This window comes from Eubalaena glacialis, chromosome 3 (assembly GCF_028564815.1).
Source record: "Eubalaena glacialis isolate mEubGla1 chromosome 3, mEubGla1.1.hap2.+ XY, whole genome shotgun sequence".
NCBI classification, from domain to species: Eukaryota; Metazoa; Chordata; class Mammalia; order Artiodactyla; family Balaenidae; genus Eubalaena; species Eubalaena glacialis.
Genome location: NC_083718.1, coordinates 146411355 through 146938585, shown reverse-complemented (window position 1 = coordinate 146938585; position 527231 = coordinate 146411355). Strand labels below are relative to the sequence as shown.

At 43.0% G+C, this 527231-nt stretch overlaps 2 protein-coding genes across 11 annotated transcripts; both read right to left on the bottom strand.

Annotated features, from left to right (window-relative positions):
• Positions 1 to 11000: 11000 nt before the first annotated feature.
• Positions 11001 to 50376, bottom strand: C8B (complement C8 beta chain). Its single transcript, XM_061186528.1, has 12 exons — positions 50285 to 50376; positions 43862 to 44018; positions 40750 to 40891; positions 38620 to 38761; positions 36037 to 36169; positions 33304 to 33501; positions 28987 to 29227; positions 26809 to 26937; positions 24370 to 24537; positions 15640 to 15789; positions 13375 to 13443; positions 11001 to 11211 (listed from the first exon to the last, which is right to left on the bottom strand). Exons 1-12 carry the CDS (start codon positions 50374 to 50376, stop codon positions 11060 to 11062), a joined length of 1773 nt encoding a protein of 590 aa, XP_061042511.1. The 3' UTR covers positions 11001 to 11059.
• Positions 50377 to 78480: 28104 nt separating this feature from the next.
• DAB1 (DAB adaptor protein 1) lies at positions 78481 to 490778 on the bottom strand. Of its 10 annotated transcripts, XM_061184157.1 has the most exons (17): positions 490642 to 490778; positions 356985 to 357187; positions 222929 to 223068; positions 214518 to 214616; positions 150930 to 151061; positions 150185 to 150304; positions 149670 to 149708; positions 148018 to 148083; positions 140786 to 140845; positions 113390 to 113440; positions 113251 to 113298; positions 108850 to 108912; positions 106445 to 106553; positions 98436 to 98984; positions 94660 to 94787; positions 94189 to 94299; positions 81175 to 81771 (listed from the first exon to the last, which is right to left on the bottom strand). In XM_061184157.1, the coding sequence occupies exons 2-16, from the start codon at positions 357049 to 357051 to the stop codon at positions 94204 to 94206; spliced, it is 1767 nt and encodes a 588-aa protein (XP_061040140.1). In that variant the 5' UTR covers positions 357052 to 357187; positions 490642 to 490778; the 3' UTR covers positions 81175 to 81771; positions 94189 to 94203. The 10 variants fall into 10 exon arrangements, with proteins under 10 accessions (XP_061040136.1, XP_061040140.1, XP_061040131.1 ...); XM_061184148.1 differs by lacking the exons at positions 148018 to 148083; positions 149670 to 149708 and adding an exon at positions 426499 to 426611; XM_061184149.1 differs by lacking the exons at positions 148018 to 148083; positions 149670 to 149708; positions 490642 to 490778 and adding exons at positions 426499 to 426611; positions 484180 to 484236.
• Positions 490779 to 527231: the final 36453 nt, after the last annotated feature.

Genomic DNA, 527231 nt, shown 5'->3' with positions numbered 1-527231 from the left:
AAAAAAAAGAAGACATCTCGATTCATGTCTTAGAGGAACTTATAGGGTGGTAGAGGCATAGGGCAGGCAGACGCTCTTGAAACTATCAGTAGCCAACAAAACAAAGTACCATGAGAACGATCTCAGTTATTTGATAACAATATTTGCTCATTTGTAGAAAACGATTATTAGTTTGTAAGATAAGCAGACATACTGAAACAAGGAGAAAAATTAAAGATTGACTTGAGTTCCTTCAATTTTCCTTCACTGGGACTCAACATATTCTCGTATTCCTTCAATTAATCTCTCTTGTTTGCTTGAGTTCTTATCACAAATATCACCTTTCTCCCAATTAAATAATTGGCACACTAATAACTGGCTCACAGCACACTATTCTTTTCCTTCATTGCCTTTTTCATGATTAGTAATTATATATTGGGTCCCACACCTCCTGTGACTATTTATGACCTGTCTCCCCATGGACGGTAATCTGGAGGGCAGGGATCGGCTTTGTCTGGCTCAGCACTGCGTCCCCAGAGGTGAGGGCTGTGCCTTGAATCGGAGGGAATTAACAAGCATCTGTGCAAGAAGTGAGGGAATGAACTCAAGAGTCAGTTCAAAAATGTGGTCCCTCTTCGTCAGCCTCCCAGAGTAGAATGTGGATCTGGGGGGGCCGACCAGTTCACGTGCCCGGGCCCACCTGTGGGAGAGCCAGTCACATCAGCCTGCCTCAGTGTCCCCACAGCACCCCAATCAGGCCTCAGAGAGAGAATGTGTGTGTTGCACTGACTTTCCTGTTGACCCATAGGTTTCCCCTATAGATCGTGAGCTCCTTGAAGGTGGAATCTGCGGTCCCAGTTGGTATAAGAAACATATGTTGACTGATATATGTGTATCAGTCAACACTCCCTATCCTTCCAGAATCCTCAATCTTTTTTGGGCGATAATGAGACATACACACACACACACACACACACACACACACATGCATGCACGCACGCACACATGAAACAATTAGAAGCAGTTTTAGGGACACAGGAAGTGAATTGCTGAGTTAATGCCAAAATACGTGGCACACAAAATAAGTGCCAAAGGAGGCCAGGTGGAAGAGAGATTTACCTTTCTTTGTCTGTATTAAATATACAGAATGGGGGTTGACCTAGACCTTGAGGGATTTTTGAACTAGGCAGAGAGGGAAGAGAACTTTAGATAGAAAAACAGCATGTCACAAAGTTTGAACCTCAGAAAGAATATTAGGGGTGTATGTAGGTGTATATGTGTTGGAATAGGGTGTGGGAATAAAATAAGTTATATAAAATACTTAGCACAATACCTGTCACATGCAAAATTATTAGCATCACTCTTATTGTTACTATTATTATTTAAAGCTTATAGTTTAGAAGTTTGTTTCTGAACTCTTTAGATCTATCTGAAAGAAGGAAAAGACTCCCATATTCCTTCTCATCCTGTCATTAATTTACTTTTTAATTTCCATGAATAATTAATTTCCATTCGTTATTTACTGTGGAGCAGTAGTTACATCCTAGGAAGCGATGAGAGGTGGATTGGCCAGGCCAAGTGGACAGTTTACAGAGGACATTCAAGCTTGATCTAAAAGCGGTAGTTCTCAGCCTAGGTTGCGCATGAGAATCACCTGGGCAGTTTTAAAAACCCTGATGTCCAGAGGCTGCATTCCATACCAATTCAATCCGAATTTCTGGAGATGAGAGCCAGAGATCAGTAGTTTACTATATTCAGTACCTTGTAATAACCTGTCATGGAAAAGAATCTGAAAAAGAATATATGTGTGTGTGCGTGTGTGTGTATATAAAACTGAATCACTTTGCTGCATACTTGAAACTAACACAACATTGTAAATCAACTGTACTTCAATACATAAATAAATAAATAAATAAAAGCTTCCCAGGCGATTCCAATGCAGCCAAGGCTGAGAACTCCTGAGAGCGGAGGAGTCATTACACGTTCACGGGGTGTGTAACAAAAGGGCACCACGGTAAGGTTTATCTGCGTACTTTATCTAATCTTAACAAGGACCTCCAAGATTTGTTTTCTGAGTCCCATTTTACAGATGAGGAAACAGAGTCTCTGCGAGGCTGAGCCTGGCGGGTCACAGAGCTGGCAGGCTGGCCAGGGTGTGAATGCAGCCCATCAAGCGCGTGCTCCTCCACCTTTGCTCTGGGCTGTCAGCCAGTGGAGGGATTTTGTGTGTGGGGCGCAGAGGAGAGGGAAGAAACCAGAGGCCAGGAAGCTCATCAGGAAGTAAGTGTAGTCCTTTAGATGCGAGATGAGAACGTTGGGATTAGACAATTGCCTGGATCACCTGTGAGCCAAAACAACCAGCCGAGCAATGCCATCTTCCCATTGTCTGCGCCACAGCACCAAGGCCAGTGTCTGCCCCGCTCCTCTGAGGACGCTGCGTCTCCAGCAGCTTTAGAAATGACAATACAGCAGCGGCAGTAGCAGTTTCGGCAGCAGCTACCCTTCACCAGATCAGTGCGTCTCCCTCTTCAAGGATGCCCGGCTCTCACCACGCAAATGGCATAAAACCCATCAAATGTATTCTCCCTCGGGACTTTTCAGGAGATCTATAATCTACGGTTTTATAGGTAGTGGATGTAAAAACACGGTTTAAAGATATAATCTTCAGCTTGACAAGGTGTCTTTTGAAAAGTAAATTAATGACAGAATGAAAAGCAATAAGAGGCTTTTTTCTTTTTTTCTGCTTTGAGATAGAGGAAGATCTAAAGAGTTCAGCACTCAGTGAATCTCTTCTGAACTAGATGGCTTTAGCGTGAAGAAAATGGACAGAGAGGAAGGGTAGCCTTCAAAACCACAGTGCAGAAATGAGAGACGGCAGAGGGAAGCCACCGGGTACTGTTTGAGGAAAGGTGTGTGACATAGATGAGCAGAAGCACGCTTCTCCGTGAAGAAAATTGGGGCTTCTACCCCCTCGCTTGGGAAATGGGTGAACACCCTGGGGAGCCCTGTGCTGGGCCCCGGGCTGGGTGCTGGGGGGCCGGGAATGAATCAGACACAGTCCCAGCGCTGGAAGATTGCCTGGCCTGATGGAGGAGGCCTGTGAACCACGCCCCAGGTCCCATACCAGCAGGAAGCCAGACAGCCTGGATAGGAGAGGAGATGAGGCCAGCAGAGTCTAGGAAATGAGTGGGAGTTTAAAAAGCAGAGAAAGGTGAAGAAGGGGCTGGACATCACAGAGGAAATAGTATGTGCAGAGTCGAGAGGTGGGAAACCACGAGGGGGGGTGGAAGGTAATTACTGCTCAGCTCCTGGGGGTGGTCGCTGGTCCCCCTCAGGCTGGGGAGAGCTGGGTTTGGAGCATTGGTTTGGTCACTGGGCCTTTCCTGAGGGCAGCAGTATGTGGTTCTGGGGAGGTTTCCACAGATGGCCACTTTCCACCCACATCCCTGCTCTCCTTGGGAGCTCCTGGTGCTTCAACACTCCACAGCCATCATTTTAAAGCACAAGAATCTTAACCTGGATTCACAAGGTTTGCTCTGGTCTGATGCCAATGTACCACTCCATCTTTATTTCCCTCTGCAGACTTTATGAGCCAATAGACTAAAAATCTGTCCTCCCTAACAGGACAACAAAGCCCTGAATGCCTAGCTCTCACCTCTCTCTGACGTCACTTCCTTCCATTTACTCTTCCTGCAGTCATGCTGCTCCAGCCATGGAAGCCTTTTTGCTATTCCTCACACATGCCAAACTCTCATGCCTCAGGACCTTTGCACCTGCTTTCTCCTCCACCTGAAATGTTTATCCTCTAAAGGAGTTCATCCAAGAATCACTCCCTTGTTTCATTCACATCTCTGCTCAAATAATACCCCTCCAAAGACCTTACCCTCATTTATTTTTTCTGGTATGGCACTTATCACTACCTGAGATTATAGATTTTTTTCTTGGTATGCCTCCCCCCTATTAATATGCAAGCTTTTTCATGGCTTGATCCCCAGTATCTAGAACAGTATTTGGCCTTGGGAGGGGGTTCAATAAATACTTGTTGTATGAATGAACTATTTCCAATTTAATCCCTCAAATAGGTTTTTTGTCCCCTCCAGGCCTTTGTACGTACTACCTGAGAAGCATCCCCACCTGCCAGCCCCCATCTTCTCCCAGCTCTTCACCAGCACCCTGCAGGGTATGGCTTAGGTGTCCATTCACCCAGAAAGCCAACCCTGACCCCTTCTGCTGCCCCATACTTCATCAGGTGCTACTCCCTGATACGGAGCATTTTCCATACCCTATCACTGTAAGCAACTTATTCTGTCACTATAGTCTCCCCCACCCAGTGACACCTTGCAGGGCAGATGGGGACTCAGATTTACTTTCGGAGCCTCAGTACCTAGCATAGCACTTTAAACACCTAGGAGTTTCCCAGTAAAAGGATGCTGTTCTCTCTCTGGCCCCTCCGTGCTAGAGGCAAAGGCTCTGAAACAGTCTTTGCACAGAGCACGTAGGAACTCGTGAGAGACAACCCCATGGAAGACGTTTTTACAGGACTCCCGGGTCCTACAACCTTCCTGGTACATCAGAGGGCAGCCCACACTACTCTTAGAGACTGTATACATTTAAGAGAGAGCCCACCTTTTCCACCTTAGTGAATGAAAGCCCATCAAATTGAGTTAAAAATTCTGCATTCGTAGCCCAGGGGTTTTCCCCGCTCCTCTGGGAGAGAGAAAGGAAAATATGTTTCCCTTCTATATTAACAGCTTAAAATGTGAGATAAATCCTCCCATCCTAACCTCTTTTTCACAAATGGACTTTGCTGTCCAGTGGCATGATACATGTCTGACGGATCTATTTATCCATCCTATTTCTTTAGAGATAGCAGCTAAGAAGTTTCATCTATTATTTGTCTCTCTCTCCCATTCCCATTTTCCTAACCAAGCATGTGGAGCAGGCAGTTGATGGATGCATGGTGTTTGGGATAAAAGGGGCCAGAATCAGATAGTTTTCAGGATCTGAACAAACTGGCTTATTAACAAGGAGGCCCCTTTGGCGGGAGGTGGTGGGGGAAGGAGGAGTGGATGCCAGACAATGGCCAGTGATGGATGAAGGAGCACCTGGGGTTGCAAGGTGTAGACGCAAGATAACTGGTGGCCGCAGCCTCTGATAATGGGATTGCCTGGGCTCCGGAGCAGCCTCCTGCACAGAGGTGAATGTCAGACCAGCCTCTTGACTTCCTTTGACAATCCTCCAAGATTCACTGCTGCAAAGGCAAGTCCTATTCCCTCTCCTCTTCCTTTCCGTAAAATACAATCTCCATGCTCAACAAGGGAGAGCTGCTAGGCAGGGTACCAAGGGCCAGATGTCAGGCAGGGTTGGCTCAGCATCCAAGCATGGGAAGGCAGTTGAGCATCGCCATGTGCCAGGCACTCTGGGGTGAGAGCAGTCCCTCTGCGTATGTCGTGTCACTCAAGCCTCATGCTTGTGCCATCAATTATTGGCCCTATATTCTGACGAGGACACTGAGGCATGGAGAGGGTAAGGGACATCATCAAGGCTTCTCAGCTAGGAAGTGGTGGTGTGGGGTCTGATCCCTCTGTCCTTCTGCCACAAAGCCTTCTAAACGGCTCTGATTCTCTGCTGCAGGGATATGCCCAGACGAGAGGCCTTTCTATCTCTTCTGTGCAAGCGGGCAGGTGGGCATGCACCCACCCTACAATGAAACTGGACCCACTCCTGTGGCAGCAGGAAGTTGGGGAGCCCTGTGGCAGCCGCCCTCGGACTGAGGCAGTTCTGCCACTTTCGAGCTGGGTGGTCTTGGGCAAATTGCTCAGTCTCTCCGAGGCTCTGTCTCATCACCTGTCAAAGGCAGATAATAAATCCTTCCTCTTTCAGGCATTGAGAGGATTAAGCTGGATTAGGTATGTGAAAGTTCTTTATAACTGGTAATGCCCTCTGCAAATATTAGTTATTATGCTGTTACATTTTCCCTTAATAACCCAGAGCTTGGGATATAAAAGCCTTCCATGTCCTTTATTAAGACATGTCCTAGGGGCTAAGCTATTTTATGTCTTTCTTGTTCTCATGTGTTATAGTGGGTTTAGTACCGAAATGTACTAAACCAGTTTAAAGCGGTTTAAAACGACTTTAGAAAACCAAACACGCAAACCATGGTTCTTGTCGACGTTTTGAGGAACCCCCAGAAGGAGTGATGTCATCGATACTATGGAGTGCTACTGTCCCAGGTACTCCCCTGAGTATGGTCAATTCACATCCTCCCGAACCCCAGGAAGACGCTGCTGTCACCATCCCCATCTTACAGGTGAGAAACTGAGGCACAGAGGGGTACGGAACTTGCGTTAAGGTCACAAAGCTAGTAAGTCACAGAGCCAGGCAAGGCCACAAAAGCAGCAGCATGGCACCAGGGCACACACTTCTAAGCACAGTACCACTCAGCCTCCCTTCATCTGTTTCCAGTTCTGCCTGAGAGGTCGTGACGCTTCCCCCACCCCTGAGGTTCTGCATCCCTCATCCCTCAATATTGGAATTAACATTCCAGAAAGACAACTCAGAGAGGAAGACACCATACAGAAAAATCTGATTTCATGACAGGCATTCAATAAGAAGGGATTCTCAAAGATGTAAAGTGTACTATTCCAGTGTGCTACCGTTAGGGTTTAGGTGGTCACAGTAGGTTTAAAATGAATCCACAAATGAGAAAATGGGGTGAAGGTGGAATGTTGGAAGGCATTTTTTTCCTAAGTTCTTCTTTATTCATAGCCTACCTCTACTGCACACTGGGCAGGCTTTTTAACCCTCTTAAGTCTTGATTTCTTCCTCAACCTATAAATATGCTCCTCAGGTTTACCCCACCAGAGATGACAGAGTTTTCTGCTCCCTTCCTCTGTAAAGTTTCCCTGGAGATTTCTGGTGGTCCCCAGTGGGTGTCACCAAGTCCCCTAACAAGTACTGTACTTTCAGCCCCTACCTGACATCAGCTATTTTTCTGCCTCTTTTGTTTTACTCTTTTTTTGCACTGCTGCCCACCAAGCAGGCTGAACACGCCTCCCCCAGCCAGTGCTGTGTGGTTGCCCTTATCTCAAGGTCGCTGTACCCCAAATTTCATGATGCCACCATCATGTACCACCGATTCACCAAAGTTTCTCCCTGGCCTGGGATGGTTCTGCCCTTGGCTCCACTCACGTCCTTTTTCATTAGTTCATTAATTCATGCAACAATGATTTATTGTTGCCTGCTTGTGCCAGGCCCTGTATTGGGCACTTGGGATACGTGAGGGCAGTAGACAGACACTATCTCTGCCTTCAGGAACGTGATATTTGAGAAGGAATAGGAGACAGTAAACAAATAAATTATAATACAGTGTCCGCAGAGCCTGGAAACATTGGCAGTCATACTGTCATTAAGGACATCTTCAGTCTGTAAAACAAAAATATGTCCATCAAGATGCTAATCACAAAGGTCCCCAGGGAGACCTGGCCAGAATCCTGAGGGCTTTCTGCTCCAGCCCCACTCTCTCCAGAGGGCTTTTTATATAAGTGTCTGGGAGCAGGCCAGAGTTCTCTCCTTTAAAACAAAGATGGCATTTTCCTCTGGATTCTCTGCCAGCAGATGCTCTTCTCCCAGCCTCAGCGTTCCACCTTGATTTCCAGAGTCAGCCCGTCTGTGGCAAGGACGAAGTTTCCCTTTGAAGCTTTTCCTACATGTCACCTGCTGACTGTATTAATATCTACCCTATCAAATTCAAATAAAGATTAAATGAGATAATGCAGGTTAAAAGATTTCATAAACTGAGAAGCACTCTATAATTGGCAGCTATGATTATTATTACTATTGTGAAAATAATTATAATACTTATTATTCCCACAGAAGTTATATTATTATCCCAAGGTCACACAGGAAGGGAGTGGTAGACACAGAACTCCCGGCCCAGACATCAAGCAAACGGCAGAGCTCCCAGCATTCAGAGATTCATGCTCTCAGACACAAAACCCTCCCACACCCAGGTATCCTGTGCTGTGTTCAAGCTTGCAGGACCACTGCCAAACGACACTGCCTGGCCCGTGCCCCACGGATGCCGCAGCTCCTTCACGGGGACACCGGTGCAAGCTACAGTTGCCAAGGTTTCCCAAAAGCACAGTTTGCATTTGTTTTGTTTAATTCTTACATTGTGTTTCAGCCTCCTCCTAAATGCATTTGTTTTCAAAAAGAGCCACGAGGGGAAGTTCAGCCCACAAATAAGAATATAATTATTACACAGTTTAGCCATGCCTGGACGTCACCCCGATATTCACCGGTGCTCGGCAATTCAATTGTCTCTCCTTCAAGACCATATTTAATAGGATAAACAATTTCTGCTAAATGCAATAAACGTGAACCTGCATTGTCATCTCCATAATCAACTCAAATTTCCCATTAGAAGTGGTGGCCGTGATTGAGATTCAGAATTTAATTTGGCGGCGCTGGCTTCGACATGCTCGTGTCGGCTTCACGGGAGCCTCCCATCAACCCAAGACAGAACCTCTCTTCCCCATCTCTGGGGAATCTTAAAAGAAGACAGATTATAACGTAAGAAAATTATACGGCCTTGGTGTAATGAAAGAGATAAAACATTATTGGATTAGCCTGTTGAAATAACAGCAGACGGCAAAGCAATAATATTAATCCAAACAAGGGCCCGGACCCGTCTGCTCAATTGCAGGGGACACGGGGATGCAGGAAGGCAGACAGAATCGCCACGCTGGCTGCAGCAACCCCTAAGCAGTAAAGAATCAGCTCCTTCCATGGTTGTTCTCTTGACTCAATTCCAGAGAGCTGGGCGGCCAGATTGGTGGGTGTTGGTGACCTGTGCTTTCGTGTCATGGATGTGTTATGGTCTTGGGTCCCAGCACCCAGCCCAGCGGCAAACTTACAGCAGATGATGTGGCTGAAAACAAAGCGGGTGAAAATGCACAGGATGAATCAATTCACCTTCAACCAACTGTTTTTTTTTTCCCACCAATCTGATTTCAACAAATTCACATGAAGTTATGCAATCCGACAGGAAGTGCCCAAGAGCAAAGAAAATATTCAGGGATGTTTTAATGAGAAGGAATGAACGAGAGCAACAAAGCTTAAATGATCACTTGACTCAATCTAAAAAATAAAAATATTTTGGGGGGCTTCCCTGGTGGCGCAGTGGTTGAGAATCTGCCTGCCGATGCAGGGGACACGGGTTCGAGCCCTGGTCTGGGAAGATCCCACATGCCGCGGAGCAACTGGGCCCGTGAGCCACAATTACTGAGCCTGCGCGTCTGGAGCCTGTGCTCCACAACAAGAGAGGCCGCGATAGTGAGAGGCCTGCGCGCCGCGATGAAGAGTTGCTCCCGCTTGCCACGACTAGAGAAAGCCCTCGCACAGAAACGAAGACCCAACACAGCCATAAATAAATAAATAAATAAATAAAATTTTTTAAAAACCCTACGAGTTTCACAGTTATCAAGATTAGGCAGTCTTTGATTTAAAAAAAAAAAAAAAATTTTGGATTTTAGTAACGTAAAGATCAACTGCCCTCTTGTTCTCATCTTTCAGTACCTCCCTCCCCAAATGGGATTTGCACAAAAGCATGAGTGAGCGGAGCACAACGTACAGAGGTAGGGAAGGTTTGCTTTGCCCACTGACCCACAGCCATCAGCTTGATCATCTCCTGATATGTTTCCTCTTCCAGCCACCACAACCCCTCCTCTTTTTCTTTCTTTCTTTTTAAACTGTTTCTCATTCAGTGATCAATTTCCGTGGCTCTAGTCTCCAGCTCAGCATCTCCTCTGGGCACCCACTCATGTCACAACAATTCAGCTCTGCACCAGAACAACTGCTTGCTTCCTGTGCTCAGCATCGAAAGAAGCTGAGGAACCCAGATCCACTCTCTTTGTGATGCAGTGGGTGGGGATTTGTCAATCACACACACACACACACACACACACACACACACCACCTTCTACATTTTATTTCATAAAAAGTTCTTTGTTGATCCAAAGTCCAATTTTGAGAGGAAGGGAGCATCACAGTTAAGAGTTTAAAACCCTGGGGACTTCCCTGGTGGCGCAGTGGTTAAGAATCCGCCTGCCAATGCAGGGGACACAGGGTTTGATCCCTGGTCCGGGAAGATCCCACATGCCGCGGAGCAACTGGTCCAATGCACCACAACTACTGAGCCTGCGCTCTAGAGCCCGCGAGCCACAACTACTGATACCGCACGCCTAGAGCCCGTGCTCCGCAACAAGAGAAGCCACCGCAATGAGAAGCCCGCGCACCGCAATGAAGAGTAGCCCCCATTCGCAGCAACTAGAGAAAGCCTGTGCACAGCAATGAAGACCCATCGCAGCCATAAATAAACAAACAAACAAATAGATAAATAAAAATTTAAAAGAAAAGGGTTTAAAACCCTGGAGCTTGAGTGTCCAGATTTGCAGCCCAGCCCCCCTACTCCTTAGCTGCATAACTTTGGACAAATCACTTAACTCTTCTAAGCCAATTCTCCTGCTGTTTAATAGGCTGATAAGGCATCCACCTTATAAGGCTGTCATGAGGATGGAATGAATGAATGAATGCACTGAGAGCACTGTGGCTGGCACACACTAATCATTCAATAAATATGAACCGCCAATTGCCAACTGACATTGAATGAGACGGTGTACTCCTCAAGACAGGAACAGTTTAATATCTATTCATGGATTCATTATTCGGCACCTACTATGCACAGGGCAGTGGTGGATTGTGGGACTTTCACACGGACAGCTCCCAACACAGTTCCTGGCTGGTAGTAAATGTGAGTGAAATAAAATTGTAGAGATGAGCAAAGTGAAGATTACCAGGACGCCTAAGCCCTTCAGGAGACTATAATTATTGTTTAACTTACTATCTGTTCAAATCAGTGTGCATTTTACAAATAATATCTTTATTTTAAACATTCTGAATGGCACAGCCCTCCACCTTGGGCCAGCTCCAGATGGAAGCAGGCATGGGGGGTGAGCTGGCCTGATTCCTTGCCGTGTGCAGCCCACAGTAGCATCACCTGCTAGATGCTTTCCCTTCCTTAACAGTTAAGTGTTTCTGAAGCAGGGCCCAAGCAGGGGCTGCCTCTATTTTGAGGAGGTGGATTGTTGCACTGCCTTTGTCTTGTTTTATGTCCTCCAGAACACGGAGACCAGTTTGACCAGCAATTCCACTTCCCATCAATGGGGACATCTATAAGAAAGAAGGTCAATGAACATTAATTAGCCCTTATGACACTCTGGTGCCCTATAGGAGGGGTAAGGTGTATAAACCCTAGGGTTTTGGGAGTCTGAATCTCTGATCTCCCCACTCCAGTCCACTGCCCTTCTTTCAGGCCATTGGCTCACCGTGCTCCCTTCTACCACAGGGCCTTTGCACACACTCTTCTCCTTGCCCCAAATACTCTTCCCTCCTCTATTCATCTGGTCAATCCTATTCACCCTTCAGATCTCAGCTTAAGTGTTATTTCTGTGAGGAAAGCTTCCCTGATCCCTAACTCCCCATCACTACTTCATATTTTAAGCTCTCAGAGCATTTTGTAGCAGTTACAGTTGAAACTTTAAATGTATTTCTGGGACGAGTCAAATGATGTTGGTCTGTCTTTCTAAAGAGCAATCTCCATGATGACAGGAACTATAATCTGATTTGCTCACCACTGAACCCCAGCACCTAAACTGGCACATAGGAGTCCCTGAGTCCATATTAGTAGAATAAATGAATAGTTTCCAGCTTAGACACTTCCCAGCTATAGGATGCTGGATAGTTTACTTCTTCTCAGTGTATCAAGCGGGAGCTCTGTTATCTATGTGGCCGTTGTGTGTTTTAAATGAAGTAATAACACTGGGCTCTACCCTCCCTGACATTTGCCTTTCCCTTGAGGATTTCTGGTCGTTGATGAGACTGGCAAATAATCAATTACATCCACCATGATAGATCACGCGTCTGGCTGAGCCTCTAACTTGCAGTGTAGTTCTGGGTACATTACTTAATATCTCTGGGCCTCCCCATTGATAACATGAGATAGTTGGAGTGGGAGGTTTCCAAGGTCTCCTCCAACCAGTGGAAACCCTGTGGCTGTGCCATTACACTCTTACTGGGCAGGTCACTGTGGGGGGCCTGGTTTAGATGTAGTAGGAGAGGGAGTGGAGACACCCCTCGAGCACTTTGCTGGGGAGGGGAGCAGAGCAGTCACCAAAAGCAAAGGCTACAGAGTCAGACTCACTGGACCTGAACCTGGGTCCCTACACCTACTAACTGTGTGACCATTGGGCAAGTTAGCTAGCCACCCACTGAACCTCAGTTTCCTCTATAAAATGGGGGTATTGACAGTATCTACTTCATGAGGTTGTTGTGAGGATGAAAGGATTTAATATATGTGAAATATAAAGTAACACTATTTATTTTGCTCTAAAACCAACTAACCGATATTTATTTTGCTCTTACGATGGGTTAGGCATCCTTCCAAGTGCTTTATATGCCTCATGAGAGACTTAAGACAACTCTATGAGGTAGTTAATATCATCATCTCCATTTTACAGATGAGGAAACTGAGGCACGAAGAGGTCAAGTAATTTGCTATTAAATGATGGAGATGGAATTTGAACCCACACTGAGTCCAAGCCCTCAGCAAGGTGCCTGGTACATAGTGGACTGCTTAATAAATGTTTGGTGTTTTTATTGGATGTGCCATTTCCTTTTTTAACAGTATCACCAAAAAAGTCACAGAAAGGAAAAGAAAGGGGAGGAGTCGGGGGCGGGAGGAGGCAGTGCTAAGAATTCTTAGAAAATAAACTGGCTAAAGAATCTGAGAACTGGAAGAGACCTTCATCGTAGTCCAGTCGTTCAGTTATTAATTCAACTGCAGCAACTGTGTGGGAACCTGAGGACCCATAGGTAAATGGGACATGATCCCTACTCACAGACACAGGGGAGGTAGACACACACAACCCAAAACAGAATGTGCTAAGAGCTGTAATGGATACATGTTCGAAGTCCTATGGGATCCCACAGGAGAAATTAACTAATTCTACTTGGATTAGAATAATTTTTACAGAAGAAGGGGCATTTGTGTTGGATTTTGAGGGCTGAATAGGAGTTCACTAAACAGAAAAAAGATAAACATTCCAGAATGTTTCAAAGAGATGACTCGAAGAGGCCATGCATTAGCAGTCCTGTAACATGGAGCACTCTCAGTTGTGAAAATAATAAAATATAAAATCAGGAGTCAAGATGGATCTCAAGTTTCATAGTGTCCAGCTCCCTAGCCCACTCCCCGACTTTGCTCTTGCTCTTTTGAATTATTCTCTGGACTTCCCTAGACTTCCCTTTCCCAACCAACTCTCACAGACTCCTTACTTTTCCGATTGGTGATCTCACAGGCAGGGCCTTGGAATCCAGCAGGACAGATGCAGTCACAGCGTGATCCTGAGAAGATGCAGAGACAGTATGAATCATACCACATGAAGTAAGAGCTCCTAGACTTCACCCCTCCCTCCACATCACGGCTTTTCCATTAGGTTAAAATAGGGCAAACGTTTAAGTGAATGGTTTTAAATAAGAAGGTTCAGTGCCAAGAATACCCACTCCTTTCTTGAGGGTCCTTTGCTCATGAAAGGGTGTTTATTCCACCACAGGGAATGATGTCGAGTTGTTGAGGAAAATTACCCATTAGCTGACCTTTGACCTAGACATTGGTTTTGGGGGTCAGAAGCTACATTACTGAAGTCCGTGGGGCCAATGGTCATTGATGCTCAATTTCACCACAAGTAATTGTCTAGTCTCTGCTTGAACATCTCTAGTGATGGGGAACTCACTACCCTTAGATGTCTCATGCTACCTTAGGCCAGTTCTGACATTTTGGAGGTTATTCCTTATGTTAATCTGTCACATGTCACCCTGGGCCTTCTCTCACCTGAATCATACGAATTCTCTTTACAGGACTGTCCTTTATAGGCTGGGCCCCATCGGCATTCCAGCCTCTGGCTTCCTTTTCTCCTTCACCTCCAAAGTAAAGCCTCCAGTGGGTCCCAGTCTCTAGGTCCAAGTTACACACAAGGCAAGGGGGATTTCAGCACCCCTAGATCAAAACCTGGTGCTGGTGAATGGATCCCACTTCCTGCTGAACTGACCCTCACTTACAGGTCCTGGTCCTCATGGAGAATTTCCCATTCTTAGGCTGTCACTTACATCTGCTTTGTTCATTTCCATCCCATCTGAGAAGCTAGACACACATCCCTCCATCTCAGCTGGGCAGGTGGAATCTTTCTCCCTGAGAACAGATCTTCTCTCGTGTCCCCTCTGTTGAGTTTGCTTCAACCATGTGAGTTCTGCCTCGAGTCCTGCTGGCTCCCTGGGCTGGGATATACTGTACCCAGCTGCTCTTGATGCCCTGTTTTGGCATCATGCTGGACCGGACTCTTCCTTAGCCCATCACAACAGGAGCAGAAGATCCCAGGCCCCAGCCTCGCTCACATTTGCCCTGCCCCCTGCAGTGACCCCGGATGTGACCCTCAAGTTAGCAATCAAGTTCTAGTGGGCCATCCATGCCACCACCCCCATCCCCCAATCGTCTCACCATGTATTGGTCAGGATATGCACAAGGTGTTTCCCCTGCTCAGCCCAGGGAAGGCCTCTTCTTTGACCAGGACAGAGTCCCAGAGTCCATCCCCACTCCTTGTTACAGACCACACAGTCTCAGCCTGCTCCTGCCTTCAGTTTAATGCTGCTGTCACCCATGTGTCCCTTGTGGCTAGAACCTAGGTATCCTGACAGCCAGAGCAGCCTGTTCTAGATGCCTGCATTCTGACTTCCTGGGAGATAGTCAGGCTAACACTGGTCCTAACACTGGTGCATTTCAGTGCAACCCTTGGGTCACGGCTAGCTCTCCCGCTAGTCTAAAAGCTTGGCAAAATCATGGATCCTGTCAGTGAATTCAGCTGTAGAACAGCTTCCCAGCCCTCACTCTACAACGAATTATCTGGTAGGTTTTTTTTTCAGAGGCCAATCCCAGTGATTCGCTTTAACTATTTTGGGCTGAGGCCCAGGGCTACGTGTTTGTGAAAAGCTCCCTGGGTGATTCTCAGGTGCAGCCTGAGAGGACATCAGGCGCCTTGCCATAAGTAGTACCTGAGTGCAGGCACCTCCTTGGTCCAACCCTACTTCATTATGCTCCAGGGAGGTGGTGCTCCAAGGTGAGTCACACCCCGGCCACAGATTAGAACTACCCGGAGAGGAGAGGGTTTAGCCCTCCTGATGAGGGTCTCTTCTCTAGAAAGTCTCACGTAATGATCACATTTGGGGCCTGAGCATCAGTAGTTCTAAAGATCTCCAGTGGTTCTAATGCCCAATCAAGGTGGAGAAGCTCATCTTTAAGAGGCTCCAAATGGCCGGGGGCGCGGGCGCTCATATTTTTTCCTCTGAGAAAAAGAAGGGAGCTTTATGACAGTCCCTGGGGCCTGAGGCAGAAGATTGGGGAATGACCTGGAAATTCCCCTGGATGTACACACGAAACCCTGACCTAGAAGCACACCTCTGGAGAGTGTGTGGATGTGATCATGTGTTCCGGCCCCAGAACCAGCCCATCCAGAGGACGTCTGCCACAAGCGACACTGGAAATGGTACCTTTCAGGACAGGGACTCCGTTCCCCTGGCAGGGAGCACATTGGCAGGAGCTGACTTCCTTCTCAAACTCCTCCAGGGCCCGCTTCATGTTCTGCCTCACTGTGCTGGAATAGGCGAAGTCCGTGGCTGTCACCAGTTCGTAGAGAGGCTCTGCCTGGGAAGGGAGCAAAGGCACTCATTTCAACAGAAAACATTCATCACATAGAAACATGAAGCAAGGCTCTACGGGAATGCGCAGGTTTGCTGCATGCAGACCACAGTGGATTCATATGGAACTGGATGCATGCCCTACCCTTTCTCATTCCCATCCCACCCAATATCCACAAATAAGCTCATTCGAGTTCAGGTCAACAAACACTTGCTGAATACCTTCTAAGTGTCAGGCATGAAGCGTAAGTAATGAGTAAGATAAAATCCCACTCCCAAGAAACTCAGAATCTAGAGACAGAGACAAAAGTACTAACAGATACACAGTGGTTATAGGTAACAGTGGTAACTTGTAATGGGTAGAGAGGAGCGGCTAGTTAATCTGTTTTTGGTTGGGGAGGGGAGATGGTTTGCAAGCAACTCTTTGAAAGTATCATGGGAGCATTGTTCCAACGTCACTCCCCATCCCCGCCCCCAACCAAACCTGTGAAAATCCGTCATGGCCTGCAAGAGCCACCATTAGGGCTCCAAAGAACACCTTCCCACCATGAAACTCTCAGAATACTGTCTATACTACCTCATCTGAGGCAAATTCTACCTCTTCGCTCCTTTGTGGTCAGCGTCTCGGGTTGAAGTCCTTTTTTCCTTCTTCTCTAATTAGATTGTAAGCTCCTGGAGATCAGACCTGTATACTGCTCAGCTGTATCTCCGGGGTCCTGCCCAGAGCTTAGTGAGAGCCGCTAATAAAAGTGGGTGGAAGAATGAAAGGGGAATGGGAGGCCTCATTAGGGCCATAGCAGCTGGCATGGAGGTGAGGGTGCGGCGAGCAGGGTGAGTGGTGCTCTCAGTGGGCACAGCAGTGTTGGAGAGCTGGAAGCCACAGATAGATGTGGTAGTGTTTGTGGGCTTGGAAAAACAGAGGCAACATCCAAAGAGGTAGTTAAACATGTTCAGAGCCTCTTGGCTCGAGTTTCAGCTCCAGGGCCAGGTTCCTCTCCAGATTTTGTTTGTGATCCTGCCCTGATCTGGCCCTGGAGCATTTAGGGTCTGTCTAAATGCAGGCAATCATGCCTAATAGAAGCCTCCAGTGGGAAGAAAATTGCTTCCATTTCTTAATGCATCTGATGCTGACCTTCACTCCAGCGGGCAAAGCAAGGCCCCTTGGTGGTCCCATTGTCTGACCGTTTTGTGGTCAGTGAATTGATCCAGAGGCTGTCTGCAGAATGGTCCAGCCTGCTGGCCACCCATGGGAGGGCGGGGCTACATGGGGGATAGTTGTACACCCACATGAGCTCCTCCAACAGCCTGCTCTCCCTGCCAGAGCACCTTGAAAGGCTGCCTTTAACCTGCCGTTAACCCCCCAGGCATTTTTCTACCAGTACCGAGATCTGCTCCAGGAAATAGAGTAGGTCAGTGGCAGAACCGGAATAAACCGTCCACGTATACTGTGTGCTGGCGACTTACACATATGATCCCACTTCATCCTCACACAGGAGCAATTACTAGCCCCATTTCAGGTGAGCGTTAAGTAACTTGAACAAAGTCAAAGAACTCATAAAAGCACATTGCCAGGATTCTAACCCCAAATCTGTGGGTTTTTTCCTACTAACTAACCCAAATATGTGTTTTTTTCATCACATGATGATTGGTGATAGAAATGGCGATTATTCCCATTTCCAACCTCTATCCCAGGATTCTCTATGATGGCTTGCCTTGGAACTTAGCAGCAATTCCACAGGGTTCCCTCCACAGCTCCATTTTTAACTTAATATGGCTTATTTGTCCTTTTTTTGGTTTGCTGGTTCTTTTTTCCTGTTTTTCTTTCTCTCTTTTGTCTTCTTCTTCCCTCCCTCTCCCCCTCCTTTCCTTCCTCCTCCTTTCTTCCCCATCTTTCCCAAAAACACAAAATCCCAACTACTCACATTGATCATTGGGTCCTTAGCACACCTGACCTTGTGGAACTTTTATTGATCATATTGATGCACAGAGATGGTGGGTGCTGTCTATGAAACTCCATGCGGTTCTCTATAATGGACCCTGGTGACTGCTGTTCTTAACGATAACAAATAATTATTGCCATAGCTAGCATTTATTAGGTGCTGAACTAAATACATATGTTATCTAACTTAATCTTCACAACAATCTTATGAGTCAGGTAGACTTCTGTATCCCCACTTTACAGATGGCAAAGCTGAGGCACAGAAAAGTTAATGAGATTGGCAAGAGTCACAGTGAGTAAGCGGAGGGTGGAAGATTTGCATTGTTACCATCGTGGCTTGTGTCCTTTCAGTATATATTTTCCGATGGGTAGATGGACAGATATTTACTCCAAATTGGTGGCATAAGAAAAGTGAAGTTTTACATTCCACTTTTTTCACTTAACATCATATATTATTGAATGGCATTTTCCCATGCCATTCAATAATCCTTGATAAAATGATTTTTTATGGGTACTGAGTATCCTGTTGTATTGGTGAACTACAGTGTATTCAACTCTACCCCTGTTATTGAATCTTTAGGTTGTTTCCATTTTTCTTTTTCCTTTTGCTACTACAAATATGGTTGTCCTCCTTTATCAGCTGGGATACTTTCCAAAACCCCCAGTGGATGCCCAAAACCATGAATAGTACCAAACTCAACATATACTATGTTTTTTCCTATACACATATACTATGATAAAGTTTAATTTATAAATTAGGCACAGTAAGAGATTAACAACGATAACTAAAAATAAAATAGAATAATTATAACAATACACTGTAATAAAAGTTATGTGAATGTGCTCTCTCTCTGTCTCTCTGTTTCTCTCTCTCTCTCAAAATATCTGATTGTACTGTACTTACCCTTCTACTTGGGATGACGTGAGATCATAAAGTGCTTAGGTGATGAGATGAAGTGAGGTGAATGACGTAGGATTTGTGACATAGTGTTAGGCTACTGTTGATGTATCATCAAAAGGATCATCTGCTTTGGGTGGTGCTAGATCACTGAACCACGATCATGTCGATGGTTGGATGTCAGGAGCAGATGATGTTGACGGTGGGGATCCCAGGTGGGGATGGAGCAGGGCAGTGTGAGATTTCATCACACTACTCAGAATGGCATGCAATTAAAAACATAAGTTGTTTCTTTCTGGAGTTTTCCATTTAATATTTTCAGACCGCAGTTGACCATGAGTAACTGAAACTTCGGATAAGGATTACAGTAACATAAAATGAGGCATGTCTTTATAGATACATCTTTACCAACTTTTTAAATGATTTCTTTAGTCGATTCTTCCATTTAGGGATATTGGATCAAAAGCTATAAACATTTATAATGTGTTGGAGATATACAGTTAAATTCTTTTCCTAAAGGGTTGTACTAATTTATATTCCTGTTTCATCATATAAAAGTTCCCATCTCATCGCTCCCAAGGACATTGAGTATTACAGATTTTAATCATCATTAATTTGACAGGTAAAAAAGAATACTGGGGACTTCCCTGGTGGCGCAGTGGTTAAGAATCTGCCTGCCAAGAGTGGAGAGTGGCATGGACCTATATACACTACCAAATGTAAAATAGATAGCTAGTGGGAAGCAGCTGCATAGCACAGGGAGATCAGCTTGGTGCTTTGTGACCACCTAGAGGGGTGGGATAGGGAGGGTGGGAGGGAGACGCAAGAGGGAGGAGATATGGGGATATATGTATATGTATAGCTGATTCACTTTATTATAAAGCAGAAACTAACACACCATTGTAAAGCAATTATACCCCAATAAAGATGTTAAAAAAAAAAAAAAAAGAATCCGCCTGCCAATGCAGGGGACATGGGTTCGAGCCCTGGTCCAGGAAGATCCCATGTGCTGCAGAGCAACTAAGCCTGTGCACCACAACTATTGAGCCTGTGCTCTAGAGCTCACGAGCCACAACTACTGAGCCCGTGTACCACAATTACTGAAGCCCGTGTGCCTAGAGCCCGTGCTCCGCAACAAGAGAAGCCACCGCAATGAGAAGCCCGCACACTGCAACCAAGAGTAGCCCCTGCTCGCCACAACTAGAGAAAGCCCGCGTGCAGCAATGAAGACCCAAATGCAGCCAAATAAATAAATAAATTTTAAAAAATTAAAAAAGAAAGAATACTGCATTTTTACTTTAATTTTCATTTTTATTCCTAGAGAAGTTAAAATTTTGCATATTTATCATCTGAGTTCTTCTGAGAGTTGTCTATTTCCTTTAAGACATGTTTCTTATAAATTGTATCATTCCTTACACATGAAAGATTTCATGTGTGGCAAAACTATTTTGTTGTTGTGTTATTTCCATTTAATTACATTTATGGGTTTCCTTATTTAGAATTCAGAATTCATTTTTTCCAGTGAGATCTGGCAGTCTAAGTCTGACATTATCTTACCAGGTCATGCTACCAAAGCATCTGCATTATAACTGAATCACTCTGCTGTACACCTGAAACTAACACAACATTGTTAATCAACTATACTCCAATATAAAATAAAAGGTTAAAGAAAAACACAAAACCTTCTCTTAATCAGAGTAATTTGCTTTTAGAGAATCTTTAAATAAGTTGCTTTAGTAAGGTGTGATGGTCATTATCAGTGTTTACCAAATATATCAGCTTCTTTTCCTTCTGGGCACTTGGCAGGGCTGTTTTTCCCTGAACCATCCTTAAGGGCAGGTTTGCAATGTGACTTTTTCTGAGCAGTGAGGGAGGGCCCCTTCCAGGTTGAAGCTTTGGGAGCAGAGTGTGGTGACTTTTCCCATTCCCTTACCACTGCTCTGGTGATCTTGGGAGCACAGGACAAGATAAAGCCTCCATCACCTGGATCCCTGAGAGATATTCAGAAAAGGTCCCTCACCAATACACTTTGGACATGATGTGTGATTGAGCAATAAACTTTTGTTGAACTAAGTCGTTGAGATTTGGGGGCGTTTCACTGCTGCATAACCTAGGCTCTCCTGACCTCTAGATGAATCACTCACTACTGTATTTTCCCTTCTATGCTTAGCCATGCCAAGCTCCTTACCATGGCTTCTCCATCAGCCTGAATCCCAGACCACAACCTAGCACCTCGACCACTATAGAAATGTACAGAGATGGTAGGCTTTGTGACTAGGGTTGTCAGTCAAATACAGAATGCCCAGTTAAAATGGAATTTCAGATAAACAACAAATAATTTTTTAGTATATATCCCATGAAATATTTGAAAGATGCTTATCCTAAAAAAATATTCCTTATTTGTCTGAAGTTCAGAATTAACTGGACATCCTGCATTTTCGAGTGCTAAATCTGGCAATCCTCTATGTGACTCTTTTAATATCTCAGAATGTCTTGGGGATTTTTTCATCCCTTAAGGACCATTTCACTGGGCCACAAGCTTTTTCCTTCAAGATCTTGTGGTTGTCACTCCATAATCTTTAGGCATTTAGCACTGCGAAGAATTCTAAGACCAGTACGACTTTTATTTTTGTAGGATCTATTTGTTCCTCAAAGTCAAAAATTTCACCACAGTGTGTCTCAGTATTGTTTTATCTTCAGTACTTTTACCTCCTTTTCAATGAGCTGTTCATTTTGCATTATCAGCTCAGGGAAGTTTCCTTTATTATGTGCTTGATTAATGCATCTTCACATTTAATCCTGGATCTTTCTCAGGAAGAAGTCTTTGGTTTTTAGATTTCCACTTCTGTACTCTGTCCATCATATTTATTTTATATCATTGTTTTAATCTCTTTGTCATTTGCTTCTGCATTACAGAAACATTTTTATAGCACCTTCCACATCACTGACTCAATTTCCTGTAGCGTCAATTCTGTTCTTTATAGTTTCCAATGTAGTTTTTGATTCTACTACTGTGCTTTTGGCTTCCTACATTCAGCCATTTCCCCTTTCATCTGATTAGTGTCTACACATCTCAGCTTCTATTTTTTATTTCATAAATTCCTTATTTTCCTTAATTTTATTATAACCACAAAGCAAATATACTCTAAAATTTACTTCTATTTTTAGACGTATGCTTGTCTTTATCTTTTTAAAATTTAAAAAATGTTTTAATTTAATTTTATTTATTTATTTTTGGCTGTGTTGGGTCTTCGTTGCTGTGCGCAGGCTTTCTCTAGTTGCGGTGAGCAGGGGCTGCTCTTTGTTGTGGTGTGCGGGCTTCTCATTGTGGTGGCTTCTCTTGTTGTGGAGCACGGGCTTTAGGCACGCAGGCTTCAGTAGTTGTGGCATGTGGGCTCAGTAGTTGTGGCACACGGGCTCTAGAGCACAGGCTCAGTAGTTGTGCGCACGGGCTTAGTTGTTCCGCAGCATGTGGGATCTTCCCGGACCAGGGATCGAACCCATGTCCCCTGCATTGGCAGGCGGATTCTTAACCACTGCGCCACCAGGGAAGTCCCTCATCTTTTTTATCTTGAATGTAATTTCAATCTTTTGTGTTCAAAGTTCTCTTTATATATGTCCATTGCTTTCTCCACCTCTTCTTTGAACAAAGAGCCATCTCTCTGTAACCGAAGTTCACCACTAAACACTGTGAATGGGCTCTTCTGTGGTCTCCCTTTCTGCCTACCCAGCTCCTATAGGAACTGTGTTTTCAGATCTTGATCTTCAAGACTCGTTTATGTACACAAGCCTTGGCCAACACTCTGTGTCTAGGAATTCCTCATCGAGTGGTCTCCGCCCTCCTGGAAAGCAACTGCTGCTCCAACTACCTGGTAAGCTCACTCTGCCAAGAATCATTTTGAGATAATGTGAAGTCATATGCAGTTTTCTCTTGCCAGAAAGAGTCCATGCCCACAATAGATGTTTCCAACTCAGGTTAGCGATGTACAGAAGAAGTGCATAAAACCTTCAACAAATTCACCTCCTCCACCGCTGGAAACATCTCTCATTCTCTAATCTCTTTCCCCTTTCAGCCTCCACAGCCCTTCACAACATTACACTAACAGTGGATATGATACTTTCCAGGGCATCACATACATGCTGGGAAGCTTCTCTGTGCCTTCAGTAAAGTGCTATATCTCTGAGAATGGTGGCAGGTCTGTTTGAGATGCTTAGCACGCTAACGTGTGTGTGCTCTCTCTCTTTCCCTCTCCCTCCCTCCCTCCCTCCCTCCCTCCCTCCCTCCTTCTCTCTCTCTCTCTCACACACACATACACACACACACGTACACACAAAACACACATCCCATGCTGCTGGACACTCGACATTCCCAATGCCCAGGCTGGCACTTCCAACCTATTTAGATAGGTAACCAGGGCAATCCATTAATTGTAAGTTTAAAAAAAGATTCAGGTAAGATATAAGTAAAAAGCAAAGACCAGGGATCTATTTTCTCATGAACTCTGTTCTCTCCCATGCCCGTCTGTGATACCAACCAATGTCACCGTGCCATCAGCCAATCCCAGATTTCTCTGGAGCTGCCTGCAAGCTATGGCTGACTTTATCCTTCTCGATGCTTGCCAGCAACTGTACCCTAAGTGTCACTACTGAATAAGTGGCAGAGGAAAGGAATGAATGGCAGCTTTCTTGTTATGCAGAAACTGTGCATTTGACATATAAATAAAGACATTGGAAAACTGCCAGGGTTGGTAACTGCAGAGCCCCTCATCAGAGCTCCTGCCTCTTAACTCCTCTCCTTGGCTGCAAGAGTAAATCTCCGGGAGGGTGGATGTTGGACCATCAATGACTGTACAGACAATGGCAAGAAGAGGACAGTGTAAGATGTGACATGGACACCGTGCTGAAGTCCCCACAGGCAAGGACCTACCACTGCTGATTTGTATGGCAGTCTTGTTCTAGCAAACGTCTTTTTAGTTTAAGGCTGCAAAACTGTTGTTTGGGCGACAGGTGGTTGGGATCATTATCTTCTATTTACCAAACCCACAGGAGGGGAGGGAAGAGGTCAAATTCTCAGGTCTGGACCTAATAGAGACTCTTGAGCAGTCACAGATGGATGCAACCTGTGACCTTGATTTTTATCAGCCACAAAATTAAGCACACTTAATTTGCAGACTCATGAGAATTAGATGAAATAACATTCCTAAAGTCCTTGGCAGAGTATCATGAACATAGTAGGTGCCCAAAACATGTTAGTGATTACCACGATGTATTATGCTGTCCTGTAAGATAATAATGCATGCAAGCATCTTACTGTTCAGCACAGACTGTATTTTTCATCCTTGCACCCTCCTCTGTTTTCCTCCAGTGCCTTAGTTCCTATCACATTGCAGGAACTTAGCTACAATTTGTTGGTTGCAGGCATGAACGTTTAAATGAACAAATAACTGAATGAGTGATTCCCAGATGAAATGGAAAAAATATTGATTTAAGAATGCTGGAATTAGAAGCTGATGGTTAATTTCCTTTAGCAACTTGGGGGCCCAAGTGAGAGGGAGGCAGGGTTCTCTAGCTGGTGTTGAGCATTGTATTACAATTGGTTCACTCCAGATATATTTTCCAGTATAATGTATGTGCCTCAAGATTAGGGCTTGGGTCTTATTGAGCTCTGTATTCCATACCCTGGCTCAGAGCAATCCTTCAGAAGCTGTTTTCTGAACAGAGAGAAGGATGGGTAGGGCGGTTGCACGTACCTTAATTTTGACGATGTCTGGGTTGTACTGCACCGCCTCTCCCCATTCCTGCATCAGTTCTGCTGTCGGCAGCTCCTTGTATGCCAGGGCAGTGATGTACTCACTTGCCCCTCCTCGCACAAGGACAACCAAGTCATTCACCATGGTGTTTCTCTTGTTTCTGTCTGGAATGGACATGGAGACCTGGCATGTCAGGGGATCCATTTTCACACCTTGGGATTTACTGCAACCTAACTGACAACCTGGTTACCATAATATCTATGGAGCTTGCCTAGGAGATGTAGGTGGACAATATGCATCCCTGCCAGCAAGGGAGTCACAGTGCAAGGGGCAAAAGGGCAGTTCAATCATATATGACACAAGCTGGGGACAGGGCAAGAAAGGGACATTTATTTTTAGCATCTGTAAGTGCTAGTTGCTAAGTGAGTCTATGGAAGACAGATAGCTGATAGATACATACGTACATACATAGGGATAGATTAATAGATCATAGGTAAATAGATCGGTAGGTAGAGAGATAGATTATTAATCATTTACGTGTCATTCACTAATCTAACGTTGTGCATGTATTAACTCAACTAATCTTCACTATGAAATACGAACTATATAATCCTTACTTTGCAGATAAGAAACCTTAGGCACTAGGGTGAAGGAATTTACCCATGTAACCCTGCGTAAGCTCTAAGTGAAATCATTTCTTTGTCTCAGATGACAAAGGTGGGAAAATTTGTAAAGGGTGAGCATGGGGATGTAATAGATACTCACTAAACAGTGTCTACCATTATTATTTTGACTTCTCATGGAGTTTGCCAGAAAGCCCCCAATCCTATCAGTGAGTCCTTCCTATTCTAATTTTTCCATGTGTCCAATGCCAAAGGAACTGGTGGCAAGTGACTATTCCATTCCACTCTGAGCTTGCAACACCTGAGCATCATAAAAAAGGGGTCTTGTATACTACTGGTCGGACTGTAAATTGATATAACCATTTCAGAAGAACTCGGCATTACCCAGTCTAGAAGAAGTACATAGTCTACAACCGAACAATTTCACTCCTGGGTATATTCCCTGGAGAATCCCTAGCACATGTGCACCAGATGAGTGTGTGAGAATGTTCACAGCAGCATTGATTATAATTGCTTGGCACAGGAAATAACCCCAATTTAACAATAGGATGAACAAAGTGTTATATTCATACAATAAAATACTATGCAGCAGTGGAAATGAACTAACTATAGTTATACACAAAAACATGGTGTTGAATGAAAAAAAAAAAAGAACTGAAAAGATTACATTCCATCCACATAAAGTTCAAAAACAAGCAGCTCTAAGCCATATTGGTTAGCAATACATGTAAGTGGTAAAACTATCATGAAAGGAAGGAGGTGTTGAACATGGAAGTCAGGATGGTGTTATCTCCAAAGGGAGGGAGGAGTTGTAATTGACAAGGGTCTTGGGGTGCTGGGCAGTGCTCTATCTAGTAACTTGGATGGGGGGTTACTTTACAAGTTTTCTTTAAAGAGCACCTATGTTTTCTGCGTGCCTCCCTATGTAAGATGCGTGCTCCAACCCAGCCCCACCAAAATAAACAACAGTATCCACCATGTATCAGTCACAAGAAACTGTTCTAGACCTGCAGTTCATTTTGTTTTGCCTTGGCTGTGGAACTCTTTCTTCACATATGATCACATATACAGGGACAAGCTTAGTAAGTAGAGCAGGTGAAGGAGAGCTGCTCGGGGTGCAGAAGGGGTCAGGATTGGAGCTCTGCTGATCAGCCTCTCTTTCCTACTCCACTCGCTGTGTCGATTCCCAACTCCCTTGTGTGGCCTCCAAATTCTCTGCTCCCAGACACCTGGTTCTACACACTGGCTTCAGCACTCACTTCCTGGTCTAACCCACCATGTGGACTCTGCTACATGATTTGTGGCTTAGCCTGTCCTTCTAGTTTCCATCTCTCCCATTGTTTCAGGTAAGGACTAGCTGCCTCACCTGTCTCCCCCACTGCCTCCACCTGGCTCCTACCCCTCCAGCCTAGAGCATCCTTTCTCTAGCCAGGCCAACTCCTGGCCCCCAGAGCAAATTTTCAGCGTTAGATTTTTTTCCTGCCTGAAAACAACCTCAAGTTGCAATTCAAGTGATCCCTGCCCTAGGAAGCCTGTCCTGATGCTCCAGACTGGGTTTGGTGCTTATCACTGCCTTGTCCTTGCTTCTTTGTTTGCCTACTTCATGTGAGTACCATGAGGATAGGGAGACCATCTCATTCATTTCTGTATACCCAACACGTAGTAGGCGCTAGGTAGATTTTTATTGAATGATTTATTATTTTAATTGAAATGCCTTGGAACACCCAGTCTTTAGCTTAAAGAGCGACTGGGTCTGGGGTTCTAGAGAGGGAAGGAAGATAAGCAGAGAAGTCACATGCCCTTGCTACTCACCTTTTATCTCATTGAGAATGCCCTTGCACTTGCCAACCGACACACCCAGCTTGACGTAGACCTCTTCTATGGCAACGCCAATTTTAAAATCATGTTTGGCACAGGCCTGGACATCCTTAAGAGAATAATCTGAAGGAAGCAAGAAAAGAGGCTCACGACCTAGAAGGTAATTTGTCCTGTGCCTTTTCCTGTGATTGATTCCAGAGGCCTAACCCTTCCTGGAGGCCCACAGGGACTCAGATGTAAATTAATGGGTGGCCAGCCTGATGACAAGAAATGCAAGGCAGCTCCTGGCACCAGGGTAGAGACCTCATTAGAGATCAGCATCGACTTCCCCTTTCAGCCTCTTCAAAGACTCTGAGGGTTTTTGCTGCTCTCCAAAGACAGGACATGCTCAGAGTCACTTTCTAAAAATGTGGCTCCTTATCAAATCTCTAGGGATTGATCCAGTGAGTAGAGGCTGCTGCATGCTGTCCCCCTTCCCCTGACCCTTCCCACTCTACTCTTTGATATAGTAGAAAGAATTTGTTAATTGATTAGTTGAGTTAATGCTTACGAAGTGTCGGGTATAGTGCCTGGCAAAGAAAAGGAGCTGATTTCCCTTATTTCTTCTCCATTTTTGGACCATTGCCCATCTGTTCCTTTCTAATTCTCCCCAAGGCATCGTCCTATCCTGGGCTTGCTGAAGTCTTCGGTGTGACTTGTAAACACCTTTCTGTAGCACTGTGAGGTCAGGGAAAGGAGAGGAGAACAGCTTTGGCACCTGGGATTGTCTAGAAATGTTGGTGTAGATCAGTTTTCCCCAAAGCATGTTCCTTGAAACATGAATTCCATGATGATATCTCTTATAATTCTTGTAACAGTAAGAATAACAAGAAACCAGGCTTTTGCAGTCAAGCCAGTGTGACAAATGTTGTATCAAAAGAGGTGGAGTGGTCACTTGATTTCAGCACACCTGTGAAACTCTAAAAGTGGGATCTATTATATGTTTATCCAAGTTGATCATAGAACCTTTCTGTAGTAAGCAATCTGAGGAACCATGAAAAGTGCTTTTGAAACCTCTGGTATGGAGGACAGTACCCTTGATCTTGGCAAGACTGAGGCCACACTGATCTAAATTTACCTTGTACACCATGTGTCCTCTTGCAAGTACACTGGACCTGTAACCAAGCCCTGGCTCTGCCACTGTAAACTGTGTGACCTAGGGCAGGTCACTTAACCTGACAAATGCCATGTTGGAGGAAAGAATACTGGATTGGGAGGAAGAAATCATACCTTAGACTTGAAGTTGATTGCAAGTGGGAAGACCTATAATATCTGGATGGAGAATGGATTGTAGAAAGGGAATGGGAGTTGAGTATTAGTTTGGATGCTCTGATAATAATCTGGAACATTGCTGCTCAAAGTGTGGTCTAGGGACCAACAGCACTGATATCACCTCAAAGCTGGTTAGAAATGCAGAATCTTGGGTCTCAACTCAAACTTACTGAATGAGAATCTACCTCCTACAAGATTTGCAGATAATTCACATTCATATTAAATTTTGAGAAACACTGTTCCTGGCGTGAGCATAAGGTGGTAACAGTCAAGATAGAGAGAAAAGGTAATTTTGGGGGTAGAGCTGATGGGACTTACTAATAGATTGGAAAGAAAGAAAAATAATCAAGGTTGACGCCTAGGTTTTTGCCTTGAGCCACTGATTGAATGATGGAACCATTCTGAGATGCGGATGACTGCAAAGAAACATATGCAAAAGTTCTCTTTGGGGGCATGTTAAGTTTCTGATGGTCATTAGACACTCAAATGAAGGTATCTCAGAGACATTTCCACATGAGCTCTTGGGTGCACAGAAGAGATTCAGGATAGACATATACGTTGGGAATAATCTGCATGTTCAAGGCATTTAAAGCCAGGAGATTAGATGCTGTTGTCTAGAGGGAGTTATGTAGAAAAGAGGACTGCCCAGAGAGAGGGCTGGCAAAGGAGGACCAACATCAACCAATTCAAAAAACGACGAGGAATCTGTAAATGAAACTGTGAAAGTACAGCCAGGGAGGGATGAGGAAAACTAGGAGCATAATTCATAACCCCTCCCCCAACAAGGAATGGAGGCCTCTCCCTGTTAACTCACACTTCCATGTGCCCCATCAGTAAAACCATGGTCCTTGGGCAGCGTACCTGCTCTCTCCATGGCTTCTTTGTTCATGATAAGTGTGTATTCATAAATGCCCCCGAGCACGGCCTCTGTGATGTAGTGGGTCCCGAAATCGCGAAAGAGATCTCTGTACTCCCCGTAGCTGTACTCCAGGGGCAGCCGCTTGACTCTCTGAAGGAATTCGTAATGCAGCATGAGGTTTCTGGGTTTCAGCTTGTAACGCGCTACTTCAAGGTCAGAGCGTGCATGCAGAAATGCACTTTTCTAAATGAAAGACCAACAAGGGAAAAGCAGACCTTTAAAGTCAGGAATCTGGAACAAGAAGATGAACTTTCCAAATACCATCCGATGCTCTTGGCCAGGGGTCATCACTCATGATTCCTTTAGGAGACTTGAGGGAAGATGGCCTCTTTGACAAGCCTTCATTTCTCAGAAATATTCTGATGTACTTTTCAGCTTGGAAGCGCTTGTTCTTCGCTCACTTCCTTACAGTAGCAAATAAGGACCAAGGAGAAAGGGAAGCAGAAGCAGACAAGGCAGGGTGCCCGTGGGCAGGTGCCCGTGGACCACTGAGGGGAGACAGGGTTTGCGGACCTGCAAAGGCAACTTCTTGGTTGATGCTTTTTTTTTTTTTAAAGAGAAAGAAGGTTTATTCAGGGAGATACACACTCCACAGCCAGAGTGTGGGCCATCTTGGAAGGCGAGAGAGGCCAGTTGATGCTTTTTAAACTCTGAAGAAAAGGCACTCAAGAAAGAGTAAAAGTGGTACTTTAGGAAGGCTGGACACCGTAGCACATGGCAACGGTCAGCAAAGCTCAGCCTGCACTCAGGATCCGGTGCTTGGTTTTGTAAATCCAGTTTTTTGCAGTGCAGCCATGCCTACTTGTTTATGCATTGTCTATCACTGCTGTCACCCTATGATGGCAGAGCTCAGCGGTTGCCACAGAGACCCTACGGCCTCGCAAAGCCTGAAATATTTACTCTCTGGCCCTTTACAGAAAAAGTTTGGTGACCCCTGGTGTGTGGGAAAGACTGAAACATGGTAATGCTAGATGAAGGTCAAGCATCCAGGAATGTTACTGTAACCCAAAGCGAGAGGTTCCTACACTGCAGTGAAGGCTGAGGAAAAGGTGAATGCGTGGGAAATACACATTCTTCCCTCATCTTAAAACTCTCCGTCAGCTTGACCCGTCAGCTCTATAAGCCATGCCACCTCTGCTCCCTGCCCTGCTCTCCCCCATCCTAGTCCTGCCCCAGTGACTCATGACTCCCTTCTTCCCATCCTTCCAACCTAAGCAGTCACTAGGTGCTCTGTTCATGATTTTTCTAAATATTTTAGCCTTCTTCCTCTGCCTGGGTAAAAGCTTCCCCATTGATTTCCTTTCTCCCTCTGGCTGCCCTCAATGCTCCAGTCAGAGTTGACGTCCTAAAACTCTGTTATTACAATGCCCTTCTGGGCTTAAAACAAAACCCTGCATTGGCTCTCTACTGCCTGCAGAATAAAATCAATTCCCTTACTCTGAATGTAAGAACTTCACAATCTGTCCCCCAGTAGCCTCCTGGCTTCATCTTCCACAACCTTGAAGTTTTCCCCACCCTACCCCGCATACCTTACTATTCTCCACTGCCCACACCGTACCTCAGCATCCGTCTAACGTTTCACTCTTCCCCACATCTCTTTCATGATATAATTTTGCACATGTTTCTTCTGCCAGGAATGCTCTTCCCTCCCTTTTCTGCCTGACACACACCTACTTATATTTTAAATTCCTGCTTACCTGTTGCTGCTTATGAGATGCCATCCGTGAATTTCCCTGACACACACTCCATCTCCCGGGACTGCACTGCATGTGGCTCATATTTCCTTTGTAGTATAGACCATGCTATATTACAACTGATATCAAAATCAGGACTAAGTTATCTGCAAACGTGTTTACCTCTCCTACTAGACTGTGAGCTTGAAGGCAAGAATCATGTTATATTTGTCTCTAGGTCCCAAGTGTCTAGTTTAGTGCCTAGCACGACGTAACCACTCTATAACTGGCTCTTTGAATCAGGGAGGTGGGAGGGAGGGAGGGAGAGAGAAAAGGAGCAAAGGATGGTACCCCTCTCCTTCTCTCTGAACAAGGCAAGTTCCTTTTAATCATCCTGTCCTTCATCACTATATTTTAGTCTTGAGCACCTACCAAGTGCCATCCTGGATCTAAAGATGAAAGAAACAGCCTCTGTCCCCAAGTTGTTCACAGCCGAGAAGATGAAGGAAAATAAGCAGAGACAGTTACAGTCTAGTTCATGTTTACGACTCATTTTCTGCTGGTTGATATTTTGGCAGCAGAGAACTTTCTGAGCCCCTCACCACCCCCTTCTTCTCACATAAATTGCTGTAGACTTTTAATTTCCTCCATGTTCCTCTCAGATTAGTTTGCTACCACATCATGCTCATGTTGCAAACTCTCAACAACCAGAGAATAAATGCACCTCGTTCACTCTGGAATCCAAGGTTCTTCAAGTCCCCCTGCCCGTCACCTTACTTCACACTCCAATTGCTCCTCTTCCACTAAGTCATGGGCTTTGATCTTCACCTTATGGGCAATAGGGAGCAGCTGATATGACTAGATTAGTATCATAAAAACATTTTTCTGGAAGCACATAAATTTGAAGGGGCAAGTTGGAAGATAGGAGACCCATTAGGAGGGCTGAAGCCAGAGACGAAAGGGCCTGGGCTAGTGAAGATGTAATCAGAGTTTGATTAAGAAATACTCGATGGCCAAGACATGGAAACAACCTAAATGTCCATCGACAGACGAATGGATAGAGAAGATGTGGTATATATATATACAATGGAATATTACTCAGCTATGAAAAGAATGAAATAATGCCATTTGCAGCAACACGGAGGCAACTAGAGATTATCATACTAAGTGAAGTAAGTCAGAGAAAGACAAATACCATATGATATCACTTATATGTGGAATTTAAAATATGACACAAATGAGTTTATCTATGAAGCAGAAACAGACTCACAGACATAGAGAACAGACTTGTGGTTGCCAAGGCCAGGACAGGGGGAGGGATGGAGTAGGAGTTTGGGGTTAGCAGATGCAAGCTATTATGCATAGAATGGATGAACAACAAGGTCCTACCGTACAGCATAGGGAACTATATTCAATATCCTGTGATAAACCATAATGGAAAATAACACAAAAAAGAATGTATATATATATATGTATACCTGAACCACTTTTCTGTATAGCAGAAGTTAACGCAACATTGTAAATCAACTATACTTCAATTAAAAAAAAATGAAGAAATACTGGAGAGTGAACCTAAGGGATGTGGTGGCCAACAAATGTGGGAATGAAGAGAAAAGAGAGCCAAATATGATTCTGACATTCCTAGCCTGGAAAGGCAGAAGGAAAAGAATGCTATTTAACACGAACAGCTTGGGAGGAAGAACTTGCTTTGGAGTGTCCACAAGGCATCTAAGTAGTGATAACCAGAGAAGTGGATGGTGCAGGTCTGAGCTTCACAGATAGGGGAGAAGCGGTGGTGAAGGCTCATGCTTGCCCTGGTAGAGGAGGGGGGTGAACAGAAGAGTCACCTGCGGCAGCTGTAGAGTAAGAAGGGAAGAGGACCACAAATTAAATAGAGAACAGGTGGGGCTATTAGAACCCAGGAAGGAAACTAACTGATAAGGAGGAGAAAGCAAGCAGGAGAAACAGGCATGTGACCACAACAACACCCCCCAAGAAGTTGGAGGTGACCCCAGAAGAGGTGTTGGGTGACAATCTGGAGAGGAATTTCATCTGAATATTTGGAACAGAAGTCAAATTGCTGGGAGTCCAAAAGTCTCCAGAGATGATTTAGTCTTGCAAAGCTATGTTCTCCCGCTTAATAAAAACCAAGGGAAAAGCTCATTAGAAAATGAGAGCACACAGAGAACTATATTCAATAACCTATGATAAACCATAATGGAAAAGAATATAAAAAAAAGAATGTCTTTATATGTATAAATGAATCACTTTGCTGTACAGTAGAAATTAACACACTGTGAATCAATTATACTTCAATAAAAAAATTAAAACTGAAAAAATAACATTGTAAATCAACTATACTCCAATAAAATTAAAATAGTAAAATAAAAACAAAAACAATGCCATACTAAAAAAAAAAAAAATGAAAGTAAATAATTATAGAAGGCCACCCCTGTGAAAAGCGTTTTAAGATAGCAAATATAATTGGTTGCCATTACTAGTAGCAATACGGAATACAGACACATCTGTGGGCATGAAAATTCAAATGAATACATAAAAATGGAAGAGCAGCCAAAGGGTACTTACCGTATGAGAGAATCGTTTGGTCCTGCTAATAAAATGTTTGCCGTTACCGCTTGTACTGCTAATGCCAAGTTCAAATATCCCAGGTATTTTAAAACCAAAGCTGAAACTAGACTTGCTAATTGTTGTCCTTGTGACACTATGTTCGAAATCTGAGTATGATTCATATTCTGTCAGTGCAAATTCATATTTGCCTTGGGTCTGAAGGAAGAAAAAAGAAAATGTTCCTTATGTCATTTGACTTACATCAGTTCAATTCAAGTCAACAGATACCCACTGTACTCTTACTATGTTCCAGGTACTAGACTAAGTGCTCCGGACACAAAATACTCAGAGGCGCCCACGTCTCCACCCCCAGGGCTCTTGATCCAGCAGGAGAAACAGATGTGTCCAACACTATGGGCTGATAGAGGTGGGCGCTTGATTTGGATGTCAACTGACAGAAACGTAGGAGAACATTCTGGGCTGTAGGCAGAGACGTGGAGGTGGGCAAGGGCAGGGTGTGGTCCAGAAGCTGTAGGGATGCTAGTGCAGTTGTATCAGAAGACACAAGAGTGAGGGGAAGACAAAGGTGCTATGAGAGAGTGTGCTGGCATCCAGATGCTGAGGCTCTGGATGACCTGCCAAAATGTGAGCTTAATCCAAGAATGAGCCAACCGAGGAAGCAGCTGAGCATCAGGAAGTTCGTGATGGAATAGTGGTTGGGTTGGAAGGGATGAATTTGGGGTCAGAGAGACAAGCCAATGCAGAGGCCGTAAGAGGAGCTCAGTGACAGCTGATGAGGGGCTGGTGAAAGGCAGTGCAGGGGTGATGCGGGGACAGGGCAGCCAAGTGCCTTTGAGAACTTAAAGGAGCTGTCAGCTCGAAAATCAGCGCTCGTGGTGCTGTGCACAAAGAACTGCCAAGGGCACTGCCTCGGTGGCCTCCAAGTGACCAGCCCCAAATTGTCTCCGCCCACACCCCACCAGCTTCTGGATGCTTGCAGTCCCCGTAACACCTCAGCTTCCGAGGAAGAAAAGCTGGTGTGATTCCAAGCGTGGCGGGGAGTAAGGCACCCAAGGTGGGAGGCACCATTTTCTCGCTGGGTAACCCTGGACATTGGCCTAAACCTCTCTGTGCCCCGGTTTCTTCACGGGTAAAATGGATATGATAACGGGTCCTTCATTGGGCTTGTTCTGAGGGTTGAGTTTATGTGGGTAAAGCACTGTACAGTGCCTGGCACGGGGCTCAAAACACAGCTATGGAGAGAGGAAGCTCTATATCCTGCCTGGGCCAGGAGCTGTTTTTACCAGGAGGATAAACGGCTACTCTGAGATCCTCCCTTGAAAATGGAGGCCACAGGGATGGAGCTGGACACCACGGGGGAGGGTGTGTTTGTCCCAAGGCTCATTTTGTCTTTTTTCAGCCAATAACTATGTGTGGGAGGAGGGACGCAGGAAGGGAGAGGGAGGAGGGGTAGCGGTCTAACCTTCAGGACTGCACAATTTTAGACGTGAAAACTACCATCCACGTCATGCAGTCCAGCCCCTCATTTTACAGATGAGGAAACCGAGGCACAGAGCAGAGCAGGAACTTAGCCTAAAGTACAACTGGGACCTGTGACAGAGCCAGGCCTGGCACCCAGGTCTCTCCCTCAGTTCTCAGGTGTGTGTGTCACACTGTAACACAGTCTATTCTAAACCCTACTTCCTGTGAGATTGCTTTTAAGTCTGTTTGTTAATAACACAGGCTTATCTTGGTAGAGCATTTTATAACTTTAAAAAATGCTTAGAACAATGCCTGGTTGTAATAGGCAAGGACTTGATAATAACAAGAGTTAACACTTCCTGTCATCTGGCTGTCTCTGGATGCTAGGATTCTTGCATGTCTGTCATGATGATTCTAGTATCACCTGGCATCTGAGACGTCTATCTCTCTGCCACTCAATTGACTACATTTATTCAAACCATTGACTCGTGATTCCAGTCACAAGGTTAAGTCGCTTGTGTCACTTCCTACCCCACTGACCATTTGCTTTTCCATCACTGATATAATTATTTGTTTGTAATGTCTATATAAACTCTGGAAGTCTAGGTAGGGTGTCTCAGCTGTCATACCAATGTTTATATATGAAAGTCTTGTGAAATTTTCCAAAAGCAAAATAAAGTATGGACCTACAGTGTCTGTATTTGCTTTTGGTACAAATATGAAACTGAAGCTACCAGTTTTCTCTATCTATGGCTATAAATAAAAAACAAAAATAGCCTTTTTTTCATCCAAAAACAAGAGAAGAGTTAGCACTTCCTGAGACTCACCAGTTAAACCAGGTATTGTGTGTGCCAAGCATTTACGCTCACTAATCACCTCACTAATCCTCTGCGTGCAGGTAGAACCTTTATAACTCCCATTTTAAAGACAGGAAAACGGAGGCGCAGAGCCTTTAAGACGATATAGATGGTAAGTTGCAAAGGCATCTGTGAGACTCCAAATCCTAAGCTATGCTTGTCTCTTCACGGGAGCTTTTGTTATTACTGTTAGTATGATTATGGCTACTACATCTCTGTACTGCCTTTACTATACATGGCATGTCAGCCTCACCACTGTGTCCAGAGGAAGGGACCACCCATTTTACGTATGAAGAATTGAAGCTCAGAGAGAAAAAGCGATGCATCGGCGCTCGGGTCTGGATCCATGCTACTGGCTGCTCTGCCAGTGTCCCTGCCATGGCCCTGCGGTGGCTTCCTGGCTGGCACATACCTGTGGGGTGAAGTTTTCCACATTGTATGGCTTCCGAAACCTCGTGTTGAGTATGTAATGGGGGGAGCACGCACCGGCGTAATACCTGTGATCGAGAACTGGGCCCTCCAAGTTGTTTGTGAACAAATTTATCCTGCAGGGAAGGGGCGGAGAAGGGTAAGAGGTGAGGGTGTAATCCCAACTGGTAGACCTACTAAAGGACAGCCAAATTCCTTGGTACAGCACTCAAGGCCCTCCATATCTGGATGAAACCAGCTTTCCGGCTTCATCTCTGGACACTCCCAGCCATAGTCACAAAGCCAGTCCCTCACTACTTGGGGGTGTTCTTCCTCCAGTCTGCTTTGCTCCTCTTCTGTGTAAGGGCTGTTCCCTATGCCTAAATGCCCTTCCAGCCATTCACCGTTTTATCTCTTACTTGTCTTTCAAGAATGGGTTCCGTCGTTGTCTGTTGTGGGCAGCCTTCACTGACCCTTGTACCAAGCTGCGTGCACTAGAGGTCCTCATTAGACCCCGTGCTTGCCCCATTCATGTATTTACTGTTCTGCACCTACTGCAGTTGCCTTCTAAGAATGGTCTAGCATGGTAGGCAAGAACATGGACTCTGCAGCCAGATGCCTGGGGTCAAATTCCTGCTCTGCCACTTACGAGTTAGGTAACCTTGGGTACACCAGTTAACCTCTCTGTACCTCAGTCACCTCATTTGTAAAATGGGAACAAAGAAAATCTTATCTCTTGGAGTGGTTGTGAGGATTCCACGTGTCCATATTTGTTAAGTGCTTAGAACACTACTTGGTCTGTGATAAAGGCTTGTTATTATTTATGTGTCTGTTGTCTCCCCTAGATTCTGTGCTCCTTGGGGATGGTGGTTTTCTTCTTAATTTCTGTATGACCCCCAGCACAAGACACTAAATTAATTCCGATTTACTGAGGGTCTAACTGGAAACAGACACAGTCACAGATGGCTCAGGGCATGACCTTACTCAATGTCCCTGAAGCCCTGGATGCCATTATGTCCATTTAGAAAGAATGAAAATCCTGTCTCTAATTTGACATTCTTTCTCACCGCCTCCTAAGAAGCCTCCATTCCTGGAGGCTTGCTCTTGCCTACCACGCTAGACCATTCTTGGAAGTCTGCTTTGACTACTACTGACAGCCATTTTTTTGTTCAAAGGAGCTCTGTCTCCTTTTAGCTTCTGCCTGTTGGCCTGTTCTGCTCTACCAGAATTGTCTTAGGCTCTCTTCCTGTGACAGAGTTTCATGTAGCATAATAATGTATATTCATTTATTTTTTTTAATACTGTAATACTTACACATATTGGCTCATTGAATCCATGGGTATTATTATTATACCCATTTAACAGATGAGGAAAGTGAGGCACAGAGAGGGCAACCGAACTGCCCAGCAGCTGGCAGGGCCAGGACTCAAAGTCTGAGTGTCTTAAGTCAAGAGCAGAGTCTGCTTTCTTCCCACCACACCCATACCAGCTGCCTCTCGTGTATTAGTTTATTACCATGGCATTAGCTTATTCATCCCTCACAGATTGGAAAGAAGGGTATTACTAACTTCCGTCTACAAATGACAAAACTAAGGCACCGCACAGACAAGTGCCTCAGCCAGGGTCCCGTGGCCTGTGAGCCGTATTTCTGCCCCTCCTGCAGGGTCCGGTCAGCCTCTGCTACTGGCTCTGAATGTCCGCTCTGTCACCCTCTTTGCCGTGTGACTTCTGAGAACTCTCTTAACTTTCCAGGCCTCAGTTTCCTTATCGAGGAGATGGGGCTCATAATCACTAGTTTCTAAGGTGGTCCTGAGAGGAGGTTTTCCCCACATGAGGCGTCTGTATCTCTAATGACAACCTTTCAGGATGGAGGTCTGACGTTCATTTAGGAAGAGGGAGAACCCCATCCAGGGCCGCTCTGCTCCCCGCACTGTGTCACACATGCTGATCTGTGAGGCATCTGAAGGGAGGCCCTCCTCTTCCCCTGGAGGCTGAGAGGCTGCAGAGTGCAGCAGGAAAGGAGGGTGAGCGCCAGGCCAGTCTGGTCCCTTCTGACCCCTCACCTCCCCAGAGGATTTAACCAACTCAGAGGCCCCCAGACTGGCTGCACACAGAGTGGCTGCAGAGCCATGCTGGAAATGCACTCCTTCACTGGCTAATTACTTAGCAGCTTCTCCTCTGGGCCAGCCCCTCTGCTGGGGCTTCAGGATACAGAAACAGATAAACCTCCCTCGCAGCTGTCAAGGGGATTCAAAGGTAATGCTTAGAAAGTACCTAACACAGTCACAGAGCACGTGTCAAATAACCCTTCCCCCAGCCCTCGCGTGGAGCCTCCGTGGCCCCAACACACAGCTCTGCCCTCAGTGCTCCCTCCCTGCAGCCGCGTAGGTCCATCTCTCCGTGGGATGTGCTCCCGGAGGCCCTGGGTCTGTCCTCAGGGAGCAGCCGCAAGCATCCGCTTACACCCCTGCCTTTTTCAGAAAGGAAAAAAGGAGCCACTATGTTTACAGGTCCCTCCCTGTCTCTTCTCCAGAATCACATTTAACTGTGTGCCCTTCCAGCTCCACGACAGAAGGCGGTAACTTACCCACTGGCCAGGCTACCAATGGCCCAGTACTGGTCCATTTCCTGCTGACATTTTTTATAAATCCTTCTGCAGTTCCCCTCATCTGACTGGTCTCCACAGTCGTTATCCCCGTTGCAGAGAAGTCTGCGGTTCACACACCTCCCTGGGATGGAGAAAGTGGGTTACCCACGGTCCGAGGCCGGTAAGAGGGGGACTCACATGGTTTGAGACCCACTGTGGGCCAGACACTTTGCTGCGCCTTTAATGCTCTGTTTGCATTAGTCCTCATGTATCGGGGTGGGTGGGTAATGGAATTCACAGTTTATCCCCCCCAAAGAAGCCAGTGTTATATTTCTGAAAGTACTTGAGGGCAGATCTGCTAGGCAGGGGTCGAGTGGCCAGACAGGAAGGAAGGCTGGACTTCTCTGCTTGGCACTGGTGAGAGGTGGTGGGTTCGGTGGGTCCTGTGATAGTACTAGTCGTGGGACCTTCCAAATGTTACCTGACCACCCCCCCCCCCGCCTCAATTTACTCATCTGTAAAATAGGGACGCCATCATACCTACCCCCTAGGGTTGCTGGGGATTTAAATGAATGAAACAGTACTGGCTCATGGTAAGTGCTGGATATGTGTTGTTATTACTATTATTAGTGTTTTGATGGTCCAAATGCACATTGCTGGTAAGTACTGACAGGAGGATTGGAACCTATAGCTTTCTTATCATAAACTCTCCCCACTAAACCACACTGCATTCAACACCAGAGCCATTCGGACTACTTTTAGATGATAAAATTATTTGGACTGTATGTTTAAAATTATTTGCTTCCTTGAAACTCTTTTCCCCATTGACTTGACTTCCTTTCTTATTTGTATATTCTTGGAGGATAAAGCCCATAAGACAGGTAACCTTTTTTCCTCAGATGTGTCTGGTCATTTTTAACCAATGTTTTGCGGTATTAAAGGCAGAGGAGTAACAATCTGGTTTTCATATGTTCCTTACAAGGCATTTAAACTAAAGCCCGCCCAAAAAACCATTATGGCTTTGGTCAGAATCATGGAACACTGGTCATAATGAGTCCATGGACACCCTGTGAAAAGTCTTTCAGATTTATTGGATGGAGTTTCACATTTGCAATAAGCCCTAGAAATTGCTCTAAGAATCACTAATTCTTTCTGAGAAGACCCCTAAGCACAGTGCACATGGTTACAGAGAATGTAGAGAGTTGCAACTCCCATCTAGATAATTTGGGTCAAAATACTCTTATTTTTGCTGGAGCCTTGGAGAAACAGGCATATGTTTGCCTGAATGCGCTAGAGGAATGAATTGAAAAGACAAGTGTTTACTTAGCTCTGCGGCTGATGATTATTCATTTGTGTGCTCCTTCCTTCCTTCCTTCCTTCCCTCTGTCTGCCCGTTCATCTGTCTTTTTTTTTTTCCCCTTGCTTCCTTTAATCGAAAATGTTTTACTGACTATCTCATGGGTTAAGGGTTATATTGCACTTGGTGATACAGAAATGCAGGGACTATCTCACCAAAGAGCTTTCAGAGATAAATGATGCTACCCACCCTATTTAACTGTTGCAGGTGGCGTTTCTACGTTGTATTTAGCCTCAAACCTCTGAGAAAGCCAGCAGAACTCAAGGTCTGCAAAGAGCTTTCACATCCATTGTGTCACTTGAAGCTTATAGCAAACTTGTAAGGTATTAACATCACTTCTGATTTTCTGTTTGGAGAACCAACATGTGATAAGGTTAAGTGGCTTCTCTAAATTACAAAGTCAAAGTAAGATTTAACTCGGGATTTCTGATTCTAGCACACATAATTTTGGTGTCCTTAATGTCAGTGAATGTAATTTGAATTCCCCAATTCCTAATTGTACCTCCTCCACTTACTTGCTATATGCTCTTGGGTGAGTAACTTCTCCAAGTCTCAATTTCTCAATTTGTAAAATGGGGGTAATATTAACACCTACATGGTAGGGTTGTTTTTATGAAATAATACGTGGAAAAAGAGGTCAAGGAACACAAGAGGCCTCCTGACCTGACACATGACCCTGATCTTGAGCACTAGGCAATGGCCAGTCCTCCCATCATCACGTGCCATTGGCTCACTTGATAGCTTTCCCCTCCCACTCCTGTGTCCCTTTATACCTGTCTGCGCACACACAAAGCCTTCACATCGCACTTGACTTCTGCATGGTCTGTTGGAAACACAGTCTTCAACTTCCTTGTCAGAGAAGCTGCACGGTTCCCCATGGAACTGGGAGGGCTGGAGCAAGTAGGCATGTCTGTACTGTAGCAGAGAGGAGCAAGGTGAACCAATGGCAGAGCCTTGGAGACCTGGGGAGCTAAGGGGTACACTTAAGGATCTATATTGCCATTGGCTGGTTGTCTATTTCAAATAGAGTGGGAGCCCTCTGAAGGCAGGGACTTTATCTTCAATTTCTGCATCCACAGTGATCAGTAAAGATTTGCTAAATGTGAGGAAAGCGTGGGCTTTGGAGTCAAAGGTAGTAAGTGAACTGATGCAGCCAGTTCAGTCTTTCAGCTTGATTAATCCAATGGGTTGATTCAAGTATTCTCATTTACTAAGTAGCTTATAAGGCAAAAGCATGCACTTTGGAGCCACTGACTCTGATACTTTCTAGTTATGTGATATCAGGTAACTTACTTAAGCATTGTGATCTCAATTTACTAATCTATAAAATGGGGATAATGAATTACCTAAATGTACAGTTATGGAGTTTCAATTATATGTATGAGATATATATGAAACCTCATGTTGTCTGGTACACAGTAGGCACTCAATTGCTTGTGCTTATTTTTCTTTTTAATTATTAATAATTTTTAGCAGTCAATATTTCTCTATCTCTAGATTGTTTATTCCAGAAATATTGATTGGATTTCCAAAATTTTGATTGAGCCACCCAATGTTGAAAAAAGTAGGTGCTGTTTATGCTTGTTTGTTTTTGATCATAATCATGCCCTCTGGGCTGCCCTCGAGGAGGCTGCAGATGGTGGTGGTGGTGATGATGGTCAACACCCGGCAGTGACAACACAGTGCAACGGGTGCCATGACAGGGGCAGTACAGAGTGCTCTGTAAACGCAGAGGGGAATCCGCAGTGCAGCCTTAGGAGACGGTGAAGCGACATCTAAGCTGAGCCCCAGAGGATGAGTAGACATGTCAGGCAAACATGGAGAGCTGGCCGAGGAGGGGAGAGAAGGGCAATCTGGGTGGAGGGAACTGCTGTGCCAAAGCTGAGAGACTAGAGAGTATGCACCTTGTTCCAGGAAAACAAGAAGAAATCCATCACAGCTGGAGTGAAGAGTGAAGGAGGGAGAGCGGTAAGAGATGGAGGGAGACATAGCCAGGAGCAGGTGAGGCAGGGCCTCCAGGACCTCAGGAAGGCTGGATTTAGTACTTCATTACGGGGAAATGAGAAACCACTGCAGACGAAGGAAATGATCAGATTTGGGTGGCGTCCAAATGCTAGCTGCAGTCAAGATTTTGGTACCACCAAAGGGGGCAAACCAGGATAGCAGCCCCTTTACAGACTGACATGTTAACCAGCCACAGTTATTACGTGCATGGTATCCGGAAATCTAGAAAAGAAACATAGACAACCATCCACCCATGCTCCTTTGCTTTCCCAGAGTCTTTCTTCCTGGAAGGCAGAGGCTGGCAGGACAGCGATAAGGTCTGCAAAGAAGATGCTAGAAGACTAGCCCCAGGCACCAGAGACAAAATGGGTTTGAGGAGTGCGGAGATGACAGAGGAAAGACATCTCCCAATTCCAGTCGAAAGGTTTTGATGAACTCCCAGCCACTGACCCGGCAGACAGCAGTGATGTCCACTGAAGGACCATGTGTAGCAAAGTCTGAGCGCAGAGCTCTGTCTGGCTGAGTGAGTGGATGGCTGGACGGCTCATGCTGGGTCTTCCTGGTTTATGATGCAGATGAAGCAATTATCCAGATAATTGGATCACTGTTGATCACATCAGCAGTAATGCCTACTTTGGGAACTGAATGAGCCTGCCTGGCTCTCCACGTTGATCCAATTAAGCGTGCAACTGTCCTGGGCCTACTTCCGCAGCCTCTTTAGAGTCCTAGCCCATGGCTGGTTCAGTTTCCCAAGGAGCCGGGGAAATGAGAACCGTTCTCTTTTCTCTGACACATATCCTGCTCTTAGAGCTGGCTCCTGGGTCAGCCCTCCTGTGACAAGGAAGATCGAAGAACAAATACTGCAGAGACTGTGTGTTTTGACTTGTAGAATGCTAGACAAGGAGGCCAGTGGCCTGAGTTCAAAGTCTGTTTTTGCTACTGGGTGAACCCAAGAAATCACTTACCTGCTCTGGGTCTCTATTTATCTATCTGCCTAACAGAAAGTGTAACAATTATCCTCCCTTCCTTATAGAGATGTCAAGAAATATGATGAGATCAAACAACACATGTTTATGGAGCACCTCTTACATGCCAGACATTGGCCAATACACTGAAGATACAGTATTGAATAAGTTTTTAAGCGCTCACCATTTAATGGAAAGACCAATAATAAAAGAAAAGTAAATGATAAGTGTTAGGATAGAGGAGGAATAAGGAGCTATTGTAGTTCATAAAAGGGTATCTATCTAAGGGCAAGGGGGGCTGAGAAGTCAGGGAAAGCTTCTCAAAAGAGGCGGCTGCTAAGCAGTTTCAAATCATGAGTAGGTGTTAGCTGGTGAAGGAGGTGGAAAGGTCACTCCAGCCTAAGAAAGCAGCATGAATAAAGGAACAGACAGTGTGAAATGGTCAGAAAAATACACGTGTTCTGTGTGCTGGCATGGGGGATGTTCTACGGAGACGTAGGCCCGGTCTAAGGCATGGGGGGCCCTTGAATACCATGAGTCTGGACTTGATCCTAAGGGCCATGCATAGACTTTGGATGTCCAAGCTGGGGAAAGACTGGCCAGACTTTCATTTTCAATAGCTCCCCTGGTTGCACCATGAAAGATGGATTGAAAGAGCAAGGTTGGAGGCAGGAAGTCTAATTAAGAAGCTGCTAATGGGAGCAAGGACAGATATGCTTGGCAAAAATCTGAAAGATCAAAGAAAGGATCTGATTGCTCCTTGGAAACTCAGAGGAATAAAATCCATTAATTAAATCAGCTAACATTTACCCAGGTCCTACTATGATGCAGGCACTGTCAGTAATGCCTCAGCCGATCTTGCTGAGGATTAGGGCTCCTGGAAGCTTAGAGGTCTCCCAAAGGCCTGGGTACCTACCCTTTTCTTCTGACAGGGGTCACATATGGTCCAGGAGGACCAGCTGGACAGTTCGCAATCAATAGGCATTGAGGTGACATCCACACTCCGCGTCTGTCTAGTCTTGGCAAGGCTCTCGTTGACTGCATTTGACTCAAGAGATGGTGGCCTTTCACCCCTAAAAGGTCATCATAGAGAAGAGAGTCAAGTATCAGAAGGGAATTAAATATACATCCAACCACCTGTCTGTCCATGCAATAAATATATATTTACTCATTTGTGCAAGGCTATTCCTTTATCAGTCAAGTATAGGTTAGTTCATTCAACAAGTATTTATTGAACCCCCAGTTACTGCCTGACCTTATGGCCAGCTAGGGTCAAAAGAGTGCGGAACTCTGGTCAGAAGACAGTCCATCAGCAGCTGGGTGATCTTGGTCTGGTTTTTCAACCGCTGTGAGCTTCCCTTTTCTCACCTATATAATGAGAGAATCATACCTAACTCATTAGGCTATTTGTAGGATTAAATACGAAAGTATATGTGAAAGCACTTTATAAACTCTCAAGTGCTTTAGGTATGCAGGGATTACAACCACAGCCTGATGTATGACCTCCAGCAATACCCTCCCCGTCTTGGGGCCTCTGTTTTATCCCCTGGAAAATGAGAAGTTTGGACCAGGTGGTCTTTAAGTTGCCCTCTCACATTATGAGTCTATGAAACTCTTTCTGAGAACAAACCATGTGTAGGATACTATGCTAAAGAGGATACAGAGAATTATAAGACATGGGTTTTGCCTTCTGGAACTCACAGTTTCGCTTAGGATAGGAAAAGAGAAGCATGCCTCACGCCTTAGCTCTTCTGGACTTTAGCCGGTAGGCAAGCTTTTTAAGCATGCAGGCTCCACGGTCAGAGCTGAGCTTTAGGACATCACTGTGGCTGCAGTATGGAGGCTGGATGGAGGTGGGAAGAGCCCTGAGGCAGGAAAAGCAGGTAGGAGGCTCGAGCAGTGGTACCAATGAGTGATGTGAGCCTGCACCATTGCAGCATCCAGGGGAGAGAGAATGGGGAAGACAGACTTACTAGATGATTCTCAGGTGGAATGGATAGAGTGATGGGTAATAGGATGGGGGGTGCGGGTTAGAGAGAGGCCCAGGTTTAGTTTGATGCTGGTTTCTAGTTTGAGTGGGTGGGTGCGTGGGGAACTCAGGAGCAAAGGAATTTGTCGAGGATGATGGAGTTGGGACAAGCGGAGTTCCAGGTGTCTGTGGAACACCTATGTAGTAGAGTCATTTGATAAATAGTTCCTACATAGTTTTGGAACTCAGGAGAGGGATTTGTACTAGGGATACAGATCTGATCATGAAAAGCTTTGGGAGAGGATAAGATGGTTCTTGAGAGACGCCGGCCAAGGACAAGACCGTTGGCAACATAAGCACAACCAGCTGACAAGGAGAGACTGGTGTCTGCCAGGTCAGGGCGAGGACAGTACAGAGAGGTGGGTAGGGGGTGGGGTGAAGCCAGCGGGGGGGGGGGGGATGGGAGAGGCAGACGGTGTCACGTCTGCAGAGCAGTCAAGCAATATGAGATCTGAAATCTGTCTAGAAGGTAAGGCAACACTTTTTGTTGAGTTCCTGGCACTCTTGGGACATCGAGTAAAAGAGGGAATGAATGGGCACGTTATTTAATCTGTCTAGGCCTCTGGTTTCCCCATGTGTAATACGATGGGTATATTATGGTTTCTATTTTTCTTCCATCTGAAAGAATGTATAACACTGCAAGATTCTTTGTAATTTGTGTTTCTTTTCAAGGTAAAAAGGGACAAGAGAAGAGAAAGAGGATTAAGATTTGTTGAGCGCCCAGGACGTGTCAGATCCTGCGTGAGATGTTTCACCCATGCCATCTCATCTAATCCTGACAGCAATGCTAGCAGGCAGCAGCCCTCTAGAGAGATGAGGGAAATGGCCGAGAGCCATGCAGCTGGTATGTGGTCATGCTGGGGTCTGAGCCGAGGTCTGCTCAACTCTAAGTCTCTGTTAGGTCCATTTCTCTACGCTGCCTGTAGGGGAGCCAGGCCAGCATCCACTCTGCCAGTCCCCTCCACCTCCATGCAAGGCCTCTTGCATCCCTGTGTCCAAGATTCAGTCATTGGGCAGAGCATCACATAGTTTCCACTGTCTCAAAATTTTAACATATCACTCCAGACAAGGTCACTAACAATACATTCTCACTTGGCAAGAGTCCTGAAAAAGAGGATAATATTAACTACAGTGAAATCTATCTCCATGACCACCCCAGAGACCAGCAAAAATCAATTGCCTAGTAAAGCTGGATCTTTAATGAAAGGTCGAAGACTAGTGGGAACCACAGATGGAGTCTTTAAAATGGTTACTTGAGGCAGGATGCTGCCCAGCAGTGGGGGAGGGGGGGGCGGGGGGGGCTTCAGAATGTGCTCTCATCTACTAATCTGCCCAGGTTTGACAAAACAATATTGTCTGTGGTTTGTCTTCTCCTGAGTAGGTATTTGACAGCTCTGCAGGGTATCCTCTTTCTGTTGCCACTAAAAAATAGTTACATTGCGTTTTTAGCAACTTTCCACCCAATTCAGGCCACAGTGGAGACTGAGTAGATAAGTAATGTGCACACACACTATTAAAAGTAACAATTATTTTCCCCTCTGAAATGTGAAAGCCTGTTAATGGGCAAGATGATCACTTACAGAGGGAACTTGGTAAAAAGTGGTTACAACCACCAGATCTCTTTTCATTATGGAGGTGGCAATACAATGAAGTAATCAGCTGAATAAACAGCATGTTTGTAAATTACATTGGATAAATGTGTGTGGTTTATTAGTACTATAAAATGCAAATCTGAAAGCAAGGCTAGCATTAAATTGCATCTTTAATTCCTGGGACTAGCATGGACCCAACAGAGGACAGGGGCAGTCAGGACCAGTCAGGTTATTATAACACGTGCCTTCACGCTGTGAATTTACAGAGATGAACCAGATGGACGTTCTGACCAACTGCCTTGACTTCTGTCATTCAAGATCCTCTGTGTATTTTTAATGTTGAAAAATTAAACATGCCCAGAGAAGTACAGAAAACAAAATAATAAATACTCAGGTATTCACAACACAGGATTGGCAATTGTTAACATTTTGGTACACTTCCTTCAAGTCTTTTTTTTTTTTTTAATAAAAAATAACCTTATAAATTTGACATCCGTGGTTTACACCAGCCCCAGTTCACTTTCCTCTCTTCTTCAGAGGATACTACTGTCATGAATTTGGAGTATATCCTTCCAGCTTTTTAAATGTTTACATACATACATACATATAGACACAATACATAGCGTTGCTTTTGTGAGCTGCACTCATACTGGACATAGTATTCTAAAACTTGCTTTTGTCAATCAACATTGTATTTCTGGCCTATCCATGTTGATTCATAAAGAGGTCTTGTTCCTTTCTTTTATCTACATGTTCCATCTTAAGACATACACTGCATTCAACTTATTCTTTTTCTTTTTGAAGGATGTTTATATATTTTTTTTCATGTTTTGCAATTGCAAACAATGCTACAGCAAACACCCTTCTACAAGTCCTTGGAACGTATCCTCTACGTAAGGACTGGCAAGGAGGTACCTGCCATTCCTCGAGGTGCATGGAATGCAGCTGCCAGCAGAAGGACATATTTCACTTGGTCCCTGTCTCCTACTCTCTTTCTACCAGGAGTCTCTGATCAAAATAAAGATGGATCCATCGCGTACGGCAGGATTAGGTCAGCAGTAAATTGCGAGCCATAAGCTTACCTAGACGGGGTGCATCAATATATTTTGGCTTTCTGTAGAAATGCCCTGACGCAACAACTTTCTTGTCACACACAATTTGTTAGGCAGCTGCATCCTTTGCAAATAGCATCCTTCCTCTTTGCTGGAAGGGGCAGCTTCTGGGTGGTGGATTTTCAATTTCTCTTCTCTGTGTCATTTGCTATTGTAGACATGAAATTTAAAGCAACCTCTCAAGGCAGCAAATGTGTGGTCCAGAGATAGAGAAATGGCCTGGGAGTCCAGCAGGTCAGATCCACAGTGCAGGTGGAGAAGAGATAATGCATTAGCAAGAGGCAGAAAGATACAGGGACATACAGGGGCTCTGGAACCAGAAAAAAACAGATATGAATCCATATTCTGTTATATTGATATACTAAGTGAGGAGCCTAGAGATAGTTATCTCTCCAAATCTCAGTTTCCCTCTCTGTAAACTATAAACAATAGCACTTATCTCAAATAGCTTTAAGAATTAGACTTAATATACCTAAGTGCCTGGCACAGAGTGGCAATAAGCAAACATAAGTCTTAAGATGACATAATGAGTATTTCATTTGACTTGATTACAAGAGTAACTAAAAACAGAAACCTTTCTTAGCTAGTACAAAGGAGGTCTCAGCATTTCCTGTTGCAGAACTGAAGGCTATTCCTCCACTTCGTGTATGGAATTCAAACACATGCCACGTTCAAGACTGCTCCATGGAATCGTGGGTAGAGGCCAGAGCACTAAACCTGATTTCAGGTAAGGGTTTGAGACTCATGAGATGTGAATGAATCTCTTCTCTTCGGACCCGTTTGCTCTTCTACATAGTGAGTAAGGATAACACCCCATCTCATGACATCGCTGGATGATTAAGCAAGGTTCCCCAGCCTGTTGTCTGTACTCACCCACTCACATCTCCACTTCCTACCTCTGGGTGAACTTCCTAATATATAAATCTGACTGTGTCGATCGATCCTTTGCTTAAAACCCTTCCATGGCCCCCCACTGCCTAGAGGATAAGGTTCAAGCTCCTTAGCTGGTGTACGGGCACCACCACCCCCCGCCCCAGCTCCACCCAGGATCTGTCTCCTGCTGACTCTTCCTTGGTCCCATCTCTGGCAGCTCCCCACTTTGACCTGTGCTCGAGGCTTACTGAAGCAGATATGTGGCTTCAGGAACAAGCCAGGCTCTCTCATCTCCATGCCCTTGTCTATGCTGCTTCCTCTACCTGGAACACCCTTCACCTCCTTGGCCATTTGGCAAATACCTATTCCTATGTAAAGATTCAGCTCAAGCATCCTCTCTTCCAGAAGCCTTGCCAGACTCCATCTCCGGTAAAGCCAATCACTTGCTCTCTTGTTTCCCACCTGCCCCTGTGCTAGTTATTGCAACAGCACACATAATATGTGCTCACATGTTGGTTTTCTCCATGAGAACATGAGCCCTTTGTGTCCTATTCACTTCTGTAGCCTCAGAGCCTGACAAGGGGCCTCACATAGGGGTCCATATGTAGGGTGGCTATGATCCCTTTAAACCCTCCATTCCAGACACATTTCCTTGGATCCTGATGGACACATAGGACACACAAGGAAGGCCTTGGCTTCTTTGTTCTTCTCAGGGCCAAGTTGAGATTCTTGATAATCATAATACCTATGATTCATTGAGTGCCCAATGGGTAGCGAACACTCATCACCCTAGTCTCGGGGTGGTGCCCAATGGGGGCTGAGTGCTCAGCAGAGCTGACACCAGGGTGGGTGTACCATGGGTACCAGGTTCTCCTCCCATGGGAGACTGTGCGCACGAAGCTTTTATGGGATGAGTAAGAGGAATGGCATTAACAGTCCTTCCTCCCACGGGATGGCTCACGAGGAGCCTAGGACAGCTGACAGCTTTAGCCTCTGATGGTAGCGGCTTCTCCTGTACCAGAAGGATCCCCCAATTGCCATGTCACTGGTGCTTCTTTCAGTGGAGCCCAAGTTTGAACTTTCACTCAGATTAAGTTTGAGCTTTCAACTCAGATATTTTTTTTTAAGCCTGTTTTGCACCCTATTAACAAATACCAAAAAAATTATGAAATAAATTAGCTAGCATTTAACTGCTGCGAACATCTGGAAGTGTGTGTGTGTATGTGTGAGAAAGAGAGAGGGAGAGCGAGAGTGAGAGCGAGAGCGAGAGAGAGAGAGAGAGCGAGAGAGAGAGAGAGAGAGAGAGAGAGAGAGAGAGAGAGAGAGAGAGAGCGCGAGAGCCTGAGAACAAAGCGTTTAGGCTGATGAGCAGGTAGGTAGGTCACTCTCATGTTAAAATCATTGTTATGAATTGGCTTTTTTTCCCCATACATAACAACCCTTTTGCATAAAGAATCATGCCAAGGCTTTGTTCAGAATACAGAACAAGTATTCTCAGCATGACAAAATACATTTAAACATGTCAGTTTCCTACAAGAACTTTTGTTGAAGTTGGTCACTGGGCTCCACAACAATCTGAAGAGTTGTTGATATTATTTTATCAGATGCATGCAAATTGCTTCAGGAGATGTTCCTTATTTAATGCGCATGTGACAAGGAGAGGGTCACTATGATGTGGCTTTATATTCCCCGTCATATTATTGATCAGGGAGTCATTCGGAACCGTCACTTACCTGGAACCCGGCAAACTGAGACATGCCAGGGCAGCACAGAGAAGAAACAGCTCTGCCGGTGCCCTCCAAGCCCACACCTTGGATGTCTTCATCTTCTCTCTGCGACAGGAGATCTGACTGAGGCTCCTGGATCCATGAAGAGCCTGCACAGGGAGTGCTACTGTCAGCTTCTGTCCCCAGAGAGCAAACAGTTGGGCAAAGTAAACAGAAAGCCACCAGTAACCAGAAATGCCTTAGACTTTGCACGGACAGAAGACTTATCTGTGACTCCAGAAACCAATGAGAATGATGGAAAAATATGCTGCAGCTTGGTTTTTATTCATGTATAACAGACTCTGGGGTAAGCAGCTGAGAGGACAGACGGTTAGTGAGGCAGTAAGGACTGGGCTCCAGGTCCGGACTGCCTGGGTTCAAATCCTTTCTCTGCCACAGCTTTGGGACCTTGGGCAAGTCACTTTACTTCTATGCCTCAGTTTCCTCACTTGGAAAGTGGTGAGGATCAAGTAAGTGCATACAAATAAAGCGCTTAGAACAGGCCCATGCTGGGCACTCAGACATGTGAGCTATTGTTACTAAGTAAATACAGGGTCTGGAGTCAGACAGGCCAGGCTTTGAATTCCAGTTTGCCTCTTTCTAGCTATGTGATTTTGAGCAAGTCAGTAAGAGGCTGTAGAGCTTTAGAGCCCATCTACCTGAGTTCAAATTCTCTCTGTATCTTTCACCAGCTGTGGACCCAGGGCAAATTATTAACCTCTCTGGGCCCAAATTTCTTCATCTACAAAACAGGGATAATAATAGTACCCACCTCACAGGATTGTGGTGAATATTAGATAAATTGAAATATTTAAAGCACTTTGAACAGTGCTGGCACATACTATGTTCTCTCTCTATAAGTGAGATGACATTTTTTTTTTTTTTGAGCTGACATTTTTATTGACTCTCTTTGATTCTGTTTCCTCATATGTATATAAACTGGGAGGGCTCTGCCTACCTATCACTTAGGGTCAGGAGGGTTCAGATGAGATGCTAAGTGCGAAAATGTTTCACAAATAGGCATTATAAAAATGATAACTGTATGAGGCTAATTAACCAAATACGTGTTGTTCTTATTGTATAACTTTTGTAGGACTTTATTATATTTAGGGAGAAATAGATGGCTGCCCTGACCTTGTTGGGAAGTGAAGTATAGTAGACGATTGGTATCAGATTTAACATTTGTCTCCAGTATTTGCTGATAACCCTGAGAGCCATGGTGATAGTAGCACATGGAAAAAACTCAAACACCTTCACCCTTCACCTATCACCTCTCCCACGTTCAAAGTCAGAGGACTTTCCTTAGGGGTGAGCACAGCAAAGGCAGGTACCACTCATGTAGGGTGGGTCAGACTTGTTTTATTTGAGCCTGGAAAAGTGCTTTCCCTTCATCTTTTCATCATTCTGAATAGCACGCTGATTGCCCTTTTGTTTTGATGTGGCCTCACCATTAAACTGGATGAAAGAAAAATGTGACCCTAAGGGTCTCTTGAAATGGCATAATTCAAGCAAATGTTCACCTCGATAACTCTAGAAATGATTCCTAGAAATGACTCCCAGGTTGCCTGTGACCAGATGTGGGGTGGGTGTCTTCACATTTTCAGTTCCACTGCCGACATAGGGTCAGCCCCGAATCCCAACCTGGAGATGGTACCAACCCTGCCTCTGGTGGGGAGCACAGAAGTGCAGTGTAAAAGAGGCCTGGTGCAAACTCGAAGGCCATACACAAATGGCCTGGGCTCTCAGATGTACCCCCATCACTGACTCCTTAGAAGCAACAAGTTCAAGTACAAACTGCACTGACCTGGCATTTACGAAACTCATCTGCAGCCCATGAAGAGATGGAGGAACAAGTCGATGACCGTCTTGTCTCTGTTGATCTGGCAGGTGTAGGTGAGCAGCCTCGGAGGGGAGAGGCAGCGGGCAACTTGAGGGTGGGCTGGTAGAAAGAACACAGCCTGGATTTGATTTCCTTGAACAAGCTACCTAATTTCTCTGAGACTGTTTTTTTCATCTGGAAAATGGGGATCATAATTCATTATTACCTACTTCATAAGGTTATTTTAAGGCTTGACTATATAAAACATTAAGCCCTTAACTTACTTTCTGATGCAGGTTGGAAGTGCCAGCCTGCTCCCCATCCTGACCTGTCTGCGGAAGTAGCTGGGCTGCGGTTGGGAGTGCAAATAAGGAAGAGTAGCAAGGGGATGGATGGAAAGCCACAGAAGGCGGAAGACCCTTCGCATTAACTGTGCCCAGAACACAGAATACAAGTTCTGCTCTCAGGCCATCCTGTGTGCATTCCAGTTATTATTATCCCAAGCACAAGGCATTTTCTCATCGCTGTCCCAAGGGATGCAGTGACCTGAACTTTGACACAATTGATTGTGGTGGTTAATCATTTGTAAACAAGCAGAAAATTGCATTTCAAGAAAGATCCACGTCCTTTCTCATGTCTGCCTGCGTTTAAGAGAAGCCAAATCCTTACAAGATAGGGTTCTTTTTTCACCTCCTAAACCTAAGGGACTCATGGAGGAAGCCACAGATTTTAGAGAGGTCAGTTACACGAATGAATCGTGTGCTCACTCATCTCCAGGCTGTTCTCTCTGCCCAGAATATGTACCACGTGGCTAAATATGACTCATTCTTTATGTTTCATATTAATGTCACTTTCTCAAGAAAGCCATCCCAATTGACTCTCCTGGGTTTGACTCCAGGCTCCAGTGGTTTTCCTGGCATTCCAACCTCATAGCGCCCCCTGGTGGCGTTAGGTGCCGCTCACCTGAGGTCATGCCAGGAGGATGGCAGCCTCAGGCTGTGCTGATAATACACATATTTTTCATGGACAGTTCTTAGCAATTTAACAGTTTTCCCCATATATCATCTTGTTTGATCTTGACAATAAAAACGAAGTATCGTCTTCCATGCCTCTGAGATGAGGTTCCACAATTGGTTCTATAATTGCTAAGTAGTAAATCTATGACTAGAGTCAAGTTTTTTCTGACTCCTAACCTCTTCTTTTTGTAATTTCAAGGCTTTACCCTCCTCTTAGGAATTTCCAGGACTGATGAAGGTCTAGCACAATTATCACACCTGACCATTCTCTGTCCATAGCTCTCTTCTCCGACCAGGAAAGAGTTTTTTAAAACAATCATGTGCCTTCAGGCTTTTAAATTATATGTAGGAATTCATAGCTCTAGGTCTATGGATCCACCGACAGTGTTGTTCTTCCAGACTTTGAGAACTAATTTTCTAGCCTCCAGTTCCACAATCAATGCTACACGTTTTAGGTTTTTTTTATAGCAGCACTCTGGTACCTATTTTTGTAGTAGTTAGCTGTTGCTGCATAACAAATAATCCCCAAATTTAGTAGCTTAAAATAATAGTCATTTATTAGCTCAAAATTCTTTGGGTCATCAAGTAAGTCTGGGCTAAGCTGGGCAGTTCTGCTGGTCTTGCCTGGGTTCACTCATGCAACCTCAGCCAGCTAAGATGTTCAGCAGGGGGCTGGCTGATACAGAATGGCCTTACTCACCTGCTTGAGGATTTATTCTGTCGGTCTGTAGGTGCTGGCTATTGGCCAACGTGATGGGGTAACTAAGCCGCATGTCTCCAAAAAGACTAAGGTTTTTACATGGTGATCTCATGGTTCCAAAGAGCAGCAAGAAAGCATAGACTCCAATGAACAAGTGCTTTTAAAGCCTCTGACTGCAGTATGTTTCTTAATGTCCCATTGGCCAGAGAAATGGCCAAGCCCACATTCAAGAGACAAAGACACAGATAATACCTGTTGATAGGAGGAAAAGCAGAGTCACTTTGTAAAGGGCTGTGCATACAACATGGGAAGGAATTTGTGGACATTTTGCAATTTATCCCAGACATATGCCACTTTCATGCTGAAGCAGTTAAAAGCCTGTGTACCTTCTCCATTTCTCTCTTCTTCTGTCCTGGTGATTTGAAAGCATGTGTTGAAGATAACAGTGTCTTATGATGGAGGGAGCCTACAACCCTGACACACTGGTTGAGGAGAGTCCCTGCTGACCCATAAAGAACTTTCTATGAGTGAGAATTAAACTTCAATTGTGCTATTTCATTGAGATTTTGTGGTCTATATGTTACTGCAGTAACAGCTACCCTATGCTGGCTAATATACTCTTCTTTTACATACAAAATTTGGTGTGTATGTGCATTTTTTCTGGAGAAAAAGTCCATAGCCTTCCTCAGATTCTCAAAAGGATCTGAGATTCAAAAGAAGTAAAAACAAAATGAAACAAGAAGGAAGAATTCCTTTAAGAGAGAGAAATTTTTCAGCTCACAAAATTATCTGTGGTCTCTTTGAAGGCAATGTGGAGTAGCCTGAAGTGTTTGGGACATCAGACAGACCTAGATTGGCATTTCATTTCTCTCATTTATTAGTTTATATCCTGGACAAATCCCTTAAGCCCTCCGAGCACTGGTTTCCCTAGTTTCAAATGTAGGCTTGTGAACTAATGCTTCAATAATCATTTATTGAGAGCTACTAGATGCCAGGTACAATGCCAGGTGCCTGGATATAAAGATGAATATGTAATAGACCTTCCTGTACGAGCTGACACCCTGGTGAGAGGGACAGACACAGTAATACATCAGGGCAGTACCGTGTGATGAGCGCAGTGCTGGAGACATGCGTTAGTATGGTTTGGATGTAGCCAAATGTGCATGTGTGTGCGTGTGCATGTGGTCACTGAGAAACATTTCTCAAAAGTGATGCTTGAGCTTGCCCCTAAGGGGTGAGGAGAAGGTAGCAAACCGAGCACCAAAGGGAGGGCGCGTGGCAGTACAGGGAGAGGCCAGAAAAATCAAGATGCAAAGGTAAGAAATCGCACAGGGTTTGTGTGGAACCAAAGCCACTCAATGTTGCTGGAGTCTGGAGTTCAGCTTGAGCAGTGGAAAGAAATGAAACCAGAGAGGCAGGCAGGAGGGGCCTGATGGGCAGGGCTAATGATATGGATTTTATCCTAAGTGCAATGGGGAGCTCTTGATGGGTTTCAGGAGGGAAGGAAGGGGACAGCTTTCTTTGTGAGAGAGATTACTCGGCTGCAGTGTAGAGAATGGATTAGAGGGAGGCAAATTGGAGCAGAGAGGCGGTTAGGAGGCTGTTATAATAGTCTGCCGAGAGATGATGAGGGCCTGAATTAGGGCAGTGGTGGCACAGAAGGAGAAGAAGGCATAAACGTAATATGTGTCTCCTGTCGTTGATAGAAGCCCTTTGTGAAGGGCTTTGTAAACAATGCAGCTGTGCACAAAGGTGGGGTTATTATGACGGAGACTATGGTTCTCTGTTAAGGAAGGTATATTAAGTCCCCAGGGCTGAGCTTGGCAGCTATTCCGAGCAGCCCCCCTCCATACAGCTCACGTTTCCTTCTTGGTTACCCGGTCCTGTCGATTGATGTGCCCAGGCTTGTCTCTCTTAAGTCGAGTTCCTGGTCTTCCAGGCTCACCTTCCCTGGATCCCGGAGGGAATGCGTCATGCCCTTCTTATTGTTTGAGTCCTAATCAGTGTCTGTGAGCCCCTCGTCTCCAAGGTTTCTGCTGTTGATTTGTCCTTGAGTCCTGGAGAACCTGATTTAAAAGAGCCCTTAGCAGACCGCTGTGATAACTGCATCACCAGAGGTGGTGATGCACATTGGAACTCCTTATCCACGGCGGGGGTGCTATCACCAGGGTGGTGCAAAATGGGGCCAGAAAGAAGTGTGCATGGACCGAGTGGGCAGCGAGATCTTTGGAGGACTAGTGGGCAAAACAATAACCCACAGGAGAAAAGGAAATGGATCTATTATGAACTAGAAAAATGAGAAGGGGGAAAAAAAAAGATAGCCAGGAAAATGAATGAAGAGTCCCATCTTTTCATGGAAAAGAGAATAGCTGTTCATGGATCACCATCCTCTTCCTCTGAGGCAGTCAGTTACACTACATTTCCCAGCGCACCCACAATTCTGCTTGGCCCTATGACTAAAGTCACGTGGAATACAGGGAGAAGTGATGCGTGCCATTTTACCCTCCCTTGTGCCACTCCACACTCTTTTCCCTCATCAGCCTGCCAAATGTGGATACCCAGGGTGACCTTGGAAGCCAGTGCTGGAGAGGGTGGAACCTCTGGCAGCCTCGATTCCTGCACGACTGCGTGAAGCAGAATCCTCCCCACTCCCTGTTGAATAGTCTATGCCTGAGTAAGAAATAAACTTTTATTGTGTTGAGCTATTGAGATTATATACAATGGAATGCTACTCAGCCATGAAAAAAGAAATGATATTTTGCCATTCACAGCAACAAGGATAGACTTGGAGGGCATTATGCTCAGTGAAAGAAATCAGACAGAGAAAGATAAATACTGTACATTATCACTTATACGTGAAATCTAAAATGTACAACAAACTAGTGAATATAACAAAAAAGAAGCAGACTCACAGATATAGAGAACAAACTAGTGGTTACCAGTGGGGAGAGGGAAGGGCGAAGGAGCAATACAGGGGTCAGGGAGTAGGAGGTGTAAGATAGGCTCAAGGATGTATTGTACAACATGGGGAATATAGCCTATATTTTGTTATAACTGTAAATGGAAAGTAACCTTTAAAAATTGTATAAAAAATTTTTAAATTAAAAACAATTTTAGGTAAAAAACAAAAATTAAAAATAAAGAAATGCAAATTTAAAAAAAAGAAATTTCTATTGTGTTGAGCTGCTGAGATTTCAGGGTTTTTCTGTTGTGGCTACCATTACCTAAACTAATACACCCTCCTTCCTACAATTCCCATTCCCCACTTCATGGAATTGGCAAGCATCCCTTGGAAAGGAGTCATGGGTTCACAGCAGTGATCTCAGTAGCCAATGTCTATGATGCAGCTCTGGTGGTGGCAGAAAAGCAGCATCTGTTTAGCAGAGGAGGCTCCCTATCTATGCCAGGGTTTGGTTTGTCTTTTGTGTTGAATTCTGTGTCCTCAACTATGTATATCTCTGTATATAAGTATGGATGTGTGTTTCTCTATGGAATACATAGGTGCCCTGTTTCTTCTATTGTAGATGGTCTATAAAGGGTAGATACCTATTTCTATCTGGTTGCAAGTAGAGAGGAATAGCTATAGAACACTGGGCATAAGCCAGACAGTTCAGGAAAACAGAGTAAGTGCGCCAAGAATAGGGGATCAACCCTGATGGGGGTGGTCAGCACTGTAAAGACCAGGTAGATGGGAGAGGCCAGCAGTGGGCTCCAAGGTGAGGGCTGGCCAGAGTGCTGAGGGAAGAGGCAGCTGTGCAGACTCTGCCTCCATCATCTGGGATGTACTTGCCAAGTGCAATTGGGAAGATTGGGAAAGCCCTCTAGGTACAAATGGATTTGATGCTAGTGATTCGGGGCTGGAGAGGGCACACTGCTTGGCTCCTGGTCATTGGCAAGAGTGCTGATCAGAGAGGACTCTACAGTATATGTGAGAAGAAGAGGTAAAGAAGAAACACTAGAAGACAGGTGGGCCATGACAGTGGTGAAAATCATGCTTTTAATGCAGTCCCTAAACTGGAGAAAACTTTTAGACATAGATCGTGAAGCAGCAGTGTGTCCGGGATTCACACGTGGGCAAGGTGGATGATTCATAGGTCACCCAGTGGTTCTCAGAGTCTATACATAATTGTATGTTTAATACTGGAGCATAGTACATCATATTTTCTATTAAACACATTTTTGGTTCCCAAACTCTGAGGATATTTCACTGACCCCATAAAGCCCATTGACATTACTGGCATTGGCAATGAAACATCTCGAGTTCAACCCAGAGCAACAAGTTTTTGTAAATGTTTTTAGATTAAAGTACAGGCAATTGCTTAAAAATAAAATATTGAGTACTCATTTTCTATTTATTTCAGATATTTCCAGGAATGCTAGAAATGTGTAAGGAGGGGAAATGGGATTCCACCTGGCAATGTGCCAGGAAACTAATTACCTGCGGGACTTGAAATGACTCAGTGGATTATGTAGTTACATTGATTTTGTGGATTAACTGTGGCAAATGGTGAAATTTAAGCTACCTTGTTCATCTGTTCATTCACTCACTAGTGGATCAAGTTCAAACTTTACTTAGCCTGGCAAATGAATCATTTCTCAATCTTTGCCTTAGCTACTCTGACCTTCATACCAATCTGAACTTTGCACCAATGTATTTATTCATTCAAATATTTAGATAATTTTGGTGTCTACTGTGCAGGGAGCCCTGTGCTAAACTGGGGGATGCATAAGTAAATATCACCCTTGCTCCGTGCCCACATGGATCTCCCAGGTTCCTAGAGGAAATAAACTCGAGTAATTGCACACATCTATAATGATGTGTATAAGGAGTAGAATCATATACTTTCCTGATGTCATCGGGGTGGTGGCTTGGGGCAGGCAAGGAACTCTGGGAAACTTCACCTGTGCTTGGAAACCCCAAACCAAAGAGTGAAGTGGTTGAATGGTCAGATTTTTGAATTACTGATGCAATTACTGATGTTACATTGTATGACCCAGAGTTTCTGTTATCTGGTGTTTCCACAAAGAATCATCCCAACGAACCCTCCTACGCTGTTGGTGGAAATGTAAATTGGTACAGCCACTATGGAAAACAGTATGGAGGTTCCTCAAAAAAACTAAAAATAGAGTTGCCATATGACCCAGCAATCCCACTCCTGGACATATATCCAGAGAAAACCATAATTCGAAAAGATACATGCACCCCAGTGTTCACTGCAGCACTATTCACAATAGCCAAGACATGAAAAATACCTAAATGTCCACTGACAGATGAATGGATAAAGAAGATGTGGCACGTATATATAATGGAATACTCCTCAGCCATAAAAAGAATGAAATAATGCCATTTGCAGCAACATGGATGGACCTAGAAATTACCATACTAAGTGAAGTAAGTCAGAAAGAGAAAGACAAAAACCGTATAATATCACTTATATGTGGAATATAAAATATGACACAAATGAACTTATCTATAGAAATAGACTCACAGACATAGAGAACAGACTTGTGGTTGCCAAGGGAGGGGGGGAGGGATGGATTAGGAGTTTGGGATTAGCAGATGCAAACTATTACATATAGAGTGGATTACAACAAGGTCCTACTGTATAGCACAGGGAACTATATACAATATCCTATGATAAACCATAATGGAAAAGAATATATATATATGTATAACTGAATCACTTTGCTGTACAGCAGAAATTAAGACAATATTGTAAATCAACTATACTTCAATAAAATAAAATTTAAAAAATCATCCCAAAACTGAGTGGCTTAAAACATCAATTATTTTATTATAACTCACAATTCTGAAGGTCAAGAATTTGAACAGTGCCCAGCAGGAGTGGCCATCTCTGTTCCATATGACGTCTGCTGGGACTGGAACATTCCAAATGGCTTCTCCACTCAGATGTTTGTTGACTTGGCTGGGAAGTTGGACAGCTCAGGATTGGCAGGGACGGCTTGACTGGGGCCTCTGACCTTCTCGGGGCCTCTGTCCTCCTTGGGACCTCTTTCTCAGGTGGCCACTCCACAGGGGCTTCTTACATGGCAGCTCAGGGCTCCAAGAAGCTGCCAGACCAAGGCTTTAGTCTGGAACTGGTGCTACCTTGCTTCTATCTCATTCTATTGGTTAAAGTGAGTCACAGGGCCAGCCCTTGTGGGAGGGAGTAATACAAGGGTGTGAATACAGGGAGGCATGATTCATTGGGAACCATCTTTGGAGACCAGCTACCACATTCAGGAAGTAGCATTGTTTAATGAAGTTGTTGTTGTTTTTAAATGTAAGTCTTAATCAGGAAGAGCCTCTTTCTCCCCCAGAAGAGTCTACAAATACCTTTCTTTAACCACTGCTTCTAGAAAATATGGCTCACAGAGGGGGGTAGAGGTTTTTGATTAGAGAGATAGGTATGCCACTGTCCCACCACCAGGGGGAAACATCATCTCCAGACTCACAGGCGAAGCATCTGATCAGGACTCAAGACTTAACTCCGACTTTGAGAATTGGCAGGTGTAAAGACCAAGGTCTTCCTCCAAAGGATTTAAAGACACCTGATACATGGAAGTGACACAATCCAGAAACAGAGAAGCGCAGGGACACTCAGAAGAGGATCAACAGACCTTACAAGCAAAACAAAGCAGGAGGCATGGTCCAACCGGGACAGAGGCTATACCCTTAGCTGAAGAAGATGTCAACATCAGGACCCCATAGTGTATTCTACATATTTCTGCTTAACTGGGTCATAAATCAGACATATGACACTAGGCTTGCCTTGCATACATGTTAAGAGAACTGGCTCTGAGGTCAGAATGTCTGGTTGTAAAGCCTGCCTCTTCCACTCACTGGATGAGTGGCCCTGGGTCAAGTTACTTGAGTTTTTTGTTCACGCTGGTGAAGGCACTTAGCACAGTACCATGTATACCAAGATTTCAAGAAACTTTAACAATATCATTATTGATATTGTCTTGATGGTTAATTTCATAATTTCCAATGTATATGTCCCTCCAGCTGGATACCTGACTTGGATGGGCTCCTGTGTCTGTCTACTGATGTGAGAATTGTAGCTCCCAGAGTGGGCAAAACCAGAATGATAGCCCTCTTGGCACAGGGAACATTCATGTCTGTCTAAGTGCAGCCAGTACCCAACCTTGCAGCATATGCTGGGGAGGAAAGCCATGGCCTTGCAAGCCTGACTCCTGTACAGGGTTGATAAACAGCAGAGTCAATGTCAAGGCCGAATCACTTGGGCATCGAAATCATACTGACTCAACAGCCCAAGAAAGATTTTTTTTTTAAATTGCTTGATGTACAAACAAAGCTATTTTAGGAGTCTTATATGGATTTAAATATGGTTTTGATTTTTATGCAAAATATTAGTTCGCTAGTTTCTATTTATCCTGAATATACTATTCTATTGATTCTGGACCCACGTTTGAATAACCGCATTTGTCAAAGTGTGCCATCGCTCTTCCTCAGAGGCTCTCTTCACCTTGGAAATTGACACCACAGTCTCTGTACATGAGCCAGACATGGAGAAATTCCCTGTCTCCTGAGAGGGTAACATGGGACCGTGGGTATGCACAGACCCTCTAGCCCTGTTGCAGGGTGCAAAAGTGGGTGTCTTTGTCCATTTGGGCTGCTATCACAAAGTACCAGACTGGGTGGCTAATAAACAACCAGACATTTATTTCTCACAGTTCTGGAGGTTGGAAGTCCAAGATCACGGTGCCAACAGATTCAGTGTCTGGCGAGAGCCCCCTTCTTGGCTCATAGGCAGCCGTTTTCCAACTTCATGTGTCCTTACCTAGTAGAAGGGGTGAGGGAGCTCTCTGGGGTCTCTTTTATAAGGGCACTAATCCCATTTATGATGACTCTGCCCTCATGACCTAATCACCTCCCAAAGGCTCCATCTCCAAATACCATCACATTGGGGATTAGGTTTCAACATACGAATTTTGGGGGGACAGAAAGGTTCAGTCTATAGCAGGGGACTTCTGCACTTACTAGCTATGCTTCTTACCTTCAGTTTTCCTGTCTGGAAAATGGGGTTAATTGTACCCACCTCACAGGGCTCTTGTGAAGGCTAACAAGTTAACATTACATAAAATATTTAGAACAATTCATGGCACGTGATGAATACACTTCACAAGCATTAGCCATTATCATTCAGCTTCTGTATCAAGTGTGGAGGTTTACTCCTGTCCTCAGGCCTCCCCTGTCTGGACCTGACTCTCAACTCCAAGGACTTCCTTGAACAAGCACGAAAAGGGGCAGAGAGATGACCTTTTCCAGAGGTAGAGTTCTGCCTGACACCTGGCACCTGTCCTGGGCTTTGAGATTCTTCTAGGAGGCAGAACAGAATGGGAGGGAAAGTTCTGGGTTCACACCACCAGAGAACAGGGTGTGAGACCCATTCATGCCACCTGCATACCACCTGCGTGTGTCCTTGGGAAAGCCACATCTCACACAGTAAGACACTCCCTGTGGACAGGGTGGCCGGGCATTTCAGATCCAGGCAGACTCACTGAGAACGGGCAAGCCTGTGTGTCCCGTGTTCCAGCCAGAGTCACCTGAATTTCTTTAGGGACCAGAAATCAGATGACAGCTGGAGCCAGGCTCCTGGAAATGGGCACAAGGACCCAAAGAGGCTGGCTGCTGGCTGGCTTGTGTTCAGATGCTTGCAGAGTCAGTGGCTGTCTTCCACCCACAAATCTGACAACCTGTGTCCTCAGAGGCCGAAAGAAAGCCAGCCTGTGAGTGCGTTTCTTGGGCTACTAAATGGCCCCCTGAGTCTGCTCTGTCCTTCCCAGGCAGGCGTTGCTGGCAGGGCTTCTCTCCAAACCTTCTAGAATCAGCCCAGGCCTCTCCAGTCTGCTCTGACCCTCCGCTCCTTTTTGGTACCTTTTCCTGTTACTTCCACCACCCTGGGGTTCATCTATGTGGTTTTCTCTTTGGTGGGAGGGCAGTTCTGTCCTTCTTCAACAGCCCAGACACAGTGCTTACTTCTGTTTTGAGGATTTACACTTTTGAGAGGGAGTTGCCAAGGAGCGGGCAGTGCGGACACTGGAGGAACAATGGGTTAAGTTTGAATCTCAATTCTGATCCTTACTAGCTCTGTGACTTTGGGCAAGTTCCTTTGCTTCTCTGATCCTCTACGCTATAAAGTAGAGAGGATAGTACTTGGTATGAAGTATAAAGCATGTCTAGGACTGTGGCAGGAGGGTCACACAGATGTGGACCCATGTGCCACGAAGGTGAACCAAAAGGTCATTCTATCTTAGGGCACCCTAGGGCCAGACTTTAATCCTACATTTAGCCACATCTCGGGCTTTTGACCAAAAGCCCAACCACAACACTCACCGGAACTCTGTCTTTCTCTGACATCTCCAGGCATCCCTTTCCAGCTGGGCAGGAAGAATAAAGCCTCCAAGGAGGACTTGCTGCTTTGAGTTTTCAGCTTTGGCCTCAATCACACAGGTGTCCAGGAAAGAGTTGGCATCCTCTAAATACTGAATGAGAGCCAAAGTGATAATGACCATCATAGCATAGGGATAATCACAGAAGGTTTTTTAAAAACGGGCTTTATATTGGCCACGAATAAGTGTAATCACATGCTCCCCGTGGAGCTACTTAGGCTATCATTTTTTCCAGGCAGCTCTGACCCAATTGCAGAAACATAAATTCTGCAGAACTTTGGAAGAAGGAAAAGTGCCCCTCTCTTCAGCCCCCTCACCGCTCCATGTCTTAGAGTGTGAGTCTCTGTTTGCCAGGAGGACGCTGCTGGAGTGAGGCAGGCGGCAGCCAAGCCTTGGCCAAGGCTGCCTTGCCAGATTCCTTGTCAATACCTGTTGACATTTCCAGGCGCCTCTGGTATATTTCTTCATAACATCAGATGGATTACAGGGGCTGTATTGATTTTGTGGTTTCATGTGTGAAAGATCTAATCTTAATCCTCCATTGTTCATTTTCCTTAACCTTTTAATAACATGATAGGGAGGCAACCCATCAGAATGGAAATTGTTTCTGAGTCATGTTGTCATAAATATATGCCACAGACTGTTTTATTTTATGGGAGCAGCCATATTTTTTTGAAATAATAATAATGATAAAATTTGTATGGTGTATTGCAGTTTACAAAGCACTTTCCCCTGTCAACTCATTTCATCCTGATGGCAATCCTGATAGGTAGGAGTTATTTTATTTATTTTGATTTGTTTATTCTGTGAGTCTTTCCACAACATGAATTTTTATTATTATTTGCTGTGTCACAGATGAGGAACCTGCATTGCTCAAGGTCACACAGCTCTTAAAAATAAGATTTGGAGTCAGGGTGATCTGCACTCAAATCCTGAGACTGACAGAAGTTGTCACTGTATAACCTTGGATGAGGGGTTTAAGCTCTCCATGGTTTATTTCTTTACCAAAAAAACTGGGATGATGAAACCTTCCTGGGATTTTGTAAGGATTAAAGCTGATGTAGGTACACGACCTGTACAGTACCTGGAACCAAGGAGAGGACCAATAAATGTTCTCTATTATAATTAAAATAATAATTAATATTATTATTTAATAAAGGTAGGATTTGAACCAAGGACTCTCATGTCAAATCTCAGTTCTCCTTTGCTGGAGAGAAATTAGAATCTGGCTTCTCTCTCTCCTTCCCTCCTTCTCATTTCTTCCCGTAACTTTTAAAACCCCAGTGAACGAGAGTGGGTCACAGATGCTGGCTAATGTTCCTTCAGGAACACTACTCTGTCCTCACTAGCATTGAGCTGCCTCACGCCCTTGACTCCGAACCCTTCACTCTGTCCTCCGCCCTTGACAGCTGTCTCTACCCACATTCTGCCCCCTGCTCACCTCTGTTTGGAGTTCGTCTGACTCTTCCTCCTGGCATTTTATCCTCAGGCTCTCTTTTGTGATCTTGAGGCTCTTTTCAATCTGGCTCTTGCTTTCTTGATAAAGACTCCCTGCTCTAGTTCCCAGCCCCACAAAAACCGACTGCGACCCTCCTCAATATTCCTCAGGTTAGTCCCAGCATCCGCAGTGAAATTAACTTGAATCCGGCACAATTACAGAAATGCTTCCATTGGCCAACTTTTCTTGTGTCTCTGGCATGGTCAGTTTTCTTTTAGCGGAAAACAAATCTGCTAAAGCACATCTTCCTTGAAATGATGGTTTCTAGTGCAGCCCTTGGTTTGCAAATTACAGCACCACTTGCAAAAATCCAATTCTTGCTCTACTTAAAACGCCATCAGCACAAAGCATGGATGGCTTTGCAGAATATTATTTTTTGAGTAAGCTCATGTGAAGTTTGATAAATCCTTTTCCTCATGATCCATAAACCAGATGTTTCCACTGAGATAACATGGCATCATTTGTGGCACATCTCATGCATTAATGTAACAGATATTAACTAAGCTCTTTCCATCTTCTGTTCAGGTAAACATAGAAAGAGCCGGAGAAAGGTATCACAGCCAACCATGGTCCAGCAGCTTCCTGAAAGCGGGGTGTATCCCAAGCCGAAGTGAAAAGCCAGTCACCTCACTCTCATTGTCCCCAGGAAGCACGGAGTAGTGAAAGAGCGAGGGGTTGGGAGTCTGTCTGTCAGGGTTCAAGTTCTGGTCACACCATTTATCTGGAGAGCATGTCTCATGACCTGAAGTTCAGTTCCTTCTTTTATAAAATGCAAGTTAGAGCACTCATTTCATAGGGCTGTTGTGCGAAAAAAAAAAAAAATGTAGATATGCTTCATCTCAGATACCATCCTCTATAAAAAAGGTTGTAAGGAGGAGGTGGGGGAAGAAGGGCCTTGTGAAAAGGGGGAAGCTTGAATGTGGGCATAAGTAATGAGCTGCTAAGGGACAGAGTCCTGGACTAGCTGTTTGGGGGTGAAAAGGTAGAAGGGGCTGGGGGTCACAGGTCAAAGAGCCTCGTCTAAAGGGAGTGGACAACTGGGTCTGCACCAGCTCAGCAACGAGGCAGAGGGAGATTTCTGGGAGACTGAGGATAGACTTGAAGCAGCACTCCAGCCTGATAAGGCAGGAAGTGATCCAGGGAGAATAAGGGGCTTGGCTCAAGAAAGTGTGTCAGACCCTGTGGGCACTCTGGGTGGGACACCCATCCCCCACTCTGATGGGGACAGCAAAGGCAGCTCCAAAGCCCACTTGCTGGTGGCGCTCACCAACTCCCTCTGTGATCAGAACTGACTCAGTGCTGAGCAGGGTGGGGCTGCCATTGAAGCTTCTGGGACATCTAAGGAGGAGAGTCAACAACTGCTTAGGATGTAACTTTACGATGGAATTCCAGAAACGTGGCCACTCATGTCATTTTAATTCCTCCTTGTCTCTTGGAAAGCCTGGGTGGAAATATTAGACTCACCCAGACTGAAGTCTACAGGTAAAAAGGAGCCATGTAAGTTCTTAGAAGAAGAGCATAAAGAGGCAGAGCCGTGCTTAGGAATATTTAGCAGACACTGTTTAAGAGGAAAGACAAGGTTACCACTTAGGAGGCTTGTACTGCAGTGGTAGTGGGATGGAGAAGGGGGGGACAGATGGACATGCGTGATCAAGGTGGAACTGTCAGAATTCTTCTGTAAAGGCTGGAGAAGGACATGTGGGTGGTGGATCAGGTAACACTTTTCCCCTGGCCCCTTGAGGGTACCCTGTCTCTATAGGAGAAAGGCTGGATACCTTACCTACCACACTCTCCCTTGCAATGGAGAAGCTCAGGAAGTAAGAAAGGGTGAGGCTGAGAGTCCAACCATGTGGGGTGGCCCAGGCAAAGCCTTGGAAGGGAGAACATGAGGATCACAGCAGCTCACTCCATAGCCTAATGTCAAGTCACTTCTCTGCTGGGCCTCCGCTTTCCACTGGAAGTGTGGGGATCGGTGGTCACTCCTGCTTCCAAGAGAGGATCATGATGGCGTGTACGGTGCACCAGCAGCCACGTGGGGCTGCAAGACCAGACCTACCTCCACTCCTCCCCAGCTGTGGACCTCAGATAACCTATTCATATTTAACAGACACGAACGTAGGGTTTACATGTGCCAGGCACTTTACAAATGCCAGCTCATTCTTTCCTCATTACAATGATATTCTCATCTCTATTTTACAGATGAGGATATGATAGCTCAGAGAAGTTAGCTCACCCAACGACATAGAGCTACTATGTGACAGAGATGGGCAGCTGGAATTTGAATTGTGCACTTTACAGTAAGAATTCTGTTCCTCAGTTTCATACACACACATGTACACACATGTTTATCTGTATTGATTTATGCATACATGAGAGATAATATTCCACACTCATGGCTCTGTGAAGAAAAACAAATTCTATACATAGCATACTACTTATATATTAAAAAAGCATACTCCTATAACAGGGGTCCCTGACCCCTGGGCCATGGACCAGTGCTGGTCCGTGGCCTGTTAGGAACCGGGCTGCACAGCAGGAGGTGAGCGGTGGGTGAGCAAGCCAAGCTGCATCTGTATTTATAGCCGCTCCCCATCGTCCGCATTACGGCCTGAGCTCCGCCTCCTGTCAGATCAGTGGCGGCACTAGAGTCTCATAAGAGCGCGAACCCTACTGTGAACTGCGCATGCGCGGGATCAGGTTGTGCGCTCCTTATGAGAATCTAATGCCTGGTGATCTGAGGTGGAGCTGAGGTGGTGATGCTACTAGCACTGGGGAGCAGCTGCAAATACAGATTATCATTAGCAGAGAGGTTTGACTGCACAGAGACCATAATAAATCAATTGCTCGCAGACATATCAAAACCCTATTAGTGAGTAGTAAGTGACAATTAAGCTGCATCTGGTGGCAGGCTTTATAGTGGCAAGTGAGTTGATTTACTTCAGTTGTACAGCTGCATCTGGTGGCAGGCTTTAAGTCAGAATCCGACACTTATTTTAGTCTGTGCATGGCCCGCCCATTATTTTATTTACCACTTCCATCCTCGCCTCTTTCCCGCACTGCGCACTTGTCTCAGTCACGGTTTTGGTAAGCCCACAAACTAACCCTAGCCAAAATGAGTAAAAAACAAACGTCGCTGGAGAGCTTCTTTGAAAAGGGGGAAAGACCCAATGATGAGACAGCAGAAAACTCTAAGACTGCCAAACAAAAAGAAAGTTGCATTTAAAAGAAAATACCAAGAGTCCTACTTAAATTACAGGTTCATTGCAACAGGTGATTCACATTCTCCAAGCCCACTTGTATAATATGTGGCGACCGGCTATCCAGCGAAGCCATGAAACCTTCAAAACTGCTTTGCCACATGGAGACCAAGCACCCTGCATTAAAAGACAAGCCTTTGGGGTTTTTCAAAAGAAAAAATCATGAACACTAAGAACAGAAGCAATTATTGAAGGCCACCACTTCATCAAATGTGTCTGCACTGACAGCATCATTCTTAGTGTCTAGCCGCATTGCTAAAGCTAAGAAGCCCTTTACTATTGGTGAAGAGTTGATCCTGCCTGCTGCTAAGGACATTTGTTGTGAACTTTTAGGAGAGGCTGCAGTTCAAAAGGTGGCACGTGTTCCTCTTTCGGCTAGCATCATAAGTAGACGAATTGATGAAATAGCAGAGTATATTGCGGCACAATTGTTAGAGAGGATTAATGAGTCACTGTGGTACGCAATACAGGTTGACAAGTCTCCCAATGTTGACAACAAGGCAACAATGCTTGTTTTTGTGCGATATATTTTTCAGGAGGATGTGCATGCGGATAAGTTATGTGCACTTTCGTTGCCAACCAACACCACAGCTGCAGAACTATTCAAGTCTTTGAATGATTACATATCAAGAAAACTGAATTGGTCATTTTGTGTCGGTATATGCATGGGCGGAGCAGCTGCCATGACTGGATGGCTTTCTGGTTTCACCACTCGGGTCAAAGAGGTCACTTCTGCGTGTGAGTCTACGCACTGTGTCATCCATAGAGAAATGCTGGCTAGCTGAAAAATGTCACCTGAACTTAACAACGCTTTGCAGGATGTCATTAAAATTATCAACCACATTAAGGTACATGCCCTTAACTCATGCCTGTTCGTGCAGCTCTGTGAGGAGATGGACGCAGAGCACACACGTCTTCTCTTATACACAGAAGTGAGATGGCTTTCTAAAGGTAGATCACTGGCCAGAGTTTCTGAGTTACGAGAGCCGCTCCAGAGATTTCTTTTAGAAAAACAGTCACCACTGGCAGCACGTTTCAGTGACAGAGAATGGGTCGCAAAACTTGCTTACTTGTGTGACATATTCAACCTGCTCAACGAACTCAATCTGTCACTTCAGGGGAGAACGACAACTGTGTTCAAGTCGGCAGATGAAGTGGCTGCATTCAAAGCCAAACTGGGAATTATGGGGGTGACAAGTGAACATTGGGATTTTTGACATGTTTCAAACATTAGCGGAGATTTTGAAAGAGACTGAGCCAGGGCCTTCTTTCTCCCAGCTGGTGCGTGATCACCTATCTCAGCTTTCAAAAGAGTTTGAGCATTACTTCCCAACCACAAAAGACCCCCGAACTGGGAAGGAATGGATCCGTGACCCATTTGTGAATAAGGCAGGTGAATCGACTTTGTCCGTGCTAGAAGAGGATCAACTGCTTGAGATCGCAAATGATGGTGGCCTTAAAAATATGTTTGAGACAACCTCAAATCTCCATACGTTCTGGATGAAAGTCAAGGCAGGATATCCTGAGATTGCCACAAAAGCACTGAAAAGGCTGCTTCCATTTCCAACACCCTATCTTTGTGAAGCAGGGTTTTCTGCAGTGACCGCAACCAAAACGAGATTACGGAGTAGGCTGGACATAAGCAACACACTTCGGGTGTCACTGTCTCCCGTCACCCCCAGATGGGACCATCTAGTTGCAGGAAAACAAGCTCAGGGCTCCCACCGATTCTGCATTACAGTGAATTGTATAATTATTTCATTATACATTACAATGTAATAATAATAGAAATAAAGTGCACAATAAATGTAATGTGCTTGAATCATCCTGAAACCACCCCTCTACCCCGGTCCGTGGAAAAACTGTCTTCCATAAAACCGTCCCTGGTGCCAAAACGGTTGGGGACTGCTGTCCTGTAAGGTAAAACTGTATATTTCTGTAGTGAACATTTGTGAGTGTAAATACTTAGAAGAATCTAGAAGAAGAGACAATGGATAACTGGTTTTCTCTGGGAAGGGAACAAGGAGCGTCAAGAGTTAGTTTCCTATGTAATGTTAAAATTATTATATTAAGAATATATTTATGATTTCTATGTAATTCAAAAATACATAGAATTTAAATTTAATATTAAATACAAATTTACAAAACCAATGGCAAAATAAGTTGGCAGAGAGAGTAGGGTTAGGAGCAAACTTATAAGAGCTTTATATTTTATTTTTACTCTACTTTTAATTTTTATATTTGGGAAAACAGATAAAACGCGTCTTCTATATAAAGCAACACTATTATCAAGTTGTAAGTGATGAACAAGGGGTTTCATAGATGGACTTAGATTGTTTCCCTTTGATCATGTCATGATCTTTTGGGGTGGGGAAGGTGGGGTATGTTGGCGCTGTGGCAGCAATGAGAAGGGAAGCAGACTGCAGGGGCTTGGAAATAAGAATCCCTGGGCACTCTTCTTACCCCGTCTTACCAATTGCCGTGATCCCTAAAATATCTTTGGTTTTCGGAGTGGAATTTTGTGCCTGCTGTGTTAGCAGACACATTCTGTGCGCAAAAACCCAACGGTCCAGCCCTCCCCAAACCATGCTCACCTCTTTTGAAGAATGCATGCAGGGCAGGACACCTGGTCCTTCTTATGGTCCCCTTGAACCTGTTTAGAGGATGACAGTGCATCATTTAAACCTTGGCCAAAGATCAGCTTCCTTCGAGAAGGGGATTGACGGATCTCTATCAACTGCTTCATTAGCAGGGTCTGAAGCTTAGAGTGAGAAATTGCTTATGTGTCCGAGTCCGTTTTGTTGATTCTAATCTCTTTTCTCCAACCAATACTGCTCAACATCACCAAATCACCTCTAATAACAGTTCAATGGGTACTTTTAGTCCTGACGCTAATTGAAGAGTCAACTTGGTGTATTGGTGTTTTAAGAACCCAAGTTCTGGAGTTAGACTGGGTATGAATCACAGCCCTTCCAACAGCTACTTCTGTGACCTGGCTACTTTCTCTTTAAGTCTGTGTTATTATTTGTAAAATGGGAACCATAGTAGTTTAAACCTCATAGAGCTGCAGTGAGGATGATGAGCTGAAATAATATAGGTAAAGCATGTCACACAGTAACTGGCACAAATTAAAAACTCAACAAATATTACCTATTATTATGACACCTGAAGAGCATTAGCACTTTTGTCTAATGGCTCTTTCTTTCTTAAAATGACATTTTTTTTTGGCTTAAAATGTAATAGATATTCATTATAGAGAAACCGGAAAACAAAACCAAAAATTTCAGGACAAAGGATAAAATGGAAGTCATATGAATCCTACTATCTGGATTTTTGCAGGCTTTTTTCTATGAATGTACGTGAATGCATATATTTATACAACCAAATTAGGATCATAATGTGCATATGATTTTACACTCTGCTATATTGAATTATTAATGAAAAAATGGCATGGGGAGCCCTGGGACAAAATATAGGTTCTACAACATTATTTTAGTGACTGCATAGTCCACATTCATAAATATACACTTACTGATACTGAAGATAAATGGGAGAGACATGGCCCTGTCTTCAAGGAGCTTATCATTGACCATGAAGGCATAGCCTCCCATTCTACAGCTATAACATGTAGGCAGTCTCATAGTACTGGAAATTTAGATTTCCAATATTTCTCTATTATACATAATAAGTGAAGAACATGTTAATATCTATTTGTTCACTATCATGGGAATTTCCATCTTTTAAATTTCAGTCTTAGACATGGAATTACCATGTTGAAGATTATGCAACTTTTAAAGGATTTTGATTTAAAAATATCTTTGAATCAAACACTCAAAGTGTTTGAGGGTGTCTGTTTCCTCATATCCTCACCAGCACAGGGGTAATTACCTTTTTAATCATTGCTAATCTGATAGGAAAACACAATCTTGATGAATTTCTTTGATTACAAAAATTTATGCAGTTAAAGAAATACTTTTTGGCCCTTAACAATATTGGAAACATAAGGTATGTAGCAACATAAAATTACAAAAAGTACAATAAAGTTTAGGAGAGAAGTTTGTTTCCTGCCTCTTGAGGCCCCCCCCTCTCTAGGGTTACTCACTGCAGGGTTAGTATGTGCCTCATATTGCTCCATGAAAACAAGGACTTTACTTCCCCAGCATATAGAACAATGCCTGGCACATAGCAGGCACTCAATAGATACTTATTAAATGAATGAGCAGTTTCATGAATATCATCATAATAATTTTCTATGGATATATAAACACCTACATACATATTTTTTATACTATTAATAGAAATGGGAACTTACCAAACCCACTCTTCTTATATGTCTTTGACACTGTTTCATATAAGATTATTTAGAATCATTTCTTTTCTTAAAAACGCTGCATAATACTGTAATTTAGTTAATGTGCTCCCTATTGATAAAACATTTTGCTGTTTTCTACTTCTAGCTCTTACTTAAGGGCCCTTTGCATTTCTTCTCTGGGAATTGTTTGTTCATATTTAGTTATTTTTCTATAAACTTTTTCTGTAAGCTTTTAGGAGCTTTCTGTGTATTCAGGATAATAAAGCTTTGTTTATAACGTATGCTGTAAATAGTTTTCTAATTTTTCCATGGCCTTTTAATGTTGTTTATGGCATTTTTTTACATAAACAAATTTTTATGAAGTTAAAGCTCTCCATTTTTTTTTTTTTTTTTTTTAAGGAACTCCTTTATTTATTTATTTATTTATTTATTTATTTTTGGCTGTGTTGGGTCTTCATTTCTGCGCGAGGGCTTTCTCCAGTTGCGGTGAGTGGGGGCCACTCCTCATCGCGGTGCGTGGGCCTCTCACTATCGCGGCCTCTCTTGTTGCGGAGCACAGGCTCCAGAAGCGCAGGCTCAGTAGTTGTGGCTCACGGGCCCAGTTGCTCCGCGGCATGTGGGATCCTCCCAGACCAGGGCTCGAACCCGTGTCCCCTGCACTGGCAGGCAGATTCCCAACCACTGCGCCACCAGGGAAGCCCTCTCCATATTTTTATAAGTATATATTTTTTGCATTTGGTGTTAGTAGACTTATGAGGGCCTTTTCTACCTCTACATGAATATTCATTAATTTTTTCTCATATACTTTGATGTCTACATATGATACATTTGATATTTAATTTATATGGATTTAATTAACTATATGGTGTGAAGTAAGAGTCTAACTTTTACTAAGTGTTTATTATCCTATTTCCATTTATTGAATAGTCTTTATCCTCACTGATCTGAATACTTTCAATTATCCATTAATTAATTATACACTAATTTCTTGAGCTAACTTCTGTAGCTTATATTGTTTCCCTGATCATGTTATTCTTTGTCCTATACCAATAACTTTACATTATTTTAGCTTTATGTTTTGAGATCTGATAGCACATTTATCCTCATTACATTTTCTTGAATATTCTCACATGCTTTTCTCTTCAGATATGCTTTAGAATATTATTGAATATGAATATGTTGTTGAAGATGCACAATTGAGAATACGATTGAAATTGCACTGTTGTAAGTTGATTAGGGAGAATCGACATTTTTATAATCTTGAAACTTCCTCCCTGAATTTGTTCAGTTACTCTGTGCCTTTTGACAAGGTTTTGTAATTTAAAAAAAAAAAATCTAGATCTTACATATTCAGTATTAAATTCATTCTTGGGTATTTTATTCTTGTTGTTATTATTAATGAAATCTATTTTCCCATTAAGTGTTCTAAAAAGTTATCTATAGTAATATAGAAAACATTGATTTTTATATATTTATTTTAAAACAAATCACCTTAATTCTTTTATTAGTTTTTACAGCTTCTGGTAGATATTTCCTATTAGAAAATATTATCTGCAAACGATAATTTTCTCATTTTACATTAAATACCTGATTTTTCTTACATCAGTGCATTGCATTGTCTTAAATTTCAGAATGTTATATGATCGAGGTAATGGCTGACAGCATCCATCTGATTTTAATGGGGATGCCCTCAAGTTTCACTGCTATGTTTCCTATTGGTTGGAGATCAATGTTCTTCATCACGTGAAGGAAATTTTCTAATTCTAGTTTCCAGTGTTTTTCTTGAAGAAGATAATGAATTTTATCAGATGTCTTTCTGGCATCCACTAAGATGAGACAGTCTCTCTTGACCTATTAATTGCATTCTAAGAATCAACTTTATTTGGTCATGGTTTACAGCTGTGTTTAATTTGCTATTATTTAATTTAGGAATTTCTGATTAATCATTAGAAAGATTAGGCCATAACTGGTACAACTTTTTTGATGTTTTATTATTCTAGCTCTGAAATATTGAGAAACTGGTTTTTCTGTGTTATTCAATAGCTTAAATAGTACATCATTTTCTCCCTTCATTTACAGCCACTCCAGGCACACCACGCTCATTGGCTGTGCCAGTTCTGCTACAGCTTTTGCCTCTGCTGCCACTGCTTCATGATGAACTCCTACTCATTTCTTAAGACCCAACTCAACCATCAGCGCTCCCACCATTCCCATAGTATCAGCTTGTGCCTTTCTTCCAGCACTAATCCTACTATAATTTATTCATATATTAACCGCTTCTCCCCACTAGAATCTGAACTTCTTGAAGTGGGAATAGTCATGTACACATCTTAAAAATATTTCTGAATCTCCAGTGCTTATCACAGGGCCTGGTACATAGCATGTGCTTAACAACTCTTTGTTACATGAATAAATCCATGATACATTTTTGCTTTAAAGTTTGCCAGTGAAAAAATTTCAGAGATACGTGTATGCTTCTTTGCCTTTCTTTGACAATAAAATAGAGATGATAATCACTTATTGCCATTCTGCACACTTGGTAGAGTTACTGGGATAATAGATGTGAAAGGATAAAGTAAAAGAATTAAACACAAAAATACACAATAGCTATCACTCTTTCTTTAGTATTAATAATAGGTAACATGTGTTGAGCACTTACTATGTTCCAGGTATGAAATTTTCAAATTTACACCTCATAGCAGCCTTATGAGGAAGATATTATTGTCTCAGTTTTACATGTGAGTGAATTGAGTGTTAGGGAGCTTAAGTGACTTGTCTGAGGTCAAACAACTAGAAAGTCGTGGAGCCAGAACCTACGGAGACTTCCTGATAAAATCGGGCGCATCCAGGGTGGTATGGCCGTAGATCATCAAGACTTTTCTGAATTCAGAAACATCTGGAAGCTACTTCTATACTGACTTGTCAGTAAAGACAGTGTGCTCCACTTTTGGAAGAAAAGAGACAAATGATGAGGAAAGGGTGAAGATCTAGTCAAATACTCGACTTCCCAGGTTCTGCCTAAGGTTAGTGCACAATAGGAAGAAAGAAAATTATCGAGTATCAACCTGCTCGACTTTTGCATCACTTGTTTCTTTTCTGATGAAAGCGGACTAACCATCGACTAAGGTTTCCTTTACTTTTAGTTTATGATAGGATGTTGCTTCATTCTAAAAGAATAAACATGGACTGTGTGATCACTGACCACCTTCCTTTTATCTCCTATGAAAGTCTGAAAGGGTACAAGACAGGTAAGAAGAAACAACTTCCCTTTAACAACTAAAAGTCCTAGATACTTGAGCTCATGGCCCTGAGCTATGGGTAACTGACTTCTATAATCTGAAATGAGACAGATTTCAGGGTGCCTTCCCAGGAGGCATGGTACGGTTGCTAAAAGTACAGTAGGAAGAAGGACAGCTTAGCATTTCATCGTTGACAAGGTGCCAGCCCTGATCGCTGCTTATTCCCTCTCCCCGCATCCTTGCTCATTCCCCACTCCAGGCTGTGACCCCAGCGTGAGTGACAGAAATGGCAAGAGGTTGTTCCGAAGATTAAAGACCCAAGTCACCAGAAGCTGCTGCTTCGCAAGAATATTTAGACATTTTCCACTTGGCAGTCATTAATATTCTTCAGCAAATGATGAACAGAAAAACCTGTTCAAAAAGGTTCCCTCTTCAGATCTCTGTATCTTGGATGATAAAATGAAGGCCAGGGTTCTGTTTTGAAATTAAATATTTATTGGATCGGGTTAGAGTTATCACTGTTTTTGAGACTAAAATTGGATTGTTTTGTTTTTTCAAAAATCTAGTCATTTTACTGAAGAATCCATTTCTGTACTAAATCAGTTGGGTAATGCCGGGTATGATTTTTCTAATAGACACTACTTGCAATGGAATACAGAAACACTCAAAGTATTTTACAGAGGGTGCATGAGCAATTTGACATCACAGAAATCCTGCAGACAGAAGCAACCATGGAAGAGAGGAAAGAGACTTGGAGGTCACACCCTGGGAACTACGACAGCCTCTGGGTAAGCTCATCAGATCTGTTCATTGATAGCTGTTTTATAACATCTCTGAGTGTGTTTCCTAAGCTATAAAATGGGGAGCATATTTCTTTTCTTCTCAGGGCTTGTGTGAAACTTTGGAAATGATATCTAGAAAATGAGTGACACATACAGATATAGAGCAGCACAGGAGTGGCAGCTATTATCCCTATTTTAACATAAATACTGAGAATCCGTCACTAAATGGCTTCAAAGCCATTTACGTCTGTTTACTTTTTTTTTTTTTTTTTTATCTTTCAGGCACTGTTGCTAACAATTTCCTTGAATTTAAACATCTTTTAAAAGGTTTCAAAGCTTTGAAGGTTGATTTCAATGAAACCTGTTTTTATTCTAGGCGTTTTTCCTACTGTCATTCTGAGTAAAACAAAAACCATTTACTGTCAAAACAACAAGGGTTTGCTCTGAAGCACAAAATGAAAGCAGGTATGTCTGCCTGATTTATTTTGGCATCCGCCTAGCAGTTAAATAGGACACCTATTAATCTGTCACTTCTTTAAGATTCAGTTAGGTTGGAAAAGTAAATCACCAGTGCTTGGTTTCAGCTAAACTTGAACTACTTGGGCAGAAAGGTATATTTTTTTATCCCTCAGACACATACCATTTCAAAAGTGCCAGTTAAAGAAGAAACTACAAAGTTGGCAACATACTTAAGATACTAAGATTTAATGTTTTTAAATTTTTACTTAAACTGGAGGAAGTTAGAAATTGAACTTATTTATCAAAGATCAACTAGAGGTCTGCGAAGAGGCATAGGAGGTCAGGCTTTTCAACAAGACCATGTAGAACTATTTTAAAGGGTGAATATCCAGCTTTTAAAAAAATTAAAATCAACTATGAGTGAAGAGACTTGAAATTTAAATTTTAACTCTACCATCTGCTAGCTGAAGAAGTTATTCGATCTCTCCAAGTCTCAGTTTCTTTATATATAAATTGGGGATAACGTCTACTGTTTAGAAGATTAAATGAGGCAATGGCCATACAGCATGGAGCATCCATCGGGCACATATTAGCTGCTCAACAAGTATGAGGCGCTATATTATTCAGAAAGGCTTCTGTAACATTTTCTAACAATTCCGTCCAAGAGTGAGCATTCCTTACTGTATGAAAGTTGTTTCTTCTATTTGGCCCAGATTTATTTTGCTGGAATCCATTCTCTCATTTTCTCAAAGTTGTTGGTAACATCTGTTTAATACTTTCTGTTTAAGGAGGCCAGATTGAGGGCATGTGTTTATACAACCATTAACATAACCATTCCTAAACAGAGGTGTTTTTTGGCATCTCAATGACCTAATCATAATCTGTATTCTGGCTGATTACTGGATCAACCAACTGATTTAATAACAAGAGGAAATAAAAATGACACACACACACATACACACACACATAAATACACACACGTGCTTTTCTTTTTCTATTCTTCAATATATATAAAAGTCAAGGTCCAGCTTCAGACTTCTTTTCCTTTTATGTTTTTTGTGTGGAGTGTGTGGGGAATGTGAAGGAAGATCAATGCTTCCTTCTTTGAGTCCCTTAAAGCAGATACTCTTGAAATGAACTATGGGGCAACTCTTTGAGAGTCTAGGTTAAGTTTGGTCTCCCAACCAACTGTTTAGCAGGTTTTCTGTTTAGTTTTTATTTTATTTTTTTTTAGTGGAAGACACAAATCCATAGGGTGAATCCTGGGGTCTTTCCCAACTTTGAAAGTCCCACGCTAAATGTGGTCCAAACACTGCATCTATACATGGTGTGCTTTTTCTGACATCCTCCTCATTCCACACTGTGGCTGATCTTCCAAGCGGAGCCAGTACCTGAATTGAACTGAAGACAAACTGATCTAACTCCTCAATGAAGCTCGCTTTTTCTGGCCCAGTGCCAGGAAAACAGAGGCCTGCACCTGGTCTGATGGCAGCTTTGAGAGAAGCAATTTCTTCTTCCAATCCCTCACCTGAATATCCGGTAGAAGCTTGTGGAATAAAACGAGGCTAAACTGTTGTTCTCAAACATGTTTATTTGTAACAGTTTTACATGGAGTGTTACAGAAATTAATGGAAAATTTCTAAAAATTTTGCTGTTCTGTTGAATGCATTGTACATAAAGTTAAAAATAATGTGTCCATATATGTTAACAAACTGTCATCTGAGGTAAAGTTAAAGTAGGTCTAGAAATGTACTGCAACAGTCATTTTCTCTTTCTCATCTTTATTAAAAAAATATGTGTCAGAACGCAGAAATTGAAAGGAACCAAACCCACAGAGTAAACATTTTTTTTTTTAAAGAAGGTGCCCGGTACATTACATGATGGGGTTTCAGTAGACACTGGGATGAGTACGAATTATCAAAAAAGTCTTGCGGCATGTAAAGATCGGAGAGCTATGGGGAATGGGGACAGAATGACAGGTGGTGTTTCCCTGGTTTCAAAATTTAAAGTGACAAATTTCGTGCTAGTGAAGAATGAGGAATTAACAGTTGTACATGTGGATTTTCTACCAATCTAACTGGAACTGTGCAGACTCCCCCATGGCCTTTTGGTATTGGCACCTCAGCTCTTATTTGGAAATTTCACTGTATTCCTGGGATAGGATACGGTGGTTCTGAGTTCCCCAAACAGTGCTTATTAAACAGCAGAATTCTGCCAGTGATAACATGGATGGCAGTTTAAAATCTTGACTTTATTCCGCTCACTTTAATGCATCACAGGGGCCATCTTCTTTAAGTTCAGAGCCAGTTACATTTTCAACCACATTCAGTGAATGATGACAAGTCCACTGGGCTGTCACTTTCTTCTATGAAATGAGCTCCATACGGTGTACCTGAAATAGCAACATCAGCCAGAGTTCACTTTGAATGTGTCGGAAGCAACCCACAGAATCAGTGGAAGGGTGTGATACTGCAAGACAAACTCAAGACAGCCATATTGAGGGAGAAGATAGCACCACTGGTTTAGAATCAGAATCATGGACAACAGAGCAATTTAAGTCATTTCCCCATGGGAACTGCCTATCTCATCAAATCCTCAGAAAACACAGTTGAACTGGTCTCAGGACAGCTCTCATGGTTATCACACCTTTCCCATTTTCCCCTTCATGTGGAAGGATCAACTCATCAAAGGTATGCACATTCCTGAAGAAATCATGTCGACCAACATGTGACAGCTACAGAGGAAGGTAAATGGCCCTTTTCACCTTTTGGGTTCTTTAGACTTTGCACATTAGGGTGACACTTACATCTATTCTGTAATGGACATTTTTCCAGTTAACTGGAAAACATTCAGATTCCAGTGACCTGATAGTGGAAAACTTGGGCTTCAAACAGTAACAATCACCTTGACTTATCAATTTTTTTCTTGGTCACCAAGTATACCTTCTTCCAAACCATTTTAGTTTCTATTGATATGAAGAATCAAAGTACACAGGTCAATTGAAGTCATTCATATCAAGGTAAATCCTACTTTTCAAATTTTAAAACCAAGTAAGAATAATCACCCCCACCCCCAATCCAATTCATCACATGATTTTTTAAAGTTTTCTTCTTAGTGTTAAACCACTAAATTCAACATACTGTAACTGCATAGGAACATCAGGAAAACACATTTGACCTGTAGAACAATTCTCTGTAGGGCAAAAAATATATAGATTCTTTATGAAAATCATGTGCTAAACATACGAACCGAACACTGCACTTTTTGTCTCATAAATGTAAAAAAAGGAAGCTTAAACTCTTCTGTTTCACATACAAACAGTCCAGTGATGTCTACGGGGGTCGCTGGGAGTGGAGAAGTGGGAGGGAGTTTCAGAATCTGAAGGACAGGCCTTCAGAGCGTGAACTGTCTCTTTCTTGTTTTATGCAGAGGGCCGGTACTCTTGCGGAAAGGCTTAGATTAGCTGATGGAGTCACGTGCTCCCTTCCTGATCACTAGATGCTGATTGGCCGACAGCACCTGCCAGCTGCCCCTGAACTCCAGCTTCCTACCATACACTCCAGAGTAACATCTGGAAAGTGAGCCCCATCCATCAAGTTTGTCACATCTTGCACTCAATCTGCTACCTTCTCTACAGTGTAATGGCATTATTAAAAAGCATTTTCATTAACATTTATATTTACAAAAAAAAAACTGGCAATTTTTTTCATTAGAACTCCTTAAAGCCATTTCTCTTAAATATTTAAAGAGTTTAATGGTAAGGTTTTTTTTTTTTCAAGTTATAAAATAAAAATCCCATTTGAATTTTCTGATGTAGAAAAAGAGATAGAGATGAACCATTGTGACCACGGAATCAGTTTGTTACTCTGAATATTCATGTCACTATTGTTCTATCAGAAAGTCGGTTTTTAAGATCTCAAACCACATTACCAGGATTGTACCATAATTATTTGGCAAATGACTTTTCTTTGAAAATGGCACGTGGAGAAGACACTGTCTGCATAGCATCACAGCAGCAAGATATCGGAAAAATAAAAAATCTCATTTTATTGGACTTAGAGTTTAGAGCTTCTGAGGAAATCAGATGCATTTTTCATCTTTCTCATCAATGGGATTCGATGTCCTTTCCTACTCACAGAGTGAAGGTTAAACCGAAAGCTGTCTTTCTTCACCAGGATGCAGAAGAGCTAAAGGGTTGTTTTGGCAACATTCTTGATCAAAAAGAATCATTGACCACTCATCTGTCTTGTGATTTCAAGTTAATTCATTTCATATGAGGTTTTTTTTTTTTCCCAGTTAGATTTCTTCACCAATACCTAAAAATAGTCAAAAGTAATACAAAAATTTGTACACCCATTAATTTTCAAACATGACAAAGAAAGGAAAGGGGAAAAAATGGCAGACCAGGCCTTGTGGAGTCATGTAAATACATCATCCTATTTGGAAAGGCATATGGATGATGATATTGTGGTGACAGAGACCTCTTACTTTTGCCTAAATGACATCAGTGCCAACCCTGATGTAACTCTCTGAGGCCTGTCACTCCAAATTTGATGTCTTTACAGTGGCCAACCGGTAGAGAAATAAAAAGAGAACTATGGTTTCACATACTGGGTCATCTTAAACCCACGTGTTAAGAGAGCTTAAACTCTTTGTCAAGTAAGCATTTGCTTGATTTGTGATTTAACGTTGGGTATGATTTTTTATGCTTTTGTGTGTTTGTTTTTGTGCTGCCATAGATATCTGCCAGTGGTTGCCAAAAACTCTTAGTTCCCTCTTCCAAACGAGTTCCATTGGGCAATCATGAATTTCTTCGTGGGATGAGGTGAGGTGAAAGAATACAACAGAGCCTGTCGCGATGCTGATTTCCATGCCAGTCTTGAAGCACCCGCCACAAGCCCGCATTGATGCTATTTCTTAGATTTGTTGATCTGCGCATAAAGAGGCTCCAGCTCCTATGGACAGAGGGACAAAGTGAGATCTGCTCTTTTCCGGATAGGATTTTCTGAGACAGCAATGGGAAGGAGGGTTTGGGATTAGAACAGAAAGGTGACAGTTTATGATGAATGACCTTAGGTTATTTTTGGATTATTCAATCATGGTGCATATCATTTTGGTATCTTTTTTATGCTTAAGAAGAACAACTCACCCAGTTTTGCCCCTGGTTTTCAAGCTGAGCCTGACTGCCTGTTAGGGAAATCGCAGGGTCTAGTAGACAGAGCTGGACCAGCTGTGTGATATGGACAAGATACTTACACTTTCTGAGCTTCGGTTTCCCCAACCACGAAATGGGAATAATACTGTTTATCCTACACGGTTCTTGAGAGAATTAGAGAGAATATATATAAAGCCTCTAGCACAGTGCTCAGCAGGAACAGGTCTTCAGAACATGGTAACAATGATCATGAGTTAAGTGAACATTTTTCCAACACGGTTTTATGAACATCCACTTGAGGCTGCTGAAATTCCATCTCAAACCGCTCTTTGGTTTCTACAAGCAGTGATGACTGGGTGCACTTTAGAATAAGAGAAATGGCAATCGTGCCGTTAGCTCTTAGTTAAAAGCTTCTCGAACTTGTTTCGATCCACTCAGCTGTGTGAGGTTTGGTGGGTCACTTGCCTGCACCCATGGGGCTGTGCTAAGACATACACAAGGGTTTTCACCAACATATGACACAGCAAATCTCCAATCCAAATGTGTAGATGGGAAATGGCGTTTGGCCTTGTTGAAATCACTTCAGACTTTAGTTCATGTTGAAATGGCCCAGGGTGCACTGGCCAAGCAGATCAGGTCAATATTCTGGTCTTAGGCATGCATAGGCCCTTCTATTAAAGTTGGCCTTCATGCTGTCACTCTTGGATATTTGTACCAGAACTAAGTGGACACAGTTACATCTTAATTCTGTCATATTTTATATATTGGCCTGCCTCTTGCCATGTGAGTAAAGATCCCTTTTAACTGCTTATTTTCTTGAAGCAACAGATTGAACTGGCATTCTATAGCCTCTCCTGTGTGTCTGGCACCATGCTAGATATTTTCAAGTACATTGTCTTTTGAAAACATCACAACAGCCTTGTAAGTCAGGTGATTTATCTCTTTTGCAAATGAGAAACCAAGCACAGAGAAGTTAAGTAGTTTGTCTACGGTCACACAGCTAGTAAGTTCGGGACATGGGACCTAAAAGTAAGGTCCAGTGCTTTTTCTCATCTATTATAACAGCTGCCATTAAAACAAAACAAAAACAAAAAACCTTCAATCTATGGTGTTGTAGAGTGTTTTGGAGTTTATAAAGCACCCTTATGTCTTATTTTATCTGCCTAACAGTCCTGGGAGTGGCTTATATTCTTTCCATCTTCATTTTGCTGATAAAAACTGAAAATCAAAGAGGTTGTGTGATCTCAAAGTCATTGTGCTGCCTGTCATGGATTTAATATATTGTACTACTTGCTTTTATTGTAAAGTGGGGATGGGTTAGAAGATAATTTTGTCCAGACCCATCATTTTACAGATGAGGAATGTGAAGCCCAATGAAGAGAGCTTTTGTTTCCCCAGAGTCACAAGGTTACTTAGTAACCATGCCGTGAATAGAATCCAGGACTCCTGAGATCAGGTAGGTCCAGGATGTCTTCTTCTAGAATTCATCATCTCTGTATTCTTTCAGGAAGAAGGAGCTTCCTACCCTTTGAGGCACCCAATTCTGTAAAAGAACAGATTGCCAATTTGTCCCTTGATGCTTTCCACCCATGGGACTTCATACCGGCCTTGGAAACATAAAGAATAAGTGTAATACTTCTTCCAAATATCTGATGACAGAAAGTAGGAAAGCCCATTCTTCCATGCCCTACTTCTGAGTTACCACTTTTCCATTCCATCTGCCATTTTACACGTGGACCCAGCACTGTAGGTGCACAATGAAGGTCTGCTGAGTGAATGAATGTCTAGGATACACTTTCTACTTTTTTCACTGTTCTGATCCCTTTGTCCTAAACACACTCTCCCTTGCCTTTATTCTCCCATAATTGAATCAAAAATCAAAATCTATAGCAAGATGATTTATTAAGCACCTAATCTATTCTCTGCCAACGTCTTGAAATGTTTCAAATACCTGTGGTAAGGCTAAACATGGAACTTTACTGTGTGTTTGTGTTCTGGGGGTGAGGTGGGTGGAGCAAAGCTAGAGTGGTAAAGTAGTGAAGTACCACTACTGGGAAACATTTCCTTTTGCCTACGCTGGGCTACAAGGATGCATCTTCATCTTTCCTGGGTAGACTTTCTCAGCTCACTCTGCTTTTTGGATGCCCTAAGAAGTCTGGCTGCCTTGATCTCACCCTACATTTGCTTTATTCCAATTTTGGAAACTAATTTATTCAACTGAGAATGACACCTAAAAACAGAAGAAGACAGCAGGCTCAGACAGGGTAATTAATGCCACACTGCATTAACTTTCTGCAACTGAGATAAATATTCACACATCTCCTGCTTGCCGGAATTTAGCTTCAAATACCCATCACAACAGTGGTAACGACTGCAGTCAACTCTCAATTATCCCCACTAATGAAGGGGAGCAGTGGTGTGTAAAACCCCAAGCAGCAGATAATCCCAAAGTCTGACACTCTGATGCATTATACGTTTTGGCAATAGCTTTACCTTCCTTGTTACAGAATCTTAGACTGTCAGAGCTGGAGGGGAGCTAAGAAATCATTTGATCCAGAAATTTCTGACCTGACTTCTGGCAAGGTCACCATGGGGCCTTTAAGCTATTTTCGACATTCCAAAAAGCCTAAGTGGAATCACACATTAACATAGCACGCTGTTGATATTTTTTGTTTTCTTTGGTCAGATCTGACCACATCTCGGCCCTGCTTCAAATCCTTCAAAGGCTCCTCATTACCCACAGGGTAAGGTCAAAGCTCCTTCACTGGGCACATAAGACCCATTAGTCTCATAGTCCATTAGAGCTAATAAATGTCCCTTCCAGACCATGAATCAAAAGTTACCCTTCCTGGGACTTCCCTGATGGCGCAGTGGTTAAGAATCCTCCTGCCAATGCAGGGGACACGGGTTCGAGATGTGGTCCGGGAAGATCCCAGCTGAGCCCGTGTGCCACAACTACTGAGCCTGTGCTCTAGATCCCGCGAGCCACAACTACTGAAGCCTGCGCTATAGAGCTCATGCTCCACAACAAGAGAAGCCACCGCAATGAGAAGCCCACTCACTGCAACAAAGAGCAGCCCCCGCTTGCCGCAACTAGAGAAAGTCCGCGCGCAGCAGCGAAGACCCAACACAGCCAAAAATAAAAATAAATAAATAAACTTATTTAAAAAAAAAGTTACCCTTCCGGTCACGTACATCATGCTTAAAAAAAATTCTTATGCTTCTGTCAGAATGATCTTTCTGAAATGGATTTCGTCATGCCAGTTTCCTGCTTAGAACAACCCTCCCAGCTCCTTAAGCCCCCAAGGATAACGCAGACTCCTCGGGATGGTCCACAGGGCCCTTCCAGCACGGCTCCCCCTTCCCATCCGGCCTCATCTACTTCCTCTCTCTCCTAGGCTGCACCTTCTTCCCTGTACTAATGGTCCCCCCAATATGATGGGATTTCCCATCCCTGAGACTCTGCTTAGACAATTCCTTCCACCTCCAGGACCTCTCCTCGTCCTGCACCTGGGGGTTCATACTTTCAGAACCAGCCCAAATAGAAGGGCTTCCTGGACTACGCAGGTGACGTGGACCACTCTGCCCCTGGACTCCAGCAGTGCCCTGTGGAGTCTACACTGCCACCATGTTATCTCCTAGTGCCTTCTACACAGTGAGCTCCGCTGCACCTTTCATGTCAGTATCCCAAATTCTGAGCACAAGCTTGGAACCTGGCAGGTGCACCCACTAACAACGAGGAGCTTGAGGATGTGAAAGAGTGAATGAAAAGTGCTTCTCTTACCGGGAGCTGGCAAACACTCATGAACTTTAAGCTCATTTGTGAATCTGACATATTAATAATCTTCATTTCTAGAGGACAACGAAGTAGATAGAAACCGTGCAGTAAAAATGAAAACAAATCAACTCTCCACCCTTTGACTTAAGTTGAATACCCTGTTTTCTGGGAGGTGCAATGAAAGAGTGCAAGCACACAGATGGGAAATCGGGCAGATCCAGGCTGGTATTCCTACTGCCAACTACTGCCTGCAGCCATAGACCACCGCGAACACACTTGCCCTTGAACAAGTTGGGTTTATTACTCATTACAACGAGGGGAACCACGGGCAAGTCTGGAAGAGGTGATTAGAAAGGGCTTCTTATAGGTTTAGGCTTATATTAGATGTTTAGGGGGAGGGTCAAGAAAGTAAGGCTTCTCTCTGGGTTGGATGCTTTCAGGAAGCTGGAGTATGATTATCTTAATAATTCTTATCTGGAAGGCAGGTAGCATGGAACAAGGCTAAAGCCAGAAGAGAAGAATATTTGGTCATTTTTGGAATCTGGACAATGTTCCTGTCAGCCATGGCTACCGAGTGGTCTGGATGTGTCTTGACCCATCGCGGTCACGGAATGCTTTGTGCGATGCTGGTGTTCTGTGAAATTGTTTACGTTCAACAGAACACCAAGGGCCCAGCTCTTGCTGTCAGGCTGCTGTTCCCTTTCTCACTGTCACCTGCTTAGTAACCTTAAAACTCCGTGCAGGTTACTTAACCCTTCTGGGTGCCGGTTTTCTCATCTGTAACATGAGTCTCGAAATCCTCATTGAGGATTGAAGGAGAAAATACACATTCACTGTCTGGCACAGAGCCTGGCATGGAGGAGGTACTCCAAAAATGGTTAGGTTTCTTATGTCTGGGCATGTGGCTCTATCCTTCCTTTATAGAAGATGGTCTTAGGCCTAAAAATCACCTGTAGGTGGCTTTCCAAAGCCCATGTCCTTCATAGACACTACTTCATAGCGTAACTGGGCTGTTAGGAAACCTAACAATGACACCTTGGGATCCGCCTTGGGAAACTGTGTAGAAAGAATGCGGGGTTAATCTAAAGGATCTGGTTGGAGGGCCCTGTGGATGGCAGAGACTTCCACGTGTTTGCAGATGACTTTAAGTATGAAGTATGAGCTCACGTACAGAAGTCAAGTGGAATCACAGATTTAGAGTAATAATAGCTTATATTTACAGAAACCTTTACAGCCTCTAAAGGGGATTCCTCGATTTCTCGATCACATACATGGTCTCATTTGGGCATCGCAGAGTCTGTACCCTGGGTATTCCTATCTCCATTTACAGGGAAGAAGCAGGGCTCCCCAGAGTTTGGTGACTGGCCCAAGGCCACTCAGCCAGCATAGGGCAGAGATGGGATATAACCAGCTTTGTTATTTTTTTAGCTTTTGTATTGCAGTAAAATATTTAGAGCAAAGCATTTGCCATTTTAATCATTTTTAAGCATACAATTCAGGGACATTCATTAGACTCATCATGTTGTGCAACCACCACCATTATTTCTAAATCTCTTTCTTCACCCCAAATAGACTCTGTACCCATTAAGCAGTGACTTGCTAGGCCCCCTGACCCCCAACCCCTGGTAACTAACCTCTAATCTACTTTCCATCTCTATGAATTTACCTATTCTTATTTTTAAATCAACTTCATTGAGGTGTGATTTGCATACAATGAAATGTTCCCATTTTAAATGTACAGTTTGATGAGTTGTGAGAAATATATCCACCCATCTGGCCCTCCCCAGAGCAATCAAGCTATAGAGCATTTCCTCACCCTAAAAACTTCCTCGGGGTCCTGCTCAGTCAACCCTTCACTCCAGTGCGGCAACCACTGATCTGCTTTCGACCACTGTAGATTAGATGTGTTTTCCTGAGCGTGTCATGTAAACACACCCAGCTCTTTCCTAAGCCCACTGTCCTCTCCACTGCCACATGACCCCTTTTGTAAAATGCCAAAGCAAGAAGGGCCATCGATCTGACGGTTCCTTTCCTACAGGAAGAAATGGAGGCCCCCAGACGTGAGGGTTTTTTTTTTTTTTTTTCCCCCAGAGTCCGCAGGAATCAGTAGAGAGCCAGAAAGGCAGCCCAGGGTCTGGACTCCCCTTTCTGTGCTTATTCCCTCACTTTCCCTACCTATCTCCACCTGTCTGGCTTGAAGTATAAAGGCATATAGTTTCCAATCCCACATTATAAGGCGCCCCTTTGGAAAGCCACCTAAATTGTGCTTATGACTTTGCATCCCTTTAATTTTTATTGTGTTTGTTTCTGGAAAGCTTGGCCACATGGAGCAAAGGTATGTCCAAAACAAATGATGAGTGGGGAGAAGACGTGGCATGCTGAGAAAGGTGGTCTTGGATGTGAGGTCACGCGCCATGCAATCTAGCTGCTGAGCAAACCCATCTCTGCCCCCCCTGGGAGCCTGGGGGTAAGAGCCACGCCGAGCCAAGCTGGGGGTCAGACTGCAGCTAGGAGGTGAGCCAAAGCTTGAGGTCCTCAGCATTGCCCTGCCTAGGCAGCAACTTCAGCCTCAGGGTCTTTAAGCCCGAACACTTGGGCCTAGCTCAGCAGGGTCTAACATTTCCTGGCCTGATAAAATGAAAAAGGTGATGGTAACCAGGGAGTGGAAATAAGGCTGAAAGAACTCAAAGTTCCACCTGAATCCATGAAAAATGCATGGGTTTTAGAGCCACAAAGACCCCAGCAACTTCCTAACTACCTGTATGAACTGAGGAAGGCATTTCACCTGGGCCTCAGTTTCTTCATCTGTACGATGGGGTTTGTAACATCAACATCATGGGACTGTAACACGTAATAAGTGAGCTCATATGACATAAGGAATTTTAACAAGGGGCAGGAGTCTTCCTTTCCTTTTTATTCAGAGGAAAGGGAAACCATAAAGCTTTCTGACCACTTTCAGCCTGAAAATCTGGCCTTCAGAGTAGGAAAGTCTTCAAAATACAGGATGGATTTAATGATGATGCCTTAGAGACTGAAGTTGCTGCTGAACGCACTCGCTTCCAGGGGTCTTGGGTGCTGAAACCCACTTGGTGAACACAGAGGTGCACACCCTGAGTTCCCAGGGGGTCTGCACATGTCCTGATCAATTCTGCACTTCCCCAATAATAATAATAATGATGGGTACAAGTTATCTGCCTTGCAGATTTACGTCACCTTTCTTGACCTTGTCACGTAGCAGAGGAGGGCACTGAGGTTGATGGCAGCCGTTCTCAGCCATAAGCAGGATGGCCTGTCCGGAGTAGGTTCCTGGTGGTCAGGAGTGGGCCCTGGATCTCACACAGATAGTCACCAGGACCCCTAATGAAGTCAACATATTTCAGGGACTTCTGGCCTTTCCTTCATTAGCTGGGAACAAGGACAGCCTGGGAGAAGGGTGCTGTTGGAAGATCTAGTTTGAGGACTGGGTCTTCCATGCTCTAGCTGGGTGACCGTGGGCAAGTTAGAGGGTCCTAGAATGTAAGCGCTAGAAGGGCCCGTGGGAATTTCTTTACCGAAGAGAAGACCAGAGGTCAGAAATGAAGCCGTCTGCCTCAGGTCACAAGCAATCAAGTCAGCGAGGCTGCTAAAACCCAGGTGTCCTGGCCTTGGTTGAGTGCTCTTAAGTTATTTAATCTGGGTCTAGATTCAAATCCTAGCCCTATTACATGTGAATCGTGTGATTTCAACATGTCATGAACCTCTCTACCTTACCTGTCATATCTGTGAAACAGGAATGATAAAAATACTTAAGAGCGTTCCCCTGAGGATTGAATTAGGTGATGTCTATAAAAGTGCTATAAACATCCTAGTAATTTTTACATTTATTTTATTAGTACTAGTAAATGCAAGGCTACTTGCATTAGCTTCTGCAGGGTGATTCTAGAAACAGTGAGCGTGATCTAACTCAGAGGTCATCATACGACAGCCCATTGGCCCATTTTAGTGGCTGCCAGTTCTTTTGTAAATAAAGTATTATTGGCACTCATCACACCCAGTCCTTTATGCACTGTCTTTTGCTGCTTTCCTGCTGCAACAGCAGAGTACATTAGTTGTGACAAAGGCCAGATGGCCCACAAAAACGTAAAGAGTCCCAGAGAGTGTGCTGGCCTCGGGTCTAAATGATCAGTAGAGTCTAGCTGTGCTCACTACTCTAGGGGCTAAACACCATGTTGAAATCTCCATTTCTAGTCTTTTGTTCTCCGGAGTCTCATATCCAGCAGTCCACCGGCATCTCTGCTTGGAAGTTCAAGGGCACCTCGGGTACAACTGGTCCCAAAGTAAACTGGCCTTTTTTTCTGCTCAAGCCTGCAGCTCTGCATTCCTTAGCACAGCGCCTAGATCCCCCAGTCAGGCAGGAACCTGGGGGTCATCCTAGCACATGCCCTCTTCTTCCTCACCTCCCACTTCCCTGCAGCCTTAAGCTCCTCCTGATTCCATCTTTTCACATCCCTGGGCATCATGCCCATCTCTCCAACCTGGCCGACACTGCTCTCAACCAGGCCTTCCCATCTCCCGCCTGGACTAGCTTGGCTTGGACTTGCCTCGGAGTGCTATGCCCATGAAAAGGAGAGATTATTTTTCCATTTTTGTGGTTCTCTGTTTTGAGGCTCTTTGTTATACGATTCTATTTAAAAACAGAAGAGTAACAATAATGCCAAATACGTGTATTCTACTTTCAAAGCTTATAAAGCACTTTCATACTCACGGTATCTTCCGATTCTGGGAGAGCCTGAGGAGGGATCTCTTGCTATGATTCGTCTTCATCCATCTATGGTGACCGGGGGTTCCTGGGCTAGCTAAAGTCCTGCCTAAGGTCACCTGCATTGGAACCATAATTCAGACCCAAGTCCCCTGACTCTGGGCATTTCTTTTCTTTCTTTCCTGTTTTTTTTTAAATCTCTTACCAAAAGCATCTGAAGTTCTGCTTTCTTTTCCCTTGAACACTATAAATCCATCAGGTAACATTTTACATGTCTTGGGTTCCCACTATGAAGATTGGTCTTAAAAAATGACAGTGACTTATTATTTATGGCAATATCTACTGTTACTAAGGGAGACAGACCAAACAATTCCCCATTGTTACAGACGCTACTCTGACTTGACAGCTGGGAAAGTCTGATAGGCAGTTTATTTACTTAGCCATTTAACCAAATAAATGTTTTCATTTTTCTTTCATCTCCTCAAAAGCTAACATTTCGCCCTTAAAATTGCTCCAGCAACATATCAGTGGAGTATAAATTACCTGCCATTCCCACGCCAGCCATTATAATATTATTTGGGTTCTTTTTTTTGCCCCTGTTGACCCAGCCTTTCAAAGACACATGATTCTCGCAGATGGGAGGGTAGGGGAAAAACATGAAATAATTGAAGATATTCCCCTTTATTGCTAAAACAGAAATGCTGTTTTGAGACTGGCCCTGAAGCTTCCTCCTGAGAGGATTGAGGCCATCCGTTTCCTCTTACTAGGGTGCAATATGGTTTTAACTTATCAACAGATGTCACCCCTACCTACTCAGAATTGTGCGGGCATTTCTAATAAAAAGCAGCTGGAGATAATGGTTGCAAGGGTGATAAGAAGGCTGAGACTCTTGCTTTCCAACTGTATGGAGGCAGCGGGGAAAATAGAGCCATGGACGTAACTCTCCCTGCATGGTATCCTTTTTCCAAATGCCTGGAAAGGCCCTAAGAAACTGCAGTCAGTAAATTTCCAGTTGGGTGGATGGGTGAATGGGATGAAGACAGAAAGATCAAACGTGGCTTATACTGCTATTGAAGGAGGGGCCCAAAAGGCTCATTTGGACTTCCCTTATGGGTGTCTTAAGGGATGTGTCGGCAAGGCTGGCATCAGCCTCTTGGCATGCAATTCTTGATAGGCAATTGTGTAATTGCCAGACTAAGCTTTCAAAGGGAGAAAACTGTTTCACGGAAGATTACAGCCCAGCCCTCCTTTGGAGCTGGGAGCTACTTATTATGATTTACATGTGAATCTAAGATAAGGCTGCTCATTTTTTGAGAAGTGAGAGGTGGCCTGTGAGGCCCTAACAGGGGTCCTTCTGATTATGGGACGGGGCAAGCCAGAAAACTAAGAAGTAGGGTTTTTTCTTTTTCCTTTTTCCCAAAGCTATTTTGAGGCATATTGAAAATTAATTACCTGCAAATAGAAAGTGAAAAGCAAAACCTCCCAGCCAGTGGTCTGGGTCCTTATGGTAGAATTTATTCAACACGAGGACATAAGGGCTAAACGTATAAAATCCAAGGGAGTGGCGAACCACATTTTTTGAGCACATAGGATGATGATGGGGGTGGTGGTGATGGTGTTGGTGGTGGCGATGGCAACTAACAGCTCTTGGGTGCTTTCTCTGTGTCAGATGCTGTGCTAAGAGCTCCACACACATCACCTCCTATGATTATTGTCCAAACAATAAGCTTATGAGGAGAACACTATTTTTACCCTCATTTTTCAAAATAAGATCGAGAATTATTATGACATCTCATGAGGGTCACATAGCTTATAAGTGCTAGTGCCAGATTCTGAACGCACTCTTGCTCCAGAACCAGATTTTTTTAAGCCGAGTACCGAGTACCTGTCTCCATATGCTATCTTAGTTAATGTAATGTATACATAAGGCCCTTTCAGCAGATAAGCAAACCAAGACTCAACAGCAAGTATGGTTCTTGCCCAAGATTTCCTGCTTTTAAGTAGCTGAGCTAGAATTTGAACTCAAGTTCCAAATTCTGAGCTCTTCCCACTAGACCATGCCACGTCCATTCACAACTCAACCCTGGCCTGGGGTTCTAGACAGAGCATCAAACACGGAACAGGCTGAAGCCTCACAAAACAGCCTGTACGACTGTCTCAAGCAGAACAGGCTCGTAAAGATGAGGGTGTGAAACATCGATCTGCAAATGCTGCACGTCATCTTTATTCTCTAGAAGAACTCAATTTTAGGACGATGTTGGCTGTTATGCTGATGAATGGCTCTTGTCACCTCTGGTTCATTCATCAAAGTTTTCAAGGCAAGGGTGAGCATGTGAAATCAAACATATGTAAGGGGTAGAAAAACCTCTGGGGGAATCTTCCCAAGGTGTCCACCCATCATCTCCAACTTTTGTCTTTCCTGGAACATTGACTTTGCCTATATCACAAGTTCCCCAAATAGCTTTGCAAGACTAGATTTTTAGATGGGCATTTGCATGGCATGATGTGTTCTCATGTGCTATCGTACTGAGGTGAAACATGGCAAAAAGTACGGTATGTGAGATTCTTTAATCATAAAATCTATTAGCAAAATGCACTTTCAAAACACTGTATGAGCTTTCAAGAACCATCAAAATAACTTACACATGAACTGCTACTGATTCCGAGGTAGCCTCAGAATCCATTTACGAACAGTGAAAACTATTTACCATTTTAATGGTTCTGACCATAATGTTCAGGCCTAAAAACAGAGCTCTGTCGGTATGGCCTTGCAGTCCTACACGTTTACGGAAAACTAGAAAGGTATATGAAAATTGAACACATTTGTCAAGGAGTGACCTTAGAAATCATGCCTGGGTAACAAGGGGTACTTCTGTCTCCTGGGAAGGTTCGCTTCATCAGCCACTCTTTCTTTCCATAAAATCAGATGTATTAAAATTCAAGTGCCAAAACCCACTTCTAGTAAATGTAAGTACCCCTCTCTTGAAGCCGCTGCTGATGGAGTCTGAAGTGGTTTGGTGGCAAACCACAGGCTGTAGCACAGGTGCAAACAGCAGAGCCTCAGAAGCGAACGTGACACGTCTCTGAGCTTTGAATTCCACTTTCACGTCAGAAACGGTGCGGGGGCCCCTTTTGGCCAGACAAAATGGACTACCATGATCTCACATCTCTATCAATCTTATTTCAAGCACTGCTTGTTTCTGTTTCTTAGTCTGGCTTCTCAGTGTGTTTGGTTGGTGACCTTTTTTTAGATCTGCAGAGTGTAGGCAAATGCAGTTGACGCACTGCTTAAAAGATTTAAGCATCTGGACCCTATTTCACTGAGAAAGAATCAGGGTGGGCAGAATGTGTCCATCTCAGAATGTTGATGCTTTTAGACACTGAGTCCACGTTAAGTAGCTTTGACCATGCCTCCTTCTATCAACATCCACCCACTCAGAACATATCATTAATAAAATATGACCATTCCCCACTCCTCGCCTCTACCCCTACCTCCCAATATATGTCAAAGGTCATGCATCCATGAGGATAAACAAGGTGGAAAACAGACATCAGGCAAGGCGAGATGATACAAACATCAGGGATACGCTCAGGCCAGGAGAGATGGTGCAAACATCAGAGATGTGACTTCAGAGGTAACAAACAAGCAAAAGGGAAAGCGGATGGCTTAAGGGTGGGAGATCAAAAGGACAGATACCTACCCAGACCTGTGCTATCTAGCTACCGGCCTGTGGACTTATATTATCACCACTGGGCTCCCCACTGGGCTCACCAAAGGGATCACTGTTGGATGAGGCCTGTGACCCATCAGGCTAGAACACAAGAAGATAACACTTTTTTTTTTTCTTTTCAGTAATTGAAAATATAAGACAGCTGGGCATATTTTCATGCACACATATACTCTGTTATTTTAAAGGAGGCAGCACTTCGTTTAGAGGATGCCACTTCCGCAAATGTGAGAACTTGTAGTAACAACTTAATGAAAGGATAACGGTTTTCAGCTGCTCATTTGAACATAAAAGAAAACGCCTTTAGTCACCCCTTTAGAACTTAAGAGTCTGAGCCAGCATTCTTTTCTACATAGGTTTCCTCATGCATTGTCCATTTCAGATATAGAGGTTTTAAATTGAAGAATAAAAAAAAAAAACAGAAAGAACAAACCGGTCACTTACAGCTTCTTGCTCTTCACTTTTGCTGGGACTTTCAAAGCCCTCTTCAAAGATGTCATCGGTGGTCGGATCACTGGCGTGGGATGCAGATGATTTGGATGGAGAGCTCTGTCTAGGGGCTGGGGTTGGAGCTACATAGAGACCATGCAAAAAAAGAAAACATCCTAAGTGTCCGGCAGCAACCGTTTATACCCCACAGAAACCTCAGAGATAGGATTATATTCGAGTCAAATCCCAGGACTCCTCCCTTCCTATCACAAGTCAAATCGGTTGAACAGTTTAATATCTCCTCTGTACCTATTAATCTTGTCCTCTCACAAACTTGATGGTCAGGAAGGAGCTGGTGGTCCACAGGGATGGGTGAGGCAGTGGTCCTCAAGGAATAGTCCCAGGACCAGGAGCATCAGTCACATCTGGGAACTTGATAGTAACACAGATTCTTGGACCCCACCCTAGATACACCGACTGAATCAGAAACTCTGTGTTTCTGCAGACTCAAATTAAGACCTGCTGGACTACAGTCTTCTTTCTTAACTTCATATAATTATTTCAATAAGAATAAATAGAGGACCGTGATATGCATTTATTGAGTGCCTTCTATGTGTCGGAAGCCATTAGAAATTTTACAGGCAATATCGCTAATCCGCATAAAGCCTCTTCGAGGTAGGGGTTCTTCCAATTTTACAGATAAGGAAGGTGAAGATTGCTAAACTGCTCAAGGCCACAGACTTGGCAAGTGGTAGAAGCAGGCTTTGTATCCTGGCACATAGTAGGTATTCGATAAACATGTGCCGAATAGAGTGTCTCAGTGATCTGGGAAAATGAATGTAGCTGATGGCAACTTCACAGCTGGCACTTTTTTCCTTGTTCCATAAGGATCTCCATTTTCTGTCCTAACCTTCCCACATTTTCCTTGTCTCCTTTATCCCAGAGGTTTATAATAAATATGCCATTAGAAACTACTTTCCTTTCAATAATTTCTTTTTCTTTTCAATAATTTCTAAATTGGCAGTGAAAATACCCAGCACTGGCTCAGCCCCAAAGGAGTGGTGGGGGGGGGGGGAGGCGTGGCTTGATTTAGTAGCTGAATTTCAAAAGCCATTGACAAGGCCTCCCTGCCATTACATCCCAGAATTTACAAAATCTGGCTGCTTATCAGACAGTGAGTGATTATAAAACTTGGTGAGTTGCTTTTGCCTTGATGAACCTCTCTTTAGAATGATGCTATTTATTGCGTGCCAGCAAGCTAGACACGGTGCTAGGCACTTTGCATTCATTATGCTCTCTAATATAAAACCTGCAAGGTGCTATTGTACCTATTGTCTTTTTCTGATGAAGAAACTGCGGCTCAGAGAGGTGAAGTGCCTTTCTTAGAGTTAACACAACTATGAAGCAGGAGCTCTGGGATTTAACACAAATGTGACAGTGTTCAGTCCACTGTGCTTTTCTATTTCTATTTGAGGTGTACTTTTGGTTCCTCTCCACTCAAAACATTCGAAAGGTGATGCTGATGGATAAGAGGATATAAAGATAGGTTGCACTCATTTTCTTTAAAATAAAACATTGTTTCTTTTTTCTTAATTTAAAAGGAAGTCTGTTTTGTTTCATGAGATGCCTATAGAACAAACCAGTTACAGAGAGTTTAAATGAGGTAAGCTTTATGAAAACACCTTGATATGCGGTAGATGCTTAATAATTATGAGTGTAATTGGATTCTGAACTGTGTTTGACATGGTTTCTTGCTTACTAAAGGCTGAGAACCCTGACAGAGCTGCCGATTCTGAGAGATATACTGCTCATACATACTTATTGGATGGAATCAGTGGGAGGCAAAACTCGAAGTTTATTTATGCAAGTGTCTTAACCTTTAGAAGGTTTTGTAGAATACCTCTCTACCCTAAAACTGTGGTTCTCAATCTAGGACAATTTCACTCCCAAGGGACATTTGGCACTATCTAGAATCATTTTTGGTCATCATGGCTAGGGGAAGAGGATGTGTGCTACCGGGCATCTAGTGGCTAGAGACCAGGGATGCTGCTAAACATCCTAAAATCCACAGGACAGCCGCCCACAGCAAAAAATTATCTGGCCCAAAATCTCAATAGTGCAAAGTCCCGCTCTGACACACGAGAGTAACTGAGTAGCCTTTGTTTTGTCCCTTCATCCTCTACAATCGTTCCAAAACGCCGCCCATGTGCCAGACACCACACAACCATCGTGAGAAGTGTAGCAACACGAGGATGATTAAGACATATTCCCTGTCCTCAAAAAACTTAAACTTCCCTCTTTTATATATATAGCTGGCACACAAGCCCCTTGAAAGAGAGACATGTGTCTTCAAAAGATGCTTGCTTTTTATGCATGGCTGTCATTTCTTTAGCATTTCATTTTTTATTCATGATTCTTCATTGAAATCCTGTGAGCTGGAGTGAATAGAGATGCCCCCACCATGTAGATCATATGGCCTGAGAGGAAGTAGGTTGTTTACACCCATGGAAGAGGTTCATTTTCAGAACAGCATCCCAAACCTTGCTGAAGTGACATTATCTGATTGTGTTAACATGAGATTTTTTTTTGACAATTCACGGTACTGGCTAAGCAGTAATCCATACCATCTGTGACAGTAATGAAAACGCCAACCTCACTGTTCCATGAGCCTTTTCCTTCCCCTTATCAACTGTCAAGGCACAACTATGGATCACCAGACACCTTCCCCGGATGGTGTCAACCAGGCATTGGTGTGCCCAAGTACATCTGGATTCTGACTGGCTGCACAGTGCTGGTTTTCCAGGTGCTGGCAATAGAAAAGGGAGCTGGGATAGAATCACTGAATGCCAGAACTAGGACAAGGCACAGAGCTATTGAAGCTAGCTCACTTATTTTACCCAAGACACAGCTGAGGTTAAGAGAAGTCACACACTTGCCCAAAGACACAGTTTGGGGTGGAGAAGGCAGGATTAGAACCTCGGTCCAAGACTGCGCAAACCCACTCAGTATGCCATAACAGTGATGATAAAAATACTTCCAACTCTGGGAGGGACATAATGTTTTAGTACATGTACCACTGGGTCCTTTTTATGACCCTTAGCCTAAGATAGATGAGGAAATTGAGGCTCAAAGAAGTAAAATGACTTGCCCATCGACACAAAACTAGTAAGTAATCAAGCCACTCCCTGGATTCCCAGTGCAGAGCTTTCTGACTACCTGAAGCTTTGAGCAAATTCTGGCTGCCACTCTACCAGTTGTAGGAGGCCTTATGGCTGCTCTATCTCTGGTCTGTGTTTTCTCCTGATCTTAATTTTCTAATTTTTTATACTTGTCCCTAACATTTTTTAAATGCACATACACCACTCATTTTTAGTTCAATAAGCCATACCCAAATCTATGTGTCAGAGTTGGGATATACATAAATGAATAAATGAATGTGCAAGGGAACAAAAACTTAAGAGCCAGAGTAACATGCTAGATAAATAATAGGCTTGTATTCAATTCCACCCTTTTGTCTATTTTCTTTGTCTTTGAATCTCACTTTCATTATCTGTCAAACAGGTCTAACAAAACTTGCCATTAGCATTGTTAGGAGTATAGAAATAATAAATATAAAGCACATGGAGAAGGTGCGTATAACTGGCACCTAATAATGGGAGGCTACTGTTATTAGTAGTAGTCATATAAACAAAGAGAGGCCTGTTGAATGCAACTGAGGTGATTTCTCTGACACCAGAAACAAGGCATCAATTGCTCTCTGGGGGTTTATGCCTTCAAAGAAGGGCACTCACGTGAGTTGGTCGATGGTGTAGTAGAAGTCACAGGCGTCAAATTCAACTGGGAGATGTCAAAGTCATCACAGTCGTCTGTATCCTGTGCCACTCCGACTTTGTTGAAGTAACTGGAGAAGGCCTCTGAGGTGCAGGTGAGGGAGGGCTGGTCGGGTTTGCGGGAGGGCACGGGTGGAGGCTGGGCCATCTGGAAATCCTTAAACATTTCTTTCCCCATTTTCTGCCTGGGCTTGTCGGTCTGTGGACTTGACCTGGCGGAGTCACTCGTGGCTGGGACGGTTGCAAGGGGGGTGAGGGGACCTTGGAACATGGCAGCTGGCAAAGGCATAACAGTTTGTGTGGGCATGAAGGCGGCTGGCGGAAACTGCCCGGCCACGGTGGGCCAGGGCTGCTGAGTGGCAGGGAAGAGACCCGGCTGGCCCCATGCGATGGGCTGAGCCCCTGGCATCACCTGAGCGACTGGTGGCTGAGCACCCATGGCGATCTGCTGTTGGACAAGGGGCTGCTGGCCCCAGAAGGATGGGAGGACGGCGCCCATTGCAACATAACCTGCAAGGGTTAAAAAGAAGAGTCAGGCGCCTTGGGAAAAAATCATTCAGGGAGTCAAGTGATGGGCAGAAAGGGACCAAGCAACTGTTGAGTGTCAGGCTGTGTGCTAGGATGCAAAGGTGAGTAAGACAGAAGTCCCTGCTCTCCTGTAGTCTGTCTTCTAGAGCCCTGGTCAGGGAAAACCGCTCTGAGGAGATGACTTGTAAGCAGAGACTAGAATACAGTGAGGGGGACACCAGGCAGAGATCTGGGGAGTAACGATAATATTGCTATAGTTCCTAAAGTTCTTATAGTCTTATAATTCTTAGAGGTTTCTGACATCACACAACCTCAGGAACCAGTGTGTCTCAGAGGAAAAGACAGAGCGCTGGAAACCAGAAACATCTGGGTTTGAATCTTGCCTCCCCTTCTTACTAGACTTAGGGCATTCCCAAATGCTTCAGCTCTCTAAGAGTCAAGCTCTTTGTTGTAAAGCCAGGTTATAACATCTTCCTTCTCAGCATCAAAGCGGTGTGCAAAATGATTAAGAATCAAAATATTGGAGTTTTAGAGGCCAAGGTTAAAATTCAGACTGCCACTTCCTATCTATGGAATTTGGGGAGAGCCTCAGAAGCTCCCTAAGCCTCTCCTTATCTGTAAAATGGGCAGAAAATACCTTCTGCCTCACTGGGTTAATTCAAAGATTTAATTTAGAGATTAAAAAAAATGTAAGTTAGCATCTACTCAGGACCACCTCATACAGTGGCATAGGTTGGGCACTGCAAAACTCCAGGGGGTGTACTCACATATGTCACCATAATTTTTTGCTATATTATTCCTTTCAGGTGAGATCTAGTCATTTTAAAAGGAGTACAAGTGATACTCTGTACCATAATAATAGAAACAATAATAATTTCCACTTATTAAATGCTTACAATGTGCTAGGTACAGTATTAGGTGCTTCACATCTTTACAAAATCCCTGCAGGGTTGGTATCGTTATCTCCATTTGAGGGATAAGGAGATTGGTGCTCAGAGAAGAAAAGTACCTCATTCAGATTCACACAGCCGAGACAAGCTGGGATCAGGATCTGAACTGAGGTCATCTGTCCCCAAAGCCAGCATTCTTTCCACTGCCCCACACTGCCTCACCCAGATGGCCAAGACTGACTTCTGATCTTAGCACAGTCCGTAAAGCTGGTCTAGCCATGTAACGTTTCAGCTCACTGTGGGCCTGGAGGAGACTCCCATGTCCTTCCAGGGGTCCCCACCCTTTTCAGGGTGCAATCAAGCCCAGGAGACAGACGACCAGTCCAGGCAGAGTAGAGGGCCTCTCAAAATATGCATTTTTATGGCTATCGGAAGGAATTTGCAGGTACAGAGCAGTGAGACCAGGAAAAGAAGAGGGTGGTTGCACGGTATCCCAGCAACTTCCAAATGGAAGACTGGCAGGCACGGGGGCACTGGGCATGTCCTGGGTTGTGTCAGTGACCCTGGTGAGCCCAGAGAAATCACATGTGGTCTACCTCACTCATGCTCTAGCCTCAGATCTACCTGCCCTTCAACTGATTCATAAGGGATGGAGCCAACTTTCAAAGCCAGTCCATTTCCTTCCAAGGTCAGAGGAGGCTCCAGTAGTGGGGTAGAGACAGACACAGGGGCTTCCTGATGATCAATCTAATAGTGTTAAATACTTTTATGGAATGAGGCAGGAGTGGCAACAAAACAGACAATATCCTTATCAGATCACCTTGGTCCTAGTGCGCGGAAATGAGAGGGGTGAAGAGGCACTGGTGCTGACATTTAAACTTGCAACTTGCTTACATTGTCTATCATAATAATGCAGTGACTTGAACCTACCAACAGACTAAGAATTTTGCAACATTGTTTTACTTATTTTCTGATTGACTTTGAGGGGGTTCAGTGGTTCTCGGTGGGAGTGCTACTGCCTCCTAGGGCATGATTAGGAAATTTCTGGGGTGTGTTTTGGTTGTCATGGTAATTTTGCGGCCGGACAGTACTGGCATTTAAGGCGCCAACAGCATTGACACTAGACCTTCTATAATGTGGGAGATAACGTGCACGACAAAGAAATGTCAGCATTCTGTTTGTGATTATTTGAGTATAGACTGGACTTTTTTAATGAATATTTTATTTTATTATTTATTTATTTTTTGGGGGGTGGGGGGTGCCGCAACCCCGTGGCTTGCAGGATTTTAGTTCCCCAACCGGGGATTGAACCCAGGCTACAGCACCAAAAGTGCCGAGTCCTAACCACTGGACTGCCAGGGACTAGATTGGACTTTGAATCACATGGAAAATCAAAGTTTCTTTGCACAGTTTTAATGCACTTCATTTTCCAGGAATGTAAGAACTGTGTATATTTGAGGGAAGACTATATTTCGTTTTGTTTGGAATATTGTCAAGAGTTGTTCACCAACTTGGAAAATCGTGGTCCCTGATCATGGTGTTGGAGGAAGCATGATACTCCTGTACTGGTTGGTCTGAACCTGTGGTGATTCTAGTTATAGGTACACACACCTGACCACTTGGTATGTTTTCTAGTGTAGTTTTACCTGGGTATTTCCTTACCGCAATACACTATCTTGTTATTAAAAATTAGTTTCCTTTATTTCTTCTTTATATTACAGCTAGGACATTATATTGATTTTTGAAAAACCAAGTAGGTAGGTTATATTCTCTCTGAGTTTCATTTCAAAATATTAAAGGAGACATCACAAATTCTTGTTATAAAAAGGGGGCACTGGGTCTGACAGGGTGAAGACCTGCCCATGGATCTTTCCATCACACCAACCCTGATGCCCATTTTGGTAAATGGATGGAAGGCTTCAGCCTCCAGCCAGACTATTTTTTTGCTTGGCTTCCATCCCACCCTCCTTACTGCCACCAGACGACTGTTCTAAAATGCAAATACAGTTGACCCTTGAACGACGCGTGGGTTAGGGGCGCTCACCTGCACACCGTGGAAATTCTGCATATAACTCATAGTCGGCCCTCCATATACCTGGTTCTGCATCCACGGAATCAACCAACCACAGACCATATATAGTACTACTGCAGTATTGCTTGGAAAACATCCATGTATAAGTGGACCCGTGCAGTTCAGGCCCGTGTTGTTCAAAGGTCAGCTGTACAGTGCTTCATTACCTTGAGTATGATGCCCAGAGGCCTTAGCTTGACTTTGGAGCTTTTGGGGTCAGTTCCTTTCCAGTTCCTCACCCCCATTTTCCGTTTGCTCTCCCACTGGCACCCTTCCCTGCAGCAGCTGCAAACAACCCAACCTGCTCTCTCATCTCTGTTGGTCCATCTGCCTGGAAAGCCATCCCTAATTCTTTTTCACATGGCTGCCCCTCCTTTGCTCTTTGAGACTTGGTTCAGCATCACCTCTGCCCTCTAGACTCAGCTGGTTCTCCTCTGGGTGTGCAAAGTCCCCCATGTTCATCTCCATTGTGGCACTTGTCACACTGCGTTGGAATTGCCCAGTGATTCTGTCTTCCCTCATGAGACTGGAAAGCTCCTGCTACGAGGAACCTTGTATTTCTTTCTCCCTCCCCCATCTGTGTCTAGCACAATTTTGGGCACACATCCACTGTCCCATAAATGCTGGAGGCTGGAGAAAGGCTCTAAGTAGAGGTGAATGAGTCACAGTGGAATAAATGCCTTCACTGCATTTTTCTAAGTATCCAATTAAACTCCAGCATCCGTAAGTGCTATGATCTCTGATGATTCAGTCTACTGCTGGTGGCAGGCTTTTCCCCCCCCCATCTTTTTTTTTTTCCTTTTTTCCACAAGGAGCCAACAGATGGGCTGTGCACACTTTTCTGGAGAGAGCTATTAGCATGTCTCCCTGGCTTCATGCCATCTGCTTCAGAACAAAGTACAATATTCAAAAGAAAAAAAAAGGCAACAAGGGTAATTGGGTATCATGTTTGGGAACCTGCAGGTCTCACTTGCTCTTCCTGGGTGGGTGGGATCCCTGCAGTGGGGGCTTTCCCCAGACCTGTGAGCGAAGGCTCTCGGGCCACGTGGCACTGTGCCTCCCTGAAGGGACATCTCAGTGGCAGGGCTGCAGTAGCACTGGACATGGGAAACCACTGCACGGCTGCCACTGCAGCCACTTAACAGCTTAGTAACTGTTTACTGGTTAACATTCAACAGTGGAGGGAGGGGGTGCCAAGGAGCATCTGTTTATGCCCTGAAGTTCAGATCAATCATAAATCTCCTCGCTGTGCAGTGAAAGGAACCACCTGCATTACTGCCTTGCAGTTAGATTTTTAAAAGTGTTGAAAATTGCAATTTACAACCAGATGCTGGCACCTGGGGATACCCTCATAATTTAAAAAAAAAAAAAAAAGCAGACTAAAATGGAAGAAAATGGTGAAAACTAAAGGACTCCTCCAACATATATATAGAACTTACATGGTACCTCTTATCTACATTATGTCATTTGATTCATTTGTTCAAAAATGGCCCTCCTGGGTGCCAAGCACTGTTTGTCTTTGGAGATGCAGTGAAGAACAAGACAGTAAAAAAAAAAATCCTCGCCCTAGTGGAGCTCACATTTTTTGTGAAGTTGATCCTTGCAACAAGCCTCTGGGGTAGCTGTTATCAGTATCTCTTTAATCTGCATACAAGGAACCTACAGCTTCAGGAGGGGAAGGTTTGATGTAGCTACACAGCAAGGGGTGGGTAGCAGAGCCAGGGTCCCCAGTGAGTGGGGCGGAGAACTTTTTCCGGAGTGCTTACTTATGTAAACACTGTCAGGCACTGTTTTAAATGTTTTATACTACATGTATTAACTCAGGAACAGCTCTATGAGGTGGAATTATCATCCCCATTTTACAGATAAGTTCCCTGAGGCTCCAAAGCGATATAGCTGAGTGTCACACAGCTGGTTAGTGGCAGGGTCTGTACTCATACAGAGCACATTCTCCAAGCCCTTCAGGCCAGCTCTGCCATGTGCAGTCAGGAAGTCAAAGACCTAAACTTTATTTCATGCATTTTTTAAGAAAACATCCCAAGAAGGCAAAGGAAAAAAAATATAGGTAAGAAGAAGACATATTTTCTTCTACTTTAGACGTCAGAGTAATAATAATAACAGCATTTTCCACATCGAGCATTTACAACGTGCCAGCATTTTTCAGAGGCACTTGACTTTATTTTCTCATTTAATTCTCATGATATTGTTGCAAGGTAAGTATTATTTTAAATTCAGTTATAAAAATGAAGAAACTCTGACTCTGACAGGTTAAGTAATTTGCCCAGGAGCCCAAAGCTTATAAATAAATGGCTGAGCCAGGGTTCAAACCCAGTCTATTAATTGTGCTGCACAGCCCAGGTCATTTCCCATCTCCCGGTCACTGGCTGGGCAATTAGGGACAGGAGGCGGAGATTCAACGGCTGCAGTGATTTTTAAGGCCAGTTACGGAGGAAGAAGGCAGACAGTTTAACACCAACTGAAGCCCAGTTTTGTGTCTCAGCATAGCCGAAGTAGAGTAAGAGTAGCAAAAATATGCTAACTGAAATTAATTTTAGACTTACTTTCTAAAAATTAAAATCTTGGAGGTAACCGTTTTTGTTTTTTTTTTTTTAGCAGCTGAAAAAACAGAATCTGAATGTGCAGAAGTGGTTTATCCACCGTTTGCAACAAAGCTGGTCAAGTACAAGACCGCAAAATCCAGGCCTTCAAAGCTCTGGCTGGGGAGAGGGCCCAGAGCAGTGCAGGCAGCTTCTCAGGCATTTTAGTCAAATGTTAGGGCCGGAATTGCATCCAGCCCCTCTGACTCACAGAGAAGGGGATGGGGGAGGGGCCGGGCCATTTCTCCACCTGGAGTACTCTTGATCCTGAAGCCTTCCTGGCTCACATCACACATTTGCTTAAGCACCTCCTCCTGACCACAGCCTCCATTCACACCTGCCCTGCTCCACATTTCCTTCTGTCCATACCACTGATCATTTTCTAGGATTATGTTAAGCTACTTATTTTTACGTTGTTGTCCATCTCCCCAATAGAAAGTAAGCTCTCTGTAGCCAGGGGTCTGTGTCTTTGGTATTCACTGACACACCCCAGACACCTAGAATAGGACCTGGCCCATAGTGAGTACTGAGTGAATATTTGAGGAATGAACATGCCCAAAAATGAGTAAGTTTGGTGCCATCAAATAGTGGGGACAAAGCATGGTTATTTTGGATACAAGGCTGATGGCACAGGAAGGTGGTACATTTCTGAAAAACTGTTATTCTTATTTAAAATGACAGATTCAATAACACTATTCCCAAGGACATTTTAACACCCATTTTAGGTAGAGAAAACTAGTCACTGCCACTGTTCCATTTTAGGGGTGGGTAAAACAGATTTGATTGGAGAGCTTAGCAATTAAAGACATTTCTAGCCTACCTATAGATTCTCAACTGTAAGTCAGACCCAGTGGCTATCAACCTCTGTTGCTTCTAGAAGTTCATAATGATCCTTCGGCTCATACTACTTTGGAACAGAGTATGAATTTTTAATTTCACTTTGAATAACAGCAAGGTTTATATTTGGTGGCAAGAATTTGTTTCTAATGCTATGTAATTAAAAGTAATTATTTATAGAAGAATGCAAGAAATTTGTATTCTGAAATATTCGAACTCTGTCATTTACATAAATAAAGTAGAAAAAGAAAGATAAAGCCACAGATTTCAAATATGTAGTTAAAGAAAAAAAGTCTTTAAGGATGTTTTTGCCTTAAAGACTTTGCTTTTTGCCATGTATGCAAAAAGCAGAACTAATACCACCTTTGGCCATGTCCAGGTAGAGTGGGCCAGCTACACGGAGTGCCTGATGCCATGGAAACAAGATGCCTCAGACCCCACCAATTTGCACCTGCAACACTGTTCCTATATATATTTTTACCCTGTTGTAAAAGTATATATTATATATATATATTTTAAAGAATATTTGGAATATAGAACAAACGCTCTTTAAATCACTAAGAGCCCCATTACGGTTCACTGTTAGCGGTTTGTTCTGTCTACTAGGTGTTTCCCTTTGCATGGGGAACCTCCCTTCCTTTAAGCCTCCACCAATAAGGCAGATCTCTTCTATCAAGCAGATCTCTAGAGGTCTGCAGAGCACGGACTCACCCCTCCCCCACCTTCCCTCCATCTGGCTGAACTGGACAGTACAAACCAGGGTTTGCACTGATTTGCATGGTTGTGTGTGCACCAAGCTCCCCAAAGCTATACACCTGGAATCTTGACCTTTCAGGTGCCAGACATGAGTGATTTCCAGCCTGCAGCATCCCAGAGCTTTGTGAACATACCACCCCCCCCGCCCATGGCAGCTTCTCAATGTCACCTGAAGAGTCACAAGGAGAGAATGGTGGTCCCACAGGTGTCTGGCATAAGCTGGCAGTGGTTCAGTCAACCCTTTCTCTTTCTTGGTGGGTGGAGGCAGAAGGAAGGTGGAAGAGGACTTACCTGAGGGTACAGCAGCAGTGCCGAAAGGTACAGAACTAAACATGTCTGCACTCGCCGGAAGTGTCTGAGATGAAGACGGGATAAAGGCATCACCTGGAGTTGCAGGAGTCTGTCAGACAGAGAAGGGCAGGGGTGCATGAGGCTCCTGGGAGACCTGGCTCAGTGCTAATCTGGACGAGAAGCAGCAGGCACAGGAATTAAGCGGGGCAGTGCTACAGAAGCAAGCCCTGGTCCGGGCCACTTACTGTGGCAGGCAGACCATGAGCTGGTTATAAAGACTATAAAATGGGAAAAACAATACCCATCTCTAGAGCTGCTGAGAAGCTTAAATGAGATCATGCATTTCAATCACTTAGTATCTACCAGACAGAGGCACATAGTAGGTGCTCAGCAAATGCTGGCCAGTATCACGACTATTTAGTTCGAGCTCCTACCCTTTGAGGGTGTTTTTGGGCCCTCAAATTATCCCATGATATCTTTCACCCTTCAGAAATGGTCAATTCAAAGTGACATACACTCACTCAGGACCTACTGCCTGCCCATCTCAAGGCTGTCACTTAATACATGGCCAATAAACAGATGTTGACTAAATAAACAAATAAAGATTAGCAATAGAATAGAGACCCTTGGGTCCTGGTGCCTCCCAGAATCCTGCCTGAACCTTCACTTGCAAAAAGAAGCACATGTTCTCAAGAAGATGATAAAAAAAAAAACGATGCTTGAGCAGCTACAAACTCTAAAGCCTGGCCCATGCTGGAATTCCAGAAAGGCCTGCCACATGGACTGCTGGGTAAGGTGAGGCTACTGAGATAAAAACATGGGTGCTAGTTTTTTCAAAGGTCCACACCCATTTATAGAAGCCTTTTGCCTATAGAGTATGCCTATTCGATGCCATAATATGCTTATTTTTTTCCCCTTGGAATAGATTGGAGCAAGCAATTAATCCTGAAACCATGGCAATTAGACAAGGCCATTTTTAGACTAGCAGCTTGCAGGAGGCATGGCATTGTTCTGAGGATTATTAAATACCCATTTGGACAGTACTTGGGTTCAGCGCCAGAAACACAGCCATGAGCTGCTGCGTTAAGCCCTTTAAAACACAATCAATGTCATTCTCTTTCTTCTGGTGTGACCTTGGGTGAGTCACATGCCCTCTCTGGAACTCAGTTTGCTCATCTGTAAAACGAAGAGGCTAAGGTTAGACAATCTCTCCAGACCTTTCTAGCTCCATGGCCCCATGGTTCAGACATGCAGCTGTTCCCCCTGGGATGGAGGAGAGAAAGACTCTCTAGACTGTCCAGCTTCCCTGGAGACAGGAGCTGCTGTCCCCTCCTTCACAGCTGCTCTGGGCACCAGGCGTTCGGAGCAGAGCAGCTGTGCCTAGATTCCCTGGCTGCAGCTGTGGGCAGCAGGCTCTCGTGCCATCTGTCCTCAGTGGTGAGGTTACAGCCTTTTCTCCGTGAGGTGCAGCTAGCCAGTGAACCATAGCACCATCCCTGGGTTTGTGCAACTGCGCGGTGCCCGCAGGAGCCGCCCCCTCCCAGCAGCTTCAGCTGGTGCAGCTGTGGCTGCCTGCTCTCCGCCCACCTCCGGGGAGTGGGCAGGGGAGGAGCTGGAAGGGCCAGCTTGGCATTTTTCTCTGCAGTGGCTGCAGGGTTGCCTCTGAATGCCTCCAGTTCTCAAAGCACTGGGATTCTATTTTGCTTCGGTTTTCATTCTTTTTTTTTTCCTTTTCATTTTCAAGTGAGGGCTCCCTGCAATCTCTACCCCAGTGCAAGCAATGACTGAGATACCGTGGCTGAAACTAGAGCTGGGAATCCAAAGCTTCATGAGCTCAGCGAAGCCAGCAGGCAGGTGGGAAGGGAGGAGGAAATGAAGAGAAGATGGAGAGGGGAAGAAAAGAAGGAAACGAGAGAGGAGAGGGCAGAAAGGGCCGTGGGGAGAAGATGCTTCCTTTACTGGGCTGACCACCTGGCTTCCTTTACTGTGTGGGTTCTGGGTAGGAGATAACAAATGCCTCATCGGGTCTGCTGTCCTGTGGAGTTTCTTGCCCATATTCCCAGCTAGACAATGTGCTCCTTGCAGGCGGGGACCACATCCCGTTCCTGTCTCTCTCCACTGCCCAGCATAACAGCAAGAACCCCAGTGATAGCCTGTAATTGCTGATGCATGGTCTCATTTATTTCTCAAAACAGAGCATGTATCATAATTCCTTTTTTAAAAAAAATAGCAGAGGAAATTGAGGTTTAGAATTGCTAGTAAATTTGCCCAAATCGCACAGCTTGAAAGAGCCCAAGTTGAAATCCACCAGTAGCCTCTTTTACCCAAAGCCCATATTTTTGTCACCATGCGACTGAAGAAGGAAAGGAAAGAGATGCAGGGCTCTGAGGGAAGTGCATACTTACGGGGGGAGAGGTTATATCAGGAGGGGTGGACATGTCCCCAAAAAGTTCTAACTGGGTCACAGCCTGAAAAGAAAAAAAAGATAATGATGTAATCACAAGGGGAACTGATGCTGTAGGCATTGCTTTAAAAAAATATGATTTGAGGACACACGTTTCTCTTTTTTATCATGACTATATAAACAATAAACCCAGATGGTCATTATGATACCTCTTGATCCCAAAGACAACATCTCGGATGTAGCCAGAATCAATTATTGCTTCATCGTGTCCGGTTGTTTATCTGGGCTTAGTCAAGCAGATCTGGGTTTAGCCACCTTGCATAAGCAATAATAATACCACTTTTACATATTTACCATCCGATGCCAACACTGTTTCTCTTCTCCAGGAGACAAAGGCAAGACACAATCTCACCATTTGCTTTTTTTTCATGAGTGTATCCACATGTACAAAATGCCTTTCATGTATCAAGTATAGCAAGTCACCACTTCATGGCCACTTCTCAGTAAATGCTCCCAATAATACTGACCCTGAGAGGTATGAATCCTCATCCCCATTTTTACAAATGAATAAATTGAGTCTCATAGAGGTCACCTCAAGGTCACCCGGGCCATGACTTGAATTTTCTGCATATAGAGCAGGCAGTCAAATGACAGTCCCCAAAAGAATCCATCTTTAAGATAAAAAATGTAGTTGGAGGAGAAGAAAACATATCATTTAATACCAGGAAGGGCATCAAAAACAGCCCAATATATATACACTATTAATCATTCCGAGGGGCTCCATCACTGTAGACACTGTATCAGCTATATTCCCATCCATCATACGACAGTGTCTTGAGCGAGGCCAGCCAGAGCAGTGGGAGAAGCCCTTTAAGACACACTTAGAAATTAATCTGCATACCCTTCCAGCTTCAGAGTCTGCAGGGAGTCTGTGGTCGGCAATCAAATGGCCTGACTTAAAGTATATAATCATGTGTCTTGTGCAAATCTGCCCACTGCAAAAAAAATACTTTCTGCTCATCTTTGGATTCTAAGTGATAGTTTCTAATTGGGGGAACCTAAAAACACCACCCAATTGAAAGGACAGGGAGAGTCTGCCTGTCTGCCAGGCAGGATCCCTGCCCTCAAAATCTGTTCTAACCAGGCAAGGCAGGATCTCCACGATTCACACAAAGAAAGGAACATTCTCCGTTACTGACAAATGCGTGAGCTCTGGGCCCAGGAGGAGTCCCATCCCCAGGGATGGATTTGAGTTCTCCCACTGCCAACCTCTGCAATTCCTCGTGGCCACTTTTCCCTCATCTGGACATTGGAGATAATGTCCAGATAATACCTCCTTTGCAGATTTATTGACAATATTACTAGCAGGATTTTGAAGTTTGGGCAAGCCTGGTGAAAAAGGCACAAAAGATTCTTTTTGCTGAAAGTCAAGCAGCTTAGCCTGGTTAACTCACTTTCAACTCTTCCCCTTAAGCTTTCAGATTGAATGAACGGTGCGTGGCACACAATAGGGCCCTATACATATTCACTTCCCTCTCAGCTACATAATACGTTTTTTGTTTCGTACACGTTGGACTGTGAGGTGTTAGGCACTGTACTGGGTGCTCGGAACATAATAATGAGAAATGACAAGTCCCAGCCTGCAGGGAGCTTACAGTCTGGTGGGGACGATCCATAGATATAGACTGTAAAACTTGCTTGTCTTCGGGAAGGCTTCTTTAGCATGTGAACAATAGTTTATATTATTTGGTGAAATGATGCCAATCCTTAGGCTCTCTCCCAAACCCACAAAAGGCGTAATTCTATTTAATCCATTCAAGGGAAGCTTCTGGGCTTCCTGATCCTTGGAACTCAATGCTTTGCAAATGGCCCACGACTATTTTCAGTGGTAGGAAAATATTAAAATGAAGTTAATAATTAAGTCGCACAATTTACATTTCAAATGTGTTGAACTCGTGGCACACTTTCACTAACATCATAAATATAATTTATTGGCTAATTTTCTCCTTAAACACAACTTTTAAAATAACCTTCATTCTTGAGCTACAGACTTTCCTCCTGCCAGATGACTTCCACTCAAGGATTAAACGAGAAAAAAACACGCAGAGGCATTAAACATAGATTGGTATTTCATTCCATTGGATTTGCTGCTTAAATAGAACCTTGAGTTAATTAAATTTTATAGAAAAAGGGGATTCTTAGGCCAGAAAATTAAAAATAATTCTAATAACCATATGTGATTGAGAATCTGGAATAATATCTATTTTCACAGGCCCTCTCCCCAAGTTAACCCTAGTCGTTTTATTTGTAACTTAATAAGCCATGTTCCATCTGATAATATTGTTGTAATTAATCACTTCAACGGCCTCATGAGAATAAAACTAACCATTCACATTTGTAAAACACTTTATAGTTTACAACGCATTTTCTGATACAGTATGATCATGCTGGACGCTCCCTGAGCCCCGTGAAGTCGGCAGCCCAGGAATCTCTCTCACTCTCTCTAGTTTGCAGATAAGCTATAACAGAGGCCTGGAGGTTAAGTAACTTGCCTCTGATTGGTCAGCTAAAAGAAGCTGGGCTTGACCCACAGACCAGCCAGCATCTTGTTTATCCATTGGTCCCTTTACCAAGCCCTAGTTAGCCTTCCTTCAAGGTAGAAGTCCAGCCCCACAATATTCTCTAACCAGAAGCCAGGGTCCCCACGAGTCCTGCCATGACACACATCCATCTGAAGAAGTCATCTCCAAGGTCAGCTCCAGATTCCTCCTCGCCTTCCCATTCCTGGCCCTTCGGATGTCTTCAGGTAGAGACATGGCTGTTGATGGCAGATTCTGCCCCTTCTTTAGGCCCTGGGCATCCTCCAGGGTAAGCAGAGTGACCCTGGAAGCTGCCAAGGCCAGTGAAGGGGTTAAGGAGGAGCTTGGCTGTTGAGGGGGGAGCCCCTCAGTGTCTCCATCAGGCCTGTCCCCTTCCCCCACAAGCCATCCTTTGATATGAACAAATGATGGTTTTCCAATAACATCTGGAGTGCTGTACAACCTCTTTCAGAATTAGACCCCTGGTCCTTCTTTCAGCTAGCCCACTGCAACTAGACTCCTAGGTCCCTCCTGTAGAGAAGTTCTGAAACTGCCATTGATGAAGGCAGAGGTATCCTTGACTGACCCCCAAGACATATTCACACAGACCCACTCCTGTTTTGACATCAGGTACTCCTTCGTTCAGGACAAGTATGTAGCCCCTACTGTGCATCAGCTACTGTGCCAAGAGCAGGGGATACAGGGATGAGTAAGGCAAGTTCCTGTTCTGAGTCTCATGAGCTGCCTGTTCTATGGGAAGACAGACCTATAGACACAATCAGGGCAGCATTACGGAGGAGAGAAGCACCGGGGCTCACGAAAGGAGGGGCTGCCTCAGGGCCTTTGCACACGTTCCTCCTCGGACCTAGAACACTCATTCCCTCCCCCAGTGCCTTTCCCACCCATCCTCCAGGACACAGATTAGAGGACTTTATTTCTTCCTGGGAGTGTTTCCTAACTCAATTTGTACCCCAAATCCCACTGCCCCAAACAGCTTATGTGAGACTCTTAGAACAGTGGCTGTCAGCCTTGGGTGTACATAAGGGAAAAATATGGATGCCTGGTTCCCATCCCTTGAGGTTCTGAATTAGTTGGTTTGAGGTACAGTCTAGTAACTGAAACTTTAAAAACTCTCAAGGTGATTCTAATTGGCAGCCCAGATTGAGAACCCCTGTCCCAGAGGCTTCCCAAATGCCCTGTACTCAGGGGTGACAACACTCACCGGCCTATGTATTAACCAATCTGAATAAACACTGGCTGCAAACCAGTACACCTATTCCAGGCTATACCGACCAACTAGCAGCCTTGCCTGGTTTTTATCTCCACAGGTGCACTGAGCATGTCCTGTGTACATGTCTGAATCCCCACTATACTACACTACACTATGCTCCCCTACCCTACCCTTCTCTACTGACCCCACCCTATCCTCTCCTATGCTATGCAATGTCGCACTGTGCTATACTTAGAGCTCCCTGAGAATAGGGGTTGTGTCTTCCTCTCTATCTCGAGCATCTATCAGAATACCTAGGACACGTCAGGAGATTGAAAAATATTTGTTGAATGAAATGAAGGGGTGTCACGTCCTCTCCAACACACACCCTCTCTCTCTCTCTCTCTCATGCGCGCAAGCATGCACACACACATACCCGTGCTCCTACTCCTCCTTCATTGCGGGGCCCACCAGGAGTCTCCTGTGAACACTAGGACAGGCAGGCACCGGAGCAGAGCAGAGCACCTGCCATTCCCGCAGGCGGGTGAGGATGCATGGAATGGATGAGAATGACCAGAACAACCCTCATTTCACAAGAGCCTGGAGGCCTTACCTTTGTTGCCTCAAAAATCTCATCAAAGTCCATCGGCAGGTTTCTGTTCTGTAACCACAAGGCATGACTTATGAGCGTGAAATGAGTGATGGGACAATGACATGAAACAGTTAATCGGGCTGGGCCCTCTCACACTTACAGGGGTCGCCGCTGCAAACCGTTCTTCAAAATCTTCAAACGCACAGCCGTTCTGAAAGTGTAAGGGATGATGAATGAGGATGAAGTGAATGACATACAAATGACATGGATTTATGAGTTTAATGATGACGGTATCTATGGTTTACACTCCCGTGGTCTTAGGAGGTGGGAGCTGTTGCCAACGTACTGTGAAAACTCTAGAATATGCTCCCAGCATATGATAAAACACGGGCCTGACGAGGAAATACAAGCAATGGGGAGTTTGTTAAGTTTAAAGTCCATCTTCCTGAAATTACAGACCTGACTCGGCCAGTCTCAACAGTGGAAGCAGATAAGAGCATGATGTTTACCCTTGAGATGTTTGCTTTAAAAAGAAAAAGGGTTATCATGTGTTTCAGCCAAACTTAACCCTTGGAGCAGTCTGTGAACAGCAGGTTTTCTAAGTGCCTTTGTGCGTGCGGCCTTTTCTGCTTGAAATGCTCTTCTCAGGCTTGCAAGCCCAAAGCTCACCCAATTCCTCAAACCCAGCTGAAAGGCCATCTCTTCCACGAAGCTTTCCTTGGTCCCCTAGGCTGAAAACCATCCTCTGAGAGCAATAACGCATCACTTGTGCCCACTGCACGGTGAACTTCCTGAAGCAGGGACCACGATGCACTTGTTCTTGAATCCCTAGCAGATCACAGGGGATCGGGCTTGAAAATGTATGAACAAATGCACGCTACTAAGAATAGCTGGCAGTTGACCAAACCTAATTGTTTTGATAATTTTTTATTTTGTTGTTTATAGCTGTTGAGAGCTTTGCTAAACCGCTCCATAATATTGCTGCCTAAGTATCCGCTCTGTGTGGCCAAGCAGCCTTGAACTGACACTAGCCTCTCCAGTGAGGCAGGCCCTAGATAGCAACCCACAGAGTCACAAATAAATGTCAGTTCCTGATATGACCATCCTAACAGCCCTTATGATCACACTCTCCCCAGCCTCCCAGGGCCTTCCTTTATGTACCCCTTAGATAAGATTCCTTTGACACTTTACCAAAACCCTGCTCTTTTTTGTTTGAATTGACCAATCCGGCCTCAGGCTAGGAACCCTAATAAAGGCAAGTGCCCCAGGTCCTGCCTGGCTCTCTGCCTGCATCCTGCCCTGACCTCCCCTCATGCCCCTTCCTCCAGGAACTGAGAGTAATAAACTTCTCTATTTCAATTCCCTGGTGGTCTTTTGTTGAACCCTGGCTCACCATCCGACAACACCGCAGGGCTTTACTTAACAAATGTGAATTTAACAAAGTCACAACATTAATACATATTAGTATGTATAACATCTCTATATATACACATGTATTTTTTTCTTTTTCCCTCCCTCCCTCCCTCTCTTTCTTTCTTTCTTGGCTGCGTCGGGTCTTAGTTGCGGCAGGTGGGATCTTCATTGCAGTGCAGGCTTCTCTCTAGTTGTGGCGCATAGGTTTTCTCTTCTCTAGTTGTGGTGCGGGGTCCAGAGCGCGTGGGCTCTGTAGTTTGCGGCACTCGGGCTCGCTCGTTGTGGCGAGCGAGCTCAGTAGTTGTGGCGCATGGGCTTAGTTGCAGCATGTGGGATCTTATTTCCCTGACCAGGGATCGAACCCGCGTCCCCAGCATTGGAAGGCGGATTCTTTACCACTGGACTGTCAGGGAAGTCCCTATATACATATATTTTTAATGCCCATGTTTTGGTCTACATTTCCAAGCTAATTACACTTTGGGTGACTTCCAAGCAGTGTAACATTAATATAAATCTGAAATATTGACATTAAATTGGAGTTATTATGCTTGAACAGAAATGCATTGTTTCCAAATTTTGAGGAGAGCTTCCTGTTGGCCATGGAGGAGTGGAGAAACCACCAGCCATGATCACTTTCACTCTGACTGTAGCAAACGTGACTGTACATCACTTAGCCCCAGTTACAGGGTCGCAGAGCAGAGCAGGAAAACCCACATGCCCGTACCTACCACGGCAGAGCCTTCGGGCCAGACACCAGCAAATTCCGTCATCAACCACCTGCTCCCACCAGGCCCTGGCTCACCAGGAGTCAACAGTGGCCAAGAGAAGAGGAGGAAGGACCACATCAGATAACCACTTTAATAATAATTATTATTATTATTATTTGGCCAGAGACAGGGAGACAATATTAGTCTAAGTGATCCTGTAACCTACAGTGTGGCCTGAAAGGTTAAGGTTATGTTGCTACATCCTTTATAAATCTCACACTTCTAAGGATTTATGGCACAGCCCCTACCAACTAGCTCTGGGTCATAACTTTTAATAAAAACATTTTTTAGTGTCCAAAATCTCATTATATCTGTCCAATATAAAAAAGCAAATGGCTTCAGAGCATGATGGATGAATTAAATAAATTTGAAAAACAGCCGGTGGGAGAGTCTCATAAAAGCCCCACCATATAATGAAAATGTGTGAGGATAGCCAGCACGGGTGTGAGTCCGTCACTTTGCTGGTGACAGAAGAGGGGGCCTTTGGTGAGGGGTGGGGCTGGGGTGTGAGGAGGCAATTTCCATAAATTCAGACGGAGATTGGTCTGGATGTGAGAGCAAATGCATCTCTCTGGAGTTACACAAATACGGACTGAATCATGGCTGTGCCCCGTGCTGGCTGTGCGACCCTGGACAAGTCCGTGAGCCCCGGTTTTCTCATCTTCAAAGTGGGGATGATAATGATAACATCATCTCAGGTTTATGGAGAGGGTTAACTGAGATGTGTGTGCAATGTTTTGGTTGGTGTTTGGCCATAGAGATGTTTAATAAATCAGAGCTATTATTAGGATCTTCTCATCCTATTTCTTTTGGCTCTGTTTTGCAATGCACAGGAACACATTTTTTAATGTTAAGAAACTATTACTATATGATATTTGGAAAAAGATAGAAGAAGAAGAAAAAAACATCTTGCGGGAAGCCCCTCTTTAGAAATCACCCCCACTTGAGAGCACGGACCAGACCCTGTGAAAAAGGATGCCCAACGCTTCCTGGCCTTAGTCCTGAACCCCTCAGTCCACTATTGACCCCACCTTCTCCCTCTCCTCTCTTCTGTCTACAGTCTTACCTGAGCATCTTCCCATCTATACCCTCTGTACCTGGAACTTGTGGTTACCTTCCTGTTTTGATCTTGGCTCAGTCATTTCTTGGAGTTCCTTCCTCCCACCTGGGGTAACCTTCAGTAACACTCAGGGCACTTCAGCCACCCAGTGGGAGACCCCTCTAGCCAGTGCACTTTCTCTAAATTGATTCTCATGGGCAGAACCCGGAACCAATTCCCTAGTCTCCCCGCATCCCCATCTCCTGCTTTACCCACAAATACCACTAGAATTTTTGTTCATTTACCTTCAAGTCTTTTTTTCCCCCTTATCAGATATATTTCTTACAGTTACTATCATGGCATGCATGCAGCTTTGTATTCTGCTTTTAAAAATTCAATATGAGGAATCAGACTCCCTGACTTCAGACTATACTACAAAGCAACAGTAATCAAGACAATATGGTACTGGCACAAAAACAGAAATACAGATCAATGGAACAGGATAGAAAGCCCAGAGATAAACCCACGCACCTATGGTCAACTAAACTATGACAAAGAAGGCAAGGATATACAATGGAAAAAAGACAGTCTCTTCAATAAGTGGTGCTTGGAAAACTGGACAGCTACATGTAAAAGAATGAAATTAGAACACTCCCTAGCACTATACACAAAAATAAACTCAAAATGGATTAAAGACCTAAATGTAAGACAGGACACTATAAAACTCTTAGAGGAAAACATAGGAAGAATACTCTTTGACATAAACAACAGCAATATCTTTTTTGACCCACCTCCTAGAGTAATGGAAATAAAAACAAAAATAAACAAATGGGACCTAATGAAACTTCAAAGCTTTTGCACACCAAAGGAAACTATAAACAAGATGAAAAGACAACCCTCAGAATGGGAGAAAATATCTGCAAACGAATCAACAGACAAAGGATTAATCTCCAAAATATATAAATAGATCATGCAGCTCAATATTAAAAAAACAAACAACCCAATCCAAAAATGGGCAGAAGACCTAAATAGACATTTCTCCAAAGAAGATATACAGATGGCCAAGAGGCACATGAAAAGCTGCTCAACATCACTAATTATTAGAGAAATGCAAATCAAAACTACAATGAGGTATCACCTCACACCGGTTAGAATGGGCATCATCAGAAAATCTACAAACAACAAATGCTGGAGAGGGTGTGAAGAAAAGGGAACCCTCTTGCACTTTTGGTGGGAATGTAAATTGACACAGCCACTATGGAGAACGGTATGGAGGGTCCTTCAAAAACTAAAAATAGAATTACCATATGACCCAGCAATCCTACTACTAGGCATACACCCAGAGAAAACCATAATTCAAAAAGACACATGCACCCCAATGTTCATTGCAGCACTGTTTACAATAGCCAGGTCATGGAAGCAACCTAAATGCCCACTGACAGACGAATGGATAAAGAAGATGTGGTACATATATACAATGGAATATTAGCCATAAAAAAGAATGAAATTGGGTCATTTGTAGAGACATGGATGGGCCTAGAGTCTGTCATACAGAGTGAAGTAAGTTAGAAAGAGAAAAATATATATCGTATATTAACGCATATATGTGGAATCTAGAAAAATGGTACAGATGAACCGGTTTGCAAGGCAGAAATAGAGACATAGATGTAGAGAACACACGTATGGACACCAAGGGGGTAAAGCGGGGTGGGGAGTGGTGATGGTGGGATGAACTGGGAGATTGGGATTGACATATATACACTAATATGTATAAAATAGATAAATAAGAACCTGCTGTATAAAAAAAAATAAACAAAACTCAATATGACAATCCAATTTACTCATAACTTGAACTTCCAGTGAGGATTTAAAGGAAGAGATTCTCTTGGGTTGTTTTAATACAGTTCTAGCCTGAATCGTCATTAAGACACTGAAATAAAGCTTCCACAGGGAGTTTACTTTCCCATAATCTCTTTGGAGCACTGGGGACATTACTATTGTCCCATAACTGAATAAGGTAACTCTTAAGACAAGACTCATGTTACTCTTGCAGCAAAAGTGAGTGGATGAGATGAGACTTGGTGTGAACACGTTAAAAAGGATGAAAACTTATTTATGGCTGCCAAATAAGAAACCTGCAGTGGTTCTCACCCCTGGCTGCACAATGTAATCCGCTGGGGCAGCTTTTACAAAACTTTGCATGCCTGAGCCCTGCATCTAAGACTTGGATTCTACTGGTCTGGGGTGGGGTCCTGGCATCAGTAGGTTCTAAAAGCTCCCCAGGTGATTCTAATAGGCAGCCAGACTTGTGAATCACTGTGTTGGGGAATGAACTCTCTGTAGGAATAATTAGTGAAAGTCCTACTGGGAAAACTGAAGGCATCTTGATTGATTATGTAATTGATTAATTAATTTCTTCAACAAACATACACTGGGTGCTTTCCACTTGCTGTGTCCTGACTAGGCACTGGAGATAACAAAGATGAATAATACATGGTCCTTGCTCTCTTGAAGCTCAGAGCAGAGCCAGGATATACAATCATTCTAGCATGGGGGTGGGACAGGAGTGGGACAGGGAGGGCACAAGGCATGGAGATCTCAACTCAGAACCCAAGATGATGCTGCAGAAGAATGAATTCAATTATCCATTTAGAAAGCTCAGGAGGAATGGATTAACTTAAGTGATTTGTAACTGCACCAAGGTGGGTACTATTAACGCACCTAGTGATTCCAGGCATTTGGATGCAGGTGCTGTTGCCTGGTGAGTGATTTAACAATGAAGACATGTGCTAATGAAGACTAATGCCCTCTGGGGTATCTAGGAGTTTATGCTCTCTCACTGTTAGCCAGGAGTAAATAGCCACTTTCCTACTTCTTGGCAGAGGAAAACAGGAAAAGCTCTGTTTGGCAATTGAAGAACAAAGGGGGGGTGGGGGGAGTTGAGATGCAGAGTAGAAAATGTGATGTTAATAAATGATTTCTCCCAAGAGCCGCACTGTCCAACAGAACTTTCTGTGATGATGAACAGTTGTACACCTGCCCTTCCAACATGGTAGCCAGTGGCTACACGTGGCTATCGAGTACTTCAAATATGGCTTGTGTGACTAATGAATTGCATTTTAAATTTTATTTAGTTTTAATTGATTTCATTTTAAATAGCCACATGTGACCAGCGGCTACTGTACTGGAGAGCTAAGCTCTAGATAATAGATATTAAACAACAAAACAAAACAAAACAAAAAACTTCGTCTGACTGGGTTCTTTCTAAGCACTAGACATATTCCTTCCTTATATAGTCTCCTCTATTCTTTTAAAGAATATCCTACCTTTGCATTGACCAGAAGGGTTGTATGGGACAACTGAATTCTTTGCTATGTCTAGACAGTACCATGAAATCAAATTCAGTTTGCAAAAACAGCAGCCTTCTTCTGGATGTAAGTTTTGTCATTGCCTGGGCTAAGCCAGACCCAGATGTTGGTGGGTTTTTTTTTAAAGGAAGTTAAGATTCCTTTAATGGATTTCAAGTGGAAATCCGAGAAACCTCATCATCATTCCAACAGAATGGAATCCCCTTTAAGGCCAAAATGTCCCAGCCTACTGGGATTTGGGGCTCAGTGGTCTTGTTGGACTCAAGGCCTTGATCTAACAGAGGAATTTGTGCTGCTTTGTGGATTTGTCCCTGTAATGACTGAGAAGTTGCCCCTAACTACTCAAAGTTGGGCTGCATTTTAGCAGTTAATTGCCCTCCTTCTGCCAGCTACCATTTTAGGAGGGTCCTAAAGGTTGTCTGGAAGGCTAGAGGGTGGAGGGAAATGCTTAGACCTTATAATGAAAGTTACATCTTCCCTTGAAGTGCACACAAGTGTAATATATCTGCTAATCCCTGGGACAATGAAATATTTACATCCAGCTTCCTAAAAATGAAGTTGGTCCTTAAAACAGCCTCCATTTTCCCCATTTTTTTTTTATTGTGGTAAGAACATGACATGAGATCTATCTTCTTAACACATTTTACAGTGTACAACACAGTATTGTTAACTGTAGGCACAATCTCTAGGACTTAATCTTCTTGCATAACAAACTTTATACCAATTAAATAGCATCTCCCCACCTCCCTCTCCCCCAGCTCCTGGCAACCACCATTCTACTCTCTGCTTCTATGCGTTTGACTACTTTATGGACCTCATATAAGCAGTATCCTGCAGTATTTGCCTTTCTGTGATTGGCTCATTTCACGCACCATAATGTCCCCAAGGTTCAGCCAAGTTGTCACATAAGCAAGGATAGACTTCTTTTTCAGGGCTAAATAATATGCCACTGTATGTATATACCACATTTTCTTTATCCATTCAGCCATCAATGGATATTTAGGTTGAAATGGCCTTTGTTAACATGCAAGAAGAGAGTCAGGATGGAGACTGGCGGTAAAAGGAATTTGCTGGTGCTTTATTCAGGGGCATGAGAAAGGTAGACTCCTTGCACGAAGGTGAGGAGGCCAGGTTGACTGGCCTGTGCTAACGTGAATGAACAAGGGCAGCTGTGGCTGAGGACTCTGACTCTGCAGTCTTGAGCTTCCCAACTTTAATCAGGTCAAGAATACCAATGTGCTTGCATTTGAAAACAACGGATGCTTTTAAAGTGAGAAATTTGATGTTTTTAGGAGAGGCAGGGTGGGGAAGTGGGAAGAGGGATATTAGAAACAGCAGCTTTCACAAGACATGGAAGCAAACTAAATGACCATCGACAGAGGAATGTACATATATACAATGGAATATTACTCAGCCATGAAAAGAATGAAATAATGCCATTTGCAGCAACATGGATGGACCTAGAGATTATCATACTAAGTGAAGTAAGCCAGACAGAGAGAGACAAATATCATATGATAACAGTTACATGTGGAATCTAAAAAAATGTAATACAAATGAACTTATTTACAAAATAGAAGCACACTCACAGACTTTGAAAACAAACTTATGGTTACCAAAGGGGAAACGTGGGGAGGGGGATAAATTAGGAGCTTGGGATTAACATAACACACTACTATATATAAAACAGATAATCGACAAGGACCTACTGTATAGCACAGGGAATACAATATTCTGTAATAACCTATATGGGAAAAGAATCTGAAAAAGAATGGATATATGTATATGCATAACTGAATCACTTTGCTGTACACCTGAAACTAACACAACATTGTAAATCAACTATACTCCACCAGCGGCTTTCAGTTCAAACTTCTACTTTCATTGGTGTTTCCTCGGATGAATTCCTTCCTCACTCTGAGCCTCAGTTTTCTCCTCAAGAAATAGGAATAATAATGCTTACAACATGGGCTCGCTGAGAAGAAGTGGTGAGAAGGTGGATGTACATGAAAAGAATTAGCACAGCAACTGATAGAGTAAAATCTCTCGAAGGATGTCAGTTCCCTTTCCAAAAGTACAGAAAGGGAAGGAAGGATGGGAGGGAGGAAGGGAGGGGGAGGAACAGGGATGGGGAGGAGGGAGGAAGAAGGCACGAGGGAGAGATGGCTGGGAAAGAGACAGAGCGAGAGAGGAAATGAAGAGAGAGATAGGGAGGAAAGAAAGGAAGAAGAAAGGAAAGGAAAGCCATGGGATTATATGCTTGGTAAGTGAGGGTAGGTGGGTTCCAGGCCATGGCAAAAGTTTGGGAAACACTAGTCCAGGGAAGGAACAAAGTCACCTGGAAGAGAAGCTAAACGTGTGACGTGATTTTCATAGGGCAGACACTGGTCACAGCAGGTTCCTTCTCCTGCAGGTTTTCCCCAAGGTTGAACCCTGGCAAGGCTGGACCATTCTGAAGTCCATCAGCCCCATTGTTCATTCCATCTACCCCACACCCTTCTCTTCTCCACTGTCTTCCTTACGCCTGTTTCAGAACTCAGTGGGCAACTCTATGTTTTCACACCTGGATTTTCTAAAACACATCCCTTATTTTCTTGAAAATACACCTAAGGATGGGGCTGGAGGTGCAATTTGTAGGCTGCTACCGATTATGCGATAAGATACTAAGATCTAAGTAAGTTTGATCTCAGCAACAGTGATAAAGGGAAGGAGATGCTGGTGGTGATGCCCAGGAAATGATGGTGTCCGTGTTGGGGGGGCAGCGGTGGTGACACCGACGGCGGTCATAAGCCGTGATAACCCCCTACCCGGTCCCTCCACATCAATTAATTGAGCATCTTCAATAAGACACAGTCCTTGTCCTTACATGGCGTGAGGGAGACAGAGGAGAAAACAGGGAATTATCACATGATTGGTGTCATAAATGAGATGATTCACATGAAGCCTGCAGTATGTAGGGCGTAGTTCAAAGTGATGACATGATTCACGCCTGTGGTTACTACTGCTAGTATCCGATCCCATCCTGAGGGGTCAGACATTTTGAGACAGTGGCAAGAATGGTGCTGGGGATTTTGATGGTATCAATACTGTTGTCACGAGGCAGTGATTATAAAGAGAGAGATGAAAATCTGGTGAGAGCCCACATGAGGCCAGTGATGGGAATGAAGAAGAAATGCTGAAAACACCAGCCTACCATGGAGCTTCTCTAGAAGCCCTGGGGATGACTTCATGCTTTGATACTCGTGGAAGCTTCCTGGGCTCTTGATCTCAGCCCCAACCCATGACCTCATCCCAGAGCTCTGACGTGTGACAAGGAGGATTTTAGAAAGTGGGGGGACCTTCCTTGCTGTGGATCCTTTGTGGGGGAAGGTGCAGGTTGCAAGACAGCTTGGCTACTTTACTGGCTGTCAACAGAATAAACGCACCTGCCCAGGTCTAAACATAACAGCGACAATGAGAAACCAAACGGGAATGATTTCCCAAAGCTTATAATTATTTGTTTTTCATTCTCTCTTCCTTTATCCCATCTCTTTTCTAAAAAAACCCATTATTCTAGTTCCACATTAGTAAAACTCAAGGATTTTTCAAAAACTCCTAACAAGATTTGGCGCCAGTTCAGTACTTTGAAAAGGGGTGAATTAGAATCACAGGAAAGTGAAATTGGCTCCTGTCAGCAGGATGACAGGCTCTCAGCACACTCCTGGGGGGGCGGGCAGGGGGGTTCTCAGACAGGCCGTCAGCTCTTTCTCCGCTGCTGTGTCGCTCTTGGAGAGGCTACTCCTGCGGTCCAGATGGCACCCAAACGGTAACAAGAAATATTGGATGGAGTTGAAATCAAGCGAGAGCAGCAGAGGCTCAGGCTGAAGGCAGAGCAAATCAGAGCAAATCACAAATGGAGAGATGTCACAGCAGAGGAAAAAATAGTCATGGAGGGCTTTGCCTGCTGCTCTGACAGCCGTTCCCTGTAAAATGCTTTTCCTTTTCTTCGCTGGAAGAATGCAGATTTTATATCTTAGGCATTCATTTCCTTACTCCTTCATTCCTGGATTCAGCTTTCAAGGCATTCATTTCATAATTAATAAACTCTCCTTGAACGCCTACACTGGGCCAATATTGTGAGAACCGGGGTGCTGTCCCTTCTCTGAGCCGTAACAGTCAAGTGAGGGAAATGGGAGGATGCCCATTCAGGTCAGAGCAAGAGGAGAGTTATGACAGGGGTACCGCACTGAGGATTTTCACAGCGCATGGACCACTTTCACTGTTGCAATGCCATTCACAGGACTGAAGCCAACTCCACTGCAAATGACCAAAACAAGAATTCTGTTTTCATGCGACTGGAATTTGACTAGTTTACCCATCTCTTGAATTTTTCTTTATTGTAAAATTAGGGAACTATCCACCTCACAAGACTGAAGATTTCCCTGTATAAGATTTGAGGTAATAGCTTAATTAGTACAGTGCCTGACATATAGTAAGACCTCCATTAGTGGGTCAACGATTCAGTGGAGTATCCTTACAGAATACTATGATGATTTTATAGACCTATTTGATGGCATTTTGAAAGTTTTATGAATTGCAGAATTGCAGAGGAGTAAAATTAGAAGAGGCTATAGAGATCTCTAACACAACTCAACCCTATATTTTTTTCAGATGAAGAAACTGAGGCTTTCAAGTTTTTCAAAATCATGATAATGTTAGTGGCCGAGCTGGGATGAAACCCCAAGTTCCCAACTCCTAGTCTAGTTCCTTTACTTCCATCACAATTCCCCTCATGGGTGAACAGACTGAGAGGAGGCAAGAAGAAGTAAGAGCAGAGAAACCCAGCTCACAATTTACAACAAGGAAACTAAGGCCCCAAGGAAAGCTCAGCTTGCTCATTTGTAAGACAGCAAGAGAAATGTCTCCATCACAGAATTCCGAGGATCAAGAGAGGTGATGTTCACCAACAGTCTAGACTTGGAAGGCAGCCTATAAGTTTGAAGTCAGAGGAAAGCTGCGAGAACATTATCTATACTTGTCTCAGATTGATTATCCAACCTATAAATAGTTTGTAACTTTGTGTCATGATTTCACCTGCCCTCTTAACAGGTCTCTCAGTATATTCCTTACCCTCTCAGGCCTTGGTACAAGCTACTCCTTGTGATGGGCTGCCCTTCCCATCCTTGTTCATCAGGAGACCCTGGAGACTTGGGTCTAGTCACCTGTCCCAAGCCTTCCTCTAAGGCCCTCAGGATGGACTAGATGATCCTCCTCTGGGCATCACACATGTCCAGTTATAATGGTTGATTGCTTTCTCTCTTCTCTACTACAGACTATGACCTCGTGACACTAAGTTCCTTGTATGGGAAACTGTATCTTATTCATCTTTGTATTCCTAATGTCTAAATAGCCCAGGGGCTAGCACACAAAAAGAAACTACATTGAACCGACAGATTTTAAAAAACAGAAAGAGTAAATGGATGAACTTGCATATACAAGAGAATAGAAAACTGAACAGAAAGAAACTTGGTGATAGCATGATTTACAAGGCAGAGGGCATGGTAGTCCTTATGGTGTTTTCAAATGCTCAGCATGTATGTGTGTGCACGTGTGTGCATGCACACGTGTGTGTGTACACACACATACTCGCTCACTCACAGAGACATGGCATTTGCTATCGCAAACTCCAAAAAGGATGTCGCATCCACTGTCATTTGACCTAATGAGACTTTGCAATCAGAGTAAATGGCTCTGGCTCTAATTTCAAAGATATACTAGGGGGATGTTCCAGAAAAAGTTATAAGAACAGGAATATGCTATTCTTCTAGCTCTTCTAATATCTGGATGGCATTTTCTTCTGAATTCAAGTCCTTCCCATTAGCGAGACCCATCAGCAGCTCGAGGGTGGCAGTCAATCTCTGACATTCCTCACTACTCGAAGTCCAGCCAATACCTGGCCTTACCATCGTCCCCAGCAAATGATGAAATGATTGTATCCCATACTGTTCAGACTCAAACTTAACAGGTCCAAAGAATTTTTGATCTCCCCAAACCTGTTCTTCCCTTGTCTTCTGATTTCTGTAAAGGCTACCAACTCAGCCCTAGATGCTCAAATCTCCAAGAGTAAAAGTTATTCTCCATCCCTCTCTCTCCCACACCCTGACAGCCAATCATTCTTCAGAGAAATTCTGATTCTATCTCTAGGACGTACCCCAACTCTGCCTGCCCCTCTCCTTCTCCTCGGCAGCATTCTCTTTTGCCTGGACTGCTGCTTCTAACACTTTCCCCCTTAAGTTCATCTCCCGCACAGCAGCCAGAGTGATATTTTAGAATTATCAGATCAGGGGCTTCCCTGGTGGCGCAGTGGTTGAGAATCTGCCTGCCACTGCAGGGGACATGGGTTCGAGCCCTGGTCTGGGAGGATCCCGCATGCCGAGGAGCAACTGGGCCCGTGAGCCACAGCTACTGAGCCTGCGCGTCTGGAGCCTGTGCTCCGCAACAAGAGAGGCCACGATAGTGAGAGGCCTGCGCACCGCGATGAAGAGTGGCCCCCGCTTGCCGCAACTAGAGAAAGCCCTCGCACGGAAATGAAGACCCAACACAGCCAAAAATAAATAAATTAATTAATTAATTTAAAAAAAAATTATCAGATCAGGTTCACTGCCCTGATGAAAACCCTCCACCGTCTTCTGTTACACTTGGGATAAAATCCAAACTCCTTACCGTTACCTATACTACTGTCCATGCTTGGCTGCTGCCTCTGAGTCTGAGCTCATCCGCCACCACTCTCCCCTTTCCCACCACACTCTGGCCAACACCAGTCTTCTCCGTGTTCCTGGTGGACCCCTAGAACACTCCTGCCCCAAGGCCTTTGCCCTTGTCTTTCCCTGTCCTGATCCTACTCTCCATCTGGTTGGTTTCTTCTCGTAATTCAGATCTTGGCTCAGGTGTCATGTCCCTAGAGACCTCCTCTATTTACCTACATACAGTCACAGCTCCCAGCTCTTGTCACATTTTCCTGTTCGGTTTTGTGCTCTGTGTGCCTGTTTACTTGCTTGTTGGCAGCCTTCTCCCATGAACCGTGAGCTGTGCAAGGGACGAGACCTGGTCTGACTTGTATAGCACCTGTGTGTGTGCATGACATACGGTGGACACTAGACCATATTTGTGGAAGGAGGAAGGAAAGAATGCTTGAACAGAAAAATGCATAAGTGACCAGAGGCTAGTTCTAGGAGGTACCTTCCAGTATTGCAGAAACTATAAAATTAAAACAAAAGGGGCACTTTGTGCATACTACTATAGGGTCAAGGGAACACCACGTTTGTCACTTTGACACCTGTGCTCCGGTCTCTGCCTTCTTTTCCTGTTTGTTCTCTGGTGCTGGACACCCCAACTCTGAAGACAATGGAGCTAGGGCTAGAGGATGGCATATTCAATGAGATCTCATACAGATCCCACAAGCAGAGACCCTCTTTACCTGCATCCTTGCTAAGTCCTATGAAAGACCTTTTTAATTTAATCAGTATCTCTGGTTATGTCACAAGTGGTTGAGATCGTTATTTCTGGTTTTGCTAGATCCATCAAGTCCCCAAATGTACAAGTTACTCTTGATCCCTCTCTCTCCCACACCCTGACATCCAATCATTCTAAGAAATGCTGATTCTATCTCTAGAACATACCCCAAACAGTCCATTCTGGTCTAAAGAGAAAGGAATGAGCTAAATAGTAATATTAAGACCTCATCCTTTCTTGGCCAAGCAGGGGTCAAGCAGGATGATAATCATAATAGCTGATGCTTAGATGGAAGTTCCTCTGTATGAACCAGCCACTATTCTAAGGTGCTTTCGTATAATAACTCATTTAATTACCATGACAAATGTAGGTGTTATTGTTATCCTCATTTTCAGAGGAGGGAACTGAGGCACAGAAGGGTCAATGAACTTGCCCAAGGTCACACAGCTAGTAAATGGCAGAGCTAAGATTTTCACCTAAGTGGGTGAGCTTTGAAGTACATACTCTTAAGAATTATGCTAGGGTGAGGAGAACAAAAGGTGTGAGACAGTGTGTGTTTTACGATGAGGGTGAGAAGTAAGGGTTCTGGAAGGAGCAGCCACAGTGGGTAGTTCAAGTCCCTGCCAAGTCCATGGCCATCCTCTCTGGAGGACCACGGCCCAATCACACTGCAAGTGTTATCCCTACAATGATGACAGGGGTAAGGGGGCTAGGACTTCTGAGGTGACAGTGGAAACAACAGCCTAGAGACAGACAAAGAGACAAGGCTACGAGATTACAAACACAGGAAAGGGGGAGAAAACCAGAGTACCGTGTTGACGGCACGCAATGGTGGGAAAGAGGATAATATTGGAGATAAGGCAGCTGCTAAGCTGCTGAAAAGAAACATGATGGCATGCTGACAGGACTCTGTGATAGGTAGAAAAATGGGAGATGGAGAGGGGGAAAAGTGGTGTAACAAGTGAGAGTGAATGTCACCTTAACATGGAGCCATTCTTTATGCACAAGTGGAGAAGCAAGGGCCTCACCCTGCATATCAGACTTTACTTCCGTCTCCCCTTAGCAACCCAACCTCAATCTTCTCATTCACAAAATGGAGAAAATAATAGTTGTCATGTTAACTGAACTAGATAAACGTAGTGGAGTGTTGGAATCCATTGGGGGAACTTTGTAAATCTCCCTTTATATATAAATATATGCAAGCCTTACCAAAGTAGATCTATAGGGGTGGGGGCCGAGGAAGTTGTGTTTTTAAAAGTGTCACCAATGACTGTTAGGCAATACAGTTTTTGGGAATCACTGAACTAGATACAGCTTGCCAAGCAATGCACACACTCCCTGGCCCCCAGTAAGTGCTCTGCAAATACTTGTTTCTTGTAACGAGGTTTTTACACTTTAGGTTGGGACTGTCACTGATGTATATATTTTTTTTCTCCATGATCATTTATTTATCACTTTCTCCTTTTTTACAACTGGAGTTTGTTCATTATTCTTCTGCAACCACTAATAACAGCAGTTAAGGGAGAAAGAAAGAGCCTCAACACGATGACTTATCTAGAAATGCTGAATTACTGTACCAGGAGAGAATGAGTGTCAGCCTCAATGGATGTTTATGGGGAAACTGTATATTACAGCTCTGCTTATTAGAGTTGCTGTAGTTAAAGTTCTGTAAATGTTAATGATCTGTAGTAGAGGAATAAGGATAGACTCATAGCAGCAGCAGTTAACAGATAGCCCTGAATCCCATTTTCTTACCATGTCACAGAGCTCCAAGGAATCTGGTTTATGCCCACTGAAGGAGCAGGCGTGCACTGGGGCACCTGTACGTTGGGGAGAGTACTGTCTTTGCTTTAGCACGGGTAGCGTGATTGGCAAAGAGTTTCAGGAACAAAATGGATAGAGAGTCCCTCTCTTCTGTTTGAACTCTCACTGTGTTCTGGTCTTAGAGACAGCTGGACCCAGTGGGAAGAGCATTCACTGTGCTTGGGTAGCATGGACCTGCACCCTGGTCTGCCTAAGATCACTCCCATTCCTGCCTATTGTCCTCATGTAATTATTAATAGCAACCCCCCTTTCCGTTTCAAAAGCGACCCAGTTTGGATGATAAACTAGGTCACCCTAGCTTCAGGGTCAGAGAGAGCTGGATTAGATTCTTAGTGATGCCTCTTCTGGCTGTGCTGATTTAACTTCTCTTATCTTCAACAGCCTTTACAGTAGAGAAGAGACCTACATCTTAGGGTTATTTGGAAATGTCTTGACGCAGGGCGTTAAGTGCCTTCCACGGGCCCTTGCTTGGTGGTGCTCAACAGGTGGTAGTCACAGTTGTTTGTTATCTTCACCCCACAGCCCTGGCACTCCCCTGCAGGTTCAGCCCCCTGCCCTGTTAAACTTGATCTTGTTGGCATTACTGCTCGGGCAGGGAGAACTGAAGGCACTCCAGCCCCTTACTGCCCCCAGGGACACTAAAAGCACCCTAGAGGTTGAGCCAGGTCTTACTCATCGTCATATTTCTTGAAATACTTGGTACAGTCCTTTGTTCATAGAATAGCTCATAATAATGACTATGGCTAACACTTACTGGGTACTTCCTATATGTCAGGTGCTGTTCTAAATGTTTTCCACGCGTTACCTTATTCAAGTCCTCAAAAGAAGTCCATGAGGTAGGACAATAGTCATTATCCTCACGTTACAAGCGAACACACTGAGACTCAGAGAAGTTTAAATAACCCACCCAAGGTTACGTAGCTGGTAACGGAGGGAGACATTTTTCAAGCCTAAGTAGTCAGTCTTCAAGGCTCACACTTTTAAGTGCCATCCCATGTTGCCTACCAGGTACTGAGTACCTACTCTGGGCAAACATGACAGCGATCACATCTGTTCTCGTATTTAATCCTCACAGGAACCCAGCGAAATAGCTCTCCCCACACTGTTAACTGGTCACTAAGAAGAATCCAAAAGATAAAGCACCTTGCCTGGAGTCACACAGTTAAGAAGTGTAAAGCTCTGTGTTTTGCAGATACTGAGACCCCCACCAGGTGAAAGAAGTTAACCATATGCTGCCCACAGCCCTTAGACCACAGACTGGTTGAAACCAAAAGGTTGATGATGTTGACTCCCTATTAGCTCACCACCAACCAATCAGAAGAATGTCCACCAGCTGATCACATACCCCACGATCTCCCTCCCTCACCCTGTCTTTTAAAACCTTTCCCCGAAAGCCATCAGGGAGTTCAGGTCTTTTAAGCACTAGCTGCCTGGATTCCTTGCTGGGCTCTGTGCAATAAACACTGCACTTTCCTTCACCACACACACACACAAAAAAGTGTAAAGCTCTGAATCACTTCACATTTTGTGCTCTTTCTGCTGTTACTGCCTCCCAAAGACCAGGCCCCCGATCTGCATTCAGAATTTGATCATCGAATAACAAAGCCTTGTTGGGAAGCCATGTGAAGGAGCTCCCGTCTGCCTGCCCAACTTCTCCCACCCACGAAACTAACTGTGGGTTCCTTTGACAGTGGTTCTCACACTACCCTCTCTGCATCTCTTCCCTTCTAGAACCTTCTGTCCTTCAGGGAGAGGAGGGGAGGGGGCTTCCAGGCGGATGGGCCTTGGGGTTCCAACCACATCTCCTCTTTCATCTGTTTGTATAGACGGCTACCAGGCACATTTCATTCAAATAAAGATTTCTGGGTTTTATCAAAAGCTTGAAGACCATCCCTCCAGGAAACCAGTGGTAGGTATTTTAGCAGAGGAGTGGAGTGATCATTGTTTTATCCAGATGTGATTTTTGCCAACACACAACTGAGCACGCAGAGCACCAGACAACTGCTGACACTTATCTCCTCCATATATGCATCTATGGGAAACAAGTTTCGGGAATGACTAACAGTGAGCTGTCTACAACTCTGTCTGATTCCATTCATGAGAGCCCTCATTTGCAACCCTGGGAGAGAAAGCCAGATATCATTCAAGGAGACAATGTGACCTGGCCCCAACGTGAGTCAGGGACTGAGAACAGAGAAGAAGATGAAAGGGATTACTGCTGTCTTTGGCAAGAACCTGAAGACAGCGAATGGAAGGGCTGATGTACAAACACTCTTAGAAGTCAGAGCGATAAAACAGCATGTTTGTAAATGACAGAGCTATGGGAGAGGAGACAGGGAGTTTGGTCCAGATCACCTGGTTACCTGACGGCCCAGTTTGCCACCTTGACGTAGCTTGTGTTTGTCTCACCCTCCACATCCATGAGACCTTCCGGATCTACCCTTGTCATACACTCAAATGTACACGCCTCCCCTACCTACCCCCTTTCTCTTGTCTGCAGGGTCTCACCCTCAGTCCAGACCCACCCACAGTGGCCCTCAGTTGCCTACCCCTCACTGCTTTGCCCTCAGAACCATTCTTGCCTTTCCCTGCTCTGTGCTGAATGACAGTGGCTGATCCCTGTAAACGACATTGCCCAGGCTCCCTTGCCAATCCATCTCCACTTAAATTTGACCAACAGGAGGCAGGGGTCAGAAATTGGATGGTGGGAGGGAAGGAGAAACAGTGAATTTCTTCCCTGCTCTCTTTGGGCAGTATTTTTTTTTTTTTTTAAATAAATTTATTTATTTATTTCTATTTATTTTTGGCTGTGTTGGGTCTTCGTTTCTGTGCGAGGGCCTTCTCCAGTTGCGGCGAGCGGGGGCCACTCTTCATCGCGGTGCGCGGGCCTCTCGCCGTTGTGGCCTCTCCCATTGCGGAGCACAGGCTCCAGATGTGCAGGCTCAGTAGTTGTGCCTCACGGGCTTAGTCGCTCCGCGGCATGTGGGATCTTCCCAGACCAGGGCTCGAACCCGTGTCCCCTGCATTGGCAGGCAGATTCTTAACCACTGCGCCACCAGGGAAGCCCTCTTTGGGCAGTATTGTTGTAATGGCTGAGTCTCTCCATGGTTTCCACCACACAGTTCCTTTCACTAGGGTCTCGGCTCCCACCGGGCAGCTCCCTCTGTGGTCCCAGTGCCTGACGGCAGCCCCAGCTCCTGGGCTCTGCCCACACCACTGCCTTCCTTTGTCCTTTTAGTGCTAGGGATCACTCTAGTAGCAACTTCCAACTGTGACTCATCTGGGTTGGCCCACTGTTTCCCATTTGGCTTTTCAGCTTTTCTAACACCTTGGTAACTAGTTCCGCATGTTCATTTCCCTTTATCAAACTGCCTGGTGTGGGCTCTGTTTTCCTGACACAGACACGTAGGTAACTCCACTAGCCACATGACGGTCTCCTCCCCCCCCCCCCCCCCGCCAAGCCACCTGCCGCAGGCCACCAGAGCGATGTTGAAAAATACAACTCCAACAGTGTCACTCCACCACCTGAAAGCAACAGTGGCCTCCCCACAAGTCCCAGCTTCTCAGCACCACATTTCAGGCCCTTTGCTCCCCGGGGCCGGCTTCCCTTGGTATCCTTGTCTCCTTTCCCATGAAGGCATCCTGTGGTCCTGCCATCCCAGACTGCTCATCAGCCCCTGGGATACGTGAGGCTTTTTTTTTTCACATTTCAGTGCTTTTAAACATTCGGTTCCCTCTTCCTGAATACTGTTCCACCCGTTCTCCAGTGCCAAACTCCCATCATCTTTTAAGATTATACCTAAACTCTATCCCTTGGGTGAAGACCTCGCTAAACTCACTCAGGCAAAGTTTACTGCCCCTCCACTCTGCTCCCATAGCGTCTTGGACACAGCCTTTCACAACCTTGATTATACTGATTGTAATTATTTTTATATGTCTATCTTCTTCTTGAGACCATTAAGATTCTTAAGCAGCTGGTCTTATTCATCTTTATATCTCTAGGGAATAGAACACTGTCTGGTAGGTAGGAGGCTCTTAGTAAATATTTGCTAAATGGATGAGTGAATGAATAAATAAGTGAATAGAAGTTGTAAGGAACTCCAAAAAATAAATAAATAAAAAAGGGCTTTGTAGCGATCAGATGGCTGGGATTATAAAAGTAATGCAGGTCTGTCACTGCAGGTATGTGAATTGAAACCCAAGAGTCAGAGATATTCATCTGCACTTATCACAAACCTTGGGGGATTCTTGCTTTGGTGGGAAGGCTAAACTAGATAGCATCTCTTAATGTTCCTATTAACTCTAAGATTCTAGAAATTTAGGATTCTATCCCAGGAAAATTTTTAAGTACAGCTAAAAGAAAGTCCACCCAAGAAACATCAGAAGAGGCAAGCTTCTCTTTCATTTGTGGGAATACACAGGTTCAGATTCCTTTCCCTCACTTCGGGATGATATCCTCCCTTGTGACACCTATGTTAACTGTGTTGTGATCATTATAATTTCTCTACAATGTGACGCTTAATGAGGAAGTGAAACTGACAAATGCTCAGATTAGCTTTAAGCCGATTAGGCAACATCTTGATCCAGATTTCAAACTAAAGGAAAAACTAACCGCTAAATTGTGAATGAAATTTTATTTGCCATGAACGATGGGGGACGGGGGTATAGGGAAGAGTTGTCCAGAGAATTCTTGAAATTCTTCACATGAATGGATTGCCTCTTCCTACAGAGAAATGGAAATAAATCTAGGGCAAGGAAAACCAAGCAGATGCTGATTGTTGGGGGACAGGGGTCTCGTAGAAAAACACCAAGGAGTTTGGAGGGTTGGGGGAAGGGGTGGCAAAATGGACAGCTTTCTGAGCCTCGGAGGTGGGTGGCTTTCATTGAGATGTGCTCCTTAACATTCAAAAATATCTTTTCAACATCAGGATGAAGAAAGGGTGCCAGGCAGAGTGAGGGTTCAGGAATGGCTTAGACACGGCCACGCCCTCATAGAATTCAGTCTAGAGGTCGAGAGAGGTGTTCACAGCCAGGCAGGGAGTGTTGGGCCTCCGGAGCTCTAAGTGCTCAAAAACAATGAATGATGGGAGATGGGAATTGAGGCCTGAGTACTAATTCTGACCAGGTGAGGGTCAGGTGATTCTGACCAGGAGATGGAGGACTTTGCATTTTCTTTAATTCTAAAGGCAGTATATTTTAGTGGAAATTGTGTGGGTGCCTGAGTCAAAACAATGTAGGGTTCCAATTCTGACTCCGTGATCGTGGGTAAGTTATGTGACCTCTCGAAGCCTCAGACTCCTTATATGTAAATGACAGCTACCTCCTTGCAGGGTCGTGATTACTGAAGGAGATAAGCCGAGACCAGAGCCTAGGCTGTCCGTGGCACAGAGCAGATGCTCAGTGGGGTCTGCCTGCTTTTTCCCACAGCTACGTTAGCTTTAGATACGGTATATATGGCTACTGTCCTGGCATCATAAAACAAAGGAAGAAACTGAATGGAGGCCTGGACTTCATAGCCGATCATCAGGATGTTTATCAGTTTCTCCCAGCCTGGCTCCTTTTCAGGATACAGACAGATCTAGAGCCCTGATTTCAAGCTCTCTAGAAGGAAACTAAGGAGGAACAATTCTTTAAGCGCCTACCCTGTGCCCAATGCTTGCTCAATGATATGACTTGACTATAATACTTGGTAAACTTCTTCCCATCCAGAGCACTAACTTCACAGGGCCAGCGCATAACTTATTGCTGGGCACTTCAGGGTGTGCTCCTTTACAGCCAGGTGATAATAATGAAGATACGAACGGGGCCTGTGGGGTACACGGCTTGGCAGCTGAGCTACTGGCAGCAAGACGATGAGTTAAGTACATAGGGGCAAATGGAGTGCCAGAGGAGATGAATGATTCTGAGGTCCACCACTGTAGTCACCTTTACAATACAAGGATTCCCTTATAGAACCATTTATCTTCTGCTTGAATACTCCTAGGGGCATAGAGCTCGCTACTCTGAGAGGCTGTCCCTTCTTCTGAAAATCAGCTCAGATGGCCTGAAATTTCTTTCTCATCTTGAGCCCAGTTTTGCCCTCTCTTGTCATTAAACTTGAGCCTTTCTCTTGATCATAAGACAGCACATAAAATAAACAGAAGCAACTAATACATACCATCCCTCAATCTTTACTTCCACAGCGTCTCATAAAAGCGACCCCTCATTATCACAGGAAATGCTTTCACATTGCCGCACGAGTCTCACGAAAGGCCTGAGATGTTGGTAGCGGATGGTCATCCTTTCCGCTTTGCAGCCCAGCGAAAAAAGTCTCAGGAAGTCGAAGTGATTGACAAAGGGAGGAAAGAACCTCAGGGAGGTCTGATCATTCCTTTCAATTTCTGAATCCGTGTTTCACCAAAAAGAAATTAATGTCGAGGTCAACGTATCCATTTGACAATCTGTGTCCTTCCTATTTACCACGATGCCAAACTTTTCAGAATCTCTCTTTTGAAGGCCAGAAAAAGTTCAGCTAGAATTCACTGGCTCATTATTACCAATAATTAGAAAGTCTTTTATGCCTAATACAACTACATAAAAGGCTTTTAAACTGGGCAATTCAAAAGGTGAAGGATAAAAGATCTTTTTCAGCTCAAAGAATATTACGTGAGGGCGTAAGCGGAGGGGAGAAGAAAAGCGCAGAGTATTTCTCATGCAAAAATGGCATAAGCCATACTAAGATTTAGGCCTGTGTTGTTGAAACAGTGTGACCTTCACGGTAAGTCTCAACCAAGTTCAGTGCTGTGGGGCATAAAAGGGTCTGAAATGGGCCCTTCAGCAGCCTGTGAATGCCCCACTGTGGAACTAGATCATGTCCAAAGGCTAACAGAGTGCAAAAAGCACTAAATAATGAATGCAGACACTTTCTTCCCCACTTAGGAATGTGCATTTTTGACATTCCCAGAGAGGCCAGGGTATTTGTCTAAAGAACATGACAGCATGGTCAGTCAGCTGGCAGAAAGGGAAAATACCTGTCTTCCCCCAACAGCTTTGAGAGGGAAATTGATGAGAAATTAACCAGGTCTGAGTGCTGCTAAGTAAAGGCAGTATGGACTCAGGAGCCAGGACCCCAGTGATCTGCCCAGAAGTGCTTCCATGCCTCATTTGCCTGTTCAAATCCTGCTCATCCTTCAAGGCTTTGCCCAAGTTGTACCCTCTTTCCTGAAACCTTCCTAACTCTCTAGCCATCCAACATCTCCTGTCAGCAAGCATTTATGCCACTGGATTTCAGAGACCCTGACATAGAAATAGACTCACATATTTAAGATACAGGAAAGATTAGCCCCCATGCAAAGCTTTTGACTGCCTGGACCAGGAAGGGGTGAAATGTATATTTCTAGGAGTGAGTGGGATTAATCCTTATCTGGGCTTAGAGTTCCCAGGAAATGGTGGAGGGGAGCAAAGCATGACCTTAAGGACAAATCTGCCGGAAGAAGGGGCTATTACAGGTGCAAAGTAAAATAAGCAAACAAAAGCATCCTAATGTGTTATTTGAGAAAGCAGAACAAGAAAAGGGTCAGTACAGCTGAGCATCTTACGGTCATGGGACAAGGGGGATGTAAAACTACCACAGGGATGAGTAAATGTGAGGGAGTAAAGACATGGAATTGGCTTTCTGCCTGGACCTGGGGCCCAGCTAATCGAAACAAAACTTTGCTCCCATAAGTTGATGCACTGAGGTGGGTAAGAACAATATAACAAACACAGTGAATTCTAACTTCCGCTGCCCTAAAACTCTGAAATCCCCAATACATCAAATTTGCCACCTTACTGAGGATATCTGTGACCATGGAAGAGTGATGACGAGCCACTAGACAGAGGTCTAGACAGAGTCTAGACAGAGGTTCTAGAGCTGAGATCAAGGGATCCCGTTGGCTTCAAGGACTACAAAAATTTGCACGTGCACACATGTTTCTTTCTGGGGAAAGAGTCTACCAGCAAAATCTCAAAGAGATCAGAAATCCCAAGAAGAGTTACCTTAGGGATAGTGATGATTAAAAGTGATTCCTGTCCTCAAGGAGCTCGCAGAAAACAAATAGAATAACAGCTCACAGCTATTGAATCCATACTGTGCACCAAGCACTGTGCTGATTCACATACTTAAGCTCATTTAGTCTTTAGGCAAAAACTAGACAGGGCTATCATTCACCCTGAAGTCAAAGCTTTTAAGGAACCCAAAGTCCAATGGCTCACATGGATACATTAAGAGAAAATAATCCTTTATGATCATTGCAAAGAGAAGGATGGAGGTATCCCAGAGGGGCTGATGACTCTGGGGTAAGAAAGGCTTCCCAAAGGAGGTGTGTCATCACCTAGAATACTTGGCAATTCCCAGCTCGGTGAGAACTGTTGGCTGGTACCCTGCTTGTTACAGCAACAAATGGAAATGTTTGCATTTAATCTACTCCATATCCCCTTAAGGGTTTTACATAAATGTTTCCTTTAATCTTCTAAACAAAGCTACAAGGTAGGCGTTACTTTCTTTTTACAGATGAGGACATTGAGGCTTAGAGATGCAAAAAGCTACTCCAGGACCCTTAGTAGGTGGCCAGGATGAGAGCCACACCCAGATCTGACTCTGAAGACCCGGTGGCCATTTCTTTGGGGGCTGGTTGGTGGCTTTCCCCAACCAGAGCCCCAAGCTGAGTCCCTTATTAGGACTCCATGCAGACCCGTCCCAAGGAAGAAGAAACCAGGTGGTCCCTAGGCCAATAGGCCATTGGGCAGTCTCCCTTCTTGTGGGAAACTTGTGGGAGCCCCAAACTCCCTGGAAGCTGCCTAACATGGCCTACTTTGGTTGTCTTTGGTTTGTCTTTCTCGGTAAGGAGCAGGTGGTGAGGGAGCAAATAGCGACAACATGGCAGGGATTTTCGGGGCACAGAGGTATCCTAGGGAAGGTACACTCAGCAGAGAGGCAGGGCTTCCGGGGGAAACCTGGAACACAGGAAGATGTCAGAGCAGCGGGGGACATAGGGTATGTAAAGCACCTCTGGGAGGTTTAGGCAAGTGGGACCAACTTTCCAATACATAGACTATTATCTCCTCAAATCATCTTGCACGTTAGGTTCCAAAACCTCTTTTGGAAGATGAGAACACTGAGACTCAGAGGGGCAAGGAGACCTGTCAGACGTCCCACAGGCAGTAAGGACAGGAACTAAGATTCTAGCTGCGTCCATCTGCCTCTAACTTGAAATTGTGCTTTTCACTTCCTGCCTCTCGTAGGCTTTTATTAATACTCAGATAGTTCATGGAAAAGCCATCATCACCATCAGATGCTTCTAGGACTTTATGGAAGAGTGGGCTGGGAGTCACTGTGGGCCATTCAGGCAGATCCGATATTTTCCAAGCAAAACATTAGTATGTATAGTTAATGACTATTTTGGAATCAGAATAACAGGAATTCCCATTAAAAATGTAGCAGGGATTATCATAAATTCCTTCTATGGGGTAGAGTCATTCATATATTTATTATATATGAATATATATAATAAATATATACTATTCCTAGAGCAGCTGTGAACCAGACCCTGGGCTTGCTCCTGGTAACACAAGGACCTCAGGAAGCTCCTGGAAGTAATGAGGAAGAAGAAGAATTCCAACACTGTGTGGTCAGAGGTATTCCTGGAAGAATGATAGGTATGGAGGCACAAAGCAGAGGTGACGTGCTCACACTATTGGGAGAAGTAAAGAAAGTCTCCCCCAAAACACAACGCTTGACACTAAGCCAGGATGTTGGGGGAAGGCGTGACTCCCCCAGGAAACTGTAGAGTTCCATCGAGCTGGACCAGGAGGGGGCAGGTCAGAGATACAGAGAGGCTGGGACCCGAGTGCTGGGTACGTCAGGCTGAGGAGTCTGAAGGTTTTTTTTTTCTTCGGAACTAATAAGCATGGAGGTGGTGTGGCCAGACGGGGTAATAACTTCACAAAACCAAGGCGGCAAATGGAGCATGTTTCCTCATGTATCTAAGCCTGTTAGGGACAAGTGAGGCAATTTAGGCACAAATTGAATTGGAGGGAGCTGTGTGATAGGGGCTGAACCTAACTGAAACTCAAAGAGCAGATCGGTGTCTCGGTGACACGGAGGCTTGATTAAACGCAAAGGGCATTGGGTTTTGGAAGCAGTATTTAGGTGGGATATGGTGGTTTCAAGTTGGCAGAGTGGGGTAGAGAAACGGACATGGATCAGAAAGAAAGTTCTCTAGGAAAAAGGGGAGCAGGGGCAAGGGAGGGTAAGAAGGGACCAGAAAGACTCCCAGCTGGGGAATCCAGAAGCGCAAATCAGGAAGGAGCAACAAAGGCTCGTCTTGCCCCTCTAGCCATTCAGTGTTTGAATCCCTACTCCCTGCCTCCGCCCCATAATCCTTCTGACAGGTGGTCTCCAAGGCTCTGCTAGTATAGCTCCAGTGACAGGGAGCTCACTCTCTAAGGTGCCAGAGTTCCACCCTTGAGCAGCTCTGACTGTCAGTAGGTCACCCTCACTCGGAATTAGAGCTGGCTTTCTTGTAGCGCCGCCCACTGGTCTTGGTTCCAAGAGTTGGCTGATACAGAGCAGTATAATCCCCCTTCCATTTAATGGCCCTGTGGATGCCCATCTCCATACTTATGGTTTCCTTTCTCCAGGCCAAACATCTCCAGGCCCTTCAGCTGCCCCTCATATGGGATGGGGTTTCAAATGCTATTATTAATCTCATCTTGAAACATGCAGGGTTGTCTTTATGTCTCTCACAGTATGGGGTCCACAACTGATAACAATGGTCCAGATAAGGTCATTTAGCCTCATAACAGCTCTGTTAGGACCAGAGCTGGGATTCTTGAGGGTCAGCATGACTTCAAAGCCCATGCTCTTTCCACCCATTGTTGAATGAGATCAACAGTGACTAAACGCCCCAGTTCTTTTTACATAAGCTGTGGCAAAGTCACACGTCCCCCTGCTCAAGAGTCTCCACTGGCTCCCCAGGGCTGCCTGGGTTATGTGGAGGGTGCCTTCTGAGTGCCAGCTGAAGGTCTTAAATATGGTTCTGAGCCCAGCAGTGGCACAGAGCTGAGGATTTTCCTTTGTGTCTCAGATTTCCAGGAGTCCCACTAGCAGATGGGGTCCAGGTATATAGTGGGCCCTCTGGGTTCTCTGCGAGCCCACGATACCTGGTCTTTTCTACAGTGTGCTGCCCATTGGCTGGACCCTCATACACTCCAAAGGCTTTGGCCAGCCCTTCTTCTGACCCTCTGAAGCTTCTTGACCACTTTCAAATTGGGTGGACAACTCTCTTCCTAGAACCAAGAACTGCCCCCTGCTTGACCAGGTATAATGAAGTCTTTGGCTGGAGACTTTTTCCATAAAACGCCTGAGACTCTGAATCCCTTGGACACAGTAGTTTGCATGATTCAACTCATTTCCACTCATGGGGCCAGACCTTCATGCAGACTGGCACCCCCTCCTTGGCCCCATCATTTCCACCTCATGCCCCCTTCCCCCTGACCCACTGAGGAGTTCCCCAGCAAAGCCATACAGGTTGGGACGCGTATCCAGAAGGGTGGCTCCCTTCCTAGGACTGCAGACATAGCGTCAACATAAAGCCGGTCATGGGAACCCAGCAGAAGGGAGGAGATATACTTACACTTACAGGTTGACTTTTTGGCACATCATAAACACCTTCCTTCTTTTGGCTGGTGGGAACCTATGGAAAAACCAAATGTGAGACAGTCAAAACACTCGGGTACTACGCTTTCAAAGAACCAAGCAACTAGGCTTCCCCTCCAACGGCTAAGTATGTGTGAGGGGCCCAACTTCCAGAAGAAGGGGCTGCTGGGATCATGAAAGCAGTGGGCGAGGCTCCTTCTCTCAGGAAAACTGGAGGAGGAGAGGGAGGATGTGAATCATTCCACAAGGGTCTGCCATGGGGCTCCTCATAGAACCACAGAATAGGAGGCAAAACGCAGAGACCTCAGAGGTCACGGGGTGGAAAAAATAATCCTCATCTCACCAAAGACAAAAATGAGGCCCAGGGAGGTGCTAGGAGTTGCCTAAAGTGATTAAAAACAGTTTGCAGTGGAGCTTGCACTAGTCCATGCTGATTTGAGATCCAGGCTATTTAAAATACAGTAAATATCAAGGTCCTAGGACAAAGTACAGCTTCTGTTGGGATCATGTACAAACCATCTGATAATCACCAAAGGTTTCTACTCAAGAAAAGGGCCCATCAATGGCAGGAAAAGCATGAACAAGAATCCAGAAAATCTCTGATGGTTTTTAACACTTATCTGTAACTTCTTCCCTCCCTCTCTTCTCTTCCTCATCCATCTGGTCTTATTGGGCCACGTGGTAACTATCAAGCCCTAAGCAGGTCACTTGGCTCCTCTGAGCTTCACTATTATAAACTGGAGTTACTGACTCTGCTACTCGCTCAGGTTATTGAGAGGATCAAAGAGAAAAGAGAGTAAAGAATCAAAAACTATTAGGTACCATCATACTGTAAAGTGTTAGAATGATAATTTCCTTTACCATTGATACATTATGTTAATATGTATCTAAATACATATGAATAACTGTGGATGTGTGAGATACTTTTCAAATCAGTCAATCAGGGGCCTTGCTCTGAAACATTCCAGTTGGAAAGCAATCACTAGTTCATCCTCAGCAACTAGCAAAGCTTAACTCAAACCTCCATGGGAGGGATCAGCCAGCAGTGGTTTTCTAAATGTCTGATACCCTGTCCTTCTTTCCATCAGAGCCCCTTAAAAGCAGGCACAGTGCCTAACAGCCAGTAGGCATTTGGTAGGTGTCTGCTGGGTAAGTGTACCATCGAGGATTGTAGAAAATAGTGAAGAGAAAGACAAAGCATCTTTTAGGCTGGGACCAGCTAACCACACCATTCTTCTTAGATAAGTAAGAATTTGAGCTTATTCCTTGAGTCCCTTTGTCATTTTCACTCTCATTTACCTTAAAATCCTTACAATAACCCTAAGAAGTTGTTATTATAATCTCCACTTTACGTAGTAGAGAGTGAGGCTCAGAGTCGTTACGGAAATTTGCCCAATGCTTCAAAGCTGGTAAGTGATCAGATTCAAATGTAGCTCATTCTGGCTACCGAACAAGACATTTATCACTAACAGTATGAGTTAACGCTGCCAGGGCACTTTCTATGTGCCAGGCATCACGCTAGACATTTGTGTTTACATACATTCTCATGTAATCCTTGGGACAAGTCTTATCAGGTGAGGATGACAATTGTCCCCATGCTGCAGACGAGGAAAAGGAGCCCTGGAGGGGGGTCCCTCAGTCCGTGAACGGAGAGCCAGGAGCTTAAGCCTGGGCGGTCTGCCTTTGAACTGCTACAGCATATACAGCTGCAGCTCAGCCCTGTCCCCACCATTCCCACAGCAGTTTCAGGTGCCTCTTTTCCTCTGACATCACATTCTACACTCCCAGAAGCTCGTGCACATTCTTGCGAAAAACATGACTCTGAGTGAGCACGGCTGCGCAAAAGATGTGCTTTCAGAGCCGCTTCTGCAAACCTTAGTTTGCTGGTAGCCCATGAAGAATGTAATTTCTTTGCTCCTGATAACTGAGCTCCATCTAAAAGGAATACTCTAAGAATGCCTACAGAGTCCTTGTTAACGAGGGCCAATAAATTACCAGCCCTCACTTTTATTTTTACTAGCTCACCCTTGCCTAAGCAAAACGAACAGTGTTTTTCTGTTCCCCGTAATTCACTGCTCACTATGGGCACTTAGCAAGTTGAACCACAGCTGACTCTCAATTATGCCTGCAAATGGAGGAGAAGCAGTGGATGGCGAAACCCAAACTGTGCATAATTGAAAAAAGCTTTTCTGCTTGGTTGTCCCATGGGTGAGATACCAATCTGCCTGTTTTTCCTTTAAGATTTATTTCTGCAGGGACATCTTCTTGGGAGACTTGTCTGACTCTCTAGGACTGATTTGGGCCTTCCTCTGTACTTTTGTAACCTCTGGTGCATCCTTTCATTAAGAAATAAGTTACCAAGAACCTATTAAGTGTCACGCACTGTGCTTTGCCCAGGACAATGGTGGCGAACAAGATGAATACGGCCCCTGATTTATCGGCGCTCCTTGACTTGCTGGGGGGAGATGGGAAAGTCATCAGGCTATTGAAGGAGGGTGTAAAATGTGCTTTATCTTATAAAGGAGTTGTCAAACCACACTGCAGCTTCCTGGCCACTCTGAATTCCGACTGATCTATAAGCTTGCTGAGGGCAGGGCGGTTATATTATTATCCTTGTTTCCCCATCTGTAAATGGTGGTTAAACAAGAAACTTCTAAGCATCAAACATTTACCACATGTGTGCTGAGGACAGAACACTAGCAGAAGCGCTAAAAGGATGAAGGCCAGAAAGTGCCTGAGTCCTGATTCTCATCTCCCCCATAGCTGGTCCATCCCGTCTGTAGACCATTTCAGTAACATGATGGTGTGTAGAGTGATAACAGTCCTGGACCAAAAGGAGGCAGGAGGTATGGTTCCTAATCCTGGCTCTGCCACAGGCTGTGTGACCCTGGAGAGGTCACTTTGTTCTCTGAACCTCTGTTTCCTCATCTGGTTGTTATGAGTATCCAAGGAGTTACCTACAAACGTCTTGAAGGTGGGGGCCAGGCTGTGGTTACTGTTACATCCTCATGTGCCTGGCACAGGCTAGGTGCTCCATACATAATTACTTTTTGAATGAATGAATGAAATTAGTCTAAAAGCTATACATTAAGGACCATCCATACAGAAGACACTTTTAGTGCAGCAACATATTAACAGGATGGAGAGCCAGGTTAAGAGCTGGGTGACATAGGATTAGAGACATATCATTTTAAAATAACAATATGTGACATCTTGGGTGATTAAAAATGATTTTTGAATGAACAAACTTGGAGAATGTGCCCCTGGTGAGCTGCACTCTCGCGTATGCTGGAAGCTTGTTAATGTATGAAAGAACACTGGGTTTAGAATCAGAGGCTCCGGCCTTGGGCCCATCACTTAAGTATGAAGGACTTGAATTTCTTACATTTAAAATGATAGTCACCGCAACTGTTCTCATCTCACGGAGTTACTGGAAGGGTCAAAATTAAGTGATGGGTAAAAACGCTGTGTACTGTGAGGCTCTGTGTTGTTTTAAAAAGACAACTGATACTTTCTTCTGAGGCATGCAAATAGACAATTATTATTATTAATCCGGTTTGGAGAATGAGACTACTGAGCCTCAAAGAGAGATGACATTTACTCAAGGGTCTTTCCCTCCCTTGTGTTGGAGTTACAAATAGCAAAGTCAAGGGAGGCTGCAGCTTTCCGCTGCGCTCTCTGACAAGATGAGGCGAGCAAGTCATGTTCTACTTCACTTAATACATCATCATAAGACGTCTCGGGCAGCATCTGATATTGATGGCATTAGGAAGTAAAAGGAACTGACATTTACACAGAACCTACTATGTACCAAGTGCTGTCCTGGTTGCTTTACATCTTCACACCACTTCTAGAAGCAGAGACTATAGTACCCCTATTTTGTAGCCCAGGAAATTGAGATACAAAAGTGAGGTACCTCACCTGAGGCCACAAAACAGTTAAAAACTTAGGCCCTCATTCCCGAAAACAGAGGATAAATAAAATCAAATCTGAGACTATCCTGATCAAGCTGAAGTATAAGAAACATTGCAATCTACTCAGGAGGAATAGATACGGAACACTTGTAGGCCCTAAAAAAACCCTGAGGCTACCAATAGCAGCTCCCTAAGAGCCCAGCCTTATCTTTAGGCCCAAAAGCTTATCTCTTGTTAAGCAAACTGAGGCCCAGCGGACTGGCTGGCGAGGCAAGAGAGGAGGATGACCAGAGGCCTTTCCAAAAGAGGGCGATAAAATATTCATTCCCTTAGATGGTATCTTCCTATTAATGATGGACAGATGGGAAGATCCTGGGCATCAGAACTGTTAAAACAAGTGCGATTTTTAGATAGTGACTTGAAACCTACACAGAATCTACTTGTAAAACTCAGCATCAAGGACATTCTAAGCTGAAAAGAGCCTTGGATTTATTTTGTGTACAGAGGTCAGAGAGACCTGGCTATGAGTCGGGGGTTCTACCTCTTGCTAGCTCTGTGACCCTGGGCAAGATACCTTATCTTTGCGAGGCTCACCTTCCTCATCTGTAAAGTGTAAATAATGATATAAGGTACTTGGGGCTGCTGTGAGACATAATAAGATACTGCATGTAAGCGTCCATTCACAGGGACCTGGCTCTATAACTGTTACCAAAACCACACACACACACACCCCATTTCCAAGAGTCTACTTGCTCTGTAAAGCAAGCCAGCATGCTCCTCTAACAGTCCTATGATGAAGCACTAGTTGCAAAGAACAGAAAAGGGCCATGCCCGAGAGACTCTTCCGTCTTATTTGCTCATTTTACAGATGAGTAAACTGAGGCCCAGAGAAAGAAAGGAATTGACAAGGTGGCTTAATTGCTGTGGATTCAGTGTGTGATTGGGATGAAGCCTCTTCTTTACAGTCTCCACATGATCTTGTTTCATTCTCATGCCAACATGTGATTTAGGGAGAACTTATTCCCCTGTTTTATCGTTGGGGAAACTGAGTCTCAGAGAGGGCAAGTGTCTTGCCCACTACCCCTCAGCCAAATGTAGTTGGTGACAGAGCCAGAACTATACCCCAGTTCCCTGCTTGCGGAAACCGGTTCTTCCCAGTACACTAGGCTGCCCCCGCAGAGTCCCCCGCAGGGCACAATGGGAGCCCTGCCAACTGTAGCTAAGTCTGAAATCAGGAACCTCTTATATTGAAAAGCCTAATTTTATTTTCAAAGGTGCTCCCTCTTCATAGGATGACTGGTTAGTGGCTCCTCTGGCCTCATACTGTAACTGAGCAGGACCCTGTGGGGTCTTCCCTGGACAGACGCCTCCCCCCTATCCTCTGAAAGTACCTAGATAATAGGATCTGATATACATCTCCTGAGCTGTTTTGCAGATGCTAAAACCTCCACCAAACTGAAGAAGTTAACTAGTTGATGACCATGAACATGTAGCCCTGAGACCCACTGATGCCTAAGGATTGATGCTGTGACGCCACCTTGTTACCACATGATGAATCAATCAGAATTGTGCACGAGCTGATCACATCCCTGCCACTCCCCTCCCTCACCTGGCCTTTAAAAATGCTTTCCTGAAACCCACTGGGAAGTTCAGGTGTTCTGAGCACCAGCTGCCCTGGACTCCTTGCTTGGTGCCCTGCAATAAACTCGGCACTTTCCTTCACCACAACCTGGTGTCAGTAGATTGGCTTTACTGCGTGGGTGAGCGGATCCAAGTTTGGTTCGGTAACAATACTGAGACACTGCAAGGTTGTACCTTAAAATCTGACATGGAGGACAGATATGCAACTTTTCTGCTTAAAGACAGAAACTTCGTAAGCAATGATTTTAAACAAAGACTCAAAGCACAACCTCACACTTGAATCCAACCCAGACGGATCCAGTGGATAGAAACAGATTATTACTCCATAGGGCTGGTTAAACCGAGTTGTTGGTAGAGCTAACATTATATTTTGGTCATTTAGAATTCTGTGCATTTGATGGAAATTGAAAATCTGTTTTACTTTTGTTACATAAGTAATGCACGCCCAAGGCAGAATAACAGACCACACAACTAAGTAAATTAAGGAAATTAAAATCACTTATTTAAATACATTAACATTTTTCCTGCTTCTGTAATGTTTATATTTCAAATTAGGACTAAAATTCTAATTAGTGAAAAATTGGAGGTCGTCATATTTGTTTGATGTGCGCTGTGCTGTAATTACTCAGACTCTTTGATGGAAAAGCAGAGGGGAAGCAGCATGAGTCCCACCTTCACACACCTGCCTGGGTTTGATCCCGGCTCTAAACAGCTGTACAGCCCTGAGGAAGCTACTCAACCTCTCTGAGCCTCAGTTTCCCCTTGAGAAAGTGGGATTAAAATACCTATTTTATAGTACATTTAGGAGAATTAACGAGGTAAAAAGTGTGTTCAGCAGACTTGTGGTTGCCAAAGGAAGGGAGTTGGGGGAGGGAAGGATTGGGAGTTTGGGGTTAGCAGATGCAAACTATTATATAGAGAATGGATAAACAACAAGGTCCTTCTGTATAGCACAGGGAACTATACTCAATATCCTGTGATAAACCATAATGGAAAAGAATATGAAAAAGAAAGTATATATATGTATAACTGAATCATCTTGCTGTACAGTAGAAATTAACACAACCTTGTGAATCAGTTACACTCCAATAAAATGAATTTTAAAAAAACGTGTGTTCAGGGTTCTTCACATAAGCAGACATTTAAGAATATTACTTTACCTTCCCTTCAGAAGGGGTAAAACTTTAGCTAGACTTTCTTTTATTCAGTTAATATTCCCAGTGTTGTCTGCAAATAGCATTTTTGAATGTGGCCTTCATTTTCAGTAGTGCAGTTGACTTTTTAAAGAAATTCAACGGCACATTCTTTTGAGAAATGAAGGACGCTATTATATTCCGGACAACAACCCTCCAATAGATTACTTTAGTAAAATGGAATGTTTGATTTCTGAGTCAACTGAAAATAGTTAAGCTCCATTAAAAATTAAAACACTGTACCCAGTTGGCCATTAACCGTATCTACAATCAGGCATGAAAACTACTGGCAAATGGCAGGGAAGTGGGAAGCAATTCGTGTGAAGGTATTTTAACAAGCCCAGAAGGGCCAGAAGAGCAACGTGAAGCGTGTGAGTGAGGAGAGAGCCCGTGGCTGCTCAGCCCCTTCTGTGCGTTTACTGGTGGTGGTGCAAAGGTAGGAGAGGAAAGCGGTTTTATACCTGATAAATGTTTTCTTCCATTTCGGGATCACGGATTGGCTCGTGTCCAGCCTCAAACACAATGTACTATGAGGAGCGGCCAGAGAGGAAAAGTCAGAGGGGAAAATGAAAGAGGAAAAAAAAAAGCATTTGGAATTCAGGATACAAATCGCAGTGAGCATTAAAGACACAGGCACAGGAGAAAACACCTTAAAGAGACAACTGAATTACTGACATTCCAAATGGCCTGATACATTCCTGCCTCTTCTAAGGAAAACTGTGTCCAATGGTCAGCCCTTTAGCCATGTCTGCGTAAGCCCTCTGCAGACCTCTCTGGAGATATAACCTCTTCATTCAGTGGCATTTATCTCGGCAGTGTCTGCATGTGGTGGCACTGCTGAGTGGGAACGATATCTCCTGGGATCCCAACTTTGCAAACCCTGGGTTACAGTGGTCTCTCCCCTTTGCTCCCTAAGGCCCAGGGTCATATGCCAATTCTGACTTTGCTCAGAAGCCCCAAACTCCCTCATCTCATAAATATCACTTTACTTTACATTCTCAGTTTTAAATACCGAAATCAACTTTTCCATGTACATGTTTCAGACTCTAAAGGACTGGGCCATTTCAAAACGGGCAATGCTCGTCACTCTCCCAGCCCACGAACCAGGGGCTGAGCTCATATTATAGACAAATCCACACCTCTGGTAATCTAAAGCAAGGCCTGCCGTCAAGCACACCTTTGACTTTTGTTTGCCATCTATGTCAGATACTTCTTCTCCTTCAAGTTATTCAGATTCTATTACTTTTTTATCCATATTATTTTCTTTTTGTCATAGCAGTAGCAGCTTTCTGTGTGAAACTATGCATTTACATAGAATGCATGTGTGACACACACATATATAACCCATGTGTGTCCCAGTTAGAAATGTAAGTTTCAGATTGTCTTTTATGTCCCACAAGTCAAATGTTTGGCTTCGTTCTCTCCTTGGGAATAAGCACAGAGCGGGAGAGGCCTCCTCTTCCCTCTTCTGCATCTGTTTAAGCAGAGCATATACTTGAACCCAAGAGAAGCCATCTCTACCCACACTTAGGCTGCAACCTTGAAGAGAGCACAGAGAAAGCTACGGGCAGGCATGTCTCTGGGATCTCCCTTCCCCCACTCACAACAGCCCCTATGCCATGAGCCAGGGAGTCAGGGGGCAGCCTAGCCAATCGGGGGCCCGAGAGACTTCTCCTCACAGCCTTTCTCCAGCTCACAAACTGTCCTTTGGGTTTGTGTTCAAATGTCGCCAAAATGTCAGTCCCCATCTCTGGTTCTTAACTCACTGAAGCTACCTCATTATTCATAGTCTCTCTAATGAACTCAGAATATTCAAGAGACTCTTGCAAACATTCAGCTCTAGGATCAAACTTTTACAGATTGTGGAGAGGGCTGAGGCAGGGCAAGAAAGGAGAAGTCTATTTCCAAATCCCATGCTATTGATGCCAGCCAAACTTCTGTTAGTTTTTATGGAAATTCGCTCCTGGAGGGGTTGGCAGCCCTCACCCTCAGAAATAATCTTGGTCCCTCTCCAGGCTCTGCAGCCAGAGGATCCTTCAGGTCTCTGACAAAATGTCTATACCACAGGCCTGGCCATTCCTGACCCTCGACCCCAACTAGTTTCAGAAATTACCTGGTATACAGGATCTTCAACATCCTCTTCCAGAATTGTCTACCGCAGAGTGAGGGAAGGGAGGATGCAAAGCAGAGGATATAAAGCGAGAGATGTGAGACGGTATTCAGAAATTACAGGACAGTGAAGAAACCAGCTCTGGGTAGGAGAGGCTGGCGGGTCATTAAGGCAGAAAACAGGCAGAAAAAAATGAAAACTCTGGTGATGTTTTACCATTGCACAATCATCTCCAAATCTAATTCCACCCACTGCTAACAACAGCAAACGCAGTTGGGTTTCCTTAGGTCTCCTCCCCTGAAATCCTCCCCTGGTTGCAAGACTTCACTTTCTCCAACACGTCTAGAATCTCAGTGAATAAGCGCTCATATCTAGTGGCTTTGCTTTCAATAATTTACACGGGAACCTTTCATCTTTGTTTATTTCTACTTGGCAGCAGGAGGAGAAGCCTTGACTGTCAGTTTTCACATCTGTTTATTTTAAGCCCCTGTTGTCTCAGGATAAATTCACAGGTATACCTGATACACAGCTTGTTCGCATTGCTTATCCTTTTGTGCCTTTTTTTCCAATTCTTCTCTTTGCTTCAATTCATAAATAAGTTGAAAGAGATCTCTCAAGTCCAGAATAACGGGTTCAGCCTGGAGTAAAAGGTGGTAAAGCACGTTAATAAAGGGATGGTTACTGAGCTGCAGTGACCAATTTTTGTTTTTGCTGGCTACAACCCGCAGCCCTTCCTTTTTCTATTAAACTGCAAGCATTCCATCTTTAATTAATTCTACCTTGTTACATTGGTTTAGCAAAACTGCATCTAAGCTAAAGTTCATTTCTTCAACTAATTATATTTGCAAATTCATAACAATCATAAGCATAAAAGGCACTGCTTTTATTTATTAGTAATTTCAAATTCAATAAAGTTAGGGTAGGCCTTATGCAAAATAGGTATTTGTTTCTTCTTATTTTCTTTTTAAATGAGGCTATGAACACAAGGAAACTTATTTGTATAGTGTGCCTCCGTCCAGCTTAATCAGAAAGGAAAACAGTTAGTCATTAAGAAATACCCATTAGCAAAAACAACAACACCACAACTGGATGGGCGTGAGCATGCTTCTTTGCTCCGAGGCTGTTCATCTTTTCTAGATGGGAAGCTGAGTGTCAGCATCGCTGAGTCATATGGCACAGTGGGCCTCCGAAGACCAACAGTGTGGCTGTGCTGTCCCAGAAAAGGTACAAGGAAAGGCGTCCTCTTTGGATGGGGATACTCACCGCCTGGGCTGTTTTTATGGCCACAAATCTGTGATTCCCTTCCTTCCCACAAACGTATCCGAAGGCCCGGTGATCTGTGATGTCCTTGGCGATGTAGGAAATTTCGTGAACAGCATGATGCTGCTGAAGGGCCTATGAGAAACAAAAAGAAGAGCCTATTTCAGGGGACTTTCCCTCCGAGCTGTTGATCAATAAGAGATGTATTTCCACTACATGTGAACAAGCCCGGAGGGCTCTGGAAAAGCTGTTTGGTCCAGATGGAAGGGAAAAGAGCTGTGCCTGCCCTTGAGAAATGGAGGCTTCCTTCCATGGTCTTGGTGCTGTGACCAGAGAGATAAACAGGATTGTTCAGATGCTGAAAGAGCATCTGGCTCTTTTTTCGCTTGCCAGGACCGGTCAGCCTCACTCAGTGGTATAGGCTCCTGCTACATCTTTCTTCATGACACAGCCCAGTCTAAGTTCTGGATTGATATTTAGTACATTTACATATCCAGGGCCTCTGCTTGCCCTGCTGGAAGATGTACATTGCACAATGACAGGGGGTGCCCTTCGCATTCAGAGAACCATAGATGTGCATGGTTATAACAATTTTCCAAGAGGTGGCGATACAGTGACTTGAGGATCAAACGCCCTTCTTTGTTTTGCCCAAGGTCACCACACCTCTGAGGCTTTTCATGGGTTGGTCCCCATGTCTGCAATGCCTGTTCTTTTATCCACCTGCCTGAATCCTATTCCTCTTGCAAAGCCTATTTGAAATAGCACCACCTCTGTGAAACCCCCTGATCAAAGCTTGCCTTCCCTTTCCCTGCAGATGTGATTCCTCCCGCTTCTGTGTTTCCCTAGAGCTTTAGTCTATAGCGATACTGAAACTCCTGATGGATTCCTCACACACAGCTACCCTGGCTCCTGCTTTCGTAGATCTTCCTTCTCTGATATATTTGCCTAAATCCCAGTCTTCCCCACCAGACTCTGTCTTCTTCACCTTTGCCATCCTAATACCTTGCACTGTGCCTGACCCACAGTCGTTGAACTAAAGTAAATTGGGATTGCTGATCAGTAATTCAAAAATCTTTTGATATTGACCTTCCTGCCTTTATTATCTAAACTTCAACAAATAATACTCACCATCCTGTTAAGTGATGGTGATCTTTATGGCCATTTTTCTATATTAAATGTTCCTAAAGCAATCCTCATTAAACAGTCCTCTGCATGTATCTGTGCATTATACGATGTGTTTCAAGTCTTTACAAAGGACCTTTTCATTATCCGGGGTGTTAAGAAGCTTGAATTCTAGCCACTCTATGTGAACACAAGGCACTCACTGTACCTCTCTGGATCTCCGTGTATTCCTCTATTAAAGAAGAACTCTGAACCAGATCAATGGCTCCTAACCCAAAGCTCTGGATCTACTGGGGTCGTTAAAAGTCATAAAAAGAGGTACCAGGCAATTTTCAACATTTCAAAAAGCTAAACAGAAATTTATAATCATCCCTAATAAGATGACACCTTTCATTGTGCACACAAATGAAAACGCCAAGTTTATTTAGAACCGTATCCGGTTACTGTTGTACTTCTTAGCTCATTTGGGAGCAGATTCTCTTTGGCAATTAGTGATGGATTCAAATAATGCAAATAGGAAAGTGAATGATTATAAATGCATTTTTTTGGTGAACAAAGTTTCCCACGTTACTAAGTCTGTAGAGGGAAGGAGAAATGTAACACAAGGAGAATTTGGTTACGAAAATGTTGGGAACCACTGGAGTACATTTTCTCCCGGGTCTCTTTCCATCTCCCTGGATCCTTTAGCCATTTGGATTTCACACCACACAGCCAGCCTCTCAGGACAGTGGGCACCTGCCTCTCATGAAGGCCATTGCCTTGGTTCTGGATTATTGGCCCTGACCTTCCAAAATGTCCATTCCCCAGCCTGTTGCCATCCTTCCGGGCTTCTGACCTTAGGAATCATTTCTGCAGTAGAATTTGCTGCTGCACCTTTACCTTCCAGAGTCTGGCCATTCACTCATCTCTTTACTACTCTTGGGACTCTCCAGGTGGTTTCAAGCCTGTCCAGGTTGCCCAGTGTCTACTGGACATCATGCTTGGAGGGTGGTATCACTGTCCGGTCACCCTAGCCCCTCAAGTGGCCATAAGACAACTGTATAATTCTAGTGGATTTTGACACAAAGTTGGTGAAGAAGGAAGTATTTGTTAGTAAAATGATCAAGATTCATTTTTTCCTGTTTTATTAAGAGAACATATTTAGCTAGCAGAGAAAAACTGCTCAGAGAGCAGTAGCTTTTTCATGGTGTTAATGATGTAAAATTGATGAGATTTATATTCACGAAACATGGGGGTATTGATTTAAAGGCTTTTGTGAGATCGAATGGTATACAGTAGGGAAAGTGGGAGACAAAGGCATCTTCCTTCTCTCCCTTTCCTGCAAGTATTTCTTTCTCTGCATAATACAGTGAATGTTATCCACATCTTCTATTGAACCAAAGTTTGACGACAGTACTTTATTGATTGCCAAATGGAATATTGCTCTAAAATTAAACCACAATTAGAAGTCTTCCTGGTGGAATTAGATTTGGAGATGATTGTGCAATGGTAAAATATCACCTACTGGGCAAGACAGCAGATGGAGATGTTTTAATTGATCTGGGAATGCTCATTAAGTGTTTTAAAATCAAAACATTTTTAACGCCTGATGATATCTAATGTTGCCTCGTGAAGTGTAGCTGTGTGTGTGCATGAAGTGCTTAAAAGTATCTGTAACATTACCTTTTCCCAGAGTTAATTTTAGGACATGTTAAAAAGAATTGTTCTGAAAGTGGCTCATTCATTTGGAAACGAAGAGCCAGTAAGGGGATACGTCTCTACTTTCTCCAACCTAAACCATGCACATGTCATACAGATCCTTGGAAATACAAATATATTAGAATCCTGCTAATCCCACATTATCACATTCATCTTGGCAACACAGAGGACCTTGTAAATACCTGTTCACTGAGCCTCAGAATTGCTCCATGTCTTCAAACAAGTTTTAACAGCACAAATCAAAGACAGTTGGAGCCAGAGGAAACTTGAATATTGTATAGTTCACCTCCGAGTTTATTCATGAAAGGACTGAGGGTCAGACTGTGTTCTGGCTGGACCAATACTTAACCCAGGCCCCACTCTCCCTACTCAGGATGACAAAGCATTGAAAAGAGGAAACAAGATTATTTAGAACCAAGGTTCCTTTCCTTAGACTCCTGGGTCCCTAGACCAACAACAAAACCATGATCTCTGATAAGCTGGGATGAAGAAAGGGAACTGGAGAAGGGGGTAGAGTTGAGGCTGTTCTGGATTCCAGCAGGATTCTGAGGTCAGAAAGGGTCATCAGTCAGAAGGTTTGGGGTCAAGGCCAGCTATCAGGATCTCAAAGAAAAAGGTCAAGACCGCATGGTCTGGGGCTCACAGGGGCTTGGCTACCTGTGGTATCTGCTGAGCAGCCAAGGCCACAAAGGGGAGGTGAGGCCCTTGGTCACAGGAGAAAAGGACCGTTTCATCCCAGGAGTGTTTCTGTGTGGAGTTTCTGGGGCGTCATGGGTTGTTCTGGAGGTGCAGAGAATCCTTGGCCAGAGGGAGAGGGAGAGAGTGGAGGAAAGGCAGCTTCTGGGTGCTCTTCTTCCACCCTTCCTTTGGAAAAGAGTTTTTGTCTTGGAAAAACTTAGTCTAGATATTAAAGCACTGCCCCCCAATCAAAGCAGATGTTTGATTTTAAAGAGAGAGTCTTCCAGAACACCCGATCTTTCCACCACCACTTCATTTACTCCTCCTATTCCGAACCCTCTCATTGCGGATGAAAGTTATTGCTGCAGAATTCCAAGGCCAATTCAGAGAATAACCTCCCCAACCCAGGCTGACTTTCCTCCCAGGGGTGAAAATAATCTGAAGGGCTCATCGTCCCCCTTTGGGTTCTGGACTTTCCCACCTCTGTGCCCTTATGCATGTTGTTTTCTCTGCTGATTGCCCTTTTCTTCCCCTGACCCGTGTTTCATCAACTCCACCTAACTATATCATACCTACGCTCAAGGCCTAGCTCCAACATCCTGCTCATCCAGGGAACCCTCCCTGACTCCCCTGTTTCCCTTAGTAATAATTCCCGACCCTAGATTTCATTGGGTTGTATTTTTTCTTCTATTTGGGATGCTTCATGCTTCTTAATTTTGCTACATATTTATCCATGCATATAGTTATTCACACGGTATGTATTAATGCTTATTGAGTGCCTGTTCTTTTCTAGATCTCATGCTAACTGCTACATCTACCCAAAAGATTAAAACATAGTCCCTTCCTCAAGGCCCTTGCAATCTCATAGAACAGGCAGGCAAAGAAACTAACAACCACAATATAAGAAGACAAGCTTTAGGTTAAAGGGTTATGTAGGGTCAGAGCAGGAATGGGAAGGGGCATCAGGGAAGACTTGACAAAGGAGCTGACCTTGGACTCAGTCTCGAAGGATAAAAGGGAAGTCCCCAGAAAGTCAGGGGGAAAGGGCATTCTAGGCAGAAAGAATGGAGCATGGAAAGGCCTCTAGGTCCTGAGAAACAGGACATTTGGAGAACATCTGTGCATTTGTTTTCTCTCCACTTTGGGGATGTTAGCTCCTTGAAAGAAAGATCCATGTCTGGTTCTCCTCAGTCTTATCCTAGTTACTAATACTGTTCCTTTTGAACAATAAGTGCTAAATAAGGTTTCGTGAATTAAAGAAGGAAGGAAGGAAGAACCAAGCTATCCAAAGATGTACACTGCACAAGGTAGTCACTCAATAAATGCTCAATGATTGACTCAATCAGGTTAATTCATGACATTTCACATAGGATTCATTCTGTAAACAGAGGGTTTCTTATCTGATCACCATTTTTTTCTTAGCATTTCCATGAGCCATTTACCAATGTTTAAATGAAGTACCAAATTGTTTGCAGAGTGATCGTCTGACAGAATAAATTACAGAGAAGACTTAATTTGTAGTATGGTTCAATACAGCCAATTAAATACAGTATGGATTAGAAAGTCATCTGCTCAGACTTTACCATTAGCTTTTTTTAAAGAATAAATTCTACCCTACTTAGCCTTCATATTATTATCGTGTGTGTGTATGTGTGTGTATGAGAGGGTGTGTCTTCCTGAGGCTATACTCTTCACGGGAAAAACACCCACCAGGATTCAAGTGAGTTAATAAAAAAACAAAACAAAAAAAGCAGACATGCAGATAGCCACAGAACAAAAATAGATACATGAAAAATACACTACTTCACACTACAGGCAATTACAGTAGTTAAAATCTCACAAGACAAAGAGAGACCCAGGCTCATTATAAAGGCCTTTCTCTTTTCTAACATATTTTTGGATGCATTTGCTGCATGGCAGTGCCAACAAGGCTGGGAGGCAACCTCTGTACCAGCCCCCAGGCACCCCATTATCAAGTGCTCAATGGAGTAGGTCAGAGTGAATTCTTCCCTAAGTTCCCATCCTGAAATCTTCTAGAACGTTTTACTCAAGGCCAAGACCAAATTTCCAAAGATCCCAGTCTCTAGCTGAAGAGGCAGCCTGATAACAGAGGAAAGAATATGAACTCTGGAGCCAGAGAGAACACGATTCAAATCCAAGCTGTATCACTGACTGGATGTGCAGCTTTGGGCATGTTCCGTGAACTTTCTGAGGCTTCTCTTTTTGTATAATATGAAGAATGATACAGAATCCAAAAAGTTGTTGGAAATATTAAACTGATTCATATAAAATATACCAGATACAACTGAGTTGCCACTTTTTGCCACCAGAATGAGAAAAACGAGATAATACACAGTGTTGACAAAAGTATGGGGAAACATACTTTCTTGGGCTCTTGGTTTTCTATATATACAATGGGACCAACAGTGCCTCTCTCATGGTCCTGTTAGGAAGACGGATGACTTAGTCTGGTATATATAAAGGGCTTGCAGCAGTGCAAGGCACATATTGTAAGGGCTATGTAAATGTTGGCCATCATGGTTATTTTTGTTATTTGTGGGAGTGTGATTTGTTGCAACTTTTCTGGAGGGCAGACTGGCTGTATGTTTCTCAAGGCCTTAACGAAATGCACAAACTTTGACTTATGATTCTTCTTGTAGGGATTCAATTATCTGCAAATAATGTAAGATGTGGGCAAAGACTTGGATACAAGATATTCCCTGCAGTGCTATTAGAACAGTGAAAAATTAGAAAGGTCTGAACTGTTGAGCATTAACTGATTGGTTGAAGTAACTGCATTTTGCTATAAGATGAAATAATATGCAGCTAACTGAAAATCATCTTGGGAACGTATGTATTTTTTGCTGTGGAAATATATTCACAACATGGTACTGAATGAAAAAATAAAAGCATATTACAAAACAGTGTGTTTAATATGATCCTGTTTTTGAAAAAAGTATGATTATCCATATATGTATGTGTATAAAAAGTCTGGAAAAACATCTGATAAAATCTTAACAAGAGTTCTCCCTTGAATGGTGAACTTATTAGTGATTTTAAAAACTGGACTTTTTGCTCACTTATACTAATTTTTTAAAAAAAATTATACTTATTTGTACAAGTTACACAAAATACTAAGCTTCCTGGGCTTTTCTATATGGGACGATTCTTTAGTTTGTCATGATGTATATATGGATACATACATATATATATATATATATAAAATACATCAGCTCCAGTGTGTTAGCAACACTATCTTTTTTTTCTCATCTTATCCTGAACATCAAGTACAGTGCCTGACATATAGTAAGGATTTAGTACATATACATTTTTATTGTGGAAAAATATACACAACTGGAATTACAATTTTAACCATTATTAAGTGTATGGTTCTGTGGCATTAAGTACATTTACACTGCTCTGCAACCGTCACCACCATCCATTTCCAGAACTTCTTCATCTCCCCAAAGTGACCATCTGCACCATTAAACACTAACTCCTCATTCCCCTTTTTCCAGTTCCTGGAAACCCCATCCTATGTTCTGTCTCTAATGACTTCGTCAGTACCTATTTTTAAATGAATAATTTGAATGAATGAATCTGTCGGTAAAATCCTGAGTCCAAGTCTGTCCTCGAACCCCCTCCCCCCAACCCTACTGGCTCTACTTCTGTTTCTGTAACACTTCCTTTCCTCAGCTGTTAAAATAAGGAGGTTGGCTTCAGTAAATACTCATGTCCTTTTTTGCTCTTAACACTTCTTTTGAAACTTTGTAACAAGACAACAGCTATAAAAGGCAGCTTCTTCTTAGTAACTCTCTAAACATATGTTATAAACACACAGCTCTGGAACCACGTGAGTAAAGTTCTTGCCTAAAAATAGGGAGATGAACTAGTTGTACTAGCTGAGAGCATTCCAGACCTATGATTTAGGCTTAAATTTGTCTAACAGGCAAAGTGGAACCAGGTGTGCTGAATCAATTAGCAATCACCAAAGTGACAAGGAAGCAGATTTCTGCTCAGGAGAAATAAAAACCACCTTCAATAGGAAACGAGCTTCTGTGTGAAGCACTAATTTCCTAACACTGGGGTTCAATCAAAATTCTACATCCCATGACCGAGGATGTGCTACAGCATAATCACAGTTGGTGCCGAGCTGGACTAGCTATCCTCTCTCTCATTCAATTCACATTCATGCCTAAAAGCCCTTCGGTACTCGGATACACCTGGAAATACTGAAATGAAGAAGATGCAGTCTGACCTCTCAAAAGCCAGCAATACGTGTGTATGTGTAAGTCAGGGGGCTCCTCTTTTGCTTCACACTCAGAGTAGTTTGTATATTGTGTTGTCCTGTCCCCATTTCCAAAAGGCATGTCGTGCGATGGAAGGATTTAGATCTCAGCTTTGTCGCCATGTGCAAGTCACCTTACCTCACTGAGCCTCAGTTTCTTCATCTGTACAATGGGAATGTGAAGAAGATCACTTAATGTGTCTAGCAGGGTATCTGGTAGACAGTAGGCTCTGAATACTTTGAATCTTTTCCCAGACAACTGAGATGGCGTTCCCAGAAAGTATTTTAATATATCAACAGACCACAGCCAAAGCCTTAAATCAAACCCACACACAACTGAAAACTGCCTGCTCCATCTCTCACCCTTTTCTTCAGAGACGAGAAGAAAAAACACATGCGTGACCCTCACCCAGTGGTAGCCAAGAGCAGCTTATCTGCTCTGCACGGCTAGGTCTGGAACAAGGAGGCTCAGACTTCTGCTTCCTGGCCTCCTGTGCTCGAGCTCTGATTCCAGGGCCAGTGCTGCCAACCTCTGCCTAGATCCTGAGGGGGCACAGAACCGTGGAGGTCTACCCCGTGTGGTGTGTCCTGGCGTGGCTTTTCAGCATTGTGTAACCCAACTGGATCTGACCCGTCAGGTGACAAAGACACATGCACAGCCCTACCAGTTCGAAAGTCAGGAGAGGGGTATAGGTTTAAATGCAGGTGGTTTGAAGGAGGGATGTTTAATAAAGGCTTCGATTTACTCTTGAAGAAAAAAAAAAAAGATCTAATGACTATGTACCATAGTGTTCAATTACCAAGCATGGTTCCCTCAGGTCAGGACTTCCTTAGAACTCACAGGATAACAGTCTTGGAATAACCAGAGGGTGGTAAGAAAGTCTTCTGGGAAATCGGGTCACCAGGAAAGAGAAAAGAGTCGAAAGAGAGAGCTTCAAACTTTATGACATCATCTAACAATCTGGATCCCACTATCCTGAGAAATTTAACCTTGTAGTTTTCAGTTATATAATCAGTGAATTCCTTTCTTGCTTAAGACTGAAGTGAGTTTTTTATTACTTGCAACCAAAAGATTTCTGAACAATACAGTGATCACCATTATCCCTATCTTAGACAGGAAGAAACAGGCTCAGAAAGAAGTGACTTGCCCAGGGAATATCAGGCTAACATGAGATTTCAGCAAATCTCACTGACACTCAAGTCTATGCCTGGTTTATTGTTAGCAGTAATTCGTACTGGAATTGCAATTTTGAAATTGCTTTGGGTATATGTTAGGATAAAAAAATATATAAATACATTGTTATTAGAAAGCAAGCTTTTCAGTCAAAGAAAAATGAGAGCTACATGAAAAAGTTAAGAAATAAGCCAATAATTGTAAATTTGAATTGGAATTATCAATATGAACTCATCATTTAAAAACTATATTATTAGCACTGTTTGCAGAAAGGGAATAGAAGCAATGAAACCCCAGGAGCGATGAGCACATCTAATGCAGCTATTTATTATCTAGATATCTATTGATCTATTGATCTCTTAACCTATCTAAAGAGAGAGTCAGAGAAAGCAAATATGGCAAAAGGTGAAATTTTCTGTTTGTTTGAACATTTTCATGGTAATACGTTAAAGAAAAAAATTAAATCTTAGCACGCTCCTTTCTCTATCTCCCATTCCCTTTTCCTCTCTCTGAGAACAGGAGAGACCAAGGCACTGAACACTTCAATGACTTAACTGAAAGTAGGCTGCAGACAAAAGGCCTTTATCAAGTCCACCTCAGGCAACCACTGGTCCAAAACACAACGGGTTGTTCAGCACATTCAGAAGAGATCAGTATAGTGCTGCCAGTTTTCTTTGTTCCTTCTTGCTTTCCCCAAGGCCAGCATAAATAAACATCAGCCAGTTGTGGTTCTATTTGCAACAACATTTTTAAAAGTTCAGGTTGAATAAATATGGAAACAATTTTATACTTCTGAAACTCTGGGGAAAAAAATATCCCAAACTTGGAATAGTCTCCAAATATGCATAAGGATTCAGATTTAATTTTCATTATGTTTTTTAAAAGGGTACTATCCAGAGAATGGCTACTATGTGCTAGGCATCGTGCCAGATACTCTACATATGTAATCCTCATTTATTTCACTCACCTGACAACCTTACATATTACTTCCCCTCCTTTTACTACTGACGTAAGTGAGACACAGAGAGGTTGAAGAACTCAACCCAGATCACATTGCTGATAAGGTAGACTGTGGATTGCTGCCAGGTATGGCTGGCTGCAGACCCCAGGCAGCCTTTGTGCACTTGAATACAGCTTTGAATGTACTTCAACTGCCTCTACTCTCATTCTCCTAAAATTCTTGTTTTTATTTCTGTCTCTTTCTGCATGAAGAATCCTAATAACCATTGTAGGTGTTTAGTAATGTAACCAATGATTTCAACATTTCAGCTTCTGGTGTAAAATTATTATAGCAAGTAGGTAAATGAGTGTGAATGAATGGAAATGAAACAGCAGGTTTTGCCACAAGTCACTGCAGAAAGGAGGTCATTATATTTAATAGAAAAATTACTTTTTGTGTTGTAACCGGTTTGAAATTAACCTCTGCCTTGGTCACAAAGAAGTCTTGCATGCCAGAGAGAAACTTACAAGAAAGTGATGTGACTAAAATGCAGCCAATGGGAAGAATGCTGGATTAGGAGTGAGAAGGTTGGGGTCTTCATTTATAAATTGAGGTGGATAGCAGGTGGTGGTAGTGGTGAATATGGCTTCTAAGATCTGTTTTAATAAGACACTTGGATGCTGAAGAAACACATGACTTTGGATAGACACAGGTCAGCACTTGAAATCCAAATCTATTCATACTACTTATGTCAACTTGGGCAAATTACCTAGCTTCTCTGAACCTTAGTGCCCTCATCTGTAACTTCATTCTTTTGGAGGGAGAACTAAGTAAGACCCTGGCACCCTGCCTGGCACCTAGTGATGCTTAATAAATGATTCTTCCTCTCCAGTTCAAAGATTCTGTTCTCTAAATTGTTTGTGATCACTACATGTTGAATTGTAGCCTCCCCAAATTCATAGGTTGAAGTCCCAAACCTCATGACTTTAGAATGTGACCTTATTTGGAAATACAGTTGACCCTTAAACAAAGTGTAGATTAGGGGCACCAACCCCCGACTTCCCCCCCTACCCGTGTGGTAGGAAAATCCATGTATAACGTAACAGTCAGCCCTCTGTATCTGCAGTTCTGCATCTGCGGATTCACCAACCATAGATTGTACTGTAGTATGTATTTATTGAAAAAATCTGCTTATAAGTGGACCCACGCAGTTCAGACCCATGTTGTTCAAGGGTCAACTATAGTCCTAAAACTTAAGGACTTCAGAATGCAACCTTATTTGGAAATAGTGTCATTACTGAGGTAATTAGTTAAAATTATGGCATGCTAGAATAGGGTGTGCCTCTAATCCAATATGACTAGTGTCCTTATGAAAAGGGGAAATGTGGACACAGACACATGGACTGAATGCTTTGTGAACACGAAGGCAGAGATCCAGATGATGTGTCTAAAAGCCAAGGAACACCCAAGACTGCCAACAAACCACCAGAAACCAGGAGAGGGGCCTGGTGCAGACCCTCTCTCACAGTGGTCAGAAGAAGTCAATCCTGCCAAAACTTGGATCTCAGACTTCTAGCCTTTACGAGACAATAAATTTCCATTTAAACCTCTCCATTGTGGTAATTCGTTATGGCAGCCCCAGGAAAGAAATACAGCAACCTCCTTATTTTATCTCCAGATCCCTTTGTTTGAGGAGTTTGCCGAGAGAATGCAGTAGTGAAACAACAAAATCTTAGGTATCTAGCCCCATCTCTGCTCCCTCATTGAGACTCAATTTTCCTATCTGTAAAATGAGGGGCAAGATGGGCCCCTGCCAGCTTTGCTCCGCTTTTCAAGGCAGGATAGCAAAGCCTTTAGTTTTCCTATTACTGCCAGACCTTGCTACTTGAATCAGAAGCCGAGCGTGCTGCAGTGCCGTGCAATTTATAACAGCGTCTATCCAATTATTTCCCATTTAGTGCTGTGCAGCGTTTCCCCAAATAAACACCACCAAACCACTGAGGTGGTGGGCTGAGCTCTCTGAGTACCAGGATCAATTGTTTCTCTTACACTAATTGGCCCCATGATTTGTTAGGCTGTTGCCTTGGAACATGAACTGTCAGGAAGAGAAATCAGCACAAAATTGCCTTTTTCGTTGAAAACACACCAAACGCTATCCTGCAGCCATCTCCTCCAACTCACCTTTGGGCTTCAGAGGGCAAAATTGACACGAACTAAGAAATTCTAACCCTCGGCTCTATCATTTTCCAGTTAGAGATGAGAAACTGAGACTCAGAGGGGTTAAGCAACTTGCCCAATCAATGTTCAGTCAGCGGTGAAGATCAGAGCTGGTGCCAAAAGTCGGCGTGATGGCAGCAAACTTCACGCCCATTTTATCGCGTCGGGGTGCCTCCTGAAGGGCAGCGATCGGCAGGTTCTGCCCAGCTCTTTGCTCTCTTATCCCTTCGTCCCCTCCTCCCGCCATCTATCTCTGTGCCAGGCTCAGAGGGAGCAGTACTCAAGTGAGGACAGCTGCACGGAGGCCTGGCTCAGTCACTTCGCGCTTCCTGCCCCAAATACCTGCTGGCCCAGCTCCGACTTATTTCCATGACTCCGTTCTAGTAACGGAGCATCTCCCTTGACCCAGAAACTCCGTGGCAGGCACTGTGCTGGGAATGCAAGGGCAGGATCCTTGCCCCTGGGGAGCTCATAGTCTCTGGGGGGACAGGGCGTTCGGTGCCTTTCTTTAATGTTTTCAAAGAAACCCATTCCCTTTCTTTCTAACGCATACCACAGTCTGTAATTATCCCTTCATGGGCATGACCGCCTGGTTAATATCTGTATCTCCCATTAGTCTGTGAAGACCAGGGAAGCAGTCCCCGTGTCAGGTCCTGGTCACCACTGCATCCCCCGCACCCAACGCAGGCAGTGGCTGACACTTTGTAGGGGCTCAGTCACAATTTGTTGACTGAATAAAAGAATGTTGCGTTCATGCCATAATAAAGGTAAGAACAGGGTAGGAATGAAGGCCTGAATAGACTAGATTAGTAGGAGTTGACTAGGTAAAAATCGGTGCTCCTAGGGTTGGTAGGGATGAAGATGTTCCATCCAGGACCCTAATTTATCCTCCCCACGCCCCCTTTCCCCTTCGGTACCATAAGTTTGTTTTCGAGGTCTGTGAGTCGGTTTCTGTTTTGTAAGTAAGTTCATTTGTATCGTTTCTTTCAGATTCCACGTATTAAGTGATATCACATGATATTTGTCTTTAGAGTTTGGGATGAACATCTACACACTACTATATATAAAATAATCAACAAGGGCCTACCGTATAGCACAGGGAACTCTACTCAATATTCTGTAATAACCCATGTGGGAAAAGAATCTGAAAAAGAATGGATATATGTATACGTATAACTGAATCACTTTGCTGTATACCTGAAATGAACACAACATTGTAAATCAACTATACTCCAATATAAAATAAAAATTAAATTCAAAATTAAAAAAAAGATGTTCCATCCAGAGGGATACCAAAGAGATGTGATGCTATCAAATAGCATGTTATAGATAGGGAACTGCAATCCGTTTGGGATGATTAGCCCATACAATGCTCGCAGAGAGTGGCAGTGTGAGAAGGTAGGCCAGGGCCGGGGGATGCAGGCTTTTGAAGGCCAGGTTAAAAAACTGGGGTGGTTGAAATTGTCAGCAGCTTTCTACTTGACTCTGCTGTTAACCTGAGTGCAGTTGACCCTTTCAGCAGGCTGCAAAGGGAGTCCATCCTCTGGCTGGAGAAGGACAGGGAGCTGAGCAGCCCCTCCCTGCTGGGGGCCATCAGGATGGGAGCCAAGGGGATGCACAGCCGAAGCATCCGGGAAGGAGGCTCACAGGTGACAGATGGTTACAGGTGAACCGCCTGTCCTGCTGGAGAGGAGGCCCCGAGGGCCCTGGCCAGACTGCAGACTGGGCTTCTGCCCTGGGCTGTAAAAGCATAAGACTCTCTGATCTGGGGACAGTCTGGCAAAAATGTCTGTGAGCCGAAGATGGATCCTACCTTCATCCACCCCTGCTCCCCGCCCACAATCCACGATCCACAGATGACAGGGGTTCTGTCTTACAAAAAAACCTGGATGGTGGTGCTGGTAGCGGCAGTGATGACGGCGGGGTGCCGCTGTGTTTCACTGGCTGCACTGGTGGTTTCTGGAGACAACTGGATATGCTCCCAACCTCACAGCATGAGGCTCTGTGTTGCCTCCTGGTGAAGTCCATGCATAAGCACGGTCTGTGTGCCGGGGTCAGATGGGTCTGGAACATTCCTAAGTTCCACCATTTCCTTTGACCTTGGGGAAGTTGCAGACTGTACCAGGCCTCGGGGTGCCCATTTGGGAGATGCTGGCGGATGTAAGTGATGGGGCATCTGGGAGGGCCAGGAAGCACACTGGGCAAGAGCTGAACAGCCTGGATTCTCACGTCACAGACAGCGGCTGAAGGCCTGCTGCGAGGTAGCTGCTGTGGCGGCACAGGGCACGTGAAAGGCACGTGGCCAGAGGCAGCCCCTGCCCTCCCCAAGCACGCGGTCTGAAGGGCACAGCCGGGGCCCAGACAATCGCAAGCAGGTGTGGCACATTCTTAGCGACGCCGAGGTCTGCAGATGCCGAGACCTACCAGTAGGGGCAGTAAACCCCACGGGGCAGGCTGCCAGGAAAAGGAGGCAATAGAGCTGGCTAGCAAAAGATAAGGCAGGAGAGGGGAACAGCATGTGCAAACACCAGAGCCGAATAGGTGGCTTCAGGGAATTCTAAGGGGCTCTGGGGTTGAGGGGTCAGGGGCTGTGGGTATGAGGTCATCTGCCTGGCCCTTCTGTGCACTCTTCCCAGAGCAACCTCCCAGTGTCATCCGAAGGAGACAGAGGCCGGCGGGGCCAAAATGTGGAGGCCTGTCATGTCGCTTTGAGGATTCTACTGCGATCCCAGGGCTGAGCCACGGAAGAACTAGTGCCGGGACTCCTGACGGGTTCCCGTCCCCAGCTGGGTTAGCTACCCGCCTCTGTGCTCCCTGAACCTCTTGGCTGCTGCCCCTGTGCTCAAAACACTTGCTCCTCTGACTTGCAATCACCTGTTATCTGTGCACCTACGTGTAACCTGTCTGGCTGTCCATTCGTGAATCTGCATGAGAACAAGAACAGCAGCGACTTGCCCAGAGCAGAACTGGCGCGAGGATCCCGTAGACCAGCAATGGCAAGTAGAATGAACTAGTGACAAAGACTCCTTGCCCAAACTCTAGCCACGCTCCTCTGAGTCCTCTGCTTGACTAGACCTCAACCTTGGCCAATAGACTTGAACAAAACACTTACATCGTTTCTGACAGCTCAAGGCCACATCCCTAATGGCCCGTGCACCCCTCCAAGTCCCTGCCTAAGATAACTCAAGGCTTCCAAAAGAATTTATTGTTTGTCCCAGCCAACACCTGGAGATAGGACTGGTCTCCCAGTCTCTGTGGGAGGCTGGAGCCCAAGCTTGGATAAGCGCCGGTTATCAAACCCACATGAATTTCACATGAGCTAACCCCCATTTCCTGTTTTTTGTAACGTTTTACTCCCTGACTCTATACAGTCCCCACTCATCATCCCCGCCATTCCCTCATTCGCCCCTTGAAACCCTAGGCACCTCTGCACAAATTGGAAAGAAGCTCAGTTCTTTCCCCTACTGTCAGGAGTTCCTGAATAAAATCTGTTTTCACTACTGTCACATCCAGCTGTGTTTCTCTTTGACGCCATACAGGCGATGACAATCTCCACCTGCAGTGCAAAGCCCAGGCCCTGGGCTAAGTGCGTTAGCCACAACCTCGTTTATTATGGCCCTGGAGCGGGAGGCATTCTGGGTGGAGAACAGGGAGGGTATAACTAAGTAGTTAAGAGTCCAGGCTCTGGAGCCAGAGATCAAGACAGGGCCTTTCTATTCACGAGCTGTAACCCCCGGGCTAGGCACTAACCCTTTCTGTGACCTGGCTTTTTCACCTGGATCCTGGGTATAACCATCTCCACCTCTCAGACTTGTTATGAGAACTGTATGAATCACACACACACACACGCAGGCATGTTGAGCCCAGAGCACCATAAGGGCTTAATAAATCTGCCACTGTTACTTCAAAGTCATTCAAAGCGTATCCCGTGAGGGAATATCGTCTCTGTTTATGCAAAATATACGCCCTCGCCTAGCACAAATCCCGGTGCACAGTCAATGCTTAATAAGTATTTGTTGAGTAAATGACTCAAGGTTGAAATGCTCATCCTTGCTCTGTTATTCACTCCTACATGCTTTTCAGCCTGGTCCCAGAAGTGCGAGGCCACCCCTGGCTTGTGTCTGCACAGGAGCATGGGCGGGACCCTTGAGTGCACCTACACGCAGCATATAATTGCATATCTTCTAACACGAGGCAGATGAGGATGGGAATGAGCGCCTGTGACACCCAGCTGACTCCCAGAGTGGGTCCAGAGCAGAGGCGGCCAGAAGAAACCCTTAACACCTCTGGTCTCAACTGAGCAAAAGCAAAACTTGGCTTGAGACTGCTCCATTTCGTTCTTCCTTTGTGTATCAGAATAGAATGAGGGGACAAAGTGATAGGAGTTGTCAAGTTTTGAAATGAATAATAAGATGTCTTTCGAGTGAGGCATATAAAAGAGATGAGCTAAAAATATAGCTCCGAAAACATCTGGGAAGCAGAAGGATTAGCGAGACGCCTTTAATTGCCACAGAACAAAGACCGCTGCTGAAGGGAATGGTTCCCCCACCAGTTGCACCTGCAGCAGGTAAGCAAAGGAATGAAAATACGGAGCGTTTATCCTGAATGCCCTCTCCCCACTTTAGGAAATTAATTCCAAAAAGTAGGCATCTAGAAATTTCGCATCAGGTGGATATGAGAGGAAGTAGCAAGGGGCTCAGCCAGTGGGAAACGAGGGTATGTTTTGGAGCACCTCCTACCAGCCTGACGCTTTTCTTATAGGATCAAATTTAATTCTCACGACAAGCCAATGAGGAAGGTTTTATTATCACTTATTTGACAGAGAAGGACACTCAGGCTCAGAGAGGTGAAGTCGCAGGCTTAGGTTCAAACAGCTAGAAGGTGGAAGTCCTGGGATTGGACACCCACCCCGCTCCAACTGTCTAATCCCCAAATCCAAGACCATGATAATATGCTGCTTCTTACACATTTCCTTTGTTAAGTGTCCTCTACTTGAAGTATGTCCTCTAACAAACTGATAAACTCTCTCTCCGTCCATCCATCCATCCATCCATCCATCCATCCATCCATTCACCCACCCTCCCTCCCTCCCCACCTCCATTCTGCCCTGTTTTGAAAAAAAAAAGTCCCCATTGTTTTTGCAGATCCAAAGCATATAAGACAAGCACCTCATTTTATCATTCAAAGTTCTTTGACATCTAACAGTTAATATCTACTTCATACTTAGAAGGGCTAAGAGCTTTATAGCTTTTAAAGCTCCACCTAATGTATTATCCCATTCATTATCTTGTTTCATTACCCTCATGACATAATGAGGACATTACATAGCCCAGAGAGGTTAAGTAATCTGCCCCAAGTCACATTTAGGAAGCAGCAGATCTGAAGCAGGTCACCCTTGAAGACCTTCTGAATCCTACATCCAAGCTCCTTCTGTATCATCTTGATAGAAACAGTAAGTGCAGAGGTTAGGAATATGGGCACTGGGACAAGGCTGCCGGGTTCAAATCTTGGCTCTGCCACTTAGTAGCTGTGTGACCTTGGGTAAACATGTATGCCCTCTGTGTCTGAGTTTGCTCATCTATAAAATGAGCCTCAGGATGGTTCCTACACCTCAAGGAGTTGTGATGATTAAGTAGGGTATAATATTCAATACACTCAAAATAGTGTCTTGCATCTAGTGAACATTATAGAAGTATTAGGTTTTTATTTGCTTTGATTCTTGTCTTCTTGTTTCTTTTTGAATATGTACCTGCTCTTATGGTGGGAAGTCCTCCCCCAGTTGAGAGCATCCTGTAAGTGGCCCAACACTCCCCAGTTATGAAGTGAAAGAGTTAGGATTTGAACCGAGGCCTGTCTGACTCTTCCGGATGTATCAATGAAGACTCTCACTGGCATTCTTCTCTTTCTGAAACATGGGATTAGATGCAGAAAAGGAACTGGGCTGCATCTCTCTATCCTGGCCTAGAATAAGGAAGTATACCTCCTGGAGGGTACCACACCATTGTAAGGACACACTCTCAGGGGCACATGAGTCATCACCACTGTATATATGACTTTGTTCATTCAACAGAATTATTCATTGAGTAATTGCTAGGTTTCAAGCACTGCCCTGGAAGCTAGGGACACAATGCGGAAACAGACACTGCCCCTGCTCCTCCTGAGTTCAAGGTCTAGTGGGAAGCCGTGCACGAGTAAGAGCAATGAGCTGTGCCAGGTGCCCTGAGGGGGAAGTACAGGGTGACTAATGGGGATCCCGTGGGAGATGCCTTTGACCCGTATAGGGGTGGGGTAAGCCCTAAGTACCTGCATTCTGAGACTAAAGACAAGCATTTAGAAACCATACAACTTAGTTTCCTAACCTTAAATTAAAAAAAAATCCCTCCGAGGCTTCCCTTTCCCAGACACAAAATGAAGTAGTCCGTTTCTGGTTCAGGAAAGGAGTGACGAATGACTGAGAGGGAGTGGAGGGGGCTTCACTCATGTCACTCCCAGAAGGAGAGGAAAAACAGGTACAAGGTGTGAGGAGATCATGCAAAGAGCCAGACAGAGCTAGGCGCTCATAGCCACTCTGCCAGTGCATGGCTGTGTCCAGGCTGTTCTTTCTCTGGCTGATTCCAGAGCTGGTAAGCAGCACAGATGACATAAGCGAGACAGAGGTTCAGGGAGAGGTAGGTGGATCCCCATCGCCTCCCTCTTTGCATCATGGCGGCGTGCCCAAGATTCAGAGTCTGGGCACCTCGCACTGCTCAAAAGGTGTTGTCCCTTGTTGGCTCTGAGGCTTCTTAGCACAGAAACAACATACATCCAATGCTCAGTGGACCTAATTCCAGACTCATGCCTGGGATCCAGGCCTTGAAATCATTTTGTGCCAGCAATGGAGCAATCTCTCCATATCTAACTTACAGTGGGTGACCTGGCCTTAGTTTCTCATCAACAAAATGGGGATAGTAAAACACCTTCCTTGCAGGGTGACTATGAGAAATAAAATGGATATTGCATATAAAACACATTATCAGGCTCATAACAAGCATCCAATCAATGGACGGTGGTGAGTGAATCCCAGTCTTCCAATAACCAGTATGACCTTAGGCAATAATTTCGCTTCTGGGTGACTCAGTTTCTTGATCTGTAAAATGGGGACTAATAAACTTCACATCATAAACTTGTGAGTTAAATGAGATGATTTCTATAAGAACCTAGGAGAGGGCTCAGAATGTCAGGTGGACTCAACTGCTAAGAATCTAGATGACATCTTCAAAACTTTTATTTTTCCTTTTTTTTCCATTTGAGTATAGTTTCTTTCACTTGTTCATTACTTTTTCACCCCTTCAGTAATATTTATGGAGTCCCTGCTCTCAGGCAGGCACACAGCAGGGCAGCTTTGGCTGTCTGTGTCTCTTCTACTTTCAGCAGCTACTTTCAAAGGAGGGACAGAGCCCAACTTCAGCTTGCAAACCTTTACAGCATCCTCCCTTCCTCATGAGTCTGAGCAATTCTAGCAGCAAAATCCAAATCTCTTTGTTCCTTTCACCTACATACATGGAGATTTGTTTTTTAGATGTACCTTCTCAGCTGCCTGTCTACAAAGGTCAGAGGACCTGAGGTCAGAGGGGTTATACGTAGGAGGAGAAGGGGGGATTTTGGATGCAGTCCTGCTGGAATCGGCCAGTCCCATCCTAGATTTCCATTACATATTCACTTCTTTAGGATGGGCAGGATTTCATTTTGATCAATTTGATATGTCTCCTAGAATTATTAGGAAACTGGTATCACAGAGTGTCTCCTGTGGGTAGCTCTCCTTGATCAGGTCCTGAAGGACCTCATCGCTGCCTGTGTGCAATCCTGTCTTTTGTGCCCATATCACACCAGGATCACTGGATGCAAATTCCCACAAAGCCAGGCTGGGTGTAAGTCAGGAGACAGAGCGTGGTGGATTTAGTTTCTGGGAAAGTAGTCCTGCCCTCCTTCTATACCACAGAAAAGTACCTTCCAACCACCCTGGCTGACACTGTTGACAGCCTTAATGCCTTCACCAAGTGCCCTGCATTATTCGTGCTCTTCATCTTACCTACTTGATTTTCCTCGATCTTCACTGATTAGTGGCTTCCTGTTCAAAGCCCTTCTTTGGCTACAGCTTTCCAAGACTGACCTATAATTTCTCCATATACTAAAATTCACTCTCCCTCAGGCTCAGCTGACTAGGTTGGCTCTAAGGAAACTCTTGTACCCATGCACTGAGTTTACCCTGAATGTTTCAGCAAGGCAAGGACACAGGACAGGATTCCATCTAGAGCTGAGAAAATTCAGCATTAACCTCCAATGACTCTTCAGAGTGAGTGGGACTCACTGAGGCAAGAGTCTTGGTCTCTTTAGAGAGCCTTGCTGGTTTGTCCGTCTGGCCTTGGTTTGCCTGCCCTTGGTTCTGTCTTCCTACTTTGAACAACATGGACTAAGGCCCCTGAGGCTGGGGATACCTTACCCTGGACCAGAGAGATGGAGGAAGTAACTCCCCAGTCCTGTCTTGCAAGTGTATAGTTATCACCAATGTTCGTCCATTATTTCCCAGCAGCCTGGATTTGGCAGGAAATTTCTCTCTCCTAGTCTCAGTTGCATTTTAGAGGTGAGGATAAATGAGATCATATATGTAAAGTATCCACCCTGATGGCTGGCACAGAGCAGAGTCTCAGCATATTTTATTACAGTCAAGAAAGAGGACATTCAAAGCTGGGTGGAAACCTGCTTGAATAAAAGTATGGAGGTCGATTAGGAGGAGAAAACCCTGGGATGTGAGTAATGAGAGTAGGGTTAATAACAGTGGGAGGTGAGGTGGAACTACTCCGGTCAAAAACAAATAAAAGAGGGCCTCAGTTGCCAGGAGGAGAATTTGGGACTTGATATACCAGGGATAGGAGTCTAATGTAATTTGTGAAATAAATGAAAGCAAAGCCCTCATAAAAAATCACTGCAAAGACAGGGAGGAATAATGCCTCCTAACACAATAAATATGGTGGCGATGATGACAATAAAGATAAAGATGAGAATGATAGTAATCATACCAATCACAGCTGATACTATTGACTGAGTGTTTTCTTCTTGCCACTTGCCATGCTAAGAACTTTTAGGCGCTGTCTTATTTCAGCCTCATAACCAGCCTATGGGAGAGATGTTATTATTGTCTCCAGTTAATTGATGAGGAAACTGAAGCGAAGAGAGGTCATCCTTTGCCCAAGATCAGCCAGCTGGATAGGCAGTGGAGCTGGGCTTCACACCCAGGCCTTTCTAACTGCAGAGCCTGTGGGATTTCCAAATCCACAAAGCACACCAACAGCCTACTTCAACTTCTTTGCTTAAAAGCTTACTGCACATTCTCTCCTGGCTCTTCTCAGAGTACTGCTTTCTGAGATGCCTAAAATAAACGCACACAAGTCCAATAATGGATACCTCCACTGCAGGAGATAAACTTAAACTCCCTATTTCAAGCAAAGGAAATTAAAGAAAACATCAAGCAAAAGAAAATTGAAGTGTCCCAGCAATATCTGACATAGCATTAAGCCTGTAAGTTTCTGCTCCACACCCCTGTCTACCCTGAGAGCTGCATTTTTCACGTCTCCCCAGGGCCTTGAAGTCCATGGGCCCTGGTAAACTCAGTTCATAGATCACCTCCTCACGGGAGCCTCCCTGATCACCCCAGTTAAAGTTGCCCCCTTCAGTTCAACCCTACCATGTCACCCTTTTTTGTGGGCTTCATAATATTACTCTGAAATTAGTTTGTTCACTTATTTATGTCTTTATATATTGTCTTGCCTGTCTTGCTTACCACTATATCCACAGTGCCTAGAACCTGGCATAGAGTAACTGATCGATAAACATTCATAGAACAAATAAAACTCCTACTCATCCACCAAGGCCCTGTTCAACTTCCCCTGAAGCTAGGATTGGTGTCCCTCTTTCTGGGCTCCCATAACACTCCCCTTGTCTATCAGCCCTTACCATATTGTATTATAATTCTAGATTTTTCTTGTCTGTTTCTCCAGCTAGATCCTGGCCCCAAGAAGGTAGGGATGATGGAGACTTTTAATTATTATATCCTCAGTACCCAGACTAGAATCTAGCAATGAATAGGTGGTAGGAAAATGTCTGTTGAATAAATAGGCTGATGGATGAATGGATGGATACATTAATAAAGGAAATTAAAAAAAGAATGATTTTTTTTTCAGTTGTAAAAATTAAAATTTATAAGCACTGCCTGAAATACTGCACCCTCGAAGGCCTATGGTTTAATATATTAAACATATGCTAGGTTAACCATGAAATCTCAATGGCTTGTTACAACTAAGGTTCATCTTTGATTCAAGCTACATGTCCAACCTGGGTTGGCAGGGGCTCTGATTACAGAGTCACACTGAGCCCAGGTTGATGGATGCTTCCAAATCATACCCTATGGCCTTATGGTTGTCAAGGTAGGAGAAGGAGGAGCATCTGATGCTTATGAGCGGGGCCTAGAAGTGATGTATGTCACTTCAGTTCATAGCCAGATTTAGTCATGTGGATCCTAACTGCAGGGGCTGGAAATGTGGAGCAGCCACGGCTATGAGATGGGGAGCAAATCTCTTCCACACCTGAGGATCACATAACTCCTAAAAGTCATGCTAAGCACTAAGGCGTCCATGCACTCCAGGTTTTGGGACATGTCACCCAAACTGCTTTAAGTATTAGTACATCATTGTTTAATTTTTATTTATTTATCAAAAACATGGTTAACTACCAATTGGAGCTTTATTTTTCTTGAATAAGTTGTAGAAGGTGACTTCATGGAGTTAATATAACTCCAATCAAAGCCAGGTAAAAATTCCATTCTGATTATAGTTTACAACTTTATTAAAGGTAAATATAGCTTCTCTCTTTTTGAAATAATAGCTCACATTTATTTACTGTCTACTTGGTGCCACTGTGGTTGGTCCTTTATTTATATAATATCTAATCCTCACAACACCCATGCAAATAATATTATAACTCCAGTTTTAAAACTGAGGGAACTGAGGCTCATAGGGATTAAGATTCTTGACCAAGGTCACACAAATCATAAGAAATCAACTGGAATTTGAACTCAAGTTTGTCTGAAAACACTCTCGGAACCCATAATCATTTAACTAGAGCCCAGTGTATCTGGAGGACAGAGGAAGTAAACTGCTGAACTGATTCTTTCTACTATCCCTTTGACCTCTAACATCCTATGAAAACATTTTATAAGCCACAGTGGAAAAAAAAATACAAACTGCATTATATAAATGTCTCTGATTTATCATGAATAAATTATGGCTTGTTCCTTGTTTAAAGATGTGATAAGAAAAATGGAGGATTACAACTTAAGGATTGATGTTCTACCAGACTATGAGCAATCATGGGGCCCCACTTAGAGAAACCAAAATAATCATCAACAACAATTGGGGAAATTATTAGGATTATATAAATACTAAATATATCTACTGTTGACAGCCCTGGGGATCATATTATTTGAGATCTGCAGGCTCTGGAGCCAAAGCACTTGGGTTCAAATCCCAGCTCCATCATCACTAAGCTATAGGATCTTGGGCATGCTACTGATGGGGAGGAAGAAATTTCCTCTACCCTTCTAGGTTCTTCTGGCTGGTCTGAGAATTAAATTGCTACGAGACAGATTAACAGGAGAAAAAAATCAAACAAAAGTCTAATAACATGTTTACATGGGAAAGAGCCAGGAAAACTGAGTAACTTGCCAAAATAGCTGAAGCTGTCACCTTAAATACCATCTTCAGCTAAAAAGTGGATGTTGAGGGTACTGGCTTGAGACTTCAAATGAGAGGAAGACAATTCACATGGAGTTGGTGGAAAGGCAAATGTTTGGTAAATAAATGTTTTCTGGGCCATGCAGAGATGACGGGAAACAGAGTGGACACTGCTCTTGAGGCCCCTCCCCGCTCATATTCTTTGCAGGTGTCTCTGGTGATAGCTCTGTTCTGGGAATAGCTCCTCCATCGAAATTTTTTTAGGCAGTTAGGGGGAAGCTCAAAGTTTCTTCCCGACTCTCTTGAACACTGATTGTTTTTAGCTCGAAATAATTCACATGCCAAAGAGACATCTTGGGGTAGCAATTTTTGCTCCACTACATTGTGTAACCTCTCTGAACCTGTTTCCTCATCTGTGAAATGAAGATAAAAATAAAATCTACCTCATCAGGTTATCGTGAAGATGAAGTGAGTAAATAGCTTATATATGTTAAGGGCTTCAAATAGTGCCTGGCATACAGCAAGTGCTACACAGCTGCTATTATTGTTATTTTTCAGATGTTAGCATATATCCAAAAAGATTGTGCTACCCAACAGAATCAGACACCTAGCTATATTGTTTGTCCATTTATTCTCCTATTTGTTTAACAGCACTGGCTGAGTGCTTTGTCTAGGCACTAGGGAATACAAAGATAATACATCACAGTCTCTATCCTCAGGTAGCTCAGACACACAAATAATGATACTAGACACAGAACAAACTACAATGCAAACACTATGTTGCACTGACTCCAAGATGCTACAGACGGTAAGCCAAATCCTTATTGCAGAAATGTTAAAATGGGAGAGAAAAAATATCTTAAAATCACTGAAATATAATATATCCAAGATATAAAGTGGCAGAGGGAAAAGAGTGCCCAATTCTGCCTGGCAGAAGCAGGGGTGCTTCAAGGAAGAAGAATTAGTTAGATTAAGAATTGCAGGTTATGCAAACAAAAGTCCAGGACTGGATGGCGTCACTGGGGAATTCTACTAAACATACAATGAAGAACATATACTGATCCTTCTCACACTCTTCTAAAAGATTAAAGATGAGGGAACACTGCTAAAGTCATTCTACGAAGCCACCATCACCCTGATATTAAAACCAAAGACATTACAAAGAAAAAAAAAAGAAAGAAAATCACATGCCAATGTCTTTGATGAATATAGATGCAAAAATCCTCAACAAAATATTAGCAAACTAAATCCGCCAACACATAAAAAGGATCATACACCACTATCAAGTTGGATTCATCCCCAGGTCACAAGGATGGTTCAACATATGCAAATCAATAAATGTGATACACCATATCAACAAAAAAGACAAAAACCACATGATCATCTCAATAGATGCAGAAAAAGCATTTGATATAACTCAACATCCAGTCATGATAAAAACTCTTGCCAAAGTGGGTATAGAGGGAACATATCTGAATATCATAAAAGCCATTCATGACAAACCCACAGCCAACATAATGCTAACCAGTGAAAAGCTGAAAGCCTTCCTGCTAAATTCTGGAACAAGACAGGATGACCAATCGCACCACTTTTATTCAACATAGTACTGGAAGTCCTAGCCACAGCAATCAGACAAGAAAAAGAAATAAAAGGATCCAAATTGGAAAGGGAAGAGGTAACATTGTCTTTATATGCAGATGACATGATACTCTATATAGAATACCCTAAAGACTCCACACAAAAAACATTAGAACTAATAAATGAATTCAGCAAGGTATCAGGATACGAGAGTAATATACAGAAATCTGTTGCATTTCTTTACACTAACAATGAAATAACAGAAGAGAAAGTAAAAAACAATCCCGTTTAAAATCACATCAAAAAAATAAAAAAAGTAACTAGGAATAAACCTAACCAAGGAGGTGAAAGACTTATACACTGAGAACTACAAAACATTGATAAAGGAAATCGAAGATGATTCAAAGAAATGGAAAGATATCCCATGCTCTTGGATTGGAACAATTATTATAGTTAAAATGGTCATACAACCCAAAGCAATCTACAGATTTAATGTGATCCCTATCAAATTACCCATGACATTTTTCACAGAACTAGAACAAATAATCCTAAAATTTATGTGGAACCATAACAGACCCAGAATTGCCAAAGCAATCAATCCTGAGGAAAAAGAACAAAGCTGGAGGCATAACCCTTCCAGATTTCAGACAATACTACAAAGCTACAGTAATCAAAACAGTGTGGTATTGGCACAAAAACAGATATATAGCTCAGTAGAACAGAAGAGAGAGCTCAGAAATAAACTCACACACTTACAGTCAACTAACCTTTGACAAAGGGGGCAAGAATATACAATGGAGAAAAGACAGTCTCTTCAGCAAGTGGTGTTGGAAAGCTAGACAGCTGCATGTAAATCAATGAAGTTAGAACACACCCTCATACCATACACAAAAATAAACTCAAAATGGCTTAAAGACTTAAATATAAGACATGACACAATAAAACGCTTAGAAGAGAACACAGGCAAAATATTCTCTGACATAAATTGTAGCAATATTTTCTTATGTCAGTCTCCCAAAGCAAAATAAACTTAAAATGGATTACAGATGTAAATGTAAGACCTGAAACCATAAAACTCCTAAAAGAAAACACAGGTGGAACACTCTTTGACACAAATCATAGCAATATTTTTTGGGATATGTTTCCTAATGCAAAGGAAAGAAAAGCAAAAATAAACAACTGGGTTCTAATTAAACTTGAAAGCTTTTTCAGAGCAAAAGCAACCACTGACAAAATGAAAAGACCACCTACTGAGTGGCAGAAAATACTTACAAATGATGCGACCAACAGGGGCTTAATTTCCAAAATATACAAACAGCTCATACAGCTCAATATCAAAATAAAACCAAACAACCCAATCAAAAACTGGGCAGAATACCTAAATAGACATTTCTCCAAAGAAGACACACAGATGACCAACATGAAAAGATGCTCAACATCATTAATTATCAGAGAAATGCAAATCAAAACTATAATGAGGTATCACCTCACACCAGTCAGAACGGCCATCATCAGAAAGTCTACAAATAATAAATGCTGGAGAGGGTATGGAGAAAAGGGATCCCTCCTACACTATTGGTGGGAATGTAAATTGGTGCAGCCACTATGGAGAACAGGATGGAAATTCCTTAAAAAACTAAAAATAGGTAGCATATGATCCAGCAATCCCACTCCTGGGTATATATTCAGAGAAAACACTAATTCAAAAAGATACATGCACCCCAATGTTCATAGCAGCACTATTTACAATAGCCAAGACACGGAAGCAACCTAATTGTTCAGATGAATGGATAAAGAAGATGTGATACACACATACACACACACACACACACACACACACACACACACACACACACAGAGACAATGGAATATTACTCAGCCATAAAAAAGAATGAAATAATGCCATTTGCAGCAACATAGATAGACCTAGAAATGATCATACTAAGTGAAGTCAGATAAAGACAAATATTCTATGATACCACTTATATGTGGAATCTAAAAAAATAATACAAATGAACTTATTTACAAAATAGAAACAGACATATAGACACAGAAAACAAACTTATGGTTACCAAAGGGTAAGGGAGGGGAGGGATAAATTAGGATTATGGGATTAGCAGATACACAGTATCATACCCTGGTGGCGCAGTGGTTGAGAATCTGCCTGCCAATGCAGGGGACACGGGTTCGAGCCCTGGTCTGGGAAGATCCCACATGCCGCGGAGCAACTAGGCCCGTGAGCCACAACTACTGAGCCTGCGCGTCTGGAGCCTGTGCTCCGCAGCAAGAGAGGCCGCGATAGTGAGAGGCCCGCGCACCGCGATGAAGAGTGGCCCCCGCTTCCCGCAACTAGAGAAAGCCCTCGCGCAGAAACGAAGACCCATCACAGCCATAAAAATAAATAAATAAATTAATTAATTAATTAAAATATAAAAAAATAAAATAAAATAGATAAACAACAAGGATTTATTGCATAGTGCAGGGAACTATATTCAATATCTTGTAATAACCTATAATGGAAAAGAATAAAAAAAGAATTCATATATCTATATATCTACATCTCCAAGTCACTTTGCTGTATACCTGAAACTAACACAATATTGCAAATCAACTATACTTCAATAAAAAATTGAAAAAATTTTAAGAGAAGAATTGCAGGTTAAATAGGAGCTTTCCAAACTGGAGGAGCAGTGAGGATGAGTGTGGAGGGGACAGAAGACTGAAGCAGGGAGTCCCAGGGAGCAGTATGAGTAGGTATGGCTCATTGGGGGCGGGAGTGAGAAATAAGATCCATGGGGGAGAAGGCTGGAGAGAAAAGCAGAAGGTAGATCATAAATAATAACATCAAATAATTTTTAGCTCTTATAAGCCAGATACTGTTTAAGCACCTTAATCCTTCCGACTTCCCCATGAGGGAGATACTATTAGTAGCACCATTTCCAGAGGTGGGCGCTAGAGACACTGTTGGTCCACAGCAGAGGCAGGATTTGAACCCAGGCAGCCTGACTCCACAGCCCTTCCATATGTACTCACCATGCCAGACTCTATTAGTCTCACCCTTGCCAGGGCACAGGGTCTGACTTCTGCTCGGGACCTGGTAAATTGCTACCAAGTCAGACCCAACACAAGGCTGTGTCCAAAGAGAATCAACAGTCAACCCTCCTTCAGTCTCTTTTGTACATTGACTTTCTAACAACTGTTCTCCCGTATTGATGTAATTACTTTGGTATTTGAAAACCAGTAACAAATTAAGGGAGCTACATAATCAACTGTTACGTTAATTAGTCACCCTTTGTTGAAAGGCAAACATCCTGTTAAATGTGTGAGTTAATAATGACTTCTGCAACAATTCTCAGTTTTGCACATTCTCAAAGGCTCAACTTCAGTCCCTGATTCGCAAACCTCTTTGTCTCTCCCGATAGCTGTCTGAACCAAGTCCAGTCATCTCCGGGCGGCCTCAAGTTCCAACAAAGAAGAGGCCTGGATTCTGGCAGAGCCAGTGAAATACAAAGAATGCTATAGATGCAAATAAGCAATGCGTGCTGCAGATTATAGCTGTGCTGTTTATTCACCGATCCGTCCTTCCACTCTTCACACACTGATTCGTCATTGACTCTACAACAGTCACCGTTCAGGGAACTAGGGGTGTAGAGATGAGGATAACAGCTGACATTCAATGAGCATTTTCGATGTGCCAGGCATCTTTCTAGGGTTCTACTTATTTAATCCTCATAACCACTCTAGGAGTCAGGCCACTGAGGCATAAAGAAGTGAATTACCTATGCAAAGCCACCAAGCTCACATGTTGGTGGAATGAGATTTGAAACTAGGCTGCCTGGCTCCAGAGCCACTGCTTTTAATCACTATGCCACATTGCCTGCTATTTCCAGGATAAATAAACAAGGGCCCCTGCTCTCAATGAACTCCCCACCTAGTGAGGCAACAGATGTGTAATCAATCAAAGGTCAAAGCAGTGCGATCTTTGCAGTGACAGAAGCATGTTTATAGAAAACCGTGGCCAGAGGATCTTCCTTTCAGGGATTGATTCCCTCTCTCCTTCTCTCTCTTTCTTCCTCCACCCCCTCATCCCCCTCCCTCTCTCCTCTCTCTCTGGAATTACCATACACATTGCTAATAGCAAAACCCAAGCCACATTATCTCAGAAACAAAGCTCAAAGGATGTTAGGATGGCTTGAGATAAGCTTAAACACTTGAGAAGAGCTACAGCCGCCATCCTACGGTGATGTTTTAACGATATTATACTGAAAGAGGCTACACTGCCGTCTTCATTATATTAATGCACTATAGTGATTCCAGTCTGTAAATAGTGTTTGGAATTGACTGACATCATACCAAATTTGCACTTGCATGCATAATTCTAGTATTTTATTATTAAACCGGGCTCACATATTGAGTGCCAGGATTTAAAACAAACAAATATCTATAATTATAGCATATGAATTTTTCTCATTGCCAGTGCCTGTTCAACTATTTTCATCGAGAATGCTTTTATTCTCCTCTCTTTTCAGAGCTTTCCTCGTTTCCAGTGGAGGCCGATGACACAAAGTATAGGATATCATGAAGTTGCAAAGTTCAGGGGATTCTCTTTCTCCTATTTTAAATGGAAAAAAAATGTTTTTCATCTCTTGAATAGTTCATTTATTCATGTAAATGGATTTCTAACTGTATATTCACATGTGTGAAGAGGCCGGAATATGCTGGGGCCTCCGGGAAATTGTCAGCTCAGAAGCTCTCTGTCTGGTGCCCAAGGAAGCTCCAGACAAGAAGCTGAAAATGGCCAAGCCCTAGATATGAGTCAGACAGCTCCCTCCTCAAAATGGCAGAGCCTGAATAGGGGAGAAGAAGGTCCCTGCAATTAAGACTGGGTCTCAGAAACCCACAAACCCAGGCCTTTCAGAGAAAATGGACAACATGGGGCTTTTTTTAGTTGTCCTTCAGGCTCTGCCGAATACCGAATCCTTGGGTGCCAACAGTTGGGTGCTAACATTATCTAGTAAGTGAGATGAGAGGCTACCAGGAAAGAAGGGTCAGCTGGAATGGGGGGATGGTGGCAAAAAGCAAAACGCAGAGATGCGTGGAAGGGCATATCTCACTGTGGTGAGGAAGGCGGCGGACAGGAAGATGGTGTGATTTCCTAATCTCAGCACACTGAGGCCTCCTCAGGCCCAGTGAGGGCTCGGGAGAGGCCAACTCAGGCCCCCAGCATCTCCCAGGCTGGGTGTGGCTCTAACTAATAAGCCGTTCATCCCATCCCCGGCAAGTTACTTAACCTCTCTGAGCTTCGGGTTTCTCATTTTAAAAATAGGATGAATCAGGCTTCCCTGGTGGCGCAGTGGTTAAGAATCCGCCTGCCAATGCAGGGGACACGGGTTCGAGCCCTGGTCCGGGAAGATCCCACATGCCACGCAGCAACTAAGCCCGTGCGCCACAACTACTGAGCCTGCGCTCTAGAGCCCATGAGCCATAACTACTGAGCCCGTGTGCCACAACTACTGAAGCCTGCGCGCCTAGAGCCCGTGCTCTGCAACAAGAGAAGCCACTGCAATGAGAAGCCCGCGCACCACAACGAAGAGTAGCCCCCGCTCGCTGCAACTAGAGAAAGCCCGTGCGGAGAAACGAAGACCCAATGCAGCCAAAAATAAAATAAATAAAATAAAATAAATAAATTTTAAAAATAGGATTAATCGTATTGTGTGGATGTGAGGATTAAATGCAATCACCCTTTGCAAAGTACCTAGTACAGAGCCCTGGAGTGGAGTAGCTACATGTACTGGGGTTGTAGGGAGAACATTCTGTTCAAGAGGAACAGCAGGGACAAAGGCCCTGAGGAGGCTTCGGGTGTGCAGGCAGAGGATTTTCAAAGAACTGAGAGAAGGCCAGGCATGCAGGGGAGGAGGGAGTGGGGACAAGGATGCCTCAGGGAAGCAGATAGGGGCTGGGGGCCCCAGCACCTTACAGGTCACGGTAAGTGCTGTGATCTTTAGCAGAAGAGCAAAAGAAGCCACCAAAGGGCTTTAAGCAGAAAAGAAACATTCTCTACATATATATTAATGAGGTTGCCACGGCTTGATTTTGCAGAATGGATTGAAATGGGTCCAGAAAGGCTACAGAGGGACCAGGTAGGGAGCCCAGCGCCCAGATGAGATGGTGGGCGCTGGGATTACAGTGATGGCAGGTGAGATGAGGCAGGTGGGTGGGTCTAAGATAGGTAAGAGGCAAATGCAACAAGACATCACAGTTAGACGTGAGGATCAAGTGTCTGGCTTGTGCAAATGGATGAACGGTGGTGTCAGAGACAGGGGGCCCTGGAAGGTACCGGGTCTCTTCTACCTCACGACACAACGTGCCATGGGGAGTAAGAAGTTAATAACATCCAGAACACACATTTTGTGGTCTGCAGACCGGAATTGGTCTGTAAATTATTACTGATGTGTGGGAAGGTAAGTATGAAGATAGTAGTCTAGAAACCTCTATGGAAATGCTGCTGCAGCATCCAGGTTTGTGCTCAGTGGTCCTGTCTCGCTGAGCAGGGCAGGGTTGAGTTTAGTTACCGTGGTCGAGCTCACGTGGTAAGTCACAGGTGGCACAAGGCATTCATTGCAGGACAACGTCTTGGTCCTTGATGGATTGGAAAATTAAGTAACCTGTCCTTCACCACAAATAGCTTAAAGAGGAACACCACTGTAATCTATATCTGACAATTTACATTTTTTTTTTTTTTTGCAATTAACATTTGCTGATTTTAACACTGAAGTGGGTTGACATTAAGAGAAGGTGTGCTGGGAATGAAGGCAGGGAGGGCTTAAATTGGTTTCAATCATAGCCTCTTATTTGAATCTATGCGCTACGGTTGAGGAAAGCTGTATATTTCAGGGGAACTGTATGTTTCAGGCATAAACTATGGGGAGAGATGAAGTGAGTAGAACAGAGCTGAGGGGTTGCCAGCAGCCAGTGTACCTACAGGAGACATCGACACCAAGACAACATGAACTCCATGGTGTTTGGTTGAGACAAATGTTAAGAAATGGGAGGAGGAGAGGCTTGAGATCATGAGATCATGTACATGTGTTATAGAAAAAGTGGAAGAGGGTCAGGGGAGCAGGCTATCTGGGATGGTCATAACCAGATCCTATCACAGCGTAAATTCTGTCAAGAGAGGTGGGCTGGGACTCTGAGAGGCCATGTCAGAGAAAAAACTGGTGGTCCACCTACAGTCCTAGGTCACTTCACTGCCTGTCCTCATGAACATCTATCCCCGAGGCCTGAGCCCATCTCCCAGGGCTGCCTCTAGGTCAAGTACCCTTGCGATAAACTTCAACGTCTGTGTACACTTGAAAATGATCACAGCCATGCAGAGACAGAAGGGAAACCTCAGAGGGAAGTGAGATCCCCATCCCACTCATCTGTTTGGTTCAACAGATTTGGGATCTTTGTAGACAAATCTGGATATTTTACAAATTCTTTTCCTTCCACCCAGTATACAACAAACACCCTAACTGATGCAAAATACCTCTATGGGAAGCACACGCTGGGAAAGGGGGTGGGGTGGTATGGATTAATTGGACCCTGAAGTGAATGAGAAAAAAAAAATGCATTTTTCAAAAAGCCAACCTCAAAAGAGCCTGGAAAAGAACAAAGCTCTTTCAAGTGCTTCTCGGTGTGTATTTTTTTTCGCATCCCCCTGTTGTTTGCCGCTCCAGGGAGAGGTGGGAGCAGCCGCGGTCCCCCTCAGTAGGTGCCTGTCACATTGTGTTATTACAATTCTATATTTCAATTAAAGCAATGTAGCCAATTTAAAAGTTCTTCCATGTGCCACTCACGAAGCAGAGATCTAAGGATTCAACTCACACATTTTAATACCCCACTTTTTCCCCTTCTTCTCATTTTCATGTAAATCAGGTTGAACGCTGTCTTTCTTCTTCTTCCTCTAATCTAACCCTCAAAATACAATGCCAATTAAACAGTCTGTGCAAGGCAGACTCCACAGCCCAGCGTGATTGCACTGTGCCACTTTGATTTTCCTTAAAGTTTTCTTTCTATCCTTTTCCTTTTCTATCTTCATATTCTAATTTGATAAGTGATATGATTTCCTTGTAGGGCATACATGCGATTTGGAGGCCTATTACTAATGCTCCTGTTTGATGGGTTTAGGGGAGAAGAACGTGAGTGTGGGGCTGGGAGCCCAGAGTCTGAATCCCAGCTCAGATGCTTCCTATTTGGGGTAACTTCAGGCAGATCTCTTACCCTCTGTAGACTCAGTATCCTGATCTGTCAAGCACAAAGACTAAAACCTGCTTTGCTGCCTTGTCAGTCTTCTATGGCCCCTCTTAGGTGCTCAGTTCCTGTTAGATTCTTTCCCCTTCTCTTAGGCAAAAATAATCACATTGGGTTAACCTTTTCTAAAACAGAAACAAGATCTGAAATGACACATAGAGCCTCTGCTATTTTATTTGATGTTTTGAAATCTCTCTTTCTGTTCTTTTCCCCCAGTATTACCTCTTTGCACGAAACCACTGGGGGGAATTTTTAGTTCCTTTAATCTCAACAAGACACAGGCTCATTAAGACCATCTCCACACAGGGGGTGGGAGGAGCGAGTGTTCTGTTTGCCCAATTTAAATGCTTCATCACAAATTTTAGGTCATTTTCCGTATTCCGCGGGGTGTACAGCTCTTTTATAAACAACGAGCATAACCCATCTTTGATGTATGTGGGTCTGGATCAGTCCCAAAGAGATCCAGTTGGTAGGGTGGAGCTTCCTCTCTGTTTCTTGTCTAAGGAGGGCCATGAAGGATTAGAGAGCATAAAAATTTGAATTTTCACTTATACAGCATGAGGCCTTCAAAGACAGAAAAGTGTTTGAGACATAATAGAGCGGCTTCCTTTTGACTGAATGGTAGAAAAAATGAGGTCCCTTTAAAGGCATAAAGATGATAAAGGACTAAAGGAGGGGAATCAACTCATCTTTCACTTCCTTAGCACCTTCTATGTGTAAACTTGGTAGAAACCAAGATGGATAAGAACCTGCTCTTGCCCTCAAGACTCACTGATTGACAGAGGAGCAGAACCAGATAAACAAGTGCATTATAAAAAATAAATAAAAGCAGACACTAAGGAGGAGATGGAATAGAGGAAGAATGAGCAATGCTATCAGGGTCTCAGGGAAGCAGGGCTGTATCGATACAGAGGGGGTCAGGGTATCACGGGGTTGGAGAGAATTTCAGGCATCATTTTTTTTTTTTTTTTTTTTTTTTTTTTGGCCATGCCATGTGGCTTGCAGGAACTTTCCTGACCAGGGATTGAACCCGGACCACGGCAGTGGAAGCCCAGAATCCCAACCACTAGGCCACCAGGGAACTCCCTTCAGGCATCATCTTGCCTGATAGACCTGATTCATAGATAAGGTGATTTAATGAGAAGGTGAGTAAAAAAAAAAATAAGAAAAAGAAGCAGCTTTGCAATGTGAAAATTCCAAGTATTCTGTGGTCACTTTGCTTTTTCTCACCACTGCCGTCATTGTCACAATTTTGTGAACATACATATTTTAGAAATGCCAGATAATATTTTGAGGAATTATTATGAGCCGGGCATTGTGTTTGGTCCTCCATATGCTTTGTCTCACTTATCCCCCCCCCTTGCAGCAGCCCTGTGAGGGAGGTATGGTTATTTTTCCCATATTTCTGATGAGGACAAGAAAAAGGACCTAGCAACACAGTAGGTGTTCCTCAGTATTTGTTGAAAGATTACATGAATCCTAGCCCCTTAAATGATTTCTAAAGAATATCTGCTGCGCTTCAGAAATCAATTACCCCAGCTGTCATTTAAAGGCTCACAAGCCTTCAAATCATGGATGGATCAATGCATATTATTTCCCAGGGAGGTGGGAATTTCCAGGGAGACATTTCTCCAGACGGACCATGGGGACAGGGCAAGGCCTGAGCTTATAAAAGTTACTCCGAGACACGGGAAGCGTAACTCAACGAACTCTTTGTTTAGGCCAACCTGGAGATGAGTTTGCACATAAACACTTTTACATTAATGCGCTATAAATACGTGTCCATTCATTTATTACATGTTGACAGAGCATCTGTTCTGTCCAAGGGTCTGCGCCCTGCTAAGGATCAAAAGATGAACGAGACCAGCCTCTGCCACCATTTCCAAATAAAAACTAGGCCACATGTTCAAGAGAAGCAAGTGTTCTAATGCGACAAAATATTCTAAATTGGGGCTCATCTTGGAGAAATGGAGCTCTGTTACCCTCAGAGCTATCAATAACCTACTTCTGTGTACACTGCTGTTCTGAGAGGGACCAGACACTGCTTTCAGATCTACCGCAATGGGTTTTGTAACGCTGGGCTTAACCCTTTAACCTCCGTTGGCCTCCATTTCCTTTTGTTTAAATTAAGGAGTTGAATTCACTCAGTGACAGCTAAGGTTCCTTTCAGTTCTGAAATTCTACAATGTTGGAGTACTTACATCTGTAGAGAAAAGGAAGACTTCATTTGTTTACTCAAAATATTTACTGTGCACTATTTGTGTTCCAGGAGCTGGGCTAGGTAATGCAGATATAAACGTTTATGATACACAGTCTCTGATCTCAAACCGGAGCCGAACAGAGGAGTGTGAACAACTGGCCACGAGGCATATGGTAACAATAATTACAACAATTGTTTGCCTCTATTGAGTGCTTACTATGAACTAAGTGCTTTATGGGTATTATTTCATTTTCAGCTGTGAGTAACCCTATGCTATAGGCACTATAATTATGCCCATTTATGGATGATGAAACTAAGGTCTAGGGAGATCAAGTAATTGCTTCAAATCATGCATTAGAAAGCTGGAACTCAAACTCAGAGCCTGCCCTAACTCCATTGCCATGGTCTTGATAAATGAACAGAAATATATACAACACAGAAGAGAATATGTTAGAATAGAAAAAGCGGAGTACAGATAAAGGGTTTAGGCAAAGGAGGATACTTATTGGGGCTGAATCCAGGGAAGGTTTCTGAGAGAGGAGCAATATGACCCAGGCATGAAGGATGTGTGGGCTTTGGATGGGGGAGATGGGGAGAGATGGAATTGTCAATAAGAGGAAGGAAAGGTTGACCGATCTGAAACTTGAGCCCCTCTCCAGCTGATGACATGTCCTTGTTTCGCCATCAAGGCTGGGATGTATCAGTTTTCACTTTCGAGCACAAGTGCCTGCTGGTACCGGTCCCCCACAGCATTCTTCCCCCACCCCATGCTTTCGTTCATTCCTTCTTCTACAATTCAAGTTGTGGTTTAAGTGTCCGCTTACCAGAGATGCCTTCCCTTGCTCCTCCTATCTAATTCTGCCAGTCGCTCCCTATCACCTTACCCTGACTTAAAAAAAAAAAAAATCACAGTACTTATCACTATCTGAAATTGTTTATTTACTTACATGGTACTGTCAGACTCCTCCAATAAAACAGAAGGTAAAAAGGGTCATGGCCTCATCTGTCTTGTTCCCTCAGTGCTGAATCCTCGGGGCTTATTATAGGTGATCGATAAACAGTTGTTGCACAGACAAACGACTAAATAATCTCTGCCCCGAATCTAGGGTGGATTTGTGGTAAGGTTTGGTTAGGTGATCAGGAGTCAAAGAACTTAAATTCTGCTCCAGGTTCCGCAATATTCTACAGGTGGAACCTCAGTTTCCACATCTGCCAAATAAGGTATTACTACTCCCATGAAGCACTTATGGATAAATTAAGTTTCCAACACATAAAAGTCTGTGATGTCATTATGACATTCTTGCTGTCACACTTTCTTTTAGTCTAGGGTCTAAGGGGGAAAGTCAAACTGTCTGCTTAATTTCAGCATTCCTTTCCACCTGTCTAGAAGTTTGCTTCCAGTCTAGCAGTCAGAGTACAGAATAGGCTCAGGAACCTGTGTTCTGACAGAAAGCCAAAGACAGACTTCAGAGTAAGGGTTGCAGTCACCCCGCTGTGAATCTTCAGGCCAGACCATCCTGAGTCATTGCACATCAATGCAGCTGCTTAGCAAAGTCTCATCAGCCCAGTGGGTGAATCAAGATGGGATGGTCCAGTTCCTGGCCTAGCAGGACCTTATGCCATCTTCTACCTGAGAAATCCTGCTGGACTTCCAAGGAGCAAGGATGGATGTAACTGCCAAGCAGGGGTTGGGGGGAAACAGCCATGCGTCAGATGTAAACCAATGAGTGGGACTGTCTTGCAATGAACTTCTATTTATGGACAATGAAATTTAAATTTCATATACTTTTTACACGTCGTGAAATGTTATTCTTCATTCAATTTCTTTCAACCATGAAAAGACATAAAAGCCATCCTTAACCTGTGACTGTACAAACACAGGTGGTGGGCTCCATGTAGCCTACAGGCCATTGCAGTTTGCTGACTCTGACTCCAGACCCAGGATGGGAACCCATTCAGTTTGATGTTAAAGCCTGTTCTCTTCACTAGCAGGTACACAGCACACCCTCAGATCCAAACCTCTCTCATTCCAAAGCACATGCTCATTCCCATAAATGCCCCTACTCCTGAGGAGTATTTGACAAGAATGGCCAAGGAATTCATAATGTACACACTCATAGAGTGGAATTCAACTCAAGGCTGGAACACTTCCCTGCTGCTTTTGGTGATGCCTTAGAGTCACTGTAAGAAGTTGTTTCTATGGAAACTGACCTAGTCCCCCTGCCTCGGTGATCCTTGTTTAAATTCCCTTCCCTGACCAAAATATGAATGCAGAGCTGGGGACCACCCACTATGTTTGCATCTATCCTCCCCAGCCATCTTGTATTTAGGATTTCAGATACACCAACTTCATAGATAGAATTTATTAGTTAACAGACCACTCCAGATATATGAGAAAATGGAATGAACATTGTTCATGAAGGTTCATCTTTTTTATTAGGCTCAAAGTTCTTAATGAATGAAAATGGAATGCAGATGGTGCTATTTTCTCCTTTGCTGTATCTTCAAGTTCGGTTACTGTAATTGAACAGATTAACTTAAAAGGGGGCTGGCAAAGAAACCTCTTTGGAAATGTATGGGAATCAACTGGAAAAGCTTTTGCTCTCTCCTTAAAGAGAAATTCCATTTATGTTTGAAAAAAAAAAAGAAGAAGTGAACCAGTGTTGCAGGTCTGTAATCAGTTTTCAAATTACAGAAGATGTTGTCCATTGTTGTGAAATGGGGCTCTGACAAGAAGTCAATCAGGTGTATTTGCTACATCGATTAGCACTTCAGTGGCGGAGGGAGAGGGTGAGCCTTTACGCAGGGCCAGCTCTCCAGGGAGCGAGCTCCCATACTCAGAAGCATCTACTCCACTCAGACGTCTGCTCTGTTTACTCTCCCAAAGCAAGCAGAAGATTCACCGAGGTGCTCCACATTTCAGAAGAGGCAGAGAACCCTTCCGTTGGTAGTAAGACTGAAATCAGACTGAAGTGGGTCAAGGTAACAAGACCCAGCGAACATGAGAGGGGCTTCTGAGTTCAGAACACCTGGGTCCCGTTTCAGCCTCTGTCACTTGCCATGCTGCTTACTTAACTTTGAAGCTGTGATGTTCTTCATCTATGGAGGGAAGATAATAATCGTATCTACAGGACGGGGTTACTAGGAGAATTAAACATGACACACGCGTGGGAAGTGCTTAGCAGAGCGCCTAACAAAGGAACACGTGCAGAATGAATAGCCAACATCATCCTCGACGCCCCGAGAGCTAGCATCAGCCTCGCCCCAGTCTCAGCCCACCCTCAGCCCACCAGCTCACAGAAGACGCTACGCAGGAACTAACACAGGCGATGACTGCATCTCCTGCAGGACACAGACACCGACAGTCAGTGTAGAACAGTGGCTCAGAAAGTGAGTTTCAGAGCAGACAGACCCAGCATCCGGTCCCAGCTCAGCTGCTTCCTAGCCATGTATCCTTGGGCAGGTTGACACTGCTAAGCCTCAGGCTGCTCATCTGTTAAATCATGCCTATTTCTAAAAATGTCCAGGTGATTATAAAGTGCTTGGCATGGGGTTGCACAGTAAGAAGTGGGCATTTCCACCACAGGGCAGCGTGAGACCAAATCTAGAACAGTCCCGTCTGACAGAACTTTCTGTGATGAAGGAAATGTTCTAAATGTGCACTGTCCGACGACATAGTAGTTTCCTGTGTGTTTCTCCTTTACTCTCACATGACAACCACACTTTTTACATTTCTGACACCAAATATATGTGGTTCCCCCGGCCCTCCAACAAGCAATGCTCTGAGACACCAGCTGGGTGTCCTGCAGTGTAACGCAATTCTGACACTGTCTACCTGGCGATAGGGTGAGACCCCGCAGGTAAAGGGCTCATTCCCATTAGACTGCCCCCTCTTCAGACGCCACGTGCAGGCCCAGGTTGTTCTCACCAATTGGTCATAGATTGGAGGTGCCCACGACCCCCTTCTCAGGTTCGATGAACTTGCTAGAGCAGCTCCCAGAACTTAGGAAAACCACTTCCTTACTAGATTACTGGTTTATTATAAAAGGATAAGACAGCAATAGCCAGATGGACGAGCTGCATAGGGTGAGGTCTGCGGGAAGGGGCATAAAGCTCTGATGCCCCCTCTGAGGAAGTCACCCTCCCAGCACCTCCACACGGGCGCCAACCCGGGAGCTCTCTGACCTCACACTTCTGGTCATTTTGTGGAGGCTTCATCATGTAGGCGTGATTGATCAGTAACTCAATCTTCAGCCCATTCTCCCATTCTCAGGAGAGGGGGTGACGCTCAAAGATGCAAGCTTCTAATCATGGCTTGGTCTTCCTGGTGACCAGCGCACACCCAGGAGCCATCCAGGAGCCCACCTGAAGTGGCCTCATTAGAACAGATGTCATCCCAGCACCCAGGAAATTCTGAGGGATTTAAGAGCTCTGTGTCAAGAACCAGAGTCAAAGACTCTCAAGTATTACAACAAAAGATGTTCCTAGTGTTCTTCTCCCCTAGGAAATTATAAGGGTTTTAGGAGCTCTGTGCCAGGAACTGGGGACAGAGACCAATATATATATATATTTCCTATTATTTCACAGGTAGCCACTAGCCACATGTGGCTTTTGAGCACTTGAAATGTGCCTGGGGTGACTGAGACACTGAGTTCTTAAATTTTATTAAAATTTAACTAATTTCAATTTAAATCTAAATAGCCACATGCGGCTAGAGGCTACTACACTGGACGGCACCAGTTCTAGAAGAACCACCTGATGTTTCCTGGGTTTTTAAGAAGCGAAAGGAGGGCTTTCAAATGGGCTGATGAGGAAAGGCCACATGGGCTAGGGGTCTTCTCTGAGCTGGCCTCTTAAAGAACAGATTCTGACTTGCAGAAGGCTTGTCCTCACTTTGGGTGATGGGGAACGGGCCATTTCTCAAAAGGAAGAGATGTGAAGCTAGGCCGAGTTAGAGCCTCTCTTCAAAGGGCCTGATTACCAAGCTAATGAGGGACCCTCAATAGGCCACAGGGAACGCTGCTCCACGGAGAACAGGTGACATGGGACAGTAGTTCCTGCCCCCAAAGCCAGCTGTTACATGGGGATGCTAGCTCATCTCTCCTCACCCGTCATGACCTAATGTGTCACGAACATGTCAAAGACACGTGTAGCTACTGTTTCCGCAGCTCAGCAGACCGTGTTCAGGGATTGTTTAGGGACATGGTTCTCATCTCGGAGTGCTTTGCCTTTATACACAGATTAGCTCAGAAGGCAGGCGGAGGCCCTCACAGGGTCCCTCGGCCATACTGCATATATGAACCACACTTCTTTAGAAGCTATTCCAATGATTGCCCTCATTTTACAAGTAGCCAAACAGATGCCAGCAGAAGCAAAGGGGACAACTCAGGGTCTCGCCGGCTCACACAAGGATAAAAAATGGTTCTTGGGGCTGACAGTCTTTCTCACTAACTGTGCTGATGGTTACGAGAAGGGGAAAAAAGGAGATTATAGCCCAATGACTTTAATACTAGAATTACCTTGAATCTACTAAGATACCTGCCATCTTTGAAATATACAGCAGGAAGAAGAAGTAATTAGGTGGCTTTTTACAGCTCTCTGTAACTGCAAGGAATTAATAGGCGCGCCATGGAGAGAATTCTTTTTATGTCCTGGCATATACCTTTGGCTACAAAGCAGAACTAGCATTTATCCTGAATAGAGATTTCAGTGACTTCATCCCTGCCCTGTACAAACATCATCCAGCAGGCAGCAAAATGAGAGGCCAAGACAGTCAGAGCTCTTCTAATTCACACCTATGTGGAAAAAGCCCAATGATTCCTGGCTTTGACTTCTGTTTCCTCTCTATTCTTTCTCCAGTGAAGGTTATGAAACAGGTAAGAAGAGTCATTTGGCTGAGAAAGCTGGAAATTGTCTTGCAGTAAAAAGTAAGGGTTTCTCAATGGGAAAATTAACTGCAGTTACAGAGGTGCCCTTTGTACTTACAAAGACAGAGCCACTCCACTGGCTGGCCATCCCTATAATAAACATGCTGACTAACATATGCAGAGTGCTTTAGAGTTCAAGTTTGTTTGTTTGTTTGTTTTTAATATTTATTTATTTATCTATTTATTTATTTTTGGCTGCGTTGGGTCTTCGTTGCTGCGCGCGGACTTTCTCTAGCTGCGGCGACCGGGGGCTACTCTTTGTTGTGGTGTGGGGGCTTCTCACTGAGGTGGCTTCTCTTGTTGCAGAGCATGGGCTCTAGGCGCACGGGCTTCAGTAGTTGTGGCATGTGGGCTCAGCAGTTGTGGCTTGTGGGCTCTAGAGCACAGGCTTGGGAGTTGTGGCACATGGGCTTAGTTGCTCCGCGGCATGTGGGATCTTCTGGGACCAGGGCTTGAACCCATGTTCCCTGCATTGGCAGGCGGATTCTTAACCACTGCGCCACCAGGGAAGCCCTAGAGTTCAAGTTTTAAACACACAGTTTCACTTACATTGTATTGGAGCCTGACAACCATGCTGGAAAATAGGTGTGGGGTATGAAGATTATTCTGCCCATTTTACAGATAAAGAAATTGAGGCTCGTGGAGGTTAAATGTCCAAGATCACACAACTGGTCACTTGTAGAGCCGCACCATGAGCTTCTAGCTCAGTTCTTAAATGCTGCTCTCTTTCCACTTTTGCAGCAATTAACATTTTGTGGGGTATTTTGCAGTTTTCAAGGCATTTCTGACATGCATAGTACAGTTCAAATCCTCAGTGCAGTGCAGTATATATCATTACTTACAAATGCAGAAATTGAGCTTCCAGAGCATTTGTGTAACCTGTCAATATAATGCAGCTCACAAGTAGAACTAGGATTGACCCTGTATTTTCCCCTCTGATCCTTTATTGGTACCAAGCACTGGTTCTGCTTCTAAGCTGTTTTATTTGCGCTCTCACACTAAAAACCTTCCTAAAATGTTTAAGTCCATTTCCCTTCCAGCCCTGGTTACAAAAGTCTCATGAAGACCTTCCAGCCCTGGTTACAAAAGTCTCATGAAGATACTGGGATTTTCAGCACAGTGTGGGGAAAGGGGGATGAAGGGCCAGTCCTGACATGGCCTTAGCCTATCCCTGTGACCCGCAGCTCTGCTGGTTTGGTGCATCTGCAGAGCTGAGGATACAGCCTGGCACATCTCGGGAAACTGTAGGCCAGTGACCTTCAAGGATACATAGCCAGTCAGAGGAAGAGCTGGCATTTATCTTTTGATACAAGGTATATAGGTAAATGCCTATAGGGGTGGCTAAATCCTGGATTTGACCCCTTCTCTAGCACTTTTTCCAGCTCACAAGACCCGTCTAATTACAAAACAGTTGGAGAAGAAAAATATATGACCATGGCCAAGGTCAACAATGATTAGTCCTCATTCAAACAGACTCCCTAGTAAGAGTGTAGAGCTGCTATCACAACATCCAATGGATTTTCCTGGGGGGAAAAGGAAGTATAGGTCATCCTGCAAAAAAGACTGGAAGTCTAAAGGGGCCACATTAATTCACATTTGGACAAGACACAAGCTGTAGTAAGGTACTAGCAGGTCCCAGTTGAAAGTGAAAGATTCTACCAAGGAAGCTAGCTCCATCACCTCCCTCAGCTTTGGACAGGCTGGGGGACTAACAGGGATGGAGGGAAGACAAAGCTCCTGCATCCCAGGCTCAAAAGTCAGAACAAAGACCAAAGCATGATATTAATACGGAAAACATGTAGCAGACAGCGAGTGTGGCACGAATTTAGACTTTGGAATGAAAAAGACCCAGGTTCATATCTTCCATCAGTCACCTTGGGCAAGTTTTGGAACCTCTCTGTGACTGGATTCTTCATCTTTAAAGTGGAAATGATACCGTCAGCTCCTACTTTTTGAGCACTTACTGTATGCCAGGCACTGTTCTAGGCACTATATGTATAGGGCCTCATTTAATCCTTTCAACAACCCTGTGACGTTTGTGAGGGTTGTTATAATTATTTCCATTTCCAAGTGAATAATCTAAGTGACAGATAAATCAAATATCATGCTCCAGGTAACACAGCTGGTAATACTTCCCATGCAGGATTGTCTTAAAGATAAAATGTTAATATATGTAGGTAGATGGCATTAGTAGAAGCCCAGTAAGTGATAGGGTCAGCTAGTATTATTATTTATACTATTATAATGGCCTGCTACAATTCACTACAAGGATAAATAAAGTACTGAGCCTCTCACATCTTTGGATATTTAAACAGGCTGGATGGCTGCTGGTGGACCATTTGTCTTACCTGCATCTACATCTTTTCCAGCCACTTGATTCTCTTAAACTATTTACACACAGGGGCAGCCTCTTCCCAGACTTTTCCCAGCACCAACACGTGCTTAATCCAAACAATGCAAGATTTATGGCATTCCTTTATTTGAGTTGATTCCAATGTGTCAGCAGATATGAATTGTAACATAAAATAATTACACTTGAAAGTGAAATGCAGGCCTAAGGATTCTGGTTGGCTATTTTTTTTAAATGCCAGCAATTTCTGAAAGACTGGATTTATTTAGTGCCTTTCCCCCCTCCTCTTGAGCACTTAGAGACCTCAGCATTTAGGAATGCTATTCTAGCTATCTTTATTACAGACTACTTTATCAATTACCGTGACAATTATTCATTACTATACATGAATGTACTTTATAGTTGCCACATGTGCTCCATACACAAAGTAATAAAACCTATAATGCATCTTTCTTATCGGTAAATCCTAATGGGTGATACAAGCCACAGACTCCTGAATGGGAGCCACTTAGAAGTGTGACAGAACCGAAGTAGCTTGAATTTATATACAAACAAATTAATGGAGTCTTTAATGAAGCACAAGAAGGGGGTTCCCACAAGGAAGATTAGCAATTAGGGCACGAAGAGGCCTATTAAATCATCTTGTCCATCCCCAACCATGTGGGCTGTTCCCTATAGCAAAACCCCCTTCCAGGTTAAATTACCTGAGAGACTGGGATTCTGTTACAGCCCTTGGGAAACAACTGACTGCCCAATCAATCCCCCCATTCCAGTTCTTTTGGTTACATGGCAAGAGATTGGAAAAAAACAAAAAGCAAATGAAAAGTGACTGTATCCCAGGGAAAGTCTTATATCAGCCTCTTTATTTTCCCCTTCCTTTTCTACCCTCTTTTCAGTCTTCTGAAATCATTTTTAATTTAAAACATGGCATTTCAGGTTCATTTATCTGCATCTACCTCCTCTTATTCTATCTAACTGTGTGTAGAAAGTGAAGGCAAATAAAGGCTGGCATGATGAAAAGAGTACTTTTGGATTGAGGTTGACACCATCTGTTTCAATCCTGACTTGGACATTGATTACCTGTGAGATTTAGGCAGGTCACCATTCCTCTCCTAGTTTGAGTTTTCTCTATAAAATTAGGATATATTAGCTTGATACTGTCATAATAGATAACTTCATTTATTCATTCACTCAACTTTTTTTAAGTGAGTACCTACTATCTGCAAGGTGTGTGCTAGCACTGAGGACACACCGATAAATCCCATGGTTCCTGCTCTCAACGGCACATAAGGTATTACAAGGTATGCTGTCTCAACATACCCAATTATAATGCATTTTACAAATTGTGATAAAATATACATAACATAAAAACTACCATTTTAATCATTTTTAAGTATACAGTTCAGTGGAATCAAGAATATTTACACTATTGTGCAAACATCACCACCAACCATCTCCACCACCTTTTTTATCACCCCCAACTAAAACTCTGTACCTATTAAACACATACTTCCCATTCTCCCCCCACCCCATGCCTGGCAAACACCCGTCCGCTCTCTGTGTCTATGAACTTGAGTACTCTAGGAACCTTATGTAAGTGGAATCATACAATATTTGCTTTTTTGTGACTAGCTTATTTCACCTAGCATGATGTCGTCAAGGTTCATTCATGTTGTTGCATGAATCAGAAATCCCTTCTTTTTTAAGGCTGAATAATATTCCATTGTCTGTATATACCACATTTTGCTTACCCACTCATCCACTGATAGACACTTGGGTTGCTTCCACCTTTGGTACAACACATTTTTATAAATATTGTAACAGAAGTGGTTGGTGTGTGAAAGTATAGACAAGGGATAGCCAACCTAGGTTGGTAGGTTAGGGAAGAATTTCTAAGGAAATGGTACCTGTGCTGAGAGGCCTGGAGGAGAAACTGGAGTCAGCCAAATAAAGGAAAGAGCCAAGAGAGGGTGAGTGGAGGGAAGGCAGAGGAAGAAAGTTCTAGGCAGAAAAACCAAACCAAAACAAACCACGTGCAAAGGCCAAGAAAGAAACCACTGAAAGTGGTTCTCTTTGATTGTGGGGGTCAGCTGGGGATGATGCTGAGAGGATTTTCGCTCTTCTGAGATGATCATTTCTGTGATTCTGTTCTCCACACAGTATCTCTGTATTATACGTCTATTTCACCAACATTCCCTGTATGGATCCATTAAATATCATCTGCTGGTTTAATTAGAATGACTCTGTTTGCTTTTCTTTTCAGGTCATTACTACAGAAGCACACACGTATGAACCTGAAGTGAGGCAACCATGCTGTGATCTTGCTTATCACACTGTCATATAATTGGTTGTTTACTCAGGTGCTAGTTCATGAGCCCTGGGGAGGAAAGGGGTTTCTCTGACACATCTTCATATCTCTGTGCCTGGGACATAGGGCACACTAGGTAAATGTTTGGTAGAAGAATTTAATTTTTACAGATGAGACTATCAGGGAAAGAAAAATAAATGACTTCACCAAGGTGCTGATGGGAGCCCTGGTTTCTTAAGGATGCAATTTTACACGCTATAAAATAGCTAACCTTAACTCTCCCAATGATATTCATATACTAGTTTCATAAAGAGAAATACAAGCAAAGGTAGATTCGTGCAGAAAGTACTCTGAGGTTAGAGAAATGGCCTCAAGAGGTTTAAGGTGCGTTCAGTTTTCTCGAAGACTTTAACCAGGTGGCAGAATATAGACACTGTGGGCGGAAAACCAAAGTGATGAGCGCCCTGGGGGTACTGGAGCTGTCCTGAAGGAGGCCACAGTCAAATCTCATTATTTCAGATCCCACTAATTCTGAATGTGGACAGAACCTGGGCTGTATCCCTTGCTCAGTAAAACTGCTGTCCATAAATTAGATACAGTTCTTAGAACGTCAAGGGAGGAGTTAATATTAATTGCTAAACATTTGGTATGTGCCAACTTTATTCTTCTCTTCTGACAAAACTAATGTACATAATCAAGGAGTACTTATTTGCAAAGAACTTCAATATGCATTCTTTCCCCCAGAGTTACTGAAACAGACCTCAGCAGAAGGCCAAAGTCATCCTCATCTCCATCTCATAACTGAGAAAACGTAGGCTCAGAGTGATGGAATGACTTGGCCAAGATCGTACAGCTTTATGTGTAGGAATGAATATACAAATAAATTTTATTCTGCTTGAAAGTCAAAGATCATAAATCTTAAATTATAATAGTAAAGACTGTCAAGTTTTCTCTTCTTGGTGACATTTATTCATACATGGAAAATCAACAATATTGCTCTAAACATTGCTCAGAGAAAGTGTATGACCGAGGGCAAAATGGTGGTCCAGACAGTTAACACCTTGACAATTGATAAGCCAAGCCTTATGAGAAATCCATTTTCAGCCAGTTCTCAATGCCCTTTGACATCGTTCAGATCTGTAGGTAAAACCAATGGACCGTCAGTCTCATTAGTGTAAAAGACAGACGCCACCATCATGTTGCTACCCTATGACTATCATGAGCAGATAAGGAAATTAAGACAGAGGCATTAAAACTAAAGTTTAATATCAAAAAGTTTAAAAATTTATATTTTACAATAATTGGTAATACTCCATGCTGACAAATATGTAGGGAAACAGTATTTGTACCTCTGGTGGTACAACTTTCTAGAACATAATATGAACCCCCCCTCCCCCCCCAAAAAAGACCAAAGCATTAAAAGTATACATACTTGTTGACCCAGGAATTCTGGAACTTAACTAAAGGAAATAATCACAGATGTGTATAAAAAGATGTGTCCATAGATGCAGATACTAACAATAAGGTGTTTATTAAATTACGTTACACTCATAGGCTAGAATTCTTTACAGTAATTGAAAATGATGCTATAGAAAAATATTTAATAAAAGAAACTATGTGGATAAGTAATAAAGTAGGTCACAAAGCAGCATGTATAGTATAATTTCAATTAAAAAATATATATATTGATGTAAAGAAGACTATTGGTATATACACCAAAATATTGACTGGGTTTATGTTGAAGTGGTGGGATTTCAAGTAACTTCTATTTTCTTCCTTATGACTATTTTATATTTTGTAAATTTTCTATAGTAAATATATGCTACTTTTATAAATAGAAAAGGCATAAAATATAAATAAGGATTCGTTTCTGTCCATTATCACTGTGTGACTCTGGGCTGGCAATCAGACTCTCTGAGCTCCAGGTCCGTCACCAATAAAATTGCATGTGTAATACATATATTGTAAGATTAACGTGAAGATCAGTTGTAAGAAAAAAAGTGAAAGTAGTTTCCAAACTACAAAGAGATTCTCAAACATAAGCGATCCTTTTTTATTTTTTATTTTTATTTTTTTAATCATTGTATCTGATGAAGAAGTTTTTGTTAAGTGCTAGGGTGGTTGTATCACAGGCTAGAGACAGGCAGAAAAAAAATACAGGCACAGACTTTGACAGCACAGAAATAAACATGAAAGAGTATGCACGTCCATTCACATGGATAGGTGCACGTCTATTCACCCGAATAGATCATCCTGCACAGAGTCGTGAGATGATGCATCTCTGTATATGAGTCTCAGAAACTCTCCTCGGACCCATTTATACTGAAGATGAAGCATCTGTTCCTCAAAAGTGAGGTTATGACCGTCTTGAGTTTAGACACTTGCCAGTAAATCTTTATTTTCAAAAATTTTAAACATATAATTTCAAAACAGTCTACACATTTCTTAGATACCATGAAAAATTCAAACCTCCATCTCTGGAGGTGCATGCATTTTGTATTTAGATATTGAGGCCATGCTTCTGCGTAATTTCTTGCAGATTTGAAATCTCCTGATTTTCTGAATCATTTAAGAAGTCAAATCCATCCTGCCAAGCAAATCCCTGAGCTATGTGAGTGAGGCAGCTTGAAGGAAGGGTGTGTACTGGGGTGATCCCAAAAGAAATATTTGGCTGAAGCTACAAGTATAGGAGCTGCTTGCAGTTGAGGTGGCTGCACGCTGCATCTGATGTGGGCTCATCAGACGGATTGAAACCCTGGGCTCAAGTCAGAACTGTGAGGTCACTGGCCTTTGTCCTCAGTGCCTGGAGCACCTCTATTCTCCTCCACCCTCCATGTTCAGGGCTCCATCCAGAATGGAGTTGGTAATACCTATATGTAGTTCACAGTGTGATCATAAGGACTGAAGGAGACCATGCATGTAACTCACTCAGCACAGTGGATATAACACTCCTAGGTCATCCCTCACCACCTCATCAGCTCTCCTAGGCTAACCTCCTCTCTCTCATCCTTTGCATCAAAGCATACTTGTACATGCTCCAGGCTGCAGAGTGCCCAGGCATCAAAATTCTGAGGCGCAGACCCCAGGACCCTGAAAGGACTCCCACCCCTAGGGAAAGCTCCCCCTGCTGGGAGAAGGCAAGAATTTTTATCCTCCAGGAACTTACTTGTAATATTTAGTATAGAATTCAACACATAGTAGTTGCTCAATAAATGTTAGTTTCTTTCCTTCCCTTCAATTAGATATTACCTTTCCCTCATTCACATAATATATTACACTTCTTTTATAGCTGGCTATACTTGCTATCTTATACATAGTGGGTACTTAATAATGCCTCTGGAAAATATATACAGCAATAGAAAAAAAGTGACTATATCTACATGCATATGAGAGCATAGAAAAGGGATGAGGAAGAAGATAAAGGCAAATTAGATGGATGGGGAAAGAGAAAGGAAAATGGGGGGAAACAAATGACCTATGCATTAAGATCATTAATAACACCGGAAATTGAGATTGAATATATTACATGTAACCTTTAATACATTTTATATAATCTTCTATTCATCTCGAAGTTAAAGGAACCCTGGGAAGGGCGGATATGGCTTGAGTAAAATGGGTTGTATCACTGAAGCCCATGGCAGAGGGGATGAAGCTGCTATTTACTGTTCTCAGGGAGATAATTCTTCTTAGAATCTAGATGCCACCCACAATGCCCAAAGGTTTTAGGTGGACACAGCTAGACAAGAAGGTGGATCAGAGGTCTGCTTGACTTCTACAATGAAGGAATTCAGCACAATTCCACAAATATCTCCTGGGAGCTTACCACGTACCAGAAGGTGGTAGATATACGAGTAACCAAATAATGGACCCTGGCTTCCAATTACTCATAGTCTAGGATTTTTGTTTGTTTCTTTGTTTAAAATTCTCTCTACTTTTCATGTTTGTAAGTAATCAGGGAATGCAAAAATGCTTTACCAGCTTAGCATGGTTATTCCTAATCTATAGAAAAGCAGGGAAAGGTGCAAGAAAGAAGTAGTGACCATGAGCATAAGACATAAAAATGGGAGGGCATTAGATTTATCTCACTGTTGATGCTAGAATTTTAAAACATATATATGTATTTTTTAATTCTAGCATCAACATATATACAAATAAATATTTTTATTTAAATGAATGAATGAATAAGGTCAGTAACTACAGCACAAAAGAACAAATGATGAAAAAGTCAGCCAGGATATCACCGAAGTGTTTTATTCCAGGTAACATCTAACCATCCATGTAAGACAGACTCACACACCAGCTTCCTTGTTGTGGCCAGCAAACCAGTGTGAAATGAAATAAATGTGGTGGACAGGGCAGCCCTCATTAACTGAGTCGTCTTAGCAGTTCACTGCACCTCTCTGAAACTCAGTGCCATCCTGTGTAAACCAGAGATAATACCTCTATTTGGCAAGACTGCTATAAAGCTTGGCTAGTTAATTACTGCTCATATACTCCAGAGGAGAACACAGAGCCACTAAGAGGTTCAGTGATTCATAAAAGTATGAAATGAGATGTGCGTAAAGCACTTAAGACAAGATCTGGGACAACGGTAAGTGCTATCGCTATCATCACTATTATTGTCGTTGTTGTTTTTATCATTACAGCTCGATCTGTACCTTTTTAACCGAGTGACGATACAAATTCAGGCCCTCTGACAACAAACCCAGACTTCTTTGCATAACACTGGTCATCCAGGCCCCAGGTTCCACCATGCACACTTCCCCAGACAGAGTCTCTCCTCTGGTGGATTTTACCAGGCTCTCACCTTGACCTGGGCTCACCTTCTAGGAAACACATTCCTTTATTGTCCCCAGAATTATTAATGCTCCTCCACCTCGGGCCGCCACAGAGAAGTACTTGAGAGAAGCACAGAGAACCATCTTATCAGTGCTGGGCCTAATTATAGCATCACCATTTCTACACACACAGTTCCTGTAAGGGGTGTCTTCATAAAAATAGAAGCACCTATTAAATAACCGAGGCACAGTCATGGAAAATGAGTTTTAAATTAAAATTTAAAATAAATGTGCGAGATAGGAAAACAATAAACAGTAGACCCCATATAAAGCAATCAGCCTTCTAAATAAAAGCAGAGACACCCAAACTGACAGCTCTGATTTATCACGTGTAACGGCCCCTGGAATTTGGATGAGAATTTTCAGAAGTGTCTTTTTCCATTACTCAGTTGACCCTCAAAACTATAGGAAGCTCCCAGAGCATGTTCATATCTGTGATTTACGAGGCATGTATGTCACAGGCCCTTTTTCAAGGACAAAGGAAGTACAGTGGGAAAATGCTGTGACCTCGCTCTACTTTTATCTTTTTTCATAGCGCTGATTACTTTCTAACAGAGTATATTATTGACGTATGTCTATTGTTTCTTGCCTGTCTCCCCGCATTAGAATGTAAACTCTACAAGGTAGAGTCCTTCCTTTTATTTACCAATGTCTGCACACCCCTGAGAATACTCCTTGGCACACAGTAGGTATTCAATGAACATCTGCTGAATAAACAAATGGATCAAAATTTAAGAGTAGTCCTGGTCAAGTGACTGAACCTCCCTGAGGGTCAGTCACCTCATCTGTAAAATGGGAATGATAATATGTTACTAAACAATGGATTGCAAGAATTCAATGAGAAAAAATATATGTGAAGCACTTAGCACAGTGTCTGGCAATTAGCGCTCCACAAATGGTAGAAATAACTAACCCAATTCCCAGAGCTGAATATTTATCATCAAAGTTTATAAAAAGCATTCATCCCCAAAGTCAGCCACCAAAGAGCAGGGAACAAAGGGCCCAGAGATGAAGACCAGAGATCTTCAGCGGGTCCTCATCCTGCTCTCCTACAGAGCTCGTCATGGGGTCACAATGAGGAGATTAGAAGCTCCTCGGTAATCATCCAGACCAGAGCCAGCAGACACCAAGCTCCTTTGTCTACACATTGTCTGCAGGGGCCGTCACATAACAGTGGCCAAAGTAAATGGTTACGGGAGACCGTAAAGCCCACTCCGCTCACTATCTGGACCTTTAAGAAAAGGTCTGAGGAATGACCCCAGGGTTCAGATGAGGAGAGAGTCCCAGAGACTAGGCAGAGGAGCCATCCCCGAGGTCACACTGCACACCCAGGCGCTGCCACTTTGAGACCAGCGGCTCACACACCCCTCAGAGGCCCAAAGAGTAGCTGATAAACCTTTAGTCACAGGGCTGGTCTGCATGACAGAAACCCTCAGAGCAGTTAGATTTCCCCCCTGGAGAATAAACAAACGGTCACTTGCTTTCCAGAGGCCCTAAGTATGTCCTTGAAAAGGAGAGAGACCACACTGGGAACTGAAAAGAACACAGGTCTTATTACCCTGCCAAGCCGGAGTCAGTGCCTGGCTCTGCAATTTGTTGGATATTCAGCCTTGTGCAATTCCCTTAACCTCTCTGTGTCTCAGTTTCCTCATCTGTTTAACAGGAAAAATAATACTTTCTTAGCTGAGTTCTTAGGGGATTGAATTAAATGAGACCAAGGGTGTAAAAGCAGCCAGCCCAGAACATAGTACCTCTTTACCTCCTTAAAGACCAAAATTGATAAAATGATTCATTAAGGGAAAGATAGTACATTTCTGAGTTTATCAAATCTGCTTGAAAACATTCGTGGTCTCACTTTCCAGGGTAATATGAATATCCATTTTTTTCCCCTGTCATGAATTAACCCCCGTCTGAATTATCTAACAGAGGCAGCTTCCTGACAGGGCCAATTTCTAAAAATATGTTGGATTTGAGCTATAAATTGATTTTTTATTGTGATAAATTAAAATCCAATATCATCCAACAAGACACTAAACATATAGAGGCCCAATTTTTTCCCTCAGATGTTCAGTCTCTTTGATATTAAAAGGGACCTGGGGCAGCTGTCGGGCTTTGGGAGCCTGAACGTTGAAGCAAATGAGCAAAGAATATGGAGATGGTAGAGAGAGAAAGAGAAAAAGGTAATGAGGAAGGAAGGCAAAGTAAGGAAGAGGAGGAAGGGAAGAGGATGCTTTCCTCTTCCTGTTTTGTGGGCATTAGAGAGTGACTCAGATTCGATGTTCAAGCCTAGGTGTTTTGCATACAATTTGCTGGGAGGTCTCAGGAGCCACTTACATTTTTTTCTTTTCTTTTTTATAACATTTATTTATTTATTTATTTATTTGGCTGCGCCAGGTCTTAGTCGCACCATGCATGTGGGATCTAGTTCCCTGACCAGGGATTGAACCCAGGCCCCCTGAATTGGGAGTGTGGAGTCTTAACCGCTGTGCCACTAGGGAAGTCCTTCAGGAATCGCCTCTTCTCTTTGGCTTCTGAGTTTCTTCACTTGTAAATGAGTGGGTTAGTCAATGCCTAAGGGACCTTCAACCCCTGACATCCTAGGACCAGGGTACTCTGAATCACATATATTATTCTTTCCATGCTCACTGCCTGCATGGCAAAACTTGCATCTTTGGTACGTAGCATCTTGGGCTCCAATATCTAGTCCAGACAATGAGCATTTCATTATAAGTTTACTTATTCGTTACTTCCTGTTCCATCCTTCCCTCGCTTTTGTTCCATCTCTCCCTGACTGCCTTTCCTCCCTTCCTTCAATGTGCCATTAGCATCTCTGTCACATACCAGGACCTGTGTGAAATCCTGCAGATACAGCAATGGATGAGACCAGGGGCCTCGTGGAGCCTGTAGTCTGATGGAAGCATGGGTCAACTCATTCTGATACAGACAACCGTGTGCTGTGATAAAGGTGAACAGAGGATGCCGTAGGAGGAATATGAAAGGATTTCTTAATTCTTAAGGGAGGACATAAGAAAGTCCATATCAGAGAGGGGATAAGAGCGCTAATAATATAATATTAACACCTAGAGCTTTTTATTATACCAGGCACTATTCTAAGTCTTAGGGGATTAAATTAAATCCTCATTTAATCTTGCACCAATCCTAAGACATAGGTACTTTGATTATCCCCATCTTACAGATGAGTAAAAGAGGTACAAGGTCATTCATAAAAATTGCTTTATAACCACAGAGCTGGGCAGGAACGGATCCAAGGCAGCTCCTTCCACCATGCCCACTCTCTGGTGCCAGTACCATACCAGTGAGGAGTGTGGGCTGTGGATTCAGACAGACCCAACATGAATCCTGCTCGGAGGACGAAATGCATAAAGCACTTAGTTTACTAAAGCACCTGGCTCAAGAAAGGGCTTGATAAGTGGTCACTGTCGTGCTGTGTTGCTGTTGCTACTGTTGTTGACGTTACTGGACCTTGAGGTGTTCACTGAGTGAAGAAGGGCAAAGGGATATACAGAGTGGAGGGGTCTCCTTTTGCTAGTCCTGCAAGCTGGGCAGTGAATGGTCGGTACAGGACCTGGCAAGATGGTACCCCCGGCATTCTGCTCATGCACGAATGATACTCCCAGGTCTGCTACGTACAGCTGGGCAGGGGGTACACTGCATAGATCTACGGGGAGGTAGTCATCGTATAGTCATCAAAAACATGTATATTTATTGCAACCGTTTCCCAGCAAGTCATCCCAGGCAATGAGCCTTAAAGAAAGGGACTTTTCCCTGATTTGTACAAAGACATCCGATGGGTCGAGGGTGGCCTTAGAGTCACTGTACCTACCTCTCTGTATAGCTAGTGCAGCTTCAGGGCCACAGAATACACTGAGTAATAACTCAGGCTGTAATGGACATGATTGAACCAAAACTCTTTAGTCGTACATTCCAGGCCTCGCAATCGGGCCCTGCCAACCCTCTCAGTTTTATCTCACTGAGAGCCATCACACATCCTCCAATCCAGAATATCCAGACATCTCAACTCTTCTCCACACCTGCCCTTCTTCATGACTTTCTCACTTTAGGGCCTTAGTAAACACTCCCCATTAATTCCCTTTGCCTGGATACTGGTCCTCTTATATCTCTCACTTGAAACCCTGCCCATCCTTCAAAGTTCAGCCCTTTGTTCCTAAATCATTCCATATTTCTTTTCAGATGGAAGAAATCATTTCTTTTTTTGAACTCTCATGATAATGTTATATTTTTCTCTTATATTGTTATTCTTGCTTTGAGTTTTTAGTTATGTACATATGTCTTGCCTCCTAGGTTGTAGGTTCCTTGAAGAAAAGGTTTCAGGCTAGTTCATCCCTATCCATCACGTAAAATATCTCTTTCACTCAATAAGCATTTGTGGAATGAATGAATGAATGAACCAATGAAAATGGCAGCATGGTCTAGACAGGGATTCTTAACCTTATCTGACCCAACACCTCCTTCTTATAAACCAATATTTTGTAATTCTTCTTTTATTATCTGGAAATGATTACATAATCTACCTGTACACATGAAGTTTAAGCAAATCAAAATATCCTACTTATAAAGGAGAAATAAAAGAAGATGATTTCTAATAAAAAATAATGTGAATTTCTACATATAAAGGCTTAGTTACAACTACAATAGAAGAACATAATGACATTGTCTTATGTTTGTGCTTTCTTATAATGAATAAATTCAGTTTTAAGAGATCATTCAACTCTTCCCTTTATATTTGACATTTTTAAAGATGTGCCATATAAGTCCAGTTATGGTGAACATGATAGCTATACATGAAACTGATGGAGTAGTGCCCTGTTGGGAACTCAAATGTGAAAAGCATCACAGGGGAGTGGCTTTCCAAAGTGATGACCAACTCTTGATGAGGTTTCAACAGAACAAAACACATCTTTCTCTCTGTTTAGCTGCATTTCTGGAAAATTCACTACTATGAATATTGTACAAAATCACTTTTTTATAGATAAAGTAGAGTTAGGTTTTAGATTTCAGGTAATTATAAACAGGTTTTTCATCTACGTGAATGTGTGATAAGACATTTAAAGTCATATGGCACAGGAAACATCTGTGTTGTGTGTGAATGTCCTGTACGTTGCAGAGTGGCTAGCATCCTTGCCCCTAGTAAATTCCTGCATCACCACCCCCTTCCCCAAAAGTCGTGACCACCCAAAATGCCTACATGAAATTCCAAAGCAGCCCCTTCTGGGGATAGAACCAGTCAAGTGGAGAATCTCTGGAGTAAAAGAAACAAAACAAGCTTAGGAGTTATAAATATGAATTTGAATTCAATTCTTGCTACTCATAGTAGCCTCGGGCAAGCCACTCACCCCTTGTACCTTAGATGACTCATCTGTAAAAGGGGGGTAATAAAACCTCCAAGAATTGTTGGGTGTCGAATGAGACAGAATCCACAAAAGCCTGCTATAGACGGTCCTGCTTATAGGCTAGTCATCTTGTGAGAGTCCTATGTACTGTTTCAATGGCTCTCAGGATGACAGGGGTGTCCTAGGTCCCAGCATCCTGCTCTGCAATGCCTTCATCTTCCTACTTGTCTCCCTCCCTAGGACCAGTTTCCTTTGCTCCACCTCAGCTGCTCTCCCCAAGTCCACTCAAAATATCTAGTTAGAAATAAAGGAAGAACGGTCCTGTTTTTGAAGAGACACGAATAAGGTGATATTTGGTTTTCACTGAAGAATAAATTATTAAATCAGCCGTGAAATGTAAGTGCAGCCATTACAGTTAAAACATCATTACCCCTCTATTATGAGGGACAATATTCAATTCTGGGCCACTCTCCACCTCTCCCGTGCTATGCCCTAGTTTTTCTGTGTACATTTGCTGAGTCGTAATCACTAAGTCATTTTATTTTCTGTGCAGTAAGTACTACTGAACACCTACTATGTGGGCATCATGTGCTAACCAGATAGATAACAGTGATGAACAAAAAGATACAGCCTTGTTCATATGTGTGTTGATAGACGTGTTCAATAAATATTTCCTGAAGGGAAAAATGAACACACACACATATCTTTCTCCTTTAGACATTTGTGCATTTAGGAATACGTTTTTCTCTTCCCTGATTCGTTTACCTGGTCCTCTCCAACTCACTCCTCCACTGCCAAGTCAGTGTGCCCTTTTCTGTGAAAACCCCTGACTATTCCAGGCAAAGCTCGGTCTCCATCCCCTGAGTACCGACAACTCCATTCACACCTGTGTCTCAGCAGCTGTCAGTTCATTTTGTGAGTCTGGTTTCACCACCAGACTGTGAACACCTCAGGGGCAAGGACACATCTTCTTCATCTTTGAATCCTCAGGAAACAGATAATCATGTGGCGTAAAACAGGCATCCGATATGCTCTTGCCTGACCATGTACTGGTTACACTGCCAACATTCTATCCACAAGACAGTCCCAGTTGTAACTCCACCTCTTTTATCTTCACTCAGGAAAGCTCATTAAAATGAAAGTGAATAATGGTGACAGTAAGACAGGGATAATATTGAATCTGCTCTAATACATATAAAAGGAAATCATTTACAAACTTTGATATCGCTATGGTCTGAAATGTTTATATCCCCTCAAATTTCATATGCTGAAATTCTAACCCTCAAGGTGATGGTGTTAGGAGGTGGGGCCTTTGAGAGCTTATTAGGTCATGATGGTGGAGCCCTTATACATGGGATTAGTGCCCTTATAAAAGAGGCCCTAGTAAGCATCCTCCCCCTCTCCCCCTTGCATCATAAGAGGACATAGAAAAAGGCACCATCTATGAGGAAGTGGGCTCTCACCAGACACCAAATCCTGGGGCTATGATCCTGGACTTTCCAGCCTCTAGGACTGTGAAATAAACATTTGCTGTTTATAAGCCACCTAGTTTATAGTATTTTTGTTATAGCAGCCCAAACACACTAAGAAAGGTGTGATATATTACTAGCATTAAGTACTCTGGATGAGACTACCTGGGTTTGAATCTCAGCTCTGCCACTTGAGAGCTGTGTAATTAATTATCTGGACCTCAGTTTTCTCATCTGTAAAATGGTGATGATAATAGCATTTACTTCATAGAATTGCTATAATGTACTTAGAATGGTGCAAATAATAGTGCCAAATCAGTGTTGGCTAAACTAAATGAACAAGCAAAATCCATCTGTGATTGTGGCAACAAGATGTTGCATTATCTGGAAAAGTTGATACAGACCGCTGCCCTCTATCCTGAGAAACAGACTCGTCTTTAGGCTCCTGCAATATTTATGATTTTTAAAAAGTTATTTATTTATTTATTTTTGGCTGTGTTGGGTCTTCGTTGCCGCGCGCGGGCTTTCTCTAGTTGCGGTGAGCGGGGGCTACTCTTTGTTGAGGTGTGTGGGCTTCTCATTGCAGTGGCTTCTCTTTGTTGCAGAGCACAGGCTCTAGGCGCACGGCTTCAGTAGTTGCGGCATGCGGGCTCAGTAGTTGTGGCTCATGGGCTCTAGAGCACAGGCTCAGTAGTCGTGGTGCACGGTCTTAGTTGCTCCGCGGCATGTGTGATCTTCCCAGACCAGGGCTCAAACCCGTGTCTCCTGCATTGGCAGGCAGATTCTTAACCACTGAGCCACCACGGAAGTCCCAATATTTCTGATTTTTTAATGGCACAAATTATAATAATTCTATGGAATAAAATTATAAGTGGGGAGAGAAGAAAGCTAGTGAGTTTCCCTGGAAAGACATAGGATTTGGGGTTGGAAGGTCTGATCTGAGTCTCCAGCCAAGTCAGGAACACTCCCAGAATCCCAGTTTCCTTATTTGTGAAATGAAGATGACATCACTCCTGCCTTGGTGTCCACTGGTCTGATTTGAGGACCTAGTAACATACTGACATGAAACCATTTCTACTGCAAGTGCTACTGCTCCTACTATTCCTAGTAACAATGAGTTCATTTATGACATATTCTGCATTCTCACTGATCCTTTTGACATATTAGCAATACCTAGATACCTGAACATATGAACAGCTTTTGATATTGATTTACTTCCTGCAACATACTAATAATAAAATTTACTCACATAAGGTTTGGGATCAAGAACCCTCTGAAATTCAAGACAAGGTGTAAATTGCTGCAAAGGGTCTCTTTAATTGGGATCAAAACGCTTCTGACAGCTTTTGGATTTTTAAAATTGTAGCTATTGTCACGTTCTGCTAATGTTTCTTTTCTTGGTTTTGAAAAAAATAGTGCAGCCAAGCTTGAGCAGGAATACTTTAGACATGATAAACAACTAAAATTTGTCATTCCAAATGACAAAGACCCAGTTTTTCATTTCTTTGATATGTAGGACAAAACACTTCACTTAGACTCTTATCCTGCATAATTCAGCCGGTCCCCTGCTGTGCAATGACAAAGGTTCAGTAAACCGTTCCTGCTCATAATCTCCAATGGAGGTTTTGAAAAACCTCCATTTATCTGAAGATAAATCACATCGATAGGGTTGACTTTAAGGGAGAAACAGACTATTAAACTAGTCTGGGGAATCAACTTTGGTGATTCCCCAAAGATGTGACTTTGGTCAACATCTCATCTTCTACTTGACTTCCTTCCAAAATATCCCCATAATATGACTGTTGCTTGAATCCTCCTAGGGCTGGTGAACTCCCTTGCACAGAAGGTGGTCCATCTACATGCTGAACAGCTCTGACTTGCAGGAAATTCTTCTTCCTCATAAACTGAAACTGCTTCCCAGAAACTTCTATCACCTGGTCTTGGTTCTGTCCCTTGAGTCACACAGAACAAGTCAGCTTCTTTTTCTACTAGACAACTCTTTGGAGAGATGAACGCTATTAATATGGAGTGCCTTGCTCCCACCATCCTCTCTACTTCAGGCTTAAACGTTCGATTCTCTCCACCAGTTTTCCCCAGGCTTGTGTTGAGACAAATTAACAAGCTAGGGTAGCAGAAGCCCAACGATACAGGGCCTAAGGTTAATCAAACAGAACTGGAGCAGACTAAGCCAGACAGAAAACATTCAACTCTGCCTTCATCCCGATTCTCCACTAGGAGATGACATTTTTTTTCAACAAAGCCAAATGGCTTTGAGCTGAAATAATGACTTTATTGCTGCTCTCTTTGTGTCCAGATAAAGCATCAAAAAATCACATTATAAGGTTTGGTGGTATCTTTCTTTGGGGCCAGGTTAGCCACTCTTGAGTGAGGATTTAGAGAAAGGTAAAGAATATAAACTACCTCTCCTCATTAGTTAAAGTTTGGTGATGAGAACTATTTGATGGTAGGGTACGTGATGGAATAGCAAAGCCAAAAACATGGCCCTAGACAAAATAAAATATCTGATACTCTGCTTTACTCCAGTCCCTTTGGTGATGTGATATCAGTGTCATGTGATGGGCAGGCATGGACTTGGGAAGAGACTAGAGATGATGACGTATACTGGGCATATAAATCCTTGTGAAAGCATCTCTCAGTTAGGCTTGATCCACGCTCCTTGGATCCCTACCATGAAGGATGCTAAGGGGTCAATGATATCCTCCAAGTTTCTACAAGCCCAAAGCTCTCTGCCTCCTGTGTGTTACCCAGGATCCCACGTGGCCACATCTGTGTTCAGAAGTGTTGGCCCAGCATAGTTTTCAGTCCCCCAACTGCCTTGGTCCCCTCATCAGGATATACTTTAATTCGACTATATCTTTTCTAAAATGTGAGGTTCAGAACTGAGCACAGGTCTCCAAACTATAGTCTGCCCAGGAAAAGGAAAATCTTCCCTAGTTTTAGAAACCATACTTTTATTAAAGCAGAAGAGGCTTACATTAGGCTCTTAATCTTGCTGCCTTCAAGCTCCTTGACTACTGATGCTTGTGCCCTCGTTCTAAACTCCCTTTACCAAGGCATCCCCAGGTAGGTCCACCTTTCCTATAACATAGAGGTCAATTGCTTTGATTTTTTTTTTTTAAGCAATTTATTTTTATTTATTTATTTATTTATTTATTTTTGGCTGTGTTGGGTCTTCATTTCTGTGCGAGGGCTTTCTCTAGTTGCGGCAAGCGGGGGCCACTCTTCATCGCGGTGCACGGGCCTCTCACTATCACGGCCTCTCTCGTTGGGAGCACAGGCTCCAGACGCGCAGGCTCAGTAGTTGTGGCTCACGGGCCTAGTTGCTCCGCGGCATGTGGGATCTTCCTGGACCAGGGCTCGAACCCGTGTCCCCTGCATTGGCAGGCAGATTCTCAACCATTGCGCCACCAGGGAAGCCCAATTGCTTTGATTTTTGACTCAGGTCAACTGGAGGCTAAATCCCAGCTCTGCCTCCTACATGCTGGATGAACCTGAGAAAGTCACTTACCCTGAGAGATAACAGACATTGTGGTTGGACTCATAAGCCAGACCGCCTAGGTTGTAATCCTGTCTCCACCACCACCTACTTCCAGCAAGTTACATATCCTTTTCTCTCCTTAATATCTTCAACTATAAAATGGAGATAACAACACTATCTACTCATAGGGTTGTTGTAAGGATTAAATGGATTGGTACTTCTAAACGGCGTACAACAATGACTGGAACATACTATGTGCTTGATGCAGTACCTGTTATTATTACTCTCTCATAGGACCCTTGTGAGGACAGAACTGAATAACGTATGCAAAGTGACTAATATGTACCTAGTATGTACTCAACAAACGGTAATTATTATTACTAGATTTTTTTATTGTGGTAATATATACATAACATAAAATTTACCATTATAACCATTTTTAAGTGCACAGTTCAGTGGCATAAAGTATGCCATATGCTCATATTGTTGAGCAGCCAGCACAGCCATCCATCGCCAGCACTGTTTCCCTCTCCCCAGACTTTTAACTCTGTACTCATTAAACACTAACTCTTTATCACCCCTCCCCCCAGGCCCAGTCAACCACCATTCTACTTTCTGTCTCTGTGAATTTGACTCCTCTAGATACCTCATTTAAGTGGAATCCTACTGAATTTGTCTATGTGTGACTGGCTTTTTTTACTTTGCATAATGTCTTCCACGTTGTAGCACAGGTCAGAACTTCCTTTTTACTGCTTAATAATATTCCATTACACACACACACACACACACACACACACACACACACACCCCATATTTTGTCTATCCATTCATCCATAGATGGACAGTTGGGTTGCTTCTACCTTTTGGCCATTGTGAATAATGCTGCTATGAACATGGGTGTACAAATGTCTGTGCTATTATTATTCAGGAATAACTTTTCTTCAAGAAAATCCATTTTTTACTGTTAAATTATCATCCTACTACCCACTGGTATCCTAATATGAGTCAGAACAAAGGCGAGAAAATTATAATGCAAAATGACAAGGTTAGGTAACTCGGCTAGTTGAGTATTGTTTATACAGTGCTTGACAAATTACCTGTGAAGTTCAAAGGAGGTGATATAAGTGGAGGTGTGTTAGAAGCTATATAAAGCATTGAATGAATAAAAGGAAAACATGTCCATCTGACTCTTGCTCTCTGGACAAAACAGATCAAAGAACAGAACGCTTTTCTGTTTTTCCCTTACCATCAATGAACAAGGCCAACAATGCAAGGCAAGTCCTGGGGATGAAGCTGGGAGCTAACTGCTGCCGGGCGGTTGATGAAAATACAAACCACTACTTCAGTGGGTTTAACAAACAGATCAGCCCTTACATTTCCTGATCATGCAGTGATAGATTTTTTTCAAGACTGAAAACTCCATTTATTCTTTTTGATGACAGCAATTGCAAGGTGCCACAGGTTCAACTCAAGAGAGTCTGGATGCTTTGACCAAGTCAAATGACCCCTGTGCATCTCCCTCTAGGATGCATGTCATTAAAGTTGCCAGCACACAAAGAAATTTAACTTAAACTGTCACATTACCCACTGCTCTTCAAAGCACATCAATCTCCCTATTGCATTACCAGGACTGTGTGACACTTTTATCCCAATTACACTGTAAGAAACACAGTCACACTGTGTTGGTGCAGTCACACTGTGGCCAAGTCAGGGAAGAGCCTCCCTTTGATGGACAATCACAGTTGATCAAGTTTGTCAGTTGCTTTATGTGTTTTTATGCTTGTTTGATATCTCTGCCCAGAGAGTAGAGGCTTTTAAGGGCACATCTGTCAGTGGATTCAATTTCACCATGCCATGTGATTCTTTTACTTACCCCTGTCTTCTCATCAAAGATTTTGATTCCTCCAAAGGAGATGGTTAAAAAGATTTTCTGTTTGTGTTCTCCTTTGGAACGAGCGCCAGCAACAACGCCCTGTTGAAAGGAAGGATGTGGTTTTTACTTTAGTGTTTTCATTTGAAAATTCCCTCCGGTCCCAAAGGCATGTCCGATATCATGAACCGAAGCCACCAGTCATGCACACTCCACTCCCTCCCCACTTCCATGCTGCCTTCCCCGACGGGCTTGCATTTTCTTTATGTTTTAGGGTAATACTTGTCCTCACTGCTCGAAAACTGTAGAAATAGATATTTGAACATGTATTCATTGGACGAACCAAGATTTATAGAGTGCCTACTTTGTGCCTAGATGCTCAGCTCAGAATTCAAGACCCCAGGATAAACAGAATATGGTCCTCTTGTTAAAATCGTTGCTGGGTTCTGTATTAGATACGGTTTTAACCTTTTAAATAAAGATGAGTCATGGAATACATTCCTAAATGTGATTTTAATTTTATACTTCTGGAAAAAGTTTTCATATGAATTCATTTTAGAGATCAGAAAGAAAAGAAAAAATATTGCCAGACTGCATGTCTCAATTTTGTTTGGAAAAATGTGATGGTCATATGTCTAAGGTTTGCAGTTTTTACCCACACATTTTGTGTGTTCTTCTACCATTTTTCCAATCATTCCTGTGCTTTCAAGGAAAGTACCTACCAAGTGCATTCCACTTCTTAAAAATCTGTTTCCCCACTTTTCCAAATTTTTTGTAAACTGAAGATATGTGTATGAGTCAATTTGAAGGTAGATGTCACAAAAGGTAGGTATGTTACTCTGCTCACTGCTCTCTTCCTCGTACCCAGGACAGTCCCTGGAGGTCAGGAGACACTCAGGAAATTATTGTTACATGAATGTGCTATCAAGAGTCCTCGCCAGGGCTTCCCTAGTGGCGCAGTGGTTGAGAATCTCCCTGCCAATGCAGGGGACACGGGTTCGAGCCCTGGTCTGGGAAGATCCCACATGCCGCGGAGCAGCTGGGCCCGTGAGCCACAACTACTGAGCCTGCGCGTCTGGAGCCTGTGCTCCGCAACAAGAGAGGCCGCGACAGTGAAAGGCCCGCGCACCGCGATGAAGAGTGGCCCCCGCTCGCCACAAATAGAGAAAGCCCTCGCACAGAAACGAAGACCCAACACAGCCAAAACTAAATAAATAAATAAAAATAAAATTTATTACCAAAAAAAAAAAAAAAAAGAGTCCTCGCCAAAGTTGATATTATGCAAGTTAAGAGTAAAGACACTTGCTTTTTAAATCAGCCTCTGTGGTGGCCAATTACAGGCAAGCATGGGCATCATATTAGGGTACAACTCAGAGGATGAGGACATTCAAGGGATTTACGCTCCAGGGCTGTTGCAGACTCTGCATTCGATGTTTTGAGGCTTCCAGCCCCTTCATCCCTATTAGCCTCCACAGAGGGTGAGTAAGCCCAATTCTCAACAGTTATCATTCTGGACTCTTTTAGGAGTAGAAAAGTCTAAAATAATCATGATTTCATACTTCCAAGAGATAAAAGTCCTTTGTGCTGTTCTCAGAACAGCGTGTTCTCGACCTCAGTCTCAGCAAATAGAGTGAGAGGTATGACCATAAGGCACAAGGAAAGGGCATTCCCTTGAGGTTGTGTGATTATCCTCCCTTTGGGTACTGGAAATATTCTGCAGAATGGAAACATCTGGATTATACTCCCGGCTGTGATCTTGGACAAATGACTTAACTCTCAACTCTACTTTCTCAAGTGTAAATACTTCTCTCGCATGATTGAGAGAATTAAATGAAAACTTATGGAAAGTACCTAGCACAACACCTGGTACACTGTAGGGATGTCATAAAAATTAATTTCTTCTAGTAAATGAATGACTGTCCCTTAGCGTTCGTGGTCCAGTTCCTGTTTGGTACCTAGCAGTAGGAAATTCACTCCCTCAGGAGTCTCCCATTCATTCTCAAGCACCTCTGACATGTGAATGTACAGAATGTTGAAGTCAGAGAAAACTTTCAAACTAATCAGTCCAAATTTCTCTACCAACAGACGAGAAAACTGATGCCCGAAAAGCTGGGTGGACAGTCCCAAGATGGTACAGAGAGCAGGTGAGAAAGCTGAGGCCACAGGTCCACTCTCAAGACTCTTGGTGCAGGGGGCAGTTATTATTCCTTTACGTGTGTCTTCTTTCTAGCGAGCCCAGATCTCTTTCCTGTAACCCTACCCAGTGTTCCTCTTTTGACCCTTCAGGGATGGTACTCACTGACATAAGATTCCTCCTCCAATGACTGCCCTCTAAATAGTTAAAGAGAGTGACTCACCCCAAAGCAAAGTCTCCTGTCTCTTTAACCCTTCCTCTTGTTCAAAGGTTTCTAGATTCCTCAGCGTGCTGCTTGCTTTCCCATAAATTCACTGAGGGATGGTTTTAAGGACATGGGAGAAGGGTCAAAGGATGTCTTTGCAATCCCAGGGGTAGTTCTTATTTCTCTTCAATGTCACCTGATCAGAGATACGGCCTCTGACCCCTCCACTCTCCACACCAAACTGCATCCCATTCTTTGCCCCTGCATCTTTTTTCCTCGTCGTACCCACTGGCATATTGTATATTCATTTGTTGACTGACTGCCTTTGCCCAACAGAACAAAAGCTCAACTGGGCACAGAACTTCGTTTTATTCATTCTACGCGCCCAGTGTCGAGAACGGAGCCTGGAATTAAAAAGGCACTCAAAAAAGTGAAGTGACTTTCCCCTCACTTGGGTAATGAACAAGCCAGGCTTTGAACCTATGAAAACTTGATTTGAAATCTGTGTTCCTGGCTGGATTTGGAGTAAAATAACTGATGCTGCCATCCCTACACAGCCTAACCTTCAACTTCACTATCCAGGCCTACGCAAAAGAGAGAACAAGAAGTAGCTCCATCATAATGGAAGCCCCATTATAAATGGAAGCATTGAAAGGACTGTGTCAAAGGGTAGGGAGCCTCTCTTTCTTGTTTAAGTCCTCGCAACATGAAGACATCACAGCTCGTGGTGGGGAGAGGCTTGCACCTTTGGTTAAGAAGAGTAGCTTTAATGTCCCCATCTCCAAGATGGTCCTAACAACCCCTAGCTCTTAGAATTACCACAACATCAAATTGTGCTAATTCCCAGCACATAGTGATGCTGACCAAGTGGCTATCAAAGAACTCCCTGGCAGAAGGTGGCTGCAGGTAAAGAGGGATGGAAAGAGCCAGCGTGCATTTTTCAGGAGCACTTCTGCTTGGGGCTGCTGATGGTACAGCTTCCCAGGACAAATGCAAGAGAGAAGGATGATCCACATGGTGTGATCCTTGGGGAAATAAAACTCCAATTTTATCAGGCATGTTGAGAGACAGGACCCTGAGTTAAGCCCTGAAAAACTGCATGAAGTCCAAGCAAGCCTGCCACCAGACAGCACGCTGCAGGGGCTCACCGCCCCACAGATGATTCAGGGCTGTTATGTAGAACTGACGAAGGGCCAAGGGACAGGGCTGGCTGGGGAATCGGAAGCTATGGATGTAGGTGTCTTTTGGGGTTTCTGTGCCTAATATTAGCCACCTGACCTACAAAGTCACTGTTGGCAACCTGGAAATGAAGGAGTCAGATGTTTTCTTGGGTACCTACCAAATGGTAGGAGTTCTCTTATACGTCATATAATTCAGCCCATCCCACATGCCTGGGAAGGAAAAATTATATCCCTTATTTTACAAATGACCAAACATAAGATCGGGGGGCCAAGTGAACACCCCAAACCTCAAGGAACTAAGAAGACATATAGAGGGAATTCAAACAGTGACCTTTCGAATTCCAGTGTTAGGGTTCCTTCTATTATAATCTTCTGGAAGGGCTCTTTGGGGAGGCATGGATGAAAAAAAGGTGGAACCACCAGCTTCCAAACTCAGTAGTGAAGGAGAACTCTAAAATGAGAATACTTCTTACTTCCTAAGAGTGAAGCGTGCACATACCTCACCTAGCATGGGGTGCAGCGTGCAAGGAGAGCTCAGCAAATGACCGTGACCATCACCTCTAATACTAATACTGATTCTATGAAGCAATGCCATGTGCTGGGCACTGTATGAAATGACTGATGCAGGTGTCCCTAAGGGAGTCACACAGAGGCAGCATCTTGCTGGAGGATTTTATACACAGGGAAGGGGTCAGGCATGCCAGGCAGGGTTGATAGCCTGCCCTGTCCAGCTCAGGGGTTGCCGTGAGAATCCAATAAGATGATGCACAGGAAAGGACTCTGAGAAACCTCACCCAGCAGGGTGTATGCACATGATGGGATGACTGTGATCTCCAGGGAACACGTCAAGCAGGTATGCAACCTGAATAGCTGAAAACCTAGAATGCTATTCCAGAAAGCTCCGTGAACTAAACCTGGTCTCCAATCTCAGCCCTACTGGTTATCAGTTGTAGATCTTTGGGGGAAAACTCATCCTAAGTTTCACTTTTCCGAGGTAAGAAGGAGAATACAAATATCCTCCTCTGCCTTGCTTTGTGCCCAGAGACTGGCCCCTGTGGTCTGCATTGCCAGGTCCTCTGAGCTTCCTGCCCTCTGGATTCCACCCAGGAAGGCACAGACAGGAAAACAGAGGGTGGAAGGAGAGAGGTCAGGGTATATCATCCAGCCTCCTTCCCATCCTTGTTCCACAATCTCCAGGAGTAGCTTATTTTTGCTTGGCGAGGGAAGGGACTTTGTCCTCAATCTCGCCCTCCCTGGGTTCCAGTAAATAGATCTCATCCTAGGATGGTAACAGCTTCCCACTGTTTTTAGTTTCCAGTGCCTCGCCAGCTCTTGTTTGCTACCTTAACCTTGCCTAACCTTTGTATGTCGCTCCTGCATTAAAGTGTCCTCATCTGACCTAGTCGGGCTGGGTGTTTCTTACAGGACCCTGACTAATAGATTTACTTAGGGCTCTGTAATCAGCCCATCTCTCCCATAGCTTCAACCACCACCATTTTGCCCCATACCTCTGAAAGTTGACTGCTTTGGAAGTCAATGATGTGTGGCTATGTAGCTTACTGGTAGGAGCTTAAACTCTAGTTGGGGAACCAGGATAGATTCAACGCAGATACAAAACAGAATAGAACGAAGCACTAAACTATATCTTATCAAACACTGGGCATCTGGAGATACAGGCTTGAATTCTGGGCTTATCCCAGATTAAATGAAGGTTCTGGGGCAAATCCTATAACTTCCGTGAGCCTCAGATTTCTTATTTACAAAACAGGGAGGCTAACAGCTACCTCATAAGAGCGAAAGAGATAATATATGTAAAAGTGCGTTGTTGACTAAATTAAAATACAATGACAATGTGGCTTCGCTGGTGGACAGGTAATGGCTCACTCACACTCACATTATGAATCCCCTCTTAAATCTCTATAATCCAAGAGAAAACTCTCTAAAACAGGAAGAGGCACCAGCTTCAGAGAGCCTAGCAAAGAAAAACAGATTAAAAAAAAAACTTTCTCCTATGGCCTGACATGAACAAGTGGGCCTTTTGCAAGGCTAACAGGCATTTTGTACTACTTTGTCTTTCCTTCCTGGGCAAGTGGCCAAATGGAGAATCGATCATTTATGTTTCTCTGTTTCTTAAAGAAACACTACTGGGAACAGAAATGTCAACATTCTTCTCTGCAACTTGCAAATAACGAAAAGACAATTGTCTGGGAACCAAGAACCGTCAACAAGTTCAGAGCATTTGACAGGAGCGTGTTATGGTTGGACCAACTCTCCAGAGCTTTGGGGACCTCACAGTTATAAGGGGTGACAGATGGGGCACTTCACTGAAGGTAACACCCCCCCTCCCTCGCCCCACCCCCCCCAACATACACACCCAAGGTCGGCAATCCTGGCCAGGCCTGGTACAGCTAGCCTGGCCCAGTGTTAATCCTGAGAGAGAACTTCAGGGCACACAGGCCAACTCCTGTCTCACATACGCTGAGACCTCCATGCTTCTATGAAGGCAGCTGTCAGTGAGGTGCTCCGTGACCCATGCCTGCTGAACGCTATCTACTAGGATACTGGGGGGAGATGCACCAGCCTCTTTCTTGTTCTCAGCAGACTTGTGGCTCTGGGTGAGAACCAGGCCACTGGAGAGCTTCTTGATGTCTTTCAATTAATATTTGTCAAAAGCAAATCTCCATTTGCCTGGCCTCATACTCAGTAAGGAGCAACTTCAGCAAGAATCAAGATCCAGGCCTTTATCCCCATTCTTGACTAGGGTCTGCTTGGCTCAGTCTTTCTGGGTTCTCTCTCTGCAGTCTACCCGCTGGTAGAGAGGCTGCATTCTGGTCTTACCTCCTGCGTGAATCACAGCCCTGCTTTGGGGCAGAGCAGGGGTCAGGGTGCGTGAACATGGAGCACTGCAGTTATCCAACTACCCCACAAACCAAGTGGAATGGCCTGTCTCTTTCAAGGATGCCCTGTGGCTGTGTGTCTACGTCACATCCTCCAGACCAGCATTTATCAGTCATGAAGCTGGAATTTAGAATTCTTCCTGTTGGACTCCTTTGCGTATTTATCACTCAGACTTGAACTTGGCAGAAGAAGGGGGCTCATTACTGGACTGTCCTAAAATCTTATAACATTGCTTAATTATTATTATTATTTTTTTTTTTAAATATTTATTTATTTGGTTGCATCAGGTCTTAGTTGCTGCACGCGAACTCTTAGTTGCGGCATGCGAACTCTTAGTTGCGGCATGCACGTGGGATCTAGTTCCCTGACCGGGGATCAAACCCGGGTCCCCTGCATTGGGAGCGTGGAGTCTTATCCACTGCACCACCAGGGAAGTCCTGCTTAATTACTTTTTATAAAAGGATACATTAACCTCTTCCAAGGAGACGATCTGTGAACTCATGATTTTAATGTCTTTTATACCTTTTTCTAGTAGGCCTTGTAGTAGATTCATAACTATTAAAATAAAGTTTGCTGTGTAACAGCTAAAAAAAAAAAAAAAGAAAGTAATGATACACAGTTTAGAAAATTAAGAGTTTTTAAAAAGAATGATTCCTACAGCTATACTACAGGGAGTCTTAGCATCTGATATACATGTTAAACTGTTGAGAAAATGTGCACAGTATAAACAAAATTAATACCTGTGCTTTATTAAGCATCTATCAAAGAAAAGGCAATGTAGAGGGTGTTTTATAGATATTGTCTCATTTAATATTAGTAGGCACTTGACCAGCCTTCTTTTCTTTTTTCTTTTCTTCCCTTTTTCTTACATTAAAAAAAATTACATTGACCAAGTTGTATCCTCAGGGACTATTAGAAGATAAGAAAAAATGCTCATGATATATTATTAGGGAGAAAGAAAACAAGATACGAAACTATAAATAGTAATTCCAATTACACTACATATATGTGTATGATTCATATACATATACACAAATGTATATAAAAATACAAAGAGAGAGTGTTAGTTACACACAAAAATGCTGACAATGATTTTTCTTTTTGTGGTGGGATTGTGGATAAGTTTAATTTTCCCTCATACTTTTCTGTATTTTCAAAATTTTTACAATGAGCATTTTTTGAATTCTATAATCAGGAAAATAATTAAATTATAGGTCTTAAGTGCATAAGATAGCTTATAAACTTCTTGCTAAATCATCTGTTTTTCTCATATTTTATATTACTTCTTTAAAAAAGAGACATAGACTACATAGAGACCAGAATCTGGGAACAAACAATGTTCAATTTTGTATGTTTTTAAAGGCTATTTAATAACATAATTTTCTTATTTTGCATATTAAAAATTTTCTCAATTTCTCTCTTAGTTTTCTCAATGAAAAGCCTTCTTTAAAGCATTTAAAACCAGCAATCTCTTTGTGATACCGCCAAATATCAATATCTAGTTACGTATCACTTTTTATAACATTTTCCCTTTAAAGTATTTGGGGGACATTAATAGAAATTTCAAGAATGAATAAAATCAGCTTTTTTATTTATATATCATCTTTTACCATATTCATCATATGGTAAAATATATAAAATTTATTGAAAAATAAAGTAGAAAATTTATAAACTCTGAGTGACAGTACAATCTGATGATTTTGTACTTTTATTTTTGCAGGCATTGCACAGTGAAGATACAATTGAATAAAATGTGATATGCTCAAAAACTGTACAACAGGGGCTAGCAAAATACCTCCACATAGGAGATGCTCAACAAACATTTGCTAAATGATTGACATGTCCTCCCAATAAATAAATGCAGTGAGTCATCAGTGTACCAAGTAATATACCAGTATATGAATAAAAAAAAATGTTTACCAGAATGACTGTAATCATTTCTTCCTCTCGGTCATATCAAACCCACACTATTTAAATTAAAATGCTTGCACAGTACCTTGAGTTTCATCATGGAGTCTTGGCATAACTTGTCTCCCCGAGCTGCGGAAACCTCATCAATCCCGATCAGTTTGGCCTTGTACCGGACCCCTTCACCTTTAAACCTCTTTATCAAAGTGGCTTCACTGCGATCCTGACCTAAAAAGAGAGAAATGCAGGATTCAGATATGTAGGTGTTCAGGCCCCATTGGCTTTAAATATCCGCAGCTCCGAGATTGGTTCTCTGGTTCACCTACATGCTATGAAAGTCAAATCATTGGACCACGGACAAAAGAATGGTAAGACTCCTGTATGCAAATTCTGGCTCTATCCTTTTAAATCCTCAGGCAAATTACACAATTCTCTCTGAGACTCCATTTTCTCAGGCAGAAAAAAAAAAAAAAAAAAAAAAAGAGTTAAAAATAACCAATCCCAAAGGGGCATTAAGATAAATAAACATGATGACACGTATAAAGTACCCAATACGGATTTTGATACACACTAGGTCATCAACAAATGATCATCACCCACTAGGAGTTTATGTCTGACATTCTTGTTAGAATAGTATTAGCCCTGAGGCTCTCCGGCATTTCCAGCATTTAATATGACTTTGGCCCGGGTCCAAGACCCTCCTTACACCCAATTCCATGGGCTGTTTTATAGTGAGACTCCAAAGTAATTGCTTTGTATCAAGCAGTGACTCGGGGGCAATTATCAAAAAATGATTTTACAATGTCTCTTCTGCTAACTCATGCGTGTACAGAAAGAGGCTTCCATACTCCTTGGTACGGTGCGCCCACACCTCGTAACAGCTTTCTCAATAATTATTAGCATAATATTTTGCTGAGACACATCAACCAGAAGTTCAAATACATCCACATAAAATGAAGACAATAAAGTTACTGTGAACTTAGCACATCTTTCTTGTGAGATGTTTTATAAACTTTACCCCCTCTTCACAACGACTCAACCATATCCATTTCCCAGATGACAAAGATGAAGGTCACAGAGTTCAAATAGCTTGTCCATGCTCACAGTCAGAAAAAAAAAAAAAAAAAAGAATACATAGGAATTCAAATCTCTAACTTCAGCAAACTCCCATCAAAGGAGTCAGGTTGGGGCATTGCTCATGTGGTTCTTAAAACCTGGAATGCCCTAGGCTTCTGATATTCATCTCCTGGAATATCATTAACTTCAACTTCTGATACCTCCTCTATCACGCCTTCTTTCATCAGTCTGACACTTAGACCTGAGGACACTGGAGATAATTCAGCCCATTTCTTCTCTCCACATGATGGACAAACTGAGGCCTTTCCATTATGTGGGGTTGAGAATTATTTGAGGACACATTTAAAATAGAAAAAAAACCAACAGCAATAGCTAACCATCATATAATGCTTTTCTACTGACGAAACATGGCTTGCATTTCATTCATTTATTCATTCATCCCTTACTGAGCATCGCTTCTGTGCCAGATGCTATTACTCACTGGCAACAGATGAATGAGATAAAGTCTATGCCCCAAGAGGCTCAAGTTTTTGATGACTGCAAACAAAAATGTGTAGTGCATTATGCTAGATGTGTAAGAAGGTATAAGCTTTAGAGCCAGATATCCTCATTTCAAATCATGGCTCTCTCACTTGTAAGCCAACTAAACTATCTGCCAAGCCTCTATTTCCTTAACTGTTGAATGAAGATTAAATATCTACTTTAGGAGTTATTATGAATAGTAACTTAAATGAGATAGTATGTGCAAAGCATGGATTCACATGGTAAGTTTTCTATAAATGGTAGTTGTCGCCCCTGTTATCAGCTCAGTAAAAGAAGCACATAGAAGATACAATGCTGAGAGCAGGAAAACACAAAAGAAGGACGTCTGCATAGTTAGGCCTGGACCTGTCATCCCCAAATCCCATTTGGTATTTTTTCTACCGCATCCTTGCTGACTTCTAGCATATTAAACTTCTTGAATTACTTTCCATAAAGCAAATATAACACATGGATGATTCGTCTGAATGTGTAATCAATGTAAAAATTAAGCCTCCGGGATCAGTGAGGGCAGATGTCAGAGACTAAGGCTACCAACAAAGAGAAGAACATTTGCCATGATATACCCTCTACGTACAGACATCTAGCTGTGGGCACCACAGGTCACCTCTCCCTGCATTATTATGCAATATTTGGTGGGAGTGGCCTATGGTTTGATCTATTTCTTGGGAAGGTTATCTTACTCTACCTTATTCTATCACAAATACCATCTCTGCCTCTTCAATTCCTGACACTATTTCAGTCACTAATAGCATCCCTTTCACTATTTGGAACTTCCTCCAAAGTTTAAGTATAATAACAATACCAGGTAGGATTTATCATGTCCTGTACAAAGCTCATTATATGCACCAACTTGTTTAGCTCTGGAAATAATCCTAGAGGTAGGTACTATTACTTAGGTTTTATAGACAAGGATCTATATTGAAGGTTTGAGAGGCCAAGTAATTTGTCCAAACTCACTGAGTGGGACCTGAACCCAGATCTGCCTGATGCCAAAGCCCAGGCTTATGGTTTGCTTGTGTTCTGTGTCTTCAAGCCTGTTCTCTTAACCACGATGATTAACTGCTTCTCATCTATCTGACTTCCCTGTGAAGCCCCATCTAAACTTCTACCAAAACTCACCTGGCCCAAATCTGTTGATATTTAATACACTGGCAGCATTAAAACTCCATCGGAGAGATGGCTTGAAAATGGAAGAAACAGCTTCCAGCCTCCAGGTCATGTCCGAAAAATGTCCGTAAGTCAGATACAAAGACAGCCTTAAGAAACATTTGTCAGGGCACAGAGCTCTGTTGAGGAGCATGCTTCGTAAGAGGAAGCAGAGCCAGATCAGGTGAACGAGGGCAGAGATTAATAAGAAAATATTAGGTCATTTAGAGGAAAGTAGAGAGCCCAATTTAGATTAGGACCCAGGGCCAAGCTAATTTGTATGAAGGGCACTTATGCAGTAGATAATCCGGTTTCTCATTAAATGCTCCACCATTAAAAGGGTAATTTTTCATGAGCACATCTTGAGCAAGGTCTCAAATATGTAAGTTAAGAAATAAATAACAGAGATCAGAGCCATAAGGCTGTTCCTTCAGAGGCACATACGACTTGAGAGTGTTAGGGAGAGGGTCAATCTTCATGCATCCTAAGTTATCATGAATCCCCAGCCTATTTTGCTGAAAGCACCACTGACCCTCTGCTTCAGGATGGACAGGAGAAAGGTCAAGTATTTAAGGAAAATCATCTATTATCGAGCATTTATGATACCAGTCATTGTGCCAAGAGTTTTACATGCAATCTCTTTTTTAATCCTCACATCTGCTCTTTGAGTTAGTCTCTGTCATAAGCCCTATTTTATAGAAGATGACACCAATACCCAAAGCCAAGGGCATTGCCTGAATTTTTTTAGATAACAGCTTTATTGAGATTTAATTCCCATACCATTCAATTCACTCTTTTAAAGTGTACAATTCAGTGATTTTAGTACATTCATAGAGTTATACAACCATCACTGCTAGCTAATTTCATAACATTTTCATCAACCCAGAAAGAAACCCTGTACACATTAGCAGTTATTCCCCATCTTCCCCAAGCCCACCAGCCCTAGGCAACCACTAATCTACTTTCTGTCTCTATAGACTTGCCTGTTCTGGAGGCAAATTACATTTCATATAAGTGGGATCATACAATATGTGGTCCTTTGTGACTGGCTTCCTTCACTTAGCATCACATTTTCAAGATTATTCCATTTAATAGCATGTATCAGTACTTTGTCTTTTTCTTTCTGAATAATATTCCATTGTATGGATATACCACAACAGCTGATGGACATTTAAACAGTTTCTATTTCTTTGCTATTAAGAATAGTGCTATAATGAACATTTCTGTACCAGTTTTTACATAGCCATATTTCTTCAATTCTCTTAGGATTATACCTAGGAGAGAAATTGCTGGGTCATATGGTAACTCTGTTTAACTTTTTGAAGAACTGTCAAGCTGTTTTTCCAAAGTGGCTCTACCAGTTTAGAATCCCGCAAGCAAAGTATGAGGGTTCCAGTTTCTCTACCAGCTGTTCTTGCTACATCTTTTATTGTCTTTTTTTTTTTTTTAGACTTTAGCCATCCTAGTAGGTGTTTAGTGAAATCTCCTCATGGTTGCATTTTTCATTTTCCTCAGGACTAATGATACAGAGCATCTTTTCATGTGCTCATTGCCCATGTGCCTATCTTCTTTGGAGAAATGTCTATTCAAATATGACAGCCTGAATTTGGACCCAGGTCTCAGGCAAAATGTCATGCTTTTACCCATTAGGCTATGGGGTCTCCTGTGACCTGTCATAGCACTTACTACTTCTCGCTTTGTGTCACAGCTATTTGAATAGATGTCTGATGGAGCCTACAGTAAACTGGCAGATAGCTTTCTCTTAAGACAAGTACATCACAAGCACACACACCTCGCCTGATCTTCTCATACCATGTCCCATTTAATCCTCCAGGGTTACTGGAAGGAGGCATTGCCATCATTCTATGGATGAAGACACTAAAGCCAGAGAGGTACCTAAAGTTATTTCAAGCTGAGCTGTGAATAGAGCTTCATCCTGTCGTACTCTGAGGCCTGAGCTCCTCCACTGGGCAGCATGAGCTCTGGATTCAGAGGACCTGAGTTCAAGTCCCACCTCTCCCACCCCCCCCCCCAATTGTGTTGCCTTAGGTAAGTTCCTTTACATGTCTTCCACGGCATCTTTCTCTGTTCAGTGCAGATAAAAACAGTTGCTCCCACATAGGGTCGTTGTTTAGGTCAAAGAAATGACACACAGACAGCATGTAGGAGAGTGACAGGCAAACACTAAGAGCTAGTCACTGTTGGCCATTGTTATCTAGGTGCTCATACTTCCAGTTTGTCTGGGACAGTCCCTGTTTATACCTTTTGTCCTGACGCTATTATTACTAGCACCCCTCATTACTCTCAAACGTATCCCAGTTTGGATGGTGAATTGTGTGGTCACCCTAATTATATTATCACCATCTTTACACTGCACTGCCTCAAAGTGTTCTTTGTGCAAGGCACTGTGCTAGCTTTCTGTGGTACCTAGGTAAGTGAAAAGTGTCTCTTCTCCTGTCTGGAAGCCACAATTCAGAAGGAGACACACATAGCTTTACAAAATATGACCAGGACTGTGAATGTCATATAGAGCTGAGGGGAAGAGGAATTGTTTCTGTCTGGTGAGGAGAGGATTAGCAACAGCTGCAGAGTTGAGATGCCGTTTGAGGGAGGCTGGTGAAAAAGCAGGGATTCAACAGGTAGAGAAGCAAGGAAGCTGCTTCCTAGAGGAACGAAGATTACGGTAATATTCAGAGACAGTGAGTAATTAGGTTAGACTGAGTGTTTCTCAACCCTAACTATGTTTTAGAATCATCTAGGCAGCTTTCATAAATATCACTCCACAGATTTTGATTAGATTGATTTGGGGTAAGCCTGAGACAATCAATGTGCTTACAAAGTACTGTGTTCAAACCATGGCTTGAGTGATGCTGACAAAGGCTGGAGGGGTCTAATCATGAAGGGCTTTGGAAGCCAAGCTAAAGCTTTTGGGCTTTGTTCTTTAGGCCACAGGAGCTATTTATGTTATGGTCTGTTGTGAGGATTAGATTAAAACAATAGTGTAGCAACATTTGGGGAAGTATAAGGCTCTCATTGATTGATTATTGATTTATCATTCACTTATATATATATATATATATATATATATATATATATATACATATACATATATATATATATATATATATAATGAGTGCTCACTATAAGTTCTAAGGTGCTAAAGATACAGCAGTGACCAAAATATATAAATATCCCTCTACTCATGGAGCTTACATTCTAGTGGAAAAGTCAATAGATTATTGCAGTCATTTTCTAATTCTAGTTTAATGAAGAATCACCTGTTTAAAACACACACACACACACACACACACACACACCCCACATAGACACAAAAAAACACATTCCTAAATCCCACCCATTGAGATCTGAGCCTAGTGGGAGGGACACAGTAGACTGAGTTGATTCAGACATTCGTAATTCTGGAAGCTCACCAGGAACAGCAAGTGGTCGAACAGCAACCTTTTTATGTAGAAAATTTCTTTGGAGGTGTTATTTCTCAAACTGGGTCCTCAGAGTGAGAATTTCACAACAAAGTTTTGATTTGGGGTTTTCAAATTGATAATATTTTAAACATGTTACCAGTTCACAAAGGATAAAAATCAGTAATAATAAAAGATATTATGCAGCAAAGGTATTTTCATAGAGTTTTCTTTGTTTTCTTAAAAGCCCAAGACTCTCTTTTTAAATGTTTCCAAGGGATCTCCTTAAGTGGGAGAAACACTGCTCAGTTGCATTTGTGGCTGGGTGTACATGCCGGGGAGACAGGGAGGGCCTGAGGGGCACCAACTTATTAGTGCTTTCCTACTCACATCAGAGGAAAGGAGCCTAAGCGGAATGGTTTGAAGATTTCTGCCCTGGTGCACTGGCTTTACTAGGTTCCATAAACAGACAACAGTGATGAACAATCACTATAAGGGATGCTTTGTCAAGAATCTTAATCCAAAACTCTCCAAGTAATCTGAGAATTGAATTTTCAATATACCACTGATTGGAATTCCAAAGGAGGAAGATACAGGGTTTATGCCTGGAAACCACACCCCATGGAAGAAAAGCAGTAACTGGCTGGGAAGTAAGGAGGCCTGGATTCAAGTGTGGTCTCTGTTCCTATACCTTCACCTATGTGATTATGTGTAAGTCGTTTATCCTCTTGGGGGCTCAGTCTCCTCATGTACCAATGAGCATTCATAGAGAGACAATGCTCTCCAGAGATCTCTGAGAGCTAACCGTCTATGATGACATTTAAAACTAATATTTAGAGACTCTAACCATGGCCAGAATTGTATGCTGTGCTTTGTAGAGCTCAGTTTACTGTTAAGGCAATCGTATGTGGGTCCTATCCACATATTTTAGATCCAGAGCCAGAAATTCAGAGAGGTCATGTTGCTTAAATTGATTCACCTCGGTAAGTACTAGAGCCAGGATTTAATCCCAGGTCTGCCCGAGTCCATAGAAGCAGGTCTCCAGGGCTTTTTTCTTTTCTTTTCTTTTTTTTTAAATCACATCTCTATCAGTAAAAGATTTTTGAGCATACAGCTCTAAAATAGGTATATTTCTGTATAAGTAAAATGAACCTCCTTAAATATCCTGCAAGGCCCCCATAAATATGGTGGTCCCTGTTGAACTCATCAACCTCATTTTGGACCACCCTCCCTTTTACTTTTCACATTCCCGCCACAGTGGCCTTCATCCAGATCCTCCAACAAGCCATGCTCTAAGCACACTGTGCTCTGCAGTTTTACACCTGCTGTTCTTTGGGCCTTGAAGCCACCACCCTTCCCTATCCTCCCCCATCCCCCATCCCCTCCCCTTCGACACCTGAGGTCTCAGCACAATGCCATGTGTCCAGGTTTCTCCATCCCAGAGATCTACCTGGGACGTCCCCTCTGAGATGTGTCCATAGTATTCTCCTGATAGTCCCCCTGCCTTCTTGCAACAAATTAATCTCATTTGTAATAATCCGTTTAAATTCCTCCTTCTCATTCCTCTGTAAGCTCCAGAAAGGCCTGGACTGTGTTAGATTTGTTAGCCAAGGTATCCCCGGAGCCTGGCATTTGCCTAACAAATAGACACATTTTCACTCAATTCGCTCACAGCATCTATCACAGCACCAGGGCACCTCACTGACTTTGTCTTCATGCCTGTCTCCTCTACATGTTAGCTCCCTGAGGGTGGGGGCAGGGATTGATTCATCTGTGTTCTCTGAACCTAGCATGGTGCTTGGCATAGAGTGGACCCACAGTTCCCAGCTGTATTGAATAATTCAATACATGAATGCATTTATTTATTTATTCAAAAGAGGCTAGTGGACTCCCAGAGTCTGGATCACACTGGGAAAGTGTACAGGGTCACTACAAACCCCTTCCGTACAGACTTTATCTCAAATCCATTCCATGAGTATGATTCACTAAGTCTTCAAGGAATAGAAGTCCTAATGGGATAAAGTAAATGTCACACCTTTAGTTAGTTCACTGTTGACTGCACTTCCTGCCATTAGGGAAGAGCGGTTCTCAGCCTCATCACAACCTGCTCATCTCATAACCCGGGAAATGACTCTGAATTTAAATGGAGACAGTCCCCAGGGCTAAACTCCGAGTAAACTCCCCATTTTGAAAAGGCCTCAAGGATGCTGTCAGGAAGAACACCACGTCCCTGTCTTGGAGCAGAAGGCACTGCCAGCATGGAGGTCCCACACTGGGAGTGACCTTGCAGAAACTTCAACAAAAACAAGCCCCTCTGTCAGAAGTCAGGAGCCCAAAGAAGCAGGCAATTAGCATTTTTCATGACACTGAGGCAGAGAGCCCACAGAATCGACTGGAGTCGTAATCAGTCTCCCACTCCACGCTGTTCACTAAAGATGGCTAATGGCCAAACAAATGAGATTTCACACCCAAGACTGTTCTCTCTTTACCTCCCCCACTCATCCCAGATAATGAGCATGGCCACAGAAGCACACACAAGAGCCAAGACTGTTTTTTCTAACGTGGGCAGTCTGGCTGTGGATCCTTTTAATTCTTTTAACTTTTGACAGTTACAGTATTTTCCTGTCTAGTAGAGGTCAACATCAAGATATTTCTTATATCAAGCTGAGTATTCACTCCTCTTTTTTAGATACTTAAACATCAAAGGAAGTGTCTTAGCTGAGGCTGCTGTAACAAAATACCACACACTGGGTGGCTTAAATGACAGGCACAGATTTTTCATAGTTCTGGAGCCTGTGAAGTCCAAGATCAAGGTGCTGGCAGATTTGGTTCTGGGTAAGGTCCCTCTTTCTGGCTTGCAGATGGCTGCCCTCTTGCTGTATCTTCACTTAGTGGAGAGAAAGAGCATGTGAGAGAGCTCTGATCTCTCTTCCTCTTCTTATAAGGGCACTAATCCCACCAAGGGGGCCCCACCCTCATGACCTCATCTAACCCTAATTACCTCCCAAAGGCCCCACTTCCAATACCATCACATTGGCAGGTAGAGCTTCAATACATGAATTTTAGAGGGTGTGGGGGGAGGAGACACAAACATTCAGTCTGTAACGGGGAGGCTAGAATGAGGAAGGAGGAAGAAAAAGCTGGATGATATCCGAAAACAAGGATGTCTGTCTCATTTCCACATACTGTCTTATTGAAAATTCAGAACAACCTCGAAGGCAAAGACTGCATCCCATTCAGAGGAAGAGGGGACAGAAGCACAGGGAAGCAGGGTCAGCGGTACAAGGCCATGCTGCCAGTGAGGGGTGTGGTTGCCTAACGCTGCAGTCAGAAGGCACGGCAGTAGCTCTGTGACCACCTGTGTGTGTGCGATTCCAGGAAAGGCGTTTAACTTTTGAGTGTTAGATTCTCCATCTGTACAACACTATAGTTATTTGCACTCCTCTCTAGGACAGTTAGAAGAATTACATGAGACAATACACATTTTGCTCTTAGCACACTCCCTGGCACGTGGCAGTCTTTCAATAAATCTTTACTGCCTTCCTCCTCCCCAAATAATATATTTCACATTAAGCACCAGTGGCCCAGAGCTAACCACAGCAAAGTCATACCGCATTAGAAGTGATGGTCCCAGCTGTTTGGTAATTTTTTTTTTTGGCCTGGGAATAAGGGTGCAATTAGGAACAGGATGTTCCTTCCTGAAGGCTATAGGGAGATCACCTTATGAATTATTAACCTAGTACCCAAACTGAGACATCCTCCCTCCTTCTGCATATCTCTCTGAATTACTAGGCCATCCATCTTGATGATAAGAAAATCTCAAAGAGGTTTCCCCCCACCCGCATCCCCCAGCCTAGCCAACATCATTCTATCCATTGCTGAGAGCGCTCTATTGTCTGTTAGGTTGTCCAATGTAAGAACAGATTGTGGGGGGAATTTCAGGGCCCAGGAGCAGAGATAACTTATTTTACTTAGAATTCTATCTTGCCATTACCCAGGTGTTGATATGCAATGGACAAGAAATTATGTATGCTGACTGTGTAGGGGAGAATGCTGATTTTTGTGTAATTAACTAGCTGGGTAGTGGGCAGAACAAGGGAAATGACACACTTAGAGGGCTGCTAAAAGGCACTTTTATGAACATGGTTGCTGTCATCATTGCTAAAAGGTAAACTAATTCAAAAGCTAAAATAATATTCAACCTATGACTCATACATACATTTTCTTTAAAAGTTCTCCTCTCTGGTACTTATGGAAAGAACTCTGTATAAAGGGTATCTGGCATCCGTGTGCACCTCTCTGTAGCAAACCAAGTCCTAAGATTCCAGAGATTCTAATGTGAGGGACTGGCAATCTGCATTTTCAAAGTTTGGCCAATGATTCTGAGGCAGAGTCAGATTACGAACCACAGAAGTACAAGGCAGGATCCCTTGGTGACCCCATATGTGACCCAATTCTTATGCTCTGACAGTTGGGCCTTCTTTCATTATCCTAATAGACAAAGGTCTACTAGTATTTATTTGGTTCTTCTTTTCTGCCAGCTGCTATTTAACTTTAAAAATCTATTATAAAAATTGTATGACATCATTAATAAGCTCAATAACAGAAGGAAACAATCATTGGCCACGTCATACCACTCCAACAGATCCTTAGACCAACAATTTCCTAGCACTGTCCTTTCAAACACCATTTTAAAGTTTCTGTGAAGGGAAACTGAAGAGACTACCATGCTCAATAAGTGTGGGGCGTGCATCGTGCCCCATGTGGTGACCCCTGGTGCAGGAGAGCATGTTGAGGCAGAAAGGACGTAGGCCAGGGAATCCCACTAGCTGGACTGTAAGTAAGCTCCTGGAGGGCTGGCATTGTCTTCTGTTGTCCTCTCTGTGCATCCCAAACAACTAGGACAGTGCCTGGCACTGAGTGGGTACTCAATAAATATTTGCTGAAGAAGGAAGTATACTGAGTAAGGGAAAGTGCTCTCACTTTCCTTACCCAGAGTTTCCAACACCCTCCCCCAAACATATAGACATAGCGTTTTATCACTTTGGAAAGTCAAGTTTAAGTTTTCATCATGGTGCCCAAAGTCTCAGGTGCTATTAAACAGGCTAGTGGCACTACAACCCCTAGCAACGTTTTTCGAACACAAGTCAGGTATAATAGAAAAATAGCCAATCATACCTCCATGTAAGAGGAAGAAGCAGTGAGACAGAAAAAGGGAGAAACCTTCCAGTTTTAAGATTATAAAGACGTCTATAACCCTCCATTGCCGAGTCCTTCTGAAGTCTACCATGAAGGCCTAGGAGCTTGGTATATCCTGCTAACTTGGGCCTGTCAAGGACTAACCAGCCTGGCTTCTAATCTGCAGCTTTCCTTGTTCACACTTGCTTACCGAGAGCCTGAGGATGGCACACACCATTCGCTTTCTCAGGTCTTTGTATGGCTGGGCTTGGGTCTTTTTCCTAGTGGCCAAGGGGCAGAGAAGGTAAAGCCAGTATGTGCTGCCACTAAGGGTGTAAGGGAATGCACCAGGTGTGCAATATTTTATCTCATGTTGATGCCACAGTGCAAGGCACAGAATGGGCTTTGAACAATATGTACGTTCCCCTCATTGTCCTCTTATTCCTCACAACCTAGCATGACATGCACTATTAGTCCCTTCTTACAGATGAGAAAATTAAGGCTCCAAGAGGTAAAGACTGGCCCAAGAACACAGAGCTCAGAAAAGGCAGAGTCAGGAGTGCTGAAAAATCAATGCAGTTAATCCAAAGAAGTTTTAAGGCAAACAGGTAGATGCAGAGAACAGAGCAGTGGTTCCCAGAGGGGAAGGGGCTGGAGGGAGGGAAAAATGGGTAAAGGGAATCAACTATATGGTGATGGATGGAAAGTTTTGGTGGGGAGCACACTGTAGCATATATAGAAGTAGAATTATAAGGTTGGATACATGAAACTTATATAATGTTATAAACCAATGTTACCCCAATAAGAAACTAAAAAAAACAAAAAAACAAAAAAACAAAACTAGCAGAAAAACAAACACACACAAAAAAAGAAAACAAAACAGAACAAAAGTTTTAAGGAAGAGATTGTGAAACTTGAGGCTGGGTAAGAAATAGGATTGCAGAAGGCAGGGGAAGGACAGGTCTGAATCCACAGTCATTGAATTTATTTTTGTCTCTGTCATTTGCAACAGAAAGGGTCCTATTATGGTTGTGGTGCTGCAGGGATGAAGGCCAGACAGGATGATGCATATAAGGGTGGGGGAGCAGCAGGGTGATGAAGGGGAAAGAACACAGTCCAGGAAGAGACCTGGGTCCTCAGCTCTTTGTCATTCGGAGCCTCCTGGCCTAGAGCAAGTCACTTCATCTCTCCGCAAATGACGATAATTACGTTCCTCCTGCAGGATTACTGTAAGAACTCTATGCAATCATATGTGTGAAGCACCCAACACAGTGGTACAGCTCCTGGACGGTATCATATGTTGACAATATTTTCACTTCCTTTTCTGTAAACTGCAGGCTACATGTGGTGTGTCTCCCAGACCCAGCTTTAGGTCTGAAGACTCATCCCCCAGCTGACATGCTGACCCAGGAAGGCTCTTGGGTGAGCTGCTCTCAGGGAACTCTCCTCCACCAAAGCGTCACCTCACCCAAGGCCATGTTCCCCTCACCTCGCTTCCCACCCCCCATGAAGCTTGCATCCAATCAATAACTGGATTAGATGAGGCTGAGTATAAAAATCCAAGCCCCAAGCCTCAGTTGGGGATGACGCTGAAGGCCACTCAAGAGCTCCCTGTGGATAGTGAGATCAGCTGGGGCCTTTGTTGCAGCTGCATCAGGGTTCAACTCCTCCCTCTAGCTCAGCCCTGCTACCCGTACTCCCCATCGGTGTTGATTCTGAAGGCACTTCCCCAATAAGTTTCCTAGAGCAAATCTCCATCTCCACCACTGGTTTCCTGGGAACTCGATGGAAGACAGTACAAAGTCAGTGCATTTGAGGGACAGAGTTCTGACAGACGATAGAGAGGGGGTCTTTTTTTTTTCTTTATAAATTTATTTATTTATTTTTGGCTGCATTGGGTCTTCGTTGCTGTGCGCGGGCTTTCTCTAGTTGCAGCAAGCGGGGGCTACTCTTCGTTGTGGTGTGCGGGCTTCTCACTGCGGTGGCTTCTCTTGTTGTGGAGCACGGGCTCTAGGTGTGCGGGCTTCAGTAGTTGTGGCACACAGGCTCAGTAGTTGTGGCTCGCGGGCTCTAGAGCACAGGCTCAGCAGTTGTGGCCCAGGGGCTTAGTTGGTCCGTGGCATGTGGGATCTTCCCGGACCAGGGCTCGAACCCGTGTCCCCTGCATTGGCAGGCGGATTCTTAACCACTGCGCCACCAGGGAAGCCCGAGAGGGGGTCTTGATGTGGAGATGCAAGCTAGCAAGTGCCTGCAATAATCCAAGAGTGACGGGAAGAGGGCTCGGGGCGGGGGGGCAGTGCCGAGTGCCCCAATGATGTAACCTGCTTTGATGTTCCACGAGGCTAAGCCTAAGCAAGAAGGCAAATCCAGAGCTAACGGTCTCTCACCAAATGCAACTCAAAGGCCCCTGGCAAAACTGTGGAGTGTTCGCCAGCCGTCGCGGGCAGCTGAGTCTGTCAGAGTGAGCGCGGTGATCCTCACTGCCACCAGAACTGGGAGGTACAGTGGGGTTTGCTTTTCTAAAGTTCACAACTTGTCTCCCTTTGGCAAATGCACATGACAGCAGATACTAGGCATCTACAAAGCCCTGGGAGCTGATGACAAGTGAAGATGATCTTGTTTTCCAATGAAAAAATAACAGATACGTTTTTAAACTTTTTCTATTTCCATTCTTTAAAACAACTGTTTTTTTTTTTTTCCAATTACAAAGAGGAACATGCTCAAATCTTAAAATTTGGAAAACACAGGAGAGGAAAAAGAGGGAAAGTTATCCAGAGTAACTTCCAGGGTTATCTGTGGTTGCATTTGAGTATATGCCCTTCCAAACTTTTTCCTAAGTATACACACACAAATGCACATTTCTCAAAAATGTTTTCATACTGTACATCTGTAGCTTGCTTCTTCCATTTGGCAGGGCAGTGTATCTTTTCTTCCATATTAATATTTCTTGGAACATGATTCTTAGTGGCTGCCTGACACCCCCATTTTATAGATGTAGCGTAATTTATCTAACCAACCCCTTATCATTGGACAGTTAAGATCTTTCCAATTAAAACAGTGCAAAGAGATACAATACTGAGAACTCCTCCTGAAGACAGTAGGAAGATGGATTTTTCCCTGTGAGAACGCCTCCATGGAGTCTTTCTACATGTATCAGAGTTGACACTTCATTATTCCCCCCGCCCTTCTTCCACTCCGGAGACGTGTGGGCTCCAAACAGACAAACGTGTGAACACAGATGCGAAATTTACCTCTCCCAATGTTCTTCATTGGGGGAAACAATGAGGGCGAAGGAAGGAAGTCTGTAGGACTTGGATTACACATGAATCCCTGTAAGCTCTGGACATGTTGCCCACGGAAAGCCAGATGACTGAGAGCACAGAGAGAAGCAGGAGAGTGGGATTTAGTCAGTGAGCTGAGGTCACAGCAGAGCGCAGGACAGTTGAACCCCCTGAGTCTTAAGTTCTCACCCCACATGCGTGAATGCTCGGCATTTGAAAGCCTGCTCTCGGACCCAGACAGAGGTTAATTAAACCACAAATGAACGAGGGTTTCTACTTTCATGTGCAGCCTGCCACTGGCTGAGAACTTTCTTCTGCATCAGCTACAACTTTAACGCGGTCATCTCCATCAGAAAAAAAAAAAAAAAAAAAAAAGAAAACAAGAGCGTTTAATTGGGTCTCTCTGCTGCCAACTTGCTTGCAGACTATTTTTTAAGGTAGATTATTTTGGTCCTGGAAGATTCTGGTGGGATCGAGACCCACGCTTTATCTTCCATCTGCCTTCTAAACAAGAGGGCTGTGTATGCTATCGACTGATTAAATGATTTCTTTAGAGTACAAAGAAGTATTTGTGATGAAGACGACAGAGAGGGAAAATCAATTATTTACTGAGGAGGCTGCGATATAAGTTACATTTGATTAAACTCAGAGATAAATCCCAGTGATGGAGGGTTTAAGTGGAATGCGCTGGAATAGACAGTGACTAAGTGCCCCGCCCCTGACATTGCCAGTAATGAATGCAAGGGTACAGGCCCCACCCTGACGCCCCTGGATTTCTAACACAGGCAGCCTAATAGTCATTCATTCATGCCACAAACATGTGTTGAATGCCTACTACATGGCACTGGCCCAGGTCCCAGGGAAGAGTCATAGACAAGAGAGAGAAAGCCCCTGCTCTCCTAGAGCTTCTCATCTGAAGGGGAAAGGAAGAGAATTAGCCGGTAAATAAATAATGAACGAGATCCTTCCAGAGAGTGATAAGTGTTATGAAGATGATAAAACAGTTTGATGAGATGAAGAGTGACTGGGGGCAGGGTGGGGAACAATTAATTTCGACAGGCTGGTCCAGGAAGGCATTTCTGGAGAAATGACATTTGAAAGGGGATGTGAACAACGAGAAAAGGGCAGTCATGCCGAGAGGGAGTGCGTTTGGCCTGTTTACAAAGCAGAAAGAAGCTAGTGTGATGGGAGCAGAACCAAGGGGGAGAGGATGGGAGCTGCAGGAAAGAGGGAGGCAGGGCTCCTTCATGTGTCACTTTAGAAGGTCAGGTAAGGAGTGTGGATTCAGTTCTAAGCCCAGCGAAACGCCATAGTAGGGCGGGGGGCGGGGGTTATGCAGGCATATGGCCGCATTTATTTTTTTAAACATCTTTATTGGAGTATAATTGCTTTACGTTGTTGTGTTAGTTTCTGCTGTATAACAAAGTGAATCAGCTATACGTATACATATATCCCCATATCCCCTCCCTCTTGCGTCTCCCTCCCCCCATTCCTATCCCACCCCTCTAGGAGGTCACAAAGCACTGAGCTGATCTCCCTGTGCTATGCAGCTGCTTCCCACTAGCTAGCTATTTTACATTTGGTAGTGTATATATGTCCACGCCACTCTCTCACTTCGTCCCAGCTTACCTTCCCCCCCACCCCCGCCGTGTCCTCGAGTCCATTCTCTACGTCTGCGCCTTTATTCCTGTCCTGTATGGCTGCATTTTGTAATGATTTCTCCGACTGCTCTTTGGCAAAAGGGGGTGAAGTCGAAGCAGGAGGTATCATAGTGATCCAGGTGAGAGAGGAGACGAGGAGGGTGGATTAAGACATAGCGAAATGGGCTGAATCAAAACAGACACTGCAGGAAAAGCAGACAGGGCTCATTCATAGATTGTCTGTGGGAGAGACAGGAAAAGGGAGGAATCAAGTATGACTCTTGAATCTGGCTTAGGGACCCCGAGTGGAAGGCAGTGTCTCTTCCTGAGACAAAGCCATTTCAATCAGTGATGGAGACAAAGCCAAAGGAACCGGGTGACTTAATGTTCCCTTCGAGGCCTTTCAAATTCCAGTTGTGTGGAGCGTGTGTGGGATTCCGGAGCGGACAGATGCAACCTCCTGTTGCCTGTTCTGCCACGAGGGCCCCAGGCCCCACTACGTCACAGTAAGTTTCTTATCTATAGTATGGAATAGACAAGACCTACCTGGATGTTTAGGAATGTAACCTGGATGTGTGACAGTGGTCCATCTGGCATAGAGGTGCTCCATAAATATGAGTTCTTTTCACTCCAGTTGAAATGTAGCCTGAGAGTTCAGACTGAACCATGTCAATGCTGAAAAACCATGGCTTCTTCTGAGCATGACATCATCGTATAAAACCACCGCTTTTTTCCTTCTTTTTTACTGCTTTTATCTCACTGACTATGTGAGAGTTGGGACCTGGCCTCATTCATCAAGACTAGACAACTTTTAAGATATCTGTCCAATCTCAGTGATTGAACCCCCAGCTGACCGCCCTCTCCCACAGAGGTATCATCACGGTGGCCGTGTTTATACAACATGACCCGACCCTCTGGCCCCTCTTGATTGAACCAGATGGTGACACCTGGGCCAAGCTGTGTTGATCAGAGCCCCATCCTTGGGAACTGAGAATTGAAGCAGAGAAAGGAGTCAATCTTTCCTTGTGACTAGATTATAGAATTCTGGGTGGCCAACTTTTCCTGCCATTGGCCTAGGTAAGAGAAAGGCAATCATATAAAAAGCCAAGGGAAAATATGTTCTGGAAGAAGTGACCATAGAGAGAAATTACTGTTGGGGTCCTTACTGATTGAAAATTCCTAGTTCATCTTTCCAGAGGCTCAGCTCACACATGCCCTTCCTTAGGTCTGTGAGACAACTCTCAGTCCTTATGATGTGTCCCTCTGTTATGTTTAAGTCCATTCAAGTTGACTTTCATTACTTGCAACAACAAAGCTTTCATTAATAATGGATGTGAATTTCTGTACATCTGGCTCCTCGCCCACCTCTGCGTGGCCAGGAGACAGTCACTAAATGCTTGCAGAAGGGAAGGGATGTAGATGGTGGTACCCAGGTCACTGCCCCAGGGAATCTGCTTTATCTCTGATTCTCTCTCCCTAGCTTCATACCTGCTAATACAGTCATGAGAAGAGAAAGAATTTGGATTTTGATGATCTTTCCCCTGCTGTCATCACCAAGATCTCAAACCTCAAATTGCTTAATTTTGTAGTTTATCTCCCTGGAGACTAACTTTAGCTTTCAGTTAATTTTATATGTAAGAGCCTATTATCTTCTAAGCAACTTCTTTTTGTCTCCTTTCTGCCAACAAGGAAAAACAGACAAGTCTTTTTGATCAGATAACAAAAGCATGAATGCCTACACAGCCTTGCTAATTTCAACAAAGCACCTCCCTTCCAAAGAGCTCAATATGGTTGCAAGCACAATCCTAATGCTTCTTAAACTACTGTAGTAAAGTGCCAGGGAGAAAATGTGACAAGTGTTGATAATCAGCAATAGTAAGATATAATGGATCAATGGAAAACAGAAATAAGTATTAAATCTTTTTTAGTTTAATCCAGCCAACACCTTGTGAGCATCTTTTATGTAACTGACATCCCGGGGCTGGAGCTGCCCATGTATTAAACATCTGCTATGTTCCAGGTACAGTGATAAACATTTTTGCATACATTACTTTTCATTTAGTTCATAAAACAGCCCTAAGGGGTACTATGACCTCCCTTTGTGCAGATGAGGATACAGGCTTCTGAGGTCAAGAAACCTGCCCAGAGTTCACATAGCCAATAAGAAGATGTGATTCACCAGGATTCACTCCAGCTATGTTTGTTTCCACATCTGTCTGTGTTCTCCACTCTACCTAAGTTGTCTCCCTGAGGAGATGAGTAAATGGAATTACTCCCTTTAAGAAGTCCCCAGTCTAAAGGAAGAAACACAGTTTCATAAAAAGACGGTGTTTCATAAATGAAGGTGCCACCAATGTACTAAGAGAGGAACAGGGAAGAATCCCACATTCTGATGGATGGGACAGGGCTGGCTGCATGGGCATTTCTGTGTGGGACTGTGGGATGCAAAGCCTTCCAGAGCAAATCTTTTAAGGTATCCTGACAAAATAGATATATTCATTATTGCACACTTAGTAAGGCCCAGGGAAGTGGTGACAAACATCATAACTGAGGACCAATTATGCAGTGTTTATGCCGTCAATGACACTATGAGGGGGGTATTATTATTTTTTCAATTTTAGAGATGAAGAAAGCAGTGTTCCCAGTGGGTAGGTAATTTCTTCCATGTCACATAATCTTTATTTGGCTGCCAATTATTTCCAACCCAGGCCTTTGTGACTCTAAATAATGTATTTTCCCTGCTAGGCCATGTCTTCCAAAGAATGGAAAGACAAAAAAGAAAAAAGAAGAAAAAAAGAGCTACAAATTATAGATGCAATAAATTATAAGGCCTTTCTCTACCCTCAAGGAATTTACAGTCGAGTCAGGGAAGTAATACATGAACCTCTTAAAACTGAAACAAGAAATCAAGATAGGAAAACAAGTTAAGAACACTAGAAGTCATGGCCCAGGTTGGCCCAGGAATAACTAGCATATATATTATACTGAGTATTGTCCTAGGGATTTGGAGGAGGGAAACAGGACTTTGAAGCAAGGTCCTTGGAGGAAGTTTTCAGGGAGAGGTGGGACTAAAGCCGGGTCTCAAATGACACGCATGATTTACGTGAAGTGGGGATGGAGGAAGAGCCTCCATCATGGTTAAAGGCAAAAGCAGGATCAGAAAAGTTGCAAAGGAGCCTTTATCTAACTCTGCACAGTAGTAACTGCTCCACATTATTGGGCATCCCTCCTGAGCCAGGAATGGTACTAGGCACATGACAGATGATGCCTATGTACAGAAAATATACTGGGAGTCAGAGAGGGGCATGAGTTGTCCAAGTCAGACAGCCAGCAAGAGGGCTGCATTCAGTGGTGCCCGTCTGACTCCAAAGTTCATGCTCTTTCCACTACGATCCACCACCTGTGCAGTCTGGGCTCAGATTTTGGAGGGTTGTGAAGCCCAGGTCAGATTTTTTCTGTGGGTGTTCAGGATGTCTTTGTTCAGGGACATGATTATGACATGGTCAGAACTGCATTATGGGCCGGAACTCAGTCTTTTACCCCCTTTTTAGGAAAGGACTCAGTGACAAGTGAAGCATCTCAAAGGCAACCAGGACCTGGACAATCTACAAACTGACTTATCTGGTTTCAAAGCCACTAAAAATGCCACAGCAACAGGCCACTAAGGAGTCGATGACATGGGATGTGCTCTCATGAAGGCCAACTCATCAAGGAATTATTATTGCAATGGTCCTCTCTCCACGCTCACTCTCCTTAGCCCCTCCATACAACTGGACATCTCACTGCCTCCTCTTTCTTGAAGAAGTCGCTCTTCTTATGCTTCTGTGACCATCTTGGTTCTCCTCCTTCCCTAACCAGTGCATCCTTTCTTTCCAGATCCTTAACAGAGGTTTTCTCTAACATTCTGTCCAGGGTCTTTATTTCGTACTTGACAATCTCACCCTCTCCTACGTGACACCTTTGTCAACATATTTATCTTCAACGCCTCTCCTGAGCTCCATCCATGCCCACCTTCTCATCTGCCTTCTAAATTCTGGCATCTAAATTTCTTACAATGAACAGAATGTAATATGTACAGAACTGAGATGAGCAATTTCTCCTTTACTCAAACTGGCTCTTCCGTTTCAGTGCCAAGTACCACTGCCACCTCCCCACCACCATCCCCCACGAAGCCTCACCAGGCCAAGTTTAAGTGCAGTCGCCGTACAACCTAACTATTCGTTTACGGCAACAACGGCGACAACACCCAGCACACTGTGCAATTACTCGTAGGTCTGATGTACCACTTGTGATTCTTATTCATAATTGAGTCTTCAGTGTCTAAGACAGTCCCCAGTGCAAGGCAGGTAACATGTGTCAAATAAATGAATGTCACGGGCAGTCTATCCTTCACCCAGGTAGACACTCTGGAGAGACTTTCATCTCCCTTTCACCTTACTGTGGCTTTCACACAGGTTCTAAGAATTGTAAATGATATTTCTAAAATGTCCTCACTGTCACCACATTTATTCTGGTCCTTATACCTCCCCCTAGACAATTCCATGGTACCCTGGTTGACCTGACAATTTTTCAGGTAAACTGGTTTACCTGACGACTTTTCCCCTACCCCAGTCCATCTGATAGAGAACTATAAGATGCTCTTCAGACAGTATACATTTATAAATGTCATTCCATTATTCACAAGTCTTCAAAGGTTCCCCTTCCCTCCAAACCAAATGAAACAGAAATTTCTCATTCGTTGATTCAATGTTTCATCAAATATTTACTGTACACCTACTTGCTAAGCATTGGGGAGCTAGAGGCGAGCTTTATGGACACATTCCCTGCCCTTGTGAAGACCACAGTCTTTTCAATTAGAAAGAAAACCCATTTTTAATTCCTCACTCCCATTTCCCCCAACATAAGATCCTGGCTTCAGTCAAATAAAGCCCATTGGAACCCAGGTCCCCAAATACATCCTCCATGTTTGCACACCCGTGCATTTTCCTGCACGTTTCCTTTGTCACGAGCAAGAGCCTCTCTTACCCCACCAGTCCAAAATGCTGAGAGTCTTGCCTCCTGGTTCTCTCTTATGTGATGAATTGAGTTCCTTCCAAAATGCTATTTTTCCCTTGATCTCTCTCCCTCAATCTATGAATTCCATTCCCAGACATTCCCAACTGCCCCTTTCCCTTTAGTTCACATTGAAAAGTTTCTTATGAACTGAAGAAATACACATAAATAAACTGAAACAGGCACACACACACATTAAACCAAAGAACTCAATTGATTTACAAAACACATTTTCTAACACAGCTAAAATCTAGTCGCAGACGGAGTCACCCAACAACCTTACAGGTATGTGTATCCCCTTAGCAGTTACAGAGAAACTCACTCTTCAACAAGTTCTTTTTGTTTTTGCTAATATTTATTGAGCACTTACTATGTGCCAGGCTTGGTGCACATATTTTGCAAGCATCACCTCACTGATTTCTCACAAAAATCCCTTAGCATAGACACTGTTAGCCTCCCTACTACACAAACGAGGAAACCAAGGCTTACAGAGGTAAAGGGGCTTGGCCAAGGTCACACAGACAGCTGGAAGTTATTTGAACTCAAGTAGTGTGATTTTTAACCATGAACAACACCCTGCCTCCTTTAGGTATGTAATTGATGAATATAATATACCTTAGCAAAGTGCTTAACATATAGGAATCATTCAATAAATGTGACAGATGATAGATGGGGGAGAGAGAAAACAGGCTGACAGATACACACATAAGTGCAAGGCACATTCACCTACGCTATTGCACAAAATCCTGGCAACAGACCTGTCAGGTACTTATTATGAACCTATTTTACAAATAAAGATACTGCGATGCTGGCAGGTACAGGGGCTTTGAAAAGCTTTCCCACCTAGTCACTTGGCAGGTGTAGGATTGGAAGGCACATCTCTGAGTCCAGCTAAAGTGCCCTCTGAGATGGCCCCATTGTCTCTTTTCTCTGCCAAACCTATACATACCTCATCTTCTTTGTATTCCTGCAATGTCTGGGACAACAAAAGGGATGGCTCTGTACCTCGAAGGGCTGGGATAGATGTGAGTTTTGGAGAGGTCATGGGTTGGCTACTCTTGCTCTCTGTCTCTGCATGGAAATCACCCACAGGTGTGGAGCTTTTGATACTTCAAAAATCCTCTCTCCGCTGGAATTTTGCAGCCTGCAGGCGGTTCGCTCTGCGGGGGCCCTGGCTCCCTCACTGCCGCCTGGAACACTTGAAGGAGCTGAGATCCTAGGTTCTCAGATCAAGGCAAAGGGTTCAATATGGCTCTGGAGAAAAGAGGGGACTGTTTGGTGTTGTGGCTGGAAAACTCTCCTCTGAGTCAGTGGATCAGGGCTGCTGGTTCCCAGAGTTTGAATTTCTTTACATTAAAGCTGCTGAGAGTGGTGACAGGATGCTATCGTCCAGTCAGGTGGAGGTTTTTCCATGTAGCATCAACACTAAAGCAAAGCTGTACCAAATAGGGCCAATTTCAAGGAAATGCCCAGTGAAGCACCAGGGCATGGCCTTGACCATGAACCCAGAAGGAGCTCCCTTTTACATTTAAAAATTGCTCAATTAATATGAATGGCAAAGTGAGGTGGTCTGTAGTCACTGCGTACAATGCAAATCACTCAGGATGGTTTCAGGGAAGCAGCTCTCCTTGGTACCTCCTGCTGACTCCACACACCTGCGAATATCTTTTCCTGCTAGTGGAGAAACAGGAGACCTTGAAGAAAAGAATCCCTCTTTTCCCAGCTCTCTGAGATGCCTGAAAAAATGTTGTTTCAAGATGACAGAAACAGCCATGTGTTTATATCTGCTGTTCCTTTTCAGGTCGGCATCACGAGGCTGTTCTTATTGTCAAATCTCCCGCAGCAGGATGTGTGTGCCGAAGATGACTGCACACACTACCCAGAGGATTAAAAAATACCTATTACATATCAGAGAAAAGAGGATGCCTCTTCTCTGTGCTCTTGGGAAGATCAGAAATGGCGTGTGCTGCACACCCAGGTGTATGTCCCTGCAGAGAGTCCTGCAGCACACTTAACGTGGATATATTTAAAGGAGGCCACAGGAGGAAGAGGGACAGAGTGAAGAAAGGTCAAGAACTAAAATTGACTGACAGATGTTCATCAGTGTCCTAGGGCTGTTGGAACAAAGTACCACAAATAAGCAGCTTTAAACAACAGAAATTTATAGTCTTACACTTCTGGAAGCTAGAAGTCCAAGGTCAAGGTGTCGACAGGGTTGGTTCCCTCTGAGGGCTGTGAGAGAGACTCTGTTCCATGTCTCTTGGCTGGCTTTTGATGGCAATCTTTGGCGTTTCTTGGCTTATAGATGCATCACTCCAATTTCTGCCATTCATCTTCACATAGGATTCTCGCTCTGTGTCTGTCTCTACGTACTAATTTCCCCTTTTTGTGAGGACAGCAGTCATATGGGATTAGGACCCGCCCTGATGGTATCATGCTAATTAATTACATCTGCAACAACCCTATTGTCAAGTAAGGTCACATTCTGAGGTGCTGGGAGTTAGGACTTCAGCATATGAAAATTGGGGGGAGAACACAACTCAATTCATAACGCAAGCGCTTTATCCATGTTAGCTCATTTGATCTTCAAAACAATTTCATGGGGAAAAAAAGACATTATGCTTCCCTGTCTACTGATGAGGAAGTGGAAGCTCAGCAAGGTGGAGTGATTTGGCCAAACTGCATAGGTAGGAAGAATGGAGCTGACATGTGAACCTGAACATGATGACCCAGTCCGTGCTCTTTCTGCTACATAACCTCCGACCGTAATAAAATATTTGGTTACCTGGTCTGCCTGCTGCCACTGATGACTAGTCCCAAGTGTTGGTCCTTCATAATGAGCCCTGACATCAGGAAAATAGAGCTGTATGTTACAGGCATAGTGATCAGAGGACACGACCCTCGCTACCAGTCACTTACCCCCAAAGCAGTGCGGATACCAGATCATGGGTTATCAAAGCCAGAAACACCCCCCAGGTGGAGTGAGAGCTAACTGCCAGAGAGAAAAGCAGGTGAGAGACGAGAGTGCATTCTGTGGCTCGTGCTAGAGAGCTTTCTCAAATTAAAGCAAGCTAGAGCAGAAAGGGTCTTCCTCTCGACACTTCATAAAGGCCACTTCATTTCCTTTCTTTCTAACTTGGCATAGGGGCCCAAGCAACATTTTACTGTTTAGACATGGTTTCAATAAAGAGGATTTGATTCTTATTAAGAGTTGCCAACAACTGGAGAGTGTATTTTTCACCAGGAAGGAAGAATCGCGGCAAGTTCAGTCCATGCAGGGGGCTGTGAGGCTCTTGACTGTTTGATTTGAAAGTCTGGAATTTCATGAAATTTCTCTTTTGCCTTTTTATAGACTTAGATCTAAAAATGAGTAGCGTATGGTCACTGCCCTTAAGAAGTTCCTAGGATTGGAATCATGTTTTGTTTCCTTTTGCAAGCATTCTCTTGTCTGGTGGCAAACCTCTGCATAAGAAGTTTGATAAATTGATCTTAGCTGGCAGCAGGCTAGACTGAAACCAAAAGGCAGGAGCTTCCCAGAAGGGTGCTTGAGAAAATCAGACTGACTTGGAACTTGTGTCCCCACCATTCCCATCGGGATCACGTCACTGGCCTTATACACTTGGCACCTGTGATGGCATCTCCAAACTCCCTCACCTGTCCACATGTCAACCCCTAGCATTTGCTCTTGGCATCCCCACCCCAGACACAGGCCTCTTGGCCAGAATTCTCCTGCCCTCCCCTAAGAGTTCCCCAACCTTGTTCAACTGCAAAAATTAACACACATTTTCAGAAGGCCTACTAGATGCCAAGCAATAGAGTGGAGAGAAAGCAAATGACGCTGACATGCCCTTTATCCTCAGCAAGCTCATAGGCTAGTAGAAAAACTAAAGATTTAAACCAATGAAAATATAGTGATTGAATTGATGGGAGTGAGAAAAGAGGAAAAATTTAAGCTACAGTTTTCTGAGATCCTACTATGTACTCATCACTTTTTTTTATCCTAGTCATGTAATTTATATGCCTTACTTTAACTTATATCAAATCCTCAGAACAACTCTGTAGGAGAGGTACAGGAGAAAACCTCTTAAGTAACCAATGTGCTGGATTTGACCCCTCTCACTATCTGATGCTGGCTTCACTATGAACACTAATGTTAGGTGGGCTACTTGATTTCTGTTTGATTCTGTTAAGTTAGGTGTTTACCAAGAGTCTCATACATTTGTTACCATACCTGCCTATGAGAGTTATACTTGTTATAGTAAGTATATAATTATTAAATATTATATATATCAGTGAAACATGAATACAAAAAAAGGGGGGTGTTATTTCTATGAAAATGAAGTTCAATAATTGGAAACAATCAAAATGGGCAAGTGGTGAAAAAAAATTAAGTGAAAAAAGCACACAGACCCAGATGGATTCTACACTCTGGTTACTTTGCAAGTGTTTTAAAATCCTCACGCCACATTAAAGAAACCAAAACTGGTAATCATAGAAGACATGTTTCATGGGCATGGATTTTATTAGAAGAGTAGACAGCATTCCAATTAGCAAAACTGTATTCCAAGAAAAGTCCTTATACTGACATCAAAAGGTCAATAAATTGATGTACACTTATTATATAGCTTCAGCTGAAATAAAATGCAAAGGAAAGCATGACTCATTTTTTTTAATGATTTCAGATTTTAAATGATTTTTTTTGGATTGCCTGACCAACTGCAGATTCCAATCTTCTCTGCTAAGTTCTATTAACAGGAAGATTTCTCTGTTGGGTTAATGAACTATTACCCAAGGAACTCTGGGGGAGCCTTCCTGAAAAGTAGGTCAGTTCCTTGCTATATAATTCTGATTATGTCAAAGCATTTATTCATGAGTTTTCTAATTCAACCCACTTCAAATAGAGTCGTATTTATATCACCACAAAAAATTACATCCAAATTACAACTAAAGCCTTTGCATTTAGCTCTTTGGTGAACACCAGAAATGCATGGCATGTCTGCGCTGAAATAGTAGGGCCCCAACATAGCATAACAATGGCCCAACCTGGAGAATTTCTCAGAAAGATTGCTGTCTTCCTGTACCTCCAAGGCAAACATGTACAAGTAACAAGGTCATAGGGGCAGGATGAGGAAAGAACTCTAAAGCACACACTCATGGAAAAATGCATTGGGAACAACTTAAGGAAACTGCTTAGTCCAGTATCCGGTCCAGAATCAGCATTCTGCAAAAGGTAGGAGGAGATATTATTGTCATCACTGTTTTTATTTTGTTTTAGGTTTTGTTTGTTTGTTTTTGCTGGTTTACTTTCCTGTCCAGACCAAAGTACATGTCATTCCATGAATTTTTTTTTTACAAAAGCTGTTCACCTCCAAAACAGTAAGATACAAGATATATTAGATGTTTGAGTGTTGCATATTACATATTCCCCTAAAATCACAATATAGGTACTATAAATAAACTTTAGGTACTTGACCACCCTTGACTATTCAGTTATGGACTCAATCCTCTTTATGTTTCCTACAGCTTTATGCATTTTATGGCATCTTTGTCAAAAACTGAGAATATGGTTTCCTCATTTGTTAGAGGGAAGCGGGTGACTATGATTAAGAAGGGACATGGGACAATTCTGGGGTGCTAGTTCTGTTGTAATGTCTTGATTTGGATATGCGTTTTGTAGGTGTTCATTTCATAATCATTCATTAGGCTGTCCATTTACGTCTTATTCATTTTTCTGTATTTTTTCTATCTTTATCATGTTACATAATACAAAACTGAAAAAAAAGAACCCCAAAGGTATACAATCACATATGGAAGACACCTAACAAAGTGCGAGGCACCCATTAGGTACAATAAAAGGGAAGCCCCCACACCTACCTCCTAGAGATTAAAGGCTAGCTGAGAACGAAACACAACATTTTAAAGGTTTTCTTTAACTAAAAGCAATTAACTCGGGTTACTTTCAATGGAGGAGGAATGAATTTTTTATTTGGGGAGAAGAGTGTCATCAGATTTCAGCCTCATCTAGAAACCCTGCAATTCCATATTCAGACTCCACGCAGCCTACGGGCACCCGGGGTTTGGAGCGGATTAGAAGTGAGGCCTCGGCACCCTGTTTAATGATGTGAGGCTGCTCTTCCAGGCTGTGGTGCTCAGTAAAAGCCTGCCGCTTCTATTTAAAGGAGATTCTAGCACAGCAGCTGAGGTGGATGGTGGATTAAGGCCTAACACAGCAATCTGCTAAACAGCTCAGGGACCGGGGAAACCCCCGAGGGCTACATCCCAGCCATTTAATGGCTTCTAGAAGCAGAGCTCAGGGAGGGGCAACAACAGGTGAGAAGTCAATTTCACCTTCATTGCTTGCCTGCGCGCTCCTGACGTGACCCTAGGAGAATTTATGTCAGGTGCAAAGTGTGTATTTGTCCCTGATTCAAATGGCAGCTCTAGTCTGCATTTCAGATTCGTTCTTGTGCCTTTAGTTGCATTTTATGAAAAGTGGCTGTATTCACTATGAACCAATTTTCCTCTTGAGTTTTACTACTGAAATCATCCAAATAAATCACCTTGAATCCTCCATCCTACCTGCTTTAAAAGCTGGAGAGGGGGGAAACAGTGAAATCCTCTTAAAAAAATTTCATTGCCACTGAAATAGGCAATGTTGGCAAAACAATGTCTGTTACAATAAGATACATTAGACATTTAAATAAATAACCTTAAAAACTATGTGAGGGGACATGAACCCGGTCGATTGAATCTGGAACAATGTTTTCTGCACAAGCGAGAACAAGCATACCTCTTGTTGAGACTGATGTAAACAGAACCATCAAAACCCTACAGGAGAAGCAGCCGAGCGGGGTGGGGGTGGAGGTGGGGTGGAGGTGAACAAGGGCCAAGGGGTGAACGGGGGGAGGGGGCAAACATTTTTGCAACATTTTTGTGCACTTGAGACAATGATTAGCTATTAAACTGAAATGTCTTTTTCCTGTCTCGTGTGTGTGTGTGTGTGTGTGTGTGTGTGTGTGTGTGTGTGTGTGTGTGTGTGTGAGAGAGAGAGAGAGAGAGAGAGAGAGAGAGAGTGTTGGGGGGAGGGGCAGTATGAAGTTTTGGTTTCCTCTAGGTTTGTAGTACTTTCCAATGGCTTGTTTTTACACGTACTAAGGAAAAGTACTATTTAAACAAGAAAAGCGTAAGGACAGATAGTGAACACTGACCCTAGGACATTAATCAGTCAACCAGAGGATGACAGCGGCATGCCGATTTTCACAAACCAGTTCTGGTGTTTTCGAATTAGTCTTTCTTTTTTGTTTTCTTTTTGTCCTAGTTGAGGGGGGAAAAAAGGGAAGAAAAAGAAAAAAAATGGCGACCTTGCAAGAACCCTTTCCTTAACACACTCTCTGCACCCTGGCTGATGTGTTAATCCTTCTGCCAAGCTATAAATCTTCACTTCGCTCTTCTGTAGACTCCAAGAACAATTTGGTTTGCAAACTTTGGAAATGATCAGGCCAGCCTTAGGTGACAGAGCACAGCAAAGGGGACCAAGGGATCCCAGTCTCGTCCTCCGAGCCCTGGACTCCGGCTTCCCCTCCCCCAAGCAAGACCTTCTCACACTATTTTCACAACTAGTTTTAACCCAGACCTTATTTTGTAGAATAACAATTTTCATCCCCACCCTCAGTTCTGTTTTGTCCCTAGTGGTAGATGCCCTAAAAGTCAAAACAGTTGTGCTGCCAATGTTAATATTTAATGTTTTAATGTGTCAGCCATCCAGGACCTTTTAATTTCCAGCTGCAAGCAAAGGCTTAAACTAAAAGGTAGAACTTCGAGAGATTTCAAGGTTTGTGGACAGATGGGCAAGGATTTTCGGAAACAATTTTGTGAAGGCTCTGAAATCATGCCATATAGGATAAGATATTTTACTCTAATTTTGGTCCTGGGTAACAATGACAATCCTGTCACCAAGCTCCCTACATACACTTCTACTGAAGTGCAAGTAAGAAGGGTGTCTCTGTGTCTCTGTTCCCGTTTCTCTCTCTCCTGAGAACCTATCAGCTTCTAGGCATGATCCAGATTTATTCCCACAGAAGATACCAAGCTAACCACTCTTCGTTTTTTTTTAATATATATATATAAATTTATTTATTTTATTTATTTTTGGTTGTGTTGTGTCTTCGTTTCTGCGTGCGGACTTTCTCTAGTTGTGGCGAGCGGGGGCTACTCTTCGTTGTGGTGCGCAGGCTTCTCATTGCAGTGGCTTCTCTTGTGGAGCACGGGCTCTAGGCGCATGGGCTTCAGTAGTTGTGGCACGCGGGCTCAGTAGTTGTGGCGCACAGGCTTAGTTGCTCCGCGGCATGTGAGATCTTGCCGGACCAGGGCTCGAACCTGTGTCCCCTGCATTGGCAGGCGGATTCTTAACCACTGCACCACCAGGGAAGCCCTGTTTGTTTCTTTAATACCCAGTTCAAATGCCAGCTCTTCTTAACACCCACTCTCTCCTTACCCCACAATTCTGCAGAAGAACTGTAAGCAGCTCTTCTGCCCCTTTCCTGTTTGCCCATTTCTGTTCCCCTGAAACTTTAAAAACTTAATTACAGATGTGAGATAACTCGGCAATATTTAACCTAACCCGCATAGCACATGCCCTATTCATCACTAATTGGACAGCCTTTGCAAGTCCATGATCAAACAATGCCTTGTTTAACCTGTTGATTCTTTTCTTAAAGAAGTAGGAATGAAGAATAAGTAACAGATGACTAGATCTCTTCCCCAGCTTCCCTTTCAGTAATCCCGCAAGCAAACTGTGTGAACAGGATAGCATCTAAAGGAAGATCACAAGGAGTCAGCAAATCTGCACGCAATGGAAAATGAGGAAGAATCTGACCCCCTACATCAATGATTAACTAAGATTATTTCCCCTTTTCCCTTTAAAAAACTTTCATGGCCAAGCAGAATTTTCAGAGTTGGTTCTGGGACACGAGTCTGCCTTCTCCCCAGGTTGCTGGCCTCCTGAATAAAGCAACCTTTCCTTTTCCAACCAACACTTGTCTTTCGAGTATTGGCTTTCAAGCGTTAGCAGCCAAACCTGAGTTCAGTAACAGAATTAACCTTTCTTTCACCCCTTCATCTGCACTGTCATAGCACTTGGTGCTTTCTTTTCTCATGGTAGTGATGCCCAAACTTGGCTGTCCATATAAATCATCTGGAGACATTTTTAAAAAAGCATATCATTTTCTGGGCCCTCTCTTAGAGATTCAGACTTAGCAAGCCTAGGGTGATCTACTGCAGCGGTCTTTGCTAAAAAGCTATTTGGGTGATCCTCTGATGTAGACTAGTTTGGGAACCAATCTTACCACTTATCCCATCTGACCTCATATTGGAACTATCTGTATGACAATGGGGAGGCAATACAGCACAGTGGTCATGAGCAAAGACTGAAGCTGGGCTCCTTGGGTTCAAATCCTAGCTCTAACCCTTACTGGCTGTGTGATCTTGGGCAAGTTATGTAATCTCTCTGTGTCTGTTTCCCCAATTATAAAATGGGGATAAACAGTATCTAATGCATAGGATTGTGGTGAAGATTAATACTCTATGTAAGGTTCTCAGTAAGGCAGATACTTCTTACCATAGGTGTTCGCTAACATCACATGTGGGCCTTTTAAATTGGTGCTCTCTACTCAGATGTCAATGTCTAGCTTTGTCTCAGTGACAGGTATCTTTCCAGAGCAGGTTAACCCAGTGCCCATAAAACCCAGTGTCTTTATGTAGTAGACACTCAATAAAAGTGGCAGAGAAGGGAGGTGACGTTCAGAAAACAAAAAGCAACTCTAGGGCAAGGAACCCAGTGGTGTCAATAAAAGGGCCCAGAATCCAGGCTCCGGATGAGTGTCTTCAAAAGCAAGGCTAATTTGTATAGATTAGGAAAGCGGGGCCCTGACTTGAAGTTCCTATGAGCTACCTTCAAACCCTGAAGTTTGAGCCCTCCAAGGATCAGACAGGAGCAGCCTTTCTGCTTTACACAGACCTGATAATCAATGAGACTTCTGGGATGCAGCTGATCAATGCACTTCACAACACTATCATTGAATACTACTTATCTTGAAAATGCCCATGACAATCTATTACACAACCTAATTGAGAGAATGGATTAGATGTTTCCTTAACTCTTTACCTAAAAACTGCAAGCAGGGAATGGAAACTCTGTACAAGGAATGCAATTGCAGTCTCCCCATCTACTCATTCAGGGGAATTCTGTTGGCTGTGTTAAAGCGATTTCCCCCGTGATCTGTTTTAATTGAATATGTGCATCGCTACCTGGAATTAAGTACAAATCCACGTGAGAGTGGTATTAAGGACGTCTAGCATGGGCTTCGCATTCAGACAAACTTGGGTTTGCATTCCAGCTAAGCCACTTCCTAGCTGTGGAGTACAACTTCAACCACCAAATGTGATAGTCATAACTGCCTTATTAGGGTTGTCCTAAAAAGTGAATCCTAATCAACTGTTTAACCCACTGATTAGCACTCAAGTGCCTGAGGAAATTACAGGCGTAAAGGCTCAAACATTTGCAGAACATCTAGTAATAGTAGCTATCAATTACGGAGGGCCTGCCATGTCCCAGGGACTTGATGTATATTATCAGTAATCCTCATAACCTCTTGAACAATGAAGGAATCATAATGCTCCACTGACAGGTGAAAAAATTAAGGCTCAGCCAGGTGGACTTGGCCGAAGCTGCAGAACTGGTAAGTAGCAGAAAAGGGGCTGGAATGCAGAACTGCCTGTCCGCTTACCCTGTATCACAAGGCCCCTCACTGTGTGGGAGGCAGCAGCTACTGTGCTAGATTCCTTGGGATACCAGGAGGAGAGATTTAGCCCCTACTCTGGAGGACGTTACAGTTTAATGGAGAAGATGAAAGGAAAAAGACAAAGGCAAGAGATGGTACAATGTAAAATAAAATGCACGATGAGTTCCATGGTGGGAGTGAGGACAAAGCTGAAGCAGCACCAAATTCAGTCTCAGGTTCAGGAAAGCTTTTAGGAAGAGTAGCTGAGCTGATTCTTACAGACCAGTAGAAGTTTTCTTGGAAAGAATGCAGGGATGAACATTTTGGAAAGAGAGAAAACCTTGATCCAAGGTACAGAGGTATAGGATAGCTTAGTATATTCAGAGTCTAGAACGGTGCTGTCCAATATGGTAGACACTAGTACATGGCTATTCACATTTAAAGTAATTAAAATTAAATAAAATAAAAATTTCGATTCTTCTGTCATACTAACCACATTTCAAGTACTTAACAGGCCTATGTGGCTAATGGCTACCATACTGGAGAGCAAAGATGTAGAATATTTCTGTCATCACAGAAAGTTCAGTGGGACAGCACTGGAGGAAGACATTTCAATTTAATAGCTAATCATCGTCTCAAGTCACAAAAATGTTGCAAGCATGTTTTAAGAGGATTTCACTGTTTCCCCCCTCTCCAGCTTTTAAAGCAGGTAGGATGGAGGATTCGAGGTGATTTATTTGGATGATTTCAGTAGTAAAACTCAAGAGGAAAATTGGTTCATAGTGAATACAGCCACTTTTCATAAAATGCAACTAAAGGCGCAAGAATGAATCTGAAATGGAGACTAGAGCTGCCATTTGAATCAGGGACAAATACACACTTTGCACCTGACATAAATTCTCCTAGGGTCACGTCAGGAGCGCGCAGGCAAGCAGTGAGGGTGAAATTGACTTCTCACCTGTTGTTGCCCCTCCCTGAGCTCTGCTTCTAGAAGCCATTAAATGGCTGGGATGTAGCCCTCGGGGGTTTCCCCGGTCCCTGAGCTGTTTAGCAGATTGCTGTGTTAGGCCTTAATCCACCATCCACCTCAGCTGCTGTGCTAGAATCTCCTTTAAATAGAAGCGGCAGGCTTTTACTGAGCACCACAGCCTGGAAGCGCAGCCTCACATCATTAAACAGGGTGCCGAGGCCTCACTTCTAATCCGCTCCAAACCCCGGGTGCCCGTAGGCTGCGTGGAGTCTGAATATGGAATTGCAGGGTTTCTAGATGAGGCTGAAATCTGATGACACTCTTCTCCCCAAATAAAAAATTCATTCCTCCTCCATTAAAAGTAACCCGAGTTAATTGCTTTTAGTTAAAGAAAACCTTTAAAATGTTGTTTTATAACAATATAACTCTTCTCGCTCTCTGTGCCAAGCTAGCTCCAAATAAACCTTCAGCACTTGGTGGAGATGGCAATTATTCCAGGAAGTCTTCTGAGATTCAATGCCTCCCCATCTTTAACCGAGTTAGGAACGTCCTTTGTGATCCCAGAGAATCCTGCACACTCTCTCTTTTGGCCCTCATCATGCTACTCTGTCACTTCATCTTAGGACGGTAACATTGGCTGCTAAATGAGACTCTGGAGAACAGAAAGTCTGAAGGCCCAAAGACCAGTGATAAGGTGGCAATGGCAGCAATGGACAGAGGAAGACAGAGTTTGGAGACTCAAGATTCACGTGCCTCTGGCTTGGATACCTGGGCATAGAGAAAGAACCATCTTGGGGACAGACCATTAAAGAAAATCTTCAAGAGTTACATGCAAAGAAGACAGAGAAAGAAAGATGAGAGGAAGGAATCCTAGGGAGGCAAGAAATGAGACTGGAAGAAACCTTTAGGAACCACCTCCCACCTAAAGGGCCTGACGACATAATCTTACTTACCATCCCCTTCTTCACCATGAGTCACCTTAAACTCACTAACATAATGCAGCTAGAGGTGGTACTCGAGCATTGAACTTATGAGCTTGTCTCCCATGTAAGCAATTCCAAATTCACAATTTGACAAGGTTTCTGATTCTTTTCCAGAGACAGAGGTAGATTTCCCAGTGGCTCCCAGCCAGGAAGCACCAGGACACAAGCCTGGATTTCAAGGTCTCCCAGTTGAGCCTTCCCCCCCAAGCCACAAATGCCCCACCAGACTTCCTGAGTCTGAGATTCCAGAAGAAGAAAGCATGGAGGATTTCCACCCTCAGAGAGTCTAGTATGGAGCTGGGACTCACAGCCATTAAACAGGGTAACTGTTGGCCCTGCTGAGAGCACAACTCAGTGATCCTCATCTTGGCTGCATGTCAGGATTCACCTGGGGACACCTGGACCAGGTGAATCCAAGTTTTAGGAGGTGGAGCCCAGGCAATAATCTTTTAAGTGTTCTACGTAAGTGTAAGATGCAACCAAGTGGGCAAAATCACTAGACTAAATCAAGCCTCTTCACTGAGCGATTACATTAGAATATAAACTCTCTCTAACGTGTATCAGTGTTTGTCCACAAACAGCCCCAACTCTCGAGTCCAGGATTACAATAGGAGAAGCAAACTCACAAAAACCCACACATGGAGTCTAGCTGGCCACCATCCTGACGGGAGTGCTGACCCAATCCATCAGCGTGAGGTGTGCTTATGTATTCCCACTTCCCTGGCAGATAAGGATTACAGGGATATGAAAGAGTGCTCTGTAAAACATTATTTATTAGTGGGCCAATAGATTTTCATGTGAATCAGGTTTTACACATTCCATTTTCCACTGAAACAATGGAACGTTACACGGCTAATAATAAGGCACAGGCCTTGATTAAATACCCAATCCATAATTCAGTAAAGAGGTTGTCCTGACATAATCAGCAAAGAGGGGCCTTATGAATATCCAAATAAGCCACAACCTGAAATGCACGAGTCAGCGTTCACCTCCACAGAGGCATATTACTTGTAAAGTGTGCAAAACATCTTTCTTCCAGTACCCAACTTCAAGAATTTTATAATTAGCAAAGATTCGTTAGTGATGTAAAGACATTCTGGATTCCAAGTGAAGGCCTGCCAGGAGTCTTAGGATGTTTTGCTGGGAAATTAACTACTCTGTTTCAGTTACATAAGGAATAATATATGCTCTTTAATTGAGAAACAGACTGTCTATTGAAGTAACAGACTGTCTATTCTATTGTCTTGAAAATTCCCTGAAGCTTAGTTCGAGGCTGCTTGATTTCCATTTTGTACTGGAGTGCCAAATTTTGATGGCTATTGTCACCCCCAAAAAAGGTACAATCTAAAAAGATCCCAGATATACATTTTCCACTTTTGAAGTTAGAGTAGTATAAAAACTTCATACTGCACACTGAATTTAAAAATGTGCACCCACTTTAAATGAAGCACATACCTTCTGTGATTCTCCAGAGCAGCTTCGTTTTGACTAGACACTGTAAATCTTAAAACTGTTTGTCTTTTTTCTTTGACCACTAGGAAGTTCAGACCAAACAACAGGATCTTACTGCATGATTTTTATCCATCATCTCTTTCCTCGGTTCATATTAGTTATATAACTAATATGCCCTATAATGTACATATCTCTATAAACCCCCTCGTTTCATCTTTTTAACAAGGTTGGGTGTAAAAAACCCACAGCAGGGCTTCCCTGGTGGCGCAGTGGTTGGGAGTCCGTCTGCCAATGCAGGGGACACGAGTTCGAGCCCTGGCCTGGGAAGATCCCACATGCTGCGGAGCAACTAATAAGCCGGTGCGCTACAACTACTGCAACTAATAAGCCCGTGCGCCACAACTACTGCAGCCCACGAGCCTAGAGCCTGTGCTCCATGACAAGAGAAGCCACCGCAAGGAGAAGCCCGCCCACTGCAGCCAGGAGTGGCCCCCGCTCGACCCAACTAGGGAGGGCCCATCTGCAGCAATGAAGAACTAATGCAGCCAAAAATGAATAAATAAATAAATTTATTTAAAAAAAAACCAAAAACCCACAGCATCTTACTATAAGGCATCACATTTTACGTAGCAAGTTGCATGTGATTCTGGAAAGTGCATGTACCAAAGACATCAATGTGCTCGTTGGCCTGTGGAACAGGACACTAAAAACTGGAAACTTTCTAGGAAATCTGGGCATGTGGCCACTGCTCACACAGCACACCTCCCTTGGGGCTGACAATGCCCCCCGGGGGTTGCTATCTTGTCCTTTGAGATCGCCAGGCCGAGGCTGGAGAGTACCCCAGACACACCCACAAGGAACATTCCAGTGGAGAATAAAACCGTTAAGTTAATTTCTGAATAAAGTTTGGGGGCTGGGGGTAGAAGTCCAAAACCAATTGCGGAAAGGAAAACGTTTCCCTCCATTAACCCAGGTGCATCAGTGGTCAACTTAAGAAAAAAACAAAACTGACCAACGTTATCAAAATGATTACGTTTATCTCTAAAGAAAGAGGAGGGTCTCTGATCTTTGAATCGGAGGGCACCTTGCCTCCTTAGGTTGAGCAAGCTTTCCTACACCTTGTGTGAACACGTCATCTTGGTCCGTGCAACCAATACAGAAGTGGTAAAGAGCATTGGCAGGGAGAGCGATGGAGATAAACCTAAGAGCAAACCCTGAGAGAGGAAGCAGGAGAGGGAGCGTGGGCTGTGGAGTCATGCCAGCTCAGGTTCAGATCGCAGCTCCTCGACCTACCTGACTTCATACCTGTGATGATGGAGACCTGAAGCCTGCCTGCTGAGCCCTACTCTGCCCCTTCAGCTGCACGAGCCCTGACCAGGGATGCCCCAGACACGAAAGGGCTTTGGAAACAATAAAGTGGTCAACGAATTGCAAGGACTGTGATTAATAAAATTGTGTAGGGGAAGAATCTTTTCACGGTCACCTCCTGAGACTGGAGATGACTAACAGGCATGTGGAAGGGGCAGGGCAAAGCAATTTCTCAAGGACACTCTATTCAATTCAACGCAGCCAGTATTTACTGAGCACCTTCTACACTCCGGGCACTCAGGATAGAGCTGGGGACACAGTGATACACGACATAGATATCTAATGATGACAATCATATGAACAGTTCTAAGTGGACATGCAAAACCCCATGACAAGGAATGTCCAGGGTGCCGTGGGGACACAGCAGAGGCACGTCTAACCCAGGCTTGGGAGATCAGGGAAGACTTGGCAAATATATGACCTATATTTATATTTGTATCCCCACTGTATAGCAGGCAAAACTAAGGCTAAAAAAGAGGTTAAGTAAATTACTAAAAATTACTTACCCAATAAGTGGTTGAGCTGGGATTCTACCCAAAGTCCATCTGGCTCTTTAGCAAAAGGAGAAAAAAAGAAAGGCCATTCCCCGCGGCCCTGTGCTGTGCATGAGTAGGGTGCTGAGACCTCTCAGGCAAACCATCTCATTGATAATCCACCTCACAATGAGTTTAGATTTCCCATCCAATTAAGCACATTGACCACCTACGCTCTGAAATGGAAATTTTCATCATGAGTCATCACTATATGATAATGATTCAATGTGTGTGATCTATAAGAGAAGGAAGGAAGAAAGAAAGAAATTATAAGTGGGGCTTTGGGGAGAAAAAAAGGTCCTGAACTAATGAAAAAAAAAAGAAAAAAGCAAGACCAGAATTTGGCTCATAGCTAATTGGAGACTGTTTCGTAATGACCCAGAGAAAAGGCACTGAGAGCCATCATTTGGATATTCTCACACCTCATTTGTCTGATGTCATCATCAATGCAGAGGGGGTGTGTGTGTGTGTGTGTGTGTGTGTGTGTGTGTGTAATCTATTCAAAGCCCCAGTGCTTTTATATCACATCTACCTTGCTTCTCCTTGCTACTTTCTGGTCTTTGGCTTGACTTCAATTTTGTTTCTCTCATTATCCCAAATTGTTCCATTTACCAGTGACTCGAGAAAGACTCCTGGGGCACAGTCCTAGACTTTCCTCCTTGCCTCACTCACCATGTTAACTCATGGCCGCTATTTCAATAAGAATAATTAGAGTTAGCCTTTGTTGAGTCTTTACTATGTACCAGGTCCTTTGCTAAAATAAATTCATCTTAAAAAGTTTCTCACTTAATCTTCATGATGATGCCACAGGGTTATTTATTTTCCCTCAGCTTAGAAATCAGCCAATGGAGACTCTTACTTAATTTGCCCAAGGTCTCAGAGCTCAGAGGAGTGGGGAGGGCTGGGGGACAGAAATTCAAGTCCAATCCTGTTGGACTTCACTTGACTACTCCACTCCACAGCTTTAATCAGGGCCCTTGTTACCACTTGTCTGGATGATCCCAATCACCTCCGTATCATTGGTCTCCTTCCCTCCTCTCTGGTCCCTTGCAATCTACTTTTTCTACCATAAGAACATTGAAGCTGATGTCACAGCAGCAGCATCCTCCAAGTGATCTGACCACAAGATACAAGAGTTGACATTTGGAAAATCACATAAATGTAGTCTTGTATCAACCTTTATCAGAGAAAAACAAGAGCATGGTTTCCTTTCAATCAAAGTGCTGAAACCTTGATCTCACAGATCCTTCTTTCCTCTGGGGAACACAGCAGGCTAGTTTTCTACCCAAATTATTCTGAGCTTCCAAGGCAAAGTCCTGTTAGCCCTTCCTAATCCAAAAATAATTAGTGGATAACAGACCCTGGCTTACTGAGACAGAGTTATTTGTACGCAATCTCTTGTCTGGAGCAAATGGCTTTGCAGGAATCACTAACTCTAATAGATTCTCCCGAGCACTTGCCACCTGCTTTTCTGAGACCCCTGTCATCTCTGACAGTGAAAGTGCAGGCAGGTCACGATATTGAGCCTGGAGCTACAAAGGTGCCACCACATTGTCACTGATGAGGAGAATTAGGCCCATCCATCCACCAACTGGAGAAGAGACTGGATGCATGGGCACAGGCATTCCAAGGAGGCAAACAGGAGAGTAATTAAGAAGACAAGGAGGCTTGTCCAAAACCTGGGTATTTGGCCAGCTCTCAGAAGTATTTCAACATTTGTTGGCAGAGAATAGTAGAGGGAAAAAATAAAATAAACAAAACCACCATAATGGCCCATTATGGCCTGAGTGATCCTGCAGGATACCCGGGAGTGTATAGCAGCTCATGCTAGGACTGAACAGAATTTGGTGTTGGGGGAGGGCTAAAAGCCTGACGCATAATGTTCAAATCAATGTTCGTCCCTGCTCAAAAGCTAGAAACAGGAACAGACCCCAAAAGAGAGGTCCACTTGAGAGAAATGGTTCTCAAACTTGAGTGAGCATCGCATCACCTCAGGGGCTTGTTAAGGAACAGATCACCGACCCGGTCCCCAGAGTTCCTGAGTCAGTAGGTGCCTGAGATATGAGTTCCTGCCAAGTATCCTGATGACACTGATCTGCTGGTCGGGGGACCACACTCTGAGAACCAGTGATTCTGAGAAGAGAGGGAAAGACAATGAGGGAAGAAGCCAGCTTCAACTATAATCAACATATGCAAAGTGCTTCCCATTCCATAAGGATGCGCTCACACAATTTTCTTAAGCACAAAAGCAGACATTCTAAACCACATTCTGTAGATGAGGAAGCTAAGACACAGAGAGGTGAAGAGACCTGGGCAAGGTCACACAGCTAAGAAAGGAACAGAGCCAGGATCAGAATCAGGGTCTTCAAGACCTTAAAACTGCTGTACTTGTTCTCAAGAAAAAGTTCCAGCTCCTGGTGAATCTCAGGAAGACCCATTAGCTACTGAGACTACTCTGTCTTCTGTAAAATGCCTGTTCAAAACTTTCCCTCAATAGGGAACAATTCAACCCACCTCTATGAGTCTTTATTGCCCAAATCCAACAGACCTAAGATGAAATGCAGAGAGGAAGGCAGACCCACCACTCAGAGACCACCGCAAAAGGAGGACGGAGAAGCAGAAGCACATACAATTCAAAGCTGAACTCTGTTAGGGGTCTAGAGGGGCGGTGTGCTATAGTGCCATCCAAGGGGCTCCACGACTCAACTGGCTAAGTGCAGAATTGGGGATCCTTCAGAATTACGAGTTGTTTTGGTACAAAGGACTGTGCATCTGATCTAAAGACGAGACTTCAGATCTGGAGATAATTACTTATTGGCCAGAGTTAAGTCCCTTAACTCCCTGAGTTTCAGTTTCTTCACCTGAAAAATGGAGCTGTTCACATCAGCCATACTACTTCACAGGACGCAGAAGAGCAGGAAGTGAAATAACGCCACTGTGTATGTATTCAGTGAGTTGTCAGCTGCCATAACAATGCAAAGCAATAGGAATCACGAGTGATGGGAAATGCACGCTAATGAGAAAGGAACTTGAAAATAGAAGCTCTTCACGGGGGACCTGACTTTGGCTCCTCAACTTTGGGATTTTGCATTTTATCAAAAGCCATTAGCTTCCCAGCCTTGGTTTCCTTAACTGAGATATGGAGATGCCCACAGCTGTTAAGACCTCACAGGATGGTGCAATGTTCTATCTTTTTGTACTCATGGCACACTTTCAGATCTGAGAATTTGTAGGGGAGCTTGAATGGATTTAAAGACTCAAAACAACAAATTAGCAATATCTATGGCCCAATCGCTGTCTGTACTGGGGTCTGGCTATCCATTAGCCCTTCCTTTCCCACTGACTCACTTTGTGAGGGTCGCCCTGTGTCCTCCTATGTGCTCCTGATGCTACGTGCTCCTACTTGCTTCCTCCTTGATGGCTCCGTAACAGTGATGGGAGATTTTTCCATCTTGATCAAAATGTCAAAGTACACCTATGCAAGGCTTAGGATGTACCACCAGTCCTGGACCACTGGTGCAGAGTCGGGGCAGGAAACCTGGTTCTCATGGGGTAGTGACCCTGCTTAGGTCGCTGAGCCCCAATTGCCTAATCTGTACTAAGTGGCCCACACTGCTGATCTCCTAGGGTTGCTGTGAGAATCAAAAGATAGGATGGATGTGAAATCGAACAGACGACCGTACTGTAATAACAGTGCTGCGCTGCAAGAGCTGAAACCATAAGAACTGCGGTTAGTGTCAGACAAGCAGCATAGCACAGCAGCTGAATGCAGTGGTTAAAATACGGGCTCTGGACCTACACAGGTGGCTTCAAATCCCAGCTCTTCCACTTACTATAGGTGTGCCTTTGGGTAAGTGATTTAACTTCTCTGGGCCTCAGGTTACTCACCTGTGAAAGAGGACTGAATGACTTAAAACAGGCAAAGCACTCAGTAAGCGTGAGCTGCTGTTGCCAGCATCACCCTCCCTCTGCTTTGGCCACTTGTCTTTCTTATTACAGCACTGCCATCCCCACGTTCCACGTTCTCCACCCGCACGTGGCAGTGCCCTTCTGGGTACCTTCCTACCCCTTCTGCACCAAGGAGCACAGCAGTGCTGATGATGTGCAGCAGGGTTGGGGGTAGGCTGGAGTGGGTAGTTTAGCCCTCCCTTGTTAAAAAACCTTACAATTCCATTATCATGCCTTTTTTTTTTTTTTTTTTTTTAAAGCTGAAATCTTGAGTGTTACATCTATTTTTTTTTTTTAAACTTTGGGTTTATTTATTTATTTATTTATTTATTTATGGCTGTGTTGGGTCTTCGTTTCTGTGCGAGTGCTTTCTCTAGTTGCGGCCAATTGGGGGCCACTCTTCATCGCGGCCTCTCTTGTTGCGGAGCACATGCTCCAGACGCGCAGGCTCAGTTATTGTGGCTCACGGGCCTAGTTGCTCCGCGGCATGTGGGATCTTCCCAGACCAGGGCTTGAACCCGTGTCCCCTGCATTGGCAGGCAGATTCTCAACCACTGCGCCACCAGGGAAGCCCCCATGCCTATTTTTTAAAAGCCATTAAGTTGTGTTTTTCTTGCATCCTGTATTTTTTAAATCGTGGTAAAATACACATAACATAAAATTTACCTTCTTAACCATGTTAAGTATACAGTTCAGTAGTGTTAAATATATTCACATTGTTGTCCAACCAATCTGCAGAACTCTTTTCATCTTTCAAAACTGAAACCCTGTACCCATTAAACAGCAACTCTCCATTTCTCCTCCCCGCACCAGTCCCTGGCAACTACCAATCTACTTTCCGACTCCACGAATTTGACTACTCCAGGTAGCTCACATAAGTGGAATCATCCACTATTTGTCCTTTTGCAACTAGATTATTTCACTTAGCATAATGTCTTCAACGTTCATCCATATCATGGTATCATGCGTATTTTTCAAAGCACCAACCAACTTTTTGTATATGAACTTTGGAAAGACTTCTGAATTCCCTCTATTAATTAATTATTTAATCAATTTTCACAAATAAATTCATTCAAATGAGAAACACCACAGTATGGAGTAAAAGCATGGTAACTTGAGCCAAACCGTGGCTGAGATCCTGGACCCAGCAGTTATTAGCGATGTGGCCTTGGTCAAGTAACTTTAACCTCTCTGTGCCTCTGTTTCCTCATCTGCAAAATGTGTATATAGTGATTCTTAGTTCGTGGGGTTGTTGTGAGGATTAAATGGGTTATTTCACGCAAAGTGCCTAGAATATCCATTCCCTGGCACATTCAAAAAGTGCTGGATATTTTATTATTCGATGCTTTTCCTGACGCCTCCCCTCCAAGACAGTGATAAAAGGAGAGGCTTTGATGGCTGATGCAAGAGCAAAGGGCAGGCCTGCTCTGTGAGGGCCCGAGATGGCTCTTCCTCTAACATGCTGTGCCACTTTGGGAAAATCCCTTTCCCCCTTTGGGTCTTCGTTCAGAAAAAATAAATCCATTAACATTTTAGGCGTACGCAATTCTTTCCTCTCACTGAGCCAGCTTCCTTAGCACAGCTCAAGTCTCAGTGCCAACTTCAAATTCTCGTACCATCTGAAACCCACTGGCCTGTGTGACAGTGGCAGTTGTGAGCCACGCAGAGAACCCAATTCCATGGGTGATGTGGTAGCACATCTCCAGCCGGTCCTCAGGGAACATAGCCACACCCACTGCCGGCCCCGGCATTACCATTTACGATGCAACCCATGCTGCACCCCTGAGGCTTTGCTTACAGACAGATGGCAGGACAAGGGGCTTGTTATCATCCACACCCCTATTGGTACTTATGGTCATTTGTAACAGTGGAAGGGTAATAACCTTTGGATCTTAGGTCTTGGGATAATGAACAGAAAATGACTGAATAGAAAATACCCTTCCAAGTTCTACCTTCAAAGGGATGGGTAGATATAATATACTCTTGCCTGATTTGGGTTTCCCTGTCTCTCTGAATCACCCCGGTGCTACGTCAACATGGCACGCTCATTCCTTCTTCCACTATCATTTATTCATCAAACATTGTTGAGTCTAGTAGAAGCCAGGCAATAATCTGCTGGGTCAAAACAGCAACATAACTTTCAACGTGATCTTCTATCCTCTTTTTCTTGCTCTCACCCTTTAGAACACTCCTCAACACAGGGTGTCCACTGATGCTGACAGGTTATCTGTTTAATACTGAAGGGGACTCTTTCTGCCTTCATTCATTAATGGTAGCAAAGAGACCTAACATTCATCAAGCACTTCCTGTGCACAGGCTGAGCATTTAAATGTGCTCTTATTTATTTCTCTCAAGAACACGTTGGCCTTATACCATGATATTCCCATTTTACAGAGAGGAAACTAAGGTGGAAAGCAGTTCAATAACTTGGGCAAAGTCTCACTGTGGCAAGGCCCAAGACTGAACCCATTTCTCTCCAAAACAGCATCTGGCTTCTCACCAGAGCCCGAACTGTCACCAGCCACTAGCGAGGTGAATGAAGTAAGTTTTAAGTCAGAATACAGCTCCCATGTGTGACCTTGGGCAACCAGCCTCAGACTCAGTTTCCTCAGCCATGAAATGAGAATATAGGGTTATTAGGAGGATTTAAAGAGAGGCAGTCATAGAACCCCTAGGAGTAGCACATACACTCAGTATTTTTTTTTTAATTTAAAAAAAATGTGTTTATTTTATTTATTTATTTTTGGCTGTGTTGGGTCTTCGTTGCTGCACCCGGGCTTTCTCTAGTTGGGGCGAGCGGGGGCTACTCTTCCTTGCGGTGCGCGGGCCCCTCACTGCGGTGGCTTCTCTTTGTTGCGGAGCATGGGCTATGGGCGCGCGGGCTTCGGTAGTTGTGGCGCATGGGCTCAGCAGTTGTGGCTCGTGGGCTTTAGAGCGCAGGCTCAGTAGTTGTGGCGCACAGGCTTAGTTGCTCTGCAGCATGTCGGATCTTCCCGGACCAGGGCTCGAACCCATGTCCCCTGCATTGGCAGGCGGATTCTTAACCACTGCGCCACCAGGGAAGCACACACTCAGTAATCTGTGGCTATTACAAGTAACAGTCCAAGTACACAACTTTGTACGTGGGTAGTGTGGCTTCACATTTCCCTTAGAAAGATCATTATGCCCAGTCAAGTAAGCCTGGCAAAAAAGAGTACAAATTGTATGAATTCGTAGATATAAAATTCTAGAAAATGAAAGCAAATCTACAGTGACAGAAAGCAGAGCAGTTGTTACCTGAGGACAGGGGTAGAAGTAAAGGGCAGAAGGGAAGATGACAAAGGGGCAGGAAAACTTTTGGAAATGATGGATGTTTAGTTACCTTGATCTTGGTCATGGCTTCACAGGTGTATACGTATGTCAAAACGGATCAAATTGTACACTTGAAATATGTCAATATATTGCATATCAATTACACGTCTATAAAGCTGTTTTTAAAAAGGCATTTCTGGCACATGACTGTGCATTCTCTATTTAGGGAGGGGCCAGTTTTATCTATGCTAGCTCAGTGTGGCTGTCCTCACCATGGTATCACAGCCAGAGCTGGAGCTGAGGTTGCCGGGCTCATGTCTGAGCAAACCTCTCTTCTCTTTCTTAATTTGTCATGTGGCAGAAGGAGATGACCAGGCAACATCAGTGGAAGGTGCGTGGAGGCTTGGCTAGTCAGGGAGCTCAGCAAACATTATTGGATCATTTGATGAAGTCTTAGACAACATAAAGAGGAGAAGCTTTGGTTAATGAAAGGGCTTTAATAATTCTCAGTCTCAGCCCAAAGCTGGTCTAGACAATTGTGCTTAATGAAGATAACTTTTGAGCCTTTAGCCATTGGGCATCTTTCAATGGGGTCAACCAAACCGGCGAGACTCCAAAATACTACAGTTACCACAACTAAGACAAACATTCAGATAAATCAGAAAATGAAAATATTCCTGACTTGTAGGCACATCATATTAAGTGAAGAATCAATAATGTCTGATACAGTCCCTTTTGCTTGTGTAAAACTTAGCCTTTATATAGTCTGGAAATTGACTTTTATTTGGCATTTGAAAGTAGGGAGCAACCATATATGATGATAACTGATATTAGCAATAAGAGAAGCTAACATTCATCAAGGATTTACCATATGCCAGGCACTCCCTAAACACTTCATGGGTACTTGCTCACTGGATCCACTCAACACACCTATTACTACTAACATTATCCCCATTTTAGAGATGAGGATATGGAAGCACAAAAGTTCACTAACTTGATTAAAGCCATCCAGCAAGAAGCAGAGTTTTAACTATTAATGATAACAGCTACCATTTCTTTAGTACTTACTATGGGTTAGAACTTTTCCAAGCACTTTGTACATTTTCTTTTTAAAAACTGATGTTAATGACCTTTTTTTTTTTTTCTTAGATTCCATATATATGTGTTAGCATACAGTTTTTGTTTTTCTCTTTCTGACTTCCTTCACTCTGTATGACAGACTCTAGGTCCATCCACCTCACTACAAATAACTCAATTTTGTTTCTTTTTATGGCTGAGTAATATTCCACTGTATATATGTGTCCCATCTTCTTTAAAAGGTCATGAAGAACCTAGGGGTAAGACGGGAATAAAGACACAGACCTACTAGAGAATGGACTTGAGGATATGGGGAGGGGGAAGGGTAAGCTGTGACAAAGTGAGAGAGTGGCATGGACATATATACACCACCAAATGTAAAACAGATAGCTAGTGGGAAGCAGCCGCATAGCACAGGGAGATCAGCTCGACGCTTTGTGACCACCTAGAGGGGTGGGATAGGGAGGGTGGGAGGGAGGGAGACGCAAGAGGGAAGAGATATGGGAACATATGTATATGTATAACTGATTCACTTTGTTATACAGCAGAAACTAACACACCATTGTAAAGCAATTATACTCCAATAAAGATGTTAAAAAAAAAAACAACTGATGTTAAAACCACAACATGAACTAGTTACAATTATCTTCAACTTACAAATAGGGACACTGGAGCTTTCACATATTAAGTGATTCATTCAAGATCCCACACTGCTAATTAGTAGTAGAGCCCAATTTCAGAGCCAGATTCAGCTCATTCCATTTCCAGAGACTCATTAGAGAGTGTAGTTTCATATCCCCTTTGAATAACTTTCTCTTCTCAAGACCGCAAGTTCCATCACTCAGCTATGAGAGGCAGACACACAGACACCAAAGGGCTGAAGGGACAAACACCTGTTTAGCTTCACTTGTATGTTTTAGAGTCAGTTATTTTTAAAACCCAGGGAATGTAATCTTAAGGGAAATGCTTTGGAAAGCAATATGGTGAATTAAACTATGGGAAGGTGATGATTTAGCAAACTGCAGAGGTGTTAGTACAAATGAAAGAGAAGATCTCTTTGCATATCATCTCCCCAAAGAATATCACCTAAGAAACATTCTTTGCACATAAAATAATGAAGCTAGAGTACACATAATAAACATCAACTACAATCAATGAAAACCTGCTTTTCTCATAAACTCTGTCTACCAAACTTACACCAGTAAGGTAGAAGGATATTAAAATATGAGCTGGAAGAAATGAGAAGGGATATTAGTAACTTCCAGCAGCCTTAGGTTCATTAACATAGCCTTCCCTTCTTTGTAACTATTCTACTAAATACTGAACATTTACTAACACCTACCACACTACAGAGTAAGAGATGGGGGGCTGAAGGCATGATGCTGCCCTCAAGAAGTCTAGCCGGGAAGACAGACATGGTCCTAAAGCAAGATAATTAAAGAGAGTATAATGAAACCCCTCATAACCTCCCTACTCTATTCAGAATAAAATCCAAACTCCTGAGCGTGGCCCCAAAGCCCTCAGTTTAGAGACTCACTTCCCACTACTCTCCCTAGACACCAGGAGTATAAGCCTCCTCTCAGTCCCCAAGGGCCCCAAACTCTTTCTCCTTTGCATTCTCTGTTCCCTTTCCTGGAAATGTCCCCTCCATCCACATCCTGGCCCAACACACAACACACACACACACACACACACACACACACACGTTAAGCATCAGCTTTTCCTGGGAGAATGAAGAATTTCCAGAGGAAGTGGCATGTCAGCTGGAATCTGAAGGAGGAGACAAGGTATTTCAAAGGAGAGAGAGAGGAAAGGCAAAGGGAAGGCAGAGATCCGGTGGGTAGAGGTGCTGACCCGTGAAAAAGCAGGCAGCCTGGGTGAACGGAGGGATGTGTGGGGTGCTGAAATGTGTGGGGAGCAAATAAGAGAAGAGCGCGAGTTGAGTCCAGCTCCCAAGGGTCTGCCTGTCAAGGCCAGTACCCTGCAGTGAGCTGTGTGCACCACGGAGGCCCCCAGAAGGGGACGAAGGAGGGCAGTGGTGTTGCGAAATCTGTTTTGAAAGACAAAGCCTGTGGCAGCTGTGTGGAGAAGAGACTGGACTTGACCAGATGAGGAAACTGAGGCTGGGGGAAGGGAAAAACACTTTCTAAGGTTACAATTAGCGAGGAGTGGTGCCTGGACTCAAAACTGCCATGGTACCTAAGTCCCAACTACCCGCCGTGGGAGCCCTCTAGGTCACTTCCTTGTTATCTTGCTAAGAAGTTGTTAAAAGGTCCCCTCTGAAATGGAATCAAAAGAACAGGGCTCAAAAAGAATGTTTATAGATGTATAACTAAATCGCTTTTCTTACGGCAGAAATTAACACAACATTGTAAATCAACTACACTTCGATAAAATAAATGTTAAAAAAAAAAAGAACAAGGTTTCTGCAGCTTTGAGTAACTTCTTCTTTCGCAAAGTAAAAGTTCTAACTACCTATTTTTTAAAAAGGGGGATGAACTAGTAGCTATCTTTTAAGATATCCACATAGAGGGTACTTCAGCCAGGAACAGGGCATCAGAAAGTGCCTTGTGCAGCTCACATGGGCCACACAGGGGCTGCTCCAGAGAGACGTGCTCCACATCAGGGTGCTTTGTCACCTTCACTTAACGACTTGGAGGGAAGCAACGGCTGGCTTGCCTCCTGATGGCCCAGTGGCCACCATTATGGGGAATCGTGTCACACCGGGGGGAAATGTGACCACGCCATAACAGCTGTGAGTAAGCAAGGGGACTGTGGGCTCTGCTTGGATCGTTTCTTCCACATCTTCCTGGTGCAAGAACAACTCTGACTATAGTGAAATCATGGGATATTGACAGGGCAACTGTGCGTGTCTGGGGAATAAAATCTCGGCCACCAAAGACTGGACCATGTGGAAAGAAGAGATGATAGGATCTGGAATCAGAAGTCCTCAGCCCCACGGCAGCTCCATGTCACTGTGACTGTGGGTCAAGTGTTCTCCCATGTCTGAGCCCATGTTTCCTTGCCCGTTAAATGAGGAGAATGACCGGTCTACTGCAGGATGGATCTAGCCTAGTGCCAAGTGGTGCTAATAGTCAGCAGCATATTGCGGGGCCCAAATTAGTCCAAGATGCAATATATAGAGTCTTACAAGCCTTCTCAGGGGGGGGTCCAGAGTCTGTGGAGGGGGTGGGGTCTGGCCAGGTTGAGCGTCAGGGCTCAGTTGAGTGGAAAAGGTACAGGATATTCAGGGAAAAGCCACTAATTAAAGAGTCCCCAAGAGTGGCAAAAGAGAGCTGAGGCCCACCCAGTGTGATCTGCCATCTAGCAAATTAGTTAACTGGTTATTTATCTGTTTGAACAAACATGTATTATGTACTCAGTGTCTACCATGTACTGAAGTCAACTCTGATTTCACCGAGGAATCCAGACTAAGCCTTCTCTCAAAAAGTTCACAGCACAAAGTGAGAGAGTGGCATGGACATATATACACCACCAAATGTAAAATAGATAGCTAGTGGGAAGCAGTCGCATAGCACGGGGAGATCAGCTCGACGCTTTGTGACCACCTAGAGGGGTGGGATAGGGAGGGTGGGAGGGAGGGAGGTGCAAGAGGGAAGAGATATGGGAACATATGTCTATGTATAACTGATTCACTTTGTTATAAAGCAGAAACTAACACACCATTGTAAAGCAATTATACTCCAATAAAGATGTTAAAAAAAAAAAAAGTTCACAGCAGATATTAGCCCCAGGCAACCACCAGGTGGTGGGAGTGGAAAGAGGAAAGGGGATCTGCCTTCAAAACTTGGGGAGGAGAACTCAAGGATGGTTTCCTAGAGGAGGTGAGGTCTCTGCTGAGTTTAATAATCTGAGTGGGAGGTGAGCAGGGCTGGAGAGGCGGAGGGAAGGAAGCCAGAGTGCAGGCATGGCAGTGGGGCGCCCTGAGTTCGGGAGGGGTGCTACGAGCAGGGCAGGGTGGCAATGAGGCAGGAGTAACCTGCAGCATCTTTCTGTACAGTGAACATGGGAATCTTCCCGTAGGACATGAGCAGCCAATGAAAGGGTTTAAAGCAGCGGAATAATATGATTGCTTCAGTTCACCAAGGAGGTGAATAACAAATGGGGGCCAGAATGAGAAGCTCTGGTGTTGTGCCCTGCTCTCCTAACAACACCCATATTAATTACCTAACTGACCTCCAAATCAAAGGTTCAAAACTGGGGAAACATAGAACACGAACTAAATCAGCAGTTCCAAAACTGCTGGGTATAATAGGCCATCACTTTATTTCCTGAGCCAAAACCTTGGGTTCTGGCCCTGCCTCTGCCATCGACAAGCTGTGTGGCCACAGCCAGGTCCCCCATACTCCTGGAACCATGAGCACACCTGCAGCCTATGGGCTTGGGACCAAGAGATCTTGGTCTCTAAGCAATCAGCCCTGTCAGTGCTGTAGTTCTAACAGGACTATGTGAATCAAACCAGTATTTCATTTAATCAAGTCCCTATTTCAAATGAGATCATCAGAATAACTTTAGGCAAGGAACTCTTTCTAAATACTGCCTCCTAGCAGATCTAAAATTACTGGTGACTATGCCCTTTTCTCACCTTGGCTATCTTTAGCCCCTTCATAGCTGTGGTTCAGCTACACTCTAGCCTGAGGTCAATCTGTTTGCATCAAATAGTGTGTTTAAGTTGATAGAAAGGATTCATCCAGCATATATTTACTGAACACATACTATGCACCAGGCACTGTTCTAGGCACAGTGGGTAAACATCGACATGGTCTCAGCCCTCATGTAACATGCAATTTAGTCTGTGACAGGGAGGTGAGGCAGTAAGCAATGATTAATCTGACAAAGAAATAAAAATCTAGTCTTGGTGCTCTATGTCATGTACTAGTGACCAGCACATGATCTGGAGGCAGAGTGACTCTGGGTTCAAACCCGAGTCTGCTGCTTCCCCTGGTACACTCTGGGGCAAGCGCCTTCATCTTTCTGGGCCTCGGTTTCTGCATGGAAGTGTGATAAGGACTCAATGAGTTAATATATGTAAAGCCCTTAGGACAGTGCCTGGAACTGAATAAGATAAATGCTAGCTAAAATTTTAATAATTACATTTGACCAGCCCCACAAGTGATTTCATGTGTAATTTTGTAAGTTAATGCTTGAAGGTGATGATCAATAAACAGGCAAGGTTATAGAATAAAAAACAACTCATGTTTATACATCACTTTCCAATTTACAAAACATCTTTATACATTTGCTCACTTGATAATCAAAGCAAAGCTACCTGCAGTAGGTAGGCAAGTCAAGACATCTTTCTTAATGTCCTAATTCATTACAGGGTCCTTAGTACTTAGCCCAGGGCCAGAGCAATACTAGGCGTGCAACAGATGTTTATTGAATGAATAAATGCCGATGAGAGAATTAAGGCAGCATTTACCATGAGACCGCCACTGTGCCTGATGCATTACATACATTAAATTCAGAGAGCTTAGGTGATTCTCTCAAGGCCACACAGCTAAGTAACACCAAGGGCTGGATCTGACACCAGAAGCCACTGCTTCTTCTGCAAAGCCATTGGAAAAAGTGCAAAGAGAACCCCTTGCCATCAAGGTTCTGTACCTTTGTCAATGAAACCCCTCTTGCTTGCCACATGGCAGGCGTTCATGTTGGGCATGAATGAGCATTCATTCATTGTTAGTCAAAAAACATTCACTCTGTGCCTACCATGCTACCCTGGACCTTAGGTGTGTGTCTACAGGTGTACGTCTTGGCCGAAAGATGGTATCCATCAACTTCCAAATCCTTCCCAGGAACCAGTCCTGTAAGACCCAGTGCACAAGATGCCACCACCCTGGAGAGTTGTCTGGATTCCACCAGCAGGACTATCCCAGATCAGGACCCTTTAAGCACTTCTTCCACATGTTGGTCGTCACCTTCAACATCCCACGTGACCCAGCTCCTGCCTACGTCTCCAGACTCGCTGGTCAAGGGCATGCAGCTGCCTTCCTGGGAGGCCTTCTCACAAACTCTTCGCTCCCCCAGAACACTCTCTATTCCCTGCCTGTGCCCGTTCTTAACCAGCTGATTCCCATTCACTCTTCAAGTCTTAGCTTTAATGTCACATCTCGGGAGACTCCACTTTCCTGGGCTTCACTGCTGATGTTAGGCTCTCTCATCTATGCTCTGAAAGTACACTCTATGTTTCAAAATTCATACAAAAACACATGTCAGGACGGTTGCAGGACCTGAGAATTCAGCATGAACACAAGAGACAAAACTCCATGCCCCCATAAAAATTTCCTTTCTAGGCAGATGTAGCATTTTTCTCCCAGAGCTCTTATCATAATTGTAAAGAATTCTTTGAAAGATCATTAGCTGGCTATAATTCATACTCAGTTGGAAGATGTATAAGAAAGGGACCTGGCTTTGTGTTCACCATTAAATCCGCAGAGCCTAGCACAGAGCCTGAAACCTGGCAGGTACTCAATAGGTTAGCTCTATGGAAGTTCAGATGAAAGATGATTACATACACGAATGAATGAATGAGTGAATGAATGAATGAATGCAGTTTAAATTCCCAAAGCATCTTACACAGACTGTTTTAAAAAATAGGTTAAGGAAAAGGAAGACATTCAAGCTGCCACTGTCATAAATTCAAGTACTCCGCCATCTTTAAGGATTCCCTTCAATCTCTGATGTGTGGTACGCATATTTCTGCCAAGCAGAGGTATTTCAGAACAAGCTGCAAGGTAGTAATTATCTCCCCCAATATTCCTATAAATAGTTTTAGGCAGCCCTCCACCCCATTCTTGTTTCATTGCTGGATTTCTGGGCTGAATTTGAAAAGCAGATTTTTTTTTTAAGCCTTGGCAATTTGGAAGCTATAGTTGGCTTACAGAGACTGTGCTTGCAGGTGTGAAAAAATACATTTTGCATACACAAAAAAATACAAGGGGGTCAGGCTGAATCCTTTGAAAATGTGGCCTTACATCTTTTTATTTTATTTTCCTGAATTTTTGATGAGGACAGATTTTTGCTGGTGTGCTGTCCATTTTAATAGCACTTTGGAATTTGGCAGTTCCACGTGGGAGCGCATTGAAATGCAAAGAGAGGCCAGGTCTCTAACTAGGATCCCTTTACCTGCATTCACTCTGGAAGACTAGAAAATGTAATATGGAATTAACTGCTGAATTACCGGTTGAATCAGGATTAGAAACTGGAGGATTACGGGTAGGGTTCATTCATTGAAATACTAATTCTGAACAGCAGGTGTCAAAAAAAAAGAAAAAAAAGTATCTATAGCCTCCATTTGGATAAGCACTTTACAGTTTAGAAGAGCATTTTTTAAAAACACATCCATTCATTATTTCATTTGATCCTCACTGAAAACCTGTGGTTAAGTTATCACACTGGTACCAGTTATCTTTTTTCTGTACAAATCAGATCATATAGTTCCCCACTTTAGTAGGTTCAGAGGGACCCTGTTGCTTTCAAGTTGAAGTCCAAAGTGAAGGCTTGCCATATCTGGATTTAACCCACGTTCCCCGCTATGTGTTCCATCATTTCTTCATTCCCCAGTGATGAACATGCAGGCACAGTCCTTGCTAACCAAGATCTTCCAGTACAACAAAGGCAGGCAGACAGACCATCAATTCAACCAAATGTGTGTTAGGACGTCCCATAATAGGGACTCCTGAAGGAAAGGGGGTTTAAGTTGACATATGTTAGTTGAGATCTGCGTTAGGTGGATGAAATATATGGGGGCAGGTTGGGGTGGTCACCTAGAGATGGATTCAGGCAGAGGAAACTGACTACAAAGCAGTGCAAGAAAGAACACAACCCCCGCACGCCCAAACACAGCCACACAGGATAAATGCAAGCCAACTGGTCACACCTCCAAGTTTTGGACAATCTGACAGAAAGATCCCTTCATTCTCTCTCCAGTAGACAAACTCTTACTAATCCTTCAAGTCTCCTCTTACTTGTCATCTCCCCCTCTGCTTTCTTGGCTTCTCCATTAAGCTTTGCTTGTACATCTATCTCTTCCTGCTAGACTGTAAGCTCCCTGAGGGCAAGGAAAGTGAAGTGTGGGACTTGACACACAAGTGTGTGGATGAGCTGAACGGGGAGCCACTGCCTGGGACAGTGAGTAATGGGGCCTTGGTGAGATGGGAACCGGTCACCCCTGAGACTGGCTGTCACCATGCTGCCCGCACTGCTGCTCTCAACAGCACACGTGAGTGACAGTGGCAGTGGCAGCTAGAAGACCAACTGAGCCAGCCTGTAAACTAAACTGCAAGAACAAATTGACCAGTGGGGATCCTTGTACGATCCCCACCTGACAGCTTAGAAAGGCCTCATGAGTGATTCATTAATGGTAAAGCTTATTGCATTCTGTGGCCTTTGCATCGGATACACTGTCTCCCTTCCAACACAAACCCATATCTATGCTTTTTTCATCCTCTATGTCTCTCAATGCCTATTTCCTTGAAGGACATAACACAACCCACTGTAGTTCTGGAAAACTAGTGAGGACAAGGAGGCATGCCTTACTGGGTTTGGATCAAACTCTCCTTAGAGCAGTGGTTTAAAAAAAAATAACAGCAGAATTTTTTTTCCAAATTAAATAGTACTCGGAAACCTCCAAATCTAAAAAAGATAAGACAGTTCTTTTGAAATGGGAGTTGGGGGGCACTGGGTGCCATTTATTCAGGCTTGCCCTTGACCTCCCGCTCCTGAGGCACCTCCACAGACCTCAGGATTCACAGAGCAAGAAATGGAAACACCAGTTTAGAGAAACGCTAAGTGTCACTACCAGTGGTTCTAGCAGGTTAGTACTTAATCCATGCCTGAAACATCAAGGGGAAAGACCTGGATTTGGGGACATCAGAGTTTGATTCCAGACCTGGGCACTTATTTGATGACATGATCTCAGGAAAGTCATTTCAGGCTCCTTCTATGTACAGTGGGGATCCTAACAAAGGCTTTGCTGGGATTGTCCCGAGGGTTAGAGAAAATGTATGCAAAGTATTTCAGAGAATAGGCAAGCAACAAATATAAGCTGAATTGGCATTTGTGACTAAGGCTGATGTGCTGTTTATTACTGCCATTTACTTTTACCAAAGTTGTCTTTCATTCACTGTGATCAGATATAAGCCTAGGAGGCTCGTTCTCCAATCCACACCCCCATTAAAATACAAATGGCAACACTGATTTTAAGGAGCTCTCAATGAAGAGAAAAAAGATCGTTGCAACAGTTTTGCAGATGAGTCTCTCACCTTTGGAAAACAAGGCTGCTTTGTGGGAAATTAAAGCCCACCCATTGGAGGGTGTTAACTGAATTTCAGAGAAAGGGGCTCCTCTCTGAAGGCATCTGGTCCCTTCGTGTATTCTCTTATTATTACAGAGTTCCTCAGTTATCGTAAAGCATGAGGGGAAGATCCCTCTGCACCCAATTCAAAGGAGAATTTGTGAGACCATCTAATAAGAGGCAGGGTCTCTCATGAGCCCTGGAAATCAAAATCTCCCACAAACTTGGATTTCCTGGCAGCTCTACCTCAATAGCAATGAACTGGTTCAGCTAATGTCACTCCTTATTCTTTCCAACAAATATTTATTGCTCACCTTCAATGTGCTAGATATGGAGTAGAGTAGTAAACAAAAAAGATAGGTCTAGCCCTCTCTGAACTTAAGAGAGGCAAGCAGGGGATGGGGTATAAAAGTTCCCCCCACTAGAGCCCCCAAAGTCAGAGAGTTTACTTACCTGGAAATAGAACTAAGAGTGATTGACGACCTACTATGTGTCAGAGACTGCAGGATGTGTCCATACGTCATCTCATCCAATTCTCTAATAACCAAAACTGAGTCTCAAAAGAGGCCAACTTCCTTGCTCAAGGTCATGCAACTAAGTGGCCATCCTGAGACTGTCTGGTCTCAAAGTCAAGGCTACTTCAATACAACTTGGATCTCCAGTGCACAGGCTTAACAAACTTAATTTCATGAATATGTACAATGTCCCCAAGTACATTCACACAGTGTGACCAGAGGAGGGCCGCAAAGAGAAATCAGTGCATCTGCATTGAGAAACCACATGTCTTTATTCGCTCTCCTCTTTCTCGTTCTCTTTTTTAACGCTCTCTCTAATACCAATTCACTTTATCCTTTTCAATAAGCATTTATCCAATTTGAAGTCAATGAAAAATACTGTACATTTTTCAACAAGTTTACATTAAGCACTGCAAAAGTGCTTATGTTCTTTTTAGTGCGGACGGCGCTAGAGCACGGAACACATTTGAATATACCTTTAATTGAAGTCCAAAGGGGTTACCAGGAAGCTGGTTTTGTTCTGTAATTGAGGTAAGTAAGAGCTTGTTAGAAAGTCTTTGGGGAAGAGGTAGGGGTAGGGAGAGGGTGGGGAGGCAGGGAAACAGAAGGGAGAGGGAAAGGAAGGAAGGGATGCTTAGCAAACAGAACTAAAGACATTAGGATGCAGGAGATGATCCCTTTCATCACCAGCCTCCTCCCCAGCCTGGAGGATGGAATGGGGTCTCCACCTACCGGACAGCGCCCCACTGGGCAGTCCAAGGATCTAGGCTCTATTACAGCTCTACAAATTCCTAACTCCGACTGCCTCATTGGTAAGATCTGTCATGTGGGAACAGTGTAAGTTTCTACAAAAAATGGCAGAGCCTTCAACACCAACGCGTTATTTTCACCTCTCCTTTGTATTTCAGTTAACATTTCAGGAACCAGGTCTGTCTCCTCCATTTGCTGTTCCTCTCACTAGACTAGACAAATGAGTACCATCATGTGCCAGGCTGTGGCTCATGGCTTTTCCTTTTCCTCAAAGAACTGTGTTGCAGCTCAGATCTGGCTTTCACATGGTTTCTTTTGCTTCTAAAGACACATGTGAAAGTCCACAATCCTTTTGCTTCTGTTGCTGGCCTGTGTCTACAGATCAGAGCTGAGTCCCAAGCGTGGGGCTCTATCAAGAGGTAGTGTGTAGAAGAAAGGAAACTCAGGAGAGTTTTGAAGTCAGGAAGACCTGGGCTTAATTACATGCTCCTTCAGCCCCTCTGAGGTTCCTGTGTCAGATAGGGCATCGTAACAAACAAGTGTCATGTTGTGTGTACTATGTCTGACACGTGTAGAGCACTCTAATGAAAGCCACACTTATTTTTATTGTTAACAAATACCATTTGCTCCAGATAGCATAGGAACGTAGACGATGAAACTTAGAGCTCTTCGGTTCATGACTTGCCTCAAAAGAAGAGCAGAAAAAAACTTGTATGTCCTTTTACAAAAATAATTTCATGAATTAAATTTCTAGCCTCTCTCTTTCCAAAAGGAGTTTAAGCTGCCTTTGCTAGATATTTATTTCCTCTGGCCAGGCTGCAAGTCTTGGGATGGACTATGTATTTATATCTTAAAGGGCTTAGTTCTTAAAAGTTGAATAAAGCCACAGCTCAAGACAAACTGATGGCTGATATGTCAGGTCATGTGCAAAGTGTACACGAAGGTCAAAGACCTTGAAATAGAATATGACCTGAGACACCAAGCTGGGAAAATACTTCCGCGTCTTACTTCGAGGTACCCTAAAGCAGGACCTGAAATAAGGATTCCAGTGCAGGTAACTGACTTAGGAGAAGCAAGAAACACTGGCAGGGGAAGGGAAGGCGATACGGGAAGAGAAGACCGCCAACAGAAGTTGGACCAGATTAGACCAGATGCCAGAAAACTCTAGAAAACAGAATAAAACACACAACCCTCAATGATCCCACCAACTGCCAGGGTCATTGGTTAAGGGCTGCAAGGGATGTCAGCAACCCTGATCAGCAGAATGGCCTTCCTCAGTTCCAGAAAAGTCGGCAGAGAAACGCAGCTATGGGCATTCAGCACTGGCATGGCAGAGGACAATGGATATTGGGGGATGGGTGCCTGGAGCATCTGCTCCCCTTCCTAATGAGGTTTCTTGTCTTGATGCCGTGGATCACAGTGTTTCCTTAGGCAAGACCAATGCCATCTGACCTCCTCACCTGGACCACCCCTTCTTATCCTCTGAGAGCCATCTCCTTAGGCATCTCATCTTCATGCACCTCCTTACGCATACCTTCTCTCATACCACTTACGTTCAGCATCATACTAAAACCACCTGCACCTTGATCACCTCTGTAGGTGACACATCCAGAATAGAATCCAGAACACGATCAATGCACAGCACATGTTTGTTAAGATAAGGAGTCCACTCTTTCCTGAGTGCTCTTTAAAGGCCATGTACTCTGGCAAGTGATTTCACGGCGTGTTGTTTGTCTAGTTTTCATGATATCCCCATTTATTGATTTCCCTCCCCATTTTATAGAAGAGGAAACTGAGGTCTAGAGGAGTTAAGACTGAGAGCTCAAATGAGGCAAGATTGAGATTCAAATCTAGGGTTCTTTGATTCCAAAGCTATGTCCTTACCCTTGAGGACTATGGGAGGAGTGTTCAGGTAAGGCTACAAGGAATTCTGAATCCACTGTAGGCTTTGGAGACAAATGCACGGTGTCAAAGGCTGTTGCTGGGGCCACATGGGGAACACAGTTCAACTGCTAGTTCCTCCTTGGGAAGGTGAGCTCCAGATGGCATTGTCCTTTCAGAATCACCCTCCCCCGCACAGCACATTGCACGGGGCCTGGCACAGACTGAGTGTCCCATGGGGGCTAACTGGACAGAGCAAGCTGGATAAGTGACTAGGAGGTGAAGGGCAGAATGAACTGAAGGGATGGGAGAGGACGAGAGAGGCCATGAGGGATGCTGATTCAGGGAGGAAGTGGCATTATTATGCTCGGTGTCTCTGGATTGACTGGCATTTACTGAACACCACTGTCCTTAAGCAACATTTGGAAAGCCCAAACCATATGCTTTAAACACACTGGTTTTTTTTTTTTTTTTTTTTCTGCTTAAACGCACATTCTCCTTCTGCCGCAAAGACAGTTAAATGAATCGGGGAAGTTCGTTCTTTGTACTGCAAACTGGGTATTTGCTGTAGTAAAATCATGGACTGAAAACTGTCCCTCTACTGTGGCGTGTGCTTGCTGCCGTCAATAACGTCTTTTACCTAATCACAAGGAAAGACGGATGCCTGGCAGTCAGTTTCAATTCCTCGCCACACCTTTGTTTTGCGAGCTAAGGGGATCACCCTGTAATATAACTCCCATCTCCCGTCACTGAGCTGAATAGATCTGACAGCTAACATTTGGCTGCTTTATTTGACCTTAATCTGCTCTTGAACTTTGATTACTGTTACTGGATAACCAGCAACTGCAAAGTGGGAGAAACCAAGGAGCGTAATGCCTAGTTCGCAACACACTGCCCTTTCACTATTAATTCGATGGCTTGTCATTGTTCCTCTCCTCTGGTCCCAATACCTGCATCCTCCATTTTCCCCTCATACACGCCAGGCAATCCCTCAACCTACCTGGTCTACTGTGAAATAAACACAACACAATTTTATAGGAAAAGGTCTTTATATGATGATAGAAAAGCTACATAGCTTGGACTAAAGAGCCCGAAACTGAAATCTCGGTTTAGCTTCTTACAAATGTTGTGACCTTAGCCAAATGAATTAACCTGTTTAAGCCTTGGTTTCCTCATTAAGAAAACTGAGATGATAATGTCTAACTTCTAGGATTATGGTGAAGATTAAATGGGAAGATAGAAAAAAATATCTGAACCAGTGCTTAAAAACTTGACCTGTGGAAGATGCTCTCAGCACTAGTATTAATATTAATAAGCATCATGTTGCTAGTCATCATTACTGTGTGATTTAAAGACATTCAATTTCCATTAATACTTAAGGGAATAATGTCTATTGCTATAATTCGAAAGCATAACCAAAAACATACTTGAAAAGGACAGTCATTTAATATTTTCCTGCCATAAAACTCTTGAAAATAAACTGTTCTACTGAATAAAGATAAAACTCAAAAATAATAAGTAAAACAGTGCAGCTTGCATCCTGGGAGGTAAAGTCAGCAGGAGCTAGCATACCCAGCTTGTTGGGCGCATGGGGATTGAGGGATAGTAGTTTCTTGGTAAATGCTCTAAGAGCCCCATGTCTTGTAGATCACTGTGTCTCATCAGCAGTATACCAAAGGCCTCATTCATCAGCTTGCCATCTCAAAAAATCAGCTGCATTTAGAGAAACACTGCAAGAAACTGTACCTAGACACACACACACCCATATATACATGCAGATAAAAGTTCATCTCAAACCAACAGGCTTATCAGTAAATTTGATGGAAACACCATGTGACTGCAGTCAACTTCACTGGGTTTTGGAAAGAGGGCAAAAGAGAGAGCATTTACATTTTAACAGGCACCGAGTCTAATTACCAATAGTAAATATTTAAAATGTACAAGTGGGGCGAAATGAAATGGGTTTCACTGTCTGTGCATAAATACACAAACGGTACATTCTACTACCCACCCATTAAAGTGAAAACATCCATCTTCATCACATCAATTTCATAACATTAGACACTGCCATTCTAATCTGGTATCGATAAGAAGGAACAGGCCTGGAATTTTACACCTGGGCGCATTTCATTTTGTTTCTCTTCAGTGACAGAATTCGATATGACACAGCTGAGAGTGACAGCGTCAGGCTGGGACTGTCACCTTAGGGGCTTATACATCTTTAAAATTCTTACAAAAGTGAAAATGACTGACAGCGAAGCAAAATGATGCTTTTAACTTGAGTTGGAAGATCAGAAAAGTCAACGAAAACACTCAGGGTTCGTTTAGGCTCTTCAGTGAGGGAGCTTTTAGAGGAAAGAGCTGGAGCCTCACAAGTGATTCACTGCTGCGAAGCAGTGGGACCCCACTGGCAGTCTGGAGAGGAACCTCCATACAGAGGCCGTGGTGGGAAGAGTGGTGGCAGTTATGCTGAACTCTTTTATAAAGGAAGATCTTTCTCTTCTCATTTTATCAGATGTAACATGGTGTGTAGGAAGGAGTAAGAAGTACCCATTCACATCCTCCTTGCCATTTTACAGACGGATGACCTGGGAGACATCACTTAACTGCTGGGTGTCTCCCTTTAGTCATCTGCAAACTAGGGCTACAGAAACATGAATTTCAAAGTGTTGTGGAAACGTCCAATAAACCTAAATGTCCATCGACAGAGGAACAGATAAAGAAGAGGGGGTGCATTTATAGAATGGAATACTACTCAGCCATAAAAAAGAATGGAATAATGCCATTTGCAGCAACACGGATGGACCTAGAGATTATCATACTAAGTGAAGTCAGACAGAGAAAGACAAATATCATATGATATTACTTATATGTGGAATCTACTAAAAAAAATGATACAAATGAACTTATTTACAAAACAGAAACAGACTCACAGATCTCAAAATCAAACTTATGGTACCAAAGGGGAAACGTGGGGGGAAGTGATAAATTAGGAGATTGGGATTAACATATACACACCGCTATATGAAACAGATAATTAACAAGGACCTACGGTACAGCACAGGGAACTCTACTCAATATTCTGTAATGACCTAAATGGGAAAAGAATCTAAACAAGAGTGGATATATGTATAAGTATAATTGATTCACTTTGCTGTACACCTGAAACTAACACAACATTGTAAATCAACTAGACTCCAATAAAAATTAAAAACAAAATGTATGTGGGCCTCCATCACTCTCTCCCTGGCTGTTGGGCAGGGTACACCCCTCACTACACTCAGCCCTTGGCCTGGGGCCCCAGGTCAAGCCTGCTCCCAGCTTGGGAGGGCCCTCTTGGATCCAGGAGCAGACTCTGATGATGGTGAAGCTAGATGGGGACAGTGGCAGCTCCCTGGGGATGGGATCCGGCACTTGGAGAGGCTGGGCTTCCTGCTGGTGGGGATGAAGGGGCTGCAGGCCCCAGAGGGCATCCTTACTGAGCGCTACCCTGAGCTGCAGAGGTAGCCCTGCTACCCAGCCCTCATCAGCTACCTGAGCTCTGGTCCCGTGGCAGCCATGGTCTGGGAAGGCCCCAATGTGGTCCACACCTCAAGGGCCATGATACGACACCCCAACTTGGCCAAAGTTGCCCCCAGCACCATCTGGAGAGACTACAGTGTTCACATCAGCAGGAACACCACCCACTCCAGCCGCTCTGTGGAGGGGGCGCAGAGAGAGATCCAGCTGCGGTTCCAGAGCAGTGAGCCGGCAGTTCCCAAACTCACGTTCTCTGCGTCACAGCACCCTGCATCCTGCCACAAAATCACAGAGCTGGAGGAATGCCTCCACCCTTTTATTTTTCAAATGGCCACACACTTCGGTGAGGGGAACCGAGATCAGGAAGTTTGGGGCAGGGGGTGGATAACGGCAACAATGATGACAATATAAAAACTAAAATATAATCACTGGTAATATCACATGCGCATGCCACTTTGTTATTTACAAAGCATATTCATACGGACTCTTATCTTGACAACACCCTATGAGATGGTCAGGGTGATACCGTTACTCCCATTTTAAACAAGGGGAATCCAGCATTCAAAAAGGTACATCAACCTTCCCAAGGTTAAGTGGCTAATCCGTGGCAGAATGTGAACTCAAGGCTGGATCTGACCTCAATTTCTACCATCCTACACTGAGCTACAGAAAAGGGAGCACTGAGGTCCTGAGGACCGGGTCTGGCCAGTGAAGAGTGGCAGGAAGAGGGATGGGCGGGAGCTGGCCGCAACCTGGAGAAGAACTAGGGTGCAGCAGGTGGGAGATGAGTCCAAGTGTTGGGTGAACTGTGCTGCCGAGGGCCCAAAATAGAAGATCTAGAGCAGTGAGGTCCGAAAGAAATCAAATGTGCGCTACAGACGTAATTGAAAATTTTCTCCTAACCACGTTGAAAAAAGTGAAAAGAAACAGGTGGAATTTTACGAATGCATTTTATTTAACCCAATATAGTATCATTTCAACATGTAATCAACGTAAAAATCATTAATGAGATATTTCACACTCTCTTTGTTATGTACCGAGGTGGGGAAACCTGGGGTGCGCTTCCAGTACACCCCATTTTTGACTAACCACATATCAGGTGCTCCATGGCCCGTCCTGGACAGTGCAGATCTAGAGGCCAGGCAGGGGGGCAGGGTCCGGACCTCTGGGCCCCGGGCAGACCCAAAAGGAGGAGGAGCAAGGCAACACTTTTCCCAGAGTTCACCTAAGTCTGCCATCACACAACACGCAGGCTCCACCCAGAACCCAAAAGGAAGTTTGTCACATGGGTCACATCTTCCTCCTTTCTCTCCCTGGGGAAAGAATTAGAGAGGAAGCAGAAAGTACTAAAAGTGCAGAACAAAGCTTGCGTTGCATTATGTTACAGGCCGGTGACCTCTTTCAGACCCTGTTGCTTTACCTACAAAATGAGGTGATTTGACTAACCTAGGGACCTTTCCAATATTGCACCATTTTTTCTTTTTTTGGTTGTTGGGATAGTTAATTTTATGTGTCAGTTTGCCTGGGCCATGAGGTGCCCAACTGTCGGGTTAAACATTATTTCTGGGTGTGTCTGGAAGGATATTTCTGGAAGAGATTAGCATTTGAGTCAGTAGACAAGTAAAGCCAACTGCCCTCCCTAATATGAGTAGGCATCCCTCCATCCACTGACAGCCCAAATAGAACAAAAAGGTAGAGGAACAGAGAATTCGCTCTCTGCCTGAATGGTTGAGCTGGAACATCCGTCTTCTTCTGTGCCTGGGCTGAGACTTACACCATCAGGGCTCCTGGTTCTCAGGCCTTAGGACTAGACTGGAACTACACTAGCAGCTTTCCTGGGCCTTCAGCTCGCAGCTGGCAGATCATGGGATGTCACAGCCTCCATGGTCATGTGAGCTAATTCTTTATACATCTCTTATTATATATTTATAATGATTTACATATACAGGTATGAGATATATATATATATATATATATATATATATATATATATATATACACACCCACACATATATACATATATTTCCATATGTCTATATCCTATTGGTTTGGTTTCTCTGCAGAACCCAGACTATTACACTTGTTAATTCACCTCCTCTTCCAAGCTCTTTCTCCCCATCCCCCCACCACCACCTTTTCTCTCTGGTCCTCTTTCTCTTAAACTTCCATCATCCATTGAGTGTGTACTATAGGCAAGCCCTGTGCTAGTCACTGGGGGCTTAGAGATGAGTAAGACAGTCCCTGCCCTCAGAAGTTACCGCAAAGTGGAGAAACGGATGCACAAAAAGGTAATGCACAGGGATACAAAGTATAACGGGGTCACCAAGGAGAGAGCACGCACTTATCCTTTGGCTTGAGGGGGGATCATAAATAGCCTCATAGAGGACAGGTTTTGTCTGTCAACCCCCAGTTATTAAGTCATCATTTCTTTTGCCAGTTTTCTTCTCCAGTGTAACCAAGAGCCTTCCAGTATGGTCACAATGAGCTCCAATACAAAGCAAAGAAACTTGACATTGCTGTTGGCCTACCCAGCTTTAGAGGAAGAGGGCACGGTTTCTGTTTCAGATTAGAAAAACAAAATGAAACAAAACACAGAGTGAAAGTTATTTGAGAATTCGTGAGATCTGAGCATCAAGGGCCATGCAGGATTCCAGACTGGGGGACAATAAACTAAACAACCACTTGCGTAGTGCTGACCTCCCAGGACCCAGTAACAATCTCTCTCATACTCCGATTGAGCCTGTGAAGGTCCAGTTATCCCCCGGAGACTATTAGAGTTGGGGTTTGATCCTGAGCTGTGATCTCACAGCTTCCCATGCCGTGATGGATGCATGCTATTAGCTTGATGTGAAACATGTAAGGGAAAAAGCAGTTTTCCAAATCAGATGGAGACTACAAGCATTCGGGAAGAATCTGCAAGTAGAAACTTAATAAAAACAGAAAACATTTGTTCCCAGGAGGACTTGCTAGAACAAACCAACTGTACTGGGACTGTGGAAGAAGAGGAAATAAATGCACCACCTGGAATGCCAGCCCTGCCCTTGATAGCTTCGCCTGAAAACTCTGCACCGTGAATTAGGTCTGATATTAGCTTCCTGAAGCCAGAAACTTTCTGAGCACATAGTCTTTGAGGTTTGAAAAAATGTCTTTGTGTTGGCCCATGAATTTTGTGTTCAAGCACCTTTTATAGAAACCTACCAAGTCCCCATTAATCCAGGGTCTACTCAGCTCTGACGATCTCTAATAATGATTCTATAACCTTTCTGAGAAGGTCATCCCGCTCTTAATGGAAACACAGTGATCACTGAAAGTAAAAACTTGCCTCCTTCCATCAAGCTTATTCCTCCCCAGCTAAACCCAGGCAGACCCACACCTACCTTCTTCCTTCTGCACAAATTCAGACTGGTGCTGGGGAATGTCCAGGGGTTTCAGAAAGTCCCTTTTTGGACCAGCCCAGGCCAAGTCCAGACTAGTGACTGTGTGTGAAAAGGATGAGTGGCAGTGAAACACCTGTTTGTGATCAGCATGTCCACAAAGGGCTCCATGGGAGACCCCTCTAGGATCTGAAGTGCAAGGCCAAACTAATTGGAGAGCCGTTAAGTCAGACCACAGCTGGTAGATGAAAAGGAACTAACCAGAATAAATTTCAGAAATAGATGTCCTTGACCTACTCAGCATTTTACACATTCCCACTGCTGTTTGCATGGGGAGATATGACCACTTAAAGGAGAAGCTAGGAATGAACAATGACCTTTAAAAATCTAATACATGGGCTGAGGTTTTATTCTTCAGGTTACTAGCTCTGTGACCTTGGAAAGGTTACCTACCCGCCTGATCCCTTCAGATGCCTCACCTATAAAGTGGAGTGAATGTTCCCTCTCTGGGATTGCTACAAGGATTAAATATATGTAAGGCCTCCAGCACGGTGCCTAGAGCACACCAGGAAGTCAAGTAAAGGGACTCCTTTATATAATTATATATATATCCAATTCCACCAACATTCATTAAGGTTATGGCACTATGTCAGGCTCTATAAGGAACATGAAGAGTTATAGATGTGGCCTGGATTTCCTAGGATAGTGTCATTTTCAAATATTCTCTTTAGTTTCCCTGTAAGTAAAACATGTTTTTATTAGATGACACATTGCCAATTTTGGCTCTGGATTAAATTGTCAACATGCGTTCAGGCAACCAAGGTCCCTGGCCTCAAGGAGTTTTCAATCTAGCTTGGGAAAAAAAGGCATACTCAGAAATACCTATAATAAAGTACAAGATAATAAGATACAGTGACTATATTTATACTCACCCCTTTTATTTATATACCACTTCATCGTTGACAAGATATTTTTATATATATTTTCTTACAAGATAACCTTGCAAAATATTCTATTATCCCCATTTCTACGTATGAGAAAATGGGGATTCAGAAAGGGTTTGGACCCAGAGTACTTGACAAATGGCAGGACTGGGGTTTCTATTCAGATTTTCTTTCTTCTAAAGCTGGTTTCTCTTCTGATTTCCTCACTAAAGAGGCTCCAGTAGAAATGCAGGCTGTGTATATTTCATCCACTCATTCATTCAACAGATACTACCTGGGCCTTCTCGGGCTTTCATGTCCTCCTATTATGGTGAAATTCTCACTCCACCACCAGCGGAGCCTTTAGGTCTTATTGCGGGAGAGTTGCCTCTGCTTTGTGGACTATAAAATGGGACTTCTCAGGCTGACACAGATAATTCATACTGGAAGACTGCCTAAGAAAAGAAACTAGCCTTCATAAAGGAGTGCATCACTTTTAACTTCCTCCCTAAATACCTCTTACTTCCTTCACAATACTTAAATGACCTAGTATCTTAATGGACTTCTTACACCTCCTCTAAGATAAGAATATTTAAATTAAAAACTATGTGCTTTAGGTTCTACACTGAAGTGCGTTAGGGAAATTGACTTTAACTCTAGTACCGCTTGGTCAACCTCCTGAGGCCTACGGGAAGGTCAGCCTGCTACAATGGACCAGGCAAACCCGGGCTCTCCATCGGCAGTGGATACACAGGCCCTGAGTTACACTTCCCTACTGGTTCAGAAACAACATGGAGTTAACTCCAATTTATGTCACCATATTCCTTAGCTGTAGGAAGAAAACATGACGAAACGATTTGAAAACACAGAAGCAGAGCACCAAGACACAAACAGGCCGGGTACATGGAGCAATATCACAGAAAAACAGCTCAGAAGATATTTGGCAAACTTCCAGGTTCATGCAATCACAGCCATGGAAGAAGCAGGCTGGTAGTCATTTTTTATCTTCCTGATAAAATGATTCATCCTAAGTCATGGTTCTGATGGTGTCACTGTCTTGTTTAGGGACAGCGACCCCTCAATCTGAGGAATAAATTATTGCATTTGCATGCAAACTCTTCCAAGATCTGTTCCCATCTACTAATCCCCCCTGATATCCAGCTATCCCTCCTTATATAGCTCACATTCATGTTGCCTTGGCCAAATCACCATTCATTCATTAATCCAAACATGGGTACTGGTGTCACACACTGAGAGGCACCTGGGATGTAACAGGAATAATAATACTCGGCCTCTAGGAGCTCACAGTCTAGAGGAGATACATAATTACAGAAGAGTCACAAGTACCCTAATACAGCCCCATACCATGCTATAGAAAGCAGAGGCGGATTTCTCAAAGAGCTGTCTGAGCTGTGTTGTGAAAGTCAATTATGTATTCACCAATGGGACAAGGTTGGGGAAAGGCATTGAAGGCAGGAGACACAGCATGTTCAAAGGCACTGAGGAGAGAAAAAGCATTCCCTGGTTTTGTGTGCTATGGTTTAAAAGCCTTTATCTACCTATAATATCTTCACTACATCTGCCTCTTAAAATCTTACCCATTTTGTAGGAGACAGCTCAAACAGTATTTCTTATAAGTAATCGTCTTTGTTTACTATTCTGGGCAAAATTATCTTTTCCTTTTTTCTTGCTCCCATAACCCACATTTGAGCACCTCGCACAGTCTGCTCTGTGTTCACAATGACAGGAAAACAAAGTAACTGAGTGTTGTGAAGAGAGCTGGGTAAGAGAGTAGATGGCAGAAGAGGAAGAGCTGCTTTGACACAGCAGCTCTGGCTGAGACAAAATATGGTGGGGCTTTAGCCCCCACTCCTCTTCCTTAGGATGATGGCAGCACAGGTGTGGGTGAGGGTTTTACAGAGCCAGATTAGTGTCCTGCTCTGGCCTGGAATTATCCAGGGTAAAGGTAAAGCTTTGCTGGGGAAAGACATTGACAAAACCATTCTTAGCCTGTAAATAACCTAAGTGAATCATATTAAACTTTCTTTTTTCTATTACATTGATAGAAGACAGTCTAGGCCCCGAGAGTGGCAGTAACTGGGAGCTAATACGTTAAACTAGGAATTCCAGGGTTTTGGACTTTTACAGATTAGTGAAATTTCTAATAAATGAATAAGCAAACGCACAAGAACCATTTTAGAGTTGCTATCTTTATATTTTACCCACCAAGAATATGTTTGAAAATATATCTACTATGACTGTCGTTTCATAAAAGAAAGGCATTTAGACACTAAAATATAGAAGGTTTGTCTCAAAATAAAAGATAGCCTTTAAATCCAATCAATATGGCTTTTTAAAAAATGCACAAAACTGTTCTTATTTTTCTCACTTCAAATTAGACCAGTTCAGATTAGGTAAATCGGTGCTTTAAAATTTCTTTATTTAGAGTCCCTACCTAATACCATATGTGACCGATCCACCGTAAGGTGACTGCTCAATAACCCATGCCTCTGTCTAGTTTCCTCCCTTTTGAATGCTGGCAGATCCTGTCACTTGCTTCTTGTCAATAGAATATGGCAACAGTGATGGGGTGGTCTCCCGCTCCTGTGATTACATAAATTCTATAAGACGCTATCTTGGTAGACTGGAGAGAGACAGAGATTCTCCTGTTGGCCTTAAAGATGGAAGCGCCATGTTGTGAGGGGTCCACATGGGAGGAAACTGCATGGACTTGATGAGCTGAGTGCAACCCCTGGATGGCCGTCAGCAAGGAAATGGACACCTCAGTCCTACAACCACAGGGACTAAATTCTGCTAACAACCACATGAGCCTGGAAGAGAAATCCAAGCTCCAGGAAGGAACACAGCCCAGACAACACCGTGTAGCCTCGTGAGACCCTGAGCACAAGACCCTGCCAGACTAAGCCCAGACTTCTGACGCTTAGAAACTGTGAGATAATAAATGTATGTTGTTTCAAGCCGCTAAGTTTGTGGTGATTCATTATGCAAAAATAGCTAAATAATGCACCATACTACCAGCTTCTTGAGAAAAGATTTCACAGGGCCTAGAATGGTTGCTGCACATAAATGCTAGGGAACAAGTGCTCCAGGTTTATCTGGACGAGCCCTGGCTTAAGGCTGTCGGTAACAGTCGCCTCTGTTTTCCAGGTTGCCAAAGCACCGGAAAGCGTGCCGTTGTAGCTATGACACGGTGGTCTCCTCAGTTCCAAAAGTCCTTTGACGGGTCATGCTGTGGTCATGTTGCTATAATCCTTCTGGAAAACCAGGAGAATCTTTTCAAGGACACTACTGGAATAGCAATGGTAGACTGTGTGCTCTGAGCTGTAAATCAGACATTCAACTGCACTGTTTCATCCTAAGATCTAAGACAAAAATTCCTAAGAGGGTTAGGTGGGGTAAGGCCTGAATTGTGGACCTGGATGGTAGCAACCATAACCATGATTGACTTTGGTACAACACACAGATTTCACAAAAGACTGCTTATCCATCATCACATGTGATCCTTTTAGCAACCTCTTGATATCAGGTATTATTAGTAGTATATCCATTGTACAACCAAGGAAACGGAAGTTTAGAGAAATTACATGTCCAAGGTCACCTGATTAGTAATAATAGAGACGTTTCTTCTTCCCAAATCTAGTGATATTTTCACAAAACCATGATGCTCTGGAATCAGACTGTCCAAGGTCACCTGATCAGTAATAATAGAGATGTTTCTTCTTCCCAAATCCAGTGATATTTTCACAAAACCATGATGCTCTAGAATCAGACTGTCTGGCCCACATGGGGCTTGAATCCACAATTTACGGAAATCCTAATCTCCACATCCTTCCCTCCTGAGACAGTAAGTGTGAGGTAAGACCTTGGAGGATGAAACATGAGGATACTTAATCTGTGCTCTCAGTAGAATCATACCCTGCCTACTTTGGCCTTGAGACATCATTTGTGGTGAATGTTCTCAGAAAAAGATAAACAAAAAAAATACACATCTTTTCCTTTTCTGTCACAAAATGCCCCAAGACATCATCTCCTATCTGCAACATTACTCTCTGCCTCATATTTAAAGGATAAAAATGTCTTACCCTAAAATGGGCAGTAGTTAAAATTTGAATTTTTTTTTTTTTTTTTTTTGCTTTTATAGATTATTTTTCCCAGTTCCTTTCACATGAATTCCTTTTTATTTTTCTTTGCCCAAAGTGACCACTTGGGCAGGAAACTAGCATTTATTTCTAGCTTTCCAAGGGCCAGACACTGTTAGGCCCTTTACAAATGTTTTCTCATTAATCCTTGTAATAATTCAGTGAGAAAAGTATTATTATTATTGTTATACCTTTTTTTCCCCAGCTGAAGAAACAAAGGGTCAAGAGTTGAAGAGATTTGCTTGAGATTACACAGAAAAGCTCTGAATGGGACCCAAGTACACATGACTATTTAGCTTATCTGTCCTTCATCTTTCCGTCTTTCTTTCTTTCTTTCCTTCCTCCCTCCCTTTCGCCTCCTTCCAAATACATGAATAAATTCTGCCACTAGGGATACAAAGTTCTGGTTTTATCCTAAGGAGTGTCAATGTAGTGAATAGCATAAAAGTCTGAAGTGTTGTGATGGAGGGAAATACAGGGGCAGTGGAAGCCAGATAAGGTCATTGGGACTGAGCTGTGGGGAAGGGACAACTGAACCGAGTCCTCTATGAGAGCGGGGTGGGGCGGGACGGTGATGGGGGCAGCACGAGCTTCAGGTGACACAGTCCAGATGGGGCCAAGCCTCCTCGGCTTGGGCACCACCAGATCAGTGGTCAGCATGCCTGGTACCCAGAATCTGAATAAAGAACCGGCAGAGATACAGCTGGAAAGGGCGACGCAGGCTAGGACCTTTTATGCAACACTAAGGAATCTGGACTTACTCCACCACAGCCCAGGCTCACACATTTTGGTTTTCAATAGACCCAAGAGACACAAGACATTCACATATTCGACCCATTCTCATAGCTGTAAATAGAATGATGCTCAATTCTGTCCATGCTAGTTGTAACTCCATCCCCTTTTTTCTCTCATTGAGAAATGAAGGAATTAATTATCATGAGAGTTAATGACAGGAACAACCCTATATCCAATCTAACTGTTCTTTCAACAAGTACATAACTGGCAACTGTTTGTACTTTATTATTAATGACTTGTAATGCATTTCACGCCTGAGTCTGGGCACAGCTGCCCCACACCAGATGCCTCCTGGGGTATGAAGGTACCTGCCTGGCTTCCTGGTGGAGCCTTGCAGAGTTACTTCTTGCAGGCTAAAATCTCCCCATCTTTCCTCTGAATGCTCCTGCAGGAGAAGGTCTCCAACAGCTGACATATGCAGGGCTCCTCACATCATTCCCCTTTGTACAGAAACATCTCTACCATTTCAGCTTGCAAGAAACCAAAGGCAAGCGCTATTCAGAGCACAATCAATGCAGTCATTTGTTAGAGAAGCAAAAGGGAGAAGGGACCAAGAGGCCAAGGAGAATAAACACCATCCCGGACAGTGGAGGTTTCCAAAAGCATATTCAGTGACCACATTGGGAATCAATTTCATTTTTAAAAGAGAGAAGGAAACAGATAAAAAAGAGAGATTTCAAAACAGTAGGTGTTACAGGAGAGGATGCTTTGTGTGGTAACGGCAAGGCTTTTGTCCACAAGTATAGTATCTGCTAGGACCATGTGGCCCAAGTCTTTCCCCAGAAATTGGAAATTTGCCTTGCTGGCTTAGAAACTGAGAGCAGGTTGCTGTAGTTCTCTTTCTGTCAACCCCCCTTCAAGCTACAAATGACCAGACTGGAGCCCTGTCTCCGGTCCGTATGCTCAGCAGAGCTACCCATTCATTAAGTGAAAAGAGGAAATGGTCCATCACAGCATCCGCCTCCTAGTTAGCAGCATGGATGGAAGCCAAGCCCATCCTAGGGTGCGCTGCCTCAACAGGCTCTGAGCAGAGGCAGGCAGATGCTGTAAGAACACCTAGGGCTCTGCAGCAGAACTGCAATAACCAAGGAGAACCATCCCCAGTGGATCCTCCAAGGCAGCCCTACTTAGCAGTCAGCATATATGCTCCTCAATGGGCACTCCCAGCTTCGCTCAATCCACATGCCAATCAGTATGCACCAGTGGGCAGGGCTGGAGTGAGTCCCAGTGCCACAGTCCCTGGGGCTGGGAGCCACGATGCACAGCCCTACCCCTTCCCACCACCGTGCCTCTTCAGGTTAGACTGTGTGATACTGTGAAAACACTAGCTGTGAAGTCAAAAAAACCTAGGTTCAATTCCTGGCTCCACCCCTTATCAGCTACGTGACTTTAGGTAAGTTAACCACTCTCTGATTCTTATACCGTTACCTTCTTTCTATGCACTTCCCAAGTACCCTACATTGTGCTTAGCACATTTTACTGTTCTTGCCAGTTTGCAACTATCCTCAACTAAAAGTTCCTCAAAGAACAAATACCACATCAGGCTTATTCACAGTCTTATCCCCAGTTCCTACTGCAGTGCCTGGTACAGAGCATGACTCAACAAGCAGATGTAGATGAATACTGAACCTCTACCTCAAGGGGCTCTGTGGAAGGTATAAAGAACCTGGCACAGCGGGCCATCATTGGAGCCCTTAATAAATGCCGGTTCTCTTAATCTTGCCCCTTCCCTTCCCTGATCACTACTTGAGTTCTGCCAGGATTGTGGCCATCCTTGGTGGTAGTCCACCAAATGTGTCTTATCAACCCTTCTGTCTGGAGAATAGGATCAGCCTATCTTCCACCCCCCTTCTGGCACTGGTGGAAGGCTTGCTTCAAAAGGATGAACCATCCTGAGCCAAGATGCTGCCAACTAACTGGTCTGAATGCCACGTCCTACCCAACACCACCCAACAGCCAGGGCTGCCTTGATCATCAGTGATAACCTGAGTCACACTGGAGTCCTCCCTCTGCCTTTCTTTGGATAGCATCTCCCTTTGAGGCAGGTCTGGAGCTCAATTATTTCCCCTAGTCCTCTTTAACATAATCACTGTGGTCTAATAGAAAATATATATTTGTCTTTTACCCCCAGTTCCTAGCACAGAATTCAAAAATCCCTTAAAATTCCCCAAGTGATAGGAGTGCCTCTGTTATGCTTGTAAAGTGACTCCTGGCAGGGCCCTGAGATAGATTCAGGATGCGGCTGGTCACCAGAAAGGTGAACCACATGATTAGAGGGGTGGAACTTCAGCTGGGTCCCCTGACCTCTGGGGGGATTGAGTTCAATCATGTGACCAATGATTCACTTAATAATGCTTACGCAGTGAAACCTCAATTAAAAACTCTGAACAATGAAGTTCGGGGAGGTTCCTCATTGATGAATAGATTGATGTACTGGAGGGCACCCTGACTCCACAGGGATAGATGCTCTTGCACCCTCCTCTCCCCCATCCTGTTGCCCTATGTGCCTCTTCATCTGGCTATTCATTTGGATCCTCTATAATAAAAGGGTAATCACAAGTGTACTGCTTTTCTTGAGTTCTGTGAGGTATTCTAACAAATTTCTGAACCTGAGGAGGTCATGCAAATCCCCCAATTTGTAGACGGCCAGGCAGAAGTGTGGGTTTCTTGGAGTTACCTGAAAATTGTGGCTGGGGTCTGATGTGGGAAGGTGTAATCCTGTGGGACTGTGTCCTTCACTTGTGGGGACTGTGTTAACTCTGGGAAGTTGGGTAGTTAGTGTCAGAACTGAATCAACCTAGTCAGCGTCAGAGAATTGGTGCTGAAATGTAATCACACATTCCAGCCTTCCCCACCCACCCATGTCACCAAGGATACAGTACACCTCACAACTGGCCTGAGTTCAGTTCTGTCCAACAAAGCTTTCTTGAACACCCAGACATACCAGGAGCTGGGAGGCATGCTGAAAATAAAAAGATTTATCAGCCACAGTTCCTGCCCTTAAGGAGCTCATGGCCTAGCGTGGGAGAAGACAACATGTAATTTCAATATAAGTAAAGTCATAGGGTTAGGGTAGAAGAGTGCAATGTACGGGGCTATAGAGATACATCTCTAAAAAGCACAGCTATCAATTAAAAAATGGGCCAAGGAGCTTAACAGACACCTTACCGAAAAAGATACACAGATGACAAATAAGCATATGAAAAGATGCTCCATATCATGTCATCAGGAAACGCAAATTAAAACAACAATGAGATACCACTACATACCTATTAGAATGGCCAAAATCTGGAACACTGATAACACCAAATGCTGGTGAGGACATGGAGGAACTCTCATTCATTGCTGCTGGAAATCCAAAATGGTACAGATACTTTGGAAGACAGTTTGGAGGTTTCTTACATTTGTACCATCGTACCATCCCAGCAATCGTGTTCCTTGGTATTTACCAAGAGGAGTTGAAAACTTATGCCCAGACAAAAACCCGCACACATACATTTATATCATTTCACTCATAACTGCCACAACTTGGAAGCAAACAAGATGTCCTTAAGTAGGTAAATGGATAAATAAACCGTAGTACATTTAGACAATGGAAGAATATTAATCAACTAAAAAGAAATGAAACTTAAATGCACATTACTAAGTGAAAGAAGCCAATCTGTAAAGGATGCATACTATATGATTCCAACCATATGATATTCTAAAAAAGGCAAGACTACAGAGAGAATAAAAAGATCAATGGTTCAATATTCATTGCAGCACTATTTACAATAGCCAGGACATGGAAGCAACCTAAGCATCCATTGACAGATGAATGGATAAAGAAGATGTGGCACATATATACAATGGACTATTACTCAGCCATAAAAAGAAACGAAATTGAGTTATTTGTAGTGAGGTGGATGGACCTAGAGACTGTCATACAGAGTGAAGTAAGTCAGAAAGAGAAAAACAAATACCGTATGCTAACGCACATATATGGAATCTAAAAAAAAAAATGGTTCTGATGAACCTAGGGGCAGGGCAGGAATGAAGACGCAGATGTAGAGAATGGACTTGAGGACACGGGGAGGGGGGGAAGGGTAAGATGGGACAAAGTGAGAGAGTAGCAGTGACATATATACACTACCAAATGTAAAATAGATAGCTAGTGGGAAGCAGCTGCATAGCACAGGGAGATCAGCTCGGTGCTTTGTGACCACCTAAAGGGGTAGGATAGGGAGGGTGGGAGGGAGATGCAAGAGGGAGGGGATATGGGGATATATGTATATGTATAGGTGATTCACTTTGTTGTACAGCAGAAACTAACACAACATTGTAAAGCAATTATACTCCAATACAGATCCAAAAAAAAAAAAAAAAAAAAGATCAGTGGTTGCCAGTGGTGTGTGTGGAGGGAAGAGGGGAGACGAGAATAGGCAGAGCACAAAAGATTTTTAGGGCAGTGAAGATACTCCATATGATATTATAATGATGGATATGTGCCATTATACTTTTGTCCAAACCCATAGAATGTACACCACCAAGAGTGAACCCCAAGGTAAAACTATGATTATGATGTATCAATGTAGGTTCACCCTTCATAAAAACTGTAACACCTTGGTGACTGATATTGATAACAGGGGAGGCTATGTTTATATGGGGGAAGTAGGGATATGGGAAATCTCTATACCTTCTTTTCAATTCTGCTGTAAACCTAAAACTGCTCTAAAAAAAAGTCTTTAAAATAAAAAGCACAACTAAGTGATAGCTAATTCTAGGCATCCAGTTGTAAATCAACCATCTCTGAAAAGCACAATTCATTAACATTTTAAAGAGATCAATTATGGAAGAAATGTTTTTCTGTTTTTGTTTTTTATCAGAGGGATTTTCAGAAGTTTCCTGGGTCAAGCTCCACAATACCATCTATCTTTAACATAAGGTCCAAAACTATTTACATTTAACCTAATATTGATCAATTCTTAGTCCTTATCTTACTTGACATGCCAGCACTACTGAATATAGTTGGTCCCTCCTGCCTCCTGGAAACACCTCTTCTCTTGGCTCTTACTCTTCTGGATTTTTCCTTCTTCACTGGCCATTTTTACTCAGTCTCCTTCACTGGTTCCTTCTTAGTTCCTCACCTTCTAAATGTTGAGATATAGCATGACTCAGACTTCAAAACCCTTCTCTTCTCTCCCCAAACTCATTGCTTAAGTACTTTCATCCATTCTAATGGTTTCTAGTTGCATCTACATGATGAAGCCTCTCACATGTCCATCTTCAGCAGACACCTCTCTCCTGAACTCTAGATTCCTTTACCCAGCTGCCCACTCCACAACCATGAATGGGCATCTAGTCCACATCTCAAACTTAACGTCCATATTAACATTCCCCCAACCTTTCCTTCCTTCAGTGTTTCCCAGCTCAGTAAATGGCAACTCCAACCTTCCCAGTTTCTCAGCCCCGAAGCCTTGGAGACATTCTTGGTTGCTCTTTCTCTCATACACCCAAGCCAAATTCCTAATAAACTCTGCAGGCTCTGTCTTTAAAATCCAGGTGGAATTTAATTGTTTCTCAACCCTGCCACCACTTCTTCTCTGAGCTGGGTGTGTCCATCTCCCCCATCGTTTCCTTGTTTCCACATGTACTCCCTTAATTCAAGAGATTCTCAACGCAGCCACCACAGCAAGCCTTTGAAAAGGCAAGCCAGATCTTGATACTCAAGAGTGCTAAGATTATGCTAATGCTTACAAGGGAGGAAACAGTCTTTTTTTTTTTTTAGGAAACAGTCTTAGAAAGGTTAAGTAAACAGTCACACCACCAGTAATTAGTAGAACAAGAATGATTTAAACCCAACTCCTTGTGAATCCAAAGCCCGTACTCTTACTCATAAACCCCTACTGCCAAGAAACCACTGTGTGCCTTAAAATGCAAACTACATTTATATCCTAAACCTTAGTGGAATTGAAATTTATCATTTCACATAGACAAGATTTTAAAGTACAGAATAGAGTCATTCCTTCCTTCCTTCCTTCCTTCATTCATGCAACAAGTACTGTTTGGGACTCTATTACATGTCTGGCAATATTCTAGACCTGTTTGTTCAGCAGTGAACACAGAAGACTGTCCTCACAGAGCTTATAGTCTAATGAGGGAGATGCACAATAAAACAAAATAGATAATGCCAAGTGGTAATAAACAATAAAGAGTGATAAAGCTGGGTTAAGAAGACACAGGAACAGAGAATGACTAGTGCAAAGAAGCAGAGACAGGGATGTTCTTAATGCACTGAAGCAACAGCAAGAGGCCAGCTATTCTGAAGCAGAGTAAGCGAGGGGTGACTGGTAGGAGGAAACATATATCTAATGGTGAAGGGTGAGGAGAGAAGCATTAGTTATTGCCTGCCTCATAACCTGAAAGAGAAGCTGCAGAAATTCTTCTGGTCCCCAAAGCATTAAAGGGAAAACTTGTAACCTTCCATCCTATTAACAGATTAAAGTGTCTGTAATAATACCTGGCACATAATATATGCTTAATAAGACAATATCCAGGAGTATAATATCTGTCACTTTGTTGTTCTTCCAAACAGTCTTCACTATTATTAGACATCTGCATTCTGATATGTACATTTCAGAAGCTGTCAAATGACACACAAACACACCCACACATGTTAGAATTTTGAGCTGGATTACACTGAATTTATTGTATCATCTGCAAAAACAACCACAACAATATTTATAAAGGTACCAAGAAAAGATCTGTAGATAGAATACACAAGAACTACATATCAACAAGAAAAAGGAAACTCACTCAAGATAAAAATAGGGCAAGGGATATGAACATGAAACGTAGAAGAGAAAATCTGAATAGCCAATAAACAGATGAAAATAACCTAACCTCAAATGTATTCAGGCAAATGCAAATTAAAACAAAGATGCGGAACCATCATTCTATGCCCACCAGACTGGCAAAAACTAAAAGTATAACAGTAATAAATGATTTAATTATTGTTTTTTATATGGAGCACAGGGTACTCATATCCTGCTGGTGGATATATAAATTGGAAAATCCACTTTAAAACATAATTTGGCAATACCCACTAAAACTGAAAATGCGTATATAGTAAGATCCAACAATCTGGTCCTAGATATTCTACCTTGCAACATCGTCTCATACGACGCCAAAGGGACAGATAAAGGACAGTTATTAAAGCTTTTTTTTTTTTTTTCCTACAGCCATATATTGTAAACTACCTAAGTGCTCATCATCAGAAGACGAGGTAAGTAAATATTGTTATATTCATTTAACCAAATACTAAGTAGCGGTTAAAATGAATGAATTAGAACTACTTACATCAACATGGATAAATCTCAAAAATGATGTTGAGCCCAAAAAGTGAAGAGATAAGTTCATATTCAGTATGAATGCATTTTTGTAAAGTTTTAAAATACATAGCATCTAAAGCACATTTTGTTTTAGACATATAATATGCAGTAAAATTTTAAACTCTTTAAGAAACGTCAAACACCAGACTCAAAATACTGATTTCCACTCAAGGAAAGATGGAATAGGTTCAAGTAGAAGTATCACAGAGGCTTTACTTGCATCTATAATATTTTAATTCTTAAAGGAAAAAAATCCAAATCAAATAATGCACAATTTTAAGCCTTGCCAAAACCAGGTAGTAGGTATACTGAGGTCTATCATTCTTTATATTTATCTGTATGTTTAAAATCTCCATAATTTTAAAAGCAACAATAAAACATCAGAATGTTTTTTTCGGGTTGCAAGTGAGACTTTTTCAACATTTTGGTGGCCATCTGTAGAACTATATGGCCATATGCATCTTCCCAAAATTATGTTTCTGCTTCCAAGCAAAAGTAAACATGCTGTATTACATTCATTGTCAGAAGAGCTGAATTTGCCTTTTTTCTATGTGGGGTGACTTTGAGATGAGTAAGTGTCTTTCAGTTGGCCTCTGTCTGAAATAAGAACACCTGACTTGATGCCCCAAACCATCTCCCCAATCATCAGAAGGGAAATTTGCAGGAGTCTAAGATTTGAGTTAGGCACTGTTCCCACCTTCCTTATTTGGTCTTTGTCATCCAGACTTGTTTATTGAAGCATACATTTCTCCTTCCTAACACATGAAAAACATGTGACTATTGCACAGCCTTCTATATTTCAGTTCTGAACTCCATGAACACCCAAGTAATCTCTCTCGTGATTACAGATGATTTCTCTAGCAATCCAAAATTGAGCTCTTTAACTCTCATTCTGACAGTATCTACATTATCTTTTTTTTATGCAAGCTAACAGCTACTCTGAAAATGTGTCAGCTACGACTCAGAGATTGCTTTAACCACTTGTTTTGTTTTCAATATTGAAGATGATTAAGAAAAAGCAAAAATTCTCCCTAAAGATTACAACTACCACCCCTTCAGAAAAAAATAAAACAAAACAGCTGCTCCAGATGTTAAGTGAATTAAATGACAACAAAGATATCAAATGTACTCATCAAATCTTCAAAATAATGTCATCCTGATAAGGAAATAGGATCATTAAAATTAAATGATTATATAGAAACGAACAAACATCATTTCCAATATTCTAATTTGGATTTGCAGTTAACAAACTCAACCATGCTATTTCTTTTATTTTTAAATAGAGATTTCTTGTGACAGCATAATGTTCTCTTACAGAGCATGAGCTCTGAAAAAACCGGTTTAAGTCACAATTCTGTAAATTATTAACTAGTGACCTTGCAGAAATTACTTAACTTCTGTAAACTCCACACTCCTCCTTTGTAAAATGGGGATAATAAAACTGTTATGGGATAATAAAATGTATATTATGGGAATCTGTGAAGAATTAACTGACACAATGAATGAAAGGGCTTAGAAAAATGCTTGTCACATAATACAGATGAATCAATAATCATTAGTCATATGTTTAGGTGCCATAAATATTAGCTATTATTATCATCACTTGACACACATAATTGACACATGTGAGACCTTGTTGCTATCTGTTTTCAATAGATCTTCAATCAAGAGCTCCTGTTTCCTACAACTCAAATGTAGAATTGAAACTTTTAAAGAGAAAAGCCCACAAAGCAGCAGACAAAATATCAGAGAACATTTTCTTTCCCCAAATTGGGTAAACATAGGCATCTTCAAAATACCTGAGCTGGGGATTCCCTGGTGGCGCAGTGGTTAAGAATCCGCCTGCCAATGCAGGGGACACGGGTTTGAGCCCTGGTCTGGGAAGATCCCACATGCTGTGGAGCAACTAAGCCTGGGCGCCACAGCTACTGAGCCTGCGCTCTAGAGACCGCGAGCCACAACTACTGAGCCCGTGTGCCACAACTACTGAAGCCCGCGTGCCTAGAGCCCGTGCTCTGCAACAAAGAGAAGCCACTGCCATGAGAAGCCCATGCACTGCAACGAAGAGTAAACCCCGCTCACCACAACTAGAGAAAGCCCACGTGCAGCCAAAAATAAAAATAAATAAAATAAATAATTAAAAAAAAAAAATACCCGAGCTGGAGTGAAATGGTTGCCTTCCCTGACTCCCCAAGACAGAACTGAGCATTTCTTTTTCTGGACACCCCCAGTTCATACTTCTGTATTTCTAGTATATTTCACATGTAAACATACTGTGTCCTCATTTACCTTCTTCACCGCTCCTCCTGCTGCTCAGCCAGGAACTCCAGGGGAGAGGAAACCGTCTCTTTCACGTCTGTATCACCTATATCAAGCACAGTGCCTACCAAACTCGAGGTGCTCAATGAATATTTAATGACTGACCAGGAATGAGAAAGAGAAAATGAAACAAATACTTACTGATTCCCTGCTGTGTGCCAGACACAGAGCTAGGTGCTTTACATACCTATCACCTGACCCAGTCCTCACAGTAACACTGTTATTAACCACATACGAAAGATGGAGAAATCAAGACTCAGAGAGAGAAGTCAATCCAGGGTATGAAAGTAGTAAATGATGGCACCAGTTTTCAAATTCACATTGGTCGAATTCTAAAACTCTTATTCTCTCTATTTCATCTAGATCACCCGCCTTACAGAACGAACTCTCTTTGGGGAAAATGGAGGTAAATTGGAACTTTTAGGATGAAGACCCTCATCTCTGGGACCCTAGAAGTGAAGTATGTTTCTGACTCACCCGGCCACCTCTCTGATATCAGACATCAAGCTCCCTATCCCTTGGATGCTTCTCCTGAGTTTCTCACTCACTGGGTCTGTACACCATGTCCTTTGACCTGTACAGTTTCTCTGTTTTGCCTAAGCTGACCTCCCCAGATTTCAACTCTTAACAGCTTAAACCTGAGGTCTAAGGGAAGCCTTTGGATTCTGAGCTCTCTCACCGACCCTTGGTGGCCACTGCCAACCATATTCCATCAGGACATGTAATTCATTGACTGGTCTATACCCCAGGTTTTTACATAACACACAAGAGCAATAACGAGACTAATTGTCTAGGGGTCTGATGAGCCAAGAGCCACAAATGCGTCATCACTCCCACACCATCACAGCTGATACACTTGTCAAAGGCAGTGTATCAGCTGCCTTTTTTTCCTTTTTTTTTTTGCACAAACCCCATCAAAATGAGCATAAAAGACAGTAACACATGTCGAGGATCTCTTCATTAGTTTCACCGACATTAGTTTATTCATCCATTCAGTCATTTATTCAACAAATATTTACTCTGCAACTGCTACCTGCTGGTCACCATGCCAGGCAACAGGAATACGAAATGAACAAGACACATGGCCGCCCCTCATGAAGCTTACTTACATCCTTAATATATTGCCTGAGCGCTAACAGATGAAACGTGCCTTAGAGATGATCTAAACACACACTCCCAGTTTTAGAGGAAACTGAGACCCAGAAGTCAAACAGCTAGTAAACGCCTGTTTCTCTGCCATTCCCAATCGAAATCTCTTTCCAGTACACCAGATGGCGCCCATCTGATGAGCAACATGTGAGCTGACATTTATTAGGCGCCATGAAAGCAGGGACATTTCAAAAGGCTTGGCATTCAGGGAATGGAGGGTTTTTTCCTTTTTCTTTTCTTTTTTTTTTTTTTAAGTCCTCAATTCCATTGTCAGCAGTTCCACCGGAATCAGTGGAAACTAATCTGACAGTGTGGTGCGATTTCTTTGGAAAGACAGCAGGAGCCATATGAATTTTTTAGAATGGGACTGTCATTATCATGACCATGTCCAGTCAAACATTCAGCAGGTGGCCGACGCTTCTGAGGAGTTTCAGTCGCCTTCCTTTGTCTCCTTGAAGGTGTCCATTGCGTGATTTGTTACTAGTAGAATTGTGTGGGCTGTCTTGAGAAAGGGGAACTGCTTTAAAAATAAAACTGAATAGGAAAAACCGAAAGACACTGGCACCCACTCCTGAGACGACAATGAAAAACCAAGTGCCGACCCTCAAAGCTGGGATCCCTCTCTGAGTCATCCTACTCCTGTTCTGCACTGCCTTTTAACTGCCTCTCTCCAACAGCTCTGCCCACTGGGGAAGGATTCGCCCATCGCAGCAATGCAGCTGCAAGTTTCTGCTCCTGTTCTTAACAAACTTATTTTAAACCTGCTGGTGTCAGGTGAATGGCAGGGCCTCCTCCTCGGACTAAGAAAAGAAAGAGAAACTATAGACATGGATGTGAGTGGGAAGGTAGAGCCCTGGGGAGCTGATTCATAAGGGCTGAGAGGTGTTAGATATAATAAATGCCAGGCTCACGCTGCCAGCCACCAAAATGGGGCAATTTAGGAGAAAAGTAGGGAAGCATTTCCACCGACATCCACTCCAAGGTCATGGGACCTTCGTTGAAACAGTAAAGTCCCAGCAATCCATTGGAAGAATAATACGTAACATATATAACCATATATTTTATAAGTCCAGGCCTTCTTGTGATTATGATGATGAAGAAGGCCCCTAATTGAGTGTGGCGAAAAGGGAACCCTCCTACACTGTTGGTGGGAATGTAAATTGGTACAGCCACTATGGAGAACAGCCTGAGGCTCCTTAAAAAACTAAAAAGAGTTACCATGTGATCCTGCAATCCTACTCCTAGGCATATATCTAGAAAAGACAAAAACTCTAATCTGAAAAGATACATGCACCCCTATGTTCATAGCAGCACTAGGTACAATAGCCAAGACATGGAAGCAACCTAAATGGCCATCCACAGATGAATGGATAAAGAAGATGTGGTATATTTATACCATGGAATGTTAATCATAGAAAAGAATGAAATAATGCCATTTGCAGCAACATGGATGGACCCAGAGATTATCATACTAAATGAAGTAAGTCAGACAGAGAAAGACAAATATTATATGATATCAATTAAATGTGGAATCTAAAAAGTAATACAAATGAACTTATTTACAAAACAGAGACAGACTCACAGACATAGAAAACAAACATGATTACCCAAGGGAAAAGGGGCAGGGGGAGGGATAAATTAGGAGTTTGGGATTAACAGATACACACGACTATATATAAAATAGATAAACAACAAGGACCCACTGTATAGCACAGAGAACTATATTCAATAGCTTGTAATAACCTATAACGGAAAAAAATCTGAAAAAATATATATATGTATAACTGAATCACTTTGCTGTACACCTGAAACTAACACATTTCAACTATACTCCAATTAAATAAATAAATAAATAAATAAGGCCCTTAACTCAAGGAGCTCATAGTCTAGTGCAGTAACTCTACAAGTGTGTGCCTTCAAAGCATCCATGAAGCTTTTTAAAAGAGAGTTACCCAAGATCACCCAAGACCTTGGGTCACGGTCAAGGTCATTCAATGACCTTGAATCATTATGACTGTGATCAGGATATAAGGATCCGTATGGCAAGCTCTGCCAGTAATTCCAATGTGCCTTCCTGGTTACAAATCACTGGTCCATGGATGAAGTGCACACTCTTATAAGAGGCAGCCCTTCCTGCACATTCTCACCATGACTGCCACCGGTTCTATGACCTTGGGCATGCTATTTAACCTTTTGGAACCTCAGTTTCCCAATTTGTAAAAATCAGCATGACAATAAAAATAAGACAGAGGTAACATTTTTTAAGTGTTTTCTAAATGTCAAGAATGGTGCTAAGTGCTTTACAGTGTTTTTTTTTTCCATTTCTTCCATAAAATAACCTCATCAGGTAGATGCTTTTAACTAATAGACACTAATGTAAAGCATTTGTATTAGTTTCCGATTGCCGCGAAAAAAGTTACCGGAAATCTGGCAGCTTAACGCTTAACCCGACCCCCGTTCATGAGCTCACGGTTCAATAGTCTGAACTCCAGGCGGGCTCAACGGGCTTCCTGGCTCAGGGTCTCATCAGGAAAGATCAAGGTGCTGGCCAGAGGTGTTCTCATCCGGGGCTCTAGGGAAGAACCCACTTCCGAACACATTCAGGTTGTTGGCAGAATTTGGTTCTCTGTAGTTGCATCTGTGAGCTGGTGTCACTTACATATTCTTGAGGCCTAGGTCATCCAGATCCCTTCTAAGGGGCCCCTCCACCTCTAAAACAGCATCAGCACTGCAAATCTCCCTTGTGCTTCGAATCTCTCTGATTTCTCTTCTGCCATCTGAGAAATCTCTCTGCTTTTAAAGGGCTTGGACAATTAGATTATGCCCACCTGAATAATCTCCCTTCTTTATGTAAACTGCACACATAACATAGTGTGATCACTAGAATGGCATCTCATCATAGTCATAGATTTCAGGGATTAGGACATAATATTTGGGGGGGGGGTCGGTGCCATTATAGAAATTTTGCTTAGCACAGAGCTATAGCCAACCAAGTGAGTGGGAAAGTCTCAGTTGCAGTTGTACATACTGGGTTAAAACTCCCACTCTGCCATTTAGTATCTGCTTGCCTTTAGACAAGTTACTTAACCTCTCTGGGCCTCTCTGTCATCACAGTTAAGTGGAGGACGTTATCACCTAGTTTACATGGTATGAGGATTTACTGAAGTCCCACCTGGGAAACTAATGTTTGACATAGGAACAGAAATGGAGAGAAGGGTCTAAGACAGGAGATGTCATTTTGCGGTAATGATCACATTTACATATTGAGGATCGTGATGGGAATTAAACGTGATACTGCACCTAACAGGCCTAGTACAGGGCCTGGCTCATAGAAGGTACCTGACATACAATAGTTCCTTTCTTCCTGGATTTTATGTTTTAAATGGTGGTGTGTCATTTCATGTAAGAATCACAAATCCATGTCAGGTAGTGAGGTATTATTACCATTATTACCTATGTTCTACAGGTAAGAAAATTTCAAGTTATTTACTCAGTGTCCCTCATTAAATGAGAGCAGAGCCGGCCAAAGCTCAGACCTAGATCTGTCTTAGTCCCTAGCCCTGTGCTTTCCGTCTAAAACTTTCAAAAAACAATCGCCCTGTGCGATGCTGAATCACGTCTGTTGCACCCACCACAGTAAGCACAATTTAATGGCCTGCATTTTAATCCCCTTAATGCTAAACTCACGGAATAATGTAGACTCATCACAATGCCAGCGTCCCACCCTGCTGCAGTGTGCACAGTGCGGAACTGATAGCCCACTTCATTAGGAGGATACACAGAGCCTGTTAGCAACATCTGTCTAAATAGAAGCCAGCGTGCCTCCTTATCTCCTGACCTACACTTTCCTTAAGATGATTAACTCATACTTGGGGGCAGTGCCTTGGTATCTGGCTTAACATCCTGAGTTCAAAGGTATTTGGCTCTGGATGCTGAGAGATCACCCAGAATTCTATAGCCAAGAAGAGAACAGAACTGGACTGGGGATCCAAAGGCTTTTACAAAGCTATTTAGTGCTCATTTGGCCTGGGGAGTCTAGTGTGTTCTCACTCTTTCGTTTATCCATTTGCATAGTAATTTATTCATTCACGTGGGAACCCATTCATTCAACCTGTCACTTTCAACTTCATCTTTTATCAGAAGCAGGGTGTTCAAAGGTGACTAAGTGAAGTCTTGCTCTCAAGGAAGAAGCTCACCATTGAGGAGGAAGAGAGACGTGTAAAGGGATCATTACAGCAGGACAGGACAAGTGCCACAGGAGAGCTCTAGAAGCACAGCAAAGGAAGAGACCAACTGTCAGTAGACATTTAACCAGCTCCTTGAAGGATGTGCACGAAGAATGCGGATAAGAGGGAAGGGGTAAGAGGTAGGCAAAGGGCTAGAAGAATGAAACTACAAGGCGTGATTGAAAAATGGTGAATTCAGTATAGCAATAGCACACATAGGGCATGGGACAGGGACAGCATAGGGAAGAGTAACCCACGAATGCTCTTTTTATGTCATGCCAAAGACTTTATCTTTCCTTCTTACTGCATAGGAAGTTAAGGACTGATTTTCTTCTAGAATGGGAAATCCTGCCATTTGAGAGTAGAACATACCACTCTACTCCCAGAGTAGGTCAAGCTGAAGGGGCAGAAAGCCAATGAAGCCTGATGTCATGGGTCCCGCCAGGCCCTTGGTCCCCTAGAGAATGTACAGGAGTTGGATTCCCAGAGCTGCCCCACCGGACTCTCTACCATGATGGAAACATTCTGTGCTGTCTGATAGGGTAGCCACCGGCCACATGCAGCTTTTGAGCACTTGAAATGTGGCTAGTGCAACTGAAGAATTGAATTTTTCATGTAAATACATTTAAATTAATTAAAATTTAAACTTGCCACATGTGGCAAGTGGTAGTTGTACTGGAGAACACAGAGTTAGAATTTCCTTGGATGTTTCCATCTCTACTCTCTCAAGTGCCCTAGCCCCCCAATATTTGGGGATAAGAGATGTTGTCCCATGCAGGGGGTGTCATTTCTGACACTTAACTGTCACTACTGGACTTGAATTCTTTGAGGGCAGGAACTGTCTCTTTTCTATGGGAGTATATCCAAACTGCCCAGCGTGGGCCCTGATGCGAGGAACGCCTGTTGAGCTGAAGCGGGTGCTGTCCAGATGAAAGGCAACCTTTCCCAACGGGGAGACAATTCATCTTCTCTTAGGAAAGCTTTACAATTAAACACAAACCACCTCTGAGACTTTTTTTTTTAATAGCCCAGAGGTAAGTCAGATTGGAAAATAAATTATCCCTGCTTACCTTTATCATCCATCAAAAAGAATGTATTTCCTTCTTTTTAGCATCAGGGCTCTACACAAAGAAACAGGCAGATTTTCTTTCTTTCTCATAAGGTCACTCCCATTTTCTACTGCCTAACCCTAACCCTAATGAGCTAAGCAAAGACATTAATTATAATTTTTCTAATAGCCCTGAGTATATAGGAAATACTCTAAGAAAAAATAATAGCCCGAATAACTAGTGTTTAAGAGCACTTCACAGTTTATGAAACATTTGTCCATGCACTGATGGGTTTGATCCCAGCAATAGCCTTGTAAGTTTCTAATCATCATTCCCACTTTACAGAAGAAGTAAAGGCTCAGAGAGATTATCCAAATTGTTCAAAGATTCAAAGCTTCAAAGAGGTGGAGTTAGATCTGAAAACCAGGTTGATCTAAGAAGCCACCTACCGTGTGTAAGGAAAACACTTTGAGCCAATGTAAAGATGAATTAGATGTAGATTTTGAAGAATGGATTAGATTTCAACATAAGAAAATTAAAGACAAGTTTTGCCTGTTCTGTTCTCCCTGCCTGGAGAAATACCTCCTCTTTTTTTTTTTTTTTTTTTCTTTTTATGTACCCAAAAGATTATTTCATCCTGAAAGAACCCAGATCGACTAATTAGGTTCCTCTTCAGGAAAAAAAAATATTCCACCCCACTAATAAATTCTCTGCCTTCTGATTCTCAAAGACTTTTGCTGTTTGTCAGGTCATTTGTCAGTTAACTAATCAATTTATCCATCCATCCAACTAGCAAACTTTTAAGGCACCCCTGTTGTGAACTAGTCCCTCCACCAGGAATTCATAGATGAGAAAGGAAACAGCCTTTATCCTCTAGAAGCTTACTTGTCTCTTGACCCTGATTATTTTGAATTGAACTGTTATTCATTTTTCAATTTCATTTGTCTACAGCACACAGCAAACCCCACCTCCGAACCATACTAGGCATGGCAGTAATATCTTTATATATACCTATGACAAACATTTATTACTTTGTGATAGAAAAGAAATGAGAAACAATATATTACTATTTGCTGAGCATTCCTTAAATCCCTACACTTGATAAGACCTGGGTTGGGGGAGGAAGAGGGACAAAACAAATAAAAGGAAAAGGAACCTCCCTAAGGACTAGAGAATCCGATTAGGGAAACAAGACATTTATAAAAACAAGCTGAAATGTAATAAATCAAAGAAGAATACACTCAAAAAGGCAAATTTGAATCTCATACAACACATACAATGAACAATGGTTTGACTGCACATATTTATCAATCGTCTACAATGTGCCATACACAGTGGTAGGTGTTTCGAAAAAACAGGTGAGCTCTTAAGCAGTCTTCACACATCATCTGACTGGACCCACCAACCCTAAAATGCCAGCGTCATTATAGATGAGGAAAACCGTTAAGGCTCAGAAAATGTTAAGTGGACCAAAGTCACAAATAATTGGAGGCATCAAGACCCAAACTCAGGTCTTCTGACTGCAATGCCCACTGTTGTTCCACTAGACAACACTGTCTATTTTTATGGTTTAACTAATGAAAGGTAAGAATGATGAACATAGGCTAGAATGAGCTGAGGAGGACAGGCTTGGAAAGTGAAGGATGGATATGACACTACTACGGAAATTAAAATTTCAGTCATTATGTTGAGCTTACCATTGTGGATTCAATGTCTGTGATTAAACCACAAGACCAATTGCTATCAATGTTTGGTTAATTATATCGACCTTCCCTCTGGGATTGACCCTTGCTCTAGGAAAGGTTCTATTTAAGATAAACACAGACCTCGTGTCTTCTTGCCTCCCCTGGTAGGATTTTCCTAGCTGTGCACATCCAGGTATATTAAATAATGGACAACAGTTACACGTACATGTATCTGTACTATATATGCAACCACTAGCAGGGTGGATATGCTAAGAAAGGAAACTGAGGGTGGGATACAGAAATCTGGCAGAGATTATCTTATTCACCACTGCATCTCCAGCACTTAGCAAGGTACCTGATCCAGATTAGGTGTTCCATAAAAGTGTACTGCATTAATGAACTTAACTGCTTTTTTTTTTCTTGTCAACTATCAATCAACACAATCTCTGTTGCACAACAGCCAAAAGGGATACACAAATACTCCATGTAACTGGGGGAAGGAGGAAGAGAAGGAATAAAACCCTCAGAAATATACTGTTCTATACTGTCATGACCTCTGTCAGCCTGCCCTTGCCTTCTCCAGTCGTTCTCTGAGACATATGACCTTTGTATGAAACACCCAGGTTCCAGCCTATCAAATAATTTAACTGTAAATTATTACGTTTAAATTATTAAATTCTGGGCTTCCCTGGTGGCGCAGTGGTTGAGAATCTGCCTGCCGGTGCAGGGGACACGGGTTCGAGCCCTGGTCTGGGAGGATCCCACATGCCGCGGAGCAACTGGGCCCGTGAGCCACAACTACTGAGCCTGTGCGTCTGGAGCCTGTGACCCGCAACGGGAGGGGCCGCGATAGTGAAAGGCCCGCGCACTGCGATGAGGAGTGGCCCCCGCTTGCCGCAACTGGAGAAAGCCCTCGCACGAAACGAAGACCCAACACAGCCAAAAATAAATACATAAATAATAAATAAAGTAGCTATTAATTAAAAAAAAAATTATTAAATTCTAACATCTATCAACCAGAGCAGAAAAGAGATCATCAGCCTCACTAGCAAGTAACCTCATCACTCACTAACCTCATAATCACTAGCAAGTAGGGCCTGGAATTGGTCATGTGGCCATAGACCTAATACCGCTGGGCTTAGAGTAAGGTCTGGGCATCCAGGTAATAACTGAGTTACTGTCTGTCTGTGAACTTGGCTAGAGTATAGGACTGTACTGCCAACTTGGTCTGCAGCTGCACTGTTCTTCATTGGAAATGAGAATGCCACCATTTATATAGAGGCTTCTTCTGAGTCTAGCTAGCCCTTGCCAGATCCTGTCCTGGGAATTAGGCCCTTAATCCCCTTACTTTGAGCTCTTGGCTGGGTTCTGCCATGAAAAGGATGCCATGGGGTTTTTCCTTTAACCTGCAGAGCTTCAAACACCCATTGCTTATCCCTTCTGCGCTGAGGCCCCAGCTACCATATTAATCCCCTTGCATTCTGATACCAGCTGAAGGAAAGCCCATCTTTCCAAGAACTAGGACTATAGCTTGTTAATGCCTTCAGTCTCAGTCAAGTAATTTCCCTGAATTCCTATTTCTCGATCTTACATTAAAGTTACATAAATCTCATAGAAGAGCCTGCTTGAGTTATGTCAACCAGAGGTTTGAGGGAGCTAGTTTTACTTTTATGATCTTTATATCTATCTATCTATATATATATATCTTTTCATGTACCTTTTTCTAGGTACTATATACGAAAAAGATATCACAAGTAAATGGTTATAGATTTACGGTTGAAATTATTAAAGCCCAACTCCAAGACCCTAGGAAAAAAGCAAACTTCAACTTACCCTGAACTTTTTCTAAGAGTTAAAAGCATCTTTACAGTTTTTTTTCCCTTCAGGGATTCAGAGCATCTTGGTGACAAAAGCATTTTCAGGTGCTTCCCTTCTGCCTTTAATCTTCTAACTATGGGCAAAGGTGTCATAAAGGACTTTGCTTGGGCAAAGGCAGAGAGAAAGAAAGGGATTCCTCTGGAGTGGAAAAAGGGCCAAGGCCCTTTCCTGGGGGTGCGGTGGTGGGTTAGATATACATCAGGGAGCTACAGGAGGTGGCTGTATTTCTAAAGGAGGTGCTCAGAACACAGACTATCTCAGAACCTTTTGGCCTTTACAATTTCCTTATTCTTACTTCTCAAAGAAAAAGTCAAAACAGGAGGAAGAAAAATACAAGGACATACACAACGGCAATAGCAACACACATGTAACTCCTTGGTACACCCCCTTGCTGGTTGCTTTATCATTTTTAAATATTCCTCTATGTAATTTAGTTTTTTCCCAACCTATTCAACATTTTTTTTTTGGAGTCATGTATTATTAAGATTCCTAATTTCTGCCAGCAAATACTAAAGGTCAGGACCTTCTGGCCATTCTTCAAGCAAAATTTAACCTGCTTCTCACTTATAAAAGAGCCAAAAGTCTCACTATGCATTTCAAAACACATCTACACAGAACTGTGTTTTTAGACTATCTCCATTTGTCATTCCCTAAAGCCACAATTCTAAACATCATAAACCAACTGGAAAACACTTCAAGGAGAATTTCATTCAGATCAGTATCCTTTGATCACTGTTATTCTGGCAGCACAATTCGTGTGCTTAGTAGACACTCAATAAATACTCATTAAATTGACTTGAAATGGGTTGTCACCAGCTGCTAGAGTCCTACACTGGGTGCTAGGAGGTTCTTTTGACTGAATTACTCTAGTTTATGTTTGAGCCATCAGACCTGTTAATAGTACTAATTATCCACCAGCTAAATGGAAAAGATAAGATTGATCAGCCATGATGGATCAATACTTACATGTTTATTGCTATTATTTTTATTTTAATCATTCTTAAGGGCTGCCTTATGTGGTGTAATTATGGCAGTCCCTGAAATCACTGTGAATGAATATGACAGCTGAGAGTACTTGGAAAAAATCCATAGAGGGTTAGTGGTAAATGGTGCACCTCTCCCATGCACCCTTACACGCACAGTAGCTTTTTCCAACACTTTTTTGCCCCCCAAGTCTGTGTTTTTTCCTTATGACTAAGCTAACCAAATTCTAAACACCCAGTAAGCTCCCAATAAGTAGACTCTGAAGCCGTGTGTGTGTGTGTGTGTGTGTGTGTGTGTGTGTGCACGCGTACGCAGGCACCTTTTTGGGGAAGGAGGAAGAATGCGGGGAATGGGGAGGGGAGGGTCAACCCCACTCAAAGCCAATGCCCTGGCTCCCCAACCCCCTTGTCTCTGCCCTGCTGCTCACTGTCTCCTCTGATCTTGCATCTGTCCAGTGTCTGACCTCCAGGGCTCCCATTTTGCATGTCAGGCTTGCCTGCTGGACCAGGCAGTTTTTGATGCACTGGAAATTTACTCCTTGGTCAGGTCCTGTCTTCCCTTGGGCCGCTGGAGAGGTCCACTCGGGGCAGCTGGATCCTGGCACTGCCTACTATGTCACATAAACAGTGGTGGTGGCATCCTCCACAGCAAGGGTACAGACCAACCCTGACAACCACACAGGAGCCCGGCTCATCATGGAGGCAGATGAAAAGGACATCAGCCCTGAGCGTGTGCCCTTCTTAAACATTCAGACCCAATCCATGCACATCTCCTGCTACTCCCCACAGTTACTTACCCCATGGCTTTTGGTTTCTAAACCAATCTTGAACATATTCCATCTTCACATTCCTCTTTTCCCTTCTCTGTGCTGTTTCCTCTACCTGGGATGTTCTGCCCATTGCTTTCTTAACTTGGGAAAAAGCTCTTCAGTTCCCCAAATCTATTTATTCCCTTTTTTGTGCATCCTCTCTTGGACTGCTCTTTGGCAGAATCAGCTTTCCCATCTCTCAGCCCAATTTCATTTTCTGCCTCATGCCCTTTCAAAATCTTACATTTTAATTATCTCTTTCCATGTCTGACTGTCTGACTTCACAGTGAACTTGTCAAAGGCAAGGCACCACATTTTTTCTTGGTATTCCAAACACCTAACACAGTGCTAAGTACATTCAGTGGGCACAGTAAATATTAGACATGTTTGAGAAAAGAAAAGAATGAACAAATGAACGAACAAATGAACAAACAAATGGACCAATGAAGGAAGGATGGATAGACGGGCAGACAAGTAATCGAGACTCTGTCCCATGCCTTATAGTAGTATCACCAGCGAAACTGCTACTGGAAGTCACACATCACCAAACAAGTGGTAAAGAGCAGACCAGAACAAGGGCTGATGCTCTCCAGCTGAAAACTCTGTCCTGAGAGGTACAGAATGGTATTTGTTGCATTGTTACTCTTGACCAGTGAAAATAATATTAATTGCTCTGCAAATCAGACACCAGGACTGCATCAAACCTTCCTTTCATTTTCTACCCGTGGCTTCAAATAAACACCATCAAAAGTTACTTAAAATGCCCCAAGTCTTCACTTCTTTTTTTGTAAAATAATTTTAATATATAACTTGAAGTTATTTGGAGGACAACATGCTATAATTCATGTGACAGTGTAAAGCAAGGGGCTTATCACCCAGTAGCCAATAAATGTACATGGTCCTCCTTTCTCTTGTATTACCATGGGTTCTGAATCTAACTTATCTTCTGTAGTAGTTTGCTATGGTAGAGACTGCAAGGTGCGCCCCAACCCTGGGTACACAGCTGGGCCACATTCCCAGCCTCCCTTGCAGCTAGGTGTGGGCTTCTGACTGGATCTAGCCTGTGGAATATAAGTAGAAGTGATGACTGCCATTTTCAGACCTGGTTTGTAAAGACCACCTATGGATGCTCTTCTCTTCCCTTGGTCCCTTTTATTTGTCTGGAATGGAGACGAGCCCCACGAAGGCCTTGGACCCATTTGTAGAAAATGGCAGGACCTCCTTTAGTCTATATTCCTGAATGACTGCATGGAAAACAGATGCCCACCAACCAGTTCATCTGCCCAGTACTGCTACACAAGCAAGAAGTTGACTCTGCTTTTTCTTGAGTGATTACACATTTTGGCTGAGTGGCTGGAATTCCCCTAACTAATACAACTGCACCCTCCTTGAGGGCTGGATCCACAGCACTGAACACACCACAGAACTAGAACAGTGCTTGGCCAATGGCATATACTCATCCGACGCTTCTAAAAGAAAAGAAAAAAAAAAAAAAAGAACAAACCCACACCTATATCAGCTAATGGGTGTCAGTGCTAAAAATGTGTCCTTGAGCTTGAATTCATGGACTTTCCCAAAATTGACTATAAAAACAGTGTTCAGAGTATTATAGTTCCTGGCTTTCCTGCCGTGTAATTCTCAGCACATATTGATTTTGAAGCTCAAGTCTTTGCAATTCCCTGATAATGCTATTCCTCAGAATAATGAAGCAGGAAGGTCCCTAACGCCCACAATTTTGCTGGGAGTGTAGGAACTGTGATTTTCTTTAACCACAGGTATCTGCCTTCGCTCAGGCCCTCATTATAGTGTATGGAATGTTATTTAATCTCCAATGAATCTTTCCCTAACACTTTTTCTCCTTCTTATGAAAGCCAGTCAAGTCTCTTGCAGATGCTGTGTTGCCTTCACTGACAGGCTTCCCAGGACAATCCTCGCAATTAACCCACCTGATTTCTGCTGCCCCTCAACAAGGGAGGTATGTTAAGCTCATGGTCCCCAGACATGGGCAGTGCCAAGTCAGACCTTCTCTAAAGGTTTCATGCAATGCTTCAGGCCTGAACCAATTATTCAATTGTCAAGGGTCTACTGAAGGCCTTCCAAGTGCTTTCTGCTGGTGAGGAATGTATGATTTACTTGTGAAATGCGACAAACAATCAAAAAAGCACAGTGACTGAATTCTGATGTGGTCCTTAGACACATAGAGAAAAACATCCATCTTTTGCATTATGCCAATTTATCTACTCTATCATTTATTAGTTTATTGAGTCCTAGGAGCTGGAGCTATATCTGTGTGTAAAACAATTGTCCCCACTCCCATGTCCCATGAAGCTCTCAACAAAATAGTTCTATTTATAATTTGATCTGAACACGCCCTGCCTTTTCTGACTTTGTACGTGTTATCTCTCTACCCAGAATGCTTAGCGCTCTTTCCATCTATTCAACTTCCTGCATCTGACAACTAGTATCTCCATTCAAAATTCTGCCCAGACATTTCCTCCTCTAGTATGTGTCTCTGATAACCTTTTTTTTCAGATTAAAACATGCCCTACTCTGTGAGTCTTGCAATAATTTTCTTTTTGCATTTGTCATTATAATTAGGGATGTACCGGTCTACCTTTTCTCCAAAGGTGGCACTGGAAAGTAACGCCTGAGTCTCATCTACCTTTAGGTCCCCAGGCCTGGAATCGGCTGGTCCACAATAATTCAGCCAACGTTTGCTGTCCTCAACTCAACTGCAAAGGAGGAAGTCAAACCCCACTGAAACAGAAGTGCCTGCCCAAGACCACAGAACTGGTTGGTAGCAAAGCTGAAACTAGATTCATGCCCTTGCCCAGATGAATCAAATTCATTGCCATGGACCATGTGGTCTGCAAGAGTTTTGCCTGGAGACAAATGTTAGTTCCTCACCTCAACTGGCAGAAGACAGTACACCCATCTGTCTAGGTTTGGTACTGTAATTATTTACGTCACTAATCTTTCAATCTTTTATATTCAAGGTTACAATTACTAAGGAATAAAAATATGTAAAACTAAGGTAGCACCTATACGAAGAACCTAGGAGAAAAGAGCAAACATATTAAAAACTATAATATTTATCTTCCTCCTTTTACCTCATTATAAAATCCTCTAAGTACAAACTTAGAAAGTTCTTCTGGGGACTTTCCTATTGCCTAGCACAGAAAGCTAGGTTCCAATAAAGTCTATTTAAAACAGACTCACTCCAAAAATCTTTTCAAGATTTTCCATTTCCTTACATTATAGCAAAAATCTATAGCCTTTCATAATTTGTACTTGCCTATCATTGCAGAATAATGGGCCCACAGCTAAGATTCATTCACTAGCCAACAGTTTTTCACTAATTCATTTCGGTAAATACACTTATTTAGTTTTTTTTTTTTTTTTAACCTCAGTAAATTACTAAATACTTTATATGCATAATTCCATGTAATTCCTTTAAGGGAAATGCTTCTATTCCTCATTTTACAGATGAGAAATCTGATACCCAGAGAGGTAAAGTAACTTGACTAAAGTCATCCAGACAGCATTTTTCAGACCCAAGATTTAAACTTGGGTCTTTCTGGATTTAAAGCTTATGTTCTTTTTACCATATCAAAGTTCAGAAGTTGTGTGTGTGTGGTAGTGCCTTGGGGGGTAGGGGATGGATGAGGGGTAGCATTAATTGGTTGGAAAAACAAAATGTGGTATCACTGAATTTACAGAAAAATCATACGTTATTTTAAATGAAGGCCTTGAGATGTCTAGTTGTCTGCATGTCACTCTGGGTCACCAAAAAAATCCACCACATCTTACCAATGTGAATGACTGTCCCATGAATAGTCTAGTTTAAAAAGTCAACTGCGTGTATACACGTGAAATTTTTTTTGAAGTGAAAGGCCTTGCTGCAAAGCAGGGCTTTGGGGCTGCCAGCTCACAGGGCCATTTCTGAAAACCCAGTCATTGAATTGCCTTGACATCACTGTTAATCACCAGTGTCCTTAGAACCTATTGAAATGCCGAGATTTATGAAATATTTTGTGAGCATGTACACAGCTTCATCTTCTACCCAGACGGCTCCTTTAGGGACCAGCCTTTTAAAACTGTCTAGCCTGCTGGAGCTGAATAATTTTGTAAACAAAGTATTTAAAGGTTTATCATGGGATACAACCAATAACCCCGAGAACACTGAAATGGCCAGGAAGAAGCTTAAACATGCTCTTGAGGAGACAGAAAAAGACATCATTAGACAAGTGCTTATAACTGCTGCCCCCTTGATTTTCTCATTTTGGGACTTTTATCAGCTCAGCTTCAACAGAAAGCAAAGCAAAGCAAAAAAAAAAAAAAAAAAAAAATCTCCCCTTTTAACTTGCTTATTGAAAGAGAAAGGAAGTTTTTTTTCTTGCTGGTCCCTGAAACCCTTTTCTTCCAAACAAAACCTGCTGAGAGAAGTTTTCTTTCTTTCTTTGGAGACAGTGATTTTGGAAACAGAAAATGCTGGCCTTTCTATGCGATCAGAGGGTTTGGGAGGGGCCCGCATGCACTGATGCGGAGGCACTAATAGGGAATGACCTTTGTCACCGTGAGCCCTCCAGTAGCCACGCTCCACAGAAACCTCCTGGACAGCAGGCGTGAAAACTGAGAACAGAGTCGCGGGACAGGATCAAAGTGAAACACACCTGCGGCTGTCTTCTTTTTCCTTTAAGTCCTTAAATCACAGCCATTGTTACCCCAATATTAGTGAGTTAAAGACTTCAAAGAAGGGCTCTCTATAACTGAAAAGAGTAGATTTAATAATAGGGGAAAACTCCAATTATAGCCAATATAAAGATATGTTCATCTGTCCTTCCCTTATTTAAAAAAAGAAAAAAGAAACTTTCATCCATCGCTAGTTTTCAGTACAAACCTGGCCCACAGCCCATGTTCTCCTATTTAATTCTGCAGCAAGGTAGATAAAATGTCATCCAAGTAAAACCAGTCCCTGTAACCTAAGTACTGGGTGAAGAACTCATGCAGCTTACCATGAAGGAGCCGAGGTGAGGTGAGGGCTCTTACTCTATCTGATTCCATTGATAATAATAACAAACCGCATGGTTATCTTAAGGATATCTTTAAAACAGTGAAGACTTGCATTAAGAAATATTTATTTCCATGAAAACAAAAAAGCCAAACACAACAAGAAATCAGTTTGACAACCTCCTTTCGGATGGATTCGATGTAAGGTTAATTGTTCTATTTTTTTTTCCAAATGTTCATTCATTTACGTACCCAACAAAAAGTTAATGAACATCTACTCTGTACCAAGTACGACGTCTCACATATCTAGTTGGAGAGATGGAGAAATATACTAACAATGAAAATATGCTGTGATAAGAAATACAATGGGTGTAAACTAAATATAGATGCCTGGGTCACTGAGAAGAAGGGCACCCAACCCAGGAGAATAGGGGCATTGATTAGAGGCGAAGTTTCAGGGCTGAGAGAGCAGGGGCTCTGTTTAAGATCCTATCAACAAACAGCTGGGCGTGGCTGGCGCGTAGTTATGAATCAGGGGGAGCAAATGGCAGGCGCATCATGAAGGGGCTTAAAACCATGCTAACCTGAAAGACCAGAAAGCAGGAGAGTGGCAGGACCAGTTTTGTGCTTTAGGCAGATGAGTTCAGACAGCCAAGGGCCAGGCGGATGGATGGATGGATGGATGAAGGCTGAAGGGAGCCCATGCAGTGGAGCCCCTCGCCCTCTTTCAAATGCTGAGAAGGTAGCATCAGCCCTTTCATCCCTCCCTACTGCCACTTCCCGTAAGAGGAGTGAGTGATCTGATCCTTGGGACTGGCAAAGTTGTGAGCGGTGGAGTGCAGCCCATCTAGGGTTCTGCTTCGGGGTCTGCATGATGAGAGTAAGCACACTGGTGTCGGGCCAACCAGGGTAAGTCCTGCCCCTGCCCCTGCCCCTGCCCCTGTATGTGTGGGAGAGGAAGCAAGGGGAGGATGTGAGTGGAACACTGTCTTTACCCCCCTGACCAGCTGGGTGACTGAGAGCTCTGCAGACCTCATTTTGACTTCAGGAGGTCTCCAGATATAGACTTGGAGGGCAACGAGGAGGAGGACTGATTCCAACCTTAGATCTAAGCCACATGCTCCAGCCCAGCTTTGCCAGCAACATGCGGGTATTTTTATCTCTTATCTGGTTCCCATGTCGCATTTGCAGTTGGCTCACAAGGCAGAGGGAGAGGGGCATGGTTAAGCAACCCTCCCAAAGGTTCCCCAAGACGAACCCAAATCAAACAAATGGCAGTGGGGGTGAGAAGGACAAAAAGAGATTCCAGAGATACTGAAGGCTGGATTTAGGATCTGGATCACCAGTAACTAACAGTAAATGATCTTTCAAAATCACCACAAAGCAAACATCTAAAACATCTTTCAACTGAAAAGAGGAAACCCTGGAATTTAGCACTCTTATTTCTGTATTTCTTGATATTGTTAGTCTATGTACTTTTCATATAAAACTTTCTTGTGTCGAAAAACATATTAAGATCATCTTCTACTCCCCATAATTTCAGTCTCTCTGATGAAAAATAATTGCTTTGAAGGGGGAGGGGCGCCATGTTTGGACACCCTTAGTCAGCACTTTACCTGATAGGACATTTATTAAGGAGAAAACATTTCTTTTATCCCAATAGCTGCCTCAGCAGTTGTTAAGATGAGGAGGGGGAGGGGAAAGAAAGCCTTTATCATTTCCTGATCTCTCTAGCAAATTGCCAATTTATGCACAGAATATTACAAATACTGCTGAATTATTTGAGCCTGGAATTAATTTAGAGAATCTTCTCCTTCTTTGACTGCCCAGGGATTTGGCTTATCTTTATTTGCTGAAGGAACCATGTCACTGAAAGCAGTCCTGGGATTATTTCAAGTGAATGAATAATGAAATTGCCCGGCTTTCTAATGGTTTCCAAATTCCATGACTAGCTCCAGATGCTCTCGCGGGCTACTTCATCAGCTGCGTCCCCTCGCTGTGGGTGAAGCACACCCAGACTTGAAACAGGAGCTTCTGCATGGAGTAATTAAAGCCAGTGAGGAAAACCCAGTGTCACCAGGGTTTACTGAAGGCTGTTTTGGAAAATGGAGAAAAGATATTTCATCCTTCAGACAGCATCATTAAGGTAACACACACAAAGCAATCAATTACCAAAAGCAGCTAGTTTTTAATAATCCTTCACTAGTGTGAAATCCCTTAATCATCTCGGAAATCATTGCTCTTGCCAGAGGTAAGAATGTGCCAAAGAGGAGAGAGGACTTCTTGGTTTTAAAACACAATAAACAAAGGATCCAAATAAATTACTGTTTTACACAAAGTTTTCTATGTACCACAGCTAACCTCCTAAAAACCCTCCACTCACCCATGCTGGTCAATTATGTAACCAGTAGCCATTTTGGACACTTATTTCCTTTTCTCATCTTCCTAAGCCATGAATATTTGTGGAAAACAATATAAATACAAAAATGAAAACAAAATACATGCTTAATCTACAAAACCAGAGTATACACATTTAATATTTGGACCATTTCACTCTAATAATTAATTCTTCTACTCCTACCCAAATACATACACACACACATAGATAAAATGGAAGATGTAGACATTCATTCTGCTTTTGCACGGAGATCTTAAGTACCTTGTCAAGTCCTTAACCATTTAAAAAGAAAAGTATGGCATATGATACTCTATCTTATGACCATAACATAGAATGTAAGAGACTACTGATTCTTTTTTAACTACTGAATCCTCAACACTCAAAACAGTGCCTGGCAAATAGTAGGCACTCAAACAAATGTCTGATGAATGTATAAATGAAACAGCATGAATGAACAAACGACTGAATGAACGGCCCTTCCCCTGAAAACAGTGAAATATTCAGCTGGACAATCACACTGCTTCTCCAAGAAACCATTATGACAGAAGCAGGTCCCCATCACAATAATGTCTGGAGATAATAAAGTGCGTGTCGAACCTGGTTATGAAATTGTCTTAACTCATTTTATTATATACTTTATATATATTCTCTGAAACCCAAACAACACATCTCTTCTAGCATGATAAGAAATATCCAGCTCCTCTGTTCTGTTAAAAAAAAAATACCAAGTCTTTTCTTTAAGGATATTCTGGTCTCTTTTCCAGTCTACCGACTAAATCAGAATGTTACCCCAGCATACTCACAAGCCCCTCTCATAATAGTTCCTATAATTCTGCTGAACTGGGATTTCAAGGCATTAAAATAAACAGTTGTAAATATCTACTGATTAAGCATTAAACCTAAGATATCATAAAATTGCTGAGTTCAAGGGGCTGCCATTTTCCGACTATTCAGCTCTTTAGGTGCAATTTTGATACATTTGCCTTAATGTGCCATTTGTGAAATGTATATCTCAAAATCAGCAGTGAAATGAAACCAACATCATTAATTCTACAAAAATCAGGGAACCGCCACATGTATTATCCCACCCCTTGCAATGTTATCAGCATGTTACTTCCCAGGCTGGATAGTACAATTGCTCAATATTAACCCTTATTACTTGAAAGGCAATTTTACATTTCACATCCAAATTAATGGCTAACCTCAAGAGACTTATTATGTTTAATTACTTTTTATTCCTGAATCCTCCCTTTCTCCCTGCTCATTCTTTCCTTAAATCATAGTCAAAAACTTGAGGTGTAATCAGAGAGCACAAAAGTTGTTAAACTGTGAGTGCTGATTAGAACAGAGTCAGAATCTGGAACTTAATCTCTCTAAATTCAAGAGCAAAGAGTCTCTGAAACCTACAAAATAGGTCATATTTGATCAGTTAAAAAAATCTGGCCAAGGACAAAATGTCTAGGTTCAGCGGCATGTCTAACATGCCATGTCCCTAAGCAAGCTGCTAAATCCCTCTGGTCTCCACGTTCCATATTCATCCATCAGAGTCTCCCTGTGTCACAGCCAACTCCGCACCCATGCATGCAACGGGTCCATCCGGCCCTGCCTTGGTCCACAGTCTTAGCTAGAACTGCTTGCTTGTATCCATCTGGCATCCAACTTTCTAGACATCACTGATCTTTTCAGATCCCGACCTCATGCCTCACTTCCTGTCACCCTGCTTTGACCTGACTTCAGAAACTTGGGACTTGGCATTAAGTTGTCCTTAGAAACCTAGGCTCTGGGCCCAGCAGTCTTTTTTTTTTTTTAACATCTTTATTGGAGTATAATTGCTTTACAATGGTGTGTTAGTTTCTGCTTTATAACAAAGTGAATCAGCCATACATATACATACATCCCCATATCTCCTCCCTCTTGCGTCTCCCTCCCACCCTCCCTATCCCACCCCTCTAGGTGGTCACAAACCACCGAGCTGATCTCCCTGTGCTATGCAGCTGCTTCCCACTAGCTAGCTATTTTACGTTTGGTAGTGTATATATGTCCATGCCACTCTCTCACGTTGTCACAGCTTACCCTTCCCCCTCCCCGTGTCCTCAAGTCCATTCTCTACGTCTGTGTCTTTATTCCTGTCCTGCCCCTAGGTTCTTCAGAACCATTTTTTTTAGATTCTATATATATGTGTTAGCATACGGTATTTATTTTTCTCTTTCTGACTTGCTTCACTCTGTAAGACAGACTCTAGGTCCATCTACCTCACTACAAATAACTCAATTTCATTTCTTTTTATGGCTGAGTAATATTCCATTGTATATATGTGCCACATCTTCTTTATCCATTCATCTGTCAATGGACACTTAGGTTGCTTCCATGTCCTGATTATTTTAAGTAGAGCTTGGGCCCAGCAGTCTTACCTGAGTTTCTTTCACCGGCAATCAGACCTGGGATCAAGAGTCCCCAGAACGACTTCCCTGCCTCAAACCCTGTTCCTAACCTGAGATATCCCCCCTCTCGATCATGGTGCCAGCTCCTGGGTTCTGCTGGATTGCCCTTCCTACCACCCCGATCTTCTCTAGGACACGAGCCAGACTTGAGCCCCTTCTTGGTGCCATGGTCCTGCCTCCTACAGACAAACTGCCCACGTGTCATCCACACTCCCAGCTACCTCCATACTATGGACTCTTACCTCTATCCTCCAAATCTGTGCCCTGACAGCTTGTCTGGAATTCTGAGTGCTGACTAAATACTGCCTGAGTTAAAGCTCAAAACTACGCCTAGCATTTTTTAAATGTGTCTATGGTGGATAAGGTGTATGCGTTAACTCTTTTACATATTCCCAACAATCCATATAAGGAATCTATTATTATTCCATTTTAAAGGTGAAGAAACTGAGATCAAGACAGATGACCCAGGGTTCCACTGAGGTGAAAATCAGAGTCTGGACTTGACCCAGATCTTTTCTGTACTGGCTGGATTCTTTCTATTTAGTTTAATTTCCTGTGGCCTCTGTAACAAATTACCTCAAACTTGGTGCCTTAATAAAACAGATATTGATTCTCTCAGAGTTATAGAAGGTAGAAGTCTAAAATCAGTTTCACTGGGCTGAAATCAAAGTACTGGAAAAGCTGTGCTCCCTCCAAAGGCCCTAGGAGAGAACCCTATTTTTGTCTCTGCCAGCTTCTGGTGGTTGCTGGCATTCCTTGGCTTATGGCTGCATCACTCCTATCTCTGCCTCTGTGGTCACATTACCTTCTTCTATGTCAATCTCCCTCAGTCTCCCTCCTTGAACAGACATTTGTGATTGCATTTAAGCCACACCTGGATAATCCAGGACAACCTCCCTACCGCCAGATCCTTAATTTAATCATGTCTACAAAGTCCCACATAAGGTAACATTCACAGGCTCTTAGGATTAGGACATGGATCTTTTAGGGGGTCATTATTCAGCCAGTCATATTAGTAAACAACCCATTTCCAACTTCCATTCATTAAAAGCACTGGATTCCTTTTTTGGTATTGTGAATATAATATTAATATTCATAAGAGTGAACTTCCTCAGTTTCCAGAACAACTTGCATGTATTTCTCACATCTGTGATCTCATATATTCTTCAAAGCAGCAGGAAAGCAGGCATTAGTCTGTTCATGTTACAGTATGGGAAATCGAAAATCAGGGGGACACAGATTTTCACTGAGGGTCACAGGTAAGAAGGAAGCAGGTGAGGTGCGCACCCGATAAAGTGAGCATGAATGCTCTTCTGCCTGACCAATCATCATCCCATCTCCCAGACCCTTCTCCACCCCACCCATTCCCTTTCTCGCTTCAGGAAATGTCCTCTCTCCTGCATTCCAAGCAGCTAGGGTGTCACCAGGGCACTCTGCGTGCTCTGTTACCCAGAGCAGTGCTGTTTGTCCTTCGTTTCTAACGCATCAAGATAATGATTTCAATGAGCTTTTCTCCCAAATTGCTTTCCTCATCCATAAACTGCGTTACTTTTTCCCCTTGTAATTATTCTACATTTTTGTAATTTGAACTACATTTACCATCTGCTAGCTCAATTACGCAAATGATCCAAATCCTTTTGAATCTGGTTAAACTGCTCGCTTTCCCCTTCTAAAATCATCTGTGAACCTGGATGTGACACAGCGAGTCATAAATAGATGGATGTGGGAAGGTGGGAAGTGGGGTGGGGGAGACATGTCAGGATTATGTCAGGGACAAATGGTGCAGGCTCTGTCAGGGGAGTGAATTCTGGACCCACTGCCCCAGGAGCCGGGGAGTTAATTGTATGAACCTCCAAATGTACAGGTTCAGCACCTTCGACGTCTCATTTCCTCATGCTACAAAAAAAATGAATTCTACTTTCTTGCCTCCTTGGAAGATTTTTGTGAGGATTAATAAGACGATTTTGATTAAGCACCTTGGAGAGCAACACTATGTAGGTAACTGACATCTGGATGACGTCACACAGTAGCTGTTGTGAAAAATGTAAAGTCCCTGTGTCAACATAGTATTCTTTGGTCTCTGCCTTCCCTGTGCAGGGTGCCCTTTGCATCCAGGCACCCCCATTTGACCTCTTCCAGTTCATGAACCATTCAGCCAACAAAAATATATTAAGCACCAGCTGGGGACCTAATGACCACAGACCCAGCCCTTGCCCTCAGGAGACTCAGGGTTTGGATGTGAGGCAGACCAGTAAAGAGGTGACTGAAACACAGTGAAGTGAGGCCTGTAGGAGGGAAGCAGGAGATTCTAGAAGAGTAGAGAAGAAAATTACCTAATTCAAACTGGGGCCAGCCCATCAGGGCATCGGATTTCGGAATGAGGAGTAGCTGAACTAAGTCTTAACCAGCGGGCAGGAGTTGGCCCTGAGAGAGAAAGACAAGCACCCCAGGCTGAGCAGACAGCACATGCAAAGACCTAAAGGAGGAGAGGACAGGGAAGGTTCCAGGAGGTTTGGGGCCCTACTTTTTCCTGGTGAGGAGAGGCAAGGCAGAGTGACAGTGAGAAACTGCAGAACACACAGAGTAAATGACACACGTGTGAAGGCACTGTCACTTGTAATTTACTTGGGTCACAACGCAACTAGTGTGCAAGAAGTAGTAAAAAGGTTATGAACCAGTTCTAAGAGAAATTCTGCCCCTGGCCAATTGCTGCCGATGATTTTGGGGTTTCTGTGACCCTGCTGTGGGATCTGGATGATTAAAAACAGACCAGGCCCTGCTGTGTGACCTTGGGCAAGTTATTAACCTCTTTGTGCTACAGTGTGCCCTTCCATGAAATGGGGCTCAAGCTAATAGCTATCAGCTAGGCTTGCTGTGAGGATTAAATGAGTTACTATGTGTAAGGGCTCAGATCAGTGCCCGGATTACGGCAAGCATGCGATAACTGTTAGTTACATTTATGACTACTACGCCAACCCTCCTCATCTGTTCCTATACACTGGCACACTCTGGTCCTCTGGTAGCCTGCTGCAGGCCCCTCCCCACCACCAGCAAGAAACGCGGACTGCCTGGATTTAATTCTTTACACCTTGAAATGAATCTCCTTGGGATCTGGCATATATTTTCTCAAAGTGCAGATAGGGACACAATCAATATCAATCAATATTTGTTTTAGGGCTTCCCTGGTGGCGCAGTGGTTGGGAATCCGCCTGCCAATGCAGGGGACACGGGTTCGAGCCCTGGTCTGGGAAGATCCCACATGCCGCGGAGTGGCTAGGCCCGTGAGCCACAACTACTGAACCTGCGCGTCTGGAGCCTGTGCTCCGCAATGAGAGAGGCCGCAACAGTGAGAGGCCCGCGCACCACGATGAAGAGTGGCCCCCGCTCGCCGCAACTGGAGAAAGCCCTCGCACAGAAACGAAGACCCAACACAGCCAAAAATAAATAAATAAATTAATTAATTAATTAAAAAATAATTGTTTTATAGCAAGAGATGCTAGAGGCTAAAGAGTTCTTTCAGAGGTCTCTGAGCCCTTAACTCATTTTTTCCCTATATTCTGTATCACCTTCTAATGTTCTCGATAATTTACTCATTTAACAAATGTGTTGTTTATCCCTGCACTCTGCTCCCACTAACTGAAAGCAAGCTCTACGAAGGCAGTGATCCATGTTTATTTTGGTGTATCCCAAGCAGCTAGAAATGTTCATTTAAGTGTTGGTCTCAGCAAGAATCAAGCCTGCTTCCCATGGGAAGCTCCAAAGGCAGCCCTACCTCCGCAGACACACAGGAAGTGCTCCACACAAACTTGCTGACTAGTGAATGAAGCGTCAGACACGCCATGTACCAGTAGGGTGACCTTGGGCAAGTCACTGCCACCTCAGTAAGCTTCAACAACCTTACCTGTAAAATGATAATAATACGTCCCACCTCACAGATCACTGAGCAGACTAAATAACAAGTGAACACTAAAATTACTTTTCCAAAATGAAGTGCGATACAGAAATGTCATTGTTGCTCTTATGTATGGAATGACAGGGATGTGGATAGTCATTCATCATTCATCCATCCAGGACGTGCATCGAGCACAGCCACTGTCCTCACGGAGTTTACTGGCTTGGGGTGAAAGAAAGGAGGCTTTGGGGGAGGGGGTGGTTTCCAGCCAGTCAACAGAGGAAGTGACCATCAAAACAGATGGAATCTAGGAGTGCACGGTAGAGAAGGGAGGAAAACCCAGTGAGGTGAGAAGCTATTCAATGTGCCGGGCAGCTTGTACCTGTTAATACTCAGAACCACTCCTGTCACTGAGCATTGCTATTCCCATGGCATCAATGAGGAAACCGAGGCTCAGAGAGGTTCAGTGACTTACCCAAGGTCACACAGCTTTATGTGGCAGAAGCCACATTTGCACCAGGCCTGCTGGACTGCAATCACACCAGATAACAATCATTAGGTAAAACAGTCCGAGAGAAGTTTGGTTTCTCCTGAGAGCTGTGAACAACACTGGTGCCACGTGATTTGGCACCTCAGGGCCCAGGGCCTGTGCTCCGGCCCCGGATGCTTCTTCCCAGAGCTGCCAACAAGGATGAAGACGGAGCACCAGACCCCAGACCCACAGGTTAGCCCAGGTCTACAGGCCAGCCACCAAGCAGGGCTGGCACTGCTAATGAGCTGGCAAGTCTCTGAGGGAAGCTTTCCTCCTTTTTTTTCAGTAGTCAGTGGTTTTAGTCACTCAGCCTTTCAGCTCATACCCAGAGCTCTTTGTAGAAAAGTCATTTGCATCTCTAAGAGACTCATTTGCATCCAGTCAGACCTCTGGGACTGCTCTTCCTCTTTGTAAGGTACTGAGCCCATAATGTGAAGTGAGCATCCCAGGGCCTCTTCCTCCAGGTGCAGGGGGCAGGGGCTCACCATCCTCACATCTCTGCCCCCAGACCAAGTCTAAGAGAGAAGGTCCCTTGGAAGTGCTCTCCGACACTGGAAATATGGGTCCCACGCTCCAAGAGCACCAGGGCAGGCCCTGGGTATAGGGCCCAGGCTCTTTGCCCTATATACCACAACAGGCAAATTGGAGACATCAGGAATATAGGCTCCTATTCTGGCCTGAGAGAATTCCTTCTTTTATGCTCCACAACTGTTTTATATATATTCACTATAAATATTTATATATCTTCTGTATTCACTTCTTACTTTTTCTCTCTGTATATCTCTGTATCTATCTATATCTTCATATATATGCATATACATACAATATGCAATATTTTATGTATATAATGTATATATCTTCTGTATATATCATATTCCTCTTAGCATTTTGCTTTAGACCCATCTGTTCATATGTTTCCTCTCTATCCCCCCACCAACCAAACTATGAACTCTTTGAAGGATAGCAGTCTTTTCTGTACCTCAGTACCTGCCCCCATCATAATGCTTAACATGTAACAGACTTAATTCATGAAATATTTACTGTTCACCTACTAGGTGCTGGGGACTCTTCTAGGCACTTGGGAAACCTCGATGAACAATACACACAAAAACATTCCTGCCTTTGTGGAACTTAACATTCGATCAATACACAGGAAACATTATAAATAAGTAAATATATGATTATTTAATGAGGTCAATAAATGAATGAATGATATAGGCTGGGTGCCTGACCTGCCTCTGATCCCTTTCCAGCTTGATTATGATCCTATTTTCAGTCAGAAACTTTACACTGGCATTATAATTTCCAAGGCATATCTGGGATTTTACCTGATTTCACATCGGTTCTGTGGAGAAGGTAATCATAGAATCATGTGCCCGATTTTGTGGAGAGGGAGACTGAGGGTAAGAGCCGTCCTGTGCCTTGAACAAGTGGAACCCCTAGAGAGTGAGGACCCCTGAGCACACAGCTTAAACACTGAGGGCAGGTCTCCTGATCTCCCCTGACCCTGACCCCCAACCTCCCAGGCTCTCAACCATGTGGGTGTGGCTGAATGTCCTGTTCTCAAAGGTGAGGCAAAGTTCAGATTTACTCTCTGGCATTTCTCTTTGATACCCAGATGTCTCGGCCTCAACGTCTTTCTTTCTTTCTTTTTTTTTTTAACAGATCTTTATTGGAGTATAATTGCTTCACAATACTGTGTTAGTTTCTGTTGCACAACAAAGCAAATCAGCCATATGCATACACATGTCCCTATATCCCCTCCCTCTGAGCCTCCCTCCCATCCTCCCTATCCCACCCCTCTAGGTCACCGCAAAGCGCTGAGCTGATCTCCCTGTGCTATGTTGCTGCTTCCCACCAGCCAACTGTTTCACATTCGGTCGTGTATATATGTCGATGCTACTCTCACTTTGCCCCAGCTTCGCCCTCCCACCCCATGTCCTCAAGTCCATTCTCTTATGTCTACCTCTTTATTCCTGCCCTGCAACTAGGTTAATCAGTACCTTTTTTTTTTTTTTAGATTCCATATTTCCATATATATACAGAGAGAAGTAAGTCAGAAAGAGAAAAACAAATACCGTATGTTAACATCTTTCTGATCACCCACTCTATCTCTTCCTAGTTGTTATCAACAATAGTCAAGTTAGTAACAAACTTGATTTTGTAACAAAATCTTGTAACAAATTAACAGCTTATGTATGTACAGTCTTTTTCAGTTTCCAAGGAGTTCTCTAACCTCATTTGATCCCTCGGACAACCCTCAGAAGTAAGAAGTAGGAACAGCAGAGACCGTTGTTGCTGATTTCATTTTGCACATGGGGAAACAAACCTATACCAGGGAAGATGAGACTGGCCAGGGTTTGCGTGGGTGCTGCGTGGCAGAGCTGAGATGGGATGCCATGCCCTTCTCCTGTTTCTGCTGGCTCCCCTCCTCCCACCAGCCCCACACCCAGCCCCCAGGCATAGTGGATTTGCTCTGAACAACTCATTCAGCACCTCCCAAGCCCTGCTCCCTTCCAGTGAGTCAGCGGCTGCCATCCACGCACATCTTTATGCAGATGAGACTCTCGCAGGATGCGCGTTCTTGTGTGGAAGCCTGTAAAATCTATTTATGGACCTAATTGTCAGTTTTCATGAGTGACAGGCATACAGTGCTTTGACTATCCAGCCTAATGTGTCTGTATCTGACATTTTAAATAGAATTCTCTCTTCTCTCTGTTCTTTTAGGAAGTAATTTGAGAGAGCAGGTATTTTTAAATTCATATATCTTTAATTATATCTACACAACTGTCAGAGATTAATGATTTCCTCAATCTGCTTCTTCTTAAAGGAGAATTAGGAACTTAGGAAATGCTGAAAAGAGCTCCAATGGATATGCTGTCAGTAACAAAGACAGTCGCAAGCAAGGGTTTCAGCTTCAGTCAAGTTCAAGTTCTTGTAGATTAATTTTGCGCAACGTTTCTATGAATTATTGAGAAAGGAGCACTCGTGGACAGCAAACGTAAATAGATCTACACTTGTAAACCAATAGAAAGGCATGTGACAGACTGGGAGCAAGCTCTGTGGGGAAATACTCCCCGGCCCCCCAGAGAAATAAGTAACAATAGGCCCCAGGTGGTATCCATGTCTTTTAACCCCAAAAGAAAATCTCACCTTCCCATGTAAGCAAACTCAATCTAGAAGCTCGAGGTCAGGGAGGACGTTACAAAGAATTGCATCCAGCTCTCCTGCTTGGTGCCAGAACTTCTGCTGAAATAAAACTCATTTAACAAAGATTTCCTCTATGCCTGTTGGGTGCCAGGCATAATGCCGGACAGGGGCACATGCTAGCCACAAGGCACGGCCTCTAGAATCAAAGGGACCACAGTAGAGAGGGAGTAAAAAAACAAGCTTAGAATCCTCAGCAGACAGTGGAGGAAGGCCATTGAGGGATGCTTGTCTACTGCCATCAGAAAGAAGGAGAGGCAGGCAACTGGGCACAAGCCCTCCTGCTAACCAGGTACGTGATGCTGGGCAAGTCCATTTCTCTTTCTTTCCCAGTAAAATGGCATCAGTACTATTTTCCCTTTGTGAGCATCACACGAAATCTGGCTTTTGTTTCCTATGGCTGTCTCATCTCCCTTGCATAAACCCTGTGCCCCTGCATCCCGAACTCCTCACCATCCCTCCAAAACGCTGTGATTCCTTATGCCTCAATACATGCAGCATCGAAAGTGGATCATGCACGTCTTCCTTTTGTTTAATAAACTCCTGATCAACTTTCAGGATCAAGCTTGAATGCCACCTCTTCTGTGAAGCCTTCCCCAATCCCCCGCATGCATTTATCATTCCTCTAATCCCTGGTAAATACCTTCATGAAGGTGTGTATCACACTGCTATAGTCATTGTCTATTCTCACAACGAGCTTGTGCCTCAAGAGAGAAATTGTGTTTCATATTTTATTTCTTCAGGGCTTGGCTAGTGACTGGCCCGTGGTAGACAGGTATTCCATCAACTGCTGTTTAAATGAATGCATAAAGAATTAATGGATAAATGATCAAATGAATGATGAGTAATACGTGCAAATACCTTGTAAACTGTAACAAAAGAAGCTACTGTTTAATAAACGTTTACTATGCCCCAGACACATAGGTACCTGCATACAATCTCAATTAACCACAACAACTCCACAAAGTAGACTTGTTTTTAAGTAATTCATGGCAGCGGTACTGGCCAATCTGAACTGCTGCCAGTGACAGACAACATCAACCCTTTAGAAACTGTAATGGGCTAAATGGCAGTCCCCCAAATGATCTTTTTCATGTCCTAATTTATGGATCATGTGTATGTAACCGTACTTGGAACAAAGGTCTTTGCAGATGCATTTAAATGAAGCATTTTGAGACAAAGAGATTGTTCTGGATTATTTGGGTGGGTCCTAAATCCAGTGGCAAGTGTCCTTATAAGAGACACACAGAAGGGAAGTGAAGACAGAGCAGAAAGAGATGCGGCCATAAACCAAGGGATGCCAGCAGCTGCCAGAAGCCAGAAGAGGCAAGGGACAGATTCTCCTCTAGAACTTCCGCAGGGACACCTTGATTTTGGACTTCTAGCCTCCAGAACCATGAGAGAGTAAATTTCTGTTATCTTTTTAAGGCACTAAGTTTATGGCAATTTTTTACAGCAGCCTTGGTAAACTAATACAGAGAGTTACTTTTATCTCTGTTATCAAGACAAGGAAACTGAAGTTGAGAGAGGAAGGGTTTTCCCCAAGGTACCCAGCTATCCATCATCCATCGGCAGAGATGAGATTCAGATCCGGGCCTGTCCTACTCTGAAGCCTTTGTGCTCTCTGTGATGTCATGATTCTCTCAGGGGCAGCCTCCCTAGAGAGACACCTCCTGAGGTTCTCCGTGCAAGCTCTGATGCATACAGATGCCCAGGCCCTACCTGTGGAGATGCCCACTCACTGGATCTGGGGAAGGGCCACAGCACCTGTGTTTTTGGATAAACACTCCAGGTGGTTGTGGTACACGGTACAGCTGAGAAAGGTGGGGTTTTCACTCTCACAGTGCTGCATGAGTGCCCACTCCAAAACACACATCGTGTAACACACAAGGCAAACTCAGAAGAATGAACCAAACCCTCAACTTAAAAGCTGAGCCCTGGGACTTCCTTGGTGGCGCAGTGGTTAGGAATCCACCTGCCAATGCAGGGGACATGGGTTCGAGCCCTGGTCCGGGAAGATCCCACATGCCTTGGAGCAACTAAGCCCATGCGCCACAACTACTGAGCCTGTGCTCTAGAGCCCGTGAGCCACAACTACTGAAGCCCTCACGCCTAGAGTCCGTGTTCCACAACAAGAGAAGCCACCACAATGAGAAGCTCACCAAAATAAATAAATAAATAAATTTATTTTAAAAAAAGCTGAGCTCTCCATTTTTTCCACAGGCATCCCTGCCACCGCACCCCATGCTGCTACATCATTAGGGAGTAGATGCGGGTCGGGGAAACAAATATATGGGCTGGTTCTAAACCAAAGCCATTCTAACTCCCCAAAGGGTTTGTTAAATCATTTCTAATTCAAGAAGCTGAAGTAAATATTTAACATTTGATTCCTAATCCGTAAGTATTTACACGTAGGGATTTCCCCATGTTTGACAAGCCCACCAGAGGTTGTACAGATTGAGTGAGTGTGACTAATGAAACCTTACAATCCCCCATGCCAAAGTGGGGAACATCTGGCCACTCTTGTAAGAGTCCTGATGCAGGGAACAGTCTGTGTGTGCCCGGGGTACAGCCATGATGGCTGAGAACTGCTAAGGGATTGAGCTTTGAACAGCCAGTTTAGGGAAGGAGAAGAAAGAGTGACCTGCCCCCAAACCCCCTGCCAAAAAGAAAAGAGGAAACTGACCATGTTGCTAGAGTAAGTATCTTCCAAAGGGTCCAGTGGTATTTTCCATTTATTAACTTCATGGTAATTAACATTTAAAATGGGCTTCCAAAGTGAAAATAGTGATATAATTGCACTAGAAAATTCACCAAGAAATTCACTTTGAATCTTCCTTTAAGAAACCTGGAATAACTGGAATGATGTTAGCAGAGTCAATCCATCCAACCCATTCAGTTGAGATATCTGTATGTATACATAAAACTTTATTACGTTTACTTACGTTATTAAATGTGAGGCATCCTGCTAGGAATTGAAAAATAAAAAGACCAGGTTCCTTCCTTGAGAGGTTCTTACTCTCTTCCTAAATGCCTTGCAATAAAAAATAATTTAAAAAAAAAAGAATTGTCACTTCTTAAATACCTACTATGTGCCAAGCCCTCTGTTAGGTTCTGTTCATATATAGAATCTCTAATTCTAAAATCCCCATTTTCTGTGTGAGTAAAGAGGCTCTGAGGGTTAAGTAGCTTGTCCAGAGTTCTATTTCTCATATAGTGTGGAGCCAAGTTTCAAACAAAAGATCAGTTAGGGGCCAGTCAGATGAGCAGAGCCCTTGCCAGCTTTTCAAAGAGGGAATTTAATGTGGGGAACCCTTACAATGGTGTTGGAAAAGCTGAAAAGCCAGGGAAGAAGGAAGTGATCCGGGGATTAGCGAGAGCAGGAAGCTGCGACCAGCCCAGGGGTTACAGCCACAAAAAGAGAGGAGGTGCTGTGACCAGAACGCAGGAGATGGAGTCAGCGAGAGGCGGCTGGAACTATGGCTGGGTTGCCCTAGAAGGCTGCAGCCATCAAGAGAGGAGCCACTGTCCTGCAGGACCTGGATCCACAGAGAAGATGCAGGGACTGCCACAGCCAAAAGCAGAAGCAGAGGGAAGGGGAGAAGCGCCCCAACCTCTCCTCTTGCCCTGCCCTCCAATCTCCCTCCAGGGCCTCCTACTGGCTGAGCCCAGCCAAAGCCCCAATGTCTGCAGAGTTTAGGGAAATGGAGTTTGCAAGGTCAGCTCCCTGGGGTACACAGAACACCCTGCCATGCACAGGTAGAGAACGAATGTGAGAGCAAATCGGCACGTGATCAGGATACCAAGATCTGTCTTACTTCTCAGCCCCTGATCCTGCTGACAGAAGAACACTACGCCATCAGAATAAGCTGCGATCCAGTCTTGACGATGCCATTGTTCACCGCGTGACCACAAGCAAGCCACACAAGCCCTGTGCCTGTTTTGGAAGAGCATCCTGGACTTGTTATGCCTGGCCCCGCCCACTCACAGAGCTGATCTGAGGGCCAGGCAGGATGGCCTAGACAGTGGTGCTTTGTTGACTGTGAGGCCCACGTGTGCTTCTGAATCACACAGCAGGTTTTCTTTCACTTAACAATACCATATATCCAGACTCAGCCCCTCCTCCCTTTCTCCGGGATACTCCCATCAGCCACTTACCCTGAGATGCCCTTTGCTCTGCCCCTGCTACCTTGCTCAGCTCTGCTCTTTCCAAGGATATTTTCTAGGGGCTGGAGAGAGGAGGAAGATTTCACATTAGGAAGTGACTGGCTGGTAGGGGAGAGGAGGTTAAGGGTGGACTGCTTAAGGGTAGGCTGCTGCCTGGTAATCCTCTCCAACTCATGTATGGCAAGAGGTAGCAGACAATCATTTCTTGTGACTGAAACAAGATTCAAAGGATTAAGGGGTTTTCAGTAAAGAAGGGTTGGCGCTCCGTCATGAGAATTATAACAGTCAGGCTGCTGAAAAGAACAGCTTGCTAGGTGAAAGTCTGATAATATAGCCTAGGATGCCTGTGAAAAGCCTGAGCTCTTTCAGGGAGAAAGGCCAAGGAAAGGGCAGAGCGCTGGGTGTCTGCCCAGGAAAGCTGTCGTCACATCCCAGACAAGCCTGTTTGTGAACCTGCCTGCTGCCCCGGGAGGTGAGGGGTTACTGCCTGAGCCTTCGAGGTCTTTTGCTAAAGGTGATGGCAACACCCACCGATTCTCAAGCACTGATCCCAGGCACATGGCTCTGCATACCATCTCATCCTAGTCCTCACCCTGTACGGCAGACAGAAGTATTCTCATTCAATAAATGAACAGACTGAGACATGGTAACAAGCACTTTATTTAAAGTTACTCCAGTAACAACAGAAGTTACTAAGAACAGCTATATTTGTTGAGTACTTACTACACACCAGGCACCATGCTAAGTGCTTCACAGTTAAGTCCCAAACCATGAGAGATACTGGTCTTCTCAATCAACAGTGAAGGACCAGGATCTGAGAGAGGCTGAGTAAGGGGCTTGTGTTTACCACGTTCAGAAGTGTCAGAAGCAAGATTCAAATCCATGTCTCTCTCCCACGAGAGCTCTTAATGACTATTCATCATTGCTTCGTTCGTTCGTTCACTCAACAAATACTTGCTGGGCACCTGCTATGTGCCAGGCACCGGTGGCGATGCTGGCTGCACTACAATGGACACAGCAGAGTCCTCAGGAAGCGGGCGCTCTCATCTGTGACACCGCAGTGTGCTGGGGGACAGGTCCTCCACCAACAGGCGTGGAGCACCTTAGCGCCAGGCACCACACTTGGCCCTATCACACTGTTCCTAAGTGGCAAGGCCAGTGGGAAGGTCACACCTGTGCTGTGTCCTCCACTAACACCCTGCCTCGGTCTCAGCCCCTCAGCTCTCACGGGCAGGCTCTGGGGTGGGTATTCGGGTGCGGGTAGGGCGTGAGCCCTGGGTTTTGAAGACTTTTCACTCCAAGACCTTTAGGTCAGTCACCCAAAGTAAAATGAAACTTGGAAAAAGCTAAAGCAAAAATGCCTTTGTAAGCCCTTCCTCAGAAAGGTTAAACCTGACACCTTCCAGCTGGTTTAAGCAGCTCAAGAGATACTGAGTGAACAGTTGCCAACTCAGCTCATTAAGTCTCCCAAGTTTTCATCTTTCCCAGGCTAATTGGCATCAATGGGCGGGGCACTGGATGGCTATCAGGTGGTGAGCTGCAGCAGGCTCTTCAACATTCAAAACCTAAAGAGTTTGGGATCAAAGACACAGAACATGACTATCCATGAAAAGTGGCGGTCCCGTCCATGCTCTGCTCCTGTCCTCACGGATGTTTAGGGCATCTTGGCAGGAGAGGGCTGGGGACAGATGTTTTTCTGCCCAAGGGACCATTTCGTGCTGTCACTAGGAAGTATTTCTCATTGCGCGTTGCAATTATGTGTCTGTTTCCCCAGTGATACTCAATTCTGTAAACATTTACGGAGTACCTACTGCATGGCAGGCACTGGGCAACCAGAGGGGTTTGCAAAGAGGAGCTAAATCCCATCCCTGCTCGCTAGAGGTAGGATCTGATGGGAAGACAGACATGGGTTGAGGAAAGTGCAACACAACCTGAGAGCTAATGCAACAAAGGCCAGAGCCCAAAATCCAAGTGGCGCAGGGAAGGGCCTAGCCATCCTTGTTCCGCTGGTCCAGGAAGGCTTCTTGGAGGAAGTGACATCTAAACTGAATCTTTTTAGTAACCGTATGCATTCAGCCCATGCCTCTTTACTTTGCATAGTGATCCCCTCCCATCACCCACAGGGAGGGCTGTAACACCTATTGTCACATTATATGTCCCTAACTCTTGAAGAGACCAGGGGTGACCACCGTCAGAACTGGGCAAGCTTTACAGATTTTCTTTCCCCAGAATATCTGGAATTGGGATCCCGTGACTCAGTCTTAGTTGGGATCCTGAATGAACAAATCAGTAAAGCTGGCCATGAGCACAGTGACCAAGGCAAGCCTGTTGCACTGAGGGGGCGCAGCGGGGGGTTGGGGAGCAGGAAGTAGGGCTGAAAAAAAGCAAAGGAAAATAGCTCTGGAGAGACAGGAGGGGGACACATCAGTGTCTGGCTTCCCAGGGTGGGGCTCATGCGCGCCCTCAGGATGCCCAGCCTTCCAGATTGCTTCTTTTATGAGTAGGATCTATTCCAAGCAACAAATGATTCTGGAGGACGGCCAATGTGAAGGCTGCGCAGGGAGCCGTAAAGTAGCATGGTGTGCTTGGGGACCGACAGGTGACGCTGGAGCGCTCAGCTGTGACCTCCTCGAAGGCATGCAAGGGGCAGGTGGTGTTTTCCCACCACCAACAGCACCTCCAGCACAGAGCCAGGCAGCGACGGATGCATGCACATGACCTTGCACAGTCCACCCCTCACAAACCTTAGGGTCCCAAGACTCAGCATGATACACGGGCTTTGGTTTTCTCATGGTCACAAGAGCAGCAAACTAGTGTGTTTTATTTATATATGTATATATATATATGTCCAAGCATGCATATCTATATCTATATCTGTATCTATCTATCTATCTATCTATCTATATATATATATGCTTGGACATTTATACGTATGATTTCATTTGGTCTGAATTATCTCCCTGAGAGATGGGTCCTAACACTTCCATTTTACACAGATGGACATGGGGGCTTAGAGCATTGTAGAAGGTGCCCAAGGCCACATAACTTAATAATGGCAGAGCTGTGAAAGTTCAATTTGTAATTCTGAAGACATTAACACAATTACTAGGCTATACTCTAAAGAACACTTGCCTCACTGGTTGTGAAGGTTGACGGAGTTGACTTAAATAAGGCCCTGTGCACGCTGGCCATTGGAAAGATGTTCAAGAAATGTGACTTCCCGGCCTTCCTGGCAACGGGGAGTGGTGGGGACAGGGATTAATGGGACGGCCATTCTCCTTTTGTGTGTGTGGGAAGAACACTGGGTACTAAGAGCACTTCCTTCTCAGGCTGTCGATCTCCTCTTTTTTTGGTCCTTGCAGGCTGTGAAAGGGCAGAATGTTCTGGAACTTGTTGGACTAACTGGCCAGAGAATCTAGGACCCTGATCTCATTGAGCTTCACCTTTTACCCCACATTTACCCACCTTTGTCTGAGGGTATAGGGTGACCCGTGGAGAGGAATCTGAATGGCCGATTTGCACGAAACAGCAGCTAGTTGAAGAAGTTAGAGGGAAAGTCTCATAGCAACTTTTGTATCAGTTTGGTGCAACGTGGGGGCCATGAGAATGCATCTTGCAGACCACCAACTGCAGGGAAAGAAACAGACCCAGTGCCCCAGCGGCTGCACTCAGAAATCCACTAAGGAGAGCAGTATGGAGGTTCCTTAAAAAACTAAAAATAGAACTACCATATGATCCAGCAATCCCACTCTTGGGTATATATCCGGAAAAGACAAAAACTCTAATTTGAAAAGGTGCATGCACTCCAATGTTCACAGCAGCACTATTTACAATAGCCAAGATGTGGAAGTGACCTAAATGTCCATCGACAGATGAATGGATAAAGAAGATGTGGTACATATATACAATGGAATATTACTCAGCCATAAAAAAGAATGAAATAATGCCATTTGCAGCAACATACATGGACCTAGAGATTATCATACAAACTGAAGTCAGACAAATATCATATGATATCACTTATATGCGGAATCTAAAAAATGATACAAATGAACTTATTTACAAAACAGAAACAGACTCACAGACTTAGAAAACAAACTTATGGTTACCAAAGGGGAAAAGTGGGAGGGGGAAAGATAAATTAGGAGGTTGGGATTAACATATACACCACTATATATAAAATAATCAACAAGGAGCTACTGTATAGCATGGGGAACTCTATTCAATAGTCTGTAACAACCTGAAAAGAATCTGAAAAAGAATGGACATATGTATATGCATAACTGAATCACTTTGCTGTACACCTGAAACTAACATGACATTGTAAATCAACTATACTCCAATATAAAATAAAAATTAAAAAAAGAAAGAAACCCATCTACACCAAGACTATGCTTCCCACAAGCTGTTCTCAGCCAAAGACGGAACAGGGCAGGGGTACTCTGGCAGGTCCATTCCCAGGAGACACAGGACTCCTTTGATGAGTGACTTTGGTTCAAGGACTCTACAAAGACTTTGTGGATGTCTAAGATGCTTCCACCCATCCTTTCTTCCTTCCTTTCTTCCTTCCTTCCCTCTTGCTTTCACTCAGGGTCAAACCTGCATTATGGTCTGACGGCTCCCCTAGGCTCTTCTGGCTCCCTCCCCAGTTTTCTCCCAGGCACAAAGAAATCTCTTCATCACCCCATGTCCTCACCTCCTATATCTGATTGGAATCCTACAAGCTCTTGACTCTGCCAGCTGCTGTTGAAATTGGAGCCTGGTGCGCAGAGGCAGAAAGGAAGAACTTGAGGCTCCTGTTGCAAATGGAAACGCCTGACACAACAGATAAGCTGGGACCATGTGTTAAAGGTGTACCCTCCTGATGCAACTCTTACTCCACTGATTTTCATCACTGAAGTTACTGGGTACCCTGGGCATTTTCTGAAGTGTACCAACCTCTGCAGCTGGCTTCAGAAGGATTTTAGGATGATTTCCCCCATCAAGATGGATAATCCTTCAGCTTTGAAATGGAAGATCATAATGCTTTGCCAATCTACTCTGATCCCAGAGAAAATGGACCGATAAAAGATGATATCAAGGTTTAAAGCCACCCCTTCTAACGCAATCTGCTCAAAATTAAAACTCAGCAAGGCATAGTGAGACGACTTTTCACCCTGTCATTCTTATAAAACAGAGATACTAAATAAGCCCCCAATTTTCTTACTGAAATAAATTTTCTTTACTAAAAATAAAAATAGAAGCTAGTGTGGTGGGCAGAGTTCTAATTTGGAAGTGGGAGCTACATCCCTTACTCAGCTTTGGGCTCTGAGCAAGTTGCCTCCCATGAATGTCAGTTTCCCCTTTTAGAAAGCAACCTATGGGCTTCCCTTGTGGCACCGTGGTTAAGAATCCGCCTGCCAATGCAGGGGACACGGGTTTGAGCCCTGGTCCAGGAAGATCCCACATGCTGCGGAGCAACTAAGCCCGTGCGCCACAACTACTGAGCCTGTACTCTAAGCCCATGAGCCACAACTACTGAAGCCCGTGTGCCTAGAGCCTGTGCTCCGCAACAAAGAGAAGCCACCACAATGAGAAGCTCGTGCACCAGAACGAAGAGTAGCCCCCGCTCACCACAACTAGAGAAAGCCCATGCGCAGCAACGAAGACCCAACACAGCCAAAAATAAATAAATTAAATAAATAAATAAATAAATAAATAAAAAGAAAGCAACCTATTATTATCTTGAATGAGCTGTGACAAGTAAAACATAGAATAGTGCCCGGTATGTAGTAAGTGCTCAATAAACATTAGCTATCACGATATTATTAATAACAGTGTCAGGATCATTGGTTTATCATGCAGATTAACTGAGATAACAGTATCTGGCGTATTTCAGGCCCCGGGCAAATGTTTACTTTCTCTGAATCTAAACCATGAGCTTCAATACTTAAAAAAAAAAAAAAAAAAGTGACTAACGCAAGTTTCCTCTTTTAGAGGCAGGGGAGGGGAAGGAGGAGGAAGAGAACTAATATTTAACTGAGGTCTGGTATAGGGTGTTTGTCTTCATTTTCTTTCAAGATCTTTGTTGCATTTTTTGTTTGATTGCAAGCAGTTCTGCTCTTCCTGATGGATATGTGTGCTGTGCTCTCAAGAAGATAAAAAGAGAGAGCATAAAACTATATACACACAAACAATGATGCATGCCAAGGACAGAAAATTTCCAGTAGACCTGGTCTATAAATTGTCATTTAAATTTGCAATTTAAAAACACTGTCTGACTTTTTGATTTAGCTGACTGTATATGAGAGACAAATAATGGAATCCTAATAAGCAAGGTTTAAATGACATCTCCAGTTTCCCAGACAGAGAGGGCAATGGGAGAATTCTAAAAAGAGAAAATAAATCTACCAAGAATAGGAAAGACGACCAGAACTAAATAGTTGCCCATATCACTTGATGACAGATACCAGGAAAATGTATTTTTGACTGTTTAAAATTCAAATCCTTAACAGACGAAGGCTAGGTTATCAGCTGGAAAACCCTAAAGTCATTGTGAGGGGACAAGGCTGAGTTTGGTTTTTACATTTCATCACATTAAAATAGATGAACCAAAAAATCAAGGCACCAGGACAACGTATTAAAGTTGATAAGCTGAGGTTAAAAGAGCTGAACGGCAAAAAGCACCGGAGCTCAGAGGCATCCATTGGCAAAGCTCAATTCCAAGGCTGTACCAGAATGATGGCCCCCCCTGGTGGCCCTCCCACAAAGGGAAGCCCATCCCAAAGTCTCGCTTTCCTCTCGCTGCAGGAAACGAGGTAGCATCTTCCCTCGGCCACAAAATACAAAAGACAAACACTGCATCAGTTCAAGGAGGAAAACAGAAATGAACCATCAGCTACTGAAAGCAATTCTGTATGCCCCAGCTTCAGGAAGATTTGGCAAAGTTGGGAATGGGCCATTGAAAAATGGCAACAATGACAGAAGATTTGGAGGAGGTGTTTCGTGACTAAAAGCTAAAGAAAATGAGATCACTTGGCATTTTTGTAAATGATGATCGTAAAAAGTTTATAATGACATGGAACAGCTTAAATTGTAAGGTTTAGTGCGAATTAAATATGCAGGAGGACCAAACTAGAATGTATGTGTTTGCATGCTTATGTGCATACACTCTTGTGCAGAAAAAAATAAAAGACTGAAAGGAAATATACCAGAGTCTTAACTGTTCTCACTCAAAGCCAGGATATGACTTCAGAATCCTCTACACAGTGCCCGAGGCAGCCGTTAAAATCGACTGGCATTGGCAAATTACACAAAATCTATTTGCAATCTATAACTCTGAGAGCAGGAGGAGAAGCTACAGTAATCATTATTTTAAAACATCAAAGGAAAACTAATGGGATATAAATTACTGATTCTAGGATAATGTAGGCCAAAGGCCAAAGAATTACCTCTCTAATACAGCCTGTTCTATTGTTCAACACATGCTTAATGAGCACATACTATGTGCCTGGTCCTAGGCATAATAGGAAATGAATAAAATTTGTGTATATCTTGAAGGAACTTTTACTCAAAAAGAGGGGGCAGCAAGTTGCTGCCCAGCGAGATGTCTGATCTGCTGGCCTTCCGTTTACTGGAAGACAGGCTAGGATTTATTTTTCACAACTGGGATTTAAATCTAATAGGTAGACAATGTCTATAATAATTGGAGATATTTCACAAAGCATCCATTGAACGAGAAAAAGAAATCTGAACTCCAAGAGTCTTTTAAATCTCACAACCCCTGGGAAGTCCTTGGAAACTTGGTTATCTCTGCTCTGGGACTTTAACTTACTGCAATGAACTATAATTGCTTCTCAGTTGTCTGTCTTCCATATTAGATTTTAAGTTCTTTAAGCCCAGGACTTGTTTACAATCTTCTTCTGTGGCCAGCACTCTGCCTGGCTTTAGAAAAAGTCCACAAATGGAATGAAGGAATGAAGGAAAGAAGGTAGGAAAGAGAATGGAAGGAGGGAAGAAAGGAAGGCACTCAAAGAACTCCACAATCATCGCACAGCCCCCTGACCAAATTAGTGTTGGCAATTCTTGATTTGACTAGCGTTTCTTGAACATCTACTCTGCGCTAAAGGCTGCAGTAGGCACCTTCACATACGCACTGCATTCAGCTGTTTCTACTTCTACTATTTTGAACTCCAGCCAGTAGGTTATTTATTAAAAGCTACTATGGTCTACAAAGCACATGGAATTGGAGATCAGACTGCTCAGGTTCAAACCCTCACTCTGCTGGCTTCTAGCCTTGGGCAGGCTACTGAATCTCTATGACTCCAGGTTTCTACACATCCATGTGAAATGCGAAAAGAAAATGAGATTAAATATGTGACATGCCTGGTGCACCATTTTCTTCTCCCTATGGAAATGGTTTCATTTCCTACAAACTTATATCCCTTCTACTGTTTAATCACAGCCTCAGCCTGACCAAAAGCCACTGGGTACTCGGCTAAGATAGTAGGAACAAGTCGTGCAGAGCCTCGGGAAGCAAGGGCTAAAAGCGACCTGAGAGAGTTACACACTTCCCATCTGCTATCAAGCATCAAGCTACCTTTCCTAAGTCCAGCCTGACTCCAGCACTCATGGCTATGTCCGTCGTCTTTAGCACACAGTTCCATATTACTGTTAATAAAGGACGTGGGGATGATCATTTGCCCAATGACAGGGGTCCTGATCCTTTTTAGGATCACATAATAAGAACATTTGTCATTGTTGGAGATAATTCCCCTTCCCGGGCACATTTGTCAAAGGCAGTTTCTAACAGTCCCGTACATCATCCTGAAATACATGATAAGATTTAGGTCTGCTATTCATCATTCGCTGGGCTTCTTCCAATGCGAGTGCCTGCGTGGCTTTTCTTGCCTCTAGTTTAACAATCGGAATGCACGTTCTCCCTAGAGCAGTAGCGCCAGCCAGGGAAGGTTGCAAGACTCAAGTGACCACAGTCCCCAACTGGAAGGAAGTGAATCTCTAATGCTGATACAGAAACTCTTTATAAAAGTAAAAGTGGCATATATTGCCACTAATATGCAAGAGGAACCAGACCTGTAGGAAATGAGCTTTCACTGAGGTTTTATTCAACGGCCACTACTGAAAAAACGCAGAATATAGCAAAAAGATCCTGTGCTTCGGATCATTTAGATCTGAGTTTGAAATTCCTGTTCTTCCAGGGGCTTCCCTGGTGGCGCAGTGGTTAAGAGTCCACCAATGGTTAAGAGTCCTGCCAATGCAGGAGACACGGGTTCGAGCCCTGGTCCGGGAAGATCTCACATGCCGCGGAGCAACTAACCCCGTGCGCCACAATTACTGAGGCCGTGTGCCACAACTACTGAAACCCGCGTGCCACAACTACTGAAACCCACGTGCCACAACTACTGAAACCCACACACCTAGAGCCCATGCTCTGCAACAAGAGAAGCCACCGCAATGAGAAGCCCACACACCGCAACGAAGACCCAACGCAGCCTAAATAAATAAATAAAATTCCTGCTCTTCCATTTACATGATGGGTAACCATGAACAAACTGTGAACTTACCTTAGTATGTTTCTTCATCTGCAAAATGGGAGTATTACCGACCTCATAAATCTCTTGTATTCTCATTGTATTCTCTGCCTGCATTGAGTAGTCATGAAATTAAGGTCATTTTCCATTTTCCCCACTGGGAACTCTTTAATAAATTCTCCTCCTCCCAACTTTGAGAGGATAAAATGATGCCCAAGACACAGTCCCCACCATCAATCCAGGAAGGAAGAGAAGCCTATAAGTGCAATCCTAACAGATGGAAGAAAGAAAGGAGAGCTTCATCTGAATTAAAAAACATTTTTTTAAATAGTATGCTGAGAATCACAGGGAAAGGAAGGTTTAATTCCATGGGAGGACGGAGACACTAAGGAAAAGCTTCAGGGAAGTGCCATCTAGCTGGGTCTCAGAGGATCGGATGAACCTTGACAGGCAGACAAGAGAGAAGGGGACTTTTTCCACGTTGAAAGGAGAGCTGAAACAAACTCACGCATGCTCAGGGAGGGCCAAGCAGGTCACTGTGTGCATATAAGACATGTGTATTTGGTTGGCCAAAAAGTTCGTTCGGGTTTTTCCATAACATCTTCTGGAAAACCCAAACGAACTTTTTGGCCAACCCAATAACATCTGCTGACTGGATGGGGAAGATGGAACCACAGGGCTCTTCAGAGCATCGAGTCTGAGGTTACAGCATTCACTCCGTCTGGCCTCTCCGATTTCTGTTTTTTCACCTGTAAAAGTGAGATTTCAAATAAGGAGCTACCTCAAAGGGTTGGTCTGCGTGAGATAATACATATAAAGGCTTGAATACATTGCCTGATATTTTGTAACTGCAGACAGAGAGTAGCTACCTTCATCACCAGCATCCTCGTTATTATTTCTGATGTGGAGATGCCCACTGGGAGGTAAGCTGAGCTGATGATACTATTCATAGATTTGGGGCATTTGCAAAATCAGAGTGCCAGCTCCAAACTCAGATCTAAACATGCATTTCGATTTATACACAGTCAAAATCCTTCAAATTCCCCTCAGCTTGACCTCTGTAAAGACTGGAAGACATCTGGAAAGTCTGGACTAACTGGCATCCTCCTTAAGAAAGGGAATTGTTTCCTTCTCAGCCTCTGGAGCCCTTGTGTGTGGCAACCTCCCACACATCACAGTCACGAGGGGTGAAGAGTTAGGGCTCCTGTGCTTTTCTAACTCCCTTTCTGCCTCCACCACGTGGTCCGCCGTCATTCCTTTCTGCTGCCGAGGCCACCTCAACCTAATGGTGCGGGTATTGGAATCCGTAGGGAGATGTCTTTCAGTGTAAGTATCACTTGGTAATTAATAAGAGGACACCCATTCAATAGGGAGCAGCTTAGTCCAGTGTTAAGCATGGGGACAGGCTCTGGGGTCAGAGAGATCTAGGTGCACATGGGTCCCTAACTTGCCACATGCTGTGTGGCCTCAGGTAAGCTGTTCACCAATCTGAGCCTCAGCTGCTGCTCACGAAAAATGGGAATGCTTGCCGAGAGGTTGTTTTCAAGCTTAAATGAGACATCTCCACTCCACCCTCTCCTCTGCCTTTGACCTATGGGTGCTCTCTTGATGGACGGGGCAGAAACGTGCAATCTTGCGACATGTACTCTGACCATCCCAGAAGCTGTGTCGCAACAGGAGGGGGTTGCTGACATCCCAAAATACCTGGGACCTTTGCTCAGCAAACCCACGTGGATAATAAAAACCCCATGCTCTGGGCCACTTACTGATTATCTGCAAAGATGACTCTAGGACGCTGGGAAGGAGTGTACCCCTACCTGACTCACAGGACTCGGAGGGCTAATATGAAGGGCTTTGTTCTTCCAAACATCAAAATTCAAGCCCAGCCATGGCCAGGGGCAGCACACTGAGCTTAATGAAGCAGTGGGATGAGCTAATATGGCAAATCTTATAGCTCTTACTACCAATGTGGCCCATATCACGCTGAATTATAGCGCCAGATGTGACTGGACACACATCGCAAAAAGAGAGGTAGTTCACTGAATGGGAGGAATTTTCAACGCCACGTAATAAGAATCTCTAGAGCCAGCTCTTAGGGGAGATGTTTCTGGTTTTAAATTTCCTTTCTGCTTGTGCAAATCATTCTCCCTCACACTTTATGATAATTAATTCAACAAGCATTTAGTGAACACTTACCATGTTCCGAGTGCTGTGCTGGGAACTCATAGTTATTGGCAGAGACAGAGAAATAAGCAAAAAGTATAGGAAAAATGTGGCAGGTGTGATGTTTGAATAAGTGCAGGGTGCTTGCTATAGGAGCCCTCACAAATCCAGTCACGTGAGGCTTTCTCAGTCATAAGTTCATTCATTCACTCATTCATTCAACAAACATGGCTGCACACCTACATCTCCCAACATTGTGCTTAGTGGTAAAAGTGAAGCCAGACACAGTCCCTGCACTCACAGAGCTCCCAGCCTAATGAGTGATAAAGAGGAACAAAAAAGATAATTATCAATAAAATAATGTATTAAGATGGGCAAAGTGAGGTGCTTTGAGAGCACACAGACTGGTCATGACCACAGCTGGGGATCACGTTGGTTGGGTTGCAATCGGTCCCCAGAGCATTTCTGGGGAAAGAAATATCTAACTTGAAACAAAAGCAAAATTGGAGTTGGCTTTGAAGAGATTTTTTTTTTTTTTTTTTTAAGTACTATTCCTGGAAGAAGAAAAAACATTTGCAACATTCCAAATGTGAACAACAACATGGTAGGATCAGGGGAATGAAATGAATTCAGTTGAGTCAGGGAGTGGAGTATCATTCTGGAAGAGCAGTGAGGGATGTGACTGGAAAGATAAGGAGGGGTCACGCCAGGCAGGGCCTCCTTGAAGCCCCGATAAGCCGCGCGGACTTCATCCTGAGGGCAGTGGGGCCCGTTCACGGAAGAGTCTGAAGCAAAGGTTGCACCTGATGGGATCTTCCCATCAGTGAGCGGTGTCGGGGACAGCTTGGAGACTGATGATTCTGAAAACCTGAGGACTGCTCACGAGGGTGCTAGGATGATCTGGATGCCAGACGAGGGTAGCCTGAACTATCGTGAGGAGAGGGGCAGCAGGGAGAGAGAGAATGAGTGCTTTGAGAGATATTTAGGAGGTTGCAGGGGCTAATATTATTAATTAATTCATCGAGGGCACTTGGAAGCTCAAATGATCAAGGATGAAGTCTCCATCAAATGGCTGCTGGGTTCTGAGGGATGAGCAGGAGGCAGCCCAGTGAACAGGGTGAGAAACATGACCCAAGTGAGGGAGCAACACGCACCAAAGTCGTAGAGGTGTGTCCTGGGACCCGAGCTCAGGGTGGGTCAGGGTGCAGAGAGGCAAAGGGACAGAAAGAGCGGCAGGGACCAGATCGCAGAAGCCTGGCTTGCTGGGTTGCCCTCTGCGGCGTGCTGCTGGCGTTAACGAAATATGTTCAAGGAGGAGAGGTGTGCAGGAGGGTTTGAAGAAAGCCTGACTTCTTGTAAGGAAACTAGTTAGAACGAAGTCACCAATGAAAACCAGAAGCGAGTTTGTCTTCAGGGAACGACCGCAAGGAGTGAGGTGTTCTGTAATAAGTTCAAGGCCACGTGCTCATGGAGAATACAGAAGTCTCTCCCCACCACATGTAACGTGATCCGGCAGTCAGTCTTTCCATAAAAACTAGACTTCTAGACCCAAAACGGTATTCCCTCACTCTCAAACCCTTCAGCCCAAGAGTTTCATGGACCAGCTCCAGAGAAATTTATGTTGTCTTGCTATTAAGTCCTTGATCTTGAATTTCCGAAGCCTGCAAATCGCAGAGTCAGTAGAGAGCCATTAGCTTACCAAGATCCAAAACCTTGACAAGACAGAACAATGGCATAAATTTACATGAGGCGGCTGATCTGTTTCCATGCCCACCCCCCCTAAAAAGAGTATAGCCCCTTTTCACATTTCCCAACACCCCCATCAAGGCACAGGGCAAACCCATAGCATGCATTCAGGGAAGAGGGCACCAGCTTTCACATCGGACAAACTTAGTGCTTTCCAGCCCACGCAGACAAGCCACGTGACCTGGGGCAAGTCTCTTGATCTCTCTGGATGTTATTTTCTTATGTGTTTCATGGGCGATGTAAGATTTGGGCTCATTAGGGACAATTTATCTAAAATGGCTAGCATGCAGGAAGCATGCAGTAAATGATGTTTATTAATGAATGTAGCTTGACAACGTGGTCTACTTTCCTTTGTGTTTCCTGTCCACCTTCCCAGTTATTCTTGGAACAAGCATCCTTTTGAAGATGGACCAGTATTTTTGTGTCACTGCCTGACTACCCCATGCACCTCTGGAGAAAAGGGTACCTTCTACCCTTCTTTATATCCTCTGGCACTAAGAAAAGTGCTGCCTTTCGGGTAGGCAGCTGGGGGGGCCAGAGGGGAAAGGGAGAATTTCCTAATCTTGAGTCTGTGTACAGAGAACTGTGTTAGCTGTTTTATATTTTTGACTCATGTAGTGTTCATTACAACACTTTGAGATAGGTCCTATTACCTCCATTTTACAGATGAAGGAACTGAGGCTTGGAAAGATTAAGTAGCTAGCCTGAGATACACCCGTAGAAAATGTGCTGAGCCTTGACGCAAACTTCAGTCTATCGATTCTAAAGCGTGAGCTCTTCCAGGAGTCTTCAATGTAAAGAAGATGGATGGAGCAAACACACCACGAGCTTAATCCGAAAAAGGTAAGTTGTTGAGAACCTATAAGCTCAAGCAACACCATCCGGGGAGTCATTCCCGGGTTCCAGCTCTGGCTCTACCACTAACCAACTGAACGACCGTGGGCAAGTCATTCTTCTCTTAAGAACTCATCTTGAAAAAGAGGCTCTTCTAGCCCCACAAACACTAATTCCTTCTAACCTTTTAGTACTTTTAGAGAAGCTATTCATGTTTCAATGTATGCAGACATTCAGAGTATCATGTTACTAGTATTTATTAAGTTGAAAATCCACTTGCTTTGGGTCAGGAAAGCAGTGAAAAGAGTTTCCATAAGAGTTTTCTTTCTTATGATAAAAAAAGCAAGATTTTAATTAATAAATATAAATTTGGAGTAAAAACAAAACATAAAATTTATGAGTAGTCACAGAATAAATTAGCATGAATTTTATTCACTAAAATGAATAAAAGTAGCCAAGTGGAAAAAAACATTTTTTTCAGGAAGGATGAGACCTCCACAAATCAGAAGGGCCGCCCCTCAGGTGGAAATTCTTGGACTCTATTGACTGGCTGAAGTCAGAATCTCCTTCCTTGGTGTTTCTCTCCCCAGCAGAACACAGAGCTCCTGCAGGGCTCCGGGCTGGGGCTGGATAAACATTTGTAGACAAAGTAATTACTTAATTAATGCCTATCCTACATTACAAATTTGGCCGAGCAAATATAAGTTGTACACCCACTGCGTGCCTGAGGAAACTAAAGCTCAAGGCGTGGAAGTGACTTGCCTGAAGGTGAACAACTAGAGGGTGGGGACCTGGCTTATGAACCCAAATTCAAGGTCTTGATGACCCCAAGTCTGCTTCCCCTGCAGGATAAAAGCAGCAGATAGAAGCAATGAAAAGGCAGCTCTCTCTGCACTGAAGGCCAGGTAAAACGAGTTTTTGAAAAATTAATCTCTCAGGGTCCTAAGGACCCAATGGGATAATAAATACGATAGCAGTTTATCAGCTCCTAAGTGGTAAGCCAGTGATTATTAACAGAGTTCTTTCCCAGGGCTCACTGACCAGTTGAGGGATCAGGACCCTGAACATGGGATTCCTGAAACAATTCCTTACCACAATTGACCAGAATTTCCTAAGAAACCTCCCCAAAGTTTGCACAGCTACTGAGGCATACAGCCAGGGTTCAAACTCAGTTCAATGTGGCTCCACAGCTAAGGTGTCTGCCATGTGACCACCAATTTCTCCTGGATTCCATCAGGGCCTTGATTCTTGGAGCCCAGTCTTTCTGGGAGGAAAGATTGTCAGTGTCTTGTTGTTTTTGTTCACTAATGAGTTCTAATATAAATATAAGGAAAGTGAATAAGTTTATTTCCAGGTATTTCTAGAAAATAAGGAGGAAATACTGAACCACGATCTCAGAAGGAAGAGAACAGAAAAGCTAACGTTACCCACACCACTGCCATGTTGCAGATCCCAAGCTGGTCCTTTACCCAAGATAATCTTGCTCACCTTTCTGATAACAAGCAGAGTAGTAATACACCACACACACACACACACACACACACACACACACACAATCACACACCCTTAAAGACAAGGGTCAAAGAGGCTAACTGACCCATCTCTGGTTACACAGCAGATAAGAACAAGAGTTAGAAATTAAAAACCAGGTCTGTCTGACTCCAAAGTTAGTGCTCTTTCCATGACACCAAGCTGCCAGATGGCACTGCCTGAAAAACTCCAGGCACTATCCCCAGAAATGTCTGTGTCTGCTCATCCTGGGACCCGTTCCTCTACCACAGTCTTCTACTGGGTGTCCTAATGCCAGGATTACCACAGATTGTGTCAACTGATCTTCCCCCTTCGATGGCAGGTAACGAACCTGAAAATACACATTCTCTTCCTCCAGTCCTCCATCAAATTCCACTACTAGAATAGGTACCGTCTGACAAGCTGTATGTGTAGTGACACAATCCAAGAAAAATGAAATGAAGAAAACAACTTTATTTCTCACTACTTTCATCCCCTCCTTATTTGAATTGTGAATACTCTAGTTACATCTCATACTTGGCCTGCCTAGAAACTCATTTTGTGGTGAAATATGCTCCTGCGTGACTTGTTTTTGAATCTGTCTGACTTGCTTTCAACAGCCTGGGTTAAAGAACTGGAGTGATAGGTTTGTGAGGAATTATAAAGGGCTTCTTAACTTTCTTTTTGCCACTCTTTTTCATGATAGATGCCTTACATTGTCAGGTATTTTTTTTTAGGAAATAAAATATCTGCTCCAGGAACCACCTAAGTCTTGCCAAGAGAAGAAAAAACTTTACTATACTGTAATATCAGGTAGTGATATGAGAAATGTATTTATGACAGAATGTCAAATGACAAAGCAGGATGTAAAATTGTATGAACAGTATAATCTCATATTATCCTGGAAAGTCAGTCCAGAAGGAAGTAACTTAGAATGTTAATAAAAGTTATTTTTAATTTTTAGGATTATGCATGCTTACTTTGTCTTTTCTAATTTTCAGTAATAAGCATATGTAACTTCTTAAAAGTCTAATGAAATTACTAAAAAATATATATTTTTTCATAAAGAAGTCTAAAATTATTATTTCCTTACCACCAAAATCATTATATGAGGTTATCAACTTTGACCTATATCAGGCACAAAGGTTGTTCAAGAAAAGAAAAATATATACCAATCTTGCTGATGAATATAGATAGAAAAATACTAAGTAAAATATCAAATTAAATCCACAGGGTATAGAAAATAAGACATCATAAACAGAAATGAAGATCAGAAAATCTATCAGTGAAATCCATGACTTATTATTGATTTTAAACTAAAAGAGGAAATATATGTATAATCATTGAAATAAATATAGAAAAAGCATATGATAAAATTCAACATGAAAATTCAGGATTTAAAAAAAATAATTCCTAGAAATGATAAATGAAGGCAAACTAATAAAGAATATTTAGTAACTACTTAAATATCACACTTACAGGTAACTTAAGGCATTTCCATTAATTTAAGTAAAAGTTAAGGATACCTACTCTCTACTAGATATTATATTGACAGACCCAACCAATGGAATAAGATAAAAAAAAGAACAAGTACTTAAGGATTGAAGAGGAAGCCAGAAACTTACTTATGAGGTTATATACTACCTCAATAGAAAATCAAAGAGGGGTTAGAGAAAGTATTAGCAAAAGAGTTTAGTAAGACTATTAAATTCAAGATTCAAGATCAATATATAAACTGATTATTTCCTTTTAAAGTTCTACTTATTTTCACCCAGTTAGCAACATTTGTTTAATGGAATACTTACTATCCCATAGCCAAAACTAAAGAACAGGAAATGAATTAATCCTGTTACCAGCACATTCTCGTCCTCTCTTCTTAATGTACGTGTGTGATTTCCTGCTGCCTTGGTCCAGACAAGGGTATCAAGAAAAAAAACTATTTGTCACTGTTGCATAATTACAAACAACTGTAAAATCTTGCTCTGGGACAAATCAGCTGTATACTTTTTAAGATCCCCTTAGGTAACAGAAAACAATGTGGTGATGCTGATGAAGATGAGGAAGAGAAGGAGGATGGAGTGAAAAAGGGAGAAGAGAAATAGGACAAAGACGGGAGAGGTGGGAAAGATAGAGAAAGATGACAGTGAATGAAGGGGATGAGAAGAAGTAAGGAGAAGAGAAGGAGGGGGAAGGGGGAAGAGGAAGAGAGGAACACATGTAAACTTTGTTGAGTTTTTAACATATGCCAAGTTCTATACTGTTATATTTGCCTTATTTCAATTAATCTTCCTAGTGAGTCTTCGAGCTCTGTAATATTACATCTTCATTTTATGGGAAAGGAAACGAGGCTCAGAGAGGTGAAGTAACATTCTAAGGTCACACAGTTAGGAAGTGATATAGCCAGAATCTGAACCCAGGTCTGCCTGCCCAGACTTTATGGTATTAGCCGCTCACTAGAGGACACTCCTTGCATAGGTGCTGTGCTGATTTTAGAGCTACTAAGGACGTGAAGGTGAGGAGGAGCTAAAAAGGTCACCTTCACAGTCCCATTCCAAGTTCTCAACTAAGCCAATGTTCTGAAAAATCTGAATCCTCTCTTTAGAATCCTTCTGGTTTTGCATGTTCAAATTAAGAATGAAAAGATATGCACTAAGTACAATTTTTAATGCATTAAGCATTCAAGAGCACAAGTTTAGTGGAAAGGTTAAATTTGAAGCAAAAATATAACTTGTCAGTTTCCAGTGAAAAAGCATTTGAATTCTAGTACATACTGGGCTCTGCAATCTTTTTTTTTTTTTTTTTTTTTTCCCATGTAGCAGTTCTCCCAAGACCTGTTCTCTCACACACGTGCCTTCCTTCTATTATTCTTAGTCCATGATGCATAAGAAACAAGGTTTACATTAGGTCTCAGGGGATAAAACAGACTGCTTCCAAAATATTTGTGCTCCAAATCAACATCTAAAGCAAAATTTATAGTCCTTCCTGGGGTTCTGGCTGGCCAAGAGCTGCATATGTATTACATTTATGTCCCTTGCTTCCTATGGAGTATCAGACAAATGCCATCAGAAGACATGACTGGGCAGGCACAGCAACGTCTCAAACAAATCACTGCCTATACAAAGCAACCAATGGCATCCTGTTTGCAGGCCCCTATTGACAGATTTCAAGACCTGAAGGAGAGTTGTATTAATCCTCTTCCACGCAGTTTTAAAGACAGGGGAGGGAAAGAACTGAAACCACAGGGAGAAAACACACACCACACACACACACACACACACACCCCCCACACAGAGCAACAAGGTGCTTACATCTAATTCCAACAAGGAGACAAACAACGAAAGACGTGGTCATAAAGCCATAGGAACAAATTCTCCAAAAATCATGAACAGTGATAGAATTATTCTATTATCACACTATGCATGCCAGTCTTCTCTACCAAATACCTATGTGCCTCCTCTGTGTCAAACACTTTCCAGTTGTTGGGAGTTAAAAGGGTGAACAAGGGATCCAGCTCTGAAGGACTGTATAGTATAGCTGACAAAGGGGAAAAAAAAAACAGGGTGTTTCTAAGAAAGTGAGCTACTAACAAAGTGCTAATGAAACAAAACAAAAACTGTCAAACATACAAAAAAAAACCCAATTTGGGGAGTAAGGAAAGGCCCTCCAGGAGGCCCCACTAAGCTCAAATCTGCAGAATTGGTAGGAGTCAGTGTTAAGAAAAAGTGGAGAGCAACAAAAGTATTTCCGGCTGAAGCGACAGTCCAGGGGTTCTCAAACCAACAGCATCAGCATCATCTGAGAACTTGTTATAAACGCAGCTTGGGCCCCACCCCAGGGCTAGTGAACCAAAAACTCTGGGGATGAGGCTCAGCAATCTGTGTTGTAACAAGCCTTCTAGGTGCTTTTTGTGTGGCTGGAGTTTGAGAATCACTGGTATATGCAAAGGTGAACTACAAGACACAGAATGCCTGGAGGGCAAACAGGGTTGGGTGGGGATGCAGCGCAGATTTGGGCAGAGATGTTGCTCGAGGGATGGGTAGAAATCGGGTCAAGAAGGGCTCTGTTTGCATATTATGAAAAGAATTTTGGATTTTACCCAGAGAATAAGGATGAGCCATTAAAATATGATACCGTGAATACAAAAAACACCAAATAATGTTGGTGATTATTTAAAAATATATGCAATCACAAAGATAGTACCAAATACCATTCCAGAGACAGAAAAACTCATTCCTGTACAATAGGTAGCCATTAGGAAAGGAACAGATTGGGCCCTACCTTTCTTTCTGGAGTCTTTCTTGGCGCTGGTTTTCACAGCTACTTGAAGTTCTGTCTCAGTTGACATCCTACTAAATCCTTAGTCCACTTCACACAGATCCCGGGCCTCGGCCAGGCTCATTGAGGACTCCTCTCCAAGAAAACGACTCCTCCCTTCAGAAATGACACCCCAAGCTGCACATTTCATTCACTCCTTTCGAGCGCTGCAAATCAAGGGAAGAGAACATTCAGAATCACCACCCTGGTGAAGTTAGAAATTAGGAGGGCAAAAAGGAACTGTCAAACATACAAAAACAGGAAAACCTTGGTCTCCATGTAGAAACTGTTCACATGGTTTCATTAAGCCATCAACAGGGTTCATACAACAAAGAGAATTAGAGGCCTTATCCACAAAACTCACAATAGGTAATGCAAAACAGATCTTTAAAACTCTGGATTTTCAAGAGAAGCAAAACTCAATTCTCTATTTTCCATGTTTCTTATTGTCAAGCACTAGATGCCACCCAGAAAATACAGCACAGGCATATTTCCTGAGCAGCCCCATGGAGACATTTCCAACAACGAGGCACCCATACGTCAGCCAAGCTTGACTAAAGCTTTGGCAGCTAAAGCAGATCATAGGGAAGTGACCTGTGGTCTGTCCCTCACTAGCAGGCATCAGAGGGAACGCGGAGTTGACATACAACTGGGCTCCAAGGGTAAGGTGACAAACGGGGCTGAGAAACTTTCCAGCAAGCCCATTTTTATGTCAGCTTTTCCCGCAGCTATAAGAGCAGACAAGCATTTAACGTGGGGAGGAAAAGAAAAGGAAAGAGGCAGGCAGACACACATTTCATCCCTTCTTTCTTTAATAAATATGCCTTGCACACTACTAGGTACTATTAAGTTCAGACACTGTGCTGGGAAGAGATAATAATGATGATAATACCACTTCAATTACAGCCAGTATTTACTATACATTTACTATATACTATGCCCTCAGCTCCTGCTTCACATACGTTATCTCATTTGATTTCATTTAAATTGAATGAACGTATTCCCAGTGTCAAGTCAACAATCTTTCCCAGGGACCGTCTCTCTGATAGTCATATGTGAGAGTTCAGTTGAAAATAAACATTTCAGGAGTTATCCGTTTTTAAAGAATATTAAGATAAAGCTACTGGAAATGGATCTTCAAATTGTGTAGCCAATTCTTAGCTCATGCCACAGATCTAGAACTTTTCATCTGAAAAGGCTGACCTTGAACGCCAGTTTCAGCTCAAAAAGAATAATGACCAAAATCTCTTAATCATGCCAATTAAAGATGGCTTAACTAGAAAGGCTAATAAAAAAGCCACATAAATTGTAGTAAGGCTTAAATATGGGGAAACTCACACCTTATCCAAAGATATCTGCTTTCTTTGTTTGCTTTTAACAAACTGTTTTACAAACTATGTTTTAGGAGGACACTGGCCCTGAATGAAGGTACTTAAAGTAGAGGATCTAAGGCTACAACTAAAGAAAATGGAAAATTATCTTCCTAGAATGGGGTCCAGGAAACCATATGTTGAAAATGAGAACTTTTCCGGCCACTTTTGTGCCATCTATCTGCACCATGCCACTAAGCCCTCACCCCCTTCCTAACCTCTTGCCCTCAAAAGACAACATTCCATGAGAGATGACAGAGTCACAAAACTTGGTCATATAAAGAGATAATTAATTTTATTAATAATACTAGTCATTTCATTGCAACAAATATCTACTAAGAACCTACAATAGGCCAGGTGCAAGTGCTGCCTCATTCATGTCAATAGACGTGTACTGCACAACGATGCAGGCCAAGAGTACAGGGTCAAAGCCTGATTCCTGTCCTCAAAGAAATTCAGTCTAGCAGAGGTGTCAGTCATGTAGGGGATTGCAACACACATGACCAGAATGAAAACAGACAAAAACTGGGCATACTGGGTTACAAAGGAGCAAGCTTTCACCTTTGCTTGAAAGAATCAATAAAGCCTCACAGAGAAGAAGCTCTCCACTGTCTGATCTTGAAGAATGATGCCTCTGTCACATGGATGATAAGGGAAAGGACCAATGGGTACTCAATACATGCATGTGTAATAAAGGAGTAAATGGTTGTCTCAGGCAGAAGGACCAGCATGTCCAAGGAGGCTTGAAATTAACAACCAAAATTAAAAAAAGGACGCATTAAGTCTAGTAGGGAGGTGACACACTTTCCCATCTTCCCAATTCTCCCTTGTGCTGTTACCTTTCTATGGAATTTTTCTTTTCAATTCTGCCTTGACATTCTCAAGGTTCAGTTCAAAGAGGTATCTTAGGCAGAAAGATTTTCTGATCCCTCCATCAAATGGAACTGTAATAGGGAAGAACAAATCTGACTCCACATTGGATCTGTTTCTCTTACTTTAACCTTTGTACTCTATTGATTTTGCTACAAGCTAAGAATGTTGTCTTAGCCTGAAATATACAGGATAGGCCATTCTCAAGGCTCTGACCTTTAAAGGTATAACACTTTTCCATTCATACAGAGATAAAAAGTTGCACAACAGAGAATAACATTTGCCTTGTTGGAGGTTTACAGGAACATCCTGACCTGAGTTACAAGGACAGCTGCAAGAACAAAGGATTAAAACACCCAGAAGTTTGTAACAACCAGCCACACCCCCTCGCCTTTTAGTATAAAAGAAGCCTGAATTCTAACTCAGGGAAGATGGTTCTTTGGGACATTAGTCCACCATCTTCTCAGTCTGCTGGCTTTCCAAATAAAGTCACTATCCCTTGCCCCAACACCTCATCTCTCAATTTACTGGCCTGTCGTGCAGCGAGCAGTACGAGCTTGGACTGGGTAACAGAATCTCTCCTTACTTGTGTTAAGATCTGATTCTTGGCCAACTTCGTAGTTTAAGCCATTTACAAGCAATGTGATATTGAGGAAGCTATGCAACCCCTCTTTGCCTCTGTTTCTATACCTTTACAATGGGGATAACAGTATCAACTTCATGGAGTGGCTGTGGAAATTGTGATCACACACGTAACATGCTTGGAAGGGTGTCTGGGCACATCTCCTGGCAAGCACTTAATAAATATTGGGCTCTAATAGTTTCCTGTGTTACAAACACAGGAATACAAGGTCAAAACACAGCCTCATATTATTATCCTCCTTTCACAGAGGAGGAAACTAAGGCAGGTTAAGTCTGCTCTCTAAGGACAAATTGTAGGAAATGGTAGAAGCTAAGATATTTCCATGATGCTGGTCTTGCACACAGTAGGTACCTAATCCATAAACACCGAAATGAACTGAAATATGGGTTTTACACCATTTCAAGCACTCTTAAAGTCGATGTATAAAACTGGATTGGATTTGGGCCATTTTCTTTCCTTCGACTTTGTAAGCCACAATAAAGAACCTCTCCCTACTCTGTGGGCATCTTCAGTGTCACTTGTTTGACAAAATGTGATTGTGTTCAAGTGTTATAAGCATTACTTGTGAATTCCTGAAGTACATCCCCATATCAATAAAGAAAGGAAACCAGCATCATCTCTAATGAAAACTCGCATAAGGAAGCTACAGTATGGAGAGAACATTCCATGACCAGGACCCTGGCATCCCCTTTAATTTTCCAAAAGCCAGAGGTTGAGCAAATGCTGTGAAGTAGCTCCAAATTATTTAGGAAATTCGTTTCTTTGTAATTAAGGAGATTAAAGTCCTCTAGGGCCAGAAACCATGTGACAACTCAAATCATTTTTCCCCAGTAAAAGCTGTGAAACCCTATCAGTTAAATTCAGGCTCGCCTAGAATTCTGAAATGCTTCAATAATGTTTCTTTGCTCCACACAATCTGCAGTAATTTAATATTCCTGAAGTGTGTCAGGTTTTTTATAATGAGCTCTTCAAATCTAAAAGTGAATTATGTAACATTCCACTACAGACGTTCTGTCTACTGAACTGCTTCTAAATGTAAAATCCCATGTTCAGTGATTGGGGGGGGGGGGGGGGGTAGCGAGTGGGGGAGGGGCAAAAACACCAAACCACAAAGCAGAGAAAACAGATAGGCCTTTTCATTTTTAAACAAAGCACAAAGGTTTGAGCAGCTACAATAGAACAGATGCATGGTAAAACACCTACTATATCGCACCTTTGTGTTCTCTCTCCTCCCCACCCATGCTCAGACGATCCTACGGTAAAATAGCTAATGTTTATGAAGGCCCATTATTTGCCAGGTACTATACTATGAACTTTTCACATATTATCTTAGCCAATCCTTCAGTCACTTGAAGAGTTAGATATTATTATTATTATGTTCATTTGACAAATGAGGAAAGGGAGGCACAAGCCAGTTTTGTAGCTCGTTCATGGTCACGTGGCTAGTAGGCAGCACAGCACAAGGCAGGGTACAAGCCTCTCTTCTCCCCAGCTTCACTCACAATCCCCCTGGAGGTCCATTAGCTGGGGAATGGATAAACAAAATGTGGTGTAACCATACAATGGAATATTATTCAACCATAAAATGGAATGAAGGATTGATACATGCTACAAGGTGGATGAACCTGGCAAACAACATGCCAAGTGAAAGAAGTTAAACACAAAAGGTCACTTAGTGTGTGATTCCATTTACCTCCAAAATGCCCAAAATAAATAAATCCATAGAGATAGAAAGCAGATCAGTGGTTGTCAGGTGCTGGGGGAAGCCAGGGAGCGGGGAACGACTCTTCAATGGTTACAGGGTCTCTTCTGGAGGAGATGAAAATGTTTTGGAACTAGATGGTGGTGATGGTTGAACAACATCATGAATATAATAAATGCCACTGAATTATACATATTAAAACGGTTAATTTTATGTTATGTGAATTTCACCTCAATTTTAAAAAGAAAAAACAAAAAGTCAAAAACAACCCTCCCAGCCAAGTGCCACACCCTGATTTAAGCCTTGTGTGATATGCTAAGGACACTGAAATTCCAGGCTAAAGGGACAATCCAGCCTTAACAACCAGATGAAGAGGTATACTTCCCAGAAACAGGACTTTGGGTTTCAGTGGCAGCAATTTTATGGATTAAAAATTGTATGTGCTACTACCTGATGTTTCATAATTTAGGGCATCTTAATCAGCTTCATTCAAACTACAAAGCACTGAAAACAGGCCATTTATCAACAAGGCAAAAAGGTTTGCAATAGTACAGACCAGGGGTCTTAGTTTCCACATCAGTAAAATAGGAAGACCACCACCAAGTGTGTAAGATTTGGAAGATCAATGAAATTTGGGCACTTAGGAAGCCTAGCTCAATCTACAGCATGCTAGTTTCATGTAAGAAAGGAGGAGACTTAACTGCTTATCTTTACAAAAAGAAACAGGACAAACACACCAGAAAACAATGAAGCTGTTTTTCTACATGGGGAGATCCTGGGTCGTAGAATGACTGACGGACCAGGTAGAAGGACAAGGCAGAGGGTGATACTTCTCAGAGTATAGCTTTTTGTTTAATTTCCGAATTTGGAAGCCTATGAATGCTCTACATATCTGAAGAAAGTAAAATTAAGTTAACAGGGATAGGAGGTGGGGAAAATGCTAAAGCTGCAAGTGGATGGAAACAAATGAATCCAGTTGTATTTCAGAGGAGCATCATATGCACAATCACTGAAAGGGTGGGAGAAAAAGAACTAATATGAATAGCTTACGAACACAATTTGACTGCTTACACTCGGTCTTGAACAGGATTGGGGCAGGGGGAGCTAAAAACAAACCTCAAACTCTTTTTAGTAGGCTTTTTTGGGTAGTGCTATGGGCAAAGCAATTATAAAACTATTTTAGATGTATTATAAGATTGGACAAGGAAGTAAATTCTCTAATGTTCTTGGGAGCCAAGATTCTCGCTATTCAAGAAGAGACATTAAAATATGGAAAGGGGGAGGGCAGGAAAGAGAACTGTGGGACAGACTGGAAATTGGAGATTTCAGGGTAAATTCGTGGTTTATAAAATATACATGCATCTGTATATGAGAATGTGTATACATGTGTTTATATGCATATGACTTCCCAGCCCTGTCCACTGAACAGGTCAAGGAGCAAAGATAACCCAATGACAACATGACACCTAAATACCTAGATTTTGGTTTCTACTACCACTCCTCAGTAAAAGGACCCAGGGTTTCTTGGAGAAGTGGGTGATTCCAGAGCTGGGGCACGGCAGGTATAAGATGAGCCTGACATATCTTGTTGTTCCAGAAAGTAATGAAGTACTCAAAACCAGCACCAATGATAGGGGCATGTCACAAGGATACAGACGCCATCTTGGAGGAGCTCTCACTGGCCAATTCTGAAACAGCTTAAACACCAATATAATTTAAGGAAGGTAAATAAATAATAAACCACTGAAAAAATGGGAATCCATACTGAAAACAGACAGATAAACAAGTGGTGGAAGAAGGGAAGGCTGTCTTGTTGACAGTAGAACAGATACTATCTGGTAAATACAGAGGAAGTGCTAGAGTATAAAATCACATTTTGCAGCCATCAGAGTAAAGCTTAGCCAGACAAGAATCATCAATAAATGCTAAATCCTGGGAAATTTTTCGATGAGAAGCAAGCCGTTTGTAGGTCTTAAAGTGTCTTCTCACTTGTTGTTTGTAGTTGCCAGGGGAAAATTTGTGATCATACGATGGAGACACTGAACACCACCTCAATTAGGTTATCAAAATTAACATTAACAAAGACGAGCAAATGGATACCCGGTGATACCCCAAGAAGACCACATCATTATCATTATCATGCAGCATCCTGGCCAGGAATCTAATCAGAACATGCATATAAAAATGTGGAGAAAGTTTATTCGTCAAAAATAGCATAACCAGGGGCTTCCCTGGTGGCGCAGTGGTTGAGAATCTGCCTGCCAATGCAGGGGACACGGGTTCGAGCCCTGGTCTGGGAAGATCCCACATGCCGCGGAGCAACTAGGCCCGTGAGCCACAATTACTGAGCCTGCGCGTCTGGAGCCTGTGCTCCGCAACGAGAGGCCGCGATAATGAGAGGCCCGCGCACCGCGATGAAGAGTGGCCCCCGCTCGCCGCAACTAGAGAAAGCACTTGCACAGAAACGAAAACCCAACACAGCCAAAAATAAATAAATAAATAATTAAACTTAAAAAAAAAAATGGCATAACCAAAGACAAAGATGGGCTGTGGAAATATTTTAGGTTAAAAGAAACAAAACAGGTACAACAACTAAATGCAATGCTTGTACCAGATCCTCCTTTACTAGCGAGAAAAGAAATGCTACAAAAGAAATTAGTGAGCCAATTGACAAATTTGAATATGGATGGCAAATTAGGTAAAAATATTATATCAAAGTTAAATTTATTTGATACCTTTCCTGTGGCTATGTAAGAGAAAATACCTATTCTTAGGGACTACACACCAAATATTTAGGTATAAAGGGCTAAGCTACATGCACCATTCAAATGATTCAGGAAAAACAAATCATATACATATATATATGTACATGCAGCATATGTGTATGTGTATCTATGCATATACACAGAGAGAGAGAATACACAAATGATAAAGCCAAGGTGATAAAATAGTAGCAATAGGTGAATCTAAGTAAAAGGCATAGAGTATTTTTTGTATATTCTTATTCTTTTACTTTTTTCTGTAATTGTGAAATTATTTCCAAATTTAACAAAAAAATTTTTTAAAAGCCTAGCTCAGACGCTAACACATACAGGGATGCAACAAAGCCAATTCTGGTCTCACTTTTCTTTTAAAAAGTTCAGACCCATTGCAGCTCCCTGGATGGCATGCTTTCTAATTCCCAAGGCTACTTGGGTTTAAAATCAGTTTATGGCTGTCAGTTCTTATTATAGATTCCAACTTCATCCTGTATCTGCCCGGAATGCTTGACTTGACACAAGTCTCTGGACCAATGTTGTTTCGAGCAGGTCTGTTTCTTACTGAACTCTTGACTTCCCCTCCAGACTCTGCCTCCATGCCAGGAATTGCCCCTCAACCCCGTCCCAAGACTTTTCACCTACTGGCCCCAAAGATCACTGCAAACTCCTTTAATTACATAGCCAAAGTTGGCCTTTGTTGGACCATCTCCCTCTGCATCCCTGGGACTATGATTTTAACCTGTCAACCCTTTTTCCGTTTTTTTTTAATATGTCAAGGGCTAACTGATCTGATCTAGCCCATTTGGGAACTGCCTAAAATTTGCTCATTCTGTACATCTGTTCTTTTCAGGAACAAGAAAAAAGGAAAGAGAAAGGTTTCGCTAGAGCCCAATGGCAACACTTACTTAATTCTGCCAAGGCTGTCAGAAGTGCAAGCGCTACAGAAACTTTACCAGAATGATATTTGAAGATACTACATCTCTCTCTCTACTGTTAAAATACCACCATCCTCACAGCAAATGTAGGGCCATCACTTGCTTTGCCCAAACCCTTCCAGAATACTACTACATTGATAGAACATATCCCTGGCTTTAAAACTCTGAAGGTCACAAAGTTGACAGATTAACAACCTCACTACAGACCCAATCAAAACTGTTTTGCCACAATTGTGTGTTTCAAGAAAGGAAAGAAAAATCACAGAAGAAGGAGACGTCTCTTGGCCTGAGAGCTCACATTCACTGTGTTGCTCGTCGGTTATATCCACCTGACATTATGAAAAAAATAAAAAGAATTCAGGCAGCTTATAGGAAATTTTATAGAAAGTCATTCTCTAGAACAGGATAAAATTAATGAATGAGGAAAACTGAAGTGAATGGGGAACAAAGGATTGGAAATGAAGGTAGAGGCAGAAGCAACGATAGGCCACCAAATAAAATCTGTACGGTTACAGAAGATAGGATGTAAATCTATGAGATTCCTAGAGGCCAAAGCATAGAAGGAAATATGATCAGTTACAGGTTCCACAAAGTCCACACTCAAATAACCTTAAACCAGAAACAGAGCATGAAAAGGGCCTATAGGCTTTCATAAAATCAACGCTGTGTGGTCCCATGGACATTAACATCAGCACTGTCTCTATAGAAAATCCAACAGGGAATTTTCAATGTGCCTTAACTTATGCTGAGAATATAATACTAAAGTATAATAGCAGTAATACTTTTGAATAGGGTCAAAACAATGAGACTCAAGTCATTTTAAATTCTCTCTGAACAAAGCATGCTTTCTTTTCTTTTAACTAAATTGAAAAATAAATAATTGGGATCTTACTATAGAGCTATCTGGTGGTCTGGCATTTCTAGGGCAAATCTAGAATGAAAAACCCAACATGGTCCATCAGTTTACTCATCTGTAAAATGGGATAATGCTGGCTATAATTCATGGGATTAAATGAACAGGAATAAATGAAAGCTATGTGAAAGTACTCTGGGGAAAATAAAATGCTACGCTCCAGAAGGCAGGCACTGTTATTACTCAGGTATCTGTCAGCCTTCAGCAAGGTGATAATAGGAGGAACAGAATGTGTTTCTTTAATCAAACTCAAAGCTCACAAAAGTCAGAACCAGATTTCAGCAATATTAAAAGAATTTATGTGACAGCAGCACGGCATACTTAGGAACATTTCATTTAACTAATGGATCACACAGTTTCATTGAGTATTTATTGCACCATGAAAATTCGTTACATAAACTAATAGAGTATCAGAAAAAAATGTGTATAAGCTTAAAATAAATCCATTAGCGTTTTCAGTACTTGAGGCCCCACTTCTGCCCAACGTTCTAAAATCTTCACCTCTGATTTTACAAAAATGTGTCAGTAAATGGCAGAACCTAAAGCAATAAGCTGAAGGGCTGGGTTGGCATCATGCCTGACTCTCCCACTGCCTGCTTATGTAACTTTAGGCACTCGAGCTACTAAACCAGTCTGAGCCTCAACTTCATCTATAACATGGGCATCCTGTAGTCCCTACTGAAGAAAATCCACTGGAGTGAAGACATTAACTTCTGTAATATCTACTTACAAATTAAAAAAATAGGAGATAGTTTATTACTTTAACATGCAGATTCACAGTAGCACATGTATATAAATTTATATCTAAAAATTCATACACTGCTGCCAGGTGCGGACTTCAAATATGATTCATCAGCGGGTAGTGACTACTAGCAGGTGACAGGCGACCACCGCAGTGATTGAACAGGGCAGCGGCTGACATAGCTCAGGTTCTTTAAAGATGATGGTAACCCAGCAATCACCCCGGGGCTGGAGACCAGTGATACTGGGGGTCCAACTGGGAGACTGCTTGCAACAGCGGAGCTACTGAGTTTAAAAGCTTATGCTCTTCAAGTTTTCTTTCCAAAGATGTCCTAGATAAATGAATTTGCAGGAAGAAATAGTGAAAAAGCAAATATCCCCAACTCCTTCAGCACACAGCCATTAAATTACAGGTTCTGTAAACCAAATCAATTCCACATACATTTCTAAGCACCTACTCTGTACACAGCAGACACTGGACTACACGGGGGAGGTACAGAGAGAAATGAATCAAGGCCTGGTGGCCGTTACACTTTCCCAAGGATGGGGGCTGGCCTCAGGTGGCCTTCTTACCTGTTCCCCAGCACTAGTCCTAAAATGGCACCTCCCTCATCACCTGGCTTTTTAGCCGACGCCTGTTCTCACTTTAACCCCACTAGCCACACGACAAGGCGGGCACGCTGTCTGTTTGCTCTTAGAGACTGAACGCCCTCTGCTATCATCCCAGTTCCCTCCACGATGTGTCTGAGTAACTTGGAACTGTTGCTATTCCCTGGGGTCTCGCAGGAAGAAAAGACAAGTATTTAATGAGGCCCTCCCAGTGAAGGGGATTTTAAATAAATAAGCATCACATTTGGCAGCTTCACCTGCTGACTTACCTAAAATATATACTGCCATTATTGACTCTCCTTTCCACAAGCTGCATTGCATTATCTTCAAAGGTGACAGTGGGAAAGAGAACCACACAGGCCAACATCTGTCAGTGGCAAGCTGGGCGAGTAAGCAACAGATGTCCCCAGGCTGCCTGGTTCCCAGGGTGGCCCTGGGTGGCGGCTCATCCCAAGGAGGTCCACATCCCAGTGCCTGTCCTGACCACAGGGGGCACCTGCAACGGCCCTTCCTGTTGGTCCCACGCGAGGGAGGACTTGGCCCAGATGTCACCCTTCCCCTGCCCAGAGAGCCAGGAGACGGGCATGCTCTCTCCCATCACTGACATCCCATTTTAATTCTTCTCTCTCTTCTCAAACATCAAATTTTTTTCCACCTTCCTTTGGAAAAAAATAAAAAGCCCATCAACTTCGTTTGCTTCGCTAATGATTTGCTAGTCCAATCTCAATTACTGTAAAATGGGATACACGGATAGCTCAAATTTCCTCCACAAAAGGATCTGCACTTGATGGGAAGTAACCCAATTTCCACAATTATCTCCCTCACAAAATCCATCCACAACAGTTATAACCATGGGGCTGTGTTTTGCTCAAGCCGTAAATGGGGATAGATGCTTGGACAAAGGAGCTCTTCTTTCCCCATCGTTTCCTGATTTGTGAATGTATTTATTTGAACCTTCTCACGGAAACCTAAAAATCCCATCACACTCGGCAAATACTGAGCAAATCGCCAACACGGAAAGCTGTCGCCTCTTTATGAAATGCCCTCCTCACTGTTACCCCCTGCAAATGTCTTCGACTCTAAGTTCAAGCTCCCCTTCATGGGGAAGGCTTCCCTGACCATGTGCACCCTTCGTCTGGACCACCGTCCTTTAGTGATGAGTAATGCAGGGCAGAGGCTCCCAAGCTTTTCTGCACATTGGAATCATCTGAGGATCTGTAACGACTACTGACTCTTGGCTCTCACCCTGGGATTCTCATTTAACTGATCTGAGCTGCCACCTAGGCACTGGGATGCTTAAAATCTCCCCAGGTGATCCGAATATGCAGCAACATATACGGGAAACACAGGCATAAAGGTAAAGGGAATTCACACGTGATTTCAGGGCCAGCATGACCCACTCCCTGGTCCCCCACGACTGGGCCTGTTATTGAATTCCCCTGAGCCTGAACACGTCCACTGCAAAATACAATGGCTCTGAGAATAGGCACCAGATGTGGTGAGTTTATTAAATGACATAATCTATTTAAGATACTTATCACATAGTGTTAAGTGCTGGGGATTGTCAGGAAAATGACCCCCCCCCCCAAAGATGCCTATGCCCTAATCATTGGAATATGATTTAGATAATTTAGATCATGAGAATCTGGACTTTTGAACTGATGAGATCACAGAGAGATCTTGCCTGTATTCTGCATTTGGGCTGGATGTGAATCTTTGGGGGCCAGAGGTCGACTGGAATAGACAGAATAATGTCCCGCCCCCAAAATGTCCACTCCCTAATCTGTCCCAGCTGACTGCCCCAGAAGTCCATTCCTTACCCAAGGACAATTCACTGGCTGACCAGAGCCACAACCTGGCCTGGTAGGAAGGGTTAGATCCAGACTGGATATATGAGAAGACAGGCATATTCTCTCTCTCAAGAATCTGAACTCATTAATACAGATTCTGTCCAGGAGTAATGCGGCCAGAAGTGAAAAGATGTACAAGCTCTGAGGCAGCAAGGGGTTGACTGAGCAGAAGTTATGACTCAGTGAAGTGAAGGCTGGCAGAAGCCACCAGGCAGAGAAATACATATACAATTAGGGAGTGAACAATGTCCTGTGTAATGGGAACAATAAGATGCCCTGGTCCCTGAGAGACATCCAGGATCCTTCCTGTTATGAAATCATACCCCAGTCTCTGGGACGCCAGGCTGTACGGCTATTCTGAGATTCTAGAGACACTCCTCCTGCAGAAATTCCTCCTGCAGAAATTCCTGCTGTGCGTGGCCTTACAATGCCACACCCCTTCTTCCTGGGGTGGGGTTTGGAAGCGGGGGGCTGTAAAAAATAGCCTGAGGCTCACTCTGGTGTACGTATATGTACCTCTCATCTGAACCCTTAACTACATCAGTCTTCACATCTTGCAGCTGGCAAAGTCACAAGATCATGAATATCACCATCTCACTGACTGGCCTTGGGTTTTCAAATCATGGCTCCACTAAGTCCCAGTTATGTGAGCTTTGGCAAGTCCCTTGAAGTCTTTGGGTCTCAATGCCCACCTCTGTGAAGCTGGGAGGTTGGTACCTTGCCCCTAATGGTTGCTGAGTAGAATAAATACGATGATATATGCAAATTGTCTGGTGCTACAGGAGAGATTCATTCCATATTGTTTGCCTTCCCTTCCCTCTATTTCATCTGCATATCATTCTTAGGAAGGAAAAGGGAGAAATTTCCAATATTTATTTCCTATACCATATACACATTAGTTTTTCGATACACATGCATCAAAATGAAGCAGGAAACAATTACCAAGAACGATTTCTGCTGTGCTATGAAATCTGATATGTTAACCTGACTTTCAGGCTCTAGCCCAGCACATCTCCCCAGACTCACAGCTCAGCCCACCCTCCTCCCAGGAAACACACACTATGGCCACACTAGGTTGGTCGTAGACCCCAGAGCACACCTTGGTGATCCAATGCCACACCTCCTCACCTAATCAAACTCAGCCCACTCTTTGAGGTCCCATCTGGAAACAGATGACAAACTCAAAATAGTATTATTGCAAAGAATTAATACAGAGATTATGTACCCAAGGGTGGGCTGTGTTGAAGGGAAACCCTGAAGGACAGGCCAGGGTCCCAAGGCTAGAATAGCAGAACTGTTACCTCTCCTAGGCTTGAAGGGGTGACAGAAGGGATGGGCGACTGGAACTGGGAGGGGACCCGGTAGAAAAAGTTGCCTTAAAAGGAGCGGTGACCTTCAGTCTAGGATACAGCAAGCCCAGGGCAACCCAGCCAGGAGAAAGTCTAAAAGCCAATCAAAACACACAGACTTCACTCTGCTTCCCGCCCACCCTTCAGCCTCCTGCTAGAACTCAGCAATGGCTAATTCCAAGAAGAGGCCAAGGGGCCAGGAAGCCCATGGATGCAGTCCACCCAGGTGAGCCTTCCTCCCGGAGGGAGGAAAGGAGGATGGAGGGGAGCAGAGTGCACCCAGGAAGGGCAGGCAGAAGACAGCCAGCTCAAGCTCCAAGGGCAGCTCCTCCTCCATGAAAAATATTCTGTCACAGCCCATAGTCTTCAACATTCCTAAGGAACTTCAAAGACTACATGTCTCCTTGTGACAGAGCATGAAACAGAAGGGAGAAACAAAGAAAGGAAAATATAATTGCATTTGTGATTATACTACTATGTGCCACATTCTGGGATAAGCATTCTACATGTCTCATCTCATTCAACTTTACAACCTGGGGAGGTATTATTATCTCTGTTTGTAGTAGTGGAAACTGAGGCACCGAACTGATGAAACATCAAGCCCCAGGTAGATCCAGATCTAGAACCCAAGTGCATCTGTCTCCCAGTATCACAAAGTTTCCATAAATCCAGCCTGCTTTGCATACATTGTCATTTTCTGATCTACCTACATCTTGTACCTTGATGAGCATGAAGGCCACCTGAAGGCACGGACGATCTTCTATTCCTCTTGCATCTCCGTTTGCCCCTGTGCTAATGAGATGCAAGCAAGTCCCACATAGAGCTGAATAAATAAAATCACAAAAATCTTTGAAATCCCCACGATCCTAGTTTTCTTCAGTTTAAAAATAACCTGTTTTGCCAAACAGTCAGAAACTTCTTTTCCCTCTTTAAACAGATTCTTTTTTTTTTTTTTTTTTTTTTTTTTTTTACACACATCTCATATTGGGATTCACAACTCATCGCTACTGCAAGAAATACCCCCAGGCTCCTTGTCTATTCAGGCAAGCACTTGGTAAATTTGGAAAGCAGTTTAGATGAATTTCTGCCTGCCAAGTACGAGGATTCTGGGTAGACTTCTCTTATACAAAGTTTGAAAAGAAATATTATGCTCGTTTCCTCAAGTACATCCAACAATAGTTTTTTAAATGGACTCTGGTTAAAGTCTTTATTACTAATAAAAAAACCCCACAAAATGATTAATAATACAGCCGTGCAGTTCTGTGTAGCTGACATTACGTGTGTGTAATGTTACTTCGGTGAATGCTTCTAAAACCTCCAAGTGCCTTTCCGGCACTTCATCATTAACTCCTTTTGCCTTCTCTGCGGGGTAGCAAAGGTGAGCTGGCCTGAGCTCCACGTGGAGGTTGAGGCCTGAGGCCCGAACAGCTCGCTTCCTCTGTTCCGCTCTTGGCTCCCATTTTAATTTGATGGGAAGACAACAAACCTTGTCAGAACACAGCAACAGGGAGAGGAAAAGATCTCCAGCTTCTCTTAGGAGGGTGCCCTCAGGTCTCCCCTTTTTCTCTGCACACATTTGACACTTCCTTTCTAAAGACTGTCACGGGTTGCCAAGCACTTTCCTGTCCGCACACTCATTTCATCTTCATGACAACTCAGTAAGGTGTTTCGCTGCCCCTATTTTGCCATGTTTGGATAAGAAGAGATGGGCCAGCAGTTTCTCAGCCGGGAAGTGTTGACAATAGGACTGGAATCCATGTCTTCTGGATTCCAAGATCTTTTTTCATACCTTGACTCCTAGATCTACATTATGCTTTCCTGTAGATTATCTAGAGTTAAAATTAATACTATGGGGGTGGGAGTGGGGGTGGGGGTGAGGGTGGGATGAGAGTAAGAGGGCAGGACCCTTTTGCTAGTATGGCTAGTAGGTTAGCTGGTCCCATCCCTCCTCTCTCAGCCCCAGCTGGTAAGACACACCTTCTTTGTTTGCTGACTCTAGGCCACACCTCTTCCCCTGTCTGATAAATCTCTGTACCTTTGCACAGCCATCTGGGCCAAAGCCGGTGGGGTCACTGACCCCAATAAAATTATACCTTTTCCCTCTCTGGAGGGAACTTCAGCCTCTAGTCATTCAAATTTACAGTCTAAATTAGGAGTATTCATTAGAGATAAAAAGATCAAGATAGAGAAAACAATATTAATATTAAATGGCTTCCAAGACCCAAATTGGTAAATGAAGGACTCCAGATTTTTAATTAGGTTTATCTCTAAAAAGTGAGCCAGTCTCCATTAGGTGCCCATTAACTGGAAGTTTCCAGAAAGCAGCCAGCTGGTCCTGCAAAGAGCCACTCACTCGACATTTGTGATTCTCTAGGTATTACCAGCTAATATCTGTCCACGGAGGAAGGGATATATGCTCAGAGGGAGCATGAAAAGATCTCTTCCCTCAGGAATTCCAGGGCAAAACAGGCACAAAAAATCAGTGGTTCAAAATGGGGACATTAAATACTCCTTTGAAAAATTTCATGAAAGCTATGTCTGAATCCCTTGCCTCAAGCTCAAGTCAAGAACTTAAGATGAGAATTTAAAAAAAAAAAAATTCAAAAGTGAAACATAACACCCATATATTTTAAAAGTACCACTTAAAAACTGTCAGTATGATGTACAATGACTTTTCACCTGCTTTTATCCATTTTGTTGGCACAATGCCATGAAATCACAATAAAATAAGAAGTTGCTTCTAATAAAAACAGGATTCTACAGCTAAAAAGTATGTTCACCTTTGTGTGTCCAAATAAAATTCTCTTAATGCCCTTGGAAAAACACAAACTAGAAATCTTGATCCTCATTTGAAAGACTGAGAAACTGGGGCTCTGAGGAGGAAGGTGACTTACCACTTACCGGAAGTGGCTGTATCCAAGTTAAAATTGAAGGCTTTAGGCTTCCAGTCTTGAGTTTTAAAGCTAGAAAGGATCTTGGATATCATCGAGACCATGGCCTAGAGTCTTCATTTTTCAAATGAAAAACTGTATCTTAGAGAGACTGAATGGTTTGCCAGAAGTCACTCAATTAGTAAGTTACACAGAACAATTAGCCAGGTCACCTGATTCCTAGTCCATTTCTGACACCACTACCGTCCAATGTGTACACCATTCGTAACATCAGCTACAGAGAGAACTTCCATATGATTTCATATTATTAGACAATTTCTAACATCATTCACTTTTACAAAATTCCCGTTCCAGGAACAAGTTGTTTTTGAAACATTTCAAAAAGCATAAAAGAGACTTTTAAAAGAATTCAAGGAGAGTAAGACTTTTGCCCGCACTATAGAAGGTGCCCTCTGCTCAGAATTTACCAAAACTCAGCTTCACAGGATGACATTCTAGAAACTGTTTCCCTAGAACTTCAGGCAGAGGAGAGAGAGCGCTCAGGGAACTATCTCCTACCCAGGGGAAATAACCTCAGGATGCTAGAAGCAAATAACACCCAACAACGTGAGCAAATTAATTTCTAATAAAGAGCTCTACTCAGAGATTTTTAAAAAATTAAATTAAATGTTACCATTACCCATGTGATCAGATTGCGAAGCACAGCTCCTGAAGAGACAGCTGTCTTGGACCTTGTGGGAGCCCAGAGCCACCCCGTAAAGAAGGAAGGGCAAAGTTCACAGCTGGGAATCGTAATTAGGGAGTTTCAGTGATTGCCAGAGAAGGGGTTTGGCAAGGTGTGATCACATGGGGAGAGACTAAGTGTTCCGCCATGAACACCAATCAGGGCAAGGGGCATTCGAACACAGCTCGACTCCCACCTCCAACTCCAAACATATTTCTTTACTCATTCAGTCAACAGAGTTTAATGTACTGACTGCAGGCTGTTTGCCATGCATTGTTCAGTTGCGGTAACGTGGCTTATGTCCTAGTGAAGGAAGACAGACAAAAATGTGTAAGTCAAGTGCAGGCAGACCTCGGAGATGTTGTAGCTTTGGTTCCAGACCACCTCAATAAAGCAAATATGGCAATAAAGCAAGTCACACGAATTTTTTGGTTTCCCAGTGCATATAAAAGTTATGTTTACACTAAAAGGCAGTCTGTTTAGTGTGCAATACCGTTAGGTCTAAAAAAACAACATACATATCTTAATTAAAAAACCCTTTATTACTAAAAAATGCTAACCATCATCTGAGCCTTCAGTGAGTCATAATCTTTCTGCTGCTGGAGGGTTTGAAATAACTTGGAGAATTACCAAAATGTGACACAGAGACATGAAGTGAGCAAATATTGCCGGGAAAATGGCGCCAATAGACTTGCTCAATGCAGGGTTGTCACATACCTTCAGTTTGTTAAAAAGCAGTAGCTGAAAAGCACAATAAAGCCAAGCGCAATTAAACAAGGTATGCCTGTACGCAATATGTCAGATGTTGGGAAGTTCTGGGAAGGAAAATAAGGGTGGAGAGGGAATAAGAAGTGCTGGAAAGGGGAACATTTTCCCAAGAGTAGTCAGGGAAGGCCTCACTGAGATGCCACTGAGCACAACTTTTAAGAAGGTAAAGGTGACACCACACAGACTTGGGAGAAGAGCATTTCAGACAGAGGGGACAGCAAGCCCCAAATCCCTCAGCAGAAATATGCCCAGCATCTTGAAAGAGCAGTGAAGAGGCTGTGTAACCAAGGAGGACCCTCTGAGGCCTTCTCAGAATAAACCTCCACCCATGTGCTCTGCCTGCCCTTTGTCTGTGGGAAAACTTTAGTCAAAGAATAAATGTAATCAGAGAAGTGAAAAAATGCAGAAAAACATAAAAACAGATAAGCAAGACAAAATAGTAATACTTTAGACATTAAACGAAGTCAAGGACCTTTAGTTCCTCCTCAAGGACTATAGATAATATTCTGAGCCACGTCCTTTGAGCTGTTATGCAGATACTGAACCCCCACCAGGTGGAAGAAGTTAATTGTATGCTGCCCACAAGCAGTAGACCCCAGACCAGCTGGAACCAGAAGGTTAAGGACGCTGACTCCCCATTACCTCACCACCAGCCAATCAGAAGAATGTCCATGACCTGACCACGCCCTGCTCCTTGAACATTGCTAAGACTCCTCACTACCCCCCCCTCCAGGGGAGCGGGGAGGGGAACACACAGTCTTGAGGGCATTAGCCTGCTGTGGCCCCCTTTGCCCGGCAAAGCAATAAAGCTCTTTCTGTCTGCTTCACCCAAAATTCTGTTTCCGAGATCTAATCCAGCACCGGTGTACAGAGGCCGAATTTCAGCAACAGCTGGTGTGGACCAGAGGGGAGAGGGAGAAAGAAGCAAAAGGTGAGGCCTCAATGAGGCCAGAGCCAGGCACCGGGGCAGAGAGGATGGGGTCCTTGCCCTTAAGCAGCTGACAGTCTAGTAAAAAGCAACACAGCCCACCAGGCTGGGTTTTTCTGGCTTCACCATTCTTTTTTTTTTTTTTTTTTTTTTTTAAGTTATTTATTTTTGGCTGCGTTGGGTCTTTGTTGCTGCTCGCGGGCTTTCTCTAGTTGTGGCGAGCGGGGGCTACTCTTCCTTGAGCTGCACGTGCTTCTCATTGTGGTGGCTTCTCTTGTTGCGGAGCGTGGGCTCTAGGTGCGGGGGCTTCAGTAGTTGTGGCGCACGGGCTCAGTAGTTGTGGCTCCCCGGCTCTAGAGCGCAGGCTTGGTAGTTGTGGCGCATGGGCTTAGTTGCTCCACGGCATGTGGGATCTTCCTGGACCGGGGCTTGAACCTGTGTCCCCTGCATTCACTAGCCATACAATGCTGGAAAGGAAAACCTTCGTGAATTGAGAACAGTCATAACTTCATCTCATCTATCCCGCTAATCCTGCTCCTGTCACTAGAGTGAGATGATTTCAAAACACTAGACTCCCATGTGTCATCTCTCTTCCTCTGCAGAGCAGCCACGTGGGTTTAATATTTTCATCTCCATGTCACAGGTAAGAAACTTAAGACACAGAGAGTTCAGTTCTTGCTCAAGAAAATACAGGTAGTGTCAGAACCAGGATCTGAACACAGGTCTTTGTGACGCTGAAGGCCACAGCTATGAGGTCCTTGTTATGACGGTGTAAGGAAAATGACGGCTGGAAGCGACATGCAACATGGGAAGGGCCATATGGCCTCATGATGGCTGTGGCTGTCCTAGTGACTCAGTGTGTCACGCAGGATGGTTGGACAAAGTGTTCCCTCCCACACTGAGAGCTGGGCAGTCCCACATGGGGATGTCCCCATTCCATGGGTGGAAGACTAAACCTGTCTGGCTTCTACTGGTAAGTCTGGCTTCCACAGGCTGATCACACTGGGAAACTGAGGCAGCTATCTAGGTCCCTCAGGCTTAGGAAGCTAAGCTTTAAAAAGAGACAGACAGACAGACATCAAATTCTCTGTAGCTGTCTTAGAATGATGGGGTTTATTCCTCTCTGAAGGGAAGACTTCCTGCCTCCAACCCACCTGAAGAAGAGAAAAGAAAATCAGTTATGCAGATCAGCACATGTTTATGGCACTGGACCTTGCTCCCAATATACCAAGATCCAGTTTAACTCACAGGAGAAATGAACATGTTCTGGTTGCTTTTCTCCCTGGAATGTCCCACACCTTTTTTTCCCAACAGAAATCTATATCCAGGCAAAGGTCACCAGTGGACACCCCAACTCAAGCCAATTTAACCCGATATGACTATGATGGTGTGTTGTCGATATGTACACATCTTTCTTCTCAATGGACTGTGAAATAAAGGCAACACATAGCATGAGGATAATTATGATAAAAATAACAGCAGCCATGAGGTGAAGTCAATCTTAGACTTAATTCCTGCTTCTGAACTTTACTGTTTCTTAACCTCTTGGAGCCTAAATTCCTCATCTCCGAAATATGAATACTAATATTTATCTCACAACTTTACTATTATGGGGAACAAAAAGTATGTAAAATTCCTGGTCCACAGTAGTTCCTAGTAACTGAGGGCTGTTATTCTCCATTAAAATAAAGGTGAATATGATTTTCATGGCACTTTTTCCATCCATAATCTCAGTTGAGCCCCTGAACAAATCCCTAGCCCTTAATTTGGGGTCTTTCACTAAGTAGTTGCTCAAAAAATAGAATTCAGAGCTAGAAGAAGAGTTCTGAAATCATCTCAGCCTCTCATTTTACAATTAGGAAACTGAGGCTCAAAGAGGGGACATATTATACTTTTACCTAAGCAATCACTTCTACAATAATTCAGAGACCTCTTCTTGATGATAAATTTAGCCAAAGACAGCATGGCCTCAGAAGCCAAATGCCACAGCGAACGTCACCAGGGCATGGACAGATGCGCTCAGGATCAAATGTAGTTGTTGTGATTTCCAGAATGATCCAAAGGCTTTATTTACACTCCATTTTACATAGGAGAGTGGAGGAAAGTGCCTTGTGCCTCGAATGCAAATTGGCCCCCGTTTTACACTGGACTCTTGCTCAGGGAAATGAAGGCCAAACTTTTCAAAGGTTCTAATTGGCAGAAAAGTGGCTGGTGGGCAGCAGGGCTGTGTGCAAACCTCAACTCTGTTGCTTTCCACCTGTTTCTCCACTTGCTTGTTATCCAAGGGCTCCAGGAGGCCAGTTCCACACTCGGTCTAATTGAACAGGGGCGCTTCTGCAAGACTGAATTGTCTGCTTGAACAAGGCAGGGCCGGTAGAGTCCGACTCTCAACCCTCCTCCCTCTCATCAGGACCCTGCCTGGGCTGGTGCCTTTGCCCAGGAATCCTGGGATGAAGCCCTCTGTAAAAAGGTTCTGTGCCTCCCTGTCTTATTCTCCCAGAGCAGACGGGGTGCTAAAATTAAGGATGCAGAGGGACTTCCCTGGTGGTGCAGTGGTTAAGAATCCTCCTGCCAATGCAGGGGACACGGGTTCGAGCCCCGGTCCGGGAAGATCCCACATGCCACAGAGCAACTAAGCCCACGTGCCGCAACTACTGAGCCTGTGCTCTAGAGCCCGCAAGACACAGCTACTGAAGTCCGCATGTCTACAGCCCATGCTCTGCAACAAGAGAAGCCACTGCAATGAGAAGCCCGCGCACCGCAACGAACAGTAGCCCCCGCTCGCCACAACTACAGAAAGCCTGCGCACAGCAACAAAGACCCAACACAGCCAAAAATAATAAATTTATTTTAAAAATAAATAAAAATAAAATTAAATTAAATTAAGGATGCAGAGCCCCAGTTTTCAAGCACTTACTGTTTCTGTGGAAAGGACGCTTAGGCTAAAAGTTAGAGAGAGTGGGGTAAAAGCAATTGAGAATGGGGCCTCAGGACGGGAGGGAAAGAATGCAGAGTTGGGACTGTGTTCATCTGTGTCCTTCTCCCCGCATGGCTTTGAGCAAGTGTCAACTTTCCTGCAACCTCATGTGGTCCCCACATTGTGACTTTCTGAGGCCCCATGGACTTCTTCCTCCATGGCCTTTCTCCATAAAAAAAAAAAAAAAGTTAAAAATTCCATTCTATGACTGTGTTGGTCTAACGACATGTAATCTTCGACCCTAAAAGTTCATTTCCTTCTTCTGATTTTGAAAGAAATTGAAACATTTACCGTGGGCTACTAAAAATACGGTGGGACCTGAGGCACCATGGTTTTCTAAACTGAAAAACGGAACTGATGGCATCTTCCTCTCAACACGTTGTGAGCATTAGTGGTTTAATCTATAATTCATCCAGCACGACGCCTGGGATCCAGCAGATGCTCAATGGCTCTTAATATTACATTATTGTTATTACTGAGAAAATGTAAGTCAGTCATTCTTCAAAGACTGTGAGCCTTTTGGAAGGAGAGAGGCATGAGTTTGTTCCCTGTGTGATTTACTCATTTATCAGCTCCTCTGAATCTCCCCATAGCTATGGGACTGTGGCCATTACTCAATAGAGGCACATACTGAAAAATGACAATGAACTTGAAAGGAAACATTTTCCCTCCAAAGAGAAACTTTACCAAAACTATCTTCATTGGCTATTAATTAATTAATTAATATATTATATACATAAACATATGTATAAATAATTTTTATATGTATATATATATAAATATCAGAGCACTTAACAAAATCAATGTTCCAGGCTCTGTGGGCTGAAACTGAAGCTGGGGTCTGGAAGACCCCCAGGGTTTCCCACAGATCTCTCTATTCCTTAGGATGCTCTTTAAAAATAAGTAAGAAATGGCAGATCCGAAAAGAATATATCTCTTTCTATCTATCTACATATATGAATCACTTTGCTGTACACCAGAAACTAACACAACATTGTAAACCAACTATACCCTAACAACAAAAGATAAAAATAAAAAAAGGAACGGACAGACGGAAGGAAGGAGAGATAAATGGAAGAAAGGAAGGAAGAAAGGAATGAATCCATGGTTAAACAGTTGTGAAAAGACTTCATTATATAATGGTCCCCAATCCCTTGAAAAATCATAATGAATATGAGTATATTAAAAATTGCTGAAAGATCCTTTTTAAGGAAACCCGCTTTACCTTTATGACCAAAAATTTCACAATTTGTTTAAGAAGTGTTTTCCCTGGCATGACTATAAATATCCCATCTGATCTGGGAAGTGCCCACCACCCTGGCTATCTTCCTGTTCTTTCCACATCAGGGTCTCTTTTCAGTTGCTGTTCCTTCCTAGGTTCCTTCTTACCTTCCAGGTCTCCCCTCAGATGCCACTCTTTAAAGGGGCCTTTCCTAGGTCACCCAACCTGCAGCAGCCTCCCCATGTCCCTCCGACCAGTTACTCTCTATTATTTCAACCTCTATTTTACAGTATTTATTGATATTTCATCTAAAATGTATCAGTAATGTTCTTGCTCACTGTTCATCTAACCCCTTGAGGGCAGGCAGTTTTCCTGACTTCTTCGTGTCTTTATAGCCACTGCAATGAGAACAGCAGTGTCAGAGAGCACACCTCAATAAATAACGGCTGGATGGGTGGATGGTTGGATGGGTGAGTGGGTGGAAAACAACTATTATATGATCTGTAGAAAATGCCTTAGCCTTCTGGGTCTTCCCCATCTATGATGAAGGACTTAACATTTAAAGTTCCTCCTAGTATTGTTATTTTAAGTACAGCATCGATAAAAACACCATCTATTAAGTATTTATTATGTGGCAAGGAACTTCTCCTGGTGTTATTTTGTTTAACTTCATCTTTAAAACAACTCTGAGAAGTGTTTACTATCCCAATTTAAAGATGATGAAACTGAGGACGAAACCTGTATCTCCGACAGGTTGAATCCATCGCCCAAGCCTACTGCCCTGTCCTAAGCCAGTGCTGTTTCTACTACATTATGAATCTATAAGCCAGAAGGAAATAGTGGTGGTGCTCTCTATTGCAAAAGAAATATGACTGCAAAAGGAACAGGAGGGAGGGAACAGGTGAGGCATTTTGCACATAATTCAATTCACTGTGTATTAGTCTATGCCTGGAAAACAAGAAGCGTTTCCTGAGTCAGTAGATTTTTAAAAAGCCTAGCTTTAGATCTATACAAACGTCTTCTACTTTTTAATAAAATCTTTGGCATTTTATTTGCAGCACTTGTTTTAAATCATCTCTCTGACAGTCAGGCGCCATCCACCTTCCCCCTCACGTGAAGAGTTTATTTTCTCTTGGAGAGCAATTACCGGACAAATGCCAGGCTACAGAGGGTGTTTCTCCAGCAGCAGCATCTGTCTCCTTGGCAGGCTCCTCAGGCAATTTTACTGGCAACGTTAAAATGGCCAAGGGGTCAGACAGAGCTCAGCTGCCCACAAGCCCACAGGCGGCCTACGAGCCTCTGCCCAAATGTCTCCAAAAAGAAGCAGGCTTGGACCCACCTTCAAAGTCAAAGATCGGCCAAAGCCAACTCTAGCTCGACCAGGACCAGTTGGGCCAATCCTGGTTTCTGCTGGGAGCCGAGAAATTCCCATGATCCTCTTTGCTAAACAAACTGGCAATAACAACGACCTGTTTAAGGGCATAAAGACACCCAGGTTTTTGTGATGATCGGCAAATACGCACTGGGGTAGGCAGCCGCTAAAAGGGCCCCCAGCAAGCCCTGACTCATGGTACTCACGCCTTTGGTAACCCCCTCCCCTCTGAGTATGAGCTGGAACTAGTAGCCCATTTCTAGTAATTAGAATATAGCAAAAGTCATGAGATGTCACTTGGTAAATCAGGTTACAGAAAGGCTCTGGCTTCCTTCTTGCTGGCCACCCCTTGCCCTCCCGTCTGCTTGCTCTGATGGAAGTTGGCTGCCATATTTGTCATCGGCCCTATGGGGATACCCACGTGGCAAGGAACTGAAGGAGGCCTCTGGCCACCAGCCTGTGAGGAATGGAGGCCTGCCAACAGCCACTAGAGTGAGTTTGGAAACAGATCCATCCCAGGCCAGCCTTGAGATGGATGCAGCAGCTCTGGCCAACACCTTGATTGCAGCCTTGTAAGAGATCTTGAGCAAGAACACCCAGCTAAGGCCACCTACCAAAACTGGGGAATCATAAATGCCTGTTGCTCTAAGATGCAAAGTTTGGGGGCAGTTTGTTATGCAGCCATAGTTAACTAATAGGTGCTTTTAAAACAGAAAATAATATATATATATATATTTTTTTAAATCATGTCAATATAATCATCTTTTTCAAGTCTGTTCAAATGTCACCTCCACGGGCCTCTCCCAATCCCCCTGCTGAAAATTACAACTCACTTCTACCCGCATTTCCATGCCATCATATAATGCATCGGCTTTTCATATTCCCTCAATTCTTAAACATTATCTTTGACACTTTGCTACTCAAAATGTGGTCTTTGAACCAGCAGCATCATATCACATGGGAGCATGTTAGAAATGCAAATCTTAAGGACCATTCCAGACCTACCGAGTCAAAATCTGCATGATAGGAAAATCTCCAGTTGATTTACAGGTACATCAATGTTTGAGAAACACTGTTCTAACATTCTATAAGACTGCCTTATTTATGAAATTTTATTGGGTTTTTTTTTCTGTCTCCCCTTTCCCCAAACCCCAATGAGAAGTGAGATATGGAAATCATTTTTGATCTTGGTTTCCACCATTTGGAAGAACCCAGCCTGCTTTTGTAAAGGTAAGCACAGAAATGAGAGACATAGAGGGACTATGCTTATGAAATTTTACAATCAATGCCACTTTGATCTAAGCTCATTTGAACTGAGTTTCTGTCTCTTGTGGTCAGGAGTATTTCCAAATGGCAGGGGTCAGAGCCCTCAACAAATTCCACACCTTACCCTCAGTTTGTCCCTAGTGATGAGCTGACTGAAATCTCTCTCCTAGATGCAGCTTAAAAGATCCCAAGGGGGCTTCCCTGGTGGCACAGTGGTTGAGAATCTGCCTGCCAATGCAGGGGACACGGGTTCGAGCCCTGGTCTGGGAAGATCCCACATGCCGTGGAGCAACTGGGCCCGTGAGCCACAACTACTGAGCCTGCGCGTCTGGAGCCTGTGCTCCGCAACAAGAGAGGCCGCGACAGTGAGAGGCCCGCGCACCGCGATGAAGAGTGGCCCCCGCTTGCCGCAACTAGAGAAAGCCCTCGCACAGAAATGAAGACCCAACACAGCCATAAATAAATAAATGAATAAATAAATAAATAAAATTTAAGAGCTATTAAAAAAAAAAAATCCCAGGGATTGTAAATCAAATATACTTCAATAAAATAATTTTTTTAAAAAAGATCCCAGGGCAGATTTTGATTGGTCCTGACACATCATTTGCATCCAGTCCGTGGTATCTACAGAGCTAGAGCTGAATACTAGCTGAATACTAGCTTCACAATTGTGTGAATACCACACAATTGAGGTGGTAAAGAAACATCTCCAGAAGGAGAACATGGGATTTTTTTTCTGAAGAAGGGGAGAAAAGTGCTTAGTAAACAAAATATCAGATGCTCATTGCATTTTACAACTTTATGCCCTTTAGGTGCTGTTTCTCCACCTGGAATACCTACATAAAAGCCCTGATACCTCCACTACCTCCATTTACCTCCATAAGACTAGCAGGTTGCTACTCAGCCTCCCTGAATCAGTTTAAGAGTTATGTCCTCTGTGAGGCTCTCCCTAACTCCCAGGGGGGATGTAGAAATTCTTCACTGATCTTACTGTATTCATCCACTCTATTGGAGAAAATAATTATTATAGTAATTTAGTGCATTTTGATTCAGCATGATAAATGCATTATTAAACACAACCTTTTACTTACCAATAAATATGCAAAGAAAAAAGAATGTTCATCCAACTCCTGAGCCTCTGGATTAAGTATTGAGGAGATGGAGCAAGGCTTGGGCTTTGCATAGTGTTTTCACATTCTGCATGTTTATTTTGACATGATTGCACCATCACAGTTCAATGGATTCTCCGCCTGCCCTTTAGAGTAGCACAATTTGCCAAGGTCATGTATAAAAATAGGTTCTTCCATCAACAACAGACATGCAGACTCCACGTCCACCTGTTTTGCTTTTGTCCCACATCTCCCATCCCTTGCCCTCTAACAACTGCAGGTTAAAGGCCTCCCCGTCATTAGCATTGGAGATCCCCACATGTCTCTCCATCTGGGAAACTCTCAGGGGTAGTGACAGATCTTAATGAATCACCTTGTCTTTTTAGAAGTGTTGCAAGGCCCTGGGGCAGCTGCTAATTACTAGACCTGTTACTACTGTAGGTGCTGTTCTCCTTCCCCAGGAACAGCTTATATGGAGAGTTGGGGGAGAGCTATGGAGATGGGCATCTGCATCCTGGCAGAGCTCACAGACCGGCTCCCAAGAGCTAGTATCAGCAGCTGAGGACTGGCGGAGGGCAAAATTTGGGTCAGTGGCAGTAGCTGCAAACAAGAGCAACTGGCTGACTCCTCAGTAGTCTTTCTACTCATGTATTTGGAATCCAGGCACTTCCTCTATATTACTCACTGATGAATGACGTCTGCTTAGGGTAAAGCATCTTGAAGGCATTGAGAGCCCTCCTTGTTTCCCCTGCTCCTTTCTCTAGATGTTGTCCATCTCTTACCAAACAACTGTCCCGCCCCTCAACATTCAAGTACTTTGGGTGACCTCTCTGTGGCACATCAGCTCTCACATTTTCTTTGGTACACTGATGTTAGAAAGTTCTTTAACCAACACTGCCTCTTTCCCTTGCCCACCTCCCTTAGAGATGCTGAAAAAGTCAGATACTTGCTTTCTTGGCCTCCCTTCTGGCTGGAAGTGGTAATATGAATGCATTCTGGCACATAAAGAATAAGCAGGGATGGAGGTATCTTGTTTTGTGAGCGTTCCTTCTGGGGAATTTTTTGTTTTGTTTGTTTGTTTGTTTTGGGTTTTTTTAACCACTGATAAAAGAAAGGAGACAAATAATGAAAGCTCTATCATACCACCCTGGCTGTCCTGGCTTCTTTCTGTTTTCAGTGAGGTTATATGAGGATGCAGTACTTAAAGCAGACCATAAAGCAATTAATCTAAGGATGACACAGAGCAGAAAGAACTTGAGCCCCTAATCACATCTTTGAACTACTGCACTGATCTTGGGACCACCCACCTCTGACTCTTTGTTATACAAGATAACAAAATGACTATTCCTGGTCACCGTCAGCCAGGGTTTCATTTTGCTCTTACTAACAGTTTCATGTTCCATCTCAAATTTCTTACACTAACACTTCTTAAACTTTATAAGGTCAGAGAGCAATGAATGAAGGCATAGATCTTCCCCATATAAACAAGCAAACCCCCAAGTCTTGCCTACAATTTCAGGAGCATCACAGACCCCCTACAAGCCCACCCATGGACATCCCCCAACCCATAATCTCTTGCTCGTAGAGAAACCTTTCTATAGATTATGTACACACACTATAGGATTATATAATCAACACTGATACGATAATCAACACTGATACATACAATAAGGAGCCCAAGGCATTTTAAATTCCTTTGTCTTACAAGATACTGTGTATCATCATCATCATCATCATCGTCATCATTTGTTGAATGCCTACTATGTTGAAGATCACTAGGCATCTTCCTAAGCGCTCGATACATGTAATCCCATTTGATTTCTAAGCCCTATGAGGTAGGTATTACTATTAGCTCCACTTTATTCAAAGGAACCCAGGCTTAGACAAAGTAAACTGCCCCAGGTCACAGGACTAGTAAATAGTAAAGTTAAAATCTAAACCCAGACTGTGACTGCACAGTCCTTCTTTTAACGTCTACTTTGTGCTGCCTCAATTCTGTATAGTAGACTATGTACTATAATGAGGAAGTAGATTAATACAGTTTAGAAACTGCAACAAAATGGATGGAAATATTAACCTAAAATGTTTGATTAACTAAGGGTATCAGCTGTGCATCCAAATTTTTTTAAATGTAAGTTGAATTTTTATAGTGTGCCTCGATCTGAATAAAGGAGACAGGGTATCTTAAGTAAACTATTCCGTTTGTGGTACCTTCAGGGTTTACTTAGATTTAATAACTAATCTGAATATAAACACCATGTGCTTTCCATGTGTCAGCCACTGTTCAAGCACTTTAAGTGCATTATTCTACTTAAGCTTCGTGATAAACCTATGGGGTAGGGAGTGTTATCATCCCCATTTTACAGATGATGAAATCGAGGTCCAGGAAGGTAACATGTGGAAGGACACATAGCTGAGAGTAGCCGGGTTCAGATATCAAGCCAGGTGGAAGGTTTACCTTGAGTCAGTATGTTATACTGACTCCAATTTCAGCCCTTGACTTGCATAGTCTCGTCTAGAATCTGAACATTTATAGCTGCATTCGCATTTTACTGAGGTTAAAAACCAAGTTTCCAACATGAAGTAACAGTCCATTCCTTCCTACTTAGGACTCACGGCTTCTCCCATGGCTTTGATTTCCAGCAAAGTGGAGTCAGCCTGCCCTGACCTCTCTGGTCTCCGCAGTCACCACCTGGGGAATCTTCTCAATGCAATGGCATCAACCCTCACCTGTTGGTAGGGCACGCTCAGGTCCACTTCTGCCATCCTGACCACTCTCTCAGTTCCCAAGCATTCATGGCCAGCTCTCCATATGACCTTTTCCACACAGATGCCTAAAGGTCACTTCAAATCCAGTGTCTAACTGCATCTGAAATCACAGAATCTTAGAGAGGAAAGGGACCACACAAGGCATCTTGTAGAGCTAAAAGATTATGGTTTGGGGCTTCCCTGGTGGCGCAGTGGTTGAGAATCTGTCTGCCAATGCAGGGGACATGGGTTCGAGCCCTGGTCTGGGAAGATCCCACATGCTGCGGAGCAACTAGGCCCGTGAGCCACAACTACTGAGCCTGCGCGTCTGGAGCTTGTGCTCCGCAACAAGAGAGGCCGCGACAGTGAGAGGCCCGTGCACCGCGATGAAGAGTGGCCCCCACTCGCCACAACTAGAGAAAGCCCTCGCACAGAAACGAAGACCCAACACAGCCAAAAATAAATAAATAAATAAATAAAATTAAAAAAAAAAAAAAAAAAGATTATGGTTTGGAGGTCAGAAAGCCCAGGGTTCAAATCCTAGCTCTGAGCCCACTTCTTCTGTAAAATGGAAGTAATAACTGTCCCTTTTAATAGGGCTGCAGAAGGATTAAAGAAGATAATGGATACAAACTTGCCTAGCACAGTACCTGGCACATGTCATGGGCACTCAGTACACAGTAGTCACATTTACTACTACTATCATCAACCACAAAATTTTTTTCATCTACCGCATGCATGCATCTTTCCACAATACCCACAACAGATGGCCATCCAGGCTCCGCTAGAACATTTCCAAAGATAGAGAGCTCGCTCATCGCACCATCTCCCCAGGCAGCCGGTTCTATTATTGGACGGCTCTCATTGGCAGCGAGTCTTTCCTACGTGGAGCCAAAATCTGCCTCTGTGAATTCCATTGGCCCTAGCTCCGCCCCGTGGAGCAGCACAGCACAATTCTGTTCTCTCGCAACAGTCAGTCCTTCTGAAATAAGCAATCGGGTCCTCACCACACCCTTTCTTCTGCACGCATTCATTCCCACACACACCCTCCTTCCATGACATGATTTCTACATTATCCACTATGCTCACTAGTTCCTCAAAGCATGGTACCCAGAGAAGATACAGCCATTCAGTACTTTGTATGAGTGAATACTGTACTTCCATGAATGCATTTGAAAATTGTATTGTGATTTTCTTAGTAGCCAGATAAATAATCACTGTTGCATCATCCAGGGCTTGAGGTGAACTAAACCTGGAAGTCTACTCCCCTCCTATTAAAAGAGAACATGCTGGGTCTTCCCCGCCAAATCCTCTTCCCATGAAATCTGGGCACCACAACTTGATATATTCTGTAGACTTTGACTTTGGCCAACTGAGAACACTCTGAATCATTTTTGTGCCATCTATACTAATAATCATGCCTCAATTCTTCATCCAAGCTATTGATAGTACTTTTTGAAATAAGTTTGCTCCAATGTTGTCCTCAAATTCGGTACTCAAGGCCTCCACTTTGGTTCATTTCCATCCACTTTAAGAAACAATTATTCAGTGAGAAATACTATGTTAGAGTCTCAGGATGTGTAAGAGAGTCCCCTCCCTTGAGAGGCAGGGAAGACAGACCCATAAATGAAAATGACTACACAGCGCAGTAAGTGCTACGATAGGAGATAGCAGTTGGGAAACATGAGCCCAGACGTGGCTCACATATGTGGCCGCATATTAGCATCACCTACAGAGCTTTTAATTGGCCATACCCCAACCAAGTATATCAGAAGCTCTGCCCGTGGGACCCAAGCATCAGTACTTTACAAAGACCCTCAGGTGATTCCAATGCACAGCCAAGTTTGAGAAGCAACAGCCTAGACCAGCCCGAGTTCTTCTCAAGCTTTAATGTACATATGAATCACTGGGATCTGTTAAAATTCAGATGCTGAAACCTGAATGTCCATCGACAGACGATGAATAAAAAAGATGTGGTATACATCTTTTATATATACACAATGGAATATTACCCAGCCATAAAAAAGAATGAAATAATGCCATTTGCAGCAAGATGGATGGACCTAGACATTACCATACTAAGTGATAAGTCACACAGAGAAGGACAATTATCATATGATCACTTATATGTGGAATCAAAAAAAAATGATACAAATGAACTTATTTACAAAACAGAAACAGAGTCAGAGAAATAGAAAACAAACTTAATGATTACCAAAGAGGATAGCGGTGGGGGAGGCGGCAGGGGGTAAATTAGGAGTTTGGGATTAACATATATAAAATAGGTAGACAACAAGGACCTACCGTATAGCACAGGGAACTATACTCAACACCTTGTAATAACCTATAATGGAAAAGAATCTGAAAAAGAATACATATGTGTATATATATATGTATAATGGAATCATTTTGCTGTACGCTTGAAACTAATACAACATTGTATATTAACTATAACTCAATAATACCAAAAAATTCAGACGCTGAGTCTGTAGGTCTGAGGTGGAGAGTGAGATTTTGCGTTTTTAATTCACTGCCAGGAGATGCTAATGCTGCTGGCCCATGAACCACACAATGAGGAGCAGGGGCCTGGGATACACCATCTAATTCTCCTAAATTCCCTCTTCAGTCTTGCCTCTCTATTTATTGCAAGTTGAACCCTTCATTTCAGCTGATTGAAAGAGACAAACAAATGGTAAGATAAATACAACGATGGTTTGTTTATGACAGGAGCTGTGAGAGCCCAGAAGAGGGCACCTAATGAGACAAGCGGGTGGCGGTGGCCGAGGGAGGCTTCCCAGAAAAGGGTATGATTTCACTGAACTGTACAGAGAAAAGTATTCCAGACCCAGCAAAGGAGCAGGCATAGACTTAGAATCATGGGAGGAAAAAGACAAAAACAAAAACAAAACACAGAGCATATCCAGGAAACTTCAGGATTTCTTAGTTCCCACGGATTCCATCACTCATTTAACCACAGATGTGGCCTGGGATTTTCCTTAGTGTTGATTTGAACCACTGCTTAACTCTTCATACATTGAAGCCGTTTCACCAGAACCAGACCATGACCTCCTCAAGGGCAGAACCAGGTTCAACTACATTGCACACCCTCAGTATCTAGCAGAGTATCTATCCAGCCCCTAGGGATCTGAGTATGTCTGTTAAATAATTAAGAATTACATTTTTTTAAATCAGATTTTTCAGTTCCAATCTTTTTTTCCTGAAGCACAGACTGGTGTAAAGAGTTAAAGGTATTTACCAAGATTAGGAAAATGATGTAAACCAGTGAGATTGGGGTGGAGAAATGTTACCAAGGCTAATTAGAAAAGAGGAACGCTTAGGAGAGGGGTGTCAGGAGGTGGAGTCGGTGTGAGGATGATGTGTATTTGTATTTGCAGACGGTTGGTGGGTTTCTCTCTAATCTGAGAGCAACACAGCCCAACCCATTCAGATGATTGGCATGGAGGGGAGAAAAATTACCCGTGTTTGGGAAAAATGAAACCGCAAAGGGATGAGACAGAGAGAGGCTCAGCCTAATTCAAGCGGACATTATCGTCAACCCTGGTTAATGGGAAACAATTAATACAATCCATTTTTATGCAGATTAAAACATTTCAAATTAACAGGTCAACCGCGCTCATATGTTCTGAACTTGGGCTCCACCAGAGCCAGGTGAACCGTTACGTGAACCAATCTAAACTTCATTACAGAGGAGGGCTCCGACTCTCAGATATTCACACGAACTCAATTTGGAGTTAATCGCTCACATTTTTCTCTCATCTACCAGATATCCTAATTTAAAGACAGATCGGCTAGGCTCTCCTTTATGACAAAAGAGAACATGAATTATTCATTAGTAGTAAAGGTATCATATTATCTGTTTATTTTCCAATTAGGTGAAGTCAGATAAAGAAGTAGTCAATAAAACCAAGAGATTTTCCCCCCACTGTATGGAATTAAAAGTAGACAGCGGGCTTCCCTGGTGGCGCAGTGGTTAGAAATCCGCCTGCCAATGCAGGGGACACGGGTTCGTGCCCCGGTCCGGGAAGATCCCACATGCCGCGGAGCGGCTAGGCCCGTGAGCCACAACTACTGAGCCTGCGCGTCTGGAGCCTGTGCTCCGCAACGGGAGAGGCCGCGACAGTGAGAGGCCCGCGCACCGCGATGAAGAATGGCCCCCGCTCGCCGCAACTGGAGAAAGCCCTTGCACAGAAACTAAGACCCAACACATCCAAAAATAAATAAATAAATAAATTAAAAAAAAAAAAAAAAAGTAGACAGCATTAACGTGGGTCTTCGAGTCTATAACAAAACATTCAATTAGCAGTGTGTATTGGAGACGAGACTCTAGGATGGGAATTGCTCATGGTCTAAATGCCTCCGTGTGTCAGGGCTCTAAAGGTCCTCCAGGGTGGCCCCCACCTGCCTTTCCTCCCGCCTGTATCTTCAAGCTGCATCACTAGTTAGCCACCGCTCCTCCCGCGCCCTCAACATCCATCTTCCTTCTCAGCTTCTAAGCCTTTGCCCAAGCCCTGCCCTGGTTTAGCCATCTCCTCTCTGCTCCCAGTAACCTCCCAATTATTCTTTAAGGCACTGCTCCCCGCTCTGCAACCCGTGAAAAACTGTCGGGGTCCTCTTGCGTCTCCCAACACCCTCCACGCCTGCACGGCACAAAGAGGCTCCCCTCCTCCATGCTTCAGTCACTCTGTGTGTAGCTCTGTTTGGGTTTCAACCGACTCCTTCAGAACCACTCAAGAGCCGGGGCTGAGGCTCTCTCCTCTTTGTATCTTTGGTGCCCTGCCCAGAGCAGTGCTCAAGGAATGTTTGCCCTGTCCCCACATAAGCCTTGCTGGCACGTCACATAGATCCTGGAGCCCGCACTCTGTCATCTCCTTCCTTACCTTTTACTTCTCCTTGCCAGTAAAGCCACTAGACTTCCTTGGGATTCCATTCCAAGTTCCTTTCAGGCCAGCCTCGGGCAGAAGGCAGGCAGACAAGAGGCAGGAGACAGGACAGCTCACCCTCCGTTGGCACTCAATGTACACCTTGCTGAATCCCCAGAACAAATCACCTGCCCCTCCTCCAAGCTCTCAGACCCCCATGTTGTTGCTGCAGTTAAAGGGGGTCAGTCTGTTCTGTAAGCGTGCATTACACAACGGACCCGAAGGGGAAGCAGGGCAAGGGTCAGAACCCAGCCCTGCTGCTTTCAGCAAATCACTTAACTTTTCTGAACCTTGTTCTCCCCACCTTCAAAAAGGTGATTAAACCTCACCTGCATGTAGATTTGGTGTGAAGACTAAATGAAACACTATATATATAGTGCCTAACATGATACTTGGTCCTGAGGAGGTGCTATTATTATAACCAGATGTTTACATAATTTACTAGCCTGTGAGCTTCAGAAGGATAGAGACCATATCTTATTTGTCTCTCTTCCCCCTCAAGCTCTGGAGCCAAGCTGCTGTTTGTGTCCCCCTAAAATTCATATGTTGAAATCCTAACCCCCCAATGTGATGGTATCAGGAGGTGGGACCTTTGGGAGATGATTAGGTCATGAGGGTGGAGCCCTCACAATTGGGATTAGTGCCCTTATAAAGAGGCCCCAGAGAACGCCATCACCCATTCTGCCATATGAGAACACAGAGAAGTCAGCAGTCTACAATCCTGAGGAGGGCCTTCACCAGGACCCGGCCATGCTGGCACCCTGATTTAGATTTCCAGCCTCTAGAACTGTGAGATATAAATTTCTATTGTTTATAAGCCACCTAGTCTATGGTACTTTATTACAGCAGCCCAAACTAAGACACAAGCCAATCACTATAAGTAGGTAACAACAGTTATTGAAGTGAATGACTGAAGGTAAAACGGGATAAAGGGCAAACTCGAAGGTTGAAATATCTCTGGCCTCCCTCACCTTTCCATCCCCACAACACCCTAACCCAGAGAACATATTCCTTCTCTAGAATCCACCTCTAGAAAACATGAAATTCATGATTTCAAGAAATCAAGAACTGGACCTCATCATTCTTTTTCAAATCCACAACATCAGGGCCATTTTACCAGCCCACTACTGATAATCAACCAAACACATTTTCCCTCTGACTCTTGGTTTCCTTGTTTCTAAACAAATTTGGCCTAAATAATTGCTTCTTTCCAGCATTAAAGGTTTATGAATCTATTATCCCCAACAAATGATTTCATTTATTCAACAAGCATTTACTAGAGATTTCTTTGGGCTCTGCATGTTTGCTAGGCATGGGCTTAATGAAGAGGAGACACTCCCTGACCTCAAGGAGCTCACAGTCCAGCAGTGAAATGCTTGAAGATAATTAACACTGCACAGTAAATTGACCGACCATTCTAGTACTTTCCATAATTTCCCTTTATATTCAAAATGTCATGTCATACCCAGTCCCCCTTATTCTTCTCAGCTCCCAAACTGGCCAAATCATACATAGACATGAACTTTGGGACATCTATTCTCATGATCAAACAAAAAGGCAATGCTCATGTTCTGCCTGATCCAGACATAAACTCTAAAGGTAGCTGGAAGCAAAGGAGGACAAGTTATGATCTAATCCATCTTTTCCAAAAGTGACCTCTGGTGAAAACTAGAAAACACACGTGTTTTGAAAATGTGTTCTATGAACAGGTGCATGTGGGAAGCATCCCCCTCTCCACTGCAGGACTTCTCAGAACCTTTCATGTTACCATGCACACTGTGACTCTCTGCTGGGAAAGGCAGTCTCATGCATGGAGTCCTTCAACCTCTGCTCAGCCACATAAGAATGGGCCCTGGGCCTAGAATCCTCTCTTACCAAGAGCTAACAGTCATGCCAGGCTTATCGCCTTGTATGGAAATAGCTTTCCCTGTTTGAGACTCAGTGTGTTCTCCTCTGTTCTGTTTAAGGGTGTGCATCAGTGGCCCTCAGGTGCACCACCAGATTTCAGTATTTCGGACTCCATGGTGGGGGTGTGTATGCCAACTGCCTTGCTCTGGCTACCAGCCTTGGGGGACCAATGTCCACTACTGGGGCTGATCTTGCTCTGTCTCTTCTCCATATAAGTTGTGTTGTTCCATCCAGCGCCTGACTGCATTGTTTCTTTGGCAACTCTGATACCAAGATGCAGTGTACAGAAGCGCTTGGACTTCTATCCCTGGTGGCTGGCATTGTGATGATCTTTGCTCCCCTTCATGGAGTTGGGGTCCTCCCTGGCATTGATGCATGATGTTCCGCTTGACACTCACCAAGAAGATGACAGAGCAGGCAGCTTCTTAGTCAGCTGGGGCTGCCATAACAGAAGACCATAGACTGGGGAGACTTAAGTAATACATTTATTTCTCACAGTTCTGTGGGCTGGGAAGGTCAAGATCAAGGTGCCAGCAGATTTAGTTTCTGGTGAGAGAGCACTCTTCCTAGTTTGCAGATGGCGCCTTCTTGCTGTGTCTTCACGTAGTGGGGAGAGAGAGCAAGCTCTCTGGTGTCTCTTCTTACAAGCACTAACCCCAACATGGGGGCACCACCCTCATGACCTCATCTAACCTAACTGCCTCCCCAAAGCCCCACCCGCTAATATCATCACATTTGGGGGTTAGGGTTTCAACATGTAACTACTGCAAAACACAATTATTCAGTCCATAACTGGCAGCGTTCCCCAACCCTTTTCCACACAGAGCCCTCTTTATAAGAACATTAGGTGGGGCTACATGCCCAGGATCACACTTGGAGACCTGCTTGGATAATTTAGAGTATGAGCTGTCAGAGAAGAGAGAGAACGAAACATCAGTCTTCTTTGGGGCTAACCCACACGTCACCATTCTGCAGCACCAGGTTCCTTGCGCAGAGGAGGCTGTAATTTTCCTGAGTGTGTGAATGCATCTCTACATGACCCACAGGGGAACCATCTTCTAGTCTACCAGGGCTGCAGATGGGGCCTCTTGAGACCTGCTGCTAAATCTGGCAATCAAATGCCCCAAATGGTTCACTCTGCCATGCAAGATGTCAGAGAAAAAAAGAAGGTTAAGAGATCACCAAAATGATAGCCTGTGGCAGAACACACCTCCTGTCCCTTGGCAGGAGACGGGAAATGTAAATGCTAAGACAAATCATTTTGAGCTTGCCAGGGAACTGAACCAGAACAGGAAGAAAAGGACTTCCATCGTCCCATGGGCTGCGTGGCTCCACAGTGGCCCCTTGAGATGTGAGTGGCTGAATCACTGACTTTGCCAAAGTTATTCTTCCCCAAAGCCAAAGAGATTAAAAGGTTTTAAAAAATGAACGTGGGACTTGACTGATCTGAAATTCAGGTCTTGAATACCTCTAGGATATTAAAAAAAAGAAAACCCCAATTTTTAAAATTGGTGTCTCTAAGTGCCTCACAGGTCACATTTGGGGGAAGGAATCTAATCATGGCAGAGTATGAATTATTGAGTCTCTTGGGTCTAAAAATGCAAATCTCTTGGCTTTGTACCAGGTAGTTTGCTAACCATGACGCTGGTGCGTCCTGCAGGGTAACATTTCTCACAGCTGCCACCTAGCTAGGAGTACAGAGCACACCTACCTAGCTACTGAGATGGATGGGTTTGTGAGTTTGAGGGGCCAGATCTCTTGAATTAGAGGCAAGAGACGTGACCATCTCTGAGGAGAAGGAGGGAGGCTAGGGGCAGGTCTTGGGTCTAACATCTGGGCCAGGGCTAGAATGGCAGGTGAGTTTTCGTCTCACTTGCCAGGTTTGATCAACTGGTGAGTGGCAGCCTGGAGTGTTGTACTGAAAAGAATTTTAAGGCCGTACATGGACTCATGGAAAAGAGTGCCACAAAGGATTAGAAATACCCACTAGGGAGGTGAGCGGTGGTCTCCTAGATGCCAGGTACACGGCATCCCTAGGTTAGAAGAACCCTACACATTTGCACTATCTTTCTGAGTAGTGAGTACTTTCATACACCTTATTGAACTACATGGATGTGTCATTTTCTTGGTCAGGTTTACTTCAAAGATTTTTTAAAAAAATACAGACCACAAGACTTTTATAACTTTGACTAAGGTCACAAAACTAATAACCAGAAGTGCCAGGATTCAATGCTAGGTCTTCTGACCCCCAGTTCTCTCTCCAGCCCACCGGGTTCCACATCTGAAGGCCAAGGTAGGATTCTCGTTTCCCTCACTGACTTAAAATTATTGGGGAAAGTACTTGGAGGTTGGACACCTGCTCAGAATAACGTCTGCCCATACGGGGTATGAGATGAAATAATATATCTAAATATTCCTTTGACAATTATAAAATCACTGGATAAATTCTGGCTATTAAGAATAAAATTATCAGTATGAGTATTCATATATGGAGAGGGCTAACAGGCTGACATGGAACGAGGGCCTTAGGAAAAAATGTTCATGTTGACAACATTTCGAGAAACAAATTTCAACCAGATCTGCGTGAGAAAATTTCTGTCATCCCAGTACCCCACCTTTCTATAAATCTATCATTCATATGCTGTACTGGTATCAAAACCCTCCCACAGCCTAGAACAACATCCCACAAAGCAGCTGGAGTCCAGTGTAAGGAGATCTAGGCTCTGGTCAAGAGATTTGGCTAGTGGACCAATGCATCCCACGGTCACCAAACTAATCAGTGTGTTCATAGCAGCCCTATTCCAATAGCCAGGACATGGAAACAACCTAAGTGTCCATCAACAGATGAATGGATAAAGAAGATGTGGCACATATATACAATGGAATATTACTCAGCCATAAAAAGAATGAAATAATGCCATTTGCAGCAACATGGATGGACCTAGAGATTGTCATACTAAGTGAAGTAAGCCAGAGAAAGACAAATACCATACGATATCACTTATACATGGAATCTAAAATATGATACAAATGAACTTATCTACAAAACAGAAACAGACTCATAGACATAGAGAACAGATGTAGTTACCAAGGCGGGTGGGGGTAGGGGAGGGATGAATTAAGAGTTTGAGATTAGCAGATGCAAACTATTATATATAGGATGGATAAACAACAAGGTCCTACTGTAGAGCACAGAAAACTATATTCAATATCCTGTGATAAAACATAATGGAGGGCTTCCCTGGTGGTGCAGCGGTTAAGAATCCGCCTGCCAATGCAGGAGACACGGGTTCGAGCCCTGGTCCGGGAAGATCCCACATGCCGTGGAGCAGCTAAGCCGTGCGCCACGACTACTGAAGCCCATGCACCTACAGCTCATGCTCGCAACGAGAGAAGCCACCACAGTGAGAAGCCCGGGCACTGCAACGAAGAGCAGCCCCTGCTCACTGCAACTAGAGAAAGCCCACACGCAGCAACGAAGACCCAACACAGCCAAAAATAAATAAAATAAATTAAGTAATTAAAAAAAAAATAACAGAAAAGAATATGTATTTTTAAAAGAATATATAGATGTATATATATGTACATATGTGTATGTATATGTGTAACTGAATCACTTTGCTGTACAGCAGAAATTAACACAACATGGCAAATCAACTATACTTCCATAAAATAAATTTTTAAAAATCTAATCAGTGTCACGAGAGAAGTGGATGCCAGGCAGCCTGCTTCCAGCCTCCTCCTCCTTCCTCCCTGCACAGCCCATGAGCAGCCATGGGAACACTCACACATCCCACAACACAAGCGAAATGGACATGATTCCCTATTGCTTTCTAGTTCTCGGTTACAAAGTCAGTGATAGAGATGCTTTAATGGGCTACTTCTCCCAGTTGATACTGACACTAGTTTTGCCACCCACTCTCCCTTTCCAGGGTTGCCTTTCTGCTTTTTGCATATTTAAATAGCAATTCTAATTGTCGGGGTTTGATGATCTGCCTCTTTGAAACCTTTCTCCAGTGTCATCTGCAGTTAGATCCTTTGTTACATTTAGATTCAGCAAGCTTATTTATGCATCACATTCATTAATTCCAGGATGGTCTGCAATTTGTCTCTTCCAAAAAGAAAAAATATATATATACACACACACACACCCCTCTATATTCAGAGGACACTCATAATGGAGAAAGCAGGTGCCTGAGTGCTAGGCATTAAATCTTCCGAAGAGTGAAAAATCTGCTATTAAATAATCTGGAAGAGGTCAATCAATAAAAATAACTAAATAATTGATAGTGTTATATTAGGTTAACGTATAACATATGATCTTCATTAACCCGTCGAGAAATATCGCTTGAGTTAAACCACATATCTCAAATAAGCATTTCTGGTGTTAATTCAAAAGGCAATAGCAGTCACCCAGGGGATGTTTTTAATGTTTTATGCTTTCATTGCAGTGGTGTTTATAGAGGGGCAGGGCAATAAGGATCATATTTAGGCAGGCGGCTGGGTGACAGCTCAGGCACTGAACTACAATCAAGTCATCCGTCTTTACGTAAGCAACCTGGACAGCCCCACTCTGGCTAATCAGCCTGGCTGAGGAATAGCTGACAAGCTGGTGCAAATTTACTGTAGGAGTAAAGGGCTTTCCTTCTTCTTAAATAAAATAAATTTAAATTTAAAAATCCCAGCACTTGGTGTTTATACTGCATTTGGCTCTGAAGTGCCCTTGGATATTGTTGCATTTAGCACGGGTCGGGGCGAGGCTTGGGGGGGGGGGGGCGGGGTCACTACCCAGGTTTCTGGAAGCAGAGCAGAGAGCATAGTGCACAGGTTCTGGAGTCAGAGCAACTTGAATCGGAGTCCTTGCTGTACCCCTGACTAGCTGGGGAGTCTGGACAACTCGTTTAATCTTACCAAGTTTCAGTTTCCTCACCTGTAAAAGGGAGAGAATACTAACAACCTTGAAGTTCAGTGAGACAGTGTCCACAAGACAGTTAGCCTTGAATCCGGCATAGAGCAGACAGTTAACCAAATGTAGGTTTCTTCTATTTTTCTTCCCCTTTTAGCAAATGAGAAGACAGAGTGCCAATGAGATGTGCTTCTTGAGAGTGGGGATCGCCCCTCACTGCTCGTTGTGTCCCTAGGGCTCGGGGCAGCGCCTGGCATCAAGGAGGCGCTCAGAAATCTTGCTCGCCCCTACGCTACTTTTTAGCCCGTAGGAAAGACTTTCTCTTCCCCCAACAGGCTATGCAGTCTGACCCTTCTGTGGCTTTGCACCTGCTCAGCATATGCTGTTTCCTCTGTCAGGAATAATCTTCCCTCTTTTCTTCCTGGTGAGCCCAGCCTCATCATTTTTGCCACCTAAAGAGCATCATCTCTATAAACACCCATCCTTTCATCCCTGACTTCCTCACCCTTGCCTATCTGTTCCCATTCACCTCCAAGGAACCTCAATCCCTCCCTCATCCCTGTTAATGCTGCCCCTCACGCCATCACTAACTTAACCTTGTTGTATATTTTCTTTGACTCTCTGTATCCATAAATGCTGGCACAGAAGCGGTTTACAATGTAACGGTAAAAATGACTAACATATACAGACCTACAGATCAGAGATATGGATTTGGTTCTAGACCACCACAATAAAGCAAATATCACAATAAAGAGAGTCACACGAATTTCTTGGTTTCTCAGTGCATATAAAAGTTGTGTTTAAGGACTGTCTCCTCAGGCAAAGGAAGCAAAAGCAAAAGTAAACAAATGGGACCTAATAAAACTTAAAAGCTTTTGCACAGCAAAGGAAGCCACAGACAAAAAAACAAAAAGACAACCTACTGAATGGGAGAAAATATCTGCAAATGATGTGTCTGATAAGGGATTAATATCTAAAATATAAACAGCTCAAACAACTCAATATCAAAAAACAAACGACCTGATTAAAAAATGGGCAGAAGACCTGAATAGACACTTTTTGAAAGAAGACATACAGATGGCCAACAAGGCACATAAGATGCTCGACATCACTAATCACCAGGGATATTTAAATCAAAACCACAATGACATATCACCTCACACCTGTCTGAATGGCTATCATCAAAAAGACCACAAATAACAGGGACTTCCCTGGCAGTCCAATGGTTAAGACTCCACGTTTCCACTGCAGGGGGTATGGGTTCAATCCCTGATCAGGGAACTAAGATCTGGCAAAAGAAAATCACACACACACACAAATAACAAATGTAGGGGAGGATGTGGACAAAAGGGAACACTTGTACACTGTAGATAGAAATGTAAACTGGTGCAGTCATTATGGAAAACAGTATGCACTTTCCTCAAAAAACTAAAAACAGACTACCATATGATCTAGCAATTCCACTCCTTGGGTATACAGCTGAAGAAAACAAAAACACTAATTCGAAAAGATATATATATACCCCAGTGTTCATAGCAGCATTATTTACAACAGATAAGATATGGAAGCAACCCAAGTGTCCATCAATAGCTGAACAGATAAAGAAGATATGGTGTACAGACATACAATGGAATATTACTCAGCCATAAAAAGAATGAAATTTTGCCATTTTCAACAACATGGATGGACATGGAGGGTATTATGCTTAGTGAAATAAGTCAGACAGAGAAAGACCAATACTGTACATTATCACATATATGTGGAATCTAAAAAATAAGACAAATTAATGAATATAACAAAACAGAAACAGACTCACAGATCTAAAGAACAAACTAGTGGTTACCAGTGGGAAAATGGAAAGGAGGAGGGGCAAGATAGGGGTAGGGGATTAAGAGGTACAAACTACTATGTATAAAATAAATAAGATACAAGGATATATTGTACAGCACAGGGAATATAGCCAATGTTTTATGATAACTTTAAATGGAGTATAATCTATAAAAGTATTGAATCACTATGTTGTACACCTGAACTAATATATTATAAATCAATTATACTTTAATTAAAAAGTTATGTTTTACACTATACTGTAATCTATTAAGTGTGCAATAGCATTATGTTTAAAAAACAATGTACATACCTTAATTAAAAAACACTTTATTGCTAAAAAATGCTAACCATCATGTGAGCCTCTAGCGAGTCAAAGTAGTAACACCAAAGATCACTGATCACAAATCACCATAATAAACATAATAACAACGAAAAAGTTTGAAATACTGCAAGAATTACCAAAATGTGACACAGAGACATCAAGTGAGCAAATGCTGTTGGAAAAATGGTGCCAACAGACTTGCTCAGGGAGGGTTGCCACAAACCTTCAATTTGTAAAAAAAAAACATGACATCTGCAAAGTGCAATAAAGTGAGGTACGCCTTTATTTGGTGTGCGCTTATTATATGCCAGCCACTGTGGTAATTGTTTTATGATTGTTTTGTTTTATTCTCCCAATAACCCAATTGTTTAAATACTCTTATTACTCCCCTTTTACAAATAAAAATATTGGCATAGAGAGGTTAAATAACTGGTCCAACATTCCCAAGCCTCTCTCCAAAAGGGGGACACCACAGCACCGTGGTCAAGGGTACGACTCTTGGACTCTAAATGACTCAGCTGAAATACATTTCACCATTTACTAGCAGTGTGACTGGGGGGTGGCTCATTAACACACTTTCTAACACCCTTCTCTGTCACCTTGGCCTGCTCAACTATGAAGTGGAATTCCAGAATCCTGCTTCCCTTTTAGCTAGGGTTGGTCATGTAGCCCAGTTGGAGGCAAAATGAGATGTAGATAAATGTATCCCTTCTCCCAAAGGGCAAAGCCTCACAAGTGGAAGGCTTTGACCCTTCCCACAATTGCTCTTCTCCTTTGGCCCTTCTCCTCCCTCCTGACTTGACAACGAGACAAGAAAACTGGAGCTACAGCAGCTACTTTGCTCTCATGAGGAACAAAACCTGCACGGTAAGGATGATGGATCAGAAAGGCAAGGGGTCTTGGATTCTTGATGACTTTCTTGACCAGATTTCCCAGCACTAGTTTACTCTCACTCTTGTTTTAATATAATAATAAAAATAAACATCTTACTTCTTCAGGCCACTTGTTGAGTTTTCTGTTATTCACAACCAAACACATGGAAACAAGAGGCTCAGTCTCACTGTGCCTCAGTGCCTCAACTGTCAAATGAAGGTAATAACAGTATCTGTGTCTTATATAGTGATGTGAGGATTCAATAACAATGCAGTTAAATATCAGGGTTCAGTTTCCCGCACATAGTAAGAGCCTATTGAATATTTATTCTTTTTATCATCATCATTATTATTACTTCTACTACTGTGAATGAGTACCCAGGAACTCCACTGCTCAGCTTCCTGTTTTTATAAATCAGTCTTCCAAAGACTCCTCTCTTTCACACAGATAAACACATCAGGTAAATTAGCCATCATTCTCTGTGGCTTTTGAAGAATGCCTCTAAATTTCCTTGTGTCATTTCATGTTCAAACAATCCCTGAGATGGATGCAGGGCAGGGATTACTATCCATATCTAACATATTAAAAATCTGCAGACTCAGACCTATAAAGGGATTTCTCAAGGTCACGTGGCTAATTTTATTCTAAGTTTTATGGAAGTTGGTGTGAATTCCCAACTTCTTACCCTGTTCCACGGGGCCCTCCTTGGTCTGACCTCTGCCTGCCTTCCACCAGGCGCGCTGCCCTTCCTTCTCTTCCTCAAATATCCCATACTTTCTTCTGCTTCAGGATTGCTGTCCTTGCTGTCCCATCTGCCTGGTACTCTCTTTGCCTTGCTCTTTGCATGGCTGTCTCCTTTCCATCCTCTGGACCTCAGAGACGACCTCCCTGAGGACCCCAGGAAAGTGCCTGCTTCTTAGATCAGGGGCTCTCTCTCACCTCTACCCTCTCAACCTCCTACACATCTGTAATGACCTGCTTATTTATCTGTTTGTGTCTTGCTCGATTCCCTGTCTAGAACATCTTTCTTTTTTTTTTTTATTGAAGTATAACTGATTTACAGTGTTGCCTTAATTTCTGCTACACAGCAAAGTGATTCAGTTATACATACATATACATTCTTTTTCATGTTCTTTTCCATTATGGTTTATCCCAGGATATTGAATATATTGATTAATAGCTCCCTGTGGTGTACAGTAGGACTTGTTGTTTATCCATTCCACATATAGTAGTTTGTATCTGCTAATGCCGAATTCCTGATCCATCCCTCCCCTCCCCTCCTTCCCCCTTGGCAACCACAAGTCTGTTCTCTATGTCTGTGAGCCTGTTTCTGTTTCGTAGATAAATTCATTTGTGTCATATTTTAGGTTCCACATGTAAGTGATATCATACGGTATTTGTCTCTTTCTGACTTACTTCACTTAGTATGATCATCTCTAGGTCCAACCACGTTGCTGCAAATGGCATTATTTCATTCTTTTTTATGGTTGAGTAATATTCCATTGTATATATATACCACATCTTCTTTATCCTAGAATGTAAGACTCTTTAAGACAGGCACCTTGTCTGTTTTGTTTACCACTGTAGTCTTAAAACTAGAGGGAGGAGAAAGGGAAGAACTTAAATCCCTACAAAAGGGTGAGCTTTTTTTTTTTTTTAAATTTATTTTATTTATTTATTTTTGGCTGCATTGGGTCTTCGTTGCTGTGTGCGGGCTTTCTCTAGTTGAGGAGAGTGGGGGCTACTCTTCGCTGCAGCGCGCAGGCTTCTCATTGCGGTGGCTTCTCGTTGCAGAGCATGAGCTCTAGAGCACAGGCTCAGTAGTTGTAGCACACGGGCTCAGTAGTTGTGGCTCATGGGCTCCAGAGCACAGGCTCAGTAGTTGTGGTGCACGGGCTCAGGTGCTCCGCGGCATGTGGGATCCTCCTGGACCAGGGCTCAAACCTGTATCCCCTGCATCGGCAGGTGGATTCCTAACTACCGTGCCACCAGGAAAGCCCAGTGTGAGCTTCTGTGTGGACACACCTGGGCTCAAATCCTGGTTTTGCCATGTAACAGCGTGAGGGAAAGAAATCCCTCACTTAACAGGTCCAGTTCTCAGCGACCTCATCTCTTACAGCAGAACAAGCATACCTATCTCAGAGGATTGTTGTCAACGTGACATACGATAACATGGGTAAAGGATGGAGCCCCGTGCCTAGCACCTGCATGTTCAATACACCCTTGCTCTGCCCCCTTTTATTCCTCCACTCACATGCATCACCTGCAGCACACGGTGCCAGGTGAATGTGCTCAACCAGCCAATTAACACCAAGAAAAAAGATGAGTAGAATCAAATGTTGACGGCTCTGCCAGTTCTGCTCCTTACAAAGCTACCCCGCTCCCTGCAGACCATGGAGATTGCAGACGGTATCAGTACCTATCGCCTACATTGCCATGACTATTAGATAAATTACTAGGTAACTGCTGCTTCGAACAGTTAAGTGCTTAGAACAGGTCTGGCACATAGTAAACTCTCAATAAATGTCTGTTATTATTATCATCTGTGTCTTTGTGAACCAATCCAAACACATTTGATATTTTCAATTATCACTGAATGTCTAACTCTGAAACAAACTAAAATCCATCACGGTCATCATCGTTGTCCTAATACCTTTTATTGACAACGTGTATTGTATTGGGAATAACGGATAGAGAGGGGGTTGGAGGAGGTAATGAGGGGGAGATACAGCTGGCACAGGTATTTGGGGGAAAAAAGAAAATCAAAATAGGTCCCGGGGCCTCGGATTCCTGTTCCCTCACTGTAGGGACAACCAGGCCAAGTGGAAGCATCCGTGGGGAGCATGGGTGGGGCAGTATGGTCCAGCCCAGGTCACCATGGTGAATAGTGAGGCCAAAGTAAGATGCACATAGCACAGGGAGATCAGCTCGGTGCTTTGTGACCAGCTAGAAGGGTGGGATAGGGAGGGTGGGAGGGAGGGAGACGCAAGAGGGAAGAGATATGGGGATATATGTATATGTATAACTGATTCACTTCGTTATAAAGCAGAAACTAACACACAATTGCAAAGCAATTATACTCCAATAAAAACGTAAAAAGACAAAGTAAGATGCACAGCCCTGTGTGTGAGGGAAGGGCCTGGAACACTGCTCAAACAGTATCCGTCTGGGGTGGACTCCCAGCTCAGGGCTTCGGGGCCTGAGCACAGGACTGAGGAGGCAGAGATGTGAAAGGGCATTTGCTTGGAGGCAGACTACCCTGCCCTCTAGCCCTGACTGCTGTTCACTCAGCCTGCTCCCCTCCCCCTGTGGGGACAGGGGTGGCTGAACTTCTCAGAGCCTTTTTCCTCATCTGTAAAGTGAAGTTAGTAACTCCTCCTCCTCCCCACAAGTTGCTACAAGGATTCCCAACCTAATGCCTTACATCCAGTGAGCACCTAATAAATGGTAGCTAACTGAAAATAAAAATAGTAGCAAACACTTAGAGGACTCACTACACACTAGGGTTTGTTGGAAGTACTTTGCAAATAGGAACTGATTTAATCCACACAATAACCCTGTGCGGAAATGTTATTAACAATAAGAATGATGATGATAATATAATAGCAGCATAATTAGCACTTCCCACAGGCCAGGCATTGTTTACAACTTTCCACATATTAACTCTTACAAACACCCTGTGGAGTAAATACTATTAATGTGCCCACTACACAGATGAGGAAACTGAGGCAGAGATTGGTGAACCTGCCTGAGGTCATCTGGCTAGTAAAGGTGGAGTTGGTCTTCTCACCCAGCTTAGCTATGGTACCTCTCAAAGGATAAAAGCTCAGGAAAATCCTAAAGAAAGTAAGAGGACATTGTTGTCCTTCCTGTTTATAAATAAGGAAACAAAGGCTCAGAGAGGTGAGGTGTCACATAGCTGCAAACTGGAAAACTGTCTTTCTTTCTGGTAATGATAATCAAACCATAGCCTTTCAATCTGTGGTCCAGAGCTACATCCATTTCACCACAGTCCTTTCAACAATCAAGTAAGTTAGTAGAAATATGTTCTACCTATTCTTCGAAGCTGGGCTGAAATCTGTAAATGTAGAAACAAGAATTTAGGAGCTTTCTGGCTTTCTTCCAGAGATAAGCGATCATAGCTAGGTGGGACCTGGACAGTTGGGGGAAAAAAAAAAAAAAGCACAATGTTAAAAAGCAACTTTATGTACTCTGATAATTAACAAGAACAAAACGCATTTGACCCAAAATGGGATGTAGTGTGAACCAAACGAGGTCTTCAATCATTTGGAAATGCTAACAGGCCAACTGCCTGATTAAACACAATTTGTATAGTCAATAAAAAATGCAAATGACTATTTTACTGGCAAATACAGCATTAGACTTTGCTTGATATGAGGATTAAATTGCATTTCAAGAACAATTCAGGAGGTCAAATTATAAATGAACATCCCCTTCCATTGTCCTTAGGTTCTGGAGGCCAGGATAGGAAATAAAATAACAAAAATAATTGCCTGCCACTGTGTGCCATTTCAGTTAAAATCCACGCCAGTTTTGTGTAGTGGAGAATAATATTTAAGCCCCCAAATGGGTCCCGTAATTTAGCACATAATTCCTTGAAATTTACATGGCACACTCCCACTCATCTGAATCAACTGATAAACTCTCTTTTATTTGTATTAAAGAAAATGGGGATTAAAAGGTCGGGAATCCACACAGTGTAGATACTGAGAGCACGGGCCCCATTTTAAAACCTTTTAGTCAATAATCTGGCCCAGAGCTAAATCAAGTACACAGGAATTACGTTTGACTGCAAATATTCCGCGGTAACAGACAGGAATAAGACATGCATTCTGGATCCCACAGAAAAATATGGAATCACAGATGTTGCTTTTGAGCATCTTTATTTCTGAAATTACAAATAATCATTGTTGGCATCTGCGAGCAGAAAAACTAAAAAAGCAAAGAAATACCTCATCACCACATTATGATGTGATAAAACCTCAGGATGGCAGGCAGCCGGCAAGGCATTAACACAGTTGTGCATTTTACATTCAGAGATGCACATGTCATTTTGGTTAAACATCACTGCCCGATTTCCCAAATTTCCCCTTTTTATTTTTTTCTCTACATTTTTCACATTAACTTCAAGCAAGACAAGTTTATACAGCCTCTAATATCTTGTTACAGCTATTGTCCTTTTCTTTCTGAAAGCTGGAATATATTTTTAGAGATGTTGGTAAACATGACTAATTCAAGAAGAAATTACAGAGACACTCAGATTGCACGGGATGAGCAAACAGAGAACCAAATAGAAGGGTTTGATTTCTTTGCAGTTCTTTGACCATTGGGTAAAATTTGGATTCAGAAAACATGGAAATTAAAAAAAAAAAAATGCCCTGGAAATAGGTACAATGCAGCTCAAATATGCTAATGATCTGAGGATATTCTGAACAACTTCCCTGGAACTCACAGCGACACTAGGGACTAGTTTTGATTACTGTATGTCAGGCATGTTCTACATGCTTACAAATTAATCTGGTAGGCAGGTATCACCTTTTCCACTGTACAAATGAGGCATGGAGGGATTAAGTGATTTGCCAGTGATTACATGGTTATAAAGGTTGGAGGAGGTCTGGCTTCTGAGTGGCTCTTAAATATCAATATAACATTATTCGGCCACTTAAAAGTCTCTGGATGTTACCTCTCTGTGCCTACCCTATTTATTAAGATGATTTCCCTAAGCAATTTGTATTTGTTATTTATATGCATAGGAAGTATACAAATAGTACTTTCCCGTTTTGCAGATAAGAAAATACAGGTTAAATAGTTGCTGCTCTGGACCCCCTCCCAGCACGTGGTAGGGCGGGATAGGAACCCTGAAGGTCAGTCTCCTCTCCCACACAGCACAGCCTCTCCCCCCAGTATCGGTCTCTCTGGGGAGCATTCTCAGAGCGTGTGTTATTCACTCACTCTTGAAAGATGCTGATGCTGCAACTCTTCAGTGCCCTGCACCTCAGCGCCTGGCACCTAAGCACAAACTCAATAAGCACTGGAAACACTCCATCTAGAATCCAAACTTCTCACCACGGCCTCAGCTAATACTCTGCTGCAAACCGCCATCAGCTTCTTTGTGGATTATCGCTATATCCTCCTAGCGGTGTTCTCTGCCCCTGCTCAGACTCCCCTACAGTGGGTTTTCAGAACAGCATCAGATTCTTTGATACTAGGACAAAGCGCTCTATGACCTTCCTGCCTGACCCCCTTTATTCCTCTGACCTCCTTGGCCACCATCCTCCCCTCCGTGCCCTGTCCCAGGCACACGGGCCGCCTTGCCATTCTTTCCACACACATGGCGTGCTCCCACCTTGGCACCTGTGGCAGCAGGCCCACGCAACCTCCTTCAAGTCTCAACTCAAATGTCACTTTCTTAGGGGAGCCTGCCCCAATGTCCCTGTTTAAAATTGCAAACCCTACCCCCTATGTGCACAATCTGTCTCCTCTGCTATGTTTTCCTCCAAACACTTTCTATATTAGAAACTCGCACATTAGTTGTGTTTCTTGTGCAGATCTCCCAACTATAATGTAAACCTCTCTATGGCAGAGACTGTTTCACTGACTGCTGCATCTTTAGCACCTAGACAGGGCCTGTCTCAGGAGCAGGTGCTAATGACCATGGGAGGGAGGAGGGGAGGGAGGAGGGGAGGGAGGAGGGGAGGGAGGAGGGGAGGGAGGGAGTAAAGAAAGAAGGAAGAGCATCCTCACACTTCCAGGAGTGTCCACGGCAGACTAGTTCCCCCCAGAACTTCCAGAACTCCAAGGTCTTTCTTTGTTTTTAATTGAAGTATAATTGATTTACAATGTCATATTTCAGAGGTACAACACAGTGATTCAGTTATTCATATATATATATATATATATATATATATTTTTTTTTTTTTTTTAGATTCTTTTCCTTTATAGGTTATTACAAGATATTGAATATAGTTCCCTGTGCTACAGTAGGTCCTGGTTGGTTATCTATTTTATATATTGCAGTGACTAAGGTCTTTCTGTTCACTCTTTTTTCTTCTCTTTTCCCTCCCTCTCTGTCCCCCTCGCCTACTTGCATTCCTTGTGTCCCAATTCGGAAGAACAGAGTCTTCCCTGAAAAACCTAAATCCTATAATATAATCAGGGACATATTTAGATGTGTCGTTTTGCTCATTTTAGATGATGGCTGTGGTATGTGTCCTTCTTTGCCATTTCAACCCCCTCCTTGCACTGGCCATTCTCAATAGCTGGTAGCCTGAACGCAAGCATCTAGATACAAGGTTCAGTTTTTCAAAGTTTCTTTCCCAAAATTAGAAATAAGTTGATGTCTAATATCACCTTATAAAGGCAAAGGGACCTGGTTAAACACATATATGGTATCTATTTCTGCTTACCATTATACAGTAATCTGGAACCCCACCTAAGCCCGTAACTCTTCACATGATTGCTCAGCGTGCCACAGTGTGATATTATTCAAGTGCAGTCCTTTAGGTCTAAGGTCCCATGTCACAGCCCCAACCCTGACAGGTTCAAGGAGCCTTGGACAAGTCATTCCGGCTCTGTTATCTCAACCATAAAACTATTAAGAACCCCTACTTCATAAGTTTACTAAAAGAAATGAATGAGATGTAGTTTATAAAGTGTTTAGAAGCTGTATTATCTTTTTTTATAAGTTTATAAAGTGTTTAGAAGCTGTATTATCTTTTTTTCTGATTATAATCACAGCTCAATTTTTTTCTCCATTGTTAATTTTTTTTTCTTTTCCTTGTCTTACTGCATTAGCTAGAACCTTCAGCACAGTAGTGACTGGAAGTATAAAATACTTTCTTGTCTCATTTCCAATATCAGAGATAATTTCTTCATAAAAGCTATATTACCTTGGCCAAGTTCATTATCTTTTTTAAGGCTCAGCTCCTCATCTGTGAAACAGGGTGAATGAACGGTTGACTGCTGAGTGACGATGAGATGAGAGGAAGCACAGAGGAAAGCCTGACACACCATCCCTCGTCAGCACCTGTCCATCACCACCATGTTTCTGCCCGTCTCCTTCTTCCTGACTTAAGAAAACATAGCACTTCTTTTTTTAATCAACCGTTTTCAAAGCCTTTAACAAAGCACTCCGTTATATTCTTATTACTAAATTGTCACTTCTAAAGGCACACTTAAGAAAGGAAAGTGAGAATGAGAACTGATTACAGACCAGTGATTTCAGGCTGACACATGAATTGAGCCGATACGTTTAAGGTACTCATGGTCTCATTTTTTAAAAGCCACCTTTTAATCAAAATCCAACCTGTATTTGCTGAACCTACCCTAGGTGCACACTACCATATTAGATGCAATAAAGAGTTTTCAAGGATTATAATTAGAAAGATGTGTTGAATTCAAAAATTAAGATATGATCCCTTATAATCTAGTTATGACATTTAGTGCCAAAAAGTTAAGTGTCAACAAAAGGTTTTCATGTTTAAGCAATAGATGTTATTCCGAAGTAGCACTTATTAATTTCCCAGTGAATGCCAGGGAGGCAACACTCTGGGGCTTTATGGAGACGGTAGAGATGGAGCAAGGTCTAGGATACTTTGGATTCATTCAATGAACTTGTCCTGTGATGGACATTTCTGAGGCTGGTCACTCAGGCTGATTTGGAAAATGCCAAAGAGCAGAGAAAAATCCCTTCCAGTTCCCTTCCAGTTACCCCAAGTAGAAGGGAATTTGCATAGTAGACATTACTGCAACCCTACCCTCATTGATTCATTTGAAAAGGGGAAGAAGAGGTAAGACGTTATTTCTATGCCTTAAGCCCCTCTCCAGAAAGAAAAAAATCCCAAACCAAAACACATAGCACAAAACTCTGGAAATCCTGACACTGAACTAAAACAAATTAATGCTCGTACAAGAGCTCATTCTTCTTGATTATATCTAAAAGCATGCGCCTGTTGTCAATTTGCATGTGTTCTGTGTTGGAAAATAAGCACCCTGGGTCTAATGAGAAGCAAACAGTGAAAATCCATCCTGCTGCTGTGGCTCAGGAAAACCTCAGATCCACTCTCTGCATCTGTGTGCCGTGGCCCGTGAAGGCTGTCTATCAGATACACTGTACTGGAAGTGATCGGGCAGCCATCTGTATTGATTCCTGCGGCCACTATGGAAAGGCAGCCACTGTAACCATTCACTGGCTACATGGAGACACAATCTACATCTGCTTCAATCCCTTTGGAGGCTGCAGTATGCAGGCTCTGCCTGGCCAGCCCTGCTCAGTACATAACCATAGGTAACACTTACTGAGTGTCAGTCTCTGGCCTGGCCTTGTGCTAAGTGCATGCACTGCACATTTTATTCCTCACAAGCCTGCTGTGTGTGTGCACTGAGGAAGCAGAAGCACAGAGGCTTTGCGGCTAGTAACCAGGTCTGTCTGGTACCAGCCCCTGAACTCTGCACTAGAAGAAGAGTCATATCCTGAGCACCCACTCGCGTTACCTCTTTTCATCCTCCTAACAGTTCTAGATGATGGGCATGATGATCACAGGAAACAGAGGCTCAGAGAAGCGGATTAATTTGCTCAGGGAAGAGTAGAACTGGCTTCCCCCAGGCAGCACATCCATGGCTCTCCCAACACCCAGGTGCTGTTCTAAGAACTTCACATGGTAGCACTCAGCAGCCCCACAAAGTGGCTACTGTTCTTCACCCCCATTTTACAGATGAGGAAATCGAGGCCTGTGGAAATCAGTACTTGCCTGAGGTTACACAGCTGGTAAGTGGCAGAGATTCTGAGATAGCTAGTCTGATCTCAGAGTGTGTGCTCTTAACTCCCACGCTGCATCTCTGATCGCTGCATCTCTGATCAGAGAGGCTCCCTACATCCAAACCCCCCACCCTTCCCCTCCACCCCAGTTCCTCCCTACATTCAGATCCATACAGTCTGGCTGGTTCATTCTCTGGCACATGGCTGGGAAGAAGCTGGGAGATCACCTGGCACCAAACCTTGGTTCTAGTGCTAAGCAAACAAATAGGCCATAAGACTTATTTCTATGCCTGCGGATTTTTCACTTGTCCACACCATGCCATAGACACCTGTACAATAAAACTATTAGCTTGACATGAATATCAGGAACACACTTAAAGAAACAAAGGGAGATTCCTTCTAAACCTTCAGGTTCTAACTCCTCTGAATGTGGGTTTTTATTCAAATGCCAAGTATTGGTGTGTCTGTGTATGTATGTGTACCAAACAAGGGGTCCCTAAACAAAAAGAAAGAAAAAATTCTTGTAATTTTTTTCTCTCTCTTTTTTTGAGCTATTAGACTCTCAACTAGGTTAATTCATCTTAGAACAAGAACACAGATCTCATCTGCTGCATCTAACCATAGCTTTTCCCACACCTTAGAGCACAAAGGTCCTGAGAAAAGATTACTACCAAGAATTCACTAAAAAGAAATGTTCTCCATCCAGCTATTGGTCAAATAGGTTTAGGGAACACCACATGTAAGAACCCCCTTTTGATGACACAGAATGCACCCTGACATTATCAAAGTCCTCAGAAGCTCTTAGGTAATGACATCTATTAAACACTGTTCAACACTACTTAACGTTAATTGAGAACGTTCTCTGCTACTTTGTGCAAAGTAGTATTCCAGGAATATCCTTTGACTTGCTTCATTTTATCCTGACAACAGCTCTATGAGGCAGGTCCTATCATTATGCCCATTTTACAGGTGAGGAAATGGAGGTAGGTTAAATTACTTGCTCATATACAGTTTGCCCTAACCATTTGGAAGCACCCAGAAATTCCCCGAAAGAACCTTACTTCTTCTCACCTCCTTGCCTTTGTCATGGGTTATTTTCTCTGCCTGGAACTCCCTTTCAACCCCCCCTTACCTCACTGATTCCTACAAATCTTGTGAAACTTTGCTTCTCCCCAAGGTTTTCTTTTCTTTTTGTTTTTATTGAAGTATAGTTGATTTACAATGGTGTGTTAGTTTCAGGTGTACAGCACAGTGATTCAGTATATATACATAATTCTTTTTCAGATTCTTTTCCCATATAGGTTATTACAAAATATTGAGTATAATTCCCTGTGCTATACAGTAGGTCCTTGTTAGTTATCTATTTTATATATAGTAGTGTGTATATGTTAATCCCAAACTCATAATTTATTCCTCCCCCCGCCCCGCCTTCCCTTTTGGTAACTGTAAGTTTGTTCTCTATGTCTGTGGGTCTATTTCTGTTTTGTAAATAAGTTCATTTGCATCTTTTTTTCAGATATAAGCGCTATCATGTGATATTTGCCTTTGGCTTACTTCACTTAGTATGATAATATCTAGGTCCATCTATGTTGCTACAAACGGCATTATTTCATTCTTTTTTTAAATTTCATTCTTTTTTTTTTTTTGGGGGGGGCGTTGGGTCTTCGTTTCTGTGCGAGGGCTTTCTCTAGTTGCGGCAAGCGGGGGCCACTCTTCATCGCGGTGCACGGGCCTCTCACTATTGCGGCCTCTTGTTGCAGAGCACAGGCTCCAGACGAAGGCTCAGTAGTTGTGGCTCACGGGCCCAGTTGCTCCGCGGCATGTGGGATCTTCCCAGACCAGGGCTCGAACCCATGTCCCCTGCATTGGCAGGCAGATTCTCAACCACTGCACCACCAGGGAAGCCCCAAATTTCATTCTTTTTTATGGCTGAGTAATATTCCACTGTATATATGTACCACATCTTCTTTATCAATTCCTCTGTCAATGGACACTTAGGTTGCTTCCATGTCTTGGCTTTTGTGAACAGAGCTGCAATAAACATTGGGGCACTCGTATCTTTTTGAATTATAGTTTTCTCTGGATATATGCCCAGGAGTGGGATTGCTGGATCATATGGTAACTCCACTTTTAGTTTTTAAGTGACCTCCATACTGTTCTCCAGAGTGGCTGTACCAATTTACCTCCCCACCAACTGTGTAGGAAAGTTCCTTTTTCTTCACACCCTCTCCAGTATTTATTATTTGTAGACTTTTTGATGATGGCCATTCTGACTGGAGTAAGGTGAAACCTCATTGTAGTTTCCCTAAGGTTTCTTATTGCCACTCCCTCAAAGGTGATCAGAGGCTGCACTGCACTTACCCTGCTATATCATAAGGCTGCTTTTATGTGCCTGTCTTTGCGCGGACAGGTCCTTCATGGCAGGACTGTGTTTTGTTATCAACTTATCTCCGGCGCTGGGCACAGCACTTGGCCCAGAGCAGATGCTCAATAAATGTTTCCTAAGGGAAAAAATTCCCTCTCTAAGACAGTGAGCACTGTTTGCAGGAAAACAAAGTTCAAGATGACACTGAGAACAATAGCTCTAACTGACTGAGTTCAGCCACTGTGCCAGGCCGTGACATACAGCGTGTCATTTTACCCTCACCGGAGCCTTTCAGATATTTGCAAATATTATCCTCATTTTACAATGAGGCAAATTGAGGCTAAATGATGGTAACTGACCTGCCCCAACTCATGCAACCAGAATGCAAGAACAAGGTGCTGCTCAAGAAAACTAGCTTGCAATTGAACTAAGATGCAAAACCCAAGACCATCCAGTTCCAAAGTTCCTGCTCTTCACACATGCGGTTCCATGCTGCCAATGTGCAATTTGCAGATATGATTCTTTTAGTAACTGAGATCTCTTCTAGAACATTCTTCTCTTAAGGAACACCACCTCTGCCCAGGCTCTTCTCTAACTGCTGAAGGAAATGAGCTGAGATAGCCTTCAGCTATACCATCGTGGTGATGGTTGGAGAAATGAATCCTGTGCCGTTTTGCATTTGCTGCTTGTGAATCAAACTGTGAAAGCTAATTTAAAAACTTTCACACTTGGTTTGAATGAGGACTGTCAGCACTTTGCGAATGCTAAATTGTACACAATTAGCTCAGACAGTGTGAGTTCAGGCACACCCAGCAGCCTCTCAAATGAAAAGGCCCCCATGGTCACCCTGATGAAACAAGGGGAAAGTTAGAGAAGGCTGTAGCAAAAAGAAGTATCAAGAAGTGTCAGGGGCTTGTGAGGGACTTGGGTACTGATACATCTGTCCCAGTTTGTAATCCCATTATGATGGAGTTCCCCCCAACGCCCCAGGAGCGCCAGTGCTTCAGTGAGATCACAGACTCTGGGGCACACACGCCTGGGTTAGATTCCCAGCTGTGACGGCCACGAGCTACACATCCTGGGGTGAGTTATGTAAGACACGGAAACCTTTGTTTTGTCATCTGTAGAACAGGGATAATACTACAGTCATCATAAAGCTTTTGCTAGGATTTTACAGGATGCATGGAACACCCCCAGCATGGTGCCTCCCAGGTCAGAAGCCTGGTGATACTTGATGCTGTTGTCATGCCTGTCATGTGCTACCCCGATAGGATGTGCATACCTTGAGGGCAGAGACACAGTCTTGTTTACCTATGGTCCTGGCACATCTGTACTATCTTACAGCCCAATCTTCTTCAGGATGATGATTATCATTATTATTAGTAACAATACAGTTTTGGCCTTGAGTGGGTCCTAAGTCTTTGGCAGAATGCAATGGAAGGAGCACTGACGCTGGACCTGGGGACCCGAGTTCCCACCCTGGATCTGCCTTCCCTCCTGGCCAGGGGCACCTGCACAAACCGTTTGATCCCCCAGCACAGCACCTGACTTAATATAGCCCATCACTGGTAAATTGTTTTGGATGAACAAATAATAGTATACTTGACCCTCTATTTTCTCATCTGAAAAATAAAAAAATAATTAACAACTGCCTCAGAGAAAACGGACCAGAGGGCAGTCTGTAAAGGGGGAAAAGAAAAGCACTACATCAGGATAAAGGTGAGGAGTGAGCGGGAACCAGCAGAGATGACAGAAGAGCCTGCCTCCTCTCCAGGCTCCAGTGTTACCAGTAAGTCCATGGTCAGTAACGCCATCTTTTTGGACCTATTCCTGTATCTAAATAATAAGAGCTTCTATCTGAGTGATGTCTCATGCCCGGTTATCTGACTCGGAAATTCTACAATCTTTCATAACTACCAGAAGGGAAAAAAAAAGACTTAATAAAAGAATTTTAATAAGAGCAGTTCAATTTTAAGGCAAAAATAACTGTAATTACTTAGAGCCTTCATAACATCTAAAATCTGATTAAAATGTACCATCGTTTATGAGCTGAGATTAGATGGCTATCATGTATCACGGCCCTGCAATTACTGCTAGCGCCTGTGCACAGAAAAAGCTCTGGATTGCTTCTTTTTTACACTTGCATGGTACTCGAATCCCTCAATAACAGGGGAATTTTAATGCATAATAGATACAAAAGAGGATGAGAAATGAATGTTTGTTGAGCTACTGTTGTAGGGCAGCAACTGGGCGGCACGTGAGAAATACGGCTAATGTAGAAATTAACATCGTCACTGGAAGAATGAAAACCCTGGAACTGGGAAGGCCACACAGGTGGAAAGTGGAAGAGGTGAACCAGATGCTGCTTGGTTGCCAAGAATGCGTGCTTTCACTCCCAAAGGGCTGAACTGGGCAGAGCAATGTCTACATCATGGCTTCACCGCGGTCAGTTCCCATGTGGCAGTTCTCACCCGTTTCAGAGGAGGAGGGAGAAGGTGGAGGAGGAATCCACGCGCCAGGTAATATTTGAGCTTCAACTTGATTTCATAGGTACGATCCTGAAAGCCTACTATGCATTTTACTTGAAGAATGCTACCTCACAGATATTCTGATGCAGAAACAATTAGGATTTTAAAACATTCATCCTTTCAACACACAACTACCGACTGCACGTTCATTCATCAAACAGTGAAAAGTCAATTCTCAGAGAGCCTTTCTTGGCCACCCCATGTAGAATGGAACCCCCATCCTTCTTATCTCTGCTTTGCTTGTCTCCTCATATTTTGATTCTTAGCCTACACATACAGATGCAAAGTTACACATTTATTTATAAATTCTATTTCTTAAATTTGTCATCTCAATGACCAAAAATAAAAAATGGAAGCTCTCTTTTGATAGGAATTTCTAATCTGTGTTGTCACTGTGGCTTCCAAACACCTGGAACAGTGTCTAGAACACAGGAAAATATTTACTGTGAAATATCTGTTTGATGAATGAATTACTTAAAAGCTGAGGCCACAGCAGAGCAAATGGAGAGGCTACTTTTCAGACCCATATAGCAAGTTCTCAAAATACAGTGAGGTTTTTTCTAAGTCTCTTTACCTCAGACTATCCGAATTTGCCATATACCTCTTTAATTATCCATTCAATCATTTAACAAGTATTTATTGAGTACCTGTGGTGGGATAGGAACTGTTTCAGGTGCCTGAATTCTAGTTGTAAACAAAAGAGATAAAGCCCATGAAGCTTATATTCTGGTGGAGAAAACCAACAGATAAAAGAAAATACACCTCCTATAACGTAAGGCGGTAATGAGAGCGATGACATCAAATAGGGCAAGGAGAGAGAGTGACAGAGTGAACGAGAGAGGCTAGTTCAGTTCAAGGGCAGGGAAGGCCCCTCTGAGCAGGTGAAGTGTCAACAAAGGCGGGTTATTCAAACTAGGAGAGGACCTGGGGTCAGCAGGACAGCAGCAGCAAAGTCTCACCCCACTGTATCAACAGGGCCCTAACACTCCTCATCTTCGACCCTTGGCTTCCTCACCTGGTACAGTGGCAATAATAATACTCGTGCTGCCTACCTTGCAAAATAGGCCTGCCGTGACCATCAAATGAAATATCCCAGTTCCAGGGGCGGGGGCAGGGAGGGCAAAATGGGTAAAGGTGGTCAAATGGTACAAACTTCCAGTTATAAGATAAATAAGTCCTGGCATGTAATGTATATCATGTGACTACTGTTCACAAGACTGTATTATAAATTTGAAAGTTGCTAAAAGAGTTGATCTTAAAAGTTCTCACCACAAGAAAAAGAACTATAACTAGGTGTGGTGATGGCTGTTAACTGAACTGACCACAGTGATCGGTTCCCCAAATGTACACATACTGAACCATTATGTTGTATACCTAAAACTAACACGATGTTATATGTCAATGACATCTTAATAAAAAAATAACTCCTGGCTGCTTTTTATACTTCAATTTTTAGTGCTTAGACTTAAACTATAAATGGCCAGGTTCAAAATGATGCATATGAAACATCTGTAATAAAATACAAGAATATCCAAGTAAAGCTGTCTTGAAGTAATAGTGGTTCTAATTTTCCAGGCATTTTGAAGTGATTTTAAAGCAATGGGAAAAAAAAATCCCATTTCCCCCATCCATGAGATGAAGGGGTTGCATTACAACATGATTTCTATGATCCCTTCTTGTTCTAATTTGCTAAGATTCTGTTGATATGAAAGAGGCTTATAAGCTCTAATTTGCTGCACAAATGTGTGAGATAATGGTCATCACAATGCTTTTTATCATTACTCCAATGATCTACTTTGGTTCTGGAGTTCAGAGCCCCCAGCATCAAGGCGTTGTTTAGACTCATTTTATTTAAGTGATTTCAAGATCTCATTGAAAATGTAACTTGAATAGTAATTTCATTCCTAGAGATGTTTTGTTGTCTAAGCCGTAATTTAAATGTCCATCCTTAATTCTCCTAATTATCAGCACTAATGAGAGACAAAAATGGCATAGCTAATCCAAAAGGCCTATTCTAATTTGGTTTTAGGCAGTAGTTTAGGATTTTGTTTTTAAGTGTTAGATCTGCCTTCCCAGTCCTATTGTGGCTAAGTTACCACTAAAAAGAGCAAATTCCAGGTAAGCAAGAGATGCAGGGAAAAACAAGGGTGTTACCACACTGCTGTCTGTGGATGAGCTTCGGGGCTCCATCACTCCTCTGACACTGCAGCAAAACTCCTTTGTTTGCATTCTAACCTCAGGAAAATGAACTAATCTCAACAACGTTCCAGGTTCTCTTCTAGATGGAGCATTTGGCCCTTTGATCAACATGACCTGGACCAATCAGCGAGAGTATCTGGGGAAGCACAGGACTATAAATTCACCTCAAATGACGTATCAACACAAGCCTAAAAAAGACAAACTGATGTAGCACTCAAAACTTACTGTTTCCTCTGCGCCAGGCAAGTTGTTGAGAGATGGGAGTACAGATATACCTCAGAGATAGATATTGGGGGTTTGGTTCCAGACCACCAAAATAAAGTGAGTCACACGAATTTTTCTGGTTTCCCAGTGCATATAAAAGTTATGTTTACACTATACTATAGTCACTAAATATACAATAGCATTATGTCTAAAAACATACATACCTCAATTAAAAAATGTTTGATTGTTAAAAAATGCTAACCATTGTCTGAGCCTTTAGCGAGTTGTAGTAGTAGTAACATCAAAGATCACTGATCACAGGTCACCATAACAAATATAACAATAATGAAAAATTCTGAAATATTGCGAGAATTACCAAAATGCGACAGAGACATGAAGTGAGGAGATGCTGTTGGAAAAATGTGCCAACAGACTTGCTGGATGCAGGGTTGCCACACACCTTCAATTCGTAAAAAACACAGTATCTACGAAGGCAATAAAGCGAAGCACCATGAAACGAGGTATGCCTGTACAGAGATGAGTGGATTTTCTCTGGCCCCCAGAAGCTCAGCGTCCACTGCAGGAAACAGACCACTGAGAAATTCACAAGTCGGCTAAACTGTCACAGGGACTACAACAGAAGAGGACAGAGGAAAAGCCAAGGAGAGGGGGCAGCTGTGCCTTCACACAGGAGGTGACCCTTGCTCTGTGTCTTGCAATACAAATAAATGGTTGCAAAATACTTGAGGGGTGGCTGAGAAGCAGGAACCAATATTTATGAGTCAGGCTCAGCACGACATACATATGTGTGTGTGTGTGTGCACACACACGTATGTATACATATATATATGTGTGTGTGTATGTGTGTATATATACACATACACAGGGCTTGTAACTGTTGCCTCGTTTAAGGGCTCAAGTACTGGTGACACAGGTCTTACCACCCCATTATACAGGTGAAGTAACTGAGGCACAGAAAGGTGAAATAGCTCCCCCCACATCACTCCCCTTGCCAGAGTCAGGAATGAAAACCAATCTACCCTCCAGGAACCAACCAGGATGCTTTTCTCCCCCCACCCACCCCGCCCCCACCACCCCCCAACAAGTACCTCCACCATGCTATCTCAGTATCTGACCGGCAGCCCACTGTCTCCTGCCTCACTACACAAAAGCCTGAGCCATGTCACCTGGCTTTTCCTTCTCTGGAAACACCTCTCTTGTTTATCCCTCAATCTGTAGCTTGGGTTCTTTTCCCACTCCAAGAAGACCCCAAAGTTCTCCAGGGGAGAAGCCATTCTTGCCCTTGGCCTAGCTCCTTCATTCTTCCCCAAAACAGCGTTCCGCCTACAGAGGCAAGAGGTAGGTTCAGCCATCTGTAGGGGAGGCCATGACAGCCAACATACAGTTCAGACCCATTTCCTTCCCAACCTGGGAACAGAAAACCTTTAGTATCTCAAGTTCTAGGCAAGTGATCCTGACCCTCCCCCACCATTCTAAAGAGGGTCAAACCTTCTTCCTCTGTGACCCTGGGTCCTTCAACACAGCCTTCCTTTTTGTTCCGTATTTCTTTGTTTTTATCTCTTCTTCACGTTCTAAGTGGGATATTTCCCATCCCAAACCATCAGGCATTGGTAGAATTTCTGAGCACTTCTCTAATCCTAACCTTGCTTTTGTGAAATCACCACTGCACTTTGGGTAAAAGATTGTGGGTTTTTTTTTTGGTGTGTGTGTTAGGGCTCTGTGTAGCACCCAGACTGCCAGAGCATCCCACATTTCGCCTTTAATTTTCTGACATTAAGCTTCCTTCACTAGACTTAAAGCCCTATTTCTAAATCATGGGAAGCTGTAGTACCTTTTCTCTAAATGGGTAGTGAAAAAAAAAAAAGGAAGTTCTCTGAAGAGAGTCCTCAGGGTTTTGAAATGTTTGAAAATAATCTCTTTTCCATTAATGCACAGAGTAACATATTTCCCCTGCTGTTAAATGACACCTTTCAGGACTGATGATTAACATATAGTTCTACCACTTAGGCACCTTCAAGGAAAAAGTGACATGCATTAGTTCAGTGGCTGCAGAGGAATTCTGCATGAGGTATGTTCACGTGATGGGGAGAATTTTCCCTCCTAAGGGGAAAAGAACACACAAAAGCAAGCTATGGACAAAAATGAATCACATTCATCTGCAGTTTGTCCAAGAGTCACTACAAAAGAATATATTTTTATATGAATAAAACAGTGATTGTAGCCTCTTTTCCTTACCAATTATGTCTGCACAATCTCACCATCATGTGGCAATCCTGAGATACACACACTCATTCATGGGCAAGAAATGACAGGCATGGAATACTTCATCTCAACAGAAGAAAACCGTTGCAAGTGGCACCAACATTTTGAAATGGACCTGATTCCTTCAACGGCCACACCAGCAAGAGCCCAGCGCCCTTTCTCCTAGCCCACAAGGGCGCATCATCCCGAATCGCCGTCCTGATCAGCTACCCTTTATTCACAATTTACCACGTGGTGAGCCCCGTGATAAGCTACATATCCATCAAGTCAGTTGGCTTTCATGTTTATGAGGCAGACACTATTTTTAACCTTACTCTTGTTTTGTTAATTCTTTGTTGTTATTTTAATTTTTTATTGAGGTATAAGATTTACAACGTTGTGTTAGTTTCTGGTGTACAGCACTATATATTTTTTGTTGTTGTTTTGTTTTTTCAGATTCTTTTCCATTATAGGTTATTACAAGATACTGAAAATAGTTCCCTGTGCCATACAACAGGTCTTTGTTGTTCATCTGTTTTATATATAGCACTGTGTATCTGTTAATCCCAAATTTATCCCTCCTCAGCTTTCCCCTTTGGTAACCATAACTCTTGTTTTCTATGTTTGTGAGTCTATTTCTGTTTTGTAAATAAGTTCATTTGTATCATATTTTTAGAGTCCACACATAAATGATATCATATGATATTTGTCTTTCTCTCTCTGACTTACTTCACTTAGTATGATAATCTCTAGTTGCATCCATGTTGCTGTAAATGGCATTATTTCATTCCTTTTTATGGCCAAGTAATATTCCATTGTATATATGTACCACATCTTCTTCATTCGTTCATCTGTCAGTGGACTTTTAGGTCTTTTCCATGTCTTGGCTATGGTAAATAGTGCTGCTATGAACGTTGGGGTGCATGTATCTTTTCAAATTACAGTTTTCATCTTTGCTGGATATAGGCCCAGGAGTGGGATTGCTGGATCATATGGTAACTCTATTTTTAGTTTTTTAAGGAAACCTCCATACTGTTCTCCATAGCGGCTGCACCAATTTATTTTTTAACGAGGATACTGAGGCACAGAGAGCTTAAGGAACTAGTCTTTGGTCCCACCAGCCTATAAGTGGCACAGCCAGGATTTGAACACAGATCTGTTTGATTTCATCACTCTCTACTACTTTCTTACTTGCCATTATCATCCACCAATAGAGCTGACCACCCTTGTAGGTTCAAAGCTGTGTAATAACAAACCACATGCTAATGTCTGTTTGATGGTGTTAAATGTTCCATGAAAGGTACACAAGAAAAGGACAAGGCAGCTCCCACTTGGCCCCAAGGCCTGAAAGGAATGAGCTTTCTCTGTACTCAGATCAACTTGGTAGGATGCTTCTCAGGGAGAACAGCAATAATTATAAGTTCCTTGTCTGGCTGAGCCAATCAAAGGCATGCTTATACTTCCGACCAGCACTAAAAAGGGACAATGACCTTGGGAATGAAAGAGAAGTAAATCCCAAAGTCCAGGTGACTCCACATAAAATCAAAACATCTGGTATCAGTTGCCTTCAAAGAAAAATAGCTGTTCTAGTCATATGCCCAGACATTATGATAAAATGAAGATCTCCTTAGTGAAAGATCATGGTGAAGTTTGCAAACCACAGTCTGTGGGTTTGTGAAATGACTCTATGGATTCGGCTCATACAGAATTTACTAGAGATTTACTGAGCATGCTCTGCTAGGAGCTAGAGATACAGAAATAAAGAGGACAAGGTCCCTGACCTCAGAGAGGCTCAAATGAAACAAAAGGAAAAGACATTGAGGTAGTCACGCCAGCACCCCACTTCCTGGAGGCTCGCCATGGGACAGGCACTGTGACAGTTGCTTCATGTTTATTACCTCCTTAATGCTACAAAGAGATAACGCTATTATATGCAGTCTGCAAATGAGAAAGTTGTGGTCCAGAAGCGTTGAGTCACATGTTCAAGTTTCAAAAACTAGTAAAGAGCAGATGTGGGACTCAAACCTAGGTTTTTCAGACTCTAAGGACTGTTAACTACTAAGTTGCACTGGCTCCATGCTCAGAAATAACTGTACTGCGCCATTGTAAGGACAAAAACAGAGGTATACATAAGTCCAAGAGGAGCCACCAAGGAGAACGGAATTCATTTGGGGACACAAAGGAAAGGGGGGGGGGTATCCTTCAGAGGACTGATGTCTGAATCAGGTTTCGAAGGATACATAGGAGTTCGTCAGGCAGATAAAGGAGGGAGCTGAACATTCAAGGCAGCAAGAACTCAGGAGTCCAGAGGCAGAGAAGATCACAACCCACTAAGGAGTTGCAAGGAATTCTGTGCAGCAATTATATCAAGTGATACTAGCGAGAGCGATAATAAGGATAACAAGTTGGCTGCAAATACAGGCAGGGAACAGGCCAAAGGGTCAGACATACATGTGTGCACAAACATTACACATACATACATGTCTTTTTATGTGATTTCCTCAAGCAGGGACGAACTTGAGTTTTACTGGTCCCCTAATGTGAGTGCAAATAAGTGGAATTCAGCTAAGGCCATCATTGATTTTCATGGGGCCACTCACCTGCAAAGAGCCCAGTCTAGTGACACTGAGCTTATATAAAGCACCCACATGTGTTTGTCATTTCTCCCTGTTCAGAAATAACTACTAGCCTACCTAGCATGTAAATGGGGTATTTTGCACCTGTCCTTTTCTAGGGGACCTAGTTATAGTCAAAAAGGGAATGAAGCAATATAGAGAAAGAATCAAACTAAATGTAAAATGAGCATTATTTCATGTAAATAATCCCTTTACATGAAAAGGAAACTTTCAAATTTGAACCCAAAATAACTGAATTTCCAAATGCAAAGAGGCAGAAAACTCAGGCCTAGGTGACTTTGTCCCATCCAACATCATGCAGATATGTATGAAAAGATAGAAAATGAACCAGGTGAACAGTCAAGAGAATTCCAACGGAGACCCCACTCAGCCACTGAGTCACTGTATCACCTGGAGTGCATCATTTAACCCTCTAAGCCTCAGTTTATCATCTGGAAATAGGCACGATTATATACCTTACTCCATGTTTCTGATAAAGATTACATCAGAAAATGCGTATAAAGTACTTAAGCACAGTGGATGACAAACAATACTTACATGGCAATGTGAAAATATGTTAATCTAAAAAATACTTTTTCCTAAAACATGTTTTTAAAACATAAGGAGAGTTTAAGCTTGCATAGGGTGTGTCTATGCTTAAATGCTTGTAAATTTCTAATACTAGCAGCAGGGTGTGTCTATGCTTAAATGCTTATAAATTTCTAATACTAGCAGCTCCAGTTTATGGAGTATTCACTATAATGCCTTGTACTGACTCGCTTAAACTTCACAACCACTCAGTTGAGTAGGCACTATCATTACCTCCGTTTTACAGGTGAAGAAATCAAGGCACAGAAATTAAATTATTTGCCCAAAGATAACATGGATAGAAACTAATGGAGTAAGATTTAAACTCAGACATTCTAGTAACTTAGAGCCTTTCCTGATGCATCTCTTTAGAAATTACTCCTAGGGTGAGACAGTTAATTTTATGTGTCAACTGGGAGGGTGTTTTTGGATGAGAATAACATTTAAATTGGTGAATTTTGAATAAGCAGATTGCCCTTCATAAGGTGGGTGGGCCTCATCCTATCAGTTGAAGGCCTAGCTAGAACAAAAAAACCATCCTCTCCAAACAAGAGAGAATTCTCCAGCAAATGGCCTTCAGACTTCATCTGCACTATGAGACATCAACCCTCTGAAGGACACCCTGCTTTTCCTTTGTGCCCCCAAATGAATTCTTCTCTCTTTGTTGGCTCCTCTTGGACTTGTATATACCTCTGCTGTTGTCCTTACAATGCTGCAATATAATTATTTCTGAGCATGGAACCAGAGCAACTTAGTAGTTAAAACTTTGGAGTCTTGAAAACCTAGGTTTGAGGCCCAGATCTGCTCTTTACTAGTTTTTGAAACTTGAACAGGTGACTCAACCTTTCTGAACCATGGCTTTCTCATCTGTAGACTGCAGATAATAGTGTATCTCTTTGTAGCATTAAGGAGGTAATACACATGGAATCAGGTTTTGAAATATACATAGGAGTTCATCAGATGGAACTGCCAGATTCCATAAATGCGTGAAGCCAATTCCGTAAAACAAATCTTTCTATATATACACACATCCTCTTGGTTCTGCTTCTCTGGAGAATGCTGACTAATACATAGAGTTTCTTTTTTTTTTATCTTCTAATCCCATTTCTTACCTTTTCAACTCAATTTATTCAGCAGATAATTTCTGAGAGCTCCACATGAACTGGTCCTACACTATGCTTGATTACAAGGTTGAGAAGATACTCTCTGTTCAGTCCTCTTCTACCCCTGGTTTCCCACCCCTTGTTAGTCCACCCATCTCCTCTCTGGATTACAAGATCCTTGAGATCTGGGAGCAGTCTCTGTAGAACATCAAGTACAGAGCTTCAGATAGACAGCAGAGTAAATGCCCATCCATGTTGGTAAAATAAGTACTACTGACGCTTGCCATTGTGTTTTTCACCCTTTACTGAGTATGTGCAAGGCCCTATGCTAGATGCCCAGCATTCGTTTCTATCTCGTTTTGCCCCAATTTTAAGGAACAGAAAGGGAGATGCCAAGAGGTTAGCTTACCTGACTGGGACCACACAGAGTTATTCACACTCAGGTCTGTCTGAATCCAAAGCCAGCGGACTTCTCATCACCGCTTCTGCTAAGGCTTCCTGCCCCTCCCCCTTCCAAACTACAAATAACAGATGAGGCCTGGGATGAATGAGCACCCCCAGAGCTCCAGGACCTTCAGCCAAACTTCACAGATGTACAACTTCATCGCCTACACGAGGTGGAGTATAAAAATGAAGGCAATAGGATGTTATCTATAAGCACCTCAAAGCTTCTTTTCCTTTAACTTAAAAATTCTCTGGTAATTGTTTTTACTGCAATTAATCATAAAAATGAATCACCTCAAATTTTTGAAAGAAATTCTCCTTCAAAACATGTCAACTTTGTGCCATGAATTCATTTATTATGAGACCACATGATGCCTCCAAGTACTGCATTTTATTTAAACGTGACATTTTTTCATTCTGTTTTGATTCCACAGCTGAAAATCGCTTCTATCAATCTTTCGCCGGAGCCAAACATAACTGTTTTGCTCACTGAAACATTACAGACTCAGGGTCCTAGAATCAAATTAAAAAATAAATAAACTAGTATCTGGCTGACATTCATAGCATCATATCCAGGGAGACCACAGATTTCAGAACTGCTGTGAACCCACTTCCAAGATCAAAATCAATCAATCCTAATCCTTTTGGATCTTAGATCACTTCAGAAGTCCAAAGACTTTATGTGGGCTGATTTTTCTTTGTGAGATTCAGTTTTAGAAATTGTGTACTATTCTGATTTTGAAAAGGGTATGACATCTCCAATGAAATCACCAGACTCTGCTGGGACACTGATGATGATCAATGATTTTCCGCATCAGTTGCTATTGGGTTGAGGGTGAGGGGTTGGGAGGCTCGCTATCTACTTACTTTCCCCATAATGCATCGTTCTCTTTCTAAACAGCAGCAGCAGACAGGCACATCCAATATGGTATTACTTCCTCCTTTCATTCATGACGATGTCCCACACAGGCCCTGAGAGTCTGAAAAAAGAAGCATGTCCCAGGTTCTAAGGATGAAGGGAACCCCGGCCAATCCATCATGCTTTGTCTGCTAAAGATAGACTCCTGCATAAGAGCCACCATACTAGAGAGAGGCAGCGGGCATGAAAAGGAGTGAATCAGCTGTCAACGGGTCAGGTCTGGAGGACGGCAGAGCTGTGATTAGAATTTTCAATCAGGACTTCCACGATTCATCATGCTTTGGGAGGGACGAGAAAAGTTTGCAAAGGTATATTCCCCCATCAGCCCTATCTTCCCTCCTTCTATCAGCAGAGTTAAGTCCTAGGGGCCACAGAAAATTCAGTGTCTTATTGACCCAAAGGATGAAACTTTAAAAGAGCTGCCAAAGTGGGGGCAGATGTGTGTCAGGATTAAACGACTTCCTCTCCACAATTAATCTCCAGATTAATGTCCTGAAAATACAATTCTGATCTTGTCATGTCTGATCAAAAAACCCTGATTTTGGAGAGGGAGGGAAGGATGGGGAGTTTGGGATTAGCAGAGGCAAACTATTATATACAGGATGGATAAACAACAACGTCCTTCTGTACAGCACAGGGAACTATATTCAATATCTTGTGATAAACCATAATGGAAAAGAATATGAAAAAGAATACATATGTGTCACTGAATCACTTTGCTGTATAGCAGAAATTAAATACAACACTGTAAATCAACTATACTTCAGTAAAATTTTTTTTTAAACTCTGATTTCTTCCTTCCCTCCTTCTCCTCTTTTTCTGTCCTCCCTTCCTTCCTTCCTTTCTTCTTTCCTTTCTTCCTAACTTCCATCCTCCTTTCTTAACTTCCTTAACTTCCTTTCCTTTCAGGCTAATCTTCCAGTCTTTCCCTCCTTCTTTCTTCCCTACCTCCTTGTCTATGTATGTTCCCTCCTTCTACATGTATTAAGCATTTACAAAGGAAAATCATTTCCTAATGGAAGAATTCACAGCCTGCTGGGAGAGGGACACCCACACAAACACAAAGCCGATAGAGTGTGAAATCAGACACTGGTGCTATGGAATGTAGTGGAACTGCGGGGAGAGGGTAAGCAATGTCCACAAAAGCTTCCTAGACGAAGTAAGAATGAGTTGCCAGCAGAGGAAATGACACATGCAAAGGCACAAGGACAGAAGGGTGTGGTATTTTCAAGGAAACAGAGCTGTATCAGTGAAGCTGGAGCACAGTTTACGGGGAAGTGCTATGAAGTGAGTAGTAGACAAGACCCTGTTATTAAAAGCTTTGTACATAAGGATTTTATGAAAGCAATGGAGAGAAATCATAGGCCCTAAGCAGAAGTGGTGGTGGTGACTAGATTTTTAACTAAACCTCAATAAACACACACACACACACACAGACACACACACACATAGGTACTCTCTGAGCACGCTATTTAAAACTGCAACCTAACTCACTACTTATCCCCCTTCCCTTCTTTATTTCTCTCCATCACGCTTATCACCATCTGGAACCAGATCTACTTATTTATTGCCTATCTGCCTCCACTAAAATGTAAGCTCCATTTTGAGAGCAGGATTTTGGTTTTGTCCACTGCTGTATCCTTTGGACCTAGGATACTATTTAGCATGTAGTAGATATTCCGTGAATATTGCTGAATAACATGACCTTCTCAGAGATAGTAAAACTCAATCATCTCAACATTTTATGTGGAGAAAAGACTTTGCCTTTAAAGCGCACACATCACTTAAACTCGCTCAGACTCAATGCCCTGCAGAAGGCAAGTGAAACACCTATTTTTAAAGTAGTTATAATAAAAAGTTGTGTAAAGAACTCAGAATGGTAACTGGCCTATAGTAAGTCCTCAATAAACTTCAACAACTGTTTTCTGTTTTTGTTGTTATCATGTAATTCCCTGGGAAGCTCTTGAGCTCTTGAGGGTCTTAATCATCCAGCACACAGTGGGGGCTCAGTGAATGACTTCTGAGACCATCAACCCAAGGGGTCCCCTCTTCAAAAGGTGAGTAATTTCCCTAGAGTCCTCTCTTCAAAAGGTGAGTAATTTCCCTAGAGTATTCTAAACATCACAACAAGCTCTTTTTGGAAAGAAAGAAGCCTTGGAAATGTAATGTGCTTTTCAAACAATGCAGTTTCAGGACCAAAGCTCAGCAGTGGCCAATGACAGTCCTAGAACCATGTATCCATGCTTCCTGAGGGGAGGGACCGATGATCATCTTCCATGACAGCATCATAAAGCCACCACAGCCATGTATAATACTGCTTTGAAATTCTGACTGCCTCCTGCAGGGGACCATATATGCCCCTTAATAGAAGGATATCACTGCTGGGGCGCAGTAAGATATAGAGTTAAGAGCCTGGGATCTAGTGCCCAACTTTTGGGTTTGAATCCCAACTCTGCCACTTTCTAGCTGTGTGACCTTAAGAGAGTGACTTAATCTCTCTGTGCCTCAACCACACATTGGGAACGATAATGATCCTACCTCACAGGGTTACTGCGTGGATTAACTGAGTCATCCTGTGAAGCACTTAGAACAGTACCTGGCACATAGTACATGTTCAAAAAACATTATATTTTCTCATCAGTACGTCCTAGAACAGAAAAGGTGTCCAAACAATGCTAATAATTCCATTTTGCTACCCACTGAAAATGACTGGAAAGGGGCTTAGGCACAACTCTATTCCTATCTCTGCTCAGAGAAGTGTTTAAAAATATGAATAACTCAAAAGGCTCTGCCCCTTTCTGGTTGCAGGCTTTGAGGCGTAACCTAATTTAACTGCTGTACCTCAATTTCTTCACCTGTTGAGACTCACAGAGCAAGCCCAGGGTTGCTCTGTGGCTTGATAAGGTAACATCTGATGTTTTACAAACCCTAGAGTACTATAAAATATGAAGTTGGTATCACAACCAGAGAAGCTCCAGTCACTAGGCAACAGAGAGGGTTAAAAAAAGAAGAAAAAAAAAAGGCATCTCAAACTACTTTGTCTTCTTACATTTGTGCAAAATTAAAATGACTCTTTGCAGAATCCAATTTGGATAAGCCCATGTCAATACTACTAATACAAGCCATCACTAATGACAAGATTGATAGCTCAGGAGAGCAAGCCATTTCACGTTCACTGTGCATCATGTTTAATTCGCCAAAAGGAGTTTGTGTGTATAATTAATGCTCTTTTCTTTCTGGCTTCATTTGGAAACATATACAGGGTCTCGAGGGACCTTCTGTAAGTCAGAAACAATTAATAAAATAAAACCACTTAATTAAAGAGAATAATTGGAGCCTATTTTAGACCAGAAAATGGAGGGATAAAATTCACTCTGGAAACACATTGTCTAAAAATTGCTGAGTTTTGAAAGCAAGAACAGTCTGCAGCTGGAACACATGTAAGTCATGATAGTGGACAGATTTCCTAGGCCCTTTGTTCTGGGATGATATAAATCCAACTGACTTGACATGGACATGAAATGTGAGATGACTGACCCACAATGACGTGTCATTCTTATGTAGGAAAACTTCAACTCTTCATTATCTCAATGCACATTTACAGCCCCTTCTCTGTACCGCTGTAGGGACCCATAGCTGAAAAGCAGCCCCTCTCCCTCTGCCTTCCAGAAACTCTCAGTTTAGTTAGGGGAAGAGAGAAGTCCACGCACAACTAGAATGCAGAGATATAAGCACTGAGGCAACAGAGGATACCATGGAGCAGTGAAGGAGGGCCCCCCAACACAGCCTAGGAGAAACATGTGATGCTTTCAGAGGCCCTGAGTATTCAGAAAAAAATGAGCATTTACCGGGATAGAAAGAGGAAAATGAAATTACAGAGATAACATTATACACCAAGTCACAGATTATGAATGTACACATCGCTTTGGTAAATTACATAAAACTCAGTGTGTCCCAAGAATACAGTATACGTTTCACAGCAGAAAGAGATGAAGTTGGAAACCAGATGGGGAACGAGCATGTACACGGAATCAGAAAAACTAGTTCAAATTCTGTAATCCTGTATGTACATAACACCTCCAGGCTTCAGTTTTCTCTTGAATAAAAGTAGAGTTCTAGGATCACTCAGATGGTAGTATGCTGCATTATGATATCCAACTATCTGTGTCCTTCCCGGTGAGAGGTTTATTCATCTATGCCCTTTGCCGTGTGACTGCCAGCACTTCAAGGTAGATGGAGGATACTCCCTGCCCCATTGGCAGGTTTGGCCATATGACTAGTTTGTCCAATGGGATATAAGTGGACATAACGCGCATCCCAACTGAGCAGAAACTTTAAAAGCACTTACGTTGTTCACTGCAGACTTGCATTTCCACCCTTTGCCATGAGAACCACAGAGCCTGGGTTCCTGGAATGACAAGACTCTTAGAACTGAGCTGAGCTGAGCTGCAGCTGACCTGAATAACCACTGACATTTTGGGGGTGGCTTGTTACTAAAAGCAAAAGATCAGTACAGAGATAAGTGAATAGCTCATAACCTAAGAGTAAGGTAAAGCTACAACAACCAGAAAAATGCCATGATAAACATATGCATGGGACAGTATTGAAGAACCAATAACATATGTAAAGACACTTATCCTATGTTAGGCATTGAATCATGTTTGATTCCTTTACCTTAGACCTCCCAGAAAGAGGCAAAAGTCTCAGAGTTAAGGAATTATAATGAAGGTCATGCCAAAGAGTGAATATATCAACTTGCTCCACATCCTTATAACTCTGATACCTGTCGTCAGAGTTAACTGGACGCATCCTAGCCTGGCCCTCAGACTTACCTTGGGCAAGTCCTTCAGCTCTTTGCACCTCAATTTTCTCATCTGTAAAATGAACAAAGTAGCTATGCACCTACTTCAAACAGCAATTCTGGTAATTATATTTGTTAATTCATGTGGAGTCCTAAAAAGAGAGCCTAATACCATATGTGCTCAATAGGTGCAAACCACTGTTAGTATTAATTACTATTACTATTCAATTACTAATATCTACTGCAATTTACTAAGAAGGGACTGCTCCTACACCTTCTCAGCTATAAAACACCACATTTTAGGCTTTATTTTTAACTATAAACTGATGATCCACCTAAAATATAGGCATACATATGCACACAAACACATACATATATACACACACAGCCCCTTATCCTTTACTGTTAGAACCTGTGTCACCACTTCTAGTGATAAAAAGTTGTTTTCAATTTCTTTGAAAATGTTTAGTGAAAAGACATACTGGTGAAATATTTGGACTAAGTATAGTTTAACTCACAAAACAGGTTACTACTTTGGGTTCCTAGGCAAATTCCTTACAACAAATTTCCATTGCAACTACACAACTCCAAAATATTTGGTCATATCATTAAAAAGCAATCAATATAAGCCTTTGAAAGTTTAATCATTCACATGAAGAATGGATCTATTTCCTTGTCTTCAAATGGTTGATTGCAGCGGTTTGTTGTCTTAGTGACAGTAACATGAAGTCAGTGATTCTTACACTTTGGGGGTGACAGATCCCTGTGAGAGGAACAGAAACCTTGATCCTCTCTCCAGAAAAATGCAAATCAAGAATTCAGAATCCTAGCCATGTTCTTTTTTTGTGGTTCCACAGCTGAGAGATGGTGTGATGGCTAGATGTCCAGTGTGAAAGGGGTCTGTGGGAAGGGGGACACCTAGAACATACAATAGTTCCCATTCAAAGTATGAAGGACAGGGAATTCCCTGGCGGTCCAGTGGTTAGGACTCCACACTCTAACTGTTGAGGACCCGGGTTCAATCCCTGGTCAAGGAAAGATCCCACAAGCTGTGTGGCACAGCCAAAAAAAAAAAAAAGGAAAGGAAAAAAAAAACAACCAAGTATGACAGACAGAGGCCCAAACAGATCTCTCCCAGAACAATTCCCAAATCCCCTGTTTCCTGGGGATTGGTGGGCCAAATGCGCCTCAATTTTCCATGCTCAATTTCCTCCTTATACAATAAACATGATAAGAGTGCTTGTCTCATGGTGTTGTTGCGAAAACTAAATGAGGTGATCCACGCACAGTGCCTGGCACATTACAAGCTCTTAACGAGTATGAGCTACTATTCCCACAACAAGAGGCAGGACGCTGAGGCCCAGAAAGAGGGATCACTTGCCCAACGTTGCACAGCTCCTGGGTAGCAGAGTGAGATGAAACACCGAGAGGGCTCCGAGAAGAGAGCTTATGAGTGAGCCAAACGCTGGAGTTAACAAACCAGGGCATCTCGAAATAAGAAGTGCTAAAAGCAGCTGCTGTTTGTTTGCGCCTCAGCTGTTCCACCGCACCAGCTGCTCAAACTTTCAGACGTGTCTTACCACAGAATCACCCCATCCTATATTCATTCCATCAGCCTCCAGTCTAATTGCGGTCCCAGAGAGTTTTTTTAAAAGGGGGCCTAAAATTGAATATCCATTCCTATTAATAGTAAAGGGACATTTCCTAAGAAAGTGCTTTATAAAGATTCAGATCCCTCTTTCCTCAGCAGTTTTTCCCCCTGGCCATCTTGGGTCTATTTTGATTCCTTCCCTGATTGAAACATGTCTCACAGGCTCTCATTGCTGAAGGGGTAGAAGCTTATGACAGGTCCATAGCCACGGGGTGTGCCCAGGGCCAGCATTAATGGGACAGAGCCCACGAGAAGCGAGCACTGACCCAACTTCGGAGATGGGGAGATAATCATCTCAACAGCAAATGCCAGCATATTTCTAGGAGAGTATTAAAGAGCTAGCCCAAATAAAAATTCCAAAATTGTAATATCAAGAGGATGGGAAATTGCTTAAAATAAAAAGGCAAACCATCAGACATGGAGCCTTGTCACAGCAATGAGCCAAACTGGGACAAGAGACTTGGACGACAGGCCCCACACTGTCATTAACTAGCTGTGAAACCTTGCGAATCGCCCTGCTCTCAGCCGTCTTATATATAAAACAACTAGGCAGAGGCAAGATACAAGAATAAACTGTCTGTAAAGACTTTTTCGGGTTCAGAATCAAAGAGACAGAAGAATATTTATAGCAACATATTTCATAACAGTAAAAAAATGTAGAAACTAGCCAAATGCCTCCATTACTAGATGAGATAAATAAAGGGATACCCTAGGAACAGAATACCATACAGCAGTGAAAATTAATGAACTATATCTACATGCATGAATATCAAGAAATCTTGAAAATATAATGAGAACCAAAGTCACAAGAGTATTTTACAATATGTTTACATTTATGTAAAGTTCAAAAGCAGGCAAAATTAAATCAAATAATAAATTGTTTAGGGAGACCTATGAAAAGACATCAAAGAAATGATTGACATTTCAGGCTAGAAGTTACCTGAAGAGCAGGCAGGGGGATGCTATCAAGGAGGAGACCCTAGGAAGCTTCCAGAGACTCATGGCATTCTCTTTCGTGGCTTGGGAGTGGGTACCTGGAGTTTTATTTTATTTTTATTTGCTTATTGCTCATTAATTGTCCACATATGTGGTCAATAGACTCTTGTACATATTCTGCATTTCACAATAAAAAAACAGGTCTAAAGGGCCACATTTTAATTTAAATGGACCACTACATTCCAACCAAACACATGATACACCATTAGACCCTGCAACAGCCTGGCGACACAGCTAATACTGTGTTCATTTAGCAAATGAGGAAACTGGGGTTCTGAGCAGTGTGGTAAAGAGGAGGGGCCACGAGTCAGCTGGGGTCTTTTTGTCGGCAAAGCCCGTGCACCTCCTGCTGCACCAGGCGTTGGGTAGGCAGGCCAAATGTAATTCTGTCCCCCATGCTCCTGAGAAGGAAAGAGCCTCAGAAAGATGTCGTATCTTGCTCAAGGTTGCCCAGGAATTTATAATTAAAAGAGCAGGAGTCATCATCTGACCCTAAAGTCCAGGCTCTTTCCACCACGTGTGGCTAAATCCTGTAAACTAGAGGCAAGGGGAAACTGGTATTTATGTGCTAGTTCCCAAAGAGAGGAAATAAGACTAAGCCTCTCCAGTTTATCCCCTTCTGATTTGGTTTGCGTGAGGCCCGGGACTTTATCTCCGATCCGTGCAGCAGTGGAAAGGTGTGTGGAAAGATAGGACTATGCTAATATGATGGGCTGAAAATAATTTTCATTACCAAATGCATCCTGCTGTTTGCAGGACCACTCTTCCCCAAGGACCCTATGTGCAAATATGTTACTGCCTTCCTTCTCCTGGGCCCCAAAATAGCAAAATGGCATTACTCCATTTGCTGCTATCCGTGGATTTTCTCATTTAAATAGTGCTATTGTCTTTCTTGTTTATGAGTTTGTTTCCCAGCTCAGGAAATTTCAACCCACACATCAGCTACAAATGTGCTCCCTTCCATTTTTTTCCATTACTCTTAATTAGGTAGTAAAATACAATCCACCTACGTGAACAAGATGGGTAAAAGAAAGTAATAGCTAAATGCATTTTTCATTTCACACATCACGATTTGTAAGCAGAGAGTCAGAACGTCCCCCGAAGCGAACCACACAGTGAGTGCTTCCACCAGTGATGGAAGGTCTGGCTGTTTACATATATCACTGAACATCAGAGCTGAAAGGGACACCAGGAATCCACCCCCAATCTCTAGCACGGTGTTTGGCACACGGCAGTAGCTTATTAAATGTTTGAAAGGTAAATAATGATAGCTTGTAATTATAGTAGCTAATACATACAGAAAACGTTTATCATATGTCAGATACTGTTATAAGCATTATACCTACATAAATTATTTCATCTTGACGATGATATCAAAAGGTTGATATTGTTATTATCCTCACCTCAAAAACTAAGGCTCCAAATGATTATGGAACTCGTCCAACACGATACAGCTGGGGAGCAGTAGAGCCAGGGTCCAGGGTGTCGACTCCGGCGCCTGTGTTCTTAACCCCCAGGGTTATTCTGAGCACCTCTTAGAAGAGATGGGAAGAATGAAGTGCAGGAATGTAAAATGACTATACAAAGCTCACATAAAAGGGTACCTTGGAAAAAAGCAAGAGCCCTGGAGTGTGAAAGACAGTTTCCAATCAGTGCTAGGTGCTTTACTTGTTTGGGGACTTGAGCAACACATGTGTCCAGAGACCTACTGGGGTTGTGCACCAGTGGTTAGCAGATTGTAGGACTGGTGTCAGCTTGTATTTGCATGTCTCCATCTCCTCCTCTGTAAAATGAAGGCAGTCACACCCAACTCAGCAGACTGCAGAGAGAATCAAGTCAGCAAGACGGCAAACGCTCCCCAAATTGAAGCTATCCAAAGAAACTGTGTAAGTTCAACTGTAAGTATCATGCCATGCACTCGTCCTCCCATCGCATAAGGGCAAACTTCCCCAAGAGGTATTTTTTACCTCTCACCTCCCAAAACTAGCCAAAGGTTGATATTAGAAACACACTAAGAAAAAAGTCACACATTAAGGTGGGGGACAGCTGAGTAGGGGTTGAAAGGAAGTAGCTTAGGACTCTAGAAAAGTGAATATTACATTTGCTCCATCGTGAGGCCGGAAAAATTGCCCAAGTGAATTACATCAAGAGGACAGACAATACTGCTTAATGGCTGAAGCTGAGGTGATGGAGCTAGACAGATCCCGGGTGGCATGCTGCCTCCTTCACTTGCTAGCAACAAATTAGGCAGCCTCTCCAGGCCTTGATTTCCTTGTTCCTGCTACGAACGCTGCGAGGATTTATCACAACGGCTGGCACAGAGCAAGAGCTTAATCAATGGGAGTAAAAACTCAAAAAACCATGGGATGAGAGATGGGCAGGAAGGAGATCCAACCCTCCCTCTGGGGTGGGTGCCCAGGCAGTATCAAGATAAAGTCAAGGGATTATATAAGAAGGAATTAAAAAGACAGGAAAAATATTTTTCCTCTCCAGGACCCAGAACTTGATACTCTTAATAAAGATTTTCCTTTTCCATATTTTACTCATCCATCATGAATAGAAAATTTGTGGATAAGAAATACGAGTGATGCATACACACGTCCCCAAACAAGGGCCTACCAAGTGGACATAGAGGAAATCTTATTATATAGAACAATGAACATTCGTATAGTGTATACTTCCCTGTGATAGTATCAGCCCATTGAATCCTCAGAAGAGTCTTATACTCCCAGAGCCAGTACAAGCCAGTTCTAAGCTTGGGTTCTGGGTTTAGGCTTGAGATGAAATCACGGCTCTGCTCTGAACCTAGGAAACTTCCTTCTCTGGAACATGGGGGTACCTCACGTGGTCATGATGAATATCCAAGCACATTACAAGGCCAGGGACCTAGCGGTCAAAAAAGTATATATGTGAGTATAATGAAAGTTAAGGGTTATTATTAATGATCATCCTCACTATGCCAAATGAGGACGACATCAATGAATGACTGAACCAAGATCATCCAGCTAAGACGTTAGGAAGCTGGGTCTTGAATCAAGGTGTGTGTTCTTACATGGCACTACGCTAATTAACTCTCTTTCCAGGGCTTTCTTTTTGGCTCAGCACCCCTCGCAGCCCCTGCGATGAACATTCCTCCTGAAGTGACCATCACATTCTCTGGTGTCACCTCTGACAGGAATCTTCACTGGCAGCCTCCATCCACAGCCCCAAAACAGTCTTCTTATCTTGAATATTATGTTCAGTGGGCATTGTCCACTCGTTTCTCAGTTTTCCCACCAAATAGTGAGCTCCTAAAGGCAGAGACCATGTCCTGCTGACCACTGCACCTTGTTGACCAGAGTATAAAGCAGTTGCCCAGGAAATATTAGCTAACAAATGGCTGCAATAAGGAGAGTGCAAAATACGATAATAAGAAAGCTGCCTGCTTTGTGAAAGGATAACTCAACAGAGAGGACCCCTGGATTCAAGTTGCAGCTTTGCTAATAACTGGCTTTTTAAAAAATTTTTAACAGCATAATTCCCCTTCTCTGGACCTCTGTTTACTCGTAAAGTAAAAGAAAGTAGTTGCACTTGACTATTTCGAAGTTATCATATCTAAGTCCAAAGTTTTAGCAGTCTAGGAAAATCACTGTTTATCTGTGTAAGTGAATCTGGGTCTAATTTTAGTGGAGGGGGTGGAGAAAGAGTGTGATAGATTTAAAGACAAGCCAAAAAAAAAAAAAAAAAAAATCTGTGACCTTGGACAAGTCATCTCATCCCCCAGTGATTTCCAGTGTCCTCATCTGTAAATCGCAAAGCTTGGACCAGGTCATTTCTACCATCTTTTCTGATTTTAATCAAAGTGCCTTTTTTTTTTTTGGCTGCGTTGGGTCTTCGTTGCTACGTATGGGCTTTCTCTAGTTGTGGCGAGCAGGGGCTACTCTTCGTTGCGGTGCGCGGGCTTCTCATTGCGGTGGCTCCTCGTGGCGGAGCACAGGCTCTAGGTGTGCGGGCTTCAGTAGTTGTGGCTCACAGGCTCTAGAGCTCAGGCTCAGTAGTTGTGGCGCACGGGCTTAGTTGCTCCAAGACATGTGGGATCTTCCCCGACCAGGGATCCCCTGTATTGGCAGGCGGATTCTTAACCACTGTGCCACCAGGGAAGTCCAACCAAAGTGCCTTTTGATTCCACTTTCCTCCTCAAGCCTTGAGTCCTGACCTAGAAATCCACTGTACCTTGTCAATGTTTTTACAGTCCTTTTAAAAATCACACCATTGTAGTGGTCAAGCCTACAGGACAAATCTAAATCTAAAGTTTAAAAAGTGATTTCAGATACCTTCCAATAACACTAAACTTTTGTGCCATTTCAGCATTAATCTTGGGAAGGGTTGCGATGTTCTGACTTTTTGATAACTTTAAACGCAGGCCTTCGAAATAGTCATTGTGGTGAGATGAGATGGGCCGCTCTGGCAGGGCAGTCAGGGGAGTTCTGGGACTCAGAAGCAGCTATATACACAGCTGTGATGATCTGGGAATGTAAAATAAAATAATTTATCCCTCACTGAACCAAAAAATTCTCCCTCTTGCCTGTGTGGATTCAAAAAGACTCAACTGGCCCCCGTGGACCTGGGCCCCAGAGCCATTGAGTGTAAAGTTCAAAGGAGGCAAAGTATCTGGCCTCTTGGGTGCCCATTAGGGGAGTATCCCACATCCAACAGCAGACTGTCATAATTGCCACAAAAATACATCTCTGATGCCATGTGACCATGGATGTTCTGTTAATTCATCATTTTAATGTATTTTTTACATGCCAGGTAGCCATTCAACCAATATCTACTGAATATCTGCTATGTGCTGGTTGTTCAGATGCTGGGATACAAAAGAATATTAAAAACTCTCAGTTAACTTTTTTATGGAAATACATACATACATACATATGCATATACATACATACATAAATGCATAAAAGCATACGTTTATGGAAGCTAAACACATATTTAGTGACAGGTAATTGATTTTTCTTATTCATCCAACAAATATTTCCTGGGGGCCCGTTACTTGACTGGCAGTCCCAGGCCATGGGGATACAGAAAACTCAGAGCCCTGCCCTCGGGACTCACTTGCTAGAGGAGAAGTCAATATATGACAAGGGTTTGTAACCCTGGGGTTTGCGTTTGCCTTTCCTTTTAAGCTCTCAGAGATGTCACTGCATTCCCTGTTGAGAATGTCGAAGGGCCTTCACTGAACACCACATTAAGGCAGTGATTCTCACCTGGGGGCTCTTTTACCCCCCAGGGGGCAACATCTGAAGACATTCTTCGTTGTCACAACTGGTGGGACAAGATGTTACTGACATCTACTGGGTACAGGCCAGGGATGCTGCAAACCGTCCTATAATGTACAGCAAAAAATCATCTGGCACAAAATGTCAATGGTACTGAGATTGAGAAATCCTGACTAAGGTATGGCCATTCTAAAAATGTTAGGGTTAAACTTTAAAACTCAGGGGCATTTATAGAATTGGAAAATCGAGGAAAGATGCCTGTGGTTAAGTTAAAAAAAAATCTAAAGAATCGAAAAAACTATTCAGTTGGATTTGCATGGAAATAATAAGCATTTGCAGGATGCATTAATGCTTGCCTTACCCGAGAGGAAATGCAGGGACATTTACAAATTATGACAATTTCTCTTATGTATGCCATAAAATGGTGTGTTTAATACCTCGTGATTCACCAGGGGGAGAGCAGTATCCCAGTCTTCCTTTGGTTTTCCACCTTGTGGGGCTCACTGTTTAAGATCTTACATCTCTCAGTTACAAGAACTTATCTCCAAAAAGACACATGGGCCCTGAGGCCTCCTTCAAGATTTGAAGAAGGCTGTAATTCAGGCATCAGACAATCAATATTCCAATTTGGAATTCAGCGCTTTGGAGCCAGAATGTTCAGAAACACACATAAAGGATCTGCTTATGATTGAGGCCCAACTCATATTTATAATATAATCACCTAATAAAAACAGTAATGACCTCCGGCTGACTTAACACAGCATGCTTTGGCACACAAGCTCCCTGAAAGGATTTTCACAGCCCTTGCCTTCAATAAAATACATCTAAGTTTCTGTTTTTTTCTATCAAGGCTGAAGAGCCCAGACAAAAAATATATATATATATCATTTTGCTTTCAGAGCGCTGACAAGCACAGTATGTATGGCAGATTACCTTGTAATAATATGATATTGTCCTCAAGAACTCTCTCTACGCATACATGTGACCTTTAAGACGAACGTATAATACACTTCTTGGTTCATCCCCTTTACAAGCAAAATTCAATCTCTCTCCCCTTCCATGGCTACCTTACAAATAAATCAAGATGCCCACTGATTGACACAGTTAGCTGCTGGTATGTTTGCTCCATCCCTCTGCCTCCTCTGACCAGCTTCCATGACCCCTTAATGATGCTCAACAGAGATAAAATTTTAACAACACATAGCTGGGCTGATAAGCCAAGTGAGCAGTTAAGAGCATATAAAGTTCCCTGAAAGAGAGAAAGGAGAGAGAGTGTATGCGTGTATGTGTGTGTGTGTGTTTTAACAGAAACAGTCCTGGTACAACCCCTCCAGGCCCAGCTGAAAGCATTTGGATTTAATGGAAAATAAAAGAGAATAGTGCAAATGCAAAGCAGGGTGGAGTGGTATGAAGAGATCTCAACTATATAAGTTTACCTACCTCCCAAATTGCCCAGACTCTACTTTTATCATCTATGAGCTACTGTTTCCACACCCAAAAATTACTTCCTGAATCTATTAGCAAAAGTGGATGGAAGGAAATCAGCAGTCACAAACTCTGGTCCAAGCGGAATAAATCAGGGAGGGTGTCTCCCCTTGCCACTGGCAGAGGCATGAACATATTTCAAGAACATAATCGCTAGGTTCTTATAAAATTCAAGTTCATTTTTTCCCACTGCAAATTTTATATCTGCGGCACCTTCTGAGATGCACATCAGAAGATACTTAAAGGATTATTAAAGAAGAATTGGGTATAACTTTTCCAGCCTATTTCAGGCCCCTCCAGGAAGCATATCCCAAAAGGGAAAAAGCAGTATGTGCTTTTTTCTAAAGCAAGTAAAATTCTGGCTTGCAAAGCCTTCATATGGCACGCCTGGGGAGACCCGTCCCTTTGCCGGAATTTGAATTTGTTGATACAGGCATGCTAAGTGTACTCGCGACAAATTAAAATACACAAACCAACCAACAAACAAAAAACTTTGTTTTAACAGTAAACATTTGTTGAATGAATGAACAATGGATTATTTTATGACTGATGATAAGGCTAAATGTTTTGACAGGAAAGTAAACAAGAATAAACAAAAAAGTCCTAAGATCAGATAAACATTTTCATCAAAGCCATTATAATATGGATCACCTAACAGAACAAAGTTTTATCATTTCAATGCGTGATTCACTAATGAATCAAGAACATGTACACCTTTATTAATTTCTTTTAAATGTCTATATTAAGAAAAGTATTATTTCTTGCCTGGAAAGAAAACTTTTGGTGGAAGTAAATGATCGTACAAATTATTATCATTCTACTAATATTTGACATAAAAAGAAATTTATCCCAGAGTAAATCACCTTTCCAATCATGCTAAATAAATTCAGAGCTGCATTATTTGGAAATAAAAAATGAAGTGTTTAAGTTGCAGAGAGCTTTAACCTGTCAGAGAGACCTGGCCGATTCCCTCCTCGGCCCCTGCCCCCATCATCTCTTTGGCCTCTCCTCTCAAATAGGACAACTTGGCCTCACCTGAAGGTTCTGCCTCGGTAGCTCTCAACCCTGATGGCACATTACAATCACTTATGGATCTTTCATAAAATACCTAACTTGCACTCTCCAACATGATGATGTAATTGCTTTGGAACTGGCCCATGCATAGGTATTTATTACAGAAGATTTAATGTGCAACCAGTGCTTGGAGGCCTCTGCCTCAACCCAGGAGTGTAGCTGCAGCCCACCCTGTAGGGTGGGAAGGCTGAAAGTCCCTCCCTAAATTCTCACAGGGCTCAGCATCCCAGCATCCCATCTCTTAGTGGCTGGTCCTGCTATGACCTGCCACCCTGTCCCAGGGCTCAGCATCCCAGCATCCCATCCCTTAGTGGCTGGTCCTGCTATGACCTGCCACCCTGTCCCAGGGCTCAGGGTTCTGCCTGGTTTCGGAGACACTAATCCTAAATGATGGTACCTTCATTTAGGGCTTGTTCCACCATCCTTATAGACCCTTCTGTCTAACCCTGGCAGTGTCACAGGATGGCACATGTGGCCGCTTAGTCTCAAGCTTACCCTAAAAGAAGCCCTCCCTGCAAGCAGGTGGCCGTCTCTTCTCCCACTCATTTGCTCCATCACACCTACGAAGTCCTTAGTACCACGCTACGTGCTTGACCTACAGGACCTCACTGACCCCTCAGAACTGCCCTTGAAGTCAGGCAACACTGTGAGCACCACTTAAGTCACGACAGAAACTGAGGTGATGTCCTCGCCTCAGGCCACAGGGCCAGGAAGTTGCAAAGGTGAGACATGAACCAACTCTGATATCAGACAGGGGCCATTGCCTTGGTCTGCTCAAGCTGCTATAGCACACCACCACAGACTGGGTGGCTTAAACAACAGAAATTTACTTCTCACAGTGCTAGAAGCTGCAAGCTCAAGGTGCCAGCAAGTTTGGTGTCTGGTGGGGTCCACTTTCTAGTTCGTAGGCAGCCACCTTTCCACTGTGTCCTCACCTGCAGAAGGGGGAAAGCATCTCTCTGGGGCCTCTTTGTTAAGGGCACTAATCTCACTTGTGAGGTCTCCACCCTCATGACCTAAGCACCTCCAAAGTCCCACCTCAAAATATCACATTGGGGCTTAGGTGAACATATGAATTTTGAGGGGACACAAATATCCCGTCTATAGCAGCCATGCTTCCAAACCCTTTGTGCTTGCTCTGTCCCAGGTACTGCGCTAAGCTCTGTACACAGATTTACACATTTAATCCTACCAGACCCCAAAAGGTTGGTCAGACAAGGAGACAGAGGCATGGACAAGATATGCCATGTGGCCAAGGTCACAGAGCTAGTAAATGTCTGAGGCAGGAATTGAATCCAAGCCGTCTGGCTCTAGAGTCCACACTCTGGCCACTCAGCCCCATTCCCTTCTCAACCACCACACTAGGTTGCCACTGAGGTGACAGCAGCTGTCATCATTCTCAGGACCCTGCACAGTAGTAATGTGTGCATGTGGCTGCTTCTACCACAGGCTGAAGCCACCTGAAGGTACTAACTTCCATCTCCTTTGAATCTAACAGTACCTAGCATATAGGAGGTATTTAATAAGGAGCTGTTCAATCCACCTATCTATCCCTTCATTCAACTGACACTTTGTGTACCTCCTTCTGTAGATTTCAGGAATAGAAGGATGAACTGCTCATGGTCCCTGTCTTTCAGGAGTTTATAAGTGCGGAGGCAGGGACACAGCTAACCGTCACAGGCCATGATGAGTGTGCCAACACAGGTATGAAGAGGCACTGGGGTGTGCTACCAGTGATTCGGTGGTAACAGAAAGCCCAGCGTCCCCTGCATGGCTCCACTGTCTTGTCTTCCATGTGCACCCAACCCAGAAAGTCTGCTACTTTTCTTAAAAATTTCCCAACACAAACAGCTATGCCAGAGCTGATGGCAAAGCACTGAAGTTTTGAAGTATGCAGCCCATGGTTGAGCCCCTTCTACTGCCAGCCCTGGGTTTCTCTAATCTGTCATTGTATATTTACAGTGATTGGCTCAATGGGCAGGGAATCGTGCTCCTTCAGTGCAGTCTGGTCTCGCTCACTGCTGGGATCTGTCACAGTGAAGCTGGTGCTGCCTGGTGGAATAATGCCTGCACTGCTCTAGCTTGGAAAGGTCCCTTAGGCCGCCCCGGAGGTAGAAGGAAAAATTCCATCCTTTGTTTCTCACCATATTGTCTACTACTAGAGGACTAGTATGAACTGCAAGAATTTAAGCTCCATGAACGTAGGGATAGTGGACTGTTTTACTCACCACTGTATCACCACTGTATCCCCAGGGCCCAGAAGAGTCCCTGGTAAATATTGGGTGTTCAATAAATATCTGTTGAATGAATAAACAAATACCTATTTGTCTGCACGTTTGCTTTCTTGGGGACAGGGATGGCTTTTTATCTCTAGTACCTAGCAAAGTGCCTGGCACATAGTAGATGCTTAATAAATGTGTCATGAATGAGTAGATGAATGGGCAGGTGGACGGAGAAATAGAAAACTGTTCCAAGACAAAGAGACTCATCAAAACACAAAGCCTACTGAGAAATTACCATCAACAACTAGTTTTATTAAGGGAAAAGACAGGGCGCTATCTCGTTTAATAGTTCTTTTCAACAAAATTTCCCTTCCCTTAAGCACACACATGCATGCATGCCCACATGCACACACCTAGTATACAGAACCTTAATGAATTATGTTAAGTCCACCTGAAAGACATGAATTTGATTATGGAATGTGACAGAGTTAAAAGGCCAAAAAATGATAAGCTGACTATGGCATAAAGAAGTGTTTATCAAAGGTGGTCTAGGGTCTACCTACATCAAATTCATCTGTAGATCTTGTTAAAAAGCAAGATTTCTGAGCCCTACTCCTGTCTATAGAATTAGAGTCTTTGGGGAAAGGCGCCCAGTAACTGGCAATTTTGACAAGCTCCCCAGGTGATTTGTATCCACATAAAATTTGAGAATCATAGGCATCTATATATATAGTCTTCAACTTTAGCTACTGCCAAGGATGTATCTGAAAGTTAGGGAAAGGGAACTACCTAGAAGGTAATGCAAAGGACTTTTTCCACTGAGACCGCCCTCTTAGTGACTCAAAGACTCAAAATGTAGGGCATTATAGTTGATGCTATGTTACCTAAGAAACTTCTACTGGTCCAGGCCCAGCAAGATCTAAGATGACCTCTTCAAACTGGGTGACCCGTGCAGAGGTTGATACAGGAGCTAGGTACAGAGGTGCAGGTAGGGTTACAGGGAAGCCACACGGGATGGGGCGGCATTGCAGGGCTAGGAGCCATGGGGAGTTATTACTGGGTAGTTGCTACCACCCCAAAGCCTGAAGGGACAGTGGGGAGGAGCGGTTACTAGAACTTAATACTGAGAGGCTGGGTGGAGAGGGCCATTCTATGGGTCTGTGATCTCTGACGGAGAAAAGCAGCCAGCCTGCAGTGACCCTGAAGCGACAGAGATGGGAGAATAAAGTTCCCACCTTTACTTGGGGCCCTCTGTCAGCCCACTGCCAGTGTTCCCACCAGCCAAACAAAGCAGAAGCCAGAGGACAAGCATGTTAATGGAATCACAGAGGTCCGCCTCCCAGGACCCAGAGGGACAAATGGAAGATGTCCAGCACAAACCCCCAAATCTCTGCAGAGAATTCCATCCTGACACTCTGTAACGGTGACTCCTCTGCCGGAGGGCAAGTGCCTCCAAATAATTAACAACTGGAATAGCCATTCTATTATCACTCACAGTCCTAAGGTTAGTTTAGTGACAACAACAAAAACTGCAAACACTCCACCTCTGCCTAAAATTGAGAGGGAAGCAGGCAGCAAAGAAATAAGAGGAGTTTTAGAGTTGAAGACCTTGTTGAGAATCCTGGGGCACTGGAGCCTCAAATCTGAATGTCTTTCTTAACTCTGAAATGGGTATAAATCAAGCCTCCTAACTCTGCCTACCTCGGAATGTCTGCCCTAATCATCACATGAGATATTGGGTCTTGAGTGCCTTCCTAAAATTGCCAAACCCTATAAAATGTTAAGTTATAATTGCCCCCCTAAGTACAGTACAGATGTGCAAAATCCGAGCATGAGGAGGAGGGAGCAACCGATTCTGTTTTCACACTTGGATGATCTGTGCCCAAATCAAAGGCGAACCACAACATATGCTTTCGTGTGAGTTTCTGTATTTTTAGCAATGCGTTAGGGAGATGGAGTCCCTGGGATGTACTGAATCTGGCAACGCGGCACAGCATGCCTCAGCAACTTGGAGGTGGGCTAAGAACATATGTTTAACAGCCTTTTTCATGAACCCAAAAGGGGAAGAGAGGGGATGTCACTGCTTACTAAAACTGCTGCTACTTGAAGCATTTTCTACCTTTGATTAGCTTCCTTTTTAAAGTAAATGAATGGTGGAGGAGTGAAATGATCACTGGAAAAAAATGTCAAAAGACCCTGCTTTGCGATGCTGCCTTTGTCACCAGCTTAGCTCTACATCTTGAGGGTTGAAGCTAATCTGGAGTTTCCAAACTGTGACGGACGTGGGTGGCCCTAGGGTGATTTTTTGCAATTGTCTCAGGGCCTAACAGGAGGGTCCCTGAGGTTGAGGACGAGGAGGTGGTATGAAGGAGCTGCCAGCTGAGAACCCCTTCCCAGGTCTACAAGTTTCATACAGTGGAGTTATGGGTGGAATCTCACTTTTAAACAGGTTCTCACTGCCTAACATACAAAACAAATGAGCAAAAAGAAAACACTTTAAAGCAGATGATCTTTAAGATCCCTTAAAATGTAATATGAGATAGATTTATGAACTCCATCACATCTCATTGCATTTGGAGCTGTGAAGCCAGCAGTATTTGCCCAAATCTCCCTTCCAGTCTAAAGCACGAACCAACGTACCTAATGAAGCTACAAAGTAAGAATCATCTACTCAGAGTGAAATTAATACTATGGCTCACAGGCAGGTTTGTAATCAATATTTTTTAGAACAAAGGTAGACTGGGTCTCCTGCCCCAGGAACGGCTTAGCTGCTTTAGTGAGAGTTCGATCACTGCCTGTTAGCAACCGCCTATGGCTGGAAACAGGGGAGCCAACCTCCATCATTGAACCAAGCGGCGCCCCCGGGGAAACACAAACGAGGCTGCCTGCATGCTCACCAGCTGCAACAAGCACTTCCCACATTATACAAATGAGGACAGACTCAGCATCGCTCACTGGATAAAGTTTAATCTCCAAGTTACACATCAAATATGATTTACCACTCTCTCCGTTTTGCAGACAGGGAAACAGACATGGAAGCAAGAAATCAAACCTTTGTGCTGAAAGTCAAGGAAGGACTTGCTTTAGAACTCCATCACTCACGAACGCCTGATTTTGGGTCAGTTATCTCACCATTCTGGTCCCAGTTTTTCCAATTGCCAAATGGAAACGGTGACATTACTTCACGTGTGAAGCCACGTGAAGTTCTTAGAAAAGTGCTTGGCGCGTAGGAAGCACTCCGTTAATGCCGGCTATTGCTTTTATTATTTTAGTTGTCAATAAGTTAATACTTGCCAAGCACTTTGCAAAGTTTGAACAGACCATTCAACAAACATTTACTGAGCACCTACAAGGTGCTAGAAACCATTCCTATTTCATGTAATGCCACAGCAATGCTGTGAAGTAGGTATTATTATCTCCATTGTACAGATATGAAAACTGAGCCTTAGAGAAATTAATAACAACAAACTAAAGAGTAAAATCGTCTGACCCAAAGCTTTATCTTTTCTTGAGGCTGCTGTAAAGCTGATCTGGTATTAGGTAAATAAGTTACCTAGCCCAGAATAGGTCCTAATAAACAGTGGCTACCATCATTAACAGAATCATTTATGTTACCACACTGTTTAGTACGCTGTTTCCCAAATATCAGTCAATCATATACCTACTTCTGTACTTTTAACACCTGTGTCTTTTACATATCGATTTTTTTTATTTGGTATAGATTTATGCTACTGTAAAATGGGGGAACGATTTTTACAACACTCAAACACTATACCTATGTTATTTATATGTCTTGTTACCTCAGAAAATCCTTGTGGGACTTTTAAAAAATTATCTCTTGATCTTAAAAATTTTAGGCCAGTCAGCTTATGTTTCTGTCATGTGAGGAAATTAATTTATTACAGCTTTTAAAAATGACTTTTGCTATGCTCTATACATGTAAAAAAATCTTTAATAGTTGTTACCACAGGATGATAATCGACACATTAACTTCTGATAAAGTGACTTGTCTAGATTTTTTTTACTTGAAGTATAGTTGATTTACAATGTTGTGTTAATTTCTGCTGTACAGCAAAGTGATTCTACATGCTGAATATTTTTTAATAAGTGATCAGCATTTGAGATAATTCAGATAAACTTCGTGGCACAAAGCCTGAAACACAGTAATAGTGATAATAATAATAATAACAACAATGTGTTTACTATTATTATTATTATTGCATGTCAGCACTAGGGATACAAAGGTGAAATAGCATAGGTCTCTCTGCTCATACAGGGCTATGTCTAGTGGGGAGACACATAAACTAGTGCCAAGCACGCGAAGGAACATTTTACAACAGGAGCTAAGATGTGTGTCTGGCGAGAATAATCAAGAAAGGCTTCACACAACCTAAGTGTCCATCGACAGATGAATGGATAAAGAATATGTGGCACATGTATACAATGGAATATTACTCAGCCATAAAAAGAAACGAAATTGAGTTATTTGTAGTGAGGTGGATGGACCTAGAGTCTGTCATACAGAGTGAGGTAAGTCAGAAAGAGAAAAACAAATACCGTATGTTAACACATATATATGGAACCTAAAAAAAAAAAAAAAAATGGTTCTGAAGAACCTAGGGGCAGGACAGGAATAAAGACGCAGACGTAGAGAATGGACTTGAGGACACGGGGAGGGGGAAGGGTAAGCTGGGACGAAATGAAAAGCAGCAGGGACATATATACGCTACCAAATGTAAAACAGATAGCTAGTGGGAAGCAGCTGCATAGCACAGGGAGATCAGCTCGGTGCTCTGTGACCACCTAGAGGGGTGGGACAGGGAGGGTGAGAGGGAGACGCAAGAGGGAGGGGATATGGGGGTATATGTATACTATAGCTGATTCACTTTGTCGTACAGCAGAAACTAACGCACCATTGTACAGCAATTACACTCCAATAAAGTTGTTAAAAAAAAAAAAAAAAGGCTTCACAGAGGAGGTAGCCTTGATTTACGGCATGCAGGATGAAGAGGAGTTTGTCAGATACACAGTTAAAGGGCACTCCCAGCAGAGAGGCTGTCTAGGTCCTCCTCCAAACCCCATCCCTAGTACAGGCATAACAGCCTGTGGATTACATCTGAAATGTAAAGAGTTGATGACTATGAATCTCCTATACCTCCTCCAAGCTTCTGGTTCACCCCTCTCCTAAAATATTTTCATTCCAGAGACTTCCAGAGAGAGAAGGGTGAAGAGAAAGAAAATCTCTTGAGTAATCTGCTTATTGCAAAGAAATACCACCTTGTGTTCCTTTGTCATTCCCGAAGGGATGCTTCTACGCAACAGGCTAATCACCTGCGAAATTCCCTCGAGGAGCTGATTCTTAGTTATGCACAAGCAGAATAGTATTCAGAGCATCTTCACATGGTTGGTTTTATAACTCAAGAAAGACTGCTCTGATTTAGCTTATTTTTCCAATTCAAACTCGAAGATAATGGAACAAATGGATACTGGTACCTGTCACATGAGAGGGAAACAGAAATGCAGGAAACAAGCCTTGGGTAATCAATCCAGGCTTCTCACATCTAGGCATGGAGATGGTATAATCATTTTGGAGGCCAGAGCATAAAGCATAAGGCTCTTGAGTATTTTTATATAGAAGATGTTACTCTTAAAATACTGATGCTGTGTCAACGTCTGTAGATTAAGTACTGCCTGTATCGCGGGGTTGTGCACGTCACTCATGCAGATGGCTCACTGTGTTCTCGCTTGGTGTCTGTTTTTTCAGGTCCAAGAAGCATCCCCACCTCAGCCTAGCAAAGCTTTTAATGGAAAATTTTTATGAGGAAACCAGTCTCCCCACTATTTTCTCCCGCACACACCATCTGCCTTGGCTTGCCTGCCATGCACAGAGGCTTCAAAATCCACTGAAATAAATCTGTGGTGTCTGTATAAGCAAGTCTCAAAAAATACGACTTTACAGCTCCTCAGCCCCTACCAACCCCTTCATATTAACAATTGGGCATTGCTCTCAAGATTTCTCTCAAACCTGATGGTGTGAAATTAAATTTTTAGCTCACTGCTTTCCCAGATCTAACGCTAGCCCCTGATCCTGGGATGCCCTGACCCAGAGAGTTTCCCAAGACGAGATGCTAAAGGCAGATATGGCTGCTTCTTGTAGGTCCCAGCAAAGAAGCTGCTGGGTGGCACTTTTGTTTGTTTGTACAGAGGAACGGAGCACGTGCACTGAGGCTGAGGTTTTTAATTATGTCTCTAAAGTATACAGGGCGTCATAATGCTTTCATTCTCCTTTGCCCGTCTCAGCCAAGAGACACACCCACACTGCAACCCACTTTATCGCAGGATGAACCAACAGGAGACTTGCTGTGCGTGGCTGGGAAGATCGATGACAAACCAACATCCTCACACATCAGCAAGGAGGAAACATAGGGGGGTGGCTGAGAGATCAGAGATCCCGCTCTGCTAATCACCTACTCTGAGCCACTGGCCAAGTGGCTTCACCTTGCTGACTCTGTTCCCCCTTAATGAGGATGAATCCTTACCTCTCCGTGCTGATAGGAGGTTCACTCGTTCATTCTTTCAACAAATATTTACTGAGTGCTGTATTAGTTTTCTCCTGCTACCCTAACAAATTACCACAAATTTAATGGCTTCAAACAACACAACCGTAATTATGTTCAGTGCTGTAGAAGTCCAACAAAGGTCTCACTGGGCAAAAAGCAGTTGTAAAGAGGGCTACATTCCCTTCTGGAGCCTCTAGTGGAGAATTCATTTCCTTGCTTTTTTCTAGCTTCTAGAGGCCGCTGATTCCTTGGCTTGTGGCCCCTTCTTACATCTACAAAGCCAGCAATGGCAGGCTGAGTCCTTCTCATGCTGCCATCTCTCTGGTTCTCTGCAGCCAGGAACATTCTCAGCTTTTAAGGACTTGTGTGATTAGATTGAGCCCATCCAGATAATCCAGGATAATTTCTCATCTCAGGGTCCTAACTTTAATCCTATCTGCAGAGTTCTTTTGCCATATAAGGTAACTTACTCACAGGCCCTGAGAAGTGAGGCATGGAAATCTTTGGGGGCCGTTATTCTGCCCACCACAAACACACACTCTATACATACATCAGTGACCAAAAGGAAAATCCCTGCTTGAGAGAGTAAACATTCTAGTGGGTGGGGACAGACAATAAACGTTAAAAAAGCAGCAAAGTATTCAGTATGTTAGAAGGTCTGAGCACTGGGGAAAAGATATAAGCAAAAGAAGGTAAAGAGGAATGGGAGTGTCAGGGTCGGGGGACAGATGTAGGATTGAAGATGGTGGGAATACATATTAGAGGGTGGAATGCATGAAATTGAGATCACGAAAGGGCTGCAATTATTGGGAAATTATAAGATAATTAATTTTCAAAAATGTAGTTAGAGGGCCTGGCAGATACTAGTTTCTTTTTCCCTTCCAACGGTGATGATTCTCCTATGAAGAACCCTGGTTAAAGTTTGTCCCTCTGATTCTTAGGGTGGGGTATATCTTGGCCCAGAAGGCAACAAGCTTTGTAGCACAGTGAAGAGTGAAAAGTTCAGAGGTCCAGCTCTGCAAATTACTGGCTGGGAGACCTGGAGATATCATTTTCCCTGTCCGGACCTCAAAGTTTTCATAGATTGATTGGCACTTACCCCTGGAACCTCACACTATTTGGGGAATAAAGAGCAGTAAGTCTAATCAAAACAGTGTGGTAGCAGCATAAAGACAGACCTATAGACCAAAAAAGTGGAGCGGCCATAAATAAACCCTCGCATACATGGTCAAATGATTTTGGACTAGAGTTCCAAGACCATTCAATGGGGGAAAAGACAGTCTCTTCAACAAATAGTGTTGGGAAAATTAGATATCCACATGCAAAAGAATGAACTTGGACCCTTACCTTACACCATATCCAAAAATTATCTCAAAATGGATCAAAGACCAAAAGGCAAAACTGTAAAAATTTTAGGGGAAATTTTTCATGACATTGGATTTGGCAATGGTTTCTTGGATATGACACCAAAAGCACAGGCAACAAAAGAAAAAAAACAGATAAATTAGACCGCATAAAAATGTAAAACTTCTGTGTATCAGAGGATACCAACGACAGGGTAAAACTGCATGGGAGGAAATATTTGCAAATCATATATCTGACAAGGGGTTAATATCCAGAATATGTTAAGAACTCATATAACTCAACAACAAAAAAACCACAAATAACTGAATTTAAAATGGGCAGAGGACTTTGGAGATTTTTTCCAAAGAATACATATGAATGGTCACAAAGCATACAAAAAGATGTTCAACATTACTAATCATTAAAAAAATGCAAATCAAAACTGCAGTGGGATATCACCTCACATCCACCGGAATGGCTACTGTCATAAAAACACATCACAGGTACAGGCATGGATGTGGAGAAATTGCAACCCCTGTGCATTACTGATGGGTACATAAAATGGTTCAGTTCCTATGGAAAACAGTATGGCATTCCTCAAAAAATGAGAAATAAAACCACCATATTACCCAGTAATTTCGATCCTGGGTATATATCCAAAAGAACTGAAACCAGAGTCTTGGGGAGCTATTTGTACGCTCACGTTCATCTCAGCATTATTCACAAATAGCCAAGCGGTGGAAGCAACCCAAGTGTCCAACAGTGGATGAATGGATAAACAACATGTAGTATATACATACAATGGAATATCGTTCAGCCATAAAAAAGAAGGAAATTCTGACATATTCTACAACATGGAAGAAACCTGAGGAGATTACACTATGAAATAAGCCAGTCCCCACCCCCCAAAAACACAAATACTATATGATTCCACTTACATGAGGTACCTAGAGTCCTCAAATTTATGGAAACAGAAAGTAGAATGGTGGTTGCCAGGGGGTGGGGGAGGGGAGAAATCAGGAGTTGTTACAATGAGTACAGAGTTTCAATTTTGCAAGAGAAGAACTTCTAGAGATTGGCTGCACAACATTGTGAATATCCTCAGCACTTAAAAAACGGCTGGGGTGGCAAATTTTATGGCATGTGTGTTTCACCACAATAAATTTTTTTAATTTAAAAAGCAGTAATGTAAGATCAGTAAGGAGGTACGTGTAGGATGTTTGTAGAGCACGTTAGAAATGTAAGCAATGCCCCCATGCTATGATGTGCTCTTTGATGAGAAGTGACGGGTTTTATTAAGAAGCACACACCCCCTCCCAGATCTTCCATGATGAACAGCACACAAAATGGGGTGCCTGCCCATGGTCCACAGCAGCCGCAGGACACCATTTCTCAAGGTTTCTGTGGCAGACTGTGTACTCCCCCTGGCCAGATGAAGCACTAATGGAGCGGCTATTATTCAAACACTGCAAATCAACACAAATAAAATATGGTACTATGTTTTGAAACAGGAGACTCAGGGCAACCCTGAGTTTAAATGTTTCACATAAAATTCTTCCTTGGATTTGTGTTAGCTCCTTTCAGTTCTCCCAGATTTCACGGGCAGGGACCTGGCTCAGCCTGTGTAAAACAAGATGTGTGGCTGAAATTAGCTTCACAAGCTCATTTCTCTGTGCAGGTTCTGGGTGTGAGAAACATCATTTCTTGGATTATCTGCAACACATTGATTCAACAAACATTTACTTAGCAACTACCATATGCCAGCTCTTAGCCAGGTAAATAAGACATAGCCTCTGCCTTCCAGGAGACTCACTGGAGTTGAGGAGTCAGAGACAAAAACCTGTGATTACATTTCAAGGTGTGCAAAATCCAGAGGCAGAGACAGCATGACATACTCCGGGAAAGAGTAAATAGCTCAGTAAGGGTGGAATTCAGGCTTCAAGGCAGGGAAGGAGAAAGAGAAGGGGCTAAAAAGTTACTGGATTAGAACACAGTGCAATTGAGCTCTAGCCACGGGGCAGTGTTTCCCATTAAAGACGTCCTCAAAATGGCAAGGTGCCATGGAGACGGCCCACTGGTGCTTCATTCATCACTGATTCTATTTTGCTTCCAAAGAAACGGATGGTTCATTGACGGCTCCCTTTGGGAGGTATTTATCGGTGTCCTCAGCCTCCTCTTGAGAGATGCACATTCCAGAGAGTTAAGAGTACGGGTTACAGTCAGCAACAGTCAAGGTTTTGATCCGAACTCTGTCCCCGTTGGCTATGAGGCCTTGGGTGAGTGACTGAACTGCCCAGTGTCTATATATACAGTATAACGAGGGAAAAAAGGATGGCTCCTATCTCATTGGATTGTTGTGTGGTTTACAAGAGGAAATTGGTGTCAAGTGCTTAGTACACAATAAGCACTTCATAAATGGTATGGATGGTATTCATCCATCTATTCATTCTTTCATCAGACATTTAATAGGCACCGTTCCAGACACCAGGGGTTAAAGATAAATAAAGCACAGTCCTCAGTCCTCAAAAGCCCTCAGGCTAGTGGGTCAGATAGACTTAAATATACAGGATGATAGAATGCCAACGTGTTTTCTCTCTCCACCACTTAAGCCCCTTGGAGGAAGGGTCCTGTCTAGTTTATCTCCATAAGAAGGACGGGACAGAAGTCCTATCAGCTTTAATGGAGTCTCAGGAAACTTAAGGCCAGACCTGGAGAACTGGTGACAAAAGAACCAGAGAGTGAACAGAACCTGCTAGAGGTTCTATATTCTAGAATAGAGCCTGTTAGAACTAGAAAGGACCCTAGAGACCTAATGGATCAACTCTTTCACTTTGCAGATGGACAAACTGAGGCTCCAAAGACCATGCAAGTCACCTACAGTCTCTCCATTCAGTTCAGTGCTTGTTCCTGAGACGTGGCACTTTCCCTTCTTCACAGATGCAGCCTCATTCCTTATCATCTTCTCTTTCTCAGTATGTATTTTTCTATTTTTTTTATCATGACGGAACGTGATTTTCACACCAGTCTTCAAATGCAGAAGGGACACCAACAACTGTCCACTGGTTCTATCCCTTTCTACCTTCTAAAACCTGAAGCCCACGCAGCAGCAGCATTAAGCTGCAGAACAGTCCTGCTTTCTCTTCCTTCAGGAGCAAGTTTGTGGGCTGCCTTCAGATCACGTGGGCTCTATCTTTCCAAGTGGCCATAGAAAATTTCCCACTGGCCTGGCCAGGGGGTGGGGAGACACAGGGGGCTAAGTCACAGGGATCTTGGCAGTGGCATCAGCACGATCAGTCTAACCCTATTTTTTAAAGACATTATCCAGCTCTCCACTTTCCCCCCACTTTCAGGTTGAGAGTAAGGCTCTGAATTGAGTCAGACAAGGGTTTGTGCCTGGCTCCTCCACTTACTAGGTGAGACCTCAGGCAAGTCACTAAACCTCCCCAAGCCTCAGTTACCTCATCTGGAAAATGGGTATAATACCACCCGCCTCTCTAAGTCATTATGAGGACTGACTAGGATGCTATGTTAAAGGAGCAGCACGGGGCTGGGCAAAGGGCAACGCCTCGATAATGGTACCCAGAAGGAGGATGAGGTGGTTATAGCGTCAGCATCAGCAGTAGTATCGGAATTATACCTTATCTAAAACATAGAGAGGAAATCCTCACTGGGCCATCTTTGACTTTTGAACTTCATACCTTTGTATTTAGTGATAAAATGTACCATCACCAAATCACATTTGGTGTGTATGTGTGTCTACACACACACACATGCACACATCATCCTTCTTCTAAATATCACAGTAACACTGTAAACCCATGAGGAAACTACGGATCAGAGGTCAAATGCCTGGCACCAGGTCATCTCACTAGAAAAGCAAGAAACAGATTTGAAATGAGGTGTCTGCAACTAAACCCATAATCCATCAGCTATATTCACTGCATCCTCTTTCTCACGTCATACAACAGATTCTAAACAAAAGCTTCAAAGGTTTACTTGCTGTCCATTTCCAGGTACATCGATGAACTGCTGGAGGCCCCTCCCAACCAGGACCCTTCCCCTGACGCAGTGAAGACCTCATATCTGTGCATACATCCTCCCTTACATGTTTCTCCTTGTGGGGTACATGCATTCATAAATGTGATTATTTCCCCTTCTGAGCAAATAAACCTTGAGATCAGACGTCTTTCAACAAAGATGTCCCTCCACCCATCCACCTGACGTCTGTTAAACAACAATCCTGTCCTTAGACGATTCTTCTCCTCCTGACCAACCGTGGAGTCCCAATTCACCCAGAACACTTCCATCACCCTAGACAGCCTTGTTCCTTGTGCTAACATTATAACAGGCTTCTCCTCTGCCGGAGCTCCAGGGGCCTTTTGTATTTCATGCTATTTGTGCTCCCGGGTCCGTGTGCAGGTTTTTGTTCCCATAGTGATGTGATCTCCTTGAACTCCTCGAGGCTCCTTTGTACCCCCCTCTTCCTTCTCAGGTTGCCTCTGACTGCCCACCAGCTCCATCCCAAGCTCCAGGCTCCCTCCCCTCTTCTGTATCTCCTGTATCTCTCCACCTTCTGTAACTCGGGTCCTACCTACGGTTGGCCTATCATCTCCATCTGCTTTAGTCTCTACCTCCATCTTTCTCTGAAGGCTCCTCCCCCTTCCCCTTTCTTTCCTCTTCTGTGCATTTCAGACAAAGACAGCCCTCTCTGAAGCAAGCAAGTGAGCCTAGCTCCCCATCCGCACAGCTCATTTCCCCTTCTGCTTTTCTTCTTACAACTCTTGTTTATCCCTCATTACTGTATCACTTTCCATCTCTGTGACCCTCAATCTCGCATCTCCACCGAATCCCGCCCCCCCTCACAAAGTTCTCCTTCTCTTACCCACTCTGAAGCCTCAACAACATTATTTCAAAAGGTGTCACCGGCTCTGCTTTGCTCTCTTTCCACCGGGGCCCTTGAAGCTGTTCCAGCTGTGCTTGCCTCATTTTTATGTCATTCTTTTAGAAAAACTTTCAAAGATATTCTCTTTTACGCCACAAGGGTAATAATCAATTCCTGCTTCAACTCTTCATTTTATTCTAAATAGAAGGCAGAGTTGGAACCTCGTGTTGTGCACCCCAGACACACACATCCTCTCCTCGCCACTCCTGTTGTCACTATCTTGGCTCTGGTCCTAATTATTTCTCTCCTACGCCCTTCACCCACATCTCTGACTTATTTTTTGTCACTTTCCATCTGCCCTTCACACCCTCTACTTGAGACTGGTTCCAAAAAGCAAATGTGATCAATTAACTCCCCAGATTTACAAGGCTCCAACAGCTTCCTGTGACTTTCAGCATAGAGTCTAAACACTCCAGGATGGAACGCAAGGCACTTTGGGATCTGGTCCCTGCCTACGACTGCAAGCTCACATCCTCTACTCACCACCGTCTAAGCCCACTGGAGACAGTAATATGGGACCACTCTGTGGGTACAGCCAGAGGAAACACATGATGGTAGTTCATGCTGCCATGCCTCTAATATGATGTTCTTGCGTTGGGAATGCCCACTTTAGGCAGATAGATAGATAAACTCCGATTATCTTTTTCTCTTTGATCCCATTATCCTTCTAGCCTCAAGCCAACAAAAGTAACAAAGAATAGATGGAGGGAGGGAGAAGTGACACAAGGAGAGAGAGAACAAGCAACTGCACAGTATACTCAGATAATTTCTTTACCAATAGATAATTTCTAACCCTGTATCAATTATAACTATATTGTTCTTCAAATGAAATGTAAGGCGGGTAACTAGCCCTATACGTCCCTTGACACAGTCATTTGGATACCCAGCTGTCCCCATATAAACCAGCATGACAATAAGAACAATAAAAATAATAGCTAATATACCATACTCCGGAAAACTTCTGAGTTCTTTACCTACGTTAACTCATAAAGTAGTTAACTCTTTACCTTCATTAACTCTTTACCTCCTATGTTTGAGGAGGTACAAACATCTTATTTGCTCAAAGCCACATAGCTTTTAGTGGAGGGCCGGAGTGCAAACCCCAAAGCCAATGCTCTTAACTGGCAGTACACCAATACTGCCTCTGTGATCTGCTATTTTAAGCAGTACTATTAACACATACCAAACTTTCTTCAACAGTCTCATTATAGACAATGAAGGTTTGGGCCCCGCACAGTCCTCTTAAATAGACCATAACATTCTTCCAGAAGCTCATCAGAGTGAAAAGAATACAGAGTTTGAATCAGAAGGCCTGATGGGATTCCAGTTCCATCTATGTTACTCAGTAGATGTGTGGCCTTAAGGCAAATCATTTAACTTGGTCCTCAATTTCCGCCTGTAATGGAGATACTAACACCTACCCTCATAGGGATGCTCCAAAGTATAAATGAGATAAAGTCTATAAAAATATGTTGCAAAGGCACTCATTTCAATTCTAGCAGTTCTTGTCGGACACCAAAATATCCATGATTATTCTCCTGATATGAACATCACCTGGAGCTCCTTAATTCCTGGACACTGAAGTCCTGCAAGCATCTGCCCTGAATTTTATCCCCATGGTGCGAATAATCAGAGCCCTGGCATGTAACTTTCTCTGGACCACAAAGTCTTATCCTGTATGAAGTTACTTCTCCTTTCAAATCTTCCCTCGAAAGGGGCCTGTAGAGATGATTTCAGCTCCCCCCCAAGAACGAGATCAGGAGAAATCAAGGAGAAAGAGAAAGAAAAGCCAGCTGTGGTCCTTTTCATTTCATTTTTCAACCTATCATGACCTGCATAATTTTCATTTTTTTGCTGTATTTTCCCTCTTCTCCCAACTCCCTGTTCACAAACTTTTACCATGCTTACTACAGTCCTAGCTAATGCCATTAAGGAAGTCTGCTTTCAGGGTATCCAAATTCCCAGCTTTCTTTCTCCAGCTGTGGCTATTTTTCCTTCTACATCCTCATGCCCCATGGCTCACATAACCATCTCAATGGCATCCTCCTAACCTCTAAGGATCCATACGATCATTTCCTGTAAATAATTTAAGTCCTTCAGCCATGTTGCTGGTAACCATGCTTTTCCTCCAGCTGTGCAGGAGAAACTCACTGATCCTTACCATAGCCAGCCAGTGACAGAACTGGGATTTGAACCCAGGCTCCCTGCCCACAACCAAAGCTCATTCCAGAATAACACACTACTCTACATTCTTAGTTCCAAGAATGTTCAGTAATTCACAAGTATTTAATAGCCCAGTACTATGCTTGGTACTGGGGATGCTCTAAGAGGCAAGAGGGATACAAAATACACTCAGAGAGGTATGAACAAAGAAGAGGATGCAACAGACCATCTGACAGTTCTTCATCATGTATTTTGTGGCAAGGATGTAGCACTAATGAATACAGTAACTCACAGGTGTTGATTATAGAATTTATCATATGTAAGATAATCAAAAGGAACAATCAAGTCATGGTGTTCACTGCTGCATCCTCAAGATCTAGCTCCCTGCTTGGCATATGCAAGGCATACTAAAAATATCAATTAATTAATGCTTTCATGTACTTAGTTAAGCTTGAATCTCTAAGAGCATGGGTCCTGAATGTTTCGTGGTTCATTTATTTATTTAACAACCATCTTTCACTGAACATTACTATGTTGGGAAATGTTACTATAATGACCCCTGAGATATCTTGATGCTAGCAGGTAAAAATAACTTCCTATAAGACATCTGAAGCATTTATCGACCCATGCATTCTACACAGGCAGATGAATATATACATACACATACACACAGAGGATGCCACTTTATGTTCCTGGAAAACTGCATTTTTAAAGTAATATAGTGTTCATGCCAAAAGTAACTCTGATCACAACTCTTATCGATTGCTTCTCTTCGATAAATTTAGTTTGTATCAGGCTCTTGGAACAAAAAGAAGGGAGGAATTCATTCTGCCCAGTGGAGTTTCAGAAAACAGAAAAGATATTTTTGTTGGGTCTTGAAAGTCGAGTACAAGTGGTGAAGAAGGGAAAGAAAGCAGGGAATGTACTCCCTTTATATGGAACAGCACTTCCAAACCCTGCTGTGTGAGAGGCATGTTCTAGAAGCAGCCAGAAGACCCATGTGGTTCAAGGAAAACTGCATGTGGGCCTGGGGAGGCAGAGGTGAAGACAAGGGGACATCTGTGAAGTCCAAGGAGCACTGTGCTAGCCTGTAAACCAGGGAGGCCTGTTTTTCCAGGCGACAGCCTGGTGCTGGGGGAAGAGCAAAGGCCCTGGGGCAGAACCCCGGGGCTGCACAGTCAGGACCAGCCACGGCCTCCCTGTGTGACCTCTGGCAGGCTAACTCCTCAGCCTTCATTTCTGATACAAAATTCAGATGATAATAATAGTATCTAACTCATCGGGTTGTTGTGACAGCTAAATGAGCATTTAGAATCATGCCCGATGACTAAATACTAGCAGTAACGATCCATCTATAGCAAAGCCATTACTGCCCGAGATTCACTGAAAGGATTTTTGGTTTTCCCAAAGTTCCACATCAGCGTAAGGATCTGATTCAGGCAAGCATTTCAGAAACTGCCTGTAACTGGTGCTTATACTGATTATCAAGGAGATAGATCCTCCACAAACTCCGGCCTGTGGGCCAAACCTGGCTCGCTGCCTGTTTTTGTAAGTTTTATTGGAACACGTTCATTCGTGTATTGTCTATGGCTACTTCTGAGCTACAGTGGCAGAGTTGAGTAGTTGCAACAAAGACCCTATGGCCTGTCAGGCCGAAAATATTTACTATCTGGTTCCTTTCAGAAAAAGTTTCCTGGCCCCTGAGACAGATGACTGAATAATATATAGAGAGAGAGGACATCCATATATACGGTACATGAGAGAGAAATATCTGTATCCAGAATCCAGAATCTTGATTCAAGAACTTGCTAGTGAGCCTTTCCTGCTTTGGCTGCTCTCTTAGACAAGTAGTTCTCAATGTCCCACCCTTTTGTGATTTGCTTATATGAGTGGGTTTATCTGTCAGCCTTTATCAAAGGTGGTACAGAGAGAGAACAAAATTGAGACCACTGCCTTAGATCTTAGCAGATTATTCGAGCCAACCCCGGTAGAGCTTTATTCAAAGTAATCATTTCACTAACACAGGTTGGATTACTTTCCCCTTTTTCTATCAGACCAACGTCAGACCCAGTGGGCCTTGTGTTGCCAAGACAAACTGCTGAAGGCAGAGAGCCTTGAAAACCAACAGAAACACATGGCTACATTAGCCTCTAGTCCTGAAGTACAAAAACAGCCTTTGTGGTTGCCTGAAATACAAGAGATCTCAATCACTGTTTACCGAACCTTAAACCTCGACAAAATAGGTTACTTTTAGGTCCTGAACTAACTTCGAATTTATCCTTTCCTTAAGGAACTACAAAAGAGATTGAGCTGGATACACCACATCCCTTTTGTTATATTAGAATTAGGGATTAGAGCAGAAGCAAATGCTTTTCTTTTTTTTTTGGCTGCATTGGGTCTTCGTTGCTGTGCACGGGTTTTCTTTAGTTGCGGTGAGCAGGAGCTACTCTTCGTTGTGGTGCACAGCCTTCTCATTGCAGTGGCTTCTCTTGTTGCGGAGTACAGGCTCCAGTAGTTGCAGCACACGGGCTCAGTAGTTGCGGCACACAGGCCCTAGAGCACACGGGCTTCAGTAGTTGCAGCCCGTGGGCTCAGTAGTTGCAGCGCGTGGGCTCAGTGGTTGCAGCGCGCGGGCTCTAGGGCATACAGGCTTCAGTAGTTGCGGCACGCGGGCTCAGTAGTTGTGGCTCAAGGGCTCTAGAGCGCAGGCTCAGTAGTTGTGGTGCACGGGCTTAGCTGCTCCACGGCATGTGGGATCTTCCCGGACCAGGGATCAAACCCATGTCCCTGCACTGGCAGGTGGATTCTTAACCACTGCACCACCAGAGAAGTCCGCAAATGCTTTTCAATGAACCTTCTCTGCAGATGCCTCTGGAACACAGAGGTTGACCATGCCCTCAGAGCAGTACGTTCGAAATGATTTCTGTGGACACTATTTTAATAGGTGTTCTGTAAGAACAGGGAGGGGTTCTATGTCCAGAAAAGCTCAAAACATTGAGTTTAAAAACATATTTCTAATAAGGACCTGCTGTATAAAAAAATAAATAAAATTAAATTAAAAAATATTTTTAATTTAAAATAAATAAATAAATAAAAACATATTTCTTTCCAGCAGGAGTTCTCCGAGTTCTCTTTAACTTGTGCATTATGAATCTCCAAGAGGGAGACAGCATGAGGAGTTTCTCAAACTTATTTGATCAAAGAAAGCCTTTATGGGTCTGATTTTTCTTGGAACGTATGTTAGGAAACATGGTCTTTAGATTATGAAAAAGTTTTCTGAGAGATGCGACCTACTTTAGATACTCTTAGAAAGCAGCTACTCATTAAAAATTAGTTGTTTTTTGCCATTCTGCCTGTTAAAGGAGCAAACAATTACTAACATACATGTTAAATTCTATATTATCACTCAGCCACGGGAGACAACTTCTATGGAGGTGGGATTCACAAACCTCAGTCTTGCAAACTGGCTCTCAGCTATCAACCTGGATATCATATACCATGGGTAACTTAAAAAAGGAATAAATGTCCCTTGAGCCACTACTGCAAGCCAAGAACTGTCTGACATATGACATTGCATTTAATCTCCAGAACAACCGTGTAACGTAAATATTTCCATTTTACAGATGAGGAAATTGGAGGCCACAGAGTAACCTTCCCAACTATAAAATAACTAGCATTGAACCCATGTCTGTCTGGTTCAAACTGTTCTCAGGTCTCCATACCAATTATCCCAAGCACTTTTTAAATTTATTTATTTTTTTATGAAGTATAGTTCATTTACAATGTTGTGTTAGTTTCAGATGTACAGCAAAGTGATTCAGATATATATATAGATATAGATATAGATATATATACACACACACACACACACACACATTTATCAGATTCTTTTCCCTTATAGGTTATTACAAAATACTGAGTATAGTTCTCTGTGCTGTACAGTAGGTCCTTGTTGGTTATCTAGCTTGTATGTAGTAGTGTGTATCTGTACAGGAGAATTCTCTGTGATGATGGAAATGATACGTATCTGTGCTGTCCACTAGCTCTACTAAGGTAGCCACTAGCCACGTGACACAACTGAGCCCTTGAAATGTGGCTAGTGTGACTCAGAAACTGAGTATTTTATTTTAATTAATTTACATTTAAATATCCACAGGTGTTCCCCTGACTACCATACTGGAGAGTATAGATCAGTAGCATTCTTTTCTTAAGTACAGAGGCTCTTTGACTCAATTTTCAGAAACACCAAGTTTCTGAAAGATAGTTTTCTGCTATCAACCTCTGGTTTTACTTTTCATCACTAAGCAAGGAGCCAACAGATCCCAAGGACAGGGGTCAGAGGGAAAATGGGTGTGGGGAAGCTGACTGGCAAATAGCGTAGAGAAGTGAAAGCAGAAAATGTGGGTAAGATAGAACACAAGCTAAAGGAAGAAAGCAGGTTAGGGATATTCCTTGTTGGGCCAAACTAACCGAAGCATTTTAATAAGCCATAAGGTGGCTAGGCAAAGACACAGCAAGATCAAAGCACCCAAAGGTCTGGGGTAACTCAGAATATGGCCAGGGCACTTCTGCGGGCTCTGAGACACCATCTTACACTTCCCTCATTCCATATGCTGTCACTGAAGCATAAGAAAATTTGGACACTTAAAACGTTAGACACAGGTTTTGGAGAAATCCATTTAACCTCGCCTCTCTATGCCAAACAAGCCAGGTGAGTGATGCATAGTTGTGTCGTGAAGCACTTTCAGGTGTAAGGTGCCAGATTCTCTGCGACCCTTTGGGAAGTCGTATCTTTTTTCAACTCTTCTTGTTAATTTTTTTTTTAATATTTATTTATTTATTTATTTTGGCTGCACCGGGTCTTAGCTGCAGCATGTGGGCTTCTTAGTTGTGGCATCCAGGCTTCTTAGTTGCGGCATGTATGCGGGATCTAGTTCCTCAATCAGGGATCGAACCCGGGCCCCCTGCATTGGGAGCTAAAGGAAGCCTTACCCACTGGACCACCAGGGAAGTCCCTTCTTGCTAACTTTTGACACAAATCCTAGGACTCCATGTTTGGAAAAAAAACAGTTTTAGTTGTTAATTTTGCATTTTGATCATGTGAATGGTTGATAGCAAAGTAAATTGTTGGTTGCTTTGACTCCACGATTTTAGCAATTCATCATCAGAGATATCATGCTGACTCTAGAAATGCAAGCCGGCACAGAGGTTAAGAACAGGAGCTTTGAAATCACACTGTCTGGATCCAACACGGGTTCTGCCACTTAATGGCTATGCGACACTGACTGTGTACTAGTACTTAACCTAAGCCTCGGTCTCTTCATCTACAAAATGGGGACAAAAATGGAATCTGCCTCTTAGGGATGTTCTAACTGCTCATATAGAGCCAGACTGCAAACACTTGTTAGTAAGTCAAGGACCTAGCTCCTCTAATAACCTTGAACAAGTAATCTGTCCATACCAAGTCAGTGGGTTTTTTAATCTATAGAATGACAAAAACAATTTTCCCCTATATTCATATATCTTCATTATAGGGTTCACTTGAGATCATATAAATAAACATGCTTTAGGAAGGATAAAAAATTATAATAATCATAGTTTATCTTTTATTAACATTACATTTTTCTAGGGTCAAAAAGGACTGTTATTCGATAGAAATCATAAAATGTTAAAGTTAGAAGGATCCAGAAATCATTTTATTCAATCCCCCTATCCAACGTGGCAGTCTTCTACCACACCCTTTTCCATCAATTTTTTCATCCTACAAAATTTGGGGAAGGGAGCAAGGACATGATCATGTATAAACCATTTCACACTTAGACAATTCCTTGAGCCAAAACTTGCTTTTTCTGACCTCCACTTCTTTGACGATAAAATACCCATTCCCCATAGCAGTTTTTAAAATATTTGAAGATAGTGATTATATTTCACACTTCCACCATACACCCATCCCTGCCAACAAACACGTGTTTCAAATTACAACTATCTCTGGTTGCTTCTATTACTTTTCTAATTTTTGAGGGACCATCTTTCTTTTTTTTTTTCCTCATTCAACATTCTACCTCCAGACACACTCTGGTTTGATCAATTCCTGTTCCACTAACATTTATCTAACCTACTACATTCCATGCCCAGTGCGGGGCTCCAGGGAAAAGAGCTGAGACAGAAAACACCATGCCACGTTCACAGAGTCACCGCCTGGTATACGAGGCAGATGTGTCTACACTTACTTGAACTTCCAACTGGCCCTCCAGAGAAGAGGGACAGAAATCCACGATCAACTTCTTCTTTAGGTACTAAATACTACTATTAATCTACCCCAACAGGCATCTCGCGTAGCCTATCAGTGGCATGTATCAACTTAAATCAATTCCTCTTCCCCATCTCCTTAAGAACAGCTAGATATTCACTACATTCTCTTTTGCTATTAATATTAACGGTTGGCACCTAAGTTCAAGACTTTGCACTTAGCTCTTTCAAATCTTACCTTGTCTGACTCAGTCAACCCTCCTCAGGTCTGAAGACCTGTTTTAAGTCTGGTATGTTGGCTCTTTGGTCTCTGTGTTATCTGCCAATCAGGCCGGCGCACTTGGTCCACTTTCTCCCATTCCCTGATGAAACTGTTCACACCAAAAACGACTTCCACGTGGTGTATGCCCACATTAACCAGGTTTATCAGAGACACTGGATATTGAAGGTTTTCCATGCATTCATTCAGTCAACATTAGCGAGTGCCCTCTTTGTGCAAGGCCCAAAGGCAGGGGAGATTATAAAGAGAAGGAGACACAGTCACTGCACTGGGGACACTTGGGAGTCTTACAGAGGTGACCATCGTGTATATGAACAACTAGAATACGGGGCCTAATGCTGGTGCCACGGAGCGTGATCAGGAGAGCCATCCATTCTGACAGAGAGGACCTAGGACGGCCCGAGGGAGGGGAGGGCAATGAAATGGGGCTTTGACACATAAGGAGGAGCTCAGTGGGCAGTGGTGGGGAAAAGGGGAGAAAACAGAAACTGGTAGGAGATGGGTTTTTAATGATGCAGGTGACATATCTATTTCTTGTTTGTTTGTTTTGGAGTATTTTTCTCCTTTCTGGAAGTCTTCCTGAAAACCACTCAGTATGTTAACGGGCATCTCACAAACTTCTCCTCAACCACAAACGGCCTCTTTCTACTTCCAGCTTTTGATTTGGGAGTTTATAATAAAACTTATTTTATTTCTGTCTTAAAATGCACAGCAAAAACACCCGATGTTTACAAGTCAGAGGCAAATGCTCCAGCCTTTGTTTCACAGCTCTGAATGTCTTAACAGCATGTACGCCTGGCTTCTGTTGGGAAGGTTGGAGATGTTGGCTCCAGGCGGGGGGACCGGCCACACTGAGGCTTTTCAAGGCCTCCTGGGTTTTGTCCCACTCCCCACGGGGTGCCCAATTACATCTCATTTTCTGTGTGGCCTTTTACTTCCTTTGAACACTGACTTGAAGGTTGGGTTATAGTTTTGAGCATGGCCATCCAATACTGAAGTCCTTCTTCCCGGGAAATGCTGTCCAGCTCCTGGTGGGGCTTTTGTTTATAAAGAGGCTTTTTCACAGTTCTTCCCTCCAATTCCAATCTTAGTTTACGCTTGAGGTGATTAAAGATGTTTGCAGGAGCCAGAATTGAGAAACCTTTTCCCCCCTTCTTTTCTATCGGGATCGCCAACTCACCATAAACATCCTTCCAGCCACAAAGAACCCAAAAGGCAATGCGATGAAGAGTGACTGGCTTGTAATGCAAGGCTCTTCGTCCTTCATGGAGGATGAGGAGAGATTTGTGGACAAAGACTGTATCTTTCTTTGTTTTCTTAGCACTGTGCATAGCACCAAGCCTAGAGCAGGTGCTTAAGATTAACAAATACTGAGTAAGAGAATAACATGATAAATGGACGGATGGCATAGTTTCCTGCTCTCCAAATGGGATTGTCCTAATTAAACAACATTTTCATATTAATTCAAGCCTGAGATTCCAGGCTTATGTCATTTTGTGAAATAAACCAGGACATTGACAGGCATAGTTACTTGGATAACATGCATATGCTTTAGAAGGTAGGCCAAATCTGAGAATCCCAGTAGCCTATAAAGTACCCATGACCCAAATGCCTCTCATCAGCTCACTGGTCTAGCAAGCACAGAACTACCAGAATCCTATCTATATATCACAGAATGTGAAAGGTAAAAAAACCCTCATTTCACAGATAAGAAAAGTGAGGCTGGGAGAAGTAAAGGGACTTGCCCAAGGTCACATAGCTAGTAAGCTGCATAACTTGGACTGAATTTATTGTTGCTTCCCCAGGAAAGCCGATCATTCATATTCAAGGTAGAAAAATAATATGCATCAGCTCGAGCCATAATAGACCTAATGGACTCAAATAACTCCAAGGTTCCTGCCTCGCTACGAAGACCCAGCAGCAAGTCTAAGACACCAGGAGCCAGAGCTGAATTGAAAAAGATAATTACTCTAAAATGGATAGTGCCGAAGTATAATAGCCTGTCCAACCTCCCCAATGCTTTGGGTACTCGCTCACTGACCACATGGCTGCCTTTGCCCAGCACTCACTGTATGGGTAGTTTCCACTGGATTAGGAGCGAAGGGGACCTTTGGAATTACCATCTAAATTTCTTTCAAACTTAAAATAGAGCTAGTGTTTGACAGCTCCAAGGGTCCATCGCTGCAAGAGCTCCCCTCCTGGTATGACCGGCTGGAGATCGGAACCACCACCTCTGACTGTCTGCAAGTCAGTGCAAGAAATGAACGGGGCATCGGTATTAGAGCATTTATTTTTCAGGTAAATTTTTAACACCTGCGGTGGAGAGAATGAAAAACAACAGCAGGCTTTCAGTCTATGGAGCTGTTCCTTTCTAAACACTCCAACCTCCCAATGCCTTGTACCTAAAATGGTGCTTGGCACACAGTAGGCATTTATTTCAAGCGGCTGAATGAACAAAAGTTATGAAAGTTCACCTGACCTGCCCATGGACTCCCCAGGTGGAAGCAGCAAACTAGAGGTTCTGTCCACAAACGTGGTCAACCTACCCATGACTCTGTATTAAGCAAGATTACTGAAGTACTTCATGCCAATCAGTGTTGCGTTTTTTTTTTTTTTTAACAAGCCACAAAGTGTGTTTCCCATTGTCTCTGGTTAACAGTCACTTCTTACACTGATCCATGGAGACTTCCTGAGTGCGGGCCCTAAATTATCTCATGTAGCCTGGACTGTTTATTTGAGACACTTCTCCTCACATGAATCCACCACATTACCATTTAGTAACGCTGAGGAGAGAGAGGCAATCATAGCGCGTGACCATCTAAACGCATTACACAATTCATACATGGGGCAATCACGAAATGGGATTTATTCAGTCTCAGGCACTGACGTTGATGTGGCTCAAACCTAATTTTCTAGAGGACAGCACAATTCTCATTGATTTGGGGAGATGTATTCACACTGTCTTGCTCTGCAGACTGGCTCTCCATGCAAGAACAATCTTGAAACATCAAAACCCCGGTGAGGATGGTGGGAGCTCTCTTTTCTTTCTTAAAAGCACACGAATGACCTTACCACCCAGAAGGCCGCATTTTGACGTGATGGGAAGGAACACAGCACGGCCCCACCATAAGGCGCTGAGTAATCAGAAATGTATAAAAGGATTCCATTACGGGCATGAAATGATCTACCTCTCCACTCGACTGCAAACATTTGGCATTTCACATACATTAAAATGAAATCTCCCTGAGAAACTACTGAATTTACTTTACATGGCCTAAGTGTCTAAGCGATTTCACAACTATACAGGAGTCCCTTGCCTTTTCAGATATATTTGTATTTGTTTTTGTCTTTCCCTGTAAGATCTCTAAGATATGGATGCAAAATATTTATTGAGTGTCTCATTGCAAAATACTTTTCATATATGGGAAGATATATAAACAAAGGCATCCTCCCTCAAAGAACTCACAGCCTTATGGGGAAGCCAAGATACCCAAAACTACCCATTCTGATGTACAATCTCATGTATGAAAAGTACAGTAAGAACAGACAAGGACAGAGCCTCGGCCAAGGGAATGTGGAAAGGCTTTTGAGGCAGAGAGCAAGAGTGTGTGTGTGTAACCCTGAAATACACAGTCATTAGGTATTATTACACATCAACAAAGATTCAGGGTATATAAAATCAGGGAGTTACAGGGGGCAGGGATCTTAGAGATGGATCATCCAAAGCCTTCTTTCTCAGCTGAGAATATGTAGGTGCAGAGAAGTCAAGTAAGTAGTTCAAGGACACCAGATCATCTAACTCACCTGATAACATAACCTATATGTCCTATCGTGTCCTAGGATTCCCCTGCTACACAGCCTGTTAGCGCTTCATTTCTTTTACCTTCACAGGTAACTCAACTCAGCACAGGTGACTCAGCAGAAGTGCCCACAGAGTTTCCCTAAGACTGGGCTCCATGCTTTCAGCCCCTTTTACATATAGAGAGCTTGTCTATGATTCCACCTGGAATAAAACAACACTAAAAAAAAGTGAGCTGTGCTCCTGACACTGCCTGCATCTTTATACAATAATGACTAACTAGTTAAAAATTGATAATATGATAGGGTGACACAATATCTGGATTGAGGTCCTTACCGCCACTCCTGCCACAATGAAAATGAAGTAAAAATATATAGATAGATAAAGAAAAGACCGCTAATTTCACGGTACAGTAGATGTTAGGACAAGAAATGAACTTATACCTATGAGGTCAATCTCATCTTACAGGCGGGGAATATTAATTTGCTGATATGCTTTATGCTGGAGAGTTTAAAGGAAAATTGGCATGAATGGTGCTACAAAATTTCAACCTCTCGTACAAGGCTGAGCACAGCAGTAAAAAAGAAACTGTTTGAGTCACCGTATTTTATTACACAAAGGGCTGAATCAGAAAATTGGAGTATTAATAAAATATTTTCTACATGGACTTTGCTGATGAAATAAATAGCTTCATGCTTTTATGAAGATCTGATATGTTACTCACATTTAAGGGCAGTGAGTCCCCCTTTTTGTAATTACTAATAGGCATGGTTTAATTACACCTCGAAGTTCCAAGATACTGCTGCAATACACCAGCTGGACTGAAGTGCCCACTCTCTACCAGATTCCTAGATTATCTGGAGTCTGACATGCAAATTCCATCAGCTTTGATTCAGATACTTCCCGGAAGGGGCTTAGGCAATGTATCTTTTGCCTTATTTATAAAGAAAAATAATCACAATAGACGCATCGATTTACTTATTACCTTGTTAACTCTCTGGGGCACAGTTACCTACTTCCTAGAGAGGAAGAATTAACTTGTGAGCCTACTGTCATAAACACAGGCAGAGCAAGACCAGACAGAATCCAAACATCCCAGCGCTTTCATAATTGGAAGACATCTAAGAACCCTCCTCTGGATAGGGGAATTGTCCCATTAAGCGATAGAAGCCTGCTATGTGAATTGACCGCAATTCACAGGACAGAAAATCCTCCCTCTCCCCCAACAAACTGGCTTTTCCTAAGAAGAGAATCAGGGGAGCTAAGAATGCTTCAAAGATACAGTGCAGTGAGCAGCGACTGTGTAGCCTGTGCCTGCCTGCCAAGCATGCATTCCCCACCCTGATTTTCCTTTGGGGAATCATCCTCTCATCTCAGTTTCATTCCATATAGTTTGGCGGGGCTGACCCCACCCCCTCTGGCTCTGTAGGTGGGCCTTGGGTCCAGTACTGGCCAATGGGCAGGAACTCTACTTCCCCAGCCCTGACCCACAGAGACGAATTCAGGAATCAGAACAAGTCCACCGAGTGCCAGCCCCAGGCTGTTCTGTGCTACTGGGAAAAAGCCGTCTTCCCCTCTGCCAGGGTTGCTAAGCTAGTAGGATGTAAGCCCGGATGGCTGGGGGCCGTCTTTGCCACTGCTTAGGAAGAGCCCTCTAACAAAGCCGAGGCAGAGAAAGTCAAGCTAGCGTGTGGAACCAGAGCTGACAGGGCACTCAGCTCTAACCACACCTGCAGCCAGACCACACCTACTGCTGGTTATGTGAGCAGAGAAATTCCCTTTTAGACTGAAGTCACGCTAAGCTAGATTCCTGTCACTGGCAACCTGAAGAGTCCTCACAGAGTCAACATTTTCAACTCAGACTTTTTTTTTTTAAATCTTACACTAGTATAGTAGTACCTTTACTACAATTAATGAACCAACTGATGAACCAGTACATTATTATTAACTAAAGTCCGCATTTTATTAATATTTCCTTGGTTGTTATGCAGTGTCCTTTTTTTGGTTCATTTTCTAGGATCTCGACCATGGTACCACATAACATTTAGCCATTATAACTCGAGACTCTGACAGTTCTCAGACTCTGCTTATTTTTGATGACCTTGACAGCTTTAGGAAGTACTGGTTGAGTATTTTGCAGAATGTCCCTCAGTTGGGATTTGTCATAATTAGATTGGGGTTATGTGTTTTGGGGACGAAGACTGAAGAGGTAAAGTGCCATCTTCGTCACATCATATCAAAGGCACGTACTATCAACATGATCCATCCCTGTTGGTGTTAACCTCGATCACCTCGTTGATACGCTGTTTGTCAGGTTTTGCCACCACAAAGTTACTCTTTTTTATCCCCTTTCCATACTGTATTGTCTGGAAGGAGGTCACTATGAGCAACCCATACTTAAGTATCAACTCAGACTTCTAACTTAACATGGCAGCAGGTATGTGAGGCACCCTACACCAACCTCCTGTCAAAATAAAGTAGAAACATATAGAAAGGGAAAATGCAATATCTTGAGACTGTACCGGAGCTTAAAAGACCAGAAGAAAAAGCTAAATAGTCTATGGATGTCTGTACGAAAAACAAAATCCCAGCCTAAGTCCACTCTACTCTTTGAACCAGAACAGTGTAAGCCCACGCTGTCCAATATGGCAGCCACCAGCCCTGTAAGACTATTTAAAATTAAATAATGTTAAACAATTTTTTTAATTTAGTTTCCCAGTCACACGAGATAACATTTCAAATGCTCAGAGCTACGTGTGCCTTGTGGCTACTATACTGGACAGTGCAAAGAGCATCTCCATCATCACCAAAAGTTCCAATGGAGAATGCTGGCAGTAATTCTGCCCATTTCCAGATGCGGGAGGCAGTCACTGTACTAACAAGAAAATCAAGCTGCCGCAAAAGATTGATGAATGAAGATATTCATCACAGAATTATTTATAGTAAAAAAGAATGAGCAAAACTTAAATATACAAAGGGAAAAGCTAAATGTGGATACAGGTATGTTAATGAAATATTACATAACTTAAAAAGAACATTTAGATAGACATTTCTCCAAAGAAGACATACAGATGGCCAACAGGCACATGAAAAGATGCTCAATATCAGTAACTCTCAGAGAAATGCAAATTAAAACTACAATGAGGTATCACCTCACACTGGTCAGAAAGGCCATCATTAAAAAGTCTACAAATAATAAATGCTGGAGAGGGTGTGGAAAAAAGGGAACCCTTCTACACTGTTGGTGGGAATATAAACTGTGGTGCAGCCACTATGGAGAACAATATGCAGGTTCCTTAAAAACTAAAAATAGAGCTACCATATGATCCAGCAATCTCACTTCTGGGCATATAGCTGGAGACAAACTCTAATTTGAAAAGATACATGCACCCCAATGTTCACAGCAGCACTATTTACAACAGGCAGGACATGGAAGCAACCTAAGTATCCACTGACAGATGAATGGATAAAGAAGATGTGGTACATATATATAATGGAATATTACTCAGCTATAAAAATGAGTGAAATAATGCCATTTGCGGCAACATGGATGGACTTAGTGATTTTCATACTAAGTTAAATAAGTCAGACAAAGAAAGACAAATATCGTATGATGTCACTTATATGTGGAGTCTAAAAAATGATATAAGTGAACTTATTTACAAAACAGAAATAGACTCATAGACTAGAAAACAAACTTATGGTTACCAGAGGGGATATCAGGGAGGAGGTAAATTAGGAGATTAACATATACACACTACTATGTATAAAATATATAAACAACAAGGACCTACTGAATAGTACAAGGAACTATATTCAGTATCTTGAAATAACCTATAATGCAAAAGAATCTGAAAAAGAATATATATATACATAACTGAATCACTCTGCTTATACTTGGAGCTAATACAGCATTGCAAATTAACTATACTTCAATTTAAAAAAATAGAGGCTTCCCTGGTGGCGCAGTGGTTGAGAATCTGCCTGCTAATGCAGGGGACACGGGTTCGAGCCCTGGTCTGGGAAGATCCCATATGCCGCGGAGCAACTAGGCCCGTGAGCCACAACTACTGAGCCTGCGCGTCTGGAGCCTGTGCTCCGCAACAAGAGAGGCCACAACAGTGAGAGGCCCGCGCACCGTGATGAAGAGTGGCCCCCGCTTGCCGCAACTAGAGAAAGCCCTAGCACAGAAACTAAGACCCAACATAGCAATCAATCAATCAATCAATCAATCTTTAAAAAAAAAAAACAGAAATATAGAACCTACTGTGTACCACTGGAGAGGGGGAGGACATTTAAAGAGTATTTTTTAAAGAGATATGGGAACATCAGTTGTTTTATTTTTACAAAAAAAAAATAGTGTTTTGACAACTATTTTTGATGAACTCCACCAGGTAAAGAGTTTATAGCAAAAAGGGCCTTTCTCACCTTCTGAGATGGCCCACACTCTCTCTGTGGAGTGTGTCTGTCTCTAAATAAATCCACTTCTTACCTATCAAAAAAAAAATGTTTATAGCAAAAAGAATAGAAAATACGATAGCTCAGTTTTTAAGTGATTTCTATGTGCCGAGTAATGTGCTAAATGCTTAATATGCATTATCTGGTTTAATAATCAACATTTTAAATAAAATAGATGTTATTTTTATTTCTGTTTCACAGATGAGAAAAATAAGCAGTGTCAAGATTAAATAAACAGAAGAACCTGGACTAAAATCCATGTTGGTCTGACCTCCAACCACAGCCTATTTATCTCTGCAACTCAAAAACATTAACAGTGATTGCTTCTGGATAGAAATATTATAAATGACTTTTTTCTCTTTTATACTTTTTTTGTGTTTTCCAAATTCAATAAACAGAGATTGTTTCTTTAAAAAAAAATTCTAAAAGAAACATTCATTAAACTTGACCATAGCACTATACGGTTAAAAGAAGACTGCTGTATGCAATGGATCCTCGCTGAAAACGGGTTAATTACGAACACTAGGAGCTTTCATATTCAGCTGAAGCTTCTGTTCAAATCTAATTCCTCAAAGTATATTGCTAGACACTAATGAAAACCCAAAGAGACACACGCATTCAGGAGATGTATAGCCAATGAATTTTCTGTTGTTTTTATAGTGAACAACTTTTTTATATCCTAACATTTTTATGCCAGCTATGAAAAAGATAAATAAATATTTATGACATTCGCTCAATTCCACAGTAACTACTAAGTTGCTCATGTTCTCACTCTGGTTTGAAATGTGCATATTTTAGTGGCTGGGAGTCTCAACCCTAAATGAGAAAGCCACAGAATGCTATCATTTTCAAACCCTAAAACTACTCATTTGACTCGCTACAGGGATTTGCCTTGGTAGCAGCACATAACAAGCTTAATTAAGGCAGCTGTAGACTCAGACAGATACAAAGCTCAGTGCTGCCCAACAAACAGCTAAGAACACACCAGAATTGCCATGGGCACTGGTTTTACAAAGCTTCACCATGTATCAGAATCATCTGATCAAGAACAACAAACAAGGTGATTGAGGGAACACACAAATAAATGAGAACCAATTTCCACCATTCAACTGTCTTGCAGAAACTTTCCTTTACCAAAAAATGGCCCAATTTACCCCCTGGTAATATCGACTGAACTTCCACTTGAGGGAGATTTATGTAGCCATAACATACTAATTATAACAAATAGGCCAAAATTCACCAATGGGTAGTTCATGAGCTAAAAGCCCACAGGCCAGTTATCTTCTGCCTACATATATTTTTTGTTTGTTGTTTGTTTTAACTGATTTAGCGCTGAATTTTTAAACAGAGGGATTTCTCATTAAAAAAAAAAAGTTTCCAGCTTTTCTTGGAAAAGCTGAAGACCTGGCTACATTGGTCCAGCACTCTCTCATTGCAATCATCATTTGGAGCTGAATAGTGGCTTACCCAGGGCCCCCTCTCCCCCCACTCCAGACTATTCCACCAGCTAATGTCAGCTGCATGGCCCTTGTAAGCACCTGAGCTTTCAGGTCTTATAACAGGAGAACCTAAAAGACCAGTAAACTACACCACACCTGACAGTGCTCATTTCACCTAAAAAAATACCACCATATTTCTCCATAGACTGCTCTTAGAACCCAGGCAATAGGAGAAGCGAGAGAATTGCAGAGAAGGCAACATAAAGTGAAGTCTATTTGCCACCATCTACCCAACCACAACCTCCTGGCCAACATTTGGTAAAAAAGGTGTTCCATGAACTGTCCCTGTTTACCCGCCCAGACTGACTTTCCCCAGCTCCTGACACCCCATCACTTTGTGATCCATTTGTACCAACTTATGTAGGGTTCCTCATACATGGAAGTGCCCATCTCTACCTTTGTCATGGTCCCCCAGTGACATGCCTCCTCCTGCCTTTACTGGTTTTGCATTTTCCCCCAGTGGACTGTATATGGAATACGGGCAACTAGAGTTCCTGTCACACTCACTCTAAAAGCCCAACACAGGACTCAAAACACATTTATTGCACCGAGACTCACCGGCAAATTCCAAGCCACCTTCAGAATGCTTAGCTTAGATGCTGACCCTTCCCTACCCTGGCAAAATCCATCCTTCTGTCTTATTTTTCACTGTAACTAATACTTTTGGGGGCCATACTTAGCCATATTATTATCTGTTTATTTGTGCTTCCCGGGCTAATCCTGGATCTCGAGAAAGAAATCTGTGTCTTTTTTATGGCTAAAAAAAAAAAAAAAGGAGCTTGCCATTGTGCCAGTATGCTGCAGGGGCTCAAAAATACTGAGTAAATGGATGAAGTGATAGAGTCCCGCGTCCTTTCCCGTAAATCATCACTCCTTGTCATGGACACAGAGGTAGCCGTTATTCTCCTCATCCCTATCACCATCATCCTCATCATCACCATCATCATTGCTGCCAGCACCACAACCTCCATTTGACAGACAGCAGAAACCCAGTGCATGCAGCAAAAGAGCCAGGGTTCAAAAGCATGTCTTTGTGTCTAATGTAGCTGAAGTGCAGCCAAGGGGACAGAAAGGATCACATCCGAGGACTGTGATTATTCTACACATTGCCACCTCCTCTTTCACACCCTCCCAATTTAAAAATAAAAGGGAACAAATGCTTGTTTAGATCATGTCCAAGACAAGGTCACCATCACATCAGCAACCTGGAATGTACCCAGAAGATAGCTAGCTGAATAATGTATGCATAATTCAATTCTAATGGTGGCAAGCCTGACGTCTTTACCTACAGAACATATCTCATATCTTCTTCCTCTGGAGTTTTCTATAAGTTATGGATTAATAAACTTTCCCCAAGAATGCTGCTTTATTAATCTTGCAAAATACTCAAAAAGAAAATATTTTATTATGCCCACCAAACATGAATTATGATAAACAAAGTCCCATGTGTGCTGACAAGAAGGTTGCTTTCTGCAGAAAATTGTGTTTGTGGCCATGGTGGTTTCCCCTCCAGTTGGACTTGGAGGAAACAAAATATCAAACTGTCTTCTGACCTTTGAAGACAATAGGGGTCACCAAGGTCAAAGCAAATCATGACTGATTTGAGGGTGGCATGACTTCAAGCCCCTCCTCTGAAAGCTGAAAGAAAAAAAAAGAAGGCGCAGAGACAGGAGGTCTGTTACCATTCAACTACTGAACTCTCTTCATTATACTGAAGCATGTCCTTTTCAAAGGGAATGGCTGTGGGGCTGTGCCATCTATTTCACTTGTCTGAAGGGGGAGGGGGAGGGAGAAAGGAACTACTGCTTATGGCATGACCACGGGTACCAGGCACAATTCTAATTGTGTTGTAGGCATCACTTCTTTTGATTCACAAAACAGCCCTGTAGGAACCCATTTTTCCATTGAGGCTCAGAGAGTTGAGGGTCTTGCCTGTGGCCACAGAGCTAATTATTGGCCAAGTCCCCTTGGTTTGACCATCTGTAAAATGGGGACAGTAATGCCCTCCCTATCTATTTGATAGGATTGTTCTGAAGATCAAAGGAGAAGACATCTGAATTGTGTGTGTGTGTGTGTGTGTAGATTCACCTATATATTTCACTTGCTGGCTTCCTTCATTCCATCTAAATGTCAAGTGTTCAAATGTTTGAAGTAACCAAAGAATCAGACCTAAAATTCACTCACTAAATGCATTTGCCTAAAATTCATTCATTGTAAAGGGGCAATAAACGATTCCAGCTCCATGATTCACCCCTTGGTGACCCTGTGACATGTTTGCCAGGTCTCCAGCCTAAGCAAAAGACATCTCATCTACAGAATGAAGTGGTGGTTCTGCTGGGCTACAGGGGCACATCCAGCCCTGGCATTCCATGATTCCAGAAGGGCTGGGCTGTTTACCATCAGCATTGCCCTAGAACTGCATGTTACTGGGCCACATTTCCATTCATTCTTCCTCTGCCATGTTGAAATACAGGGTCACAATACCTTATCCAAATACCCTGGGTCTTTTGTGTTCATAATGTGGATTTTATTTTGCATTTTAGAAAGGCAGCCTTTACTATGCCATACACTTACCTTTTATTTGTAATACCCCTAGCTGGGTTTGGGGTGATGCCCTGTAATCAAATTCATTAATGCTTCTAGAGCCGCTGTATGCCTATTCACAAAGGGATCACTAAAGATTACAAGGAACTTCAAGCCACTTCAGGTCAGGTCACATTTTGCCACTAAATGAGTTATTAAAAAAAAAAAAACTTTGAGTTCTCAGAGACTTGTAGTCCTACTCTGCTGTCCTACTCAGCAGGGCACCCAACATTAACACAGCTCCCCCTAACAAGATAGAGATTCCATTGCCAGCAGAGTCACTCTAAATATTCTGCGAGGGAGGCTGGATGGGCTGGGGTGGGAGGAGAGAGAAGAGGAGGAACTCCGTTGTGTTCCTTTAGCTCTGCAATATTAATAAACACTTCTGTAAGAGATTTATTTCCCTGGCATGTGAACTAGTCCTTTGCCTGTTTCTCTCAGATCCACTCCTGGCCCTTCCCCTCCACTCTGTTGAGTATGGCAGAAAGCTGGTCCCAACTACATCTCCCCAGGTTTTCTGGCCAACTAACTTCCAGTGAGGCTCACTGAATGGGAAAGATGGCAGGAGACAGGAAAGAAGGAGGAGGATCAAGGGTCTCCCTCTCTTTCTGCTTCAAGGTGGCATCCCCTGCTGTGGCAGAGTCTCCTCCACAGTTCCAGCCCCTCCCTGTGTGGTACCACTCTTATGCAGCCTCCGTTACATTTCCAACAGCCTCAACACCTGGGCTCTGATAACACCACCCGCTCCCTTGATGCCTGCAGATTAAGATCTAGAAGCAAACTGGCTTCCTGCTCTCACTAGTGTCCATCCTTTGTCTCTCTGTCACACTTTCAGCTCTTCCAACATCTCTGTTACTAGTTCCCTGTATTGAATTCTTCCAATTAAGGTACCTTGTATGTGTCTCCTGACTAGATTCTCACTGATACAGTGCATATCGTTAACATAATTAAATTCTGCTTGAAAGTCGTGGTGGTGCAGCTGATGTTGTTTTGGGTGTGTTCGGGGATAGCACAGAAAGGCACTCTTCAGCCCTGACACATACTGGTTGGCAGAGTTTCGATCTTTAGGCTGAAATTTTAAACCAGCTACAGATCAGCCACAAGGTGACCAATCACCCACATAAAATACTTATGCTACTATGGGATTTGACAAGGAACTGCAAAGTCCACCTCCCAACTGCTCCCCAAATTCTTCCTCCTCCACTGAAATAATGCATGTGATAAAGACAGGGAATACTGCCCATTCCAGTAACTGTAAAGTCACACTACAGACCCATAAGTTGTTGTTGATTTCATGCAACTCCTTTGATTTGATTAAAAAAAAAAAAAAAAAATGAAGGAGGGAAAGGAAGCAGAGGAGGGAGGACAGCAAAGAACAGGACAGGAAAGGCATAGTTTTGGAATAAAAGGAGCTAAAAACATGTCCCAGAAGAAACTGTTCAAAATTACAACAGAAAGTCCTATTTTGTTTTCATAGACTCAAAATAGTTCACTAAAGGGATACTTTCCCTTCCACTGCAAAGGCACTACGGTAGCCTTTAAAAATTAAAGGTACTGGGCTTCCCTGGTGGCGCAGCGGTTTAGAGTCTGCCTGCCAATGCGGGGGACACGGGTTCGGGCCCTGGTCTGGGAGGATCCCACGTGCCGCGGAGCAACTGGGCCCGTGAGCCACAGCTACTGAGCCTGCGCGTCTGGAGCCTGTGCTCCGCAACAAGAGAGGCCGCGACAGTGAGAGGCCCGCGCACCGCGATGAAGAGTGGCCCCCGCTTGCCGCAACTAGAGAAAGCCCTCGCACAGAAACGAAGACCCAACACAGCAATAAATAAATAAATAAATAAATAAATATCAGCAAGTATTTACGGTGAACTTCCTCAATAGGCCAAGCATATGGGGCATGAAATCCAGTTGACAGTGCCCTTGAGAAACTCTCAACTTTAAAGGACTCCAGATCAACACACATGGAGCAGAACAACTGACGTAACGAAGTGTGGTGCTTAGCAGAGTCTGGGGCTCGGGAAGCCTGAGAAAGATACACTTGCCTGGGAAAGGCAGACAGAAGGAAGCATCAAACTTAGATTGAGCCTATGGTGTAGAACACATATTTTTTTTAATTTTTACTTTATATTGGAGCACAGTTGATTAACAATGTTGTGTTCGTTTCAGGTGTACAGCAAAGTGATTCAGTTATACACATACATGTATCTCTTCTTTTTCAAATTCTTTTCCTATTTAGGTTATTACAGAATATTGAGCAGCATTCCCTATGCTATACAGTCGGTCCTTGTGTGTGTAAAGTCAATGACCTTTATATTTTTAAAGAGGGCGATGTTAGTCCCGTACCCAGCCCCCTTCCTCCCAGCCACGCTGACTTACGGCTACTGAAACAAGTCAAGACTTCCCCCTCCCCTGACACATCTGGAGCAGTCAAATGTATACAGTAATGATATCTCACCTCACTCCTATGACCCCACATATATAGCAGAGAGAAAATTTATAGTGTTATCAGGAGAACCAAGTGGTTAGATTTTTGATCCCTTAATCTTGCTTTCTTTGAGACATCCTCTTTTACATCACCCTAACCTAGTGCGGTATGCATTATCTTCATTCCAGAAAATATAATGAAACATGTGCTGACGACAGAATGTGAGAGAAGAAGGAAAGAGGTACAGCATCTGGCAAGGGGAGGAGAGAAATTTGAAATTTTATGGACACTGATATCCTAGGGGTAACTTTCAGAGAGAAATGGATATCCTGCCCTAGGTCCTAATATACAAATATTATTTGAATGGGGAGAAATGAGTGGGAGTAGGCTTATGAAAGAATTAAAAGCATGAGGAAATCCAGAGAGACAGACAGACAAACAGAGCACCAGAGAGAGGATAACAAATGGCAGGTAACAATCACCACATGGGCTACAGTCAGAAAGCTCTACAATTAGCCCTCTTTGGGCAGATATAAGTTACAATTTCCATGCATAATGGTGTTTCCTCAAATGAAAAATGCTTCAGTATTTCACTATATCATCATCGTCAAATACTTGAGGATCTTAGGACAATAAGGTGCAATGAAAGAGCATTGATATGGGTGCAGCAAGACCTGGGTCTTCATTCCAGCTCAGCTAGATGGCTTGCACACGTCTTTTCATTTCCCTAGACCTCTGGCTCCTTGATTGAAAGTGGGAACAATATTCACTGACCTGAGAGATCTACCTGAAAAGTCAACCAGACTGTAGCTACCAGCGAAACTGCATCCCTCAGGCAGCCAGATGACTCTGCACAACCCCTCACTCCAGAGGAAAACCAGAGACGTCTTTTAAAGGCCTCGGCCACCTGAACCAGGTGAGTGGCTGCTACTCGGGGTGATCACCCCTCATCGGCCGCAATCCTCACTTCCACAACCCCCTGACCCACTGGGACAAAGGAAAGCCCTGCACGCTGGTCTGCAAAGGACAGCAATGACCCAGCCAAGGGTGGTGCTAAGCCACCCAGAGCTCTTCCCTTGAGGCTGTTCTGCATTCAAATCAGAGCATGTAAAGAACCTAATGTTTAGTAAGCACTCATAACCACCAGTTTTTCTCCTCCCCTTCTAGCCCTCACCATCCAGAATAAGAAATACAGGTGAAGTATGATGAAAACTAATGCATACCTAGAAAATATAATATTTTAAAGATGGCATTGATAATAGCAACAACAAAAATATAAAGCACCTGGAAATAAATCTAATGAAAGAGTGCATACCTTTACGAAGAAATTTATAATCTGTATGGAAAGACATTAAATAAGAACTAAATGAATGGATGACGGTATTATGTTTATGGGTAGAAAGGCTCAACATTATAATAATGTCATTTCCCTGAGTTAATCTATAAATTCAAACAATAATTCCAATCAAATCTCAGTAAGTATTTGAGTGTAAGTTTAAAAGATAATTATAAAATGTATATGGAGAGAATGTACATGGAAGACAGAAGGCCAAGAAAGGCCAACTTACTTTTTGAAGAAGGACATCATGGGGGGTTTGTCCTGCAATTACCAAGGCTTTTTATAAAGCTATAATAATAAAAAAGTGTGGCTTGGGCAAAAGAGTGGACAAAATATATGCCTATAAACTAACCCTAAATGCCAGGATGACTTTCCCCCATATGGAAGAAAATTAGAAAAAACAGAATAAATTCCTACCTCACACACGTATATATCGATCCCACAATTAGAAATAACAATGCTATTATTCGTGTAATAGCTGTTAATATTCCACCAAACATTAATTCCAGAAAATATACTATAAGAAAGGATTATAGAACCTAAATGTGAAAGAAAAAACAATAAAGCTTTTAGAGGATAATAAAGGAGACTATCTTTATGACATCAGAGTTTTTAAAAAGGCTTTCTTAAACAAGGCATAAAAGTACTAACCATAAGAAAAGATTGATAAATTCAACTACATTAAAATTAAGAAGTTAGATAGCAGAAGATTGGCAAGAATCCAACTTCTATGTGGCCTATAAATCTATTCAGCTTCCCAAAGGAATAAATTACAGTAACCTTTTTGCATTCATTGGAACTATGTTCTAACAATACATGCCGTAGCTCAGATTCAGCATATGGCTGGCCCATCTTTGACTTCAATTGGATTACCAGCACTTTTAGTCTAACTTGAGTATGCGTATGTTTGAACGGTTGTGTTTTATATTGAGAACTTTTGTGAGCATGCATGTAATACTCCTCAAAATAACGTGTCCTGGGATTGAAGACAAGCACCACCACGTGCCATGGTCAGAGTTGGTGGGCGTCAGCGGGCAGTCACTAGGGAACAGCAATGCGTGGCTTCTCTTCCTTACTCTCTGGGCAGTGTCTGCATCATTTACGATCATTCACATCCAAAGTTGACTCTCGTCCTGCCACCTGTTGGGATTTTTACTACTACTCCCAAATCTACTGGGAAAAATCTGCACCAGCCAAGTCAAAGATAGAAAATCCTAGGGGTGTATCTTAGCTATAATCAACATTGAATCCTATGAGAACAGCTAAGCCACCATCTTCCATATAACCATGATTTAGCGCAAAAAGCCTCTCCCAGGGAGCCTGTTAAGTCTCCCACTTTCTTTCCGCTCCCATTCTTTCTACTATGCATTCCTCAGCAACATTCTAACATTCACTCTACATGTTGACATACACGTATACAGTAATATATGAAGATAGGCTAGGATAATAAAAAAGGAAAATGTCACCCAAATATGACATATGTTTTAGACGACGTGAGCTTTTTCAAGAGGATGTCCCTCACTTCTATGAAGAGAGATGCTTGTCGTGGCATGACAGTTCGTAATTATAAAACTTTGTTACTGAAAATAAGTTACTCCCCGGGGAACCTCATAAACCTTCAAAGTATCTAATGTCCAGGGACTGAGTAATTAATTAGCATTAATTGATAAATTTCCTTTTTGATTAAAAACATTTCTGGTTATCATTGTTCCTGTAATGAAAGTGGATAGTTCTAGTGGATCAGTTATAGGACAGATTTGAATAAGTTGTTACTGTTAATGATTCCAAAAGATGTCAAGAAAACAGAGATGACTTTCAATAGCTGATTGTTACTATTCATTTCCAAATCCAGATTACAAAATAAAGAACTGCCACCAAAAAAAAGAATGTGTTTTCAAGATCGTTGATCACAAAGAATTTCAACATTGTCGATGAAGAACAACTTACCCCAATCTTTCTATCCACATGAACTTAATGAACCACATAAAAGTGCACACATGTAATTCAGTTCAATCCAGCAGACACTTATCGAGCATCTACTATATTCTAGGCACTGTTGGTAAAAGTAGAAGCCACATTCCTTCTCCCTAAAGAGCTTATAAATGTCCTCTCCTGGACAGTTACTGGACAAACTACTATTTCTTATCATCTCTGTAGTGACTAGCTAGAAACTGGATGAGAATTCAATGGAATTCTTTTTAAGTCTGTTCTTCTGAAAAGCATATTCAAAATAATTATATGGAATGATAAATACCAAATGTGGAATCATGGTTCTCTCTGGCAGGAGGGAAGGAGATCTGATGGGGAGAGGTTACTAAGTGGCTTCGACTACATTTACATGGCTTGCCTTCCTAGGCTGAGTGGTAGGGACAGAGTTTTCTACTGCATTGTTATGTACACATTTTTATATGTCTTAGAAATATACCATATTACATTTCAAATCAAACGCATTACCTTCTCAATCAAATTAACTGTTTTGCTTAAAAATCATAAGTGCTTACCTACAAACCTTTTCTCCAGTCTATCTCATGAGACACTGAGAGGGACTTCTTGAAATCAAAGATTCTGCAGAAAATAAGTTTGGAAAACTCTTAATGAGGTACATGAGTTTCTTAACTGCAGGAAATCTCTGCAGCTTTCACATGTCAGTAAATACTGTGTCTTACTAAGAGTAGGATATACAATTCAGGGCTTCCTAAGTATTTTTGAGCATGCAACTTTTTTTCCTTGTGAATGCCCTCTCTTTTGAAATACTCATAACCATCCTGGGGGACACCAGTGTTCCCCAGAACAGAGTTTGGAAAAGGCTCTACAAAATAATCCATTTCAGCCACATATGCTACCTTAGAGCCACTCTTAACAGGATGCCCATCCCCAAACCAGTGATGAAGCTTCTTGCCTGCCTGTCTTTGCCCATATAGTTCTTTCAACCTGGAATGCCTTCAACCCCTCAGAAACTCCTGGTCAACCTCCAGCTTCCAGCTGAAACAAAATCTCTCCTTTGAAGCCTTAGCCATCCTTTCCTTTCTCCAGGTAGAAATAATTTCTCATCTGGAAGCTTCCAGTGCTGCTATACAGATATTCTCTGTACCACATGTCATGCTGTAGCAGCTATTTATGTATAAGGCCAGGTGTCCAGATGGCAGAGACTGTAGCTTTGCATCTTGGAACTGTCTGCAGTGCCTAGCACTGAACCAGAGCCAGGTAAAGGAGGTGCTAATAAGACATGTTGAATGGACACAGGAGTGATGTCTGTATCAGGACATGTGTGGCCTCAATTTCCAGATACTCTTTATGCATATTCATAATTTTCAGTTGTTATTGTTGATTATGACACTAACAGGAATAGGAACAAACAGACATAAAGAATGAAAAAGAGACAAAGACTGGGATAAACACAAGAAGAGACAAAGGTAGAGAAAGAGATGCTTAACTGATGAAGAGTGAATGGATAGATCCAGTTGAGAAACAGAGTGACAGACCAACAGAGAGTGAGAAATTGGTATGATGCTCAAATTATCAAAAATCACAGGGTTGGTAATTTTCCAAGACTCACTGTAGGTGGTCAACACAGCTGACTTGGGTTCACTCTGAACTTCACATCTGTCTGTTACCTTACCTCCTCTAATTTTATCCCCTAAGCCAAACAACCCATCTTTGATGCCACAAACTTTTACCATTTTAGCTGTGAGTTCTCCTATTCAGTAGAATGTTATTTCTGTTTTCTCTTTATGAGAATCCCCCACTGGCACTGTAGACTGGTTACATGTCAGGTTAAAATAAAATAATAATAATAAAAGCAAGCTGGCAATTTCTTTCCAATAGAATATGGTAGCATATTTCATGAAATAGAAGCCAGAGTTTTATGATTCCCAAACCAAAACCTTCCCGTTTCTAAGAACTCAATGGAAGAAAAATACAAAGAGCATCTCACAGAAAAAGAAACCTGATCATTTGCTCTCCAACCTAAGGGAAGTGTTCAAGTGATTAATTGATTTAATGTCTTTTTTCTTTTTTGTACACAGGTTCATATCCTGATACACATTTCATAGATTGAGTTCTGTGCTACTTTTTCATGGATATAACCCCAGAGGAGGGGTTTTCTTTTCCTACTGGACACTCTTTTTTCAGTACAGAACATCTGGCTGGCTTCCGCTCTTAGCTGGTAATACCCACCCCACCGCTCACCATCCCTTCCTGCTCCAATTCTATTTATATTTCAGGCCACTACTCTATCCTGGTATAGGAGACAGTCTGGTCTAGCAGAAGGAGCCCTGGTCAAAGAATTCTGGGTTCTGATGATGCCTCTCAGTTGTACAGTTATGCATCACCCCAAGTCTGATTTGCTTTCCAATCTATAAATTGGGAAGAGTTGACTAACTAATCCTAGAATTTAACCCATCCAACAGTCATTTTATGTCCTTGAAAATAACTGCTGAAAAGTGCAATGACATAGAGATCTTAGCATTATGAAGATTTCACCATTCCCTTCACAAAGAGGAGAAATGTTCAGGAAATATTTCCAATAAGCCAAACACAAAACAAAACCTTTGCCTGAACTCCTTAAATATCTCTCCTCCTCTCTACCTCCTGTTTAGCAAAAAAGCAAAACAAAAAACAACAGGCCAGATACTCTTAGGATATTTAAGTCCTAGGATATCAGTGACGAACAGAAAACTTTTTATTTTCAAGGAAAAGGATTTTTCTCTTCTTTGAAGGATAACATTAACAGTTGAATAACATCACATGCTGGGTACTATTCTAAGCACTGGGTGTTAATTCCTATAATTCTCACAACAATCTTATGTGGCAGGTAGCTTTTTATTATAAAGAAAATTGAAGCACAGAGAAGTTAGATAAGCTGGTCAAAGCCACACAGCAGACAGCGCTGGGGGAACTGAGGTCTGAACCCAGGCAGCCTAGCACCCAAGTCCAGACTTCTAACGACCTGTTATACCACCTCTTAATTTTGAGAATCTCTGCGTACCTCCACTGGTAACCAATAAGAGCAGTAATGCAATCTCTGCCTACCCAGTTACTGAATATACTAACACAGTAGACATATGTGAACAAAACCTGCCACGATGTCAGAAGTGTTCAAAATGTCCACCATCAGCCTAATGCCCTGTTGGTAATAGAGAAGCACCCATTTTATGTTGTTGGCATCTGAAATTGGGAACAACCTGTAGTTTTCTGCTACAGGAAGTCTAACTATTCCATTATTCACATTAAATGTGACAACCACCCTGGGAGACAGAGCTCACCTCCCCACTCAGAGGTAACATAACAGAGTCATTAGGACTGAAAGCTCGGATTTAAATTGTATTAGTTGCTGTATGACCTTGGGCCAGTTACCAACTCTCTCTGTGCCCCACTTTCCTTATCAATCAAATGAGAATAAGAATACAAGTATGCACTTCCTAGGGTTACTGAAGGATTAAATAAGTTAATGCATGTGAAGTGCTTAAGTCTGAGTCTTAGTAAGTGCCCCACAAAGGTTAATTATTCCTATTTTTATTATACTAAGAGAGGTGATTTGCCAATCCAGTACCTGGATTTCATCCTGCCCTTCCAATTGCAAATACCATCCTCTCTCCTTAGCAGAATTCCATGCTCTCTATTACTAAAAGTTACCATTCTCCTGAAATCCTGCTAAGTGCCAAAGCTCCCAATGAGACATTTTCCCCCATAAAATTGCTCACAGCTCCACAAAGTAGATAATATTGTCCCTGTTGTGCAAATGATGAAACTGAGGTTCTGAGAGGTCAAGTGATTCATCCTCAATCACTTAACTCAACCAGTGAACATTTTTTGTTACAGTTAGCCCTAAGTAACACTTAAAGTTCCTGACAACCATCTTCAATTTATGCAACTTCGTAAAGTGCCATCTAACAGACATATACTATGATTTTCTTGCTTTGGTAGCTTTATTAGCTTGAGAGAAGGATTAAACCCCAGCAAAACCAAATGTTTGACTTGAGTGAATTATCAAAATGCAAATGCTGCCTCAATTAGATTCTTCCTCTGCCTGCAGGGTGGCTTCAGGCACCCGAAATCCACCAAAGGCCATTTTTAAGATGGGTACTATCAGGGACCAAGCCAAACACCCACCCATTTAAGAAAAAATTCCTTGGAGAGCGGAGGGGAGTGGGAGCAGCGGATTCCTCTCTGACTTTGGGAGAAAATGAACAATAAGTGATACCATGTCTTCCCTGCAGCTTCACACAATGGTCTGTCTTGCGAATGAAACATACTGTGAAACAGCTTGTGAGATGAGCTTCATCAACAGTAAGCAATTTTTATTCAGATTTTATTGTTGAATACAATGAACATGATTAAATGTTTCAGATATGCCTATTCAGACCTTAAGCAAACCACCACCCAAAAGGAGAGGAAAAAAAAACAAAACCTAAAACTCATCTTCTAAATCTGCTTTAGTCAGAGATTTAATTGCTAACTTGATGTGTAGAACTGAATTCCCACTTGGTAGCGGGGCTTTCCCAGAAGATAGTAACAACACGTTTGTACTCCCCACTTCGCCCTCTTCTCTCATCCCTGCGGATCCAATCCTCTCACCGTTGCCTAATAGTTACAATGTCAGTCTTTCAAATCACCGCATTTTGAACTTCCTAAACCTTTAAGAGGGCCTCTCTGTATGGAAAAGAACAATAGCGCTTCAAAAGCCATTTCTTCGAGTTTTCAATACTCCATTTGAATGCTGGGATTTCAATCAAGGACATCAGCAGACAATTTCTGACTGCTTAGAAGTTGACTTTTACACAGTTTTCATTAGGTCGCCCTTCTCAATAGGAAACCAAGAAAATCTGTGATCCCCTTCAGACTCCAGAACTGTCACCAAGCCTTGTCAGGACAGAGAGTGAAAGAGATGGGGGTGGGCTGAGGAGAAGCTGAGGAGTGTCCCTATTCCATCCAACCTCTCCACTTCCCCCTCCTCCTCTATCTTGCCTGTGCAATTCAGGGTTCCATCCAGAATCACTCATTGAGATAATAAAAACAACGGGTGCTAATTCAGGGGGTGAGGATGGTTTATAATTTTATGGATTTCCCGAAGACCTATAATTGGCACATAAATGTACAAACGTGAACCGGATAATTAAGGGGTTCTAAACGCAAGCCACCTTTAATTTATATGATTACTAGAAAACATGTGAAGTGTGATGTAATGTCAGTGGAACCCCCCCCCCCCACAAGGCCTTTATTCAAAACCGTCAACATTTTGAAAGTGCGTTGAACGGGCCAGCAGGTGGGGAGCAGGAGGGAGTAAGAAGCGACAGCAGCGGATCCTCGCTCCGGTCCCCGCCGGGATGTTAGGAGCTGCAGTGTAGCATCCTTCTCGGAGGACTCGCCCGCCCAGCTCTGGGCAGCAAAACACGCACTCTCTGCGGCAACCTCTCAACTAGCCCCTCTTTCTGAACGAACTAAAACTCAGGTGTGCGCCGGCATCCAAACGCACACGCAGACGCCGACCCACGCGGGCGCGCACCCCACCCTGGGAGACAAGCGCCGGAGTGCACCGATGCCCGCGCCGCGGCGCTCTGCACTCCGTCCGCCGCCGCTGAGCAGAGGGCGAGAGCCACACCGCGGTCGCCCGGCGCCCCCGGCCTCCCCACCCCCACCCCATTCCTCCAGATTCTCCCAGCCCAGGCGGAAGTGCCCAGGCAGACCCCCAACAATGAGGACTTGTGTGCTGCAGGCTGCAATTGGGGGGATGGAGGTTAGTTCACAGGGAGTGAAACATACACAGTCTGGCGGGGCCGAGAGGGAGCAACGCAGGAGCCAAGTGGCATCAACCTCTTAAAGCAACCTTCCCTCGTGCCCCCTTCATCCCGTCCACCAGCACTACCACCACCAAAAAAAGAAAAGAAAAAGTGCTTTAAAAAGTGCACAGAATACACGCGCCCTCCCACCAGGGGTCACAATAATACTCCGCGGGACGAGCCAGCGTCGGGAGGAGAGGCCCGGCTGCAGCAACCAGGGTTTTGAAATGTACTTAGTATACTCAGCCTACAGCTCCTTTCCGACGCCACGACACAACCTCCGCCATCCTTGACTCCCTGGCTGCAGGCCCTCTCGGCGGTTGAGTCCTCCTTTTAGGGCTCCTTTATGAACCGAACCACATGGATTTTAAAGTTTCCCCAGTAGGGGGGTGGGGAAACCTGGCTCTGCAGCCGAGGCAGAGCGTCAAGTCTGGAGCAGAGAGAAGCAAGAGGGGCGGGTGGGGAAGAGAGCTGTCGGAGTGGAGGGCGGCGCGGGGTGGTGCTGGGGAGTGGAATGCAAGGGGCGGCAGCAGAGAACCGAGTCGATGGAGGACTCGGGAAGAGATGGGTTCCGAGGAGACGCGAGGTCCGGCTCTGATGGTGTTTGCGAAAGGGTAGGGGCCACTGGGATAGATCTCGCTTTTCGGCAGGTCGGAGCAGAACCGCAGCGCTACCGAGGAGTAGGGAAGTGAAAACCGGGTTTGGCTGAGCAGGGAAGAGGGTCCGACCCGGGGACGCCGGCAGCGCGGCTGAGGAAGGGCTCGGGAGTACCAGGTAGGTTTTGGAGTGGGAGAAGGAAGGCTCGTTGGTGGACAGAGACGGGGCCGCAGGAAGGAGGAAGGTGCACGGGGTCCCGGAGAGAGACGAATGTATTAGGTGAGCAGGTCTGGAAAGAGAACCGCGCGTGGTCACAAGTAGGGAGATAAGGGGTGGTAGGGGGAGACCCATACGGAAGGAGCAGAGGCGCCTTCCCCCCGTCCCCAGCAAGTGAAGGAACAGAGAGGAAAACTGCAGTCTCCATCCCCGCCGCACTCCTGGCCAAACTCCCGAGAGGAACGCCGCAGGAGCCCTCCTCCGCGCCCGGGGACCCCGACGGAGCCACCCGGGCGTCCGGGCGCCGCGTACCCACCGACACCTGCCCGCGCTGAACTCCGGGGCGGCCGCGAGCCCACCGCCGTGCCTCACCTAGGCTCGCCGAGACCATCCTCCTCCGCTGCCGCAGCCGCCCAGGAAGCAGTTCCCCATGCCCGGCGGGCGGCGGCACTCAGGCGCGCTCTCCAGCCCGGGGAAGCCCGGGCGAGAGCCGAGCTGGGTCCATTCTCCCCGGGAGCCACGGGCCCCGCGTCAGAGCAGGGGGAGGAGACCGCCCCGCGCGCAGACCCGCCTCCTCCCGCGCCCCCGCCCCCGCCCCGCCAGCCCCGCGCCCGCCCGGCGCCCCGCGGCGCCGCTCACCTGCCCGCTCCCCGGCTGCAGCAGCCGCCGCCGCCTGGCCGCCCGCCGCGCTCCCCTCGCCCCGGCCTCGCGGCTCCCGCTCCCGCCCGGGTGCTCTGTGCGCCGCCCGAGCGCGTTCCGAGAGCTTAGCGGAGTCGCGGTGGCGACGAGGAGGAGGAAGAGCTAGCGAGCGAGCGAGCGAGCGGGGGCGCCGCGGTTCGCAGTCGCGCCTCTGGAGCCTTGCCGCTCACTCCCCATCCCGGCGTGGTGGAGGGTAGCCGAGCCCAGAGCGCCGGGTCTCCGCCCCGGCTGCGTGGGCGGGGAGGGCGTGAGGGCGAGATGGGGTAAAAGCCACCAGACTCGGATTTTTCACAAAGTATTCCCTGTTTTTGCCACTCACCATCGCCACCAGCCGCCCCCGCCCGGCCTCCCTCATTTTTCTCTAGGGTCTACTCTCTTATCATCCAGGCCTCTAAACATGCGCATACCCAAATGGAAAAAGCGCTAGTGCGGGAAAACTCGAGGGCAGGTCCCGCGCCCCGACGTGTGGCCCCCGCTCCCTTTCGCAGGAGGGGGCGCTAGGTCCCAGCGGCCAACCCTGGCTCGTGCGCCCCTGTCGTCACCGAGGCTTCCCAGGCAAAGTTGGGAGAGGGAGGAGGCGTGCATCTATCACTCTTTCGTGAGTCCTAGGGAGGGACTCAGGCCCCTGAGGGTGTTCAGGCCCCAGTTAACCCCCAACGTTTCCCCCTGCCGTCCACCCTCCCAACTCTGGTTCTCAGAATGTCCGGGAGTAAACAATCCCAGATTAGGACACGCGCAGGAGAAGGCTCCAGGCAGGATGCAATCAGTTGCTCCCTACTTCTGGTCCTAGCTTACAAAGATCCACCAAATCTCAGAAAAGAGTGTGTGAGTCTGAAAATTCTTCAGCCCTGAGACTGGATTCAACAGACTGTCGTGGCACACCCATCTCCAGAGTCCCGAATGCCAGGTGAGGGAGGGAAAAATATCGAGTGAAATCCTGTGCTGTTGAAGCAGGGTGCGGGGAAGGAAAAGAAGAGACTGGCTACAGTTCCTTAAAAAGTTTATTTTTATTCTTTATAAGGGCACACTCCTGTCCTCCAGCTGGGTAATAAATGAAGCTAATGTGGCTGATTTGGGCTTTGTTTGTTTGTTTTCCTCGTAGTTTCCATCACTCAGCCATGAAAATTTAATGAAGCATTTAGGGTTATTACCTCCAGAGTCAATGGGCTAAAAATATTTAGCCGAATGCACTCCTTGTAGAGCCAGTAGGTCCATGGCTGGTACATACAAAGTGATCGAGAGACCCTCCCTGTCTCCACAAAATTCACGACCCATTAAACTTATTCCATAATAACAGCTTCTGTACAAATGGAGGCCCCAGCAAACAGAGGCTGTCATGCACCTCCTGAAAAGATAGCAACTTACATAGAGACAGGAAAAATGTGTGAGGTCATTGGCAGGATGCAATCTTGGGAGAAAAGTTGATGGGAGGGAACTCCCAACAAGGTGAGAGGGAGGTACCACCGGTGGATACTACTGTTTCTATTTACTTCCGGGTGTGACCAGCGAACCTAATGGTGGGGACCAGAGAAAGTGGCCCAAGTCTCTCCAACTTTTCTAAAGTTCTAGAAAGTGGCAAGAGTTGCTACAGAACACTTAAGATACATTAGTAGAAAGTTCAGGCTCTCCAGGCAACTCTATTAGTTTCCTCGTCTATAAAGACAGACCTCCGGAGTCTGAACTCAATACAAAGAAAACCAGGGGACATGGACAAACCACAGAAGACCTCACTGAAATAGAGAAAGGGGGTGTAGAAAACTGTTATGCACTTCAAGCAACTGGGATAAATGTCAAACCTTGCGTGATTGAACATAGGTCTAACTTTTCATTGACTCTCCCAAAAAGTTTCTCAATGCTTGCGACAGCTGTGAAACATCAAAACAATTTATACACATGTTAAGACCCTGCCTTTGAGAGTTGTGGACTTCACCCCCTTCCACCTTGTTCTGTTTTCAGATGAGGTTATGATTACAGACTTTGAAGGGAATACCTGACACCGAGTGGCTCAGTGATAAAAATGGAAGATGCTCATGCAAAACTCTCTGTTCAGTGTTGGAGAAGGTGCACCAGGGAAACTCAGCAAATTCTCATTAAATCTGACAGGGGCAACAAGCTACAACTGTTCCCAACTCCAGGCTGGAAGAAAGTTATACAGATTCTAACTGCAAACAAGCTGCCCACCAAGGACCTAATAGTCTTCAGGGTTAAACCAAATCAAATCTTAAAGTACCATTTTAAGTTTTTATGCCAAACATGTCAAGAAACAACTTACTTAAATATTAGGGTGTTTTTTTTTCTTCTCTTAAATAATAATATAGTTTGTATTATGTGTGGCATAAAGATAAAATCAATGAACATTCCTTTATCATCTGCCCTGAGAAAGAGCAAAAATGTTTACATTGCTTATTACATTCCAGGCGCCATTCTGGGTGCTTTCCATTCATTAACTCATTTAACCTTCATGACAGCCCAGATAGAGAAGTACTCCTCTTGGTGTGTACTGGATCCTGAGTCATCTTTGACAAGTTACTTACCTCTCTGAGCTTCAAAATCTCAGTTCTACAATAGTGATACCTGCTTCATGAGATTGTGCAAGCTTTAAATGGAAAAATATATTGAACATGGCTAGCACTGAATAAGTCACCCAGTAAACATTGGTTCTCATTCCAGAACAATTCCAAAAATAGTTCACTTTAAATCAACGAGCGTTTATGGAGTCCATTTTATATATCAGGCATTGTGCAAGGCATTGGAAATAATGATGGTAAATCAGAAACAGATCCTGCCTTTAAGGAGCTCTGAGTCAACTGAATAAAAAACATGGGCATGAGTAGCATGCAGATGGGTAGAAAGGAGTTTTATTGAACTTCACATAATTCATCCCTATGCACATGATTCTTAAGACACCCAGAGGGGCAGCCTCTATAAGTACTGTTTGAGACTGACCTGCAATTGAAAGCAAAACCAAATGTCAGAAGTCATAAATTCAACTAGCAATAATCACTCCTCCAAAGGATGGGATGAAAAGTAGCTCATTTTGTGTATTATACATTACTTAAAATTCTGTTTATTCCTACAATCATTTCAAATATACCTCTCATTGGATGGAGTATAATAAAATGAATTTGCGCTGTAAGCTCTGGGGATTTCAAACAAATTATTACATAGCCACTGTTTATTAAATAGTTTGTAGTGCTTGCATATGCCAGGAATATGCTAATATTTCTCTACACATAAAGCTCTCAAATTAATAAAATTTTGAATAACGTTCAGTAGGAACATTTCTACCCAGCTTATTAGAAACATCATGTGTTCCAAGTATACTAAAATACAGAATGCACAAAATTTCAAAGGTTAATACCAATGGTATATAAGCCTCTCATGGTCCCTTTCATTCAAGATCACACTCCGATTCTATTTGTTTATTCAAAAAGTATTTACTGATTGCTTACTCTATACTAGGCACAATGTTGGGCATTGGCAGAAGAAGAAAACAAAAAGAAAAAAAAAAAATGCTTTTAAACAACTTACAGGCCCATGAAGGAAACCCATCATTGCATTGCGTTGCATTGCATTGCAGTAAATGCTATGATAGTGATCGTGCTAAGTACGGGATGCTAGGGGGGCATCAAATCTGGGCATTTAACCCAGAGTAGGATGTTAAGACTTTGTGAAGGAAGTGATACCATCTTGAAAGATAACTGAGTAACCAGGTGAAGCAGGGAAAGGTATTATGATTCCACCTATATGAGGATCAAAAACAGGAAAAATAAATCTATGATAAGAAATATTAGAACAGTAGTTACCTCTGTGGAGGGGGATTGCCTGGAAAGGGGCACAAGGTACTTTCTGGGATAATGGAATATATGATATCTTTAATGTAGGGTTGGTTTATATAGGCAAATACGTTCGTCAAAACTGATCAAACTAATCTTAAGATCTATGCATTTCAATATATATCTATTTTATCTTAATTTAAACAATTTTAAAAAGAGCAGGCACAGAGAAAGTGGAGCAGCCAGTGAGACCCCACATGTTTATGGGACCCACACTACTGATCTCAGGTGGCCTTGGCCTGCAGCAGCTTGAAGCAGGGTTTTGGTTCCCGGCCAGAGATTAAAGTCAGGCCGCGGCAGTGAGAGCACTGAATCCTAGCCACTAGACCACCAGGGACCAGTGGTCAGTGACAAGACCCTGGCCTGTCAGCTGTATAGAAAAGAATTTCCACATAGAGATGGAAAGTAGTGAAACAAGTGAAGTGTTTATTAGGAGGGAAAAGGGTATGTGTGGATAGACACACAGGTGGGCTCAGAGAGAGTCGCTCCCTTGTGGTAGTTTGAATCACTTTCATGGGGCATTTCTGCCGGGTTTCCTTTGGCCAATCATCTTGCTTTGCCTGGTTCTGAGTCCATATTTAGTTTATCTCAGGATCCTCCCATGCGTGTGCGCACATCTCTTAGCCAAGATGGATTCCAGCGAAGAGGCCTATGGGTAGGTTGACATCACTTACTATGAGGTGACGCCCCCTCCCTTTTTGACCTCCAAGGAGCCCTTCTGCATGTGTGTAGTCGGGAAGGTCTCCTTGACTTCGAGAATGAAGAATATGTGGTCTTTTATCTCTTATCTGGACAGGGCTTAGCTTCTCCTCCCTCTTGCCATTTTGGAGTATCTGTCCACAGGGGACAAACTCCAGCTGTTCAGACTGGGGCCCATCTATCTCCTGCCTCACTATGATGGCCCAACACAAATCTGTGCTAATGTTGCAAGTCCTGAATAAAACATTCTACTCTCAATATAAAAAGAGTGCTGTATGTTGTGCATAGCACTGCCAAAGCAATGAATGTGTTAAAAAAAAAAAAAAGTATCCTTTAAAGTACATTAGTGCAAGGATAGTTAGGCCAAAATGGAGCATCTTCCACAAAATGAAAGCACTGACCAGTGATGATGTGGGTGTCATCAGAAGGCAAAGAATTTCCTGGCACAGGAGTTAATCAAATATAGTTTGGATGATGGCTTGGAAGGAATTCAATGGAGAAATTCAAGCTTCAGATGGGGGAAAGAAGTCTTGAGCAATAAGACCTTTAAATTCTCCTTCTAAACCCTGATATTCTATGATGCCTTGAAGAGTTCTTATTAAAAAGCTCTGAAACCATAGTCACACTTCACATGGTTCTCTCCTCCCCTGTCCCAAGAAGCCAATAAGAGGCTATAACTCTATACCGGAAGATATAGGCTGCATGGTTGAATTTGTATGAAAACCTCACAAGGGAAAAGTCACCACTTTTCCTGGAAACATACTGATGCAAATCACACTTTATAAAATGTTTTTTTAAATAAAAAAGAATGTAATTGCTCATTGAATTGTAATATGAATGCAAATTAACTTACAGTAATTATACTGTGCAATTTTCTACTTTAAAAACTTAGAAAATGGAAGAGACCTGGTAAGTAATTTGAACTTAATTCTTCATTGTGTTCCTTCATTATGCAATGGTTACCATAAGCAATTTGCTCTGCTTTAATGTAAAATGTTTTTAGTTCATACCTTTACATTGGCAGGACTCAAATAAGACCATTCAATAGATACAGATACTTGTTTATCCCTCCCACCAGTGCCTTGTAGAAACAATGAAGATTAAAATTAATACAGCACAAGGGAATTTGTGAGAGAGTCTTCATATATTTTCATTTTGGAACCTTTAGCACATTAAGTGTCTCTATCCTAAGCACTCAATGTGTTTTAAGTAATCAGGGAATTCCTAACCAAATTAGGAGTCCGATGATCAGCATTCATGCTTTAATGGCAAGACTTTGGCATAGAAGTAAAGAAAATGCGTGCTAGTACCAGCTCTGCCACTAATTAACTGTGTGACCTTCCCTATTCAGGCCCTCATTTCACTCATATGTAAATTAAAAGGTTGGGCTAGGTGATTTCCAGCTTCCGTCTCAGCCTTTACAGTCTGAAATTGCTCTGCACTCACTCTGTGCTCTGCATTGTTTAAGCAACATGAGTGACAGTAAATGAATTTCTTATTTAGAATTAATGACCCTCTGAATGAACCGCAAGCCCTCTAGTTCAGTCATTCATTGCTAAAGAATGTCTAACACAAAGATTATCTGCGATGACGCGAATGTAAAAAATAATAATTACCCATTTTCATGCTAATAATAATTTGCATGTGTAGTTCCCTCAGTGTGGATCCTGTTAACTGCAAGGCAAAGATGCAGAGAGCTGGGGATCTCATTAAGCAGCGGCACGGTGTAGTGGAAAGAGAGTGAGTAAGGATTGGAATCACAAGACTTGGGTTTGGTATTTCCTGTGGCTAATAACCAGAGGAAATTCATCAGCCTCAGGAATTTCATCTCTTAAGACGCGATGCTCTCGGTTACTTCCCTGGAAGTTGTAAAAATTAAACCCATAATGAATGGAAAAACATTTGGTCACCTGGATTGGTAAATGTCTCATTTCATCCTCTTAACAACCCTGTGAAGTAGGAGCTTCTATTATCTCTATTTTCCAGCCCTCCCCCCAAAAAAACTGAAGGTAAGAGAAGTTTAATAACTTACTCAGTGTCACAGCCCATGACACTTGTCTGCCCTGTCTCTGCAGAGGGGATAGTAACATTCCTTCACCTTCTGGAGTCTCATAATGACATATACAGCATAGATTTTTTTTTTCTCTCAACGTATATAGCCTTTTTTTAAAAAGGGGACTATTTCATCTTTGCGTAAGTAACAGGACTATAAATGTCCACTCCTCAGCTACAAAATGGCAATAAAAGTACCTATATTTCTCTAAAGGATTCTCTTTAATTCCCTCTTTAGCATTTATCCCAACCACACCCAGTCCCTTTCTCCCTTCCTAAAAACCTCAATTCACATTTGGGAAAGTATGTGATTTCTCGGAAGCTGACTTCACCCACAGCTCTGGATCGGAGCACAGGACCTAAGCTAAGCCGGTCAACACAATCCATCACACTCCATCCCCTTGACCAGACTGGTTGATTCAGGGGCTGGCAGAAAACTTGACTTTGTCCATCCAGACTTCTGCTGGAAATACTGAGAGAAAAATAGCCTGTAGCCCAGGAAGCAACAGTGTGGGCTCCTAAGGGGAACAGCCCTTATGATAAAGTTGGACCCAATGAGGTCAAAGCAGAGAGAGCAAAAGAAATCACATCCTGTCACATCACTGAGTCACTGCCTAAAGCCAGCATTACCTTAAAAATAACATGAGGCAATATATCCTTTTTATTGTATTAGCCAGCATTATTTGCAGTTTTCATTACTTTCCACGAAAACCAAGCCATCAACTCAATGAAGAGGTATTAAAGACATAATGAAGTCATGAATGAGAAATTGTAAAAAGCTATGCAATCATAGGGCTTCCCTGGTGGCACAGTGGTTAAGAATCCGCCTGCCCATGCAGGGTACACGGGTTCGAGCCCTGGTCCGGGAAGATCCCGCATGCCGCGGAGCAACTAAGCCTGTGCGCCACAACTACTGAGCCCATGTGCCAAAACTGCTGAAGCCTGTGCGCCTAGAGCCTGTGCTCCGCAACAAGAGAAGCCCGCACACTGCAACGAAGAGAAACCCCTGCTCCCCGCAACTAGAAAAAGCCCGCACGCAGCAACAAAGACCCAACGTAGCCAAAAATAAATAAATAAAATTTTTTTTAAAAAGCTATGCAATCATAAAGTTTAATAATGGTGATTATGACAACAATGAAAATGATGATGGAACTGAAGAAGGAAATGAGAGCCTTTCAACAAATATGGCACCGAAATTTCAGGCAGAGCAAAAGCTTCCCTCCATAATTAAAAAAAAACAGTTCGTTCCTCTATGTTCCCACGATTCATCTTATAATATTCTAGTAGCATGCTCATATATCCCTGATCAAAGCACCACAGATGAGGGGTCTTTTCCTGACCACACCTTCGACGTGTGTCTCCATTACTCTGCTCGTGCTGTTTCCTCCTCCAGGATTGCTCTTTCCCTTTCCCATTTATTGAAATCCTTCCCAATCTGCAGGATCTAGTTTAAATGAAGCTCCTTCCCTTCTCCGATCATTCTCTCTTTTCACTTTTTTTATATGTTGGGCCTCCTTATAATCCTGATCCCTGCCATGTGTTGGAGCCATTTTTCACATGTCTGGATCCCCCAGAGAGACTGTAATTTCTTAGAGTAGATGCTAAGCTCCTTATAAACGGCAGAGAGAAAGAGATGTATGCAACATCTGTCCCTGCACTAATGTCAAGGGTGACTGAGCCGATGTGGTTGTAATTCCACCAGTGAGCAGTCATCAACCAAAAATATATAAGAAGCACCTTATGAAGAGATGAAAACACCCTGTAATTAAGAATGTTTAGATCACAATCTAACTGGGAAGAAAGACAGGAGGATGGATGACAGAGGAAGGAAGGAAAGAAGGAAGGGAGGGAGGGAGGGAGAGAGAGAGGGAGGGAGGGAAGGAGGGAGGGAGGAGTATGGTTTGTGGAATGTTGTCAAAGGATGCCAAGGCAAAGTTCTCCATGGCTTTTGTCTGTCTTCCTGTGCCTTGGGGAGAAAAAACATGAAGCTCTTGTTAGCCATGCCTATTCTCTAAGGGGTATCTCCAGAATGATTAGAAATATAGAGTCTCTTCTATATGTATCCCAGGTAGCAGTTTTATTGTACATTTATAAATATAGAATAAAACACAAATAGTGATTAAGATCATATAATTTTAAACTACAGCTTCATTTCTAATATTAGTTCTGACACTACAAGGGTGTGAATTTGGGTGAGTTCTTCAACTCTCAGCTGCACTTACCTCTCCTGTAAAATGGAGATAATGATAGATGATTCTAGTGTCTATTTTAATTATTCAATAAAATAGTGTTTGTAAACGTTTGCCATACTACTTGGTATATGCTAAGAAACTTAATAAATCAGTGGCTATCAGTAGTAGAGGCTGCAGTAGTAATCACTAATTGGCACATGGCTATCTCTTTCCTGGTCACTCAACTGTCTCTAGAAAAGTTACCCTTGGGATAATAAGCACAGATATTCCAGAGCATAGCCATGCAAAGCTTTGGTAACACTACTGCCAATCCTGGTACTCAAACTGCCTTAAAAAATGCCCTTAGTCATGCTAAGCATGACAAGTATTAAGACACTGGTAGATTTTTTTTTTTTTTTGAGTGAGCTTCTTTTCCCAAAAATCAATAATCATTTGATCATAAAATTCCCCATATTTGCAAACATTTACTTGGGTGGTATACTATAGCACATCATTATCACTATAAAAATGTTACTCTCAGGCTCTTGCATTCCCATATGTTTTCCTGCCTAGGAGATAAAGAGTAAGACATACAGCTGACATGCCCAGAAGTGTCAATGACCCTGGGTCTTACCCGGTAGAAGAGTGCCACTCCTGTGAATGTCATTTGCCACATGTCTATCAGTGGAAGCTATTTTGGAAACTACTGATACAGGTGAATGGAAACTATCAAAAGGCTTTGAACATTTGAGGGAAAGGGTCAAATTTGTGAGGTAGACACATCATTCTCATAGCAGAAAGAAGGTCAAGTAATATAACCAACCCACCCTGACATCAGGCATTTCCTTCCTACTTTTTGCTGCATCACACCCCTATCCAAACACCACTACTCATGTACACTGAGAATAAAAGAGCCTGAAATCTTGCGTATTCACTTAAAAATAAAAACTAAACAAGTATCTATCATGGGCACATAATGTTACTACCAGAAGAAAGTTAATATTTCCTGCCAAATTCTAAAAAAGGACACTTAGTCATTGGGCATCTTCTGTATCTGGATTAACTAAATCATAATGTTTATGCAGTTTAGGGACATGTGAGTCTGTAGTTGCTGGTTGAGTGGGATGATCTGAGATGGTCACGCTCAGTTGGAATGGGTTTATAGTAGGAAGGCCAGGTCATAGGAAGAATCAACATACTACTGTGTGCAAAGGACGATGGTAAACATTAAAAAGAGATGCTGTTGGGAACACAAACATTCACTTGCACGCTTCCCTCCCAGGGATCCTCCTAGCTCCCTGAACACGCACACACCATGCACTTTCATGTCTCTGGATATTTTTCCTCATGCTCCTCCCTCTATATGAAATGCTCTTCTCTACCACTTTGCCTAACTAACATTCTTCAAAGCCTAATTCAAACTTTGGCATTCTACCCACCCCATCCCAACCCTGTTCTAGGTACTATCACTTGTTCTCTCATCTGTATTATTTAATCACCTTATGAATCGCTGTATTATAGTCATTTGTTTAATGCCTGTCCCTCCAACAGACTGAAAGCATCCTTGAAGCTTCATTTCTCTATAGCCACTCCTTTCCCAAACCATGTCAATTCTACCTCCAACATGTAACTCGAGTACATTCACTTCCATCATCTCTCCTGCTATCACCCTGGACCCAGCCATAGCCACCTCTTGCCTAGAACTTCCTTTTCTTCTGCTTTTACTCTTGCTTCCCTAGAACACAAGGTCCAAATAGTAGCTGCAGTAACATTTAAAAAACGCAATTCAAATCCTCCTGTTTAGAATACATCAGTGGTTCCTCACTGTATCTAGGTTTCCAAAAGTCTTTATAAAGGCTTTCAAGTCCCTCGATGATCTGACCCAGCCTCAACTCACTCCACTCTTCCCCTGCTCAGTATACTCCAGCCACAATGGCCTTCATTCACATCTCAAAGCCTTGGCACATAATGTCCTGTTTGTTGGAACAGTCTCTCCTGACCTCTCTAACAGCCTCCCTCTCCCCAGGCCCCAACTCCTACACAGTCACTGATGGTCAGCTTAAATGCCACTTTCCCAGAGGTCTGACCTGACCTCCATCCTTAATGAGGTCCCCTTGTTAAAATCTTTGAAGGCACCCTGTAATTTCCCTTCATAGACCTAATCACAATCTATAACTATTATTTATAACTATCTATAATACATAATTGTATTTTATAATTATATCTTGACTTCATCTCTATTTCCCCCAGTAGACTATAAACTCCATAAGGGCAAAGAAATGGTTTTGTTTTTGCTTGTTGTTTTTGTGTTTGTTTGGTCACTGTAGTGGGTTGAATGGCGTCTCCCCAACATATATGTCCACCTCCTAATCCCAGGACTCTGTGAATGGGAGCTTATTTGGAAAGAATTTTTGCAGTCTTGGTACACAAGTTAGGATCTTGAGATGAGAAGACAATCCTGGATTATACAAGTGGGTCCTAAATCCAATTATGAGTGTCCTTATAAGACACACATTGAGGAAAGACAGAGAAGAGAAGGAGGCAATGTGACCGTAGAGGCAGAGATTGGAGTGATGTGGCCACAAGCCAAGGAACACCTGTGGCCACAAGAAGCTGGAAGAGGCAAGGAACAGATACTTCCCTAAGCACACAGCTGATTTTGGACTTCTGGCCTCTAGAGCTATAGGAAAATAAATATCTGTTGTTTTAAGTCACCAAGTTTGTGGTAATTTTTTACAGCAGACTTGGGAATCTAATACAGTAAGTTTATATTCCTAGTCCTGAACAGTAACTATGTGTTGAATGAATGAATGGGTGAGCATTCCTTGAACAAACGTCATACACGTTCATCACTACACACCAGAACTTACCACGGTGAACAGAACACAGTAGATGTTCAAATTATTTATTAAATTTTATCGAGTTGGATCTCATTTTGTAGAAATATAGGTCTATAACATTCTTAGAGCTTAACTATGCAAAAGAAACTTAAAGATAAAGCTTAAGCAAATTTCTTCTTTTATAAATGAGAACAGTAGAGTTGAGAAAGGTTATCTGACTTACCCATGGCCACACAGCAGGCTCAGGCTGCAGGAAATTGCATTTATTTATATAATTCCTATACCAACATCTGCCAGAGTATCTTCCCTGAGTACAATTACATCATTCTCATTAAAATCATTTGCTATGTTGTTAGTTAAAGATGCCAGCATTCATTGTCATTAAACTAGTCAGTGTGTGTAGGTCTACACTGATAATAAAATAAATATTGAACTAAATCCCAAGAATTGTAAGATAAAAAATTTATCCATTCAAATTCCAAGGAACCCAAGAGGGAATAGCAACACTAGATAGACATTTACTATTACATTTCACTTGATTTAATTATGCTTTCATTACTGGTATTCAAATATTTAATCCCTTATCAGGGATTATCTCTTCATTTAAGGATTTACCCCAAAATATATTAAAATGTATAGAATAAACCAACTCACTTCAGATCAAGGTCTTTCCCACTTAATTTCTGACTTAGGGATAACTCCACTTGAGGGGTCTCTAATGATTACGGTATAAATTTAATGCTTTCCCTCAGATTACCTGGTGCATGGCAGAAAAGACTGCATCTGTTTCTATCAATACAAAAGGAATATCTTGAATCAACCCTTCTTTCCTTCTTCCTCTGCATCGGAACACAATATAACTCTGGAAATCAGAATTTCTGTAATTATTTCACCAGTCATCATAATTTTATGATCTGAGGCAACTAACATGACCTATTTCTGTGTCACTCACCCATCCACCTATCCAGCCACTCAGGCATTAATTCAAAAAGTACTGATGCCAACCTACATCATCTGATTCCAAAACTCAAGTTCTTTTTCATCATTGTGTCCCCAGTCAATCCATCTCCGTGTAAATGCACCATTAATACCTGTCTATAAAATGAACTATATGATGATATTTCTAGAATCTGGCATATTATGTCCTTTGGGTTTATTATGTGTAACTAAATCTGGAGAATCTAGTTATAGTTGGAGGAATCCAGAAAGTCATTTAGTTACGTTCCCAGCTGCAGATCAGTTCTTAATTACGCACATCTATGTAAGTTTATGCATTATATCCCTAAGTATCCTTGGGGCTGGAGCCTTCAAAATCTCGCCTGAAATCTGTTCCTCTGAACAACTATGTCTGGTTCCATTCAGAAAGCCCATATTATGATCATTCATATGTTCATTTATTCAAAAACTTCCTGAGTGTACTCTTCATGAATGATGCACTGAACTAGGCACTGATGCTAAGGAAATGAGAGACTAGTTCTGTTCCCAAGTAACTCACAGAATAATGGGAGAGGAAGGTAAGTAAACAGGTAGTTTTGTAAAATAGTGTCCTAAGTTCTAAAACACAGATAATTACTAAACGCTTGAAACACCTCCCCATGTCCCCAAAGAGAAGTATTCAGGGTGGGAGAGTGACCAGCAAGGCTTCAAAAGCAGGGGACTTTGTGAGTCTGTTAGGACAAAAGCCATCCCTCCCTTAGCCACTCACCCACCAGATTCTTTACTACTCAAAGGGTCTCTCCAACTAATTCCTTTCCAGTGACACCAGTCACCCTGTTAAAATTCTCACAGAAGTTCCAAAGAGAGAAATCCTTGTGAAGATTTATCTCTCTCTGGGCAACCACGGGGCCACTGCCCAGATGAGATATAACTGTTGTACCTTTATTTGTGCTCATATTTGCACGTGGTTTGTTATTGCCTCAATATATTTCATAGTTTTTAGAGGAAGATTTATCCCTTCTGTGGGCTTTATTTTCAGAAAGGTCAATAAAGAATCAGATTCCTAGAGAAAAATACTGTATGACAGTACATAATGTGAAACCCAAATGTGATTATACCAAGCCCTTATTTAAAATCATTTAACGGCTCCCCAGTGGCTGCAGGATAAAATCCAGTGTCTTTAATCTGGCGTACGGGACCTCCATGGTGAGCACCTGCCCACTCCGCAGCCGCATCTTTTATCAAGATTCCCTAACATGTTGGAAAGCACCAGGCAGAACTCCTTTAGGTTGTAGGAGTCACTGAAGGGCTTAGTGGAGAAGTGATAAGAGCTGGACTACATTTACAGAAGCTTGTTCTACATTCCCTGAATGAAGCAACTGAAAATCCATACATAACTTAATTTGCTTCCTCAATACCCTTTTGGAATGAGGCAGACCGTAAATTAGGAAGCAAAACACAAAGAAAGAAAATAAATAATGAAAATGCTCATATAACCCTTTACGAAAAATACAACTATAAAGGATCTCCACAGGGACTTCCCTGGTGGTCCAGTGGTTAAGACTTTGTCTTTTAATGCAGGGGGTGAGGGTTCGATCCCTGGTCGGGGAGCTAAGATCCCACATGCCTCGCAGCCAAAAAACCAAAACATAAAACAGAAGCAATATTGTAACAAATTCAATAAAGACATTAAAAATGGTCCACATTAAAAAAAAAAAAATCTTAAAAAAAAAAAAATGGATCTCCATGATATTTACTATTGCTTCTGTAAAGATGTCAGTCTGAAGGTTTGCAGACAGCCTCCCTGAGTTATGCCAGTGACAATCCATTAAGTATTCTCAGACAACTGGGAATCTTGACAAATCCTGAATCACCCAATAGTATGTAAATAGCACTCTATATGTCCCAACAGTTTTGCACAGGTGCGTGGGGGTGTATATGTGAATTATTGTGTTTAGTTATTGTCATACTGTCCTGCACCCATTTTTGAAGTGTGCCTTGAATTCAGATGTTGATTTTCCTTTTTTCCTTTTTGAAAAAATAAAATGTGAAACACAAAAACTCAAACCAGTTAAGAAATATACAACTGCTCTTCTCTACTGGGCAATAAACTAGTTACAGGGGAAAAAACCCTCCAGCAACTTAGAATCAAAATAACCCAATCTGTAACTAATAACATTTGAGTGTTGTATTATTATATTGAACAAACAATCACTGAATTTTTCTCCTTTGATGGATTAATTAATTCAATAAATATTTGCTGTGTATGTATTAGACACACAAAAAACCAAATTGTTGTCCAAGATATTATCCTTGCCTTCAAGGAGCAGAGTATTTCCATTTATTTTGAGGTCTCAGTAGCAAGAAATCAAAACAAATACAGGACACAATTTGATACATCCTTCATGCTATCAAGCTCACCCCTACACAGACACATACACACAGATAGACACACACACACACACACACACAAACATACAACACTGAAAACAGTGATTAAGAATTGGCCTTACTCTGTTATTGACCCCAGTTCTAAATCACTAAACCTCATCTACTTTATGCTCCAAATGTTGGCAGGTCCTTACCTTCCCACTTCTGACCTTAAGGCTCATTTTTTAATAGGAACTTTTATTCCCCTTTTTTTTTTTTCTCACTGAACTTCCAACTAGGATTTTGATTCCTCCCGAGAAACAACAGCTCAACTTGCCTTGGATAAATATTTTGCCCTCTGATCTGTGGATCAGAGGCCACTGTCAAGTTCAGTAGGGGAGGGACAACTCCCCAACCCGCTCACCATGTTATAACAAGTCCCCATCCGACAGCCCAACATAACAACCCAACATTTCAAAGGAGAAATGTGTAAATGTAAGAAATATGATAGACCATGAACCATAAGTTAGGATTCTGTTTGCTCTATGGAAGTATAAAAACAAACAAATATTGCACTAAAATAGTGACTAAAAACCAAGAAACTCTAGGTGTGCCATCTTGTGGAGATCCCTTTTTGCCACTATATCAGCTGGAGTTCCCACTCCCCCATTTTACCATTTTAGTCTCTTTTGGACCTGATTCCATAAGTGGTTCCTAGGCAGAAGGTGGATTATTTAGGTGCCTTAGAGACTCTTGTCCAATCTTACCAATGGCTGTGAAACATTTTTCAACTATATCATTTAGTGTATTTTTCCTCAGCTTGTGAAAATGTGACATATTTGACATGACTTGCTATATCTGTAAGGTTGATTTTATTTATTCTATAATTATTTAGAGTGTTAAATATATGACAGTCTCTGTATCCAACCACTGAATAGCCAACAAGACAGCTATGATCCTTTCCTTTAGGGAGCTCACAATCCTGTGTTAAAAGACATTTTACATATTAGGGTCATGGATATACTGCAGGTTGTTTTTTACTAGGGGCTCCTAATAAAAATCCTTAAACAAAAACTACTGGAGCATCTTATGCTCCTGGAATTATTGTAATAGGCTAAACAGCCTTGCTATTATTTAACTGGAAGATAATGACTGAAATGTAAAAGACTAAGGGAGAGAGACGACATTGACTTAAATTCATACTAAAGTGTAAATGACTAACGCTGGATATTATTTTATGAATAAAGCTCTTGATAGGGTAGAGCCAAAGAGGAGGGTACACTAGGTTCTGAATTTGGGGAAATCATGGCAGAGAGAAACTTGATGTTATGAGGGGAGAAATTGTCTAGCAAATAATCCAGCTTGTTGTGGGTCCTTTGTAATATTTTTTTGCTGAAAAGAATACCAAGCTTGAAATCAGAAGTTCTGGGTTCCTGTTTGGGCTCTACAACTTCGTCTTGTGGCTCTGAAAAAGGCCTCTATTCTCTCTGGGACTGAAGTTACTTGTTTATAAAAACGGATAAGATATTCTGCCCAATGATCTCACAGATTTATTGGGAAGGTAATATTGATCATAGGCCATAGAAATGTAAGGTGTTAATAAGGCAGGAACACTGTTCTGTCACATGGATACCTCAAATTATTTCCAGAACATGAATGAGACCAGGGTAAGCTGGGGACGCTGATTTAAAATTAATTATACACACACAAATCTTTGTTGGTCCAATTACAAAGTCCTACTTTCAAACTTTAAAACAATGAACTTCAATTTACCTAAAGCCATGCTTTCAGATTACAATAACAGATGATTCCTTTATGCCTTTCAAAGGAATTATTATGCCACAGGCCTTAGCTCACATTTTTGAAATAAATGTGTTCCAGTAGGATTGGCTGCTTTCTGTCATCCAATCATTCTATAGTTAACACGTTATATATATTTCAATGAAAATACCATAACACTTTTGAAAGAGTTTTGTTTTCCTAAGAAGGCATGTTTCTTGTTTTATATTAGCCATGATTTAATTGCGGGTCATGAAACCCAATGGACAAAAGTCTTTCAGGTCAGCATTCATTACACATCTCCATCTTGCCTTGGGATGGATCAGCTAATTCTCGACCCCAGACTCCAAGACCACCAGCTTGCAGACACGCCTCTGCATTAGTCCCACTTGGGTAACTCTCCCCACTTTTGTTACCTCCCAATGCTTGCTGAGAGGTTAATTTACTGAGGTTCAAAGAAGTTAAGCTTCTGTCCACAGACACGTGGAAAAACGTGAACCTCTAAGACTTGAACTTAGGTTTCTAAGGCACCAAAGCCCATATTTGTTCTTCCTACCACATCGTGCTGATTTGTAGAACATCTGACTTCTCCATAGTGAGAATCTTTTTTAGTGGGAGAGACCTGGGTTGTAGTATTCTATTAAAAGAAAAAAAAAAAAAACTATGTTAAAAGATGTTTTGTGATGTGTAGGACAAAGAGGGCTATTTAAATTGAAATCATTTTCCTAGTATCCAAGATCTCTAAATCTCATGCACATTAAGTTTGAATTAACACTAACAAGGGTCTAACAGCTTTGATGCTGTGTTCTTAGATAATTAAATTCTTAGAAAATCATTCCACATTTGAGGGAGAAGAGAAGGACACAGAGAGTTCAGTCTTAATTCAAAGTCACTTACACATTGTTACCTGCTGTTTCCAGGCCTTCACAGAATCAGCAGGGAGGATTTGATATTAAAAATGAGGGTTCCCTCTCTCTCTCTCTCTCTCTCTCTCTCTCTCTCTCGCTCTCTCTCGCTCTCTTTTTTTTTTTTTGCCAAGCCCTCAGGGTTGTGGGAATGGTGGAACTGTCCACTGGAACTCTTCCTAAGCTATCACCTTACTTTGGCATCTATCATATACTGGAAGATCCAGGCCGTTTGGCACCTGAAACTGAGGCTCCTATCAGCAGTACCCCTTCCTTTACAACCACACCCCACTTTATGTGTACAAAGCGCTTCATAGTCTACAAAGCCCTTTCCATTCATTATTGCATGTGACCCTCAGATCCACCTGCAGAACCTTGAAAGATGGTACATACTTCCACATCACCATCCAGAGACAGTGGCAGGCTGCCAATAGGCCTTATCAGGTAGCATTTACCTTGGATAACGCTTTCCATCCTAAACTAACATTTGACCCTGAGACTTAAAGTCATAAGCTAAATCTTGTTGTATCCTAGAAGTAAGCAGGCTTGGGAAGAGTAACTCACAATAACAAACCTCACAAGAGGCGGCTGAATACACTTAAATTCTAGCTTAAGATTTTAGGATGAGAAATAGAACTGCCAGTGGGTGGTAATCATTAAATCGGCATAATCAGGGCACTTTGTTCCAGGACAGCCAAGTTATCAGAAGGTCGTTTGATTTTCAAGATGAGAAAGCTAAAGCTCAGAGAGGACTTCCCTGGTGTTGCAGTGGTTAAGAATCCGCCTGCCAATGCAGGGGACACAGGTTCGATCCCTGGTCTGGGAAGGTCCCACATGTTGCAGAGCAACTAAGCCCATGCGCCACAACTACTGAGCCTGTGCTCTAGAGCCTGCAAACCACAACTACTGAGCCCGCATGCCACAACTACTGAAGCCCACGCACCTACAGCCCATGCTCCGCGACAAGAGAAGCCACCACAATGAGAAGCCCGCGCGCCACAACTAGAGAAAGCCTGTGTGCAGCAATGAAGACTCAGTGCAGCCATAAATAAATAAATAAATAAATAAAAATTAAAAAAAAAAAAGCTCAGAGAGATGAAATAACTTGCCGTAAATAATCTAGCTGGTAAGTGGAGAAAACAACTTGAACCCTCCATCTCACCCCAGGGATAGAATCAGCACCAGGATTGAAGAACCAGGGTAGTGGGGCTGGTGGTGGCCCTTGAGCTAGGACCCTGTCTTCCTCCTTGTTAGTGCTTAGATGGGCACCATGGATGCTCATCCTCATGTCTCTCTCTTTAATGTCTTTGAGTGATCCCCAACCCTGAATTAGTAAAGTATAACTTCAGCTTTGTTCTGGTTTGGGAGGGGGATTCTGTTCCTTTAAGGCAACTTTGTATATTTCTGCTTTGATCTGATATGTGCTGGTTTAGAGTTGGACCCTCAGACAGTCACCTTACTTCCTAGGTTAAGATGGCATTCTACAACCAGCTCTGTTTACCAGCACATAACTCTTTCTAGTAGATGGGGTGGGAATTATCACCCCCATTTTTCATTTGAGGAACTGGAAACTCAGAGAATTTCTCAAAGATCCTACAGCTTGTAAGCAGAGGCTCCAGACTTAGTCCACACTTCAGGCTTCAGGTCGTGTGCTCTTTCTACTATATCACAATGCCTAAGGACAACAATAATCATAATATTCATTGACCACTGTTCTAAATATCTTAAATGCACTAATGTATTTGATCATCACAGCAGCTCTCACTGTTATTATTCCTGTTTTATCGATGATAAGATTATGGCGCAGAGAAACCAACTAACTAGTTCAAGGGCGCACAGTGAGTAAGTAACAGAGCCAGGATTTAAACTCAGTCTGGCCCCAGAGTCTGCGCTCTTAACCGCTTCCTCACAAGTGGAAGAAAGAAGACTGCTCTGGTGTGGGGTTTCAGGGTCTTGGCTTGGCCGAATATCCTTTGCTCATCTATTGACCAGTGCTGAACTCTGACACTGGGGCCTCACTCTGGCTTCTAGGAGGGTTGTCTAGCTTCTAAAAATGCAAACAGTGACTCATTAATTACTCACATAACAGTGTAGTGGAACATCTGATGAGACAAAGACGTTGTGAATGGAAATTACACCACACGGAGACCCTGCGGAGGAAGGCGAGGAAGCTCAGCCTCTGAATCCAAGGGTCCCAAACAAGAAGGAGAAAACTAGTATCTACTCGCTGGGACTCTCACATCCATCCAGCCCACTCGTTATTGATAATGAGTTGATAACGAGTTGATAACGTGTCATTTCGCAACGTTTGCAACACTACACAGCTTGAGGGGAGAAATAAGAATTCAAACTCTGGTCTGTCTGACTCCAAAACCACTGTTTTTTCTCCATAGCATGATTGCTCCCAGGACATAATCATTTCATTGAAGTCACAATCTCAACCTCTGACTTCCACTTCCCACCTCGCAAAGGTGTCACTTTCCTAGATGAAAAGACTTAAAAGCCATAATTGAACCAGACTATCAAATGCCAGGATAATCCATGCTTAGCAAATAGAATGTGGGGGAAAATTTCAAGAAAGAGTTTTCCGAGTGTTTGTTTTTGAAATGCCATTCCCGTGAAGCCCTTAATTCAATTACTCCCGGCCACAATATTGAGCTGACAGCTCAGGAACCAGTGTAGGCAGTTACTGTTAACAGAAAAGACCCAAATACATGTTTCCCTGCTTTGGAAAGACGCTGTGAACTTGCAGGAAGAGGAGGGGAAAAGAGGGTCAGGACTAAACATTTCCTGGGCCTCTAGAATGGGCCAAGCACATTCATAATTCCCCAGAGTCCTCTCAACAACCCTGTAAAGTAGGTACTACTGCCTTTTTCTACAGATGAGGAAACCAAAGACAGTTAAGCAACAAGCATGGAGTCACATAGCTTGTAAACGTTGGAGTCAAGTTTTCAGGACAACACTACCCTCCCCCATATTCCCAGCAGGCACATCCTCTCTTGGCTTAGCTTGAGCACGTCCATTTTCAGACATGTATAGCTCCTATAAAGCTCAGAAAGGTTAAATGATATAGCCACCATTTCTAGCCAGTCCTCTTTCTGCTCTTAAGCTCTTACTAGCCTATGCCCCAGGCTCTACCTGGTACAATGTGAACATTTCATTGCACTTCTGAAGAAAATACAAAACGTAAAGGACCCTGTAAGAAGCATCTTGTGACTAGAGACCATACCTTGTCTGATCTATGCATCATCGTATCCAATGCCTGGCCCAGAGTAGGTACTCAATAAATGCGGAAGAGAGGGAGAGAGGGAGGGAGGGAGGGAGAGAGGAAGGAAGGAAGGAAGGAAGGAAGGGAGGGAAGGAGGGAGGGAGGAAATATTATAGAAGTAAAAGTAAACTGGTAGAATTTGGGAGTTTATTACATGGGAAGGAGTTAGAGAGAATGGAGAGAAACCAAGAAGATGAAGACATGGGCCATCAAGAATCTTATTGTCTAGTAGATGAGGGTTATGTCTGTGAATATTTATCATCAGTTTACAGAGTGTGTTCTTTTAATAAATGAGAAAGTATTCCAATTATTTTTTTATTCTGAAGTTTATATTCAGTTCCACCACTTGAACTACAAGCAAGGAAAAGATTTAACCACATTTGTACTTTCTGTATTCACATCTGAGAAAATCTGCTGAAATGTTTTTTTAATAAGATTCAAGAAAATGCCCCTAGCCAATCAATAAGCCAGGAAAAAAATACTCCTCTGGTGAGTCAGTGAATTATCCATGTGTTGGTATTTTGGAGCTACAAGAGCCTCATGTTGTTTTACTGAAACTTATCCCACAGGATATTATCAGGAAGTATCATGTAGTTCTGCAGGTTAGCTGATCTGTAAGAAGGAGGTCAAAGAGTGGCATGAATACCGTGAACCACAACTCCAACACTGTAATCTAATTTCTAAGTCCTCAGACATGTTCTTACTGAAAACATAACCCCAAAAAATAGTATAGACAGAAATCAATTTTCTCACTTAATCAGCTTCTTTGTGAATTCAACCATAAATTATGTGCTAGAGGAGTCTAATCACATTGTATATGAATCTCCCAAAATTTGCATTAATTACAAGCTAAGATGTAAGTGCATTATGTGGCATTGTATGTATTTTTAGTTTATCTCATAAAAAAGGTTATAGCTGCTTATGGTAGACATGACTTCTTTATTTCTCCAAACACATAAAAGAAGAAAAACAAAATCCTACTGATTGGTTTAGGAAATGGTGTCTTTAGGAAGAAGATAATCTTTTTAACTCTGCTGGTTCTTGAATGCTGCTAAAGCAGCATCTCCGAGACTCTTGCAAGAGTCTCCCTTTATAGCTAATCTCCTTTGAAGCTTAGAAGAGAGGTGCCTAAGAACCAGTTACCTGAATGAGGAGGGGAAAAGAGGGTCAGGACTAAACATTTCCTGGGCCTCTAGAATGGGCCAAACACATTCATAATTCCCCAGAGTCCTCTCAACAACCCTGTAAACTAGGTACTACTGCCTTTTTCTAGTGATGAGGAAACCAAAGACAGTTAAGCAACAAGCATGGAGTCACATAGCTTGTAAACGTTGGAGTCAAGTTTTGTACCAGGTAGAGCCTGGGGCATAGGCTAGTAAGAGCTTAAGAGCGGAAAGAGGACTGGCTAGAAATACAAACCTCTGACAAGGTGATTCCGGGTTAGGTTTACTGTGTCCAGTCTTTACTACTATTCTTCAGACCCTCAGGTGACTAATAGTGAATGTGGTTCCTATTCTTTCCTATTTTATGGTCACCAGGCTAATTCCCAACTGTCTTGGAAGTACAGTTATAAGGGGGGATGAGGTAACTCTCCATAAACCAAGATGATAATTAGTTGAGGAGCTGCTGAGATGGGAGGAAAAGTCCCTTTTATGGCTAGAGATGCCAGAATATAATACTCTGTTCATTCTTCCACTCATTTCATAGACCTCTACTGTATGCCTGTCATGCACTAAGAATTAAGTTGAGCACTGGGAATTCTAAAATGAACAAACGAGAAATTCTCCATCTTCAAAGACAGCAGTCTGGTAGAGAAGGCAGAATATAATCAAATTATATCAATATTGTGCTGCAAGTGCTTTAATAAAGATATGTGAAAAGAACAGTAATTGATACAAAGGAAAGAGAGAACAACTTCATCTAGCAGAAAGGGGACAATTAGGGAAAGAGGAGGAGGAGATGCAGAGCTTGGTCTTGAAAGATGAAAAGGGATGACAATCCAGAAGAACAAAGGAGATTTCAGGTAGAGGGAAAAGCATGTTTCAGGTAGAGAACCATTGTATGTAAAGGGGACTGTAAGTAGTTTCTAAGGGGCAGCAGTGACAAGATGGAATAGGAAGGGATGCGTCAGTTCATGGAGCAGCCAACCTTAACTGTGTGTGAGTGTGTGTGTGCGTGTGTGTGTGTGTGTGTGTGTATCAGCTCTATCTATCTAGTGTGTGTATGATATAATTTAATGCTCATAAACCCGAGGTAGTAATTTTCATTATCTGACATTTACAGATAAGAAAGCTGAGACACATCTGGCTATCCAAGGCCACATAGCTGGGAATTAACAGCAACTAAGTACAAATGTATGAGTCTAATCCTAGAGGCATGTCTCTTCATCATTACATGAGAGTTTGGACTTTACCCTTAGGACATGGGGAAGAGTTTCAAAGAGAAGAGTGTTATGGTAAGAGTAGGTTTTACATAGATCCCCAAATCACAGGGTGGAGAATGGACCACAGGCAGAAAAACACTGAGGATACCAATGTTAACCATCAAAGCAGTATAACGAAGACCTAAACTACTGCAGCACAGTAAAGTGATTTACCCAAAGCAACATAACCAGCTAAGTCAGGACAAGAAAGCAGGGTCTGGACTCAGCTCACCATCCTGCATCATTCATCATCTTGTTAAATATGGAATTAAGAGAAAAGACCCTCTATTCTAATCTGCAGGTGGGGTCCTGAGTCACAGAACCTAGAGTTGAGAGAAACTTAGGTTGATTCAGTACATCTGTCTTCTCCAATCAGGAATTCCTTATAGAACATCACTGTCAGATGATGATCCATTGTGTGCCTGAATTCATTTCCACAAAATGTCTTTCGAATGATTAACAACATTTACTCAGTAAACATTTATTGAGCATCTATTGTGGTTAAGGCTGTAGATACAATGAACGAAACCCAACAGGATCCTTCAGGAGCTTACAATGTAATACTAAAAGTTGTTTTCCTCTAATATCTACTTATTGTCACTAATTTTATTCCCTAGAATTACACATAGTAAGCTTATTCTCTTATGCATGGTAGCGTTTCAAATACTGAAAGATTTGAAAGCTCTCGAGTGTTTCTTTTTCTCTTTTCCAAGCTAAACACTCAGTTTCTTCAACAGTTTTTCATATAAGGCAGTCAGAGTCCAAGACTGACATAGAAATCAAATCATTTATAATTAGAAAGACTGCAGATGTTGGTGGCTTTGAGGTATCTGATCACTAGGATCATGCAGGGAGCTGTATTAGAATTCAAATTAGAGTAAATTTAAAATAAAAATGCCTTAATATATTTGCACCTATACTCAAGATCAAAATGAAGTTATTAAATGAATCTTAATAATCAGAGGCTTCTGGTTTAAAATAGTATTAGAAAAGTAGTTGGAGAAAACCTCTGTCAATCTTCCAATAAAGACAGAAAATCCAAAGACTCATAAAAACACACCGATAACCAGTGTCAAGATAGTGACAAATTATTCAAGAATTGCTCATTAACTACAAGCATTGAACTGTTTAAAATGTAATCAATGTTCCAATCATATCATTCCCATCTGATCTTTAAGAGGATGCTTCTTCAGCCCTTCCCAGTTATCTCCACTCTGATTCCAAAAAATAAAATCTGTTTCAACTTGAAAACTGGGCAAACATTCTTCTCCTAATGGGTTCCACTTTTGAAAGAGAAAAGTAGAGCCCAGAGTATCCTTCCTAACTTTCCATATTAGAATTCTTTTTATAACCACTCCAAATCATAATTACCAGAATTAAAAAGACAAACAATTGGAATCAGGAAGAAAGACAAAATGTTAACGGTAGTGCAATGAATCCTAGGAGGTATGATTTTCAAAAGTAAAATTGTAAAATTGCCAGAGATGAGGGAGGAGGAAACATGCAGTCCTGTAGCAGTGAATCCTGGGGACTGTGGTTCATATACACTTCATCTGGGATCGTGCAGAGGAAGGCAAAGAGGAAAGAACCTGTCTCAGTAGCCCTAAACAGATGCGCGGTAAACACAAGAATTGTACTAAGGACTCTGTGCATCAACCTGCCATCCACTGCAGATCTGTTAAAGGAATTGACCAGCATGTCAGTGGACAGAAACTGGGGCCAAGGGCAATCCACATATCACATTTGTTGGCAAACACTAGATCTGAATAGAGATCTCTTCTGTTAAAGGCTGAGTAAATGGAAAACAAAAATATCAACATGGGGACTGTAAAAAAAAGTACTACAGAGAAAGAGAAAAGGAATTACATATTCAGAAGACTTCTGAAAATTATCTATTGCAGGAACTCTAGAAGAAATAATTTTGGAAATCTATTTGGCATCCTCAGTGTATGCAGGAAGGTATGATCTTCATGAAACCAGAACCAAAAGCCACAAGAAAGAAGGACAGAAGTAAACTAAAAATGTTAAAATTAAATTTGGAAGTGGTAAAGAACAAAATAAACCCTGAGAATAATGGGATTTGTGATGAAGAGGACAAATTTGAAAAATTTCCAGAGGGAGAAAAAGGGCAAAGACCCATCAAAATAATTAGAAGGTGATAAAAATGGAGGACAGTAAAGAAAATCCGCTGTAAGAATTATAGGATTGTCTGAGGAGCAAACGAGAACTGAAACAGAAGTAATAATTTAAGATATAATTGAGGAAAACTTTCCTAAGAGAAAAACAAAGAGCAAAATGACAACGAATTTAAGCATACAGATAGCAAAAGCCTGCTGCATTTTAGGTAAAATCAGTTAACAATAGACATACATCTATGAAGAACCTGGAAATAATGTTAGTTTATACTGTTTTACTAATAAATTGTGGTAAATACTTTGGTGTTTGTGTGTGTATGTGTGTGTGGTGTGTGTGTGTCTGTGTGTGATTCCCTTCCAGTAAGATATTTAATACATAAGAATATATATATGAAATATAGATATAAGTATGAAATATACATACATTTATATGTAGCATATATGTACACATAATATGCATATTCTTTTGTAGCTTTCTTTTTTCAATTAACAATGTGTCACAAACATTTTCTAGTGCCCTTAAGGATTCTAAAATATTTTTATAGTAGTCCATCACATCATGAGTTATTTAACTAATGCTTTTAAGTCATTCTAATTTTTCATGATTGTAAATATAACTGTATTATAAACTTTACCATAAACAACCACATTTCTCTTTATCCTATGAGGTAAATTTGTCAAACTTAAATTGTTAGATTAAACAATATAGATAATAATTTTAAGTTATAAATTTAAAAATCCTAGGTATTCCCTGACCAAACAGAAGACTTCAGTTTCCTTTGAGATGATCACCTGCAAGTTAGCCTAAGACTTCTCTTCAATACTTCAACCAGAAGACAGCAAGGAAAAGCCCAAAGTCTTCTCAGAATAAAAAGTTGCAACTCAAGATATTTATGCTGAGCTAAGCTGTCTTAATGAATAAAGGCAAAAGGAAGATGTGCAAAGGCTCAAATAATATGCCACTTGTGTACCCCTATTTAAAAAAATCCTTGATAAAGAAGATGTGTTGTATATATATATACACACACAAATATATATATACAACAGAATATTACTCAGCCATAAAAAAGAATGAAATCATGCCATTTGCAGCAACATGGATGGACCTAGAGATGATCATACTAAGTGAAGTAAGTAGGACAGAGAAAGACAAATACCATATGATATCACTTATATGGGGAATCTAAAATATGATACAAATGAATTTACTTACAAAACAGAAATAGACTCACAGACATAGAAAGCAAACTTATGGCTACCAAAGGGAAAAGGGGTGGGAAGAGATAAATTAGGAGTTTGGGATTAATAGATACACACTACTATATATAAAATAGATAAACAATAAGGACCTATTGTATAGCATAGGGAACTATATTCAATATCTTGTAATAATTTATAATGTTTAAAAATGTATAGTTTGATAAAAAAAATTTTTTAATTAAAAAAAGAATGATTACAAATGCAGTCAGGTAATCTTAGCTTTTACATGTGCAGCTAATAATTTTCTTGTAATAGATTCTACAAAAGTTAGTTGTCTTCATGAGTCATGTGAAGACATGACTTTTTGCTCTACCTTTAAAAAAATTAAATGAGATTAAATAATACATTATGTATTTATAAACCTTTTTAATGACATGGAAAAATATGACACAAAGTCAAATGATAAAAAGAAAAAAAGAAAACAATTTAGATTTGTATACAGGATGATCTGCCTATGTAAAAAAAAACCAAAATCAATGTTTAAAAGACTAGAAGACCAAAATCTTAAAATAGGTTGCCTGTGATCAGTAGAATTTGAATATTTTTCCCTTTCCTTATACTTTTTTTGAACTTCCAGAACTTATATATGAAGCATCACTTTTTATAATCACAAGAGGAATATATAATTCAAAATGTTTTGATGAAATACCTTTAACTGAGCAAAGTGAAGTGAGATTTAAAATTTTTTAATTTTTGTAAACTACTTATAAACCTATCACCAAAATATGCTATTTTATGTTGTGTTTTCTTTCAATCAATCTATCTATAAATGGTTTTTATACCTGTAATATAGCTATATACAATTTTAAATTCCCTATTTTCTACTCAGTTTTATTTCATAAACACATATGCATATTTCTACTTGGAGAGATATCACACTTGGTATGCTATGATGGTAAAACATTCCATCACATGTATACACTATGATTTATAAAAACAGTCTCCTATTGTGGGGCATTTAGGTGTTGGCAGTTTGTCATGATGACAAATGCCACAACTTTGTACTCAGAGCTCTTTTCTTCCTTTTATAATTTTTTGGGATATGCTCCAGAACTGTAATTTTTGTGCATAAGGGAATGCATGAACATTGTTATGGTTTTTGGTATGTGTTGCCAGATCACCCTCCAAAAGATGAACCAAAGGAAAAGCCCACTGGGCTTCTTGAACATGAAACGAGAAGAGGCGTTGGCAATCAGCTGAATGGTGCAATTCTAATTTTACAGGAAGAAATAGGAACTGAGAGTAGTCACTGGCTCCAGGACCCAAAGCAAGTTTCATACAGAACAAAGATCAAACTTAGACCCCTTGACTACAGAGCTCCTCTCACATCACTGTGCCAATGTATTCTCTCCCTCCTTTCTCAATCCTTTTCATGGAGGTGAAGGAAGAAAACTGTGTTGATTTTAGTTTAAGGCAGCAGAGGAAGCAAGAATTTGCTTCAGATCAAATCCTTGCTCTGCCACTTGTAACTCTCACGATGCTGCTTAATTTTTCTGGCCCTCAGTTTTCTCATCTGTAATACAGAGATCCTAATACTATGCCCATTTTACAGGTTGTTGCAAGGGTTAGAGATAATGTTGTGGAGCCATCACTAGCTCATATGGCACTTTGTGAGGGTTAGAAAAAATCAGTCCCCTGAAAAGGTGTGCAAAAGCTAGAACGCACCATTTCTTGAGCAGACAGAACCTTTGTGCCAGTTAGAAAAGGTGTTCCTTCCCCAGGGGAAGCAGAGCCTAACGGTGTGGGGAGCATAACACAGGATGATGTCAGCTCTCATTCATCCCTTCATTCTGGAGCCTTCACGCTGAACCACACAGTGAGGCCCAATCCGTGGGGCATCATTCGTATTCTCATTCCCATTATTATTTGGGAGAGAGGACAATTTCTTTAGGACACTCACCCCATCCATCCTAACCCCACAACAGTGAAGGCAGAGAATACTTCCTGGCCAGCAAGAGTTAACAGGGGGCTAAATGCCACTGCTCTGGAGGCCATCAAGGCCAAATGTGAGCGCTGACCTTCATTCATTCAGGCTTGGTACTTCTGCTAAGGGGCTGCAGTTTGCCTGATGCATCTGCTCTTCCTAATTTGTCCTGTTTGGGTAACAAAGCTCCCAGTGATCATCTAAACCTCATTTGATGCACCTGTGAACAATTCATTATACTAATATAACAGCAGGGGAGGAGCAGAGACACTAATAAATAGACTTTCGCTGCCAGGACTCCTTGTTGCAGCCGTGGAGGCCCTTTGCTCCTCTCTCCTTACACTCTCCGGCCCCCGGCGGCACTGGGAAGGTCCTGCAGACCACACAGGATGTGTCAGTTCCCACAGCTGGCCAGAGTTAAGCACATCAATGAACTGTCTCTTCTCAAGATCTGTAGAATTTCCACCTTATCCGATTCGAAAAATTTGTTCTCAGGTAGAAATGGAGCACAAGTGTTGCTAACTAAGGTCGCTTTGTTCAGGCTCTGGGCACTCTCCTCATGGCTGAATCTCCATTTATCTCAGCGGATCTGTACCAGAGCGGCACACAGAGCGATTGGTCAATGTCTTTCTTTTGGTGACTCTCAGCACTTCTGTGCTGGCCTAATGCTGGGGAGAATTTTCCCTTTTCCATCCTTCGAGAAGGTACCCACATACGTTCTGTAATGCTGTAGTTTACTGCTTCTTCCAAAACATGGGTTGTTTTTCTTTTTTTCCCCACAAATATAACCCACTCAACTTCAAACTAAAACATATAGATTCTGGAAACCAAAATCAATCTACAGATGTTTCAACATGGTGTATATCACGCCCCTCCCCCATCCTCCCCCAGTATGTGACCCCTGACTTCCTCTCCAGCCCTGTCTCTCCCCGCTTCGTGTCGCGTGCTTCATGCTCTAGTAGGAAAAGGAAACTGTTGGCAGTTCCTCGCAGATGTCACACTGTTCCCTGCCCCTGTGTGTTTGCCCAAGCTGTATCCTCTGCCACAAATGCCCCCCACTGCTCAGTGTGCCTTGTTACCTCTTACTCATCCTTCACATTTTGCTCAAGGCTGGATTAATTATCCCTCATCTGTGCTCCCTGCGCACACCTCTATCATTACATCAGTTCTCTCCTATTGTAACTACCTGTTATGTTTCTATCTCCCCCTCTCCCCTCCCCCAGGAGTGTGAACTCCAGAAATGTAGGGGTTGCTCTTACTATATGTACATCCTCACTGGATGAATAAAACCATGAACAGCTTTTTGCTGGGGGGAGATGAGGGTAGAGGAGAAAGAAATACATAAAGGTGGTGAGACATGGAACTGAGTGGTGTAGGTAAGAACACTGGCCCGAGGCCAGACCTCCCTGCCTATCACGGGCTGTGTGAGCTTAGACAAGTCAGTTCACCTCTCTAGGCTTTTGGTTTTTATTCCATAAAGAATGTTGGGTGATCTTTGGAGCTAAAGGGATTCTGGTGGGGTGAGGGTTGCCCACAAAGCAGGTGGGTAAAACAGATGGAACTCTAGTATTTTCTTTCCTCAGATTCAGCTTAATTTGAAGAACGAGCTCTATGTCTGTAACTGTTGGCCTGAGAAAGCAGTTAACGACTACTGAAAACTCCCAAATGCTTGACATACACTAACTCATTTCCTCCTTACAATAACCCTATAAGAGGGAAATACTGTTCCCGTTTTTTAAATGAGGAACTGAAGCACAGAGAAGTCAAGTAAAATGCAAATGGACACACAGCTCAACAGTGATGAAGCTAAGATTTGAACTCAGAGTAAGGGACCTTTCAGGACTAATACTTGGTGGTTTTAATATTGAGCTGAGGATGTAAATAAAAAATATACCCATGCACATAATGTAGTACTCGCAGAGCACTAAGCCAGCGATGCAGACCTGATGGCTGAACAGCAGAGTCCAGAGAAGGCAGTAATCAGTCTGGCTTGGCATATTCAACAAGGGCGCTCGGTGGTGGTAAAACTTTGCAGAACCCCCAAACGAGAGCAGGATCCAGATAAGTGGACAAATGCAGGAGAAACATTAGATCTAGGAGAAAGGGAATATAATCTAATATAAAATATAAAATGAATATGTTTACCAAACCCAAAGGTAGCAAGGGCTTCATAGTTTATCTTTAAAAGGCATCCATTCCCTCTTGTCACTGCATATGCAGGCCCTAGTCAGGGTCCGAGTACCAGCTGTACCACTTACCAACTGTGCTACCCTGGACAGGTCCCTTGGCTATGATGCGCCTCAGTCTTCCCATCTTTAGAACAGGGTTAATGATAGTGGATTGTATGTGACAGGATGTGTAGTTTATAATAAAGTGCAAAGGCACCAAGGTTATTACTATGCTTGGGCATATTTTAACTATTTTCAATATCCTTATTATAAAAATTGTGTACGTATAATTCTTGAAATAGCAATATAATATGGATTTCTATTTTGGAGGTCTTAGATTTTTATTATCATGTAATACATTCTAGCTGCACATTTTTGCCTCAAGGGAGGTATAGAAAAGAAATATAATGCTCCAAATTTATTCTAAGAGGCAAGAGGGAAGATTTCTAGGATGAGTGTCCTTTTTACTTTCCTGCTGTTCCAAACTTTTGGTGGCCTGGAGTAGCAGAGTTTTCTAACAGCCATTGCAAAGTAAATATCTCAGTGACAAAGAGCTACCCTTCTTTGAATTTCCCACAACACTTAGCTCAGCACCAAGATTCAGTGGGATTTTATTGGATTCTGTTGGATTCTATTCTATTCTATTCTATTGTTTCTAATCTCTTCTATTTATTCATTCATTCATGAAACATCTATTGAGAAACTATTTTGTGCCAGGCACTTTATTAGGTGTGTTGATACAACATAAATAAGACATAGCACTTGTCTGCAAAGAACCGATCATTTTGAATCAGATACAGACATATAAACGACAAATATTTGCTACATCTCTACATTGGAGAGCTCCTTATGTAGAACACAGGCTACATGCTAGCTGTAAAGAAAGCCTGGTATACAGGATTGAAAGAAAACCCAAGAAGCCCAGTTATCCTGATCTTGAATTTTTCTTGGTTCCTCAATAAGTGAATAAATACTAGCTAACATTTCATGAGTACTTACTAATAAACACTAAACTAAATATTTTAATGGACTATCCAATGAACCCTAGCAACACTATAAATATGGGTTTTATCATTATCCCCATTTTAAAGATGAGGAAACTGAGGCTTAGAGAAGTTAAGCAACTTGCCATGTTCTCTTTCACCTATGAACCCTTTTTTTATGTGCTGTACCCTCTGTTTGGAAAATGCCATCTCCCTTTTTTTCACTGGTCCCCCCTCACTCACACCCCCCAAAAGGCTAGATAACTCCTAACTCCCACCTATGCTTCCAATTTTGTTTTGAATATCACTTTCTCAAAATAGCTGTCTTTGATCTCTTACACCACTATTTCTCATAGCACGTGTACTCTGCAATCTTGGCTTACCATCACGTACCAGAATTGCTTGTAGAATCTTCCTCTCCTCCACCAGACATAATCTCCATGAAGGCCATTCTGCCTTGGGTTTGTTTCTTTCATTAGTATTTTCCAAGAGTCCAGCAAAGGGCTCGGCACATAGAAGGTTTCAAAAAATATTTCTCAAATGAAAGAAGGGGGGAGAAGGTATACGAAACATTTCAAGTAGCCATCAAATTCAAAAGATCTCCAAGTACTTAATAAGAAATTCTTCCTGGGGTCTTATCATACTGTTTCCACAGATGGGAAAAGGACAGTAGATTGGTGAATTGCACCAGTTATCTTAGGCAAGTTGACATTTGTTGTACTGCAGGGAATTTCTCTCAGCGCAGTATTTCCTGGGAGGAGCAGGTAAATATTGAGACAAGATACACATCAAGTTTTTTTTTCCTGTGAACCACTGTACAATAATCAATTCCAGAGATAACAAAGGCATTTGTTAACAGCTCCTTCTCCTTTTTCAGAGCTCAGTTCTCAGTCTGGCAACGTTACAAAGCTCAAGAAAAGAAGTGTTGTTAGCAGATGCCATCCACTTGTCAGAGGAAAAATCCAAAAGGCACTCTGTAATACCTCAGCTTTTTTACATACAGATAGGCTTTCTGTCCCCTAGTTCATCAAAATTCCTGATGGAGTGGCTGTAGAAATGGAAAGTGAGGGTTTTACAAGCAGATTAAATATGAAAAAAACTCAGTCCAGCAGAAAAATCTCCTTGCACAGTCCTCTGGTTTTCAAGTTATATTTTCACAAACAAGAGTTCATGGCTAGGGACATATGTTTCCCTCTATTAGAGTATTTTGCACATTGAACGTGTTATTATTATTATTAATATTTTTTTGTCACCTGTGCTAGATTCTGAGGGCAAAACTTTGTTTCTTTTACCTTTGTACCTTTGCCTACCTGGGTAGCACATTGAAGGCCCCTGGTGTATATTCTCTGAGCAAATGAATGAATGACATGAATGAACATTCAGTGAGTGAAGCCAGTACAGCCCCTACTTGGAAGAGCTACATAATTCATTCTTGGATAGATTTGGATAGATTTCTGTAGAATTTCTATTAAGTACTTTTGGAATTTGCCTATGCAAACAGATTAATAGAGCTAAAAACTCTTTTCAAAAGATAGGATCAAAATTGGGGATAGATTTTTCTTTTTATTCCTTCTGAAGAGAAGATGCTTTTCATTTTGGGCTTAAACTGTGGCCTGATGAAGTCCAGTTGCCTCTGCATCCCACTGGACACACCAGCAGGAGCCTAATACGTGTGTAGGCAGGACAGATGAATGAGTGAATGGATGGATCTTCCTGTTGTCTTGGCTTCCCTTAGTCAGTGTCTGAGACAGCAGAGAAAAAACTGAATGAAAAGACCAGGTTGAAGCAAGCACGCAGCACACATCATACCTTTGGCAGAAGTGTCTTCTCCTGATTCGATTGCCAGAGGACAGAGCTTCGTTGAGTCTCAATGTTTTATATCCCAGCTGTCATCACCACACTCTAAGTTCTGTTCTTGGAAGAAACACTGTCAAGGCCTTACCTAAATGTTCTCTTTATCCCTAGTGAGCCATGAGGATGTAAGACCCTGGTCAAGGACCAAGCCCAGCCATTTGTTCCTGGCCCCCTGACACACTGATTGCATTCCCAACCTTCAGAGCAAGTGTCAGGAGAATCTGATGGTCTGGTCACCTCCAATCCATGAATTGTGGCTACATTAAGCCTGAAAGGATATCCCAACCCTCCCTTATCTGTTCAAACCATTCAACTATCTTACAGAGAGAGCAGAATGGAGTTTGCAATTTCTGTGGGTACATCAAAGAAATAGGATTCATTTTTTCCATGTCTACTGACTGGGGTCTTTCTTCTTCAGCTTCTTCCAGTCTCCCAATTTCCTATATGCTTGATTCCCTGCCCCCTTTTTTGTGAGAGTTAGGGAATTTTGGAGAGAGGAAGAAAAAAAAAATATGTATATATATATATATATATATATATATACACACACATTCAAATTATGGTTCTGCCATTAGGCGTGAGACTGTGGAAAAAGAAGATAAGCCCTCTGAGTCCACCCAGTCATCCATAACATGGGGATAATAATACTTAGGTATCAGAGCTCCAGGGAGGATCATATTACATAATGTAGTCACTGCTGAGCCTGAATGTTTATGCATTAGTTTTCAATTCCTGCATAACAAATTACCACGCATTTACCAGCTTAAAACAACACCCATTTATTCTCTCAGAGTTCTGTAGGTGAGAAGTCTGGGCAGGCTTGGCTGAGTTCTCTGCTTAGGGTCTCACACGGGCAAAGCCAGTGTGTTGGCTAGACTGGGCTCTTATCCGGAGGCTCTGGGGAGGAATCAGCTTCCAGGTCCATTCAGGTTGTTGGCGGACTTCAGTTCCCTGTGGTTGTAGGACTGAGGTCCCTGTCTCCTTGTTGGCTGTTGGCGGGCACTGCTCTCAGCCCCTAAGGCTACCTGCATTCCTTCTCACACAACCCTCTCCGCCTTCTAGTCATCAGTGTGGTGCACTGACTTCTGATTTTTGAAACCTCTCCAACTTCTTCTTTTGCCACAAACCAGAGAAAATGCTGCTTTTAAAGAGCATGTGTGATTAGATTAGACTCACTAGGTAATCTCCCTTTTGCCATATAATGTGACGTAATCATGAGAATTACATATCATAGTATTCACAAGTTCCAACCACACTCAAAAAGGAGGAAATTACACAAGGGCAAGGCCACTGAAATCCATTCTTAGAATTCTGACTACCACAGTGTATCAGAATCACCTTGGAGCTTTTTAAAAAAAATACTGATTTTTCTCTACCATAGGCCCTCTCAATCAGAATGTCTAAAAGTGGGTCCTGGGAATTTGTATATTTAAAAATTTCTTCATATAATCTGAACATAACCAGTCTATGAATGTAATGTGAAAACCATTGAGTTAATGTATTCAAAGAGCCTTGTACAGTGCCTGCAATGTAAGATGAACTGAACACATGTTATTTTCTGTTCCTCTTACCTCTACTATCTTGCTACTAAAACTGTGGTCCATGGGCCAGTATCATCATCACTTAGAAGCATCTTAGAAATAAAGAAGCACAGGTATCACCTCATAGACTCAGAATCTGTATTGTAAAAAGATCTCCAGGTCATTTGTAACACTGCCTTCGGAAGCTCTCCTAAAATGGACTCAAATTATAAACCCTAAAATGCTATTTGAACTTACTGCTTATTTCCAAGTGGATGTGTATATACAAATATTTCAATTCGATTAGAATCAATTCAACTAAATCCCAGACCATTTTCCCACATTTTATTGTATACCCAGCACAATGATAGATGGTATATGAAAAAAAAAGAATTGTAAGTTATAATCATGGTTTACTAATGCTCACACTGTTATTGGATGCATAAAATACAGAACAATTTGAGGCAGCAAGTTTCATAGAATGTTTCGAGAACTGTAAGAGCATTTTATTCCAGAGTAGACAGGGACAAGACCTTGAGCTGGTTCTTGAAGGATAGAGGTAGACATTCTTTAAAAACTAGTTCAAATGTTACTTCATCATTCATTCATTCATTCATTCATTCAACAAGTATTTGTTGAGCTCCCACAGGGTACTGGACACTCGGAATTGACACTGTTCCTGAACTCCAGGGGCTCCCTGGTTCTGTATTTTGGTCTCATGCATTTATTGTATCATTCAGCACATTGCACTGTATGTCCTTGTTGAGTATGTCAGGTTCCTGTGAAAGATCTTGCACTTAACAGAGACCAAGCTACATTTTTCTTGGTATCTGTTTCAGCACAACAGTGCTTGACCTATGGTAAGAGCTCAAGGAGTGAGTGAATGAATGAATAGATGAATGACGACAAGAAAGAGAAAGGGCATTTCTGTGGGGAACATGCATGGATAAAGGTGTGGAGGGAAGAATGACCACAGCATCTTCCAGAGAGAATTCCAACCTGATCTGATATGAGAGTTCATCCTGGAACAGTTGATGGACTAAGGTTCATTGGAGCTAGAGTATAGAAAAATTGGAATTTTAGGATGAAAACTGTACTTTCCAATTAAATTCAACAGATATGTGTTAAGCTGATGAACAAC

What these genes read in the sequence shown, in the direction of transcription:
- C8B (XM_061186528.1), bottom strand. Translation starts at nt 50,376, where the DNA reads ATGAAGACATCCAAGGTGTGGGCTTGGAGGGCACCGGCAGAGCTGTTT. An exon ending in CATTCTCAATGAGATAAAAG is followed by an intron (nt 24,538 to 26,808) that starts GTGAGTAGCAAG and finishes TGTCCATTCCAG; the next exon opens with ACAGAAACAAGAGAAACACC. An exon ending in CGGAGTCCCTGTCCTGAAAG is followed by an intron (nt 13,444 to 15,639) that starts GTACCATTTCCA and finishes GCATCTTCTCAG; the next exon opens with GATCACGCTGTGACTGCATC.
- DAB1 (XM_061184157.1), bottom strand. Translation starts at nt 357,051, where the DNA reads ATGTCAACTGAGACAGAACTTCAAGTAGCTGTGAAAACCAGCGCCAAG. An exon ending in AGATTTTTGAGGCAACAAAG is followed by an intron (nt 108,913 to 113,250) that starts GTAAGGCCTCCA and finishes TTTTCTTTTCAG; the next exon opens with GCTGTGACCCAGTTAGAACT. An exon ending in CACTGCTGCTGTACCCTCAG is followed by an intron (nt 98,985 to 106,444) that starts GTAAGTCCTCTT and finishes TAACCCTTGCAG; the next exon opens with GTTATGTTGCAATGGGCGCC.